This window comes from Canis aureus, chromosome 10 (genome assembly GCF_053574225.1).
Source record: "Canis aureus isolate CA01 chromosome 10, VMU_Caureus_v.1.0, whole genome shotgun sequence".
In the NCBI taxonomy this organism is placed as follows: Eukaryota; Metazoa; Chordata; class Mammalia; order Carnivora; family Canidae; genus Canis; species Canis aureus.
In genome coordinates, this window is record NC_135620.1 from 14,457,343 (window position 1) to 15,034,058 (window position 576,716).

Genomic DNA, 576,716 nt, shown 5'->3' on the forward strand with positions numbered 1-576,716 from the left:
TGACAGGGCTCTTCTTTCATCACCAATCTACTGAAAGAGGAAGGATGGAGTCCCTAATTTCAGTGTTCTTTGATTAAGTGCAAGGAGAGCGGGTGAACGTCAGCTAGCCTGCTAGCAGTTCAACAGCGGTGCCTGGTCATGTCCCATAAAATGATCCGTGACCCAGGAGGAACTGGTGGCTTCTGTGCTCTTGTCCATTAGCTGCCAGCATCATGGCAGGGACCCAGTCTACCTTGTAGATGTCTTGATCACCTGATAGCGTAACACAGTTCCTTTAAAGGAACTCCTAGTCTTTCAGCCCTCCCATGGTCTTCCCTTAACACATAGACAAGACACAGGACTGGCTACTGGAAGCAGGGGTACTTGGTGGTTCACTTGAGTTGGTCCTCATGGCTTTGGCTCTCAGAAAAATTCTTCCTTCCCTTTATAATTTTGCTTTCCTGTCCCTGAGCTCCCAACTGCTACATTTCAGGTGAGGTAAAACAGGGCCTCATTGATTGTGTTTGTAATTCATTTATATATATACTGTTAAAAAAAAAAAAACTGAATCAAGTAAATTTGTAGATCTGATTGGTTTTATTAAAGGATTCATGGGTTGGGCCACATCCTATCTGGCAAGCAGAGAGATGCTCCCCAGAGTTGGATTAAGTAGGAGGTTTTCATAGGAAGGAGGGTAGGGCAAGGAAGGTGTCAGCAAAAGAAAAGGAAGGATTCTTTTAGGCCAGGACATCATCTTTTTTATGGGGGGGCAGGGAACTGGCAGGATTTTTATCATGCAGGGGTTACCTCCCTAGTGCCAGTCAGGAAATTCCAGATTGACTCTTAAAAGGTTATGTTCATGGGACAGTTTGAAACTGTAGTTAAAGTCTTGGTTGCCTCTTGTAGGGGGCAAGTGACTCCATTTTGGGCTTGTTGTTTATCTTTTTTCACAATATGTTTATATTTCAAAATAATCTCTAAGATTGTGAGCTCCAAAGAGGAACTTGAACAGTCCTGACCCCCGAAGTCCACAAAGCCTAGAATGTTCCCTGCCTCCGTTCTTTTTGGGCTCTTGGTCACAGAACTCATAAGCACTCTGTGCTCCTCTGTAACTGCTGCTGATTGAAAATATTCCATGTAGTAGATAGGAATGTCTTCCATTTTATAGTTACTTTTCTTAAATGGTAGAGACATGTGCCAACAATGTGTGCCATTGGGAGGGGTGGAAAGAACATGGAGCCATATGAACTGGAAACCTGTAAGAAAATAGCAGGTTGGCCGTACAGAGGAGCAGGTGGTTTCATTTATTAAGGCTGAACCATTTGCTTGTACATTTTGAACATGATAGTAAGGGACTCACCTGTATGTTCCTAACGCTTTCTTCAGTGAGAAGGATCAGTTCTGCCATTGGCCACATTTCAGTATTAGATGTGAGTGCACTCTCTGTTCCCGGGAGCTCCACATGCAAGAATGAGAGGACTTCACTCCTCCCTTGATGTCTGCCTTGGGAAGTTTCTTTCTTTTTTTTTTTTTTTTTTTAAAGATTTTATTTATTTATTCATGAGAGAGAGAGAAAGAGGCAGAGACACAGGCAGAAGGAGAAGCAGGCTCCATGCAGGGAGCCTGATGTGGGACTTGATCCTGGGACTCCAGGATCATGCCCTGAGCCAAAGGCAGACGCGCAACCACTGAGCCACTCAGGTGTCCCGAGAAGTTTCCATAACAGTGTTCTGTGTCACTCTTCATGGTTTTGCCAGCTGACCCCCAAGTTCTACTTAGTATGGTGGTAGCCTTTCTTTTCTTTTTTTCTTTTCTTTTCCTTTCTTTTTTTTCTTTTCTTGTCTTTTTTCTTTCTTTCTTTCTTTTTTTTTTTTTTTTTGGTGGTAGCCTTTCTAAACCAGAAAGTTCTTCTTGCTTTCTTCTCTGTTTAAGTTCAGCTTCCCCTCTAATTAGTAAGGGAAGCTTTTGGCATGTATTTTCTACCAAACTTGGTCCGAAATATTTTCTCTTTAACAAATAGAAAACTGGGGGCACGCCTTCTGGTCACGTTGCTGAGCCATTACCTATTTCTAGCAGACTGACATAGGCTGGCTGGCTGTCCATAAGACAGGCCTCCACCTGTAAATTGACTTGTAGCCCTGATGCAGGTCCTGACTTCGTGTGGGTCCCAAAGCCTTTTAGTTGAAGTATGTGCTGCGGAAGGGGTTTCTCCTTAAAATCGTCCAACTATTCCTTTACTCTTTTTATTTTAAATTGACAGGTACTCAGCGCAGGCCTCTGCAAATGGCTGGCAAAAAGTGCAGTCATAAAAATTTGCTAGTTTCCCGTAGGAGTAACTTCCTAACTCATTATAGGATAAAGAGAGTAAAAGCTCTGAATCACTGCACTGGGGGAGGCATCAGCTGAGGTGGTATTTGACTCCTGGAGTGTTCTCTCTTTGCCCTCTTCTCTCCATGGGGATCTTTTTCTTTTTCTTTTTCTTTTTTTTCCAGAATAGGATGTACTATCCTCTCACATGCTCATTTGTCTCACTAAGAGTCTAAGCCAAAGGGTAATGCCAGGTGGGGCTGCAAACATCACATTTCTAGAAAAATCTCAGTAACTTGAAGTAAAGCTGAATATTTTCCCCAGGAAATGTGTGTGATTTTTTTTTTTTAAGATAAGCATTTTGTTTTGGTTGTTTTTAATCTTTAAAAGTTGCTTTTTTTTTGTTTTTAATTTTCTTTCTTTTCTTTTTTTATTGGTGTTCAATTTACTAACATACAGAATAACCCCCAGTGCCCGTCACCCATTCACTCCCACACCCGCCCTCCTCCCCTTCTACCACCCCTAGTTCGTTTCCCAGAGTTAGCAGTCTTTACGTTCTGTCTCCCTTTCTGATATTTCCCACACATTTCTTCTCCCTTCCCTTATATTCCCTTTCACTATTATTTATATTCCCCAAATGAATGAGAACATATAATGTTTGTCCTTCTCCGACTGACTTACTTCACGCAGCATAATACCCTCCAGTTCCATCCACGTTGAAGCAAATGGTGGGTATTTGTCATTTCTAATAGCTGAGTAATATTCCATTGTATACATAAACCACATCTTCTTTATCCACTCATCTTTCGTTGGACACCGAGGCTCCTTCCACAGTTTGGCTATCGTGGCCATTGCTGCTATAAACATCGGGGTGCAGGTGTCCCGGCGTTTCATTGCATTTGTATCTTTGGGGTAAATCCCCAACAGTGCAATTGCTGGGTCGTAGGGCAGGTCTATTTTTAACTGTTTGAGGAACCTCCACACAGTGTTCCAGATTGGCTGCACCAGTTCACATTCCCACCAACAGTGTATGAGGGTTCCCTTTTCTCCGCATCCTCTCCAGCATTTGTTGTTTCCTGCCTTGTTAATTTTCCCCATTCTCACTGGTGTGAGGTGGTATCTCATTGTGGTTTTGATTTGTATTTCCCTGATGGCAAGTGATGCAGAGCATTTTCTCAGGTGCATGTTGGCCATGTCTATGTCTTCCTCTGTGAGATTTCTGTTCATGTCTTTTGCCCATTTCATGATTGGATTGTTTGTTTCTTTGGTGTTGAGTTTAATAAGTTCTTTATAGATCTTGGAAACTAGCCCTTTATCTGATATGTCATTTGCAAATATCTTCTCCCATTCTGTAGGTTGTCTTTGAGTTTTGTTGACTGTATCCTTTGCTGTGCAAAAGCTTCTTATCTTGATGAAGTCCCAATAGTTCATTTTTGCTTTTGTTTCTTTTGCCTTCGTGGATGTATCTTGCAAGAAGTTACTATGGCCGAGTTCAAAAAGGGTGTTGCCTGTGTTCTTCTCTAGGATTTTGATGGAATCTTGTCTCACATTTAGATCTTTCATCCATTTTGAGTTTATCTTTGTGTATGGTGAAAGAGAGTGGTCTAGTTTCATTCTTCTGCATGTGGATGTCCAATTTTCCCAGCACCATTTATTGAAGAGACTGTCTTTCTTCCAATGGATAGTCTTTCCTCCTTTATCGAATATTAGTTGCCCATAAAGTTCAGGGTCCACTTCTGGATTCTCTATTCTGTTCCACTGATCTATGTGTCTGTTTTTGTGCCAGTACCACACTGTCTTGATGACCACAGCTTTGTAGTACAACCTGAAATCTGGCATTGTGATGCCCCCAGATATGGTTTTCTTTTTTAAAATTCCCCTGGCTATTCGGGGTCTTTTCTGATTCCACACAAATCTTAAAATAATTTGTTCTAACTCTCTGAAGAAAGTCCATGGTATTTTGATAGGGATTGCATTAAACGTGTAAATTGCCCTGGGTAACATTGACATTTTCACAATATTAATTCTGCCAATCCATGAGCATGGAATATTTTTCCATCTCTTTGTGTCTTCCTCAATTTCTTTCAGAAGTGTTCTATAGTTTTGAGGGTATAGATCCTTTACATCTTTGGTTAGGTTTATTCCTAGGTATCTTATGCTTTTGGGTGCAATTGTAAATGGGATTGACTCCTTAATTTCTCTTTCTTCAGTCTCATTGTTAGTGTATAGAAATGCCACTGACTTCTGGGCATTGATTTTGTATCCTGCCACGCTACCGAATTGCTGTATGAGTTCTAGCAATCTTGGGGTGGAGACTTTTGGGTTTTCTATGTAGAGTATCATGTCATCAGCGAAGAGGGAGAGTTTGACTTCTTCTTTGCCAATGTGAATGCCTTTAATGTCTTTTTGTTGTCTGATTGCTGAGGCTAGGACTTCCAGTACTATGTTGAACAGCAGTGGTGAGAGTGGACATCCCTGTCTTGTTCCTGATCTTAGGGGAAAGGCTCCCAGTGCTTCCCCATTGAGAATGATATTTGCTGTGGGCTTTTCATAGATGGCTTTTAAGATGTCGAGGAATGTTCCCTCTATCCCTACACTCTGAAGAGTTTTGATCAGGAATGGATGCTGTATTTTGTCAAATGCTTTCTCTGCATCCAATGAGAGGATCATATGGTTCTTGGTTTTTCTCTTGCTGATATGATGAATCACATTGATTGTTTTACGGGTGTTGAACCAGCCTTGTGTCCCAGGGATAAATCCTACTTGGTCATGGTGAATAATTTTCTTAATGTATTGTTGGATCCTATTGGCCAGTATCTTGTTGAGAATTTTTGCATCCATGTTCATCAGGGATATTGGTCTGTAATTCTCCTTTTTGGTGGGGTCTTTGTCTGGTTTTGGAATTAAGATGATGCTGGCCTCATAGAACGAATTTGGAAGTACTCCATCTCTTTCTATCTTTCCAAACAGCTTTAGGAGAATAGGTATGGTTTCTTCTTTAAACGTTTGATAAAATTCCCCTGGGAAGCCATCTGGCCCTGGACTCTTGTGTCTTGGGAGGTTTTTGATGACTGCTTCAATTTCCTCCCTGGTTATTGGTCTGTTCAGGTTTTCTATTTCTTCCTGTTCCAGTTTTGGTAGTTTGTGGCTTTCCAGGAATGCGTCCATTTCTTCTAGATTGCCTAATTTATTGGCGTATAGCTGTTCATAATATGGTTTTAAAATCGTTTGTATTTCATTGGTGTTGGTAGTGATCTCTCCTTTCTCATTCATGATTTTATTAATTTGAGTCTTGTCTCTCTTCTTTTTCATAAGGCTGGCTAATGGTTTATCTATCTTATTAATTCTTTCAAAGAACCAACTCCTGGTTCTGTTGATCTGTTCCACAGTTCTTCTGGTCTCGATTTCGTTGAGTTCTGCTCGAATCTTTATTAACTCCCTTCTTCTCTTGGGTGTAGGATCTATTTGCTGTTTTTTCTCTAGCTCCTTTATGTGTAAGGTTAGCTTTTGTATTTGAGTTCTCTCCAGTTTTTGAATGGATGCTTGTATTGCGATGTATTTCCCCCTTAGGACTGCTTTTGCTGCATCCCAAAGATTTTGAACGGTTGTATCTTCATTCTCATTAGTTTCCATGAATCTTTTTAATTCTTCCTTAATTTCCTGGTTGACCCTTTTATCTTTTAGCAGGATGGTCCTTAACCTCCACGTGCTTGAGGTCCTTCCAAACTTCTTGTTGTGATTTAGTTCTAATTTCAAGGCATTATGGTCTGAGAATATGCAGGGGACAATCCCAATCTTTTGGTATCGGTTCAGACCCGATTTGTGACCCAATATGTGGTCTATTCTGGAGAAAGTTCCATGTGCGCTTGAGAAGAATGTGTATTCAGTTGAGTTTGGATGTAAAGTTCTGTAGATATCTGTGAAATCCATCTGGTCCAGTGTATCATTTAAAGCTCTTGTTTCTTTGGAGATGTTGTGCTTAGAAGACCTATCGAGTATAGAAAGAGCTAGATTGAAGTCACCAAGTATAAGTGTATTATCATCTAAGTATTTCTTCACTTTGGTTAATAATTGATTTATATATTTGGCAGCTCCCACATTCGGGGCATATATATTGAGGATTGTTAAGTCCTCTTGTTGAATAGATCCTTTAAGTATGAGATAGGGTCCCTCTTCATCTCTCACTACAGTCCTCGGGGTAAATTTTAGTTTATCTGATATAAGGATGGCTACCCCTGCTTTCTTTTGAGGACCATTCGAATGGTAAATGGTTCTCCAACCTTTTATTTTCAGGCTGTAGGTGTCCTTCTGTCTAAAATGAGTCTCTTGTAGACAGCAAATAGATGGGTCCTGCTTTTTTATCCAGTCTGAAACCCTGCGCCTTTTGATGGGGTCATTAAGCCCGTTCACATTCAGAGTTACTATTGAGAGATATGAGTTTAGTGTCATCATGATATCTATTCAGTCCTTGTTTTTGTGGACTGTTCCACTGAACTTCTTCTTAAAGGGGAATTTTAAGAGTCCCCCTTAAAATTTCTTGCAGAGCTGGTTTCGAGGTCACATATTCTTTTAGTTGCTGCCTGTCTTGGAAGCTCTTTATCTCTCCTTCCATTTTGAATGAGAGCCTTGCTGGATAAAGTATTCTTGGTTGCATGTTCTTCTCATTTAGGACCCTGAATATATCCTGCCAGCCCTTTCTGGCCTGCCAGGTCTCTGTGGAGAGGTCTGCTGTTACCCTAATACTCCTCCCCATAAAAGTCAGGGATTTCTTGTCTCTTGCTGCTTTAAGGATCTTCTCTTTATCTTTGGAATTTGCAAGCTTCACTATTAAATGTCGAGGTGTTGAACGGTTTTTATTGATTTTAGGGGGGGATCTCTCTATTTTCTGGATCTGAATGCCTGTTTCCCTTCCCAGATTAGGAAAGTTTTCAGCCAGAATTTGTTCAAATACATATTCTGGCCCTCTGTCCCTTTCGGCGCCCTCGGGAACCCCAATTAAACGTAGGTTTTTCTTTCTCAGGCTGTCGTTTATTTCCCTTAATCTATCTTCATGGTCTTTTAATTGTTTGTCTCTTTTTTCCTCAGTTTCCCTCTTTGCTATCAACTTGTCTTCTATGTCACTCACTCGTTCTTCCACCTCGTTAACCCTCGTCGTTAGGACTTCTAGTTTGGATTGCATCTCATTCAATTGATTTTTAATTTCTGCCTGATTAGCTCTAAATTCTGCAGTCATGAAGTCTCTTGAGTCCTTTATACTTTTTTCTAGAGCCACCAGTAGCTGTATAATAGTGCTTCTGAATTGGCTTTCTGACATTGAATTGTAATCCAGATTTTGTAACTCTGTGGGAGAGAGGACTGTTTCTGATTCTTTCTTTTGAGGTGAGGTTTTCCTTCTAGTCATTTTGCTCAGTGCAGAGTGGCCAAAAGCAAGTTGTATTCGGAAAAAGAGAAAAAGAGAGGAGAGAAAGAAGGAAAGAAAAGCGAAAGAGAAAAAAAAGGGAAGAAAAAAAACGAAAAAAAAAAAGAAGAAAAAGAGAAAGAAAAAGAAAGGAGAAAAAAAGGGGTGGGGGAAGGAAACAAATCAAAAAGCAAAAAAAAAAAAAAAAAAAGAACCACGGAGGAGTATCTTCTGATTCTGTGTACTTTAAGTCCCTTGGCTTCTCCTGGAAGTTGTCAGTCAGTCTGGCTGGTCTTCTGGGGGAGGGGCCTGCTGTGATGATTTTCAGGTGTTAGCAGTTGGGGGAGCTGCTGTGCCCCTGCCTGGTGCAGGGCTCAGTGGGGGTTGTTCACCCCGTGAGGCCGCAGGAGGAACAGCCCCAGTGGCGGGGCAGCTCTGGAAACCTGGATTCAGCTCCGGCAGGAACTCCGTCTGCAGGGCCTGGAGGCTCCGGGCGGGGCCGCTGATCTGCTCAGCTGGGGCAGGAGCGTCCTCGCTGTCCTGGGCCCTCCCGGCCTCTGCGGGTCCCGGGGGAGGCCGGATCCTGGGCTGTGTCCCGGCGCCCTGTGCTCCGGAGCCTGCGCTGGTGGATTCGCGCTCCCGGGCCGCAGCCCCCTCCGCGGAGCCGCCCCCGAGCCCCCCGAGCTGCTCCGGGTCCCGCCGCGCGCTGCAGCCCTTAGGGAGCTCGGCGCACTCTCCTGGGCGCGCAGTTGCTCTGTTACTGTCCCGGGGAACCCGAGGGCATCCCCGCCCTCCTGGGTCCTGCTCCAACTCCCCGCGAGCCCCTTTCCCCCGGGAAGGTCGGTGCAGCTCCTGCTCCTCCCGGACGGGGCTCTCCTGTCCTGGGGACACTCGCCCCGGCCTCAGCCCGGCTCCTCGCGGGCCCCTCCCCCTTGGAGGCCTTTGTTTCTTTATTTCTTTTTCCCCGTCTTCCTACCTTGATAGATGCGCGAACTCTTCTCACTGTAGCATTCCAGCTGGTCTCTCTTTAAATCTCAGGCCGAATTAATAGATTTTCAGGATAATTTGAAGGTTTTCTAGGTAATTTGGTGGAGACAGGTGATTTGGAGACCCTACTCTTCCGCCATCTTGCTCCTCCCCTGAGTTTTTTTTCTAAAAGTGGCCTTTTAAAAAAAAAGGGGGGGGAGATACACTTTTACAGAGTTACTGTATGGATAATTAAAGTTGTAAAACTAAATCTTGTATAATTTATAAAATTTGATTCCGTTAGTAAATATTTATTGAATGTCCATTCAAGTGTAACTTTTTTGGGGGGGAGAAAGATTTCCAGTGTAACATAACAGAAAAAGATGATGCTACCCCTTTTTTCCTCACAGGGCTTAGAGTTTATTGAATTCTATTTTGGATAAAAACCTCATTCTAGTCCAGATATACAAATATTTATTAACATTTGCCAACTCATCAACTTTTCCATCAATTAACTGGTTCCTGGTTTCATTCATTTACTCAACAAATATTTAGTGAACTCTTCTTTGGGATAAAGACCCCATTTTAGGAATTTGCTGTAAGTGATATTATTTAAGCGACTTTGGTGAGAAAATGTTATTTTCCTCGTATGTGGCTGGCTAGTGGTGTGGGGATTTTCGTCCTTTCCACTGTTATTTTTAGTGAAGTCCTAGAGATTGCTACATCTGAAAATTAGAGAGATGTAAACACAGCTGGGGACCAGAAGGTGTAGTATATTTCAAGACAAATTAACATGTACCACCACATTGTCTTTGGTTGACCCACTGGACTAGTGGTTCTTAGCATCCATACCAAGATACCAGGAGTAGAGTGAGAGTCTTAAGTTTTTATGACTCTGTTCCAGTGACAAAGGCAACAAATAGAGGTAAGGCTGGAGGTGCTCAGGGAAGGAAGCATGCAGACCCTGTGTGGTGGGTGACAAGCCTTGGCATTGTGTCCTCTGTCCCCAGTGTGTGGCCATACTGCTCTCAGAGATGGGGCCCCTAGATTGTACTCAGGTGTTTCAGAGAGCATGTCAGCATGGATATTCACCTCTGGTTTAAGGAGAGCAGTTGTTGGTTAAGTGTGTTCTTGAATCTCACTGTCAAGCTCTTAATGCACCCAAACTGGAGAGTCTTCCCCTTCAGTGGCACCACTTTCCAAGGCCCCAGGTCTCTGGTGTATCGTCGCAAAACTAATTGCTAGTTATTGGCTGTAAGAGTTGTACATGTAAGAAACTAACATTTCATTGCTTCTCATGGTAGAAGTAGCATCATTGCTTGTATTTGTACTGTTTTAAAAAACACACACACACACAAGTATCAGCTGAGTTGTTTAAAATGGAAAACATGGTGCATCTCCCAAAGCAGAGCATTTCTGGAACAGCACAGGGTCAGTGGGTCACTCTGAGGAGGCCTGGCAGCCTTGTGTTTAAAAGCAAATCTGTCATTTTCTGATTAAGCCTATATATGCCCAAAGAAGTCAGGCACACAGCACGCATGTTTTCAGAAAAGTTAGTTTCTATTTTCCTTCCTTGACGTGAATTTAATTTTACTTCCCATAACCTTTACCAATTCCTGACATCAAATCCTGAAAGACCCTAAGAGGTATGCTTCTTTAAGGGATAAACAGCACATTCCAGAAATGTCATTCGTTTGTCAGGAGCTTTTCAAGGCAAAGAGGTTTGGAGACACTTTACGATGTGACATGACGTTTGGGTGCTTATCTACCCAAGGGTTTGAGGTTTCTCCATCACTAATACTTATCTGAACTATGGCAGAATACAACATAGAGTCCCGGGAAGATCCACATTTCAGACCTTCTCAAGATTAAATTCTACAAACCCAACGATGAGCTGTCAGGGACAACTGGCTGGAGAGAGGCAAACTGAGAAGGTTATTGCTTTACCTGTGGAAGCCTTCCCACAGATGGTTAGCCTGTAAATCATGGTTGTGTTTAACATCAAAAATGTTTCCTTCCTTCCTTTTAAGTAATGGAGGTCAGATATTTCATCAGATCAATAGGAAAAATGACAAGAAACATTTGGATGTCAGAAAACAGGGCAAAGACTTAAACCTATTGAATTATCTTCCCTCCAAATTGGGATGCTACCATATTTGCTTAAAAGAATCTGTTGAGGGGTGCCTGGGTGGCTCTGTCGGTTAAGCGTCCAACTCTTGATTTCCACTCAGGTCATGATCTCAGGTCGTGAGATTGAGCCCCGTGTCGGGCTCCACACTCAGTGGGGAGCCTGCTTGAGATTCTCTCTCTCTTCCTCTCCCTCTGCTCCTCCCCCCCTTAAAAAAAAGAATCTGTTGAACAAATTTTAATAGAAAAACAAAGTGAGTTTATTTTCCAGATGTTGGCAGGGATGACACTGTGCAGTCACTGGCAGGCACTGTTCTAACTGCTTGACATGGATTATCTAATTTAATGCTCAGTAACTCTATCACAAAGATACTGTCACTATCCAGTTCTTATATATATCTTAGCAGCTGCTTTACCTTCCCACTCTCCCACCCATCGGCTTCAAAATCACAAAAATGACAACAGTCATTTTTTTTTACAAGGGAAAAACCTTTATTCAAATTGCTTTTTTGAGAACAAGAGTTTTTGTAAAATAAAAAGACACAAGCATCCTGTGTTTATAAAAAGTGTTTCTGGAAACAATGCTGAGATAGTCTTAAAATATATACATTGGAGTTGCTGATTTTATCATCCCCAAATCTCCGCTGCTGGGCAGCAGAATTTCAAATGTCCCATTGCTGGCAGGCTTTGTTTCTGTTTTTCTAAACATGCAACTAAAATTCCACATTAAAAGCAAAAAAGAATCCTCTCAAGCCTGTGCTACACATTGGAGACAAATGGCAACAGGCAGGAAGGCAGATTATGTTGGGCAGTGGCCAAAACAGAGCTAGGCTAGAACACTATTGACAGGCGAAAACACATCCCAAGCAGGGCTAAGTGAAATCTAGTTTTCTTCCTTTGTTCTGAACGAGATGCTAAGTGAGTTACTTTTCAGGTATCAATGGAGTAATTATGTAGTTGTGTCCATTAAGAATATGAACTTATGTGGTTAGTCTGTTGGTGTAGAGCAGTGAGGTAGAAAGATTGGAGTCCTTATGGGTTCGGTTTGTCACAAACAACGTAGTTACAAGTGTAAGGTACTTAAGAAACCAGGTCACGTTCTTAGGCACCATCTAGAGACTCTTTGTGAGGTTTGTTCAAAATGTAAGTTTACAGGGGCGCCGGGTGGCTCAGTGGTTGAGGGTCTGCCTTTGGTTGAGGGTCTGCCTTTGGCTCATGATCCTGGGGTCCTGGGATCGAGTTCCGCATCAGGCTCCCAGCAGGGAGCCTGCTTCTCCCTCTGCCTGTGTCTCTGCCTCTCTCTGTGTGTCTCTCATGAATAAGTAAATAAAATGTTTTTTTAAAAATTACGTTTACAGAATTTCTTCATGAACTACCTTTATTACAAGACAATTCTTGATCATGGTGTTGAAACCACAGGGTATACGCCTTTTTTTCCAAAATTCAGATTCTAACAGGCACATTTGTTTGTCAAACGATGAACACGTTTTCCCCATCAGTCAAATCCAGTGGGTTCCAGTTGGTATTTCCTTTCTTGCAAGATGTCTTTATTGTTGCCTTTCTCCCCCAAAGCCTGGCGTGTCACTCCTCACTGAAAACGGTCTTGATAGAAACTTCAACCAACTGGAGGTAGGTCTCCGTAGCAGAACTCTGTGTTTTGTTTTTCTTTTTCTTTTTTAAAAATCATATCACAGAAGTGATCACCACATGTGAGGGAGAGCAGCCACGTAGATTTGATGTCGGTCTCCTCGCATTGTTGACCCCATTCAAGCACTGTCTCATGCCAAAAAGCAACACTCATAGACTCACTGTCTCTGAACGATCCAGCATGCATACTCAAGTTTTTCCCAACTTGGAGATGATGAAGTAGCAAAACCAGAGGCAAAATTCTTCTCCTGGGACGTTCTAAGTACTCCATGAAAGACACTTCATCTGGTATAAACACCAAGGCCAATGTGGTAACTCTAATATTAAGAGTTTTGGGCTCACATCAGCAAAATTATTTTGGAAACCTGGTGTCCCCAAGTTAATTTATTTTGTTCTGCGCAGGGAAGGCATCCAACTTTGTAGCATGCTGATAGAAGTGTGATATTTAAGGGGCTATCAGGGCACTGTGTAAACTTCCTCGATATGCTAATTTTAAATTTCTTGTGAAAAAATAAATGTATTGGGAATGCTCCCCAATGGAATAGAAATATGTCTCTCTCTCCAACTTCCCACCAAATAAAATGGTTAGGGTTAGCACTTCATTTCGGTTCTTCTTTTTGAGGTTTGGGAAGTTTAAACAAGTCAGTCGATGGAATGAGGAGAAACTCACTGTGGTGTTGAATGCTTGCTGTAAGGGCCAGTGATCTGACAGTTATGACTGATTAACTTGCACTTAGAATGGCAAGCAATTTGTATATTATGCTTTTAAATCTTTTTTTTTTAAGATTTTATTTATGAGAGAGAGAGAGAGAGAGAGAGAGAGAAGCAGACTCCCTGCTGAGCAGGGAGCCCAACGCCGGGCTCGATCCCAAGACCCTGGGATCACGACCTGAGCCAAAGGCAGATGCATAACCAGCCGAGGCACCCAGGCACCTCTATGCTTTTAAATCTTATTGAATTCACATCTTAAAAAAAAACAAAAAACAAAAAACAAAAAAACTACTAAAGACCAATGAGATCATGCATGCAGCTGGATTCTTATGATAGAATCTACCGGGATTATACTGTGTTTAAATGAAAAGCAGGCACACATTGAGAGATAATCGGCCAAGGAATGTAAATATATTTGATTCATAAAACATTCCTATGCTAACCTGATCCGCCTGTGGGTTCTGCCTTTCTGTCCCACGATGGCCATTTTCCCAAGGGCCAGCTCTTCAATTCTAGAATCAGTCCTGAAGCTGATGGGGTAGGAGGTGTCAATGGATTCTTCCCGGGAAAGCAGAAGCTAGAAAATGGAATGAGGAAGTTCCTGAAACCAGCTAGCCCAGTGGCTGTCCTAACTCAGCCCCGTGGTTTATTTGGGTATTTTCACAATTGCCTTTCCCTCACTCCTGTGCACACACACTCACAGGCCCCAACTGAGTCGGGGCCACCAGCCAGGGAACTCATGTGGAGAGGCCCAGCCACAGTTCTGTGACAGGCTGGACTGGGCTTTTTATCTCTGGCCTCCATCAGCCTTAGAGAAGAACAGAGAGCTCTTGCTCTAAGGGTAGCCTAGGACTGTGATCCTTCTGAGTCGCCAGGGCCATGGGCTGACAGTCCACTGGTTGATTTGCCTCTTGTTCTGCTAGGAAATCAAGTTCTACGTAACTCGGAAAAAGCGTGTGAGCTTCAGGGAGCATCAAAGAAAGCACCTGGGCTAGAGTGGAACAAGAGATGGGGAGATGGTAGGGGAAAAGGGCAGCGAGGCAGGGTGAGCTGGACCATGGGAGCCCTGAGGGCTGCTCGGGAGAACCCAAAACTGTTCTTTCTCCTGAGCAAGGTGGGGAAGCTGGCTTTGAGCAGATATAGGGCAAGGTCCTTTTGGAAAGGGGTCATTCTGGCTGTCCTGTGAACCACCACCTGTAAGGGAGCATGGGCTGAAGGTGGGAGTTGGTTAGGAGGATGTCTCACTCAGGTGGGAGATGGTGGTGTCTACACACAAGGGGAGTGGCGGGAAAGGCGACGGGAGGTTATTGAATTCTGGGCACGCAGTGATTGATGATCGACAGGATTTGCGGCTGGATTGGACATGGAATGTTGGATAAGGAGGGGACCCCAAGGACGACTCCAAGGGTTTTTGGCCTAAGCACCTGCAAGATGGAGTTTTTCGGTTTGGGGTCTTATGTGTGTTTTTTAGGGCACGCACCCTCTCCATAGGCGTCAACAGCGTTCTTATATAATAAATGTGGACATGATCACGCATGACAGGTGGCTCTGCGGTGAGGTTGCTGACTCTCTGTGTGTGGCTAGGTCTCAGCAGCCATCCCCAACCTGGAGACCAGGCGGTGGAATGATGCCCTGCTTCTTTTGTCACACCACGTGGGTATTCCGTTGCTCAGGAATGACATGCAGATACTTCTTGAGAAAAAGAATACATCAGAAGTGAGGGTCTACTTTCAAAATAGCAGTACCAAAACAAAACAAAACAAAATAGCAGTACCCTGCTGCCAGGGGACATCTGAGTCTCCTTCTGGAGGTTCTTTAAGGCAGGTGTGCTCCGGGAATACACGTGGGGACCACATTCCTGTGTGGCTTGGTTCTCTGGTCCGGCTATAGGGTCAGATCAGTGCCTCTTGGTCAGGGAGAGCAGGGCCAGCCAGGGATGGGGGGAATTGGGTTGTGGGTTTTCAGCCTCCTGGTGGGGACACTTCTAAGCAGCTTTAATGGGACTTCTAGTCATTATGCAACTCACATTTGTCATTCATCCATTCGTGCACACAGCCACTTAACAGATATTTTTAAAAGATGCTTATATACAAAATCGAATGGGACATGGGGGATAAAATCTAGAAGGAAGAGAAACATAGGTAACCAAGTAGAATGGCAGGGGGTAGGAGGCCATGCAGAAACCAGCGGGGACAGATTTGAAGGAGTAGTCAGTTCTCTCTGGAGGAGGCAATCAGGCAAGTCTAGGGAATTGCTTTGTGAGATGTGTGGAGATGGAGACAAGGGTTTGGATTCCCTACCGGACATTTGTGTCATATTTGAATCAAAGTTTTTTTTTCTTCTTTTAATTGAATCTTTACCCTTGTTTCCATCCCCTGTGCAGAGAGTAGTTTTGCACCTGGAAACTAGATAACTTGTCAATAGTCAACAACAAACCAATGGTTCATAGCTGTGAGCTGACCTGTGGATCTTTCTTACCTTCTTGGGTCAGTGGATTTCTTTGAGAATGTGACTACTTCACAGAAAAATCCACAAACACACCAAACTGTGTGTCGAATTTCAGGGAGGAGAGCCCGCATTTCAACTTAAGAACTCCCAACTCTTAAGATCTTGCATTTGGAAAGGTGCCTTCCAGTCATGAATTATACCTTCAAAAGATTGATTGGAAATGAAAGCAAAAGACTCCTAGCTGATAATGAAGACGTGTATCTCTTGCTTCTCTACTACACGCAGGTTCTAGGTAATGAGGAAGAACAAGCAGGATTGGTTGGTTCACTCTTCTAGCAGGAGCGACAAGGGGCTTGGGTGTGTGTCACTCTGCTCAAGAGCTTCTCTCTTTCTGTAGGATTTGGCATGAGGTCCGTAGAGACCTAGAAAGAAAGCTGGGCCAAACCAACAGGTTAAAGAGGTCATTTTGTTCACATTTAAAAGAGCAACTTACAGCCAGGTGGGGATTCTTCCCACCTATTATCCCAGATTATTCTTTTTTTCCTTTTCCCAAATTAAAACCAAATCTTTGGGGGATCTCTGGGTGGCTCAGTGGTTTGGCCCCTGCCTTTGGCCCAGGGCGTGATCCTGGAGACCTGAGATCAAGTCCCACATCAGGCTCCCTGCATGGAGCCTGCTTCTCCCTCTGCCTGTGTCTCTGCCTCTCTCTCTGTGTCTCTCATGAATAAATAAATAAAATCTTTAAAAAAAAAAACCAAATCTTTGTATGTAAAAATTATATACCACATGCATACAATAGTAAGGGAATACTAGTTATTTGGAATCCCAGTCACAACCAAAGTCACTTAGTATCTATCAGAGCAGGTACAATAGAGTTAGTAGTTTCAAATCACCAAATAATAAAGTGGAGAGAGATCTTCTAAGACCTTCCCGTCAATATTTCTGCCTTCAGGTAGCCAGTGGGTATGTGCGTGCATGATAATGATCTATTTCATCTTTAACATCCTTAACAAAAGAATTTCAAGCTTCCATATGTGCTGTCTTCTGAGTTTGCCCATCCTCTTTCCCATTTGTAGGGAGTTGAATGGTACATGTTCCTAGACCCTGACCATCCCCTCAAAATGTCTGCCCAGATCTGTGAATTTGACCTTACTTTGGAAAAGGGTCTTCACAGGTGTAATTAAGGACCTTGAGGTCATCCTCAATTATCCACGTGGGTCTTAAATCCGAAGGCACCCAGAGAAGGCCATGTGAAGACAGAGGCAGAGGTTGGAGAGATGCATCCACAAGCCAAGGACAGCTTGGAACTCCCAGAAATGGAGAGTCAAAGATTCTCCCCTAGAGCCCTTAGAGGGAGCATGACTGTGCTTTCACCTTGATCCCAGACCCTTGGAGCCCCCAGACCTGTGAGAGGATAAATGTCTATTGTTTGAAGCCACCAAGTTAGTGCGGATTCGTTCCTGCAGCTGTAGGAAACTAATACACTACATCATTCCTAACCTGGCTTCTTGAAATAGTGAGCAATCAGATTTACCTTTGGGAAATTCTCTCACCAAGATAATATAATTTGCTCTTATTCTCAGTGGTCAGTAAGTCTTGTCACTTTTGCAATGCAGAATGACAACATTTTCTAATGATAACTGTTCTGGAATTAGTGAAGTACCTTTGGTTTTACAGAATCTGTATTCTGCTGACTCAGGATTGGCAGGTGTTTTCAGACTTTGGCTAACCACTCCTTGCTTTTCAAACTTTTATCATCTACAGGGCATATGATGGCAAAGAGCATACATGTAACCCACTGATTTTAGGTATATTTCAAAAGAATTGTCATAATTTTGAAATAATAAGATATTTTAAAAATTTAAGACAATTTTTAAAATGTCAAGTATAGGAATGATAATGTCAAATATAGGAATAATAAATCTTTCTCCATGTTATCTTCCTGAAAATTAATCTCATCATCTGGCTCCATGGTGGATAGCTTGAGGCATCGGTCTATTTCCATCCTTCATCAGTTTTTTTTCCCTTTATCTTTCCTTTCACTTAGCAACACTTAATTCCAATTTTAAGTTGTTGGCAATGACAACAGGTATTTGATGGCTTTGTCAGAGTCGTCAACATTCAGGTAACACACAGACCCAGGAATTAAGAATTCTTTTCACTGAAAATTACCTTTGGAACTGTGTCAAAATCTAACGTGAAGAAAATATACCATTTCAAAGTTGGAAATTTGAAATTCCAACTCAAAAGAGTTAAAAGCAAATGGTGTCCAATCCACTCTGGCTGTGCATGTAGCTGTGGAAAGTGTTTCTGCCTGTTCTGTTGTAGTATCTGTTTGTGATTTTAAGATGTGTCCAATAATACCTCATTAGGTTTTTTCCTCCAACAAATGATAAAAATGATCGAGTATCAGAAAAGCTCTTAGCTATTAGACATTTGCATTCCAGTTGTTGTCTTATTAAGAAATTATGGTTTTGCCTTAAGAATCATGATATCTTAGGCCTTACCGTAGAATTAGAGTGTTCTCAAATTGCAGGGCATGTTATGAGCAGTTCATAAAAATACAGCCCACCAATTTTTAAGTACGTTTAAAAAAAATGCATCTCTTGGAGAATAAATCTTGGGGGAAAGCATTTTTAGTCACCGAAATGGTCTTCTACTTTGCCTGTCTTTGTGTTCATTCCCTTTTTTCCTGTGAGTTTGGAATTGAGGCCACTAAAGAGATTGGGTGTATTTCCCCCACGTCTCCAGAATGGTTGGCTTTTACCTTATTGTCAATAGTGTGCTGTAGAAGTGAGCGTGTGCCAGTTCTGAACCTGGCCCTCAAGAAATTCTGTGTGCTTCTGCTTGCCAGATTCAACAGAGCTGCCAAGCTAATCCCCAGATGATTCCAGCTGCACGAGCAAAACAAGTATTGTAGTAAGCCATAGAGGTTTTGTGATTCTTTGTGACATGGACTAACGGTAGCCACAGATAATCAGTGCAATAGTCAACAGAGCTCCACCATGTACAAGCTCCACTTGTATTCGCCTCTTCTTCATACTGAATGTCAAGAAGCCAGTCGGTGACTGTAAGCTCATTATATTTACACTTTTCATAATTTCCTTCTCAACATATAATTAAGATGGAGAGGCAGATTTTTGGCCACCCACTGTTCTGTGGGAATAAGACTGGGTACGGATTGACACTTATGTAATAATTGACCTATTAATTTAGTCTTTTATTCTTGGCACACACATAGTTTTTAGCACCCTGCCAATACTCAAGTGAGTGTGCCTTTTCTATTCATGTCCTAACTCATCAAATAATGATTAACCAAAAAATCCCTTCGTCTGTGGTATTTTACTTTCAATGGGAATGAGAACAAAAGTCTTTCTACGTTTCTCCCTCATATACGCACATATATGTATTACGTTGTACATCAGCATCTTTGTCTGACCGTAAGGTGGGAATATCTTTTAGCCCGCATTATGTGTACTTACTTGACAAACGTTTATTTCATAATGAGTACCGTGCACTGGCCCCTGCCCTGAGGGCTTTGCATTATTGGTTTACTTAATCCTTTTAGCAGCTTGGAGGCAGTACTTTTATAATCTGTGTTTTCCACATGAAGAAACTGAGGCACAGAAGGAGAAGAACCTTGCCCAAGGTCCCACTGCCAGCAAGGGGGAGGACTGGGAGGTGGAGTTAGGCATTCTGGCTCTGGATTCTGTGTTCTTGATCATGATCTCTGATAAAAATTGTCCTTCCACATTTTATGTCATGGTTATTATGTGACACCTACAGTGCCATTCGAGAAGCGAGCTTCTCCAGGGCTTGCTCTGATTTCTTGCCAAAAACGATGATCAGTCAGTGAATATATCGCTGGCTTTACAAACTTACTGGTGATGATGTGACTTGTTTTGCTGTTGGGTGCCACTTTTAAATGATGCTTCTGTACTTTTGGTCTTTCCTGGGCCTCAGCAACATGTTTGTTAATCTCTTACTGTACATTATTTTGTACTTATTCTAGAAAGATTCTGTTGGTTTCTCAGAAAGGTGGTTGTGCTGTGTTACAAGTAAGGGGAAGGCTTGAGATGCCTCCTAACCCCATATGACAAAATATCGTTATGTAATGTACTAGGTAAATGGATAGATAATCATACAAAATCTAATTTTCAGATATTATATACTGGGATTCACTCACCCCAGCCCACATAGATACATATTTTACATTGGTACTTGAGTTCTGATGATCATTTACATTCATGACACTATCCTGAATTGTATATTTTGATTACTTCTTTTGCTCTTTAGCATATATACTGCTGTGGAGTTCGTGTGTGTGTGTGTGTGTGTCTGTGTGTGTGTGTGAATTGGTAATAAAATGAGGCATAATTGAGAAGCAGCAGAGGTCAGAGTCCATGGTCTCAAACCAGATTGCCTGAGGTCAGATTCCAGATCCAACACTTAAGAATTATGTGACCATGAGCTAGATACTTAATCTCTCTCTGACTCAGTTTTTTCACCTACAAAATGGGAATAGTAATAATACCTGCCTTCTGGAATCAGTCTGAAGAATAAAGTATTCACTTGCAATAGTGCATGGCATATAATAAGTGCTTTGTTAATTATTTGCCATCTAACCAATAAAAATGCATGTATAACAAAAATGAAAATACGAATTTAGCTTTTGTAAATATTAACACGCAAATGTCATGAGAGACTGTCCCTTTGTTAACTGAAAGGTAGCCATGACACATTGGCTACATGTAATCCTAATGGTGCATGGGTAACTTTTAAGATTATGATGGTTACTGAGGACAGAAAGGGATTTTTGCAAAAACCATAATCAAGGTTACATTGCAGATTTGTGCCCTGAATATAAACAAAGTTGTTTCCTCACCTTTTCCACTGAAATCGCCAAACTACCAAGGGAGCACACTCCAGCTATGTTGCTGGATAATCACTTATCCCAAAACTCAGTGACTCAAAATGATCTTTTAATTTTGCTCACAGATTTGTGGATGAGGAGTTTGGGAAGGGCTCTGCTGAGCAGTTCATGTATGGAATCTGTCAAGCAATTGCAGCCAGTACATGCGTGGGGCTGGGTCAGCTGAAGCTTCACTGGGCTGGCCGTCCAGCATGTTCTGTGGTGTGGCTGACTCACGGGGAGCTCAGCTGGGGCTGTGGACCAGAGCACTTGGACATGGCCTCTCTAGCATGGCAGTCTTAGGGGAGTTTGACATGTTACTCTGGCTTCCCCCAAGGTGAGCATCCCAAGAGAACCAGCGTTGGAATTCTTTTGGTTGAAGCTCTTACAGACCTGACCAGATTCAAGGATGGGGACACTGACCCCACTTCTCAATGGGAGGAATGTCAAAGAATTTGGATGTCACATTTTTAAAGTGCCACACGCCACTTAATTGAAGTCCAGCAACTGCAGAAACCTGCAGAAACATTTCTCTGCAATATGTATGTCTAGATTATTCAATTCCAGTTTCTTTAATTTTTTGTTAAAGGGCTAAGATTTTAACCTTTGAACCATTCACAGAGATTTATTCTGGGGCTTTCATAATAGAAATAGCCCAGAGCCGAACAAAGAGAACTTAGAAATCAGCTAAAACTTTGAAAGTGTGAGGAGAGCCTGGTGGAATTTCTTGAAAGTCACTGGTAGTGTGGCCATCTGTCTCAGAGCTAGGAGCTCTCACTGGTCCTACAACCACAGGGCGTTTAAAGCTCCCTGTGTGGACTACATTGAATTGACTCAGCGGTGTTGAAACATTACCTTTCCTTAGACGTGGGCAACGAATTGCTGTTTCGTGGCCCTGCTGCCTCTCTGAGTGAATTTTGTACATGACTCTGGAAAATTAATTCCGCCTTCACACCACACTCCAATTTGTTCCCCATCATGTACTGCCCACCCCTCTGGGCACTCCTATGTGAAGTTTCCCTGGCTCTGAGTCTTAAAGTGCCTCTTGGCTGAGCCTTCCTTTTTTAGGTGCAGAGAGGGACCTGACCCACTGAGTGCCAAGTATGAGGGCACCATCCACATAAAACAGGCCAGAAAACAACTGCTCTAAGAGAAATTATTCTTAGATGAATCCATATGGAAACGGGCCCAAACATACAGCTGGATGAATTCTGTTTTCAGATTTAGAAATAGTTTGTTCTCTGAAAGCTGACATTGTCCATGAGTCAAATATATTTGGCATCTTCCTTTGCTGTTGACTGGGGGCAACTTAGATATATTTGCTTTGGGTCTGGTAACAAAAGGCCACTCATCCCTCAAATGAGGAAAATAAACTGTGTAGAGGTTCCTTGGGTCTCACAAAGTGAGGTTAGAAGAATCATGGATAGGTTTGGTTCATCTTCTTTGAAAAAACCATTTCCCATAGTGAAGAGCTTGCTTCCAGTATCCCAGTCTACCTCGTCTTCCCTTTAAGATGACTTTCTCCAGGGCACCTGGGTGGCTCAGTGGTTGAGCATCTGCCTTTGACTCAAGTCCTGATCCCGGGGTCCTGGAATAGAGTCCCGCATCGGGCTCCCCATGGAGCCTGCTTCTCCCTCTGCCTCTCTCTTTGTGTCTCTTGTTAATAAATAAACAAAATCTTAAAAAAAAAAAAAAAAGACTTTCCCAGATGGCACTGTTTTCATGTGCCCCTGGACCCCAACCTAGTGGGGTGTGTTACTCTTCCATGAGCTATATCTCTGAACGGGAGCCAGGCAACCAAGAGGCAAGGCCCCAATCTGGCTTCCTGCACTCCCCTGCTTTTGGCAGAAGATTTAAGGGGTTAGAACTCATCTCAGCTCATTTTCAAGTACCCAGAGAATCTCTGACTTTCTTTCTACAGAATTTTCTTACTGCCCTTCTTTGAGCCAAGTTTCGAAAGTGCTCACACTCCACAGGCCTGAGCCTGGGATATGAACTTGAGTCTTCCTAGCTTAGTGGTCTTCTAGTCAATCACGAAGCCTCCTCCCATTAAAAACAAAGGAGATAAGAGGCTAAGAGTCTCTTGCACATCAACCAGAATTTCAAGGCAACATTTCAGAAAGTGCTAGTGTCTCAGGCCAGATGGATTTCATGTCCCTGAAAGAGACAAGAGTATCTGGGAAAGCAGGAAGTGAAGCCCATGCAGACCAGTGTCTTTGGGTTTTCCAGACTCCAGCCTCACCGCACACATCATCAGGCTTCATCCTGTCCTCTCTCCTCACCCATCTACTTGCCCTCAGCCGTTCTTCAGAGTAACCAGACCCGACCCATATGGCGTCTTCAAATGGGGAGTGGCATCCTCAGCCTCTCTTCATTTCCAAAATGCATTTCATTCAAAGTAAATCTTTTATTTTATTTTCATGATTTTTAACTGTCGTGAAACATATATATCAGCTGCCTGAATCAACTGCAAGTGTACAATTCAGAAGCATTAAGCTCATTCCTATTGTCATGCAACCATCACCACCATCTGTCTTTAGAACTTCTTTTCATCTCACACTGACACTCTGTGCCCAATTAACACGAACCCCTACTCCTTTCTCCTCCTAGCCCCTGGCAACCAGCGCTTCACTTTGCCTCTCTATGAATTTGACTACCTTCAGTTCTTACCAATGAGTGAAATCATGTAGTGTTTTGTCTTTTTGTGACTGGCTGATTTGACTTAGCATAATGCCTTCACGTTTCATTCATGTTGTAGCACGTGTTAAAATGTCCTTCCTTTTGGAGGCTAATCATACTTCATTGTACGTACATGTTACATTTCTTTTTTTTAACCATTTGTCCACTGATGGACATCTGGGTTGCTTCTACCTTTTGGCTATTGTAAATGATGCTGATGGGTGTGCGAATATCTCTTAAAGATTCTGGTTTGAATTCCTTTGGGTATATACCCAGAAGTGGAATGCTAGATCCTGTGGCGATTCTGTTTTAATTTTTTGATGAATTGCCATGCTGTTTTCCATTGTGATGGCATCTTCTATGCTGCCACCAGCAGCGCATAAGGGTTACAAATGATCACATCCTCTCCAACACTTGTTCTTTTCTGCTTTTCTGATAATAGCCATCTTACTGGTGTAAAGTGATATCTCATTATAATTCTGATGTGCATTTATCTCCCTAATGGTTAGTGATGTTAAGCACCATTACATGTGCTTATTGTCCATGTGTTATATCTTCTTTGGAGACATGTCTATTCAAATCCTTTGCCCATCTTTAAACTGGGTTAGTTTTCTTATTGTTAAGTTATTAGAGTTTGGGATATTCTGGGTGTTAACCCCTTACCAGATATATGATATATGATTTGCACATATTTTCTCTCATTGCTTGGGTTGCCTTTCCACTCTGTTAATGCTTCTTGAGATATGAAAATTTAAAAAAAATTTTTAAAGTCCAATTTATCTATTTTTTTCCTCTTGTTGCCTGTGTCTTTGGTGTCACATTGAGGAAATCATTGCTAAATCTAATGTTATGAAACTTTCCCCTATGTGTTCTAAGAGTTTCATAGTGTTAGCTTTTATGTTTAAGTTTTTGATCCATTTTTTTTTAAAGATTCTTTTATTTTGAGAGAGAGAGAGAGCATGAGTGGAAGGGGCAGAGGGAAGAAGAATCCCAAGCAAACTCCATGCTGAGCATGGAGCCTGACCTAGGGCTCGATCTCACAATGCTGAGATCATGACCTGAGCTGAAACCAGGAGTCATACGCTTAACTGAATGCACCACCCACGTGCCCTTATCTTTGATCCATTTTGAGTTAATGTTTATTGTGCTATAAGGTAAGGGTCCAAGTTCACTCTTTTGCATCTGGATTTCCAGTTTCCTTAGCACCATTTGCTGAAGATTGTCCTTTCCACATGCAATGGCTTTGACACCATTGCTGAAAATCATTTGACCATATATATGAGGGCTTATTTCTGCGATCTTGAAGTAATTCTTGACTTATGGGTTGTTGATGTTGATGTTGATCATCTGTTGATGATCACAGAATTCCCTCCTGCTCCTTCAGACCAGAGACCAGACACTGAGGCCCACAGCGTGTCCTAAAATACTTGATTCAGTATCACCAGTCCCTTTGCCAATCAGCGAAATATATCCTCGGCTCTTTCAAATGCATGGGCAGCTTTGGAGGGCATAGCACTTCCTCCCGTATGAAAGATGTATACTGCGTTTTCTAAGACAATGAGCACAGCCCTGAAAACGCTAGTGGTCTGCGGTAGGAGGGAGTGTAACGAACAAGCCAACATATATGTGATGAGTGTCAGAAAGTGGGAAACAATGGATGCCTTCATGGTAGGTGGTGGCATGGAATTTGGGGAGGTTTCCCTGACCGTGTGAAGTCCAATCTGAAAGCTGAAGGACAGTCAGAATTACTTGTCTGAAGAGTTAAAAGAAAATGTTTCAGGCAAGGAAACAATGCGTTATTGACTCTTCTCTGGCCTTCTGAAGATGTTTCACATTATACCAAGAGCCCCACAGAATGAGAATGATGTTTCCTTACATGTCTCCCTCCCTAGACCTGAGGTTCCCTGAGGCAGGACTGTGTGATATCCACCTTTGCATCTTGAGCACTGAGCACGGAGACCCTGCCCACAGTGGGAGTGTGGTACGTGCTTATTGATCGGTGAATACTGAGCATATGCCATTGGCATCTGACAGCTCTTAAGCTAGACATCGCTGTCAAACAAAACATTGCCTTTCGTGAGGTCTCTGATTTTGTCCTCAGAGCTACCTTGTGAGGTAGGCACTGTTGTCAAGTTTAGAGATAAGAAAACCAAAGCACTAGAAAGTACTTTGTCTAAGATGACGTAGTCGTTAAGTGGAAAAAGCAGGATTTGGATCCAGATCTGATTGGCCTCACAGGTCATTTTTTTTTCTTTCTTTCTCTCTCTCTCTCTCTCTCTTTTTTTTAAAAAGACTGGTTGATTGATTGATTGATTGATTGATGAGAGACACACAGAGAGAGGCAGAGCCATAGGCAGAGGGAGAAGCAGGCTCCCTGCGGGGAATCCGGTGAAGGACTCAATCCCAGGACCTGAGCCAAAGGCAGATGCTCAACCCCTGAGCCACCCAGGTGCCCCAGGTCATGTTCTTACAATTAAATTTCATGCTGCTTCATTTTATATCTGCCCAAGTAACTCAGAATTGTGCGGAGGGAAACTAGCTTTCACTGAGAGCCTAGATGTCATGCAAGGGGCTTGACATGTGCCATGATAATTGATAACTTTGAGCACTTAGCATATCCTCAGCTCTTCCAAACACACGCATGTCTTTTCTCATTGGATTCTCAAAACAGTCGCATAAGGCAGGGGCTTTAATGATCAGTCTTTTTTTTTTTTTTTTTTTAAGATTTTATATATTTATTCATGAGAGACAGAGAGAGGTAGGGACACAGGCAAAGGGACAAGTACGCTCCCTGCAGGAGCCCATTGCGGAGCTCGATCCCCGGGCCCCGGGATCATGACCTGAGCAAAGGCAGATGCTCAACCGCTGAGCCACCCAGGCGTCCCAGTCAGAGAAGTTGAGGGCCAAAGAGCCTGAGCATCACACAGTGTGCTGGACTGCTGCCCTCTGAGTCCTCTCAGCGATGCTAGGAGGTGGTTATTACTACCTTTATTTTAAAGAGGAACGATCTCAGAAGGGTTGATATTGACCGTCTTTGCTCGTGGCTTTAAGTCATTTGTATTATATGGATTTTTCCCCCCTGTCAGTCCCTTATCTGCCTGCAAATAATCAGAAAAATCACTCAGGATGGGGCAGGATCTCTAAGAAATTCCTTCTCTCCCGCAGAGGCTGAGTCATTTATACCAGCAGTCCCTCTTTGGGGTCTCAGTTGTTTGATGTTTGGTCTGCCTTCGGAGGGCTGATTAAGAGCCCAGCAAAAAGAGAGGCTTCAGAGCGTCTATGCTCTGAAAGGGTCCCTTGACCCCGGGCACCCCAGCGGCTGGGTCAGACACGGTGACCATGATTTATAGATCAATAAACAGAGCCCTTCCAAACCTACATTTCCCCTCCTTCAAGTGGTGAGCCCTGAACCGTCTGCATGTCAAACTTCTCTTTGTGGAGTGTTTTTGTTTGTTATTGAGAAAAGGCCTTCATGCTGGGCGTGGGAGTGGAGGCCGGTGGTCATGGGCACAAGGGAGAAGGCGAAGAATCTAGAATCTAGACCAAAAAAGAGACCCCGAATGCACACAGGCACAGACACATGTTGACCTGGGAGGTTGTACCCAGGCCAACATTTGTGTTCGTTTTGTTCCCCTGCAAACAGACAGTGGCTGCGGGTTAGAGCGCTCCCCCAAGGAGAGGGATACGCGAGTTAGGAAATGAGATTCACCTCCCCCTTCCCATGCTGTCTCCACCCCTGACCCCCTGGGGGGGTGGGTGGTAGTCACCACACTTCGTCTGAGCTTCATGATGCAATGTGATTTTTTTTTTTCTGGACAGAGAGGCAGCCGTTTTTTTCTTTCTCAACTACTTTTTGTTCCAAGACCTCACAAGGCGTGAGGACAGTAACTTCCTGAGGGAAAAAAGCGTTTGACTGTCTGCATCTAAAGATATACAGACCCAAGAACTTAATGGGAGTAGGGTGGAGACAAGAGCGAAAGAAAACAAAAGAAAGTCATTCCTGCTACGGGGCAGTTAGAAACCACATTTGTTTTGTTTCCTTCCTTCCTTCCTTCTTCCTTCCTTCCTTCTTCTCTTCTTGCCCTCCTTCATTTCTTCTTCCTTTCTTCTTTCTTTCTCTCTTTCTTCCTCCCTCCTGCCTCCCCCCTTCCTTTTCTTCCACTATCCCCTACATCTATAAATAACTCTATACACTTTTACATACGTTCAGCTTTCTTTGAGCCTGAAAAACATTCCAAGGCATTCTTTTCTTTTCCTTTTAAAGATCTGGGTCACTGATTATGGAAGTTGGGATATGGAAGATTCTTAAGATATGTTATTCTAATAAATTCTAGCCTGACTTGTTGTGAAATTATAAATTCTTTTAAGGCATGTTTCCCCCCGGTTTCCACCCGGGTGAGTTTTCCCTGGCTGAAATGCTCAGATTACACACAAGCGAGCACTAAAGTGGAGACGGCGGGGAGGAGGGTAGATAAGGGGTAAGCGTCATATCCAGAAAATTCCTATAGCCGCGAACCTTCGGGGCGGACAATTAGCAGGCTTCCCGGGAAAGGTTATACATCATGTCTAGGACTTTACATTAAAATGACTTTTTACTTGAGTCATTTGTTAGTCCATGGCCAGCTTTCATATCAGATTGCATTTCACCTTGTATTAAAGCGAGGTAGTCTTGCGTGTTGAAGCGGACTCCTCCGTGGCCCTTCCCGCTCCGGGCAAGGTGGAGATTCCGCGATGGGCAGATAGAGGCCGGATCGTGCTGGTTTTTCTCTTTAGGGTCCAACTCATTGTCCTCCAACTCCAGTCCTAAAAGGATCTGAAATTGAGGGACTCCGTTGCTAATCCTTCATAGTGCCAAATGCAAAAAGCAGAAGAGAGACTGCACTCAGCACAGAGGAGCAGAGGAAGCCTGTGTGTTAAAAAATAAATAAATAAATAAATAAAATTAAATAAATAAAATAAAATAAAAAAGCAAAACCCACGTCCTTCTGCTTTGAGGCCGCGTGGATCTTCCTTATATGAGGACTTAACTCCATTTCCAAGCAGTGTGTCCTTTTATGGGGGCACGGGGGAGGGCTGCTTAATTACCAAGACTTCACTGGTAGGAAAACTGAGCCTCCGTATAATTCACATTATTTATTGCACGAGGGGACTGTTCGGTTTTTGTACCGCCCGTGACACGAATGGCCACAGTGTTGGAGTGAAATCCTGCCCTCCACGGGCCAGGACCGCATGTGTCACATCAATTATGTTCCTAATACTCTTCCCCGGTCCCCCTGTGTTTCCAGAGGCTTAATGCACCTATGAGTAAATGATTTCTTTCCACTGCTCCTTAAAGTGCCAGAAGGCAAGAGAAATTTAAACAGACCTAAGATCAACATTGTGAGTTTACTTGGCCTCCCCATCTAGCAACACTGCCATAAATTTCTTCGGCTTCTTCGTTGGGAATTTAAAAGGCCTATAGTCTTGGCAAGGTTTATATAACAATGTTTCTTCTATATGGATTACAAACTCGCAAAATCCCAAGCAGTGCTTGGGGTATCGTATTTGGTCAGTGGGTCAACCTGAAAAGCCAACGGGCAAACTCCACACCAGGCCCAGCCAAACGCTTTTTCTGGCTTTTTCTGGGTTGGTGGAGCCCAAACAGCTCGTTGGGCTCCATCTCTGGAAAGGTCAGGAGCCTAGGTCTTGAGAGGCTTTTTCTTTTTTCCTGTGGGGTTTGGTACACTTACAGCCTTGTCTTCCGTGGCTCTTGCAGAGCCAGTGGCCCCAAGCAGTGCCATAGCTGGAAGGCCCCGTTAGGAATGCTTCACTGGAACATAGTATGCTCCAGTGTGGTGAGTCTGTCCTCAGAGTGCAGGAATGCTCGAGAACAGGAACGGTGTGCTGGTTTGTGCTGAGGGTGACCCTGGGGGGTGTGGGGCTCATCAACCAGTCAAGTGTGCTTGATTTTATCAAAGGAGCTTTTGTGATAATGCCTGACCACATTTTCTTAGTCAGATTGACGTGCTCCGGGAGTTCCATATGCCTCTTTTCCCAGATGTACCATCGTTGGTGCAGAACATTCTCACACAGGACTAGCAGGTAGATCTTAGAAGTGACTTAGCTCCAAGGCTTCTGCAAGTGTCCCTCACTAAAACCAAAGAGCATTTCCTTCATGAGAAACAGTCTTTTTCAAATGAAGCTCTGCCCTCAAAACACTACGTTTTTGGACTCGTCTGGGGAGACTCAGTAAAATAGTCTCAGCATTGAGCACGATTCCTCGTGTGCCAAGAGCTATGTGTTAGGGGCTGAAGGCCAAAAGTGTAAAAAAACTAACCAGCAAGTGATGAGCTTCAGTATTGAAGCACCAGAGTGATAGAGGTACTCACAGAAGACTTCGTCTTTCTCTGCTGCCCAGGAGAAAACACAACTATGAGACTTGACTCTAACTTTGGAAGGACGTTTGAGCTCTATCCTCTTAGCCAGAAGAATGGTGAAGACTGACCTCTTCTTTCTCATGGGTCATCCAAAATGGGCTGCAAAGGGAGTTTCCCACCAGCCAGTCTGAGCAGCAAGAAGGGAAGGGAAGGCTGGAAAGTTCTTGGCTTGAAGAACAGACGGCGGTGAACTTTGCATTGTACCTGACCTTACCTTCTCAGAAGGAACCCAAAGCATAAAGGTATGACAGTGATGCAGAAGACTAATAGAAGTTCTTGGTTTACCGTGTTTGGCCAGAGTGAGACGTGTCAGGAGAGGAATGACAGACACGAAGGAATGCCTGCTCACACAGGTGTTTCTGGTTTATTCGCTCATAATTCAAGGCCCGGACAGTATTCTGTTAAGTCAAAGGCTTCCATTGAAGGTCGATTCAAAGTTATCCTCTTGATGCATCATCCAGCTGGGAACCTCATTGCCTAGGGTTATTATTTAGGTCAAAGTGAGAAAGAAAAAAATTAATAATAGGGAGTGCAGTGTAGATCAAGAATTTTTATACTTTAAGAAAAAAAGTCAAGCTGTTGAAACACTGAATTCTTAAAAAAAAATCCTAATATATAAAGCAGATAAAAGTGGAAATCTTTTGGTCAGAGGAGCACCCACTGGCCTCCTCTTTGCCTATTGAAATACCGATGGTCCATAGGAATGAATACAGAAACTGGTGTTTTAGATCATTGTTTTTAAAACTTAATCAGTATGGAAGCGCTGGAGCATGTATCCTCAATAAACCAGTTCCCCAGGGGCCATAGGTAGCAAAGCTTATAGCCTCAGCATTTCCAGAGATGAAGCTTCTGGGCTTGATTTTGCTGTGCCTGATGGTGTCATGAGTGAACAGAATCAAGGCTACCAGCCACTGTAATTTCCTACGTGCCTCCCTTGTAATACGGAGGTTCCTCTGTGCACCAACATGCCAGCAGCATGAAAACTGGGCAGTGGCCATTCTCTTAAGTCTGTCCCTCACTAGGAATACCTGTTAGGGTCACTCTCCAATTCCTGAATTTCCTGGTGTTTGGTAGGAACCAGTCTGAAAGGTATCAGAAACAGATTTGGTCACAATTCTGCCTACTGAAAATGTCAATAGTAATGCCATCTCACTGAACTCATGGAACTATTCTCACCAAAAAAAATCACTTAGATCTGCGGAGACTGTTACCAAAGCAAAAGAGGACATTTGGGACTGCCTTCTGACGTCCTGCGTGCATGATCCCTCCCTGAGGATAGCATGTCTATCTCCCTCATTTAGGATGGGATTAAAATGGGTTGATTTGCAAATCGAATACCTCTGCCCTGTGTCAGCCCTCAGTTGTGTATGTGATGGTTACTCACCTTAGCTTCTGTTTGACTTGTGAAGCCAATGCTTCTGGAGGCCAATTTCCTGTGGATTTTGAGAATACAAATTTAGCCCTGGAATTGGGTTAGCTGGAAGGGAAATAAACAGGTTAGCCAAGGAGGTACAAATCTTAAAGCTCTATAAATCGAGTGTGGATTTTCACTTCCAGGTAAAATTGGAAGCAACTTATCTCCCCAAAGGTAGGTAAATATGGATAAGATGACCCTACTTTAGAGGAGCCCATGATTTCTTTCATATTTAAGATTTTATTCGACTTCACCAGAATTGACTATTAAAACATGTCAAGAAGTTCCGTTGTATGTGGCGATTTGACTCCAAAGTCAGTATTTGAGGCAAGAAATGGATGTAGTGTAATCATCCTCAACAACCACTTACAATATACATACAAAGTACGGTAATATGTATGGATAAAAGTTGCTTGTATAGTAAGACAATATATGATAAATATTGCACATGCAAGAAACAGTTGTATGACGTTTCTAATTGCACGAGTGGACAGATGTGGTTAAACTCACAGCGGTGAAAAAATCGACCACCAGCCAACATGGCAGTTCAGGGGAATTATTTGAGATCTCAAGTGAGCTTTTGCATCTTGGATCTCAAGGGTGGATGGTTTGAATGACCTGTAAACTTGCTGCTAAGAACTCTTGTTGCCTTTGGAACTGACTTCTCCATGTTTCTGTTGCTCAGAAAGAAAGTCAAGATATGGTACATTTATACAGTGTTTTGCAGCCTGAGAGGCACTTTCACATGCTTTTCCTTATTTGACCTTCCCCATGACCCTGTGCAAGTCATTGTGGGGTAGAGTTGCTACTCCCTCTTTACAGATGAGAAAACAGAGTCTCAGAAAGACCAAGTGGCTCCCCCATTCCACAGCTAGGGAGTGGTGGGGCTGAGGCTGGAACCCCAGCCCTCCGGTGACTTCCCACCCCCAGGCAAACTTTGAATTTATGACTTTCAGAAATCTGCCTCTTTTGTTTGTGTACAATACGTTGTTTATGTTGTGTGTGCAGACAAATGTTGTGTGTGTGTTGTTTCGTACAGCGCTCACGTATTTCTCAGGCTACAGACTTGCAAGAATTATGGCTCTGTTCCTTGGATTCCATTTCTCTCTTTATCTAACAGCCAAAATACAAGTCTAGTCAATTCTCACATTGGATCAGGAATTTTAAGGTTAGAGTCAGTCACTTAAGGGTTGTGTCTACATTGTCTGGCTTCTGCTAAGATGTGCCATGTTCCTGGGAGCTTAGCTGGTCTTCCTTTCTCGAGAATGGCATTTGATGAAGGCCCAGGCCATCGTCCTCCTGCACTGGCTAGTTTGCCCTGGCCTCCAGACCTCCTAAACACTTATTTCTCTTCCCTCTCTCATTCCCATTGACTGCTGTACCGGCATCTAGCTTGCTTTCCAGAGGCACAGAGACAAAAGGAATTTTGGAGGGTGGGTGATTGGCCACCTCCCAGTACTCGTGATGGGAAACAGGCCCAACTCTCTGCACTCAATTGCCCAGCCCCCAGCCTGGGCAAAGCATCCACCCTTATCTTATGACCACTCATGAATTTCTCAGTGCTCTCTCTCTTCTTTCTTTCACCAGCTCTGAGGATCACTGTTTTGGGTGGGGGTGAGAGATTAGTTCGGTTTGATTCTCATCACTTCTTCTGTCATACTCAAGGATAAACAGCTTTTGAATTTAAAAACTCATCTTTGCCTCTTTGTTCACCCATCTCCTCTGAAATTACTCTCCAGTGGAGGCCAGATGGCTAATGGTCCTAGAGTGAGATGCTCACAGGGTCACAGCGCTAAACACACACACACATGCGCGTGCACACAAAGGAAAAACCTACCATTGCCTAATATATCAAATTATTATCCCACCGCAGTAAGAAGTGTACAGAGATTTGATACATGGCTATTAAATCGAAAACATACATGATCACATATTTTCCCTTCTCCAAAAGCCAAAGACAAATGGTCCATCAAAAGGTCTATAAAGTTACAGCTCAAACAGTCTTGCAGATAATATGTGCCCAAGGAACCATTACAACATGCATCATTTTAAGGGCATTCTACAAAGTGGAACCCTCAGAAGTGAATTTCACTTTTGGTGAAACCTCCACATCGTAAGTTGAAAAGTGGGGTAGCTCCAAGTCACCAAGCTTCAGTGCTAATCGCTTTTGCAATAGCAGTGTTTAAAAACTGTTAGTAGCTTGTCAACCCTCAGAGTGGATTTTTAATGTTAGGGAAGCAATTTCCCAACACTTAAAGATGGAAATCTATGACATATGTATCTCTAAATTAAAAAAATGCAGAATGTCATTTTTGAGGCATACTGATTGGTGCAACACTGACTCAGATAAATGCAGTTTATGCTATCTTCCAGAAAGTGCTTTCGATGCTAAAGAGTTGTATACAATAGATTCCCATTTTCAAAATCACATCATTTTTATGTAGAGCATTTCTGAAAACAGGTACAGCCACTTTGAATCAGCTGCCTGGCGATAATTTAAGATTCTCTTTCCACTAAGTTGTGAAAGTTTGACCAATGCACAGAACTTCATTGCTTTAGTGTCTTGATCTAGAAATCACTGTTTCCAAGGCTGCCAAGGATTGTGCCGCCAGTTGCCAGGGGATGAAGTGGGGGGCGGGGGGAGCCCACCCCAAACTTTTCCTGGAGGTTAGCCACATAATTTGGAAAAGAGAGTGAGGTTGTGGGCCAAACTTCCTTCCATGACTATACATTTGGAATAGGAAGCTTCTCTATGGCTGGAGAACTGACTGATTGCTTGATGTTTATTGAGGACCTGTGGTGGGTTTGGTTCTCAATGAATAGGAACACGTCAATCGTTTTCTTTCTCAACCAGAAACATGATGCCTCAAGATGCCACCTCAGGTACTTTCCAATCTGTTCTACGTGGAATCCTTCCAATCAGGATGCGTATCAACAACAAATTAAGTAAATGTAGTCTTATTGAAAGTCTACCGTCCTTCACCTACTGACCTCAAATATGCTTCAGTCCTGAGTTCCACCTCTGACTAGGAGGTTGAATTGCCTTTTGTCATCAGCCAGATCTATGGGAGCCAATCCCTCCCTGACCTCCATGCCAACCATTGGTATATTTCAGAGCTGACGTCTTCTGGAATCCAGAGGAATCCTACCATTTCTACCACCGACGGGAACAAAAGCCCCATGCTTGGCAAACCCAGTGGATGGTCTGTGCTTCCAAAATGACTGCCCAGGCAGATTGCTCTCCCCTGGGCTAGATGATTTCATTAATTGGTGTCTAACTCACAAGTCTGAGTTATTTATTGTAAAACCAAATAGGGACCATATGACTTTGAAGATCTGATCAGACCGGGCTGTGTGGGCCAGATACTGAGCAGAGCAAGCCTCCCAGCATTAATCTGTCACAGCCCATTTTTCACTCGCTAAATCAGCTTTATGCAAATATTCCCCAAGTGGGGGCTCACCCATTCGGGGACTCCCCTCCCTCACCTCCAACATCTGTGGATGTTTTTGAGATATGGGCACATAAACTTCAGCCTTCAGATGAGCACTTAGAATTCTAGAGTGGAAAGAAATATAGCAGTCATCTTGTGTAAGCCCCGATTTCACATATGGTGAAATGGAGGGGAAGTGACTTGCCCAAGATCACAGGCCAGGATGACACCAACAGAAGAGCGCTAGAGCACCAGTTACACAGCTGCAGTGTGGAAAAAAAAGCTCAATGCCTTATCTATCCTTTGGAAAACACCCATCGCCTCCCAGAAAATCTTGCCACCTTTCTGCCCAACTCACCTTATTGGGTAGGTTATTAAAGGAAAACCTATTGTAAACAAACCAGCAAGCAAAAAGTAATTTACATCTTGGGACCCAGAATTAACTACTGTTAACTAGTACTGTTACTAGTTTGATGCTTGTACTTCCACTCTCTTTTGAACTGAGGCATGGAAGACATTTTGACTTTTTACAATATTGGGAAAATTGGTGAAAGTCATGGGATTAGCTATGAGATTTCTTGAGTTCTTTCAACGAATTCCACTGAGATTTTGCACTTGTTAAATTAACTCCAGGGCTATTTGGGACACAGACCTGCCTCTGGTATATGTAAACATGGAGTTCTTCTGTGGGTCCTGATTCTTTTATGAAGAACTCAGGTCTCTGGATTTACAAATCGCATCTTTCTGTCATGATCTTGTCCTGTGCATATCTGCTCTACTGCAGCGATATCTAACTATCCAGAGTCAGACTTTTCAGGTTGAGAGCACCATCCTTCACAAGACTTCTCTCCTTCTAGACTCTAGCCACAAACTTGGGGTCCCCAGCCTGCCTGTACTTTTGACCACCTGGCTACAAATTTAAGGGTTCCCCCCCACCCAGGTTTGATTAATTTGCTAGAATGACTCACAGAACTCAGGAAAGTGCTTTACTTGTGATTACAGTTTTATTTAGCAAAAGGATATAAATCAGAACCAGCCAAAGAAAAGATACATGAGTGAGGTCTGGGAGGCTCCCAAATGTAAAGCTTCTGTGTTCTCAGTGAAATCGTCCTCTGACATATCGATGTAGGACAATCAGAGAAATTTGCCCCAGCTTTGGTGTCCAGAGTTTTTATTGGGCTTTCATTACACAGGCGTGACTGAGTGAATCACTGTTTGGGAGGCTCAATTTTTCCCCATAGATGGGGGATGATATCACATGCCTCAAAGCCCCACCCTTTAATCACATGATTGGTCTTTCTGGCATCACAAGCCCCATTCTGAGGTACAGCATTGGCATAAACCCCAATGTACTAAGGTGGGGGTGCACACCATCAATAGCAAAGATACTCATCCCTTAGGAAATCCCAAGGGTTTAGAGGCTTCCTCCCAGGAACCAGGGACAAAGGTCAGCTAAATTCCTTCTAAATTGGACCAGCATAAACATCACTCTTTCCCTTCACCATGGCCTCACCTCAAAAGTATACTTTTAACACTGGATTAAGAAACGGGTTTAATTGACAGTACATTTGAGTGGGTATAGGTGGACATCAGGTCTTTGGATTATCTGAGAAGCCAGAGATCTTGAGCTTTAAGTGCCCACCGACATTATTCCCCATCTCTGAGGAGAGGAAGGCGGGTTCTTCCCACCCAGGGTTCTCATTCAAGACCTCTGCTAGACAGACTTCAACTAATGATTGGATAGCCACACTCCTGATCTTCTAGGTTGCCTGAAATGCCTGAAGGCTTAGTGTTGGTCTCATTTAAAACCTGTCCTTCTCTCCCTCGCTTGTGATCTTGATCATTAAATTTTCTGCATTGGGTGTTAGGTGAGCCCTGAGGCTGAGCATGTAGTAGGGAATAAACTCTGTGGCTTCCTTTCTGAGCTGCTGTAATTTTTTTTTCCTTTCCAGATGAGTATCTCCTTCTTCCCATTCCAAAACCCTCAGAGGGAAGACGTGTGTGTTTTAGCAAAGGGTGGTGCAGAGTAGATGCTGGACTGGGTGGGGGCATTGGGAGCATCAAGAAACACAAACTTTTCTCTCTGGGATCAAAGTCACCCGCGGGTCCTGGAACTTGCCATTCTTTTTGTCTAGCACTCCCTCTAGTGACACCAGAATTCTTTCAGGTTACAACTGGACACACAGTAGAGAGTGACAACCATCTTTGAGGAGACGTAACATGTTACAAGGTTAGTAACAGGAGTGATTGCTTTCATTTAGAGGTAACACAGGACTTGGGACCTAAATGCTCCAAGTGAAAGAGAAAGGATCACATCCACTGGGACCTGGAAGGCAAGAGAATTAGGTGAAGAATGAGTTAACCATTGTAATTGAGATTTGGGGTTTATAAAGAGGAATCATGAGGGATAAGTGTGAAAAGCTTCCAAATTTCAGGGTCCATGGAAGGCCGGGTCAAGGAAAATGGGGAGCCAATAATCTGTGTTCTATTCTGAGATTTACTGCTATGTCCTTTTACTTCCAAGGATCGCGGGGCCCGACCCTGTTCATCCCCCATCCACCAGGCAGGAACATATGCAAGCTGTCTTAGGCAGATATGTGTTTATCCAGTGATCTCAAAGCTCTTTAAGGAAAGAAAGTACCATTGGCTCATGGGCTGCCTCTGAATCCACACTTTGGGTCTGTGTCCGAGCCTTCTTCATTTATGCATGGGAAAAAGTTGTATAAAATGGGGCACTGATAACATTTGGCTATGCCCAAACATTGACTTGAACATAAAAAACAAGGTTGCACAAACTTAACTCAAAATGCCTCTCATTTCTAGGCAAAGAAAAAGTGGCCAACTTAATTCTGTTTTGATTTTCCCTGATGTGTGACTTGATCTGTGGGCTGGATTTCCAGAACGACAGTTGTGCCAAACCCCATTAGTGTTTAAGGCATACTCATGCCCAAATATGGATCTCTCATGTTTTGTGTTGATCATGTGCCTGGGTCCAACTGTCCAATCCAGGACAGACTCCTCGCCAGGGCTCTAACAGACACAACATAGACTAGCATTATGTGATGTATAAACAATTTTGCCTGAAATGACAGTATGTGAATAGCTCAGCTAGTAGATTTGTGAGCAGGGAGTATGATGCAGCCTGTGAATGGCTGCTCCTAAAATTGCATTCTAATTCCCCCCCCACCCCCACCCCCAACCCGCAAGCTTTAATCTCATCCTCCACAGCAAGGAGTAGGAGGTGCTTGACTCCTCTTTGGAGCTTCTAAATTCCATTGTCTTCAGGAGAGAAACTGATATAGAATAATAGGATAGAAAGGAGACTGGAGACTAAAAGAGAAGATACAGAAAAGGAAAGAAGGACGGTGAGAGGGGGGGAAAGAAGGAAGGATGAAAGGAAGGAAGGAAGGAAAGCAGGCAGGCAGGCAAGGAGAGAGGAAGGAAGGAGAAACAGAGACTCAGAACGAAGGAAATAGAAGTAGGAGAGAAGGGAAGGAGAACTGAAGAGAGCAAAGAAGGACTTAGGTGGGAGCAGAAATGAGGACTAGGAGAGTCAAACAGGACTCACCACCTGGTATACATGGCATCCATTACCTAATGTCTGTATCAGGAGAACTTTGGAGAACCCACAAATTCCATAGCCTCAAGAAAGGCTGGCTGGATTGTCTTCCCTCCTACCCCTCCAGTATGGTTACATGTAAACCATTCCAATCCAATGGAACATCTGCCAATGTTGACTTAAGAGGATCAACGCCCGACACTGTGCTAAGTCTGGATATTTGTATTGGGTTTAAACGCAGGGCTTCTAGAACTGTGGTCTGGATATCTAGCTTCATGATGTTGCTGGCCTGGGTATAGCTCAGCTATAAAATAACCAAGGAAATTAGTCAGGGACAGTCAATATCTAAGTATTATTGGTGTGTGTGTATGTGTGTGTGCGCACATGCCCATGTGTGTTTATTTGGATTATTTCTCCTTTCCCTAAGCTATGGGCCCCCCCAAATGTCTCATAACAGCTGTCTGATACATACTCGCATGGGTGAAACTTTTGTTTCTTCTAGAGTTCTATATCTGCCTACTAAGGTCCACCTTCATTTACTCAAACAAACAGTATTGACCACTGAGTATTTATTTCTCCATCCTGGACAATGTTCATAAGGGAAAAACTTGCTGCTTTCATAGACCTACAGGATATCGAGCTTGAGCTCAAGGTATCTAGTTGGTAACTTCCTTCAACTTGCATTAGTTAGTTATATAGACTCTTTTACTTCATAGAGACCTTCCCCAAAATAATTCAGTTTTATGTTTACTCTCTTAAAATTATTCCTTCCAAGTTACACCATGCAATTTTTGTTCTCTTTCAGTGTAAGGGGAAAAAGTGGTCATAAGATATTCACTCAGCGGGCAGCCCAGGTGGCTCAGCGGTTTAGTGCCACTTTCAGCCCAGGGCCTGATCCTGGGGCCCCGGGATCAAGTCCTGCTTTGGGCTCCCTGTATGGAGCCTGCTTCTCCCTCTGCCTGTGTCTCTGCCTCTCTCTCTCTCTCTCTCTCTCTCTCTCTCTGTGACTCTCATGAATAAATAAATAAAATTTTAAAAAAGATATTCACTCAGTGATTAGGACTAATGATGGCTCTACTTACTGACTATGCAGTCTTAACCTCTTCAAAACTACTGGCCTCATCTGTATAGTGGGCATGAGGAGACATTTAAGTGAAGTAAGTACAGAAGGTCCTTTGCATAGTAACTGGTCATAGTAAAAATCCAAAGACTATTATTTAAAAAAAAAAAAGAAAAAAAGGAATTCAAAGATACTGCTCCTCACATGGGGTTGATTCCATCTCAGTGTGGGGGTAGTCCCAGAGGGCATAGTCATCTGAATGCTTCAAGAAAAATGTGGACAGGCTAGAACATACCTTGGCTGAAATTACCATGAAAAAATTAAGCAGGATTGATTATAAAATCTCCTCTTAGATGAAAAATAATTATTTAAATTCCAGTCAAGGAAAGGGGCTTGGCAGAGCTGACATGATCTAGGAGTACTGGTTGATTACAATCAACGATCCTAGGAGAAGGCTTGGACACTAATATAACTGGAGAGCTCCTGAGTGCCATTCATAAATGATGATTCTAGAAAAGGCAAGTAATTTAGGTCACAGCACCCCTAAATTATGGCATGAACTACTGTGCTGAGGTCTGACAAAAATGTGGACAAACTAAAAACATTCAGAGGAGGGAGAGCCAGGGGGTACAGGATCTAGAAGCCTACTCTTCTGGAAAACACTCTAACACACTGATTAAAAGCATGGGCTTTGAAACCAGGCAGATCAAGGTTCTAGCATTAGATGCCCCTCTTACTAAATGAGTCATCTTGAATTGGTTATTTCATTTCTCTAATTTCTTCTTCTATAAACTGGATATGAAGTGAGATAATATGTTGTATTTATTATGGTTAGATCAATTGCTACTAAAATAGGTCTGCTAAAGTGAGACCTACTAACAGGAAAAGAAAAACAACAACTCTGATTTCTCAGTGACCCAATGCAATTAAAATTTATTGCTTGCCCCCATCATGGTCAAATGTGGGTGCTGCCCTCCATGAGGCCATTCAGGGACCTAGGATCCTTCCACCTTAGAGCTGTACCTGCAGATAAGGAAAGAGACTGCTTTCCTTTTAACCCTTTCAGCAGAGAAGTGACATAAATCATTTCCAGAAATATTCTGTTGTCAAGTTTCAGTCTTGTGGCCACACCTAATGCAAGGGATCCTGGGAAGGACATATACTCTGTGTCCAGGAGGAAAGGGAATGAATTTTAGTGAACACATAGCAGTGTGGTCACCCACTTCCCCTCTTCCTTCTTCCACACTCACCTCTTTCCAAAAGGAGACAACACCAAATCCCATCCAGTTACAGCGTTGGGCTCAGAGTCCAAGATCTTGGGATGTGTCTTTTCTATCAGTTCCGGAAGAGACTCCTCACGGTCTCATGCTCTATGAAAAACTCTTTGTCCGTTGTTCTTCACCTGAGCACTCTGGCTCCACCCTCTGAGAATTTTTCTTGCGGGTATCCTCCATGAGCACTTCTAAACTAGCCATTGACAAGTATCCCTTGCAGGCTATTCAGCTTCCGGGTGGTATAAGTTCCGGTGCCCGAAGGATATTTAACATTTAAACAATCATGAGAGTTTTTACTTCTGTTTCTTGGTCCATGCTCAGGGTTTCTTTGGCAATAGAATGATCTCAGAAATGTAGGAGGCTTCCGATCTATTTGCTTCTATCAATTCCTCATGCATAACCGCTCACAGAATTCTTTCTTATAGATTATTCCTAAACTGGGACACATGGGTGATGGTTCAGTGGTTGAGCGACTGCCTCTGGCTCAGGTCATGATCCCGGGGTCCTGGGTGGAGTCCCACATCGGGCTCCCTGCTTCTCCCTCTGCCTGTGTCTCTGCCTCTGTGTATGTGTGTGTATGTGTGTCTCATGAATAAATAAATAAAATCTTTAGAAAAAAAAGATTATTCTTAAACTTTCATAGCTCTTTATTTCCTTGTTTCCATGCCTCTCTCTTATTAAATGACAGCTAACTGAGATCACAACAGGAGTGAAAACCTTTAATATGGAATACCTTTATACTTTATTATAGAATACCTTTAATCTGAGTTTTGCTCTGGGCCTGAGTCACTTCGTTCAACTGGGAAGTCTTGCTGGGTCATTATCACCAAAGTGCTCTTCAATTTCATCTCTTACTCTTTGGGGTCCAGAAGCAATTGACCTTTCCAACCTTGTAGGATCCTTGATCCCCGGACTCTATCTTTTCCCTCCAACCTTGCTTGCAAACTGGCCAATTCTCTCTTGAGCTTAGCTCTTCCTTGCCAAGCTTTGCTAAAGGCAGCTAGTAGCCAACATGCACCATCATTCTGATCTTTTCTACCCTTCCTGTGACCTTTTGAACCGGCCATAAAGTCAATGCCCCCCATTTCGGGGTTTTGTTTCAGCAGCATCTGACTTCTGCTACCGATTTCTGTATTACTTGAGACAACGCTGGCCGCTGTAACAGATAAAATTCAAATTCTCAATGGCTTAACACAGGAGAATTTGGTGTCATGCTGGCCGTCCATGCACAGGCACCCAGGCTCCCACCGCCTGTGTTACACCCACCCAGTGTAGGACTTCAGAGCCCTGTCCGTCCTGCTGGCCAACGACCAGGACATCCTAGTACAGTGGGGAAGACATTCTTACTTCCTACGACACTCGCAACATGCAGTAAATATTAGTGGCTGTTTCCATTGCTACATCCTTTGAAAACAGTAGACAAAGGGACGAGTGGATAGTGTTAGCATGGAATAAAGAAGACTTAGAGAAAACGTGAGAACAGCTCAGACATGTAGTGCATGTAAGAGAGGAACCAGACTAATTCTGTGTGGCTCCCGAGAGCACAAGCTGCGAGCAGCAGGTGAGGGAGACAGTTCTCCACGTAGGGTAAAGAGACCTTTCTTACAATCAGGAATGAATCCCAAATGCAGTGACTTTAAAGAGAGCAGGGGGATCCCTGGGTGGCGCAGCGGTTTAGCGCCTGCCTTTGGCCCAGGGCGTGATCCTGGAGACCCGGGATCGAATCCCACGTCGGGCTCCCGGTGCATGGAGCCTGCTTCTCCCTCTGCCTGTGTCTCTGCCTCTCTCTCTCTCTCTCACTGTGTGCCTATCATAAATAAAAAATAAAAAAAATTTTTTTTTAAAGAGAGCAGGTGCTGAGGCCTGGGAGTGGAAGCAGAGGCTGCTGCCATATACCTTCGAGAGAAGATCCCTGCCTTCGGGAGCTCTTCCAGCCGTACGACTCCCGAGGTCTCTTGCAACATAAATATTTCATTTTCTGTCTCCAAGATAGTTGACAGGAAGAACTTTGATTGGTGATACCTCTGGCAGTGTGTTGACCTCTGAGATTGTCTATCCTTGGCTGATAACTACAGTTTCTGCCTTTGGAAGCATTTGCTACCTCCTTGTTCATACCTATTGGTAAAATGTTACAGCCTCTGTATATGATGGCTGCCCATTGCCCTGGGGGAAGTTTCCAGAAGAGCATCTTCAGTCCCACTGTGCATGTGGTCCCTGCAGGAAACAGATGGTGTTTTGTACCGCCACCCGCCCGTTTATTCAGGCCTCGAACCTGGGAGTCATCCTGGAATCTTCCATCTCACTCACTGCCACATCTGGCCAATCAATCAATCACCAAGTGCTTGCTCTTCCAGTCTCTGGGAATGTTGCCAGTCCGTCCACTCCCGTTCCTCCTCGCGTCCATCAGGCCCAAGCAGGCAGGGCTTCCCTCTCGTACTGGCTTCTCTCCTGCCCGTGTTCCGCACGGAGCCAGCCCAAGCCGTCGGGGATGCACCCCCGGTGTGAAGCCTGATCCCCATCAGCGGTAAGGGAAGTAGCACAGCGTTTTCTTTTTCATGCTCACCTTTCTCTCAGTTTCAGGGACCCATCCATGTAGGCTGATAGCACCTGTATCTGGGTATTTCCCCCAGGGTTTCCTGACCCCCTGGGAACGTCAAGCTTCCAGGGTCTTGTGCAGCCAAGGTTTTCGAGGCATCTGATAGACGTTCTCGGGGATGAGCATCGCCCGCATTTCTGTTTCCCTTGCTGCTGCTAAACCTGTCCCCGTATACCCACCTACTCCCTTTTCTCCACCCTGAAGAAATCTATTTTTCCTAAGCTGGTGGGAAGCCTCCATCTCCATCCTCCTTGTCCCTAGAACCTCTCTCAAGTTCTTTTGCAAATCTCCATGTTCCCTCAGGTGCTTAGGCTTTTGGGGGGAAAAAAAGCCAGAAATTCTTGCTGGGTATATCTTCTTACTGCCCTGTGAGTAACATACCTGTCCTAAAGTACTGCAAAGCTTGGTCAGATATCTGTTGGGAAGGGAGAAAGATAAAGAAAATTCTAGGAAGGAAAAAAAAGCTTGAACTATTTCAAAATACTCTCAGCCCCCATGTGCAGATCTGCTTGGGTATTGTCCCTGCCTAATTGCTTCCTGTTGCCCTTGGGATCAAGTTCAGATGTCTGTCGTGGTCCTGGGGGCCTCGGCATGGTGTCATCCCTGCCCACCTCAACAGCTCCTCTTACCTTTCTGTCTCCTCATACTCTTATTCCTTCTGTCACAGACACCCCAGACGGTCCTCTCTGCCTGCAGGAAACCAGGCCTGAGGTCTCCCAGCACATTGGGCCTGGCCCTGAAATGCTCTTCCCTCGCCTCTCTCCTCCCTCTCCTGGCTGATGGGGGCAAGCTCCAGGTGTGGGTTACAGTATGTGCTCCTCAGGGAGCTGCTGGGTCCCACAATTTGGTCCCTTGTGCTGGGATCGCATAGCAGTGCCCATGCCTCTCCTGCTCCTCCATCATGTGCAAAACTCCATTGTGTCCTTGTTGCTTGTCTGTGGGTTCCTAAGGCTGCTGATGGTCCTGAGGGTGAGTAGCATGGGGCCTGGCTCATCAATAAGCAGTCTCCTGGTGTCTCCTATAATGCCTTGTACAGCCGTCTTACTAATAGGTAACATGGTGCATCTAAGGGCTGTAGTGAGTATGTGTGCGTGTGTGTGTGTGTGTGTGTGTGTGAGAGAGAGAGAGAGAGAGAGTGTGACTGAGTGAGTTTCTCTTCTGGTTTATCTGTGTCCTCTTTTTCTCTCTATGGGGCTATAAATAAGGATTCATATTGAAACCAAGCCCATCTAGGAAGCATTTTACAGACGTGGTGGTGTTCATCCTTACTAAAGATTTGCTTTTCATTCAGAACTCTCTCATGTTTGTTCTTGGACTTCTTCCTACAAATGTCTCCATAGCCTAGTTTCTCTGGGAGCAGAGGGCATCCTATATTTTTATTAATGGAAGCCACGGATCCTAGAATGGCAGGGCTATGCGAGCGAGGACATTGAACCTCGACTCTCTTTACGGAATGTACATTTGTTTTTAACACATTGGGACCTTGTTTCCGAGATCTCTGCTATATACAAAAAAAAAAAAAAAATTAAAGGGAAGAAAGAAACAGGAAATGAAAAAGTCAGCAGACAGAGGGTCAGACAAAGTTCCAAAGGCTTCCAACATCAATACTTTTTCTGAAGAAGAAAAAAAGCCAACTTTTTTTTAATGAAAAGAAAACCCTGTTTTATTAACTGATGATAGCTTTATGACAGTTGTGTGATCTGGTCTATAATTTCTAAGTCATTCTTGAATTTGTCCCTCTGGAATCTCTCACAGTTGCTCAGAAACTAAATCTCAACAGCATGATTTCTGAGCTGCAAACTGACAACCAGGGCTCCGGGCACAGTTATATTCACCTGGCCAAGCAGCTGTGAAAAGCGTGCACGAGGGCATTCCCATACCCTGGTGTCACACCCTCCCACGGAATGCTTTAATATAATGGTGCAACAACAAAATAAAATTGCTCTGGTCCCACCACATAAATAATGCTTTAATACTGTTCCAGGAGAAGTTGTCTCTTTCTCCTTTTTCTCTTCACATCTTTAATGAGTTCCCTTTAAAATGGCTCAAACCCTAGATATTTCCAAAACAGAATGCTGAAATCTTGCAGTTGAGAAAGAACAATACAACCACCTTAAGATGTGATTTTCCTAAAAGTAAGGACATTTGGAAGAGAGAATTCTCTGAAATTATGAAGCTATGCATTGTAACTGTGAGGTCATTTCTTCTCTTACAGCAGATGAGTGAGTGCACCCCATGGGCAGGGACAAAATTCTACTTAAATAATTATGGACTCGAAAGAATCTTGTAAAGAAATACAAAAAATGCACTAGGGTTTTATACTCACATCTGGAAATTTATCCAATGAAAATCCTAAAGTTGGAGAAAGCTTTACGTACAAAGACACCCAATGTAATTTTATTTAAAAGAGGGAAACAATCTAATGCCTTTAAGTAAATCATTTGCTTAATGCAGTATTGTGCAGCCATTTAAAATAAAGGGTACAAAGAATTAATAAAAGCATAGAAAGTTGTCATGTTATGTTAAATTATAATGTAAAAATTTAAATACTGTGTGAATGCAAACATTCACAGCCCAACAGCCGTGAATAGTGAAAAGAGTAGACACAGATTTACTACCATTTCAACTTGTTGCCCTGGGGTGTTTGGATTATGGGTGGCTTTTCCTTCTGCTTCCCTATAGTATGCATGCAATGTTTGCAATGAAGGAAAAAAAGACTTTACTTCTCTAACAAAGAATCATCTTAGCCTAATCTTTTCTTCCATCATGAACTTGACCATGAAAGGAAATTAAACGATTTTGACAACTCATATGCCATATATTATTATTTAGTTATAAAATTAAAGAGTATAAGTTTATGATAAAAGACTTCTCTTCCTGGTGTTTAGAATGAAATAATACATACCCACTTATTTTTCAAAAGAAGACTCTTACTGGTAGGTTAAATCTAGAGTAACTGATCCATATTGTGCATTCACTGATGGAGAATTTCCTGCCTGGGTTACTTTGTCTGGTGTGTAATATGTAGACTGATGAAACAAGTTTAGCCAGAATAATTATAACACAAATCATAACAATATTAGCAACAAATCCCCAAATGCTGCTTGTTCTTAAGCAGATAACTTCCAAGTAATTTCTGTACCACTCCTCACTCAGTGTCACAAAATCTTTAGAATTGCTTCCATTTTACAGGAGGAAATCCCTTTATGCAAGTTATCAGGCTTCCAGAAGAATTTCATTTGTGGTAACACTATCTAATTTCTTCTAAACAGCACACACAGATGGAATCCAAACATGTGCTATTACCCTATTATAGAAACAGAACATACTTCGTTTTGGTGACACCACTAAAAAAACTGAGAGTCAGGTTGATGAAGAGGTAGGTACACATGGGAAGACTGAAAGCTTCCAGCAAAATCAGGGAGACTCCTGAGTAACTCATGCACGTAAAGAATGAGTCCTTTCTAAACTTAGCTACTGACATGAGAAAGGTCTTGTTTTATGTAGCTGAAATGCTCTTTCAAACATGGCTGGTTTTGGATGTAAGGTTGTAAAATCCTGGACCAAGACAGTATTTACATTTTTCTTTTTTTAAAAAAGATTTTATTTATTTATTTATTCATGAGAGACACACAGAGAGAGAGGCAGAGACACAGGCAGAGGGAGAAGCAGGCTCCATGCAGGGAGCCTGACGTGGGACTCGATTCTGGGACTCCAGGATCATGCCCTGGGCCAAAGGCAGTGCTAAACCGCTGAGCCACCGGGCTGCCCCCTACCTTTTTCTTTAGAAAAAATAAGATAGGGCACCTGGATGGCTCAGTGGTTGAGCGTCTGCTTTTGGCTCAGGTTGTGACCCCAGGGTCCTGGGTTTAGTCCCACATTGGGCTCCGTGCAGGGGGCCTACTTCTCCCTCTGTCTATGTCTCTTCCTCTCTTTGTGTCTCTCATGAATGAATAAGTAATAAAATCTTTAAAAACAGAAAAAGAAAAAATAAGATAGTTAATAATAGCTTACTTTGATATGAATGATATCTATGACTGTGTGCTTTCATTTGAGATCAATATGGGTGGAGGAAATTGCAGGATAGAACTAAATTGCAATTTGGTGCAAAGCTTCTTCCAAGAAGATGACCCTTGGTTAAGGTCACCCTTTTCTCTGATAATAATGACAACGTGGAGGGAAAGGACAGGCGGGTACCTCTTGAGTGTGTGATTCCAAATCAACGGGAAGAGTAAAAGGGACAGCTTGGGGCAGTGGGAGGCTCAAGAGAGAATCATCTGCTATCAGGGTAGACACACCAATTTCTAATCCATATCTCCCAGAAAAACTCTCTGAGTAAGAAAAAACTATTTCTGCTTCATGACTTGTGTGTCCTCCAGACTAAAGGCAGGGGGCTGGATTCCATCATCCACTGAGGGCCCTTTACTCTTTAAGCCCTCCATAGCTGCCACTGGCCCCTCTCCCTGTCAATGCCGCTACCAAGCACCTGGCAGACACAATGTCGTTAGAGGCCTATTTGTTGACTCTCAGGATGGGAGAAAATGGCCACACGTGTTTACCACTGTGTGGAAAGGCCTTGTTTTATTCATCTGACTGTGGCCTAGAAAGGCAGGGAAGGCTGGATGATGATGTATTTCGGGACAATCCCAGAAGTCTTTTTTCCTATGGCACTGCTGCAGTCTGGTGGGGATGGCGAGAGGGGGTTGTGGTTACTCTTCTTGTTGTCATCCTTGTGCTTTTGAGGTGGCACTTCTTCCAGATGAAATGGAGCTAGCAGTAAGGGCAGCAGGAAGAAGTAGAACAGGGGAGGCTCCTAGCCACATTTGGAACACATCCCAATCCTACTTTCCAACATCAATCCAAGGATTTTTTAAGTAGATGAAATAGACCCTGTGTGGGAAAGAATTACTGGACAGCCTGACCCATAAGTTCATAATTTTCCTCAACTCTTCCAGAACCCATCCAAAAGTTTGCAGTATCTCCCCCTTGGTCCTTGTACATCAGAACCTCATCTGACTTTAAGACCTCATGCAAATACCATCTTCTTGAAGCCTTCTATGATTCCCCACAAGTCAGGAGGAACAGTTTTCTCTTCCATGTGCTTATCTGCATGTCCTGAATTGTGTAATAGGACATGTGTTGTATTATACCTGCTGGCCTCTGTCATAATCCAGTAACTAGGCATGCCTCACCCCTAACTGGGTCACCAGTAAGCTTCTGGACAGAAGTGACAATAGGCCATTCACCTTTGAAGCCTGCATGGGGCTCACTGGGTCTTGTGAACAAGAAGTCACTCTGGGCTTCTGGAGGTTCTGGTACAAGGGTTGACTTAGCACAGAGGTTTCAGTGAATTCTTCCAATAATGGACTTTTTTCTCCCTTGTTCCTCAAAAATAGATCTTTTAAATGATCTGAAGTCTAGCTGCTTCTAACTGGTAGCCCAGCTAGAGCCTGGAGGCCAGACAGAGTAACCACTGGCTGAGAGAAAACCGGGCTCTGTGAAGTGAATGGATGCTTTGAGCGCCTTACCTCACCGGTGTACCTCCAGGCTGTGAAAAATTTCCTATTTGATATTGTAAGCTCCCAAAGGGTGTGGACCACGACTGCTCTACTTACATAGGCCAGTACCACATGCATAGGGCTATTTAATAAACACGGCTTCACGATGATCACTCTCACAGCGTGAGTCTGGGGCGCCCATGGCCTGCCCTAAGGAGCAGAGTGCTGGCTGTGGCCTGCCAGGCACAGCACACAGACTGCGCAGAGTAAATAATCTTTGATGAACGTTCCTTCGAGGTCTTGCAACCCTGCACCAGCTTTTGTGGGAAGAGGCGGGAAAACAGAAGTTACAGTCCCTCCCTCACACCTTCTCAGGGTCTGATATAAATCTTCATCCCGGAATTTGCAACAAATGAGGCCAGGATTGAAGAAATACACATCTAGGCAGGAATTGCAAAATAATAAGAATGGCAAAAATCCCCACGGTCAGTCCCTGGGAGTCTTTACGCCATCTACATTTGCTGCTTCTTCCTACAGGTGAGTGCAGAACTATAATGCAAAGTCACTGGTGTGTGTGCGCATCTGAGCTCATTGGTAGGAAGAACAGTGTCTGGAAAGTAGTGTCACATTTTATGAATTTAGTTCTTTCACCAAAAGAAGCAGTTGCAGGAGCTTCTATGTTCCTGCTATAAGTGTCTCTATCAAAGCAGTCTAAATTCTGCTTTAAAAAGAAAACCCACAGAAATAAAAACATCTACTTCTTGCACTTGGAGAGGCCTTGTCCCCCTGCCTAACCCGACAGTGACAACATGGTTTTTCTTGTTGTTTTCTCATAAAGTGAGTCCCCTCCAAAAGGAAGCCAAACGTAGGATTTTCCATCTTCTTCCCTAACACAGCATGACTTCAGCATCGTTCGAGATCCTTTGCATTTTGTGTGAATTTAGAATTCAGAATCTCTGGGAATGTTTGTTAACTTGGTGGGTAGGAACACAAGAAGATATCTTCTAACATATCTACCCCAATTCCTGGTCACAGTGTGTTCTGCTGTTCTTCCAGAAATACCGCCACGTCCCCTATATGCTGTCTTTAAGCCTATCAGCTGAGCTCTCAAGTCGGGCTATGTACCAAGCGTCCTTTGTCTTGCCAAGCTCACCTTCTCGCAGTAATCCTTCAGACAGGTGCTGTGGACCTTCTCTGTGGCCAACCGGTGTTTGAACTCCCTTGCTCTTGGATGGTTGCCCAGCCTGGGGTCTGGGTGGTGGCAGAGATTCACTTCTTCCTTCTGCAGAACCTGAAAACTTACTTTCCGAGCAGCTAGGACACAGACAAGTGATTTGGGCTCCATCGGGCAGATGTACCTGTTCTGGACCCAAATCGAGGAGTTAATAGCATGAAGAACCAGGTACTGCCTACACCCTGTTCTGTTTAAGAGAGCCATAGCCAAGGTTCCAAAAGCAGAAGTGGCTCGGTAGCCAGGGAGCATTGGTGTCAGCAGTGGCTTCTCCATGGGACCAGTTTGAGGCATGACTTTGGACATGGATTGTGGCTGCAGCCTGGGGCATCTTCAACTTCTCAGTACCCTTAATACAATCCTTTTCTGCTTACGTTGCCCCTTTGGTGTCTGTTGCTGAAACCTGTATTGAGATACAGGTATGTATCATTAGCCCTGCTTACAGTCATAAATTCTGAGACTGGAGATGTTAAGTAACTGGCCTAAGGTCTAATAGCTAATAAGAGGTAGCCCTTGATTCAAAGAGAAGTGTGCCTGACTTCAGAGCTCTCGCCTTTCATGCCTACCTCTGGACCTCTGGGATATTATGTGTTGCCACGGAACTCCTCAGGCCCCGCAGGCTTGCAAGAATGTGCAGGGCACTAGGGCAGATGCCCTCAATGCCCTCTGGACAACATGCTTCGGAGTACATGATCCTACACTTTCTAGATCCTGATGGACTATATAATAACCTATTTACTATCTTGAGAGGTAAGCATTATTACCGCTGTTTTACAGCTGAAAAAAACCAAGACTAAGTAACTAGGGTTGTTTCTTGCCCAAGTCCACATAGTGAGTTCCAGGCAATTCTAAAACAGTGAGCACTACCTCCGCTCTGTTGTCTGTTCACAAATCCTAGATCCATACTAGCCTATAAATTATGGCCCTTTTATCTAACTGCTTCATCTCACAACAATGTGAGAGATAAGGAGGTAATCGTTGAAGGTTTGGGGCCAGAGATATTTTCTTTTGTCCTGATTTAAATATCCTTGATCCATGATTGAAGCCCTGTGATAACATGACCCCATTGTCCAAGTGGAGGTATTTTCTGCTGGCAAACAAAACTTCATTTTCTGTGTGTGGCATGAGACAAGATGTTGATTGTATATGTTTTGCCTGGTGATAAGCCAATGTCCAGCACTACTTAATGAATAGCCTATTCTTTAACTACTAACTAATTCTTTAACTAATAACTACTACTAACTACTAAGTCGTCTGTTCATCTCTGGATAGGTAAAGCTGTGCATCTCGTCCTCCAGATTTTGAAATTTATGTTGATATTTATTTAATTTGTATAATTCTAAATATTTTGTTTTTTTTTCATTTGATTTTGACCATGCATTATTTGGAAGTAAGATTTTTTTTTAATTTGCCAAATGTTTATATTTGAGATGTGTTTAAATGTATTATTAAAATTTCCAAACATCAGAATTTGTGATTGTTTATATGCTCTTTTGGTTTTAATTTCCAGTTATGATACCCTGGGTTATGAGAGGGTGGTCTGTAGGACATGGTGCTGCTCTATCCATTACGGTAGTCACTCGTAACATGTGGCTGATGAATGCCTGCCTTAGGGCTAGTCCAAATTGAGATGCACTGTATTTCTAAGACCTAGGATGAAAAAGTAATAGAATTTGGGTAGATTGGGTCAAATAAAGTATATTTTTAAAATGAATTTCACCTGCCTTTCACATTTTTAAATGTGGCTACTAGAAACTGTAAAATTACATACACAGCTCACGTGGGTTTTTTTTTTTTTAAGATTTTATTTATTTATTCATGAGAGACAGAGAGAGAGAGAGGCAGAGACACAGGCAGAGGGAGAAGCAGGCTCCATGCAGGGAGCCTGACGTGGGACTCGATCCCGGGTCTACCAGGATCACACCCTGCACTGCAGGCGGTGCTAAACCGCTGCGCCACCAGGGCTGCCCAGCTCATGTGTTTCCATTGGGCAGCACTGATATAGATTATTTGGCATTTCTGACACTTACCTTGTGCCTTAGTGTTTGGCTAATTTTTGCAAATATTTAGGTGTACTAGAAAGGAACACGGACTCCACTGGCAGGTCCAGGGGTCTCTACAAATTCATTAGCTCAAGTCTGTTAATTGAATTGTTCATCTATCATATATTCTTAGTATTTTTTGCCTCTTTTGTCATACAAGAGCAGAATGTTAAAACTAGAAATGGGGACGCCTGGGTGGCTCAGTGGTTGAGTGCCTGCCTTCAGCTCAGGGTGTGATCCTGGAGTCCCAGGATCGAGTCCCACATTGGGCTCCCTGCATGGAGCCTGCTTCTCTGCCTACCCCCCCCCCCCCGTGTCTCTCATGAAAAAATAAATAAAATCTTAAAAAAAATAAAACTAGAAATGTACATTTATTAATATAATCCTGCAGTTCTGTCCATTTTTGTTACATATATTTTGAGGCTATATTGTGAGGCACATATGATTTGTTTCCAGTCTGTGGATTGTGGTATGTTTTGGGTGAATTTTTTTCTCCCTCTACATTTCTGTATATTTCTGTTCTTTTAGAGATTATTCAAAAATGGTAACATGTGATCTCTGCAGTTAATCAACATTGTTGCCTTCTTCCCATGCCTCTTGAGAGCCTGGGGTTGCTGTAACTCATGTCAGTACTGGGTCCCCACCTCATCCTCCATATGATTGCTTTCCAGCATTTTTATGCCACTGTGTCTTTCAAACGTTTAGAATTATACATCGTATCATTGCTTTTAATATAGTTAATGCATATGTGTGCATTTGTAAAAACTTTTGCATCTTGCTCCTCAATCCTTCCTTCTGTATTCAATTTTCTTCTTACTGAAGAAAAGCCCTCAGGGCTTATCTCAACAAGGGTCAGGGCCTGTTTGACTCTCGGTCGTTCATTGCCTGAAATATTCTTGTTACCTTCAGCCAGATACAGAGTTTTCAGATGACTGTTCTTCCAAAGGGAAGGGGAAGCCATCACTCTAGTTGACAGAATGGTCCCCCTAAAGATGTCCATGTCCATGTCCTCATCTCCAGGAACCTGTGAGTGTGTTTTCTATGGCACAAGGATTTTGCAAATACAAATAGGATATTGAGACGGGGAGATGATCTTGAGTGTCCAGGTGAAACAGAAAGATGGAGAGAGACGGGGAGATGAAAAGATGCTACTCTGCTGGCTTGAAGGTGGAGGAGGGGCCCTAAGCCATGCATGTAGGCAGCCTCCAGATGCTGAAAACAGAGAGGAGACACATTCACCCCCAGAGCCACAGCAGGAGCCAACCCAGCTGATGCCAGCACTTTAACCCAGTGAGACTGATCTTAGACTTCTTATCCCCAGAACTGTAAGATAAGAAGTTTGTGTTGTTTGAAACCACTAAGTTTATGGGAATTTGTTATAGCAGCCGTTGAAAACCATTATAACTACTACAGACTATTATCGTGAAAAGAAAAAATGGACAGATTGAGTTCTATATGATGAGATCACAGAGGCTAGGATTAGTGAGCTCATTATCACAAGGTTATTTCAGTTTATTTAAATAATTATTTAAATTCAGTTATGTTATTTCTTCACCTTCTGACCTTTTATCTTTCTTTCTTTTTTTTTTTAAATACACTCTGTTTGAAGATTTACACACACCCACTCCAAGCACGTCCAAAAATGTCTGGAGTAATGGAGGGGTTTCATAAATATCTGAGGCATTTGCCGAAAATAGGAATGAATGAGTGAATACTAAGTTTAATGTCATTCTAATGGTTGTTCCTTGGGAGGTAATGTCTTTTCTCCTTTGGTTTATTTTTAAAGCTTTCTTTGGGGTTTCACTCTGGCCTCTGGTATGCCTAGGTATGCAGTGACTCTTTTTTTATCCTGCTGGACTAATTTGTTTCCTAACATGTGGATTCATGTCGTTCCCCAATTTCAGAAAATTTTCCAGCTTTTCATCTGTATCAGCTGTAGAAGAATGAGAGGCTTTTCTTGCTATTTCAAATAATCTTTAAAAATACCTGCATAATATCATTTTCTTTGGGAAAATGTGAGATGTTTGTTTTTTGTTTTGTTTTGTTTTACTAATTTAAGAGATTGAGAAATGTCACAATGTTACAACTTCCTGTGACAGTTTAAAGTGAGCAAACACAGTCCTGTGGAACAAAGGAATACATGTAGTTCCCTAAAACAAATATAGTCTCAAGGTTGTAAGTCAGCAGTCCTTGGAAATGCTTTTTTAAAAAGCCCTGAATGTTATAGAAAGGTTCTTTACTTTTCTTACTAAAGAGAGTTTGAGGAAACTATTTTATAACCTTATTTCTCTAAATGAAGACTGATAGCTAATCTAGTGTTCAGCATTTTTTAAAGCTCTCTCAATACTCTAACCCATTTTCCTGACATCCTTCAGTAGCTGCAAATGAACCGCCCACCATCTAGTTTTCAATTATAATTGTAACAAATGTCCTATTGAAAGTATTCAAGGTTTAGGCAGCTGGGTGCCTCAATGGGTTAAGCATCCAAATCTTGATCTCAAGATCTGAGTTCAAGCCCTGTGTTGGGCTCCACACTGGGCATGGAGCCTCCTTAAGAGAAACAAAGAAAAAAGATATTCAGGGCTCATGGCAATTTAGTTCCACACCCCCATTCTTTCTATTCTCTTTGTCAAACTCGTATGCAGATGGGACTTTTGCTTTCTTTTCTGCATGTTTCTTAAGCTCTCCTTTTTATTGTCTGCTTTCTTTCATTTTTAAAATCTTTCTCTGCTATTCTGTAGATAATTCCCCCAACTCTGTCTCCTAATTTATAATGTTTTCATTAGCAGTGGCCAATCTGCTTTTAATTTTTAATTTAAGGGCCAATGTTTTTATTTTTAAAAGTTCTGTTTGATTTTGTTCAAAATCATTTAGTTAATTTTGGTGTGTCCTACTATTTCATCATGGTTTCTGTTCCTTCTTTGATTTCTTGAACCATTATAAAGTATATTGTAATTATTTTAACATGTTTGAGCTCTAATTATCCTATTAGTTATGTCTGCTGGCACTTATTATAGATTATTTTCTCATTGTTTTATAATTTTTTCAGTGACTCATAATTAGTAGGGATTTTTTTTTTAAGGAAGCCCAGTGCACCCTAGATTATTAAAGTATCCTTAGAGAGCAGTTTGCTTCTGTTGGGTGTCCTTCTACATTAAATTTTCAGATTGATATTCCATAACACATTGTGGCCTAAAATCATACTCAATTTTTGCAACTGACCTAGGCTTCAAGTTTCTTTTTTTTACTGGGAGATATTTGAGATTTCTGACTGATTCCTTTTGTCCCTGGAAAGAGGATTTTGTTTTTGTTTTTGTTCTTTAATAGAAGGACATTTGTCCTAGGGATTCCTGCTTTATAAAAAGCTCTAATTGTTGTTCAATTCATAGAGACCACTGCATGGGCTTTAAAAGCTCACCCTAACATTTATGTCTACTGCTGGATGTAGTATTTTTCCAGGTCACGGTGGTATCAGATCAAGTACAGTAGGCTAGTAGCTAACTGGCATAATATAAAATAGGAGATGAAAGTAGTTGTGATTTATCCAATGTTTTTGCTAAGTCTTTAGTTTTTATTTCTGATCATAGGATTATTTGCAGTTGCTACAGAAATGAGTAATACATTCCATATTGAGTTTTTTATTAGAATCTAAGGACCCATAGGAAACATTTTGTGTATCTTGGGGCTAGGTTCAAGAGTCCTCTTACTGTCTTGAGCCATGACCCAACATCAGAGGACCTATGTTGCTAGAGCAACATCAATGTGTGCAAAGATCTAATGTTCAATTTAATATTCTTCTGAGAGCAGTGAAAGAACCACTTCACTCAAAATCTCAAAGTTGGGCCTCCTTTGTCTTGGATGTGAGAGGATAGAGCTTGAAGGTTCTCTTAAATTACCTTGCCATGTCTTTCTAGCCCATTTATTCACCAAAGTTCTCAGTTGCCTGCACAAAGCTAAGTCTTTCTTTCTTTCTTTCTTTCTTTCTTTCTTTCTTTCTTTCTTTCCTTTCTTTCTTTCTTCTTTTTCTTTCTTTCTTCTTTTTCTTTCTTTCTGTCTCTCTTTCTCTCTTTCTTTCTTTTTTTTTTGGTGGGGGGGCTGTTATTAAAAGATTATGATTCTCTTTTTTTTTGGATTCACCATTTATAAAATCAGATTTTTTTTCCTTTTTTTTTTTTCCTTTTTTTCCCACCCCTTTCCAACCTGTCTTCATTTTATTGTTCCTTCCTTCCTGCTCTGCTGAAATCCTGAATCTGGTGTCTGGGACTAACTAAATTACTGGAACAAACTGGGAAAGAAGTCATTGGAAATCCCTCCAAACAGCCACACCTTTCCCTAGCTTATATATATTTAATATTTTATTATGAGATGTTTGTTCCTAAATGTTATTTTACCATGTTTTATAACATTATGTTTCCAGAAAATGGAAGAAAAAAAGTGATTATTCAATTGAGCAGGGCCCCTATGACTTCTATTTGTTTCAAGGAACAACAGTTTAATAAAAGAGTAATTCCAGAAACTAAGCCCATTGGCTTTCACTTTTCCTAGCTAAATATAAATACCCTTACTCTAATTATAACAGAGAGGTCATTCCTAAAGAATTACTAACCTTTAAATGATATGAGATAATTATTCTCAAGAGAATCAAACAAATTTGTAAAACAAATATAGTTGAAATTTCAGACATCAATCTCTTTTTTACCATAGGCTGGGAACAAGGGAACTATGAAATATAATTTTACCCCAAGGCCCAACAAATAGAGTGCATGAAAATGATTTCCCGCCTGCCAAAAAAAGAAAAAAAAAAAAGAAGGAAGACAGAAAGAAAAAAAAACAACCTTTATTTTGGTACATAGCCTAATACTTGTGCAAGGTGTTTTTCTATTTAAATAATAACAATTCTCTGGAGAAGAAAAATAATTCTCTTCCAAATGAAGAATTTTAAAAATAAATTGAGTGTGTATTTTAGGAAACATTTGCTCTGTGCTTGTCAACCATTCTGACTTAGTGTTGTCATGTCAGTGTGTAACCAATAGGATATTGGACTGGGATTCTCATTTAGAGTAGTATTTGGCTTGTTGGGTCTCTCCCAATTTCCCACTAAAACCTATATGAAAACATTGGAAGAGGTGAAACACACCCTATCATAGAAGCATGGAACTCACAGCCCACAGACCAAATCTGAGATGAGTTCCCTTTAGACTCAAGACCAATTGTCCTAGCTTTAAAGATGAATAGTCCACCTCTCTGAATGGTGGTTGTGGAAAGAGAAAAAAAAATCTCCCTTGGTACCCACTTCAAAATTTTGGAAGCAACCCATTCACAGTAGAATTTCCCAAACTGTGGAGCATCTAGGAGCTTAATCCCTAAGGTATGTTCCTTCTAGAAAAGGGCACATGGTCAAACGCTTGGGCACTTCTGTGAAATATATCTCTTTTGGAGATTCAGAAAGTATTTGAGCACTATTATGTTTGTGAGAATTCTTGCAGACTAAAAACTTATTTAATTCTGTTTAACTTAGAATTTCTGAAATACATTTTTTTCACACAGCCTACTATATTTCTCTTGTAATAAAACCTGTTAACATTCTGTAACACCAGTGTTCCAAGGACTATGCTTTGGGAAAGCTATTTCAATACATAGGTATATAGATCATGCTTTCGAAGTGTTAGGATATTATTTTAGTTTCTCTCATCTCTTTTTCTGTCGAGTTGGAGGCAAAATTCTTTAAAAATAACTGAATACATATCAGACCTAAGGCATATCATGGTAGGAGAAGGCCTGAAAAATAGAATAGACAAAGATACAAATAAAGCAATACGTAACGAAGGTGAAGAGTAGTAAATTATAGAAGGATTTTAAATGGTCATGTATTCAAATATTCAGCAAATACAATTTAAGTGCAAATAATAAGAAAAATGTTAACTAAGCAAGTTATTCTAAAGTTCATATGGAAAAATGGACAAGAAACAATTTAAAAATCCTGAAAAGAAGCACAAAAGGGGAATTAGCCTAGTCAGTTTAGCCTTTTTATTGTAAAGACAGCATGTAAAGTAAGGTCATTTTGGCACATAAATCAATTGTTCTCAGTGGAAGAAAATAGAAGATCCAGGACAGGCAAAAATACATAAGGGAATCCAACATATGAAAAAGCAGCCTCTTAAATTAGTGGGAAGAAATAACACTTGATCCTATACAGCACACACTTTGTGCCAGGGGGTGTCTAAGCACTTCACACGTATTGGATTACTTCATCCCTACAACCACCCTCTGAACAAAGTAATATCATTAACCTCAGTTTCTCCCATACTTGAGGCTAGTACGGAAGTAAGAGTTTGAATTCAAACCCAGGTTACAAATCCTGTGCTTCATTTTTTAAAATATTTATTAAAAAAAATTTTTTTTAGTGAGCTCTACTCCCAATGTGGTGCTCAAACTCACAATCCTGAGATCAAGAGTCGCATGCTCTACCACTTGAGCCAGCCATATGCCCCCCAAATCCTTACTTCAAAGTCTTAAACTCATCAAACTATTACATAAAAATGTTCACCACATAATTACTCTTAAATGAAAAAAGCCTTAAAGATATAGATACAGGATAACTTCAAATTGTATGTATGTATTCATGTAATGGTATATTTACTTATTGTATATGTGTATGTGGAAATAGGTAGAAGGAAAAGCACTAACCATGGCTAGTAGTTTAGTAGTTAGCCTAATTTAAAAAAAAATTTTTTTTATTTATTTGAGAGAGAGAGAGAATAAGTACAAGCCAAGCAGAAGCACAGAGGCACAGAGATGCAGAGGCAGAGGGAGAAACAGACTCCCTGCTGAACAGTGCAATGTCGGACTCCATCCCAGGACCCTGAGATCATGACCTGAACCGAAGCAGACACTTAACCAACTGAGCCACACATGATTTTTTTTAATTTATATTTTGATACAATTTCCTGATTTATTACAATGACATTGCTTTTATGATTGGAAAGCACAGAGATATTAAGAAATGAAACAAAATAAGATTTGGACAGAAAATAATATTATTGTATAGTATAAGATATAAAATAATATATATAATATGCAAAATTGGCATTCATTTTTAGGATAAAAGATGAAACTTAAAAAAAAAAAAAAAAAAAAAAACGGTGCTTGACAAAGACCCCAAGCTATTTCCAGCCCTTGATTCCTCCTGGCTGCCATTGGTGGCACTTCAGAGGAAGAGTTTGAGAAGCATCGGAGTAAGGCTGGGAATGGTGGAGTGACATATCTAGGGTTAAAAAATAATTATGATTCCAAAACTCTTTTGGCTAATGATATCTGACTATTAAGGTATCTGTAACGAAAGAATGGTCATAGCCACGATCTTCTGCAGCCTGTTTCAGGACACACTGATTCCACCCTGCCAAACAGCTCAAATCTGAGGATTTATGGTGAGATCTCCAGTTCTTGGCGTCCAACCCTAGAGAGTTACAACACACAGGAGTTCTTTAAGAGGCCCTTGATCACTGTCCCCCCTGTATAGCAAACCATCATAAGGCCTCTGATGGATATGAATTTACTTCATTCCCCTACTGGGGAAAGAGGTTGAAGCGGTTCACCATGAGTTACCTGGGGATGTGGTGGTGTTGAACTGTGTACCCCAGAGAGGCTTCTGTGGCCCCTCTGTCCTCTGTGTGCCGAGTCTACGGCTTCCACCTGCCTCCCTCCACCCCATCACCCCAGCCCTTAGGATGCTGTGTGGTCAACACTGGTTTCCTTGTCTGTCTCAACTCCCACACTGCAAATGTCTCGAGAGCACATGCCGCCTTTTTCTCTACATCTTGTCTGTGAGCCCAGAGGAAGTACTTCCTATTTACTCAGAGAATGAAGTCAAGGAATTAATACCTTTTAATTCCATGGAAAAATGGACAGTTAGGAGTGGATCTCAGGACTGGCCAGGGTTAGAGACACACTTAGAAGTCCTAAAAATGGTATCTCATTTCTCTAGAACTTTGTAATTCTGGAGAATTATAACGAAAACTATTTTCATTGTCATGTGTATTATCTCTTTGGAGCCTGTGAGTTAGGCAGGTGTTACCATCAGAATTTCCTTGGGTTCAGTGTGGGCAGAAGTGGCTTGTCTGGTGATATTTGGCTAGGAAGTCAAAATAATGTAGAGAATCAGCACACAGGGAGTACTTTTATATGTTAGACACTACTCTAGGCAGATTATTCACACCAGCTCTTTATATCCACCCATGACTCCGGGGGGCTTTATCCTCATTTAAGCTCAGAGGACAGAGAAGGAAGAATGACAAAGTAACTGACCCAAAACCAGAGAACTGGTAGGTGAAGAAGGGCTGCTTGTTTAAGCCTTTCTGTGGTTGACCTGGAAGCTGTACCACCAGTGCACCTGAAATTTTAATCAGACTCTAAATCCAGTGCTGTTCCACTAAAGGACATCCATTTTTCTCATCCATCGTTTATCTCCTAGGTGGGGATGAATAATTAAAGGCAAATATATATTTAATATGCATAATATTAATAATATTTAATAATTTAATAATTATTAAATTTAATAATGCATATAAAATGCATCACATGCATAGTTCACAGGTTTGAATAAATAACTTAAATAATTGAATATAAAATACTAAGGAGAATACCTTTCATATCATGAATACTTCAAATGTTGGCTGTTGTTTCTGGAGCATTGGTCATAGGTGTTGCTAAATTCTCCAGGAATTTTGTTTGTTTGAGAAGAAAGACACGAATCTCGTGGCCTGATTTTTAAATGAGTAGTAATAAGAAGCCCCCATCTTGGGATGATGGATTGCTGGGTGGAGATAGCAAGATAATCATTTGGAAGCAACCTGAAATGTTGAATCTTGCTCGCAACTAGAAGATCGTGCAATCCAAATGTTCATACTGTGACTTCAGCTCATTTCCTCTAGCTCCGTCTTCATTAAAACCAGAAAGACTGTTGCTCTGCTGGCTGTGGGGGATCCTGCCCCCCATTCTCACTTGGTCCCTGGTGAGCAGAAGAGAGTGTACAAGATGGGCCTTAGCCCATCAGGATTGATGCTCCTCTTTGGCTTGTCTGTGTTTGGGCCCTTTTCATTGCCCCAAAAAGAAATTCCATGAGATTGAGACACAGAGACATGAGGCAAAGTGTTTCAGCCGCTCTATTCCCTAGTAAATGCAATGTCCAATTAATCCTTAGTTATTACCACACAGTCTTTGGTCATCAGGCGGAAAGTAAACTTCCTAGGGCCTGAGTCCAGGTCTGAGTGGAGGTAGGAGGGAGGAGATGCCTGCAGATAAATATGTGTTGCAAAGTTCCCCCCACACCTCCAGCACCTGGCAGAAGGTGGAGAAACTTGGCTACTTTGATAACCGTTCAGGGGCATTAGAGATGTTGTGGCTCTGTGATGAAATCAATTTAGAGCTTCCCACAACTCGATTCCGTTAGACTCTGGGCAAGTCCACTCCCAGGAAATACTCTTAGACTTTACACCGAAGGGCATGCCTCCCCGTACATAGATAGGGAAATAAACATGCTCCTGGGCAAGCCCATGAGAATTCTAAAAACAGCCTGAGATTTCATGCTGTGAGTGTTCCATCAATATAAACCTGCAGACACCTTCTGTGGAGAAATTATGTGCTCCTGCCATGTCTCGCTTTGCAAATACTGCTGCCGCGTGGTATTCCCTATTTCCAATAGGGAATTTTGCATCGCACGTCTGACACTACCTGGGGAACTTCAAGTCTCCTGAGGGGATTTTCCTGAAAATCAGCCTTCCTTTTTAAGTAACGTTTCTCCATAGTAGTTGTAGGTTCCACCCCATGTCAGTAATTGGGCCCCTAATAGCCCTGCTTGGCAAAGTTATGACTTATCCACAAAGAAAAATGTTGCCCTGTGAGCATGTTTTATCGAGGTTAAAAGTCAAGTCGTAAAATATCAGCCCTCACATCTGAGTGCCTGTTTGCTAAAACACTATTTATTTGTACATAAATATTTGTCTTTTCTTTGCAGAGGCATACTTGCTTGCGTATTCAAGTAGACCATATACGTAAATTTAAAACATCCAAAGTGTTATAATGGGAATGTAGATTAGGGGCTGATTATTTTGGCTGCTGCTTTTTCAAATATATTAAGCAGCCCTTTGCTTTATCTAAAGAATACATACAAAACAGTTCTCACGTTGAGAAATCATGTACAGCTATAAGTATTAAAAGATGACAGCCCATATGGCTCTTTTACTCTTTTTGGAACTTTATGTTCTTAAATGAATTTTTATGTGTCTGTGTTAGGTTTGGGCCTTACTAAAGAAAACAATTAGCTTCTGTTCATTTGATATCATAAAAACATTATGGCGAATTAAAACTAATGTCTAAATATGTACACTAAGCCCCTTAAAATAGCCCACGCTAAAATCAGGAGAGGTCCTTCAGAAGTCGCATGTGTTCTTCTGTCCATCGATCTATTTGCTACTTCACATGGCCCCTGAGCCTCTGGGGTTTTTCCTAATGTGGGTTATAAAATTGTCTTCTCTTTACATTACTAAAGAACATAATCACGTTTGCTTCTTGACTTCCACGGATACGGCACATGCATTTCCCAAGTCACAACGTGTCTCTGATCGCTTTGGGGGAACCCACCGTGACTTCTCGAAGCAAGGGCAGAGGGGTGGGGGGGGTTCCTCTCTCATTTCATTTTTTTCTCTGCGGTGTCTGTAGAGTGAAGCTGTTTGCCTCCAAAACTCCCACCGTGGCTGAGGCACCCCGAGAGTTTCTGAAAATGATCCGCGTAAAAAAGTAGACGGGAATAAATCTATACTGTGCTTTCATAAGGAAAGATATAAGCAGTCTTGTCAAGAGGGTGTTTGAACAGATTCATTCATTATGCTCCTTTCTGGCAGGTGTTGATAACAGGCTCATTACGCTTAAGTTTGAGCTTGAACTTGGAATGCCGTATTTGAAAAGAAGGCGCTGAAAGCAATTCTGAGACCTCTTTATGTCTCTGCTAAAAATAATTAAGTGGAGAAGGAGAAAAGAGACGCTGTCACCTCTGTGTCAGCTCGGCTCACTGTGGGCCCTGACACAGAATGGACACCGGAAAGGAAGTGCAGGGGAGCCCTTGAGGGTGGAATTAAATTCGGTGCTGGCTCCTTCTGCACCCCTTCGCAGGGATGTTGACAGAAAGCGCATGTGAGATCCCGAAGACTAAGTGCGAGCTGCCTCTGGCTCTCTCCGGCAGCTGCGTGTGAAACCCTCTTGCACATTAACATCTGTACATCCCTAAGAAATTTCAGAAGATGTGCATTAGCTGTTTGGGGCCTGAAAAATGAAGGAAGAGCTTTAGGGCAGGAAACCATGTCACGGTTACTGTTTACTTCCAAATGGCTCCGAAAATAAAAGATGATACTGTGTTTGATTGTGAAGAATTGCTCACAGAGTGGAGGAAAAAATAAAAGTCATCTGAAAATCCCATCTAAGGAAGTGACAGTCCTGAAAAGATAATGATATCTGGACAAGACAAAACCGTAGAGGCAGGGGCACCTGGATGGCTCAGTGGGTTGAGCTTCTGCCTTTGGCTCAGGCCATGATCTCAGGGTCTTGGGATCGAGCCCTGTGTCGGGCTCCCTGCTCAGCAAGGAGCCTGTTTCTCCCTCTATCCCTCCCTCTGCTCATGCGATCTCCCTCATGTGTTCTCTCTTGCTCTCTCTCTCTCTCTCTCTCTCAAATAAATAAATAAAATCTTTAAACAAACAAACAAACAAACAAACACATAGGGGCAAACACAGATTCGAGGTTGCCAGGCACTGAGGTGAGGGAAGGCAACTTGACTCCAAATACTTTGACGGTGCTTGTGGTTGCAGACTGGGTGCTTCCCAGAACCCACTTAGCTGTACACCCAGAAAAGTGAATTTTACTGTGTGTAAATCAGAAAAAAAAAAATTCAATATTAAAAAAAAATCACCCTCACCAAAAGTAGTTTTAAGTTCACATCAAGGTGCAAAAGTTCGTTACAACTTCTTTTTTAATCTCCTGCCATGGTTTCTGATTCGAGGCAAGTAGAGACAAGAAAGACAGGATGGAGGGAAATGACTTTTTGCCTCTGGCTTGGTTAACCCTGGGTCGTCAGGAGAGCTCTTTAAATTATTAGTGTGAAGAAAGTTAAATATTTTAAAAGGTAGGGAAAACAAATATAACAAACACCAGGGTAGTCAGCAGAACTAACAGACATTAAACATCGGTCACTTTTGCCTCAGACGGTTCTACGTAGATAAAATAGAGCTTTCTAGATAAAGAGGAAGTCCCCTTTATGCAGTCCTGAAAGTGCATTACAGTTGGTTTCATGACCAGGCTGAGGGGATCGGGGAACCTGTGTGCCTGTGACCCAAATCCACTTTTTCCAATTTTCCCATCCCCTTTTGCCAAAATAACTCTAGCAATCAAGTCAGTCTAGGGTGAGGGCAAGAACAAGCCACAACAGGTCTGTACTTAACAGGATTAACAAAGATTTTAGCTCTAAAGAGTATCAGACCGAAGAGACCACAAGAGAAAACAAATTTGGTGCTAATGCTGAATCTGCCATGTTAATTTAAAAGAAATTAACTGTAGATGGCTTTTCAAATTGCAGAAACTGCCTGAGCTGTCCAAATATCTCCGCTCCCTTTCTACTGCATGCCTGGCTCTGACAAGAAAATTGCTAGTCTCAATCCAAAAAAAAAAAAAAAAAAGGCAATTACTAAACAGAGATGTGTCATATTTATAGTCTGCCCTCGGTTACGGGAATAACTGGCTTGCAGCATTGAGAAAGTCATTCACAATTGCTTTCTTAAATGTTTTGTGGAATTACTGGAGCCCCAGACTAGCATATTAGCCCAGCTTGTTTAATATGAGTCTATTTGTATAAGCACCGGGTGCTGCGACAGTGGAGGCTGATGTCATCTTGCCATCGGCTCCGCGAACTGCTGGATTTCCCCCGAGACCATCAAGAACAAGAATGGTTTCTTCAGCCCAAATTCTCTGAAGTGGCGTTTGAGCCCCTTTACAACCAGACTTTGAGCTCCTATTTTTTCACTACCTTTTGATTCAGCTGAATTTGCATGGCTGAAAAGCATCCTCCGACCCCTACTCCTTGGTCTCTTTCCACTTTCATTCTCTTAGGGGCTTCATTCAGCTGGTGTCAGGGCTTCCGACGTCATCCATGTGTCTGTGATTCCCCAAATTGAATCTGGACCTCTCTCTGGACTCCAGAGGCATGTCCCCGATTGCCGGCTTGATACCTCTGCTCCGATGCCCAATGTCTCGTTACTCAAAGTGTGACGCTGGCATCAACACCATTGTGTCACCGCGCAGGATCGTGAGCTCCATCTTCGACCAACTGAATCAGAACCTGCACTATAACAAGATCCCCAGATTCGTTTGCACATTAAAGTTTGAGAAGCACTGGTCTATATCATGATTAAGGATTTTTTTTCCAGTCTACCCTTATGATATTATTTATTTTAGGTAGCTATCCTAGCAGATTTTAAACACTGCATGGTTTGAGACCAAGACTCATTTTGCTTTATATCTCGAGCACCTAGCCGAGGAGACCCTAATAAAGTAGATACACAATGTGTTCAATGACACTAAAATGCAAATAGGCATATTTGCATGCAAGACTATCACCTTTGAGTCTGGACTGGAGGAAAGCTAACTGGCTCGTGTTATCTGCCCTTGACTGCCGGAAGCATCATTGCTTAACACTGTGGATTCGTTAGCTTGCAAGTGGCACTTCGTGACTGGTTCTACAAGGGGCTGTATGATGTTTCACCATGCCATTTAAGTAAGGCTTTTATAAGAAGTGATTGCAATGTGTTGCTGCAACAATCTCACCCTTTCTCTGGCTTGTTCAAAATTTGAATTTGTCCATGCAGCCAATTAGTGCAACCGCCCCATTTGTCCTGCTTTAACCTGGACGTCTATACAATAATTGGGGCATGTCTGAGGCTTTTCTTTAAAATATGTGTTTACCAGCATGGGCCTGGGCTTCTGGTGGATCACACTGGGCCTGTGTTCTTCAGCAGAACAGATGAACATTCGCATTTCACTCTGAGCTATGGTGTTTCCTATTCAATTTCCCCTGTTTTGTTTCTGTGTCTGATACTTATTTAAGAGGATTTCGCAGGACCCCCAGGATTTGTGAGAATCAATGCGTAGTAAATTTACCTCTCAGACAGCCTCAGAGTGGCCCTCATTTACATATGGAATTGAGATAGGGTGATGAATGTCCTGGCTATGGGACCCTCAGGTCCGACAACCTCAGAAGGTAGGGCCACAGGCCTCCTAGCACTAGGGCAGACTGAAATCACTTAGTATTATGCCTCCAGGGAAAGGAAGGCTGGCTCTGAAATAGAACTTCGGTGCTAATGAATACTACCAGCAGCTTTTTTTTTTTTTAAGTTATGTTTAGGTTCCAGTGCTTATTGTCCATACAAATAAGGCCTCCAGCTAAAACATTATTCCTTACTTTTCAGCTCATCTTCCGTCTGTATTATTATGTTTTACTTTGGCAGAGGTTCCCAAATATGCTTGATGTTAAGAACCACCTGAGGAGCTTATTAAATGCTTGCTTTCCTGAGACCCATCCCAGACCTCATGAAGCTTTCCCCAAGGATGGCCCAGGAATGAGCATTTAAAATCAACTCTCTGAATGATTCTTCATCTAATTACTTTCTATTCAAATTAAGTCTTTATGTCTGTAGGTACATTTTCGGAGGCAAATTAGAAAAGCTCCTGTTTATTTACTTAATCCAAAATAATTTGGAAAAAAAATTGAGTAGTTTCTGGATCCTGAGTCCTGTGGTAAGCCGTGGAAAGAGAAAGATGACTAAAACTCAATCCCCGCCTTCAAAGAGGTCAATTCACAAGGGAGACAAGACATACATAAGCTACACAGAACATAATGTAGTGGGGCCCACGTAGGACCTAGACAGATCCAACCCTGCATCTTTGCATGAAAGAAAAAATAATCCTACAAAATTTTAAATAGAGCCAACACCCAAAATTTTCATGGAATTAGCATGTCTGCCCTTCCACATTAAAATGAGGGATTTTTAAATTTTACTTTTAAATTTATTTTGAAAATTTTCAGCCAGAGCCAAAAGAAGCTTGTCGCTTGCCCGGTACCTCACGCAAAATTGGCACTGCATAAATATTTATTGAACAAATTAATGAATAAGAATGCCCACAGAATTACACCCTAAAAGCAAAGCGAAGGGATTCTTTCAAACTAACCATGAGTGAATAGGACTGGTAGGGCCTTGGGTGCTTTTTCCAAGCTTTCACACAAGGGGATTCTGAGTCCTTGCTCTACCGTCTAGGTCCCAACACTGTCAGATGCCTTGGTCGCCATGAAATGAACGGTATGTCTTTCCTGGGAGCCCCTTTGTTCTGTTACCAGCAGAAAGAACTGCTTCTGCCTTTTTTTATTTCTTGCTATCCCTTTTTTCTTCCAAATGCAAACTATGTCATATGAATGTTATTTTTTCCACGCAGGGCATAATGTCTAATATTGGGCTTTGTACCAGGGGAATACCTTACTAAAGAGAGCCCTAGGACTGAATATTTTTTAGGCCTAGATTTCATTTTCCTGGAAGGGATTTCTAATCTGCTCTGGAGGGACTTCAGGTTGAAGACCTTCTTGACAAAAATAAATACATAAGTAAGAAAATAAACCTAACACTAGCTGCTGTGCTATCTACATTCCCATATAAAGAACTCCAATTGAGCCAAAAACGAACACAAGAATAATATTTGTGTCTTGTCGTATTCTCCCTATTTTTCTAAATAACTGTATTCTAAGTGTCATAATTATAGCTGGGAAGCAAGTAAAAAGACCACAGGCCATTCCATGGCCAGCTTTGGGGAAATTGAGAGGTAGGTAGAGTGGTACTCACAGTAAAAGTTTCTTCCCGTATCTGAGGGAATCTGGCTGCACTACTCACAAGCTTTGTAAACCAGTATTTCTTAAGCAGGAATATTCATACCCAACAATTGTGCCTCAGTTCTCCGGGAAATCATGATAAACTGCTGTAGTCAGAGTCACAGAGCCCTGGCTATTGATGGTGTGGCAGCCACACTGTCACTGGCCAATCAGCCTTCTTGTGTCTGATATCCTGGGGTTTCCCTGAGGGAGTCGGACCTTCCAACAGGAAGACTATCAGCCTACAAAAGAAGTATTTCCCTAGGCTCTGTGGCCACCATATGTATCCCCTTATTTCTGAATAGCAAAGAAAACCAAAATACTTTAATAACTTAAATATTTCAATTTAATAATTGAAATATTGGTGATGACGATGATGAACTGCTCGCATTACGTAAATGTAGCCCCGCACTGTGCTGAGTGCCATACATTCATTAAAAATCTCCTATCCATGACATCGTGCAAAAGAAGCCAGATGCAAGAGAGTCTGATTCCTACAAAGCCTGGAACAGACACAACTAACCTGTAGTGGTTAGAATCGGTTCGGTGGGTGCCTGGGTGGAAGTGAGGCCGGCTTGCAGTGGAACTTCGAAGGGGTCTGTTGTAGGGGATTTGGGTGTTCCATATCTTGGCCGAGGCAGATGGTTACACACATGTATTCAGTGGACCATCCAGCATCCACTCAAAGCAGAAAGGTGCACTTTCTGCTTGAAGGATCCCACATTTCTTACAAGCCTGGTTCTCAGCCTTTATTTATTAATTTTTAAAATATTTTATTTATTTATTTAGAGTGTGGTGGGAGGGGCAGAGAGAGAAAACCTCAGGTAGACTCTGTGCTGAGGGCAGAGCCTGGGGCAGGCCCCAATCCCATGACCCCGAGATCGTGACCGGAGCCAAAACCGAGAGTCGGACACATAACTGACTGAGCCACCCAGGCACCCTTCAGCCTTTATTTTTGCATAAGACTCACCTGAAATGCTTGATTAAAACACAGATTTGTGGCTTTTCCCAGCATGGCTAACCAGGACTCTCTGGGACCGGGACCCTGAAATCTGCACGGTAAACCATGAGCCCAGCTGCTTTGGAAGCAGAGATCCTAGGTGTGCACCATCTTGCAAGGGGACATCAGTCAGGCTCCCTGCCTGTGGCCGGGTATGTTGAGGAACAGATGTGTCTATTGATGTTTCTCCAGAAATCCATCCCCACTCCCTGAAAAATCATCTGGAGCACCTGAAAGTGGTAGGTGGCTGCGTTTTTATATTTGAAGGAAAGAGTGTGACCTAAAGCCAAACAAAAAGTTTATTGCCAAGTGAACAGACGTGACCAGTAATCTCTAGGCCTTCTCCTGAGTATGGCCTCCTGCTACTTCCTTTTATTATTACCCTTCTTGTCATGCATGCCCTGCTGATGCTTTTTGTGTACCTGGGGCAACTGGTTTTTAATTGATTTTTTAATAAAGGTATTTCTTGCTCTCTTTCACTCTGATTAAGAACCATAGCATGATCTCATCAGGCCTGGACAAGTATTGATGGGCTGGCGTACCATGGGGCTAATAAAGAGTGTTATCCAGTATTTTTTAGTGACACATAAAAACTCGCTCATGAAAGATACAGGACACAGAGCATAATATAAATGTCATTCTAGAAACAGTGGTACTAGGGTGTCAGGTCCAGACATTAGTGATTTCATTAATGCTCTAAGACAGGTGTCTCCCAGGGATAAGAGGTGGCAAGCAGGCGGGGAGGGTCCAAAGGAATGCATAGGGGCAAAGGTAGGGGGGGTCAACTCAGAACCCACAGTGAGCCCTGGAGGTCTCTGGGCTTTTCTGGATAAGCTGCAGCAAGCTAATAAAATGCTTCCGATGAATAGGAAAAGAACTTAATTCAACTCTTCATCTACCCATCCTCACGTTTTCTTTTCCCCAAACCACTATTTAAAATATTTCAGAAGGAATGAGGTATTGAAAGCCAGAAGTGCTTTTGAATTTTTCTTCTTTTACTCATTAAGTCCTTAAATTCGAGTGGTCTGTTCTACTGCTTGGATTACTGAGGGGAAGAGGATTGAGGGCTTTGACAGAAGTCATTTGGGGCCTTCCAGCAAGTGCTCCTGGGTTCCAGTTCAATCAGTAAGTATTTTATACAGAGAAAAGAGAACCAACCAGACTTAGCACAAAGAGTCCCAGCTTCACCACGAAAGGACTGCCTGGTTTTGGAGAGTCCAGGAAACCCTCTTAGGCCAATGAGTGGGAGAGCTTTGGAAGCTTTATTCTGAGATTTAAAATGTGGTTTATCTGTGATACGTACCCAGCACTGACGTCTTACCAGGGAAGATGGAAAACATTTAAGACCGTTCATTTCCTCCCGAAAGACACTGGCTGAAGGCAGAGGGTGTTTGCGAAAGCTTACCCCTGCCTATAAGCACCCACATTCACACACACCCCTGGTTTCACAGAAGCAAAATATGTGATAGACTTTTCCAAAGAGTGCATTTTGCAAGTTATTTTAATAGTTTGATTGGTTAAAAATCAACTGGAAAGAACCACTTTCAAGACAACAGAACATAATTTTCTTTTAACATCTGTCTCTCCTTTCTCCTTATCCCTTGACTTCATTAGTTTCAAGGGATCCTGCCTTAAGCAGGTAGGGACAAGCACCAGTGGAGTCTGAATTATTACTGTCAGTGTAACAAGGTAGCTCCGTCTGTACCTACAGGCTGGTAAGGCTTGTGGGGTATTTTCCTGTAAAACTGAAATGATATTGTGAGTTACAGTAAGGAGCATGGATCTTAGTCTACGAAACCATAGTGTCATAGACAGTCTACCTACAGTATCATGTGACTCGTTCAGTCACTTAACAAATAGTTATTATCATGTGCATCCTTTTCCTGTTTCAATGTCTCACTGACATTTCACTCCTCCAGGTTTTCTTTTGTTTTGTTTTGCAACTGGAAGCTCAGAAACAGTTCTAAGACTACCTTCCAAATGGACAGGTATGGAAGGAGAATGAGTCAGGGTCCCAGACGATGGATAAACTGTAAATATGATAAAGCCATTGACAAAGATTTGATTTATTTTCACCCTCTCCCCCTGACCTGAATGTGAAAAAAAGAAAGGGGAGGGGAGGGTTTCAACAGTAATACATGTTTCCAAATAAATTTAGAAATAAGAAATAAAATAAAAACCACTGATTGTCCTATTGTGTCCTCCCAGAGATAATGGATGCTAACAGTCTTTTGTGTGGAATTTTGCAAACATGAAGTCAAGATGTATGAACGGTCTGGGAACTTGCCGATTTATTGGTGTCCTGAGCATCCTTTCCTTTGATGTGATTCAAATACAGGTGGCACATTTGCTTCAACGTGGATGGAACTGGAGGGTATTATGCTGAGTGAAATAAGTCAATCAGAGAAGGACAAACATCATATGGTCTCATTCATTTGGGGAATATAAAAAATAGTGAAAGGGAATAAAGGGGAAGGGAGAAAAAATAAGTGGGAAATATCAGAAAGGGAGACAGAACATGAAAGACTCCTAACTCTGGGAAACGAACTAGGGGTGGTGGAAGGGGAGGTGGGTGGGGGGTGGGGGTGACTGGGTGGCGGGCACTGAGGTGGGCACTTGACGGGATGAGCACTGGGTGTTATTCTGTATGTTGACAAATTGAACACCAACAAAAAATAAATTTATTAAAAATTAAAAAAAAAACAAATACAGGTGGCAGCTGAGCAATTATCGTCCGTCCACTGTGTATAAGTGACCACTCTCTTTGGTCTGTCTTCTCTGGGCACTCTTCCTATGTCAGAAGAGAATAATAGTAATAGCCGACGTTTACTGAGCACGTATTATACACTAGCAGCCCCTTTAATAGAGTATCCCTTGTGATCTTCAGAACAACCCCAGGAGACCCACTTTACAGATGAGGAAAACTGAGGCAGAAAGATATTCAGAGCACACGGCTCCATATGGCAAAGCCAAGATTGGAACCAAGGCAGTTGGACCCCATGATCACAGGTGCTCTCCCCACTGCCTGAAAATGTGTTCAGATCTCTCAGACTTGAACAGGCTTCACAGCCTTGGAACTCAGTCGTGAGACTGGCAGACAGTTCAACCTTCTTGATTTTAGTTACGTGACTTCAGGTCACCTTCTGTTCTGCTTTCTAGCCTGCCACGCTGCCTCCTTGCCATCCCACTTTATTTTTCCTTCTCAAAACTCAGTGACTTGAGTGCTTGGGGACATGAAAGATTAATAACCCCGGTCTGGACCAGGCTGCCTGTGGGCCGGCCTTGTGAGAACTTTTCCCACACTTCAGTGCCAACAGGTCTCGGGCCTCAAGTGCACACCCCTGTTATGATTTCTAGCCGTGGGTCTCTCTGGGGCCAACCAGACCCACCGTGACAAACTGAACCGAGGTTTTGAGGGAAAGACCCATGGGATGCTGCTGCCCGGCTCACTGGGGAGCCGGCCCTGGATGTCTTTACCTTCCTTCTAAAACTGGTGTCAGACCACAGACATGCTGGAACTTTACCAAGCTGACACTTTAATCTATGTAACGAAATCCATCAGTGAAATACTAATGCTGTCTACATCATTTTTCTTTTCCTGAGTCAGTTATTAGCAGCCAGAAAAACTTTGTCTCAAGGAATTCACTTCCCCCAGGACCTTTTTTGAGTACTATACAGTTCAGTAAAAAAAAAAAAAAAAAAAAAAAAATTGTGGAGGCCTGTCTCTGGGTCCAGAACTCAGTGAGTGAGCTCAGTGACTATGGACGTAGGGCTTCTCCTCTCTGGACCCCATCCTTCATTGATAAACCAACTGGCTTGGCTTAAGGGGATTCTAAATCTTCTCCAACTTAATTTTATTAAGTGTGCCACTTATTCATTTACTTAATATTTTTAGGAGTTCCTAGGTGGCTCAGTTAGGCATCCAACTCTTGGTTTCTGCTCAAGTTGTGATCTCAGGGTTGTGGGATGGAGGCCCACATTGGACTCTGTGCTCAATGCAGAGTCTGCTCCAGATGCTCTCTCCCTCTCCCTCCTGCTCACTCTGTCTCTCAAATAAGTAAATACACCCTTAAAAAAAAAAGAATATTTTTAAAGTAGCTAACTTGTGCCCAGCACTTGGGATAGAGCAGTTGACAGACAGAAATGCAGTCAATCCATCTCTGTTGTGATAAGCACCGCCAGTGAAAAATACAGAGAGACAGGAGAGTTTGTAACAGGGTCCGGCCTTAGCCGAGAGGCCAGGCATGGCCACTGGGAGGAAATGGATGTTAGCTGAGACCTGAAGGTGTATTGGCCTCAGCCAGATGACAAAAGAAGAAACCAGCTCTGCCAACACAGAGCACGTTGGGTTTGGATTGTCCTGCACCAGGCACGATATGAAACTATCCAAAGAAATGAAAGGACCCCAGCGAGCCTGGAATGTAATCAGGGAAGGGTATGTCTCTAGACTAACATCCCAGCTCCTTGCCTGATGTGGCTGTGAGGCCCTGCCTGCATCCCCAGCCTCGCCTCGTGCTCCTGCACCTGTGAATTCTTCGGCCACATGGCTCTTCTCTATCCCTCCCTCACCACTGATGCGAGCCTCCAGGCTTTGCAGGTGCGAAGACACTTCCTCGTGGTCTCACTGTGCCGGGTACCCCCTCATCCTTCTGCAAGCAGCCTAACTGTGACCTCTTCCCAGGGACCCGTCCTGATCACCTCGTGTCAGGGAGGTCAGCTCTTTCCACCCCATTTGTTTCTATCTCTGAACCGGTTCTTTCCTGTCATCGCACTTGCGGTCAAGGTTATTTTGTTGACTTGTTCATTCCCCAAGGGCAGGTACCATAGCTGCTTTCATCTTCTCATTAAACAGTTGGGAGATGAAGGAGGCTGGAGTGTAGACAGATCATAAAAAGCCATGCAGAGCTGACTGAGGAGCTTGGGCTTCACCCTGTGAGCAGAGGCTTGTATTTGAGGGTCTCGAGGAGGATCTGATATCTCCATGCTGTGCGTGTAGGAGTGCTTGGTGCAGACCAGATGGGAAAGAGGCAAGAAGGCCAAGGGAGACCAGGTGAGCCGATAGCCATTGTCTGTTTGAGAGGGGCTTGCTCTGGGAGGGTAAAAATAGGGGCTGGACTCCAGGGGTATTTAGAAGATGAAGATGAGATTTGGTGATGTCTGGGTTATGGGTGTGGGGGAGAAGGAAGATGAGGAGGCCCAGGCTTCCGGCCTGAATAGATCCTTTTGCCAGGAGGAAAAGCAGCAGAGGAGGAGAAGCCAGCTTGTAGACAGCAAAGGGAGGATCAGATTTATGTGCTAGTGAGACATCCCAGCAGGAGATCTGTTATGGGCTCTGTGCTAGATGGATCTGGAGCTCAGAAGAGAGTATCCTGAGAGGCAGGGCTGGGCCTGATGGGGAGCAACCAAGGGAATGAACAGCTTCCCTTTGAGAGCCCTGATGGAGAAATCTGGCAACACAGCCAGGTTCAATGATGGCAGGAAAGCAGATGGGGTTCATGAGGATGCAGGAGAGCTTCAGGTCAGAGTGGAACACGTGCAAGGATTTGAAAAGTTGTTGGGGGGTGGTAGTGGGCACCAAGTTAAGGGCCAGAGAGAACTAGAGAATGGGACTGTGGGAGAGAAGCATGCACCATGGTTTATGGGGCTGCCCTGAGAAATCATGGAGGACAGCATGGATTTGAGGCAAGGAAAAATGACATCATTCTCAGGATTGTCAAGACATAAAGCTGGTTCTCTGTTCAGACAGGACCTGGATGGCCAAAGGGCAATCTCGGATAACCTCCCTCATTTTGGGCTTCTGGGTTAGCCACGGGCTTCCTCGAACTCTGCTCTGCTCCTCACTGATGCACTGCAAGATGCCCATGTGGACTTCTGGTTTTTAGTTGAAGTCCACCAAGAAAACTTAAATGCTTGTTTCAGTTTGTTTCCATCACTTTAAAAATGGGGAAAGCCATGCCAACAGTTTGCAGAAAATTGAGGTAACAGACCAAAAAATTTCCCGTGGAATGCCGTCACCAGATCACAAACTATGATAGTCTGAGAGCATTCTGATCCCTTTTCTTTGCCGTGGGAAGTTTTACAGTTTTGCAAATTCAGTTGTGCCCCCTGTGTATCACTCAGCATTTCCAACATTTCCCGTGAGCCTCCAAGATTTTGATGACTTGTCACTTTAAGGTTTTGTATTATAAACTCAAATTCACACTTGTCTGAAGCTCTCAGGGTACAAAATCATAGAAAGCATAGGTGACCTCCACCACCGGACTCTCCGCCCACTCACCGCACCTCATTCCCCAGAGAGCCCGTGCCTATAACCAGCTCATCTTTCCGCACATCTGAGCATTTGCCGGCACAAATGAACATATATACATATACATACAAACATGCATATAAATATAAACATATACATACATATATACATATTTGCTATACAAAAAGACATCTTCTGAAAACTTTTCCCCTTACTTCATCACAGACATTATCTCATGCCAGCAAACCTATTTCATTTTCATTTATAGCTGCATATAGACATGCCATAATTACACACGCCATAATTTATCCAACTAGACGCCAATGGTAGTTTTTCCCATAAGGAGCCTGCAGTAATAGCCCACGCTCACACGTCCTTGTTGCGCAGAAACGTAATCTTGAAAATCGCTAGCAGTAGAATCCCTGAGTGGAAGGGAATGTGCATTTGAAAATTTGAGAGACAATTGTCCAACTGTGCTCTGTAAATGTTCTAGTTACATTTTCACCCACTGTTCCTCTACCTCCAAATCCTCTGCTCAGTCCTTGGATCTTTGCCACCAGATGAGGGAGGCCTAGTGTCTTGCTGTAATTATAATAGGCATTTCTTCAATGTTAATTGCACTTGACATTGTTATATGTTTATCCATTTATATTTCATCTTCTGTGGCTTTCTTCTCCCCATTGTTCTCTCTCTTTTTAAGATTGATTGATTTGAGAGAAAGAGAGAAAGAGAACCTATTTGAGGAGGGGGAAGAAGAGAGGAGAAGAGAGGGGGACAAGCTGACTCTACCTAAGTGTAGAGTTCATCTTGGCTTCACCCTCAGATCATGTCCTGAGCCAAAACCAACAGTTGGATGCTCATCCAACCGAGGCACCCAGGCATCCACTCCCCCCATCATTTTTTCTTTTCTTGAATTATTGGGGTTTCGTTGTTATTGTTGTTGATTCATTAGTTTTGTGAATGTGTTAACAAACATTTTGCCCAGATTAGTCTGTATTCTGACTTTATGTGTCCCCTCCCCACCAGAATTTAAAAGATTCAGGTACAAAAGTATTTCAAGGTTTTCAGTTATGGTATTCTCCCTTAATGGTTGTAGAATTTTCTAGCAATTGGATGTGTTATTTAACAGTTATACCATTAAACATGTATCTCCTGCTTGTGTTTTTTTTCCCACTTTGTGGGCAAAATATATTTTTGAACTGGGAGTACTCGATCATGGCTCCTGATAATACATTGGCAAAATAAGCTAGTTTCCAAAAAAAGAAAACTTAGTAATCTGTGAGATTACTAAGAAAATAGTCTTTCTGTTTCTTAAAGATTGACACCTGACATTCATTTGTAGTTTGACATTTCTACAGGTGGTCCTTGGCTTTACTTATAAGAGGGATGGGGTGGGCAAAAAGTGGGGAAAAATGGAGGTGGGAGCTGTAGGGTTAAAGAGGTCTATTTTTTAATGATTTTATTTATTTATTCATAAGAGACACAGAGAGAGAGGCAGAGACATAGGCAGAGGGAGAAGCAGGCCCCGTGCTGGGAGCCTGATGTGGGACTTGATCTCAGGACCCCGGGATCATGCACCGAATCAAAGGCAGATGCTCAACCACTGAGTCACCCAGGCATCCCTAAACAGGTCTATTAAGGCATATTGAAAATAAATGGGAGTTGGAGTCAACCCGATACAACCAACCCTTTCATACGTCAGTCGGCCCCCCACACCAGGCTCTTTGGGAACAGCTCGCCTCCTGCCCTCTCAGAATGTAAATGCTTCCCAGTGACCTTGGAGTCCTCTTTGCCCCTCAAAAAACCACATCATCCTCTGAGAGTGGGTTCTTAGAGTTTGAGGTCTAGTGTTTATCAGAGAACAGAAACGGCTCAGCTGATTTGGGTTATGGTCAGTGGCCCAGGGCTTCTGTTGCAGGTGCTGGGGGAGAAGGAGGAGGGCAGGCTCACCTGACACTGTTTTGAACATCAGCAGAAAAGCTGCTTCTGACTGCCTCCTGTGCGAGCTAGCAGTTATTTTACCTAGACTACATTTTTCCTTGCGGAAGTGCTGATAGACACCGATTATAGATTGAACTGCCTCCTCCTTGCCGAGCTTATAGGTTGAAGTCTTAACCCCGAATATCTCAGAATGTGATTGTATTCAGAGACAGGGCTTTCGGCAGGTAATTAAAGATAATTAAAGGTAAATCAGATCTTTAGCAAGGGCTCTGATCCTACGTGACCAGAGCGCTTATAAGAAAGGAGAGGACAGGGGATCCCCAGGTGGCTTAGCGGTTTAGCGCCTGCCTTCGGCCCAGAGTGCGATCTCCAGAGTCCCGGGACTGAGTCCCACATCGGGCTTCTTGCATGGAGCCTGCTTCTCTCTGTCTCTCATGAATAAATGAAAATCTTAAAAAAAAAAAAAAAAAAAGAAGAAGAATAAGAATAAGAAGACAGGACCACGGGAAGAGAAAGACAGCAGGCAGTCATCTACAAGCCGTGAAGAGAGGCCCCAGAATGGGGACTTGACCTTGGATTTCCACCTCCAAAACTGTAAGCAAAAAATTTTCTTTTGTTTAAGTCACTGACTTATTTGAGCTACCGTGGTCTTTGTTATGGAAGCCCTCATAAGCTCATAGGGACCTCAAAACGAGCAGAAGAATAGAAGCAAACTTGTGTCCTCACCACTGCTTCAACAAATACCAAGTTGTGCTCCTCATATTTTATTTATCTTCTCAAATGTTTTTTCTCGAACATTCAAAAGTCCCAGAAATCATATGAGTTCCCTGATAAATAGTTTAGTATGCATCTCTGTTTAAGGACTTTTTTTTTAAAGGACTTTTCAAAAATGAATTCACTAGGCCATTATTTCACCTAATGAAACCAATGATAATTTCTTAATACCTATCGTCTAGGGCCTATTGAAGTTTTCCCAGTTGTCTCAAAGGAGGCATTAGTTTGTTGACAGATCATCTGAATCCAAATCCAGTTCATGTATTTGGTTGTTATTTCTGGTAAGTCTCTTTTATTGTCAAACAAACCTCAGTCTCTACCCTTTCCGTGGTGGTACTTGATGGAAAATGCTGGATTATCTGTTCTGTAGAATACTTCACCTGCCAGTGTGGCTGATGACTTCTTGAAGGTGGTTTTGAGCTGGATCATCTCCGTGTCTTCCCATCATTTGGTATTTAGATTTAGAGGTTCAACATTTTAAGCTGTGTTACTTCGCAGGGGCGGGGGGGGGGGGTAAATTTTGAACTTACAATTGCTCAACTAATCAATGATTTATTTTGTATTGGAAATCCTGCTAACGATACATAAAAATCATCTTGGGCAACAAGTAGAGACAGTGAGCTTTTGCATATTAAGCATGAAGTAAAGACAGAATGAGAGAAAGAGATGAAGATAGGTCTGGGTCCCCAAGTTCACTAAAAATGTGTCCTGGAATGGAGGTCGCTGACTTGAAGAATGATCGCCATATATGTTTTGAGGTTACAAAGACTCCGATTACTTTATTTTGCTCATTTCTTTTAAACCATGCTATTGTGGCAAGTGCATAGCTATCCATACCCAAACAGAAGTGTGTGCCCTCTTTTCTTTCCCTTTATGGGGCTTCCTTTCCTGGGAGCCACTGGAAGCAGGCCTGCTGGTTTGCTGTGCTTGTGTTTTACCCCTTGCTTTCAGGGGTCTCCCCATCCCTGGGAATCCGGCCTCACCCAGGCACTGTTTCCAATAGCACAAGCCTGGAAATGACCTCCTCATCCTTCAAAAGGGGACTTGTCAAAAACATGACGGAATACTAAGCAGCCTTTAAAAATATTTCTTTTTTAATTGTTTATGTATTCATGAGAGACACAGAGAGAGGCAGAGACATAGGCAGAGGGAGAAGCAGGCCCCCTGCGGGAAGCCCGATGCGGGACTTGATCCCAGGACCCCGGGATCATGACCTGAGCCAAAAGCAGACGCTCAACCACTGAGCCACCCAGGCGCCCCTGAAAATATTTCTCGAGGGCTGTGTGGGCTCATGAGGCCCCATCTCCAGAATGTGTAGTGAGAAAGACAAGGTTCAAACCCTTATGTAGAGTAGGCTACCAGGTGATGTGTGTAACATGATGCTTGTCATCGGAGTGGAGTGTTACCTCAGGATGACATGAGAAGCAAGGGAATTGGATGACCAGGGGGCTAGTGTAAAAACTAGGTCTGCATTTTATGGTAGTCCCTTTGTGTTTGTGTGGCTATGTGTAGAAATGACTTTTTTGAACCAGAATCCATTCTTTGGCAATGGGAATAGACTGCGTGGTTGTCCACAACGCTCCGGAGCCGAGCCAGGAGGCTTTTCATTCTTGGGTGTGTTGATCAAGTCTGGGAGATGACAGACAGCGGTGGGGCTTTCATTTGAAACACTTTTCAGGTTCATTTGATCACTTTGAAGAGGGAAACCAAACAGACTTTTGGAACAGTTTTCAAGTATCAAACGTGTTCTGTGTTTCAAAGGGTTTTAACTCACAAACAGACCTTTCTCTGCACTGACATTCTCCACTTGGAGAAACTAAAACAAGTAGCTTGTACCCAAAAAAATAAAATAAAATAAATTATGATTACTTCTGATCAAAACATGAAATGTCAAGTCTGGAAGAAAGAAAAAGAAACTTCCAAAATAGAGTCTGTGTTAGTGTTTCCATAAAACATGCCATGTACTATAGATTGCAGGGTACCAGCTAAGGAAGTCTATTAATAGTCGTGCTCAAACAATAATGGGAGCCCATAGGGCCTGGCCATTTTTAAAGATAGAGGAATGAGCTCTTAGCTTTATAATTTGAGCAGTGAAAACACCTGCCAGCAGGACTTGTTATTTGTGAGGAATTTCCCCCCATTCCATTGTGTGTGGAAAGATGTTTTCAAACAGAGTGTAAAAACCATTCAAGAAAACGCAGTCACGGCCCCCAAGCTTGATACCGTAGTCCCAAAAAATTGTGCTTGCAAATCTGAAAATAGTCCCCAAGGGCTTGTATTAACCCTCAAGCTCCCATGTTGTGGGCAAGCCTGACGGTGGAGGTAATGGCTATCGAAAGTGTTGTCAGTAAGAACAGATCCTAAAGAGCAGGGGGGAAAAGGTCGATTTCAACATAGTTGCCGTAGATTTAATTGATGAGTGTCCCACCCGCTACCTGACCGTGTGACAAGGGTGTGTACACGCAGAAGGAGATGCTTCCTCATTCTAAGCTTCTGGAATCTCTGGATTGAGAATTCCTCGGGGGGGACTGCCCTCCATGTCATTGAGCCCTTCATCCTAACAGCTGCCACCACTCTACATCCATCCCAAGTGTGGGAACATCCAGGTGGCTGGGCCTGGGAACCTTCCCGCTAATTCCCAACTATCTGACCGATTTTCTCACGGATTCTTTCAGGTTAAGGAATTGACGGTGGAGAGACAAAAATGTTAAGAGCTCACAAAGAGTGTGGTGGTTAAAGGCTCGTACTGTAGAGCCAGAAGGGTATGGATATACGTCTTAACCACCCACCACCCCTGTGAGTTGTAAAACCCACCGCAGAGGCTCAAGTGAACACTGAAAATAGAGTACCATCGCTTGACTCCAAAGATTCCTCCCTCTGGAACAGGGACCCCTCTCCTGGGCTCCCACATCCAGTTGTGACAATGGGATGTAGAGTAATAAATGAATGATGAAAACCTAGGAGAAATGAAGACCAAATGGGGAAGCAGGTGGCTCACTGGGGGAGGAGGTGGGAAGGCTGTGGCAGGAGGCTACACTGAGCGTTGCAGGCAAAGATAAAACAGGCTGTGGGGTTTAAGGAACACCTGTAGCCTTAGCTCAAAGTGTGACCATGTCTTCTCTATCATGTTTGATTAGGTTGCTGCTTCTGAGGGTCTTGGGTAAGTCCAGGAGGGCTGTGGCCTATCCAGAGTTTCTTTTAACCGGGGCTTGCCACGCTGGTTGTAGCAGGGCAGAGTTCTCCGGTCTCATCATGTATTCCAGAACATCCTTTGCTCTTTTCCTCTCTGCCGATCTCCTGCTTCATCTCCTCCTCAAGAGGAGAGACTATGCGTCTGGACAACTTGCAGGTTATCGATGAGGCCATGGTACTGTGGTCAGGACCACTGTGTACAAGATAAGTGCATCCATCTTTGCTGATTATCCCAGATCCCTGCCCTCACCCAGGGATCCCAAAGCCGTGAGAGCTTTCTGCTGACTCCACTCGTAGGTGGTAAGGTTCCTGGTCCTCAAGTGCCTTTTGAGAACCTGGTTTTTATTACAGGAGCTATGGCACATAGGAGAAGCTCAATAAATGATGGCTGGGTTGAGGAATGCTCTGGCCAAGAGAAACTCCTTCCTCTTGCTTAAATATATTTCTACTTAGATTAATACTAAATGCTCCCAGTAGTTGTGACATATTTGTGAGTTAGACAGATGAGTTTTCCTGGGGCCGTTACTGGCTTCAAATCAAATTTGGATTAGAGCTACATTGGCTATCTGTGGAATGGGTTGATGCGATTGACCTCTGTCAGTCAATCCTTCCCCGCAATGGCCTGTCCGTGTGTGAAGAGCTCCTCCAAGACTGTTCTGAGGCACTTTGGAATTCAGAATACCTGCTTAAAATGCAGGCCCCCTGGGATGCAAAATGACCTAGAAGTTTCTACTTCAGGATCTGGGGAAGTTGACTGTCTTCAAGAGCTGGGTCCCAAGGCACCTGCAGCAGAAGGATCATTTCACTGCTGCAGATTCCTGTAGATGGGTGTTGGTTCCAGGGCTGGCATAAATGGGGGAGCCTCTCCATTCCTATGGCAGCTTCTTCTTCCTTGCAGAGGCCACAGCTCTGGGAGGGGGCGGGGGACAGAGACTTATTCATCTGAGCTTATTCCAGATTCTTTTTCTCCAGCCTTCCCATCAGTTCCAGGGAAGCACATAAACATGTCTGTGTTTCTTTCTTTTTTTTTTTTTAAGATTTTATTTATTTATTCATGAGCGACAGAGAGAGAGGGGCAGAGACACAGGCAGAGGGAGACGCAGGCTCCATGCAGGGAGCCTGATATGGGACTCGATCCCGGGACTCCAGGATCACACCCTGGGCCAAAGGCAGGCGCTAAACCACTGAGCCACCCAGGGATCCCCATGTCTGTGTTTCATAACCAAGGAAGTTGAAGAGCAGTGAAGAGAACAGACATGTCAAAGGACACAGAGCAACCTAAACTGACCCCAGCAAAGAGGAAGCAGATTCTAGGGCTCCTGGACTCCTGGGATGATATTGATCCAACCTCTCTCTCTCTCAGGAGCTACCTTCTAGGTATCCACCAGGTTCACACTCTCCCCTCAGGCAGGTCTCTGCCTAAATAACAGAGAGCCCTGTCCTAATCTGCTTTTGCAGGTGACCCCTCTTCCCAGCTAGTGACTTCTGTCTTTCTACTTAACCCACTTGGGTTTTCTTCTAAGCTCTTCTCACCAGCTGGTATGTTAGATACTGAAGTATTGATTGCTTGTGAGCTCCAATTAGAACACAGTGTTTTGGGGGCACCTGGGTGGCTGAGTGTGTTAAACATCTGCCTTTGGCTCAGGTCGTGAACATCCTGGGATGGAGCCCCAGAGCATCAGGCTCCCTGCTCAGCGAGGAGCCTGCCTCTTCCTCTGTCCCACCTACCCTTCTGCTCTGCCCTCTCTGCTTTTAAAATCTTGGAGGAGAGAAAGAGAGATAGAGAAAGAAAGAAGGAAAGAAGGAAAGAAAGAAAAAGAAAGAAAAAAGGAAAGAAAGGAAGAAAAAAGGAAAGGAAGAAAGAACTGTGTTTGTGAGAGCAGGGACTTTTTTTCACTGCGGTGTCCCAACATTCATTTAAACAGGGCCTGGCGCATGGGAGGCAATGACCACTTGCTAGATACTAGAATGACAGCTAGCTTACAGTACGGCCTTGGTCCGTGCTAGGCCTTTTCCATGCAGTCTTCACCAGGTTCTTACAGCAATCTAATAAGACAGATGAGAGGATTATCCACATCTTAGAAAGCTGCCAACAAGAAGCTGAAGAACGTGTCCAAAGCCATGCAGTTTATTAGGTGGTAGAACTTACCTACTGTCAATGGCATGGTAACCACAGGCCGTAGGTCTTCGCCATGCTCTGCTGCCTTTGAGATTTTACCTTCCCAACCCTGCTCCTCAGAATCTCTGGCGAAGGATCAGTCCAGCACAAGTCCTTCCTTTTGGAAAATAGTTAAAATCTTATTTTTATTGATCATTATTAATGGAAACATTGACCCAAAATAAAAGGATAACCTACTAAAATATTCAGAGAAGCACAGAGTAGGAAGAAAAGTCTAAGATCTACAAGGGATATGAACAGAATAAATCTGCTCAAAGGTTTTCATTATATTTGTATTCACTTAAATGACTTAAGAGAAATCCTTTGAGATGACAAGTTCATTGGCACATTGCAAAAGCTCAAGTAATTTCCAGGAAGTGTTAAGTCCTGAGTAAGTGAGTACTTGTAGTTATATTTTCCTGGGGATGTGAATGCCAGGGTGAGGGGAGAGGAAGGCTCTCCGTGTCGCCGCCCCCACCTCCAACATCTTGTCACATCAGAATTGCCTTGTGGGCAATTTCACCAATATCTGGAATTAAACCATTAATGGTGACTCCCATCTCCTATTAAAATACTTCTCCTGAGGAAGACAGCCCTTTAGTGTCCTCTGTCTTTTATGTGAGTGTATCCAGTTGTTCATGAAAAGAATTTTTTAATTTTTTATTTTTTATTTTTTAAAGATTATTTATTCATGAGAGAGAGGCAGAGACATAGGCAGAGGGAGAAGCAGGCTCCCTATGGGGAGCCTGATGCGGGACTCGATCCCCTGACCCTGGGATCAAAGGTAGACGCTCAACGAGGGCCACCCAGGTGCCCCTATGAAAAGAATTTTTTAATAGGGAGAAGGATAGAATGCATTTGACTTGTGTTCCCCGTGAGGACAGGATCAGAAAGCAAGGAGAGGAGAGAAGATGAATCAGCAGGTGTCCTACTTGGCACATCTAAAATGGTCATTTAAACAAGCTTGGTAACAAAAATAAAAATAATTACTTTCATTAAAAAGTTTCTCTTGGTAAGCTGTTACAAGATAAACAGACATGTTAAAAATTGTACGAGTTTATTTGAGCATAAACTGTTGAGAATCGGACCACATCCACTATAGCAAATAGAAAGGAGCCCCAAGGAACTGAACAAAATGAAAGACTTCCATAGGCAGAAAGGAATGGGAACAAGGAAATTAGGTTAAAAAAAAGAAAAAAAAAAAAAAGGCACATCGTGGTTATTGCAAGGTCACTTTCTTTGAGGGCATGGCCAGGGTCTATCAGGCAGATTAGAGTTGATCAAGGGATTCCAGATTGACTGGTTTAAAATTCCATTTCTGGGGATGCCCGGGTGGCTCAGCGGTTTAGGGCTGCCTTCGGCCTGGGGCGTGATCCTGGAGACCTGGGATCAAGTCCCACATCGGGCTCCCTGCATGGAGCCTGCTTCTCCCTCTGCCTGTGTCTCTGCCTCTCTCTTTCTGTGTGATTTGATTAATTGTTTATTTTCATGAATAAATAAATAAATAAAAATCTTAAAAAAAAAAAAATTCCATTTCTGGAAGAGCCAAAAAACTAAGTCTGTTTGGTGACCTAGGACTTAGCATAAGCGATTCCATTTGGGCCTGTTTTTGACATCTGTGAGAGGGCAAGGAGTGAAATCTATTCATTTAGCCTATACCCCCAGCACCTCATAAATGAGCCCAATGCCTGGAATGTAGTAGAACCTCAGTAAATAATTGTTGGGTAGATGACTGTACAGTTCTTAAAATACTCCTCAGGCTTTCCCACCCCACCCTCCTTCCCATCCTTCAAGCAAAATTTTACTTTCTCCCTCCCACCAACCCTCTGGGAAGTGAATTTCTCCTCTGCCTATCCAGCAAATATTTTCATGGTGAATTTTAGGAAAAATTAATCACAATATAGACCGTAAAATCTATTCAAAAATGTGTTCGAAAATTTACTTGTCATCTTTTTTTTTTTTTTTTTTTGGAATACTTGTCCTCTTCTGTCCTAAAATGTTTCACATGTTTATCTTAGCTCTCTGTATTTGGATTATAAGCCTCAGAAAGGTAGGGGCTTCACAAATTTGCTTCCTTAATGCTTCTAACATAAATAGAGCTAGTGATTGGGTTTTATAAGGAAATGTCATTTTTTAAAAGATTTTATTTATTTTTAGAGAGCATGGATGAGCAGAGGGAGAGGAAGAGAGAGAATCCCAAGCAGGCTCCATGCACATGGAGCCTGATGCTAGGCTCAGTGTTGCACCCCCAAGATCTTGACCTCAGCTGAAACTGAGGGTTAGCTGCTTAACCGACAGAGCCACCCAGGCGCCTCAGCAAGTGTCATCTTTCAGTGGAAGTAAATTAAGTGGAAGTGGGAAAACTAAGGCACCAGGCATATTATCTTACTGTTTCCATGTCTTAAAACAGGATTTGACAGTGCTGGATGACATAAGCACATTGATCATTAATAGCAACCTAATCTCAACTGAATAATTGATTTTAAAAGTCCTATTTATCTAGATAAGAAATGCACCATTGTACACACTACATAAGACTTTACTAGAGAAAGTGAAGTCTCTTAACGGCAAGTGCCATAGCCTAGCATTGTAATAGCCTCTCCCTCCTGATTGAGAAGGGCTGTGTTTGGTGGCCATGAGACTCCTGAAACCATACTTGCCTTTGGGTTATGCTGAAATTTTTATTAGTATTTTTCCCAAACTGCAGAATTGGAGTATTTTGTTTTGAGGTTGCATTATATATTCTTCAGAGTCGTTTCCTTCCCAAGAATCCCTTCTTACCACTACTCATAAACCTTATTGTCTTTCTAAGGACACGTCCTTTGAGTTTGGGGTTTTTGGTTTTTGTTTTTAATTCATGAGAGACACAGAGAGAGAAGCTGAGACACAGGCAGAGGGAGAAGTAGGCTCCCTGTGGGGAGCCCGATGCAGGACTTGATCCCAGGACCCGGGGATCATGCCCTGGGCCAAAGGCAGGTGCTCAACCACTGAGCCACCCAGGCACCCCCCTCTTTGAGTTTGTTTGTATCTATTAGAAGTGTATGGCCACAAAACACATGACTCTGTATCAGCATTTATTTAACTAAGTCCCCACCACTCATTTCCTTCTCTGTTGGGTTATCACAGGGTTGAAAGTTCATCAGGGTCCCTATGTAATGCCTCCCCAACTTCACAATCAAATAAATCCATGAGGAATGAAAGCAAATCTACTATATACACTATCAACAGGATAGTGTAACCAGATGAACGCGGACTTGAAGATTTTGCTGCTACCAGTCAGGCTCTGAGCTCATGAACCGTGGCAGTGTTGTGTTTCTTGAAGAAATCCAGCCTCAAAAAAAAAAAAAAAGAAAAAATCCAGCCTCAGGTGTGATCACGGGTGCTGCCATCATGACAGCCACAACCTATTAAGCTCGCAACGGCGCAGCTGCTTCTGTGGTGCACTGCACGAAAGAGAACAGAACGCACACCTTAAAAGACCATGCAAACTTAGAAAATAAGGGTTTGCTCTTGCTTCAAAGATAGTGGTTTTGGCGCAGTGTGGAGACAGAATTGTGTGTCCCCTTCACATTAGAAACAATTAGAGAACAATTTTGCTCTGTCTCTCCAGGAAACCTGGTGTTCAGGGTCACAGGGCAGAATGACTCTCTCCTTATCACTGCTTACCCATCACCACCTTCTAGTAAAATCATGACCGAGGTTCCCTTCGTGCTGTGGTCAGAGGCACATGGAAGGTCTCTCTCCCCCCACTGAAAGCCAGCTCTAACTCAGTGGGCACTGGGCACTCCTTAAGCATTCCATAGGTGTTGAATCTTGGCAACACTTCTGTGAGGCTGGTGTCCTTATCATCCCATTTTACAGATGAGGAGACTGAGGGAAAGTGAGCTCTTGCCCCAGCTAATCAGCTGAAAAGTGGCAGGATCAAATTTCAAACCCAGGCAGCCTGAAGCCAGGGCCTGCCCTAGCTCTAAGTCCCTGAGCATTTACTTCCTAGGTAACCCACAGAGTGGACATGTCCTCCCTGGGCAACCAAACTGCACCCCCTCCATACTTTTATCCTCCTCCTCCTCCTCCCTCCTCTTCCTCCTCCTCTTCCCCTTCCTCTACGTTTGTTGGAAGTGAAATTAAGGGTGCTATCAACTTGGATTTCTCACTTCAACTTGGACAAAGAGAAATCCCATCCTTTTATTCTCTATAAAAGCATCTTAGATTTTTGTGAAACTTGATACTTGAACAAAGAACTACTTAAAAAAGCTCTGTGTAAAAGGTGCATTATCCTCTTGGGTGCATGTGTTGTACTTAAGAGCTTACCATCTTCCCCATAAGCCAGGTCTGGGGGAGGAGGCGATATGTCTTTGGCTCTTGAACGCTGCTGGCCTCCGAACCTCATTATGGCAAAGCCCCTTTTCGAAGCTGGGCTGTAGCTCTAGACAAATGATTGTATGAAGTTTTAAATAAACATACAACATTTACGTTACGCTGTTTCTTGAAATGATTTATCGTCATTTCGTTCTTTGAGTTCTGCTCTCTGGACATAAAAGACATGAGCTTTTGCTGTTTATACAAACCAAATCCTCCGTTTGCTCTGATTAAGCATTCGTGGGTCTTTAATACAGCACAGGCTTGAGATTGGGGATTATTCCCTTGGGGAGTGGTGGAATTAAATACGTTAGCCAGCAGCGATAAGCAAGGGCACCCGAGTTTAATTGCCATTAGAATAGATACGGAGGGTAACAAAAATAGAAGGCAAGAAAACAGCCCGTATTCTCCTTCTCTGCCGTGGGGGGTCAGGTCCCAGGATCATGTGACTTGCAGCCTGTCAAAGCCTGCAAAGCTAATGGCCTGGAAGGTCGCAGCTGTCCTGGGAGGCCACCTGGTTCCTGAGTCCCCGGATGCTTTGTGCTGGGGAAGGTGTCACCGTGGCGCGGAGACTCCTGCTCTACCTGGCTTAGGTACAGCTGGCCATCCGTGGGACACAGGCTAAATTATTAGCCCACAGCATCCTGCCTCTCGGAAGGCATTTTAGAAACTCAGAGAGAGACCTCCCCACCTCCTGTGGCCCCCGCCGGCAACGGCACAGAGAGGAAATTTTCATAGGAGATTGCAATTGGCAGCTTTAAGATTTTTCACCATTTCCCAATTGGCTGGCCTGTCAGCATTTTTTTGTTCTTTCTGTATTTGGATGTTGTAAATGGATCTTGTCACGTTCCCCCAGAAGCCGACACTTGGAGCCAGCCCTGGTCACGAGATGGGTACCTTGTCCCGTTAACTCCTATGGAGCAGATATGTTGGGGTGGTGTTCGAAAATATCCCTACAGGAGCTTGATAGGTTTTCACTTCTATTTGGAAATCTTTAACTTTTCTGGATTTTAAGTTTAAAACCAGGCCACAAGTGTTCCGTTTCGGGCCACAGAGATATATTAAAACTGAAAAAACCTGCTGGGGGAAACATGATGTCTTGCCATTTTTGAGCAATGAAAATTAACATGAACACTGCAGGGGCGCCTGGGTGGCTCAAGTTGGTTAAGTGTCTGCCTTCAGCTCAGGTCATGATCTTGGGGTCCTGGGATCGAGCCCCATGTGGGGCTCCCTGCTCAGCAGGGAGTCTGCTTCTCCCTCTCCCTTTGCCCCTCCTCCTGCTCATGCTCTCTCTCTTAAATAAATAAAATCTTTTTTAAATACCCCCAGAAAATAGGAGTTTATCAGAATGAGGGAAACCTTGAATTAAAAATACATGAGCTGACTTAATTTGTTTGAAATTGGCAAAACTAATTCATAGTGACTGCGGATGAGAGTTTGCCTGACACCAGAGGAGTGGGGCGGGGGGGGGGTACAGGGGGAGCTTCTGGGCTGTTGGAAATGTTCTACCTCTTAATCACAGTAGTTGTACAAATTTCCCTCCAATACTGTACACTTAGAATTAGTTCATTTTATTGCATGTAGATGCATTAGTGAGAAGCCACAGAAAACATTTCTGAATCCTCTTTCATTTTTAATATAAAATGGTTGAACTCCTCCTCAAGGAGTCATTAATGGTAGAATCGAGGGTTCCCCTCAAACAAAAATACTATATATCCCATCAGGTTTGAGGGCCAGAGTGGACAGGCTGAGCTGTCCTTGCCAGCTGCTATCTGCGAAGTTTCAGGCTGGCTCTCACTGAACCCCGGGGGTGTGTTTCGTTCTCTGTCCTGGATGGCCGGGCACCCAGGTCATTGCACCATGGGCTTTCAGCTCCCCCATGAACACGGAAATAAGCATCCCGCAACTTCGTGCCCAGCATATGTCTCTTTTTTATTCCCCAAATGGCAGTTGGGGAGCAGTTCTGGAATGTTGTTCTGTGTTTTTGTTTACAGAGGCCAGTTTGATGTGGGACCCCGAAGGTGCTCAAGGTCAGCCCCTGCTCCTAAAAAGGAAGTGGAGTCTGCAAGTTGCAGGAGATGCGAGGAGGAGCCTGAGCCGGGTGCAGTCGGTGCAGCTGCTGTGGCCTGGCCCTGGGTCCCAGATCCGGAGGCCACACTGGCTGCGCTGCCCCCTGTCCTGTGGGGCCCTCCCGCCCCCCTCCTTCTTGCCCTGGCCTTGGAGCTGCTCCACCTGCCTCCCCAGGACGTGCCCCCTGCACCCAGCACTCCCCCCACAGCGGGGGCACACTGTCCTGGGTAGAGTTTGGGTTTGACGGTTCAACAGTTGACAGTGAGCATTCCCCTAGAGGAGAAGCAGCTAGTAGAGCCCAGCCATTTCTCTCTGTCTGGGGTCCCTCAGGCTCTTGGAGTGTTTACACTAAACTCCAGGCCAGGGAAGAGAATTTACAGCCTTATCATGGAATTTCAGCCACTCTTGGTTTGGGGAAGGGGGTGGGGGTATGTGTCTCCATAGCTCCATTTCCAGAGAAGACTTCTGGCTTCATGTAAGCTGGCAGTAGTTTTATTTTTTCTCCTCTCCTCTGCCTGAAGTTCCTCTTTGAAGATTTCCTGTCACGTTTATTGGGATAACAAGGATTTATTCTTGACTTCTCTTCCAGGATTATTGTCAGGAGATGATTACTATAGTAAAGTATTCTTTTCAAAACCACAAATTAGATGCAATCAATATAAAGATTGCAGCAGATCAGTATTTCTCCTTTTAAAAACTTAGCATTTATTAAGCTGGCACAAAGAATCAGAGGATCCATAAGGTATAAAGAACAATGTAGAGTGAATAAAGAGTGTAAGTAAAGAGCGAGTGTATATCTTCGAACTCCCCACCATCCAGTGTCCCTTCCTGATCCCTATCCTCTCCTACCTGGAATTCCCAATGAGTAGCTCCTCACTATGAAGTGAGTTTACCATGTGCTTCCATCTGTAAAAATTGGTTTTTTGGAATTGTGCATATTTGGGAACTTTATATACATAAAATCATGTAAAACCTATTCTTTGTTGATTGTTTTCAAATAACATTATGTCCCTAAGAGACCTTTGTTCTGCTGCACGTGGCAAGATATAATTCACTGGGGTTCACTGTTACAGTCTTCCATTCTGCTGCTGATGGGCATCTGAGATATTCCCCATAGCTTATATTGCAATAGTGCTGTTGTGAATTTTTGTATACATGTGTCCTGATAGGTCATCTAGAATTTTTGAGGCCTAGAGATCAATAGCTGGGAGTGGAATTACTGGGTCACAGGGATGGGCCTCTTTATTGATAATGCCTAATTGTTTTCCATACTGGCTGCACAGATTAACTCTAGCAGCGTGTGTGCTGCCTTGCTGATAGTGACTACTGTCAGGTTTCTGCTTTTGTTTTTGCCAATTGGGTGCTAAGAAAAATGGATCCTTACAGTGATTTTAACTTGCATTTCTCCAGTTCCTCCTGAGGTTGCATATCTTTTCGTTGGCCGGCTGGATTTCCTCTTCTTTCAAGGGCCTGTTTTCCATTGCCCATTTCCGCTTATTGGTTGTGTATTTCGCAAATATTTTCTCTTGATTTGTGGCATGTCCTTTCACTGTCTTCATGGCAAATTTTGATGAACTGAGGTTCTTAGTTTAAGGTAGTTTCCTTTCTCAGTCTTTGTATAGTTGGTTTTTTTTTTTTTTTTTTTTTTTTTTTGGTCTTATTTAAGGAAATCCTCTTTTAATCCTAGGTTACAAAGATGGTCTCCCATATTTTCTAACCATTTAATAACTTAACTTTGTACACTTAGGTCCCCAGCCCACCTGGAATTGATTTTCATACATGGCCTAAGGTATGGACTCAGTTTCATTCTTGGCCATATGGATACCCAGTGTCTCAGTAACTTTTATCAAAATCCTGGCAGTGCAATGACTGATGTTAAAAACTGTGTGTGTGTGTGTGTGTGTGTGTGTGTGCGCGCGTGCACGTGCGCCCACACACCTGCACATTCTGGGCTCTCTATTCTGTTCCTTTGATCAGTTTTTCTATCCCTAATTTGATAAACTACTGAATCTACTATTACAGTTTTATCATGAATAGTGATATCTCTTAAATTCCCTCTTTATCCCTTGATATTCCACATAAATATTAAAATCAGCTTGTTAGTGACATGAAAAAAACTTAAGGGATTTTTATTGGAATCTTACTGTAAATATCCTGTGGGGGAACATGGACACCTTAATGATGTTGACCTTTCAATCCATGAACATGGTATATGATTTGATTTAAGCTTTATTTAATGTATTTCAAAAAAGCTTTATACTTTTCTGCATATAAATTGCATACTTTTCTTAAATTTATTCCTAGAATATTAACTTTTGATGATATATTAATGATGCTAAAGAAGCATTCATTGGTGGAGAAGAGAAAACAATTGATTTTTTTTGTCCTTTGGTTTTTGTATTTAGAAACTTGGAATTCTTTATCTGTAGATTTTCTTTTACACAGTCGTTTTTTTGTGGGAAAATAGTTTTCTTACTTTCCAATTCGTATACTTACTTAAATTTCTTGCCTTAACTGGAAAGGTTGAATAGAATTAATAATAGCAGGCAACTTTGTCTTCTGACTTTAAAAGGAATGCTCTCAACATTTCACCATTATATGTAATGTTGTCTGTAGAAACCCTTTATCAGTGGTCAGTAAGTATAGCTCTATTCCTTCTTGGATAAAATGTTTTTATTATGACTATATATCCAATTTTGTTCAACATTTTTTCATTACTGAGATAATCACATGGCTTTCAGCTGTTACTGTGATGAATTTCTGTAGTTGATTTTCTAATGTTAAAATAACATTGCAATGTAAGGAAAAAACTCAACTTGATCATGATATATAACTTATTTACATCATTGGGTTTGGTCTGCTAATAGTTTTCTTAGGATTTTTCTGTCTAATGTTTAAGTCTTTATTTCGTGGAAGCAAAAATAATCTCACCAGTGTTTACCCAGTCTCAATGATACCGAACGTAAGAAGACTAACTAAAAAACAAAACAAAACAAAACCAAAAACTATTTTTCCCCATTGTGACCTGGAAATGTATGCCTCAAATAAAAGTCTCTCATGAGTATCCTAGGATCACTGTATATACTTGGTATTTTACTCTGCAAATTTATTCTTTGCCCTTTGATTTTTAAACCCTGAATGCATTATCTGAACAACTTTTCAACCAGCATGACAGAAAACTAAACTTGAAGGTGATGCTTGAAGGTGATAGTTGGAGACTAACAATTTGCACCTGGTTCCTATGGACTTAAGCCATAAAGATGCATCCAGACTTTGTATCTACAAGCATTCTTGTATCTACAAGCATACAGCCAGTTTATTTTTGTGCTTCCAAGTAATTGTGCTTATTAGATTACCATGCTTGCCTAGCTCTTCCTCACAATCAAATCTTTAGCTTTTTTAGGAGTGGCTGCATACATGCTCCTCTTGTCCTAATCTGGTCTGCCCTAGTGCGCATGCCCTGTGTTCAGTTCACAGCGTGCTGTGCTCTCCGTAAACAGGGACTGATGGTTGAGGTCTTGAATAAACATGCTGTGTGGGGCAGTGGTAAAAGCCAGTGTCTCAGGCCTTCATGCTTCTCCACAGTCACTTAAGAATTCAAAAACATTTGTCTAGCTTTGCACAGGGGAGTAAACAACACTGAGCTAAAGATGCATACTCCACAAAATGAAGTAGCAGCCCTCACGTGAATTCCTGAGATAACACGTAGGGCAGGAGATCGGTTCATTCTGAACTGGCCCCCACTGTCTCACTTTCTACACGCTCCACTTGACTTATAAGAGGAATCAAACCTTTCACTTTGTTAGTGATCCCTTTAGGTCTAGGATCCCTTTTATGGCAGTAGGACTGAGGCCTTTCATTTTATTAGAAGTGTCAGTGGACATGGTTGTTTGGAAATGAGAATGATTGAACAGGGCCATTATGTGGAAGAATTTTTGAAAAGTGAGAGCATAGTTAAAACAAGCACTATTTTTAAACCTGGATCTATTGACCTTGGGAACCACAAAATCATCATTTACCGGCTAATGCTGCATGCCTGGCTCGCCATTGTTCATGTGAACACTGGTGGCATAAATGCAGCGCTCACTGGGGACCCCTAGTCAGCTTGCCTGTTAATGGGACCCACTGCTCCCAGCCAGTCTAAACCCCTGGTCCACACTTCTTGGTTTCCTACTACAGGATGAGGGGGTGCAGGGCAAGTGAAAACCACTGGGAGTGAGGGTATCTCTCCAGGGCTCCATGAGAAGCCCTTGAAATGAATTACAGCAGGGGGAGGAAGGCTGTGACTGTGACTTAAAATATTATAGTAAAAATCTGTAAGATTAGGGGTGCCTGAGTGGCTTTATTGGTTGGGTGTCTGCCTTCCACTCAGGTCATGATCCTGGAGTCTGGGGATCAAGCCCCATTTCAGGCTCCCTGCTCAGTGGGAGTCTGATTCTCCCTCTGTCTCTGCTCCTCCCCCTGTTCGTGCTCTCTTGCTCACTCTTTCTCAAATCTTTATATATACATTAAAAAAAAACCCTAAGATTAGAGACACATATGGATGTTCCATATTATGTTGAGTTTAATTAACCATAAGTTAATACACTATTTTGAGTTTGCTTAAAAGACTGGAGGGATGGATAGAAAAGAGTTCTGTATAAGAACTCTTATACAGTTCTCTCGACTTGGAAGGTTTGAGATTTTCCATAGTGAACTTTTTTTTAATTCAGTGGTTAAAATGGACAGAGAATAATGACCTATCTTACGTTGTTAACACAAATCACCTTTGGTCCCGTCCATGTCAGATACCTTGATGCCCTCCTCAGACCCCCTTCAGGAATGAAAGCATATTCTCCAGCTGCTGGAATGCTCCTTCCCAGATCCTCCACCAGGAGCCTGTAGATGGGTTGGAGAGGGAGACACTTGACCCACAGTAGCATGCTCTTCCTGGGGTGGTCTCTTCAAGTGACACACTGATGTTGGGTAATATGACTCAGCGTCTCACTCCAATGTCCCAGCCAAAGATTCCATTGAGGTGGCCTTGCATTTCTTTTTTTTTTTTTTTTTTAAGATTTTATTTATTTATTCATGAGAGACACAGAAAGGGAGGGAGGGAGAAAGAGGCAGAGAGACAGGCAGAGGGAGAAGCAGGCTCCGTGCAAGGAGCCCGATGTGGAACTTGATCCTGGGACTCCAGGATCACACCCTGGGCTGAAGGCAGGCGCTAAACCTCTGAACCACCCAGGGATCCCCAGGCCTTGCATTTCTTGATCTCTCTCTGGCCGATCCTGTGTCTATCACACCCCCTCCAAGAGCACTTCCTAATAATCCTCCAAGTGTCTCTTTGCTTCCTGGAGGAACCAAGGCCTTGATAAAACTATCAACACAGAGTCAGAGAAAAGGACCAAAGTGCTTTCTCAGTGTCAATGCTTCATTTTACGGGTAAGGAAATATACACAAAAAGTGTCCTAGGACTTGTTCAATAGCAATCACTTAACTAGTGGACTTCCCCACTTCAGTGGAACCCACAGTTCCTAATTCCCACAGGCCAGGCCATGGCTCTTATCTAAACAAGTCACTGATTGACATGGGCCTATTTGGAAAATAAGTTACTTAGTTGAAAATGTCTGATCATGTAGCTTGGATGGCCAAAGGACACTAATAGGTCACATCGTTTTGACTTCTTCTAACACAATAATCAGTGGAAGATCATTAGCAGCGAGGATGTTTATTGTCATAGATGCTCTGAAGGACAGTGCAGGATTCAGAGATGTCCTCAGAAGGCCAGATTCTTTGCATTTTTCTGCTATAGTATGTTCTGGATGTTGGCTTTTATCTTCCAGTCCCGAGAAGGCTGCCATGGCTCCAGACATCACATCCATCCATCAAAAGGCAGAAAAGTGCGTGTATTAATAACAATAGCATTACACACACACGCGCGTGCGCGCGCACACACACACACACACATAATGGATCACTAAATTCTATTCCTGATGACAATATTACACTATATGTTAACCAACTAGAATTTAAATAAAAATTTGGGGAAAAATAACCATAACATTATTAAGAAACCATTTGTTAGTGAGAAAACCTTCCCCAGAAGCCCCTCAGCCAACTTCTCAGATGCCCCTGGGTCTTAAACCCGTGCTCCAACTATAAGAAAGGTTGGGGAACTAGTTTGTGAGTCTTCAAGGCCTCTCTAGGGAGATGAGCACTGCTAACAAGGAAGATACAGGGCTGCAAGGTTGCTGGCTAGACAACACAGTGACCACCACATCAGACTAATTATCATCATGTCACAACATCTGCTCAACCCAGGAAAGCTGTTCATTGGATGTAGTAGCACCTAATTAGCACTGGTGATTGACAGCTCCTCACTTAGGGGACTTAACTGGCCAGATGAACTGAACTATAATTAAAGCACAAACTTGAGACATGAATTCCCCTCCCCTCCCACCCATCCTTTCCTCTCCTCTCCCCTCCTCTCCTTCTTTTACAACAAAGTGAAGAGGGAGGAAGGGGATGGAATATTTCCCATAACATTTCCCATAATAATACCTCCCATCCCCACCCATGCATAGTGTCCCTCATTATCAGCATCACCCACTAGAGCGGTGCATTTTTTTTTTCAAGCCAGATGAACTGACGGATCATAATCACCCAAGTCCACCGCTTTCCTTAGGGGTCACTCTTGGTGTTGGATAGTCTCTAGGCATGGGCAAACATGTAGTGACCTATATCCATTATAATATCATGCCAAGTATTTTTTCCTGCTCTAAGAATCCTCTGTGTTCTGCCTATTTACTTCTTTCCATCCCCAACCCTGGCAACTACTGATTTTTTTTTTCTTTTTTTACTGTTGCCAGAATTTGCCCTTTTCCAGAATAAGTATTTTTATATTTCCCTGAAATAGAGATATGATTACTTTTTTTAAAAAGTTTATTTTTTCATGAGAGACACACAGAGAGAGGCAGAGACACAGGCAGAGGGAGAAGCAGGCTCCCCGCAGGGAGCCCGATGCAGGACTCAATCCTGGGATTCCGGGATCAAACCCTGGGCTGAAGGCAGATGCTCAACCACTGACCCACCCAGACATCCCAAGATACAATTATTTTTTAAAAAATATGTAGCTTATATGAACTAATTAATACACAATTTTTACTTTCTCAGTGTGCAATTTTTTTACATTTATCATCATTAGGATATTTTGTTAAGACTAAGAAAACTGAGTCTGTGGAATTGATTGGATTAACTTGTCTATAACACTTTACAACATTATCACTAGGGGAAAAATAGTAAATACAGGACAGAACATGGTAAAAAAAAAAAAAAAAAAAAACCAACTCCGCCATTGTACCAATTAACAAAGTGGGGGACTTGGTGGAGGCAGGAAAATGAAACAAATAATTTGAGTTTTCCCATTTTCCTTCATCTGTGACTGAAAGTTCTCCACCATCTGCAACCAGTAGATAGAACTTGTCTGCTCCTCTCTGTTTTTAGCTCAAGGAGCTTTGGTTTGATGCTGTGTTATATTTTGCGCTTCATAATTTCCCACCAGTATCTCCAATAAAGAGATTGGAGTTGTTCAATGATGAATTATCCAAAATGCCTAGCATAGTTCCTGGGATTCTGGTAAATGTATATTGATTATTTTCGACACCGCAAATAATGAGGCAAGCTCAAATGAATGGAAGGTCAGGGTGTCTACAGCTACAAGGCAGAGAAAAGTTATTTTCCTAAATGCTTAGTTTGAACCCTCTATGGGTTTTTTTCCCCCCTTAAAAGAGACACCATCCAATAAAATAAAACTGCAGAGAGGGGATAATCCATAGAAGGATAATTCAAAGTTGTCGCACGCTTTTGACAATATCCGGTGTCACTCGTGCAGTTACCACACTGCTGCCCAGTGGGTCTCTGGCAGCTGCCCACTTCACGCAGCTGCTAAGAGGCAGGATACCTAGAGTCAAAAATGCCTGCTGAGGTTCGGGGAGGAGATGTGGCATAAACGCGGGACCTGGAGCTTTTCCCTTCTGTAGGACCAAACCCTCGAGGGTGGGGACTCTGTCACGGTCCCCCTTATGCGAACCCCCCCTTATGCTGGACACTAGCACGTGGAAGCGTCAATTCGTATATGCAGCTGGTAATTACGCTGCCCGCCTCCTTTTTTCTCTCTGCTACTTACCTTTCTTTTCGTTGTCTTCACTCCATCACTTTAAAAAATGAATCTCTCTCCTTTTTTCTTCAACATCTGCCTTCCTGCCTGACAGTAGACAAGCAGGCACCATGAAACCTTGCCAGGGGCAAGCAGAATGAAGTCATTTACAGGGAGATTTTTTGACTCTGAAGGATCTTAAACCCTGAGACAGATTGATGAGAAAGATGGTAGTGTTTCTCCTGGAGACCTTTGAAAATCAAGAACTTTGGGAAGGATTCAGGGGGTAAAAGGGGTAAAACTAGAGAGCCAGTTGAACATCCTGTAAACAAACATGCACACATGTTTCTCTTGTTAAAAACGGTTCCCCCATGGGGATGTCTGGGCGGCTCAGTGGTTGAGCGTCTGCCTTCGGCTCAGGGCATGGTCCAGGGGTCCTGGGATCGAGTCCTGCATCGGGCTCCCCGTGGGGAGCCTGCTTCTCCCTCTGCTGTGTCTCTGCATCTCTCTCTCTCTGTCTCTCTCATGAATAAACAAAATCTTAAAAAAAAAAAGTTACTCATATTCATCACAGAAAATTAGGACAACCTAGGGGTTGATAAAGAAGGGGAAAAATCACCATACTCACCCCATCTAGCAAGAGCTACAACTAGTTTTTTAGCATACTCTTTGGTGTATGGGTAGATACTTTTTTTTGGTAGATACGTTTTTTTAAAATGAATTCAACAAATTCTCAATAGATGCCTACAGAAATAGACAATCATAATAAAAGGAAAGTGTTGTATAGTGAAAGTTATTAAGAGCATAGAAAGAATAGTGCAGTTTGAGTAAAATGGTCAGAGAAGCTGGGACAGAAAGGAAGGCATTGAATTTTTTTTTAATAGAATAGGGAAATAGTTTTATGGTCAGTATCATCCTTTATTTAAAAATTTTTCTGAGATATAACTGATGTATAACATTAACTTTATTAACTTTTATCTCCTTTTTTTTAAATTCCACATGTAAGTGAGGTATTATGGTATTTGTCTGCTTGATTTTGCTTAGCATAATGACCTCAAGGACCATCCATGTTGTTGCAAATGGCAAGATTTCATTCTTTTCATGGCTCACTGCTATCCTGTTGTGCATCTAAACCACATCTTCTTTCTCCATTCATCTGTCAGTGGACACATAGGCAGTTCCATGTTCTAGTTATAAATAATACTGAAAAAAAGTGGGGGGTGTATATACCATTTTGAGTTAATGTTTTCATTTTCTTTGGATAAATACCTGGAAGTCAGATTGCTGCATTATATGGTAGTTCTATTATCAATTTTTTGAGGAACCTCTGTATCATTTTTCATAGTGGTTACACCAGTTTACATTCCCACACAGGTGCACAGGTTTCTCTTCTTCATCCTTGCTAACGGTTGTTATTTCCTGTCTTTTTCATACCTTCTAACAGGTGTAAGATGATGCCTAATTGTGATTTTAATTTGTATTTTTCTGATGGTGAGTAATGTTGAAGACCTTTTCATTGACTTGTTGGCCAACTGTCTTCTTGGGAAAAACAGCTGTTCAGATTTTCAGCCATTGTTTTAATTGGACTATTTAGGAATTTTTTTATTTTTATTTTTTTGTCTGTTGAGTTATTTAAGTCTTTCTGTGTTTTGGATACTAGACCCTTACCAGATACATGATTTGCAAATATCTTCTCCCTTCAGTAGGTTGCCTTTTCATATTGTTGATGATTTCCTTTGCTGTGTAGAAGCTTTCTAGTTGGATGTAGTCCTGCTTACTTAATTTGACTTTTGTTGCCTTTACTTTGGTATCAAATTTAAAAATTCATTGCCGGGACCAATGTCAAGGAATTTATCCTGTTGTCTTTTAGGAGTTTTATGGTTTCAGGCGTACATTCAAGTCTTTAATCCATTTTGAATTATTTTTCTGTATGCTGTATGAAAGTGGTCCAGTTTGATTCTTTTGCTTGTGTCTGTCCACTTTTCCCAGCACTGTTTATTGAAAAGGTCATTCTTTTCTCCTTGTATATTATTGACTCCTTTGTCATAAATTAAATGACCATATATGCGTGGGTTTATTTCTAGGCTCTCTGTTCCTTTCCATTGATCTATGTGTCTACCAGAGCTTTGCTTTACAGTTTGAAATCAGGGAGAATGATCCTTCCAGCTTTGCTGTTCTTTCTCAAGAAAGAGGTCATTTGAGGATCCATACAAATTGTAGGATTGTTGAGTCTGCTTCTGTGAAAAATGCAATTGGAATTTTTTTTTAAGTAAGCTTTACGCCCAGTGTGGGGCTTGAACTCAAAACCCTAACATCAAGAATCACATGCTCTACTGATCAAGCCAGCTAGGCACTTCCCCTTTTTTTCTTTTGTGTCATTGGAATCGATAGGGATTGCTTGTAATGTGTAGATTGCTCTAGGTAGTATAGACATTTTAACAGTATTCTGTGTCTCCATAAGCTTGGAATACCTTGCCACTTACTTGTATCTGTCTTTTTTTTTTTTTTTTATAAATGTCTTAGTTTTCAGCATATAGGTCTTTTACTTTCTTGATTAAATTTACTCCCAAAGTTTTTTATCCTTTTGGATATAATTATGAATGAGATTATTCTCTTGATTTCTCTGATAGTTCATTAATAGTGTACAACAACACAACAGATTTTTTTGTGTATTTTTATATCCTGGAGCTTTACTGAATTTGTTGACTATTTCTAACATTGGTTTTATGTGGAATCTTTACTAAGCTTATCCCTATATAGTATGATCTTCATATAGGAATAATTTTACTTCTTCCTATTCTATTTGGATGTCTTTCATTTCTTTTTCTTGCCACTTGTTCTGGCTAGGACTTCCAATACTACACTGAATAAAGGTGAATGCAAGGGGCATCCTTATCTTGTTTTTGATGTTAAAGGATAAGGTTACAGCTTTTAATCATTTTAAATATGATGTTAGCTGTGGACTTGTCATACATGGCCTTTGCCTCTATATGAGGTACATTTCCTCTATACCCACTTTGTTGACTTTTTTTTAATCATGAAAAATGTTGAATTTTGTCAAATAGTTTTTCTGCCTCTATTGAGGTGGTCCTGTGACTTTTACCTTTTATTTTGTTAATGTGTTGTGTCGCAATGATTAATTTGCAAAGTTTGAACCATCCTTACATCCCTGCAATAAATCCTATTGATCATGGTGTTTATGTATTTAATGTATTACTGAATTTGGTTTGCTAAATTTTTTAGTGTTTTTACATCTATATTCATCAGGGATTCCTTGTAATTTTCTTTTCTTGTGATTTCCTTGTCTGGTTTTGGAATCAGGGTAATACTGGCCTCTGAAAGTTTTGAAGTGTTCCTTCTTTTAATTTTTTTTGGAGCAGTTTGAGAAGTATTGATATTCTTTGAATGTGTGGGAGAATTCACCAGTGAAGTTGTCTGGTCCTAGACTTTGATTTGTTGGGAGGTTTTGGATTACTGATTGAATCTCTTTACTAGTAGTTGTTCTGCTCAGGATTTGGGGGTTTTTGTTTTTGTTTGGCTTTTTATGATTCAGTCTTGGTAGGTTATAGGTCTCTAGAAATTTATCAATTTCTGTTAAGTTGTCCAATTTGTTGGTATATATTGGCTCATAGCAGCCTCTTAAGATTTTTTTCTCTTTCTGTGGTATCACTTAAAATGTCTCCCCTTTGATTTCTGATTTTATTTATGTCAGACTTCTCCTTTTTCTTGATGAGTTTTAGCTAAAGGCTTGTCAATTTTGTTTGTCTTTTCAAAGAACCAGCTCTTAGTTTCATTGTTCTTTTCTACTGTTCTTCTTTATAAATTTTAAAGTCTATTTAGATTTTTCTACTCTGGTCTTTGATTTGTTTTCTGTTGTATTAACTTTGAACTTCACTTATTCTTCTTTTTTAGTTCCTGGAGTTGTAAAGTTTAGTTGTTTATTTGATATTTCTCTTCTTTATTGATGTGATTTACTGCTACAAACTTCTCTCTCACAACTGCTTTTGTTCCATCTCAAAAGTTTTAGCCTTTTGTGTTTCCATTTTCATCTTTCTCAAGTTATTTTTTAATTTTCTTCTTGATTTCTTCTTTGACCTTGGTTGTTCAGTCACATATTGTTTAATCTCCACATTCTTGTAATTTTCCAGTTTTGCTCTTTAAATTGATTTCAGGTGTCTTATCATTATGATCGGGGAAGATGCTTGATATTGCTTCACAGGATTTCAGTGTTACTAAGTTTATTGAGATTTTTTGTGTGTGGCCTAATGTGTGGTCTCTACTGGAGAATATCCCATGTGTTTGGGAAGAATGCGTATTCAGATGCTTTTGAATGGAATGCTGTGTATGTCTGATAAGTTCATCCAATCTAACGTGTCATTTTGACTTTGAACAAAGATATAATTTGAATCACTTCAGACAACTATACATGTTTCTTTGATAATGTTACTCTTTTAAACATGAGTATTTCATAGATGCATATTATTCTATCTTTTGAATGAGCATAATTTTATTTAACCCTATGGTTGGACCCCTTATATCAATGCTGTTTATTTTTTTTTCAGTGGTATCTATTAATAAATATAACATTTGCAACATCTTTATTCACATGTTGCAATTAACAATACAAAGGTAAGCTTTATCTCAGAAAAGATGAGGCAGCACTAAGGTAAAAATATTAACTTTTTGTTAAATGCTGCAAGATTTCCTCAGCTGCCATTTACCCTCAATCTGTTGATGTGTTTTTAAAGTGTATTTTTCAACATTTTGGTTAAAATCTATATATTGATTGTTGAAATTTTAGAAAACACAAAAAAGCAAAGGAAAAGTTGAAATAGCCATGATCACATCTTTCACCATCATTCATATTTTATGAAAATACATACTTAGTTTGTATCCTATTAAACATACTGTTACTATTTTCATTTAAATAACTGAACGTTTTTAAAGTTTTTAAGTGTTTTACTTAAAAATATATTTTAAGCTACCATTTTTAAAGTATTCTTTTATGACATAATTTTGTAATAAGTGTAGACACTTCATAGTTTGGCCATTGCATAAACTATCCCCATTTTATAAACTGAAATGTCTCATTTATCACTATTATAAAATCCTTTCACATAGATCCTTGCACACAACTCTTATTATTTCCTTCTATAATAAAGACCTAAATCATTCATCTGTGTTGCGAATATTTTCCCTAGTTTGTTGCTTTCCTTTTAGTTTTATTTATGTTGTTTTTCGACTTGAAGAAATTAAATCTATCAATCCTTTCCTTACGGGATTCTTCTTTTATGTTTTCAAAGACCTTTAAGCACCCTGAGGTTTTTGGGGTTTTTTTTTTTAAACTCTTTTTTCCCTGGTGGGATTTATTTTGGCCTATGGAATGACATTTACTGAACTGACTTTATTTCTTTTGGAATAGTTCTAGCTTGGTTAACCTTCAATAGGCCTTTCTTTTCTTTATTTTGTTATCCTGTCAGTCAGGACTGACCTGAATACTCCAAACCATATGTAGGAGCAAAGGTGGTGCTTCTATTGACATTCCAAGTATTGACATCCTTGGGTACAGGAACTGATGGATTATAAAAGGAAAAAAAAATTCTTTCAAGGAGAAGAAATCAGTAGGTAGAATTAAAAAATTTTAACAGGACTTGCTAGGAAAAGCTCTAAATGAATAATTCCAGGGGAAAAAGATATTAACAGGATGGTGTATTTCAAAACACCATTTATAGCTCTTTAGGAGTTGTACAGACTAGATGCACAATCTTTGGAAAGTTGGTGTCTCCATTAGGACTTCCATGAATGTATCAACGAGTACTCTCTCATTTTCCCAGAACATCCGGAATGTAATAATGCAAGCTGCCATTTAGTGTACTGTTACCACAAGCGAGGCATTGTGCCAAGCACTTCACATGTGGTATTTATTTAATCCACACAGTGTTCTAGGAGGGAGATGTTATTAGGATCCCTCCTTTCCAGATGAGGAAACAGAGCCTTAGCAGAGTTGAAAATATCTGAGGTCCCACAGCTAGCCGACTATGGAGAGGACTCTTCAACTTTTTCCTTTCCTTTTTTTTTTTTTTTTTTTTTAATATTTTACTTATTTATTTGAAATAGAGAAAGCCAAGGGGAGGAGCAGAGGGAGAATGAGAGAGAGACTCTCAAGCTAACTACCCACTGAATTGAGGAGCCTGACACAGGGCTTGATCCCATGACCCTGATATCATGACCTGAGCCAAAATCAGCTGCTCAACAAACTGAGTCACCCAGGCTCTCCCCTCAACTTTTTTTCTACACAAAATTTAATCAGTGCAATAGTAAAAATAAAAACAGGGAAAGTCCTAACTGGATACATGATGTGATGTTGCCAACTTTTGTTCTCTAAGATAAGCGTGAAAAATTCAAAGTGGCTTAAGATACACTTGACCAGTAACAACTGTATTTGATAAGTGAATCATAGTTTATAAAGTATATTTACCTAACAGAGTTAGTAGTAACAGCATAACTCCTTCGAAGGACGTATGATTGGGGTCATGACCATTTGGACAACTGAGAAACCAGAGGTGCTAAAAGGTTAAGTGACAGAGTTGTTACTGAAAACTTTGACTTATAACTCTGTCATCAATGATTTCCTCTGATCTATACAATGCAAGTTTGGGATATTTCTCTCAGTGAATTTATTTGATACAAACCTCAAAGTATTATGATTGGTTTTTGTCATTGATATTATCTATCTATGAATTTTTCCACAACTAACATGCTGTATTTTAAGTTCTCACTATTAGTATGATCTAGGCTAACTTATACTTTGTTTTGTGTATTGAATATGAAACATTATGCATTCTCTGTCATCTAGTTCATTCTGTAGTGAATGAAATGTGTTGTTTGGACTTGTTCATTTGATGTGTCTTCTGAAGATAAAAAACAAGATTATACAATGTTAATAAACATTACAGATGTGATTCCTTAATATTTCATTATCATTACCTTCATTTTCTTGGTACTGCATGTATTTAACAAAAAAAATGACTTTGCCCTATGTAGAAATATATAAAAATTGGAATAACTGCATTAACAACAACAACTTCTGAGTATTTTGCAGGAAAGAGCAGTAATTTTACTGAGAATAATTAACATAAGGGCATTCTTAAGGTTTGTTTGAATCTTTCATGGCCTGTTCAAATGCAACCTCTTCTGTGACCTTCCTGCTCTGAAATATTCCTGTTCTCTGAGTACCATTATAGTAGTTTTTAACAATGTATTGTAACACTAAAACTATGGTACACCTCGTAGTGAGTTGTGTACATGTCTGTTTAGATTACAACCCTTTTGGGTTGGGATCCATGTCCTTTTTCTCACTGTAGCCTATTGCTTGATACAAAAAGTCAAATTGGATAAGAGGTGATCAAAGTTTAAATATAGAAAATAAATGGATAATCTAACTGAAAGCGTTTGGTGGATATATAGTTAACATATGGAGCATACTAACTTAGAATGCAAGTATAGCTTAGTTAAAACTAGCTCTAAATAAAAAGGGCAGTTTAAATATCTTTAAATAGAACAGAAAATTAAATCTGTTATGGTAGAAATAGAGTATGACTTATCACTTAAGATTATATAAAATTTCTGTAAACAAAGTAATGTATATCTTCCACCATTATTTAAGACTCTGATACCGGGGTGGGAGTGAATGGGTGACGGGCACTGGGTGTTATTCTGTATGTTAGTAAATTGAACACCAATAAAAAAAAAATAAAATAAAAAAAAAAAAAAAAAAAAAAAGACTCTGATACCAAGGCCAAAACTTGATCTACAAAAATCTAATGCAGAGGGAGGAGAAATAAAAGTGTAAAGTCTAGGAGATACATTGAAGATAAGTTGTCATATTAAAATAGAGTGTTATAATTTTAAGATTTTATGTAAATCTCATAGTAAGCACAAGGGAACAAATATTACATAAAGAATATGATAAAGAAGTCAAAGCATACTCCTACCAAAAGACATCAAAACATGAAAAAGGACAGTAGGACAAGAACCAAGAAACAGTGGATCTAGAAAACAACCAGAAAACAATTAACCAAATGGTCATACTAAGTCCCTACCTATGAATAATTACTTCAAACCTAAACAGATGAAATTCTCCAGTCAAAACACATATAATGGCTGACTGGATTAAAAAAAATCCAATTATATTCCCCCTACAAGAGGATCACTTGAGCTCTAAAAGACACACAGAGATTGAAAGTGAAGGGTTAGAAAAAATCATTTCAAGAAAATGATAAAAATAAGCTGAGGTAGCTATACTTAGATCACACAAAATACAAATGGTAAAAAGAGGCAAGGAAGATCATTCGATAATAATAAAATGGCCAATCCATCAAGATAAAACAATTGTAAATACTTATGTACCAGACATCAGATACATATATAGATAAAGCAAAAACTAACAAAGCTAATAAGAGCAATAAACAGTAATACAGTCATAGTTGGGGTTTTTCATAACCACTCAAAAAATGGATAAAACATTCAATCAATAAGGAAACAGTTGATTTGAACGACACCAAAGACCCAATGGACCTAACAGGCATATACAGAACATTCTATCCAACAATGAAATACTCATTGTTGTCAAGCATACATGGAATATTTTCTAAAATAAATCTCATGTTAAGCCACAAAACAAGTTTGAAAATTGAAATCATACCAAATATTTTCTCTGATCTCAATGGCATGAAACTAGAAATCAATAACAAAAAGGAAACCTGGAAAATTCATTAATCCATGGAAATTAAACAAAAGTTAGCTGAACATTCAATGAATGAAAGAAGAAATGTAAGGGGAAATAAAGCTTCTTAGGACATTGAGAAGGAAATAGAATATATCAGAATTTTTAAGATGCAGCAAAAGCAGTCCTAGGAGGAAAGTTGGTAGCAGTAATACCAACATTATGAAACAAGAAAGATCCCAAATAAGCAATCTAACTCTACACCTTCAGGTACTAAAAAAATTAGAATAAATCAAGGTCAGAGTTAGACTAAGGAAAGAAATGATACAGATCTAGAGCACAAAAAAATGAAACAAGAAAATCTGAATAGACCAGTTACCAGTGAAGAGATTGAATCAGTAATGATGAATATAAATGAAAAAATTCTCAAATACTAGAAAACCAAATTCAGCAACATATTAAAAGCATCATTCACCATGATCAAATGGGATTTATCCCTGGGATGCAAGGATGGTTAACATTAACAAATCAATCCGTGTGCTACATCACGTTAATAGAATGAACGAAAAGAATCACGAGAATATCTCAGTAGGTTTAAGAAAGCATTTGATGAAATCAAATGTTCATTTATGAAAAAAATCTTGTCAAATTAGGCTAACAGGAACATAACACAGCAAAGGCTGTGTATGGTAAGCCCACAGCTAACATTGAACTAGCTGGTAAATGATTAAAAGATTTCATTCTAAGATCAGAAACAAGAAAATGATGAAATAAATTGGAGAAGACAAATGGAAAGGTATACATGTTTATGGATTGGAAAAATTAATGTTCTTAGAATGTCAATACTATTAGAAGCTATCTATACGGTCCTAGGATCCAGTCCCTCTGCCTATGTCTCAACCTCTCTTTCATTCTCTCTGTGTGTCTTTCATGAATAAATAAATTGAAATCTTAAAAAAAAAAAAAAAAAAAAAAAGCTCTTCTAAGATCAGGTGCAAGGAAAGGATGCCCACTTTCACCTTCAAAGTAGTCCTGAAGAGTTCTTGCCAGAAGTAAAAGTATTGGTGTTCATACTTGACATGATTTTATATGTAGAAAACTCTAAAAATTCCCCCAAACTATTAGAACTAATAAAGTCTACAAAATATACAGGAAAAATGAGTTGTGTTACTATACACTAGCAGTTAATGATCCAAAAGGAAGAGAACGGTACCATTTACAGTAACAAGAACAATATTTATGAATGAATTTAACCAAGGAGGCAAAAGACTTGTACTACAATACTACAAAATGTTGCTCCAAGAAGAGATGACATCAATAAATGCAAAGACATATGTGTGCATTGTAGTATTCCTAAGATACCAGTACTACTAAAAGTGCTCTACAATACAATCACTATCAAAATCCCAATGACATTTTTTTCTAAAATAGAAAACTCCATACTAAAATTCGTAAGAAATCAAGGGACCTAGAATAGCCAAAACAATCTTGAAAACAAAGAACAAAGTTGGAGTTCTCATACTTCCTTCAAACCTTATTATAAACCCATGGTAATCAAAACAATATAGTACTTGCACAGTGAAAGACCTATAGACCAATGGAATAGAATAGAGAGCTTAGACATAAACCCTCACATAATAGCCCGTTGATTTCCACCAACAGTATCTAGATCTTTAGTGGCAAAATAACAATCCTTTCAACATATACAGCTGAGATAACTAGGTATTCACATGTAAAATGAAACTGGATCCATATCTTAAAGCATATACAAGTAAGTCAAATTGGAATCAAAGACCTAAATTTGGGCAGCCCCGGTGGCGCAGCGCCGCCTGCAGCCCAGGGTGTGATCCTGGAGACCCAGGATCGAGTCCCACGACGGGGTCCCTGCATGGAGCCTGCTTCTCTCTCTGCCTGTGTCTCTGCCTCTCTTTTGCTCTCTCTGAATGAATGAATGAATGAATAAATCTTAAAAAAAAAAAGACCTAAATTTAAGCACTAAAATTATAAAACTCTTAGAAGAAGACATAGCCTAGGGCCCCTGGGTGGCTCAGTGGGTTAAGCCTCCAACTCTTGGTTTTGGCTCAGATCATGATCTCAGGGTCATGGGATTGAGCCCCACCTGGGGCTCCACAGTCAGTGGAGAGTCTGCTCTAGATTCTCTCTCTCTCTCTCTCTCTCTCTCTCTCTCCCCCTCTCTCTCCCCCCCCCCTCTCCCTCTCCCTTCCCCTCCACTCCTGCACCAGCTCACGCACATGCTGTCTCTCTAAAATAAATGAAGAAAACAAAATGTTAAAAAAAATGGGGAAAATGATCACAACATTAGATTTGGCAGTGATTTCTAGGATATGACACCAAAAGCAAAGGCAACAAAAGAAAAAATAAAATTGGAGTACATCGAAACTAAACACATCTGTGAAAAGAACATAACACAAAAGGCAACCCCCAGAATGAGAGAGAATACTGGCAAATCATATCTGATAAGAGTTAATACCCAGATGTATAAAAAACGGAACCACAACAAAGTCAAACAACCTGATTAAAAATGGCAAAGGACTTGAACAGAGATTTTTCCAAAGAAAATATGTGACTGGCCAATGGACACTTGAAAAGATGGTCAACAGCAGTAATCATTGATGTGATTTTACCACAGTGAGATGCCACCTCACATGCAATTAGGATGGCCACTATAACAACAAAACCTACAATAACAGGCTGTGGCAGGGATGTGGAGGAATTGGAACACTTGGGCTCTGGGGATCTTAAATGGAATAGTCACTGTGGAAAACAGTATGGCATTTCCTCAAAAAATGAAAAATAGCATAACTACTGTATTAGGACTCCCCATAGAGAAAGAACCAATAGAAGTTTTCAGAGAAAAGAACGAAAGGAGATTTATTATGAGGAATTGAGTCTAGATTATGGAGGCTAACAAATCCCATAATCTGCTCTCTGTAAGCTGGAGTCCCATAAAATCCGGTGGTGAACTTTGGTCTGAGTCTGAAGCTCCCAGGAGAGCCCATGATGTAAATCCTAGTTGGGGTAGAAGATGAGCTGACCTGTCCCGGCTCAAAGTGAGGCAGGAGAAAAGGGGCGAACTTCTCTCCCTTCTGCCTTTTGCTGTATCCAGGCGCTCGGTGGATTGGATGAAGCCCACCCACTTGAGGGAGGTCAGTGTACTCTACGGAGTCCGCCAAATGAAACACGAATCTCAGCTGGAAAAAAATTCTGACATGTGTCACAACATGGACGAACCCTGAGGATATTATATTAAGTGAAATAGGCCTGTCAGAAAAGGACAAATAATGTCTAATTTCACTTACGTGAGGTAGCTAGAATAGTCAAATTCTCAAATTCGTAGAGACAGAAAGTAGAACGCTAGTTGCCAGGAGAATAGGAAGTTATTGTTTATTGAGTATGGAGTTTCAGTTCTGCAAGATGAAAAGAGTTCAGGAGATGGATGGTGATTATGGTTGCACAGCAGCGTGACCTAGTTCATGCCATTCACTTGTAAGCTTAAAAACGGCTAGGATGGTAAATGTTCTGTGTATTCTACACAATTAAAAACATTTTTAATGCAAAATTTTAAATCCCACTTGGACTTCCTGAATCTGAGTTTGCATTTTATCAAGATCACCCATTGTTTTGTATGCATATTAAAATTTGAGGAGCACCTGGACCAGAAAGGCGTCCCACACGGGGTAGCTCACCTCCACCCCATCCCCAGCACACATGCAGCAGCTCTCTCCACCCGGTTAGACACACACAGACAAGGGTTAATAAGATTTAGCAGAACTGGCCCTGTAACAGCTGACTCGGGCATTTTATGTAAGAACTTCAGTGATGTCACGAGGAAAACATTACTGAAACTCTGAGCCATCTTCCTAGAGGACAGCACCGAGGCTTTTCTCTCCTTTTCTTTGGCTTTTCTCACCCCACTCCTCCCCTTTCTGGCTGGGGATCCAAGTGTGAAGGATTCTCGGACACTTATACATTTCCACAGTGCCTGCAAGAAGGAGAAAGACTTACCTCATTCTCATGCTGAATGTTTGCGAAATTACCTGTAGGCTCATCAATCGTGACTTGCTGAGCTGCGAGGGGGAGGGATGTGGTGAGAGAGAGTCAGGTGGAGATGCAGACAAGAAGCCTGTATCACTTCCACATTTGTGAGGTTCCCATAGGGCAGGGGATGCTGCAGAAGGGAGCGCTGGCCTGAGCCAACTGGCTGGAACCCATAGCAAGGCCACAAATGAGAGGCCACAGGTTGTAGCCTGATGCCCACAGGGATCAGAGTTGAGAAGGGCTGAAAGAAGCCAGGCTGGACCTGGATGCTCCGTATCAGAGAATGGTACAGCAGAAAGTCTGCAAATTCCTTGGTCTCCAGCCCATAAGGAAACCGCACATATGTGACCCAGGATAGATCTGCCTTTGGATCTGCCACGAAGAGTGTGTCAAATGCCAGCCATGTTAGAGGAGCTGCAGCACCCCCCAAAGAGGAAGATATACTCCCAGACAGACAGATGAGTGTGTCCTTTTCCCTCCCTCCCTCCTGCCTTGAGGTAGAGCCTAGAAGAGGAAGGAGGTGAAGTTGCTAGAAACTAACCTGACCATACCCTGAGCATCCCCCCACTCACAAGCCTAGTCTAGGATAGAAGTGGGGTGGAGGTTCATGATTGAACATAGTGATTTAAAAAATTCTTTTTTCAATATATAATACATTTACGTGATTCAACTTTCAAAAGGAATTAAGGGGTTGCAGGGTGAAAAGTCTACTCGCCACACCAGTGCCCCAGAGAAATAGAGGCTCATCAGTCCTCACTAAAGAAAAACCAGCATGCTCAGGTTCTTGGGCATCCTTCCAGAGATATTCTATGCATGCACGTGGAACAGTAACTGTTAACCGTGTTGGGTTTTCCACTTAAAAGTAAAGGAAATGACTACAAGAAGATACTTTTTACTCACCTAACAGAATGAATATTGACCCTCTGAAGTGTTGCCATAAATGTGGTAACTGGAATCCTCATATATCATTGGTTGAGAGTGTAAAACGTGACAACTCCCTTCAAAGTGTTTGGCAGTTTGTAGTTAAACACATACTATTCTATGAGTCAGCAGTTTTATCTGATGGCATCTACTCAAGAAAATTGAATGCAGATGTCCACAAAGGGACTTGTACACATCGTTCATGTCAGCTTTATTCACGATTGCCGAAAATTAGAAATAACACAAACCCATCAACAGCAGAATGGACAAATTGTGAATATTCACACAACAAAATACCATTCAACAGTACTAAAAAGAAAAAGAATGAACTGCTGGTATCTGTAACAACATGGATGAATTTCAAAAACATGATGTGAGTGAAAGAAGCCAGACATTATATTACATGGTCAGATTCCATTTATATGAGATACCAGAATAGGCAAAACTAAGCTATGATGATAGAAGTCAGAATAGTATTTCCATTTTGTTGGGAGGGGGGTAGGCAGTGGATACTGCCTTAAAAGGTACATGAGGGAACTTTCTGGGAGTAATCAGAGTTTGAGTAGTGGTCACATGGGGGGATATAAATACACACTTTATTGTGTATTTCCTTGCATAGTGGAATCCTTAATACCATCCTTAATGCTTGTGAAACTTATTGTATATAGACTATATATTAATGAAGTCCCAAACAACTATAAGAGCTAATATTTAAATAGAATGAAATTAGAGGGCACTCGGGTGGCTCAGTCTGTTAAGCATCTGCCTTTGGCTCAGGTCATGATCCCAGGGTCCTGGGATCCAGTTCTGCATCTGGCTCCCTGCTCTGCGGGGAGCCTGCTTCTCCTCCCTCTGCCTGCCACTCCCTCTATTTGTGTTCTCTGTCAAATAATCTTTAAAAAAGATGAAATTAGAATTTTAAACAATTTTAACAGCCTCAAATGACTAGAAAGTTCTGACATCTGTCCATGATGTAGATAAAAGTACAGAAGAGATTTAGCAGAGTAAAAGAAGTACAGAAAAATGAAGTGGATTCATGTTTATATTTTATTGAGTAGACATTGCTCAAACCAGGTACAGTTCCATTATGGACATTCTGTTACACACAAAATGGTACCAGTTGCATACAGAACACATGCAGGTAATGAGGGTTTTTTTTGTTTTTGTTTTTGTTTTTGTTTTAAGATTCTATTTATTTGAGAGAGAGAGCACGTGCCAGAGAGAGGAGTTTTTTTTTAAAAGATAGGAATGGGGATCCCTGGGTGGCGCAGCGGTTTAGCGCCTGCCTTTGGCCCAGGGCACGATCCTGGAGACCCGGGATCGAATCCCACGTCGGGCTCCCTGCATGGAGCCTGCTTCTCCCTCTGCCTGTGTCTCTGCCTCTCTCTCTCTCTCAGTCTGTGACTATGATGAATAAATAAAATAAAAAAAAAAGATTATTTATAAAAAAATAATAATAATAAAATAAAATAAAAGATAGGAATGTGAACGGCAAAGGGAACATTCAGGAGAATGGTCAGAGGGGAATGGATGGAAGGTGATGGGATAAAGAAAAGCAGTATCAAAGAGTCTTCAATTTAATTTTTTTTTTTTTTAAAGTGAAGATGACGGATTCCTGGGGGGCTCAGCGGTTTAGCGCCTGCCTTTGGCCCAGGGCATGATCCTGGAGTCCTGGAATCGAGTCCTGCATAAGGCTCCCTGCATGGAGCCTGCTTCTCCCTCTGCCTATGTCTCTGCACCTCTCTCTCTCTCTCTCTCTGTCTCTCATGAATAAATAAAATCTTTAAAAACAAAAACAAGTGAAGATGAAAAAATAATAAAATATTAATACTTGTTCAATTTAAGTTGTGCCTTTAAAGTGTTTATTGAATTTGTATCTGTAACCATTATTTAAAATATTTCATATTAAAAAATAATAAAATATTTCATATTAAAAAAGAAAATGAGATGGGTGTTTAAGTATTAATGGAAAACAATCTCTGAGACTTACTGCAAATCATCACAATTTTCTAGCTTCCTCCCAATGGTGTTAAATAGATTAAATGTGTGCTCGTGTGTTGAAATATCCAAGAACATCCAAGAAATTGTTACGAGACATTGCCCCTGGGATAGGAAAGAATCCTATACCCACTGTATAATCTTTAGTAATAACTGATTATTTCCTTTTAGAGTTACTTATAAATAATGTAATTAAGTAAGTGGTTTCAATTGTATGATTTTCAAGGTATTGGTAGGTTCTAAAATGTCATTTAATGATACAGTTTTCCAGAAGGAGCTTTATTTTCATATCTGAAGACATAATTTTGACATGACACCTATTTTGAGTTTTAATAATGTATTAAAATTACGGAAAAAGCATAAATATCATTCTGTTTCTTTAGCCAGCATTATACCTGTACTACCAATTCAGTTTAAAGTCACCAAATATTAATATATATGTATTGTGTTGCCATTGCACTAGATTTTTTTTCCTCACAGTTTCATTGAGAAGTAACGGATATACATCCCTGTGTAAGTTTAAGTCCCACAGAGTGATGGTTTGATTTACATTTGTTGTAACATGACCATCACAACAGTTGGAGCTAACAAGCTGGATTTTCTGTCACTTTACAAGAAAATCCTTGATTATGATAATTGTTGCTCACTAATATTTTCTCTGGGATTAGTATTCACCAGTCTGTATTTTTCTCCTGTTTTGATCACTTCAATTATGTATTTCCTTTTTGAGTGGAATGTAATTTTGCAAATACTCTGAAATTGCTTGTGCAGAAAAGCAAATATAAACCTGTACATAGTATCTAGCTTCGGATTCCGCACTTTGCCATGTGGGCTGCCCGTCACCATGTCGTCTGTGACATAGAGAAAAAGATTTCCCAGTTTCTGTATTTTGTGTTACAAAAAGCAATGGGGGCTGTGATACATTAAATAAAGATTTATCTTTAAAAGGGTTCACATAGACTGGGTGACAGGCACTGAGGGGGGCACTTGATGGGATGAGCACTGGGTGTTATTCTATATGTTGGCAAATTGAACACCAATAAAAAATAAATTTTTTTAAAAAAATAAAAGGGTTCACATAAGCGTTTTTCAATATGGTAAATACTAAACCTCACTTAGAAAATCCACTTCCATGGAAAAAGAAATATCCTAATATGGCCGAATATATTATCACTATATTAAGGAATACTTCAAAAATTTATGTGCACAGACAATCAAGAATTCCTTGGCAGCTGTTATTTTAATATCAGAAGTTTAAAGAGTACAACAACTTTATCAAGACATAACTGATACAAAATAAATGGTGCATATTTAAAGCATATAATCTGGGATGCCTGGGTGGCTCAGTGGTTGAACATCTGCCTTTGGCTCAGGGTGTGATCCTGGGGTTTCAGGATCCAGTCCTGCATCAGGTTCCCCGCAGGGAGCCTGCTTCTCCCTCTGCCTGTGTCTCTGCTTCTCTCTGTGTGTCTTTCATGAATAAATAAAATCTTTAAAAAAAAAAACCATCTGCAAAGTTTTGATATATGAAATTTGGAAGCCATCACCTCAATTGAAGTAATGATCATATCAAATACTCCTAAAGTTTCCTTGTACCATTTTATTTTGTTCTTGTTTTTAAGTAATCATACCCAAAGTGGAGCTCAAACTCACAACCTCTCACATCAAGAGTCACATGTTCTACTGACTAAGCCAGCAAGACACCCCTCCTTGATTCTTCCCTTTCCTTTCCCTTGAACGCCAATACAAATTAGCGACTAATCAGCTTTCTATGACTTTAGATTAATTTTTGCTTTCCAGAATTCTGTATAAATCCAGGTGTGAACGGTGGGCTCCTTTTTTGTTGAACTACTTTTACTCTGTGAATACACTTTTTATAATTATTTTGAGATTCACTCTTGTTTCATGTATCAGGAAACTCATTATTGTGGAGCAGTATTCCACTGTGTAGCTATGTCCATTTGCCCATGATCCTATTCATGAACATTCCAAATGTTTCCCATGTGGCTACAAAAAAGGATTCTGTGAACATTTGTGTACAAGTCTTTGTAGGGACATATGTTTTATTTCACCTGGGAGAAGAAACCTGTTTACCCAGAAGAATTGTCAGTCTACTCAGTCTAATTTTAGCCTAATTGTTGTGTAGTAGTATCTCACTGTGATTTTTTTTTCTAAAAGATTTATTTATTTGAGAGAGAGAGACAGCAGGAGAAGGGGCAGAGGGAGAGGGAGGGAGAAAGAATCTCATGCAGACTCCCCGCAGAGTGGGGAGCTGGACACGTGACTCAATCTCACGATCCTGAGACCACAGCCCGAGCCAAAATCAAGAGTCAGACTCTTAACTGACTGAGCCATCCACATGCCCCTCTCACTGTGCTTTGAATTTCCATTTTCCTACTTAATAATGAGCATCTTTTTATGCACTCACTGGCTATCCATATATCTTTTTTAGTGATGCATTTGTTCAAATGTTTTATCTGTCTAAAAACTGAGTTTCTTACTATCGATTTGCAAGAGTTGTTTATATATTCTAAATACAGATCCTTGGGCAGCCCGGGTGGCTCAGTGGTTTAGCACCGCCTTCAGCCCAGGGCCTGGTCCTGGAGACCCGGGATCAAGTCCTACATCAGGTCTCCTGCATGGAGCCTGCTTCTCCCTCTGCCTGTGTTTCTGCATCTCTCTCTCTCTCTCTCTGTCTCTCATAAATAAATAAATAAAATCTTTAAAATAAATAAATAAATAAATAAATAAATAAATAAATAAATAAATATCCTGTATTGGATACATAAGTTGCAAGTATTTTCCAATTGTGGCGTTTTTTTTGTATTATTATTATTCATTCTCTAATGAGTGTCTTTGAAAAATAGTTTTTCATTTTGATGAAGTTCTTATCAAATTATTCTTTTATGGATTGGGCTTTTGATGTTTTTTATGTAAAAATCTGTCTAACAGAAAACCACTAAAGTTTTCTCCTATTTTATCTTAGAAGTTTCATAGTCTTAGATTTTACCTTTAGATCTAAAAACCATTTTTTTAAATTTATTTTTTATTGGTGTTCAATTTACTAACATACAGAATAACCCCCAGTGCCCGTCACCCATTCACTCCCACCCCCCGCCCTCCTCCCCTTCTACCACCCTTAGTTCGTTTCCCAGAGTTAGCAGTCTTTACGTTCTGTCTCCCTTTCTGATATTTCCCACACACTTCTTCCCCCTTCCCTTATATTCCCTTTCACTATTATTTATATTCCCCAAATGAATGAGAACATATAATGTTTGTCCTTCTCCGACTGACTTACTTCACTCAGCATAATACTCTCCAGTTCCATCCACGTTGAAGCAAATGGTGGGTATTTGTCATTTCTAATAGCTGAGTAATATTCCATTGTATACATAAACCACATCTTCTTTATCCACTCATCTTTCGTTGGACACCGAGGCTCCTTCCACAGTTTGGCTATCGTGGCCATTGCTGCTATAAACATCGGGATGCAGGTGTCCCGGCGTTTCATTGCATCTGTATCTTTGGGGTAAATCCCCAACAATGCAATTGCTGGGTCGTAGGGCAGGTATATTTTTAACTGTTTGAGGAACCTCCACACAGTTTTCCAGAGTGGCTGCACCAGTTCACATCCCCACCAACAGTGTATGAGGGTTCCCTTTTCTCCACATCCTCTCCAACATTTGTTGTTTCCTGCCTTGTTAATTTTCCCCATTCTCACTGGTGTGAGGTGGTATCTCATTGTGGTTTTGATTTGTATTTCCCTGATGGCAAGTGATGCAGAGCATTTTCTCAGGTGCATGTTGGCCATGTCTATGTCTTCCTCTGTGAGATTTCTGTTCATGTCTTTTGCCCATTTCATGATTGGATTGTTTGTTTCTTTGGTGTTGAGTTTAATAAGTTCTTTATAGATCTTGGAAACTAGCCCTTTATCTGATATGTCCTTTGCAAATATCTTCTCCCATTCTGTAGGTTGTCTTTGAGTTTTGTTGACTGTATCCTTTGCTGTGCAAAAGCTTCTTATCTTGATGAAGTCCCAATAGTTCATTTTTGCTTTTGTTTCTTTTGCCTTCGTGGATGTATCTTGCAAGAAGTTACTATGGCCGAGTTCAAAAAGGGTGTTGCCTGTGTTCTTCTCTAGGATTTTGATGGAATTTGATGGATTTTGTGGACAAGTCTCACATTTAGATCTTTCATCCATTTTGAGTTTATCTTTGTGTATGGTGCAAGAGAGTGGTCTAGTTTCATTCCTCTGCATGTGGATGTCCAATTTTCCCAGCACCATTTATTGAAGAGACTGTCTTTCTTCCAATGGATAGTCTTTCCTCCTTTATCGAATATTAGTTGCCCATAAAGTTCAGGGTCCACTTCTGGATTCTCTATTCTGTTCCACTGATCTATGTGTCTGTTTTTCTGCCAGTACCACACTGTCTTGATGACCACAGCTTTGTAGTACAACCTGAAATCTGGCATTGTGATGCCCCCAGATATGGTTTTCTTTTTTAAAATTCCCCTGGCTATTCGGGGTCTTTTCTGATTCCACACAAATCTTAAAATAATTTGTTCTAACTCTCTGAAGAAAGTCCATGGTATTTTGAAAGGGATTGCATTAAACGTGTATATTGCCCTGGGTAACATTGACATTTTCACAATATTAATTCTGCCAATCCATGAGCATGGAATATTTTTCCATCTCTTTGTGTCTTCCTCAATTTCTTTCAGAAGTGTTCTATAGTTTTGAGGGTATAGATCCTTTACATCTTTGGTTAGGTTTATTCCTAGGTATCTTATGCTTTTGGGTGCAATTGTAAATGGGATTGACTCCTTAATTTCTCTTTCTTCAGTCTCATTGTTAGTGTATAGAAATGCCACTGACTTCTGGGCATTGATTTTGTATCCTGCCACGCTACCAAATTGCTGTATGAGTTCTAGCAATCTTGGGGTGGAGACTTTTGGGTTTTCTATGTAGAGTATCATGTCATCGGCGAAGAGGGAGAGTTTGACTTCTTCTTTGCCAATTTGAGTGCCTTTAATGTCTTTTTGTTGTCTGATTGCTGAGGCTAGGACTTCCAGTACTATGTTGAACAGCAGTGGTGAGAGTGGACATCCCTGTCTTGTTCCTGATCTTAGGGGAAAGGCTCCCAGTGCTTCCCCATTGAGAATGATATTTGCTGTGGGCTTTTCATAGATGGCTTTTAAGATGTCGAGGAATGTTCCCTCTATCCCTACACTCTGAAGAGTTTTGATCAGGAATGGATGCTGTATTTTGTCAAATGCTTTCTCTGCATCCAATGAGAGGATCATATGGTTCTTGGTTTTTCTCTTGCTGATATGATGAATCACACTGATTGTTTTACGGGTGTTGAACCAGCCTTGTGTCCCAGGGATAAATCCTACTTGGTCATGGTGAATAATTTTTTTAATGTACTGTTGGATCCTATTGGCCAGTATCTTGAGAATTTTTGCATCCACGTTCATCAGGGATATTGGTCTGTAATTCTCCTTTTTGGTGGGGTCTGTGTCTGGTTTTGGAATTAAGGTGATGCTGGCCTCACAGAACGAATTTGGAAGTACTCCATCTCTTTCTATCTTTCCAAACAGCTTTAGGAGAATAGGTATGGTTTCTTCTTTAAACGTTTGATAAAATTCCCCTGGGAAGCCATCTGGCCCTGGACTCTTGTGTCTTGGGAGGTTTTTGATGACTGCTTCAATTTCCTCCCTGGTTATTGGCCTGTTCAGGTTTTCTATTTCTTCCTGTTCCAGTTTTGGTAGTTTGTGGCTTTCCAGGAATGCGTCCATTTCTTCTAGATTGCCTAATTTATTGGCGTATAGCTGTTCATAATATGTTTTTAAAATCGTTTGTATTTCCTTGGTGTTGGTAGTGATCTCTCCTTTCTCATTCATGATTTTATTAATTTGAGTCTTCTCTCTCTTCTTTTTAATAAGCTGGCTAATGGTTTATCTATCTTATTAATTCTTTCAAAGAACCAACTCCTGGTTCTGTTGATCTGTTCCACAGTTCTTCTGGTCTCGATTTCATTGAGTTCTGCTCGAATCTTTATTAACTCCCTTCTTCTCTTGGGTGTAGGATCTATTTGCTGTTTTTTCTCTAGCTCCTTTATGTATAAGGTTAGCTTTTGTATTTGAGCTCTTTCCTGTTTTTGAATGGATGCTTGTATTGCGATGTATTTCCCCCTTAGGACTGCTTTTGCTGCATCCCAAAGATTTTGAATGGTTGTATCTTCATTCTCATTAGTTTCCATGAATCTTTTTAATTCTTCCTTAATTTCCTGGTTGACCCTTTTATCTTTTAGCAGGATGGTCCTTAACCTCCACGTGTTTGAGGTCCTTCCAAACTTCTTGTTGTGATTTAGTTCTAATTTCAAGGCATTATGGTCTGAGAATATGCAGGGGACAATCCCAATCTTTTGGTATCGGTTCAGACCCGATTTGTGACCCAATATGTGGTCTATTCTGGAGAAAGTTCCATGTGCGCTTGAGAAGAATGTGTATTCAGTTGAGTTTGGATGTAAAGTTCTGTAGATATCTGTGAAATCCATCTGGTCCAGTGTATCATTTAAAGCTCTCGTTTCTTTGGAGATGTTGTGCTTAGAAGACCTATCGAGTATAGAAAGAGCTAGATTGAAGTCACCAAGTATAAGTGTATTATTATCTAAGTATTTCTTCACTTTGGTTAATAATTGATTTATATACTTGGCAGCTCCCACATTCGGGGCATATATATTGAGGATTGTTAAGTCCTCTTGTTGAATAGATCCTTTAAGTATGATATAGTGTCCCTCTTCATCTCTCACTACAGTCTTTGGGGTAAATTTTAGTTTATCTGATATAAGGATGGCTACCCCTGCTTTCTTTTGAGGACCATTCGAATGGTAAATGGTTCTCCAACCTTTTATTTTCAGGCTGTAGGTGTCCTTCTGTCTAAAATGAGTCTCTTGTAGACAGCAAATAGATGGGTTCTGCTTTTTTTATCCAGTCTGAAACCCTGCGCCTTTTGATGGGGTCATTAAGCTCGTTCACATTCAGAGTTACTATTGAGAGATATGAGTTTAGTGTCATCATGATATCTATTCAGTCCTTGTTTTTGTGGACTGTTCCACTGAACTTCTTCTTAAAGGGGAATTTTAAGAGTCCCCCTTAAAATTTCTTGCAGAGCTGGTTTCGAGGTCACATATTCTTTTAGTTGCTGCCTGTCTTGGAAGCTCTTTATCTCTCCTTCCATTTTGAATGAGAGCCTTGCTGGATAAAGTATTCTTGGTTGCATGTTCTTCTCATTTAGGACCCTGAATATATCCTGCCAGCCCTTTCTGGCCTGCCAGGTCTCTGTGGAGAGGTCTGCTGTTACCCTAATACTCCTCCCCATAAAAGTCAGGGATTTCTTGTCTCTTGCTGCTTTAAGGATCTTCTCTTTATCTTTGGAATTTGCAAGCTTCACTATTAAATGTCGAGGTGTTGAACGGTTTTTATTGATTTTAGGGGGGGATCTCTCTATTTTCTGGATCTGAATGCCTGTTTCCCTTCCCAGATTAGGAAAGTTTTCAGCTAGAATTTGTTCAAATACATATTCTGGCCCTCTGGCCCTTTCGGCGCCCTCGGGAACCCCAATTAAACGTAGGTTTTTCTTTCTCAGGCTGTCGTTTATTTCCCTTAATCTATCTTCATGGTCTTTTAATTGTTTGTCTCTTTTTTCCTCAGTTTCCCTCTTTGCTATCAACTTGTCTTCTATGTCACTCACTCTTTCTTCCACCTCGTTAACCCTCGTCGTTAGGACTTCTAGTTTGGATTGCATCTCATTCAATTGATTTTTAATTTCTGCCTGATTAGCTCTAAATTCTGCAGTCATGAAGTCTCTTGAGTCCTTTATACTTTTTTCTAGAGCCACCAGTAGCTGTATAATAGTGCTTCTGAATTGGCTTTCTGACATTGAATTGTAATCCAGATTTTGTAACTCTGTGGGAGAGAGGACTGTTTCTGATTCTTTCTTTTGAGGTGAGGTTTTCCTTCTAGTCATTTTGCTCAGTGCAGAGTGGCCAAAAGCAAGTTGTATTGGGAAAAAGAGAAAAAGGAGAGAAAGAAGGAAAGAAAAGAGAGAAAAAAAAGGGAAGAAAAAAAAAACGAAAAAAAAAGAGGAAAAAGAGAAAGAAAAAGAAAGGAGGAAAAAGAGGGGGTGGGGGAAGGAAACAAATCAAAAAGCACAAAAAAAAAAAAAAAAAAAAAAAAAAACAAGGAACCACGGGGCAGTATCTTCTGATTCTGTGTACTTTAAGTCCCTTGGCTTCTCCTGGAAGTTGTCAGTCTAGCTGGTGTTCTGGGGGAGGGGCCTGTTGTGCTGATTTTCAGGTGTTAGCAGTTGGGGGAGCTGCTGTGCCCCTGCCTGGTGCAGGGCTCAGTGGGGGTTGTTTGCCCCGTGAGGCCGCAGGAGGAACAGCCCCAGTGGCGGGGCAGCTCTGGAAACCTGGATTCAGCTCCGGCAGGAACTCCGTCTGCAGGGCCTGGAGGCTCCGGGGCGGGGCCGCTGATCTGCTCAGCTGGGGCAGGAGCGTCCTCGCTGTCCTGGGCCCTCCCGGCCTCTGCCTGTCCCGGGGGAGGCCGGATCCTGGGCTGTGTCCCGGCGCCCTGTGCTGCGGAGCCTGCGCTGGTGGATTCGCACTCCCGGGCCGCGCAGCCCCCTCCGCGGAGCCCCCCCCCCCCACCCCGAGCTGCTCCGGGCCCCGCCGTGCGCGCTGCAGCCCTTAGGGAGCTCGGCGCACTCTCCCGGGGCGCAGGTGTCTGTTACTGTCCCCGGGAGCCCGAGGGCATCCCCGCCCTCCTGGGTCCTGCTCCAACTCCCCGCGAGCCCCTTTCCGCCCAGGAAGGTCGGTGCAGCTCCTGCTCCTCCGGGACGGGGCTCTCCTGTCCTGGGGACACTCGCCCCGGCCTCGGCCCGGCTCCTCGCGGGGCCCCTCCCCCTTGGAGGCCTTTGTTCCTTTATTTCTTTTTCCCCGTCTTCCTACCTTGATAGAAGCGCGAACTCTTCTCACTGTAGCATTCCAGCTGGTCTCTCTTTAAATCTCAGGCCGAATTCATAGATTTTCAGGATGATTGGAAGGTTTTCTAGGTAATTTGGTGGAGACAGGTGATTTGGGGTCCCTACTCTTCCGCCATCTTGCTCCTCCCCCTTCTGCCATCTTGCTCCTCCTCCTAAAAGCCATTTTGAGTTAAATTTTTTCACTTCTTCTGCTTGAGATGTGATTGACATACAACGTTGTGTAAGTTTAAGGTGACATAATGATTTGATCTATGTCTATATATTGCAAAATCTTTACTGTGGTAGGGTTAGTCAACATATCCATCACTTCATACTATGACGATGTGTGTTTTGTGAGAACACTTCACATCTCCTCTTAGAAACATTCAAATACCCATTATCATTTACTATAGTCCCCATGCTGTACATTACATTCCCAGGACTTATTTATCTTGTAACTGGAAGTTTGTACTCTGACCACCTTTCCCCTATTCCACTGCCCCTGGCAACAACCAATCTCTTCTCTGTTTATATGACATCATTTTTTTTTTCAAATTCCACATATAAGTGAGATGTTATAATATTTGTCTTTCTCTGACTCATTTTACTTAGCAAAATAACCTCAGGTTTCATTCATGTTGTTGCAAATGGCAGACTTCCTTGCTTTTACGGTGAAATAATATTCCATTGTGTGTATAATACCTTTATCCATTCATCTATTGACAGACTTTTAGGTGGTTTCCGTGTGTTGGCTCTTGTAATGCCACAATGAATATGGGGGTGCAGATGCTTCTTCAAGATGGCGATTTCATTTTTGTCAGGCATGTCCCTAGAAATGGAATTTCTGGCTCATTGGGTAGTTCTGTTTTACATTTCTTAAGAACCGCCATACTGTTCACCACAGTGGCTGCACCAGTTTACATTCCCACCCATGGACCACAAGTGCTCCTTTTCTCTATCACCTTGCCACCACTTGTTATCTCTTGTCTTTTTTATAAGCCTTTCTGACAGGTGTGAGGTGATAGCTCATTCTGGTTTTGATTTACATTTCCCGATGATGAGTGATGCTGAGCACCTTTTTGTGTACCTGCTGGCCACCTGTTGCATGTCCCTGTATCTAGGCAGGTCCTTTGCTATTTTTTAAATTGAAATATTTGGGGTTGGTGTTTTGTTTGCTGTTGAGTTGTGTGTGTTCCTTAGTATTTTGGTTTCTTTTTTATTATTATTAAAGTGTAGTTGATGGGGCACCTGGGTGGCTCAATGGCTGAGCATCTGCCTTCGGCCCAGGGCATGATCCTGGGGTTCCGGGATCGAGTCCCTCATCCGGCTCCCTGCGGGGAGCCTGCTTCTCCTTCTGCCTATGTCTCTGCTTCTCCCTGTGTGTCTCTTATGAATAAATAAATAAGATCTTACCAAAAGAATAAAGTGTAGTTGACACACAACTAATTTCAGGTACACATACCTGAAATTATGTAATAGTGATTCAATTATGTATAGTGATTCAACAGCTGTATACTTTATGTTATGCTCACCATAAGCATTGCTACCATCTCTCACCATACAGTGCTATGATAGTACCTTTGATTATATTCCTGGTGCTGTACCTTTCCTCCCTGTGACTTATTCATTCCATAACCAGAAGCCTTTATCTCCCATTCCCCATCACCCATTTTGTTCCTCCCACTGCCTCACCCATCTGGCAACTGTCACTTCTCTGTATTTGTGGGTCTATTTCTGTTTCTTATTTATTTTTTAGGTTTGACATATAAGCAGAATCATAGGGTCTTTGTATTTGACTTACTTCCTTTAGCATGATACCCTCTAGGTCCATTCATGTTGTTGCAAATGGCAAGATCTCATTCTTTTTTATGACTGGGTAATACTCCAGAGTGTGTATATACATCACATACTTTTAGTTAAATTCAATTAACATACAATATATTATTAGTTTCAGGGGAAGAGTTCAGTTATTCATCAGTCTAACACCCAGTGCTTATCACATCACGTGCCCTCCTTAATGTCCGTCACCTAGTTTCCCCAGCCCTCCAGCCCCCTCCCCTCCAGTGACCCTCAGTTTGTTTCCTATGATTAAGAGTCTATTATGGTTTGTCTCCCTCTGATTTCATCTTATAATATTCTTCTCTTCCTTCCCCTATGCACCTCTGTTTTGTCTCTTAAATTACACATATGAGTGAAATCATGCAACTGTCTCTTTCTGACTGACTTATTTTGAATAACATAGTATCTGCTAGTTCCATCCATGTCATTGCAAATGGTAAGATTTCATTTTTTGGATGGCTGAATAAAATTCCCTTGTATATATCATACCACATCTTCTTTATTCATCTGTTGCTAGACATTTGGGGTCTTTCCGTAGTTTGGCTATTGTGGACATTGCTGCTGTAAATATTGGAGTACAGGTGCCCCCTTGAGATCACGATGTTTTATACTTGACATCTTTATTCATTCATATGTAGGTGGACACTTGGGTTGCTTCCTTATCTTGGCTATTATAAATAATGCTGCAATAAGTGTTAGGAATACATATATCTTTTCAAATTAATGTTTTCATTGGGTAAATATCCAGTAGTGGAATTACTGGATCATATGGTATTTCTAATTTTAATTTTTTGACAAACCTCCGTACTGTTTTTTCCACAGTGCCTTCACAGGTATACATTCCCACTAACAACCAAAGAGGGTTCCATTTCTTCCACATCCTCACCAACACTTGTTATTTCTTATGTTTTTCATTCTACCCGTTCTGACAGGTGTAAGATGGTATCTCATTGTGGTTTTGAGTTCCATTTCTCTAGTAATTAGGTAGGAATGTTAAACATTTTTTGGCGTGTGTCTCTTGGCCACATGTATGACTTTTTTTTGAAAATTTTCTATTCACGTACTCTATTTCTTTTAAATTGAATTATTTGTTTGTTATTGAGCTGTATAATTTCTTTATATATTTTGGATGTTACCCTTTATCTTGCAGATACTTTCTCCCATTTAGTAGGTTGTCTTCTCATTTTGTTGATGGTTTCCTTTGCTGTGCAGAAGCTTTTTATTTTGATGTAGTCCCACTTGTTTCTTTTTTGCTTTTGTTTCCCTTGCAGGAGGAGACATAACTAGACAAACATCACTAAGATAAATGTCAAACAGATTACTGCCTGATTTTTTTTTCTAGGAGTTTTATGTGTCAGGAATCAATATTTAGGTCTTTAAATCCATTTTGAGTTTATTTTTGTGTATAATATAATAAAGTGGTCCAGTTTCATCCTTTTACATGTAGCTGTCCAATTTCCTAATACTGTTGAAAAGACTATCTTTTTCCCATTGCATGTTACCACCTCCTTATTTTTAGATTAATTGAACATGAAATTGTGGGTTTATTTGTGGGTTCTCTATTCTTTTCCATTGATCTGTGTATCTATTTTGGTGCCAGTATCATACTGCTCTAATTGTTGTAGTTTTGTAGTGTATCTTGAAATACAGGATTTTGATGCCTCTAGTTTTATTGTTCTTTCTGCAGTTTGGTTTGGCTCTTTAGAGTCATGTGATTCCAAACATATTTTACTACTATTCTAGTTTTGTGAAAAATGCTATTCGTGTTTAGGTAAAGATTTCATTGAATCTATAAAGTGTTCTGGGTAGTATGGATATTTTAACAACATTAAGTTTTACAATCCATGAGCATAGTATGTCTTTCTATTTGAGTCATGCACTTACTTGGTTAAGTTTATTCCTAGGTTTTTAGAATTATTTTTGTTGCAGTTATAAATGAGATTGTTTTCTTAATTTCTCTTTCTGCTACTTTGTTATTAGGGTACATCATCAGAACAGATATCTACATTAATTTTGTATCCTGTAACTTTATTGAGTCCCTCTAATATAATAGTTTTTTGGTGGAATCTTTAGGGTTTTCTGCGTATAGTATCATGTCATCTACAAATACTGACAATTTTACTTCTTCCCTACCAATTTGGGTGCCTTTTATTTCTTGTGTGGTTGCCGTGACTAGGATTTCTGGGACAATGTTGAATATAAGTGGCGAGAGTAAACCTGTTTGCCTTATTCCTCATCTTAGAGAAAAAGCTCTCTGTTTTTGATCATTGAGTGTGATGTTAGCTCTAGGTTTTTCATATATGGCCTTTATTATGTTGACATATGTTCACTCTGAACTGAGTTGAGAGTTTTTGTTCTGAAAAAAGCTTGAATTTAATTCAATGCATTTCCTGCATTTGTCATGAAATCATATTATTTTTGTGCTTCATTTTGTTAATGTGGTATACCACATTGATAGATTTTTTTGAACATTGAAATATTCTTGTATCCCAGAAATAAATCCCACTTGATCATGGTTAATGATCCTTTTAATGTATTTTTGAATGTAGATTACTAGTATTTTGTTGAGGATTTTTATGTTTGTGTTTATCAGGGATATTGGCCTGTAGCTTTCTTTCTTTCTTTTTTTTTTTTTTTTTTGTAGTGTTTTTGTCTGTTTTTGGTATAATCTTCATGCTGACCTCATAGAATATATTTAGAAACTTTCCTTCATTTTCTGTTTTTTTGGAATAGTTTGAGTAGAATGGGTATTCTTTTTCTTTTACATATTTGGTAGAATTCTCCTGTGACTGTCTGGTCCTGGATTTTTGCTCCTTGGGAGTTTTTTGGTTACTGACTCAGTTCATTACTTGTATTTGTTCGTATTTTCTATTTGTTCCTGTTTCAGTTCGGGAAGATGATATTTTTTTCTAGGATTTATCCACTTTCTCTAGGTTATCCAATTTGTATGCATATAATTTTCTGTAATAGTCTCTCATAATCCTTGGGAGACTTTTTTGTGGTGTTGGTTATTCTTGTCTTTAACTGCTGATCTTATTGCTTATTAATATTATATTATCTCTTTTTTTCTTGATGAGTCTGGCCAAAGATTTATCAGTTATGTTGATCTTTATAGGGAACTAGTTCTTGGTTTCACTGATCTTTTCTACTGTTTTTTAAGTTTCTGGGTTTTTTTGTTTTTTTGTTTTGTTTTGTTTTTTTGTGTGTGTGCTTTGATCTTTATTTCCTTCCTTCAGCTAACTTTGAATTTTGTTTGTTCAAGTTCCTTGAGGCGTAAAGTTAGATTATTTGCTTGGAACTTCTTGTTTCTGTGTCACTATAAATTTCCCACTTAGAACAGCTTTTGCTGCATCCCAAAGATTTTGGACCCTTGTGCTTTCATTTTCATTTAACTCCATGTATTTTTTAATTGCCTCTTTGCTTTTTTTGTTGATCCATTGGTGGTTTAGTAGCATGTTGGTTAGCCTCCATGTGTTTGTATTTTTCCAGGTTTTTTTTTTCTTGTAATTGCTTTCAAATTTCATAACGTGTGGTTAGAAAACATGTATGATATGATTTCATTATTCTTAAATTTATTAAGACTGTGGTCTAACATGTGATCTGTCCTAGAGAATGTTCTTTGTTTACTCGAAAAGAATGTGCATTGTGTTGTTTTTGGATGGAACATTTTTGTATGTATCTGTTAAGTACATCTGGTCTAATGAGTTGTTCAAGAATACTGTTTATCAATTTTCTCTGGATGACTTATCCATTAATATATTGATATAAGTGGGTGTTCAAGTCCTGTACTGTGAGTGTACTACTGCCAATTTTTACCCTTCATGTCTGTTCATATTTGCTTTATGTATTTGGGTGCTTCCTTATTGGAGTCCATAGATAATTGCAATTGTTAGACCCTTTGGTTTAATCAGTCCCATTATTATGTAATATACTCCTTTGTTTTTGTCATAGTCTTTTATTAAAAGTATGTCTTATACAAAATAAGTCTTGTTACCATGGCTTTTTGTTTGTTTGCTTGCTTCCATTTGCATGGAATATCTTTTTCCATCCCTTCATTTTCAGTATGTATGTGTCCACAGGTCTGAACTGAGTCTCTTGTAGGCAGCCTATTGGGTTTTTTTAAACCCATTTAGTCACCCCATATATGTTTTTTGATTGCAGCATTTAGATCATTCACATTTAAAGTTAGGTATTGCTATTTTACTCATTGTTTTCTGATTGTTTCTCTGTTCATTTTCTTGTTCTTTGTGATTAATGAACTTCTTTAGAGTTATGCTTGACTTTCTAATTTTTGTGTGTATTTGTGACAGGTTTTTGACTTGTGGTAACCACAAGGTTCATAATAACATCCTAAGTACATAGCAGTTTATATTAAGTTGATGGTCACTTAAGTTTGAACATATTCTAAAGAACTTCATTTTTATTCCCCTCTCCATGCTTTATGTATATGTTGTTTTTACTTAGATCTTTGTATTTTGTAAGTGCCCTTAACGAATTTTTTAGACATAATTGATTTACTGCTTTTGTCTTTAAGCTTTATACTTGCTAAGTGATTGTTCCACTACTTTTACTGTATGTTTGCTTTTATTCATATTTTCCTTTTGTAATTTCTATTACAGTTAACAAGTTCCTTTAACAATTATTCTAAGACCAGTTTAATTGTGAAAAACTGTTTACTTCTGTTTGTCTGGCTAACACTTTCTCTCCAATTCTGAATAACTTTGTTGGGCATATTATCCTTGGTGTTAATTTTTCCCTCTCAGCCCTTTAATATATCATACCCCTCCATTCTGACCTGCAAAGTTCTGCTGAAAAATCAGCTGTCTTTTGGGGTTCCCCTGGCACTTTTTTTTGTTTTGTTTTTGAGAGAGACAGAGCATGTCCGAGAGAGAGAGAAAGCAAGAGAGTGAGAGAGTGCAAGAGCAGAGGGTAGGGGCAAAGGGAGAGGGAGAGAGAGAATATCAAGCAATTTCCATACTGAAGACAGAGCCCAATGCAAGGCTTGAAATCATGACTCTGAGATCATGACCTGAGCTGAAATCAAGAGTTGGACACTTAACTGATTGAGCCACCCAGGTGCCCCCCCATCCCATTACTAGTTGCTTCTCTCCTGTTACTTTTCAAATTCTCTATCTTTAATCTTAGATATTTGGGGATGCCTGGGTGGCTCAGTGGTTGAGTGTCTGCCTTTGGCTCAGGGCATGGTTGTGGAGTCCTAAGATTGAGTCTTCCTCGGGCTCCCCTCAGGGAACCTGCTTTTCCCTCTGCCTAGGTCTCTGCCTCTCTCTGTCTCTCATGAATAAATAAATAAAAATAAAAAATAATCTTAGACACTTTAAATCTGAATCAGTGTAGGCCTCCTTGGGTTCATCTTATTTGGTATCCTGAGGCTTCTTATACATGGATGTCTGTTTTCTTTCCCAAGTTAGATACATTTTTCAGCTATTATTTCCTAAGAGAAGTTTTATGCCCCTTTCTCTCTCTTCTTATGGAATTCCTATAATGTGACTGTTTGTTCACTTGATATTTTCTGAGATGTTCTTAACCCATCCTTGTTTTTTTCCTCTTTGCTATAAACTTAGGTGCTTTCCCTTACCCTGTCTTCCAGATTGTTGATACATTCTTTTGCATCCTCTCATCTACTGCTGAGTCTCTCTAGTGTATTTTTTCATTTTGGTTAATGTATTCTTCAGCTTTTATTGGTTCTTTTTAATATTTTTAAAATCTCTTTGAAGTTCTTCTTCATTCTCTCCAGTTTATCCAGTCTTCTCTCCAGAAGACTGGTGAGGATCTTTAGGACCATAACTTTGAACTGTCTTAGGTAGATTGGTTATCTCTGTTCCTTTTAGTTCTTTTTTTAGCTTTTGTCTTATTTGGCCCACGTTCTTGTCTCATTTTGCTCGACTTTGTGTGCTTAGTTCTATGAATTAGGAAAAACAGTTCCTTTTCCTAAGCTTGAAGGAGAGACCCTGTGTCTGGAGGTCCTGTGTGGACTGTAAGCCTGGTGACTTCGGCTGGCTGTTTGGAGCTGCAGCTGGTGTGACTGGGGATCTTGGGACACTCCATGCTGGGGCTGTTCTGGTGGGATGGTTGGAACTGTGATGGGCATGGGCCACGGCCTCTCTGAGGTTCTCTGTACAAAAGACACTCTGGTGGGACAGCTGAAGCTGAAGTGGTTGCACACTGGTGTGTCCCAGGATGCTGTTCAGTGAGCACCCGGGCAAGGGGGCTGCAGCCAAGGTGGGCTATCCTGGAGTGCTCTGTACTGGGGATACCCTAGTAAGTTATCTGGAGTGTGCTGGAGTACATGGTGCCTGTGTCACCTTGGCAAGATAGCTAGAGCTGTGGTGAGCACTGACCAGGGGCGTTCTAGTGTGCACCATGCTGAGGTCACCTTGGTGGACTGGCTTGGGCTCGTGGGAGCTAGGGGCTTGGGACTCACCCAGGTGGCAGGCCAGCCTGGACACCCAGAGCCCACTCCCATCCACACGGTCAAGGTGGAAGGGGGCAAGTAAACTGTGCTGCTTACTAGCTCCTCTGATCCATAGAGAGTTCAAACAGCTCCTCTGCCATCTGGTAGGGTCTTAGGCCTTTATATTCCAGTTGCCCTTTTAAAATGGGGTTTTGGGACACCTGGGTTGCTCAGTGGTTAGCATCTGCCGTTGGTTCAGGTCATGATCCCACGACTCTGGGATCAAGTCCCACATCAGGCTCCCTGTGGGAAACCTGCTTCTCCCTCTGCCTATGTCTCTGCCTCTCTGTGTCTTTCATGAATAAAATCTTCTTAAAAACAAAACAAAAACCAAGGGGTATTTTTTTGCTGTGTTCCACAGCAGCCAAACCTGCTCAGGGTTTCTCTGTACTGTTCCTCCCCACAGCAGTTGGCAGCATCAGGGGTGAGTGTTCTCGTTACTATGTCTCCACCTCTCTTGCTTTTCTGTGTGGTCTTTTGTTGTTTAGAAGCTATCCAGTCAGCCTTCAGTTCTACAGGAGGAATTTCTCTATAATAAATAGATATACATTCGGTGTATTGGTGGAGATGAGTTCAAGGTCTTCCTTTGCATTTCTATAAATTTTAGATTGTTTTTCAATGTTAACAACGAATAACATGATGTGATTTTGATAGGAATTACATTAAACCTATAGACCAATTTGGGGGAATATGACACCTTAGCAATATTGACTCTTCTGCCCTATGAATATCATGTTTATTTATTTAGGTGGTCTCAGCAGTGTTTTAGAGTTTTATGTGTGTAGGTCTTTGACATTTTTTGTCCCTTTTATTTACTAAGTGTTGCATGTTTTTATGCTTTGGGGGTTGACTGTTGGTAGTACACAGAAATACAATTGATGTTTGTATATTTTACATGCTGATCCTGTTGGATTTTTCAACCTTGTGCCCTAATAGTATTTTTGTAGCTTCCATTGGATTTTTTTTAGGTGATCTATTAGGGTCATCTGTAAACAGATACTCCAAGCTCCGTAATTTGAATGACTTTTTCTTCTCAGTTTGAGTTAGAACTGACAAAACTCTATATAAAGCATATAGTGCAATGGTTTGAGAGATACATTGTGATTGTTGTAATCAAGTTACCATGTCCATCACCTCACAGTTACCATGTGTGTGTTTGTATCATAAGAATGCTAAAGATCTACTATTTGAGAGCAAATTTCAATATAAAGTATTAACTATAGTTGCCATGCTGTGCATTATATCCTGAGAAATTATTCATCTTTTAATTAAGTTTGACCCTTTGAACACCTTTGTCCTAACCCTCTGCCCCTCCTATCATTCTATTGTTTCTATGAGTTAAGTTTTTTATGATTCCACATATAAGTGATACCATAGTGTTTGTACTTTTTATGGCTGAATAATATGCCAGCGTGTGTGTGTGTGTGTGTGTGTGTATACACACACACATATATATCTCACTTACCTTAATCATTCACTTGTTGACAGTCACTTAGGTTGTTTCATGTTGGATATTGTGAATAATGATGCAGTGAACATGAGAGTACAGGTATCTCTATGAGATACCGTTTTTTTTCCTCTTTTGATCTACACCCAGAAGTGGGATTGCAGGATCACAGGGTAGATTTTTTAAATCTCTTGGAACAATCATAGAATTTTTGTCCTTCATTTGTTAATGTGGTATATCATGTGTATTTACATTTGTTGAACCATCCTAGCATCCCAGGGATAAATCCCACTTGATTGTATTGTGGTGTATAGTCCTTTTAATGTGGTGTTGAAATTGGTTTGCTAGTCTTTTGTTGATGATTTTTGCATGCAGGTTCATCAGATATTGGCTTGCAATTTTCTTTTGGTATCTTTGTTTTTGACATCAGGGTTCATGTTAGCCTTTTATAAAATAAATTTGGAAAGTGTTTTATTCTATTTTTTGGAAGTTTAATAAAGATCGGTATTGGGACGCCTGGGTGGCTCAGAAGTTGAGCGTGTCTGCCTTTAGCTCAGGGCGTGATCCCGGGGTCTGGGATCGAGTCTCACATCGGGCTCCTTGCAGGGAGCTTGCTTCTCCCTCTGCCCAGGTCTCTGCCTCTCTGTGTGTCTCTCATGAATAAATAAAATCTTAAAAATAAAGATTGGTATTAATTCTTTAAATGTTCTGTAGAATTCACCAGTGAAACCATTTGGTTTCCAGACTTTAGTCTGTTGGGAGGTTTTTGATTACTGATTCAGTATCTTTACAACTAAGTAATTGGTCTGTTCATATTTTCCATTTGCTCATAATTCAGTCTTGGTTTTATTTTTTTCCTAGAAATTTATCCACTTATTTCCTAGGTTATCCATTTGTTTGGCAAATCATTTTGCATATCCATTATGTATATGTATGTATATGTATCCATTTGGCATACAATTGTTTAGTAGTCTGTTACGATTCTCTGCATTTGAACAGGATCAGTTGTAATGTTCCCTCTTTCTGATTTTATTCGGGTTTTTTCTCATTTCTCATAGTTTGTGTCTGTCAATTTTATCTTTAAAAAAAAACAACTCTTAATGTCATTGATCTTTAATGTCTTTTTACTCTCTGCTCTGTTATTTTCTGCCTTCTAACTTTGGGCTAGTTTTTTCTTTTTTCTATTGAGTTCTAAAGTTAGTGCTTTTATTTGAGACCTTTATTTTTATTTAATACAGGCTTCTACTGCTATAAATTGCCCTTTTAAAACTTTTAGCTCCATTTCATACATTTTGGTGTGTTGTATTTCTTTTCTTTTCTTTTTTTTTTTTTTTTGTGTGTGTGTTGTATTTCCATTGTTGTCTCATATATGTGTATTTTCAATTTCCCTCGTGACTTCTTTGAACCATAGGTAGTTCAGGAGTGTGTTTAATATCTACATATTTGTGAATCTTCCAGCTTTCTTCCTGATAGTGATTTCTAGTTTATACTGTTGTGGTTGGAAAAGATACTTGATATGATTTGAGTCTTAAGATTTGTTTTGAGGGATGCCTGGGTGGTTCAGTGGTTGAGCGTCTGCCTTTGGCTCAGGGCGTGATCTTGGGAGTCCTGGGATCGAGTCCCACATCGGGCTCCCTTCTCTCTCTGCCTGTGTCTCTACTTCTTTGTGTCTCTCATGAATAAATAAAATCTTAAAAAAAAAAAAAGTTGTGACAGGACATGTGTTGGAGGCGAACATTTCACGTGTGCTTTAGAAGAATGTGTGTTCTGCTCTTGTTGGATGGACTGTTGTTAATAAAGTCTGTTGCTCCATTTGGTCTGGTGGAGTACAAGTACAATGTTTCCTTACTGATCTTCTGTCCAGATGGTACACACATGGTTAAAGGTAGAGTATTGAGGTCCCTTATTACAATTTTTAAAAAAAGATTTATTTGAGAGAGAGAGAGAGAGACAGAAGCGGGCTCCATGCAGGGAGTCTGACCTGGGACTTGATCCCGGATCTTCAGGATCAGGCCCTGGGCAGAAGGTGGCACTAAACCGCTGAGCCACCGGGCTGCCCAGTCCCTTATTATTGCATTGCTGTCTATGTATGCCTTTAGATCTTTTAATGTTTGTTTAGAGTATTTAGGTGCTCTGATATTGGCTGAATATATACTTCTTATTGGTATATCCTCTTGATGAATTGACCTTTTTGTATTAATAACCTTCTTTCTCTAATTAGTTTTTGACTTAAAGTCCATTTTGTCTGATAGCACTATACCCTGATCTCTTTAGGTTGACACTTGCATGAAATACCTTTTTCTATCCTTTTTTAACCTGGTTGTATCCTTAAAACTGAAGTGAGACTCTTGAAGGCAGCATATAGTTGGGTCATTTTTAATTTTTTAAATCCATTCAGCCATTTTATATCTTTTTATAGAATTTAATTCATTTATATTTGAATTACTGAGAAGTAAGGTCTGATGATTACTATCTTAGTTGTCTTTTGGCTGTTTTTGTAGTTTCCTTGTTCCTTTCTTCTTCATTTTCCTTTGTGATTTATGGATTTCTGTAGCGATGTGCTTTCATTTCTTTTTCCTTATCTTTTAAGTACTGTAGGGTTTTGCTTCACTTTGCCACAAAGCTTACATAGAACATCTTAAAACAGTGTTTTAAACTGATAACTGGACTTTGATCAATATACAAAAACCCTATCCCTTTTCTCCCCCATTTTGTTTCTGTCACAATTTACATCGTTTTGTACGCTGTATCCATTAATTATGATACCTATAATTATGTTTAATACTTTTGTCTTTTAACCTTTATACTAGAATTACTTACACACCATTGCTACAATTTTAAAATATTGTGTTCTTGTCTATCTCTAGATGCCTCAGTTATGCTGAGCTCCCTAGAGATCCTTTGTGTGTGATTATTCTCCTTATCGGCTCAACAGTGTTGCTACAGGTTCATAATTGGACTCTTGAGTCCTAACAGGGCTACTTTCATTCATGGTCTACTTGTTTTTGTGTTGGGGATGAAGGCTGGGATCGCCTCCTCTACCATCTTCTTCTTTTCTGCCTTATTTAACTGGTTATGAACTTTCCATACAATATCGAAGAGATACTGAGAATAGATGTGGTTTTGTTCTTGATCTTAGAGAAAGTCATCTTTTACCATGAAGTTTATTAGCTGTAGGATTTTTGTAAATGTCCTTTATCAAGGTAAGGAAGTTCTCTTCTTAGTTTCCTGGGCTTTTTAAAATCGAGAATGAATACTGGACTCTGATAAATCCTTTTTCTCACTTTATGACCATTCTCACTTGTATCCCAAACTGCCTATTGCCATGTTTTATACAAAACTTTGGACTCCATGGATTTTAAGGCCATCTTAGATTCTTAGTTTGCCAAGCTCCTCTCCCCCACCACTTACTTTTCAGAGCACAGGCTTATAAACAGATAGTGTTGTTTCCATTCTTCTCCCATAGTTAGCCTCTGCTGTTTTGGTGTGACAAGTAGTTAAGCTGATAAGAGTTTATGGCTGAAAAGCATGTGTTTTCAACAGGTTTGATAATACTCCTAGTATCAAAATATTCTCAATTTAGGATGAGTCTCTTGACATAATAAGCATTATTAGAGATTTTATTAATAATCTTGTGATTGGAAACGTTTTGTTAACTTCGATGGTTAGGATGCAGAGTAATCACAGGAAAGGTAGAAGAGTGAATGTAGACAAGGGATGAGAAAAATTCAGAAATGGGTCTTGTCCATTCTTTGCTGTTGATTTGTAAAGGGAAGAGAGGCCCACTGTCACCTATACAGTCCACTAATAATCATGAAGGATATAATATCAAAAATATAATAAGAACAGTATGAGTGATTTATATACAACTATACAGAATTCTATACTAAACAAAGGAGTTTCAGTTTATAAATATATAAACATAATATAAAAATATATAAATATAGTCATGATGAATACCTCAATTCATCTGATCTCAGTAGAATGGGCAGATTATTCTCTCATTTGGTAGGAAGACACACCTGTAGGCCTTGCTCAGTATGTGCATATACCAGAGGTAGCATTACAATGACATGCATGAATGCGGCAAATTTCAAGTGGGCTTCAGTCAGCAACAGACGAGGCTGATATCTGCTACTCCTGCATATGTACACTGCTGGACTCACAGACATCTTGTAGATCTAGGCAGTGACACTGAGGTTCAAATGATAACATAAGAGGCAAAGGGTGATAGCAGAACGAGCTGACACCTTATAACCTTTAGCAAGGAAAAAGGTCGACCAAAAGAAAAAACTGGGGTATGAACTATTTTATTTATAATTTATTTATTTTTGAGCTCTTCTTTCTACTCTTTCTCCTTCTCTGTTCTTTTTTGTGGGTTTTAAAAAGAATCCTTTGAAGACATATTTTGAGTGTGATTCGTTCCTGGTAAACACACAGGCACACAGAGATAAGGGAGGTAGGTTGACAGCAGAGGGATTGATGGAAGGCCAACTGTGGGCTGGCAAATACAATTTTTATTGGCCAAAATAGTCTATGGGCTAAATTACTTCTGAAGACTATTTTTTTAAAATTTTTATTTATTTATGATAGTCACACAGAGAGAGAGAGAGAGAGAGAGGCAGAGACACAGGCAGAGGGAGAAGCAGGCTCCATGCACCAGGAGCCCGACGTGGGATTCGATCCTGGGTCTCCAGGATCACGCCCTGGGCCAAAGGCAGGCGCTAAACCGCTGCGCCACCCAGGGATCCCTGAAGACTATTTATAAAACTATTTCCTCTTTCGTACCTTTATTTTCTTTGTGAAGATTTTACAAATTTGTTACCTAAATAAACATCTGTCAGTAACCAAGACAAGACCATTAATCTCATCTGCCAACAATGAAGTTAAGAAAGGAACTGAAATTTTTTTCCTTGAGGCAACAGTCAGGTGAATACCCAGTCTGCAACACTAGCTCACGCATTCTCAACAGCATGACTAAAGGTAGGGGCTCAATATTTTGGCCTCAAGTTCCTGATCTGCCAGACTTTATTCAGAGCATCACATTTTGCTCAAAATGTGAACTGAACTCAAGTAATACAGAACCAGTTTTGCTTGACAATTGACGATTCTTTCAAGAAAACAGATGGAAATGTTAGCAACCAAATGTTGACTTTTCAGATTATAGAAAGAAGTCCTAGCAATGGGACTAGGTCTTTAATGCTTTAATCCTGTTCAGTTTATTCACGGAGAAGAGAATTTGCCGAAGAAGAGCTTAAAATACCATAAACCTACCAGTCACAGACTTTCTCAGTATTGGGTGGGCATTCACTAAAATTTACAATAATGTCAAAGCAAGATTTTGCAGTAATATTTCTTTTTCGCTAGCCAAGTTTTAATATAAAATATTGAGGAAAACTCAGCATTCATCCAATGTATCTGCAGGCTTTCTGCTAGTTAACATGTTAATCAAGAAAAGGATTGTGCTGTCCAACTCTGAGATAGGTTATTTGGAAAAGAAAAAATATTTGTCTATGAATTTGTGGAGAAATGTTTCCAAGAAGAAATTATAAATGGACCTTATTTTAGTTCTGTCCTGTTATGAATGACAGGTTTAACATTCTTAGAAACCTTAAAAATATAATGACTACATCTTTAAAAGCCTCTAGGGATCCTTGTACATTAACGTATCAGTCAGTAAATTATTTATCTATAAATTAATCTTTCTAAACAGATTTCTACCCCCCCTTTAATTTGAAAGCTAAACTTCTGAGTCTCCACTTCAGCAACTTTATATCTGAAGAGCCTACATCTGTAAAAACATTTCTAATGAAAACATGAAGACAACCCCCCAGAGAAGCAAATAAAATGAGATTTAAGTATATAGCAGCCTTTCTACAGTTACATTCCTAACAAGAGTGGATTCGAACTTGATGCCAAATTGAGGTTATGTAATACAATCAGTGAATACTCTGGTTCTTTGAGTTTTAGTGAAAAATTTAGGTGCTTACATGATTCTGTCTGAATTTCCCATTTATACCAAGTTAGAGGCATTACATCTTGGTTTCCTGAGTCACAGAAGCTGGGGGAAGAGGAGAGGAAGGAAGAAGGAAGGGTGAGAAATGCTCTAGAGCAGGCAGCAGAAAAGGGAATGTCGCAAAGTCTGGGTTCTTAAGCCCCAGGTGCCATCCAGGTGTTACAGGTGCCAAAAAAACAAGTGTCAAAGATGGGTTTAGATTTTCACATACCATATGGAAAATTGTCCAACCAGACTTTACTCAGTTCTCCCGCACAAATCACTTCATCACTTGATAAGACCACCAACCAACAGGAAGACTATGAAGCCTAACTTAGGCAATTTGAAATCCATTGTGAAAAATTCTCTAACCAATTTATGTCCATGGTCTGGACTATCTCCTAAATGAAACACCAGTTGTTGTGGGTAGGTTTTTTTTTTTGGGGGGGGGGTGTTGTTTGTTTGTTTAAAGGACAAGGTCTTAATTTTATAAAAGATGGGTGTGTTACAGCAAGTTTCAATTCACCTCTAGAAGTCAGAATGAAAAAGTAGCCATTAACTTTCAGGAACTTTGGATTTTGTTAACAAAGGTGCAGCAAACATCTAACAAAGTGTCTGTTCCATTCCTACAGCCAGGGAATGAGAAGATAGGATCCTCCAGAATGGCTTGGCTGGCAACTCACATGCAGAAAATTGCCAGCATGAAAGCACTAGATAGACAGACATGAAGTTTTTTTTTTTTTAACTGTGGTAAAATACATGTACATAAAGTCTTAACCATCTTTAAGTGCCTAATTCAATTCACTGGCATTAAATATATTATAGGCAGGGCTGTGCAACCATTCCCACTCTACCTAATCCAGAACATTTTCATCACAAACAAATTCTGTCCCCCCTCAGCACTCACTCGTTCTCAGTCTCTGCCCCAGCCCCTGGTAATCTGGACTCACTCTGTCTCACAGCATTTGAAGCACAGTTTTGAAAAGCATGACAGTGCAACAAAAAATAGTCCTCGACTTCAGCAGGACCTGGGGCCGAAGGTCAGAAGAGCCTGTTTTCCTAGCATCTCCATCACAGTTAATTTTTTATGTCTTTTGACTGGGAAACCATACAGAATCTTTCCTTATTTCTTCATGACTACAACAAGTACTCAGTGACTACATGTGGCAGGCATTATTTTAGTCCTGGCAGATGGCAGAAAATAAGCTGGACCTGTTGTCTGTCCTCACTGAGCATACTTTGTGGTTAACCATGCTTCTCATTATTGCAAAACTTGGCAAAACATGGGGGCAGCATGCACTTTGGATACGATGCCAGGGGCCTGACCCATGCCTGTATCAGTAAGTCATTGCCAGCACCATGGGATTGCTCAGGGCTGTTACAGCAGAACATTTTTCACCTTTTACGACAAGTGCTCATCCCTGCTTAGGAGGTAATTGATAGTTAAGACTGGAACTATCGTCTTAATAGATTGACATGTTATACCCTTATTTTAGCCTTCTGGATCTGTTACCACTTCATTCACCATCTGATAAAATGTATACCATAGGAACTGGTTATAGAAAATTACTTCAGGTTTTTTTATTATTTCCAGTTTTAAATACTTCACTTACATAAATGCCCAGAATAGCCAAAGCCTAAGATATAGAAAGTGGATTAGTGGTCGCCAGGAGCTAGGCAGAGGGGAGCATGGGGACTGACTTGCTAATCCCCATGGGGTTTCCTTTGGGGTTGATGAAAATGTTCTAGAATTATATCGTGGTGATGGCTGCACAATCATGAGAATATCCCTAAAAACCATAGAATTGTATCCTTTAAAAAAAGTGAATTTTGTGGTTGTGAACTTTATCGATTAAAAAAAAAAAAATCAAGTTGGCTATTCAGTAAAGGTGGACCTAATGGTACAAGAAGCCAGGTTTTAAAATTCACCACACAGCTCACAGAAAACCATTTTTCAGACTGCAAGAGCAGGCAATGTGTACTGGGTACTGAGCAGTGACATTCAGGTTGGGCAGCATCTGGACAGAACAGTATGTGGGCAGCAAAGTCACTGGTCAGACTGGACTGATGTCTGCCCCAATATGTCCTTGAAACCGACTCCAACTCCCACATCTGGAAGTGGGATAGAAATTACTGGGCTGCACAGGCAAAGGAACTCTTCAGGTTTACAGATAAGGTACCCCGTCAACCAGGATAACCTGACAGATCCTTCCATGGGTGAGGGAGGGTGTGCCAGCCTCAGGAGAGAGACTGTCCGTGTCAAGGAGCCACAAACATCTGCGAGGTACGATACCTGTGAGGTACGAAACCTCATGGTGCGATAACCTGAGGAAAAGAGTAATGAGGAACCTGACAACCCCCCCTTCATTCATTCATCTGTTGTGGCAACCCTCAACTCGCAAACACTCAGAGTAACTCGGAATACCCAGGATCCTTACACAGGACATGGCTGTTGCTGAGGGACTACCAGAAGGATTTAAAACTTCAGATGTACCCAACTGTCAAGCCTATAGAAATAGGGGCCACAGCAGCCCCTTAGAGCGGCTGGAAGTGCCAGTCACCTGCTGATTCTGCGGAGAAGCAGAAGTCACAGACTGCTCAGCTCACTGGGCGCAGGACTGTGACTTTTTATTTAAGTTACGGAGCAGGACATGGCCTGACAGAGGGGCAAGTGAACCACACACCGGTCAGAAGAGTCCTTTCTGTTTCTCCGGATCCGAGGCCCCCTCTAGTGTTGGGAAACAGTCACACGGGGCGCATAAAGCAGGTGAAGGGCCCAGTGCCATTTACTGCCCAGAGACCTCCAGAAGTTCATGTGGCAGGAGAATCAGCGAGAGAAAGGTCTAACCATAATTAATATTTCACATTCCTGCTGTAACTCATGTAGCCCTTAATCTCTCACTCAGTCATTTAGTTCTCTGTTATTTACTGCTGGGTTGTTTTAAGAAGGTTAATACTTTGTTATTAAGGAAACAAAACATATAATGCTTACAGGGCTTTCCTTTCCTCCAAAAAATATACCTCTTTGAAAACAATAGAAAACTATCATGTTTCCAAACAGCCTATTCTGCTTTTTTGGAAACATGCTTTTTGGAAGTTCTTCGTGAGTGCTATATGTTTCCTAAAGTACATTTAAATTTATTATATTTGGGAATCAGAAGTTTTAAACTACATCTATCTTAAGACTCAGATAATCTGTGAATTTGCTAACAAACCCTGTAAAAGGAGATGGAAAGTGTCGCTCTGAGGGCAAATGCTGTGAAAACAATGCACAGGAATTCTAAGAAGTTTGTAGACACAGGGCAGGACAGAAATCCAATGACTTAATCTTGGGTACTTTAAAAGCCAATTGATTAAAATTAGGGGGAATACAAAATAGTCGTTTTTCCGCTCTTCTTTCTCAGCAGAAGCCTTTGTGTCTGTCTTCCTGTTACATTACAAAGGGTCTGGGTTAACAACAAGCATTACTCGTATTGGAAAATAAAAAATCCATCTTTTCAAGAAAACAAAATAATACAATCTTGGAAAGAGATGGGCAGACAAGTACTTTTTTCAACTATGACTTTCATTTTCCTGAAAGGAGCACAAGGAAAATATGGAAATTCAATGGGTGTTGAAACATGTTCACTCTGTATTAGCTTTATTTAAATTAATCCCTAGTTTATCATTCAGATCTTTCAGCTTCTCTGCATTGATCCTGCTTTCTGTTTTCAAACTTGTCACATGCAAATGTTATAAGTTAAAAACTCAGACTGTCTAAAGTGAAAAAAAAATTGTTTACAATTGGCCTCAACTTTTGAGATAGCTATATTCAAATGAATAGGACGCAGCATTTTTAAAGTGCAAAATATACTCTTTTGGCTCAACATGAAAAATTATACAACTAGAAATTACTGCAGTCATTTCTCTAAGGACAAATCTCGTGAAAAGCTGTTTTGAAAGTTAGCCATGAAATTATAAATTATGAGAAACACTGAAAAGTCATTTAAAATGAGTGTATAAAATGCAATTACAAATAAAACCAGAGTGGGAGAGGTAGCATACAGTAAATAAAATCAAATAAATACTGTACAATAACATACAAAATTTTGCTTATAAAAAATTGAAAATTGATTTTGAAACATCCATTTTCCCTTCTTTCGAGGGTTTTACAATGAAATTAAAATTTAGGCCTGGAGTCTCTGTAAAGATTTTCCAAATGTTATTAATTACTGGCATTGTTTTTTGCCAAAACCTCTCTGATCTGTCGGTCTAATTCACTTATTATTCGATCCTCGTGATTATACACACCCGTCCTCATCAAAGTATCCCTTTCTTCTATGAGTCGAGTCAAATAATCATCCAAACCTTCTTCCAGGGCATTGCCACGTGGGCTGTCCATTTTTCCGCTTGCAATCTCTCTGGAATCCTGGTACTGTTTCTGTTCCTGCTGCCTTAACCTGAGAAGTCAAGAACAAATGCCACTCTAGCAAGCAACAAGTGGTGTTCTGGTTTTTGATTTTTTTTTAGTTAATACCATTTTAAAAAATGATTTAATGGTAAATTATGCCTGTAGTATTATTTTTAGGAAGACCACAAAAGCCAGTCTTCTACTCGGCTAGCCAGAGTTAGCATGCTCATAAAAGACAGTTTTGCAAACAATACTTGTTTTTCTAATTGCAAAATATATAATAAAAACTGCAGTTCTAGCAATGTGTAAAACAGAAAATAAGACTGTGACTATCTTATCCAGAGATAAGCATTCAAAGTAATAATTCTCTGTATTTTTCAATTAAAAAATGCACATGCATCTTAAATATTTTTCTAAAAAATTAGCGATAGGATATAGGCAAAGCTGTATACTACTTTTTTTCACTTACTGGTACAATGAATGTTTTCCTACATTTTTATGTGTCTTGTAAAGGGTGTCACAGCATTCTTTCACTTGGATGTACCCTTACTTAACCATCCTTTATTGCTGGTCTTTAGGCTGTTAGTAAATCCTTGTTTTTGTAGTTTTGAACAAAATTTTCTTAAGGCACTCAACAAATACCTATTTTTCCAAACAGTGCTAGGAGTTTAGGATACTGCAGTGACTCGAGAAAACTCTATTTTACAGAGCTTACATCACTAAGTATTTATGGAAAGTGACATTGTTTCGACGTGAACGCCCCTCTCAGAGGCATGTACATTTTAAGACTTTGTATGTTTGGGATGTCTCATCCAGGAGCCAGAGAACAGAAAGCAGCTACCACACTGGGATTTGGGTATTTCCAATCGAATACTGTTAATCACATGGCCTTATGAATGTTCAGCATACTTAGTGTACTTTCCTAGGTGATAGTAACACCAACTTGGGACAGTGGAGTACGTTTTAATCTAACTGAAAATGTACAATTAAGAGATAACTTCATACTCTTCTATGCAAGTGGCTATAAAAATGTTTTAATTTGCAACTACTCCTAAATTTTATCTTTATAAAATAAGAAGGATGAAGCAGCTGAGTCTAAGCCCCTGCTTCTGGATGGTCTTCAGAATAAGTATGCCAACGAGGACCAAATCCACTTCTAAATTTCTGCAGAGTTGGGGAGAGGCAGAGGAGCCTGTGAGGAGAGTCCTGCTCTAACAAACAAGAAGGACTGGGCACCGGAAAGGGTACAGGACTGTTGATAGTATGGCACTTTGGTGTGTTCAGGTGACCCTCTCAGATCCCCACAAAAGAACAGGAAACTGAATTATTGAGTCCAAGAAGGACCTCAAACACCTCCATCTGTTCTAAGACAAAAAGCCTAAGTGTCATAAAAGCACTGTGCTTTGGGACTGGGGTGGCAATCAAGTGGTTAAACGGGATAGTGGTACAAATTAGAGCAATCAGTATGGACGATCCCTCTACTTTAATTCTTACAGCTTTCTTGGAGAAAGAGGTCCGCTATGCAAACTAATAATATACAACATCAAACTATGTATGAAAAAGCCCAACCATGTTCTTGTTCATCTGTTTATGCATTTAGGATAAACAGAATTTTTACACAAGTGATAGATTATCCCTACTCTATACATACGACAGCAACATTTTAGAAGGCAAGGATCACGTTATTTATAACATCTTCCATGTCTACAGCACTCTGTGGACACCAATTATCTGCTGAATAAAAAGAGAAAGATAGCCAAAATTGAGCCCTGTAGATGGCACTTGACCTTTTCCAATGGATATTGGAAAAGACTAATATACTAATGTATATTAGTATTGTAAATACTGAAAAGACCTGATAGAGTAAATGCAGGTGTCAAATGTAGGTGATACGGAATGAATTTTGTACTCCCCATAGTTAGTATGCTGAAGCTCTAACCCCTAATGTGATGGTATTTGGAGAAGAGGCCTTTGGGAGATGATGACGTTTAGATAAAATCATAAGGGGACCTCATGATGGGATAGCAGTCTCATGAGAAGAGTCACAAAGGAGATTGCTCCCTCGCCCAGTGTGGCAGCTATGGATAAGCCAGCAGGTCCTCACGGAATCTAACCATGCTGGCAGGTAGATCTAGAACCTGTAGCCTCTAGAACTACGAGAAAATTTCTGTTGTTGAAGCCACCTAATCTATGGTGATCAGTAGCCCAAGCTAAGACAGTAGTCTTTGCTGAAACAAAAATACTAGTGTCATGATAAACTCAGTTAAAAAGTCTTCCCCCAAATTCCCCTCCAAAAAGAACTTTTTACACTGCTTGCTAATGATAGTTTTTCTAACATAAGATACTGCTGAAATTGTCACTAAGATGAACATGACATTACTAAGAACTACAGTGTTGATCAGTAATTAAAAATATAGCCATAGGAACACCTGGGTGGCTCAGCTGGTTAAGCATCTGATTGTTGGTTTTGCTTCAGGTCATGATCTCAGGGCTGTGAGATTAAGCCTCGTGTCATGCTCTGCACTCAATGTGGAGTCTGCTTGAGAATCTCTCCCTTTCCCTCTCCCTCTGGGCCCTCCCCACACTGACTCTTTCTCTAAAATACATATTTTTTTTAATTGCCATAAAATCATATTTGTACTCCGGCTCCATGACCTTGGTACTTAAATCTCTAATCAGCAGGTTCTTCGTCTCTAAATGGGGTATCTTCCTCAAAAAAAGTTGCTTTCAAGATAAAAAAAAAAAAAAAAAAGAAGAAAGCATTTATTATATAGTACCTGGCACACACTAAGGGCTGAATAAGTATGAGTAATTTAGGATTAATAATATAAATAGGTTTTAAGTAATATTTTAGGTTATTAAAATTTCAGTATAATCAATTACTTTGAAATAGTAACAACAATCCTACAACAGTCACACAAAATAAAATTTAAAGTACACTATGAATAGGACTGAGAAAGCTAAACACAGCTACACTCATGGCAATAAATTGAGTGTAATGGTCTTCAGTGTAGATGTCTGATTCTGTCAGTGCACTGACTATACTAGGTACGTGACCTCCTTTATTCTTGATGGCCCTGACATGGAATCCGCCCTGGACCAATGGCTGAGAGGTTCTCTTACTGAAACTTGTTTCTGTATAGAAAAAAGGGGGCCTTTTTTGGTTATCATACCTGTTTAATTCATTCCTTATATCCAACAACTCTTGTCTCTCGGTCTTCACCGTATCTTTTTCCTCTGCAGCCAGGTAACGTAGTCTCATCTGTTCCAATTCTTCCTGCTGTTTTTTGAGACGAGCCATTTGACTTTCTTGTTCCCGCTTGAAAGAAAGAAACAAGCCAGAACTCTGATGTTTTAGTGGTAAATCTACTTTGCAGGACCTGGACTTGCGATCATAATCCTATTAGACAGTACCTATCACGATGCAGCCTTGCGCTGTACTTCTGAGTCACACACTACCTTGAAAGGCCAAGGTTCTCCTGAAAAGTTGTGTTGTCTAGTAAGCTACAATGATTCCAGGCCCAGTCAGTGAAGGTTAGCTAAATACTATAAGGTAACAGAAGGTGAAGGCAGGAAAATGAGTTGCCACAAGGACCAGTGGTAAAAGCACCTAAGAAATGGTTAATTATACAAAGATATGCCATGAAAAATGGAATTATCTGTCTTCACCTTGTCACTAATTCTACTTCCACCTTTGGTAATAATATGACTTTCTCCTTTTATCTCTAAGTTTACACAAGAATCTCTACACATATGATAAAATTTCTTTAAAAAACAAACGTGCAACCTTCTACAATATGGATATTCGATAATTTGTTCAACCGGTCTCTCAATAGCAGACTTTTGGTACTACAAGCAACACTGCGGTAAAACATCCTATCATCTAACAGAGTTAGCTCATGGTTCTTTGAACATATTTCTTAAGGGACAGGTGCTTTTCTTTCTTTCGGACACAACTCCCATAGGGGAGAGTTAGTAGGTATATGTCGTTCTCTTTTTCCAACATAAACATTTTCTGAATGGTAAAATGCCAGATGACAAATGTCCATTGTGCTTACATTTTACAAAGCAAACTACTCCATGCAGATCAAGAAACAGAAGGTATTCAGAACCCCAGAAATCCCTCTGTGCTTCCTCCCAGCCACTAACCACTCCTTAAGGTAACTACTACCCTAATTTCTAATACCACAAATAAATTTTGACTGCTTGAATTTCATAGCAATGGAATTGTATCTATTACTTTGTGTTTGGCTTCTTCAAGTTAGTAACATTGTTTTGCAGATTCATTTGTATTTGGTATAGTTGATGACTGCCATTACTACACAGTATTATATTGGATGAATATGTAATCTATTCATTCCACTGTTAAGGGACGTTTGGTTACTTCGTAGTTTTGTTCTCTTAATGCTGATGTGAACATGACTGGACGTGTCTATGAGCCCATGTTTGTATGCCTTTCTATTGGGTATGTACCTAGGATTCAATCAGAAGGGCCCTAGGGGAGGAGAATTTCAGTTTTAGTAAGTACTATCAAATAGTTTTCAAAGTAGTAGTACTCATTTATACTTCTCTGTGAGCACTCTAATGCTCTGTATTTTTACCAGCATTCGGTAATATAACTTTTTTTTTTTTGCCATTTAAACCATTCTGATAGGTTATGTGGTGGTATCTCACTATAAATTTATTTTGCACCTTTTTCAAAACCTAATAAGGTTGAACATGGTTTAATATTTTTAATGGCACTCTTTTGTAAAGTTTCTGTTCAACCATTTGGCACCTGGCTCTATTTGGCTATGTGTTTTTCCTTACTGCTATATTCATAGTTCTTTATATATATAGGAGTAAGTCTTTTGTTGGTTGAATTTCAAATATTTTCTACTAGTTTGGTCTTGTCTTTTCATTCCTGTAAGGATATTTGACTTAATTTTAACATAGTCCAAATTTATCTTTTTTTTTTTTTTAAGATTTTATTTCTTCATGAGAGACACACAGAGAGAGGCAGAGACACAGGCAGAGGGAGAAGCAGACTCCTCACAGGGAGCCCGATGCGGGACTCCCAGACCTTGAGATCACGCCCTGAGCTAAGGCAGAAGCTCAACCACTACGTCACCCAGGGGTCCTTTATCTATTCTTTTTTGGCTAGTGCCTTTTATGTACAATTTAAGGGAATTTTTGCCTGCCTCAGTCTTGAAGCAACTCTTGTATGAAGATGTTCTTTTATACCATCTTGAAGGTTCATTTAGATCAATTCATATGCAGTTGGTTTTAAGTATGTGTGAGATCAAGTTTCTTTTATCCCCCCCATGTAGAGCTCCAACTGACATGGCAACATTACTAAAAAAATATCTCCTACTGCTTGGCAGTAACACCATTCACACACTTCTGTCTATATATATATATATATATTTGGGTTTGTTTATGGACTCTCTAATGTGATTGATTTCTGTCCTTGCATTAAATCATACTGCCTTAATACCGTAACTTTTAAAATAATAACTCTTGATAAGTGATGGTATAAGTCTTACATTTTCATATAAGTCTCAGTTTCTATGACTAAAAAAACAGGCTCCTGGGATTTATGATTATGCTTAATCTTCTGAATACCTTGGCCAAAACCTTTATCTTTATAATACTGAGTCTTCAAACAGTAAACATTGTCTATTTCTTTAATTATTTAGATCTCATTTAATTTCACTTAATACTTTATAATTCTCTTTATACTAAGGTAACAACTTTCTTAGAATATGCTCCTAGGTATTTCTTCTTTTTAGATGTTATAGTAAATGGCAGAGTTTTTAGATTCTCATTTTCTAATTGGCTCTGGTACAGAGAATTAATGTTGATATTACATACTGATTTGGTTTCCAGCAAACTTGCTAAACTCACTTAATTCTACTAGGTCATTACATCTCCTGTCTTGATATGCTGTATTTCTTGGTTCAAAACATTTTCTAATTTTGCTTGTGGCTTTCAGTTTAGCTATGGGTAATTGGAAGTATACTACCTTATTTTCAATCATTTGGGGATATTCTCTTTTCATTAGTAATTTCTAGCTTAATCTCCCTGTGGACAGAAGATACTCTAAATTACAATCTTCTGAAATTTGTTGAGTAGTCTGATCTTGCATATGAGCAATGTGGCTACGTGGTCCATGTGTACTAGAATACATGTTTAGACTTTTCTGATGAAATACTCTACATATACCAAGGGTTGTGTTGTCTATCCTAAATCTTTACTAATTTTCTTGTTTGCTCTATCACTTGCCAAGAGTTACAGTAAAATTACCATTATGAACTTGTCTACTTTAAAAAAAAAAAAACTAAAAAGAAAAGTAAAGTTTACTGAACCATAGTAGAAAGCTCTCAAAGGAGGGGATCCAAGATGGTTGCCCCTTTTTAATTCTCAACACATTGCTTTATATGAATCTGTGGCTATTGCCAGGTACACACAGAACATGTAGAAATGTTGTCATCTTCCCAGTGAATTGATGAACAATTTACGGCAACGCCTCTTGCCCTGAAGTTTACTTTGCCTGATACAAGTAGTGCTAGACCATCTTTATGATTAGTATTAATGTGGTAGATACTTTTCCCTTTTCACAATTTATCCATTCTGTATCCTTAGATTTAAGCTGTGTCCCTTCTAAGTAGCATTCTGCTATATTTTTTAGTTTTTCATGTAATATTTGTCTCTAATAACAGTATTTAGTCCATTTATATTTAAAGCAATTGGTGATATAAATGGCTTAAATCTTTGTGTTAGGATGATCTATGTTTGATCCCTCTTTTTGATGTTATTCTCTCCTCTGGTCTTTTTTTTAGTTAATCCTTTGTCATTCCATCCCCCACCCCCACCCCATCAGCTGCTTAGTCATTTTCACTGTCCTTTTAGAAATAATACAGATCAGGACGACTTTGACAACTTCACAAATAATGGAACATACTTGCAACATTTTAATTCTATTTGTTCCTTCGTATCTTTTCTACTTTTGTTCTTCTGGATTTTTGTCCTGAATTTTATTTCTACATATATCTTAAACCCAACCAATGCTGTGAGTGTTGTTTCCTCCCATCAACAACTATTTATTCTCCTGTTTTCATCTGGGATCATTTTCCTTCTGCCTAGAGAAAACCTATTTTTCCTTTAGGTTTACCATGACAGTCTCCCAGTTTTCGTTAAGTCTGAAAAGTCTTATGTTACTGTTCTTTATGAAGAACACATAGAACGTGAGGTTGGCAGTTAATCCTCTGTCAGTACTTCAAGGATGTTATGAATTCCTATGCTGCTGTGGTAAAGTCATCTGACAGTCTTACTGTTGCTTCTGTGAAGGCCAAGTCTTCCTGTACTCCCATCCCTTAAGGTTTTCACAGTGCTTTTTTGACAACTTTACTATGATGAATCTAGGTACTGTTTACCTCATATTTATCCTGCTTAGGGTTCATAAATATTCTTGAATCTATAAACTGATACCTTTTTCACTTTTAGAGAATTCTCACCTAGTCTGTCTTAAAATACTCCCTTCTCTCCCATTCTGATGTCTTCTGAGGGCTTGCTGGAGTCTTAATATTTGTGTCTCCTCCAAATGCATATTGGTTTCCCTTTTTGAAAGGTAGTATCATACTGCTTTACTGTTATGAAAAATCTATATTAGTACCAGTTTTTGCTAAACAAATCCTAAGAGGATTTTTACTACTAGGAAAAATCTATTTCCATACTAATGTAGGTCTTTTGTAAAAGCTAAGTGGTGTAACATCAACTGTGGGGAAGTTGGGGATACTCTCTGCTTTGCATTATTTCGACTTCCAATAAGTTTCACAGGAATTCTCTACTTTCAGATAGCTGGAGAAATGTGTGTAATGAAACCTAATCCTCATTTTGAGCTGTTAGGGGATGGGGCCTTTGGGAGGTAATTAGTTCATGAAGGCGAGCCCTCATAAATGGGATTATTGCCCCTATAAAGGAGACCCCGAGTGCTCACTGGCCCCTCTACCACATGAGGACACAGCAAAAAGGTTGCCATTTATGAACTTGGAAGCAGGCCCTCACTAGATACAGAATCTGACCATGCTGGCTGCCACCTTGATCTTGGCCTTCCAGCCTCCAGAACTGTGAGAAACCAATGTCTGTTGTTTGTTAAGTCTGTGGTATTTTGTTATGGCAGCCCAAATGGTCTTAGATTTAGACAGGGTACATAGTTACACACACACACACACAAGGCCGTCTCATTCTCTATGCCACATGTTGTTCATGTTCTTTGCTATAGTTTCCATCTTTCCCCCCAGCTCCCACTTTCAGTTCGGATGCTTTTTTATTGACTTCAGTTTATATATGCTTGGTTCCTATATCCAATCTGCTATTAATTCATCTATTGAATTTTATACTGCATTTAAAATCCTTTCACATCTAGAATTTCTGTATCATTCAGAAGATTTCAATTCTCTACCATCATTGTCCATCATATCACCTTTTTTCTAGAACAGAGTGATAGCTGTTATTTTAAATTTGGCTTCTAGTGATTTGAAAATCTAGATTACCTATTGACTTACTTCTATTGAGCAAGAGACCTAAAAACCATGCAAGTGGTTAATAAAAGATGCTCCAAAGTAGTAATCATGGATTATGAAAATTGAAGCCACAAAGTGATAATATTTCAGACCCACCAAACTGGAAAAAATTAATGCATGTTATAATAGCCAAATGTTGGACATGGTATGAAGAATAACAATTACACATTACTCCTGGGAGCTGAAAAGTTGTACAACCACTTTGGAAAGTAATTTGGCCATATTTAGCAAAGCAGAAGAAATCAGTGAACCCTATTACCAGAAACACCAGTTTTCAAAATAAATACTGGAGAAACTCAGACACATACAAAAATCTTCATTGTTGTCTTATTCTGTTAAAAAAAAATCCACTGAAAAAGGACCGGATAAATCATGCTACATTCATATATTGGCTTTGAATGAAGCCAATGAAGATGAACTACAGCTTCTTTCCTCAAAGTAGCTAAATCTTAAAAGCAATTTTGAGTCCTATAAGGTAGACAACAGAATTATTCAAAAACATAAAAGTAAAGGAAAGCAAAGGAAAAATAAATACCAAATTTAAGCAGTAGTCACCTCTGGAGAGGATGCAGTTGAGAAAAGGCATACAGAGCCTTTTCTCTAAAGCACTGATAATGCTGTTTCTTAAAATAGAAGGTGGGGGTTACAGTTGTTTAAGAATCGTATTCCGTTTTTTTCTTTTCTTCCTCTTTGTACTGTTAGGATGTATATCTTTCAAAAAGTAATTATTAAAAAAGGAAAAGAAAGCTCAACAAAAATACACCAAAATGTTAACAATGGCTGGGAGGGGATTATGGTGACTGGCGATTATTATTTTCTGTGTTAGGCAGTGTTGCAAAATGTGCATTTGTTTACAATTAGCAATGTTTTTCATGACAAGCAGAAGAAAGTAACACTAAAAGCCAATTTATAGTTTTAGGTTACTCTATAAAATTGTAACATTATAAAACTTGAAACATTCTAGTTCTGAAACATTGAAGAAAAGGCTTTAAATGCCTTGAATTTTTCTTCAAGTATATGGCATTAACAATAATCACACATACACGCACAAAAATTAGAGATTTAGAGAAAGAAATCCTCTCCCTTGCCAGGTGCTCTGGTTAAAGGCTCCTCAATCAAGTGAGTATAATCTTTATTTTGCCTTAGCTGCCTATAAATCCAGGGAGGAGATGTAAACATGCATACACTAGACTAAACAGCGGCTAAAAAGTGGCCACTACTTACTCTCCCACTCACACATACCATGTAAGTCTGTGGGAAAAACTTACCACTAAACTAAGGAACTCAAGTAAAGTTTTCTGAAAATAACCCAGAGCTGACAAGGCAGTAGGAGGGCCTGGATGGTTTCAAGACACAGTTTTTAACCAAGACTTGGACCTCCAACTGTTTTCTTAAACAAAGATTTACATCCCATCCTTGGCTAAATTACTTATAAATTAATCAAATTAATTACCCTGAGTGGATAAGCAGGAGGCTGGACAAGATACTGCTGATGTCAGCCAATGAAGTCTGTGTTGTTTTAACTAAATATATCAGAGCTTAGTTTTAAACAGATCTACTGTGCACAAATATGGTAAGGGAACCATATCCTAACCCAAAATTTTAGTCCTGTTTCCTGTCCTGGGAACAGATGTACCTAGTTTTAATTGATCTGACATAATGAAACTGTTAGATTTTCTATAGCAACAAGTTCATACCTCTTCATGCTTCATTTTTTAAAAGTAGCTGCTTTTTATTCTACCCAATTATTTCCTAAGGTGACAAGGAATGTCAAGTAAGGCGACAATCTTGAGTATCTGAAGAACAAGGAAACTCAAGTGTTGGTTTTGGTTTAAAAATATTTCGATAATGTACCTTCGTGGACATGGGGGGAAAAAAGAAACTAATTTTCCCGTTAACTGTCTAACCATCAGAATTCTTTAAGATCTGTGCTATCCACTGTATCAAAGATACCAAATTCAGAATGTCTCAGTATCATTTCCTTATTTCTAAGTTAGGACCCACTTTATGTTCTATTTTGCAGCTGTTGCCTCCCCAGTTAGCAAGAAACAACACCAACAAAAACTACAGCTTGGAAACACAGATTTTTATGGTTGTAAAGCAGAAGAAAAGATTTTTTTCTAAGTCATTAGAAGAGTATGATTTTTTAATTCACAAATTGACTATACTGGGTCACCTTTGAGTAATGGAAATCTGTTTAAACATTCTTTTGGCAATAGGGACCAGGCATTAGATCTTATTTCCAAGCTTTACCAGCTGGGTTTTGTCATTAACATTTATTAACAATCTAAGATATGGCTTTCCCTGTCTAATCCGTACTACACAAATGTTTTGTATGGCCCTCCAGAGGATTTTGCTGTGACAAATTACTGGCAGAGATTATAGCCCCGTGGCTATTGACCAGAAGCAATGTAAAATTAACATGGTACTAATCCAATTTAAACAAGAAGTTGCACAAACAATCCTCTGAACAAAAGCAGATAGAAGATTCCAATTTATATTTGAACACAATAAATGTGTTTTTAATAAAAAGTTCTAGAAAAAAAATTGTATTTTCACACATATGAATTGTGCCTATTTGACGAAGTTATTAATTTTAATCCTGCAAAAACATTTAGTGGCAGAGCACAATGCAGCATGGTAATCACAAAGGCTCTTGCATTTCTTCTTAAGTCGTCTGTAGAACATCAGTGATTCCTAGTGACCTCAAAGTTTGTTTACAGTATTGTTTCCAAAGCAGAAAGTTTGTGGGATAAGGAACAGAATTAGTCTGCAAGGAGGATCACTGTACTCGAAAGAACGGGACTATTTTCCTGAAGAAAGACTTTAGAGTTGAACCAGTAATGTAACACTGTTTACGTCTTAATACATAGAGTAACTCCAAGAGGAGCATCTGACTTTTGTGGTGACAGCCGCTCTCTTAGGAGGAACAAATAGCCAAAAATCACTTTGCCCAATGGTTTTTAGGCAGGAGGGTAGAAAATACACAGGAAGAAAGGATAAACGGAAAAGAATGAATGAAATGGGGAAAAGCAAGAAGACAGCAAAAGTGTACAAGGATGCCTGTAAAAGGAAGGGAGGGGCCAAAAGGGCAGCCTTTTCGTGACAATTATAATGAAATCTTGTTGCAGTAATCAAGGCATTTCCTTTGGAGAAACAAGTCCTCACTAATCAACAGCTAATACTTTTCTACCTTTTCATTACTGATTTTGGAAATGCCTTTCAATTCATTACCATTCTGAGTCTCTGAGCCTCCACCATGTAACTTTTCTTCAGGAGCAGGCACCATCTTCCACCCCTTCCCCATCTGGGTTTTAAGACTGAAAATGCTTTCAAATCTAATAGTAGTATTTGGAATGCTGTCTTTGAAACATTTCTCCCTTAGTTTTGAGGGACAAAATACACTGAGAAGCCCGTTGTCCTCTTACTTTTTTCTAACACGTCCTGTGTGTTACGTAGGCTCTAACTGCATTTGCACTTTTCACCACCCTGCTAGAGCCCGGGTTATCAGTCCTCCAAATTGGACAGAGGATTCCCAAGGGGTAGGGGACACTGCTCTGTGTGGAGCACAGGGTAGCTCTGTGCCACGGTACCCCGGGCTCTCAGTATTAAGCACATGCTGACAGATGAGTACAGAATGACCGACTCAATGCACTCTCCTCTCTTGATATGCCAGCTTGAGGAAGCTCTCCTCCTAACACTCAGCTTTATCTGCACATTCAGGTATTTTTTTTCCTTCTATACAGTTTTCTAAAGAACAGCTATAAAACTATCATGTAAATACAAAGTATTGTTATTACTCAAACTATCCTGCCTGCTTCCCTATTGCTATTACTATATAACCACATCCACAGCTACCTGAGACTTAAAAAATCTGAGATTGTTGTTGGCTACTCTTTGTTAGAACATGTAGTCACAACTCCCTCCAATGTTTTTCTGTTTCAAAAATATCCATAAGCTCTTAACCAATTAGATCCCTGATAGTTATTGACTAAAATCAATAACACTGCACACTAGTTTTAGCAGTTACCATGTATCATATCCAATGTACCAAACACTGTATTAAATACTGTATAAACCACTCATTCAATGCTCGGAACAACCTGTAATGAGAAATTAGTCTCCTGGTTTGCATGGTGAACAAAAATCAAAAGCAATTACCCAAGTCACAGAGGGTAGTTAAGAGGTACAACCAAATTCATTCAGCTCACCTCTCAGGACTCCAATGACAGGTTCTAAAACCACCATGTGTGCCACCTCTGAGACAATTTGGATCCTGTTACTTTTAACAACTACTCTAAACACATTACTTCCTTGCTCCCAATTCCTCAGGACTCCCCCTCTTTGTACCCTATGTAACCTAAGTAACTCGGCATCATGACTTTAGCTTCTTCCCACTCAAAGTCACTCAATTCTCTTCATCAGAGCTTGTCCATCTCACAGTCAGTTATGTCATTTCCCTGGCTGGGATGTGCCACACCAAGCATGCCTCAGTACTTTGTCAAAAATCCCTAAGGCTTTCCCTGGCATACTTTCTTCTTGAAATTCTTGAATTATTTGGCTTCTATGCAATAAAAAGATAATGATATAAAGGGTAAAGAGCCTGGGCTCCAGTCTGATGGCTCCAAAGCATCCTGGCTGCCTTGCTAATGATCTGTGTGAGCAGGTGCACCTGACTTAACTGCTCTAAGTCTCAGTGTCTTTCATCTGGAAAATGGAAATAAAATCACCAGATCCAGAGGGATCTTGGTTAGGATTAAATGACATCAAGTGGGGAACTGGGAATCACAGTCATGATCACCCTCTTGCTCTCTAGCTGCTGCCTCTAACCAGCTCTCATTCCATTCTTCTGGAAACCGAATGCTCAGTTCTGGCCACCATAGCTTAAATTCTCACCTCTGCAAGGGAGTCTTTCCTCTCTTCTTCAGCCCAATCATCCTCCCCACACCAGATCCATTCTTCTGACTGCTTGTTCACTTTCTCTCTGCAAAAGTTACAATGTCCAACTTTGCAAGTCCTATCGCCTTCTCGTCTTAATACTGGAAAACTCTTTTTCAAGCAGTAAAGCTTGAACCTTTGGCATCATTTTGACTTTCTACTCTGCATTATCATCAGGTAGCCTGTGCTATGCATAATCTACCAAAACCATGTTTTTTTGGTTTTTGCTGTAATTTACAAGAATCTGTGTGTCCTGTTCCCACTGAAGTTCCAGTCCTTATCCCCCGAAATGTTCTCTACAATGGGTCCTCCTCTGTGGTCCAAGTATAGTCTCTGCTTTCCAATGTCATGCCTGTTTGCCACAATCATTTCATCAGTTTTATTTCCAACATTTCCCTCACTAACTGTCCTAAATAACAACCCACTCACTGGAGATCTATCTCAACTACCTCCTCTTCCATAGCACCTTTCTTAAGTGCAATTAAATATATATACTTTCCCCTCCTGATTACTCTGGATGCTAATTGTCAGGGGTCTTACTCCTAAATATAAATGTTGTACTTGTGATTTTCTTCCCTATTACTAAATTGCAAGCTCCCTGAGGGAAAGACTTCAGTTTTACATTCATCTATCAATCTAGGGCAGTAGCTTGAATGCAGGAGACCCGCAGTTACATTCATCTATCCTTAGTACTGTGAACTTTTATAAACTAGTCACTTTGTGTAATCTCAGCTCTTCCATGAGCTCTGTTAAAGCAAACTGTATTAGTTCTTCTCCTGCGGTCTTGTACATAACTCTCTAGGAGGGCAGGAAGTGATTAGCACAATACCACAAAGATATTTAATAGCATTTGATGGTCATGGAGACAGATGAAAAGAAGAGAAATGCGAAAGGTCCTATGTGCCAAATTTCATTCAGAATAAAAGTGACCATTCAAGGAAAGGCAAAAGTTAGAATAAGCTAACCATTACTGACCCTTAAAATTGTTAGGACAAGTAGGCTGGATTCTAAAAAACCTTGCTCACATTTTATTTGATCTTACCCCAAAATAAGATTAATTTCTCCTGAGCCTTATGGCATTTGTTATCAAGGAATAGGAAGGAAGGGGAAAAAAGTAATTTAAGAAGCCAAAAAAAAAAAAAAAAAATTCAGGAAACTACTATCACTTTTTAAACTCTTGAAAAATTATGCAAAACTGTGATTTCTTTTCTCTACTGAATAAATGTCTTAGGAATAACATTTAAAATAAGCTGTTACAGTGGAGGATATGTTAAAATTTTTCAGTTATTCCTGAAGTTCTCTCCTAAAATGTACTTTCAGTGGAAGGAATACTAAGAGAAAACAAAAAAAGGCCATCTTATAAGTCAAAGTAAAAGAAATTAATCCAAATTTTCTAGGAACGATAGTTGGCAACTTAAGAAAAAAATAAAAAAGACTTAATTTTTTTATTAAAAAAATGTCTTTTAAAGAGCCCCTAAACTCCTACTGTCAGAAATAGCCCGGGAGATTGAAATGTATGCATTTGAACATACGAGATATTGCCAAATACACATAACTTGTAAAGAATCAAGGGAAAAAGACATAAAAAGAACAATCCATCATCAGCTATAAACTACATACCTGTTTAAGTCTGGCAAGTTCTTTCAAAGCTCGTCCCCACTGCTGCTTGTAATGCAGTTTAGACTTAGTTGCAGATTCCAACTTCCTTTCAAGTTCAACCTAACAGTGATTAAAATCGTATCAAGTGAAACACTATACCACTGTGTACAATCACTGAAAGATAATATATACAAAGAGTCTGGCTTAAGAAAAGAGTTTATATAGTGTAACATACGACATCATCTAAAACTGTTATATAATTTACTATAAATATTATGGCACATGAACATTTTCTTGTTTAAAATATAGTCGTATTTTTACTGCCTAACAGCCTATACTAAAAAGAACCGAATCAGTCTTAACCTCCAGACAGTTACTATAAATGTATTAAAACGTGTATAGAGTGAAAAACAAATTCACTTTTTACAAAAAGCAGTTCTTACTGTTAGCATTCCAATTCAGCTGGCACTCTAAATCTGAGAAACCACGTTCTTCCTTTTGGAGTCCTATCATGACATGGAACTTGGTCTTATAACAAAAAGAGCGAGCAGAGATACTTTTCTAACTATATTTTGGCAAGAATCAGAGAATGCTGAAAACAGTGAAATGTTTTATCAGAAAGCAATTTACTAAGAAAGAGTACAAAGTGAAAAATATTTTAAGAATGTTAAAATAAACCCAAGAGTTGGAAAAATAATGCTCCTAATAACACTCATCTAACTTTTATTTTCTATTTTTCCTCAAATATATAAAGAAAAACATGAAAGTGATTCCATTAAAGAAATGGTTATTTATACTTGCAGCAGGCAATCTGTTGTGCATGAACTGAAGCCAACTTGGCTATGTTCTGGAATGTACTCTCTCAGTGTTTCAAACCAAGTACCAAACAAACTCATGAAGCCAACAGACAGTTTTAGTATTTAAGTGATAATGTAATAATATGCCTGAATTACAGTAAAATACTGTGACTCTAAACAGGTCTAAGTTTTTTATATCAAGTCTAGTTTTTCCCATACACACAACTCATGTTTTGCAGGAAAACAAACCAAAGGCACTCTCCCACAATTCAAACTCCAGAAAACTTATATGAAAATAAAATGAAAGGAAAAGCTGATTGCCAAATTCCCTTCACAAAAGACCAGAACATTCTCTGCAGTAATATATGACTTCATGGAGTCAAGGTCTTTTCTGCTTTACAAATCCCTGGTGCTTAGATATAAAGGTGTTGACATTTCACAACTAGACTGAGATGTCTTAAGTTGAATAATACTCTGAGATTATCAAAGATGATCTCTTCTACTTACTCCTCACAGATTTATACATATGACTTGGTAATTTAACAATAGGGCATTGGTGAGAGGACTAGCAACAATCTTTTTACAGCTCTGAGATAAAAGGGTAGTATTTAATTATAAAAGTGATCATGTCCATGGGTCTCGGAGAAGGTATAGTAGTCTGGATGGGCCTAAGGATGAGGGTTAGGATGAGGATGAAGCCAGAGGGATCATGTATATCCCGGGGAAGGGCTCAACAGAGAAAGCAGGGCAGGTTTTAACAGTTTTGCCATAATTAGCAAAATAAGTCCCATTTGCGTAAGTTATTCACACTTAAATAAAAAAAAAAAATTGTCGTTAGCAAATTTCAGATACAAATCTCACTTCTAATTCATTCCTTTGGCCTAATCAAGATTCCTACCTTTATTTTTTTTAAGAATTCAAGTGCCTCTGTGATTCTTATGGCTACAGATAGGATATAATTCCAGGGCATTCACAGACCTCCTGTTAAGACGTCTCACTGTGAGTAGATGTGAAGCTTGGGCTCAACTGTACACTTATGTCATGAGCCAAGTTACAGATCTCTGACCTCCGGCTCTGCGCCTCCGAGAGCAGGCAGAAAGCACAGATCCATGCTTGCTGATACCCCCATTGGCCTGCTTCTGTGCCCATTGCTCTTGTTCTCTACTAGACAGATGGTACTGGCTTTGTCCCTGATGTCCTACTCCCCAGTTCCAATCTGTTGCAAGTAACTCCAGAGTGCCCCCTGGAAGAATGTGACAGTTTTATTCTTTTACATTCATGCCATTTCCTTAACCCATGTTCTTCTTCTCTTCTTGGGTCTCCTCAGCCTCAACTCTTTCCTCTCTGCACATCCCACCTTACTCTCTGCCAGAAAAGAATCGACTGTGGCTACTACTCACCTGTAGTCTTGAGCCTCTACTCCTCAGCCTATGTTTCAAGGTGTTCCAGAATTTCACTTCTGTCCTGTTTCCTGGGTATTCTTCAAGAGAAAACCGTCTCCTCTAGCCCCCAGGCTGGTGTCCTGTAGACCACCTTCCCTGCCCCATCGACTTCCTGAGCCAGATACTTCTTTTTCTACTCTGCTTACTTAAAATGTTAAGTTTCAGGCTCAGCTATCTCCCCAGGAAGCTGTCTTTTAAAACTACTGTTTTCTAAATTGCCAAGAGTTCCTGTTACATGCCCTGGTGTTTGATTACATACAATCACTTATGGCTCTTTGCGTCTTCTCCCCAATTTTATTGCATACTTTCTGAAAATGAAGAGAATATGCTTTTTCTCTTTCTCTCTTTTCTCCCCTCACCCTTCCCTTTGCCTTAAGACTGGGATGGATGGGATGCCAAATACTCTTAAAGCAGAAAATTTCAGGGCTTATCTTCAACTTCAGTCTGCCCTACTAAATCATGTTTTCTATATTTCATTAATTTAAGAGTTATTTTTAAGCCATCTAAGAGTCATTCCTACCAAAAAGCAAATCATAAACTATTACTGACTTTTTTTTTTTTTTGACTTCTTATATAACAAAAGGAATCAGGAATATTTGGTAAAACTGTATCTTTATTTTTATACCATTTCTGTGAAAATGGAAGTATTTCTTCTACACTGAAGACAGTAATCAGAAAAGAAAAAGTTCTCACTCAGCCAGAAATTACAGATGGAATCAGATACTTTTTCACCATGTCTTTCTTTTTGTGCTTTTAGGTTTTGTTATAACCTAGAAATAAGAAATAAGATTCTGCCCTCTTCTGGCTCCAAAAAAATTTACCAAGAATTTTCACAAAAGCTGAGAAGCCTTGTTTTACTGAACACTTAAACATGCTGGATGAATCTGTTAGGTCTGGTGCAGGGGCAGCTGCATTAGTCATTTTTCTCCCCCTTGCTCTTAACAAATTCATGGCATTGTTTAAACTTCTAATATGTTGAGTGATTTTTACCTTCTTGGTAGAAGTATAGTTGGAAAAAATGGGTTTTGAAAATGACTTAAAATGTATTTCTAAGGTTGAAAGTATCAAGTTTATATTCAGAAAAAAATAATGCTTCTGTTCTGAGATTAGTAGTCTCTGAGAGTAAAACAATAAAATGAAAATACTCTGACACCTGTGCTAAGAGGGCTTGTGAGAATGGTTGAGACACTGTGTGCTTCAGTGATCTTTGGGAGGTACCACAGAATTCAGAATTGTAAACCCAGAAATAGTTGAACACTTGTTTTTATCAAAAGAGAGGCTGAAAATCTCCAGCTGGATTCAAGTTCACTGGTAGACAAATGAACAGGCCAAAAACTCAAATGGAGAAATGGAAAGACTGTCCAGATATGTAAGAAACAGAATCAACCAGGCTTGGCAGTCAAGTCCATGTGGGGTAAGAAGAGGAACCAAAGATAGCTCGGCCCTGGACAGGCCACAGAAACATTTAATGAGTTCAGAAATAGCAGAATAATACCCACTTCAACTCTTTTTTTTTTTTTTTAACCACAGTCTAATTCTTGTGTCCGACTTTTCTATGTAGTCACCCTTTTTGCCTCTTAAATAGTGTCTCTTTTTCCCAAGAAAAACTCTTTCATGGTCCACTCATCCCCTCCTCTCTTAAAGCTAAATTTCTTCCTGCTGTAATTTTTTTTTTTTTTTTTTAACAGTGTGAGGCCTCTGGGTTAGTGTGTTGTTTTTTCAATGCCAAACTTTTTAATTATGGCTTCTTCAAAGTTAATGATTTCTTACCTGACAAGCCCATGGCCCTTCTTCCACCATTCTTGACTTGCCCTTGATGAGACAGGACCTCTACACTCTTTTTTTTCAAAAATCCTCCTCTTCTGGCACTGCACTAGACTAAATCTTTTTAGCCTCCTTCTCTGACTCTTCTCTTCTGTCCCTGAGGCCATACGTCTCCCTAGATGTTCAGGGGTTCTTCCTAAATATACCTCAGCCCCCATTGTATCTGCATCTAAAGTGGCTTCTTTATGCCCCTGACTCCCCAACCTGGAGGTCTAGCCCTTTTCTCTCTTCCCTACTGTCCTCATTTTTAACCACTCAGTTAACTGCTCCACTTTCATTTTTCTGTTAGCATCTCAAATGCAGTATGTCTAGAATCATAATTCTCTACAAGAGGCACTTCCTCAAAACTTCTTCTTGAAAATTCTTCACTTTATTGACATCCATTAAGCCAATCTGATAAACTTGAGTAATCTCTGACTTTTCTTACCAGATGAAATACAAATTCTCTAACTTACCATCTAAGGTCTTCCCCCTCTCCCACCCATAGGGCCAAAAATTCCACTTACAGCATTCTCTTATCAGTCTCATTTTTATTTTGAAACTACAACCATAATGACCCAATAGTCAAGCTATTACTCAGATATGCAATAGACTCTCTAACCTTTCTACTTGGCTTAAATACCTCTTCTTAGAATCTCCTTCCCCATATATTCACCCATGAAAAGGTCATGTGTCCTTTAAGTTGCATATCCAGTCTCATTTCCTAGTTACACTTCACATGTTGATTTCAGAAGTAGCTTTGTTTCCCCTTTGCATTCGTGGCTCTTTGTAAGAGAAAGTTAGATGGTATCAGCCATCATCTACCTTTAACCTTAACTATCTAGGTAAGTTCTCTACCTCTTTGTATGACCGGTCATTTACCTGACTCTATCCTAAATGTTTTCTAATCATTCAGAATAGCATTTAGCACAATGTCAAAGATTGTATATCTTTGCTGGGTAATGAAAAATCAGTTCGGTCCATGGGCATCCTGCCAAGAAACCAGAAATCACTACAGCTCTTTAAAACAGATTAATTCAATACAGGGGATTGGTGATACAGGTCATGGAAAAGCAGAAATGCCAGAGGGTATAGAGTAAGGCCCCTCAATGATTAGCAGCATCAGCCTGGGCCAGGCATTACAGAACGAAGTACCAGGAGTAGCAGTTCTTACTATCTAGAACCTAGAAACAAGGCTTGTCTAGGGAGCTAGAGTACAGTGGAGAGTGCGCAAGGCAAACTAAAGAGAAGGGCTGTCAGGCAGGAGAGGGAACCATAAAAAAAAAGTATGCCCACTACTGGAGAAAATTACAAAAGCACAGAGATAAAGACACAGACAGCAAAAAGTGACCCTAGCATCTTCCCAACTTCCATCTCCCAATTTTCTGAAAGTGCCCCCTAGTGGCCTTTAACTTAGAGAGCTTATTTTCTTATTTACAACCTGTGTCATTTTCTTATATAGGCTGAATCTTCTCAGTAACCCCTAAAGAACATCAAACGATAAAATGCAAGATTGTATACTGTCAGGTTGTCTGTTGGACTTTACACATTTTTTAATGCCTAGAACCAGAACATACTCCCTGTTACTGGAGAATCCCCATATAAATAGAAGCAAGACCTGGCTTACAACCACAGGAAACAAAAAAGGATGGATATCACATCTTCCAGGCTAAGAGGAGAGTGCGGATTTGTAATGATGCTGAGTCTACAGGGTAGTGATAGAGCATTCACAACAGCAAGACCAGCACCAGAATCAGGGGATACAGAAATCTAGGGACACAGCAGTGACAGCAGCAGGAACAGATGCTTTTGTGGAAGGACAGGAGATGCCCTACTTCCCCCAGTTCTTGCTCCTATCTTAAAACTTGTTCTTTACCCTTCCTGAAAGTTTCACGGATTCCTTTATTCTTATAGTTAGTCACTTCTGTGATAATGCAAACAACTACCCATTACAGTATAAGCAAGCTATAGCTGATAAAACTGATAAAAGAAATTCAAGTACTGACAAATGTCACGTGTCTAGAATTCTGTTCTTAATTGACATCAGAATACTACAGTGAAACATTGTTTTATAGTCAAATAATACTTACTGATTTTATAAATTATTAGAATTGGTTAAATTGCCATAATCTGACATGAGTACCTTTTCTAAGGTGAGAAGATTGATTTCAGACTGTAGGCGGATTTCTGGTTTGTTGCTTTGCTGATCCTTGAACTGATGAAACTCTTTTTCCAAAATCTTATACTTATTTTCAGCATCATTAAGCTGTATATTAAGAAAAAAAAAAGTATTATAGGCTTTAAGTAACAGCAGTATGCTAAGTTCAATAGTACAGAATTCAAGTGTATTTTTTAATTTTAAAGCATGTTTATAGTAGAAAATTTAGAAAATTCCCGAAATATGAGAAAAATTAAGATACAAAAACCTAAGAGTATGAAATTTGTTATAAAACCAGTATCACAAGAACATTTTTGTTAAACTTTAAATGGCAAATGAAATTCACTTTATAAAGATACTGATACCACATACTTGAAATGTCACTTGTAAGAAAATACTGTGCATTTTACATACACCAGCTAATTATGGATGAAAACAAACTTTTAGTGCAGTATTTTTCTTATTATTTGAAGCTCTAAGAACTTCGTTATTCAAATACTATTACAACTTAAAATCATTTCAAGAGTATTTGGCTCAATACTTTCATTTTTGTGGCTAAGAAATTTGAGGGTTATAGAAGCTCAATGACTGTGGCAGTGCCTAAAAGCTAGCATGAGTAGCATCCAGACATTTTCAACCCTAGAACAATGCTCTGATGAAAGCAGGCACTTTATTAAATTTAGAAAGAGACCACCTTGACTCAAGTCTATATATAACTCCCCTTAGAACAGTTTCAGAACTACCAAAAAAAAACCCTCCGAAAAAAAATAGGATATAAAGGTGTTCTTTTCAAATCTGGATTTTTTTTAATCAAATGCATACAAGCACTGTTAAAGAAGCCTTCCAAAAACATGTAACACTATGACTACTAATCTTTAGATAAACCCATTTATCTTAACGCTACGACATGACTTACCTGTATTTGAAATATTGAGAAAATGTAAGACAGAAATGGAACTTAAAATTATCAATAATAAATTCTTATTTCATGCCAGTAAATACAAATAACTCTAATTAGGATTTATGTTGCATCTTTAGGTAATGATATATTCCATTACCTGAAAATTCTTCAGATATCTGAAGGTTACCTCTTGGAATATCCAAATTTCTATTTTTAAATTTGAATAAGAACCGTCCTCAAGCATCTCTGTCACATTTATTTGTTTTAGCTTTTGTTTAAAAGACTTCATATTTGGTATTTTTTCCACCATGCAGAGATAATTACTGTGGCTCCAATCAGGTTTTACAGAAAGTAAGCTCTGAGGCATAATAGGCTCTTTTTCTTTTGCTAAATGGTCCATAAACAACATTGATGGAGTTGTGGGACCTGCTTTTTATATAATGGAATACAGATACTTGATCATCTTTCACTGACGGTGTCTTTTTGTCATTTGTTCCTGTCTGGTTAGAACTGTGTTAAGTATACGGAATCTGGTTCTGAGTACAGGCCTAGAATGTTGTATATAAAAATATGAAATGTTCCCAGTAAAGCGCTTAGGGATTTTAGCATCCCAGAAATATGTGCTGCCCCCCAGCTCCTTCTACTCCCCAGCTGGGTTTCTCCCAAGGTCTTAGACTATGTTTTAGGAGTGCCTGGGGTAATTTTTGCTAAATTGCCAGCTCTTGCCACAAAGGTTCTTCCCACAAAGATGTAAGCTAATTATATCAGTCTGGGACAAGGTAGAAATAGGCTTTTTAAAAAAATCTCCTGGTGATTCTAATACATGTTAGAAGCCTCTGTTCTAGGAGGCTCGATCGTCCTAAGAAATGGAAGAAAGGAAGCACTACTGGTGAATTCTATCACGACTACCCCCTTGTACAACTAAGTAATGTGACTTTATCTGGCCCTGAACAGTTATGGAAACTATTCTTCATGCCAGAATTTACTGAAGAGTTTGGAGGCATTGACCATACATATCTATCCTATGCTGAAATTTTTCAAGAAGGATAAACAATTTTTAACAGCTTGATCCTTTTTTCTCCAGCAAGAATTTATTAAGCACTATTATGTATGTTCTGAAGGGTGGCTGAGCTCCAGGCATACACATACAAACCAAAGGAGTTTTATGGAACTAACAATCTAATGCTGATCAGATTATCACGCTAATGAAAATAAAAACTAACTGCTAATACATCTAATAAAAACTCGATGGAGACTTAGAGAACAGGAGTCAGGGAAGATTGCTCTGGCTAAGTGATGCTTCAGCCTGAAACTCAGGGATGAGTATAGTTCACAAGGCTCAGAAAAAGCAGTACACACCAAGATCCTATGTAGGCCTGAGGACTCAAAGGAAACCCAGTGAGGTCAGAGAGCCTCCAGCAGAGGGGAAAGATGGGAGACCCAGCCAAAGAAGTCAGCTGGGTCCCAACTACGCAAAGGCTAATAGGGCAAGATCCTAACTCTGATTTTTATCCTCAGAGCAATAAGATGATACTGGAGGCTGTTAATGGAGGGTGTGAGGATTCCCCGAGTGTCAACATCACCCTGGCTGTTAACAAGAACAGATAAGAGGGTCCATTACTGAAATGACACTTAGAGGACAGTCAGGTATGGACAGGAGTGTCAGGGTGAGTTTTCAATGCCTATGAGAGATCCAAGTAGAGGTCAAAATGCAATTGATTAGCTGGATGGTTCTACCACGTCAAGGATATAAATGTAAAAGTCCCAGAGGTACACTGTGTCTCTGAAGCTATGGGTGCAAATAAGATTGTTTTGTATAAACTAAGTCCTGAGCTTGGAAAAAGCCCAACACTGAATGGCTAGAAAAAAGGAAAAGCAGCCTGCAAAGGAGCTTGAGGGGTGGCCAGAAAAGTAGAGGCACACCAGGAGAAGAGTGGCACGGAGGGTAAGAGAAGACAATATATAAACATGAAGACAACAGTGTAGAAGCTGTCAGTGAGAAGTAAAAGGGATCTGCCACTGGTGGCTTCCCTGACACCTGGCTGGAAGGACGAGGCTGGGGAGTGGAGTGGCTGGGGCGGACAGGTGAGTGTAAGGGAAGGAGGGATGGGAGCACAGGCCATTCTCTCACCAACCCTGGTTCTTAACTAAATTTGGTTCAGTGACATATAATACTTTGGCCACAACGAAATTTATCAGAAAAAAATCTGGCGATCTACCTGAAATTTAGTTCCTTTCCATGTGAGTAATTATAAGGGAAGAGACCTGGTCCAAGTGTAGTTTTTGGCTTTGATTTAGGAAAACAGGATCTGACTTAAAAGTATATCTGAATCTCAGTTGCAATCAATATGATCATAAGTTGGAATTACTGTGAATTTTGGGACCCTGTCAGTGAATACAGATAAGCAAGCCCCTAGGGCTAACTGCTCTGAGATGCCACCTGCTGCTGTAGACGGTGTTTGTCCTCTTCCAGCTGTCTCATCTTTAACCTTTCTAGTTCAACCTGATGAACACAGTCTTCTTTGGCCCTCCGGATGGAGTCCTGAAGTTCTTGCAGGTTCCGTTCACGTTCCGATTTCAGTTCCTTTCTTTCTCTTTGAACCTGAGAACAAGTGTGTCTGTTAGAGGTCAGCTCACTCTTGGCTGCATTACACTGGTCAAGAGTCTGTTATCCTTATATACAGTCAAAAGTTTAGAATATTTACAAATTTATTTTCACATCCTTTTCCATTATTAAAAGGAGTGGTTAAGTATATACTGAAATCATACATTTTTAATCCATTATTTAATTTTAAAATACAATGTATATCCAAAATTCCATATATGACTTGCATAAATTCAAATGAAAAGGCCCTAATCACTTAATATTCCTATTTGAATAAAACCTTAGCATTGCGTTACCTAAGCAAATATGCCCAAGTTTCATTCCTTCTTTAGAAATTTCTTAGATTCTAGGGGTGCTTGGGTGGCTCAGTTGGTTAAGCATCCAACTCTTGGTTTCAGCTCAGGTCCTGATCTTCAGGGTGGTGAGATCAAGCCCTGTGCTAGGCTCCCTGCTCAGCAGGAAGTTTGCTTAAGGTTCTCTCTCCTTCTCCCTCTGCCCTGATCTTTACAAAACACTGGGGCACCTAGGTAGCTCAGTTGGTTAAGCAGCCAACTCTTGACCTCAGGTCTTGAGTGCAGGATTATAAATTCAAACTCTGCTAAAAACAAACAAAAAACAAAATTTCTTACATTCTGCCTAATAACATAGAAGGTGATTGAGCCTTAGTGTTGGAAACCATATATTTAAGGTCAAACCTCTAAATCAATTTATAAATTCCAGAAAATGTGTGAAGATTAGGTTAGAGAGATATGCTGAGAAAAATTCTGAGAAATACAGGTGGTTAGGGAAGGGGCATATTAACTTAATGTGGAAGGAATTCTATTTACTTTGAAATGACTTTTGTAATAATTTAAATAGCCATTTAGAGTCAAATTTAATAAGACCTAACAAAATTGCTGACTAGACACAGCACTAACAAAAGTTTTCATTCATCCTTTGGATCTAACCTTTAATGGGCAACAAAGAGGGATAATCCCTTTTTACTGAGAACGTCAGAATTTTAGGCCACTAAGCATGTGCTACACATTTTCTCTATTCTCTAGGTAGTGAACCTGTCCTTCCTTCCCCATAATGCGAACGTTAACCAAAAATCTCTACCACTGCAGACGTCAGCCAAAGTTGGCTGAATAACATTTCAAGTAACAGACACTTCACTGTCTATTCCTCACATTCTGACCTATTATTGAACAGCAGTTTTCTCCATCATGCCTACAAGACAATTTCCATGAAATGGATTTTACATGAGCATAAAGGAAAAATAATAGTATGTGCCTAGTATATGGATTCTGGGAAATGAAGACATACGACAGAGGAATACAGTTACCTCTGATTCTGCAAGGACAAGCTGCTGCTCTCGCTTCTCTAAGTCAATTAGGGTTTTTTGAAGTTTTCCTTCTAGAACAGTATATTCAGCCACCTAAAATAGAATAAAAGAAAAATTACCTTTCCCCCAAATTCAAAACATGAACAAATTCAACAATGCATACATTATAACTTACTGAAACAAAAAGATGTAGGAATAGTAAAATCATGAATTATATGCACCAATTCAAGGCAGAAATTCTTTCTAGTGCTCAAAGGAAGGAAGCCCATCTAGCCTCTACCTGGATGCCTCTCCATTTCCTGAGGAAGTTCTTTCTCTCATGGGGCAATCAGACCACTAGTAAAATCCTATGTTCAGTCAACACTTAGAGCTCCTTAAAATCTGCCTTGGTCAATACTCCAGTATTCCTCTGACGCCCGCCCCCCCCCACACCCCTTTATCACTTACACTCCTTTCCTAGAACACTGGTCAGTTTCAACTCAGTCCTCCTTCTGGTTCAGATCTGATCCTTTCCTACAATTCCAATAACTGAGCTCATGATTACTTCTGAAGCCAGACTCCCTGCTTGGGACCCAAGCCTAGCACCCCAATTGCTATGGTCTGAAATCCTGCTCTGCCCTTTGACCCTGTGAGTCCCAATCAGAGTAAGAGGTCTGTTAGGTCAACCTACACAGGATGTAGGACTTTGACAGTTTTTTATCTTTCATTTCTGATCATTTTTACTAGAACTTTCTGAACCACTTTTTCTGGTCTCACTAACTACTCTCCAGATCCCAGTCCTCATCCTAATCTTCTCTTTCCCACAGTCATTAAGACATTGGTTTGATGCTCCTGAATCATATTTGTATCCCTTAAACAGAAGGAAAATAAAAATCTATCTTCACATATTTGAATCTGGTGATAGCCATCACATATCCTCTTAGTGTTTTTTCTTCTCCAAGATAAATACAAGTTTTAGCTATTACTCACATATTAGGATTTCTACATCATCTAATATCTTGGATTTAATCTAGAGTCTAGATTCTAGACTAAAGTCTTTTTAAAAATGTGGTACCCAGATGTGATCTCACTACTTCAGAAGCCAAAGAATGTCCCCTGGCCAGAGATAAGAACAGCAAGTCTGTTAACTTAGTCTGCATATGCTATTTCAGGATCCTAATCATGTCATTTGCTGTGTCAAAGAAAATCCCCCAAGTCTTTTGTTTTTAAACCTGGGATAACTATATCCACATACCTATTGTCCAAAAGACTGATGTGTTTACCGAATATGACATTTCTCATTGTTAACTTTATTTCAATGATTTAGTCCTAGCCTACCAACCCATCATGATCACTTATATATTAATTCTTTTAACTCTACCACCTACCTTTGGTTTATCTAAAATAAAATTAAAAAAAAAAAAAAAAAAAAAAAACTAAGCGTGCTTTACCTCCTTAAAAAGTCCTACAGAGATAGGGTAACAGGATGATGAGTCAGAATTCCAATGTTCTGCTTCTGGGAATGCAAAGGCATGCAGAGCCCTGTCTCAGGAGGTCTCCTTTCCTGCTATATGACCTCCACAGATGACATGAACCACCTACCATCACGTACACTCAGAACTCCCAAATCCAGATTGCAAAGTCAAAATCCCCTCCAGAGATTGAGACCTCTAAGTCTGAGTATCTGCTGCATATGCCAATATTCCCCATGTATCTCAAACTAAAAACTGTATTAAAAACTAGAAATCATTTAAATAGCAAAGATCTATTCAAAACCTAGCAGGTGTGGGTAAAACAAAGTCCTGTGAAACCTGTACTCTGAGGGAAGAAAACTATGAATAAAGTAGGTGTTTAATGCAATCCCCCCCCCCTTTTTTTTTTTAAGATTTTATTTATTCATTCATGAGAGACACAGAGAGAGGTAGAGGCACAGGCAGAGGGAGAAGCAGGCTCCATGCAGGGAGCCCGACGTGGGACTCAATCTCCGCTCTCCAGGATCACACCCTGGGCTGAAGGTGGCACTAAACCACTGAGCCACCCAGGCTGCCCTAATGCAATCCTAAGTAAATGATAAGACAAAAATAAGCAGAATGAGTGTATAGTTATGCCTTCTTCCTCTGCCCCCAGGCATTATTTTGGATATAATAATGATGAGAGAAGACCTCACTCAGTCAATTCTCAACAGAAACCAGGAAATACCTCTAACAAAAGAACATTCTATTGATCCTGAGGGAGGCCATGGCTTAGCATGTCTAAGGAACTACAAGGAGGCCAGGTTGGTGAGAACAGACTGTAGCAGAAGGCTGACAGAAATGAGGTCATAGAAGCAGCTGGGAGACAGATCACATAAGCCCTGTATGACTTGTAGGACTTCTCCACAGTGAATCAATTTTACAGTAACTTATCAAGTTTTAGAAAATGGATCTCATCCTAGTTGACCATATTCTTGCAAGACAGGGCACACATTATACTGGATGAGTTCTTACTCTCAAATGTATTTAGGTTGAAATAAAATGGCAACATCCAATCAACTTTTTTGGACATGACTAATTCAAATAAACAGCCACTTACTAGACAGATATCATATTGCATTTTCTGAGCAGAGTTCTTATTAACTAGTCAGGAGCTTGTCATTTCAAGCTGAAATGGTAATAGAAATTGTATATATTGAAAGCCAAATGAAAAGATAATACCAAAATGACAACCAACAAAAAATTACCTTGACTTTTTTTTTTTTTCCAACCCATTACACAAAAACTGATTTCTCTCTCTCTCTGGCAATAGAAAGTTCAATTAGGGCACAAGTTGGATTTGTCAAAATTATTAACTAAAAAAAAATTTTTCAAGATTTGACTTTTGCATGCCTCAACACTGAAAAACTCTTTGACAACATTAAGAAAACAGTTCAACAATAAACTTATCTTGCCTTAAAAGCTAAATAAAAAATACAAAAACTTTAAATATTTCACAGCTCACTCAGATTCAATTCATAAAGAATACCTGAGGACTATAAATGCTACTTAATATGAAAATCACATTAGGTACAACCACTATAAAATTTGTGTGAGGGCCTCTAATTTTTTTATTTTGGTTATTTGAACATTTCTTAAGAATAGACACTTCAGAGTAGTCCTATTTTTCTTTTAACTCACTGGTTTTTCAAAATTTTAATGGCTGAGGGGGATCCCTGGGTGGCTCAGCGGTTTAGCGCCTGCCTTTGGCCCAGGGCATGATCCTGGAGTCCCAGGATTGAGTCCCGTGTCGGGCTTCCAGCACAGAGCCTGCTTCTCCCTCCACCTGTGTCTCTATCTCTGTCTCTCTCTCTCTATCATGAATAAATAAAATCTTAATTTTTTTTTTTTTAATGATTGAGAATTAAGGGAGATAAAGTTGAGACAGTTATTTTAAAGTCAAAGGCCTGGGGGACTGCTGCTCAGTCTACCCATAGAAGACCAACTGCCCCTACTCTACAAACACGAATGGAACAAACCCACACGAAACAACTGTTACACACTAGAGAATGGGCAACCCGGGCCCATCAGCCCTGACAGAGCACAAACAAATGAGGATCTATGGGAACTCTAGTGGACTTCCTTGGAGGCACTTTCCAGAATCTAGTTCAGAGAAGGGGGGCATCCAGCAGGGCCTCTCAACCTGGCAGACTTGAGGTGACAGACATGAGACTGAAGAGGCTGGGGCAAGTCAAGTTCATGAGGAGAGGAGACAGATGTAGTCAGCTCTAGTGTGAGGCCAAACTCCCTGGGGCTGGGAACATTACACTGGAACGCTCAAGGATGAAGCATTCCCAGAGCTCAGACAGGTCTGAGGAGAGTATGCTTCCTACCCGACTGAAAGGAGAGACCCTGTGACATGCGAGGCATAAAAATACTACCACAGAGCCCAAGGCTATGAGATGTTGGCAGCTCACTCTAGCAAAACTTAAAAGGATCAAACTCCTCCCAAGTAACTTCATATCACAGCGAGATACAGCAATCCACAATATGAACCTCACAGTTTCTGCCATCTAACAAAAAATTACCCATCATGCACAGCAGTGGAAAATTATAACCTATAACCAGGTGAAAAAAACAGAGACCTCAAAATGATACTAGTTGGAACTAGAAGATAATGTATTATAAAGATAGTGCAGACACTGAAGAGTAAACATGAATATGATGAAAGATGGAGTAGGTTTAAAAACAAACATTATATGGTCTCATTCATTTGGGGAATATAAAAAATAGTGAAAGGGAATAAAGGGGAAAGGAGAAAAAATAAGTGGGAAATATCAGAATGGGAGACAGAACATGAAAGACTCCTAACTCTGGGGAACGAACTAGGGGTGGTAGAAGGGGAGGTGGGCGGGGGTTGGGGGTGACTGGGTGGCGGGCACTGAGGTGGGCACTTGACGGGATGAGCACAGGGTGTTATTCTGTATGTTGACAAATTGAACACCAATAAAAAATAAATTTATTAAACAAACAAAGACCCAAATAGGTCTTTCAGAGATGAAAAATACAGTATATGAAATGAACAATTATGCTGAATTGGATTCATGGCAAATTAGACCCCTGAGAAGAAAAGATAGGTGAACCTCAAATCGCAGCAATAAAAAATACCCAAAATGAAGCACTGAGAAGAAAAAAAAAGACAATTCACTTCTCACTGGGACAGTTATCAAGCAGTCTAAGATACACATACACTGGAATCTAAGCACAAAAGAAAGAAACACAGAAGCTCATCAAAGAAGCTCAAAGATTCCAAGCAGGGCGAACACATGCACACAGACCACAGAACCACAAGGCCCACCAAAATCATAATGCTGAAAACTAGTGATAAAGAAAAAAATCCTACAAGTAGTTGAGAGAAAAAAAGACATTACAGACAGAAGGCCAAAGTAAAAAGGCCTGCAGATTTTCCATCAGAAACAACACAAGCCAAAATGCAAATAAAACAACTTTCAAGACTGCAACAAGAAACTGTCAACTCAGAATTCTATACCTGGTAAAAAGAGCTTCTAAAATAAGGGACAGGGAATCCCTGGGTGGCTCAGCGGTTTGGCGCCTGCCTTTGGCCCAGGGCGCGTTCCTGGAGTCCCAGGATCGAGTCCCACATCAGGCTCCCGGCATAGAGCCTGCTTCTTCCTCTGCCTGTGTCTCTGCCTCGCTCTCTATCATAAACAAATAAATAAATCATAGATAGATAGATAGATAGATAGATAGATAGATAGATAGATAAGGGACAGATAAATACTTCTTCACACAAAAGCTAACAGCATTTATTGCCATCAGACCTATATTGCAAGAAATGTTATGTATTTCGCTAAGAAAAAGACTACTGCCTCAAAGTTTTACTTCCTTACAAACTAACTCTTCAAAAATATATTTAAGGGTAAGACATGTAAAAGCAACATCTATGATGGTAACAGCACAAAGGACATATGCTGAACATGGATATGTACGGTTGTAAACTTCTTATACTACACATGAAGTGGTATAACAGCATTCAGAGGCATACTGGAATAAATTAAAGTTGCATATTTTAAATCTTAAAGCTACCACCAAAAAAAAAAAGGCAGTAAAATAGAGATACAGGTAATAAGGCAATAGTAAAAATAAAATGGGATCATAAAAAAGTCAATGAATCTAAAACAAAGGACAAAAAAATAAGAAAAGATGGAACAAATGGAAAACCAAGAGCCAAACAGTAGATTTAAACCCAAGCATTAAAAAAAAAAAATTTCCAAGCATGTCAATTATTACCTATTAAATATAAATAGTTGAAGTCAGAGAAGAAAATAAAATAACTTTCAAGAATATTCTAGTCTGCACCTTGCTTCTGTCTCTTGGTTGAGTGTAGCAAACCACCGTGCCATTGGTTGTCTTCTCTCATTTATAGATCCATCATTAACTGCTAAAATGAAAGCTAAATAGCAAGTCTAAATTTCAGGGTTTTTGTTTTACTCAATAACATGAGTGTAAATGGGTAAGTACTGAACTTTTGCCTTTTTGGAGTAAGATCAGATGGTATTGTTATTTGTAAAAATGTCATTTATTCCAGAATACAAGTCTTAAAAAGGGCTTATAAATTTTTAATGTTTTATTAACTAACAAGTTATAACACATATATACTTAAATGTGCAGTTTTCTTTTTTCACAAAAAAGTAGGCTTTTTTCCTAGAATATTCATTTCCTGAATGAATAATACATTTGCAGGTTTCAAAATCAAAAAAGCACTAAACATCTTACAGAGAAAGGCCTTCCTCCTACTACTGACCCATTCAGCACTTTATCCAAACCAATCAACAACCACTATACTTTGTTATTCCACAGATTTTTTTTTGATGCATGTACCAGATACTATCATGAAGATTTTTCCTCTCCACCTTCAATTTCTACAGAAGTTATTACCTTTTTCTTTACAAGCGATTCTCTCTCTCGATCTCTTTTCTTCCATTCCTCTGCAAGAGCCTGCATATGAGCCAATTCCTTCTGCCTTAGCTACAAAAGGCAAACATATCACTGTTTCAAATATACAAATCAGTTGTTCTCTGGTAAATAATTAATACTGATCACTGATCATGTTTTTTTTTTTTCAGGCACTCTATTTTATTCTTAAACCAAATAAAGAGAAGGCATGAGGTAAGGAATATATGAGTATATTGCTGTGAGTATAAAGCTGTTGTGAGTATAAAGTATGTGAGTATAAAGCTAATGTTAAGACCTGTTTTCTAACTCTCATTTCAACACAGATGATTCTAGATGATTCTGTATGCTACATGAGGGCCAGAAATTAAAAGAAATGCCCAAGTTTCCAACCTCTGAATTGTAGTCTTCAATGCTAATTCTGCCCCAGAGTCATGGAGAAAGTTAAGGGGAATCCTTCTGCATGGCTTCTGCCCAGCTGTTATTTATCGAGTAGTTTTTAATTCTATTTTACTGTAAGGGTAAAGCATTCTTGATAGTGAGGGACTGGGGAGGGTACCCATGAACAGAGAGAAAAATCTTATGGAGAAGAAAGAAATGTAGTCAGTAGACAAAAACAAAACTGCCTTAAAGTAACATTTAAAAAGTAACCTGGTTTTCAAAAATGTCTTCTTGCATCTCTTTCCACATTTCCAGCTCCAATGCTGCTTTGTATTCCAAGGTTTCTCGAGGCTCTGTCTGGACTTCTGAAGGACATGGTGCAGGAGGAATGGAAGATGGCTTCTGTTGTGCAGCAGGTAAACCCTGAGCCATGAACCAAAATGTATTGAAACACACTGACACACATAGCACATTAGATCCATTATAAGGCGTCATGTCACACTTTCAGTGATACTTACCTGAGATGAATCAGAGACTAGAATCTCACGCATTTTTACTAGTCCATAATCTTCTAGAGTTACTGTGTAAGAAAGATCTATTATCCTGTTGTTTGACCTACAGGTTAAATAAGAAATATCTTAAAATTCAAGGAAACACTTTTATATTATTTTTCCTTTTATTTCCCCATGCTAAAGCACTAACTAGGTCACATTTCTTGTATCTGACACTGTTGCTACTCAAACTGAAGTTCTATACACTTCACGACCTCCCACATACAAGATCTTACTTGAGTATACACAGATCTTACTTGAGTATACACACTCTAGTAAGTACATACCTATATTCGCTAAAAAATAGGAAAATACTGTAGATATGGAGAAATATAAAATCCTATTGCCATAGGTAGTTACTGCTGAATTTTCATTTCCTTCCTCTCGTGTTTTATGTATGTGCAGAGGCACATGCACTCATATACATATCACGCATACTGAGATCATACTATTTTGTTCCTTTCTCTCCATTTCCATCAGGACCATTTTTTTTGTGTGTCATCAATATTAATTCAAAAATGCACTTTTTAATGACTGTAAAATAGCCTAATGAATTTACATAGCAAAATGCAGAAAAAAAATTTCCCTACTCTTCATTATATAGATTATTCTGAATTCTTATTCTACATTTTCCTGGTATGAAGCACTTAGACATAAATCTTTTACTGGATGGGAGCATTGTGTCAGGATAATTACTGAAAATTGGATAATTATATATAATTTTTATAATAATGAGGAGATCTCTGTATCACAGAACCCCATGTAGCTTTTACCAAAATATTAGAGAAAAACACAAACTTGGCTACAAGAAACATGGCTTTGTCTACATCAAATCTATTCCATAAATCTTTGTTCAAACAAAACTTCAGTGAATGAAATCCACACAAGCCAACCCTTAATAATCAACTGACACATTTTCTTCTAATCTCACAGCTTTTAGAAGACATGAATAAAGCAAAATGGAGCACTATCTTAGCTAATTCTCCAAAAACTTCTCTGTGTACAGAGCAGGGCAATAAAAGTTAATATTCATAACCCACAGATTTAAAATAACTAGCAATGATCTAATTATTTTCATGATATTCTAGTTATTTGACCAAAAAATGGTATTTTTAAAATAACTTTCAGTTCAGCAGCATCTGTGATACTCTAAAACACCTCTTCCCAGATCCTCCGAGTACAGGTTTTACTCAACTCTTTACTTTCTGCAAGTGACTAGAGATTGGTAAGAGCAAGAAAAGGAATTTCAAGCTACTCTTAGATCTCAGCTTTTTACTGAGCCTGAGTTCATGCTACATTCTGATTATGCTTCAAAAATCAAGGCATGTGATATATAATATTAAAGTATATTTAGACTTCTGTTGCTAAATTGAAAAAGATCACTCAAAAAAGGTCTTTTGTGTAAGATATGTGAACTTCAGTTTTTCCCCGTGCCAATAAATTCCAGGGCAGAAGAACAATACTCTTTTTAAAAGTGTCAAATATTTGTAACATTCTCAGAAATTAGACTGGAAGCAAAATTTAAAATACCTGTCAAGTAGAAAGCCAGTCATTCCCAATGCAAAGTAATGTAAAAATACATTATAATATTTAGTAACCCTGATTACTAACTAAAAATAATAGCCGGAATTTAAAATTCTCTGGCTTAAGAGACAGGAGGGAAATACTAACAAGGCTAAGTGTTAACAGAATAATAAGGTAAAATGATACCAGAAAACTAAAAAGCAAATTAGAATATAGCACCCATTGGTCAAAGAAGAAAGATCAAACAAAGATGACAAGAAAGGACAAGGCTGTACCCAGTTAATAAGAATAAAAAGTAAGCTAAGACCAATTCTGAGAAATGCATTACCCCTGTGCTGCTATAAAAGGCACACTTTCACTATAAGTTTGACGCCAACACTGTTCACCACTGGAACCTAAGAAGCGTGTTTTTTCTGAAGACAAGACGTTAGAAAGCTGGATTCTGGCGATTCCCAGAAGTAAATCTTTACTCATTTTATCCTTGTGCCATAATTCAACCAGCAGTGGAATCCTGAGGAAGAGAGAAACAAGTGTTCATATCTATCAGTTCTGAACTAAGTTAATAACATCTCTGAGTTCTCCAAATGGAGTCAAAGATGTTTTTGTTACCTGGATTATAAAGACTCAATTCCATGGGTAACCAACAGAAAATACTATTACGTTTTCTACACCTCTTTCTGTGCAGTTAAGAAAACCCTCCAGACACTATTTTTAATCTTCCTTCTTCCTTTTAATACACAAATTTGAATTGTGATACTCTGAGAAAGTAAAAGGACATTAAAGATCTCCTTTTCTTCACAAATCCAATTCAGACAACTGGATTAACACCTCCATGTTATATAGATGACAAATCAGAAAAAGCCAACAATAACCACAGTCAACTGGTGAAGCAGTAATAAAAACTAAATAGCTTGTTTGTATTTATCTTTATGTATTATGAGGAAACATGACTACTTTTCAAAGCTGCTTCTTTACTCATAGGCCTATCAACATAGTTCTAACATCTAAATTCAGACAAGATAGTAAAATCTACAAAGAGCCTCTGTAACCATATAAAACTTTAAAACAAAAGCACAAACACTGCAGACATTACCAGTACCTTTGTTTCTAGGTTTTTCAAATGCACCGACTGCTGTGAATTTAAAACTCTAAGGCTTGCTCTTGTTAACAAGATATCAATTTTCAAGAGTAGGTCCTATCATACAGACTGTATACATATTACCTTAAGAAGGTATCTTGCAGCTGATGAGGCAAAGTTGCAAAATCAAATGCACAGTAAGACTGCGGGAGAAAAACTTCCATGTTTTTGCGAACTTCTACAGGAGGATTAGTCATAATAGGAGCTGCACTACCAAAGAATGGATAGGAGTACCTAAAATTTAAGAAAAAACAAAATCCTATGAGACAGTTGACAGGTAAGGCTTATAGTCTTTTTTTTTTTAAGTATAATATGAATATAATGAAATGAACAAACAGAATTTTTAAAATAGGGAAATGATACAAATACATTATGGTTTTAGTCCTATTGCCAACTTTAAAATACTGCAAATACTGTCGGTGTCAATATAAAAATTATAGCAGGTCTAGAGAAAATATATTATGTGTATAGCACTAGTTCCTCAGGCTGCTTTACAAGTGATCTGAGAATGACCTTCTGGGGAATAAGAATTCTGGTATTTTGAAGGCAAAGACACCAAATAGCAAGAGATGGTCATTTTGAAACTTCTCGAGTAAGATGAAGTCCAAAGACCAGGCCACCATTTGTTTAGGAGTTCCTTGAGGGCATGGATCCCATCTTTTTCATCTGTACCCTCCCAGCAACAAATAAGCCCTTTTGAGCACATAGCAGACATTCAAGAAATAAAATACCTGCTGAATTTACTTTGTAAACTTACTTTCTCTATTCAATAATATCTTGACTTTTATGGGCTAACAAACTCTTAGTTAACTCTAAAAGGGTGCACCCATGGAATTCTGCCTTTGAGAATCAAGGATGAAAGCAGATGAATCAATGAGTAACAAGACTACTTTTTCCTTTCATCATAGAAACCACACCAGATTAAATGGAACGATGACTATCATAGAACTTACTTTGTATTTAAAGCCAAATACAAAGACAATGTAATGCTCACTTCAATTTCATTTTGTATCTTGTTATTCGTTAGGAAAACTAGAGCTTAAAGCCTAGGAGGAGAATCTACTTTTCCTAAAACAAGAATCCCGTGCATTCATTCAATTCCACTGAAATCAGATCATCTCACAAATCACATTACACAGTGGCCAACTGCAGTTTCATGACAGGTCATGAGAGCATGAAAACATGAAATCAAACTCAAACTGTTTTTAAAAAATGCTATAAGATGCCTCAAAGACATAACCAATGGCCCTTATCAAGTGAATTCTATGTAGCGTGTGTAAGTGAATCTTAACTGTTTCTTTAGAATACATTTTCCCTTTTCTTTGCCAAATGAACTTCTGGCAAAATCGGTCTTCTTCACTAGGTTGAGCTCTGTGTTTACATGGCCTATAAACCCGCAATAGCAGACACACTGCTGGCATAATGTAGGCACTTAATGATTAAACAAAAGGCCTGTATGACAAGACTGAACCACTAAAAAACAAAGATAAAAGTGCCTGCTACTCAGGCTGGCACAGACTTCCCCCCTCACAGCTTCTAATTTTAGATCATCCCACTATTTCTATACTTCTAACTAACAGCATCTCTGGGTACCCTAAGGTCACATTCTCTACTAGCACTGGTAAAGGGATCTCAGTTAAAAACATGGAGAGAGAGATGCCTGGGTGGCTCAGCGGTTAAGCGTCTGCCTTTGGCTCAGGGTGTGATCCCGGGGTCCCATGATTGAGTCCCATATCGGGCTCCCTGCATGGAGCCTGTTTCTCCCTCTGCCTGTGTCTCTGCCTCTCTCTCTCATGAATAAATAAATAAAATCTTAAAAAAAAAAAAAAAAAGTAAAGGAGAAAGTAAATAATCATTCTTATTTCTAAAAAACCATTTTGAGAGATGTTCTAGAAACCTTTTAAGAAAAGCTTTGTCTACGAGAGAAAGCTTTTTTTTTTGTTCCTCAATTTTCAACCAGGATTATCATAATGTTTCTCAGCCTCTAACAAGAAGTAGAAAGCCAAACTTATGCTGTGATGGAAAGACTCCCATTCTGTGAATTCACTACTACACTCAGCATTGGGTCCCTTTGATTTGGTCCACAAATCACATCAAAGCTCAAGGGATTCTACAAACAGCTTGATAAGAATCTAACAACTGAAAAATTAAATAGGTGTATGAGTTAATGATGCATCTGAAAAACAGGTATGCAGTAAATAACAGCAGGGAGCACCATGTAGTTGCTGACATTCCTGGCAGTGGCAATCCAAAATAAGAGAAAGATTTTCTAGTTTTAACCACGTAAAGAGCAATAGCTTTAATAGAAATGCTAATGCTTGCTCCAAAGAAATTTATAAGGAAAAACTAAATACTCCAAACAAAAACACATTAGTGTACTACTACATTTAATACATATTTCAGCCAAAAAAGTTGATGAAATGTGTTACTGTTAAAAACAAGTAATTGAGGGCAGCCCGGGTGGCTCAGTGGTTTAGCGCCACCTTCAGTCCCGGGCCTGGATCCTGGAGCCCTGGGATCGAGTCCCATGTCAGGCTCCCTGCATGGAGCCTGATTCTCCCTCTGCCTGTTTCTCTGCCTCTCTCCCTTACTGTGTCTCTCTCATGAATAAATAAATAAAATCTTAAAAAAAAAAAAAAAAAAAAGGTTGTGTAAAGCTATTTAATTGACTGAAATATATACGTATTTTAATTTCTTTTATTGAACAGGGTGAACACATTCCACTTGCAGTTCGTTAAGTATGGTTTTTACAGTCTCAGCTACTAAGTGTAGATATCAGATATAACCTCCCATTATAATAAAGTTTTATAAAAAAACAGATACAATACTTCCCTTATTTTGACCTATACCTTTTCTAGAAACAACACATTTTTAAAAAAATTTTTTTAAGATTTTATTTATTCATGACAGACACAGAGAGAGAGAGAGAGAGAGAGAGAGAGAGAGAAAGAGAGAAAGAGAAGAGGCAGAGACACAGGCAGAGGGAGAAGCAGGCTCCATGCAGGGAGCCTGGCGTGGGGCTCGATCCCGGGGCTCCAGGATCACACCCCGGGCTAAAGGCAGCACTAAACCACTGGGCCACCAGGGCTGCCTGAAACAACACATTTTATAAGTTCAAGAGTCATTTTGTTTTTTACCAAGGGGCATTACTACATTGTCATAAATACCTGTAATTATTACTAGTTCTCATACCAACAATGTCACCCTGGTTTAAATTCAAAGTCATTAGGACAGAGCCTTGCCCCCTTTTCAATTCATGGGTTTAACAATGTTTTCACTTCGGTGATATTTCTCCCTCTATTGTTCCCAAATAAAGGAAAGCCATTGCTCTTCAGAAAATAATACTATGAAACAAAATCAGATCATACCTTAATATACAGTTGATTGGAAAACCAACTTCCAAATCATGGATACTCCTTAAGTCTATTGAAAAGCAAAAATGATGTGATGTTGCTGGCACAGCAATCTTCTGTCCTGAGGCTGTTTCTGAAGCATGGGATGCAGTCACTGCCTGGCCCACTGCCTGGGCCACCGAAGCAGGTACAGAAGTGATGGCTAGAGTGAATGTAAAAATTTAAAAGAAAAAAATGCCATTTGGTAACAATTTCTCTTCAGTTATTTACATCATTTAAAGAAATTTCATTTACCTTCAAGCAAGGAATCTGATCATTTGCTTTCATAAACATGAATTAAGCCATCAACTTCTTGAAGTGACTTACCCAAAATTATGTAGGCTTTAATTCCCGTTTTAGAACTGTGTAAAAAAAGACCTTACTCTTAACATAGATTACAGAACACAAAAGCATACATTACTGATGCTGTGATATGTGCCAGCAGCCTGGCAGGCACCAACTTCTTTCCAAAAGGCAGCTAAACTCAACTTAGTATTTGAAGGGTTGTACTTGAGACGTACGGCAGATATAATTTCATCACTTTTTAAGTAGTAGTTTTGGCTATTTTAGGCACATATGACATAGTCTAACAAAAGAGATAACTAGTTCAATCCCTAGAGACCAGAGATGTTTTGCGAATAGCCCAAGTCCAAGAGCTATTCAATGACCAAGTGATAACTTGCACCTTAACTTGACTCCTAATCCACCACTCTTTTAATTACTTACACTAGGAAATGTAACTGCAGATCCTTACACAGTAGATGGGAAAAGTTTAGAGAAGCAGATAACACCGTTCTCAGGCTAACTTTCAGATCAAAAAGGAGCATTATGATTATTACAATAGGCAGTAGCTCTTCTAAAATTCCAACAAATTCACAACATTCAAGTGTTTACTAGTTAAAAATACATTCAAAATGTAAAATACATTTTACATGTTTACATGTAAAAATACATTCAAAAGAACTATTTTCTGTCATCTCTTCTGCATAAACTACTGTTTCTAAAATAAAAGTAACTGGAAAACTCTCACCCAAGCAAAATCTATGAGAAAGTTATAGACTCAATCTAAATTTATTCCAATTTAAGCAATTTTTTTTTTTTTTTTTACCATCATGACACACTACTGGCTCTTAAAATAAAAAACTCACAATTTACTTAAAGACCATGAAAACTCTCTTAATCATTAATTAGATGGCTATAAAATATATGCCTAAAAAAAATCTGTAAAAAGAACACCTTACCCTTTGGATTTGGTTTTGTGTCCTTATCATATTGCAAGCTTTCCACTTCACTTCCTGTTGCATCATCTTTTGTTGGAGGTGAAAGGTTTTGAGGTGGAACAGGGGACATGCTTGGTGACTTTGGCCCAGTGAGTATCTTCTCTTTTATAGGAGTTAAAACTCGCTTCTTTGAATGCTGTAGTTCATGTTCATTCTGGGTCTTTAATTCAATTAAAGACTAAAAACAATTTTTAAATAAAGTATAATTTGCACTTTCCTTCATAATTAAGCAAAAAACGAGATGTTGTTTTTTAAAAATATAAGCTTCCTTTCCCAGTTTGGATATTCCTAGTCTATTTTTCTTCATAATTTGCAAATTTTCTTATAGCATCTAGGACCAGAAAAAGGAAGATGAACAGGAAGGAAATATGTATCGAGAGCTGAGTACCAAAATGTATCCTAACTGTAAGAAGGGCTATTTGATAAAACAAGTCAGGCCAGGTGTCCAGGGAATGGTTATTATTACCAAAGCAATAAATACAATGGAGGCCTGCTACTAAAACAAAAAATAAAAACATATCTAATAAGATTTTCTTCCCTTCCTTTGTTCAACCTTCTTCTAAAAATATATGCATATATGTGTGTGTGTGTATATATATATTATATATATATATATTATATATAATATATATATATATAACTCTCACTTTGGTTTTTCTATCTTTAATTCATAACCTACATAAAGATAGTTCTTCAAAAGAAGCACACTACAGTTGATTCCAGGGCTACATATAATAAAAAAAAAAAAACAAGTATGTCCAAACATTCATCTCTGCTGCCTAAATAGCGTCTGAGGACCACAAAGTACCGTGAACCAGGAACTCTTAGCTCAAGCTCAGTCAACGAAAATGATTACCATTAATGCAGATTCCCAGAACCTAGGTCTAACAACATTCTCTTTTACACGGGTTCCTTTTCTGGCACTGACTGACCATGAGTTGAGGGTTGAGGAGGCATAGTTCCTTTTACATGAAGGGCACTTGGGAATCTGCTTGAGATTCTCTCTCTGCCTCTCCTCTCCAAAAATAAATAAATCTTTGAGAAAAAAAGAAAAAAGGAGGCGCCTGAGTGGGTGCCTCAGTCAGGTAAGGGTGTCTGCCTTCAGCTGAGGTCATGGTCTCAGGGTCCTGGGATGGAGTCCTGTGTAGGCTGTCTGCTCAGCAGGGAGCCTGTTTCTCCCTCTCCCTCAAATAAATAAAATATTAAAAAAAAAAAAAGACTGCATGCAAAGGCTCTGTATAAACACTCAAAGTATAGCCAAGAAGCCACAGTACTTTTCAGAATGGAAGTATCATATAATGTAGGCCACTAATTAAGAATACTTTCTCAAACAAGGTAAACTCTTCTGAAGATCAACTTTTACAAGGAGCCATGAATGACACAGCAAAAGCTGCAGGAGGGGATGGATGGTTGCTACTTGCCTGGGCTTCTATGCCTTCTCTCTGCAGAGCCACAGACACTCCCACTGTTGGGGCTAGCTCCACAGGAACAGGTGCAAGCTTCTGTTTGGCTCGATTTGGAGGGTCAAGGATAAAAGCACCCTCAACGGTGACCGGGCGCTGGTTGATTTCTGTACTCCCCTTTTTCAGCAGTCCAGTTAGGGGTACTTCTGTACTTCCAAGTGAGTGGTCTCCACAGCAAAGATGGATCTAGTGGGAAAGAGAAAATCAAAATAGGCTTTATATTCTCTCTCATCTCCAAAACACATTAACTTAAGAGAAAGGGAAGCCTGGATGGCTCAGATAGTTGAGCATCCTATGTTTGGGCTTCAGGGTCTTGGACCAAGCCCCACAGCAGGTTCCACACTTGTGTTCAGCACAGAGTTTGCTTGAAATTCTCTGCTTCTCCTCCACTTTCTCCCTTCCACCCCCACCGCCCCCCACACCCCCACAACACAATTGTGCACATGGCAGTCTCTCAATCAATCAATAAATCCTTAAAAAAATAAAATGATCCAGAGAAGTAAAGTATAATGCAGGTTATCTTACTGACCTGCAGTGACTAAGAGATTCTCATACATGATGATTAAAATTGTTGATAAGGCATAAACCTTACAAAGAACTCAATAATAGAGAGAGAGAGAAAGAGCAGGGAGGGGGAGAAGACAACTTGCTGCTGAGCAGGGAGCCTGACTTGAGGCTTGATCCTAGGACCCGGAGATCATGACCTGAGCCCAAACCAAAAGGAGGATGCTCAAGTGACTGAGCCACTCAAGCACCCCTTTCTTTCTCTTTTCTTGCTTTTCCAATTTTATACTATAACAGTATTGACCAGTACAAGGCAAAAGAGATTACCTTTCAGGTGGACTGTACTGTTTATCACTGATAGCTAATCAAAACTTCGACAATACCCCTTCTGAGATGGCTGTTCAGGTATTTATTTTCCTTACTATATGGGCAAACATGGTGTCCATGCATAATAAGCAATCACAACATGAAACTATTTTTAGTTCTAATGTTTGCAATGACCTGTCAGCTAGTTTTAATATTATTACGTGTGACTTTGTTGGTGGGCTGGAGAGAAAGGATTTTTATGACTTAGACGTCCATCAGAATTAAGTGAAGAGGGGAGCCTGGGTGACTCAGCGGTTTAGCGCCACCTTCAGCCCAGGGCGTGATCCTGGAGACAGACCCAGGATCGAGTCCCATATCAGGCTCCCTTCATGGAGCCTGCTTCTCCCTCTGCCTGTGTCTCTGCCTCTCTCTCTCTCCCTGTGTCTTTCATGAATAAATAAATAAAATCTTTAAAAAAATTAAGTGAAGAAAGAAGTCCTTACTTTAATAAACACTGATATGTCAGATACAGAAAAAAATTCAAGACGTTTTGAAAGTTAAAAACTATGTGCAAAGATGAAATGCAGGAAAAAAAAAAGTTCATCATTTTATACAGTATTTCACTATTTAGTACCTTGGGTTTAACAAAATCATCTCCAAAATTTAGTTCTACTATATATATATATATATATTTTTTTTTTTTTTTTAAGATTTCTTTAGAGAGGGAGCACACGGAAAGAGCAAGCGCGCACACGCTCTCAGGGCAGGAATCAGGAGGAGCAGAGGGAGGAGAGAGAGAGAGAATCTCAAGCAGACTCCCCTCTGAGCACAGAGTCCACGGTAGGGCTGGATCTCATGACCCTGAGATCATGACCTCAGCTAAAATCAAGAGTCAGGTGCTTGACCGACTGAGCCACCCAGACGCCCCATAGTTTTATGATATCTTAAGGCCCCTTCCCACCTTCCACCCAAATTGCAAGCAAAATCCCATGCCTGATCATATTAAACAAATGATGACCTAATCCTTTATTTTACTCTCCCACATCAGTCTGATGAAAAGCAATTGTAATTAAAAATAGAACACAAATGCAGGGGTGGCTCAGTGGTTGAGTATCTGCCTTTGGCTCAGGTCCTGACCCCAGGGTCCCTCACAGGGAGCCTGCTCCTGACTCTGCCTATGTCTCTGCCTCTTTCTGTGTGTCTCTCATGAATGAATGAATGAATGAATGAATGAATGAATGAATGAAAAATAAAAATACAACAGTCATTTTCACTAAGGTTCACTTTTAGGCGAGTCCAATAAAAAAATTACTGTATAAAAGTACTCAATTCAAGGGCGGGCTTTGGAAAGTTGTTATTTCTTTGCATTTAATAGCAAAGAATATAAATTCTGAAATCCCAGAGTGTGATCTGTGTGTGCATAGCTACCATGCCCACTAATTAATGATGAAATCTTCCCTGAGCCCTGGAGCTTTGGGCTCCAGCCTCATTTTTTATTATAAAGCCTGAAAACTGATACACCTCTTTTCCTAATAACTAGGCAAAAGAGTCTATCTCCTAAAATTCAGAAATAACAGTTATGCTAGGACTTGGCAAGTCAGGATAATTGTAAGAAATTAAAAGGTGTGGCAGAAAGGTGACCTTCACTACCGAAGTAAGAGTTTACATACCTCTCTAAAGCTTAAGAAAATCATCTCTAATAAAAAAACAATTTTCTGCAGTACTTACCTGTAGTTTAGACTGAAGAGCCAGGTAAATACGAAGAATTTCTAGGCTGCTACGTATTCGAACAGATGCTCTCTCTGGCTCAAAGTTTGGGTTGATCAAATCATTGAAGGGTTCATTTGTAACATCATTTCCCAGCAAAGAATAATAAAAGAAAAACTCAGGCTGTCTTTCTGGAAGTTTCATGGTACATGGAATTAACTAAGCATTTAAGGAAAAAAGAAAAGAGTATTAATTTGTAAACCACTATACATGGTTATGCATGTCTGACAAATTCCCAATATTGGCTCAAATGCTGATTTTTTAAAATTTCAAAGTCTTAAAATTCATCACTCAAAATTTCTAAGTCTCTGAAAAATTATTATGAAATAACTAGTTTGATTAATTTATCTAGATTCACCATAGGAAAGCCCAGAGACAAAACTATTTTTAGAGATTTCGGTAATTTTCAAGTTTACTTTTCATTCAACTGATCCATGAGTGAGTACATGACAGTTCTTTTAGAAGAAAGTGGTCAAGTATCTTAAACTGAGCTTTCTTGCTTTTCATATACTTTATTTCTACAAATTCTTACTCTGCCACCCTCTTCATAGATATGAGGAGGGTTCTAAACAACCTTAATCCAAGCTATTTAATGTAACACCACTTAATCCAGGCCTTTGAGAAAAAAAAAAAAAAAAAAAAACCTTCCTGGCCACTCTGTCAAAACTGATAAACCTATAAATTAACAGTTTGAACACTACAGGAAACATCCTTCTGCTGCATTTCTAAAGCTTGTAGTTTCAGGGCCACATATGGCAAAACCATGAATTCTTAGCCCATAAAATACAAAATACCTAACAGACCTTAAGTGTTCACTAGCACTGTTGTTAAAAGTAACAATTGCTGTATTCAGCAAGAGGAGATGGTTAAAATATACTTTAGTTATAGGGCTGCTAGACAGGGATATCCCGACACGACAGCTATCTAAGACATATTTTAGGCCAAGCAAAGTTACAGGACAGCTTGTAGAGTTCATGAAAATGAAAGAATTAGCTACTTAAACAGCCCCACATTCTGTATATAGTAAATATTCAATAAAGTCATTTATTTTGTGTAAAGGAACACGGTAGATATTCAACAACTATTGTTTCATATAAGGTATATTTTTATATGTAAAGTTAATGTTTACTTTAACCCCAAACATTAAACTGTATTTGAGTAGGTTTTAATCAAGTAGATTTATATAGAGAGCCAGCACTTATACAAGTACAATTGTTAAGAGCAGATTCTGGATTAAGCCCCCATTCCTGGTTCCATTAATGGCTTACTGTGAAGCTTTGGACAAATTACTCTATCACTCTCTATCTCCATCTTCATTTCTTTTAGAGTTGTTGGAAGGATTAAAAGACAGAATACATGTTCATTTGTATAACTCTACCACCCAGCACAGCGTCAGCTGTTAAACAAATAGGAAAATATCTGAGGCAAAAATATAGTACCCTTACCAGTGATTAGTTCTCAATTTATTTAGACAAGACTTTGATTTCTTCCATAATCAGAAAGCAATAAAATTTTTAAGATTTTTTAAGACTAAAGATAGCCCTTAGATATTTCAATTTATTTAATTTCAAGTAATTCCCAGAGAAAAGACTCTCTTAAAAATCCTTTAACATTCCTGTATTTAAAAAGTAGGTTTTTTTTTTTAAACCCTCAACGTTTAGTATCTAAGGAGGAGGAATGTAAGATTATCACCATCCAGTCTTCCTGCTCCTAACTCATTCCTCCATTATGTAACTTGAGAGCATCATGTTCTACTGAAAAGGTGTTTTTTGCTAGTTTGTTACTAGATGCTTCCTACACTACCTTTCACTAGCCTGAGGAGAAAAAAACTAAATGGCTAACTTATAATACCCTTGGCTTGTTTTTAAATAATGAAAATAGCAAACGGTACATATCCTAACAGTAGCAAAAGATGAACACACTATTGGGCTTAATTTTTCCTGTTTTTTTAATTACTGTGAAATACACATACCAGAACATGTACCATTCTAACCATTAAAAAGCATGCATGTAACAATGAGCACGTTCACAAAGTCATAGTGCACTGGTCACCGATCTGGCTCCAGAACACTCTCATCATCCCCAGGACAAACACTTAACCACGAAGCAGCCAGTCTCGATTCACTCCTTTCTCCAGTCCCAGGAAACCATACATCTGGTTTTGGGCTCTATGGATTCACGTATTTTAGTATATTCCATATAACTGCAATCACACATCATGTCACCTTTTGTATCTGGCTTCTTTCACTCAGCATGTGTTCAACATTTGTCCACAATGCGGTATACGTCAGTACCCCATTCTGTTAGAGTTTTGTAATATTCCAGTGTACAGATATACATGGTATTTGGTTTATTCATTCATGCACTGATGGACATCTGGGTTGCTTCCACCTTTTAGATACTATGAATACTGCTATGAACATTCCTGTGAAGTTTATTTGAATACCTGTTTTCAGTTCTTTTGACACTGAATTGGTAATTGTGCTGGCTGTTTCAAGGAAGCTTTTAAGCTTAATTTTTAGCAGAACATGCCAACAACCAGTTATCAATCTGGTTTTTGAGATTTTTAAAAAACTAAACTGAGTGATTTTCCCAATAAGGGGACACTATATCACCAAGAATTGTTTTAGTTGTGAATTCAAGAGGTCAATTACTCCCAATAAGCTTTTATCATACAAATACAATTTCACATATACCAACTATATGGTACATATTTTGGTTGTATTATTTCATCCTTCATGCTGGGCAAAGCTGGTATTACCATCATCCTACTACCGAGAAAACTTAAGCCTCAGAAAGGTTATACTGCCTAAATTAATGGAGCCAGCTAGTAGGTAGTAAGTAGTAAGAAAGACAACCTGTGCAAATCCATCTTACTCCAAAACTGCTCAAGAAGGAAGAAAGGTTAATACTAAAACAAGAGAATATGCAGTGACCACATGTCCAGAAATACCTAGGTCATTTACTTGGCTACAGACCTTTCTAAGACTTGGTTTCCTGATGTTGACAATAAAATTAATAATCCCCTTAAGTTGTGGTAAGACTCAAAATAGTAGTTAGTATAATGCCTATTTCACAGAACAGGACAACAATAAATGATGATAAATTATGCCTCCTCAGAGAGTTGAAAAAAATTAAAGTGGTAATGTAAAATGCCTCATATCTAGTTACTAATACAAGAGTTAGTAGCCTCATTAACTGTGTAGTCTGATGTGGTTAATGAAAAGACAGTGGACATCTAGCCTCCCACCCTCTGAGCCAGAAAGGCATATTAAGGTAAAGCCAATCTATAAGCAGGGCTTTAATGGAAAAAAGGGGAAACTGATGGAGAAAGGAAAAGCATGAATTTGGTATGACAAAATTATAAATATTTCCTAATATATATTTCATATATATATATGGGGGAGGGTGTGACAGTCACTTACAAGTGACATTGCTTATAAATGTGGACTGCGTGGGAGCTTTGTACCTCTAAAAAAGTTAATACTATGGTAAAAATTTAAGTCATAAGCCACATTCTCTATTTTTGAAAATATTAATTTATTTCAGCTGCTGCAGACCAACCTATCATTGAAAAAACTGGGTTTGATCCTGAAAAAAGACGATGAAATAACAGCTCATTTTGTGTTGAGCCATTTTTGCAAAGGAGGCAACGCTGGCATAGGTCCTGTGCATACCCACAGTTCTTGCTGAAGGCACCAAGCTCACAAGGCCCAGACCACTTTCCCCCAATGCCTCTTCCCAGGGTTGGTTATGCAGCTGGTAACCTCGAGGGATTAGGTCAAGAGTCTTCCTGGACAGATACCAGGACCACTTACAAGTATAGTGGTATATTCCCCAGGTTCTATGCTCCTCAGCTCTGATACAAACCCGCTCTGTGTGGAGCAGCCACCCGAGCACCTCTGTGTCACCCCTTGAGACACGGGTTAACAAAAACAGCAGGCAATACGAAGATGTTCATGTTGCTTGCTGTGCTGAGAGTAATACAGTCTTTAGTCTCTGACCAAAGAATCTTTTGTCTTCTGGCATCATCCAAGAAGTAGTAATTGGCTAATGTGTTAGTTTGTAAATAAGGTAAAACCTAATCCCAGATGATACCTATTAAAGTATGACTGAGACCAAGGGTTTCCAACATTGCAAAATTTCTAAAAAGTCAATTTTTCAATACTTTGAAAAATATGCTTTCTGGCCAGTCCTTATAATGCCACACAGTACAACAGGAAATAGTGTTTACGGATGGTCTTTCATCTAAATTCTAAGATTTCATTTATTCTCTTACTAATAAATTCATACCAATTTACTCTTTTCTTTAGGCAGAAATGCTTTCTGATATGAATGAAAACATTTTCCTACGTTATCTTTTAAAAGAAAAAAAGTCCACTCACAATTTGCCTTTTAACACCTAAAAAGCAAATTAAAAAAAAAAAAATAGTCAATATTTTCAGTTGTGAATTACTAATCAGAAGAAGAGTCTCACCTGCTCCAGTTGGGTGGCAAATGCAATGGTCACCGACATAATGAAGGAGTCAGTGCAATATTCTGCTGGTCCAATCTGATGGTAGCCTCCCTCCTCATTCAGCACTGCCACAATGTCCTTTGGGTCAAGTCCAGATAGGTTGGCAGGTACTTTAAAGGGAAAAAGCAATTAAACTACATTATGGTTTGCTATAAAACCACCTTAAGATTTTGACAGCTGATTGAGCTTTGTATTTTGCTTGGCAGTTTTCATGGATATAGTTAGTACCTCAGTAAGGTTTCCTTTTATTTATTTACTTTTTTTTTTTTTTTTTTTAATTTATTTACTTTTTTAAACACACTCTCCAGGGGATCCCTGGGTGGCTCAGCGGTTTGGCGCCTGCCTTTGGCCCAGGGCGCAATCCTGGAATCCCAGGATCGAGTCCCACGTTGGGCTCCCGGCATGGAGCCCGTTTCTCCCTCCTCCTGTGTCTCTGCCTCTCTCTCAATCTCTGGGTCTATCATGAATAAATAAATCTTTAGGAAAAAAATAAATAAAATAAACACACTCTCCAAAGAAACCTTATTTAACCACCATTTTCTTTCTGCACATAAAATCCTTATTTCCAAATACATTAGCATTTTAATTTAATAAACCACAGGGAAGAGGCATCACAGGTTTCCCAAAGAAGTCGATCTAAACTAGGAACTGAAAAGTCAGCCCAACCTGGCTAAGAAGAGAAAGGTGAATGAATAGATAATAAGGGAGTAGAAAATGTGTTCCAAGCAGAAGGAACTGCACTACAAAGCCTGGGAAGAGAAAGCATGTGGTTGGAGAACTGAGGTGTGTGTGCAGTGCTGAATCACTGGGTGAGGACTCACAGGAAGATGTGGAGCAGACACCTGATCATATAGCCTTCCTGCAGGCCATGCTCAAAGACTAGGACAGTTTTCTAAGAAGAAGAAACCATGAAACAATTTTGAGAAGTGCTATAATGCACACCTCAGATATACGCACACCCTATCCTATTTTGCAGCCAGAGCAATTTACACCTTTGGCTTGAAAATCAGTTTAAAACTAAATGTTGGTGATCCCTGGGTGGCTCAGCAGTTTGGCACCTGCCTTCAGCCCAGGGCATGATCCTGGAGTCCTGAGATTGAGTCCCACATCAGGCTTCCTGAATGGAGCCTGCTTCTCCTCTGTGTTCTCTCTCTCTCTCTCTCTCTCTCTCTGTGTCTCTCATGAATAAATAAATAAAATCTTAAAAACAAAAACACAAGTGTTTCCTAAGTATTAGGGCTGCGGAAAGGACAGCTGTGACTCTGATGAGGGGATGGGGGGGGCACGGGGACAGGTGGTGTGGCACACAGGGTTAACCCAGAAGAAACAAACTTACTGCAGCACTGGCTAAAAATAGCACAATGGTTAGTTAGGTGCAGAGACACTCCACAACACAGACCAAGGTTCCAATCCCAAATCCGGCATTTACTAGTTTTATGGGGAAACTATATGATCTCTTTCAGTTCCCATTTTTAATTTTGCAAAGCTTTTATAATGTTTTTCAGAAGAACAAATTAAATAATGGAAGGAAAGCACTTAGCACAGCCCGTGACAATCACTTAAATAAAGACAGCCATTAAATAGCATGATCAGCAGAGATTAGAAACTAAAAGAGTAACTATGACAGATCTCTCTTTACCAGGGAGTTATAAAACTTGAAGGTGTCAGTGTGAATATACACTGTTCACTCAATATAAGGCTAAACACAGATATCAAGGTATATATGTATGGGGTGCTGGTGCATGTATATATATCCATTATTTCTGTATATATGTGTGAATATGAATACATTCATGAACCATCTCCCTCACATTTTCCACAGGAAGGCCCCGGGAGCAGAACACCCCGGTAGCAATTGGCATACCTTTTACCTGGACCTTGACTCCTAAACATCCTTCTTTACTAAAAGGAAGCAAGGCTCCCTAAAACATTAACAACTGTATTCAGGGCTGAGACAGGGCAAGAACAAAATAAGTCTGTACCATCTTCCTATGCCAGAAACCAAGGAAAAGCTCAAAGAATTATGGAGAGACAGGCTAAAGGAAAGAGCAGCAGCTTGAAGGGGCTCTGCTTGCACACATCTGGGAGAAACAATAGTAAGTATTTTAGCCCATTACACAAAAAGAGAACACCATTAAGTCCAAATTTATACAATATACGTAAACTGAAGATTTGACAAGGAAAGAGTAATTTAATAATTTTTAACAATGTATCACCAAATATTAGTTACTTAAGAAAAAAAGATAATAAGTTTACATTTGAGAACATATACTACTTTAATCAAGTAACCAGTGTGAGTATCATCATATCATCAGTAATGGGACAAATCAAAATTGCACGTGACTTGCTAAGATGCAATGAGAAGAGAGCACCACTTCCGTGGTACTCCTGCCACAGATGTATGACCTAGATCGGACAGGTTCATCCAAAGACTGAGACTCAATCACAGAAAGCTCCCCCTCTCCCCACACCTCACCTCTATGTTACTGAAGGCCCATTTTCTTCTTACCCCATAGATCATATCCACTCTTCAACAAAAAGTGACAAGGTATATTAAAAAGCAAAACAAAACCAAAAATCCAAGCTTCTATCTCAGGAAAAGAGAAAAAGAACAGCAAATTTTTGCAACTTAAATTCAAAGCCAGCAGAGGGAGAGAAATAATAAAAACTAGAGCTAAAATCACTGAAACTGAAAACAGGAGGTCAATGAAGAAAATCCAAGAAAACAGCTGGCTCTCCAAAAACATCAATGAAACCATTAAGGACATAGCCAATGTTATTAAGAGAAAGGGAGAGAAAAACATAAATTATCATCTCAAGTAAGGGACCTCACTACAGATTCCATGGACATTAAAAGGATACTGAAGAATACTATGAGGACAATTTTATACCCACAAATTCAATAACCCATATGAAATGGACCAATTTCCCTAAAAAGACAGTCTGCCCAAACTCATACAATCTCAATATACCTGTATCATTTAATGAAATTGAATCAATAATAGCTTTACAAAACAGAAAGCACCACACCCTGATGACTTCACTGGTGAATTCTAGCAAACATTCAAGGAAAAAATACCAATTCTCTGTAATCTTTTTCAGGTGATAGAAGCAGAGGAAATAATTCCCAACTTGTCCTATGAGCATTACCTTGATGTCAAATTGATCAGCATTACCCTGATGTCAAAACCAGACAAAAGGTTACATGAAAACAGAACACTATCTCGCATTAATATACATGCACAGATTCTCAACAAAATATTAGTCAACTGAACGTAACTATGTCTAGGAAGAACTATACGCCACAACCAAATGCGAGTTCTTTCAGGTATGAAAGTTTTTAGTTCAACATTGGAAAATCTGTTACTATTAATCACATCAAAAGGCTGATGAGGAAAAACCACATGGTGGTATAAAAGATGAAGAAAAAGCATGTGACAAAGTCCAATACTAGATATTAATAAAACACCCTAAGCAAACTACAAATAGAAAGTAACTTCCTCAACTTGATAAAGAACATTCATAAAAACCCTACAGAAACAAAGCATCTACTTTCATCAGTGTTTTTAGTATCATACTGCAAGTCCTGGCTAATACAGTAAGATAAATGAAGGAAACAAACGCACGCCAAGCGGGAATAAAGATATAAAACTGTCTTTGTTGGCAGATGATGCAAAATATATTTCTAGCAGAATCAGATCTATAAATACACCAACAACAAACTGATGGTTGCTGAGGATAGGAGTAGAGGGAAGGGCAAAATGAGTGAGGAAGAGTGGGAAGTACTGGTCTGCAGTAATGGGACATGACAAGGAAATCACAGGGATGAAAGGTACAGCCAAGGGAATCCAGTGATGGTACTCTGAAAGCCCTGAATGATGACAGAGGGTATCTACATGTGTGGTGAGCACAACATAAGGAAGAAACTAGTCAAATCATCATGCACACTTGAAACTAATGGAACATTTATGTCAGCTATACTTCAATTAAAAAAAAAAACAAAACAAAACAGAGTTGGGGGGGAAGGGGGTAGAGCAGATAACTTTTGGAGCAGTGAAACTATTCTGTAGGATACTACAATTGCAGATGTGTCTCATTACACCTCTGTCCAAACAGACTATGAATTGCCAGAAATAAATCTCACTATAAACTATGAATTTTGGGTGATAGTAATTTGTTAAGGTAGGTCCGTCAATTTTACCAACTGCCGTCTCTGGTGAGGGATGCTGATGGTGGGGAGGTTGTGTGGCCAGGGAGATCAGGGTATATAGCAACACTATACTTTCCATTCCATTTTGCTGTAAATCTCAAAATGCTCTATAAAAAGAATGTTTATTAGTTAAAAAAAAAAATTATGAAGGTCCTGTTAACAAGTAAGGGATGAGAAAACAGTATAAATTTTTGACTCTCCTGCACTCATCCCAGGAAGAAAATCTTCCCCAATGTTAAATTTTTAATAAAACAGAATTCTGCTTTCTTCAGTTACATACCAAATGAAGAAAGGAAAATACTGCTCTCTTTCTACATTTTGTAAACAAGAGCTCAGAGCAGGAAGTGTCGCGTGGTTAACAGCATCACCACACCTGTCTGGTGCACTGGAGTAACATCAGTTTACACTCCTGCATGTGTTTCCTATCATACACTCCACATTCCCCAAGTCTTAGTCCACAGTTCCAACTTTTTCAGAGATGTCTTTAGGGATGATGCACAAACCTTTTCCATCTCGAGGGGGAGCTCCTTTAGCTTTAAAACTATCCACTGGTGCCTTTGTATCTGTTTCCAAAGCAATGCTTATCTGGATCTCAGCCTTGAATTTGGTGTATTTATTACTCAACAACTGGTACCACTTTGGAGCCTGCAGAGGAACAAAAAACACAAACATCTCAATAATGAACAGGACATCGACGAGAGTAGGCAACATTCTCTAAGGTTCCAAATATATTTCCCGTAGTTCCTCAGTACTTTCTCCTCTTTTAAAATATCTTTCACATTTTCATCCAAAGAATTTCATCCTGCTTATTAGGAAGCTAACTGAACTTCCTCTTGAAACCAGAAGTGTATACTACCAACTTTCCACACCCCGAAGCCCTAAGTTTCCACTTTTTCCAGCATATGCCTGCATATCCCATTTCTGCTATTCTGCATGTATCAAATGAGGGAAAAGGAAAGCTGGTATTAACAAAAGACACTAGCAGGATGCCTGGGTGGCTCAGTGGTTGAGCGTCTGCCTTTGGCTCAGGTCATGATCCCGAGGTTCTGGGATCAAGTCCCAGAACCTGCTTCTCCCTTTGCCTATGTTTCTGCCTCTCTCTCTGTCTCTCTCATAAATAAATAAATAACATTTTTTTTTAAAGATACTAGCAAAATGGTAAAGCAGAGACCTGAGGTAGAGTTCTGGGTTATGAACCATGTACCTGACTGCAATACAAAGGCTTTCTCATAGAATCAAACAGCCTGGATTACCTCAACACCCTCACCAGAGTAACTCTGAGAAATTCTAGTACTCAAGCCAGCCTGAGGGTCATGGCCTAGAACCACCAGTTTCATTCCTGCCAGAGCATCAATGCAATCAATGGAAACAGTGTTCTTACTCTGACCGCTGTTATATAAATCCGCAGGAACTGGTGCTTATACAGAAAGCCCAAAACCAAAAGCTGCTGTCTTGTATCAAGTTTTCGTTTGATAAATTAAAGAGGACTAACTAGACCATAGCCTTTAAAATCTACACCCAAGGTTTTTTAAAAGCAAAAACTCAGTCTCTTGATGTATTCTCTATGATAGATATTTTATCATTTTAAGTATAAGCTTGAAAAAGAGTTTTAGCAACTTAAAGAATTTATGAGATATTTTTCCGTTACGTAAGTCAGAAAAATCTGAGCTTTTCTGTGTTGATGTTCATTTATAGAGAATCAATTTATTTTTAACTTCATACGTTCTACTCACCAATTCAAGTATTTCTGCTAATAAACAGGAGAGAAAAAAATAAAATAAAAAAAAAATAAACAGGAGAGAATAAGCAAGACAACATTTGGTTTTCCTAAAATTCTTAATTCTGAAACATTTCTCCTTAACCCTAATAGTGATAAAAAGCAAACATGACGACAAAGTGCCCTATGGGACCAGAGGTAAGGGGTAAGGAGGAGGAATGCCCAAAGCGTTTGCAGGCAAGACCACCTCAGTATCCTCCCCTCAAGAGAATTTACCTCCTCCGTAACCAAAGCCACTGCAGAAGTGTCCTGTGCAAGTTGTAGTAAAGCTAATCAAGTGAATCAGGGACAAAATCATGATTGAGGAGCTAAGATTCAAGAAAGAAAACCTTTTTCAGAACCCGAGCGCAGAGGGCTGAGGAATAGTACCCCAGGAGGGAGGAGAAAAAGATTATCTTGTGAAACATTTTAAAATTTCAGCTTCTTTTGAAGGATTCCAAATTTGGGCTAAGCTACCTGGCTCATTTGTAAATATCATGGCCATCAGTAGTGAAAATGTTGGTAACAGATCAATGTTTCTTGACAGAATTCTTTTTTTTTTAAAGATTTATTTAATTTATTTATTTATTATTTATTTATTTATGAGAGAGAGAGAGAGAGAGAGAGAGAGAGAGGGGCAGAGACAGGAGGAGGGAGAAGCAGGCTCCACGCCGGAAGCCCGACGTAGGACTCGATCCCGGGACTCCAAGATTGCGCCCTGGGCCAAAGGCAGGCGTTAAACCGCTGAGCCACCCCTCTTGACAGAATTCTAATTCAGGATTCATACCAAGAATAAAGGATGTAATGAGCAATGGGTGTTAATCACAACTGATAAATTATTGAAAAAATGGTATCTGAAACTAATAATGTATGATATGTTGGATAACTGAATTTAAATAAAAAAATAAAGGACTTCAAAAACAAGTTTTTAATTGTTTTCTCTTAAAAGAGTTGTGACAAAAGTAATAAAAATTGAAAGTAAAGCATTTCCAAAGTAACATAAAAAAATGTTAGAGAGATTTTAAACAGATGAAAGAAACATTTTCAGTAACAGAAAGCACTGACCTAGGAATCAAACCCTGAATTCTTTTCCCTTCTCTGTGTGTGTGTTCCTGTGTATGTGTGTGTTGGGGGTGGGGGGGTTACTGTTAACATCACCTAAGTGCATTGCAGTATGTTTATTCATTCCGACTGCTACAGGAGCAATTCAAGGAGCAGGAAGCTGGGAAACCAGTGAGATGGCTACTACCACAGCCATGAAAGGAGAAGAAAGCAGAGTGGCGGGCAGCCCGGGTGGCGCAGTGGTTTAGCACCGCCTTCAGCCCAGGGCATCATCCTGGAGACCCGGGATCAAGTCCCACATCAGGCTCCCTGCATGGAGCCTGCTTCTCCCTCTGCCTGTGTCACTGCCTCTCTCTCTCTCTCTCATGAATAAATAAATAAAATCTTTAAAAAAAGAAAGAAAGGACAGTGGCTGAGGCTGGGATCGAGACAGTGAAAATGTAGAATAGTAGCTGGATCGGGGTGGCTGGAAAGGGATGCATGATGGCCTGAAAAGCGAGGTGTGGAGGAAGACTCCTGGACTTGGAGCTTGCATGCCTGGAAGAAGAGTTGTGATCATTCACTGAAGGGAGGAACACTGCAAGAGGTTTACCACTCAAAGCAAAGCTCAGCAGGTGAACGTGCTAAGCTCCAGGTAAGAGTATCGTGACCATATGTTTGAGCTCACAGACAGTCTCCTTTGGGAAAAATAGTTCTAGGTCAAAGAAATGACCAAAAGACCAGGATTTTCTAAATCAAATTTATCAACCGAAAGATAAGAAGTGCCATCCAGGCTCAACCCTCCACCTTTCAGGTCCAATACTCCCTGTCCTTTCCATCAATTTAGCATCTACCACAAATCGACAAAACAATCAGTAACAAAACATCAAAAGGCTAGTACCTGCTTTGTTTCTTGAGCAGTTCTTAAGTCTAGAACAATGTAACCTATAGTTTCCTTGGCTGAAGATACAGGATCCAAGGCAAAACACTGCAGTTTGATAGGAGTACGTTGCAACCTGTAAAGTAACAATTTACATTAGAGATAAAGTAGCTTCTGTTTAATATTGAACTGATGTTCTGTTAGCTTTGAAAAAGCTGCCCCCTACTACTAGGACAATTATAATTTTGTTAGATAACTAAAAACTATATTTTCTGAAATATTCTTCAACTGATCCCAACTATTAATTACACCCATTTATCTTTATACCAAGTAATATTCAAAGACTGATTTCACAATATTTTCCTCCTACTGTCACACACACATAAAACTACAAATACAAATAAATATTTAAAGCTCTGTCACTTTAATAATGAAATAAACTTAGGAATTAATTACCATAAAATCACAAACTATTCCAGAAGCCACTGAAAACAAAACTGTGATCTCCTCTAAGAATTTATTACCCTTTCAAATCCAACAAATTTAGTCATAGAAAAAAATAAATTTCTCCTGACATTCATTTTTGAACTTTGCAATTTTACTTGTTCTAGTCCTAGGTCATAGCAAGGAATGAAGTCATTCTGTGTTTCCCAGAAAAATATTTTTTCAATGCTTTTTAAAATACAAGTATCTGTGCTCTTGCCTGTTTCCAGTCATCTGAGTTCAAGAAATAAGACATTCTAACTTTAAGCTTGTTTTATGTCCTGATACCCAATGTTTATATGTCTAAAATCAAGTATAAAATATATTTTTTTAAAGATTTTATTTATTCATGAGAGACAGACAGAGAGAGAGAGAGAGAGAGAGGCAGAGACACAGGCAGAGGGACAAGCAGGCTCCATGCAGGGAGCCTGATGTCAGACTCAATCCTGGGTCTCCAGGATCAGCGCCTGGACTAAAGGTGGCACTAAACCGCTGAGCCACCCGGGCTGCCCTATTTTAGAGTCTTTTATGTAATTACTATATACACATATTTATATGTCCTTGGCAGGTCAAGTATATATAACAAATGAAGTAACAGAAATTACAATGAGTTCCAACCCTCATTAATATTGGCTAGGCATCATTACAGAATATCTATCTATTCCCTTCTATAACGTCTATTCTCTCAGACATCAGAAAAACTAGATGTAGCAGTTAGAGATGCAGGCTCTAGCGGTCAAATGGCTGGGCTCTACAGCCAACCAGCTAACTTACGACAAGTTACTTACCTTTTGATGCCTCACTCGTAATGGGGAGGAAATCCTAACACCCACTTCATAGGGCTGTTCTGATGCTCAAATGAATTATTACTACAAAGTACTTTGAAAATCTGGCACATTACAAAACTACTAAACAGGTATTATTATCATTGTTACTATAATCTAATAGGATATAAATTTACTCATCTCTAGGAGCCTGAAACACAGAGTAGGGAGGAACTGAGAACATCAGTCACCTGTGCTGATGAAGGGCCTTCCTGTCAATCTCCCAGGCTAACTCTGTAGCAAATTCTGGCTGGTCAGTGTGGTCCACAGGGTCGGTAGCCAACTGTTCTCCATCAAACTTTGCTTCTACTACAAGCATATGCTTTGGACGCTTGGGGAAATGGCGACCTGGAATTAAAAGACTATAAGGATTAATCAGAAGCATACAACCATCAAAATATGATTTTTTTTTTCAAATATAATCTTTTAGCACATTTTAAAAACTGATCTACATCAGGAGTTGTTGACTTCTATATTCCACTAATTACTTACTAAACATGTACAAATTCATGATTCACAACAAACGAATCAAAGTGAAAGCTACAATTTGTAAACTTGTGCTTCTCAAACATCAACATGCACAGGAATCACCTGGTGACCCTGCTCAAATGTATATCCTGGTTCACTAGGTCTAGGATGGGCCTAAGAGGCTGCATTTCTAACAAGATCCCATCTGAGGTCAATGCTATTGTCCTTGATTTGCCCTCTGAGCAGCAAAGATCTCAATGCCAACGTAGTACTAAACAATTAAAAATGTGATTTCACTATTTTAGGTATTACTATACCAGCAGTGAATATGGAACAATGAAGTTGTCAGGAGAGTTGGGAAATAATCAAGTTAGCAAAAAAAAAAAAAAGACAATCTGTTTCTTAATTTGCCTGTATCTTAATTTGCCTAAATACTCAGCAAATTGGCCAGGGAAAAAGAGACACAGGTTTCTTTACAGATTCATTCAAATCTCAAGGACAATGTTGTAAATGATCAAAAGGAATAAAATATTCTGTCTACACATCATTTTCCACTGGTACTGCCTGCTCCATTCCTTCCCTGTTTACTGAAGGCACATCAGAGTCAGGTATTAATTATGACAAAGGCTGGGATACAGAGAGTACTTGGCCTTAAGGAATTGAGGGTCTAGTGGAAAGAGAAACTGAAAACACCGCAAACATTCAACCTGTTTATAGGTCTGGTGAGGCATATTTTGGTGAGATGAGCGTTGACCACTGTTAAATAAATACATCCCAGCTGCTACTCACCCTGGTACAAGCTACTTTGTAAGGAAGAGGTCAGAGAGATCTTGACTGCAATCCTGTGACTTTCAACCTGAAGCTCTCATTTGAAACTCCCCATCTAGAAGTCTTACCACATGTGGCTCAGCTCTCCCAATTAGCAGTCACAGAGGCCTCTCCCTGCACTCATTTTGAGCCACTCTAAAAGATCACCGGCTTGCCCAGATGAATTTCATCAATGTCAAAAAACCTGTATTTTCAGTCACACTATCATAACTAAAAGCACCAACTGGCCTTAGAACAAGAATATGTACTGGAACGAACAGGTGCCTGCCTCATTCCAAAGACAATACTCCGAGAACAGAAACCTTGTCTTTTTCATCCTTGGAATCAGCAGGTGCCCCAGTTTTGCTCATGGTAGAAACCTCATCATTTTCTTTTGAATAAAGGGCATTTCTAGAGCTAAAGTCAAGAAACCGCAGGTAGCTCAATTTAACTAAGGAGCTGGAAATATATGAACATACGACAGGAGAAGAGGTAAAGCTGAAAAAGTAGGCAAGAGATGTATCATAAAGGGCCATGAATCCATTCTAAAAAGTAGAGACATTATCCCTTAGGACACTGAAGGATCTTAAGACAATAAGATTTGCATTTCAAAACAATTACCCTAGTGATAAGAACAGTAGACGTTCTCTGAAAAAGGAAAAAGGAAAAAAAAAAACCCATTCATGAAAGAGACTACTGAAGAGATTACTACATTAGATTAGGTGGATAATGAGGACCTCAAAGCAGGGCACTCACAGTGGAAAATTATTCATTTACCAGTTTACACAAAGCACCTCGTATTATTTTAAAAATAAAACTAACAAAACTTGGTGACCATTTGGAAGGTGGGGATGGAGAAAGTGGGGATGGAAGGTGGGGATCTCCTACCCAGGGAGATAAGGACTCTCAGGTTCTGGGCTTGCGGCAACAACACAGTTACAATGATGGATGGAAACACAAACAAAAGGAGCTGGTTTGCAGGCAGGCGCACACGCCAGTGGTAGCTATGTTTGTGGCAACACCTAACTGACATCCCTAAATCCAAGTTCTCTTCCCTGCAACACCGCTACTAAACTTGCAAATAATGTACTTCTACTTAGGAATATGGACGACTCCCTCTTTTTTAGAGCATGAACTCTAAACTCCTTGGCTGTCAAAATCCTCCAGGGTCTATTCACTCCAGCTACACAAGCTTATTTTACCAGAATATTCCTCAGTGTTCACCTCCCTTGACCCGGGGCATCTTACAGACCTCTCCACCACTCCATCCACCATACTTACTCCATCGCTGCTGGCCTGGGTAATCTAATTGCCAGCAAGGACTTTCTTTCAACCTTAACACTCACGGCCCTTAAGCACATCATACCAACTCATCCCCAAAACCAATGTTTACAGCCCACATCCAGTGTTTTTAATATTCTACCGCCTCCCAACATACTGTGTCCTGCAACTGAATTGGATCTCCCCAAGAAGACAGACTACTACATCCTTGAAGGGAGAGACAGCGCACGCCTTTTATTTCAGTTTCCTCCTTTGCCCTGCAGGGATCAAGTAGCAAGTCCAAAAGCTTTTACTGACCAAATGACAAAGGGATTTCAATCCTCTGTCTTTAAACAATAAGTAACCTAACAGTTTAAAATGCCCCAAGAGAAACGAACTAGGGGTGGTGGAAGGGGAGGTGGGCGGGGGGTGGGGGTGACTGGGTGGTGGGCAAGGACGTGGGCACTTGACAGGATGAGCACTGGGTGTTATTCTGTATGTTGACAAATTGAACACCAATAAAAAATAAATTTATTTTAAAAATAAAATAAAATAATAAAATGCCTCAAGAGTTTACAGCTTCTGGTAAGCTTTCTGGTCCAAAACTCACTATAACTCGTTCACTTTATCCTCCAAATCATGCCAGGCCTCCACAAAAAACCTCCACTGGGTGCTTAAAAAAAAAAAAAAAAAAAAAAAAAGTCAGGCAGCCTGTGTGGCTCAGTGGCGTAGCGCCACCTTCGTCCCGGGTGTGGTCCTGGAGACCCGGGATCGAGTCCCACATCATTCATGGAATGGAGCCTGCTTCTCCCTCTGCCTGTGTCTGTGTGTCTTTCTCTATGTGTCTCTCATGAATGAATAAATAAAATGAAAAAAAAAAAAAAAAAAGTCCAGCCATCCCTCTGGTCCACTCCAGATGACTTGTCATGTTACTCATCACCTGTCCTCCATCTATCTACCAATTCCTATGTCCTCCACTTTCCGGCAACCTACTTTCCAACCACACTGAATTTAAGCAATTGCACAATACGCCTGGTTTTTCCATACCTGGAGTTTTCTTGGCTCTTCCCTTTGCGTGAAAAGCCCTCCTTTCCTCCCCTTTGACACCTATGTAATCATCCCTTAGGACCCAAATCAATATCACTTCCGCTGGGAAATCATCCCCAGAGCTTGTCTTTTCCTTCTTCCACACCCTGAAAAATGCACATTCTGCACGCTGATTGGGGCTCTCCTATCCTTCCATTCCCAGCACAGTGCCTGACACTCCAAAAGCCTCCCATAATCAAATGTCAGGTATTCAACAAGCCAAACCTCGAGGCCCGTATAACAGTCTGGACAACTCCAGACCTCTAGGACCCCTATCAAGGCTCGTAAAGGGGAACAGCCTCTGCAATACTGCGGGAAATCTGTATTTGCCTCAAAGTTCTCGCAAATGGCTTGACCAGGGGCCGCTGAGCAGGACGTGCTCTGCAGGCACACTAAGCTCACACGTAAAAGGCTGTTACGGATGGAAGTCGTTTTTCCTACATTCTCTGGGGCTCCGACTGCTCACGTTAAACATCTCCTACCCCTAAGCGCTCACACTCCCTTGAGAGATTCGTCTTAAGTCAATCGCCTAGCAGACCCAACTAACTCCAACTGTGAGCCAGAGCCAGGAGGGCGCGGAAGCCCAGACGCCCAGGTTCTCGCGGGTCCCAAGGCCTCGGCCGCACGCCGCTCTGCGAGAACTCGGGAGGCTGCAGTTGCGCAGGCAAAGCCCCGGGCCGCTCACCTTCCAGAATGGACACGACGATGAGCAGCTGGTCGGACTTGGAGACCATGGTCGCGGCGCGCGGCCCGCAGGCGGGGTCTGCCTGGGGGAAGAGGGACCGGGTGAGGGGCGGCAGGCCCGCGACCAGCCCCAGGGCCCCGGCGCGGCTCCCACCGCCCGCTCCGCGCTCCCCGACCCCGACCCCGACCCCGACCCCGGGCCGCCGGCGCAGCCCGAGCCCTGCCCCGACCCAGGCCAAGGCCACGGCCACGGCCACGGCCACGCCCGCGGGGGGAGGCGAGCCCGCCGCCGGAGGACCTTTTGCCGCCTGCGTTGCCGCTTTTCAAACGCCCGGGCAGCCGCCGCGGCAGCCGCCGCGCCCCGCTTCCGCCTAGCAACCGGGTCCGCAGGCCCAGCGCCGGGGAAGCCTGGAGGACAAAGGGTGATAGAGACCAGGGCGGCGGCAGCTAGAACGCCCCTCAGCCGGCTTCGCCTCGGCCCTTTTAAGCCCTGATCCACAGCCCCAGGGAGAAGCCGCGTCCATGGCCCCACGGCGCCCCCTGCTGGCCGGCCGGGGGAAGGCGGGCGCCTTGGCGGGCCCGAAGGCGCAGGCGCACTGCCGCGGCGAGCGCTTCCGGCAGCGACCGTAGTGCTGTGAGCGTGCGCTCCGCCCCCGCCCGCCAGCACCTGGGGCCAGGGCGGCAGGGAGGACGGGCGCGCGCACGCGCACACAGCACGCGCAGAGCTGCCCCGCGTCACTACTGCTCAAAACTCTCCTCAGTGACTGAACCGCCACCTCAGGCTGAACTGAAAAAGCCCCAAATAGTACTCGCGCCGCACCATGAAAGTTCGCGTTTTGAAGACAAGTAGCGTCACTACGGTAATTACTGTAACTGCTGGCGGTGACGTAGACTCCCCGAGAATTTCCTGTACTTTAGAAACTACCCTGAAACGAAAACATAGTCACGTGGCCAGGGAAATGAGAAAGTACAGGTTCCAGGGTCGGCTGACGACCGGGTGAGCTCGTTAGCACGGTCGAGACCGCCAGGACACAAAGCCTCGCGCCCCGCCCCGCCCCACAACCTTCGGGCCTTAATTCCGGGGAAGATTAGAAAGAAATCCTTCCGAGGTGGCCTCGCGGGGACTGCACCTCCGGGCGGGGCGAGGGGGGCGGTGAGTAGGAAGGAAAAACAATCCCCACCCCACATCCCCGTGCACCCAAAAGGAGAGGAGAAGGATGTGCACTGCGGGGGAGAGAGCTCCCTGGAAAGGAGGCATCCTGCAGGCCGAAACCAAAGTAATGCTCTACTTTGGGTTCGTCGTTAACAAGGCATTCTTTGTGTCAGATGTCACACAGACTCAAAACTAGATATACAGTAATACAGGGAACCCAGCAAGTACCCGAAACACAGCTTCAACAATTACCAATTAAAGACCAATCTTCATTTGCTCCGTTAATTTGGAGCAAGACCCTAGTATCCTAACAACTCATCTCTTTCAGTGTGTACCTCTAACACATAAAGATTTTTTAAATACCTTGATATATTAACCTCAATTGCATTATTTTACCTAAAAAGTTAAAAAAAAAAATTCCCTAACACCTGTAAGTATACGCTGTTCAAATCAGGATCCAGAGAGGTTTTAAAGCAGTGTATCGGATTGATCGGTCTTTCGTGTCTTGTCATGCACAGGCACTCATTTCCACTTTTTTTTCCCCTTGAAACTTCGTTAAAGAAATTCGTCATGTATCCTGTGGAGTTTAACACTGTCTAAATTTTGTTGAAGTAATACCAATGTCCTTATTTAACATATCATCTGTTGAGCAGTCTAATGAAGATCCCCATTGACAATACTGGGGATCAGCAAACAGTTCAACAACAGCAAGCCAAAAGCAAGGTTTTTATGGCGCAAAACACTATTTAGATTAAATCCTAGAAAAAAGGAGGCCAAAGCAATGGGGCCAAAGTGTCTCCAGTGCAAAGAATACTCCTGAAAATCAGAGTTGGGGAACTAATTCTACCATTCACATGCTAGGTGACCTTAGGCAACTCACTTTACCTCTCTGAGCTTCAGTTTCACTACACAATAGTAGTATACATAATTTCTTAGTTCGGGACCTAAATGTAGTAAGTGCCATTTAGTTATTATCTTTTTCTATGAACAATAACGGGCTTTATGTTTGTAGCTATATGAGAACTAGGAAATTGCCATCAAGATGCCTCATTGTTTTGTTTTATGATATTTCAGACTGAAAAGATAGATTGTAAACCCTCACTGAATGTCAGAATCATCTCACATCGGAAACAAAAAATCTGGCAAACCATTAAAATTAATTCAGAAACTTTCTCACGTAGTAAAATTTTCATACAGTTCCTTTTATCTGGATTTCTCCCCTCCTCTGAACAACACTATTACCCTCAAAATCATATCATCACAGCTTCTGAAATCATCAACTTAGTTGGTTCTTCTTTTACATATGGTACCAAATTAATGACATAAAACTTCCCACATATCCCATCTAGAAATGGAATTATAATTCCACCAGCATCTATAGCCGTTTATCTGTTATTCTATAATCTAATTTTTAAGATTTTATTTATTTATTCATGAGAGACACAGAGAGAGAAAGAGAGAGGCAGAAACACGGGCAGAGGGAGAAGCAGGCGCCATGCAGGGAGCCCGACCTGGGACTCAATCCCGTCTCCAGGATCACACCCTAGGCTGAAGGTGGCGCTAAACCACTGAGACACCTGGGCTGCCCTATAATCTAATTTTTTTAAGATTTTATTTATTTATTCATGAGAGACACAGAGACAGAAACAGGTAGAGACAGGCTTCCTGCGGGGAGCCCGATATGGGACTCATCCCAGGATCCCGGGATCACGACCTGAGCGGAAGGCAGACACTTAACCACTAAGCCACCCAGGCATCCCTAATCTAATTTATCAAATGTGATATTAAACAGTAGTAACTTCAGTTCTAGCACAAACCATCATATTTTATCCTAAATTTACTTACGCAAATGCTGTTAAGACAAATTTTGTGTAATAGGCAATATGAAATTCATTATAAACATGCAAATTCAAATTGTCCACCTAAAAGCTTATCATAGGGCAGCCCCGGTGGCTCAGTGGTTTGGCACCGCGCCTTCAGCCCAGGGTATGATCCTGGAGACCCGGGATTGAGTCCCACGTTGGGCTCCCTGCATGGGACCTGTTTCTCCCTCTGCCTGTGTCTCTGCCTCTCTCTCTCTTTCCCTCTCTCTTTCTCTCTCTCTCTCTGTCTCTCATGAATAAATAAAATCTTTTAAAAATAAATAAAAGCTTATATTAGGTAGCTTTGTTTTTATGGATTTCTACCAAAAAGTAAAGAACAAAATAAAGGATTTTGACCCAAGTCTTTCTTTTTCTGAAGTTATTTTACAATTTGGAAAAGCACTTTTGTTATAGTAGGCCTCTAGTTTTTTTTTTGTTTTTGTCTCCCCAGCAACGTTTATGGCCCAAGACAGGAAGGATCGGAAGCTATGTTCCCCTTCCTCTGTCCCTTCCTTCTTCTTTCCCCTTATCACAACACACACACTCACACATACGTGCACTTAGTACAATTTCAGACAAGATAGCAGGAGTAACATAAAGACATGTACTCAAGACCTAAAACGTGTAAAAGCATGGTCCCAGACCCTGACCTTCCAGAGGGTCTCCGAAAACAGCTTCCTTCTGGCAGAGGGAGGAAGAGTGGAGATAGGAACTCTTACACGGTGTCAACATGACTTTCCTTCCAACTCAGTATGTGATACCTATAAATTTGACAATGAATTTGGGTGCCCTTACTCCCCTGAAGAAGGGTTGCTAATGCCCTGTCAGGACAGGCAGGGAAACCCAATAGCCAAGAGCCATAGAGAACTGCATTCCAAATCCTGCCATATTATTCACTTTGTGACTTGCCCAAGTTGCTTGGCCATTTGTATATATAAAACCTCACTTTTGCCATCTGTGAAACAGGGTTAATAGGTGTTTGTGAAGATTAATTGGCATTACTTCAATGAGAAGCCCCAGCTATGATGAAATCGGACTTTACTAGCCATTTTTATTGTGTATATGGACAGATGTATTATTTTGTCATTTGTTTCTTTTTGTGTTCTGCAAAGATAACCAGCTTTTGTATGTTCCCTCACCTCGGCCTATATTTTCTAAGGGTGATATCCTCCCAAAACAGCTTCTCTCCTGGCTCTTATCAAAGGCCACAGCAGGGTGCTCCAAAGTCAAACATTCCTTCAGGTCAGGTGATTGCAATTAACTAGTGACACCTGCGGGGCCGGACCTGTGCAGAAGCAGAGGGCCCCGCCTGTCTAATGGGCAGCCTTTCTCTGCCCAGCTCGTAAAAGCCAGATTTCCTAATGCTCCATTAGAAGTTAGAATTATAGATTTTAATGTGAACTCCTTTGATTTTCTTTCTTTCTTTAATTTGAGAGAGAGAGCAAGTAGAGAGCCAGAGGGAGCTGGCACAGTGTGGAGCCCAATGCAGGGCTCAGTCTCACCACCCTGAGATCATGACCTGACCTGAAATCAAGAGTGAGACACTTAACTGAACCACCCAGGTGCCCTACTGATTTGATTTTTTCTTTTATTTATTTACTTTATTTAAAAAAATGTTTTTAATTTAAATTCAAGTAATTAACATGTAATGTCTCATTGGTTTCAGAGGCAGAGGTCAGTGATTCATCAGTCTTACATAACCCCCATGTGTGTGTTCATCACATCACATGCCCTCCTTAATGTCCATCACCCAGTTACCCCATCCCCCCACCTTACCTCCCCTCCAGAAACCCTCAGTTTGTTTCCCATGATTAACAGCTTCTGGGGAACCCTGGGTGGCTCAGCAGTTTAGCACCTGCCTTTGGCCCAGGGCACGATCCTGGAGTCCCAGGATCGAGTCCCACCTCGGGCTCCTGGCATGGAGCCTGCTTCTCTCTCTGCCTCTCTCTCTATCATTCATAAGTAAATAAAAAAATAAATCTAAAAAAAAATAAAGAGTTTCTTATGGTTTGTCTCCCTCTCGTCTTGTTTTACTTTTTCCTCTCCTCCTCTATGATCCCGTTTTGTTTCTTAAATTCCACGTATGAGTGAGATAATGTTTGTCTTTCTCTGACTTATTTCATTTAGCACAATATCCTCTAGTTCCATCCTAGTCATTGCAAATGGCAAGATTTCTCTTTTTTTTTTTTGATGGCTGAGTATTCCATTGTATTCATATACCACATCTTTATCCATTCATACGTTGATGAACATCTGGGCTCTTTCCATAGTTTGGCTATTGTGGGCATTGCTTCAATAAACATTGGGGTGCAGGTGCCCCTTAGAATCACTACATTTCTGTCTATGGGGTAAATTCCTAGTAGTGTAATTGCCAGGTTTTAAGGTAGCTCTATTTTCAACTTTTTGAGGAACCTCGATACTGTTTATCCAGAGTGGCTGCACCAGCTTGCATTCCCACCAAATTGTACGAGGTTCCCCTTTCTTCTCATCCTCACCAACATCTGTCATTTCCTGACTTGTTAATTTTAGCCATTCTGACTGGTGTAATATCTCATCATGGTTTTGATTTGCATTTCCCTGATGCCAAGTGATGTAGAGTATTTTCTCAAGTATCTCTTGGCCATTTGTATATCTTCTTTGGAGCAATGTCTGTTCAAGTCTTCTGCCCATTTCTCAATTGGATTATTTGTTCTTTAGGTGTTGAGTTTGGTAAATTCTTTATAGGTTTTGGATCTAGCCCTTTATCTGGTAAGACAATTGCAAATATCTTCTCGCATTCTGTCATTGTCTTTTGGTTTTGTAAACTGTTTCCTTTGCTGTGCAAAAGCTTTTTATCTTGATGAAGTCCAAATAGTTCATTTTTATCTTTGTTTCCCTTGCCTCTGGAGACATGTTTAGCAAGAAGTTGCTGTGGCTGAGGTCATAGAGAATGCTACCTGTCTCACATTTAGGTCTTTCATCCATTTTGAGTCTATTTTTGTGTATGGTATGAGGTATAAGGTATGAGGAAATGGCCTATTTTCACTCTTCTGCATATGGCTGCCCAGAATTTTCCCAATAGCATTTGTTGAAAAGACTCATTTTTTCCACTGGATATTCTTTTCTGCTTTGTTAAAGATGAGTTGACCATAGAGTTAAGGGTCCATTTCTGGATTATCTATTCTGTTCCACTGATATTTGTGTCTGTTTTTGTGCCGGTATCATACTGTCTTGATGATTATAGCTTTGTAATATAGCTTGATATCTGGAATTGAGATGCCACCAGTTTTGGTTTTCTTTTTCAACATTCCTTTGGCTATTCGGGATCTTTCCTGGTTCCATACAAATTTTAGGATTATTTGTTCCAATTCTGTGAAATAAATTGATGGTATTTTGATACGGATTGCAATGAATGTATAGATTGCACTAGGCAGCACAGACATTTTAACAATATTGGTTCCTCCAATCCATGAGCATGTGACGTATTCCCATTTCTTTGTGTATTCCTCAATTTCTTTCATAAGTGTTCTATAGTTTTCTGAGTACAAGTCCTTGCCTCTTTGGTTAGTTTTATTTCTAGGTACCTTATGGTTCTGGTGCAATTATAAATGGGATCGACTCCTTAATTTCCCTTTCTTTTGTTTCATTGTTAGTGTATAGAAATGCAACTGACTTCTGTGCATTGATTTTATATCCTGCCACTTTGCTGAATTCCTGTAGGAGTTCTAGCAATTTTGGGATGGGGTCTTATGGGGTTTCCATATAGAGTATCATATCATCTGTGAAGAGTGAGAGTTTGACTTCTTTGCCAATCCAGATGCCTTTTATTTCTTTTTGTTGTCTGATTGCTGAGGCTAGGACTTCTAGTATTATGCTGAACAACAGTTGTGAGAGTGAGTATCCCTGCCATGTACCTGACCTTAGGGGAAAAGCTCTCAATTCTTCCCCATTGAGAATAATATTAGAAGTGGCTTTTCGTAGATGGCTTTTATGTTATTGATGTATGTTTTCTATATCCATATGCTGTGAAGAGTTTTAATCAAGAAAGAATGCTTTTTCTGCATCTATTGAGAGGATCATATGGCTCTTGTCCCTTCTTTTATTAATGTAGTAGACTACCCTTGCAGCCCAGGAATAAATCCCACTTGGTCATGGTGAATAATCCTTTTAATGTGCTGTTGGATCCTATTGGCTAGTATCTGGGTGAGAATTTTTGCATCCATGTTCATCAGGGATATTGGTCTGTAATTCTCCTTTTTGGTGGGGTCTTTGTCTGGTTTTGTTATCAAGGTAATGCTGGCTTCTTAGTGTTTGTAAGTTTTCCTTCCATTTCTATTTTCTGTAGCAATTTCTTTCAGAGAATAAGCATTAATTCTTCTTTAAATGTTTGGTAGAATTCCCCTGGGAAGCCATCTGGCCCTGGATTCTTGTTTTTTGGGAGGTTTTTGATTTTGGCTATGGGTCTGTTCAGTTTTCTATTTTTTCCTGTCCCAGTTTTGGTAGTTTATATGTCTCTAGAAATACATTCATTTCTTATAGATTGCTTAATTTGCTGGCATATAGTTGCTTATACTATGTTTTTATTATTGTATTTCTTTGGTGGTTTTTATGATCTCTCCTCTTTCAGTCACAATTTTATTTGGGTCCTTCCTCTTTTCTTTTTGATAAGTCTAGCCAGGGGTTTATCAATCTTACTAATTCTTTCAAAGAACTAGTTCATAATTTCATTGATCTGTTCTACTGTTCTTTTGGTTTCTATTTCATTGATTTCTGCTCTAATCTTTATTAATTCTCTTCTCCTGCTGGGTTTAGGCTTAATTTGCCGTTCTTTCTCCAGGCTTTAGGTATAAGGTTAGATTGTGTATTTGAGGCCTTTCTTGTTTCTTGAAAAAGGCTTGTATTGCTATATATTTCCCTCTTAGGACTGCCTTTGCTGTATCCTAAAGGTTTTGAATAGTTATGTTTTCATTTTCATTTGTTACCATGAATTTTTAAAATTCTTCTTTAATTTTCTGGGTGATCCATTCATTCTTTAGTAGGATGCTCTTTAGCCTCTATGTATTTGAGTTCTTTCCCAATTTCCTCTTGTGACCAAGTTTAAGTTTCAAAGCACTGTGGTAATCACATCTTTTGGTACTGGTTGAGACCTGATTTGTGGTGCAGTATGTGATCTATTCTGGAGAATATTCCATGTGCACTGGAGGAGAATGTGTATTCTGTTGCTTTACTATGAAATTCTCTGAATGTATCTTTGAAGTCCATCTGGTCCTCATCTCTTATAGTCTTTGATTTAAAATCTAATTTGTCGGGGGGGGGGGAATCTGAAAAAAATCTAATTTGTCTGATATAAGGATTATCACTTCAGCTTTCTTTTGACATCTATTAGCATGATAAATGGTTTTCCACTCCCTCAGTTTAATCTGGAGGTGTCTTTGGGTCTGAAATGAGTCTCTTCCAGGCAGCATATCCATGGATCTTACTTTTTTATCCAATTTGATACCCTGTGTCTTTTGATTGGGGCATTTAGCCCATTTATATTCGGAGTAATTATCGAAAGATACGAATTTAGTGCCTTTGTATAACATATAAAGTCACTGTTTCTGTATATTGTCTCTGTTTCTTTCTGGTCTATGTTATTTTTGGGTTTTCTCTTCACATAAAGGATCCCTTTTAATATTTCTTGCAGGGCTGGTTTAGTGACCAGAAATTCTTTTAGTTTCTGTTTGTCCTGGAAGCTTTTTATCTCTCCTTGTATTTTTAATGACATCCTAGCTGGATAAAGTATTCTTGGCTGCATATTTTTCTCATTTAGCACCCTACATATATCATGCCAGTTCTCTCTGCCCATCTCTGTGGGTAGGTTTGCTGCCAATCTAATGTTTCTATCCTTGCAGGTTACAGACCTCTTATCCCCGAGCTGCTTTCATGATTTTCTCTTTGTCTCTGAGATTTGCAAGCTTCCCTATTACATGTCAAGGTGTGGACCTATTTTTGTTGATTTTGAAGGGAGTTCTTGGTGCCTCCTGGACTTGGATGCCTGATTCCTTCCCCAGATAGTTCTTGACTATAATTTGCTCCAGTATACCTTCTGCCCTCCTTTCTCTTTCTTCTTATTCTGGGATCCCTATTATTCTAATATTCTTGAATTCTCCCCCTGGTGATCCAGTAGTTGTTTATCTCTTTTTCTTAGCTTCTTTATTCTCCATCATTTTGTCTTCTAGATACTAATTTTCTCTTCTGCCTCATTTCTCCCAGCAGTTAGAGCTTCCATTTTTTATTGCATCTCATTAATAGCCTTTTTTTATGTCAATTTGATTAGAGTTCTTTTATTTCTCCAGAAAGGGATTCTCTAGTACCTCATGCTTTTTTCAAGCCAGCTAGTATCTTTTCTAATCATCATTCTGAACTCTAATTCCACATCTTACTTATGTCCATACTGATTAGGTCTCTGGCAGTCAGTACTGCCTCTTTTTCTGTTTTTTTTTTTTTTTTTTTGTGTGTGTGTGTGTTGTGTGTGTGGTGAGTTATTCCATCTTGTCCTTCTGTCCTGAGAAGAACAGATGACAAGAGAACAAAATACTAAAATAGCAACAACCCCAGAGAAATATACACTAAACAAATTAGAAGAGACCCAAAACCGAAGAAAAAAATTAAGAAAAGAGAAAATATAATCAGACAAGAGGAGACAGAACAGAGCAATACACTGAATCCTATGAGTATTTTTGTCTGTTGGTTAGAAAAATAGATCCCAAAATTGTAAAGAAAGAAATACTTTGGGACACCTGGGTGGCTCAGTGGTTGAGCATCTGCCTTCGGCCCAGGGCATGATCCTGGAGTCCTGGGATCAAGTCCCACATCGGGCTTCCTGCATGGAGCCTGCTTCTCTCTCTGCCAATGTCTCTGCCTCTCTCTCTGTCTCTCATGAATAAATAAATACAATCTTTAAAAAGAAAAAAAGAAAGAAAAACCTCTTTGTGTACAAAAATAAAATTAAATACAATGAAAGGATAGGATGTAACCATAAAAATGAAAAATTAAAAGACAAAAAAAAAAAAAAGGGAATAGGGGATCCCTGGGTGGCGCAGCGGTTTGGCACCTGCCTTTGGCCCAGGGCGCGATCCTGGAGACCCGGGATCGAATCCCACATCGGGCTCCCGGTGCATGGAGCCTGCTTCTCCCTCTGCCTGTGTCTCTGCCTCTCTCTCTCTCTCTCTGTGACTCTCATAAATAAATATTTTTTAAAAATTAAAAAAAAAGGGGGGAATATAAATAGGTGAACAGAACAGAGCAACAGACTATATCCTGAGTGTATTTTGGTTGGTTAGAAGAAACTACATCTCAAAGTTGTAAAGAAAGAAAAACTTTTATATATATATATATATGTGTGTGTGTGTGTGTTTGTGTGTGTGTATATATACATATACATATACAAAAATAAAATTAAATACATTGAATGGATAGAATGTAACTGTAAAGATGAAAATTTAAAATGACTTTAACAAAAAAAAAAAAAAAAAAAAGAGAATATGATCAGACAGGTGAAGAGAACAGAGCCATAGAGAAGATTCTGCGTATATTTTGGTCTGTTTGTCAGAAGACACTGTATCACAAAATTGTAAGGAAAGTTTTATATATATATATATATATATATATATATATATATATATATAAAACCACACACAAAATAAAATTAAGTACAATGAAAGGATAGAAGATTTTTTTAAGGGGTTGATAAATTAATTGAAAACAGGAAAGAGAAAAAAATTAAAATTGAAAGACTAAAGAATCAGGCTATATTCCCCTAGTGCTGGATTCTGCAGTTCCCTATGAGCCTACCATCAGTAAACTTGATCTTGGCTGGTTGTTCTTGCCAATCTTCTGGGGGAGTCGCCTGTTGTGTTTCTCAGGTGTCTTTGCCCCCAGCAGGCAGAATTGTACCGCCCTTGCCAGGTGGCCAGGCTAATCACCTCAGGATTGCCCTAGATGGCTTTTGTTCCCTGAAGGCTTTCTGTGCTTTAGAAGATGAGAGTGAGAATGGTGTCCTCCCAATCCCTCCCAATCTGCAGGGAAGAGTCCCCAGGAAGGGGGGGGGGGGGGGGACACTCCTCAATGCGCCCTCAGGGAAAAGCAGCCAAGGTTTCCGGTCTCCCTGGTCTCCATCTGCACTGCACATTCCCCCAGCCTGTGACTCAGCGTTTCTAACACAGGCACACAACCCCCTTTTGAGTCCCCAAACCCTGCAGACTCCCATGTTTCCCATGTGCATACCGTTCCTCCTGGAGGAGAAAGGGGGAGGGGTCTCCCTGGTTCTACTGCTGGCTGGGCCCCTGCTTGGAGAGTGGTTGTGCAGACTGTGCCTGGTTCACAGTTTATGGCACCCTCAAGCTGAGAGCCCCCTCCTGGGCTCTCTGATTTGCAGCCAGGTTCCCTGCTCCAATGCCTGGAAACTCTGCTGCCCTCAACACTCCCATTCTTCCTGTGACTCTGGGAATCCTGAGGCCACACTGTCCCACCAGGGATTCTACCCCGATTTGCTGCCTCAGCTCCTTTCAGGCAGGGACATCCCTCACTGGAGCAGACTTCTAAAAGTTCTGATTTTGCACTCCACAACTCTTATCACTTTCCCGTAGCCAGCTGCCCGAGGCTCCCTGCTCCCTCCTGCCCAGGTCTATTTTCCCCTAGATTGCCTCTTAACTTGCAGAAAGTGGTAGCTTTTCTATTTGTAGAGTTGCAGCTATTCTTTCCTTAGCTCTCTGGATTGAGTTCACTGGTGTTTAGAATGACTTAATAGCCATCTAGCTAAATTCCTGGGACCAGACAAAACTAAGGTCTCCTCCGCCACCACCATCTTGACCTCCTCCACTCATGTGATTTTTAAATGCTGGTTACTGGGGCCCCTGGGTGGCTCAATCCATTAAGCATCTGCCTTTGACTCAGGTCATGATCTCAGGGTTCTGGGATCAAGCCCCACATCAGGCTCCCTGCTCAGCAGGGATTCTGCTTATCTCTCTTTCTCTCTCTCTCTCTCTCCCTCTTTCTTTGCCCCTCCCTACCACTTGTTCTCTATCTCAAATAAATAAAATACTTTTAAAAAATGCTGATTACTAATTTAAGCCAAAAAACAAAACAAAAAAACAAAAAAAACACAGCAACAACACTCCCCTAGGCAATCAAAACTTCTTCCAACCACACTCTGGCTACCTCTAGCCTAAATTGAGGAAGGTGATTCTAATAGGCATCCCAGAAGAGCAGAGAAAGGACAGGAGTCAGGAAAGAAGAGATTACCTCCAAGTGGGAAGAAGACTGAAAGACAATGATCTTGGGGACCCACATTCTATTTCCCGGCAGAACCTTCAGGAGGGGCAGAAACAGGAACTAGTGCTGTGAGATCCCCAGGGCAGGGAGATTGTAGGCCCTCATTTATGATCCTCAGCACATGTTCTCATGCCCATAATTTGACACAGAATCAGCAAACTCACTAGAGATCAAGAAGACTCTGGAGGCTTGGATAATGGCTAACTTATCAGTGACCAGGAAGGGCCAAATCTCGAAAATCCTCCCCAGACATTTGCTCGATGTACAAACCCAGACAGCTATGTACATTTTGTGTGTGCAATGGGGAACCTCAGGGTGAGTGAGATTGAATTTCTGCCTGGCAAGAGGAGTTTGTGGTCAAATTTAAGAATCTGAAGATAAGCAACATTTCTTGCTCTCCCTCCTCTGTGGAGTAAGCCTCATGGGGTTCACTTTAGGCTGGGATGGGCTTTGAAGCACCCAGTCACAGTATGGGGCACAGTTGCTCTCTCCCTGAGGCAAGGTAGAGAGCAGAGAGTGGGAGAACACCTCCTCTTCTGTAGAGAACAGACAGAGCTAAAGATACTTCTGCAACTGTGCTAATGGGCTGTAGGCCAATTCAAAGTGCTGCTCAGGTTTGCTTTGGAAGGACGAGGCCACTGGTAGAGTTCCTGCATACTACAGGCAGCCGACTTTTAAAATGACTTCATTTTGGGGCAGCCAGGGTGGCTCAGCAGTTTAGCGCCACCTTCGGCTCAGGGCATGATCCTGGGGACCCAGGATCAAGTCCCACATCAGGCTCCCTGCATGGAGCCTGCTTCTCCCTCTGCCTGTGTTTCTGCCCCTCTCTCTGTGTCTCTCATGGATAAATAAATAAAATCTTAAAAAAAAATTTTTTTTAAATAAAAGGACTTCATTTTATTTTTATTTATTTTTTAAGTAGACTGCATGCCCAGCATGGAGCCCAACACAGGGCCCAGACTCACAACCCTGAGATCAAGACCTGACCTGAGATCAAGATTCAGACACTTAGCTGACTGAGCCACCCAGACGCTGAGAGGGCTTCATTTTAGGGGTAAAAGAACGGATGGTATGTGCTGAGAATGAAAGCCCTACCACTGTAACACTGCGTCATTTAGACAACATATGACACCTCAGAACTTTGATTCACCTCTTATGCAATGTCTCATGTGTGTCAATTTCTTCCCCCTCTAAAAAGCTTCCTTTTGAAGCACTGAAGCCCATGGTGGAGGAAGAAGTGGTACCAGCCTACTCAGCTGTCTGGAAGAGAAATTTCCCAGGCTTCTGGGTGTTTTGGCCCACAGAAGTCTGACCCCACCAAACAGTAACACAGTCTTTTATACTATAAGACATCTCTGGCACAAGGGTTCTGGTTAATGTTGATACTACAAGTACACCTGAAGGGTATGAAACTATCTCCTGCCTTTCTGTGTTACAGCCACCATTAACAACCAGAAATTATAACAACAGACAATAATTACTCATCACTCCCCTTGCCCCCAACCAATTGAATTCCAAGAAAGGCTCTAAACATATGGCCTGGATTCAGAGAAGACAGAAGGCTCCCTCCACTCCTCACCCACATCTCTGAGTGATAACACAAGCATCCCCGACAGCCAGAAGCTAGCGTGCTTAGTCATATCATTTTACAAGTGGTATAACAAAGCTGATATCCCTTGGCAGTTGCATAAATCACTAAACTGTCCTTCCTAAATGATTGTGTGTGTTTTTGCTGCCAACATAAAACTTTTCATTTGCAAAAATATGTACATTTCCAGGCAGATTCTATCAAGTGTAACAGGTAACAGGATGTTGAATGGGGGCTTTGTTGCCTTGGAGTTGTCACCCATGACTCAAAGGATGATAAAGCAGTATCATGTCTCCTTCATTCTGAAGAGCACCCAAGATAATTAAGGCCTGGATGCTTCTCCTGGGTTTTGAGGAGATAACCACAGTGGTTCAGCATGACCATCAGCTGAGCAGCCACCTACCACTATGTTCAAACATGACAGGCCAAGGACTGGTTAGTGATAAGCCTGACAGCCTTACCATTGTAGAGGGTCAAAAGGCTCTCTCTCCTCAGCCCAGGCCAAGTAAAAAGGAGTGAGTCAACAGGAATCTCTCACAGAGGTGAAGAGGTTTGCTCATTAGCAGTCCACTGTAGATACTTAAGTAAAGAGAGAGAAAAAAAAAAGGCTGTAAGTATGTGTGTGTATGAGAGAGAGAGAGATTAGCAGCCTGCATCATATTTTGTTGTGACAAAAATGTTTGAGATTCTCATGAATGAAAAAAATATGGGGATAGATCACTTCCACTGAGCCATTCTGATGTCCAAGAAGGCAGGTCACCAGGTGAGGAGGCCACAGCCTTGAGAAGCTATGTGGTAGACTTCAAGATGGGAACTGATCTGCTTCCAGAAGCAATTGAGGAGGAAAAATCAAACACGACTGAGTTAGGCAGGTCTTTTAGAACACCATGCATTCCGTTGGGAAGCCCCCCATGCTACCCCCACCAACATTATCCCTAGATATGATTCAAATATATGTCCCAGGAGAAACAGCATTTAGCTGAGAGCCACTCTCAAAGCATCAGAGACTGACAGATCTTGAACAGAGAAAGGGCAACAGACCAGACAGGAGCACAGATGCATCTGCTAAGTCAGGAATATTTACAGCCAGTCTCCATCTTGGATCCCAATTCTCTGGAGGAGTAAGGGTCTCAAAAGAAAGGGAGGAGAGAGGATGAAAAAAATGGATCCCATTTCTTTCCCCACTCAAATCCCCTGGGTAGAAACTTGGCTGAACAGGGAAAATGGGAAGAAATGAGATTTCAAACAGATATGAGATGAGATTTCAAACAGATAAATTGAACTGAACTGTTATTTTAATAACCTGGGAGTGATCAGAAACTTCTGATCAAGTTGTCATTAAGGGATGGGAAAAAGAGACTCAATGGAAGCTAGTTAGAAGCAGTAACTAGAGAAAAATGGAACCATTTTATATTTGTACCTTGGCCCAGACCCAAGTACAGGTTGTTAAACCAAGTATTTAATACTAATAATAAAAATTTTTTAAATAATAATATCTAATCAAGTCTTCCAATCTTCCCAACAACACTGTGGACCGAAAAGCAGGGATTTCATTACTTTTTAATACATCAGAAAAAGTAAAGTTGGATAACTGGAACAACTGGATGGTAGTGAGAGGCAAGGTCTTCTCACAGCTTGTGTTAAGCTAGTGATTTCAAACTGGGTTCCACACATGACCTGAGCCCATGGGGCTGGGCTAGGAAACTAGAGTAGAAACTCCTGCCCTATGTTAGTTGACGGTAAGAAATTAAAACCTAGGGATCCCTGGGTGGCTCAGCGGTTTAGCACCTGCCTTCGGCCCAGGGCGTGATCCTGGAGTCCCTGGATCGAGTCCCATGTCCGGCTCCCTGCATGGAGCCTGCTTCTCCCTCTGCCTGCGTCTCTGCCCCTCTCTCAATCTCTCTCTCTCGAATAAATAAAATCTTTTTAAAAAAGAACTAAAACATGAAGCTTTATGGATACAATAGATGTATTGAGGTTTTTTTTAAAGATTGTATTTATTTATTCACGAGAGACCCATAGAGAGAGAGGCAGAGACACAAGCAGAGGGAGAAGAGCAGGCTTCCCATGGGGATCCTGATGTGAGACTCAATCCTGGAATCCCTGGGATCACGAGGATCACGAGGATCACGCACTGAGCTGAGCAGAAGGCAGACCTCAACCATTGAGCCACCAGGGTGTCCCACAATAGACGTTTTTGCATGACTTTAAAAGAGAAAACAATACTTCAAAGAAATTTGTTTTGGACTACATCTTCAGCCTTGACTCCACCTAAACCCCATCAATGTCAGCCATTCTCTCCAGCTACAGGGTCATTTGGTATAACTCATCACTTATATTCTTCAGACAGATTTACATGACTATTCACAGTAGTGAAAGGGAGAAAGAATATCTAGGGGGAAGGAATGTCCTAGTTTCACATAGCACTCCAGGGTTTGGAGATTAAATCTATTTTCCCAATTACATACTGAAGTCGTTATTTCAATATGATGAATGAAGTTCTCAGGAAAGCTGACTCGACTATTCCAATTACTGCAGTTAAATGGTTGGATACTTAGCTGTGAGGCACTCTTAGGTTTGTCGAGTGGTGAGCATGGTAACAGAATGTTAGTGTACCCTATAAATTATTACAAATGTGAATTGCTCTTTGATCATAAAATGACTAATGTTCCAGATAGGAGTTCATTACAAGATAAGAAGTAGTGATTTTTTTTAACGTTTAGCTCAAAATCTGCAACATCAACATTGACTAGATTATCCTAACACTAGCCAGAAATATGTAATCTCCCCAAAATCAAGAATAGCAAATTCCAGTAAGTTAGAGAACATGTCTATTTTGTTGATTACTATACTCCTTGTGCCTGGAAGACTGTTTGAGTAAATTTGTAGCAGAGGCTCAAGAAATTCTTATTAAATAAATGAAGCCAAATTTACAATGATATTAGAATTATCTGCCCCAGTGAGGGATAGTAATAGAGATCTAAGTTCTATAGGTGTAGAAGACACAGGTGAATTCAAATGAATTGGTGCAAGTTAAAAAATGTAGCTACGAGACTGCCTTGCTCAGATCATACCATCCGTTCTTTGATGCATTAGGAAACACTTCACAGTCTATTTGATTTCAGAAACTTTCTAACAAAACGAGAAGTGATTTTTTTGGACTAGAGAAGAAAAGAAAGATTTATGGTGATACTTTGGGGAAAACATGAAGGTTAAGATGTTCTCTGAGCAGATAATTTTACAGGGATGTCAGGGACAAGAGGGAGTGAATTAACCTTGAAAAATATGATTATCGTCCAAGGATCAAGAAGAGACAGAGGAAAAATTGAAGGAAAGAAAAGGAAAAAAGAGAAGTAAAATATGAAACCTGTATGTTTCATTGGTATTCTCACTGGTAGTGCCACAGAAATCTGATAAACCAAGAGAATTGCTTCATTAGGGAGTGAGAAAGATACTTACAATAACAAAGAAAGAAACAGTCTTAAAATTTAGATTTTTGCAGAATTTAAACCAATGCTCAGAGATGCAATGAGAAGTATCTTCGAAATAGGTTTGCAAAAGTATGTATTCATCAGCCATTTCTAGTGATTCTTACTTAGAGAACATTTGCATCACAGCAAGATAAGGGATGTTACAGTTCTGCTCACCATCCAATGTTTACTAACAAACCAGTTTCTGTGATCTCCATCAAGGAATAGGAATACCCCAAAGTGATATCTACTCCATTGTATTATTTGTTCATTATTATTTTCTTCTTGGGAATTTTAACACCATTTGGTACATTGTGTCCTAAATTTGCTTAAATTAACAACTCGTTATGTTAATAGCACAAGTGCAGTTGAAGTTCAATCTATTAATCTCCATGAAACAAGGATCTTGTTTGTTCAACTCCCTACCCCCAGTGTCTAGAATGGTACTTGGCACACAATAGGCATTCAATAAATATTTGTTGCACAAATGGACAAAACTATGATGGATTTTAGCCAGTAGATGGACTCTAAACCTAGCCTCACATGATATATTTGACTGATATCCTCTATTATAAAAATATAAAAATATTAAACATTTTCTTGGAATATTCATTTCATCAAAACAAAACACTATGTGATTTTCTTTAGATTTGGCCAGCGACTTTCTACCTTTGTCAAACTCTTAAATTTCAATGTTTTAAATGTAGATATCAAAAGTTTTCAAGGACTTTCTCCTATTTTGTAATTGGACCAAAATAGAAGTATAGGCACCATCAGATTCCCAGGGGTTTCTTTAAATTTCAAATATCCAAATACACATCACTGTCTATCTTGGAAAATTTTCCACTGAACTTCATCAGAGGGCTTGAATAAATTTATCATATATCTAGGTTCCGTTAAACCCACTGGTGATTTATTTTTTAATTAAAGAAAGCTTTTAAGTTTTAGGAAAAGTGATCAGATATTCTACTTTCCTTCCATTTAAAAAGCGTTAACTGGTATAATAAATCATTGCATTGGACCCAATTATCATTCTATCTAAATAGTTAACCACTTCTGAGACTAGAGCCTAGGGAGTGCTCATCTTACACACATGGTGGGGTTTCTTTCCTCCTTTTCCATTCCCTAAAGCATTTCTGCTTAGGTCAATTAGCTTTCTCTCGACCCAGCCCAATTCTCAAGAGTATGGGTGCCTAATGTTATCATTTTGATATGAACAAGTAGAACCTCATAGCAGCTCCTCGGATTCATTAACTTCAAATCCATTTAGAAACAGCATATTTCAATCTGATACTGGTAATAAGACAAAATCATTCTATACAATTTTGTCTCCCACTCCTCTCAGATCAACATTGGCTCTATCCAAAGATAATAACATATCCAGATAGGTTATTCACATTGGTTAAAATTTCACTTATTGAGATAGTTTACAGGTTCTACCCCCAAAAGAAACTGTATCTGTATTACAACGTTTTTAGATTTTTGGAAACAGAACCCCCAAATAGGCTCATGCTAGCTGCTTGGAACTCATCGGATACGGCTTTCCATTTTAAAATCTCAAACATAAACCTCCACACACAAACAAACAAAAAAAAAATAGAGTTAATTTAATACATTTCCCCTTAATTTAAGAGCTTTCTCTCTCAGCATCATTATTTCTTTTCCCTACTTTCTCACATCAGCAAAATAGAAATCAATTTAAATCTAGATGGTCAATATTCAGCTAGCCTGAATATTTTCTTTGTGGCTTGGCTACATGCTATTATGATGTGTAGGAATGTACAAACCTAGCAAATTAAATATAAGTAAATAATGGAGGATGGATGCCAAAGTGCCTGTGCATCTATAGTTGGCAACATAGATACTGCTGAGTTTAATGAAGAAAAGAAATGGAAACCTCAAAATAAGCATCTCTGAAGGGCAGAAGATTTCCTATTGAAATAGTTGTGGAAGCACAGCATTTCCACAACTATTTTGGCACCTAATCAATCTTCGAACACATAGACTTTCATTGTAATTACATTTCCTCTAGAAAAGAATCCTGTAGATAGATGGTCTGGCATCTGGGTTTTTTTCTTTTCTATCTTTTTTATTTAAATCACTCTCCTTCTCATCTGCTTAAAGGTACTGATTTCTTAGACACTTGTGTGAGCAAAATATGAAATGATTTCACCAAAGAGGGGAAAGGTGAGTCTGTTTTTTTTTTTTTTAAAGTTAACCTGCTTTTATTTTTCTAGTTTTAATTTGTCATTTTAAAGTATTTCAGGATGCCTGAGTGGCTCAGTGGTTGAGGGTCTGCCTTCGGCTCAGCTCATGATACCAGGATCAAGTCCCTCATCAGGCTCCCCGCAGGAAGCAGGGAGCCTGCTTCTCCCTCTGCCTGTGTCTATGCCTCTCTCTATGTGTCTCTCATGAATAGATAAACAAAACCTTTAAAAAAATAAAATTTTTTCAATAAACTTAAAGGAATGATCAGAAAAGGCATCACTTTTAAAAAAACAAGAATTATTTTTGTGATATGATAGTTATTGAAATCCCTCTTCAATGTAATTCTTCAATTTTATGATCTGATACATGAATTATTCACAAAGAAATGCATCTTAATCACTTATCAGCACCGATACTGTAAGATTATATCTCAAGGATATTACAGGTAAAACAGTTTGAGCACAAATCCTATTATTGAGATTAGCTTCACGATCATTGGCATTATGTGATTGCTAAAAGCTCTCATCTCTTATAACGAACCATATTATTATGCTGTATTTAATGGAAACTTTTAGATTAATATTTAAGATGCTATTTAAGGGGATTAACTTAAATCGATAAAGACTAAAGCAATTTTTCTTTCCCTATTCATTCAAATCTATAAATTGAAACTCACTTCATTCTATAATCATAAAGCTATACTTTGAGGAATTCTTCAATATTACATACATTTTATCAGTATTGTATGCTTTCAGCTGCAAGAAATAGAGAACTTTAGCCCAACTGGGTACAGGGTAAGGGTAGGGTTGCAAGTGGTGCTTTAGGAGCAGGAGGGATGTCAGAGTTGGTGTAGTGCCTAAGAGTTCCTCATTTGAGCTCTTCAATTCGAATTGTTTCATTTTCATGTCTGCTTCCTTCACTGTGGAGAGCCTGAAACCATCTGGTACTTCACAACAACACAAAGTGGCTTTCAGAGAAAGAACTTATCTCTTCTGGGGGTTTTCTCCTATCAGTAAGGAAATCTCTTTGCAATCAGCTAAAGTCCTTTGGCTCATCTTGGCCACTGCTCAATCCTGAACAATCCCATCGCTGGGGGAATGCCATAGCTGACTTGCCTAGGCCCTATTTCTAAACCAGTGACTGTTGGCAAGGGTTTGAGATGACCTTTAAACCAACCAGGCCTCGCTCTGAGGCTGGAGATGAAGTCACCTTTCCCTGCAGCACGTGGGTTTTGGAGAAACAACAGAAAGGGCACAGTAAGGAACGGCAAAGGGAGAATGCTAACAATGTTTAGCAGAATATAGCAAAGCTTTTTTCATAGGTGGTTTGATCTAATACATATCCAATAAAAGGCAACAAAATATTATAGAGCAGTAATTCTCAAAGTGGGAAAGGGGGTATCAGAAGCAACCAGAAACAATTTTATCCAAGTAAAATCACTCCTCATTCTGATTTGCATCTGCATGAGGCTCTCTTTCTTCTCCCATGAAAAATTAGATACACTTTGGAACCATGTTGGATCTGTTGGATGATAGGGGTTCACAAGATTGAGACCGTTGCCATGGAAAAGTGTTATGATAGGGGAGGACAAAATAAATGGCCCATAGGGAAATAAAATAATGTATCTGGTTATTGATATTCTATATTGGTGCCTGCTTCTTTTCATTTGCTCTTTCAGCTTCACAAATCCTGCCATTAGAGAGATCTATGACTATTTTTTTCATCTTTGAGGAAAAAAAGAAAGATTTCACCTAACCTAGTGCTAAGAAAGAGCCAAATTTGTTTTGTCTTATTGACCCTGTATCTCACCTAAGACTGTGTCTCTTGGTAGAAAATGGTTCAGCACTAGCGATAGCATTTCCATCCCTTTCTCAGCAGAGGGCAAAAGAAGTTTCTTCAAGAGCCCTGGCCAGCTGTGGCCATCACCTTTAAGATGGTAGATGCCTCATCTTGGAAACATTTGAATAGAACTGTTTGTTTGTTTTCTCACATGAGGTCTGTTTTAAACTTAATAATATCCTGATAATTTTAAACAAAATAAAAATTCAACATAGAAAACTGAGAATATGTAGAAAAGTATAAAGAACAAAATTAAAAACTCTTATAATCCCTTCAGCTAAAGAACCATTAATAACATTATGGCATAGTTTTCTAATTATATATGAATCAATTGTTATGTATCATACACACACACACACACACACACACACACACACATACATACAGTACTTTTTAAAAAGTAGTACTTTACCAGAAATGCTTTTCGTAAACTGTTCTGTTTGTTTAAAATACATTTCTCCCATGGATTAATAATTCTAAAACCATCAGAGAAATAAGATTTAACCAGCCTCAATCAGGGAAAATATCTTACTCTTGCAGATAAAACATTTTACAAAGCTAGAAGGTCTCAAACCAAACATGTATCAAGCTCCTTTTTGAGCAGAGTCCTAAAATTACTGTTAAATCAGAAATCCAGTAGAGAAGCGAGGAACGAAACCATAAATTGTAAAACAAAGGTGTGGTGAAGAGATAGGGCAAGCTTGAAAAAGAACGATAAATCAAATAGAGGCTGGATTTCCTGGAATTTTTCAGATCCAAGCCAGAAATGTTGCTTTGTCTATCCGTGCCTACACTAAACTCCCGTTATCTGCTGCTCCTTTACCAAGATGAGGGCCTTACTTATTATCAACGCTGGAAATGAAGTAAAAGGGAAAGGATCCAGAGGTGGAACCCCTGACCTATAGGGAGTAATTTGTTTAGATCCCGAGTGTGGCAGTTTTCAGGAGAACAGATGGGGAAGACAGCTGTGGTCCACTGTCTCCATCACTCTGAGGATGGGAGCAGGGCCCTGGAAATGAGCATTGACCACAATACTGACAGTGGTGGTTCATGTTGAATCTAGAAGTACCATTGCTCTAAGGAGCATCCCTTCGTGGACAATTCAAATACTGAAGACTGAGAATATTTCTGCTTCTCTTACATGTTAGAGCAGCATCTCTAAGACTTCTGATCCTTTGGAAACAGCCTTCATGATCTTTCCATATGTACTTATCATGAGCACGCTCATTAATGTTTCTTTAAACGAGTCACTTTGTTGGAACTCAAATACTTTATGTTGAGTACAAAAAAAAAAAAAAAAATCATGAATTTAATGGGAAAACAGAATTGCCACAAACGGAATGGTAGGTGACCTCATGAATTCTATGACAACTATCACCCACCAAAAATAGTATTTAGTTAGGGATGGGTGCTGTTGTTTGTCAAAGGGTCTTGAGCCTGAGGCCTTGTTTGTTTAGGAAAGGGGGGGCGGACAGACACGACGAGTAAATTGGAATTAACAAGTGTTAAAAACATTACAAAAAAAAAAAAAAACATTACAAACAAACTCAGACTGCCAGATGACTTCCTCAGAACTGCAAAGGAATTCAGTCACTTTCATTTCACTATGTGATTCAATGTTATTTATACCAGCTAGGGGATCCCTGGGTGGCGCAGCGGTTTGGCGCCTGCCTTTGGCCCAGGGCGCAATCCTGGAGACCCGGGATCGAATCCCACATCGGGCTCCCGGTGCATGGAGCTTGCTTCTCCCTCTGCCTGTGTCTCTGCCTCTCTCTCTCTCTCTCTGTGACTATCATTAAAAAAAAAAAAAAAATACCAGCTAGCTTCCCGTCAGTGGTGTACACGCCTCTCTAGAAAATACTGTGCTAGTGGCTGTCCTCTGTAAAGGGGGTAGAGAGAATATTCCAATGCCACTTGTAGGCCAACCTTACCGGGTACTAGGAATTGAGGACTTATGTAAAACCCTGTATAGTCCATAACTAAAAGATCAATTGGATAGAAAATGCTCTCATATCTTGTAAACGCTCCTGTTACTACCTGTAATTTGCTTTTGCCCTACCTACCCCCCAAATTCACATATTGAAGCCCCAACTCCCAGTATCTCAGAATGTGACCGCATTTGGAGACAGGGCTTATAAAGAGGAAAATAAATGAAAATGAGGACTTTATGGTGGGCCCTAGTCCAATATAACTGGGTCCTTATAAGAAGAGAAAATGAAGACACACATTAAGACACATGTACATGGAAGACCATGTGAAGGCCCAGAGAGACAACAGACACTTATCACCCAGAAAAGAGACCTCAGGAGAAACCAACCATGCCAACACCTTGGTCTTGACCCTCCAACCTCCAGTTCAGCAAGAAAATAAACTGTTGTTCGAGCCTCCTAGTCTGTGGTACTTTGTTCTGGCAGCCCTCACACACTAATACATCTTCCAAGTGGGATGAAGTTTAAAAGAGATTTTGTACTACCCCAGGAAGTATATATACCTATGCTGCCACACTTCACACAAGTGATTGTGTTAGCCATTTGTCAAGATAATTTCTTTTGTCCGTCCTGCTGATCCCCACCAAGATCAGGAATTTTTTAGTTGACTACTTTATCCTCAGAATCTAGCAGGGTGATTGACACACAGTCTGTACTCAATCAGTAGTTTTTGAAGCAACGATAAGAGCCAAGGGCATAAAGCAAAAGAAGAGAGCAGCTAGATTAACATCTCAGCCAGGTCATTCAAGCAGCTCTGAGACCTTGTGCAAGTTACTGAATCTTAAGTCACAGTTTATCTGTAAAATGGCTAGAGCAATATCTACTTCATTGTGCCGTTTTAAGGAATCAGGATAGCACAGCACCTGGCACATAAATGCCTAATAAGTATTAATATCATTATAATTATTCTAAGATAACAGAAAAACCAAATTTATTTGTTTAATTGACAGAGAATGGAGTGTTTAGGCAAAACTAGATCACAAAAATCATTGGTTTCTTTACTTTTTTGTGCGTACGCCTTGTAGGTTTTTATTTTTTAAAAAAATCTTGAAATCCTGGGGCACCTGACTGGCTCAGTTGGCTAGGCATTTGCCTTCTGCTTTGCTCATGATCCCGAGGTCCTAGGACTGAGCCCCATGTTAGGCTCCCTGCTCAGCAGGGAGTCTGCTTCTCCTTCCTCTACCCTTCCTCCCCTTTAAATGTTTTTAAGATTATTTTGTATTGGGCAGCCCCAGTGGCTCAGCGGTTTAGCGCCTGCCTTCGGCCCAGGGCGTTGGAGACCTGGGATCGAGTCCCACGTCAGGCTCCCTGCGTGGAGCCTGCTTCTCCCTCTGCCTGTGTCTCTGCCTCTCTCTTTCTGTGTCTCTCATGAATGAATGAATGGAGTCTTAAAAAAAAAAAAAAAAGATTATTTTGTATTTAATGGAGAATTTTGCATCCTTATCCATTGTTAAATGTCCATAAAGTATAATGATAATGTAAATCATTACAAAAACTTCAGATAACTGGTTTATATAAGTATTTAGACAAAACCCTTCTGTCACAAAAAGAAATGCAGGCAGTAAATGTCTTAGAATCGCCTGTGATCTAAAAGCAAGTGTGGGCGTGTGGGTGTATATTTCAGGAACATAAGACACTCTTGGGTCCTCTGAATATAAAGGGTTGTACTTAAAAAGGGAGACTAACAAAACTGGAAGTTCCAGTTTAGCTTTAGAGATAGGTCTAATGACAGCCTTTCATGCAAGAACAAATCCTGACAGTCAATTGGACATTTTGTTTGTTGTTTTTGCAGGAAAAATAAAGGTTTTTCATCATGTATTTGTACCCGGGAATCAAACTGTTACAAAATGTCATGTTCATATTCTTGATTATTTATCATCTCTGGGACTAAAATGGATTTTCTACCATCCTACGAAAAGCACACATACACACGTGCACACACATACACACGTGCACACACATACACATACATGATACACACAAAATATGTAATGGCCTATTTTTAGCAGAGATTCACTATACTCTGAAAAATATTCAATGTGTGTTTATTCACTTATTTTGAAATAAACCTTGCCTTGTAGAATTCTTTGATGGAGTTTCTAATATATTCTTCAAGGCACAATGCCATTATAACTAAACTGTGTCATGCCACTGTAGATGCTTTTAGCTCATTTGCCCAAAGCTTTGCAAAACAATCTATAATCAATTACTTGCTGTATATGTTAGGAGGGAATACAAGAAACTTATGAGGTTAATCCCTGCCCAAAAGGAGTTTTCAATATAATTAGGAAATATGATATCCTTATAAAACCAGCAGTGACCATGTGAACAAGACAGGATTTTGTACACACGTACAAATTGCATTTATTCTGACTTTATATAAATGTTGGGCCCCCCTTCCTCATCCTTTTCTCTAAAAGGGTTAAGGAAGAAGAAAATCATACTTTCTTTTTCATCTTGCATTACTTGTGGCTTGACCAGGTGAATGATCTTCTATGCCTTTCAAGGATCCTTCTTTGAATGCGTTTTGTGTCAAAGCCATACCATTGAGTGAATGGCTGATTCTTTCCACTGAAAGGGGTGGAAACAGAGCAAGATTTAAGTAAGATGCTTCCTCTCTCGAGATATGAGCTAAGAAATTCTCTTCCAGGTCTGTTTCTTGATGACCTAGAATTTAAACCTGAATCTCTACCCATTGTTTCCATATGAGAAATCTGCATCCATTGTCTATGGTTGGGATACATCCCACATATGTTATTCTCCTATTTTTTGACTCTCATTTGCAAACCTGGAAGGGTGGTCTCTGAGGCTCAGAGAGAATAAGAAAACCTTTCGTCTGCCTCCACATGGCATTCTTTAGAGCCCCTGGCACAATGCAGAACCTCGAGACTTAGCTGAGCAGATGTCTGTATTTACCATGTTCTTTAGGAAAGAGTAGAGAAGCATTCATTTAGGGTGGCTTGCTCTCCTGACATGATGTGATGTGATCTCCCTAATTAAAGTCTAAATGGGGACACAGGTGGCTACACGATTTTCACAAAGGCAGCAGGACATTCTTCATTTACGTTTGGAGTTTCAGGTTCTTTTGTGTAAAAGAGACAGAGAGTATAGATACTGCATCCTACCATTAAAATGGTAGAGCAAGACAAGAATTCATGGGGACCATAGGCTGTCAGCATGCAGATGCACACCTACGTTGGTTTTGTGTTCTTCGATTTGCCTTTTTATTGTTAGTGATTAGGTGAGTTGCTTAGATAATGATGATTCGAAATTATTTTTTACTACTGTCATTTGAACTCTCTCCTGAGTGCAGAAAATAAAGCCTTTTAAAAGCATTTTGTCCTAGCAACGTGTTTTTCTCTTAGAATTCTGGTGGTTTGCCTGTACATGTAGGGATAACATTTTACGTTTGAAGCTTCCAAACAGAAATGTAGAAAAAGTAGCTCTTTCAGAAATTCCATCAACTCATTTTGCTTAGTCTAATACACAGAGACATCTTCAGTCATTAAGAAAAATGCTCTTTAATAGAAATATGGGTAAAGGACAAAATTAATACGAATGGCCAATAGACAAAATAGCCTTTACTTCAAACTTAAAGAAATGTAAGGAGATACAACATTGACATATACTTTTCCACCAATAAGAACTTTTAAAATACCTATCAAATGCCCAGGGTTGGGGAGTTGGAGTGAAAATGCCAATTCTTTTGTAATACTGGTAAAATTTAGATAGGTACAAATCTCTTGGAAGGCACTCTGGCAAAATACAATCACCTCAAAAATCTATATAAGCTTTAACTTGATAGTTACATTACCAGTAATATATCTTGGGAAGATAATAAAATAAATCCTCAAGAATATTTTATAGGACTATCACATCAAATACTTAGAAGTTTATAAAATAAATCAGGTTATAGTCATACATTAATATACCGTTCAAGCATTAAAAAAACAATTTTTAATTGCATATGTATTTAACACGGAAAGATATACAGAACACAAGGCAGATTTTATTTTATTTTTTAAATTTTTATTTATTTATGATAATCATACAGAGAGAGAGAGAGAGAGGCAGAGACACAGGCAGAGGGAGAAGCAGGCTTCATGCACCGGGAGCCCGACGTGGCATTTGATCCTGGGTCTCCAGGATCGCGCCCTGCGCCAAAGGCATGCGCCAAACTGCTGCACCACCCAGGGATCCCCACAAGGCAGATTTTAAAAACCATATTACAGGGATCCCTGGGTGGCACAGCGGTTTAGCGCCTGCCTTTGGCCCAGGGCGCAATCCTGGAGACCCGGGATCAAATCCCATGTCGGGCTCCCCGGTGCATGGAGCCTGCTTCTCCCTCTGCCTATGTCTCTGCCTCTCTCTCTCTCTCTCTCTCTCTCTATCATAAAAAAATAAATAAATAAATAAAAAATAAAAACAGACTACAGTAGAAGCTATAGAATATTATTCTAATTTTATAAGCCTATATATTGAGAGACACCTGAAAGTATGTTACTCAAAATATAAATAGTGATTATCCCTAGGTGCTAAAATCTCTGGCATGGTTTTTGTCATATTCTTAATATTTTTCAGCATTCTTAAAATCATTACACTGAACATGCTTTGCTTTTATAATTTGAACAAGAAAGCAGATGATCTCCCCCCACTTTCAGGAACATTCTTTTTTAAATTAATGACAGTGGTACTTTTTCAAAATGGAAAACACCTCACCTCTTTCACACTCTGTAGAGGCACATGCATCTTATAATTATGTAGTTATTTTTAGTAAATCAGTGTGAGTCTTTTATGTCTGAGACTCTGTCTGACAAAGAGTAACCAGTAAAACAGGTGTGCTAGGTGGGGTAGACCATCTGTTTCTCTTCATAGAGATTTTCTTCAGAGGCTGGAAAAGGATTTAAAACTATATTCTCATTGGCTGAAAAGCTAGAAAAAGAAAATTAATACCTTTCCTACAATTCAGCATTACTTTCTGTTGCTTTTTCCAGTGAATATATATTTAGAAACAACCAACGATGCCCTTTGCAAAGTTTTGCAAATGCAGGCTTTGATTCAGACCAAAGTGTCAAAGTGTACTTGCCAAAAAGATGTTAATTAATAGCGTAGGTTAAGGTGGAAACAGCCATAAATGACTAAGTCCTTTCCAGAAAGTCCCACTAGTGATTAAAGGTTTGTTTTATACTACAAAGGTATGGGGGTCTCTTGAGTCAAGCAGAGAAAATCTCTGTTTGTCCTCTCTGCTTTGTTATTTCCTTCCACTGGCTCAAGAAAGAACCATAGCAGGTAAAATTCACAGAGGTATTATTTTTGCTTTTAAAAGGGATCACATGATAGCTCTCCTACTTGAAAAAAAGCCATATATGTATACAACCATTTTGGAAGACAGGTTGAGTTTCATACAAAACTAAACAACTCTTACCATGTAACCCTGCAAACATACTCCTTGGTATTTATATGAATGGTTTAAACACTTAAGCTGAATGGTACTTACCCAAATGAGTTAAAAACTGCCAAGTGAATGTGTACAGCAGTTTTATTCATTACTGCCAAAACTTGGAAGCAACCAAGATGTCCTTCAGGAGGTGAATAGATAAACAGACTGTGGTATGTCCACACAATGACAAAAATTAATGAGCTTTCAAGATATAAAGAACCTTAAATGCACATTGCTACGTGGAAGAAGCCAATGTAAAAAGGCTACCCATTATATAATTCCCACTACATGAGAATTTTCTGGAAAAATGAAAATAATGGAGATCATAAAAGTCAGTGGTTGCCAGAAGTTTTTTGGGAAAGAAAGAAGAAGGGACAAAAAGGTGGGTGAAGCACAGGGGATTTTTAATAGCAGTGAAGCTATTCCATATGATACTATGATGGTAGATACATGTCATTAGACATTTGTCAAGACTCATAGAATGCACAACAGAGAGAAGTGAACCGATATGTGAACTATGGGCGTTAGCTAATATGGGCTCATCACATGTACAACACTAATGCCAGATACTAATAATGGGAGAAACCACAGAGGGAGGAAGCAAGGATAAGTGGTATTTGTGAATTCTTTGTACTTTCCACTCAAATTTTCTGCAAACCTATAACTTCTCTAAAACCAAAGTCTTTTTAAGTCATTAATGACTTTTCTGTGAACTTCTGGATCCATCATAGAGCTCTGAAAAATATATGTAGTTTTGCTCTTAAAGGTACTGCCAAACCTGGGATATGGCTTTGTGTCTACAGCATACAGCATATTGTATGAACGGTAGAATAAGAATTACAATGGGTGTATCCATGCATTATATATATGCAAGTTATTATATCAATTGTTTCACGTGATATATTACAATATTCTGGTCTCGAACCATATTTTCAAAAACTTCAGCCCTGAATTACTTTAAAAATATCTTAACATTTTTTGTATTCATCTCAGAGATTTCCAAGGATGAGAAAGAGGACTTAGAAGATCTACAGTGTGACATCAGTATGTGTAGATACCTATGTAGTTTGAACAGGGAGAGAGCATATAGTTTTTGTAGCTACACATTTTGTTTTCAAAAACAACTTGGCTGAAAACTCCAGTAGCCATGAAAATGCACCATTCAGATCTCTTGCTTCAGGATACATAGTTGATGGACAGCCCAGCATTCCACATCCAAGCTGAGGACACACTTGCCCTGGGCTGTTCTCAGCCAGTGACTAAGCACAGAGGGCTTGATAAGGCACACCTATTGCTGCCAGACATGGGACTCATTTACAATGCAACTTCCACTCTAGGACTCACCCTTGGGATGATACCAAGACTCACTTAGACCCCTACAGTCTGAGACTTCTCAATCCTCTTTCCTTCCCTTACCTTTCATGGGGGTTAGACCTACATTGTTGTTTGGTATCTCTCTCAGCCTCCTCCTACTTCCTCCCCTTTGTCCTGCACCAATAAAAACTTCCTCCTTGTCTAATCCTATCTTGGCATCTGATTCTCAGAGGACCTAAACTAATGAATACAAAGGCCAATCTCTGACACTCCGTCAACTTATCCTTTGGAGCATAATCATGTCAATGAAAACCTATCAAGCTTTCACCTCAATATTTATGAATTAAACTCTGATATCCACAAACTGCAAAGCTCTCTGTGAACAGAATCACATATTCCATGTAATTTTTAAATTAGATGATTATCAGTTTAATCATATGTGGTTTGTCACACAGTTCCCAAGCCGACATTGTATCTTCGGAATTCTCATGAGTATGACGAATAAACATAAAAGAGAGATTTCAATATAACACAAGGTTGCTTAGTGAGCATCATTGTTTCCTTACTTACATGTCATTTTGTTCTTTTCATATAAAGGCAAAATTCTCATTTTATAAGTCATACATTTTCAAAATTTTTTTTCAACTTTTTATTTTGAAATAATTATAAACTCAAGGCAAGCTATAAAAATAGTACAGAGAGGTGCCACACAACCTTTATCTAGCTTCCTCCAATAATGAAGTTTCACAGCAAATTTTATACACAACAAAATATTTCAAGTTCTAGTTCAATGGCCAATTTATTTTTCATCAAGCAAAATGATATTTTTCAATAATTTTAACACCCCTCTGGAATTCACTCTAACTACCCAATAAGGCACTTTATAGAGGCAACCACCTCTCACCAGGAGCGCACATTTGAGCAGAAACTACTGGGCTTCTCTAAAATTTTGAATTCACTAGGTTTGGGGTAGAGTACTAGAAGTTGCAGTTCTAATAAGTTTCCAGCTGATGTCAATAATGATGGCTAAGACAGTGCTCTCTGAGAACCAAAGGATGAAAACCACAGAGACCACAGCCAATTCCATGTCTTTAGAAAGTAAGGTGGAGCAATCCTGAACTGAGAGTGAAAACACAACTTGCAAAACTAGGTGTTTTATTATCAGTAAATGTGTGAAAGAGAAGATCAGTAAACAACAAAGTCCATCCAACGTGCAAAAGTTAGTATTTTCAATGAAACAGAATTACTAGAAAGTGACAGTGACATAGAAAGTAGAAACCTGATTAATTGAATTGCAATCTGTCTGAAGAAAAAAAGCCATCCACAGAGAAGACATGGATGCCTTTTTTTCTTCCAAGGGACATTTATAGTGATTGTGCATTATCAGAAGAGAGAGACCTTGACTAATTGATACAAATAGTCAACCTGGAATATAACCTAAAGTGCTCATTCATGTATCAGACTTGATCACAATGACCCTTGAGAACACTTAATTATCTCTTTAAATAGTATATTTGATTTGCATATAGAAGAGACATGGCACTTAACCTATCTTTTCCAGCAAACTTTTGATCTGCTTGGAAATATTTTTTATATAATTAACCAAATCAGCATTACAGACTATATCTCAGACTCAAAGGAGTTTTGTTAGTTCCTCAGCTACATCAACTCTACAGACCCAGATAGAATAGAATTTCTTAATCTGTAAGAGCTTATTGGTTCAGTTAGATTTTATACATACACGTGTATCTCATCTATATTCTATACATCCTGAAAAATTATCCATTTTAAACACATGAAATTTTCCTTACCTACCCAAACACTATGTTTCCAAGGTAATTACCAATGTGAATATTGTCGAGAACAGTGAAGGGTCTGAGATCTACACTCTACTTGCTAGCTCACAAGTTAGCTGCTGTGGTATCATGGATGCTGACAGACAACAGGAGAGCCCCAGATCAGACCTTAACAACAGCAATAACAGGGCAGCGCTGGGTGGCTCAGTGGTTTAGTGCCACCTTCAGCCCAGGGCCTGATCCTGGAGACCAGGATTCAGTCCCATGTCGGGCTCCCTGCATGGAGCCTGCTTCTCCCTCTGCCTGTATCTCTCTCTCTCTCTCTATCTCTCATGAATAAATAAATAGAATTTAAAAAAATAAAAAAGAACTGCAATAACAGTGGCTAGGGTGTTAGCATTTTGGTGCGATCTCTCTGAGACCCATCTCCCACAGGACAACATGAAGAGGACCAGGTGACAGCTGTAACGCACAAGTGGCTATGTTATAGGAGAAAGACTCTGAGCCTAGAGAGCCAGAATCTTTTATAAAGGGCAGTAAGCCGGACAGTCCTTACGCCTGGAGGGAGGAGTTATCTTTGTTAAACTGGGTATTACTCATGCTTGCCTGTTGCTCTAGAAGTTGATATTATCCCTGTCTTTTGGGCTGTAAGGAAACCTGCTCTTTGCTACAAAGGGCAACACTTTGTCTTTTTCCAAGTGTGTTCACTATGCAAATATCTTTGAGACTGTCCAGAACAAAGATCCACAGAGGACTGTCTCCCAACAAGTCTATATAACAAAATTCTCAGTCCTGAAAGCATTAGCTAATAGATTAATGGTTTTCTTCTAGAAATCTTGTCCTTCCATGATGCTATTCATATAAATTAGAGCCAGGTAAAACTTACTACTCAGGATAGTCTAACCTCTAGATAAAAAGGTAGATTTGTTACAATAATGTAATATAAAATGGCAGAAGTATACTTTTTTTTTTTTTTCAGGTCATGCTCTTCCAAATACAGACGCTTTTTCCTTTGATATTTCTAATGTTCCTATTGTTGCAAGTTTTCATAGTAATTATTTTGTTTCTGTTTTTCTTGCCTTTAAAAATGGTAGAAAATATTCTGATGCTAATTTTACCAAGCAAAATGACTCAATAGCTTAGAGCCACTCCTGAATCTTCGGCACTTTGAAAGGTTAGTAAAATGTTACATGGCTTCTTTATTACCATTGTGGTTATAGTTTTCTTCTCCCTTCTGCTTGCTGGGTTTTTGTTTATGTCATGCTACAAAATACTTCTGATGCTCCCTTAATAACTTGTACCAGACATAACTTCTATCAGAGATCTGAGAGGGTAGTTGAAAAGAAAATCTCTATTGTCTTTTATGATAATTGGAACATACGGTCTTGTTCTCTTTTTCTCAATGAGATTAGAAAATGGGAATTTTATCTTGTTTCATTTTTTAATAGCATTAGCCATTTTATAAAGAAAAGTGTAAATCTTTAAAAAAAAAAAACAAAAAAACCGGGGGTAACCTTGAAGAAATTCATTGTCATATATGGTTATACTCTAAGGGAAAAATGACGATCATTTCTAATTTTTGCAACAGTAATTGTCTATGGCAGGTTCATTTGATGTGGATATTAGCTTTGACTCTCAACTAGAGGTCAGTTATTCTTTCTTTATAAGCAGGCTGCTCACTGTAAGAATAAAAACAGTTCTGCCTCTTCAAAAGCTCACTATTTTGAGGGGCAGGCTTTTGGTTGCATAAGTAGAACCAATTCTGGCTTGCGGCCAGTTTTGTCTCCTTCTACACAAACATCCAGTGGTTAACTTGGATCACAGAATGGTAATGTGGAGGATGCATTAGGGAGTTCCGGTGCTTTTCACCAGTTTTCATGGAATAAATGCGCACGCTTCAGGGTCTCATCATACCAAGAACAACAAAACAAGGGCAAAAGACACAATTTTCTTGGGAGGTTTTGTATTATCTGTCAGGATGATAACGCCTTATAATTTGTTTGGAAAATGCAGGCATGCCATCTATAATATGTCTTTGTTTTTCTTGGTTGAGAACCACTGCTAGTTTCAAGATAAGGGAATAAGCCTGGATGGGCCAAGATCATTCAGCTGGCTGGTGGCAGAGCCAGGAGTAGGAGCAACTTTTCTTCCCTCTCAGAGGTTTTTCAGTAACTTCCCTCCTGAGGCACTGGCTAGATGCTCAATTGCCCCTGCAGTGATCTACCCTCCTTTTCATACCTGTACTCTGGGCAGAACTTCATCTGACCAGTTCTTAGCCTCAAGCATAAATTAGGCAGTTTTCATTAATGCTTAAAGGTCATTAGGGTGCCATTAGCAAATTAGAGTTTTAGTTTAACTAAACGCGTCCTAGTAGCTTAAAAGAATTTATGTTCCTCAAAGCACATTAAACCAGAATTGAACATTTTAATTTTGTGATTTAACAAATAATTCAAAACTTCTGTCCACCTCTAAATTATTTAAGAACCTACACTTTTCATTTGATAAAAATTCCATCGTATTATTGCTTCACATATTCACCTTGATGTCCATTAATGAATCACTGATTGTGTAGTCATTCATCTGTGTCACATACTTCTACTGAGTGACACAACTTGAGAATCAAGAAAAATCCAATATTCCCTGAACATGAGACTCTCAAAATCAGGGAAAGAATAAAAAAGACATACACAAAATGTCACTTGGCTTGAGTGGGAGTGCAGACAGTCATAATGTATTCTCATACTGAGATCATCAAGATTATTAATGAATATTAAAACTGTGTATTTCAATAACTGCTTATTAAAAAAAGATTTTTATAGTTTTCTAGGAACCTACATGTATATCACCTCCTTTAATTTTTAAAACAACTGTGAGAAGTAGGATATATAATGCTGCCATCATTTTATGGGTGAGGTGCTCAGAACTCAGAAATTTGGCACCTAGTGTATTGCAATGGATTAGAACTTCTGATCTCTCCCTGGTCAATGTCCTCTGAGCAGGGACTCAAACTTAATGCAGGCTGTAGTCTCAGGCCATGTTTCTGGCCTCAGAATCCTTTCCTCTTTTGCCTATGATGGGAAGCCAGTGAGCAGTGTAAATTCACTTTGGCCTCCACCACTTAAGCCTGCAATAAAACTTAAACAAGAAAGTAGCCCATTGTATGTTCCTGGCACCCTTGATGAAGATCAGTTGATTGTATGTGTGGGCTTATTTCTGGACTCTCTATTCTATTCCACTGGACTGTCTTTATGCCAGTACTGCATATATATGCATTTGACCAATGAATGGACAAAGAAATGTGACATATACATACCACAGAATATTTATTATTCAGTCTTTAAAAAAAAAAAAAAAAAAAAGGAGGAGGAAATCCTGCCATTTGAGACCATGTGGACAGACCTGGAGGACATTATGTGAAGTGAAATAAGACACACAGTCCCAGGACAAATGCCTGATTACGCTTGGAAGAAGTATCTAAAAGAGTCAAAATCAAAGAAGCAAAACTACAATAGTGGTTGCCCAAGGCTGGAGGGTAGGGGAAACGAGGAACTAATATAAAAAGTTCCAGTTATAATCAGTGAATAAGTCCCAGAGATCAGCTGTACAACACAGCACCTATAATTAACAATATGGTACCATGTACTTCAAAGTTTGTGAAGAGAATCGATCCCATGGTAAGAGCTCTTAGCGCACACAAACACACGCAGAAAATGTAGCCTAGATGAGAAGGCTAAAGAAGACAGTCTTAACCCGACAGGTTAAATTCTCAAAGACCAGAAATCAAAGCCAAAACAAAACAAAATGAAACACAACAAAAACTATGTCTAAGACACATTGCTAACTCTAGGTCCTAATATTCAGGCAGAAAAGAACTTTCCTCAAATGCACATCCCATCCTCAAGCTGTAATCCTTTTTTCCAAAGGAAAATTGCCCAGAGTTTGGCTTTATTCTATAGCTCTCCATCATTTCCTAATTAGCTAACTCCTATCAACACCGCTTACAAGTTTCTGGTGATGGGGCGGGGGGGGGGGGGGGGGGGGGGGGACACACACAACACTTCTTTCCTTTCTTATCATCTTGTAGAACAACTCAGTGAGGAAATTCAAGTGAAAATGGTAAAATGTGTAGACAAAGAATCAGTATGGGACTTGTCTTGTCTCACTTCCATTTCACTCCATACATAAAGCTTCCTCAGCAAACCTCTTTATATTTGAAATTTTCCTTAAGTGATTTGAGGGTTATTCATGAGTATTTAGATAAACTGCTCAAGTTAAGAATTAAGTAATTCCAGTATTTATCTATGTTGATTAGCCACCCCAGAGAGTTAAAGAATCATTTATCTTTCAAATCAAACTATATTTAGAAATCTTTCAACACTGATTAATATTCTGTAATATAAGCAGTTTCTAAGTTTTACACATAGATTTTTAAGGACCAGGGAATGTTCTGAAAATATAATAGGTGATCATATATGTAACCTCAATGTTCTCAGACTGGGGGTTCATATAATAATGAGAGTGGAATATGGGGCTCCTGAGTGGGATAGGGGATCAAACCGACTCAGTGGGGCCCAACTGGGACACTCCGACTTATGTACTGTGTGATCTTGGGCAAGTCATTCAATTTCTATATGCTTCAGTTTGCTCATCTAAAAGGATTCACGGGGGGGGGGGGGGGGGGGGGGGTGGGAATCCCTGGGTGGCTCAGGGGTTTAGCACCTGCGTATGGCCCAGGGCACGATCCTGGAGTCCCGGGATAGAGTCCCACGTTGGGCTCCCGGCATGGAGCCTGCTTCTCCCTCTGCCTGTGTCTCTGACTCTCTCTCTCTCTCTCTCTGTCCATCATAAATAAGTAAATAGATAGATAGATAGATAGATAAATCTTTAAAAAAATAAAAAAATAAAGGATTCATGGGATAGAGAGATAGAGAGAGAGAGAGAGGTAGATTGATTCATGGCAGTGCCTGGGTGGTTCAGTTGGTTAAGCATCTGTCTTCTGCTAGGGTCAAGATCCCAGGGTCCTGGGATCAAGCACCACATCGGGCTCCCTACTCAGCAGGGAGCCTGCTTTTCCCTCCTTCAGCCTGCTGCTCTGCCTACTTGTGCTCTACTAGCTATAATTTTCAAACAATGGGTTTTATACAAGGTAATATAACTTTCTCTGATACCTAAGTTCCCATCTTTGTACCCTGCTGCAATACAACAGTTCTCCCAGGTCTTGGGATCCTCACTATCTGCTTCCAGACTGCTCTGATGCCACCTGTCCATGTAGGATTAGAAAAAAGAAATCTTTGAACATCAACTAATAGTGAAGACGTGGGCAAGGCTTACTCTATCTGTGCTTCTTTTGATATTTATAAAATAAGATCAGACTACATTCCTAAGGATACTCTTACATTATCTACAGTATTAAAACCGCCTGTCGAATCTGATGACAACGACTCTTACTACATATAATTTTGTGACCTCTGAAACTAGTACACTGCTGAACATGTAGGTAGTCAATACTATTATATAGATGATTAAATGAGTTCTTTCCATCTCTAAACATTTCCAGGTTTTAGTTGTATGCTTCTGACTTATCACAAGATGTCCTAAACATCAGGCTCTTCATTCCCCTGAAATACCTCGGTGAGCATCATTCACATATGCCAACCATGGTGCTACCAGTGTGCCCAAGAATTTCCTGGATGACAAGGCATTCCCTTGCCTTAATTACTCTGTTAACAGTGTCAGCATTTCTGCCTTCTGTAGTGATTCATCCTAACACCAAAGAAAAAACAGGTCTGAAACTGAAGATACTCTTTCAAATATACCTAACAGCAATACATCATGAGTCACAAATACAAGTACCCAACAAGTAAGGCAGGTAACATTCATGAGTGAATTAAGCAGAGAAGAAGACAATACGGAGGACTGGGGACTACAGAAAACTGAAAAGCAAATACCCTATGTAAAAGAGCAGCTAGGGCATCCCAGGTGGCTCAGCGGTTTAGCGCTGCCTTCAGTCCAGGGTCTGATCCTGGAGACCCGGGAACCAGTCCTATGTCGGGCTCCCTGCATGGAGCTTGCTTCTCCCTCTGCCTGTGTCTCTGCCTCTCTCTCTCTCTCTCTCTCTCTCTCTCTGTCTCTCATGAATAAATAAATAAAATCTTTAAAAAAAAAAAAAAAAGAAGGAAAGAAAGAAAAGTAACATAGAAAGAAATAATGCTGCATTAAATGGAATAAACAAAGACCAAGGACAGAAACCATCTGAAAATGTAAAACAAAACTAAGACAACAAATAAGGGAAAAGAGATAGAATGAAGCAAACCAACACCTCCAATTTCCAAATGATACTTGTAATTAATGCAGAGGACAGGGAAAATTAAGAAAAAAAATTTTTTTTCTGAGCTACAACAGAAAGGGCCTACAGAAGGCCGATCATGAAATATATCCTCTATTTATTGCACCACTATTTATAAAACAACCAAATTATGGTAGCACCCCACCCCAGTGTCTATTGATAGATTGATAAGGAAGATACAATATAAATGGCAATGGAATATTATTCACTCATAAAAAAGAATATACTCTTGCCATTTAGAATAACACAAATGAAGTGAGAAAGTATAAAGCTAGGCGAAATAAGTCCGAGAAATAGAAATACCACATGATCTCACTCATGTGGCATTAAGAAATAAAACAAACAAGGGATCCCTGGGTGGCGCAGCGGTTTGGCGCCTGCCTTTGGCCCAGGGCGCGATCCTGGAGACCCGGGATCGAATCCCACATCAGGCTCCCGGTGCATGGAGCCTGCTTCTCCCTCCTCCTGTATCTCTGCCTCTCTCTCTCTTTCTCTCTATCATGAATAAATAAATAAATCTTTAAAAAAAAATCACTAAAATTAAAAAAAAAAAAACGAAATAAAACAAACAAACAAAAAAAGGAAATAAAACAAACAAACGAATAAAAGGGAAAGGAGAAACACAAACCAAGAAAAACATTCTTAACTACAGAGAACTGATAGTTACCTGACAGGAGGTGAGTGGGAGGATGAATAGGTGAAATATGTGATGGGGATTAAAGAGTACACTTATCATGAAGAATACTAAGCAAGATATAGAATTGCTGAATCACTATATGGTACACCTGAAACTAAGAGAAAACTGTATATGAATTATACTGGAATTAAAATAAAAAACAATAAAAAAATTTTAAAAGATAATTAACCCTAGCATACTACTCGGTTCTCTTGTATGTCCTAACAGTGCAAGCATGGATAATTCATTTTCAGCTTTCAGAATCAATCTTACCCAAAAAATGCAAGATACATGTAATAGAAGATAATATAAATTTTTCCAACCACATGGGTGGCTCAGTCACTTGAGTCACTGACTCTTGATCTCAGCTCAAGTCTCTCAGGAGTCATGAGTTCAAGCCCCATATTGGACTCCATGATGGGCATGGAGCCTACTTAAAATAATGTGACGTGGAATCAAAGAGAATAGCATATGCATATTATTTTAAATTCAGAAAAAACCACCTAAAGCATTGAAAACTAAAATAATTAAAACTTGTTTAAAACATCCTGAGATTCAGAGATAGATTACAAAAGAGATTTGGGAGAGAGGAATCTAGAACCAGGCATGGGAAAGTTTATCATCCATATACTTAAGTACATCTCTCAAAACGTACTAACCTACTTTCTGGCTTCCCAATATTCCTTCCTGAAAAATATAAAAATGGCCCATTCTTTAATACCAAATCTTCTTCTATCTATGATCCTAATTAAATGATCCAGAATGAAGAAATCTTCTTTTCTCCTTTTATGATCTAATAACAGGCTTTTAACTCTTCCTCAAGGGGAAAAAATGGTTTGATCTTAAGGAAAAATACAAATACTAGAGATATGAGGTAATATGATATAACTTATACACATTTCTCTAATATTTTAACATTCTGGCATACACCCTTTAATTTAATAAAAAAAATTCTACCATGAATAAATAGGTAGCAGTCATCCTAAAATAACTAAAAACACAGTCAGAACTTGGTGAGAGTACTTCAAGTTATTGAAAAGGAAACTAGTAAGTGCCTCTACAAATCATAGCTTTTGTTTTGGTTGAGTTTACTTTACTTTGAATAAAACTGGGCCCATTAATACTGGAAATAGTTGTGGAATTCTTCACCTGAAATCCATGGACCTTCTGAGTATTTTCTTAAGACACAAACCACAGCTCTCAGCAGATTCTTAGATTAGAATACTGTTAAAAAGTTAAGAACCACTGAATAGTGTATTGTACGCTCCCTAATTCATAGATACATTTGTAACAACAACCTATCCTAAAAACTAATATATGTACTTTATTTAAAAGCCAACCTTGTTATAGAAATGTAGGGCAGTTTACTATATACACACACTATTAATAATAATAATAACATTAATATTGTAAATGACAAATAATCATCAATAACCAAGTTGACGTTTATAAAAATCTAGCATGAAAGATGCAACAAGTGATAGAAAAGATTAAACTACCACTTCTTCAGACTAAGGATTTCTTCCTGCCCAGATCAAAGAGAATCCCTCTCCAATGTAAGTGCTGTAGCCTGAAGACAGAAAAACAAAATTGAAAGACACTTTACTTCCCAATATAAGCACCACGGTTAAGGCTTTTCTTTTCTTTCTTTTTTTTTTTATTTTTTAAGACTTATTCGAGGAGGACACAGAGGGAGAGGGAGAGTCTTAATCAGATTCCAAACTGAGTGCAGAACCCAACTGAGATGGGGCTCGATCTCACAGCCCTGTGATCGTGACCTGAGCCAAAATCAAGAGTCAGAAGCTTAAGCAACTCAACACCCAAGTACCCAAGGCCTAGTTTTTCCAACAGATCGTAATCATCTGAGCAAGAAAGAACAGCTCCAAAACATAATGAAGACTGCATTCCCTAAAAACTGAGGCTCTCCTGAATCACACTCTATCTGATAGGTGTCTACAACAATGAAAATATCATGTTCAGAATTCATATTACTGTCATGTTATTTTGGTGTGCAACCAAATTGACAAGCTACTTATTAAAAGTAATTCAATAAAGCAAATTTAAATATCAGGAACTGTTTTTCTTTTTTTTTTTTCCCAGGAATTGCTTATTAGCAGAACTCTTCTACATTGCTGGCAGGAATGAAAAATGGAATACAGCTGCTTAGGAAAAGTTTGCACTTTCTCATAAAATTAAACATTTACCGGGCAGCCCCGGTGGCTCAGCGGTTTAGTGCCGCCTTCAGCCCAGAGTGTGATCCTGGAGACCCAGAATCGAGTCCCACAACGGGCTCCCTGCATGGAGCCTGCTTCTCCCTCTGCCTGCATCTGTGACTCTCTCTCCCTGTGTCTCTCTCTCATGAATAAATAAAGAAAATCTTTTTTTTAAAAAAATTACTTAAACATTTACCATCTGACCCAACAATTCCAATCCTAGGAACTTATTAGCAAGTGAAATGAAACCTTAAATTCACCAGAAAGAAAAAACAACTGCACACAAACGTTTGGGGTAGCTTTATTCCTGATTGCCAAAAACTGGAAACAAATGCTTCAAGTGGTGAATGGATAAACATGCTGAGGTACATCCAAATAATGGAATACCGCTCAGTATCAAAAACAAACAACCAACACATCCTTCAGCAGGGATGAATCTCAAACACCCTACACAACAGGGAAGAAGCTAGATTCAAAAAGGCTACATACCACGGGGTTCAATCTATATGCTATTCTGAAAAAGGAAAAATTACAGAAACTGAGAACAACAGATCAGGGATTGCTAGGGGCTGGGAGTGGAAGAAGGGGATGAGTACCAAGAGGCAGCAGGAGGGACATTTTTGAAGCTAATGGAATTGTTCCATGCACTGATAATAAGGGGAGCAAATTTTAGCATGCAAAAATTTAAAAACAGGAAAAAGAAAAAAATTGTATCTAATACAAAAAAAAACCTTACAACAAAATCACAATTGAAATGCCAAAAATATTGAATACTTCCTTTAAATTTTCTGGCTAACCCATAAAAGCATTTAATTTCAACTTCTGCCATTTAAAAAAAGAAAACCTTTCTATAAAGTATCTCTCTACTTTTAACCCTGAGTAACTAAGTCAGATGCTTGTGTTTATGACTTTATTTAAAGTAGGACCAATTGGGGCAGCCCCGGGGGCGCCGCGGTTTGGTTTGGCGCCGCCTACAGCCTGGGGTGTGACCCTGGGGACCTGGGATCCAGTCCCACATCGGGCTCCCTGCATGGAGTCCGCTTCTCCCTCTGCCTGTGTCTCTGCCTCTCTCACTCTCTGTGTCTATGAATAAATAAATAAAATTTAAAAACTAAATAAATAAAGTAGGACCAATTTATTTGTTTGAGATATCTCATACATACACACTAAATTGGTTTGGAGTGAGCACAGCGCCTCAGGAGGCACTTAATCAAGGTTCTTCCATGTTAATTCTCCCTAATAAAAAAGATGAAATGATTAATCCATTCATCCAACACACAAGTAATCAGGAGAGGCCTATCACGTGCCAAACACAGGAAATGAAATGGCACACAAGACAATCACAATCTCTGACATCACACAGCTTAAACAAGAATATAAAATACAATATATACAAGAGAATTACACTTCTTTCAGAGCACACAGCAAGTGCACATACCCTAACTATGTAAGCTCTAAATCTACCATTAGTATCTGCATTGTGAAATGCCTACTATCTTGGTGAATTAAAAAATACACCCAAGGTTGCCTGGTGTCTCAATCGGTTAAGCGTCTGCCTTTGGCTCAGGTCATGATCCCAAGGCTCCTGGGATCGAATCTCCCATCGAGCTCCCTGCTCTGCGAGGAGCCTGCTTCTCCCTCTCCCTCTGCCCGCTGCTCCCTTGCTTGTGCTCTTTCTGTCAAATAAATAAGTAAAACCTAAAAACACAACTGAAAAATATACACCACATTGCTTACCACCTCATGACCCCTCAGTGTTTAGGGAGGATAAGGAAGCAAAGACCTCGTACACAGAACACCACCAAAGAGTACAATCAATAATCACTCCTCTATAGTAAGGCCCTCTTCAGGGAAATAACAGAATATACAGATTAATCTGTCACCTTTTCCACCAGCAGGGCATTTTTTTCTGACTCAGAATACCAAATCATGAACTTCCCTTGTTTAGAAATAGTATTTTAAAGGGTTTTGTTTTTTTTTTTTTTTTTGGGGGGGGGGGGTAATAAAAGGAGAAAAGAAAAACAACCAGAAAAGATGGGCGGGGAAGGGGGGGAGTCAGTTAAGTATATAGATATTTTGCAGTGAAGTCTTAAAAACAAATTAAGCAAGTTTAAGGAAACTAAAACAGAGACATACAACCACACCCTTGCTTCTTTCTGTTATGAAAAAGGAAGCCAAGATATGTAAAAAGAGGACTGCCTGCAGGTGCTTTGGGATGAAGTTCCCATGTGCAGAGGTAAAATTATATAACCCAAGGACTAAACAGAGCGTGTGATGAATACTCGGCTACACCAGTTACCCGAAACATTTTCCATCCCAAGCATCCTAATTACACGATGCTCCTGGGACCACACTGGGGCCCACAGGACCAGGGTTAATAATGCCAAAAAAACAGAAAAGCTTTCAACAACTGTTAAACAAACACACATTAAAATAAAGTGCCTCTTGGTATGTATGTATTTACAAGAGAAAAAAAGCTCAAGAAATTTACTAGCATCTTACTGAAACTCCATTTCAGAAGCATAAGATGAGAGTAGTTTCTATGAAGACACAGTAGAAGCAAATCAATGCAGTTCCACAGGCCCTTTTCCAAAGTTCTTGCAGGCAAACATGTTTTGGAATCCTGAACTGTAGAGGATTTTTGACAGGTGATACAGTGTGTATGCAACACATATCGTATGTATAAAAAGTCTGGGATGACACACAGAAGTCTGGAACAGTACATTATAATCAAACATTTACTATTTTCTGCAGTGAAACCTACAAATCCATGAAATACACAACAGTTCAGGACAAGTTTTATGAAAAAACAAAAACAAAAACAATCTGCGCCAAACATACAAGAAAATATTTTTGGTTTCCAGAGCATTCTGGATGTTAGAATTGCTGATAAGGAATTACAGTCCTATAGAATAGTACCTAGTATTCAATGACTGTGTGTGCAAAGTGTTACTGAAAGCCTCATTATCAAGGTTCTTTTTCCTCCTCCTTAAAAAAAAAAAAAAAAATGATTATCATGTGCTGATTTTCTTGGGGCATTTTCAGTGAACACAAAATAATTCTACAAGTCTTCTCCAAGTTCACATAGAACATGTCATCTACATTCTAACCACTCTTAAATTTCTTTACCCCAAATTGTCCTGCCAGGGCAGATTATAAAAGTCTAATCCTTGAAATTTACAGAGGAAGTGCCAAACCCGATTTGGTCACCATGTAAACATTTTTTGAGTGGAATTTAACATACTGAACTCATTCAGTATGTTATAAATATGATAAGTACAATACATTTAAGACTAATAAATTTTTAAATAGCAACAATTCTTGCACTATTACAGTTTATGTAACTTTAAAGATACAACTGTTTTTATCACTTAGGCTTCGTAAGATTTTCAGAGGCATCTGAGATGATGCTTAATTTATTCTTGATAAATGTGCCTTGAACGAATATTCCAAACTTCAAAATTCCTCTCATTTTGGTGCTATCTGTAGCAAAAATTGCTAATAAGCAATGAATATAGTGACATTAACTAAGGATTCTGGGTACAAAACTATAAAGAGAAGTCACTTCATAAACCCGGTCTTCTTGCAAATGTTTCCTGCGCATTTCTTGTCTCACTTTTACACTCCTATCCCAATTAAAAAAGAGAACTTCAAAGTTAAAAGCTAAGAGATGTGTAGAAAGAGAAGAAGCAATCATTTTCAACCCTGCAACACACTGGAATCACCAGTAGAAAACCCTAAAAGATATCAATGCCCCAGCCTCATCCCCAGATTCATATATCAATTAGCAAGGGGTAGAGTCCCAGTATCCATCATGTTTGTTAAGGTCCCCAGAAAATGTTAATGTGAAGTCAGGGCTAAGAACCACTGGTACCTACTGCCTTCTCCACAAACACTTTTCTCTTATTTTTAGTCAGTGGTAGCACTTCCAGCCCTACAGCAAGTACTGGGAGGATTATCTTTAAAATTATCAATTTCTGTCCTCATTTACTCTACCACAGAAAAAAATTTACTAATTTTGAATTGGAAGATTTTAAACAAGTGCATATAGTAAAAAACATTTTGACTTATCTCACATTCTCATTCCCAATTCTCACAATTTTATTTTTCGATCCGTCTTCAAAAACAACTTCATCAGTGGTTGGTAACTAGAATGTGGATAAACAGCAGAACACACAACAAACGTATATAATATACACTCAGTTACCAACTTTCTTTTGCTTTTTAAGATTTTATTTTATTTATTCATGAGACACAGAGAGAGAGAGAGGCAGAGGGACAAGCAGGCTCCTTGCAGGGAGCCCGACCTGGGACTCGATCCCGGGTCTCGATCCCAGGTCTAGATTCCAGGTCTCCAGGATCACACCCTGGGCTGAAGGTGGCGCTAAACCACTGAGCCACCCGGGCTGCCCTCAGTTACCAACTTTTAACAGATCATCAGAAAGTACTCAAAGGGCCATCCCAGGTGGCTCTGCGGTTTAGCACCGCCTTCAGCCCAGGGTGTGATCCTGGAGACCCAGGATCGAGTCCCGCATCTGGCTCCCTGCATGGACCCTCTTCTCCCTCTGCCTGTGTCTCTGCCTCTCTCTCTCTGTGTCTGTCATGAATAAATACATAGAATCTTAAAATGAATAAATTAATTAAATAAATAAATAAATAAATAAAGGAATATGAGCTACAATATGTCTGGACATTCATATGACAGAAAAAAACTCAGTAAAAAATCTACTATATTTTTAAATAAAAATTGACATTCTAAGACCACATCTTTAAGATGTATACTTTTTTTTTGACTCAACTCATCGTTTTGAGATCTCTAGAACAAAACAATATAGATAACGTCTTATAAAAATATGCATCTACAAATACCAATTTTTTAAATGTCACCAACAACTGACATCTACTAGTTTCACCTCCAAAACAATATTGGGTTATGTCTACAATTCAAATAAGGATTTTATTAAAAAGCCTTGTAGGGCAGCCCAGGTGGCTCAGCAGTTTAGCGCCGCCATTAGCACAGGGCATGATCCTGGAGACCTGGGATCGAGTCCCACATCGGGCTCCCAGCATGGAGCCTGCTTCTCCCTCTGTCCCTGTCTCTGCCTCTCTCTCTTTCTGTCTCTCACGAATAAATAAATAAAATCTTTAAAAAAAAAAAAAAAAAGCCTTGTACCCATATATTTGCACATCATAAAACGAGGAATATCAGGAATTTTCTCTCTTCTCTACCTTTGACACTATCTACTATATTTGCCCGCCATTTCAAAGTATTCATTGCTAGAATATAAAATAAGTATTTCACAAAAAAAAGAAAATAAACATGACACAGACTGGCTGTAAGGGAAAAAATTTATTTCGCTTCCTTTTTTTACTAAAGGAAACTCTGACGACAACTTTGAGTCTAATACAGCGTCCTCTAATACATGGCCAAGGATACCACCTGAAGGCAAAACCAAACAAGTTTTAAAAACAGGTAACACAATTAGTGACCACAAAACATTCAGAAGTCTACTACTTTTATACAGTACACTTGTATCAAAAGGTATCATATGGGATCCCTGGGTGGCGCAGCGGTTTGGCGCCTGCCTTTGGCCCAGGGCGCGATCCTGGAGACCCGGGATCGAATCCCACATTGGGCTCCCGGTGCATGGAGCCTGCTTCTCCCTCTGCCTATGTCTCTGCCTCTCTCTCTCTCTCTCACTGTGTGCCTATCATGAATAAATAAAATAAAAAAATTAAAAAGATTGGGACTGAGGTAGTAAAAAAAAAAAAAGTATCATATGGCCAATTTTAACTTAAAATTTCACGGTAAATAATTTTAATAAGTGCAATTCTAAAAGTAAACACAATTACAAAGTAGCACTGCATTCCAGGCATACTTTAAAGGTATGCCTTTAGAAACAAAAGAATTGTATGTTCAAATCGAAATTGGCAGAAAACACCCTCGCCTAAGGTTGTTTTTTTCCTCCTGCTTTAAAAAAAAAAAAAAAAAAAAAAATTACTATGTTTCCTGACAGTAAAAATAATAGAGAAGCATAAAAAGTGTAAAAACAAAAATCATCCCGAATCTTACCATTTATAAAAAACTATCATTAACAAACCATCCTTGCAGAAGACAGATGGATTTATTCTATATACATAGAACTACAACAATTACAATTGAAAGAATTAAAACAGCTAAAATCCTGTATTATACATATATATTGAGATATGTGTGTACACACACACACACACGCATTCTTTACATATAGTACAGGCAGAGAAATCGTTAAGATAACAACTTCCTTGAACTGAAACATACATAAACTGTTCCAAGCACTTATTCTGCTTCGGCATTTTCATTTCAGCAGGCCACGTTTGAGGTTACTTGCGTGTGTGTGTGTGTGTGTGTGTGTGTTGCTGTGCTTGAGGGAAGATTAAAAAATCTGTCCATTTGTTTGCTTAACTTAAAATAAAACAAAAAACTCTAGCTAAAATTTTCCAGAGCCTGGAAATATATAACTGTACTAATGACAGTTGGCTGACAATTTTATAGAATTAGCCCATGATCCTAAGCAAAACTGCAAAGCAAACCAATCTCTTCATGGCCTCCCACCTCTTTGGGTCAGGAAGAGCATCAGACCAGAAATTAGAAGAGGAGAGTCCACCCACCAGGTGTGTGACATGAGCCTTTCACTCAACCTTCCCATGATTCATTTCACTTCAATTCCAAAATTCTATGATTCTCCCCTGTCCGCCCATTCCTCCACCAATTTTTTTGCTTCTCTTAAAATAAGTAAAAACTCTCCTTTCCTCCTATCTCACTAGGATTCCATGGTTCAAAATAAACTCCCTCTGACCGACAAATTCCCATTTCCTAAACTCACTCACTGTCCTCTAAGGGTAAAGAAGAAAGAAGTCTGATGACAGCCAAGGCGTGGCTAATTTTTGGAAAGGAGGGAGGGCAGCAGCTCAGAAAAAAATTACAGCAAGTTCACAGGAACAAATTTTTATTTTAAAGTTACAATACCTTTATGAGTTTCATGGGAAAAAAGATAGAATCTCACAACTTGGATAACTGATTTTATGACCCAAACTCAGTCAATAGGAAAACTAACAGTGTTTCAGATCCTAAAAGATTCATACCTGAGCAAATTTAAGAGAGAGCAATATAGAGACAGCTTTCTAATCTTTCATCTGCTACGTCTGTACAAACCTTTAAGTTCAAAGTGCATTTACGTGCATTATTTATGCTCATTTTCAAAACAAGTAGATGTAGTGGTCACTATTGACTGCCTTTCTAATAACATCCATTTCCCCCAAATTCTTCCTTCCCACAATTTTTTAACATATCCTCCCTCCACAATGTGACTCGGGAAAATGTGACTCCATCCCCAAGTGCAGGGGACATATCCTGATTAACAGAAATCAACCATGATAACCCTATTCCCCTTGTCATGACTGGTTAGGGAGTACACATGACCTAATTCTGGTCAATAAAACATGAAAGGAAAAGTATGCTGGTAAGCTTGTGCAAAACATTTCCTGGCCAATGCATGTCTAGATGTGATCTTGCTACCAGTCTGAGGATGAATCCAACACAAAGAGGAGAGCACAGCCAAAAACAAAAAAAAAAAAAAGGAAAAAAAAAATCACAGAAAGGCAGAGCAAAGCTCTGAAAAACTAGTCCTACATAAATATTTCACTGTTCCATACCAGAAACTACTGCCATTTCAGGCATTAAAATACAGTGACACCAAGATAAATAGTACACCCTACCTAGCTTTCCTTCGCCAACCTGGACCTCCTTTCCTATACCTAAAAGTTCTAAAAGTTTTCCTTTTCGCTCTAGCTGAGCTAGGCAAGACAAGAGGGCAGCTCCTCTAAGCTGTTAGACCAGCATGCCTTGCACCAAGCCCAAATGCTCCTGGTACACATCAAGAGTATGGCATTTCCTCTTCCAAGGGACAATTTCCTCTGCCAATGCACTCCAGCAGCCCCTACTCAGGTTGAGGAGATGCTGGCAGTCTAAGAAGGTTCCCCTCTATGTAAAAACTGAAAGGTAAAATACAAAATCATATCAGGGGCCATGCAGGAAAATTTGTGAGAACCAGAGGTTACTCATCTGACAAGACAGTGGAACAATTCACCCTAAGGTAGCAATGAATACAGTCAGGAATACCAGAATTTATTTCCTTTTTTATAAGAAGACACTAGTAAATCAATCTCTAAGACAGAATATTAAAATAGATGGTATTTTAGAAACAGATACTCTCTTTTAAGATATAATTAACCAAGAGTTCCCAAGGCGGTTTAAAAGGGGAATCATTGGGGCACCAGGGTGGCTCAGTCAGGTAGGCCTCTGGCTCTGGGATTCAGCTCAGGTCATGATCTCAGCCTTGTGAGATCCAGCCCCACATCCGGCTCTGCACTCAGCATTGAGTCCACTTGAGATTCTCTATCCCCCTCTCCCTCCACGTCTCCCCCTGCTCCCTCATTCTCCCTCTGTTTCAAATAAATTTTGAAACTCTTAAAAGAAGAAAACTCAGAAAGAACATGTAACAAATCTACATATCTTAAACATTTTATTGCAACCTAAACATAAAAAAATGTACAATCCCAAAACAATCTTTTAATGCAAGACCAAGTCCTTTTATTAACGAATGGGTCTACAGATCACAAATCTGTCCTTCTTGCAAAACCACACCTATCGAACATCGCCTATGACTTTTCATGTCAGTTAAACAGGGAAAGACATCCGTAAAACTGAAAAGCATCTTACTGCAGAATGTTTTTTGGTATTTAGGATTCAATGAGGGTTCCCCTCATTATTTTAAATTATCTCACCCACACTTATTTTAACTATAATTTACTGGATGTACTCACCTGTTTCCAAAAGAGCCTGAGGTTCTTAGACAAATGACTTTTTGCATCCATAGTGCACTGAACGTTTCGTCAAACTGTGTGATTACAACACCAAGTACCAACAACTTGTTGGGGGCAAACACAAATAACTTTTGTAAGCATAATATAACAAAAGGGAATAAAAATTCAAACACAAACTAGAGAGTGGTCTACTGCAACTTAATATAGCATGCGCATAAACCAGTAAATGAAGGAAGAGTATCAATCTTTTCAGTGGGTGAACAGGTGAGTTAAACAGAATCTCCTAAGGTATTCTGTTCTCAAGAGTCACTCTTTATTCTACCCACCGATCACCCCTCCAACGACTCATAGGTATCCTAGGAAAAAGAGTATCAAAGATTTTACTAAATTGCACTGAAAGCGATAAAATACGTGGATGTAGATTTAGGCATATGCGGATAGAACTCAACTATAGACTTGCGTCAAATTAAATTATAACTGTATGATCTATTATTAGTCCAGAAAACGTCCAAAGGGGCTGTCTTCTCTACCAAATCCATAAACACTTCAAGATCGTTAAGAATCCTTTCTCATTACAAAGATGATGGGCAGGGAGCAGCAGGGCAGAGTATAATGTAACCAAGCACCTACGATAGTTTAAGAACAAATCACTATTCACCTCAATAATAGTAGGAAAACCTACAATTTAGGATACACTTATGATTTCTAAATCCCAGCTTTAAGAAGGCAGCGAGAAAAGAAAAAAGAAAAAAAGTGTCTATTAGCAGCCTCTCATGTGTCTGTAGACCTTATCTGTCTTCCGACCTCTCTCACTTCGTATTTCCTGAGTAATGCAGTACCTCTCCAAAGTCACTTCACATTCATGGATAATACACACTTGATTTCTACACAACGTGAAACCCCAACACGGTTCTGACCTGTTGATCAACACGAAAGGATACGCTGAGGTGTCTTTAGTCACGTAGAACCATACTGTCGTTCCTATGGAATCTCTACAATTAAAGAGCTACAGATATCCACCAAATGGTCATTTCCAAAAAAGGTCCATCTTGAAGAACCAACACCCAAACACATACGAACACTACGAATCAATATCACAAAGTGCCAACCTCGGGAAAACGCGAAAGAGGAAGAGAACGGAAGATCAGGAAAACAAAAAACAAAAACAAAAAACAGATAACTTCAGAGTCTTAAACACTGAAGTCGGGGGCAAAAAAAATAATGATTTAAAAATATACCCCGCTACGGGACGCCTGGGTGGCTCAGTACTTGAATGTCTGCCTTTCCCTCAAGGCCTGATCCCGAGGCCTTGGGATCAAGTCCCGCCCTGGGCTCCCCACACAGAGCCAGCTTCTCCTTGTGCCTATGATTCGGCCTCTCTCTCTGTTCTCTCATGAATAAATAAAACCTCTTAAAAAACAACAAGAAAGCAGGCACTTAATAGATTTTAACAGGTATTAGTGCTGTCATTGGAAGGTTCACCATAATACAAAATCTGTTACGGAAATCCTTTTTGAACACCTACAGGGGAATAGTTGGCAAAATCCATCACGCAATCTTCCTTGTAATGTGAGTCCACACGGACATGACCACTGTTACCGTGAGGGCGGTATCTCTCGGAGTACTTCTTTGGTAGCGATAAAGTTTAGGATTAAATGATTTTAGGGTCATTTCACATTTAAGATAACTAAAGACCTTACACATATTATCCAGAACTGTGGACATTTCCCATTTTATGATCCCACTGTTATGGTCAATTCTCCCCTCCCTGTAGGTAGATTCCTTACATTTCACTTTATCCGTAGTGAATCTCACATTAATAATAATATAATTATCCAATGACCCGTGTTTTGTTTTGTTTTGTTGTTTAGTATTTCAGCATTCCCTCTATTTAGTTTGAAGTATCCCTTGCCGGGATCCCTGGGTGGCTCAGAGGCTTAGATCCTGGAGACCAGGGATCCAGTCCCACGTCGGGCTCCCTGTGTGGAGCCTGCTTCTCCATCCGCCTGTGTCTCCGCCTCTCTCTCTCTCTCTCTCTCTGTCGCTCATGAATAAATTTTAAAAATATATCCTTTGGGGAAACCCTCTGACACTTGAACCACCACTTGTTCCCTTCGAAGAAACTCTGAATCAATCAACTACACCAGAAAACTACCCTACTGCCGGGATGGAGGGGATTACAGAGAAATAGAGAGCTTCTCATTTCTTCTGGAGGATCATCTTTACAACCCGGATTCATTTCCTATACAACCAATGACCAGATTACCACACACACACACCCATATTCAAATTCAAGTACAGAAACAGGACAAAGCCAGGTATGGATTGTTGCTGATTAGGAACTTCTCCACATTCCTGCATTAGCATAAATGCTAACAGGTTGATTTCTCGGTTATACTTTGTTTCCTTGAACCTACTATCCTTACTTGCCTACCTACTTCCTCGAAGCATAACATCTGGACATTTGGAACTTTATGCCTCAAACTGACTCATTTTTAAATACAAGGCATTCTGGACTTCCATGGCCTGATCTCCACCTATTTTCTCAGCTTCCTCTCTCACAAAGACCTCCTTGGCACAGCCTCGTATCCAGCTAACACGCCCCGGTAAGACCCAACCTACATGCCTGTGCTCCAGCTGTTTTCTTTGCCTAGAACACTAACTCCCTACACACGTACATACACACGTACATACACACACACACACACACACACACACACGCCAAATCCCATTAGGCACACTATAATATTTTAATGCCCAAATGGAGTGTTGCCAACTCCAAAGTAATTCAGAATTCCCCAGTCAAAAAAGATCTGTCTCTCTGTCTCTATCTCTCACCCCTCTCTCTCTCTCTCTCACACACACACACACACACACACACACACAAACACGCATACATACACACACACCGGGCTTCCATGCACCTGTAATAAATCCCACAGGTGTCTTGTGTTGCAACTATTTCAGTGCATGTCTGCTTCTCCGTTTAAGATGACGGCTGGGTCTGATTCATCTTCATATTTTAACCACTCTTCCGTCCTCACAACAGAGTAAACATCCCTTGCACATGCTAAAGCTACTACACTACACCTAGACTAGAATTCCTGTCTTTTTAGTTGAAGGAATAAATGAATACCGTCGTGGAGATTTTGTTAACAGGCAGTGCTCTGGGAAGTGAACAATGAAAATATCAGTAATGACATAATGTACTGATTCTTGAGCTGATGAGTGGCGGGAGACATCACTGAGCACACTAAAGCAGCACTGAAGAGTATCATTTTCTGAGTCCCGCCCACAAAGTCTCAGACCTATCAACATTAAAATGAACCTTTCTGTCCCCCATCCTAATACGAACTACGAATACCTGATGCATATCCAGAAATGCAAGCTCCCCTGGAAGCCGTGGTGTCTGTACATTCCAGAGCAGCCATGCCAAAGCCACACAGTTTGTCTGATGGCAGGTTTCTTTCAGTGCCTATACGATACAATTTCCACCTGGTGGGCAACTAGGAAGGCTAATATAGACAAAACGTACTTTATCTGAGCTCAAAACACAGCTGAAGCAAAGTCTGGAAACAGTCATGAGATGACTGCTACCCAGAACTCTCCGCCCCACCCCCAAGAAAGGTAAGAACAATGTCCCGAACTACATCCGATTTTCGGTGGAAAATGTTCTCCAAAACCGGCCTTACGTCTTTCGAACCCTAACTCATTCTTACAACCTGTGCTTATTTTTCTTCCACTTCTCCCTACAGGGAAAGCATGTATTCCCCAAAACATGGGGGCACGGACTGAAAAACTAAAGACTTCTAATTTTAAAAAGCGTTCCAAGTTCGATGTTCGACGTACTTCAACATCTTTTGCTGTCAGCAAGTGTCATTTCACTAGGAACTGCTCAAGGAGCAAACATCAACTTCTTTTCTCGACCTCTTCGAAATCCGTAGGTTTTTAATTTTCCAACTCAAGTCGACGTGCAAACAAAAGGTTAAAAGGGGGTCCCTCGCCGGCTGGCCAGCCTCCACGCTCCTTACAACCGGGTCACAACTAACTGGCACGCTGTAGCAGCAGCAGCCATCTCCCACGCCGACTCCCGGTCTCGGTCTGTCTCCCCCCTTAACTTTCCCCCTCCCCGGAGGCCTGGAAGGATCCCACTACAGGCCCGACCGCCCACGCCCCGGAGCACACGCACACATCCCCACCACCGCCCCGCGGAAAAGAAAGGTAGGAGCTGAGCTCCGGGAGTGCCGACGCCTCGGCGTGTCACTTCCCCTGCATGTGCCATAAACAACACGCCGGCACCTTCCCAGCAGGCAGCGGAGGCCGCTGACCCCCGATCGCGCCGCGCTCAAGTTGTGCGCTGAGGCCACAGCCCTGCCCCATGGGGAAGCCCCGGCCCCCCGCCCCACACGCCCCAGCGGGAAGCGCGGCCCCCCGGCGCGCCGGCCCCGACCCTCCTCCGCGCCGCCCTCCGGCCCCAACCCCCTCCCTCCCGGGGCTAATTGTCTGGACGCGGTCGCGCCCGCCCGCCCGCCAGCCCTCCGCACCCCTCCCCGCCGCGGCCGCCGCCTCCCCCGGCTCGCCCGCCGCCCCGCCGCCCCGCAACTTCGGCGCCCGCCCGGCCCGCCGCCCGCGGCCCCCTCCCCGGCCGCCCGGCCCTCCGCGCCCCCGCCCCCCCCCCCCGCGGCCGCTGCCCCTCCCGCCAAGCCCGGCCGGGCGCTCGCTCGCCCGCCCCGCCCCTCCCCTCCCCTCCCCTCCCCTCCCCTCCGCGGCCCCCCTGCGGCGCCGCCCCCGCCGCCCCCGGCCCGCCCCGGCCCGCGACCCCGGCCCACCCAGCCCCGCCCGGGAGGACCGAGCCGCCGCCGCGCGCCACCGCGGGAGGGGGGCTTTACCTCGGAGGCGCGGCCGCGAGCTGGGGGTCGGTCCCGGGCGCGGGCGGCGCCCCTGCTCCGTCCGTCAGCGGCGGCGGCGGCGGCACATCCCAGCCGCCGGCGACCGGAGGAGGAAAGCGAGCCACGCAGGGAGGGAGCGGGCGGGCGAGCGAGGCAGGGGGGAAGCAGCGAGCGAGGGAGGGAACGCAGCTCGGCGCCGACGCGCTCCCCGCACGCCTGCCGGGGCCTCCTACCGCCGCCTCTGGCCGGAGAGTCGCCGCCCGGGTCGCTGCTGCCGCCACCGATGCGGCCGGGAATGAATGCACGGCGGCGCCTCGCTTATCCGGAGGTCAAACATCCTTCTGCCTCGGGCATCCGGATCGGCGCCGGACCCGGAAGTGAACACATGGAAAAAAAATTAGAAAGGAAAGCGTCTCCCGAGCGGCCGCGGCCCCCAGGCTCCCGCAGCAGCGAAAAGAGCCGAGCGGAGCCGAAGATGACAGCGCCCAGCGCGGATTGGCCGGCTCGCCGACCGGAAGGCACGCGGCACGCTCATTGGCTGCCGAGGCCTAGACGGGCCAGCCACGCCCCCTCCCCGCCTCCGCGCGGGCGCTGCGTGAGGGCGAGCGCGGAGTCGTAGTGGCCGCGGGGATGCTTCTCTGCGCGAGGCCGGGCGGGGCCGGGCCGGGCCGGGCCGGGCCGGGAGAGGGTCGGCCGGGTCTCGGGGGACGACCGGAAGCAAGCGCTCCCGTGCCGAGGGAGGGCGACTGACAACTCCGCGGCGCGGGTGAGCGAAGAGCCCCAGGGCGCCGTCGTGCCAAGTCTGGGTCCGAGGCTTGGCCCGGCACAGCCCTCCAGGTGCAGACCTTTAGGGCCCCGCGGACACACGCTCACACACTCCCTTTTTGGTGTGACCCCAGTGCTACAGCAGGGATGCAGCTGCTTGGAGCCGGGGCTTGTGGCTGCCCTCCGCATCCCATGGATGGTCTACGGAGAACCCCGCTCGTGGGTTCAGCTAATGCCCAGAACCGTATGACCTGATACTTACTGTCTCGGTGTTTCCAGTGAACCTCCTGAAGCTTCCAGAGGCCAAGCATCGCTCAGCTGCTCAAGCTGTAGGACCCGGAGCAGACCCGGTGCTTTCTAACTCCACCTGCCAGTCCCGTCTGCCCACGCGGCGAAGGCAGGAGAGTCCCCACTCTCTCGGGGCAGTCGCTTCGGCGGGATGAGCACACGTCACCTTGGAAAACCGCTGTGGGAGTCCATCCACCATGAGGGTGTCTGTGGAGCACTCTGCAAATACGGCTTCTTAACTGTTCATTGTTACCCAGTGTTACTTTTGTCTAAAGCTCTTTGAAAAGTCAAACGTGAAGGTGTGCATGAAGAAAAATCACAGCCTGGCCCTGATTAAATATTCATTTATCAAACATCTTTCTGGTATGATACGCTTTACCCAGAAACTTGAGTCTCTCCGTCCGTTTTTTTTCTCCCACCCTCAGGAACAACGCAAAAGTCTCCAATGAACCAAATGCCCTTGAAAGTAATGGAGGATGTCTCTTTTTCTCCCTCCCTCCCTACTGGACTGATGATAAGGTTGGTGTGTAAACCTCAGAGGTGTACTTACATGCAAAGACGCTGGTTTTGTTCCCCTATTACAGTAGGGTTCTTTACTTTTTTTTTTTTTTTTCCCAACCTCTCTTTTCACACTCTCTCCTGAACTGGAGCTGAAGAAGTGACGGCAGATGATAAGAGTACTACTGGTGCAGATGATAAGAGTACTGTCTCTGTGATTGCCGCACCACCATCATTTCTCAGAGACTCCGAAGCAACGAAGGTTTTGGCGTGCTCAGACGAGAGAATAATTTGCCTAATCAAAGTACATATCCGAAAGTGTCTGATCTCTCGCAGGGTCCGATACCAGACGGGAAACGAAGCTAATCGATCTCCACAAGTGAAAGAAATGTCTGACATACAAGGAGCTCTAAATATTGTCTTCCACAGACAACAAACCATTTTATATTCTCCGCCTCAAAAAACACAGTTTCGATGAAGAACGCCTCCTACCCACCCTTCAAACTTCCCATAGATGTTTAAGAGATATAACATATATACATATGTGATCAAAGCACATGTTTAGATATGAATAGGAATAAGGGTTTACAGTGTTAAACACTTAGGTAAAGACTCCTGTTAAAATTAGGCCTAGAGATCGCTATAGACTAAAACGGGCCAGTAACCCAGGTAGGAAGCCAATGAGATTTTCATATCATTCGATTGTAAGAAAAATTTGGCAATATGAAAAAAGATCACACTAATGAAGAAAAAAACCACAGGCGTCTCAACCAAACTCGTCCTTCTGTATCCTAATGTCTCAACATAAGCAGAAAAATCACACTTCTTCATCTGCTATGTTATACACCAAGTACATTTAATTTTTAGGTTTCCCATCACTGCCACATTTCAGATGTTTATATTTGATTAATATTTTTCATGTTTCCAAAGCAGTGTGACATTCCCCGCACCCCCCCCCCCACCAGAACTTTATTCTGTTCAGTATTTATCTCTGTTGATGCAAGTAAATATTTGTTCCACCATTTAGGCTTGCAGCAACTGTAATGATGCCTTTGAGAAAAAGAATGTATATTTCTATGAAAAAAAAAAAGGATCATATATTTCCATTAAAATGAGAGGGCAAGTTATTTCAAAATGACGGCAGTCTGAGGCTAACGTACATTTCATAGAAAAAAAAAAGAAAAAAATAAAAACAGGATTTATCCGGTGGGAGTTTGAGGGCAGAAGAAAAAAAAAATAAAATTTCTGGGGACCTTTAATTTCATATCTGAGATAGAGTAAATATCCCAGTGTCTCCCTTACATGTGTTAATTCTTCTCTTTCTCTTCCTCTCACTCTGCGTGTTCACCTTGCGTACCTATCCCCACTTACACCCATGCGTGCGCATGCAACACACACACACACACAAACACACCCCATGGAGAAAGTGTAGAATTGAGGCCTTCTATTAGAGTTTTAAGAAGGAAAAGTATTCTCTTTCCTTCTTTCCCCACTTGAAGTCTTACTGCTTATAAAAAATAAAAATAAAAAATACAAAAAAGGAAAAACAGCCAGCTTTTCTCTCCACAAAATACACCTACATTCTCTCAAGCAAAGTACTCGTAAGACATGAAAAGAAACCGTTTTGTTGGGGCGCCTGGGTGGCTCAGTCAGTTCAGCATCCGGCTCTTGATTTCAGCCCTGCTCAGGACCTCAGTGTCCTTAGATCAAGCCCTGCCTGGGGAGTCTACTTGAGATTCTCTCTCCCACATCTGTGCACTCTTTCTCTCTCACTCTCTCCATCTGAAATTCAAAACAAAACAAACCTTTTTTTTAAAAAAAAGGAAGCACTTTGTCAAAAGAAATTTGAAAGTTCCAAGTTCCTAGCGTACCCTTAGAGATTATGGGAGCACTATCCCGTAGATTTGTGCTACACTCATTTACTCCCGACATACATCATTCATACTGTTAAAATAAGCCAATCTTCTTTTGTACAAAGTGATCAAGAAATAATCCCCAAATGCAAACAGGCATGGAAGATGCACCTACGCCTCTACTTTGGTGCCATGTGTCAACTACGTGGCCAATCTGGCTAAGTTAATACAAGCAGGTATTTCCCATCTAACAAGATAACAACCAACACTTGTACAAATTCCAGTTTTATTATTCCATCTGAGTCTGACAGTCCTGTGAAGTAATGCAGCATCTGCTGTTATTTTTTCCCGCTAGGAATACGGAATGATGGGCTCAAGGAGGTTAATTAACTGGCTCAAGATGATGTGACCATTAATAACCCGTTAGATATAAAATGCAAACTTATGAGATTAAGATGTTTAAAAAAGCTTTTCAAAATAGGAACAGGAAACGTGCATTCTCTTCTTCCAAATATTTTATTGAACTGTAACGGTAAACCTAGCTTGGTGATTTACCAATTGACAGAGGGTAGAGCCTGAGGCAATGGCACAGCATTTGTTTCTTCTTCCAGGTTATCCTTAAGGTGAACTACCTGGAAGAAAGATAGAGGGAAGAAAAAGGAAATGCTCCAGGAGAAATAGGAAGGATACAAAATGACACACTGTAACAGTAGCCAGAGCCTGGGAGCACAGCAAAGTCTTTTTACTCAGATAACCTGAACTTCCCCAGTCAAGCCTGGAGTCAAGGGGAGGGAGAAGAAGGATGCCAGGAGAAAAAGACAACCGCCAGGTACAAGAATCACACAACTTCTCTAAAAGGCGTTGCTGTCTTTTATAACAATAATCTTAAGTAAAGTTTGGGGCGCCTGGGTGGCTCAGGGAGCTAAGCGTCGGCCCTTGGCTCACGTCGTGATCTCAAGGTCCTGGGATCCTACCCCAACCTGGGTTCCCTGCTCAGTGGGGAGTCGAGTCTGCTTCTCCCTCTGCCCCTGCCCCCGCCCCCTGCTCACGCACACTGTCTCCCTCTCTCCCAACTAAATAAATAAAATCTTTAAAAAAAAATCTTCAGTGAAGTGTAATAACAATAACATTGATAGGACTCCCTTGTTTCAGCTCCGGCTGACAAAACGAAATACCATAGACTGGGTGGCTTACCAAACAGAAATGTATTTTCTCATGGTTCTGAAGGCCAGAAGTCTGACAGTAGGGGCTAACATGGTCAGGTTCTGTAGAGAGCTCTCTTCAGAGCTTGCAGATGGCTGGCTGCCTTCTCACTGTGTCTTCGTAGGACTTTCCTCAATGCAGGAGATCTCGTTCTCTAGCTCTTCTTAAAAGGGCACTCATCCCATCATAAGGATCCTCCCGTCGTGACTTCATCTAAACCTAGATGTTAAAAAAAATTTTTTTTAATATATAAAATAAAAACAAAAACAAAAACAAAAATAAAATAAACCTAGATGTTTCCAAAAAACCTCTTCTTCAAATACCATGGTTCTAGGGGTTAGGGCGTCGACATATGAATCGGGTTGGTGGAAGGGGGCACACAGTTCAGTCTATACCGCTCCTCAAAGGAATACTTCCTCTGTAGGGGATGCCATCTGTCAGTAAAAGAGAAGTTAAATACACGATATTTCTTATAGTAGACAACTTGTGGACAAATTATTTTATTTATTTCTTTAAGATTTTATTTATTTATTCATGAGAGACACAGAGAGGGAGACAGAGAGAGGCAGAGACACAGGCAGAGGGAGAAGCAAGCTCCATGCACGGAGCCTGACGTGGGACTCGATCCCAGGACTCGATCCCGGGACTCCAGGATCAGGCCCTGGGCTGAAGGCGGCGCTAAACCGCTGAGCCACCGGGACTGCCCTGGACAAATAATTTTAAGACTTCGTATGGGAAAAGATTATATTCTCTAAGAGAAAGAACTCCAAAAAAGAAACCTGCCTGTAGAGGCAAGCTGTAAACACCATGGAAAGTGTAAAAGAGTCTTGCCAAACAGAATGGTGAAATCTCTAGCTAGGCAATTTTATTTCTGTTTTTTTCCATTAGGAAGCCTGAATTTTGGCAGCTTTAAGGAAATTTGGCTATCTGAAGATTGTTTTGTGATAAATGGAAGAGTTAGCTAAAACCGTGATGTTTATTTCTCCCCCCAACCCCCCTACCAGCAACCCCACCCCGCCCTTTTCTTTTTTGGTGCTGATTTTAAGCACAGCTTGAATTCTGGGTATTATGTGAAGCTAAGGTTTAGAGATGCTTGTAATGATTGGCCCCTGCTCCATTTTCCATCCCTTGGTATTCTTTAGCTCCGCAGAGTTATCCTTTCTCCGTAACTACCTCAGGAGCCCATCCCAGTGCATGAGCCAAATCGGACCAAGACTGAGCGTCTGTCTCATCAGCCCTCATCCATGGGAATCATGCAATCCTCTGGCTGAAGATGCAGAGCGCCACTCTGTATAAGAGTGTATAGACTTCCAAGTGTGCCACCTCCCTGTCTTTTGGCCCCCTATAATGTTGTCCCGGTCTGTAGCACCAAACTCCTCCTCGGATGTCCTTTTCTGATTGAAACTATAGGCTTTCCCAGAACCCCATCCAATGTGGAAAATTGTTCTGACTACACCAGTTCCGACTACACCCTAGGTCCCTGGCCCGGGACCTGCTACGATGAATTACCCTCACACTAATGAACTGACTAGGCTTAATGGATAACCGTATCCCTCTTCTGGACAAGACCACATTGGTACCAAAACTTAGTCTAAGTCGTGTCTGACCTTCACATGCCCTTTGCACAGGGAACAGAGGAGTAGCTTGTGGGGGTCAGCATCTGTGTCTAATTATGTTTCTTACACTCTGTCATGTTTGCTCTTAAATTCCTCCCTCTCTTCACCAGGCGAAATTCCTGACACGTCTCCTCCTCCCACCTGTTCCTATTACCCTGTTGCTGTCATCTCCAACCGAACAAGATCCCTGGGTCAACAGAACTCAAAACTCCCGTGGGAGGATACATCACTTAGAGCCTCGCTGCCTGTCCTTCTCATCCTCCTTCTCCTATGAGTAGGATTATATGGTTTTTCTGTTTCCTCCTATCTTCCTGCCATACGCCATCTGAACCATCTAAACCTCAATGGGCTCATCTGTAAAATGAGTCAGTATTTCCTACATCACAGTGGTAGCAGGAAGATTAAAGGCTATGATACATCAGTAATGCACTTAGCACAGTGTCTGGCACAGAGGAAGCAGTAGGTAAATACAAGTGTGTTGTTACCCACCACGTGACCCTGAGAAACCTACATTCTCTAATCCAACGTGAGCGGTAATACACAACAGAAGATGTCAGGTCGCAGGCTGTTCCCTAGCTTTATCATTTTCTTAAGATCTTCTTTATTTACTTGAGACGGGGGAGGGGGGGGAGCAGAGGAAGAGAGACAGAGGTAGAGAATCCCAAGAAGGCTCCCCTCTCCACCTGCTGAGCAGGGAGCCCGACCTGAGGATTGACCCCGCGACTCTGAGACCATGACCTGAGCTGAAATCAAGAGTCAGAGGGCTTACCTGACTGAGCCACCCAGGTGCCCATGTTCCCTGGCTTTGAAAGTCTAAGGTATATGGAATGAGATTTGTGTCTGGAGGCAATACATGATTTAAATTTGCCTCAGGCCCCCATGTCTCTTGATTCTCCCATGTCTGGTTGGACATGTACGGTAGAGTGGCTGTCCAGCACCTGTTTACCCCCCACAGTTGTTGCTTTTGATGAATTTTCTCCCTCTCCCTGTCGCCCCTGCCCCGGGGCTCTGCCTTCCTGTGAGTTGAGTCTTAGTTGAGAGGGGACTGATGGGGAACACCTCACCTAAATGCTGCCAAATGGATACTCTCTCCCTGGACCGGAATACTCTTGAGCAGAGGGATGCGGAAACTGAAAACATTTGGAATGACATTCCATTCGCAGAGCAGCACCTTAACCACACAGCTCCTGCCCTACGATGGTGGCTGTGACCCCACATCCTAGTCTTTGGGGCTTTCTGGATCCTGCCCTGCCCCCCAGGAATCTCCGGATTCCTGTCACTTCTGCAAAACCTCCCGCCTGCAAATGCCTCTTACCCAACTCTGTTTCGCTTGCATTCTCCACAGCAAATTTCTCTTCTTTGCAATGGAAGAATCTGGATCGCCATGCTTCCATCCCGGCTTTTGGTTCAGCTCAGCGCTGTCCCCTGCTTGTATCCTTTCTCGTGTGGCTTGGTTCTGTGCCCACATGGACACTGGAATTCCAAACTCTGGCTCAGTCCTGCTTCGCTTCTTTGGCTCCCCCCTAATTTGGTTCTGCCCGCGTCGGGGACCTGACGTAACTGACAAGAAACTTCCACCAAATGCCACAACTTGCTGCTTTCTAGAACCGCTGCTCTCATTCGAATTAGTGTATGTTTGTCAATTCATATTCATGATCCTAAAAGCCAGTCTCGTCCTGCATCTCATTTCCTTTCCATATATTAGCTGCGTTCCTTGGATCTTGTTGCACATGAGCCCAGACGAATCCAATTGGTCTCTTTGCAATGGAACATGTCCTACATACTGAAGTCCCTATCGCCGTTTCGGTACTTAGTGATGGGGTGGCCCCTCTTTCTGCAAGCTGCCTTGCCGACTTAGTTCTGATCTTGGGATATTGAAGAGAATCCGCGTGTGCACTGTGTGAGCTACAGTCCTCGGTTTCCCCCTTCACGCCTGTCAACCAGACATTAATATCTTGCGAGCAACCTGTCGGTGGTGTTGCACGAGCTACCTAGTCATGATCAGGGTTGCCGAAAAGAAAGTAGAAGCTGGCTTTAGAACTCGTATCCAGGTAAGGACAACCCACTTGCATGTGATCTGGGAACTGTTCATAATAATGACCGTTGTCAGCAGGAAACTCAATAAACGGAAACGTTGTGCACAGCAACAGAAATCATCATCTGGCACATACGGGAGATGATGAGTGCTCAGCAGAGAGACAGAAGTATGCCTATTCTTTACCTGCGCACGTTCAAGGATATTTTAAAAGACTGTGATTCCAAGTGGCTTTAAAATATGGTGACTTGCCTATATATCCTTCAAGGGATGTATCCTAAGCGCAGAAACTAACCAAAAAAGGGGGGTGGGTTTTTGTTTGTGTGTTTGTTTGTTTGTTTGTATTTCTCAGCAGTCACATTGCAGTGTCGATGTTGTTATTCTGGGAGTGGTATCTATATAAAGTGGCATAGAGCAAAACGAGCAATTATGGCATAGTTCAGCCCTGCCATCTCTGATGTTGATATGGGGGTGGGGGGCGCCAACTAAACAGCGTGGTGTCCTACATTTGAATTGGAAATTCACAGAGACTTGCCCGAGGTCACACCCCAGAAAATCATCATGAACTCCAGGTATTTTCTCTAGATACCTTTTAGCTCGGTGCACTTGTATAGGCTCCAAAACAAGCTCAACTCAGCTGCAAAGAACACGGTGGACCCCCACACTTTACAAATAGGAGAACCTTAGCAGAAAACGGCACGCTGTTAGTTTCCAAGTGATGCTGTAACGGATTACCCGAAATTTGGAGGCTTGAAACAACACAGATGTTCACGTTACCCGTCTGGGGGTCAGAAGACCGAAATGCTTGTCAACAAGCTAAACCCTCGGTGTTGGCAGGGCTGTGTTCCTTCCGAAAGCTTTCAGGGAGGATTCAGTCTCTTTGTGTCTTCCAGATTCTGGAGGCTTTCCTGCATTCCTGGGTAAGGCCCATTTTCATTTTTAAGGCCAGCACCACATCACTTCGAATTCTGCTTCTCCCCTCACGCTCCTCTGCCTCTCACTCTCCTGTCTTCTTCTTTCACTCATAAGAACTCCCGTGATTGCATTGCGTCCACTGGGGATAATCCAGGATAATCTCCCTGTCTCAAAATTCTTGGCTTAATCTCAATGCAAAGCCCCTTTTGCCATGTGGGATAATATAGTCACAGGTTCTGGGTATTAAGGTATGAACATCTTTGGGGGCCATTATTCTGCCTTCCATAGGGACCAAGTGACACAGACGGGTTTGAGCATCTTCTATATTTTTAATTTGTTTATTTGAGTATAGGCGACACGCAATGTGACGTTAGTTCACCGTGTCGGAGTTCAGCTTCTCCATACGTCATGCTATGTATGCCCATCACAAGTATAGCTACCCTCTGGCACCACTTAGTACTATCACCATATTAGTGACCGTGCTCCCTATGCTGTCTCTTGCATTCCTGTGACTTATTCCTTCCATAACTGGAAGCTCACATACCTCCCGCTCCCTCTCACCCATTTGCCCAACCCTCTCTCTACCTTCTTGCCTCTGACAACCATCAGTTTGTTTTCTCTGTATTTCTTAGGCCTGGTTCTGTTTTTTGTTTATTTGTTCCTTTTGTTGAGTTGGAGGGGTTTTCTGTTTTTGTTTTTTCTTAAAGGTAGATCCTAACTAACCCCAGTCCCTGCAGGTAAGAACCCAATACTTAGAAACATCACTCTGTGAATAATTCTGTTACTCTCCCCTGGAAGCCTGATGCAGCCGGGATAGAGTGAAATCAGCCACTCCTGAGTGCGTAAAGAAAGCCACGTACTTGCCAGAAAACACGTCTTTGATTCATCATCGATCGTTTTGTTCTTTTCATAGGTGAGAAAATGGAGACTCGGACAAAGTTTAAGAGAAGTGTTCCGGTCACTCAGCTAGTAAGTGGCAGAGCTGGGATTTGAAGGCAGGTAGGTCTGACTCCAAAGTCCACGTATTTATGCTGCTCTTCCTGATGTAACAGGAGAGGTAAACAAGGAAACCTGGCGCACACGGTCAGACTGAGGAACCACTAGAATGCTACTCCTCCACATCACATCCAAACTGGCAGAGGAATGAAGAGGGAGGGAAGGACATAGACAGGAAGGGAAACGGGGGGAGGGGGGTCCTAAATTCGTCATTCATACCTCGCTGCTTTAGAGCAACTATAAGTACCTTGGGGGAGAGGGTGGAGAGGGATGGGCAGAGGGAAAGCTTAGATCTTTCTCTAGGCACAGCTTTGAGAATTGTAGCAGGTAGCCCTCCCAAGAAACGGCACCGGTCCGAGAATTCTTACGGTTTGTAGTCACACTTCTCATTCCACCCTTCTTCCAAATGTCACGTCCCAAAGAATGAGAGGTTCTTTAAACCAAAGGATCAATATTTACTTGTGTACAATAGGCTTCGTGGTATCTATTGCTCTTTTCAGCCACGTATGTACACAATAGCCAATATTGATTAATTTCTGCAAACATCCTCCAACTTTTAACGGCTTGAAGTTCTCTCTATCAGGTACTCCTTTCGACTAGTTTCTCCTCAAAGGCTCAATAGGAAGTTACATAATCTGAAATCAGTGTTGGTGCGAACGTGGCCTGGTTAGACTTGACTCCGATAAGAGGATGTCAGTGTATTAAAGGGTCAAGTAGCGTCAAGTAGCAAGAGAGGTGTTTGTTTGGGAGTTTCCCTTTAAACTGCCTCGTTACATAATACTTAGTGAAAATGAATCTGAAAGATATCTTGCGGGGATTTTCTAAGATATATTCAGTGCCGTTTCTAGAGATACTCTCAAATTTAGCATCGTATGTGGTCAGAGCTATCTGGCCCACGATATCGTGTATCTCCTCCGCTGCCTCCTAAAACATCCCTTCATAGACCAACCCTACCAAACCGTTCCTTTCTGTGAGGGCGTTGCTTACAAATCGAGGGACATTCTAAGGAACAGCCCTATGCAACTCATTGTAGTCAGCACTCAAGGGTAACTTCAGGGATGACCTTCGCTATAGCGCGTCATGTCTTCTGCATGAGGGCCCAAGGAACAAACTTCTCATTTTCGATACCAGGAAGAGCTAAGCTTCTTTTAAACAGCTGGTGGGCTTTCATCTGACAGATGTCATAAATCGCTGACCTCTCCTACTGACTTCCGGTGTTGATTTCTAGGAATCCTAGAAATAGGCTTCGTAGCCTATTTCTGAATGGTCCGCGTGCCTTATGACATGCATGTTGGTCAACCAACTCTGGAAGAATCTTGTTTCATAGACTCTTACCCCGCCTCCCCTTACTTTTATCTTGTTCTACTGTAAGTACTCGTAGAAACTGCCTTGGTCCTTTGGATAATGAAGCAGGGTATCGAATCTATGTGAACTAATTTTCTATTTGTCTCTTTGGCACATCCCAGGGAAATTATTCGTCTTCTCCCTTTCCAGATTTGGAGAGTGTATTTGGGCTACACTGACCAAATATGACACTCCTAAATTTCACACTGGGAGTTCCAGAGAGTACCTCAAGGAGAAATGCGTTTGTCATCGGAAGCAGCCAAAACTGAGGTACAAGGAAGCCTGTATGACTGTCACTTACAACAATTGTGCCATTAAGATATTTTTCTAAGATAGAACAGTATTTTCAAATATAGTCCCAAACAAAGAAGCAAGGGCAGGCGATGGTTTGCATAAGAAGGTACTTTTCACATGGGCATTCTTTATGTTATTGCCTCAAAATGTGTAATGGCTGGAACTTATTTATTTGGCAGTGGCTAATGATTCTCCCAAGCAACTATCAATTGAACCATCACTAGTGATTGAGAAAACATATAACTAGTGTAACTCATATAACTCTCACCTCGTTACACACTGAATAAATATAATGCCAATACTACTAATAGCAAAGAGAGCACAAACATTTAGTGAGTACCTACCACATACCACGTACTCACTGGTACTTGCTGGTCATGTTGGAGGTGCAGAGATGTGTTGGATTCAGAATATAATGATGTGTGTGTGTGTGTGTGTGTGTGTGTCATGGCACACCATATTTCTCTCTCAAAGCCGATATAGCCTTTCTTTAGGCTAAATAAAGGTTATCTCGTGTCAGATGTTTTGAATTTCAAGGGCCCCTGTCATTCCAAGTCCCTGCAGAGGGTGAAGCCAGGGCCTTCTTTTCCTGATGGTTTGATGCTACCCATGTGGGCTGCCTTCCAACGAAGGGTTGTGATTTGGCTGTGGGGAGAGGAAGGGATAACTAACTGCCTCCTTCCTCCCTCTCTGTCCTTTTGGGGGAGGCCACGTCAGTTGTCTGTTGAACAAACCATTGTAACCACTATGTTGAGGAGCACAGTGCTAGGAAGACCAAAACTCAGAAATAGCTCAAGATCCCAAAACCTCTCAGTTATTTCTTCTCTCTTCCTTTCTCCATGCTTCCCCTGCCCCCACCCCTCAATAGAGTTTTCCTACTTGATGTAAACCACGCAGCAGTGACTCCTACAGCCTGGAAAGCCTGAGGTGAAAAATGTGACCATCAGCTTCCACGTTTGTCACAGCTCAGCTGAAGAACTAGACTCCAATGGATTTGTCATGGGTTACCAAATCTATGCTGCTGAAGAGCAAGACCTGTCTCAAGATGATCTAGCAGGATGCTGTATGTGTTCCAGTTCCACCAAAGTTCTAATTCTTACCCTCTCTTGCTTCAAACATATTTTCTCCCTTTATGATCTCCCCTTTGCGGTCTCACTAATAGGAGTTTCCCATATTATATGTTTTACAGGTTCTCTAATGTGGCGTTAGACTGCCACCATATCCTGGGCAGGCCCGAACAAGATCCACGATGGGGTGGGCAGTCACAAAGGGTGTCACCCTAAGTCTGTAGCTGTCCATGTTCTATTTGTATGTCTGTGGACTATATACCATATATACATATAATATTTGTTATATAGCATATATAGTGTATAATATATAAATGTGCTTATGTATATAGCATACAATAGAAAAATTGGTAGGTGCTTTGCTGTGGAGTATAGTTGCTTTTATATTACTCTTCAACCACCACCAGCCCAGCGCATATATACTTTGGTGACATTGACTCCATATTGCCTCATGAGAGCAAACAAATTGAACCACGTTGATCTCCAAAAATGTCCTCGATCCGTGCCCTTTTCATAGTAAAGTTTTGTTGATCTCTGGTGAAGTGAATTTTTTACTCTACCTTTAATTCCATCTCTTTTTACCAACCGTAGACTCCAGGGTCACTTTTAAGCGGATCTCAGATTGGATTACGAAGACTGGCTCCTAAATAAAATGACTGGAAGTAAAGAACCAGAACTAAAGGGTACCACTGTCTTTGAAGCCAAGTCAGGTTGAAGTGTTATGAAATGAATTTCACCTTAATCCCATCTCTAGAACTTGAGCTAATCCCAAAATCATTCTTTGTTTCAAATCTTCATCTGGGGCCTCTCTACATAAAGTCCCTACAATCATTTCTCTCCTTTAGTTACCTTTCCTGTTCCCCACACCAACCCGCTTCCATACATACATGAACCACCCCATTAACTAGATTCATGTGGGTTGCTAAAGCAAAATTGTAAAGATCAAATGACAACCCTTGACCAACAGTAGGTGTTTAAATATCTTCAAGGTTAGGAGTAGGAGCAGCTTCCTGCAATTACCAATTTCTAGACATCACCTTCCCTATCTTAACCACCAAATCTGTTGGTACTTTAATTTTTTTTAATGCCTTCAGTGAATCACCTGTGTTTGAAGACAGCTTTGCCTTTGGCACAATTCCTAGCCTTCTTTTGATATAGTTTTTCCTGAGCTATTCACTACTCAATTATCTGGTACTATTTTATTGTTCCCTCGTTGCTTGGGAACACTTTACCCATTACTGGAGTGGCAGTTCATGCTCTACACCCTGCTCCAACCCAGATTTTCCAACCCAATCCAAATTAGCCTGTATGCCCAACTCCGTGCACTTTTACTTCTGGAACATGACATAGTAGACATTTCCTGAAGTTACCAACAGAAGATCTAAGTTTACCCATTCCGTCATTAGTGTATAACCTTGAGCAAGACACTAAATCCATTGGAGCTTCAGTTACCACACCTGTAAAATGAGACTAATGCTAAAACCTGCTTTCCAGGACTGTTGTAAAGATCAAATGACACCAACTATGTTGAGAGCTCTGTAAACTATGCAAGACTATACACACAAGCAATTTACTGTGCTTTTCTTTTTCTTCTTCTTCTTTTTTTTTTTTTTTTTAAGATTTTATCCATTCATTCCTGAGAGACACAAAGAGAGAGAGGCAGAGACAGAGGCAGAGGGAGAAGTAGGCAGGCTCCCTGATGTGGGATTCAATCCCAGGGATCACACCCTGAGCCAAAGGCAGTCACTCAACCACTGAGTCACCCAGGTTCCCCTTACTGTACTTTTCTAAGTCATAGCTCACTATCAGATAGTCTTTCTGGGTACATTTCTCTACCTAACAATGTGGCCTAGTGATGACTGTAGCAGAGGAGTTAAGAAGTTATTTTAAATGGGGTAGGACCTTCCGCAGTTTGTCCTCTCAAAACCACAAATGTAAGTGACCACTTACTGCACCACTGTGAGTGAAATCCAGTGGTATGGTGGCCAATGTTTAATTACTGGCTCTCTGAGGGGGAGAAGGGAGCTGTCATTTGTAGAATTTGCTGATTTCCATGGTGTAAATATTCCCACCCTGGCCAATTTCAAGCTACCAATGCATTATTAACCGTCTTACAAAATTCCTTGTTATTTAGCAAGTGGTCGTCGAGCACATCACCATTTCACTCTGCCTTATTACCATTCTAAGAATGCCTCTTGGTATCAATATAGGTCCTACAGAAGAATTCTGGATGTTATTGCTCACCAAGAGTAGATTTTTTTCCTTTATTTTTTTTTTTATCATTTAGAAATCACAAAATACTCTTCTCTATAATATATCCTTTTAGATAGGAAAATTCTTTTTTTTAAATCCTCACTTTATTGGAGTTCAATTTGCCAACATATAGCATATCACCCAGTGCTCATCCCATCAGTGTCCCCCTGACTGCCTGTCACCCAGTCACCCCTTCCCCCCGCCCACCTCCCCTTCCACTACCCCTTGTTCCTTTCCCAGAGTTAGGAGTCTCTCATGTCCTGTCATCCTCACTGATATTTCCCACTCATTTTCTCTCCTTTCCCCTTTATTCCCTTTCACTATTTTTTTATATTCTCCAAATGAATGAGACCATGCAACGTTTGTCCTTCTCTCATTGACTGACTTCACTCAGCATGATACCCTCCAGGTCCATCCACGTTGAAGCAAATGGTGGGTATTTGTCGTTTCTAATGGCTGAGTAATATTCCATTGTATACATAGACCACATCTTCTTTATCCATTCTTCTTTCGATAGACACCGAGGCTCCTTCCACAGTTTGGCTATTGTGGACATTTGGTAGCAAAATTCTTGGAAATAAAGACCTCCTTTTATTTTCCTCATTAGCAGAATTGTTCTTTGATGTTTAGAATACTATTTCATTTTAATCTAATTAACTATCAAGGATTTAAAGACCATGGCATACATTTTGAAAGATTAACAGATAATGCAATGACTGTTAAAAGTGGAAATTGTAATCACACTTACCATGCCTATAAAATTCGTACCAACTCCAAAATATCTAATATTAATATGTATTTTAAAAATATCAACAAAGGTTTCTGTATTGTAAATATGGATATTGAAGTATCTCTTTGCATTTGCTTTGTCTTTCACAGGCTGATGGTTCTGTGATGGTTGGTGTTATAACAAGATGATCACCATGGAGAGATTGCATTGGCAACATGCCCACCGCTCCAAATGCACATGCTTCTGAGAACTGATGTGGTTTCCACTGACTCTTGGAGGTGGGAGTGCCAGGGGAATTCTGGCTGACTCAGACCATTTCCAAATTGAAGGGCTTTTAGGCATGTAATTTCTGGTCTGCTTACAGGTTTGAATTAACTTCACTGCATTCTCATACATTAATTTATTATTGTTGTTATTGTTTTGGGATCCTTACTGCTATCTTAGACCTACCCCCTTGATTGGACTTAAACCCTTCAGGAATTTTCTGTAGAGGAGGAATGAACTTTGGGAAGATCAAAACCTCAGAACTAAGTTCAAATGGAAATCATTTTACCACATTTCAGTGAAAACCATTTTTACATACCATGGTTTTTGGCAGACTGTCTGGTATAGGTTTATCTATTTGTGGGTCTGAACCATCCTAGATACTCATCTTATACAGAAAAAAAAAAGAAAATGAGCACAAATTGATATTTTCATCTATTTCCTTTTGGCTCTCTTCCAATCTACACCAAGGGGGATAAGAGAAGATAAGGTATCTTATAAATCATCATACCAAAATTCATGTTTGAAGGTTACTTATAGGAAGACTTTTGAAACTGTGTTGAAGGGAGCATTGGACAGGTGATATTTTATATATCTTGGAATGATTTATATTTTACCTTCCTCACAATGACCTTACTTATTATAAAAAGGATACAGTTGGTGGTGTAGAAAACTTCACATCTCAGTAGATTGTATTACAAATTGGTTCAACAAAAACATGGAAAATAGCTGTAGTATATGGCTAAGATATCCTTATAATTTATGCTTTTATTTAAAATTATATTTTCTTGAGGCACTTGGGTGGCTTAGTTGGTTAAGCATCTGACTCTTGATTGGGCTCAGGTTGTGATCTCAGGGTCCCGGGATTGAGCCCCACTTCAGGCTCCCCGCTCATCTGAGAGTGTCCTTGAGATCCCTCTCCCTCTGCCCCTTCCCCTGCTCATTTGTGCTCTTGCTCTCTCTCTCTCAAATAAATAAATAAATCTTTTAAAAATTATGTTTTCTTGAGAACACAAAAGTTGAGCATAAGGGAAGATTCTTCCTTGTAAATTAAAAATATTTGGAGGAATTTGAATTTATACAGGAATTTTTTTCCCCTCAAAAACACCTAAAAATATTGCCAGTCACTGATATTAGAATGGATACCACCCAGTTTCCAAATACTGTATTCTCCGTCAGAGGCACCAAGGAACATTTTTGAAAGGGCATGAATTCCCCTAAAGCTTAGGTGTAGTAATGAATATCCTAATTACCTAGAAGAAACCCTTATGGAAAAAAAAAATGACCCTTATGGATGTGTCATTTTTTAAAAAAAGATTTTATTAAAAAAAAAAAAAAAAAAGATTTTATTTAGGGATGCCTGGGTGGCTCAGCAGTTTAGCACCTGCCTTTGGTCCAGGATGTGGTCTTGGAGTCCCAGGATCAAGTCCCACATCGGGCTCCCTGCATGGAGCCTGCTTCTTCCTCTGCCTGTGTCTCTGCCTCTCTGTGTGTCTCATAAACAAATAAAATCTTTTAAAAAATAAGCAGGGAAGCATTGTTTCCTCTTCTTATACCTGGAAGATATTGTGTAAAATTGGTATTAATTCATCTTTAACAGAGGTACCCGTACTGCTCACTCCCCACCCAACCTCCCCTTGTTGCCCTGGGTGTTTCTGAATGAAGGAGTTGAGTTTCAGGCCTGTAAGGGACAAAGAGGTCTCCCAGATCGGGCTACTGGGTCTCTTCTGCTAGCTCTGCTTATTTACATCATTATCTCTCTCTGGAAAAGAATGGAAAAGGAGATTCTCAGATCCAGTGAGAAAGACCTCTCTGGTCTCTTACTTCTGGGAATGTTCCCAATTCATTCCCCTTTATGGGTGGTGTCACACTCATTTGGTGTCAAAGAGGGACTCCAGTGTAATCTGGGGGAAGGAGTAAGCCCACTTGAAGGACCTTCAACTGCTAGGTTGAAAGCCAAGAAACTCTGGGCCCCTGTGGCCTTCTGTTGGATAGAAGTACATGCCACACCCTGAAATTATGTTTTTCCTACAGTCTTGGGATCCCAAACCACCTTTTCCTAAACACATCGTTACATTTCTCCTTTAGTTGTCTTTTGTTTGCACCATTTCCAAGGTTTACAGTTATACTGAGCAGGAAGGATCAGGGAAAAAGAGGTCTACACCACCTTGTCTTGTTTGGAAGTGACCTTCACTTTTAATCATAGATGAGCAAGGACTGACTCAGTTCCAAAAGGTCTTGAATTACTTGAATTCTGCATAATCGGACAAGGATTTACTATGAAGATGAAGAAGACGAGGAGACAGAACCATTCATCATTGGAATTGACCTCAAGCTGATACAGCACAAATGAACAAAGAGGAAAACACAAACCAACAACATGAAACAGGGAACAAAGGTCTTTTCTTTGTAATAGCTACTGGCCAGCTTGTCTTTCCTTGGTATTTACCTCTCTGCTTCATGTTTTCAATGTAAAGCAAAGTTGTTTATGTCTGACATTGTGTGATATGGACTGTGAAAATTTTGTGAAAGTTGTAGGGCAGCTGTAATGTTCAATCAAACAGGCAATTCGAAAAGTTTAGCTCAAACTCTTGGGCAAGCACAGAACATTTTATCATCCACCAGCCATAAATTAATAAGATATCAGGATGGTGATTAGCAATGACATGTATTTATTCCTTCTGTTATTATCTTCTTTCTTTTCTTTTTCAAAAATCATTTGTTGAAAACCTATCTTACTTCCTTAAGAAGCATTCATGGATATTATTTCCTACCTAGGAGAGACGCTATTTTAGTTTCACACACTCGTTATTGATTAACTTCTGCTGTGAAAATGAAACCAGATACTATTTATTGAAACTCCTTATTGAAATTTCATTTAAATAGGCCAACATTTGAGCTCCTAAAAAAGAGTCACACATCCTATTGCTCAAGTGGCTTGTCTTGAAATAACAGAGAAAATTATTTTAGGTACAGCTTGTGTTCTCGTGCTTGTTGTTTTTGAAACAAGCCTAACTACCACATTGGTGATGTTTTCTAAATTCTTTGTTGATGCATTCTAACTTTTTTTTTTTTAAAGATCTATTGATTGATTTAAGAAAGAGAGAGAGCCACACTTGTGGGGCAGGGCAAAGGGAGAGAAAGAGAGAATCTCAAGCAGATGCCATACTAAGTGCAGAGCCCGATTCAGGGCTCGATCAAATGACCTTGAGGTCATAACCCAAGATGTAACCAAGAGCCAACCATTTGAGCCACCCACGGGCCCTGCATTCTAACTTACTTTTAAGGATGACCCACTTACTTCAGGGTTGGTGCGCCCATATGCAAAAAAATGACATAGCAGAAGAAAATTACTATGATCAACTTTGCAAAGTTACACTATGCACATAGTTACAATACCCAATTCAGTGTGCTACTACTGTAAGAAGTACTTTAGATAGAATCATTAACAATATGCAAGGTAGTATTTCCCAAACTTCAAGGAACAAATCTAACTCACTACAAAGCCAGCTGACTTTTAAATAATATTTGCTGATAAGTATTACTACTCTTAAGAAAATGCTTATAATAGAAACCGTGTTTGGGCTCTAAAAATAGTATTCTCTCACTCCAAAAACACTAGCAGCAGCAGAGTTTCAACTGGAAATCTTGAAAAGAATGCTTCTGTGTTATGAAATATCTACAGAGTCTTTAGAACTGTGTGAAATTTGCTTAAATAGAACATATTTGAAATTGTGCTGTACTGACTTCAGAATCCTTCTGAATCACAAAAGAGAAGAATGTTTGTATTTTTAAATGATAACCAAGAGAAGCTATAGCAGTTGCAGGAATTTGTGAAGAATTGAAGATCACAGTTAAAACCTGACATTGATTCTATGCTATTTGTAAGTTTCTTTCTTACTTTCTTTTTTTATTTTTAAAATCTTTTATTTTTAAAGATTTTATTTATTCATGAGAGATAGAGAGAGAAAGAGAGAGAGAGGGAGAGGCAAAGACACAGGCAGAGGGAGAAGCAGGCTCCATGCAGGGAGCCCAACATGGGACTCGATCCCAGGACCCCAGGATCACCACCTGAGCTGAAGGCAGATGCTTAACCGCTTAACCACTGAGCCACCCAGGCATCCCTTTCTTCCTTTCTTTTTTAAGATTTATTTATTAGAGAGAGGTGGGGAGAGAGGCAGAGGGAGAGGAAAGGGAAGAGTATCTCAAGCAGGTTTCTCACTTGATCCAGGGCTTGATTTTACCACCCTGAGATCATGACCTGAGCCAAAACCAAGAGTCAGATGCTCAGCTGACTGAGCCATCCAGGCATCTCTATTTGTAAGTTTCTAAAGAAATTATTAGACTGTCTTATTTATTATAGTTAATATATTCAGCTATCAGCATTCTAGTCAATATTTCTATATTCATGAATGAACTTTTTAAATTCTGGGTAACCTAACATCCTATTCCAGATGAAAGAACCTAGTCTCTGTTTGCTTACATTTTTTTTATTGATAGCCAATCACTTAATGAAAGACTAATATATATCAGTTAGTAGTTTCTGAATTCCTGAGAACAGGGATCCAGTTTTATTTATATGCCTAAACCTAAAACTTGGTGCCATGTCTTACATATAATGGCATAATGGGTGTTCATCATATATTTGTTAAATTAATTTTTGTAAAGGAACTACCATTGCTTGAAGTTATATATATATGTATATATATATATATATATATATATATATATATATATATATATAGACAGAGAGAGAGAGAGAGAGAGAGTGCATTGTGCCAGGCCATAATCTTCCGAAAACCCACAAGATATTCATATATTGGTCAGCAATCTTTTGGTGCCAAGTAACAGAACATAAACCAAACCCAGCTTTGGTCACAAAAGGAATTAATCAGGGACACCTGAGTGGCTCAGTGGTTGAGCAGCTACCTTCAGCTCAGGTGGTGATCCCAGGGTCCTGGGATGGAGTCCCACATTGGGCTCCCTGTAGGGATCCTGCTTTTCACTCTGCCTATGTCTCTGCCTCTCTCTCTGTGGCTCTCATGAATAAATAAGTAAATAAATCTTTTTTAAAAAACATTAACCTAAAAAAAAAAAAAAAGGAATTAATCAGCTTGTATAACTAAAGAGTCCAGAGGTAGATGAGGTTTCAGGTTTAGTACTCTGGCTAAATTTCTCTATAGTTTTGTCAGCTCTGCCCCCTTTCATGCATCAAATTCAATTGACTTCCTTCTGGTAATATAACGGCTGCAGTCATTCCAAGACTTACATCAACACATGGCACCATATATCAGGATAGAGTGTCTCTTGTAGAACAAGAGTTTGCCCATATTACAGGAAGCCCTCCCCCCCAATGTCTTTCTATACAGCTTTAACCTAAATTAGATGAAATTATTGGCTTGCACTCATCAAAGTCAACTCTTAGAGTTAGGATTGGGTTTACTCCTTGCCAAAGTTCCACTGGCTGGGAAATATAAGATTTTCCTAAGACAGCAGACAAGAGAACTGAATGTTGGGTAGGTAATCAACATATGTCCACTAGGCATATTGGTAGCTCCAGTAGGTCTTAGAGAATTTAAGTCTTACCTGAGGTGAAGAGTGGTTTAGAATTGGATGCTAATTCTGAAGCTTGTGTTCTTTTTTTTTTTAAGATTGATTGATTGATTGATTGATTGATTAATGATAGACATAGAGAGAGAGAGAGAGAGGCAGAGACACAGGAGGAGGGAGAAGCAGGCTCCATGCCGGGAGCCCAACACAGGACTCGATCCCGGGACTCCAGGAGGATCGTGCCCTGGGCCAAAGGCAGGTGCCAAACCACTGAGCCACCCAGGGATCCCCAGAAGCTTATGTTCTTTTCACTTCAAATTTCATCAAGTGTTTGGAGAAACTACCAGATAGCATGAAATATCATCCTTGCCCTAACTTTGGAAAACTAAAACTAAAATAGTTCCTTTTTTAAAAGATTGATTTATTGGGATTCCTGGGTGACTTAGTGGTTGAGTGTCTGCCTTTGGCTCAGGGTGTGATCCTGGGGCCCAGGGATCAAGTCCTGCATCAGGCTCCCTGCAAAGAGCCTGCTCCTTTCTTTGCCTATGTCTCTGCCTTTCTCTCTGTGTCTCTCATGAATAAATAAAATCTTTAAAAATAAAAATAAGGAGTGATTTATTTATCTGAGAGAAAGAGAGTAGGGGAGGGGAGCTTGACATGGGACTTGATCTTATGACCCTGAGATCATGACCTGAGCCAAATCAAGAGTTAACCATTTGTGCCCCCAAAACTAAAATAGTTCTAAAATCCTAAGAAGAAATATGATTTAAATACAATGTCCTCCCCACTCCATCCCCTAATTCCCCCCATCCTACTTCTACCTTCCCCGATACATCGGAATCTTTCCCGTCTTTCCAATCCTAACCAACTGCTCTTGTACTTTCAGGGCAGTGGTCCATGCTCCAAAATGATCTCCCTCTCTTAATTTTCATTGAACGTCTATGTCTTTAGGCATTAGATGAAACAATGCAACGCTGATTATAATAATGCATTACCACTTCTGGGGATATTTGCAATGACTATCATGATACTTGGTGGACACAATCCCTCACACTCCTTGTTCCTAATAATCTCTCCAGCAACAATCTCAAGGGGAAGGGATGCCAAACAGTAGGGGAGGATTTTGTTGCAGACAAGCCTTCCCAGAATCCCTTCACTTAAACTCTGAAAGTGATTGTTTCCCTCATCTCCATGAATGAGTTTCCTGGCAGGCCAAATTGTCTTTTCCCCAAAAGCATAGACTTTTTCCCAATAATCTTGTCTTCTTCCTAGAGAACTCCCACTAGAGCTTCTTCTTGTCCCACTCCCATACATTTTCGAGCACTTTTGTATGTTTAAAAATTGTTACTTGATTGTTTCGTGTGTGTGTGTAATAGCGGTTTTCTTTTCAGATGGTTCTTTCCTCTACTGCACTTAACTTAATAATAATGATCCTCACTTAAAAAAGACTTCCAGATTCAAATTGCCTTTGAATATGATGTTATCCTCCCCACCCCTCCAAAACAAATAGGTTTCACCTTCTTAAGGCCTTTATTTTTTTTTTTAATTTTTATTTATTTATGATAGTCACAGAGAGAGAGAGAGAGGCAGAGACATAGGCAGAGGGAGAAGCAGGCTCCATGCACCGGCAGCCCGACGTGGGATTCAATCCCGGGTCTCCAGGATCGCGCCCTGGGCCAAAGGCAGGCGCCAAACCGCTGCGCCACCCAGGGAAGCACAACAAGAACTGATCAGAGAAGACTGGCTAAGAGCACAATATGCCGAAAAAGCCTGGAAATTCATCTTTTAAGAATGATACATTTTGGAATTTACCTCTTAAAATGTCATCTAGTTCTTCCATAGTCATGTAAAGCCAACCACAGTTGAATTTTAAATTCAGGAACTGGGAATGGAGTTGATTGGTACAATTTTATTTAGGTCCCAATGGCTTTAGGGGAAAGGGGAAGTTATAGTATCTCAAACCGGCAGTGTGTGTCTGGCCAGATCTAGTCTGGGCTGGTGAGAGCTGGACCAAGAATTCTTGAGGACTCTCTTAAGCAAGCCAGAATTAGACTAAGGGTTTTAGGTTACTGACCCTGGCTTTAAGGCATGTGGGCTGACAAGAAGTCTATGTTTAATTGTTTCACCCTCATAAGCTTTACCAATGTTTTCCCCTGCACTACAATCACAAGCATGTTTGCCTCTTGGCTGCCTGCATAGAGGACATCCCTTCCCGCCCACTACCCACACATAGAAATACTGCTCTTTGAATATTCTGAGCTGTTCAGCCACTGCAGAATCAACCCACACACAGTAACAGTTAAAGTACTTATTATGTCCTCCTTAGAATCTGATCTGTTAAATTCTGCTGTTTTTCCCAATTGAATGCAACATCTTACGTATTTACAGACTTTTGCCTAAGTTGGATTTTAAAAGACCCTTAATGATCTTTGCAAGACAATGTTACAATTGTTAGGATTGTGAGTAATTCTGATTACTAGCAGAATGGGGTTTCTTTTAAGAAAATAGAACAAAACAAGTGGTATTATATAAATCAGGGAATTTCAGATATGGGTGGCAATTCACTTAGACATAGCCATTTAAACTGAAATTAACTAACTTACGAGTGTGGTTCTGGCTGCCAACATTGTAGAGCATTCCCTCCACTCCTAATGTGACAGCACACTGAGGGTGGGGACAGAGGGGTGTAGGTGGCAGCCGCTGGGGAGATGTGGTGTTCCCATTAAGAGCTCTTGCTCACTGTTACTGGCCAAATGAATATAAAGTATTTTGCCTGCCCACTCACGAACAGACAAGGCCAGCCTGAAACAGAGAACCAGAACTAGGTTGTAGTTAATGTTGGAATAACAAGATACAACTTTGGAATACAGGTTTTAAAATTTATACAAAAAGGCAATTTGACACCATTGTTTACTACCATGACTTATGTGTGAGATTGGATTATTGGTTCTTTTTAGCGTCAAAGCAGCAATCCTAGAGCTAGTTGTTTGCACACGTAATGCTTAATTGCTATTTTAAGGTCAAAGTTATGTTAAGAAAGCCTGGGTGGGCTGGATCCTGTCTCTCCATCTTTCATGAAACAAACATTTATTGAGCACCTCCTACGAGTCAGTCACAGTGCTGAATACAGGGAGGTAACAAGATAAGAAAAGCAAGAAAGATCCCTACATTTGAGGAGCTCTGTCTAGCATGAAGGAAGACATTTAAGCAAAGAGGAAATATCTAGCATAATAAATCTTATAATTGAGACGTGTGCTCCAGCAAAGACTGACCCACAACAAAGATGATTTAGTAGACTGGCATGAACACTGGTGTTAAGATGGGAGAGATGTTTAATGGGGATCAGTGTTTAAGTCATCAGGTTAAGGATGGGTAATTTCCTGTTATGATACTTTGGGTTCTTTGTGTAACCTTGTACTTTAGGGGTGGGGATAATGAATCCTCAAATAATGTGGCCCTCTGTGTATCCTTCTTTCCCATATCATCACCCCCCACCCCGCCCCCTGCAGTGGTCCCCACTGGGCTCTGCTCTAAGGCCAATTTTGTATTCATTCAAAAAGGATTTAAGGATTTCCAATCCAACTATCAGTGAACATCCTACTTCAGGGCAAAGTAGGCTCAAGCAGTTGGTTATAGCTATGGAAAGCAAGCATAAGAGGAGGGGCAGAGTGCTAAACATTCCCTGAGAGCATTCAGATAAAAGTACATTTCTATCTATGGAGTGCTACTTTGTTGTCCTCTAATTTAAACTTCTGAGGTTTAAGTCAAGGCTCAGAAAGGTGCAGTAAACTAAGATCACACTGGCAATATCAGAGCTGAGGTTCTAACAGTTTCTATGACCTCAAGTGGGATGGGCCCATTCTAACCAGTCAGGTAGAGTAACTTTAAGAGAGAATGACATTTTTGTTGATTGTGTCCTTCACCATGCAGAGGCTTTTTATTTTGATGTAGTCACAATGGTTTATTTTTGCTTTTGTTTCCCTTGCCTGGGGAGACATCTAGAAAGAAGATGTTACAGCCAATGTCAAAGTGGTTACTTCCTGTGTCCTTTTCTAGGATTTGTATGGTTTCAGGTCTCACATTTAGGTCTTTCATCCATTTTGAATTTATCTTCGTGTATGGTGTAAGAAAGTAGTCCATTCTCATTCTTTGGCATGTTGCAGTCCAGTTATCCCAACACCATTTGTCGAAGAGATGTTCTTTTTCCTATTGGATATTTTTTCCTGCTTTGATGAATGGACAAAGAAGATGTGATTGTTATGTATGTATCAATGTGATATATATATATAATGGAATATTAGCCATAAAACAGAATGATATCCTGCCATTTGCAAGGGCAGGGATGGAGCTACAGAATATTGTGCTAAGCAAAATAAGTCAGTCAAAAGCAAATACCATATGATTTCACTCATATGTGGAATTTAAGGAACAAGCAAATGAGCGAAAGGGAAAAAAAAAGAGAGAAAAGCAAACCAAGAAAAACACTTTTAACTATAGAGAATAAACTGATGATTACCAGAGGGAAGAGGTTGGGGAGAAATAGATGATGGGGATTAAGGAGTACACTTGTGATGAGCCCTGGGTATTGTATGGATTGTGGAATTTCCATATGGTACACCTGAAACTAATATGTCACAGTACGTTAACTAACTGGATTTAAATAAAAACTGTAAAAAATTAAAATAACATATCATCATCAGGATTTTAAATCTATTCAATATTTACTAAAACAAATTGAAAAGGTAGAATTAAATGGGAATATTAGATGAGCCAGAACTGTATAAGAAGGTGTTTCTGTATTTTAAAAAGAGAGAGAAATTTTGGCAGGCAGCTAGTTGGCATCAGCAGGATCACACCAGGAATATCAAAAGTGTTCTGATGGAAGAAGCACAAGAAGCTCGGTGCTGGAAAATGTAGAAGCAACCAGATAGAGAGCTCCCGGGAGTTTTGTGGTAGAGAACAGGGCATCAGGCACCCATTGGAAGTGAAGGAAAGCCCCAAGCCCAGCAAAAAGCAAATCACAATTTTGGTCCTGCTCAGTTCCAAGAAATAAGGTGAGGTCATAGTCACTAGAACTGGAATCTCAGAGACAAGACTATGGGACCTCAAGAGTAAGGCAGAGCATGTGCTAGAACTAGGCCACAAGGCATAGCCTAACCAAAGTAAGAACTCAATGCACAAGCCTTTCAGAGCTGAACTAGAGTTTTAAAACTCTTTTTGAGGGGTGACTGAGTCTATAGTAGAAAGGATGGGGGAGAGTTGAGGACAGCATCAAGAGTATAGGGCTATGAAGGTATGGAGACAATGATATGACAAGTCCTAAAAATGTGAGAGGGAGAAAATTACTGCCCATAGGGGATCTGTTGGTTTTTTCATGCCCTTCTGGTAATAGTTTCCTGTTTTCTTTTGAGACCCTTCCCCATCCCCCATGAATAAAGTCATAGCAGTATGTCTATCAATGGTTTTGCCCACTCTATGTCCAGCTAAGCAAATTGTACTCTTGTATTCTCTCTGTCTCTCTCTCTCTTTGTCTCTCTCTGTCTCTGTCTCTCTCAGGATTTGAATCTCAAAGAAAAGACAGAATGTATGACAAATAATTGATACTGCTTCAGTCCTGAGTCTGGACTTCTGTGGATACCTAGATTACCAACAGTGTTCTGATTCCAGTCCTTATGGAGGTCTGTGTCTCCAGCATTTCCTGGATTTTGGAAATATCTATATCCCTCTAGTGAATTACTTCTCATTTATACTAGCTAAGGTCATTTCGGTTGCCTGCAACCAAGTAGCATAAGTGATTCAGCACTGAAGATGACAGCAAGATTCTGGTTCCTTTCCAAATCAGCTTTCCCAAAGGTAGAGTCCAGATCAATGTTCCCGCTGTTTAAAAGCCCCCCAAATCTACCCTCTATCTGCAGAATGATATTTCTCCAGGAGCCTACCAAGGCCAGCAGATGCTTCCATCTTAACCTCCCCCCTCACCACGTTCTGACAGCTGAAGAATACATTCTCCTAAGTCCAAATATGCTTAAGGCTTGACCTAGTTCTCTCTGATTTCTTTAAAATTTAAAACATTTCTAAGTTTATAGGTGTGCCAAATATTTTTTCATGCTCAAAGTTTGAAAGGAACACCAGATCTAAAATAAATGCATTATCATACAATATATTTTTTTATGTTGAAATTGAATGAAAATTATTGTGAACAGGTAAGTATTTTTACCATAAATTAGATCAGGCTACACATGGCCATTTGATTAGAAATGTGGCCAGGAAAATAACACTATTCTTATGAAAAAACTGAAGAGGAAAATAATATTTTTTATGTCCATGATGGAAGATTTTTTTAAAGGCAAACCATTTAAGAATTTACAGACTTGTACAGACATGATAATTTTCTTCCACATCTTTGATTCAATTACCACATTTTCAGAAAGCCATAAGTGGAGAAGATAGAAAGAACAATGAGCCTAAAGTTACAAAAAGGAAACTAAAGTTATTCATAATCATTCTCACTAGCAATCAATATGGTATTGATTTTCTATTCTTGTTACTCTTGCAGTAATGCCCTTGGCTTGAAACTCAACCTAAGCTAGGAAATATAAGCAAATAAAGCAACTCCAACCTAGGGAAATGGAAAGAGAAAACAAGACAGCAAAAGCCTGGATCTACTTCAAAGATGAAAATAACTGTCTGCTGTCAGTTACTTCCGCTTGTCAAAAAATGGTGCCAAGGTGACCCAGGCTAAGACCAGGACCCATGTGGACTTCCATGTGTTACTCTGATCTACAGCTAAAGACTAGTGTCCTAATGGTTACTACACTTTTAGTCCAAAGAGAAGTGATTTAGAGCGCCCAGGTCAGGATGGACTCACATCACCATTCCTACAAAATCCACTGCAAGTTCATGCCCCACTGACCGTGAGTCAATAGCGCTAAGTACAGCAGGAGAAGCAGAATCTCATTCAAATTTAAAAGGAATTGATCAAATTGGGAAAAATTTAAACTATCATGCATTAAAGCACAAACCATTTAAGAAGCCCTGGGGAAATTCATTCCAGAAGTGGAGCACAGTAATTTCTCACAAAATGGAACATGTTGAGGCCTACGTCGAGCAATTCACAGATAAAGATCAAAGCCCACATTTTCAGCTGGGAAAACTGGATTCAAAATAAAGAAACACACTAAATCACAGAATTTTGCTTGGTAAGTGTAAGTTCAGTAGTTTTTGAGCAATTCAATAAATATGACTTCCCAAGGACAAATCTCTGTTTGTTTTCTTGATCTTATAATATTGTTTTTCACCGTTAATCAAATCCAAGAGTATTCGCGCGCGCGCGCACACACACACAGGAAGTCAACCTGGCAGAAGATGAACAGTATCTGCCTCTGGATCGCAAAAGCAGTTGTAAGACATCTGCCTTTAAATACTTCTTTTCTAGGCAGGAAACCAGAAATGTTGGAGAGGATATGGAGAAAAGGGAACCCTCTTGCACTGTTGGTGGGAATGTGAACTGGTGCAGCCACTCTGGAAAACTGTGTGGAGGTTCCTCAAGAGTTAAAAATAGACCTGCCCTACAACCCAGCAATTGCACTGCTGGGGATTTACCCCAGAGATTCAGATGCAATGAACGCAGGGACACCTGCACCCCGATGTTTCTAGCAGCAGTGGCCACAATAGCCAAACTGTGGAAGGAGCCTCGGTGTCCATCGAAAGATGAATGGATAAAGAAGATGTGGTTTATGTATACAATGGAATATTACTCAGCCATTAGAAATGACAAATACCCACGATTTGCTTCAATGTGGATGGAACTGGAGGGTATTATGCTGAGTGAAATGAGTCAATCGGGGAAGGACAAACATTATATGTTCTCATTCATTTGGGGAATATAAATAATAGTGAAAGGGAATATAAGGGAAGGGAGAAGAAATGTGTGGGAAATATCAGAAAGGGAGACAGAACGTAAAGAACTAGTGGGAAACGAACTAGTGGTGGTGGAAGGGGAGGAGGGCGGGGGATGGGGGTGAATGGGTGACCGGCACTGATGGGGGCACTTGATGGGATGAGGACTGGGTGTTATTCTGTATGTTGGCAAATTGAACACCAATAAAAAATAAATTTATTATTAAAAAAATAAAAATAAATAAATACTTCTTTTCTTTAGTTTCTTTTGTAAAACATAGTTTCTGGGAAACATTTACTGTGTATCAAGGCTTATATCCAAAAGAGGCCACAATTATTTGACATCAAAGGTAACCAGGTGGGTCATTTAAATAATTGTCAAAGAACTTTTCAAAATAGAAACATGAAAAGATCATTCAATTTTCTGGAGTGCAATATTTGGAACATAAGTTGTGGCTCATTTTCCCAAAGTAAAGTTTCTTGTAACCACATAGGAAATGTATATCTTGCTGCAAATGGTAGAGTCCCATAGTAGGAGAGGCTTGAGATCCAACTTGGCAAGTAAACGGTGTAATCCATGTCAAAAAGGAAAAATCCAACAGTACCACACCCAAACTAAAATCTGCAGGGTCCATATGGGTGGTTCTCTCTATTCCAGCATGCTCACCCTCTTGTCAAACACCTCTTTTCAGAATCTTCCAGACTGTTGACAGTGATTTCCTGAACTACGCCTACATTGACTTCCTTCGGCCAAAGCATGGAATAAGCTGTCAGCTCTTTTCCCTTCAGCCTACCTCTCTTGCATGCACAAAAAACAAAAACAAAAACAAAAACAAATCCTAGGCTTTGTAGGCACATGCATTTTAATTAAATTCCAATAACTTTCTCTTTCTAGCATTGAGTGATAGCTAGTTATTCAGATATTTTTCCATGCTGGAGTTATAAATTCATAGAATAATGGAGCTGGAAGTTACTTAATAATTCATCCAATCCAATTCTTCACTTATCATGAGGAAATTCTGTCCTAGAGCCAGAGGATTGGTCATGGTTCCCTTCTCCACCAAAGCATAAAAGTGATTCCTTTTTGCCACATTTGCGATTCCATTGGCATAGTTCTGTATTCTTTTATTGTGCACACTGGAATTACTCTTTTAGTTTAGGTAGGAAAAAAAACATGCTTTAGCTCTAAACTATCCAACTGAGTCTGCAAATTACACAGATAAATATTGCCTTGGCCAAAACATCTACATGACTAAGTACCATACCTTTGTTAATGTAGAAAATAAATTGTTTGTGTAAATTTTTTAAATTAGGCTATGATCCATTAGAACATATGATAGTAATCAGCTGTCAAAAATATAACCAAATGAGAGCTGTTCTGCCATTTTTGTAGATCTGATGTTGGTACCAGATGTCACTGAGCTAGTTAACCCTACATCACATCTTCCAAGTACTTCAGAAATATACCATCTTTCGGAGGTAAACAGTTACTTAATGGGAATCCAAGCAGCCCAACACTCTCTGTTAGGCACCATTTGATACAAATACCCTACCTGATAAGACATTGTTGTAAGATGAGTGAATGTAGGGAAATTTCTAGCAACAGATCCTCATGGGAATGCAGGGAGTCTGGGACTGGTTATCTGGTATGCTTTGCCTTAAAATGATAGTAAGCAAGTATTAAAGCATGCTACTCTGGCAACTTTTTCATTCATATTTAATCAAATTATCATCTGGAATGAAATATCCACTGAAGATAAGACTTTGGGCAACCACATAGCTAATGCCCTAAATCAATATATAGAGCATGAGTTGAAGGATGATATGTCCAAGATCTCCTGGATATTTTATGCCTCTTATCCCAGCATAATTTTTCTTAGCATACCCATTTTATTCACCAAAGTGTCCCATGGTGGGCAATGAATCTCAGGCTCAATCTAGGATAAACAGATTGAGGAAGACGGCATGAAATAGTTGCTTCAGTTGGTTTCAAAAAGTTGGAAGTTAGTGAATAATAACAAACTCTTATACTAGTGTTTACAAAAAAAAAAAAAAGAAAGAAAGAAAGAAACACAACAAACCTTTTATCTTTTTATGTTGCTGGACTAATACGGCCAAAAATAAAATGCAGAATTTGATCCAGGGGGTTGTTGAGTAATATCAACTGAATCCACAGCTCTTCTCCAACTCCCGTATGAAAATTAGAGCAGTCATTTGAAAACGACTGGGTCTATAAAGATAGGAATGAAGGTATTTGGAAGGCATAGAATGTCTCAAAGGATTGTCTCTTTCCTACTTGAAGAAGTCTGCCATTGCCTTGCTTGCTGTGCCTCGAAGAGCCTTATCCGAAGAAGTTATCAAACAGGGGAAATCTGAGTCCATGTGCCCTACCTCCACCAACCCTTATAATCTCCAGGCCTAGAGTTAAAGTCCTGGGAGAAAAGCCTGAGGAGGTCCTATTTGATTTCTATAATAACAGCAATACCCCCTGGGCTTGGAGAGGCCTGCTTTCAGCTCCCACATCACAGCTCTTCACCTCGTTCTCAGATCTGAGTCTGTACACACGCATCTCTAGCACATTGGGATGAGGTGGGATGCATTTAAGAAAGTACTCTATAACATGAAGTGTGTCCTATGATTTTCTTTCCAGCTTTCCACAAGGGAAAGTAGCCATCTACCAGAATGACAGTGCAGTGGAGAAAGTACCAGAATGACAGTGCAGTGGAGCTCAAATACCCAGAGCTCTCAGGGTTTGTTGGGCATTGGCTCTGAGCTAACTCAAATTTCCAGGAATGTGGAGATACTATCAGCGTGGTTCACTGGTTAGAGTGGAGGCTGCAAGAGATCAGGTAATGACTATAGTCGTGAACCCAATCTGGCTTATGGAGGCTCAGTGGCTTCCTGATGCTATCTGATGATGATTTTCCTGGTTCCTGAGTGCATTACCAGTACAGATAACCTCAGCAAATACCAAATCCCCACACTGGATTCCTGACCCCTGAAATACCAGCTTGTATCTGGTTTTCCAGCATAATTATTAGCAGTGCTCCTTTTCACTACTAAAATTGTACTGGTTTTAATGATAAATTATATGGTTCCCCTAGCTATTTGGGTAGGAAGTTATAAGAAAAGTTATAAGTTATAAGAAAAGTTATAAGAAAACTCCTTCTCCCCATCAGAAAGTAACTTGAAAGCCATATCATATCCTCGGGAGTAGGCTGGGAAAGGTGGAATGGAAATACAAAGTTCAATGCTACCTCCCAAGGCTTAGAAGATGCAGAGGCAGCTTGTGTGACCTATGTAGAAATCACCAGACTCTCCAAGATATTTCAGGAACGTCCTCATCCAATTGATCACTTCAACCTCATCTGTTTTTCAAATTCTAGTGGCCAGTTCAGATATAATTTCTTTATTGGAGCAAATACTGGAAGAGTTTTTGGTTTAAATCTGTTGATCTCATGAATGCTATTTTAATAAATAATCTCCAAAGGTTATTGTCACTTGGCAGGAGCACTAGTTTCCTTATCTGGCCTCTTGGACTCTGTGTCACCATTTGGCCATAGGGTGCTTGATAGTCTCATCATTTCATGGGCCATCATGTTAATCTAATATGTTATTGTATTCTCTTAGAAATACCAGTAATGGAAAGTGGCAGTGACTTTAGAGGGACTTCTCACCTGTCTGGAGCACATGGGGATGTCCTTGTCAATATGAAAGACAAGTTAATATACTTTGCGTCTGACAGAGGTAGCACTCAATAAGCTCCTTTGGATTTTGAAAGTAACATATAATATAGGTGTACTTCTTTGATTCATTTATAGGTGATCCAAGTGCCTACACATTTTGAGTAGGACCGGGGGTTCTGAGATGGCTAGGAAATGTAAGCTTCACATCAGACAGCTCCGTGATTTCACCTTTATGACCCAGTGAATCCAACGGGACTCAAAGATCCCACAGCAGATCAGAATGCTGTCTAAACCCTAGGAAAATGGCAACGAAAATGGCAATAAACAGGGGTATCTGGGTAAGTCAGTCAGTTAAGCATCTGCTTTCAGCTCCAGCATGATCCCAGGTCCTGGGACCGAGCATCACGTCGGGCTCCCTACTCCACAGAAAATCTGCTTCACCCTCTTCTTCTGCCCCTTTCCCCCCACCCTCTGTTCATGCTTTCTCATATAAAGAAATAAAATCTTAAAAGAAAGTAAGAAAATTCCAATAAACAAGTCACAGTAGAGGCTCATATAATATTTGAGCATAAGCACATCTCTTTGACAAATAATAATAATTCTCCTTTTGAGAAACTGCTTTTGGCTTGCTATTGGCTCTTGGTAGGGGTTGGACACCTGTCCTGAGAACTCCATTCATGAACCTCCCATTGTAAATGAGATATTTGTAATAAAACTGGACGTTCCTTGAGACACTCTGTGCCTGTGATGAGCTCATAAACAAAGTGATGACCCAGAGACTAAATAGAACCCATGCATAGGCTCAGCTATGTGGACTTCTCTTCCTCAAGGCTAATCTGTCTCCTGTCACTGTTGAATGTCCAACCAGACATTTGTAGTAAGCAGACCTGAGCCTTCGGTGTGGGGCCCAACTCTCCAGACACCAGATAGGTATTTGGTGTCAAACTGATTATATATTTTCATGTAAGAGGCACTTATTTGGGATTTGAATTTGCTTTTCCTGACTACCATACACCTGCAAACAGCACAATCTATAGATTTACTGAACACTTGACTCATTTGAGACTTCTCTTTCAAAACATTGCTTTTAATATTTTTTTTTTTAGTAAGATAAGGCAATGTACTGTTGCTCATGGGATCAGTGGTCGCATAGGTACCAGTGTTGTGAAACTTGATTCTTTTTACAAGTCTGAAGAAATTGATATTGACAAGGATGGAGCATGAGAACAACTGCCTTCGTCTTTTTTTTTTTTTTTATTCATGAGACACACGCAGAGAGAGAGAGAGAGAGAGATTGAGAGAGAGGCAGACACAGGAAGAGAGAGAAGCAGGCTCCATGTAGGGAGCCCAATGCAGCACTCAATCCCGGGATTCTAGGATCACACCCTGGGCTGAAGGCAGGCACTAAACCACTGAGCCACCCAGGGATCCCCGTGCCTTTGTCTTTTAAGATAAAGTCCTTAGGGCACCTGGGTAGTGCTATCAGTTAAGTGTCCGACTCTTGGTGTCGGCTCAGATCATGTTCTCAGGGTCGTGAGATCGAGCCCCATGTTGGGCTCCACACTCAGTGGGGAGTCTTCTTGGGATTCTCTCTCTCTCTCCCTCTGTCCCTCCTCCCTCAAATAAATAAATAAATTCTTTTTTTTTTTTTGAAAAGTAAGATAAATTCCTCAGGTAAAAAATCATGAATGATTTTTCATGTGACCCGCATTTCTCAAGACAAATTTCTGAAGACAGTCTTGGTCACATACCTGAATGGAAACCTCCAGGAAGAGGAATATGGCTTACTTGACTCCTGTGACTTCTGAACCAGAAGGTATTGCACAGTGGGGGATTCTGTCCAAATAATAAGAGGACTGAGGTGCCAGAACCCCTTCCTTATCTCCACAAAATGTAATAAAAACATCAACTAACACTCCTATAATCTGGCATGTGTATGAAAAAATTAAACCAACCTGCAAGTAAAATAAACAGAAAGGTTGTTTTTAAGCAATCTATGGTTCTGGAAAAGCAATTTATATTTAAAACAGCTTTGTTCCAAGACAACACAATTCCTGTGTTGCAAAAGAACTTTGACAAGTCCTTACAATTGACTGAAATGAGATTTAACTTTCGGGGGGTCAGAATATCATGTAATGCTAACAAATGCAGTGACAAGTTGACTGTCATATTTCCTTCTGATACTGGAGATGACCAATTATGTGAGTCGTTCATGAATATAGTCTCTGAAAATCACCTGTTTATTTGTCTAGATTCCATTGGAGGACTCCGGGTACACTTCAAGGTCCTGCCTGAAGAAGCATTAGAGGAGGAAGAAGCTGAGTAGGGCAAGGTAAGGTGTTTCCCCTAAGCAGCCAGAAGCAGCATAATCATGAGGAGGTGACTAAATTATGATGGAAGAGGGGTGCCAATGACAAGGAAAAAGTTATGAAAGAGGTCAGTTACAGGGAAAGGGGAAATAAATCTGAAAGCAGAAGGTTTGGGGGAATGCTTTTGGCACAGAGTTCATACAGAATGCCAAAGATATGGGAACAGCCCAGAAAATGTTGAGGCCACACAAGACCAGGCACTAGTCAGAAATCTTTTGGGCCAAAGCAGGAGGCTGAATTTCAGGCAGTGGCCAAGCATGGTAAAGCCTCTTGATCTCAGCCTGGGCATCAGTGATTATCAAACCGAGTGGACTTTCACCTGTACCTCCTTGCTGGGAGGCAGAGCTCTGCCACTGGGGGATGCCTCTCATATCCCTTTCTGGGTCACTGGGCCACCTGTGCCCATGAATAAGAAAGATGATCCCCTCTGCCTCCTCAAGTAACATGAGGACTCTCAACACTCCTTCCATCTTCATTTGGAGAAAGAACTGGGCTGCTTACACATAAAGGGGTTCCCTCCACACCGAGCAATTTGTCTTCCTCCTACATGTTTGAAAGCTTAGAAATTGTTCTATGACATATGACACTGTTGGCTTTACATGGTTGAAAGAGCTTCAAAATTTTCAAGTGAAAGGACAAAGGTTCTTGTGGGCAAGGCTATTTATATGGTATCAATGCAAAATTCCAACAATTCACAAGAGAAGAATAAGGATCTCAAACTCAGACCAGGTGGGCAAAATATGTAATAACTGAAACAAATGAGCATGATTCTTCAGAAGGTTCTAAACAAAAGCATTTATTTTTTATTCTTTTTAAATATTTATTTATTTTGAGAGGCGGGAAGTGGATGGGAGGTAGAGGAAGGGAGAGAGAAAATCTCAAGCCGACTCTCCACTGAGCATGGAGCCCTATGCGTGGCTTGATCTCACGACTTCGAGATCATGAAATCAAGAGTCAGTTGCTTAACCCACTAAACTATCCAGATCCTTCTAAACAAACTTTTTAAACAAAATTTAAGAATAGGGGCACCTGCCTGGCCAAGCAGGTAGACCATGCAACACTTGATCTCAAGGTTATGGGTTCAAGCCCCATGACAAATATAGAAATTACTTAAAAATAAAATTTGGGGCACCTGGGTGGCTCAGTGGTTGAGTGTCTACCTTTGGATCAGGGCATGATCCCAGGGTCCTGGGATTGAGTCTTGCATTGGGCTCCCCACAGGGAGCCTGCTTCTCCCTCTGCCTATGTCTCTGCCCCTCTCTCTGTCTCTCATGAATAAATAAATAAAATCTTTAAAATATACATAAATAAAATAAAATGAAATTTAAAAATATTCAGGAATAGCTTTATACAAGTGGTATAATACCTTAAAGCCAAAATTATTTTCTATACATGTTTTCAAACTCTAAACACCTTATATTTTTCTAGTTTGCCATAGATTCATGAAGACCTTTTAAAAAAAGATTTCATGTATTTGAGAGAGAGAGAGAGAGAGAGAGAGAGAACAAGCTGGAGAGACAGAGGGAGAGAAAATCTCAAGCAGACTCTGCACTGAGCTAAGAGCCTGACACTGGGGCTCAATCCCATGACCCTGAGATCACGACCTGAGTAGAAACTAAGAGTCAGATGCTAGGCCAACTGAGCCACCCAGGTGCCCTGATTCATAAAGACCTTTAAGTCCCAACTATTTAATGTTTGATAAACTAAATAACATTATGTTTAATTCTTTATTTCCTTGGTGTGGTTTCATATTTTGTTAACATGTTCTCTGCAGTTGAAGGTAACAAGTAGGCCAAATTAAAAATAAAGGAATATTTTAGTGAAATAATTACATAAAAAAGGAAAGATATTACCAACTTCTAAAAATAACGTAAATAGTGAAGGACAAAAAATATTTTTTTTCAACATAATAATAATTGATAAGTTATAGAGATAGTCTATACACGCTATCAATGAATGAAAGAGATTACACTTTTTGCTTTCATGGAACTTACCTTATGACTGTCGCTGACTTTTTCTGTCCCTCTATTTCTAATATTTAGAAGCTATCAAACTGTGTCATACTGAGTACTGCATGCTTTCTCAAATTTATTCTTTTTATTCAGTTCCCCAAACCATTGGATTGATTTAGACTTTCATAACTGCTTTTAATGTTTATTTATTTATGACTGGGTAATCCATACATATTCATTATTTTAAAATATTAAATACTATTTCCTATGAAATATTCAATCAGTGAAAAATGTCTCTCCTACACTTGTCTGTCATCCTGCTCACCATTTTTTTTTTTGTATATCTGGACAGATCATCAATACGTATGCTAGTGTTTATTTGAATTTCATACACACAATAACATAATATATACACTATTCTGTATGTTGGTTTTTAAAGCTAATATATTTGGAGGATCTTTCTATATTAACACACATAAGCCCAATTTATCTTTAAATTTCATGATTTATAAAGGCATATTATACTCCACAGACATACAAATAGAACATGGACAGCTACAGACTTAGGGTGACACCCTTTGTGACTGCCCACCCCATCGTGGATCTTGTTCGGGCCTGCCCAGGATATGGTGGCAGTCTAACGCCACATTAGAGAACCTGTAAAACATATATTATGGGAAACTCCTATTAGTGAGACCGCAAAGGGGAGATCATAAAGGGAGAAAATATGTTTGAAGCAAGAGAGGGTAAGAATTAGAACTTTGGTGGAACTGGAACACATGCAGCATCCTGCTAGATCATCTTGAGACAGGTCTTGCTTTCAGCAGCATAGATTTGGTAACCCATGACAAATCCATTGGAGTCTAGTTCTTCAGCTGAGCCGTGACAAACATGGAAGCTGATGCTCACATTTTTCACCTCAGGCTTTCCAGGCTGTAGGAGTCACTGCTGCGTGGTTTACATCAAGTAGGAAAACTCTATTGAGGGGTGGGGGCAGGGGAAGCATGGAGAAAGGAAGAGTGAAGAAATAACTGAGAGGTTTTGGGATCTTGAGCTATTTCTGAGTTTTGGTCTTCCTAACACTGTGCTCCTCAACATAGTGGTTACAATGGTTTGTTCAACAGACAACTGACGTGGCCTCCCCCAAAAGGACAGAGGGAGGAAGGAGGCAGTTAGTTATCCCTTCCTCTCCCCACAGCCAAATCACAACCCTTCGTTGGAAGGCAGCCCACATGGGTAGCATCAAGCCATCAGGAAAAGAAGGCCCTGGCTTCACCCTCTGCAGGGACTTGGAATGACAGGGGCCCTTGAAATTCAAAACACCTGACACGAGATAATCTTTATTTAGCCTAAAGAAAGGCTATATCGGCTTTGAGAGAGAAATATGGTGTGCCATGACACACACACACACACACACACATCATTATATTCTGAATCCAACACATCTCTGCACCTCCAACATGACCAGCAAGTACCAGTGAGTACTTGGTATGTGGTAGGTACTCACTAAATGTTTGTGCTCTCTTTGCTATTAGTAGTATTGGCATTATATTTATTCAGTGTGTAACGAGGTGAGAGTTATATGAGTTACACTAGTTATATGTTTTCTCAATCACTAGTGATGGTTCAATTGATAGTTGCTTGGGAGAATCATTAGCCACTGCCAAATAAATAAGTTCCAGCCATTACACATTTTGAAGCAATAACATAAAGAATGCCCGTGTGAAAAGTACCTTCTTATGCAAACCATCGCCTGCCCTTGCTTCTTTGTTTGGGACTATATTTGAAAATACTGTTCTATCTTAGAAAAATATCTTAACGGCACAATTGTTGTAAGTGACAGTCATACAGGCTTCCCTGTACCTCAGTTTTGGCTGCTTCCGATGACAAACGCATTTCTCCTTGAGGTACTCTCTGGAACTCCCAGTGTGAAATTTAGGAGTGTCATATTTGGTCAGTGTAGCCCAAATACACTCTCCAAATCTGGAAAGGGAAAAGACGAATAATTTTCCTGGGATGTGCCAAAGAGACAAATAGTAAATTAGTTCACATAGATTCGATACCCTGCTTCATTATCCAAAGGACCAAGGCAGTTTCTACGAGTACTTACAGTAGAACAAGATAAAAGTAAGGGGAGGCGGGGTAAGAGTCTATGAAACAAGATTCTTCCAGAGTTGGTTGACCAACATGCATGTCATAAGGCACGCGGACCATTCAGAAATAGGCTACGAAGCCTATTTCTAGGATTCCTAGAAATCAACACCGGAAGTCAGTAGGAGAGGTCAGCGATTTATGACATCTGTCAGATGAAAGCCCACCAGCTGTTTAAAAGAAGCTTAGCTCTTCCTGGTATCGAAAATGAGAAGTTTGTTCCTTGGGCCCTCATGCAGAAGACATGACGCGCTATAGCGAAGGTCATCCCTGAAGTTACCCTTGAGTGCTGACTACAATGAGTTGCATAGGGCTGTTCCTTAGAATGTCCCTCGATTTGTAAGCAACGCCCTCACAGAAAGGAACGGTTTGGTAGGGTTGGTCTATGAAGGGATGTTTTAGGAGGCAGCGGAGGAGATACACGATATCGTGGGCCAGATAGCTCTGACCACATACGATGCTAAATTTGAGAGTATCTCTAGAAACGGCACTGAATATATCTTAGAAAATCCCCGCAAGATATCTTTCAGATTCATTTTCACTAAGTATTATGTAACGAGGCAGTTTAAAGGGAAACTCCCAAACAAACACCTCTCTTGCTACTTGACGCTACTTGACCCTTTAATACACTGACATCCTCTTATCGGAGTCAAGTCTAACCAGGCCACGTTCGCACCAACACTGATTTCAGATTATGTAACTTCCTATTGAGCCTTTGAGGAGAAACTAGTCGAAAGGAGTACCTGATAGAGAGAACTTCAAGCCGTTAAAAGTTGGAGGATGTTTGCAGAAATTAATCAATATTGGCTATTGTGTACATACGTGGCTGAAAAGAGCAATAGATACCACGAAGCCTATTGTACACAAGTAAATATTGATCCTTTGGTTTAAAGAACCTCTCATTCTTTGGGACGTGACATTTGGAAGAAGGGTGGAATGAGAAGTGTGACTACAAACCGTAAGAATTCTCGGACCGGTGCCGTTTCTTGGGAGGGCTACCTGCTACAATTCTCAAAGCTGTGCCTAGAGAAAGATCTAAGCTTTCCCTCTGCCCATCCCTCTCCACCCTCTCCCCCAAGGTACTTATAGTTGCTCTAAAGCAGCGAGGTATGAATGACGAATTTAGGACCCCCCTCCCCCCGTTTCCCTTCCTGTCTATGTCCTTCCCTCCCTCTTCATTCCTCTGCCAGTTTGGATGTGATGTGGAGGAGTAGCATTCTAGTGGTTCCTCAGTCTGACCGTGTGCGCCAGGTTTCCTTGTTTACCTCTCCTGTTACATCAGGAAGAGCAGCATAAATACGTGGACTTTGGAGTCAGACCTACCTGCCTTCAAATCCCAGCTCTGCCACTTACTAGCTGAGTGACCGGAACACTTCTCTTAAACTTTGTCCGAGTCTCCATTTTCTCACCTATGAAAAGAACAAAACGATCGATGATGAATCAAAGACGTGTTTTCTGGCAAGTACGTGGCTTTCTTTACGCACTCAGGAGTGGCTGATTTCACTCTATCCCGGCTGCATCAGGCTTCCAGGGGAGAGTAACAGAATTATTCACAGAGTGATGTTTCTAAGTATTGGGTTCTTACCTGCAGGGACTGGGGTTAGTTAGGATCTACCTTTAAGAAAAAACAAAAACAGAAAACCCCTCCAACTCAACAAAAGGAACAAATAAACAAAAAACAGAACCAGGCCTAAGAAATACAGGGAGAACAAACTGATGGTTGTCAGAGGGAAGAAGGTAGAGATAGGGTTGAGCAAATGGGTGAGAGGGAGCGGGAGGTATGTGAGCTTCCAGTTATGGAAGGAATAAGTCACAGGAATGCAAGAGACAGCATAGGGAGCACGGTCACTAATATGGTGATAGTACTAAGTGGTGCCAGAGGGTAGCTATACTTGTGATGGGCATACATAGCATGACGTATGGAGAAGCTGAACTCCGACACGGTGAACTAACGTCACATTGCGTGTCGCCTATACTCAAATAAACAAATTAAAAATATAGAAGATGCTCAAACCCGTCTGTGTCACTTGGTCCCTATGGAAGGCAGAATAATGGCCCCCAAAGATGTTCATACCTTAATACCCAGAACCTGTGACTATATTATCCCACATGGCAAAAGGGGCTTTGCATTGAGATTAAGCCAAGAATTTTGAGACAGGGAGATTATCCTGGATTATCCCCAGTGGACGCAATGCAATCACGGGAGTTCTTATGAGTGAAAGAAGAAGACAGGAGAGTGAGAGGCAGAGGAGCGTGAGGGGAGAAGCAGAATTCGAAGTGATGTGGTGCTGGCCTTAAAAATGAAAATGGGCCTTACCCAGGAATGCAGGAAAGCCTCCAGAATCTGGAAGACACAAAGAGACTGAATCCTCCCTGAAAGCTTTCGGAAGGAACACAGCCCTGCCAACACCGAGGGTTTAGCTTGTTGACAAGCATTTCGGTCTTCTGACCCCCAGACGGGTAACGTGAACATCTGTGTTGTTTCAAGCCTCCAAATTTCGGGTAATCCGTTACAGCATCACTTGGAAACTAACAGCGTGCCGTTTTCTGCTAAGGTTCTCCTATTTGTAAAGTGTGGGGGTCCACCGTGTTCTTTGCAGCTGAGTTGAGCTTGTTTTGGAGCCTATACAAGTGCACCGAGCTAAAAGGTATCTAGAGAAAATACCTGGAGTTCATGATGATTTTCTGGGGTGTGACCTCGGGCAAGTCTCTGTGAATTTCCAATTCAAATGTAGGACACCACGCTGTTTAGTTGGCGCCCCCCACCCCCATATCAACATCAGAGATGGCAGGGCTGAACTATGCCATAATTGCTCGTTTTGCTCTATGCCACTTTATATAGATACCACTCCCAGAATAACAACATCGACACTGCAATGTGACTGCTGAGAAATACAAACAAACAAACAAACACACAAACAAAAACCCACCCCCCTTTTTTGGTTAGTTTCTGCGCTTAGGATACATCCCTTGAAGGATATATAGGCAAGTCACCATATTTTAAAGCCACTTGGAATCACAGTCTTTTAAAATATCCTTGAACGTGCGCAGGTAAAGAATAGGCATACTTCTGTCTCTCTGCTGAGCACTCATCATCTCCCGTATGTGCCAGATGATGATTTCTGTTGCTGTGCACAACGTTTCCGTTTATTGAGTTTCCTGCTGACAACGGTCATTATTATGAACAGTTCCCAGATCACATGCAAGTGGGTTGTCCTTACCTGGATACGAGTTCTAAAGCCAGCTTCTACTTTCTTTTCGGCAACCCTGATCATGACTAGGTAGCTCGTGCAACACCACCGACAGGTTGCTCGCAAGATATTAATGTCTGGTTGACAGGCGTGAAGGGGGAAACCGAGGACTGTAGCTCACACAGTGCACACGCGGATTCTCTTCAATATCCCAAGATCAGAACTAAGTCGGCAAGGCAGCTTGCAGAAAGAGGGGCCACCCCATCACTAAGTACCGAAACGGCGATAGGGACTTCAGTATGTAGGACATGTTCCATTGCAAAGAGACCAATTGGATTCGTCTGGGCTCATGTGCAACAAGATCCAAGGAACGCAGCTAATATATGGAAAGGAAATGAGATGCAGGACGAGACTGGCTTTTAGGATCATGAATATGAATTGACAAACATACACTAATTCGAATGAGAGCAGCGGTTCTAGAAAGCAGCAAGTTGTGGCATTTGGTGGAAGTTTCTTGTCAGTTACGTCAGGTCCCCGACGCGGGCAGAACCAAATTAGGGGGGAGCCAAAGAAGCGAAGCAGGACTGAGCCAGAGTTTGGAATTCCAGTGTCCATGTGGGCACAGAACCAAGCCACACGAGAAAGGATACAAGCAGGGGACAGCGCTGAGCTGAACCAAAAGCCGGGATGGAAGCATGGCGATCCAGATTCTTCCATTGCAAAGAAGAGAAATTTGCTGTGGAGAATGCAAGCGAAACAGAGTTGGGTAAGAGGCATTTGCAGGCGGGAGGTTTTGCAGAAGTGACAGGAATCCGGAGATTCCTGGGGGGCAGGGCAGGATCCAGAAAGCCCCAAAGACTAGGATGTGGGGTCACAGCCACCATCGTAGGGCAGGAGCTGTGTGGTTAAGGTGCTGCTCTGCGAATGGAATGTCATTCCAAATGTTTTCAGTTTCCGCATCCCTCTGCTCAAGAGTATTCCGGTCCAGGGAGAGAGTATCCATTTGGCAGCATTTAGGTGAGGTGTTCCCCATCAGTCCCCTCTCAACTAAGACTCAACTCACAGGAAGGCAGAGCCCCGGGGCAGGGGCGACAGGGAGAGGGAGAAAATTCATCAAAAGCAACAACTGTGGGGGGTAAACAGGTGCTGGACAGCCACTCTACCGTACATGTCCAACCAGACATGGGAGAATCAAGAGACATGGGGGCCTGAGGCAAATTTAAATCATGTATTGCCTCCAGACACAAATCTCATTCCATATACCTTAGACTTTCAAAGCCAGGGAACATGGGCACCTGGGTGGCTCAGTCAGGTAAGCCCTCTGACTCTTGATTTCAGCTCAGGTCATGGTCTCAGAGTCGCGGGGTCAATCCTCAGGTCGGGCTCCCTGCTCAGCAGGTGGAGAGGGGAGCCTTCTTGGGATTCTCTACCTCTGTCTCTCTTCCTCTGCTCCCCCCCCTCCCCCGTCTCAAGTAAATAAAGAAGATCTTAAGAAAATGATAAAGCTAGGGAACAGCCTGCGACCTGACATCTTCTGTTGTGTATTACCGCTCACGTTGGATTAGAGAATGTAGGTTTCTCAGGGTCACGTGGTGGGTAACAACACACTTGTATTTACCTACTGCTTCCTCTGTGCCAGACACTGTGCTAAGTGCATTACTGATGTATCATAGCCTTTAATCTTCCTGCTACCACTGTGATGTAGGAAATACTGACTCATTTTACAGATGAGCCCATTGAGGTTTAGATGGTTCAGATGGCGTATGGCAGGAAGATAGGAGGAAACAGAAAAACCATATAATCCTACTCATAGGAGAAGGAGGATGAGAAGGACAGGCAGCGAGGCTCTAAGTGATGTATCCTCCCACGGGAGTTTTGAGTTCTGTTGACCCAGGGATCTTGTTCGGTTGGAGATGACAGCAACAGGGTAATAGGAACAGGTGGGAGGAGGAGACGTGTCAGGAATTTCGCCTGGTGAAGAGAGGGAGGAATTTAAGAGCAAACATGACAGAGTGTAAGAAACATAATTAGACACAGATGCTGACCCCCACAAGCTACTCCTCTGTTCCCTGTGCAAAGGGCATGTGAAGGTCAGACACGACTTAGACTAAGTTTTGGTACCAATGTGGTCTTGTCCAGAAGAGGGATACGGTTATCCATTAAGCCTAGTCAGTTCATTAGTGTGAGGGTAATTCATCGTAGCAGGTCCCGGGCCAGGGACCTAGGGTGTAGTCGGAACTGGTGTAGTCAGAACAATTTTCCACATTGGATGGGGTTCTGGGAAAGCCTATAGTTTCAATCAGAAAAGGACATCCGAGGAGGAGTTTGGTGCTACAGACCGGGACAACATTATAGGGGGCCAAAAGACAGGGAGGTGGCACACTTGGAAGTCTATACACTCTTATACAGAGTGGCGCTCTGCATCTTCAGCCAGAGGATTGCATGATTCCCATGGATGAGGGCTGATGAGACAGACGCTCAGTCTTGGTCCGATTTGGCTCATGCACTGGGATGGGCTCCTGAGGTAGTTACGGAGAAAGGATAACTCTGCGGAGCTAAAGAATACCAAGGGATGGAAAATGGAGCAGGGGCCAATCATTACAAGCATCTCTAAACCTTAGCTTCACATAATACCCAGAATTCAAGCTGTGCTTAAAATCAGCACCAAAAAAGAAAAGGGCGGGGTGGGGTTGCTGGTAGGGGGGTTGGGGGGAGAAATAAACATCACGGTTTTAGCTAACTCTTCCATTTATCACAAAACAATCTTCAGATAGCCAAATTTCCTTAAAGCTGCCAAAATTCAGGCTTCCTAATGGAAAAAAACAGAAATAAAATTGCCTAGCTAGAGATTTCACCATTCTGTTTGGCAAGACTCTTTTACACTTTCCATGGTGTTTACAGCTTGCCTCTACAGGCAGGTTTCTTTTTTGGAGTTCTTTCTCTTAGAGAATATAATCTTTTCCCATACGAAGTCTTAAAATTATTTGTCCAGGGCAGTCCCGGTGGCTCAGCGGTTTAGCGCCGCCTTCAGCCCAGGGCCTGATCCTGGAGTCCCGGGATCGAGTCCTGGGATCGAGTCCCACGTCAGGCTCCGTGCATGGAGCTTGCTTCTCCCTCTGCCTGTGTCTCTGCCTCTCTCTGTCTCCCTCTCTGTGTCTCTCATGAATAAATAAATAAAATCTTAAAGAAATAAATAAAATAATTTGTCCACAAGTTGTCTACTATAAGAAATATCGTGTATTTAACTTCTCTTTTACTGACAGATGGCATCCCCTACAGAGGAAGTATTCCTTTGAGGAGCGGTATAGACTGAACTGTGTGCCCCCTTCCACCAACCCGATTCATATGTCGACGCCCTAACCCCTAGAACCATGGTATTTGAAGAAGAGGTTTTTTGGAAACATCTAGGTTTATTTTATTTTTGTTTTTGTTTTTGTTTTTATTTTATATATTAAAAAAAATTTTTTTTAACATCTAGGTTTAGATGAAGTCACGACGGGAGGATCCTTATGATGGGATGAGTGCCCTTTTAAGAAGAGCTAGAGAACGAGATCTCCTGCATTGAGGAAAGTCCTACGAAGACACAGTGAGAAGGCAGCCAGCCATCTGCAAGCTCTGAAGAGAGCTCTCTACAGAACCTGACCATGTTAGCCCCTACTGTCAGACTTCTGGCCTTCAGAACCATGAGAAAATACATTTCTGTTTGGTAAGCCACCCAGTCTATGGTATTTCGTTTTGTCAGCCGGAGCTGAAACAAGGGAGTCCTATCAATGTTATTGTTATTACACTTCACTGAAGATTTTTTTTTAAAGATTTTATTTATTTAGTTGGGAGAGAGGGAGACAGTGTGCGTGAGCAGGGGGCGGGGGCAGGGGCAGAGGGAGAAGCAGACTCGACTCCCCACTGAGCAGGGAACCCAGGTTGGGGTAGGATCCCAGGACCTTGAGATCACGACGTGAGCCAAGGGCCGACGCTTAGCTCCCTGAGCCACCCAGGCGCCCCAAACTTTACTTAAGATTATTGTTATAAAAGACAGCAACGCCTTTTAGAGAAGTTGTGTGATTCTTGTACCTGGCGGTTGTCTTTTTCTCCTGGCATCCTTCTTCTCCCTCCCCTTGACTCCAGGCTTGACTGGGGAAGTTCAGGTTATCTGAGTAAAAAGACTTTGCTGTGCTCCCAGGCTCTGGCTACTGTTACAGTGTGTCATTTTGTATCCTTCCTATTTCTCCTGGAGCATTTCCTTTTTCTTCCCTCTATCTTTCTTCCAGGTAGTTCACCTTAAGGATAACCTGGAAGAAGAAACAAATGCTGTGCCATTGCCTCAGGCTCTACCCTCTGTCAATTGGTAAATCACCAAGCTAGGTTTACCGTTACAGTTCAATAAAATATTTGGAAGAAGAGAATGCACGTTTCCTGTTCCTATTTTGAAAAGCTTTTTTAAACATCTTAATCTCATAAGTTTGCATTTTATATCTAACGGGTTATTAATGGTCACATCATCTTGAGCCAGTTAATTAACCTCCTTGAGCCCATCATTCCGTATTCCTAGCGGGAAAAAATAACAGCAGATGCTGCATTACTTCACAGGACTGTCAGACTCAGATGGAATAATAAAACTGGAATTTGTACAAGTGTTGGTTGTTATCTTGTTAGATGGGAAATACCTGCTTGTATTAACTTAGCCAGATTGGCCACGTAGTTGACACATGGCACCAAAGTAGAGGCGTAGGTGCATCTTCCATGCCTGTTTGCATTTGGGGATTATTTCTTGATCACTTTGTACAAAAGAAGATTGGCTTATTTTAACAGTATGAATGATGTATGTCGGGAGTAAATGAGTGTAGCACAAATCTACGGGATAGTGCTCCCATAATCTCTAAGGGTACGCTAGGAACTTGGAACTTTCAAATTTCTTTTGACAAAGTGCTTCCTTTTTTTTAAAAAAAAGGTTTGTTTTGTTTTGAATTTCAGATGGAGAGAGTGAGAGAGAAAGAGTGCACAGATGTGGGAGAGAGAATCTCAAGTAGACTCCCCAGGCAGGGCTTGATCTAAGGACACTGAGGTCCTGAGCAGGGCTGAAATCAAGAGCCGGATGCTGAACTGACTGAGCCACCCAGGCGCCCCAACAAAACGGTTTCTTTTCATGTCTTACGAGTACTTTGCTTGAGAGAATGTAGGTGTATTTTGTGGAGAGAAAAGCTGGCTGTTTTTCCTTTTTTGTATTTTTTATTTTTATTTTTTATAAGCAGTAAGACTTCAAGTGGGGAAAGAAGGAAAGAGAATACTTTTCCTTCTTAAAACTCTAATAGAAGGCCTCAATTCTACACTTTCTCCATGGGGTGTGTTTGTGTGTGTGTGTGTGTTGCATGCGCACGCATGGGTGTAAGTGGGGATAGGTACGCAAGGTGAACACGCAGAGTGAGAGGAAGAGAAAGAGAAGAATTAACACATGTAAGGGAGACACTGGGATATTTACTCTATCTCAGATATGAAATTAAAGGTCCCCAGAAATTTTATTTTTTTTTTCTTCTGCCCTCAAACTCCCACCGGATAAATCCTGTTTTTATTTTTTTCTTTTTTTTTTCTATGAAATGTACGTTAGCCTCAGACTGCCGTCATTTTGAAATAACTTGCCCTCTCATTTTAATGGAAATATATGATCCTTTTTTTTTTTCATAGAAATATACATTCTTTTTCTCAAAGGCATCATTACAGTTGCTGCAAGCCTAAATGGTGGAACAAATATTTACTTGCATCAACAGAGATAAATACTGAACAGAATAAAGTTCTGGTGGGGGGGGGGGTGCGGGGAATGTCACACTGCTTTGGAAACATGAAAAATATTAATCAAATATAAACATCTGAAATGTGGCAGTGATGGGAAACCTAAAAATTAAATGTACTTGGTGTATAACATAGCAGATGAAGAAGTGTGATTTTTCTGCTTATGTTGAGACATTAGGATACAGAAGGACGAGTTTGGTTGAGACGCCTGTGGTTTTTTTCTTCATTAGTGTGATCTTTTTTCATATTGCCAAATTTTTCTTACAATCGAATGATATGAAAATCTCATTGGCTTCCTACCTGGGTTACTGGCCCGTTTTAGTCTATAGCGATCTCTAGGCCTAATTTTAACAGGAGTCTTTACCTAAGTGTTTAACACTGTAAACCCTTATTCCTATTCATATCTAAACATGTGCTTTGATCACATATGTATATATGTTATATCTCTTAAACATCTATGGGAAGTTTGAAGGGTGGGTAGGAGGCGTTCTTCATCGAAACTGTGTTTTTTGAGGCGGAGAATATAAAATGGTTTGTTGTCTGTGGAAGACAATATTTAGAGCTCCTTGTATGTCAGACATTTCTTTCACTTGTGGAGATCGATTAGCTTCGTTTCCCGTCTGGTATCGGACCCTGCGAGAGATCAGACACTTTCGGATATGTACTTTGATTAGGCAAATTATTCTCTCGTCTGAGCACGCCAAAACCTTCGTTGCTTCGGAGTCTCTGAGAAATGATGGTGGTGCGGCAATCACAGAGACAGTACTCTTATCATCTGCACCAGTAGTACTCTTATCATCTGCCGTCACTTCTTCAGCTCCAGTTCAGGAGAGAGTGTGAAAAGAGAGGTTGGGAAAAAAAAAAAAAAAAGTAAAGAACCCTACTGTAATAGGGGAACAAAACCAGCGTCTTTGCATGTAAGTACACCTCTGAGGTTTACACACCAACCTTATCATCAGTCCAGTAGGGAGGGAGGGAGAAAAAGAGACATCCTCCATTACTTTCAAGGGCATTTGGTTCATTGGAGACTTTTGCGTTGTTCCTGAGGGTGGGAGAAAAAAAACGGACGGAGAGACTCAAGTTTCTGGGTAAAGCGTATCATACCAGAAAGATGTTTGATAAATGAATATTTAATCAGGGCCAGGCTGTGATTTTTCTTCATGCACACCTTCACGTTTGACTTTTCAAAGAGCTTTAGACAAAAGTAACACTGGGTAACAATGAACAGTTAAGAAGCCGTATTTGCAGAGTGCTCCACAGACACCCTCATGGTGGATGGACTCCCACAGCGGTTTTCCAAGGTGACGTGTGCTCATCCCGCCGAAGCGACTGCCCCGAGAGAGTGGGGACTCTCCTGCCTTCGCCGCGTGGGCAGACGGGACTGGCAGGTGGAGTTAGAAAGCACCGGGTCTGCTCCGGGTCCTACAGCTTGAGCAGCTGAGCGATGCTTGGCCTCTGGAAGCTTCAGGAGGTTCACTGGAAACACCGAGACAGTAAGTATCAGGTCATACGGTTCTGGGCATTAGCTGAACCCACGAGCGGGGTTCTCCGTAGACCATCCATGGGATGCGGAGGGCAGCCACAAGCCCCGGCTCCAAGCAGCTGCATCCCTGCTGTAGCACTGGGGTCACACCAAAAAGGGAGTGTGTGAGCGTGTGTCCGCGGGGCCCTAAAGGTCTGCACCTGGAGGGCTGTGCCGGGCCAAGCCTCGGACCCAGACTTGGCACGACGGCGCCCTGGGGCTCTTCGCTCACCCGCGCCGCGGAGTTGTCAGTCGCCCTCCCTCGGCACGGGAGCGCTTGCTTCCGGTCGTCCCCCGAGACCCGGCCGACCCTCTCCCGGCCCGGCCCGGCCCGGCCCGGCCCCGCCCGGCCTCGCGCAGAGAAGCATCCCCGCGGCCACTACGACTCCGCGCTCGCCCTCACGCAGCGCCCGCGCGGAGGCGGGGAGGGGGCGTGGCTGGCCCGTCTAGGCCTCGGCAGCCAATGAGCGTGCCGCGTGCCTTCCGGTCGGCGAGCCGGCCAATCCGCGCTGGGCGCTGTCATCTTCGGCTCCGCTCGGCTCTTTTCGCTGCTGCGGGAGCCTGGGGGCCGCGGCCGCTCGGGAGACGCTTTCCTTTCTAATTTTTTTTCCATGTGTTCACTTCCGGGTCCGGCGCCGATCCGGATGCCCGAGGCAGAAGGATGTTTGACCTCCGGATAAGCGAGGCGCCGCCGTGCATTCATTCCCGGCCGCATCGGTGGCGGCAGCAGCGACCCGGGCGGCGACTCTCCGGCCAGAGGCGGCGGTAGGAGGCCCCGGCAGGCGTGCGGGGAGCGCGTCGGCGCCGAGCTGCGTTCCCTCCCTCGCTCGCTGCTTCCCCCCTGCCTCGCTCGCCCGCCCGCTCCCTCCCTGCGTGGCTCGCTTTCCTCCTCCGGTCGCCGGCGGCTGGGATGTGCCGCCGCCGCCGCCGCTGACGGACGGAGCAGGGGCGCCGCCCGCGCCCGGGACCGACCCCCAGCTCGCGGCCGCGCCTCCGAGGTAAAGCCCCCCTCCCGCGGTGGCGCGCGGCGGCGGCTCGGTCCTCCCGGGCGGGGCTGGGTGGGCCGGGGTCGCGGGCCGGGGCGGGCCGGGGGCGGCGGGGGCGGCGCCGCAGGGGGGCCGCGGAGGGGAGGGGAGGGGAGGGGAGGGGAGGGGCGGGGCGGGCGAGCGAGCGCCCGGCCGGGCTTGGCGGGAGGGGCAGCGGCCGCGGGGGGGGGGGGCGGGGGCGCGGAGGGCCGGGCGGCCGGGGAGGGGGCCGCGGGCGGCGGGCCGGGCGGGCGCCGAAGTTGCGGGGCGGCGGGGCGGCGGGCGAGCCGGGGGAGGCGGCGGCCGCGGCGGGGAGGGGTGCGGAGGGCTGGCGGGCGGGCGGGCGCGACCGCGTCCAGACAATTAGCCCCGGGAGGGAGGGGGTTGGGGCCGGAGGGCGGCGCGGAGGAGGGTCGGGGCCGGCGCGCCGGGGGGCCGCGCTTCCCGCTGGGGCGTGTGGGGCGGGGGGCCGGGGCTTCCCCATGGGGCAGGGCTGTGGCCTCAGCGCACAACTTGAGCGCGGCGCGATCGGGGGTCAGCGGCCTCCGCTGCCTGCTGGGAAGGTGCCGGCGTGTTGTTTATGGCACATGCAGGGGAAGTGACACGCCGAGGCGTCGGCACTCCCGGAGCTCAGCTCCTACCTTTCTTTTCCGCGGGGCGGTGGTGGGGATGTGTGCGTGTGCTCCGGGGCGTGGGCGGTCGGGCCTGTAGTGGGATCCTTCCAGGCCTCCGGGGAGGGGGAAAGTTAAGGGGGGAGACAGACCGAGACCGGGAGTCGGCGTGGGAGATGGCTGCTGCTGCTACAGCGTGCCAGTTAGTTGTGACCCGGTTGTAAGGAGCGTGGAGGCTGGCCAGCCGGCGAGGGACCCCCTTTTAACCTTTTGTTTGCACGTCGACTTGAGTTGGAAAATTAAAAACCTACGGATTTCGAAGAGGTCGAGAAAAGAAGTTGATGTTTGCTCCTTGAGCAGTTCCTAGTGAAATGACACTTGCTGACAGCAAAAGATGTTGAAGTACGTCGAACATCGAACTTGGAACGCTTTTTAAAATTAGAAGTCTTTAGTTTTTCAGTCCGTGCCCCCATGTTTTGGGGAATACATGCTTTCCCTGTAGGGAGAAGTGGAAGAAAAATAAGCACAGGTTGTAAGAATGAGTTAGGGTTCGAAAGACGTAAGGCCGGTTTTGGAGAACATTTTCCACCGAAAATCGGATGTAGTTCGGGACATTGTTCTTACCTTTCTTGGGGGTGGGGCGGAGAGTTCTGGGTAGCAGTCATCTCATGACTGTTTCCAGACTTTGCTTCAGCTGTGTTTTGAGCTCAGATAAAGTACGTTTTGTCTATATTAGCCTTCCTAGTTGCCCACCAGGTGGAAATTGTATCGTATAGGCACTGAAAGAAACCTGCCATCAGACAAACTGTGTGGCTTTGGCATGGCTGCTCTGGAATGTACAGACACCACGGCTTCCAGGGGAGCTTGCATTTCTGGATATGCATCAGGTATTCGTAGTTCGTATTAGGATGGGGGACAGAAAGGTTCATTTTAATGTTGATAGGTCTGAGACTTTGTGGGCGGGACTCAGAAAATGATACTCTTCAGTGCTGCTTTAGTGTGCTCAGTGATGTCTCCCGCCACTCATCAGCTCAAGAATCAGTACATTATGTCATTACTGATATTTTCATTGTTCACTTCCCAGAGCACTGCCTGTTAACAAAATCTCCACGACGGTATTCATTTATTCCTTCAACTAAAAAGACAGGAATTCTAGTCTAGGTGTAGTGTAGTAGCTTTAGCATGTGCAAGGGATGTTTACTCTGTTGTGAGGACGGAAGAGTGGTTAAAATATGAAGATGAATCAGACCCAGCCGTCATCTTAAACGGAGAAGCAGACATGCACTGAAATAGTTGCAACACAAGACACCTGTGGGATTTATTACAGGTGCATGGAAGCCCGGTGTGTGTGTATGTATGCGTGTTTGTGTGTGTGTGTGTGTGTGTGTGTGTGTGAGAGAGAGAGAGAGAGGGGTGAGAGATAGAGACAGAGAGACAGATCTTTTTTGACTGGGGAATTCTGAATTACTTTGGAGTTGGCAACACTCCATTTGGGCATTAAAATATTATAGTGTGCCTAATGGGATTTGGCGTGTGTGTGTGTGTGTGTGTGTGTGTGTATGTACGTGTGTATGTACGTGTGTAGGGAGTTAGTGTTCTAGGCAAAGAAAACAGCTGGAGCACAGGCATGTAGGTTGGGTCTTACCGGGGCGTGTTAGCTGGATACGAGGCTGTGCCAAGGAGGTCTTTGTGAGAGAGGAAGCTGAGAAAATAGGTGGAGATCAGGCCATGGAAGTCCAGAATGCCTTGTATTTAAAAATGAGTCAGTTTGAGGCATAAAGTTCCAAATGTCCAGATGTTATGCTTCGAGGAAGTAGGTAGGCAAGTAAGGATAGTAGGTTCAAGGAAACAAAGTATAACCGAGAAATCAACCTGTTAGCATTTATGCTAATGCAGGAATGTGGAGAAGTTCCTAATCAGCAACAATCCATACCTGGCTTTGTCCTGTTTCTGTACTTGAATTTGAATATGGGTGTGTGTGTGTGGTAATCTGGTCATTGGTTGTATAGGAAATGAATCCGGGTTGTAAAGATGATCCTCCAGAAGAAATGAGAAGCTCTCTATTTCTCTGTAATCCCCTCCATCCCGGCAGTAGGGTAGTTTTCTGGTGTAGTTGATTGATTCAGAGTTTCTTCGAAGGGAACAAGTGGTGGTTCAAGTGTCAGAGGGTTTCCCCAAAGGATATATTTTTAAAATTTATTCATGAGCGACAGAGAGAGAGAGAGAGAGAGAGGCGGAGACACAGGCGGATGGAGAAGCAGGCTCCACACAGGGAGCCCGACGTGGGACTGGATCCCTGGTCTCCAGGATCTAAGCCTCTGAGCCACCCAGGGATCCCGGCAAGGGATACTTCAAACTAAATAGAGGGAATGCTGAAATACTAAACAACAAAACAAAACAAAACACGGGTCATTGGATAATTATATTATTATTAATGTGAGATTCACTACGGATAAAGTGAAATGTAAGGAATCTACCTACAGGGAGGGGAGAATTGACCATAACAGTGGGATCATAAAATGGGAAATGTCCACAGTTCTGGATAATATGTGTAAGGTCTTTAGTTATCTTAAATGTGAAATGACCCTAAAATCATTTAATCCTAAACTTTATCGCTACCAAAGAAGTACTCCGAGAGATACCGCCCTCACGGTAACAGTGGTCATGTCCGTGTGGACTCACATTACAAGGAAGATTGCGTGATGGATTTTGCCAACTATTCCCCTGTAGGTGTTCAAAAAGGATTTCCGTAACAGATTTTGTATTATGGTGAACCTTCCAATGACAGCACTAATACCTGTTAAAATCTATTAAGTGCCTGCTTTCTTGTTGTTTTTTAAGAGGTTTTATTTATTCATGAGAGAACAGAGAGAGAGGCCGAATCATAGGCACAAGGAGAAGCTGGCTCTGTGTGGGGAGCCCAGGGCGGGACTTGATCCCAAGGCCTCGGGATCAGGCCTTGAGGGAAAGGCAGACATTCAAGTACTGAGCCACCCAGGCGTCCCGTAGCGGGGTATATTTTTAAATCATTATTTTTTTTGCCCCCGACTTCAGTGTTTAAGACTCTGAAGTTATCTGTTTTTTGTTTTTGTTTTTTGTTTTCCTGATCTTCCGTTCTCTTCCTCTTTCGCGTTTTCCCGAGGTTGGCACTTTGTGATATTGATTCGTAGTGTTCGTATGTGTTTGGGTGTTGGTTCTTCAAGATGGACCTTTTTTGGAAATGACCATTTGGTGGATATCTGTAGCTCTTTAATTGTAGAGATTCCATAGGAACGACAGTATGGTTCTACGTGACTAAAGACACCTCAGCGTATCCTTTCGTGTTGATCAACAGGTCAGAACCGTGTTGGGGTTTCACGTTGTGTAGAAATCAAGTGTGTATTATCCATGAATGTGAAGTGACTTTGGAGAGGTACTGCATTACTCAGGAAATACGAAGTGAGAGAGGTCGGAAGACAGATAAGGTCTACAGACACATGAGAGGCTGCTAATAGACACTTTTTTTCTTTTTTCTTTTCTCGCTGCCTTCTTAAAGCTGGGATTTAGAAATCATAAGTGTATCCTAAATTGTAGGTTTTCCTACTATTATTGAGGTGAATAGTGATTTGTTCTTAAACTATCGTAGGTGCTTGGTTACATTATACTCTGCCCTGCTGCTCCCTGCCCATCATCTTTGTAATGAGAAAGGATTCTTAACGATCTTGAAGTGTTTATGGATTTGGTAGAGAAGACAGCCCCTTTGGACGTTTTCTGGACTAATAATAGATCATACAGTTATAATTTAATTTGACGCAAGTCTATAGTTGAGTTCTATCCGCATATGCCTAAATCTACATCCACGTATTTTATCGCTTTCAGTGCAATTTAGTAAAATCTTTGATACTCTTTTTCCTAGGATACCTATGAGTCGTTGGAGGGGTGATCGGTGGGTAGAATAAAGAGTGACTCTTGAGAACAGAATACCTTAGGAGATTCTGTTTAACTCACCTGTTCACCCACTGAAAAGATTGATACTCTTCCTTCATTTACTGGTTTATGCGCATGCTATATTAAGTTGCAGTAGACCACTCTCTAGTTTGTGTTTGAATTTTTATTCCCTTTTGTTATATTATGCTTACAAAAGTTATTTGTGTTTGCCCCCAACAAGTTGTTGGTACTTGGTGTTGTAATCACACAGTTTGACGAAACGTTCAGTGCACTATGGATGCAAAAAGTCATTTGTCTAAGAACCTCAGGCTCTTTTGGAAACAGGTGAGTACATCCAGTAAATTATAGTTAAAATAAGTGTGGGTGAGATAATTTAAAATAATGAGGGGAACCCTCATTGAATCCTAAATACCAAAAAACATTCTGCAGTAAGATGCTTTTCAGTTTTACGGATGTCTTTCCCTGTTTAACTGACATGAAAAGTCATAGGCGATGTTCGATAGGTGTGGTTTTTGCAAGAAGGACAGATTTGTGATCTGTAGACCCATTCGTTAATAAAAGGACTTGGTCTTGCATTAAAAGATTGTTTTGGGATTGTACATTTTTTTATGTTTAGGTTGCAATAAAATGTTTAAGATATGTAGATTTGTTACATGTTCTTTCTGAGTTTTCTTCTTTTAAGAGTTTTAAAATTTATTTGAAACAGAGGGAGAATGAGGGAGCAGGGGGAGTGGTGGAGGGAGAGGGGGATAGAGAATCTCAAGTGGACTCAATGCTGAGTGCAGAGCCGGATGTGGGGCTGGATCTCACAAGGCTGAGATCATGACCTGAGCTGAATCCCAGAGCCAGAGGCCTACCTGACTGAGCCACCCTGGTGCCCCAATGATTCCCCTTTTAAACCGCCTTGGGAACTCTTGGTTAATTATATCTTAAAAGAGAGTATCTGTTTCTAAAATACCATCTATTTTAATATTCTGTCTTAGAGATTGATTTACTAGTGTCTTCTTATAAAAAAGGAAATAAATTCTGGTATTCCTGACTGTATTCATTGCTACCTTAGGGTGAATTGTTCCACTGTCTTGTCAGATGAGTAACCTCTGGTTCTCACAAATTTTCCTGCATGGCCCCTGATATGATTTTGTATTTTACCTTTCAGTTTTTACATAGAGGGGATCCTTCTTAGACTGCCAGCATCTCCTCAACCTGAGTAGGGGCTGCTGGAGTGCATTGGCAGAGGAAATTGTCCCTTGGAAGAGGAAATGCCATACTCTTGATGTGTACCAGGAGCATTTGGGCTTGGTGCAAGGCATGCTGGTCTAACAGCTTAGAGGAGCTGCCCTCTTGTCTTGCCTAGCTCAGCTAGAGCGAAAAGGAAAACTTTTAGAACTTTTAGGTATAGGAAAGGAGGTCCAGGTTGGCGAGGGAAAGCTAGGTAGGGTGTACTATTTATCTTGGTGTCACTGTATTTTAATGCCTGAAATGGCAGTAGTTTCTGGTATGGAACAGTGAAATATTTATGTAGGACTAGTTTTTCAGAGCTTTGCTCTGCCTTTCTGTGATTTTTTTTTCCTTTTTTTTTTTTGTTTTTGGCTGTGCTCTCCTCTTTGTGTTGGATTCATCCTCAGACTGGTAGCAAGATCACATCTAGACATGCATTGGCCAGGAAATGTTTTGCACAAGCTTACCAGCATACTTTTCCTTTCATGTTTTATTGACCAGAATTAGGTCATGTGTACTCCCTAACCAGTCATGACAAGGGGAATAGGGTTATCATGGTTGATTTCTGTTAATCAGGATATGTCCCCTGCAGTTGGGGATGGAGTCACATTTTCCCGAGTCACATTGTGGCGGGAGGATATGTTAAAAAATTGTGGGAAGGAAGAATTTGGGGGAAATGGATGTTATTAGAAAGGCAGTCAATAGTGACCACTACATCTACTTGTTTTGAGAATGAAAATAAATAATGCACGTAAATGCACTTTGAACTTTAAAGGTTTGTACAGACGTAGCAGATGAAAGATTAGAAAGCTGTCTCTATATTGCTCTCTCTTAAATATGCTCAGGTATGAATCTTTTAGCATCTGAAACACTGTTAGTTTTCCTATTGACTGAGTTTGGGTCATAAAATCAGTTATCCAAGTTGTGAGATTCTATCTTTTTTCCCATGAAACTCATAAAGGTATTGTAACTTTAAATTAAAAATTTGTACCTGTGAACTTGCTGTAATTTTTTTCTGAGCTGCTGCCCTCTCTCCTTTCCAAAAATTAGCCACGCCTTGGCTGTCATCAGACTTCTTTCTTCTTTACCCTTAGAGGACAGTGAGTGAGTTTAGGAAATGGGAATTTGTCGGTCAGAGGGAGTTTATTTTGAACCATGGAATCCTAGTGAGATAGGAGGAAAGGAGAGTTTTTACTTATTTTAAGAGAAGCAAAAAAATTGGTGGAGGAATGGGCGGACAGGGGAGAATCATAGAATTTTGGAATTGAAGTGAAATGAATCATGGGAAGGTTGAGTGAAAGGCTCATGTCACACACCTGGTGGGTAGACTCTCCTCTTCTAATTGCTGGTCTGATGCTCTTCCTGACCCAAAGAGGTGGGAGGCCATGAAGAGATTGGTTTGCTTTGCAGTTTTGCTTAGGATCATGGGCTAATTCTATAAAATTGTCAGCCAACTGTCATTAGTACAGTTATATATTTCCAGGCTCTGGAAAATTTTAGCTAGAGTTTTTTGTTTTATTTTAAGTTAAGCAAACAAATGGAGAGATTTTTTAATCTTCCCTCAAGCACAGCAACACACACACACACACACACACACACACACACACACACAAGTAACCTCAAACGTGGCCTGCTGAAATGAAAATGCCGAAGCAGAATAAGTGCTTGGAACAGTTTATGTATGTTTCAGTTCAAGGAAGTTGTTATCTTAACGATTTCTCTGCCTGTACTATATGTAAAGAATGCGTGTGTGTGTGTGTGTGTGTGTGTACACACATATCTCAATATATATGTATAATACACACAGGATTTTAGCTGTTTTAATTCTTTCAATTGTAATTGTTGTAGTTCTACGTATATAGAATAAATCCATCTGTCTTCTGCAAGGATGGTTTGTTAATGATAGTTTTTTATAAATGGTAAGATTCGGGATGATTTTTGTTTTTACACTTTTTATGCTTCTCTATTATTTTTACTGTCAGGAAACATAGTAATTTTGTTTTTTTTTTTTTTTTTAAAGCAGGAGGAAAAAAACAACCTAGGCGGGGTGTTTTCTGCCAATTTCGATTTGAACATACAATTCTTTTGTTTCTAAAGGCATACCTTTAAAGTATGCCTGGAATGCAGTGCTACTTTGTAATTGTGTTTACTTTTAGAATGCACTTATTAAAATTATTTACCTTGAAATTTTAAATTAAAATTGGCCATATGATACTTTTTTTTTTTCTAAATCAGTCCCAATCTTTTTTATTTTTTTATTTTTTTATTTTATTTATTCATGATAGGCACACAGTGAGAGAGAGGGAGAGAGGCAGAGACATAGGCAGAGGGAGAAGCAGGCTCCATGCACCGGGAGCCTGACGTGGGATTCGATCCCGGGTCTCCAGGATCGCGCCCTGGGCCAAAGGCAGGCGCCAAACTGCTGCGCCACCCAGGGATCCCATATGATACCTTTTGATACAAGTGTACTGTATAAAAGTAGTAGACTTCTGAATGTTTTGTAGTCACTAATTGTGTTACCTGTTTTTAAAACTTGTTTGGTTTTGCCTTCAGGTGGTATACTTGGCCGTGTATTAGAGGACGCTGTATTAGACTCAAAGTTGTCGTCAGAGTTTCCTTTAGTAAAAAAGGAAGCGAAAAAATTTTTTTCCCTTACAGCCAGTCTGTGTCATGTTTATTTTCTTTTTTTTGTGAAATACTTATTTTGTATTCTAGCAATGAATACTTTGAAATGGCGGGCAAATATAGTAGATAGTGTCAAAGGTAGAGAAGAGAGAAAATTCCTGATATTCCTCATTTTATGATGTGCAAATATATGGGTACAAGGCTTTTTTTTTTTTTTTTTTTAAAGATTTTATTTATTTATTCGTGAGAGACAGAAAGAGAGAGAGGCAGAGACAGGGACAGAGGGAGAAGCAGGCTCCATGCGGGGAGCCCAATGTGGGACTCGATCCCAGGTCTCCAGGATCATGCCATGTGCTAATGGCGGCGCTAAACCACTGAGCCACCTGGGCTGCCCTACAGGGCTTTTTAATAAAATCCTTATTTGAATTGTAGACATAACCCAATATTGTTTTGGAGGTGAAACTAGTAGATGTCAGTTGTTGGTGACATTTAAAAAATTGGTATTTGTAGATGCATATTTTTATAAGACGTTATCTTATATTGTTTTGTTCTAGAGATCTCAAAACGATGAGTTGAGTAAAAAAAAAAGTATACATCTTAAAGATGTGGTCTTAGAATGTCAATTTTTATTTAAAAATATAGTAGATTTTTTACTGAGTTTTTTTCTGTCATATGAATGTCCAGACATATTGTAACTCATATTCCTTTATTTATTTATTTATTTATTTAATTAATTTATTCATTTTAAGATTCTATGTATTTATTCATGACAGACACAGAGAGAGAGAGGCAGAGACACAGGCAGAGGGAGAAGAGGGTCCATGCAGGGAGCCAGATGCGGGATTCGATCCTGGGTCTCCAGGATCACACCCTGGGCTGAAGGCGGTGCTAAACCGCAGAGCCACCTGGGATGGCCCTTTGAGTACTTTCTGATGATCTGTTAAAAGTTGGTAACTGAGGGCAGCCCGGGTGGCTCAGTGGTTTAGCGCCACCTTCAGCTCAGGGTGTGATCCTGGAGACCTGGAATCTAGACCTGGGATCGAGATCCGGGATCGAGTCCCAGGTCGGGCTCCCTGCAAGGAGCCTGCTTGTCCCTCTGCCTCTCTCTCTCTCTGTGTCTCATGAATAAATAAAATAAAATCTTAAAAAGCAAAAGAAAGTTGGTAACTGAGTGTATATTATATATGTTTGTTGTGTGATCTGCTGTTTATCCACATTCTAGTTACCAACCACTGATGAAGTTGTTTTTGAAGACGGATCGAAAAATAAAATTGTGAGAATTGGGAATGAGAATGTGAGATAAGTCAAAATGTTTTTTACTATATGCACTTGTTTAAAATCTTCCAATACAAAATTAGTAAATTTTTTTCTGTGGTAGAGTAAATGAGGACAGAAATTGATAATTTTAAAGATAATTCTCCCAGTACTTGCTGTAGGGCTGGAAGTGCTACCACTGACTAAAAATAAGAGAAAAGTGTTTGTGGAGAAGGCAGTAGGTACCAGTGGTTCTTAGCCCTGACTTCACATTAACATTTTCTGGGGACCTTAACAAACATGATGGATACTGGGACTCTATCTCTTGCTAATTGATATATGAATCTGGGGATGAGGCTGGGGCATTGATATCTTTTAGGGTTTTCTACTGGTGATTCCAGTGTGTTGCAGGGTTGAAAATGATTGCTTCTTCTCTTTCTACACATCTCTTAGCTTTTAACTTTGAAGTTCTCTTTTTTAATTGGGATAGGAGTGTAAAAGTGAGACAAGAAATGCGCAGGAAACATTTGCAAGAAGACCGGGTTAATGAAGTGACTTCTCTTTATAGTTTTGTACCCAGAATCCTTAGTTAATGCCACTATATTCATTGCTTATTAGCAGTTTTTGCTACAGATAGCACCAAAATGAGAGGAATTTTGAAGTTTGGAATATTCGTTCAAGGCACATTTATCAAGAATAAATTAAGCATCATCTCAGATGCCTCTGAAAATCTTACGAAGCCTAAGTGATAAAAACAGTTGTATCTTTAAAGTTACATAAACTGTAAGAGTGCAAGAATTGTTGCTATTCAAAAATTTATTAGTCTTAAATGTATAGTACTTATCATATTTATAACATACTGAATGAGTTCAGTATGTTAAATTTCACTTAAAAAATGTTTACATGGTGACAAAATCGGGTTTGGCACTTCCTCTGTAAATTTCAAGGATTAGACTTTTATAATCTGCCCTGGCAGGACAATTTGGGGTAAAGAAATTTAAGAGTGGTTAGAATGTAGATGACATGTTCTATGTGAACTTGGAGAAGACTTGTAGAATTATTTTGTGTTCACTGAAAATGCCCCAAGAAAATCAGCACATGATAATCATTTTTTTTTTTTTTAAGGAGGAGGAAAAAGATAGAACCTTGATAATGAGGCTTCCAGTAACACTTTGCACACACAGTCATTGAATACTAGGTACTATTCTATAGGACTGTAATTCCTTATCAGCAATTCTAACATCCAGAATGCTCTGGAAACCAAAAATATTTTCTTGTATGTTTGGCGCAGATTGTTTTTGTTTTTGTTTTTTTTCATAAAACTTGTCCTGAACTGTTGTGTATTTCATGGATTTGTAGGTTTCACTGCAGAAAATAGTAAATGTTTGATTATAATGTACTGTTGCAGACTTCTGTGTGTCATCCCAGCCTTTTTATGCATACGATATGTGTTTCATACACACTGTATCACCTGTCAAAAATCCTCTACAGTTCAGGATTCCAAAACATGTTTGCCTGCAAGAACTTTGGAAAAGGGCCTGTGGAACTGCATTGATTTGCTTCTACTTGTGTCTTCATAGAAACTACTCACATATTATGCCTCTGAAATGGTGTTTCAGTAAGATGCTAGTAAATTTCTTGAGCTTGTTTTCTCTTGTAAATACATACATACCAAGAGGCACTTTATTTTAATGTGTGTTTGTTTAACAGTTGTTGAAATCTTTTCTGTTTTTTTGGCATTATTAACCCTGGTCCTGTGGGCCCCAGTGTGGTCCCAGGAGCATCGTGTAATTAGGATGCTTGGGATGGAAAATGTTTCGGGTAACTGGTGTAGCCGAGTATTCATCACACACTCTGTTTAGTCCTTGGGTTATATAATTTTACCTCTGCACATGGGAACTTCATCCCAAAGCACCTGCAGGCAGTCCTCTTTTTACATATCTTGGCTTCCTTTTTCATAACAGAAAGAAGCAAGGGTGTGGTTGTATGTCTCTGTTTTAGTTTCCTTAAACTTGCTTAATTTGTTTTTAAGACTTCACTGCAAAATATCTATATACTTAACTGACTCCCCCCCTTCCCCGCCCATCTTTTCTGGTTGTTTTTCTTTTCTCCTTTTATTACCACCCCCCCCCCCAAAAAAAAAAAAAAACAAAACCCTTTAAAATACTATTTCTAAACAAGGGAAGTTCATGATTTGGTATTCTGAGTCAGAAAAAAATGCCCTGCTGGTGGAAAAGGTGACAGATTAATCTGTATATTCTGTTATTTCCCTGAAGAGGGCCTTACTATAGAGGAGTGTTTATTGATTGTACTCTTTGGTAGTGTTCTGTGTACGTGGTCTTTGCTTCCTTATCCTCCCTAAACACTGAGGGGTCATGAGGTGGTAAGCACTGTGGTGCTTATTTTTCAGTTGTGTTTTTAGGTTTTACTTATTTATTTGACAGAAAGAGCACAAGCAAGGGAGCAGCGGGCAGAGGGAGAGGGAGAAGCAGACTCCTCGCAGAGCAGGGAGCTCGATGGGAGATTCGATCCCAGGAGCCTTGGGATCATGACCTGAGCCAAAGGCAGACGCTTAACCGATTGTGACACCAGGCAACCTTGGGTGTATTTTTTAATTCACCAAGATAGTAGGCATTTCACAATGCAGATACTAATGGTAGATTTAGAGCTTACATAGTTAGGGTATGTGCACTTGCTGTGTGCTCTGAAAGAAGTGTAATTCTCTTGTATATATCGTATTTTATATTCTTGTTTAAGCTGTGTGATGTCAGAGATTGTGATTGTCTTGTGTGCCATTTCATTTCCTGTGTTTGGCACGTGATAGGCCTCTCCTGATTACTTGTGTGTTGGATGAATGGATTAATCATTTCATCTTTTTTATTAGGGAGAATTAACATGGAAGAACCTTGATTAAGTGCCTCCTGAGGCGCTGTGCTCACTCCAAACCAATTTAGTGTGTATGTATGAGATATCTCAAACAAATAAATTGGTCCTACTTTATTTATTTAGTTTTTAAATTTTATTTATTTATTTATAGACACAGAGAGAGAGAGAGGCAGAGACACAGGCAGAGGGAGAAGCGGACTCCATGCAGGGAGCCCGATGTGGGACTGGATCCCGGGTTCCCAGGGTCACACCCCAGGCTGTAGGCGGCGCCAAATTGCAGAGCCCCCGGGGCTGCCCCAATTGGTCCTACCTTAAATAAAGTCATAAACACAAGCATCTGACTTAGTTACTCAGGATTAAAAGTAGAGAGATACTTTATAGAAAGGTTTTCTTTTTTTAAATGAAATTGAAGTTAAAATTAAATGCTTTTATGGGTTAGCCAGAAAATTTAAAGGAATTATTCAATATTTTTGGCGTTTCAATTATGATTTTGTTGTAAGTTTTTTTTGTATTAGATACAATTTTTTTCTTTTTCCTGCTTTTAAATTTTTGCACGCTAAAATTTGTTCCCCTTACTATCAGTGCATGGAACAATTCCATTAGCTCCAAAAATGTCCCTCCTGCTGCCTCTTTGTACTCATCCCCTTCTTCCACTCCCAGCCCCTAGCAATCCCTGATCTGTTGTTCTCAGTTTCTGTAATTTTTCCTTTTTCAGAATAGCATATAGATTGAACTCCGTGTTATGTAGCCTTTTTGAATCTAGCTTCTTCCCTGTTGTGTAGGGTGTTTGAGATTCATCCCTGCTGAAGGATGTGTTGGTTGTTTGTTTTTGATACTGAGCGGTATTCCATTATTTGGATGTACCTCAGCATGTTTATCCATTCACCACTTGAAGCATTTGTTTCCAGTTTTTGGCAATCAGGAATAAAGCTACCCCAAACGTTTGTGTGCAGTTGTTTTTTCTTTCTGGTGAATTTAAGGTTTCATTTCACTTGCTAATAAGTTCCTAGGATTGGAATTGTTGGGTCAGATGGTAAATGTTTAAGTAATTTTTTTTAAAAAAAGATTTTCTTTATTTATTCATGAGAGAGAGACACAGAGAGAGAGAGTCACAGATGCAGGCAGAGGGAGAAGCAGGCTCCATGCAGGGAGCCCGTTGTGGGACTCGATTCTGGGTCTCCAGGATCACACCCTGGGCTGAAGGCGGCACTAAACCGCTGAGCCACCGGGGCTGTCCGATAAATGTTTAATTTTATGAGAAAGTGCAAATTTTTCCTAAGCAGCTGTATGCCATTTTTCATTCCCACTAGCAATGTAGAAGAGTTCTGCTAATAAGCAATTCCTGGAGAAAAAAAGAAAGAAAAGCAATTCCTGATATTTAAATTTGCTATATTGAATTACTTTTAATAAGTAGCTTGTCAATTTGGTTGCACACCAAAATAACATGACAGTAATATGAATTCTGAACATGATATTTTCATTGTTGTAGACACCTATCAGATAGAGTGTGATTCAGGAGAGCCTCAGTTTTTAGGGAATGCAGTGTTTGTTATGTTTTGGAGCTCTTTCTTGCTCAGATGAGTAAGATCTGTTGGAAAAACTAGGCCTTGGGTTGGGTGTTGAGTTGCTTAAGCTTCTGACTCTTGATTTTGGCTCAGGTCATGATCACAGTGCTGTGAGATCGAGCCCCATCTCAGTTGGGTTCCGCACTCAGTTTGGAATCTGATTAAGACTCTCCCTCTCCCTCTGCGCCCTCCTCAAATAAGTCTTAAAAAAAAAAAAAAAAAAGAAAAAAGAAAGGCCTTAACCCTGGTGCTTATATTGGGAAGTAAAATGTCTTTCAATTTTGTTTTTTTGTCTTCAGGCTACAGCACTTACATTGGAGAACGATTCTCTTTGATCTGGGCAGGATGAAATCCTTAGTCTGGAGAAGTGGTAGTTTAATCTTCACTATCACTTGTTGCATCTTTCATGCTAGATTTTTATGGATGTCAACTTGGTTATTGATGACTATGTCATTTACAATATTAATAAGTTCTTTCTGTGATGAAAATTGACAATATTAGCTTCCTAAATAAAATTCTCAAATGTGATACTCTTGAACGAACCTTTAATTATGTGACCTTTGCCTACACTAGATGGTTATTTGTAAACATATATTTTTACAAATTAGAAAGTTAGCACTCTAGTGTGGAAGAAAAAATAGAAGTTCATTATGAGCACTATGTATGAAGCAGCTACTGACTTTTCTGAAGTCCTTTCTCATTTATCTGGCATTATCAGTCAATGATCTGTTAGATAAATTTGAAGACTGAATTTATCCTAAAATATCTTACTTTACTGTTTTTTAAAATGTTTTACTTTTTATTCCTCTCAGTATTTTTTAAGCATATTTAGATCTTGCTGAGTCAGTGTTCCCCTTCAGCACAACATTTATAAAGTGTGCTGTGCTGCATAGACTATCTGAATTTATCCAGGTGTATAAGATTGTCTTCTTTGTTCTCTGTCATATTTTTACTAGTCACTTCTATTGTTCCCTCTGTGTTTGATTTCCTAATAATAAGCTTAATAAATTATTTGAGATTAAAGTAAAAGATAGTTTAGGAGCTCTTTTTGTTTAATGAGCAGAATATGCCTTTTGTGACCTCTTTTATTTTTAATTTTTATTTTTTTTATTTTTTTTTTGATTTGAGATTTACTTTTTTTTTATTGATTTTAACTTTTTTTTATTGGAGTTCAATTTGCCAACATATAGCATAACACCCAGTGCTCATCCCGTCAAGTGCCCCCCTCAGTGCCCGTCACCCAGTGGGACCTCTTAGTACATTTTTTCCTTCCCGTTCATAGCTATGTTTTGTAGAGTAGAAACTACAGTATAAATGACCTTTGATTCATGAGGTATTATTCTACTTGTAATATCTCTTAGATCTATAAATTGCCTGCCTGTCCATACCTTTTTCTTTCCTTCTTTCCTTGAGAAAGACATGATCTGGGCAGCCCGGGTGGCTCATGGGTTTTAGTGCTGCCTTTGGCCCAGGGCGTGATCCTGGAGACCTGGGATCGAGTCACACGTCATGCTCCCTGCATGGAGCCTGCTTCTCCCTCTGCCTGTGTCTCTGCCTCTCTCTCTCTCTCTGTGTGTGTTCTCTCACAAATAAATAAATAAAATCTTAAAAAAAAAATAGTGGTACTAATACCCAAATGTAGTACCAAAGTGCTGTCTAGGTACTTTAACTCAAAAAGCTCATGTGATATGCTTTTTTGAGAAAATGTGTGTTACATGGGCTTAGTTCAGGCATGAGTTTTAGTGCTTTTGGCTCTGAGTTCAATGTTAATGACTCAACAATACGCATTAAGTAGGGCGTTTTTAAATAGAAACATCTGTGAACAAGGTTGTATATTAATCGTTTGATGACGATTTTATGACCAGAGGCTTCCAGGAGCTGAACCCTTTATCTTCTCTAAGAGCCACCAGTGTGCATTGTTCCCTGTTTCAGAGTTTGCTGCAACTTTGTAGAACGTAACTCCTGGGAACCATGTATTTTTAGTTTTGCTCAAATAGGTAAGGATATCCTTTGTAATCAATATAAAAAGTACATTACAGGGTCGTGGGAGTCAGAAAGTCCACAGTCTTGAAAAGGCATGGTGAGACCTGTTCTGAGACAAGTTCATTGCTATATCCCCATACGGTTGGACTCTGCCTGGTTCAGGGCAGATATTCAGTAAGTATTTGTTGAATGCAAGTGAGTACTCCAGAACGGAACGTGACTTTGCTGGACAGCTTGGAGCTTAAATTTAACGCCGTTCCTGTGATTGGGATTTGCAGCCATCTAGGTGGTTTTATGTAGTGAGATGACCTGGTCATAGAGATGGATACTGTGAATTTTTCATTAATAGAAACTTTCTGTGACCTCTGTTTGATGTTTCATTCCCATCATGCTCAAAGGGGCAGGAGATAAGGGTGATGTATATTTTTCCGGCTGTGCATGTCATAAATGTTTAGGGGGCTGAACATTTTCAAATTAAACATTCCCTCCTGGTCCAACCTTTGAGACTGTGATAAGTGGTATTACCAATGAGAGTATAAATTCATTCACCTGTGAAAATGAAAAGAGGAGGTACACAAGATATTTTGAAGCCTTATGATATAGTTGTATCCTAGTTACTAGAAAACGGACCTGGATAGTTAGAAAAGTTACTTACCTAGATAGATATTCAGTAATATTTATGTATGTTAAGAAAATGTAGACTTTAATAAAATTTCTCTTTAAAAATGGACTCAGTTGCAACTGATTATAATTTAGTATGGTTTTAAAAATATTTTATTTTTTAAGATTTTATTTATTCGTGAGAGAGAGAGAGAGAGAGAGAGAGGCAGAGACACAGGCGGAGGGAGAACAGGCTCCACGCAGGGAGCCTGATGCGGGACTTGATCCTGGGTCTCCAGGATCAGGCCCTGGGTTGAAGACGGTGCTAAACCGCTGAGCCACCCGGGCTGCCCAATTTAGTATGTTTTGATACTCCTGTGCTGTTACATATTTATTATATCTTTCAATCTTAGAAATACTTTTTGACTATAACTCATAGAAATGTATGTATCACAACCTCTAAAAAGGTATTTTACATCGTGACCCGTTGTGACCCATTGATACCTATAAAAACAAAATCGCATTGAACAAAACTATTCCTTATGACATAGGTGTACTCCATTTTCTTCTCTGTTTAATACTGTTTCATGTAAAAAAGTGCTTCTGGAGACCTTTTACTTTGTTTTAATGACCCACTAATTTAGGGTCATGACCTGCACCATGGAGAATAAGCTCTACTAGAAGTGGTGGCATTTTTTAAAGATGGAATTTCCTGGCTCTCGAAGAGCAGTATACAGGGGGCATCACTGAAGTCAGGTTTCCAAAATGTAAAGTGTCGTTGAGGACAGTTACTAAATGTTTCTGAGACAGAAGAAGTTTCTGTAGTATGTAATTAGAGAAATTAATCTCCATTTTTGACATTACAGTTAATGGTTGAGCTTTTAAAAATAAGTGTTTAGTCTTTTCTTAGACAACCACAGTTGAGCTCATGCCAGAAACCAGTAACTGGGGCACTTGCAGCTAATAGAAGCATGTGATGTACCGGCTAGCCATCACATCACAAATATCCTTACTCATGTAAATTTCAGAGAAGCCTGGAGTCATGGATTGTAATGTAATTTTTAGAGACTGAATAAGGCATTTAAAACACTGAATAGGTCATTTCATATACTAAATGTGGCTTTTGTCATTTAAGTTACAAAGCAACGAGAAATCCATGCTGTGGCAAGGGACATGTGAAAAGCAATTTTAAGATTTCCATTACCTTTAATTTTGTGTTTGCAAGAATCGTTGACTAACATGCTGAACATGAAAAGATGACCACAGGACATTTTCATACTTAATATTACAGATCCATGGAACAACTGTGTATGTATTGCCGTACATTTTGGAAGCTAGGTGGAGTATTAATAAGCATTTAAAAGAATTTAGAACTACTCTTTAATATTTGAAAGCTTTAGCTAGTTCTGGTGGGTTTTTAGGAGGTAGAACATACCATTACTGATATGTTCTCAGGCAACTTACTCTGGTTTAAGTAGTTGCCATGTAAAGAGTGTCAGTTGGCTCTGTAATGTATTAAATTGTTGGGCCACGAAGATTAGAGAATGGTATTTAATATTTTATGTTTTGAAGATTCCTCAGTGATCATCAAATTAGAAGTATGCCAGTGGCCTACATTTCTGTTCATCTAATTAGATTATGTCTACTGTTTTCTGTATTTAGCAGCTCTCTTGAAATCTTTATTAGTGGATGTTACTACATCAAAATTGTAATTGTTTATGAAAGCAAAGCAATTGATTATTTGTATTTTTTTTAGTCAATTCTTGAGGACAATTGAAAAATACATCCCTTTGGGATGCTTGGGTGGCTCAGTGGTTGAGCTCAGCCTTTGGCTCAAGGCGTGATTCCGGAGTCCGGAGATTGAGTCCCACATTGGGCTCCCTGCATGGAGCCTGCTTTTTCCCTCTGCCTGTTTCTCTGCCTCTTTCTCTGTGTCTCTCATGAATAAAAAAATAAAATCTTTTAGGAAACAATAAATAAAAATACATTCCTTGACTAAATTTTGTCTTTTAAATATAGGTATTTAAGTCAATACGCTGAGGAGTGATAGAATCAACGTAATTTTTAAATAAATATGTTGTTACTACTTGTGCACATTCATGTAGCTTTATGCACATCAACTGAACCATGTCCATTCTTTTTTGTTACAGACGTTTTAAGGTTTCAGTTAAGAGGGTAATATCTCCCTAAATAAAAGTTAAAATATCCTTAAGGCTTATAGATCATTATTTGTGTTACAAGAAAATGTATGCTAGGCACATTTGTATGATACTTTTCTTTCCTCGGTAGTTTTTTTTCCCCCTCTGGATGCCCCATTTTTAAGTTTTCAAGCTGTGTTTTTCCATTCTCTTCCTGTAGTTTTTGAAATTAAAACTTCTAAGGGAAATTTTCTGTTACTACAATTGACTTCATCTGTGGGTATAATGCAATACGAGGATTATCTGTGGGCTTTTAGCAACTGGGTAACTTTAGTGAACATTCTGAGTCTTGCATCTGCTTATATTTCTGTTTCTGCTTGACAATTAGAAATCAGAAAAACAAATTTGTGATGTATGAGTACTGCACTGCATGGTATCCACTTTGTATTTAGAATTACCTAGTTACATTTCTATCATGACCTAATTTCTTGCCTGATTTCCTTACTTGCAACTTTTCTCAATTGTTTTGTAGTGTGTGTATATAGTAAACTGCCCTACATACTTTTCTATAACAAGGTTGGCTTTTAAATAAAGTACATATATTAGTTTTTAGGATAGGTTGTTACAAATGTATCTATGATTTAGGGAGCGTATAATACACTATTCAGTGGTTCTTAACTTTTTAACAGTATTCTAATCTAAGAATCTGCTGAGAGCTGTGGTTTGTGTCTTAAGAAAATACCCAGAAGGTCCATGGATTTCAGGTAAAGAATTCCACAACTATTTCCAGTATTAATGGGCCCAGTTTTATTCAAAGTAAAGTAAACTCAACCAAAACAAAAGCTATGATTTGTAGAGGCACATACTACTTTCCTTTTCAATAATTTGAGATACTCTTATCAAGTTCTGACAGTGTTTTTAGTTATTTTAGGATGACTGCTACCTATTTATTCATGGTAGAATTAACATTTTTATTAAATTAAAGGCTGTATGCTTTTAATTAAGAAATCCATTACTTAGTTACCTTTTGTGTGTGTGTGGGTAGTGAGGAAAGTTTACCATGCCCAGCAAATTTTAAATATGCAATAAAGTATTATGAAAATATAATCACCCTGTTGTACATTAGATCTTCAGAACTTACTGATCTTGTAACTGATTGTTTGCCTTTTGATATGTATTTCTCCTTTTCTCGTAGTCCCTGGCATCCACCATCTATTCTCCCTTTTTCTGAGTTTGACTTTTTTTTTTTTTTTTTTTTAGATTCTACAAATTAGTGATCCCATATTCATTTGTCTTTCTGTCTGGTACATTTCACTTAGTATAATGCCCTGGAAGTTCATCTGTGGTATGCCAGTCGGAGAACTTTCTTTTGTATGGCTGAATAATGTTCCCTTGAATATAGCCCGTTTTCTTTTTGCATTCATCTGTGACAGACACTTAGGTTGTTGCCATACTTGGCTATTGGGAAATAGTGCTTCAGTGAACATGGTGGTGCAGAAATCTCTCTGAGATCCTTATTTTAGTTTCCTTTGGATATATACCCAGAAGTGAGATTACTGGATCATATGGTAGTTCTATTTTTGATTCTTTTGAGAACCTCCCTACTATTTTCCATAATGACTGTACTAATTTATATTCTTATTAACAGTGCACAGGGTTTGCTTTTCTTTGTCTCCTTGCCACATTTGTTAATTCTTATCTTTTTGATAATAGCCATCAGTCCTAACAGGTATAAAATCCTTTCTGATTGTAGTTTCGATTTGCATTTGCATGATAACTACTGATGTAGAGCACTTTTTTAGTATACCTCTTAGCTATTTGTATATCTTCTTTGGAAAAATGGCTAATCAGATCCTTTGCCTATTTTTTAATCGCATTATTTAAAATTGAGTTGTATATGTTCCTTATGTACTTTACACATTAACCCCTTTTCAGACATATGGTCTGCAAATATCCCATTCTATAGATTCCCATTCTATAGATTTTCATTTTATTTCAGTGGTAGTTTCTTTTTGCTACAGAAGACATTTAGTTCAATGTAGTTATACCTGTTCATTTTCCTTTTGTTATCTTTGCTTTTGGTATCATATCCAAAAGAATCAGTGCCGAGACCAGTGTCAAGAAGCTTTTTTTGTTTTCTCTAAGGAGTTCTGGTTTCAGGCATTGTATTTAAGTGTTTGGTCTGTTACAAGTTAATTTTTGTGAATGATGTAAAATAGAGGTCCAGTTTCATTCTTCTGCATCTAGTGGCTATCTAGTTTTCCCAACACCATTTATTGAAGAGACCTTTCCCCACTGTGTGTTTTTGGTGCCCTTGTCAAAGATTGGTTGACCAGATGTGTGTGGATTGATTTCTGGTCTCTCTATTCTGTTCTATTAGTATATGTGTCTTTTTTTTTTTTTTTAATGCCAATATCATACTGTTTTAGTTGTGTTCTACAGATTAAAGTCAGGAAGTGTGATGCCTTTGCTTTTGTTCTTCCTCAGGATTGCTTTGGTATTTGGAATCTTGTGGTTCTCTATGAATTTTAGGATTGCTTTTTCTGTTCTGTGAAGAAAGCCTTTGGACTTTTGGTAAGGATTGTATGACTATGTAGATCACTTTGGGTTGTTTAATCATTGTAACGATAGTCCTTGTACCAACTGAAGAATATATACTGGGGCAGCCCGGGTGGCTCAGCGATTTAGCACCGCCTTTGGCCCACAGTGTGATCTTGGAGACCCAGGATCAAGTCCCACGTCGGGCTCCCTGCATGGAGCCTGCTTCTCCCTCTGCCTTTGTTTCTGCTTCTCTCTCTCTGTGTGTCTCTTGTGAATAAATAAATACAGTATTAAAAAAAAAAGAATATATACTGCGTTTTGATGTATTTCTGCCTCTTAAGAATCTTTCATTATTGTCTTACAGTTTTCAGTGTATAGGTCTTTGCACCTCCTTGGTTATATTTATTTCTAAATAGTTAATTCTTTTTGATCGTACTGTAAAAGGAATTGCTTTCATAATTTTTCTGTCAGAGCATTGTTTTTAGTGTATGGAATTTCAACAGATTTTTGTATGTTGATTTTATATCCTGTAACATTACTAAATGTGTTCATTATAGCAAACAGTTTTTGGTAGAGTTTTCAGATACACGTTATACCAGAACTTACCAGATACAGCAAAAGCAATTGTTAGAGGGAAATTTATTGTGATAAGTGCCTATGTTAATAAAGAAAGAACTTAAATAAAGGAACCTAAGTTTATACCTCAAGGTGGAGAAAAAAGAACTAGAAAAAGAACAAACAGTTTAAAGTTAGCTGAAGGAAGGAAATAATGAGATCAGAGCCAAAAGAAGTGAAATAGAAGCTAGAAAAATAACAGAGAAGATCACAAAAAGACCTGTATTTTCAGGAGAAAATTGATGAAAGGCTTAGCTAGACTAAGAAAAAAAGAGAAGACTCAAAATTAGAAATAAAAGAGGAGATACTTCAACTGATACTGCAGAAATACAAAGACTCATAAGAGACTGTTGTAGGTAATTATATGCCAACAAATTGTGTTATCTGAAAAAATAAAGTCCTAGAAATAAACAACCTACTAAGACTCAGGAAGAAAGAGAAAATCGGAATAGACGTCTAACTAAGGAGATTGAACTAGCGATCAAAAATCTCCCAACAACAAAAACAAAAAACCAGGAACAGATGGCTTTGTTCGTGAATTTTACTGAACATATAAAGGAAAATTAACCCTAGTTCTCCTGAAACTCTTTCAAAAATTGAAGAGGAGGTAATACTCCTAAAGTCATTTCTCGAGGCCAACATTGCCCAGCTGCCAAAGCAAGAAGGGCACTACAAGAAAAGAATATTGCATACCAATATCCCTCATAAGTATAAATGCAAAAATCCTTCCCAAAATAGTAGGAAACTAAATTTACCAGAATATTTAAAGGATCATACACCATAATCAAGTGGAATTTGAACCTGGAATGGAAGGATGTTTCAACATTTGCTAATCAATAAGTGTAATACACCACAGTAACAGAAAAAAAGATGAAAGTATGAACTCCTTAATAGGTTCAGAAGAAATTGTTGACAAAAATCAAATTTCGTTGATGTTAAAAGTGTTAAGAAATTATGTATAGAAAGAATGGTACCTCAACTTAATAAAGACCACGTGTGACAAGCCTGCAGCTAACATCATATTTAATGGTGAAAGGCTGAAAGCTTTTCCAAGATGAAAACCAGGACAAAAATACCCGCCTCACCACCTGTATTCCACAAAGTATTGGAAGTCCTAGCCATAGCAGTCAGACAAGAAAAATAAATGAAAGATATTTAACTTGGAAGGGAAGAAGTAAAATTGTCTTTTTTCGTGGATTCATTATCTTAAAATTTTCCAAGAGTGATGAAATTTTCAGTCACACATTACTTTCCCAGTAACCCTTCTGTTTTTAAATGTTAAGTAGTTTTTATGTTTACTTCCTCTCTTGCTTTCTTTTGACACTTTAATTCCACTGTTAGGTCTGTTATGTTGCAGACAATTTTACATTATATCTTTCGTCTATATTCTTGTAAGGTGCAGATATTCTTATTTCTGTTGTTTCTTTGACCTCTTCTATTGCCTCTTAAGAGCTGAGCATTTGTCAGTTGTATCAAGGTTGGAAAAATTTGTATTCTCTTCTATTACATGTATCTTGCATTTTTTTGGGTAAGATTGATTCTAAAAGCTGAAAATGAATTATCCATGTTTGCACTGTTAGGACATACAAGAGAACCAAGTAGTATGCTAGGGTTAATTATCTTTTAAAAGTTTTCATTTTTTTAATTTTAATTTCAGTATAGTTTATATACAGTTACCTATTAGTTTCAGGTATACAATATAGTGATTCAGCAATTCTATATCTTGCTTAGTATTCTTTGTGGTAAGTGTATTCTTTCATTCCCATCACATATTTCATCTATTTCGTTCATCTTCCCCCCACCCCCCACCACCTCTTGTCAGGTAAGTATCAGTTCTCTGTAGTTAAGAATCTTGTTTCTTGGTTTGTCTGCCTCCTCTCTCCTTTATTCCTTTATTTGTTTGTTTTGTTTCTTAATGCCACATGAGTGAGATCATGTGGTATTTCTGTTTCTCAGACTAATTTCACCTAACCATATATTTTCTCACTTCATTTGTGTTATTGCCAATGGCAAGATTATATTCTTTTTTATGGGTGAATAATATTCCATTTTTATTTATATTGTATCTTCTTTATTCATCTATCAATAGACACTTGGGGTGCTTCCATACTTGGTTGTTTTAAATAAATAATGGTGGAAAAAATAGGGGATATATTTCATGATTAGCATTCTATGGGCCCTTTTTGTTGTAGCTAAAAGTTTTCTTTGAAAAAAGATTTTTTTCTTAATTTTCCCTGTCCTCTGGATTAATTACAATTATCATTTGGAAATTGGAGGTGTTGGATTGCTTCATTCTCTTTTCCTATATTTGTTTTCTTATTTTTGTTTTACATTTTCAGATGATTTCCATCCTTGGTCTTTGTTTAAAAGACCATTTAATGTAGCATTATTTTATCTTTCTCTATGTTACTGTTTTTCTCAAAATCCTCTGAGGATCTAATTGTTTTTATTTTTTGTTGTTTTTCTCTTGTTTTGTGTGAGTGATGTAGTTTTTTGATGTTTTTTCTTTGCTTTTTTGTTTGTAGTTTTCTTTTGTATAATTAGCTTTCTTCACAAATCTAGTGATTCTGGATTGTCATCAGTCTCTTGGAATCACGTATACATGATGGTGCTTATTGACTTATTAGATTCCACATTAGAGTGCCAACTCAGGGAACCAGTCTTTGGGCAAATAATTCTTCAGAATGCCAAATGGGGATAGTTTTTATTTTGTGATGCCAGAATATAATTTTCCCTCCCTTATGTTCTCCTTTGGAACCTCCTTTGGTTTCCTTAGAGATTTGTTTTTGTTTTGTTTTGTTCCTTTACACAGGAAATAATAGTAACAGTTTTCTCATTCTTGTAATTTGCCTGTCTTCCTTCTGTTTTTCATTCTTGCTTTACTCTTTCGCCTAGCTTCCTTTAGGAAGTCTTGGCGAACTTCTGTGTAGCAGACTGGTTCCTGATTTACCTGTTGTTTTTTCTGACACTTAGTTTGGGACTTTGCTTCCTTCATGGTTTCATGTGTCAGTATGTGCTTTTCTTCCCAGTTTCCAAAAGTTTATGACTATTTCACGTCTCCAAGTGTTTTTATTGATATGGATATACATTGTTACAATGATTAACTCTTAAAAAATAAAATATTGCAATAGAAAGGTATACGTATCATAGTAAGATAGCACTCTGCAATTTTGTAGGATAATGATTTGTTTCTTTTGTTCAGTGTGTGTGTGGAGGGGAGAGGGGGAGGGGGAGGGTGATCGGTCTTTTTGTTCATAAATGTCTTGGAGCCCTATGTACATGAATGGAGCTTGTTGAATGGTGGGTTCCGCCCTTACCCCAGATTGGTTCAGATTAGGGTCTGACAACATTGAGATGTTATACATATTGAGAATATTGGCTGGCCAAAGGGAGCAGTCCCAGCCTGCAGATGTAGCTAGAAAGGATAGTCTGTATTTTGAGAGGTTAGACAGTTAGCAGGAACAACAGTGGGAGATAAAGTGGGTAAGAATATGAACTGAGGAATTCTATTTTTCGTTAATCATATTCTCAGTGTACCACTTCCTAACTTCATAATACTGGTCATGCAGTGTAATTTCTTTCAATTTTAGTTTCCTTGTTGGTAAAAAATAGGAATTCGTTCTAATAGTACCATATGGTTTTGAGAATCTAAAGTGCTCAGCAAATAGCAATTATAGAAATTTCACATAGAAATACAGGCTTCGGGCAGCCCTGGTGGCTCAGCGGTTTAGCATCCCACCTTCAGCCCAGGTCCTGATCCTAGAGACCCAGGGTCGAGTCCCACATCGGGCTCCCTGCATGGAGCCTGCTTCTCCCTCTGCCTGTTTCTCTGCCTCTCTCTCTCTCTCTGTTTATCATGAATAAATAAATAAAATCTTAAAAAAAAAAAAAAAAGAAATACAGGCTTCTGGATTTTCTTGAGAATTTTGCATGTGTAGATTCCTGAATGGCTATGATATTGTTTACAGCTAAGTAATAGCTGCCCCTTTTAAATCAAGTATTTGCTTTTCAGTTTGCTGTAGTCCCCAGTCTTGTCTTCTCTGCTTAATTTACTCATGAATGTTACCTGCCTTACTTGTTTGGGCATTTGTATTTGTGACTCATGATATATTGCTGTTAAGTATATTTGAAAGAATATCTTCAGTTTCAGACCTGATATTTCTTTGGTGCTAGGATGAATCACTACAGAAAGCAGAAATGCAGACAGTGTTAACAGAGTAATTCAGGCAAGGGAATGCCTTGTCATCCAGGAAATTCTTGGGTGCACTGGTAGCACCGTGGTTGGCATATATGAATGATGCTCACCGAGGTATTCAGAGGAATGAAGAGCCTGATGTTTAGGCCATCTTGTGATAAGTCAGAAGCATACAACTAAAACCTGGAAATGTTTAGAGATGGAAGGAATTCATTTAATCAGACTACCTACATGTTCAGCAGTGTACTAGTTTCAGAGGTCACAAAATTATATGTAATAAGAGTCGTTGTCATCAGATTCGACAGGCGGTTTTAATACTGTGGATAATGTAAGAGTATCCTTAGGAATGTAGTCTGATCTTATTTTATAAATATCAAAAGAAGCACAGATAGAGAAAGCCTTGCCCACGTCTTCACTATTAGTTGATGTTCAAAGACTTCTTTTTTCTAATTCTTCATAGACAGGTAGCATCAGAGCGGTCTGGAAGCAGATAATGAGGATCCCAAGACCTGGGAGAACTGTTGTATTGCAGCAGGGTACAAAGATAGGAACTTAGGTATTGGAGAAAGTTATATTACCTTGTATAAAACTCATTGTTTGAAAATTAGAGTTAGAGATTCTTTTTGGGGACTGAAGGAAGTAATTGGCTATGTGGGATTAGCCCACATGGCAATATGTAGACAGCTTCTAGGAAGTACAGGCACCGGGTAGGACCTGAGGGTCTACTCTTTCCCAGAGACATATAAAAGCAGTGGCTCTTTATATTGAAAAATGTGAATTCTGCCCATAATCTGAAAGGACCTGCAAGAGAATTCTTTCCTACTTAAGCCTCCATATGAGAATGCAGCCTAGCTGACACCTTGAACACGTCTAGGTATATTGCATTCTTAATATATTGTTATAATGAACACCAGTGCTTTACCATCTGATTTGAAATACATAGTCCATACTCCACTGTGATTTAAAAGCAGGACAGTCATAGCAATTTGTGGTGTGCTATGCAGTAGTGGGAAATGACAAGCATGCCACATAGGGGCTCACAACTACTCAACTTATGAAGCATGAAGCAGCCATAAAACATGTAAATGAATTATAACATGGATTCATTCCTAAATATAAATTTGTTTATTGAGAATAAAATTTGATGTAATCTTCATGTTTCATAAAATGTTACTATTCTTTCAATTTTTTTCCCTATCCATTAAAAAATGTAAAGACCATTTTCAGTTCGCAGTGTACAAAATAAGCCACAGGCTGGATTTAGCTTATACACTGGAATTTATGGCTATAGCTAATAGCCAAACTTGTAGTTGATTTTAATACTGTTAGATAGTATTTGCATTATTATCCATTCTTAATAAAATATTTTAATTAAAAATCTAGTTTGTAAAAATCCTTTAAGAACTAAAAAATCTATTATTACACGTTTATGAAGAGTTTCTTGAATGTGGTGAACTGGATAGAGTTTAACAGGAAACAGCTTCATTTCTCATTAACCAATATTATCAGATATCTACTTTGATTATTCTCCCTTGCCCACTCGTAGGTGATATCTTAGTTTCCATTGATTTCTTGTCACATATTGATTAGGATAAGTTCACTTTTAGTAATGGACTTATTTTCACGTGTTAAAAATATCTATTCCTGTTTTGAGGTTCAGTTTTAAGCTAATTCATTGCTTCTTTTAACCACTGTCTCCCTACCTCCCACTTTCAGGCTGGGCTCTTGCCTCTGGAACTTTCGGAAAGGGATTTGGTGTTGTCTCATACTTTTGCTCCCCCCTTTCCTTATGCTAGCCCTTGCTCCTTTACAGTTCACATTGGGTAGAGGGGTATGAAGATGAACGGGCAGAAGTCCTTTATGAAACGCTTTCAAAAGGTGTTTTTTTTGCGAGATGCTGTTGGTTTTTCAGAGGCTTTATCAGGACTTCTGTAAAGCAAGCAAGCAAACCTATAAATATTGCTGTGTATAAGTATGTGCGTACGTTACAAAAAAGGTCTAGAGCATACACACCAAACTGAAAGTAATGGTTATTACCTCTGCATGGGCAGATGGGATGGAGGAAGGGGGTGTGGGTATCCCAAGGGGGCGTTTCTGCTTTATTATTTGATTTCTTATTACGTGTAGAATGTGTTTTGGGCATTTCATTGAATATGAAGAAAAATCTACATATTGAAAGTAACATGAAAAATTGCACAAGGAAAGTTACTTCCAGAATAGAAGTAATCGAAATATGGAAAGACCCTTTAAAGAAAGCTTCTAAAGTAAAGTACTGATATACTCATTAACTTGAAGAAAAGTAGCATTTTTCAGGTGACTTTTATGATAATGTTACAGGAGGGAAAAAAAAACATGGTCTTTCAGATAGGACATTAATTTTTTTGGATGTGGGTTATTTCTAAAAGTCCCATTTTGAAGTGTCCGTGGTGTTCAATACAATGCATAGGTTTTAAGTATTATTTTATGAGTTTGGACAAATTTATGCATCTGTGTAATCGTTTCCTGGTTAAGATGTAGAATATTTCCTTCCCCCTATAAAGTTTCCTCATGCTACTTTTCACTCAAATTTCCCAACACCTTAGGTAACGCTGATGTGATTTCTATCGCCACAGCTTGTTTTTTCTGATTGTAGAACTTCATGAAGCTAGAACCATGTAATATGTACTTTGACTTCTTTCACACAAGTATCTGAGAGATTTTTTTAAATTGCTATTTTCTGTTTCATTTTATAACCCTATGTTGGATTTTTCAAGAAATTTGTCCATTAAAAAACCAACAGATTTAATTAATTATTTTAGAAAGAGAACATAAGTTGTGGGGGGAGGTAGAAGGACAAGCAGACTCCATGCTGAGTGTGGAACCCAGTGGGGGGACTGGATCTCATGACCCCAAGATCATGACCTGAACTGAAATCAAGAGTTGGTTGCTTAACTGACAAGCCACCCAGGTGCCCCAAGAAATTTGTCCATTTCATCTGGGTTCACAAATTATTGGCATAAAGTTACTCATAATTGTCCTCAATCTTTTTAAAATTTGTAAGATCTTCAGTGATGTCCCTTTCAATATTGTTATTATCTCTTTGCATATTTTTCTTTTATTTTTGGTCATTTTTGCTAGGAGTTGTCTGTTCTATTGACCACTTTCAGAGAATGAATATTTTGGCTTTATTTTCTTTCTTTATTGTAAATTTTCTACTTCATTGATTTTGCTTCCGGGATAATTTCTTTGGATCTCCTTTCAGGTTCATTGACACTGTATTCTGCTTTATTTAGTCTGTTTTTAAGTGTATCTAGTGAAGCTTTTCATTTCAGATATGAGTCTTTTTATTCTAGAGTTTTCATTTTTTAAAATGATATTTTGGCATTTATCTGCTGAGAACTCCTGTTTTCACTCATTAAGACTATATATATATTTTTAAAGATTTTATTTATTCATTCATGAGAGACACAGAGAGGGAGAGAAAGGCAAGAGACACAGGCAGAGGGAGAAGCAGGCTCCATGCAGGGAGCCCGATGTGGGACTCGATCCCGGGACTCCAGGATCACGCCCTAGGCCGGAGGCAGGTGCTAAACCGCTGAGCCACCCAGGAATCCCCCTTAAGACTATATTTTCATATAAGTCCATGGGATATTAACAATAGCTCTATTAAAGTACTTCTTCAAGTTATGTCTAATTCGTTCTTTTCTAGCTTTTTAAGAAGAAAACCTAGGTTATTGCCTTAAAACGTTTTCTAATCTAGACATTTAAAACTGATTTTGTTCTAAGTGTTGACCTAGAATCAGCTTACAAATTTAATGTTTCATTATTATATTGTTAGTTTTTTCCCAATTTCTCATGTGATTTATTTTCAACTCATGAATTATTTAAAAGTTTATTTAATTTTCAGATGTTTGGGGATTTTCTGGATATCATATGGTTTTTGAACCTTTATTAATTTGCTTGTGATCAGATAATGTGCTCTGTAAATCTCAGTTATATAAGACTTAAATAATGATACAGCATATGATGATCTTTCTTGGTGAACATTTAAAGGAAATATTATTATTCTATATAATTGTATTTGTATGTTGTATTTTATAAATGTCAGTTAGGTGCAGAGTAGTTGATTTAGATCTACTGCATCAATATACATCCTGTTATTTTTGCCTCCTTTTTAATTTTCTTAAAGAATTATTTTATATTTTATTTTTTTTATTCATGGAGACACGGAGAGAGGCAGAGAATATAGACAGAGGGAAAAGCAGGCTTTTCACAGGGAACCCAATGCCGGATTCAATCTTCAGACCAGATCATGCCCTGAGCTGAAGGCAGACGCTCAACCACTGAGCCACCCAGGCTTCCCTATTTATTTATTTTAGAGAGAGTATGTATGTAAGTTGGGGAGGAGCAAAAGAAAAGAGAGAGAGTGAGAGAATCTCAAGCAGACTTCCTGCTGTGTGTGGAGCCTGCAGTTGTGGGTCTTGTTTTCATGTCCTTGAGATCATGACCTGAGCCAAAATCCAGAGTTGATTGCTCAACTGATTGAGCCACCCATTGTTAACATTTTCAACTTTGATGGTCTTTTTTTCTCTTTGGTTTTCTTAGTTTTAGTTTTGTTAATTTTTTTTTTCAGTTTCTTATTTTTCTTGTTCATATTTATGATTTTTATATCTTTCAGCTTAATTGATATTTCTGGCATTATGAAATGGACCTCTATATCTTTGGAGCTTTCTTTTGTTTTGCTGTTTACTTTGTATGATAGTATTATAGCTTCTCACGCTTTCTTACACATCAGTTTGCATAGTACATCTTTGTGTCTTTTAGTATCTTTGTGTATTTGTATTTGAAATAGTTTTTTACAGATTAATAATGCTGGATGTTGCTTTTTAATATAGTCTGACAGTTTTTCCCTTTTGAGATTATGGTCCATTTTCAAAGTCCTGTATGTATTTTGGAGTATAGTGTCTTGCTCTGTTTGTTTGTTTGTTTGTTTGTTTGTTTGTTTTTTTGTCTCATGTCTTCTTTCTCTCTTGTTCTAATCAAATGTTTATTATTTTTATATTTTGTCTTCACTGTTTAGTTATTTCTATTGCAGTTAATTTTTTTGTATTTAGCTTAAGTGTTAATCTATATATTCTTTGCTTGTTATTGGTCATTTCATATTGAATCACATCATTGCTCACAAATACAACAATCTTAAAATACTGTAATTCCATATACTAACCCCCATTTGTGTTGTCATATTTTACTTCCATTTTAATTATAAATGACACTAAACAATTATTTGTGCTTTAATTTTTTTTTTTAAGATTTTATTTATTTATCCATGAGAGAGAGAGACAAAGAGACAGAGAGAGAGAGGCAGAGACACAGGCAGAGACACAGGTAGAGGGAGAAGCAGGCTCCATGCAGGGACCCGATGTGGGACTAGATCCCGGGACTCCAGGATCACACCCTGGGCTGAAGGCAGGCGTTAAACCACTAAGCCACCAGGGATCCCCTTATTTGTGCTTTAAACAGTAATTTATCTTTTAAGGAAATTAATATTCCTAGAGTACATCTCTAATTTCCAGTACTCTTTTTTTTTTTTTTTTTTTTTAATTTAACATTTCCTCAATTTGTAGGTTAATATTTTCCACTGACTTTGGGATAGTTTGAACCATTATTTATTCAAAAAATTTTTTCTGCCCTGTTCTATTTTTTCATTTTAATAGATTTTTAACAGGTATTTAGTAGTTTTAAAGTCCTGTTTCTTTCTTGGAGTCTGTTTCCTTTGACAGCTTGGTTTCTTGGCTGTGGGTCACATTTCTGCTTATTTTGTATGTCTGATAATTTTTAATTGTATGCTAGACATTATAAATTCAACATTGTTTTTTTTTTTTTTTTAATTTTTATTTATTTATGATAGGCACACAGTGAGAGAGAGAGAGAGGCAGAGACACAGGCAGAGGGAGAAGCAGGCTCCATGCACCGGGAGCCTGACGTGGGATTCAATCCTGGGTCTCCAGGATCACGCCCTGGGCCAAAGGCAGGCGCTAAACCGCTGCGCCACCCAGGGATCCCTAAATTCAACATTGTTAAGTGTTTGGGTCTTTTGTCTTTTTAAGTATGTTGAGTTTTGTTGTGGAATGGGGTTAATTTAATTGATGATATTCTTAATCCTATCTAAGCTTGGTTTTAGGCTTTAGTTGAGCCAGTGTAGGGTAGTCTTTACACTAGATTATGGTCCTTACTCTTTTGACCTGGTCTTTGTGATGTCTCAGCTGAATTCCTGGGATATTAATGAGGTTCCTCCACCACGACTACATATGAACTTAAACCTCTCCCAGCACTGTGAAGTGTTTGTAATGTTTATTATTCATTTAACCCCATAGTAGCCATTGTCTACTAGATATTTCAGAATATTGCCACCCATGCATGTAGTCTAGCTTTCTGCCTACCACCACCTACCCCCAGCACTGACCCACTGCTTCACCTTGTGTACCACATCCTGAAATTTCACTTGTTTCAATAGTGACTGATCTGTGATCACTGTGTACTACCTTTTTTTTCACCTCCTGTACTATAGTCAGAAAATTATCACTCCCTTGAGCTTGGGTAAAGGTGGGATTTCCTTTTGTGTTTGCTTTTTCTCAAAGATCACAGACTGCAGTGCCTGTTATTCAATACCTGAAAACAGATGCTTTATAAGCTTTATCCATTTTTACAGTTACTTATAGCAGGATGGGAAGTTTACTATCAGTTACTGTATTATATTTGGAAACAGAATAAACAGTATATGTAGAACTCATTCAGTTTTACAAATACCAAACAGAGGCTTACAGTTTTATCTGCAAAATATGAATATGGCAGATATAATAAGAAACCTTGTGAACACATTGGGTGTTAGAACTAATTGCCTATTTGGGGGATTGCTGGAAATTAATCAGAAAATACTATTTCTTTCAACCCTTGTTATGATTGTATTATATAATCAGTTTCAGAAATAGGAAAAGAAGTCCTTGAAACTGATCCTGGTTTCCTTACTAGTGATTATGTTTTGAAGTCACTGCTTTAATTGCAAAGAATAGGAATCCATTCAAATTGTTCAAACAAAAGTAGGAGGATTGCTTAAGCTTGCAGAATTGAGGTATATGAGTTGGGTGAAATTCCTAAGAGAACATGACTGGGGAAGACTCCTCCAGAAGCCTTTTTTTGAGCTTTAGTGTTTTCATGTATATATTAGAAAATTTGAAAACCAGCCTTCTCCACCTTATTAGGTTGATGCCTACCATTATTTCTTAATCTTGTGAAGTTATTTTTATTTTTATTTTATTTTTTTAAGGTCTAGTTCAAAGTTATATAAGAATTAACTGTTTCCCATGTTGGGTGACAAGAAAGTTCTTTGTATTACCACTTCTGAAGTCCATTCCCATCTATAGTTAAAAATAATAATGTTTGAATTATTTGGCAATAAATATTTGAATGAATGAAGTTCAAATGAGAATGTATATTTGAAAAGACTTTGAAAATTTGTATGTATGTGTGTGTAGACATGTGGAAGACATTTTTATTCAAACATTTTATTAATTTGCAAAATGTATTCTCTTTTCTGCTTTTAAGTGAAAAATCATATATTGACTTACTGGTAAACTGAAATGATTTTAAATTGTAAGGTCTGGGTTAGTGAATGTATTTTGGCTTATAAAATAGTACATTTCTATTATATTTTTAATTTTTAATAAATTTACTTTGTTTTTGTGATCTCTTTGGTATTAAAGTATAGGAAAGAGAGTAATGGTTAGCTTATGTCTACTGTGGTTTGATTTCATTGGGAATTAACAAATAGCAGTAATTCATTGCTTGCATTTATGTTATTAATTTCCCAAAACTGTTTTTTAATTCTTTAAATTGACTATTTTTTTTTTCTTAATGTTCTAGCTCTCTATCAATATCAGCTTACATCATTGAAAAGAGAACTTCGAAGACATGTTTTGCTGAAAAGACAACTAAGAAAAATTTTACGAATGGGATGAACAGGCACCAGTTAACTGACTACCTACTGCAATTTGAATGTTAACAATTACCCACCTGGTACAGTTAACATAGTGATGTACCTATTCTCACAATACCCTATTTCATTGTGCTTGTCTTGATTAAAGAATTCAAAGTGGAGTACCGCAAACTTGATATGGATAATAAAAAGAAAGACAAGGACAAATCAGATGATAGAATGGCACGACCTAGTGGTCGGTCGGGACATAACACTCGAGGAACTGGATCTTCATCCTCTGGAGTTTTAATGGTTGGACCTAACTTTAGAGTTGGAAAAAAAATTGGATGTGGCAATTTTGGAGAATTACGATTAGGTAAGACTATTTTGTTTATTCCATTATGTTGGAAGCATTTTTTTTTAAACTGAAAGTACTTTCTAATGAAAATGATATTGTTATTGCTTAGTTATTTAATTGTGGTAATTTTAAAGAATATAAATGTTGGAACTTTCTTTCGTATTTGTATTTTCATTTGTAAGGAGTTCCCTAGTATATGAATGTCTGTTTACTTGAGATCACCCATATGTAATATGAGGAAAAAGAAAGTAAAATAAAAAGTCTCTAAAAAGCTGAAAAAAAAAGCACCTTTAAGGAGCCATTTTCAGGGTGCTATTTAAGAATGATATTTATGCTACTTTTTTCCGATTTGAAAACATGTAGTAACTGATCACTTTAGGAGGGTATGTATGGCTTAAAGTCAAGGTAATATACTGAAACTGCATAAAAATCAGAAGAATTGGGGCACCTGGATGGTGCAGTCAGTTAAGCATCCAACTCTTGGTTTCTATTCAGGTCCTGATCTTAGGGTTGTGAGATTGAGCCCCGGCATTGAACTCAGTGCTCTGCTTAAGATTCCCTCTCCCTTTCCAACTGCCCCTCCCCGTTTTTTTCTCAATACAAAAAAAAAAAAAAAAAAAAAAAAAATCAGTGAAATTTACATTATAATACCATCATCCCCCCCCCCCCCAAGTACATTTGGGGTGGGGCTGATATATATTATTATTTTTTGTTTTGTTTCTTTTTTTAGAGAGCAGGTAGTAGGGGTGGAGGGTAGGGGCAGAGGGGGAGAGAGCGTGAGAGAGAATCTTAAGCAGGCAGGCTCCATGTCCAGCATGGAGCCCTAGGCAGGTTTCTGTCACATGATCATGAAATCATGACCTAAGCTGAAATCAGAATTGGATACTTAATTCACTGAGCTTTCAGGTGCCCCAAGAAATCTATATTCTTAAGAAAGGACACAAAGTGTTTTAGTGTCCTAAAACAAACTGATTCAGTTTGTTTTAAATCAGGCAGTTTTGGTAAATTGATCCAATTAAGCCTAACTCTACATTTAAGGCAATTGAACCTCAGTGAGGGACAGTTACCTGCCAGATGTCACACAGCAGTTTAATGACAAGACTCTGAGAGTAGCCTCTAGCATCTAGACTTTTAGCTAATGTTAGTACTGTACAGATGTGGCTTTCTTGAGTGAAGAGATAAGAAGAGGACAGCATGGTTATATGAGCATCAGTACTGAGGTTCCTTGAGGACTGGTCAATGGACTACCAAGAATGGAAACTTGTGAACTAAAAAGGAAAAACTAGCTTTACAATTTTCCTTAGATACAATCCCACTACTACTATTTAGTAGGAAAAATCCATTTGTATGTTTATCTACTCAATTACTTCTTTTCATCTTGTAAAGCACTCTAATTTGTAGTTAATCCTTCATTTTAATACTATTTGTTTTGTTAATGTGCACTAAATCTTTGCATGAAGCAAGCCAATAAAAGGCAATGACATACTTTGTAAAGAGCTATGATTGATGTTTCCAGCAACTCTTGCATTTCAGTAGGGACTCACATATTTGAAAGGGTGAATATTTTATAGTTTATTTTCTGAAGGATATTGAGTTAAATATTTTGAAATTCTTAAACTGTTTCAGATATAGGAATTAGAAAAAACAAGATTATTTACTTGTATAACTCTGAGCACACTTCAACCATCCAGTCAAAATGCATTGCATATCTGCCATGTGGGAGGCTTGATTAGGCACTGGTAATACTGGAAAAATATAAAATTTGTCCCTGCTATTATGGAAAATATAAGTCATGTAACCATTTGAGGCCTCACATTCCTCAACTTTAAAATGGAATTATTTCTGCTTCCTAGTTTACTGTGAAGATGAAATTTAGATGATAATGTAAAAGGACCGGCACTATACCTCCATGTTTTAGGAAGACAATGATTGTTCTCCTCCCTTAAAAGATGGTATCAAGATATTTGTTGTATTTTAGAATGAAAACAATGGCATGTTGTATGTATATTTATTTAAATTTATATATGTAAGTGAACTCACAAGTATATAACATTTCATATATATGTATTTGTATTCTTCCTATCTTTGTGGATATGACTACAGTGCTATACAGTACATTGGCCAATTTTATTTAAAAGTTTCATATAATTTATTTCAAAATAAGTACATGCATATATATTTACACACACACTTATGTGTGTGTATGTATGTCTCACTGTGTGTGTGTGTATACACACAAAACAAATCTAGCTGACCGTTTTACTGGGGCAATATGAGAAACTATGCGTACCATATACTCAAACTGTATATGCTATATATAGTGAAAAAGCAGTAAAATGTCCCTTTCTTTTCCAGTCTGTGAATAATCAGTAATAGGAACAAGATGATTTTATTAGCCCATCTGTCCATCCATCTATCCATCCATCTGTCATCTACCTGGTTGTGTATCTGTATCTAATCCATCTATGGTTATTATATACTTGTATATATTTATTTAAATGTATGATCTATACTCTGTGTATTTGTGTTTTATATAATATAATAACATCTATACTTATATAGATAATTTAATCATTTTATTCCTTTTTATTGATAGGATACTAAAGAAAGTAGCATTTTACTCCTTTTTTAAAGGCCCCAGATAATTTCTCTATATAAAAAAGTTGTTCAGAGCATCATTCTTTATGTACCTGGATAAACATGCTAATGTTAAAAGCTGGTTTGGATTCTAAAAGTGCTTGCTTTAAAACATTTTACTCCTCTTGAATATTTGATTTCTGGCCCTAAAATTTTTGTGATTAGTATTAGGTGAGAAAAAATACAAGCTATACATGTTACAGGTAAGTAACTTTCAACAAAGATGCTATTGGCATTTTGAGCTAGACAGTTTTTTTTTTTTTTTTTGTAGAGGACTGTTCCAAATACTTCATGTTTAGAACTTCTGTCTTCTTGGGCACTAAATGAAAGTTATACCTCTGCATACAGCCCCAAATTCTTTTCCCTGCAATTTTCAAATGCCCCAGGAGGAGACAGTATTATGCATTGTTGAAATTGCTCTTACAGGTAATTATTAAGAAAAAAAAAAGGTTGGACATAAAACTGTCCAATTGCCTTGAGAGTAAAAGAAAATAGATAAACATTGTAAATAATCTAAAATACATTTAAATAATTGATAGTAAATTTTTACTTGTTTTTTATTATAAAATGATCAATTTAATGTATTTTCGGTTTTATTTTATCTTTATACGTATTGGTAGTGAGGCTTGCCTTCTTCATATTTGTAGATCTCTTTCTAGCTTAGACAGTTAACCTAAACTCCTAGAAATATTAATAGGTACTGAATGAGAACATAGCTAGCTAAAATATAGTGTTTTATTATATATATATATTTTTTTATTTTTCTTCTATTATGTTTTGACATTTTTTTTTTTTTTTAAAGATTTTATTTTTTTTATGATAGTCACAGAGAGAGAGAGAGAGAGAGGCAGAGACACAGGCAGAGGGAGAAGCAGGCTCCATGCACCGGGAGCCCGACGTGGGATTCGATCCCGGGTCTCCAGGATCGTGCCCTGGGCCAAAGGCAGGCGCCAAACCGCTGCGCCACCCAGGGATCCCTGTTTTGACATCTTAAAAAAAAATCTTTCTGACTGGGGAGAGACTGCACCTGCTGGGGCTAGCTAATCTTAGACATAGCAAAGGACTCAGTTGGGAGCATGCCTTTGATCTGCAGAGTATCCAGTCCAGAGCCTTATCTCCTCTGTCTGGCCTGTGTATTCTAAGAGACAATCTTCTTTGTTAATCATCCCATGGGTAGGTACAAGACAAGAGAGACCATATAGTCCAAAGACCCTGGAATTATTTGCCATGAGAATTAATCCAACTAGTTAATTCTGAACTGTTTGTCCTGCCTTGCCTTGGCTTTCTGTAGAAATGCCAATAAAGGTTGACCTAAGCTCCCTTTCCTTTGTTTCTGTCTCCCACCACTTGAACCAAACATGATACTTCTCCTGTGACTCCCTTGTCTAGGACCTGTGAGCATAATAAACTTTGTTTTCCTGAGCTTCTTCTATGTCCCCTCTTGGGGCTACACCTGAGTGACTCTCTCTTAAAAGAACATAAAACAAGGGTGTTGGGATCCCTGGGTGGCGGAGCGGTTTGGCGCCTGCCTTTGGCCCAGGGCGCGATCCTGGAGACCCGGGATCGAATCCCACGTCGGGCTCTCGGTGCATGGAGCCTGCTTCTCCCTCTGCCTGTGTCTCTGCCTCTCTCTCTCTCTCTGTATGACTATCATAAATAAAACAACAACAACAACAACAACAAAAAAAAAAACAACAAGGGTGTTATATATAGCTTTATGAGACACTGTACCTGAAAAAAGTTATTGTAACTTTTGATATAATTAAGGATACCACAGGAATTTCAGTATCTGCTCATATTTTTGTTTCTTCTATGTAGTTCATAATCCTTGTTTGATTGGTTTTATTTAAGAATTGTTTGATTGAAAATTCTGCAGGCCTTATGATATATATCAAATATACAGATTTGAGTGCATTCATCATTTTTATGCTTATTGATTTTCTACTGCTACTAACTGAAGCATGTTATGGAACTTAACTGAAAAATGTAATAATAAGGAACAGATTGTGATATTCTAAAAAAGAGATCCTAGAATATGGTGGTATTAAGCAAAATAATTTTTGTGTTTTTTTTTTTTTCCCACATAATACAAACCAGAGGGGGCATACTCAGGGCTGTCGAGGTACCTCTGCATCCTCAGTCTTTGTGTGTAAGGTGACTGCTGGTCTGGCTGTTATCTCCTAGCTAGCCAGCCAGCTAGCAGGAAGAAAAAGGGCCAGGACAGCACACATTCATTTTGGAAGTGAGGAGTGGCAAACCTTATGTCCACTCCTACCTGGAACTTAATCACATGGCCACACCAAGCTGAAAGAGAGGCTGGAAATGTAGTCTGTAGTTGGACAGCCATTTTAATACTGAGTCCTTCTATTATTATAGAATGGAGGGCTTGGTTATTGGTGGGTAAATAGTAGTTCCTGCTGTAAACACATATATAGTTTCTGTAGAACATAGTTTTCTATAATAATTACCACCCCAATTCCCCAAATTGGTAACACCATCTTTTCAAGTTCAGTGTAGCACAAAGCTCTACCAGAAATATCCTTTGAAATTGGATTAAAACGTCAGTTAATTGGAACCATTCTACTTGGAGCCTTGTCATAACTGGATTTACTTTACACATACACTCCCTCCTTCTCATTCACATTATACACACAAAGACATGCTTTACACATTGTTCATACATAAAACAAACTTTGATTAAAAGCCAAGTGTGTTAGGTATGTTAGGTGACGTAAATGCATTGGTAATATTGTTTCATCATTGTTCATGTTTAAAAATATAATCCTAAGTTCAGCAAAATATTTAATGTTCAAAAAAAAGAGGGTGCTTTAAGGATTTAGTGCTTTCTGCTCTGACCTAAAAGTAGACATTTAATCCTATAAATGCCAGTAAAAATAGTACTTATAGAAGAATTTGGTATATTTTGGTTCTGTGGACTCTATATTTAACTTCATCTCTTGTCCTGTGGATATTTTTCCTTGGATACCTGTGACTAAACATCATATGCATAGTAGTTGTGAAAGGGTAATAATGTCTTGAGGAAATACAAAGTCTTTTTTTTTTTTTTTTGAAAGATTTTACTTATTTATTCATGAGAGACACACACAGAGAGAGAGAGAGAGGGAGAGGCAGAGACACAGGCAGAGGGTAGAAGCAGGCTCCATGCTGGGAGCCTGATGTGGGACTCGATCACAGGACTCCAGGATCATGCCCTGAGCCGAAGGCAGATGCTCAACCACTGAGCCACCCAGGCGTCCTGAGGAAATAAAAATTCCGTCTTTGAACTCAAAACAGAATTATTCCTTTGTGAGATACTAGTTCCTCAAGATGAAGTTCCTCACTGTATCGTTAAATGATTCACTCTGTGCCTGCTCGAGGAAGCCTACAATTTCATATATAATGTATTCTCAAAAGTATACATGAAGGCACATCTAAATGTTGAACTAATTGACTAAGAATATGGTATGTTTCCTGGTATGATTTTTTCTTTTTACATATTTATGGGATCAGTGAGTACCTGAATATAGCTTAATGTTCATGATTAATGTTCATGATATATAAATTAATGCATTTCTTCACAATAAGAAATATTGGGCACTGCTATTGATTTCCATCCCTGTGCTCATATCATGGGTAATGAGCCCTATGCTATTTAGCATTAGTATGAATGCTTGTTTTTTTCCTATTCATTTTTATAAAATAAGGACAAAATTCAGAAGAGTATTACAGTATCTGTATGAACAAATACTGTGTGCATATGTGAGACTGAAATTTTGCTTAAAAGGTTTACTGCCATTCCTTTAGCTGCTTTAGAAAAGGAAGTTAGGGGTATATGGTAGAAAATTACATGTGTGAAAGTAGATGATTGCCTATTCTGTGTTCAGCCGATGTGAGTGGGGCCAGTTACTATCACAATTTAAAAAATATGCTATCATTTTTCTGTTTTTCTCATAAAAATTATACATGCTTATTGAAAAAATGCTGGAAATTCAGAAATCACATTCTATTTTTTATTCTTTTTACTGTACTTGTGAAGAAATACATTAATTTATATATCAAATTGTCTTCATACACTTATTCCAAAATTTTCTGTACTGTGTAATTTGGGATACTGATGCTGCCCCTTTGGATTTTTCTACGTTATTTTCAGTTTTCAATGCCGAAGATTACTGTAGTTCATTTGACTTCTTTACATAGTAAAGCTGTTAAATCTTTATTTTGATTTGTTATTCACCTGTTCTTTGTATATGGTAAACTTTTTCAGCATACAGAGGTTTAACACATTTTGTGCTGTCTACTCTATGTAAAATATTTTTCCACCTTTTTTTTTTTTTAAGATTTTATTTATTTATTCATGAGAGACACACACACAGAGAGGCAGAGACATAGAGGGAAAAGCAGGTTCCTCATAGGGAGCCCGATGTGGGACTTGATCCCCAGACCTGGGATCATGCCCTGAGCCAAAAGCAGATGCTCAACCGCTGAGCCACGCAGGTGTCCCTTTCCATTGGTTTTAAATGCTCAGAAAGGAGTCTATAAATTGGGTGATATTTTTTCTTGTTTTACGGTTTATATCTACATTTAAAAATATTCATAATTTAATTTGGTTATAAGGTAAGTTGCTAATAACCATTTTCCCCCTCTAGTTAGAGCCAGTTATAGAATAATATGTTTCTTAGTTTATTTCATTTTTAATATAGTCCAGATATTTTCTATGTGTTCAATCTACTTATTAGATTACATATGAGCTCAAATGAGAATACATCCCATAATAATGAAGAATTTAAAATTAGGTGGTGATTGGGAAAATAATTTGTATTCCAGTTTTTTAATTTTCACATTTTTAATTTTTTTATTTTCACTTTTTTTTGTTTGTTTTTTATTTTCACATTGTATTCTGGTTTTTAATGTAGGAGTTCTGGTTTTGAAATTTATCTTAATCGGTGTTTGACTGTAGTTTTACTTTGTGTATTGTGTGCAATATTCCAGCAAAGTAAGAATCTTTCCATTTTTGTAAGTGGGCTAACATATTTATTAGTATTATTTTCTACTTTGAATCCAGGTGAAATGCTAAATACGTCATTGAGTTGAAGATTTGAGATTTCTTTGTCATTGAAGTTTTTGCTGCGTAGTTGGAAGCAAACAATTTTGCTTTATTTAAAGATTTGTTTATTTGAGACAGAGCGAGAAAGCACAAGCACATGCGTGGGAAGGTGGGCAGAGGGTAAAGGCCAGGGAGAATCTCAATGACACTGCTTGCTGAGAGAGGAGCCCGAGGCAGGGCTAGATTACATGACCCTCAAGAGTGGATGACCCCTAATGGACTGAGCCTCCCAGGTGCCCCCCCTTTTGCTTTATTTAAATGTATTTTGTGCTCTTTTTTTCAACCAGCGTAGAGTTTTACATAATACATCTTTAAAAATTAATTCTTGGTAGACTGACATATTTTCTTTCTTTTTCAAGGGAAAAATTTATATACAAATGAATATGTGGCAATTAAACTGGTAAGTTCGTGTTTCTTGTTTTTCCTTAATTGATTTCCTGTTTTGTCTTTGATGGTTAGCTTAATGATTCAAGCATTTGGACATAAATGTCCTTAGTCTTCAGGATTGCATTCTTTGAAAATACATTTCCAGGTAGCTTCCAAAAAATCTCTGCTTCTATTGATATTTTTTTTTTTATATGGTTTGACCTTCAGAGATTCAGAAATTATTGATGTGAGTGGAGGATATCGGGGAAAGCAAACTCCCATGGGACCTTTCTGTAGTCCTAAATGTGCCAACTCTGACATCTGTAAGGCAGCTCTTATCTGGAGGAATTGGGATCTGGGAATTTTTATAAGACTGAACTTACTTCAGGCACAACTTTTCTCTCTGGTTTGCCAGCCAGGTTTCCCTGAGGTTAATCATGGTTTGGTTTTTCCAGTCTGCTAGCCATTGTCAATCTTGCTTCTGCCAAAATAACCACTGTTATTCGGGTAATGTGACATTAATATATAAGGAGAGACTATTAAAATAAGAGGCAGTGGAGAGAAATAGAAAGACTTTTGGGATGAGATAGAAAACTGTACTACTTAATTTGAAGTGTCTTTGTGATTGTAGACCAAGCTTCACTGTAACAAATGCTATTTCTTTCACTGAGAAGTAAAGATGCCCAAGAGGGTTGTGACTCCACCAGAAGAAACTGGCTGACTGACATGTAGTTTGGGGCTGGCTTTTATCTAGATGAGTTCACTTTAGTTTTAAGATTTGCTCTTTAGCTTTAGGATAGGAAATCTAGTAGGTCATCTCTTAAGATTGACCCTGACAATTAAAGGTGGATTTACAGTAATCATTCAGTTCATACAATCAGTCAAGCTATCAGAGATATAAATATTTAGAAGAGTTAACTTTCTAATTTAAAATGAGGTATTTTACTATGACATGCTCAGAATGCCCAAATCAGTATAGACACGTTTGGTCTCTATAGGCTGATCTGCATAGAAAGCTAGTTAAAATGACAAGGTTCCCTTCTGAGCATGAAATCAGAACAAGGGTTGCTTTGTATGAATCACAATAGGGAGGCCCAGGATGTAGGCATTGGACAGTGTTTGAAAGGGCATTGCTGACTTTCACTTCTTTGGAATTCTTCCTTTTTCCATGTTCAAGGCCAGCAGTCTAGGATCTAGACATTGTGTGATGTTGGGAGTGGGAGTGGCACACAAGGACAGGAATGTGGCAACACCCGTAATTCTGTGTACTGCCACAGCAGCCTATAGTGAGCAGCTCTACTCACAGAAGCTTGTGAATGTTGTTGAACTGATATGCTAAGACATATCAACCACTGTTTCAAAGCAGGAGCCACTGCTTTAGGCTCACCTGTCCTTGTGTGTTCCAGGAATTAATTTGGTGACCCTTAGATCTTTTTATTCTCAGATTTGGGACTTATTTACCCTCTTGGCACCACTGATGCCTTAGTAAACATTTAGTATGTCATCATTTTAGTCTTTTTGTTTTTAACGATTTTATTTATTCATGAGAGACACACAGAGAGAGAGAGAGAGGCAGAGACACAGGCAGAGGGACAAGCAGGCTCCATGCAGGGAACCTGATGTGGGACTTGATCCCAGGACTCCAGGATCATGCGTTGGGCCAAAGGCAGGTGCTAAACTGCTGAGCCACCCAGGCATCCCATCATTTAGTCTTATATATATACACATGTACTTACAACTCTTTTTAGTTTATCTTTGTGCCATGTCACTATCCCCTTAGTTATTTTTTCCTTTTTTTTGGACAGTCTCCCTCTGCTCTGATTTGCCCCTTTTTTATAAGGCACAGTGATCAACACTACATAAATAATAGTGTTTTTTTTTTTTTTTTTTTTTTTGTGGAAATGGCAATTTCTTTTGATCTATGTCTGGTATTTTGAAGTTTATAGAATCACCTTTGCCTTGAATTCATCCAGAACTATATTGGTGAGATAGAAGACATTTCATATAAACTATTGGAGCATATTTTGGTACTTAGTTTATTAAATATTTATGTATATAAAATTTATAAATAAATAATAAAATTTCCTTATATATTTTCTTGTTTGTATATATTGTTTTTAATGCATAACATAATTTTGTTCAGAACCTGCCTTAAAAGTTATCAGTTGAAAATGCTATATGTCTCTCTACCTTCAGTGCCATCTGATTTCTGTATTTTGGTACAAGTAGGGGCATTTTGATAACAGTTGTGTTCAGAGAGCATATTTCAGTGACTACTTTCCATTCTGCTCTCTCTTAGAAAGAGTTTCACATTTATTTAATCTTATCCTAGTTCAGATTGATAGTTTGTTTCTGGGTAATTTGTTAATCTGACCTTAGCTTGTACCCTCATATGTTGTTGTTTGCACTTATCTAATAACCTGGTGTTCATGAATAATGAAAATGTCAGCCTGTTAGACTTTTGTTATATGGTGGTGTAATAAAATTTTATTGCTAGTAAAGTACTGGAATCAAGCTGAACTGACTCACCTAAATTAGATCTGAGTTTCTGTTTTTATCTGGGAGTTTTAGTGAGTGAATAAGTTATATATTTAATTTCACTGGTGATTGTATAAGGGGCATCTTTCATTACATTTTATGGTTATGTACTTCTGTATAGTTAAGTGAAGAATTTATAGATATTATAGCCACTCACTATGTGGAAGGAACTGTTTTAAGTTGTATAAATGTATATATGTATCAAATAAAATAATCATATGCATATAGGTATAATGAGAAGGATAAAGTGTTATTCCTCTAATAGAAGAAGACACTGAGAAGTACAAAAAAGTTAAGTAATTTGCCAAAGCCACTCAGCTAGTATGTAATGGATTTAGGATTCAAACTCACAACAGTGTAGTTTTAGTGTCTGTGCTTTTAACTGTTTTACTCTCCTGCCTCTCAAGAGCTGAGCTCATTGTTTTCTCTTAAAATAATACTCATGACTATAATTGTTCCCCTGGGATTTTACACATTCTTTTTCTGAAGTCTTTTTCATGGGTTATAGTTTTCATTAGGATATGCCTTGGCCATAGATTTGTTTTTAGTTCTTTTTGTTTAGGATCTGTATTCCTCCTGAGTTTGTGGTTTGCTGTCTTTCATCAGTTCTTGAAGATTCATAGGAGGTACTTCTTCACTTGTTGCTCTTGGTCACTTCTCTCCCTGTTGTCCTCCTGAGACTCTTATGAAATGTCTGTTAGACTTTCTTCTTGTGTTGTCTAGGTCTCTCATTTTTTCCCCTGTATTTTCTGTTTTTCTTTCTTCATAATGCATTCCATATAATTTCTGTAGAGGCGTTGTACATTTTCTAGTTCTGTAGACATTTTCCCATGTATCTTCCAAAGTCTTTCTTCTATTGTGTTACTTTGCTGGCAGACTGAGTTTGCAAATTCAGTTATTGAAGTCATAGAAAATTTTTTGAAGTTCTGTTGGTTTTGTTTAAATATTGTTATTTTGTTTTACTTTCCTACTGGATCTTGTACAGATTTCCTGTTACTTTATGATATAGTTTCCTGTTTTCTGCAGATATTTTCACACATTTATTATTTATTTCTTCTATCTAGAGTCTTGCTTTTATGTTGTTTCTCTGAGTGTATAAATCTCACAAACATGTTGAATGAAAAAAAGCTAGACACACACACATATAAAACATGCTGTATAATGTCAGTTATATGAAATCCAACAACAGATGAAACTCATCCAAAGGTGATAGCTTTGAGCTTCCCTCAGACTGCTTCTGAGGGAAGGATGATGGAAATGTTCTAAAGGTTTTTTGAGGTGGTGGTTGTGGGAATATATGTAGTTAACTAAACTCATGGACCTAATGCTTACAAACTGTGTGTTTTATTGTAAGCTATACCCTAGTTAAATTAAAAAATCTCTTGTTGCTCCTGTCAAAATTTTCATACTTTCATCTTTGTTCTTTCTCACTTGTCTATGCCTTCTTTTAATCTAGAACCTTTACATGAGAAATACACAGTTCAGAGATGAATTCTTGGAAAGAGGAGAAAGAGTAAGGGCTATCATTTCCCTAGCCATGAATGTTCAGAGTATAATTTTCTTCAGGGTCAAAAAGTCAGACATATAGATTTCTTTACTGCTTCATCTAATAGCCACTTAACCTTATGTACATTTATGGCATCAATTGATTTTAATTGAATGTAAAGTTGATTTTTATGTGGATCTGACAACCTTAGAGAAAGAGAAACCTTAGAGAAAGATGCCTAGTAGAATATTAAATTATATAAGAGTTGACATTAAGATTTAGAACATTTGGAATTGGGGCTTAGTGATGTTTTAATAATTTAAATATTTTTTGTTATTTTTGTTTATTTTTTTAATTAGGAGCCCATGAAATCCAGAGCACCACAGCTACATTTGGAATACAGATTCTACAAGCAGTTAGGATCTGGAGGTAAAGTCTTGTATTAATTTTTAAATTTGTAACAAATTGTTATAATAACTCTTCGGTTTAAAAGAATAGTATTTTAAATTTGGTTAAAATGAATCACTTCTTTAAGGCTATGCTTACAAGACATTTCCTTACTAGAGTCTTAATGTTCTCTTTTTGTTTTAATTATGACTTTTTTTGGAGCTTACTTGGTTGGTGCTAATATGAATAGGGAACATTGTGAAAAAAATTTAACTTGAAAATACAAGATGCATATGACTTCTAAAGTCTTAGCCTTTTTGGTGATATTATAGTTACTGAAATGACTTAGGACAGTGGTAGGCTGAAAAGTGGCCCATAAAAGATACCCATATCATAATCCTTGGAACTTGTAAATTTACCTTTGCAGGAATGATGAAATTAAGGATTTTGTGATGGGTAGATTATTCTGAATTATTGGATAGCACCTCAATATAGTCACAGATGTCCTTGTAAAAGAAAGACAGATATTTTATATACACCAAGGAGAAGGCAAAGTGGTTTTAAAATGCAGATTGCTTATATAGCCATAACAGTGAATGCCGGCAGTCACAGGAACCTGGAAGAGGCTTTCAGGATTCTCCCTTAGAATCTCCAGATAGAACATGCTCCTACCAATACCTTGATTCAACCTAATGAGAATGATTCCAGGTTTCTGGCTTCCAGATCTGTGACAAAATAAATTGCTGTTTTAGCCACAAGTATGCAGTAATTACATTGTCTGTATGAAGTTAATAAAGGTGATTTTTTTTTTTTTAGTACAGGTGTATTTTTATATGAACTCTAAAATTAATGAGCAGGGATATTTTTTGCCATTGGAAAAAAGCTAATAAGAAGATTTCCTATAGTATGTTGCGTTGCCTTTATGTAAATGCCTCTCACAGCTGTACGTTTTCTGTTCACTTCTGTTCTGCTGACTGTAATGGCTCTGTATGTGTAGTTCCTTATCAGGTAGGGATATTTTGTTTCCCCGGATTTAATAAAGTGGATTTATTTTCTTGTGTCTTTTTGTAAGCACATGTTTTTATTCTAGTTGATAGAGCTGAGCACTTCTTAATACGTTATTAATTTTGCACATTCTTTTCTTTCTTTTTTTTTCCATTCTTTTTTTTTTCTAACAGCATACTTTCCAAATGAGTAGTCACTATAGGGACAATAAGTTGACATTTTGTATTAATATTTTTATCACTGAAGTCTTCTCATAATGCATTTTTAAGTCTGATCACAGCCCTCTAGGAGTTATCAAAATTATCATTGACAACTGAGATTTAAAGGATAGGGGGATAAAACTAATTATGTATGAAACCATACATATTAGTTAGTACTAGCAAGTGATAGCCCTAAGAAGCTAAGTGAAAAAAAAAAAAAAAAAAAAGAGTTTATTGGCTTATCTACTGGAAATTCAGGGGAAGGACCTATTATTAAGACATTATTGTATCCAGGACTTCAAATACTGCCATCAGGAACATTCTTGAATTTGTTTCTGTGCTCTGTCTTTGTGTATGTATGTAACTTTCATTTTCTGGTTGGCCCTTTTTATGAGATGGCGGAGGTGGTTACCAGTAGCCTAGCTTAGCAATTACCATGTCATTTTTTTCCCTAAAAATTCTAGCGAAAGTTCTAGGACCGAATCTTACTGTCTTACTTTGGATCTCATGCCTTTCCTTGTTTTAATTGCTGAATTTCATTGCCCAGGTTTAGATCTTTTGCTCATCTCAGGAGCTACTGATGACTCTGGGACTAAGAATGGGGCTACATGGTTGCCTATTGGGAAACTGAGGTGTTAATCAGAGGAAGATTGGATGCTGGGGAAATAAAGACAGCAGATCGATCATTACTTATACAGTAAGGCTATCATTTGGAAAAATACGATTGAACACTTTAATTAGAGAAGAATGAATAGGTCAATTTAGAGTTTAGGGAGTCATTGAATTGAGTACCAAATGTACACTTTTATTATTATATCTTTGCCTTCTTTAACTTTAAAAATTATGTCAGGGTAGTAAAAATGAGGCCTACGTCTTGACCACTTGAATGCCATAGGGCTACAGTGTTCCACAGTGACAGGGTCCACCATATAGAGGACAATCAGTATATATTAGGACGCTTCCCTGTGCTCCATGGCATAGCATTTACATAGATTGAAATATGAATGGTATTGCATGAAGCTGATGAAAGTGTGAATATTTTTGAGTATTTTATGTGAATCGTGAATTTAGGTTACAACAGAATTTTTATATCAATCATGAATTTTAAAAACATTTTTGAATGCCCATGTGAGCTTTGTAGAAAAAACAAGAGTTTAGTTGTTGGGGAAGGAATGATGATTTTTTAAAATAGTTGGATTTGGGGGGTGCTGGCTGTCTCAGTAGAGTATGTGACTCTTGATCTCACAGTCCTGACTTCAAACCCCACAGTGGGCATGGAGCCTAATAAACAAAAAGTTTGATTTTGGAATTGATACTTGAAGGGGTTATATTTTCAGACTGGTCTTAATCATAAATGAGTCATCCAAGGTAATTTTACTTATAACTCTCTTAAAATATTTTAAGTTTTATTTAAGTAGCAGTTTGATTGTTAGTATTCTCTTTAAGAATAAGTATAATTAATTAATACTGAGACTCAGTGATCTCCTAAAACTTGACCCCAAGAATACAGACAGGGTGTTTCAAAAGACATTTCTCCAACTATGTAGAGATGGCCAATAAGCACCTGAAAAAATGCTCAATATCAGCAATCATTAGAGAAATATAAATGAAAACTGTAAAGATATACCACTTCATATCCATAGAATGGCTGTTATCAAACCAATAACCAGTAAACAAATGTTAGTATGAATGTGGAAAAATCAAAGTCTTCGTGCATTGCTGGTGGGAATGTAAAATGGTACAGCTGCAGATGTTATGGAAAACAGTATGACTGTTCCTCAAAGAAAATTAAACATAGAATTACCATTTGATCCAGCAATTCTACTTCTTATTTATCTGTACAAAAGATTGCACGCTAATGGATATCATACCCCTGCGTTCATAGCAGCATGATTTGCAGTAGCCAAAAGATGGAAACAACCTAAGTGTCCATCAACAGATGAATGGATAAACAAAGTGTGATCTATACATACGATGAAATGTTATTCAGTCTTTAAAAAGAAGGGAAATTTGGACATATGCTACAATATAGATGAGCCTTGAGGACATTATGCTAACTAAAATAAGCCTGTCACAGAAAGACAAATACTCTGTGATCTCTTATTTGAGGCCCCTAGAGTAGTCAGATTCATAGAGACAGCAGAATGGTGGTTGCCAGGGGGCTGTAAGGGGATAGGGAAATAGGAAAATATTATTTCATAGGTATGGAGTTTCAGTATGAAGTGATGGAAGGAAGAGTTCTGGACATGGATAGTGGTGATAGTTATACAACGGTGTGAGTATTTCCCTCATGCCACTGAGCTAAACACTTACAAATGGCTAAAATAACAGATTTTATGTCATGTGTGCCTGACCACAGTCAAAGCAAAAATTAAAAGATGGATTTATTTAGGATTATTTATTGGGCTATCTGTGAAAAAAAAATATAATTTCTGTATTTTTAACCTCCTCTAAGTCCGTATGTCTCTGTTTCTCTGAAATAGAATATTTCCTGAGAATATCTCTGTTTTCTTTTGTATTTGTTTCCTGAATCCATTCTATACAGACACTGAAACTATTCTATATAACATTACTGCAGTGTGTACATGAGGGGCTGCCTCTCTCTCACTACTTAGCTTTCCCCAGGATTAGAGTATTGTTTCATACCATTACTGCTTTCTGTAATAGATTGCAAAAAATGTAATGTATTGAATAGTCTTGTTTTGTCACATACAGTCAGCATTTATTGAGTCAAACGAAGATCTAGATTTGGGAATCATCAGCATATAGGTGGTTTCTAAAACTAAGGGAATGACTGAGATCCCACAGGGGGAGAGTATAGAGCATGACGTAAGAAGAGGAACAGAGACAAAACCACACTGACCACTGCACTGGGCACAAATGACTTTTTCAGTCATAAAAATCACAATAGCAGTAGTTTACACAAGGGAAGGGATGTTTTGTGAGAAAAAATGAACAAGCAGTTCTCAGGTAGACAATTGTAGGGTTGATATAGCTGCTCACAAGTAAGGAATTGTGCTCCTGTTTTTAGTATGTGGCTTTCATCATATGGTCCTGAATTTCTTGAAACGGAAGGAAGAAAACAGATGAAATTGCTGTCCAAATACTTCCAGTTCTCTTTCCCTTGCCTCCATTCTTAAAATCTAGTTATACATGTATGACCTTAGTGGGATCAGAAATTCTGTGTACCTAGAATTGCACTCCCTCTCTTCTTTTCTCTTTACTTTTCCAGTGATTTTGCTCTCTTCCCAAAGACCTGTTTGCTCTTCTGGATTATCTTGTGCTATTAGTGGCACACCCATTCAAGATGAAAAGGGTAATTGCCTCAGATTTCGGCCAATTGGGATGATCACAAAGTTCTGTCATATCATTTAGCATAAAATCCAAATTTCTTTCTCTTTCTACTAATCTACTTTTTGGTAACACTCAATTTACTTTTCCTTGAATAGATCATATTATTTTCCTCTGTATTCTCCTATGTGAAATGTCCTTCTTTCTCAATGAATTCCTTCTTTCTTTGGGCCCTAGCTAAATGTCACCTCTTTTGCAGTACATTTCCTGACATTGTTTTGTTTCTCTCCTGAAATATATATTTATTTTTTTTAGATTTTATTTATTTATTCATGAGAGGCAGAGAGAGAGAGAGACAGAAAGAGAGAGAGGCAGAGACATAGGCAGAGGGACAAGCAGGCTCCACGTAGGGAGCCCAATGTGGGACTCCATCCTGGGTCTCTAGGATCACATCCTGGGCTGAAGGCATGGTGCTAAACCATTGGGCAGCCACTGGGGCTGCCCCAGAATTTCTTTATTAGCTGATAATCTTTCTGACAGAAAGCAAAATAACTTTTCTTTGTCATAAATTATTACTTACGAGAGGAAGTAGAATAATCTTTTTCTGTTATAAATTACTGTTGTCAGCGATCTGTAACTATAGAAGTAGTATTAAACACACTGTTTGAGACCACGCATATGTAAATCATTGTTTCTAAGTGAGTGCCTTGGCTTTTTGATGTGCCTTGAACTATGTAGTTCTAAACAATAATTTGATAATAGCAGCAGTGGCTCTTTCTAAAATTATACTTCTCCATAGTATTGCCTTCTGAGAATTGTTAAAAGAGCTCTTCTTCCTGCCTTGTACTGACCTCTCTGCCTTCTTGGCTTGTGCCTTGTTAAAAAGTCACGATTTAGGTATTTCCTCTGTGTTTTGCTCTGGTTTACAGACACCTCCATTTTCACTTCCTTTTCAAGACAATTTAGGGCTGTTTGCTAGTTAAATGTGTGTTGGTGATTCCATAATGTATGGAAATCTGATCATACCATTTACTTTTAAGAAAGGTTGTAATAATACAAAACTTTTAAAGCTGGATATCTACATTTATTAATATCTAAAGTTCCTTTAATTGAGAAGCCTGATTAAAAGTTTCCTATATTGAAGAAATGAGAAATTCTGTTCTTTCTGTGTATAAATGTCCGAGAGAACTGAAAGAAAATGCTGTAAAAACCATGGAAGTGAAGTGAATAAACTAATTAGGATATCTCCCATTGCAGTTTGGTATTAACAAACATAATAAAGGATCCTGTAATGAGTGAGCCAGTGACTAGTGTAGACTTAATGTAAGCTCAGATCAACAGCAGTTGATGTAGCAGCTTCTGAGAGTTCCCTTTTCTGTCATAGCTTAATTGCTTTGAGAAGACATTGTAAATATACGTAATATTTCTCATTCCTTACAGAGACCTCTCTTTATGGGAATTTCTTTCAGTTATGCATTGCTGAACTTTTAGTAATTTATATGTGACTACCTGTGTATGTTGCTACTTTTGATAGAAGCAGTTCAAAGGTTTTGTGTTAGTCATAGTTCATGGAGAATGTATACACTTAAAGAAAGCTATGCATTATCAACATAATAAGGAAAGGTTAACTAATAGTGCTTTTAGTTTGGTTTATATGGTGCAGGTATAGAGTAGTTCTATGTGGTGTGGTAATTATAGTATTTTTAGTGAGAAATTAATCACATAAGAATCTTAAATTAAAAAAAAACATACCTTTGAATAGGGTAGGACTAAATGGTGACGGATTTAATTTTCTAAAATGCAGCATAATTTTTAAATTTCTCTATGTAATATTAAAAAGATTGAAAGTATAAAACCATTAAATACTGTTGATGGTTTCATATTTCATTTTTATTTTTGATTTAAATATTAAGTAACATTGTGAGAGAAAGATATGTAAACTAGAAGCTTGGGTAAAATGATACAGAGAATTTATTTTTTCCTTCATTAATTAGGCCCAGAGAATAATAACTGAATAATGAATAATGTAGCATAATATAATGAATATAATTTTATTCAATATTCATGCAATATTCTTTATTCATGTAATATTCAATATAATGGACAATACTTGTTTGTAGGTGTTATTCTTTTTAACGTTCTTTGAAATTTAGAATGATCTCAAAATGTGTAAAGAGTATTATCACAGAAAGGACTTTTATTTTCTTTTTACCGTGGGGTGACCTTATTTCATTTGGGGTTCATTGGTAGAATTTTATTTCTAAATGTGGGTGTTATATTTAATGGAACCACTGTTGGCCACGTCTGGAACCCATTGCATCTGCTTGTTCACATCAGAGCTTGCTGTTCAGCTAGGTCAGCAATTTTCATACTTCTGGGTCTCAAGATCTTTTTTTACCCTTCAAACTTTTTGAAGATCCCAGAGAACTTTTGTTGTTGTGAGTTATATATATTTACCATATGAGAAATTAAAACAAATATAAAACTGTTCCTACATTAATTCATTTTGAATTAACACTAACATTTTAAAATCACAACTAACCACATTTTCCAAATCAAAAAAATCTGAAAAGAGTGCTTTTATTTTACGAATTTGCACATTTCTTTAATGTCTGGCTTACCAGAAAACAGCTAGATTTTCCTTATCATCTTCTTTCAGTCCACTGACATATCACATGTTACGTAGCCCCTGGAAAATATGACCGTTTGCTTGTGAGAGAAGGAGAGTAGAAAGGGTAAATGACATCTTAGTGTTGTTGTAAAAACAATTTTGATGTCATTGACCTCCTGAAAGGGTCTCATGGACCACCCATTCCCTTCCCTTGATGTGTCTCCAGACCACATGTGGAGAACTGCTGAGTTAAGAGTATAAGCTTTTATGTTAAAGGTTAAGAACACCTCAAAGTGAAACTTCCTTGAAAAAGAATATAGCATATGTGATAATTCTGTATAGTATTTCTAATCAGATTTTAGGATTTCTTAAGCACATCTGTAGATTTCAAATTTCCTAGTCAGAATTTTAAGGCTTTTGTTCTAATCCTTCCCATATGAATACTACCAGTTATGAAAATGAAAAGAAACGTCATGGTATTATTTCTTTTAATGATGCATTTAACTATTGCCCAACTATAAGGAGCTGAAGTACTTCAATACCTGGCACAAAATATAGTAAGCAGTCTTAAGAGTATTTGTTACACCTCCTAATGTTGTTCTGTGACTTTAATTAATTAATGTTTTGTCACTTAAATGGAATGCTGAAATATAAGAAGAAGCGTTTGATAAAATTAATTTTAGGAGACAAAGGGTGAGATTGTATTTTCAAATAATATATGAATTTTGTATTTTTGCCCATTCTTGGGAGAAAAAATATACTTGCCTTGAAAGTTAGGGATACTGGAAATTATCAGAACTAATTTTCATAAATTCACAATGGATGGCTCTTTATAGTAGTCTTACAAAGAATTTTAGAACAATTGGAATTGGGTGTAGTATAAGTTTATAGTTGAAAATTCACTAGATACAAGACCAAACATAAAGCTTGATCCAGCCTCTGAGTTATTGCATTCATACAATTCAGTAGCCAAGTACTTTGGTCAAGAGGTATGGGTAGTAATTTAACACCTCATTACTCTTCTTTTTAAGGCTTCTTTCTGCCTTCCTCTTCTCTCTCACCCTCTTTTCCTTCATCTCTCCTCCTTCCATAAATCCTCTTCCTGGTGGTTTTGCCTCCCCTGTTCATATTAGCTGTGGTTTTATTTTGTTTTTGCTTGGGGTACTCCCCAGCACTCCTTTGTTACTTGCAATGTTTCCTAACTCCTAACAATTTAATTTGCTCAGTGTTAGAAAACTGTCCAGACTTGTCCTGGGAAATGAAATTCTAGTTTGACCTTTGCAGAGTTTGCTTTACATCCTAGGGTTTTAAAGAAAAATTGTAATTCTTGATTTTGTACATCAGTGAGATGAAATTGGTGTTGAGGGCACCTGGGTGGCTCAATTGGTTGGGCGGCTGCCTTTGGCTGAGGTCATGATCTCAGAGTCTTGGGATCAAATCCCTGCTCAGTGGGGAGTCTGCTTCTCCCTGTCCCTTTGCCCCTCCTCACTGCTGATGTGCATAGTCCCTCTCCCTCTCCCTCTCCCTCTCTCTCTCTCCCCCTCTCTCTCCCTCTCTCTCTCCCTCTCTCCCCCTCTGGCTCTCTCAAATAAATAAATAAAATCTTAAAAAAAAAAAAGAAATTGGTGTTGAAATACATTATTAATACTTACCTAAGAAGTTTGTAAACACAATGATTCATAGTCATTTAGAATTGCTTATCCTTTTTCATTCCCCAAAGATTTAATGCTGAGTCATATATTAAGGTAAAATTATATTGCATAATGAAACTGAAGTATTCTCATTCAAATCCTAGACTAAGTGTCTGTTAAATTTACCCGATGAAATGTAATGCTTTTTATGAAATTTAGCCATCATGAATAAGGTAGAGATATGTAATTTTGAGATACTTTGAAACCATTAAAAAAAGGAAGTTTTTGAGAAACTTAGAACTCAAAGGTATGTTATGTAAATAGCTTGATTGAATGTACATGTTAGAGATGCAGTAATTTTCCTCTAGCAACAAGTTGGCTTATATGAAGTAGAGCAGAGCAGATTTCCTTATGTATGCTTTTCCTCATCTGTGAGAAATTGTGTGTGAATAATTATAGTTTTGTGTCACGTTTAATAGAGATAGTTTGATAAGAGACTTGAAGGTTGAGTAAAATGAGAAGTTGGCTGCTTGGACGGCGGAGCTTGAGTAGAAATTTCTGGAATGCAGCTTTAGAAGAGCTCAAATGAGACAGAGTAAATAAATCTGAGCCTTCGAATAGGTCTGTTCCTTGTGTTAGTGAGGTGTGGTGGGAAGGCAAGGGAGGCTACACACATTATAAGGTGACAGAGTCCGAAAGGTATACTTTGCTTTGTTTCTAGGAGCTCCAGAATGAAGCTGATAGTTAATATGAGTAGAAGTACACCTGTATAATTTTCAACATTTGGGAGGATGTTTAAGAAACACTTGCTCAGTAAGTTAATACATGGGTTAAATAATGTAGTCTAAATCATTTTCCAATCAAGATTTTCTTTGTGGTTCCAGAAGAATATAAAAAATGAGCATTTTATTCCTTTTTTAAAAAGATTTTTTATTTATTCATGAGAGACACACAAAGACATTTTATTCCTGATTGTAAAAATAGCATTTTTTCATAACAATTTGGGAAAGTTTAAAAAGTATAAAAATGGAAGTGGAAGTCACTTGTGCTTCCACTAATCTCTGTTGTTAGCTTTCTGTTTTTTCCTTCTAGTGTCTTCTCGTATGTGTAAGAACTCATTTAAAACATTTTATTTTAAAAGTAATGTATGATTGTTGTAAACAACATAATTAATTGATCACTTCAGAATTATAGGAAGTAAATAACAGAAGTTGTCCTTCACAGTGTATCCCCACAGGTAGTTAAAGGCTGTGTTGTGTTCTACAATATGGGTATGACATAATTGATGAACATAATTTGTTAAATTAGTCTGTAGTTGATGGATGTTTAGGTAGTTCCCATTTAGTTTCTTTTTCCCTCCCTCCCTCCCTCCCTCCCTTCCTTCCTTCCTTCCTTCCTTCCTTCCTTCCTTTTTTTAACTGTTACCAGCACCACAACTTCAGTATGGTCTTATGCATGTTTTTGGTTTTTTTGAAAAGGTTAGGACAGTTTTCTTCTAAAAATGTTCCAATTCGTATTTCACCAACAAGATTTTAACTCACAGCTTTGTTAGTCTGGGCTAATTAAGTAGCTTTTAGATTATAAATATCTTTATGGTACTACACTAAAACTTGACCAGTGGTAGTTTCTTAAAGTTGTAGTGTAGAGCTAGAAGCCACATGGAAAAACGTTTTCCTAGTCTCTCTTACATTAAAATCCATTATATTTTAGATCATTTACCTGTTCATGGTTTTATAAAAACATGCATTGGTCACTTGGAAAAAACTGATTTACTGAATGAGATTTTCAATTATCGCCATATTTATTACCTAAAATTAAGTTGTAGTAAATGTTACCACAGTTTTATCGGAAAAGGTATTGTGTTTTTCTGTCTTTAGTATTGGGAAGCTTTCAAAAGTCATCCTGGCAAAAATCTAATTTTTATGTGAAAGCTTGAATTTTATTATTGGTAACAAATAGGAACAAGTAAATTATTTCACTTTTTCTTAAAGTAACGGACTCTGTTCATTTTTGAAAATGGCTTTTTTTTTCTACATTGTTGAATAGAATTCAACAATGTAGAATTCTATACTGTTGAATAGAAGAGGTGAAAGTGGACATCCTTGTCTTGTTTCCAGTCATAAGTGGAAAGCATTAATTCTTTTACCATTAAGTATGATGTTAGTTGTGAGTTTCTCATAGAGGCCCTTTACCAGACTGAGGAAGTTACCCTCTTTCCCAGATTTGCTGAGAGTTGATGTCACATGCTTTTTCAGTATCTCTTAAGATGATGTCATGTTTTTTCATATTTATTCTGTTACTCTGGTGAGCTGCATTGGTGGATATTTGAATGTTAACCTAAATTTGCATTCCCTGGTTAAATTATTTTTGATCAAGGTGTCTTGTCCACCCTTTTAACCCATCATGTCTCACCCTATGCATAAAGATATAGTGCCTGTTCTGTAAGCATTGATTGAAATTAAGACCCTGAGATTACTTAAATGATTTTCTGTTTCTGGAAAGCTTTGAAAACATTTGAATAAATCAGTCATTTAATAAACAAAGATATATTGCTACCTTATTGAGAGGTCATCTCACAACAATTTAAATGAATATTAAGAATACAGATAGTGCCTCTGAAAGAAGTTGAAAAGCTCTTTGACAGTCCTTTCATGGAAGAACCTCAGAACCTGTTTAGTTTTCCATTCCATATATAGTTCTAACAAACTTGATGATCTGCTTTGCTTGCATCTTACAGATCAGAAGCAACAAACTAGAGTAGAAGTGAGTTATTAGAGATTGCTAAATGAAGAGCATGAAAATTAACTTCCAGTGGCAGAGAGGGGGAAAAAATGGCCTTGTGGAAATAATTTTAAAAACTCAGTAGCTCAGAAGTATTAATGTCTTAATTGCAGCTCCAGGCTCTTAATAGCATAATAAAAGCAGTGTATAGCACAATAAAAGTAGTATTTCAGAGTTGGAATAAACTTTAGTGAGCTTTCATTTCACTATTTCTGAACTTTTCCCCTGTTTTTACACATATGAGGGGTAGATCTGACGCATGCTTGCAAGACTGGCTATGGTAAGAGTGGCTTATGCTAAAACAGTGATATCCCATGGTGAAGGGAAGTGTTTGTGTGTGTGCGTGTGTGGCAGGGTGTGCTGACATACACATATGGAGAGGGTGTATATGAATCTGTTTTGGGGGTGGGTCATGTATGCAGTTTGAATGTGTCCACTCCCCTCACCAATTTATTACCTGTCTTGCCTTCTTTTCCCCAGATGTTCTGCTGCCTCACTATTCACATTTGAGAAAAACTGGTCTTATTCAAATTGCTAATGTTACAGATAAGCAACTACAATGAATTTGAAAAAGAATAGGACAGTTTAAAAAAAGAATAGGAAAGTTTAAAAAAGAATAGGAAAGTTTTATCTAGAGACTCTTTTCCCTTCTAAAATTACTAAAAACAAACTAACAAGCAAAAAAAAAAAAAATCACTTGAAAGTAAAAGTGAGACGTTGAAGATGGAAGGAGTTTACTTTACACAAATAAATGCATTGTTAAGATAAATTGATCACTGATGATATGTTTATTGCAAATCTCTTAGTTCTAAAAAATAAATGATTTATGTGCATTTAGGCTTCATATTTGGGGTTTGTATTATTTTGTATTATATAATAACTTACGTAGTATTTAGTAGCATAGTGGAAGAAACTTCTTTATCTCTCAGTTTCTGTGGGCCAGGACTCCAGGCATGGCTTAACTGGGTCCTCTGTGGAGAGTATTGCCAGGCTGAAATCTAGGTGTAAGCCTGGACTAGAGTCTGACCTGAGGCTCAGAGTCTTTTTCCAAGCTCACTGATTATTTTCAGAGTTCAACACCTCATGGCTATAGGAATGAGGCCCTCAGTTGCTAGAGCCTGCCCAACATTCCGGGGCACATGGCCTCTTCTACAACATGACAGTTTGCTTTTTAAAAATCAACAAGAGAGTTTCTCTGCTGCTTTGAATATCTTTGACTTTTGGACCCTCCTTTTTCAAGGGCTTACCTGACTTCTTCAGGCCCACTGATGAGGCCTTAAGTACATCACCTTGTTACATAGCATAACCTAATCACAAGAATGAAATCTGGGGTCTTACCTGCACTCGTGGGAAGAGAGAAGAGAATTGTATGATGTGTGTGCAGAGAATGGAAATCTTGGAGGGTGATCCTAGCATTATGCCTACTTCAGACTTACTAAAGAGAACAGTGACTTGTTTGTTTAAAACAAAAGAAAAAATCGTATCTTTCCTGTGTGGCAAGGAAACATGTTCTCTCACTTCCTCTCTCTGGTAAGGTGTTGGAGACCAACACTGAAGCACTGTTTATGATGTAGTTCAGTAATGCAGCTGCAGGAGAGATGGAACCAGGCTGCCCTGTGAACATGAAGGAAAAGGTACAGGGAGGAGATTGATTCTGGAAAAATTCATTGTATGTTTGGAAAAAGTGCAGATACTGCTGCAGTTCTTGGAAAAAAAAAAGATTAATGCCACCTATTGATTTTCTAAGGAAGAAAAATACGATATTTAAGATAAGGAAATGATTAAAATCCTTTTTCTTTTCCCCCAGATGGTATACCTCAAGTTTACTATTTTGGCCCTTGTGGTAAATACAATGCCATGGTGCTCGAACTTCTGGGACCTAGTTTGGAAGATTTGTTTGATTTATGTGACAGGACGTTTTCTCTTAAGACAGTTCTCATGATCGCTATCCAGCTGGTAAGTCAAGCAGGAGGTTCTGAAGCCATTTCAGTGGTTGTATGGTTCCTTTCCTGTCACACATTTAGATAGAAAATTTCAAGGTCTGTGTTGTTATCTTCACAGAACATTTGACCTAATGACGTTTCTGCATTTCGTCTTTTTAGGATGTGTAGAACTCAAAATAACCCAGCCAAGTACATTTTATTTGGGTAAAAGAATTAATACCTTAGTGCCTTAAGATCAGAATGCTCAGCTTGAGAATTGTGTCTGGCCTTGTTTTCATATTAGAAGAGGAATGCTTAGAAAAGAGAAATGTGGATTTATAATGTTAGGGATAAATTCTAATGGCCTAGAAAAAGAAGAAACAATGGGAGAGTCTTATAAAATATTTAAATTTTCAAGGAACCTATGAGGAAACAACTTAGAGAATGATTTAAGGCAGTTTTGAAATCACTGCCAGTAGACTGTTGCAAAATCTTAAAATTGTTTTTCTCCATTGACTCATTAATTTTGCCTCTACAAATATATCCAGCCTATGTTCACATATACTTAAAAGCATATTGTGCAAGGATGTTTATCATAAAGTGAGAAAAAACCCAAATGTAGAGATAATAGGATTAGTTGAATAAATTATTAATAGCCATAAAATAATATGTAGCCTTTAAAAGCTGTGTATTAAAAAATGTCCTGTAACCTGGAAAATGCTCAAAATATATCATTAATGAAGAGTGTTGGTCATAGAATATTGTATATTATGATCCAGAATTTGTTAACAAACTAAAATGTCCTACCTAAGTGGCTGTGTGTTTATATTGTGTTGTCAACTATTATTATCACTAAATGAAGCAATTTTGTTTTCTTGTTTGTCATGTCCTACACTGTGACAGTTTATACAATGAACATTGTTTGAGAATGTGTAAAAGAATTAGTGGAATTATCATATTATCATTATCATATTATCATATTATCATTAGTGGTCTTCCAGAATTTTCTGGTTTCAAGATCTTTTAAAATGTTGAATACCTAAAGAAAGACATAAATAAGTTATAAAAAGAAAAAAGAGGTCTCCTGAAGGATACTGTGTTGTTTTTATTTAACAATTTAGACTCCAAGTTTCTTTAATATAACAGTTACTCCATGATTGAATTGATAAGGAAGAACAGATTCCAGCTTTATGAAGATGTCTCTGTATGTCTCAGGTCAAGACTTTGTATTAGTAGACTTGTTTGGTTGTCTGAGGTGGCTTCATCTATAAGTGCTGACAGATCTGGCTTACCAGCATGAAAGCAATTTATGAAGTTCAAATACTTTCATTTATAAGTGACTGTAATAGTGAAACCAAAGACTTCTAGTCATAATTGAATATATTTTTGAGAAACTATAGACTGATATTATATTACTTTTAAAGGGTTGAAACAGTTTCTTTTTTCTTCTTTATGTTGTTTTCATTGTGAGAATTTTCTCGTCTCTATCATGCTTTTTTTATGCTAGTCATAGCCTAAAATAAAACTTTCTTTTTTCTTTCTTTCCTTTTTTTTTTTTTTTTTTTTGGTGAATCAAGATCTCTCGCATGGAATATGTCCACTCAAAGAACTTGATATACAGAGATGTAAAGCCTGAGAACTTCTTAATAGGACGTCCAGGAAACAAAACCCAGCAAGTTATTCATATTATAGATTTTGGTTTGGCAAAGGAATATATTGATCCAGAGACGAAGAAACACATACCATACAGAGAACACAAGAGCCTTACAGGAACAGCTAGATATATGAGCATAAACACACATTTAGGAAAAGGTATGTATACCTTTCATAAGTACAGAAATTTGAATTTAGTAACTATGCTAACAGTGCAAGTTTTTGTTATTATGGTTCAGTTTTGGGGGGATTACAGTTGCTTCTGTTGTAATATTTATCACAGCTAGCTAGAGTTAACTTTAATTTATATTTATTACAACTCTTTAAGTTGTTTTAGGGTAAATGAATGGCATATCATTCACCATGTCTTTTTTTTATGTGACAACTTGAAATGTTCAGCTTTGATACACAGTGAGGCTGATGCATATGATTATTCTTATATTAAAGAATATGAGCAAATACTTAATTTTAGCTGCATTTAGTGTGTGAAGATTTTTGATTGAGACTGGCTCTTTGATACAGCAAGCCATGGAGAGGGCATCCTACCCAATACATTTAATGCTAAGAGTATATATCTTAGTGTTTTTTTTTTTTTTTTAAAGATTTTATTTATTTATTCATGAGGGATACAGAGAGAGAGAGAGGCGGAGACACAGGCAGAGGGAGAAGCAGGCTCCATGCAGGGAGCCCGACGCGGGACCCAATCCAGGATCAGTCTTGGGCTGAAGGCCACGCTAAACCGCTGGGTCACCCGGGCTGCCCTACCTTAGTGGTTTTGTTTACTAGGTAGTAACTATATGACTTGGGGCAAATTATGTAACTTTTTAAAGAGGGTTCCTTATACAATAATATCAACCTTACAGAGTTTCTTACAGTTTTTTTTTTTTTTTTTTCCCTGTCCAGGAACATGTAATTTGTTTGTCACATCTCTTTAGTCTCTTTTTATTTGGAACACTCCTTTACCTTTCTTTATGGTTCATGACCTGGATATTTTTGTGAAGTACCTTTGGCTATTTTGTGGAATGTCTTCAATTTGAGTCTGTCTCATAATTTCTTCATGATTCTATTTGAGTATGCATTTGTAGCACAAAATCACAAGTGACATGTTGTCAGTGCATCAAGTCAGGAGGCATATGATGGCATTTGGTTTCAAGTTTTGGCCCATTGCTTTAGTGTAGTGTCTTCTAAGATCCTCCATCTATAAGTTTTCTCTTTGCAATTCAAAAGTATTTTGTAAGTAGATTTTTGAGTTTATGTAAATACAAATATGTTGTTCCTCCTCAAATTTTACTTACTAGATTTAGCATCCAGTGATGATTTCCTAATTGATTATTCTTTGTGTATTTATTGATCTAATGTAAGCAAAGGTTTTTCTTCCTTTCCCATTTAAGGACTTTTGTCAGTATGGACTCATGAATTTGAATTTTATTGAAAGCAGTATAGTTTATTACTGTCATTCTTTCTTTTGATACTACTCACATTGTCCCAGATTTGGTCATTGGTTGCTCCATCAAGCTGGCTGGTCTATCCTTTTGTTCTCATGATTGAGACCTTTACTTTCTGGAGCTACAAATTGTTCTAGATTTTTCTTGTAGTTTCTCCCTTTTATTGGATAATGATAGAAAGCAAGATTTGGGCACTGGATATATTCATTGCTATTGGTATGTTATTATTTCTAGACTCTTTCTGTAGCAGAACTTAGAAATGCATATGTATATGTGAATCACACGTCCACACATATATACATATGCAAATATGCCTACACATGTGTTAATGCTTATCTATTAAGAATCACGAGTTGATGCTGATACATTTAATTTTAGTCTAATACCACAAAGTAGCATCCTTGTTTTCCATGTGTGTAATTCCCTTCTCTTTCCTCTATATATGTCTTTCTTTGTGGACAGTGAGAAATCTGGCTATCACTACTCTGTTTACTCATTGTTAGAAGGCTAAGATCCTCAGAATATCATTTCAGAATTGATGGCTAATAGCAGTATGTAAAGCAAGCTTACTAGAATTGACAGTATTTATAATTCTTGTTTTATTGAAAAGTTCATTTTTAAATTGAAATAAAATTTACATTGAGTAAAATTTACAGCATTTGAGTATGGATAGTCCACAGCCCTGTCAAAATTTACATTATCATCATCCTCTAGACTTTATTCTTGTTCTCTCCATACTTTGTCCAAAAGTGACCATTGATAGGATTTCTTTTACCATAGATTAGTTTTGCTAATTCTGTTACTTCGTATAAATGGAATCATCTGGCTTCTTTTGCTTAGTATGAGGCTAATGTTTATTTTTCAGTATTCTTTTCTTTTCTTTTTTTTTTTTAGAGAAGAGGGTGGGGCATTAGGAGAGGGAGGGAAAGAGATTCTTAAGCAGGCTCCACACCCAGCACTGAGCCGGACTCGGGGCTTGATCTCTTGACTGTGAGATTATGATGTGGGCCAAGATCAAGAATTGGGCACTCAACAGACTGAGCCATGGAGGCACCCTGATAATTTGTTTCTTTTTAAGGCTAACCAGTATTCCATTGCACAAATATCCTACACAGATTTTATATTTTAATGTTGATGAACATTTTGATTATTAAAAGGTTTTTACTAATAGAGATTTTTAAACCTTTTAGTGGGCATATGTTTTCAGTTCTTTTGGGTAAATATCTAAGATTAGAATTATTGTTGGGTCATATAGTAGGTATTGTTTAACTTTATAGGAATCTGCCCATCAGTACCCCAAAGTATTCACACCATTTTGTTTCCACCAGCAGTGAATGAGAGTTATGTTTGTTTCACAGTCTTGACAACAGTTGGAGTTGTCATTCTTTTTCATTTTAGCTGTTGTAGTGGGTATGTAATGATATTTTGTTTCTCCATAACTCATGATTCTGAGCAGTTTCCTGTGCTTATTGACCATTTGTATATATTCTTTTGTGACATGTGTGTCATTTGATTATTGATTTGTAGGAATTCTTTATATGTCCTGTATATAAATTCTTTCCCAAATATATATATGTACTGTGAGTAGATTCTCCTAGTCTGTGGCTTATCTACTCATTATCTTAATGGTGCCAGTGGATGTGCAGAAGTTGTAAATATTTGTGAAATCAATTATTAATTTTTTGTTTTATGATTATTACTATTTGAATCCTAAGAAGTCTTTGTCCCCATTAGATGAAGACATTCTATGTTTTCTTTTACCATCTAGAATTAATTTTTATGTGGTGTGAATTATTAGACTTTCAGGTTCTTTTTATGATGCCATATTCTTTCCCATGGAGTTACTTCTTTGCCTTTCTAAAAAAAATCAGTTCTAGGTTATATTTATAGTAGTTTATTTTTAAGTTTTAAACCATGATAAGTTTTCATATCAGAGAAAGTCAAACTTAATTTTCTGCTTTTAGATTTCATCCCTGACATCTCACTCAAAAGGAAAAATAGACAGAAATGTAAACCAGTCAGTACTTACCCATCATCACTGCTCAAGTGTACCTTACAGTATATAGTCACTTGTTAAAGACCTTAGCAGTCATCTGACCCAGGCTTCTTTCCAGACTTACCTGCCATATATGCCATGTCCCTGTTTCTTCTCTCGATCAGAACTAATAGCACTTGCTAATAGGATTTTCCCTGACAGCCTCCTGATAGTAGAGCCATGGTATTTTTTTTCTTTTCAGCTGTCTGAAATGCCTGAAAAATGCAAATTTGCCTTACTTTAAGAAAAGTTTCAAATATCTAAAATTAGTTGCCTTCAGGTAGTGTTTGCGGGAGGAGTGCCTTTCAATAGCACACTTTTGTGATAGATTTAAAATAAGGTTGAGTAGATACACAACTTTCGGAATTGTGTCTTCTATTAAAATCAGACACACCTGTACTTATATGAACAGTGTCTGTGAGAGATTTTCATGTCATGGTAGTTGTTAACAGACTATTTCATAACAACTAACAAAGGTTCACCACCATTTTATTGTGAGACATGAAGTCACAACTTCCTTATGGCCCAGTGTTTTTTTTTATCTGAACAATGGTAAATTTAACAGCATTCTATTTGTAGAAATGGCAAAGCGAATCTGATATGTTTGTCCTTGTTAGGAAAAGCCTTCAGAGCTTGGGAAATGGCATTTAACTATTAGAATAGTCTCTTTTTACTCCTTTTTCAGAAAGAAAACAAATAAAATATTTCTTTGGCCAGTATTACAAAGAACTAAAGCTTTAATCCTTACTTTCTCCTATTTATCAAAACCCTGCTTCTCAGTTTTGACATAGTACTTGGGAAGTAGTGGGCAATATTAACAGAGAGAAAATTTGTTTCCCAGATTACATGATTTCCTGTTTTTTAAGAAGTTAAGAGTAAGCTAAAGTCATGTGAGTTTAAGTGCTGAAGAGTTAAATCATTTTTAAGTGAGATGGCTGCGAACGTGGGCTTATTAGTGATGTTTTGAGTTTCTAGAGCACTTGGCTTTGTGAGGAGTCAGGAGCAAATAAAAAAGAAAAAGTAGTGAAAATATGATCTTTTAGTGGTGATTTTAATTTGTGTATATATTATTTCTTTTCTATGATTTCTTTCCTGCTTTGCCTGGGCTTTGGTGATTACCCTTTTAAGAGGAATTAAAGCCTTCTTATTCATTTATTTATTCTTGTGCATTCAAGAACTTTGTACATACATACTTCAAAAGAGAATTTGACCATATAGACATTTGTGCAGATTTATTTTTCTTTGTGAAGATCACTGCATTGTATCAGATTTGAAAAGGAAAAAGATGGAAGAATAGTGTAAAATCACATTGTGGATTTTAGCCTCTTTATTCCTGTGTTACGTATCTGTTGATCTTCACTGGATGATTAATGTTCAAAATGCAGATGTCGTGCTTCACTTATGTACCTTCTAAAACCTTCTTAAGTCACTGTCCAAGATTAAATCTTACTAAAGCTATGTGTGACATGTGGATTTCTGTAGTCTGCCTTAGTGGAAGCCTTCTTTACTGTTATCATGTTGAATTGTTTTTTTAAATTGTGTCTGCTTGAGTGTCTTATTTTTAATCTTTTTAAAGAGTTTTGTTTTGTTTTGTCAACTGCTTTGAACCTCATAATCTTCCTTTTGGATCACTTTTTCCTTTCATGAAAAAACTCTTGTTTAAGCCATTTGAGATAGCATAAATACTATGCATTTCTCTCTAGTAAGTAACATTAGAATTGTCTAATTTTTAAAAAAATTATTATTGAGTATTCATAAAGAAAGGGACTAGGATTTGAGGAATAAACTGCCATTTGCTTTGTGTTAATAAAAATCTGTGTTGCTTAGAAGAATAACATTTCAAGCCTCTAAGTGGTAAGCTTTCTGTATAGGAGCAAAGGGATCACAGAATGGTTTTACAAAAATGGCTTCTTTCTGTGCTGTCATCTGATGATGTGATTCATATAATTTCTCAGTTAATTGCCCAAATTCCTGAGGACAGCTCTGAGGCTCCCAAACAGCTTTTTAGCAGTTTAAAAACATGTATTTACATTTTATAATTACATTTTAACAGTTTAAAAATGAATTGGACAATTCCTCATTTTCTTAGACAAAATATGATGAGCATGATTTACATTTTCTGGATGATTCAGCTTTGTAAGTTTTGTATGATTACTATTATATAGTAATCAAGTTTAGTTGGAGAAGGTTATCTAAGTTTAGAGAAAATGCATTTAAATACCAGTGCTTTTTTTTAATAGATGTTATTTTTTAGAACAGTTTTTTAAAGAAGTTTTTGATTTACAGAAAATTAGGCAGAAGGTACAGAGATTTCCCTTATACTCCCTGCAGCACCACCCCAATATCCACATTCCCCACCAGACTGGTACATTTGATGAACCTACACTGACACATCATTATCCATCTAGAGTCCATAGTTTACTCTTGGTATTGCACATTCTGTGGGTTTTGGATACATTTATAATTACATGTATCCACCATTATAGTATCATACAGGAGAGTTTTACTTCCCTAGGCATCCTCTATGCTCCACCTAATCATCCCTTCTCCCTCACCTCCCTCTCTCCAAACCCCTGGCAACCACTGGTCTTTTTATTGTCTCCATAGTTTTGCCTTTTCCAAATACCATGCAGTTTGAAATAAACAGTATGTAGCCTTTTCAAACTGGCTTCTTTTACTTGGTAATACGCATTTAAGATTTCTCCATGTTTTCCATAGGTTTCCAAGGTTTTCCAAGGTTTCTTGATAGCTCATTTCTTTTTAGTGCTGAATAATATTGCATTGTCTGGAGGTACCATAGTTTTTTTACTCATTCTTCTACTGAAGGGCATCTTGATTGCCTCCAAATTTTGGCAATTATGAATAAAGCTGCTATAAACATCCATGTACAGTTTTTTTTAAGATTTTATTTATTTATTCATGAGACACACACACACACACACACACACACACACACAGAGGCAGAGATAGGCAGGATAGGGAGAAGCAGGTTCCATGCAGGGTGCCTGATGTGGGACTTGATCCCAGGACTCCAGGATCACGCCCTGGGCCCAACGAAGGCAGGCTTCAAACCGCTGAGCCACCCAGGGATCCCCCTATGTACAGGTTTTTATGGGACCTACGTTTTCAACTCCTTTGGGTAAATACCAAGGACAATGCTGGATCATATGTTAGAAGTATGTTGTAAGAAGCCCCTAAACTATCTTCCAGAGTGGCTGCACATTTTGCATTCCCACCGCCAAGAAATGAGAGCTCCTGTTGCTCCACATTCTTGCCAGCCCTTGGTATTGTTAGTGTTTTAGATTTCCACCTTTATTAATGGCTATGTAGTTCTTCTAGGGTTCCTGGGACAAACTCCTGTGTGGAAAAGAGCTTTTTCCCTCCACAACACCAAGCAATTCTCAGACACTTGTAGTAGAATTCAGCTTAAATTCTGACATTGTCTACCTGGAGATAGCATCTGATCCCAAGGTGTTAAGAATTCCTTCCTGCAGGATTGCTCTCCACATCCTACTTCAGATACCACTTTGAAGCTCTAGGCTGTTACCTGTGCTTCTGACTGATTATCTGCAGATAAGAGGCTCCAGTACCGCCTTCCTTAAGTTCAATTTATTTGCTAGAGTGGTTTCATAGACTTCAGGAAAGAACTTACTTAGGTTTACCAGTTTATTATAGGACATGATAAAGGATAAGAATGTAGGATGACATCTCAAAGGCACTTCTGTCCTAGTGAAGCTTGTGGGACCTGGCTTGGTGACACATGCAAGCGTTCTGGTTCCCCAAGTGTGTAAAGTCTCCTAAAAGGGTAAAAGAGTTGTAAAGGGTAAAAACCTCTTAGGTTTTTATGGGGGGTTCATTACATAGTCATGATTGACTAATGCCTTGGCCATTGGCTACTTCAACCTTCAGCCTCTCTTCCCTGCCAAAGGTTGTGGGGGTGGGACTGAAATTTCCAACCCTCTAATCATATGGTTGGTCTTCCTGGCAACCAGCCCCTGACCTTGAGAGGGTTCAGAATTCACCTTCATTAATAACAGGATACCCATTTCACCTTTATGGTCCGGAAGTGTTTTCCAGAACTGTGGCTAGTACAGCCCGGGTGGCTCAGCGGTTTAGTGCTGCCTTTGGCCCAGGGTGTGATCCTGGAGATCCAGGATCAAGTCTTAACGTTGGGCTCTCTGCATGGAGCCTGCTTCTCCTTCTGCCTGTGTCTCTGCCTCTCTCTCTGTGTCTCTCATGAATAAATACATAAAATCTTTAAAAAAAAAAAAAAGAACTGTGGCTAAAGACTGAATATATCTTAAGAAATATTTATCTGGTGAATGTCATCTGAATGATGATTATATTTCCTATAAATCACTGTGTTACAGTAGTGTTATCTCATTTTAATTTGTGTTTCCTGATGACACAGGATGTGTAGCATTTTTTCATATGCTTACTTGTCATCTGTGTATCTTTTTGGTGAGGTGTCTTTTAAGGTCTTGTGCATTTTTACTTTAATTTTTTTTCAAACTTTTTAAAGGATTTTATTTATTCATGAGAGACACACAGAGGGAGGCAGAGACATAGGCAGAGGGAGAGGGAGAGGGAACCTGATGCGGATCTTGATCCCAGTACTCTGGGATCACAGCCTAAGCCCAAGGCAGATGCTCAACCACTGAGCCACCCAGGTGCCCCTCTTTGGCCCATTTTTAATCAGGTTATTTGTTTTATTACTGTTGATTTTAAGAGTTCTTTGTATATTTTGGATAATAGCTCTTTATGAGCTGTATCTTTTGCAAATATTTTCTCCTAGTCTGTGGCTTATCTTTATTCTCTTGACAGTGTCTTTAGCAGAAAACTGAAGTTTTAATTTTAACGAAGTCTAGCTCATCAACTATTTCTTTCAATGGTCACACCTTTGGTGTTATATCTAAAAAGTCATCTCCAAACCCATGGTCATCTAGATTTTCTCCATGTTAAACTCCAGGAATTTTATAGTTTTGCAATTGACAGGTCTTTTGACCCATTTTGGTTAATTTTTGTAAAGAGTGTAAAATCTATGTCTAGATTAATTTTTTTTTACATATGGATGATATCCAGTTGTTTGAGTACCATTGGTTGAAAAAACTTTGCCGCATTGTATTGCTTGTGCTTGTTTGTCAAAGATGATTATATTTGTTATGTTGGTCTATTTTTGGCTCTCTATATTCTATTCAATTATCTTTTTGTTCTTTCACAAACTACTGTGTATTGATTACTGAAGATTTATAGTTATTTTGGGTAGTGTATTTTTTAATAGGGTTTTTTAATATTAAATGTGTTGTAGCATACTATTTATCTTGTGTAGTACTGTTGCTGGCAGTACGCTGTTCTTTTGATTTGCTTTTCTTGATAGCCAAATTCATTGGGTCTTATCTAAATTAAGAGAACTGGATTTCAAGAGGACTTCTTTAGGAATCAGATGAATGCATGTGCTGAGTTCCATTGCTCAGAAAAGTTTTTTCTCTTTATGCATTCTTGTTATTGCTAGACTGGGTATCTGGATTGGTGAGTTGTTGCAGCAAATTGTCTTGCATAATTGTGTCTTTTCTTTTCCTAAATAAGTTTGTGTTTTCATTTAACAAAAACCATCTTAATTATATAATTTTGAAAGATGTTAATGAGCTCAGTAAATCTTGAGAAAGAGAGAGTTTTTTTTTTTTTGTGGGATATTAGGGAAATGTAATTTTTAACATTTTTAGGAAGAAAAAAGTGAAATATTGTAGTAATTTTTGCTTTAAAATTTGTGTTTATTTTTAAAAATATTTTATTTATTTATTCATAAGAGACACACAGAGAGGCAGAGACACAGGCAGAGGGAGAAGCAGGTTCCTTACAGGGAGCCCAATATGGCACTTGATCCTGGGACTCTAGGATCATACCATGGGCTGAAGGCAGGCGCTAAACTTCTGGGCCACCCAGGGATCCCCAGTTTTTTATTTATATATAAAGAATGATTTACATTTTCTTCAGGGAGAGGTTTTCTTCATTGTTTTCTTTTGAGCTCCCTTGTCTTGCCTGTATTTAGTTTTAACTAACATGTCTTGATCTCATTTTTCATTTTTGCAGGAAAATGCAGTAATGAGCTAGCTTATTTTTTTGCCAACATATATGTGTATATTACAAAGTTTTCCGCTAAGTGTTTGTATATATTTTTTTTGACAAGAGTAAATTTGAGCTAATGAAAAAGGGAGTATTTTTCTGTTGCTGAAAATTGAAATTCAATCAAAATAGAAAACAGTTCTAGGCATACGAGGAATAAAATCAGTTTATAAAGAGGAAAATAATGTTGAGGTAAGGAGTAGAACTTTTAAGTAGAAAAGTATTGCAGAGGGTGTACAATAAACATTTGAATAATTGATGGTTTCTGTTTTGCTTTTGCTTTCTGACATGAGAAAAGTGTGGATATGTGGTTTAGAATTCTGCCTTTCTCTTTCAGGTGCATAGTTTTGGGCTAGTCTCTTAACCTTTCTGAGCTTTTGTTTTCTTATTTGGGATTAGTTGTTGCTTTGAATATAGCTAGAATTTTAAAAGATCATCAAAATGACACACTGACCCATACTAGGCTCTTAATATGTGTTGGTTATATGTATTTTATGTGATACATATATCCTTAAAAAGCAAAGTTTAATTGACTCTTTACATAACTTTTAAACTTAATGGAAAACCTATTTAAAAGACTCGTTAATGATACCTATTGTAAAGTAAATCATCGCTTTCTTCCTAGTTGCTCATGCTAAGGGTCCTTATAATAAGGATTCTTGGCTTTGAGGGAAGCATCCATTTTCAAACAGGCCTTTGTAGTTAAGAGCTTTAAAAAAATGTGAACAGGGTTTAATAAGGACCAGATTGCCTTTGGGAGTCGTCCCCCCCCCCCCCCCCCCCCCATGAAACAGAACTGTTAAAGACCTGAGGAGGTATTCTTTAGTTATTACTGTGTTTCAAAGATAAAGCCTTCCCCATGACTTCTATTACTCACTACATGATGAAATTTACTTCCAGATTTGTCAGTTGATGAAAAAACACAAAGAAAAGAATTATGAGGGTAAGGAACATTTCAGACTGAGTTTCAGAAGTGGTTTATTTTACTAGCTTGTATTTATGGCTTGAACCTTAAAATACTGTGGAGGTTTTGAGACTAATACTGTTCTCTGAGACAACCATATAGGCAAGATCACTCATGATCATGGCTTGTGGGTACTGTAGTAACTGAATCCCACACCTTGGATAGAATTTAGAGGAAAATTGACTTTTATATTGTGTTCTACTCTTTAACAGTGCTACTTGGTGGGGTCAGTATTTATGTATTGTTCAGTCCTTGAAATTTATCTCTACAATATTTCTTAACTTTTTGATGCTGCTGAAAATGGTATTGCCTTTTAAATTTGTTTTTCCAGTTGTTGATTGCTTTCAAAAAAGTACAGTTGATTTTTATTTTTTTAAAAGATTTTATTTATTTATTCATTAGAGACAGAGAAAGAGAGGCCGAGACACAGGCAGAGGGAAAAGCAGGCTCCTTGCAGGGAGCCCGATGTGGGACTTGATCCCTGGTCTCCAGGGTCATGCCCTGGCTGAAGGCGGCGCTAAACCGCTGAGCCACCCCGGGCTGCCCACAGTTGATTTTTATAAGTTGACCTTGTATCCTGTAACCTTGCTAAAGACTCATATACTAGTTCTCAGAGCTTTTTTGTAGATTACTTAGGATTTTTCACATATATAGTCATATAGTCTGCAGAGAAAACTAGTTTCGCTTACTCATTTCCAATCTGAATACCTTTAAATTTTTTTTTTTTTTTTTGTAGAAACAAGAGTTTCCATTACGACACTGAGTAGATAATGTGAGAGTGAACATCCTTGTTTTGTTCCTGATTGTAGGGGTGCCTTTCCCATGTAAGAATTATATTAGTTACAGGTTTTTCATAGAAGTCTTTTGTCAGAATGAAGTTTTTTGTCTATTCCTTGTTTAATGAGTATTTTTTTATTGTAAATGCGCGTTATGTTTTATTAAGTGCTTTTTCTGTATCTTTTTAGGTAATCATATGATTTATATCTTTTATTAATATGATCAATTACATTGGTTTTTGAAAGTTAAACCAATCTTAAATTCATAGGATGAACTCTACTTAGTCATGGTGTATTAGCTTTTGAAGGATTTTGTGACTGTGTTGATGAGGGACATTTCCTGTATTTTCCTTTGCTTTTAATGTCTTTTACTGGTAATATCGTTAATGAAAAGAGTTGGGAAAGATTCCCTTCTCTGCTTCCTGAAAGAGTTTGTTTAGAGCTAGTATTATTCCTTAACTGTTTAATAGAATTTACTAGTGATGCTCTCTCACCTTCACTTATATTTTGGGAAGTTTTTAAATTATAAATTAAATCTCTTTATTTATTATAGAACTATTCACATTATCTTTGTAACTTGTAGCTTTCAAGGCATTTGTCCATTTCATCTGAGTTGTTGAATTTACTGGCATAAGTTCATAATATTCTTTTACCACTCTTTTTTACCATTCTTTTTATGTATGTAGGATCTCTCCTGGTGCCCCTTTGTTGCTCCTGATGCTAGTAATTTGTATTTTCATTCTTTTAGCCTAGTGAGAGCATTAACTTTATTGAATTTTTCATGTAGCCAGCTTTTGATTTTGTGGTTTTTTAAAATTGTCTTTTTTTGTCATCATTGGTTTCCTCATTTATCATTATTTTTTTCCCTTCTTCTTCTATGTGGTGATGTTGGCCTAGACATAGATAAATGAGTCACAATACAGAGTCCTGAAATGGACCCCTACCCAGATGCAAAGAATCCTAGATTTAAGTTTAAGAACCCAAACTGTAGAATTTCTTGAAGAAAAAATAGAAAATCTTTCTAACATTAGACTTACCAGCGATTTTCAGATAGGACATAAAAAAGCATAAGCAAACAACAACAAAAACCTTATATATGTTGTGCTTCATCAAAATGTGAAATTCTGTTCTTTGAAATATACTGTTAAGAAAACAAAGCAAACTACAATGTGGGAGAATGTACTTGCAAAACTTATATCTGACAACTACTTGTACCTGGAATACACAAACAACTCTTACAACTTTATAACAAGACAAATAGTACAATTTAAAAAAATGAGTAAAATATTTAAATAGACACTTCACAAAAAAGATGTATGAATAAGCAGTAACACTGAAACTGCTCAAAAAATATTAGTCACTGGTGAAATTCAAATTAAATCACAGTGAGCTAACACCTCACAGCCATTAGCATGGCTAAAATATAAAAGAGTGACTATGCTAAATGTAGGATGGGCACTACAGCAACTGGAATTCTTGTACTTTGTTGGTGGAAATATAAAATGGCACAATTTCTTTGGAATACAGTATAGAAGTATCTTAAAAAGTAAAGTCTACACTTTCCATATGAAGCAGTAATCCTCCTAAATATTTACACAAGAGAAATGGAAACATATGTTCACACAAAGATTTGTATTAGGATGTTCATAAAGGCTTTATTCACAGTAGCCCCAAACTGGAAGTTACTCATGGTCCATCAACTGTTGAACATATAAATATATTGTGGTATACTACTCAGCAATAAAAAGTAATGAACTACCAACGCATGGACAAACATAAAGACATTATGTTGAGTGAAAGAATTTGGACCCAAGTGTCCATAGCATATGATGTTTTTCATGTGAAACTCTATTAAAAAAAAAAAATCAAATTTAGTGTAGCCTGACAGAAAGCAGGTAAGTGGATATTTCGAGGCCAGGGGAGGGGAAAAAAACAGGCAATGGGCATTAGGTAACTTTTTGGAGTGTTGGAAATACTTGTTTATTGTGGTGATGCTTTGATGACCTTGTTAAAGTTTTTCAAACTCTACCCTTATAATGCGTGTATTTTATTATGTGTAAAGTATACTTCAGTAAAAAATAGTTTCTTTTTTTAGTGCTTATCAAATCTGGCTGTATTTCAGAATCATCTGCTAAGTTTTAAAAAAAATGCACATTCTTCTAGCGCATGTCATACATATACAAGGAATCAAGTCTCCAGCATTAGATCTGCTCATTTGAGGCTTTTAAAAGTTTTAGAGGTAGGACGCTTGGGTGGCTCAGTGGTTGAGCCATCTGCCGTCCGCTCCGGGCGTGATCTCGGAGTCCTGGGATTGAGTCTGCCTGTGTCTCTGCCTCTCTCTCTGTGTCTCTCATGAATAAGTAAATAAAATCTTTTGAAAAGAAAAAGTTTTAGGGATGATTGTGATTCTCAGTGGGACTTAAGAAATAATTTTTTTTTCTTTGCATAACTCCATTCTTTAGGTTCCCGGGATCTAATAAAGTGAAATTGTATATATAAAATATATTACTCATTTTTTTCATGTTATTCACATCCCCACTTTTATTAATGGCTCTAAAAAGACTTTAAGTCTATTTTACTTATTTTGAAAGTTTTCTGTTTCTAATAGCATATGCTTACATTGTTGTAATAGAAAATACAAGCAAAAGGGAAAAATTTGCATTATACTGCAGTTTGAGTATATGAAATAAGAAGGTGGAATGTCTTGTTTAATCCTCTAATCTCATAATCCTAATTACTAACAATTTGATATGTTTTCTTCTGAATATCTTCGTTTGCTTCTAGGAAAGGGACACATATCTAGTATTATATATTTTCAAATGCACATTTTTATATTTAGTACATGTTGAGTGCCTGCCCTATGCAGCCATTATACTCAGTCCTGAGGAAAATGAGCCAAGAGACATCTGCTGTCCTATAATCTGCTCTCTGGTTGGAGGATAGATACTGACTAGATAATATCACAACATATATGCAAACTGTAGCTAGTGGTACAGAAAGCAATTGTAGAGTGAGATTACATAGTAGAAATTAAAAGGTTTTCTGTCCCGTTTGCGCTAGTGCAGAGCCATGCTTTGAAAAGTTTGCTTTTTCAAAAACTTTCTGTACTGCTTAGGTAGTATGATGATTACTCATTTGGATAAAATGTCTTACACATGAACATCTTTTTATAATTAAAGTATTGTTTCTTCCTCTTATTGTTAGAGTTTTTATATTATTTTACTTTATTTTATTTTATTTTTTACAAACCCTGTGTCGAGGGCTGACTTTTAATAGATTGCAGCGAAGGAGTTGCTCTGCTATGTACGAAACCCCGAAGTTTTTGTATTATTTTAAAATAGTAATAAATCTTAGGCATTTAACTTCAGTGACAAAAACATTGAAAAACTCAGCAGGTGTGAGTATCTTTCCAAGCCTTCATCTGTAATTGTCACTTAGTTATGTGCTATATAACATTTTGTTACTAAAACAACAGTAGCAATTTGAAAATGGCAGTTTGTTCTAGCAGCATATTTTTGGTTGGTTGCAGGGGGGTTATTAATGTTGGGATGTGTCAAACACAAGTGTTTTTAAGAATATATTACACAAAATCCTAAATGTATTTATCATTATTGGAGAGTATATAGAATGGACATTTTGTGTTCATATAAGTTCAGGAAATGCAAAGCTAAGTGAAGTTAAACATTTTTATCTCTGAGGTTTTTCCGAACCATATTAAATATGTTATATCCTGGGTGTTTAAGATGGAGCTATAGTAACACATTGACTTTGTATTTGACTATGGAACCCTTTCTGCCTTGCTGTATACTTCTATGGATAGATATCTAAGGAGAGAAATGAACACTCAATAGAATCTTTAAAAAAAAGAACCACACACACACACACAAAAAAACCCCAGAAAAACCATAGTGGCATATATTAAAGATGCACCATAATTTTATTTTATTTTATTTTATTTTATTTTATTTTATTTTATTTTATTTATTTTATTTTTTTAAAAAAAGATTTATTTATTTATGATAGACAGAGAGAGAGAGAGAGAGAGGCAGAGACACAGGAGGAGGGAGAAGCAGGCTCCATGCCGGGAGCCCGATGTGGGACTCGATCCCGGGACTCCAGGATCTCACCCTGGGCCAAAGGCAGGCGCCAAACCGCTGAGCCACCCAGGGATCCCCAAAGATGCACCATAATTTTAATGTTAATAACATTGTTTAACTGGAGATGATTTGTTGCTTGTAAGTGCTAGATACTTTACATTTATATACTAAACTTTGGGGATTAATTTATATGTAACCAAAGAGTTAATTCTCCATTCTTGTATCCTTAACTAGGAAAGTGAAATTGATGTTTCTCTTATATTTCAGAACAAAGTAGAAGAGATGACTTAGAAGCTTTAGGTCATATGTTCATGTATTTTCTGAGGGGCAGTCTTCCTTGGCAAGGTTTAAAGGTAATGGTTTTTATGTTTCCTTTGAAAGTTATAAATTGTTAATATGTTAAGTTTCTGTCTTCCAAGTAGTTAATTTTAAATTTACCACCTTCTCAAGATTTTTTCCTTTCTGTTTTAGGCTGACACATTAAAGGAGAGGTATCAGAAAATTGGAGATACAAAACGAGCCACACCAATAGAAGTGTTATGTGAAAATTTTCCAGGTAATGAATAATACCACACTGGTACATGTGCTTACACAGGAAACCAGAGCTGTTAATTTCTATTGCTCAAGTTTATAATTCCTTTTTTTATGCTTAAAAAAATGAGTTCAAAGTATGATTTAAAAGATGTCAGCATTTCATGCATAAGCCATGGGGGTAGTTTGTGTATTTTCTTTGTTAAGATGGTATTAATAGATGCAAATCCCATCTTTTAATAGTGTTGACCAGTATCAGCTAAAGTATCAGTGACATACTTTTAATAAATTAAAAGATTTGCTGAGAAATGCCAACTATAAAGTTTTGGTGCATAGTGTTAGTCGTTTGAGTTTCATTGTCAAGCTCAAAGGAGGTGTGTGTTGTATGATTTAGTTTTCAAAGTTGTATGATTTAGTTTTCAAAGTACATTAAGATCTACAAACCTTACTACTTTTAGGTGAATGTTACATTGGGGAGCTTTATGAAAATAGTTTTACTTCCATGTAGAGTTTCGGCAACAAAAATTTACTTAAATTCCTAAATCAATTAAGGGATGATATTAATTTGTTGCTAATGTATTAAGTAAAACATGAACCAAACCTGAAGGTCCAAGATTAAATTCATACCTCACTTCAGTATTCGTATGTCCTCCTGGAGAATGCTGGCATCATTGCTGTAGTATCAGCGAGCAGCGTGATCTCAGGTAGCTCTTCCTCAGATTTGCTTATATTATTCTTTGACAGCAAACTCTAATTACATAATTTTCTTCTTTGCTCTAATATCTAAAAGTGGAAGATTAAAAAAAATACTGGTTGACACTACTAGTGTAGGTGTAGGTAGACTGGCTATGTGTTATTATGAAGCCTATACAAATTTCTGCAGGATAAAATGGGGATGTCAAAGTAAATTAACCAGGTAGCTAGCTAGTACGTGGAATAGTGAGAGTCACTCTATGAGGAAGGTCACTGGGTACCATTCTTATTGCCTGTTGGACTGTGCAGGATCCTGTTTTCACTGGCCACTGTAAATGAATTGAATCAGAAAAATACCTGAGAGTAACCTTCCATCTCTTAGTATAGAGATTTTCTATGCCCTGATGGTGAAACCCTGTTTTACTAATTGCTCACCATTTTACTTGTTGACTTTTATGACTTTTTCTTTCTTTTCCTTTAGGAAAGTAGGACCTGTAAGAAAAATGCATATCTCTTATACTTTGAGAATTACAGTGGCACAGAGAAATTTGTATATTACCAGATAATTTTATATGACCAGAAATTAAAAGAATTAAATTCTGCTGCTGTTTTATTTCTGAGATCTCTTAGCTTTATTTTGCTTGGTTAGAATTATGTTCATAGCCCAAGTTAGAAATTTGAATCTTCTATAGGTCAGTTAGTGAATGTACCTGATAAAAGACATCCATCAAGTGAGTGCAGATGCTTTAATATATAATTTAATATATAAATCAATTCACACTAGTATTTTGAATAAATTTTAAGTTGATGAGCTAAGTATGATGCTTGTGTTTAAGTAATTATGTATTATTAAGTTGCTAATTCAATATTTAGTACTATCCAAGGTTTCTATTCAAAGCAACAATGTAAAATAAAAATTTGAGCCTTTCCTAGTGAAATGAAATAAACGTATTTATTTAATAAAACCTCTCATTTCTCTTTTGACCCTATTTTTTTCTTCCCTTCTCTTCTTTAGAATTTCATTGAGATTAAATTCCTAAAATTTAAAAAATTTTAAGATTTTATTTATTTATTTGAGAAAGAGCATGAGAGAGCAGCCCAGGGAATGGGAGAAGCAGACTCCCCATTGATCAGGGAGCCTGACACGGGTCTCCATCCCAGGACCCTGAGATCATGACCTGAGCCAAAGGCAGATGCTTAACTGACTGAGCCACCCAGGTGCCCCTAAATTCCTAAAATTTTAAATTGCAGCAGGATTTTGTTACTTTTTCATGTTTTTATAACATTGTATTTTTAGATCTTTAAATAATTTTATTAGTAATGAGTAGATAGAAAAGTATAATCAGAATAATTTTTATTCCTTTCTAGAAGAAATGGCAACATATCTTCGTTATGTAAGAAGGCTAGATTTTTTTGAAAAACCAGACTATGACTACCTAAGAAAGCTTTTTACTGACTTGTTTGATCGAAAAGGATATTTATTTGATTATGAATATGACTGGATTGGTAAACAGTTGGTGAGTACTTGCTATATAATGAAAGATAATTTGTAGTCTTTTCTTTTCCCTGCAGTACAGCTTCTTCAGTGAAAAGAGTGAGTACAAATAATTTTTTTAAAAGGATTCATTTTATTTCATTTTCATGGGCATTTTAGGTAGCACAGTACTAAAATTATTCTTTGAATTTTATAAAAATCCCATATTTGGACCTCCTGCTTTTAAAATAATGAGTTATTTTGAACTTTTCATTCCTGATTTAGTCCTTAATGTCAAATATAAATTTTTTTATATAATATCCTCTTACTTTATTTTGTAAAAAATATTTTATTTATTTATTCATGAGAAACAGAGAGAGAGGCAGAAGCAGAGACACAGTCAGAGTGGGGAAGCAGGCTCCTTGTAGGGAGCCCGATGTGGGACTCCATCCCGGGACTCCAGGATCATGCCCTGGGCCAAAGGTGGGCGCTAAACCGCTGAGCCACACAGGCGTCCCTATCCTGTTACTCTAAAAGATCATTTAGTGGGCAGCTTCGTTGTCCCAGTGGTTTGGCGCCACCTTCAGCCCAGGGCATGATCCTGGAGTCCCCGGATCAAGTCCCACATCGGGCTCCCTGCTAGGGGCCTGCTTCTCCCTCTATGTCTCTGCCTCTCTCTCTCTCTCTGTCTCTCTCATGAATAAATAAATAAAATCTTAGGAAAAAAAAAGATCATTTAGTTTTATTTTAGCCATTTCTCAAAACATTAGTAATGTATAGCTGTAAGTTTTAATTAGACTAATAGTTTTAAGTTTTGTCTTAAATAGACTGATACATAAAAATTGGAGCATGTTTTGGGTTTCTAAAACTGTATTTTTTATAAAACTTAAATTTTATAAAATTTTTAGAAATTGTCTCGAATATAACTATAGGATTGGGGCTCATCGCTTAAAGGGACACATCATGAAATTCTTCTTTGAAGAGACAACTTTAAAATATTTCTTCTCACTAGTTTTTTAAATAAGAATGTCTTACAAGATTTCTTTAATTGTGGCTCACTGTTAGTGAATTTTTATCCATATTTGGAGCTGCCAAACTCTCAGATTCAGGTATTTTTGAACAATTCACTTATTAAAGTGTTTGATCTATATTTTTCTTGAATCCAAAGTGATTTACTATATATGGTATCTATGATGCATATCTGAATAAACTGTGCTTAAAGTATTTATATTGAGTTTGAAACATATTTGAAAAGTAAAAATTTTTAGAAGTCTCTCCTGAATCAAAATATGGCCAGTAGGCCATTTTATTAGCTTATTTAAAAAATCATTTCCTTATCTGTTTGAAATTACTTATTCTGTTTATACATTAGCTTTAAAAATGAGACATAAATAAATACACTTTCATATGAGAAAGTAACCTGAAAGTAAAGATAGCATTAGAAAGTATTTTATTGATGTAAAAGTGAATACTTAATAAAATATTTAAATATTTTGAAAACAGTATAAAAAGTAGCTACATTCTTTTGTTTTAACTTGTTATTTTTAATGATATACTTTGAGTTGATATCTTTTTGTAGGCTTCACTTTAAGTGTCCTTTATTATTTCCTTGATTCCAGGAAGCAGCTAAATTATTTTAAATAAGACTTCTAAAATAGAATGTATTGATGCTAATTATTGTATTGTAGCCTACTCCAGTGGGTGCAGTTCAGCAAGATCCTGCTCTGTCATCAAACAGAGAAGCACATCAACACAGAGATAAGATGCAACAATCCAAAAACCAGGTTTGCTGCCCTTTCAGATGTGAAATGTCTTATTTGCTTCTGTATTACCTTCTGACAGTTTAAAAGTAAATCCGGTATTTTACCATGCCCAGGTGATAGCTTTACAGGTGTGTGTACATGTGCGCCCGTGTGTTATGTGATCACATACATACACATGTAGATAGATATTGAAGGATCAAAATACATTTTTTAATACATAAAACAGATTATATGCACATGCATATTAAGGATTGAAAATGCATAGATTTGCAACAAATAAACCATTTCCCCCTAATTTTCATTCTTTACGAAGTTTAAAAATCACAAGAACATGTTTAATAAATTTCTCATTAGTGGTATAAATTAGCATAAACTTTGAGCAACATTTGATATTCTCTTAGAATGGAAGTAATTGGATATCCTATTGGAATAAATTATAATAGGAGTTGATCTTTCTAACTGTAGTTTAATTTAGCTCAATACATTTTTTGCTGAGTTTCTGCTTTTTGAAAGCTACTATTCTACAGGTCGCAGAAATGCAACAAATAAGGAAAACACCTGTAAGAAATTATTTTGTAATGAGTGGCTATGAGCTCACTCAGTCTCTGAAATCAGACATACCTGGATATGACTCGATCCTGGACAAAATACTTTATCTTTCAAAACCTAAGTTCTCTCATCTGTGAAACAGAAATATCCCTTGTTAATTCCTATAAGTATGCACTAAATCTCAGGTCTCATGGCTCGTGTTACTGTTACTGTGATCATTATGATAAACTCACAAGTACATCACTGAACAGTGTAAGCTCTCTCACATGAAACATACTAATAAAGTGCAACGGAAGATCATTGAAATACGGGGGATCTACAAAGAGTTTATGGAGAAGGTGGCTTTTGAAATGAGCCTGATGAATTGAAATTTTTAAAGGCAGATGAAAGAATAAGGGCATTTTGGGGAGAGAGAACAGTATGAAGAAGTTTAAAAATGTAGAGTTTGAGGAATAGTGAGCATTTCAGTTTGCTTTGAGCAGAGTAGGTTTGAGGCAAAGCATAGCAGCTAAATTGACAGTAGAGTCGGGTAGGGTAATTGAAAGCTGTTGAAATTTTTGAGTGATGTTCTCACTTTTTTCTGTTTTGTAATAAGCTTGATTTAATGTATCTTTGACATAAAATGTTTTGCTGATTGGGAGTTAAGTAGGCTCTTTAAAATTTTCACTTACAACCCTTTCTGGGGATATATAATGTGCTGTCCTTTTTTACTCTTGTATAATTTATCCCACCAGAGTTCAAATGAGTTAAATGAGATGAAAATCAAAGGAAAGAACACAACACACTAAAAAATCATAGCAAAATAAAATACTCCATTTGGGGGATATTTAACAATATTGTGCTTTAAAGTACAGCCATTTAAAACAGAATAGTTTTAGAATTTTGCCTTAGAAAAATTGGGACAATAAAGGATCTTATACATAAATTTCTTCAGATATAAATTATTACTCCTTGACAGTTTAAATACTCTGATAATACTCTTTCTGCATATAGAAAGAAATGGCTCCAAGGCAAGACTTGGAGTTTGTGTTTTATAAGTCAGAATAATTTCTCAATTGGATGAAGATCAATAATTCATGTTCTCTGTAGCTGTTAGGTATTATAATAAGTGAAACTCTTCTTTTAATGTTGAATTCTATTATAATTCAAATCTCTTCAGATTGAACTTTCTACCTGTTTCAGACTTGTCTTCCTAGCTAGATTGTGAGCTCACTGAGGGCGAGAATCATATTTTATTTGTGTTGTCCTTGTTGCAGTAGATGCAGGGAGTCGATTTTTATTTTCTTTTGTGTGTGTGTTTCTTTCCCCAGGAAACCCTTTAGGGTAGCTTATGTATTAAACTTGAAACTTGGGTATGCAGGCTGTTATTATAATAAACAAGTTATATATCTCGAAACTTTCCCTAAACATCTGTGAAACAGTAAACGTTTCAGTTGTATGAGATACTCGAAGTTGATAGTCGTAAAAGAACATGTAGTTAAATGACTGAAATGTAATGTCCCCAGAGAAACAATTTGTAATTTAGAGTTGATGGTTGAAGTCGGGATCTCCTGACATTTCAGAGAAGGTGTTAGGTGTACATGTAACTATTGATTCTGAGGAGAGGCTGGAGAACTGTTCCTATCTTCTTTACGAGGTCCATGACCCTTAAATGTTACCTCTTGTTCTAGGTAGTATTTAGGTATTTGTCTCCATTTTAGCATCATTTTCATTCTTTTGTCTTTTTTAGATTTAATCTCATCTAATTTATCTTAGTTTAAGGTATATACCTGCTAAATTCTGGTCATGAACACAGAAGGTTTAATGAAAAAACCTAGAACTGTGGTAATTGTTTTGATGGTAGACTTCATGTCCCTTCATACTTCTTACGTAAGTTTGCATTGCACAGTTTAATTAGGGAAGCTTAGTGCCATAACATTTATTCATTGTGCCTACTTGGACCTAACATCTCTTCTCTCCTAGGCTTGCTCTGGCCACTGATAGGTTCAGGCTCCCAAGGGCTCAATATACTTGGCACTTTGTGACAAGGTTTTTTTTTTTTTTTTTTTTTTTTATGGCAAGTTTTTCTTGACTTAGTTTGAAAAAGAAATAAAGAAAAGAGCACTGAAGACTTTAAACATATATCATTATATTAAGGAGCTAGGTAGTACTACTGGCCGAGTAGTAGGCTCTTGAGTTTCAATCCCTCCTGTATTTCTTGCAATTTCTTTGACCTTAGGCAAGTATTTAAAGTCTCAGTCTCTTGTCATTGAAATGAGAATGATACTATCTATCTCAAAATGAGGTAACACATGGAAAGCAGCTGATGGAGAACCAAACATGTAATTATAAAACAATGTTAACTATTGTATTCCTTTCCCATCTTTTTATTAGTGTGACCACATTTTCCTGAAACATACATATTGACCCCTCTTAAGCAGCTACTTCTAATTCTGTTAGTATATTATTATTAGTTTGTGGTTATTGCCATGCAGTGTTGCCAAGTCATGTAAAAGCATCTAGATATCAGTCTATCATGGGAATGGGTTCCTTAATTTGAACTAGATAAAAAGAGGTCAGGGAAACAAAGGGATTCATATAAAGGAGGACTGTCACTGAATAAAAAAAAAAAATTGCCTATCATATCCTCATAGTGTTCTTCTGTATAACACTTGTCACTTTTCAAAGAACTTTTCTGTTTTTTTCATATTAACCTCACAATCAGAAACACAGTACTAAGCAAGAGAAAAAAGTTTTCTAGGATCTACATACAGCTATTTATAAAGACTATCTTTTTAACAGTGCTAGAAGTAAGTCCTCATTAGAAAACCAAGGGGGACCTCTACTGTAAGAAAATATAGTGGATAGAATTTTAGTACTTCTGTGATTTATTTGGAATGCTTTCTTGGACACATGATTTTTACCTCCCTGGTTTTTTGTTCACTTCATTTATAAAATTGGAGGGTGGAATAGGATATCTAAAGCCCTTATACTTCTAAACTCTATGATTCTGTTTTACTTTTATGGTTGATCATTACCTAATGGTAGCCATGTAATAAAAACTTCTCCACATCCAGTATGCAAAGATAACTGCATCTGTGATTCAGAGTAGCAAGGGTATTTTAAATTTCCTTTTATACGTTTGTTTTCTATATTATAAGGATGAGATGTTTAACATATTGGGTTTTTCTTCTTCCATGCATGCCACATGCATTAAATAAATGGCAGTCGGCAGACCACAGGGCAGCTTGGGACTCCCAGCAGGCAAATCCCCACCATTTGAGAGCTCACCTTGCAGCAGACAGACATGGTGGCTCGGTACAGGTATTTTCTGATTTTTGCATGAGTGATTATTTCCCAAATTTATACAACTAACCCTTTTTTGGAACTCATGGCATGACTTCATATCCTAATGAAAAACTTGTTACTGAACTCTCCATAATTCTCTACCTTTGTATTTAACCAAAAAGCAAAATTAACATGGTCTAGAAAGACCACCAGGGATACTACGATTTTGTCTTTGTTCATTTTTGCAAGTATATGCAAAAATATTTAAGTAACTCATACTCAAAACAGGTTAGAAAAACAAACTGTATTAATTGAAATATGTGTTAAGCTTGATTTTCCAATAATAAGTTCAGTCTTCTTTAATGCTGTAATGGAACACTTTTATATCTTTTCCCTTTCATTGATTTTTGCCTTCTTTAAGCTTGAAAATAGATAGGAAATTTTTTATCCTTAGTACACAGAATATACTTTCAGATTAATTGATCCAATAAACATGACCCTTATTGTTACAATGGTATATTTTGTTTCTAGAAAATATCAGGTGGAGAAAATAATTTCAAGAATGAGGATTTGTTACTCTCCTCAATTTCCTGGATATTTCTAAAAATTTAAAGCAGTCCTTTTTTTTGAAGTGTGTTCCTCCCTCCCCTTTTCTGTACCCTTAGAAATAACTTATCTTGCCCTCACATGCCCCCTGATTTCATCTTTTATGTGAATTATAGAAAGGCGAAGGTTACTAAGTCTCTTACTTCTTTTAAAATGCTCACTTCAGGTAATTTAAATGCCAGTTTAAAGTAATTGAGATAATAAATATTATCTGCATCCATTTTAATTTAGAACTTTCTTTAAAAGTTTTGATTTTTTTCCTCTACATAATTCCATTTGAATAATTTTCCATTATGTTTTACTAAGTTTGCATTTTTCTTAGTGAATGTGTATATATATTTAGTCTATTGGATATCTGCCCATAGATTTTCTTCTTTCTTCATTTGAATTCTAAAAATCAGTTCTTGATTAAATCTTACGGGTGCTCATGTTTTTCTCATCCTTTAAACTTTAGAGGTAATTTAAATTATGTAACCAAATATTTTTATAGAACTTTGTCGTCTGTGGACCTTTCAGTCCTGTGTAATGCAAGTATTTGAAGAGGACTCAGAAGCAAGGGTGCCTGAATTTTAAGATTTAAAAAAATTTTTATGACCCCAATTCATACCCTTGGAATAGCTAATGGAACAAGTTATATTTAGTTTCATAACACAAACTGGATGGTATGTTTGTCTGTATACGTTTACACGTTTCTAAGTGTCATATGTTATGATAGCAGGTGTTTTGCTCAGTGGTCACTGATATCTGCAGCAGTTACAATACTATTAAAAGCTTTCTGGCCCCTTCTGTGTCATACCACGAATGTGCATTTTCTTAGCTTCCTCTTACCCTGTGGGATTCCCAAAGGTGGCTCATGGGATCTCCAGACCATCACAGGGTGAATGAGTTTGATGATTTGGCTCATCACTGTAGTATTGTATGTTCTCTTTTTTTGTATGTTCCCAAAGAGATGTTTCCACTTACTTCCTTTCTCACCATCCCTTTAACACTGCTCTGCCTACGGAGACTACATCTGGCTTCATTCTAATATTCAATACACGATCAGTTTTACGTAGTAGAATTCTAGTAATACACAAGCAAAAAAAAATTTACATTATTTTCATTGACTTCCTGAATATATTTTACACCATCAACTAACTGACATGATGGACATTAAGCAAGTTTGACCTCTGTGAAAAATTGACTGGCAATGTAAGTAGGCTCATGCCTCAATCTTGTTCTGTCCTAAAATATTGACTTCATTTATGCTTTATAGCCTACCCACTTAAAAAGTTCGAAAAGTTACAGTATGGCACTTGAATAATTGGACTAATAAAATTGTCGTTTAAAACTAGTAATAAGAAGAGGAGAGAAAAGTTACTAGGGATGCCTGGGTGGCTCAGTGATTGAGCGTCTGCCTTTGACCCAGGGTGTGATCCTGGAGTCCCAGGATCAAGTCCTACATTAGACTCCTTGCGTGGAGCCTGCTTCTCCCTCTGCCTATGTCTCTGCCTCTCTCTGTGTCTCTCATGAATAAATAAATAAAATCTTAAAAAAAAAAAAGAAAAGTTACTAAAATCTAAGCTAATGTGATTATTCTAATAAATGAATCCTCCATTTGATTCTGAACAAAGGAAGGGAAACTGTATTCAGTTGTTCTCGTCTGATAAAGGGAAGAGATAAAGAGAAAACCTTTTTATGAATACAAAAGTGTAAGAATAGTTTGTCTTGAGATTCTTTGTGATGATTGTTATGCTACAGTTTCTAGTGTTGACTTTGCAGGAGGTACAAAGACTGTATTTGGCAATTTAAAAACTTGCTTTCAGCAAATACTAAGGTCCTGTTATCGAATAGTTTCTCATGAAAGACATTACCATAGTAACTTGATAGCTGTCTGATGATAAATAGATATGGTGCAGATTTAGGGTATTTGGGAGCAGAATCAGGAGTTACCTCAAATGAGCCATTTGAGGCCTATAACATTCGTCCCTCATCCGTCACTGCCCTGTGTTCCTGGAACTCAGAATTGCTCTCACTGTGGCACCACAAAGCCATTCCAGTCTGCTTCCAGTTGACGTGCAAGATGAAATCTCCTGTTGTTTTGACTTACAGAAGGATCCTTAAATATTCATTATTTCAGATGTGCTTTTAATAGGAACTGATTGGTAGAGTCTAAATTTGAACTCCTTTTTTCCCCCTTAGAATTACTATATGTATTACATATCGGACACATAGGTTGCCAAGTTGATTCCCTTGTGTTTAAGAGCACAAACCCTAGAGTTGAATTGAGTTTAGATTCTATGCCTTAGATTATTCATCAGTAGAATGGAAATATTGATAATACCTCTACCTCATGGTTTTGTCATGAGAACTTAATTTAAAAAGTATTGAGCATAGAAGGTAGGACTTATGAAGTACTAAATGCTAGAATAATTGATTCTTTTTCAGATTAAGAAACTTGATTAGTCTCTGGGAAGTGAAGTCTAGTGGTACTACCCAAAGAAAGCATTGTCAAATTGGAATTTATCTAATTTTATGCTATATCTTTAGTGTAATTATGTTAATTCACTGATGGGAAGGATCTTGCTACATGCTTGATAAACTTTTTCCACTCAAAAGATTGAAAATGATATTCAGATATATGAAGACCTAATTTTGAATTTGTTCATAGCTTGTATGTATTTTGGAAAAGCTCCCAAGGCATCCAGGTGTGTTCTTCTCTGCTGCCTTTAGAATCCTTGGTAATAAATATGGCTGAGAAACTTAGACCTAGCACTTTCAGTTTCTTGGCCAGTCATTATTCAGCAAATTTATATACATGTCTACTAGGAAGTGCTTGGCACTGTAGTGGTGTCTTTGAATAAAAGAAGAATAACAAGGATAGGGTGTCTGTCCCCAAGGAACTTTTAGCTGGTGGGGAAGGTTAATTAAACGGTCAGTGTGGTCAGTGGAGAAAATATAGCATGCTATGAGAATGTGTAGAGAAGCACCTAACCGGGATTTAGTGGGTTAAGATTTCCTGGAAATAGTGGTGTCTTTTTTTGTATTCTGTTTTTTTACCTGTTTTTAAAGTGAAGAATCAGTAGAAGTTAGTAGGCGAAAGGGGTCTAGAGAGGACTATCTCAGGCAAGAAGACAGCACCCATAAGGTGGCAGAGGAGAGAGAGAGAGACCTCCTGAGCAATGGACTCCAGTCCAGCCAAGCTGGTGTGTGTGTGTGTGTGTGTGTGTGTGTGTGTGTGTGTGTGTTTATGTATGTAGAAATGAGACTGAGAGGTAGGCAGCAGGCAAATTGTGAAGGACTTAACAGGTCTCGTTATTAAATTTGGACTTGATTTGAGGATATTGGGTAGCTGTAAAGAGAATTAGACAAGTGAGGTAACTCTGTTAGTGTTTTTCCTAAGGATGACTTTTGCTGGAGACCAGACTGAAGGGAGAACGAGTCTGAGGCAGGAACACAGCTCTCAGAAGTCTAGCTGAGGGAAAGTGATGGGTAGCCAAGATGAAGAGAAATGGGAGGTTTTGCCTGATAATTAGAAGGAAGAATTTAGTTTGGTGTCAGGACCAAGGGGAAGGTTAATGTCACTTATCCTTCTATGATGTGTCTCTGCCTGGAAAGCCAGGATCTCCAAAATGAGGTTTTAAATGCATAGCTGACAACTGGTAGTGCTCATCTCGAATCCCATGGGGGACTGTGCCTTTCGCTGGAGCACAGTTCCCTTGCGTTCTTGGCCACCCAGAAGCCCTGCCCCGGGACGCGGAGAGGCAGTTTTTTAGCAGAGGGAGGAAGATAGATGTTAAGGGCACTTCTGGAAGACTGCTTCCCGTGAGGTGGTGTGGGTCCCGATCGTTTGGACATCTTCTCTAGTTGTCCAGCCTCTGGTTGCAGTTAAAGGAACACTTGAGTCTGAGCATCTGGGGGGAAAGGGCAGACCCACAAATGTTGCCACTGTCTTGTGCAGCTGGGTGCTGTGCATGGGAATGAAGAACTAACATTAATTCTTGTGCTGGACCCTCTGCTGTTTGAGTCCCTGTAACTTGAGACATACAAATACAGGTGAGGATAGCAGAACAGAATGAGACAGATGTATTTCAAAATGGTAAGGAAACACGCCTGGTTAGAAGTCAGAGGAGTAGTAGGTGCCACACCTCACCCAGTCCTCCGTTGTGCTTGTCGTTAGCACTCCTCTTTTCTAAAACACTGCCAGGCACTGCCTTCACTTTTCTCTCTTACATCTTTGAAAATACACAGGTACTAACCAGTAGGAGAATTCAGTGATGAGTACAGTTGTGTCTTTCCCTCCTGTTTCCAGGGTGCTGTAATATGTACAAGATAGTTTGTGCAAGGAGTGTTTGTGTGCCATAGGTAAATAATTTCCAGCTCAGCTCTGTCAGGTTAGCTTAAGAAACGCCTCATCTGGGTGTTCATTTGGCTAAATGAGCATTACCGGTTTATTTTCTTATTCTTTTACAGTAACATCTTGAAAAACTGGAATACTCATAGTGCTCAGCTTGGTACTTCTATATGTGAACATTAAATTGAAAATCCATTTTAGCTTATCTTTGCTGAAAATCAGTGAGAATGTCAATGTGGTTTTGAGTCATCTGTTGGAATATTAAGTTAAAACTCTAGCTCTAGGTTTTAGAATATATAAGAAAGTTGGTTTCATGTAGTATGTGTGAACCTTAGCATATAGTTCCAGAAAACTCTTGGGAAATTACTCTTAACAATATTTCATTTATTAGTGTGCTTTCTTATAGATGGCTGTTGGAGAAAACTTAGGGCATCAGTAAGGTATATAACATTTTGATATGTCTAATATATTTATTGGTTAGAAGAAGATCTGGTTAATGAAGATGGTGAACCTCTACTGCACACGTGGTATTATCCTTACAATAACTCAGTAGAAATTAGGAAGGTGGCAATATAACTGATTTATATATGAATTCCTTGTATTTGGAGAGTAAATTAATTTGCCTTATAAAATCATTGACTACAAAGATACTGTGTGTTATCCTTGTACTCAAAAGTCTATGAGAATGACTTCTTTTGGAATTAGATATGGCAGGCAGCCATCAAGTGAACCATCATTTGTCTCCTATTCTTACCTGCAGGCTATTTCCACACCCTCTTCTCTTAAAGTTGGATACTCTAGTAGTAACGCCACATCTGGATGTTTATTTGTTTTATTTTTTTGTAACCGCTTAAAATAAGAACTGTACTAGGTTTCTTATTAAAGCAGGAATATCACAGAAAACTTCTTTAAGAACAACAAGAAGAAAAAACCCTAAAAACAACTGACTTATTTTTTTAAGTGTCAAACCTAAAAGCAGCTGTCACTTTTAGATATACTTTCATTACAAAAATCGGCTGATGAACACTAATATCACAGAGACTCCCATGTTCTACTTCAAGTTATAATTCTAGAAATGTTACCTAAATGGAATCCTTCAGAATTTGGTTTATAAAAATAATTTGTGCATATTGGATGATTTAGGTTTATAGGGATATAAAGGCTGTTTATAATATTATGTCTTTGTTTTTTTCTTTGTAAAATGCCTTTACAAAAAGACACTAATTTCCTTAAATGAAAACAAATTTAATGCCCTGATATACTCTCATGTCACCAGTGTTAAGTAGGCTGCTTTTATAGGAGAACTCTATTACCACATTGATTCTATTCTTAGCCTGGGATATTAGCCTTAACTCAAAGAGTTAAGGAAAAAAACATTACATTAAAAAAATATATAAATGACAATGTTATTTCCTTTTTGTCTGGTTGTGGTCAACCAGGTGGAATGAGATTTGAAACATTTCTCTAAAAGCTTTTTAAAGTCAGGCATGACTTTGTGTGAACTGAAGTAAGTCATATTATATAATTACCATGTTCATACTGTTGCTCTTGCTGGAAATTTAGACTACCTGAGTTATCAGTTTTCAATGATACTGTTTAAAGGAAGGGAGGACACATTCGAGGAGCTGCCTGTAGTTTGAGATGCATGCCCTCCAGCTGTCTTAGGCCAGTGAACACAAAGGAGGAAAAGAAACCTGTGAATATGATGTTGAGGGAAGAGCAATGGAAATTGTTGAGTAAACTGTTTATCTTCTTCATGCAAGGCATTCTGCTAATTACAGATAGTGGCGAATACAAAAGTATAAGATAAGAATCCTGCTTTCTTTTCCAGTTCAGCCTAGGAGCTCTGACATCTTAAAAATTAAGAATAAAGAACCAAATTATGTTTGATAATTAGAACAAATAATGATTGTTGAATGTTTTCAGAAAGAGGGAGAAATAAAGAGAAAAAATTGACATGGAGCTCAATAGAATGCCAGAAAGAAGTGGGTGCCCCAGAGCAGAGTGGCAGACTGAGGCACAGGGGTATTCCTTTCCTTCAGTTGGTTGTCACTAACAATGATCAAGGCATTTTGTGTGTTTTCAGCTCTGGGCACAAATGCAGTGTTCGTTTCTAAGTACTTGGTCTATATTACCATACAGGAAACTCAGCCTCCATAATCCTCTATTCATCTAGGTTTGTTGGTTGACTTCTAGTGACTTCTCTGGGAGTTGTGAGGGCGAGAGTCCTGTTGCTATGCCCTGGACTATCAGGTTGAGGAGGGCAAGGGTGTTTTTCTTGTGTTTTCCAAGTTCCTGGAAGAGTGCCTGGCACATTGTGGTCTCGGTAAAAACCCGAGAATTAGTTAAGTTTCAGTAAAATGGGCCTCTGTAAATGGACCCTGTTAATTAAATCTGGTAGTCAGATGTCAGTCTGCTGTCCAGGCCTTTGCTATATTAGCATGTTTTACCCCTTATAACAAGCTCTAATAGGGGAAGCAGCAGAAGTGATTGGTATTTTGAGCCTGGAGGTCTGAGAAGAAGGTAGGGTTTACTAAAAATTGGAACCCTGGATAGGAGGAGTGACACATTTAAGAGGAGTATGAGGAATTTCATTTTGGAAGTACTGAATTTGAGGTACCACATGTGGTGTAAGTGAACATGTGGGCAAGCAGTTGCGCTCAGTGAGTCCTTTACTTTGTGGTTGTGGCTGAAGCCACGAATGCCGGCAAACTGGCTGAGGAACAAGGGCCACCATTCATGGAGCTCTTAAAATATGCCTGTCACTGCCCTTTACGCATTGATTCCATTTCTTCCTATCAATTTTGTTAAATGGATACTGTTGTTTCCCATTTCATATCTGTGGTTTAGCATGATGAGCTATCTTTCCCAGGTCACATAGTGGGTGAATGTTAAAGCCAGGCTTTGTTTCTGGACCCATCTACTCCAGAGTATCAGCTAGTGCTAAGTGATACAGAAATGTATAGGAAAATGAGGACTGAACAAAGGCCACCAATATATTTTTCTAGGAGTCATTGGTAACCTGCGAGAGTGCTTTTACTAGAAATCTGATGTAGCTGTAGAGTATAGATTGCAAGGAGTTAAGGAATAAATGAGTGGAAAATTTTATAAAAATGGAAGTAGTAAGTTAAGACTATTGTTTTGAAGAAGTTGAGGGGAAAGCAAGAAATAGGTCCTATAAAGGTGACTATAGGACCAAGAGGATTTGGGAGAATGTGGGAATTTTGCTATGATTTTTATTTTGTTTTAGGATTTCATTCATGCATGCATTTATTTATTTCAACAAATATTTATTGATTGTTCTGTGCTAGGTGTAGTGGGGAGATATAGTAAGCAACGGGACAAAGTTTTTGCTGTCATGGAGCAGGAGGCAGTGGGAATGGGTGTTAAGAAACATAATCCGAAAAATATCTATCTGGATAAACGCTATACAGAGTTAATAGTAGAGTATAACATGAGATAGTGTGTCTGTATGGAAGTCTTAGATTGTATGATAGAAAAGGGCTGCTTTAGGGATGTTCTCTAAGAATCTGAAAGATGAGAATATGACCAATAAGCAGGAAGGCATCAAAAATAGATAATGCCAAAGCCTTAAGGTGGGAATAAGTTTGACATACTGGATGGAGGCTAGTGAATAAGGGGGAAAGTAGTATGAGATCAGAGAGGTAGGCAGGATTCAGATCTTGTGGGGCTTTGTTAATTAAGGTAAAGAATACGAATCTTTATTTTAAGTGAAATAGGAAGTTGGTACTTGAAGAGATTTAAGCAGGTTAATTGTACATGATCTAATTTCTGTCTTCAAATGAGCACTCTGATTGTTGTATAGACAGTACATTAATGGAGGGTGGGGGTAGGTAAAAGCAGGAGACCAGTTAATAGCTTGTTGCTCTTCTTCACACAAGAGATCATGGTGGCTTGAACTAAAGTCCTGATAGTAATAGAGGTGGGGAGAACTAATTAGATTGGGGATGTGTTTTGGGGGAGAATTTAACAGGCCTCCCTGATGCGAGATTTCAGTCAAAAGAGAGGACTCTCAGTGACTCCTGGATCTGGGGGGGGTGAACACCTGGGTAGATGAATTGGCAGTATGCAAGAGACACCCAAGTGTCGTTACACACTGAAATGAAAGATCTATTAGAAGGAGCAATACTGAAGTTTACGAAGGAAATAATTTGTGATTAGCAAGATGCCAGTGGACATGGGCACATCTGGGGTTGCTGATTCAGACCCAAGGGTAGGAGTTAGTCTTACAACTCAGAGGGAAAGAGACAAGACAAATTTCAAGATGGAAAGGAAGTATGTCAAAAAGCAAATATTGGATGGCCTTCAATTTTAATAAAATATTAGACTTATTACTATATTCAGTTATGAACAGCTCAACTGCATACTAATTGTTTTATGTTCTTCATATTAACTTTCTAATTGAAATACCTTAGCCTTAGTTTTTATTATCATATAACTTGTTACTGTGTGTGTTTGTGTGTATGTGTATACATATATATATATATTTTTTTCCTTCTTCTTTTCGACAGGTTGTAAGCTCTACAAATGGAGAGTTAAACACAGATGACCCCACTGCAGGACGTTCCAATGCACCCATTACAGCCCCTACGGAAGTAGAAGTGATGGATGAAACCAAGTATGTATTTGCTTTACTTCTTTTAGTACTTTTCTGTGCTTCAACTGTGCATGTTAGAAATTTATAGTCAGTACAATTTTTCCAGGAAATTTTTTTCAGGGAATAGGTGCATGCAAAACAAGTGATATTTTTATTTATTTTAATCACTGAGTTTAAAATAATGCTATTCCAGTAAATATTTTATAAAATATTTAAAAACTATGGTCAATTTCTTACTTAGAATTAATAGCATATTTTTGGCTTTTTATTTTTAGGAGTATTGATGCATGGAAATTATTTTTATAGGGTAGATGCTCTTATGCTGTAAGCATAAGAATAAATACTAATTTTATAGTATGCTGCATGTGTTCATATTAGTTTTAAAGTAGTTTTCCTGTGAATGTAAATAATAATGCTGCTTGGAAAAAAATTAAGCATGAAAAACAATGTGAAAATTTCAATGTGGGCTATTTCTGATGACCTTTCTCCCTCTCTCTCTTTTTCCTTGTTTTTGTTTTTTTTTTTTTGTGTGTGTGTGTGTGTATAGCTGCCAGAAAGTGTTGAACATGTGGTGAGTTTTCAAGTGTAGGCAGGCAGAAATAGCTCCCTGGACTGTAATTTCAAAGATTAGCATCATTTTGCATTTTAAAAAAAACATATCTTTTAACATAAAAATTACAATTGGTCAAAGTTGTTCAAAAATATTTGGTGTCATTTACATTAGGTCTAAAAAGCAAGAAATAATTGTTTGAGGAGCTCTTTTGCCTGCTGCAACTTTTTTTTTTTTTTTTTTTTTTTTGCTTCAAGTGACATCGATTTGGGGGCACTTTTAATTGAGTAGTCAATAACATCCACTCTGCTTGTGCTTGTGCATTTGTTTTGTAACACAGAGGCTTTATTTGCTATTTTAAATGGAAAGGGAAGATTTTGAGTTTCAAGTTCTCTTTTTTCCTGTTGGTAATTATTAAGTACACATAGCATATCCTTCACTTCCACCCCAATAGTATCACTAAGAGTGTTTCATTTACTAATTGTATTGCCATTGAATACACATGGGATACACTAATAAATTTATGATTAACTATAGCGAGACAGTGTTATGGAAGTCCTCATCTAAATAGTTCTTGCTAATTGCAGATATTATGAAAAAAAATTCCTATTAAGTCAAGTTATGTTGAATTTAAACTCTTCTCCTATATTTGCCTGTACTTTAATGCCACATTTAATATGTTCCTCTCAGTTTCAGGACAAATCTTGAGTGAGCCTGGGAGTGAATAAAGAAAGTTGCTTAGATTAATAAATTTTGGAACATTCTACCCCTATCCAAAAGGAACTTTACATAAATTCCCAAATAATTCTTATTTGCTGGTTGCAAGATAAGGAGATTTTAGTTGTGGATATTTCTTTTTAAAGATCAGTAATCAAGTTTCTATTTTTATCACTTTTGACTATGGAATTTATTGCCAGTGTGACTTAGTGGATTTGAAGATATAATTAATCAGCTACGTACTTGTGCATTTTTACATCAAGAACGAAAACAGCAGTTGATGTTTGCTGATATACTCCCAAGTGGAGTTACAGAAGTGGTGTGGCAGATTGGAAGACGCATATCCTGTACAGTTGAACATGGGTCGTAGAATCCTGCTCCTGCCACTTAGAATTACCTGCTCATCTCATGCTTGTTTCTTTCTCTATAAAATGAGGCACATATTATCTGCTTCATAGATTGTTGAGGATATTAACTGTGATAATGCACTGCTTTTTTGTCTTGCCCATGGCAGTATTCAGTGGCTATCCCTACCCTCTTTATATTTCCGCTTCCAGCTGCCAGTGACCTCTCCCATTGTTGTTCTCCTCAGCCATGTCTCCTGTTTTTACTTGTATGCCCACACTCTTCACTGAGACTGGCTGTTCACTCTCCACTTATCTGAGACACCTGCTTTTTAGCCAGATGGATTCCCTTTTCCCATTTATTCAGTCATCAGTTGTACATTTGGATCTTACAAATAATCTGAACCTGTCCTTGCCCTTAAGTAGATGACACCCTAGCAAGGCAGATTGTGGTGTTTTAGCACACATTAATAATTTGTATCTGATAACTACCGTGAAAAGGTATACAATAACCTATGAGAGCTTATGGGAACAAGGTTACTTACGGACAGGGTGGTCAGGAAATGCCTTGTGGAGGTAGCTTCATAGAATGGTGTAGTCATTTTTTTAGTTGGGATGAGTGTGGGTGTATATATGTTGTGGGTTTGGGTTTCTATCCGTACGTGTTGGAAGATGAGAAAAAAGCAAGTGTGGTGGGAAAGGCCTCAAAGGAAAGGTTTGTCCATGGCCTGTAGCCTTGAGTCCACGTTCCTTGGCAGGGCCCAAGGCCCTTTATACCTCTCATAGTTTGACTCCTGCCCATCTTTCCCTGCTTCGTTTTCCCTTCTGAACACTGTATTCCCTGGGTTCCTTATGTCTGCTGCTGGTATGTTGTTCTTGTTAGCTCTCTCTTGTGAAACTTCTTGAATTTCTTGAAAGCCAGGCCTCTCTTATCTTCAGATCCACAGTGCCCAAAGCACTATGCCTCAGTGAATTATTTCTAAATAATTAGGACTAAATAATGTGGTGTATCTGTACAGTGGAGTATTAGTTGACAGTGTAAAATAATGAAATAGAAAATATGATGATGCTAAGTGAAGGAAGCCAGGCACAAAAGGCCACATGTTCTATGATTTTGATTATGTGCAATGTCCAGAATAGGCCAATATAGAAAGAAAAATGCAGTGATTGCCTAGGGCAGGGAAGGGAGGGTGGGAGGGGTTGCTAGTAGGTTAGATTATGTCATTTCTTTTGGAGGCAATGGAAATGGTTTCAAGTTTGATAGTGGTGATAGATGCAGAACTCTTTGAATATATTAAAAACTCCTGAATTGTATACTTTAAAAGTGTTAATTTGATAATAATTGGAATTATATTTTAATAGAGCTGTTATTTTTTTAAAAATGGAGAGCAACCCATAATTTCAATAAAGCTTGAGTCCAGATGGATTACAGAAATCCTCTGAACTTCCCTGCCTCCTCACTGGTTAAAAACTTGTAACCTGTCATATTTGATTTCTCTTTAATCAAGTGACTCTCACATTCTTGTGAGTTTGTTTTTGCATTCCTCATACCTTCTTAGTCTGTGGTGAGGGACTGTGAATGTGTTTTTTTCCTAAATTGCATCTTATGCTTCTGTTTTCCCACCATTTTATAGGTTGGTAGGAACCTGCCGAGAATTCCTTTTCAAATTTCCACCTCCCTCTCTTCTTAACTGTGATTGGCGGAGGCCCCTTTCACCCCACCCCATTAATTATAATGTAAGTTGGGCATTTTAGAGGCTCAGGGTTCCTAGAACAGTACATTATAGGGTTCCATATATGATTTCCAAGTGATGATGGAAAATATTCTGTTGCCCTGCATATAATGGCTTATTATTAGTAATGAGATGTTGCCTTCTTCACTGTGGCTGAGAATTTTTTTTTCAAGACAGGTGATAAAGTGATAGCACCCTCATCATTCCTTCCAGGAATTTTGGAAAACCAAAGCTTCCTTTGGTTTAGTTACTGAGTTTTTAAGGAGTATGTAATTATCTTTTTTCACCATTATTTCTCTTATTATTTCTATCCCTTTTCCAACATTTACTGTGTGTTTGCTAACATGGTGATTACAAAGATAAGTCAAGGCCCTTATGTTCCCTTAGAAAAGGTAGGAAATACACCAGTAATTTTCACCTAGTTGTCCTCAGTCCTTACTTCGAATCACAAACATCTGGGGAGTTTCAGAACAATGTGAACGCTTAGGTTACACTGTCAGAGTTTTTGAATTAATTCTTCTGTGATGAGGATCTGGTTGACAGTATTTTTTTGTAAAGACTTTATTTATTAGAGAGACAGAGCACAAGTGTGGAGTAAGGGCAGAGGGAGAGAAGAAGCAGACTCCCAGCTGAGCAGGGAGCCTAATGTGGGACTCGATCCCAGGCCCTGGGATCATGACCTGAGCTGAAGGCAGATGCTTAACTGAGTGAGTCACCCAGATGCCCCTGGTTGACAGTATTTTTAAAAAGCTTGTAAGCTGATTCTAAGGAGCAACCATGACTGAGAATTACTGGTCTAATACTAGGTATTACAGGATTAGCTTCTAGGATACAGTGTTACCAGATTTAAGAGACTGGCATGTGCTCTTCCAGCTGGAAGACCAGAGGCATCTTCACGGGTAAGGGCCCATTTGCTTTTTTTCTGGAAGATGAGTAGGTTTGGCAAAGGGTTGAGTGCAGGAGTCAGAGAGAAGTGGCTGAGCAGCATGTGGAGCAAGGAAAGAATGGGGCAAGTCGGAGGAGTAACCCATTCATGTATAGTAAGCACAAATGCATCCCAGCAGGAGCTGAGATTATCTGAGTGGTTAATCTCAAAGCGCCTTACTAGCCAGGTTGGGGGGGGGGGGGCGCATGATCCGTTCTCAACACAGAAAGCATGCTGTGGATTTTAAGCCAAGAAATGGTATAATCAGATTGAGCCTTACAAAAATTAGTTTGGCAGCACTTTTGAGGCTTATGTCTATTCCTGGGGTTCCTTAGATTACATTAAATCAATCCATCCTTTTCCCTCTCTCCGTCGAGAGGCAGCTTGATGTAAGATGAGACTAAGGGAAGAGTGGAAATAGATTGGAACCAAACTGTAAGAACTGTGTGGACCTAATGCCTTAGACCAAGGAGAACCATTGGTGAAATGTAAAAGGCAGAAGGCAAGGCCATCTCTGGGTGAGGGCCGGTTTGGATGGCACATTGCAGAGAGGAAGGAGGACACTTAGCCTGGACGTCTGTTAAGAGGCTCTTAGCAGTGGCAGAGACAAGAAGTTCGGAAGTAAGCCAGCATGAGAGGATGGGACAACTTTGAAAGTCATTTGGACTTGAGAGACTAATTGCATGTGGATGGAGAGGAAGAAATTAAAGATAAGGATGGATCTGCAGGTTCCCAGTTAGAGTAGTTAGTTATGTCGATGGCCTTGGGCTTCTATCTAAACTTTTTTTGCTTACCTGATCAGCTCTTCATGTTTTACACCAAGGGATTCAGACATCTTAAGTTACATTTCTTGTATAGATTTGAAGGATGCAAAATCCTTTGTTAGATAATTAAATATAGGTATCTAAAAAGCTGTTTTCTGTATACTCTGCAGATAAGGAGAGGCCAGGCTCTGGGGTCCTACATAGGGCCAGGCAGGTACCCAACAGTCTGTCACCTGATGGTGGAGCCAGTGAGTCATTGCAGAAAGGATAGACAGGAGCTTCAGATGCAGAAGAGATTCATGTGGCAGTTTCAGGTAGCTGTGTGAGAAGGAAGTCTGTGCCATGCATCCAGGAAGACAGTCCGATCCTCAAGGCAGGAAAAGGCGACAAATGAAGGAGAAATGGTGCAGTATCACCAGCAAAGCCTCATCCATTCTCCTGTATGTTTTCTATGTAGTTGAGGACTTTGATCCATTATGATTTCCTGTTGACTGCCTAAACAGTATTTATGGTGCCACTCCTCAAGTTCATCAGAAACATGATTTAGCATTTATTTCCAAAGAATTTAAATAAGAATAGAGCTGTGGCTCCAGGGCTTTTAGGCTAGCTGCGGAATTACGTCAGGAGTGTGCATCTGCCTTGTGAGAGCATATCGGCGTACTGGAGCCATGGAGGCATAATCACAAAAGAGCCAAGAGGAGGAGGAGCATTGACAAGAACATGATTTAAATGTCCTGTAAGCTTAATCTGTTTCCCCAGGGCTGTCAGTAGTCTAGATCTGAAGAGGCTTCAAATGAGGTGAGGACTAATGTAGGAGAAAATGTTGCCACTGAGCAGCATGGAGAAAAATGTGCTTAAACATTTTAAAGATGTGGATAATTTTCTAAGACCAGTTAGTGAAATGTAGTGATCAAAGTAACTTGCTCACCTCACCTGCGGGAACTACGGCAGTGCTAATTTCTGCACTATTGGCTATCATTTGCAATTACTGTTATTAATAACTTTTTTCCCCTTTGACTTGCCCTTAGTGTTAAAATTGCATTGTTTCTTTTTACACATTTATCTGCATTCATGTAAGTTGATGGCACAGTGGACGCTCAGTATCTCCAGTGCTCACCTCATAGCTTCTGGGATGAGGACCCCTTGGAAATGGAGCAGCCGGAGGGGAGGCCTGGCTAGGTGTGTAGGCAGAGCAGGCTTCTTGGGTTTAGACTCCTAAGAATCCGGTGCAAACAACTTTTCTCCAGGAAAGCTTCCACAGGCGCTAAAATCTGCAGTTTGTGAGATTTCACTAGGGCTTGTGGGCCAGGGGTAAGGACTAGTTTTAGAACATGCCATAGAATTTTCACTAGGTTCTTAGTCCATGACTGGCATTTATAGGGCAAGTCATTCACTTATTCAGTACATATTACATGAGTACCAATTGTGGGATGTATCTGTGGGCGTGCATTCTATGTGGAGGCAGATAATCAGTAAGTAAATAACATAAATTCAGATTAGTGCTGAGGACGGAGAGGAGTAAAATGGCCATGTCAGAGTGGCCGTGTGGGAGCAACAGTTTTAGATAGAAGGCAACTGATATGAGACCTAATTTCTTAATCACAAAGACTGTAAATCATTTGTTTTGGTATGTTTTAAGAAACTAGCCACAAGTTAAATATCATTCTCTTCTTTTATAACTATCTTCTATTTTGAGAGCATCTCCTCTTTATTTAGATACATTCCTAGTGAATAAAGTAATGCTGCCCCCTGGTGGTAGTCAGTTTAATAGCATGTTGTCTTCCAGGGCAAATCCGTTTCAAGGGTGTATGTACTTACTCTATTTGGAGGAATTTATTTCTAACAAATAGATCTTTTTTTAGATTGAGTTTCAGTTTAAAAGGTCTGTATGGTTATGATTTATTTGAAAATTTTATTTAGTCTCAAGTAAATGCTTGGGCTGGTTTTCTGTGTTAAATAATACATAATTAAAGGGAAGAGGACCTTAGAAATAGGAAGGACTTGGCTGTCTTAAGTTGGAAGGCAAATTGATGGTACTAGAAAAATGAGTCAGACAAGGTGAATTGCTAATACAAGTGTGGAAAATCTGGAACTTGTTGATCAAAAACATGAATTACATTAAATTCTCTGTTCCAAAACGCTTTTATGGAAATCTTTTTTAATAAACACTAAAATACTTTTCATCAGAACAATTTTTAAAACTTGTAGTTTGAAAAGACAAATAAATGACAGTATTTGGGAACAGTGAACATTATTAATAGAATGCTATTGAATAATACATTTCCATTGAAATGTATTTGTGTGATCATATTCTTTAATATTCTAAATATTTTATCTGTTTCTTCTAAATACCAATTAAAATTTTTTTTACAATATGAACATTTTATGACTTTTCTAAGTCTTTTACTGAAAGTTTTTTTAAATAATGGTTATCATCTCTTAGAATCTGAGTTAAATAATCTTGTTTCATTGTGTTATCTTAGAAAATTTATATAACAGAGAAAGTATTTAGGTAGCTGACAGTTACAAATAAAGTTCACTTATCTTATAAATCCAGGAAAAATCTCTTGTACCTAGAGTCTTCTTTTACAGAGGTAGCTCTTTTCGAGGCCTTTGATTGGGTAATTTCTTTCTGGTTTCTCTGGTGGTCACCTCAGTAAGAGTAAAATTCATAAAGATTCATAACTGCACATTATTTCCAGTTGAGTCTGTACCAGCTAACATATACAGGTTTAAATTATTCATACTCCATGGTCTAATCGTGTGCTATTTGAATGAAGTTAAAAAAAATCCAATCATGTATTTTGGTTTTATGCCAAATGCCCCATAGTGATTTCATAGGGCATAAATCACAGTAAATGGTCTGAAATTATTTTTGACTAACAATAATGTGGGTGGAGAGATTGTATAATTTAGCTGAACAGTATGGGTTTCTGTTTACATTTCTTTCACAGAAAGATATACAAGATATCTAGCAATTACTTCATCTTCCACAATCTTTTGCTGGATAGCACGCTTCAAGCTAGGTGGTCTTCATTTTGCTTAGCTTGAAATTTATTCATTTACTATCCTTTTATGCAGGTGGGCTGGTAAGAATTAGAGGAACATCTTTATAAGGTCTCATTCTATATGAGCTTTGAATTGGCAGTATTTTGTTGATTGAACCACTGCGTGACTCAATTTAAATTTAATTACAAAACAGGATTTACATATTTACATATGCACACACCCTAGACTTCAGTGGGGTGGGGGGGAGAACCTCTGTGTGTCACCTGTGTTCTTGATATTCTAATAGATGGATTTTCCTTTAAGTGTGGAAGGGGAAAAGAGCCAGATCTTTATTTGAGGGAATGTCAGACTTTTAGAATATTTATGTGCATGCGTGTATTTCTCTGTTAGTTTTTACTCAATGATTCTCTTCTAACTATGAGTTTGTATCAGCCTTAGCATTGCTTTTTACGTGTTACCTGTGCTACGTCTCCTCATGACTAGGAAAACTCACTATGGAAAAAACCAGGTCTCTGAGGGATCATCTCTAGATTTTTTTTACTTGGAAATGAAACCTAATATGCTCTTCCCTCATAGACTACAAAACTGAATCACCTTGATTATGCTATTTTAAATGTTAAGCATGGTTTTTACTTAATTAACTTAGGGTAAGTTTGACATGTTAACCCTTAGAGAATTAAAGAGTACTATGCTGGTTAATGTATTTTCTCTCTTCCAGTTTGTAAATGTGGCAGAAAATGTTTGTTGAAGAGTATATCTGGGCTTTTTCTAAAAAGAGATTTTTGGAATCTGATTCTTGGTGAAAATAAAATCCTGAGTATTAGGATCATTATTACTTTTCTAACAGTGGCTTTCACAATCATATACAGATATGAGGAATAAAGGGAGAGAATGCATAAGATGACTTTTATAAAAGCATGCCACTCATTGCCAGAGGTTAATGAGTATTCAAAATAAAATATGGAGGGTCAGTGAGCATTCAGAATTCCATAGCTTCTCAGTCTTGGTGCAAAGCCTTTTCAATTTAGTGGCTCCTTGTAACATTGCATAGTCTGGCTCTATTCCTAAAAGGCACGTTGATGAAACAGTAATAACTCTGCCATAGGTTCACTAATATATATGCTTCATGGGCATGTTCACTGTGTATCTTGCATTAGCTTATTGCTTTTTATGACCATTTACATTAATATGCTAAACTCAGCCTTTACTTTGTGACCCTTTAGTACCTTTATAATACAAGAAGTGTTTCCCTCCATCTGCAGGTGCTGCTGTTTTTTCAAACGAAGGAAAAGGAAAACCATACAGCGTCACAAATGACTCTGGACACAGACAGATCATGGGGAGTTACTTACGTGTTCATCTGCTGTCTTGTGATTAAAATCATCTCTGTAGTGACCACATATATTTTCAAGGACTCACTCTTAGAAACAAAATGTCATACTTTCATACTTCATTTTGTGGTTGTCTTACATTCATATTTTTTTCTAATTTAACTTTTATGGAAGCTTTAAAGTTTTGTCAAAACATGAGTGCTTTGCCCATCAATGAATGGAATGGACCAAGGAGGTGGTACTGATGGATGCAGTCCTAAGGACATTTTTCAGAAGCTCTCCTCCTGTTGTAGAAAGCAGTACAGTATCTTCAGTGTCAAACAGTTAGATATGCCTAATCTGTTTTTTTTTTTTTTATAACTCTATAAGAGCAGAATCAAGCAGGATTTTTCTCCCCAGTGGATAATGCAACAGAGAAGACGCAGTTGCCCAAACATGTAAAAGAAGTTATTTTATGAGAAGTTGATTTTTTGTGTGACATCTGCATTGACTTCAGCATTACTGATGGTACTGCTATTCATGAGTCATATTAACATTCTCTCTGTGAAATCGTGGTACAGTCACTGCCCAGAGGTACTGAGGAAAAAGCTCTATGGGTTTGGCAGATGGCGGTGGTAAAATGAATCACAAGTTAGTGTGGTAAATAGGAGCTCTGCTTTTGTTGCACCACCACGTGAAGTACAGTGTTGCTGAAGTGGCAAAAGCGCTTTTAAAAAAAAAAAAACAAAAAAACAAAAAAATACCCACAAAATATTTGTATAATGTAACTTTATGCTTCCAGATAATAATGTATGTTAGACAGCAAGAAATGAATACTTTGAGAAATAAAATATGTTGGAGTTTTTTTTTTTTTTAATACACTAAGGAGAAGAAATAAATGTGAATCTCATTGCAATGTATAAGGTTGAAGTCTGAGGAGATCCCACTGAAACCTACTGCTGAATGATTACATTCTCCCTTAAGCGGAAAATTTTGGATGTGCCATGCAGTGGTGTCTGTTTATTAATTATTTGCTTTTTGATAAAATAAAGGACCCCCACCCCCACCCCCCAGTAATAAAAACTGGGTTACTGTAATGCCCACTTCCCACCCCCTCCACCCCCCTGCCCCCGTGCACATTAGTCTCTTGTATTCAACTTTGATGGTTCTCTGGAATTTCCTACTTTTTAGTATAATTTTGATGATCGAAAACTATTTTGGAAAGGATGGGTCAGGTGCTTTGCCTCCATAGTCTTTTGAAGTGCCTGCATATGAACAAAGTAACAGTTCTGTAAAAAAGGAAACCCATTCCATTTTTTCAGTATGCTTTGTTTTAAGCCATAAAGACACAGGTGTACTTTGGTCACATTCTACTACTAGTCAGAATTTTCAAGAGGAGTTACAACAAAAAGACTGGCTAGGAAGAGAATGATGTTTTTCAAATCTCATATTCACCTTTCATTTATAAGGTTACTTACTCTTTCCACACAGCCCTTTCTTTGTCTTTCAGTACATGCCTTCAGGCATGCTTATTTATTTTTATTGTCTCAAGGTAACATTTAAAATGTGTACTTAAAGTAAATAAATTACATTTTTGACTTCATTTTTGCATTTACAGGGATTTAATTGTACTTTGTAATTTATTTTTCTTATTAGCCAAAAGTTCAGTGTGTTGTTTTTGATAAATTAGGCGCCCATATGAATACTGCAGATCAGGACATTGTTTATCATTGTCGCTCTGAATCGTCTGAATGATCTTTTCAAGTTCTAGATTTTAAAGGCCCACACTCAGCCTAGAAGACATTTGTTGTATAATTTGGTCAACAGTTTCCCATTCTGTTTGTATACTGTCATGATCTTAAACGACAGGAGTTACATACTGAGTTTTTATTTTTGTTTGCCTTGAGCAAGGTAGATGGATGTTTTGGCCATTATAATGTGAAACCACTTCTTTCTTTACAGTATTTGACCAAATTTGTGTGTCTATGATATTTGTAAATACATGCGATATCTGTATTTCTTATCATAAGCCTATTTAGTTTTATTCTCAGTAGGGTTTTTGGACTGTACAGTGTTTATATGATCTGAACTCCTTATACATAAGAAGGTGTGTATATTAATCCAATTATGGACTTAAAATATTTTAAAAGTATAAATACCCTTATTTGCTGCAAAGACCAGTGTGTAGACATTTGCTTTTTAGCAATATTTTTAAGTGCTCCATTTTAATGCCAAGGAATAAGTCTTTTGGCAACACAAACTGGTCAATAATAGGTAATGCAGGTATGTTCAGGTTAAGTCAACAATGTTTTGCATTTTTATGCTTCTTTTCTGTCAACACTAATGAAGTCAACATTGCCTGAATGTCTGAATAATGAAACACATCCCTGTTTAAAAGTATGTAACTGAAAAAGAAATAAAAAATAAAGGTAGTTTTTTTAAACTTGCTTTCCCCCCTTCCTCTAATCATGGGTAAAGTGATGCTACTTGTAATAATGTAAGGCAGGAATGTAATAATGTAAGGCAGGAATTTAAAAAATCTGGTTCACTTAGGTTTGTTTATGTGAGAATCAGAGCCCAAGGAGTATGCTTTTATGTTTTGTGTTTCTGTTTGGATTTTGCTTTGTTGGAGCCCCATGGTAAGGAGTACACACCAGGAAGTATCTGAGCTTTCTTTAATCCAAGTTCAAGAAAAAGCCTTTTACACTTCCCTGAAGCATTTAATAGAGCAATTAATTAAAACTCATGCCACTGTTAAAGCAAGGAAAAGAAACAGAATCATTTTATTCCTTTTAAAAAATGAAGTCATGCTGGGGTGTTCACAGAAATGAAATGTTATTAATCCAATTTTAAGTGAATGACTTTATTATTGCAGATGGAGGGCATATATCTGTGACTGTATCTCACAACTTATCTTTGTGCTAGGTGCTTTCAAAGGAGTTTTCCAAAATGGTATTAATGGTGCTGTGCTACTGAAAGATACTCCAGGTAAGATGAGGCAAAGCAGCACACACTGAGCACCAGCAGTCAGTCAGTAGAAAGTTCTGGAGATGAAACATCATGGTCCAAAGGCCCTATCTAGAAAAGTCTGATTTAACATGGAGATTCAGCCCAAATGACAACATAGCTGCATCAGCCAGCACCCTCTGAATTGCAAGTGGCTTAAACAGGGGTGCACGTTATCGCATCTAACTGGAAAGTCCAGTGGTAGGACTGGCTTCAGATGTAGTTGACCCTAGTGTAGATGACTCTACACTGTCTCTCTTTGTATGTCTGTTTTGCTTTCTACAGTGCTGTTTTCATTGCCAGGGACACCTCCTGTGTGATAGTGAAGTGGCCACCCAGGAGCTTCAGACTTCTACCATCTTCATAATCTCAACCGAAACAAAGAGCAATTTCTCTCAGCAATCGTAACAAAATCCTAAGATTGACATTTATTGCTTCATGGGTTCACAAGCCCATCCCTGAGCCGATTACTGTGGCCAAGGAAATGCTCTTTTCCCACCTTCAGAGGACACATTGGACTGAGAAAGGAGGTACAAAGGGCATTAACCAAGAGGAAGTACAGGCTTTATTATCAGAAAACAGAGTGAACGGATCCTGCAGAGGCAAAATCCATAAGCAGCCACCATCTTGATGAGAAAAACAAAAGAGCCAAAAGGCAAACCTAATTATTTTAAGTTCAAAAATATTATTATTGGACTTTTATAAATCTGAATATGTTACTAGAAATGCTATATAGTAAGTGTGAGTACATTTGACTCAGGTAAAAATGGAAGTCCTAAATACCTTATTTGGTGTGCTTTTGTTTTTGTCTAGCATTTAAAGTGTTTGTGATAGAGCTGGATCAGTAGAGCAAAAAGCTGATTTTTCTGCAAGAGTACAAGTAAGTGGAATTACAAAGTTTTGCTGACATTCAGGATGACTAGTTTCCTCTCTGCCTAAGTCTTATAGAGACCCACATGTTATTTTCTTAGGACATTTACCTAAAAAGAATACAGGGATCATAACCAAGGAAAGGACTATGTATTACCAGGTAGTATTGCTGGGATATAAAAATGCGTTCGCTAGAAAGAGCATTTGTTCACAGGAATGTTCACAGTATTGGAATTGTATTTAAATATAAAGACACTCCTGCGCTAGTCTAGCCTGAGGGTTGGCAAACTTTGTGCGCCAAGAGACAAAATTGAGGCTCTAAAATACTTGGGTAACTAGAAAGAAAACAAATCACTAATTTTTTATTAATGAAATCCAAAATATACATTAACACTTAGTACAATTTTTTTTTGAGATACAAGTCTACTAATGATAAGAAATGAATTATTTTGAGGGGATAATATTTCACTTAATCAGGGTTTGAAATAATGGCAAGTGTTCATCCATTATACTGATTTGTAATGTGACTCTACATATTTCATCTGTGGAAATGCCCTCCCGCAGATAGGTATTACCGAATACTGTTATCAGTCCTCAACTTGCATAATTTTAATTGAACATATTTATCATTTGGAAGGTACTTAAAGAATTCTATTGGATTCACTCTTGATATTTGCCTTTTGGTATATCATTCCTTTGCAGGTATAATCACTTCCAATTGAAGACTAATTAAATGCTCCTCACTTGTACAGTTAAATGGATTTTGAATATGGAAATATCCTTTGAACTTGCATTGAGCCAAAAGTCCAGCTGGAAGTGCAGTTGACTCTGGAAAACAGATCCACTGCAAATTTGTATGGGAGTGGAACTCTTGTTCCATTTGAACTTGACTGTGTCAGAAGTTGTATAAAGCAGCTTGACATTACTTGTATTTAAATATTAGTTGTTACCATATTGACTTTGCAGCAGTGTAAGTTTCACATATAAGTGCTGTTCTGGCTTATAATTTTAAGTTGAACTTATTAAGAAACACGATCAAATCTGCAGCACAAGCAAAATTCAGTGTTCATCTATAATAGGCAGAGGTGGTTCTCATTCAGCAAATTTGCAGCCTCAGTCCTGAGCTGAAAAAATTGCAGTCAAACTTTACCACTGCCATCAGACTTGTATGGTTGGGCAAGCCAGGATCCTCATTTTCTATTTCTGATATGGAAGTGATGATGGCTAAGACCACAAGGTGAATGGAATGCACCATTGACTACTCAATAACCTGACCGATTCAGTATATTCCAAAAAATACCTGCTGAGGAGTCACATAAAGTATAAACATTGACTTTAGACATACTACATTTTGACAAGCTTTGTAAATTTGTCCAGTGTAGCCTTTTCTGCTCCACACATTCTTACCACCATCTATTCTAACACATCTTAGCAGATTCCACTTCATTTCGCACTGAATTGGTGTTTTCTCACGTTCCTTAAAAATATACTTTAATATAGTTGCTCTACAGATGCTTTTCCTGAAGGTTAATTCCTGAGTCACTTCAAGCTCTGCATTGACTTCTCTAGTAAACAAAAAACTAGGCAGTATTGCTAATGTCTATTTGCTCATCAAAAGCTAAGGAGAGTTCCTTGAAATCATTTGCCTTGCTTTTTAGTTGACTGTTGGTGTCCTTGAGTCTTCAAGCACCTGTCCTTGCTAAAAAGTTAGTCTTCAACAAATTTGTTTCCTCTAGACATAATTTCTGGCTGCTGCGATCAAATACAATTAACCTTAACTCACCGTCAGTAAATAGCTCTGCTTGGCTAACAGTGAGACCCTTGGGAAGTAACTGATTGGTTGCCCCTTGTTCTCATTTTGTGTGTGTGTGAAAGAATTCTACTGTGATGAGATACTCTGTTGTAAGTTTTCTAACTGTTCTGACTGTTGCTTTCCTGTGAGCTGGGGATATTGGATGAGAGCTCAGTCTGGTAATGTCTTAATAAATTGTATTCTTTCCACACAGCTACAGTGTCATTGCATAACAAACACATGCTTTGCCATATAATTGTATAACAAATAATCCACATTCCACTCCACTGTGCCTTAAAAGTGCTACACTTAAAGTTCACTATTATTTTACATAATTGATATGCATTAGTAATAAAATAGTAAAATGTCTGTGTGACAGAATGTGTGGCACTTGAAATGCTGTTGACTTATAAGTGCATCATTGAGATTTGGAGTGTGTTGAATGGCAGTGCGTAGCAATGAGAATGCCACAGATGGTCTCTGTCACAATTATTCACCTCTGCCTTTGTAGCATGGGAGCAGCCAATAGACACTGTGTAAATGAATGAGCGTGGCTGTGTTACAATAAAACTTTATTGATGGACACTGAATATGAATTTCATATAATTCTTACGTGTCATGAAATACTCTTTTGACATTTTTCAGCCGTTTATTAAGGTAAATACCATCATTAGCTCTTGGATCAAATAAAAGCAGGAGGTGGGCTGGGTTTGATTTGCAGACCATAGTTGGCCCACCTCAGTTTCTAGTCTACATTGGACAGATTTCGATATTTGACTTACATTATTTTGGTACCTGATTGAATGCCACTACCTACCAAAAGATAACCTATCCTACCTTTATAAAAGAAAGGGCCTTTTTGAAATAGCATCAAGAACTATGATAATGGTAAAGAAAATACAGCACAGTGTGTGTGGAAATTGGAAATAAGGTCAATGAGATATCTGGCTCCCATATGAAGTTAGATGTTGAATCTGAAAAGAACATTTATTTTGAGATCAGACAAATTTGATTTGATTTTCACTTATTCACTTGTAAGAACAGTGGCAAGTATTTGACTTCTTAGCATCAGTGTCCTCCCCTCACATTGCAGATAATTCTTTATTTGCAGCATGGCTCTGAGGATTAGTGAAAATACTTATATGGCTCTTAATTCAAGGTACCTTTTACCGTTAACTTATAATACATTAGAGTTTAAAAATGAGCACACCTTGGCTTCTCATGCAGAGAGTCAGCTTCTGCTCTTTGAGACAAGAGTAAGGCCTAGTATTTATTGAACTTTTTCTTGGATGGAAGCCATCATTCCTATCTGTTTAGAAATATTTGTATGCTAATCCTGTCACATTGCACATTTAGCTATCTTGCCTCACTTAATGGCATTGATAAATTCAGAGCCATCAATTCTATACCTTTATTGATAAAAATGTCAAACTGCAGATAGCCAGGGCCAGACTCTAGGTCAAATCATTGTAATCCTAGTCTAAGGTCACTATCAATTCATTGAACCAATAACACAATCTCTAAGTGTTCTAAATGTATGATAATCCTGCACCGCATAACTACCATTAGCTGCTTTAAAAAAGATATTGTATTTAAATTCGATTTGCTACCATCTAGGAGAATACCCAGTGCTCATCCCATTAAGTGCCCTCCTCAGTGACCATCACCTAGCTAACCCATCTCCCCACCCACCTCCCCTTCTGCAATCTTTGTTTCCCAGAGTTAGGAGTTTCTCATATTTTGTCACCCTTCTAATATTCCCCACTCAGTTCCCCTCCTTTCCCTTATAATCCCTTTCACTATTTCTTATATTCCATGGTTGAGTGAAACCATATGATGATCGTCCTTCTCCAGTTGACTTGTTTCACTCAGCATAATACTCTCCAGTTCCATCCATGTCAAAGCAGATGGGGGTTATTCATCTTCTGATGGCTGAGTAATATTCCATTGTATATATAGACCACATCTTCTTTATCCATTCATCTGTCAATAGACATCGTGGCTCCTTCCACAGTTTGGCTACTGTGAACATTGCTGCTCTGAACATTGGGGTGCAGGTGTCCCAGCGTTTCACTACATCAGTATCTTTGGCATAAATACCCAGTAGTGCAATTGCTGGGTCATAGGGTAGCTCTATTTAAACTCTGAGGAACCTCCACGCAGTTTTCCAGAGTGGCTGTACCAGTTCACATTCCCACCAACGGTGCAAGAGGGTTCCCCTTTCTCCACATCCTCTCCAACATTTGTTTCCTGTCTTGTTAATCTTCCCCATTCTCACTGGTGTGAGGTGGTGTCTCATTGTGGTTTTGATTTGTATTTCCCTGATGGCAGGTGATGCGGAGCATTTTCTCATGTGCTTGTTGGCCATGTCTGGGTCTTCTTTGGAGAAATTTCTATTCATGTCTTCTGTCATTTCATGACTGGATTGTTTGTTTCTTGGGTGTTGAGTTTAATAAGTTCTTTATAGATCTTGGATACTAGCCCTTCATCTGATATGTCATTTGCAAATATCTTCTCCCATTCTGTAGGTTGTCTTTTAGTTTTGTTGACTGTTTCTTTCGCTGTGCAGAAGCCTTTTATCTTGATGAAATCCCAGTAGTTCATTTTTGCTTTTGTTTCCTTTACCTTCATAGATGTGTCTTGCAAGAAGTTGCTGTGGCCAAGTTCAAAAAGGGTGTTGCCTGTGTTCTCCTCTAGGATTTAGATGGATTCTTGTCTCACATTTAGATCTTTCATCCATTTGGAGTTTATCTTTGTGTATGGTGTAAGAGAAGGGTCTAGTTTCATACTTCTGCACATGGCTGTCCAATTTTCCCAGCACCATCTATTGAAGAGAGTGTCCTTTTTCCAGTGGATAGTCTTTCCTGCTTTGTCAAATTTTAGTTGACCACAGAGTTGAGGGCCCATTTCTGGGTTCTCAATTCTGTTCCATTGATCTATGTGTCTGTTTTGTGCCAGTACCACAGTGTGTTGATGATCACAGCTTTGTAGTACAGCTTGAATCCAGCATTGTGATGCTCCCAGCATTGGATTCTTTTCAATATTCCTCTGGTTATTTGGGGTCTTTTCTGATTCCATACAAATCTTAAGATTATCTGTTTCAACCCTGTGAAGAAAGTCCATGGTATTTGGTAGGGATTGCATTGAACATGCAAATTGGGGCAGTCCCCGTGGCTCAGTGGTTTAGCGCCACCTTCAGCCCAGGGCGTGCTCCTGGAGACCTGGGATCAAGTCCCGTGTCAGGCTCCCTGCGTGGAGCTTGCTTCTCCCTCTGCCCATGTCTCTGCCTCTCTCTCTGTGTGTCTCTCGAGAATAAAATAAGTAAAATCTTAAAAAAAAATGCAAATTGCCATGGGTAGCATTGACATTTTCACAATATTAATTCTTCTAATCCATGAGCATGGAATATTTTTCCATCTCTTTATGTCTTCCATAATTTCTTTCATAAGTGTTCTGTAACTTTTGGAGTATAGATCCTTTACCTCTTTGGTTAGGTTTATTCCTAGGTATCTTATGGTTTCGGGTGCAATTGTAAATGGGATAGATTCCTTAATTTCCCTTTCTTCAGTCTCATGGTTAACGTACAGAAATGCCACTGATTTCCATGCATTGATTTTGTATCCTGCCACATTGCTGAATTGCTGTATGAGTTCTAGCTGTCTTGGGGTGGTCTTTTGGGTTTTCTATACACAGTATCATGTCATCTGCAAAGAGGGGGAGTTTGACTTCTTTGCCAATTTGAATGTCTTTTATTTCTTTTTGTTGTCTGCTGAGGCTAGGACTTCTTTTATTATTATTATTATTATTATTATTATTATTAAAATATTATTTTTTAATTTTATTTATTTATTTTTATTGGAGTTCAATTTGCTAACGTATAGCATAACACCCAGTGCCTATCCCATCAAGTGCCCCCTTCAGTGCCAGTCACCCCCACACCCATCCACCTCTCTTTCCACCACCCCTTGTTCATTTCCCAGAGTTAGGAGTCTCTCATGTTCTGTCCCCCTTTCTGATATTTCCCACTCATTTTTTCTCCTTTCCCCTTTATTCTCTTTCACTATTTTTTTATATTCCCCAAATGAATGAGACTATATAATGTTTGTCCTTCTCCGATTGACTTACTTCACTCAGCATAATACCCTCCAGTTCCATCCACGTTGAAGCAAATGGTGGGTATTTGTCGTTTCTAATGGCTGAGGAATATTCCATTGTATACATAGACCACATCTTCTTTATCCATTCATCTTTCGATGGACACCGAGGCTCCTTCCACAGTTTGGCTATTGTGGACATTGCTGCTAGAAACATCGGGGTGCAGGTGTCCCGGCGTTTCACTGCATCTGTATCTTTGGGGTAAATCCCCAACAGTGCAATTGCTGGGTCATAGGGCAGATCTATTTTTAACTCTTTGAGGAACCTCCACACAGTTTTCCAGAGTGGCTGCACCAGTTCACATTCCCACCAACAGTGCATCCTCTCCAACATTTGTTGTTTCCTGCCTTGTTAATTTTCCCCATTCTCACCATTGTGAGGTGGTATCTCATTGTGGTTTTGATTTGTATTTCCCTGATGGCCAGTGATGCGGAGCATTTTCTCATGCGCTTGTTGGCCATGTGTATGTCTTCCTCTGTGAGATTTTTGTTCATGTCTTTTGAGGCTAGGACTTCTAGTACTATGTTGAATAAGTGGTGAGAGTGGACATCCCTGTCGTGTTCCTGATCTTAGGGGAAAGGGTCTCAGTTTTTCCCCATTGAGAATGATATTTGCTGTGGGCTTTTTATAAATGGCTTTTATGATATTGAGGCCTGTTCCTTCTATCCCTACACTCTGAAGAGTTTTAATCAGGAATGGATGCTGTAGTTCGTCAAATGCTTTCTCTGCATCATTTGAGAGGATCATATGTTCTTGTTTTTTCTCTTGTTGATGTGATCTATCACGTTGATTGTTTTACAAGTGTTGAACCACCCATGCATCTTGGGGATAAATCCCACTTGGTCATGGTGAATAATCTTAATGTACTGTTGGATCCTGCCTGTTGGCTAGTAACTTGGTGAAAATTTTTACATCCATATTCATCAGGGATGTTGGTCTATAATTCTCCTTTTTGGTGGGGTCTTTGTCTCATTTTGGGATCAAGGTAATGCTGGCCTCATAAAATGAGTTCAGAAGTATTCCTTTCTTTCTTTTGGAACAGCTTTAGTAGAATAGGTATGATTTCTTTAAATGTTTGATAGAATTCCCCTGGGAAGCCATCTGGCCCTGGACTTTTGTGTCTTGGGAGGTTTTTGATGACTGCTTCAATTTTCTCCCTGGCTATTGGCCTGTTTAGGTTTTCTATTTCTTCCTGTTCCCGTTTTGGTAATTTGCAGGTTTCCAGAAATGCATCCATTTCTTCTAGATTGCCTAATCTGTCAGCATATAGTTGCTCATGGTATGTTTTTAAAAATTGTTAGTATTTCCTTGGTATTGGTTGTGATCTCTCCTCTTTCATTTGTGATTTTATTACTTTGAGTCTTTTTTCTTTGTAATAAGGCTGGCTAAGGGTTTATTTATCTTATTAATTCTTTCAAAGAACCAGCTCCTGATTTTGTTGATCTGTTCTATAGTTCATCTGGTCCCTATTTCATTGAGTTCTGCTCAAATCTTTATTATCTCTTCTTCTACTTGGTGTAGGTTTTATTTGCTGTTCTTTCTCCAGTTCCTTTGGGTGTGAGGTTAGCTTGTGTATTTGAGTGTTTTCTAATTTTTTGAGGGATGCTTGTATTGCAATGTATTTCCCTCTTAGGACTGCTTTTGCTGTATCCCAAATATTTTGAATGGTTGTGTCTTCATTTTCATTAGTTTCCATAAATCTTTTTAATTCTTCTCTAATTTCCTAGTTGAGCCTTTCATCTTTTAGCAGGATGCTCTTTAACATCCACGTGTTTGAGTTTCTTCCAAATTTCTTCTTGTGATTGAGTTCAAGTTTCAAAGCATTATGGTCTGAAAATATGCAGTGGACAATCTCAGTCTTTTGTCATCGATCGAGACCTGATTTGTGACCCAGTATGTGGTCTATTTTGGAGAAAGTTCCATGTGCACTTGAGAAGAATGTGTATTCAGTTGCATTAGGATGTAATGTTTGGTATATATCTGTGAAGTCCATCTGGTCCAGTGTTTTATTCAAGACCCTTGTTTCTTTGTTGATATTTTGTTTAGAAGATCTGTCTTTTGCTGAGAGTGCCGTGTTGAAGTCTCCTACTATTTGTGTATTGTTATCTAAGTATCTCTTTACTTAGGTTATTAATTGATTGATATACTTGGAGGCTCTGACATTAGGGACATAAATATTCATGATTGTCAGGTTTTCTTGTGGGAAGACCCTTTAAGTATGATATAGTATCCGTCTTCATCTCTTATAATGGCCTTTGGTATAGACTCTAATTTATCTGATATGAGGATTGCTACCCCAGCTTTCTTTTGAGGACCATTTGAATGGGAAATGGTTCTCCACCCCTTCATTTTCAGGCTGGAGGTATTCTTAGGTCTAAGTGAGTCTCTCGTAGACAGCATGTAGATGGGTCTTGCTTTTTTTATCCAGTCTAATACCCTGTGTCCTTTGATGGGATCATTTAGCCCATTCACATTCAGAGTAACTATTAAAAGATATGAATTTAGTGTCATCATATTACCTATTCAGCCTCTGTTTTTGTGGATTGCTTCTTTGGGCTCCCTCTTTCTTTTATAGGGTCCCCTTCATATTTCTTGCAGAGCTGGTCTGGTGGTCACATAATCTTTCAGTTTCTGCCTATCTGGAAGCTCTTTATCTCTCCTTCTATTCAGAATGAGAGCCTTGCTGGATGAAATATTCTTGGCTGCATGTTTTTCTCATTTAGTACCCTGAATATATCATCCCAGCCCTTTCTGTCCTGCCAGCTCTCTGTGGAGAGGTCTGCTGTTAATATGATATTTCTCCCCATATAAGTTAAGAATCTCTTGTCTTGGACAGCCCGGGTGGCTTAGCAGTTTAGTGCCGCCTTTGACCCAGGGCCTGATCCTGGGGACCCGGGATCAAGTCCAATGTCGGGCTCCCTGTGTGGAGCCTGCTTCTCCCTCTGCCTCTGCCTCTCTCTGTGTGTCTCTCATGAATAAATAAACAAAATCTTAAAAGATAAATCTTGTCTTGAGCTGCTTTTAGAATTTTCTCTTTATCTTTGAAATTTGCAAGTTTCACTATTAAATATCGAGGTGTTGAATGGTATTTATTTATTTTGGGGGGGACCTCTCTATCTCTTGGATTTGAATGCCTGTTTCCTTCCCAGATTAGGGAAGTTCTCACCTATGATTTATTCAGATATACTTTGTGGTCCTCTCAGTCTCTTCTGGAATCCCAATTAGACATATATTTTTCCTTTTCAAGCTTGCATTTATTTTCCAAACCTTTCTTCATGGGTTCTTAATTGTTTCTCTCTTTTTTCCTCAGCTTCCTTCCTTTACATTAACTGGTCTTCTGTGTCACTCACTCTCTCTTCCACCTCATTAACCCTGGTCATTAAGACATGCAGTTTGGACTCCATCTCAGTTAAAGTATTTTTAATTTTGGCCTGATTAGATCTCAATTCTACATTAACAGAGTCTCTAGAGTCCTTTATGCTTTTTTCTAGAGCCACTAATATCTTTATTAGTACCTTTACAGAGGGTTGTGGTGCTCTAGCCCTTTACCAAGATTGGATGGCGGTTTTCGGTGAGCCTTCTCCCAGGCGCCCCTCCTCGAACAGTGTCTCCGGGAATCTTGAGGCTTCACTGCCCCTCCTGCAATTCTGCTTTCTTTCCCTGCTAAGTACTTTTCTGTCATGGAAACCTCAGGCACGGATTTTTTAAGTTCCCACTAGTCCAGGGTCGGGGTTGGTGTTGGGGAGGTTTTTGCAGCTCTGCTTTCCTCGGCTTGTCATGGTTCCCCTCTTCTTCCTTTCTCTTTCTTTTTTTTCTCTCCCCTCCCCTCTCCTCCCTCCCCTTTCCCCTCCCCTCCCCTCCCCTCTCCTCTTTGTTCTTTCTGCCTTCCTACCTTGTTAGAAGTGAAAACTTTGTAGCTTTCCAGCTGTTCTCTCTTTACATCTCAGGTTGAATTCATAGGTGCTCAGGATGTTTTGAAAGTTATCTAGGTAAGTTTGTGGGGCCAGATGAGTTGAGGACCCCTACTCTTCCACCATCTTTCATTGACTCTAATTTTCCTTTTTCAGTATATGTACCTATGATGGGTTTCATTTTCTTCTTGCCATATCTTCCTTCTTAACTTTCCTGGCTGAATGTTATTCTTGACTTTTAATAAAAGATACCAGCAAAAAATGTAATCCAAAGTTATGCCATCTATTGTCTTTGTCATCACCGTGCAGCCCTTTCTCTTCATCCAGCTTGGCATACAGTTTATAAAACCCTTTTTCGTTGGACGTAGTATTTTTTTTTTAAAGAAATCCTCAACTAATCCCAAAAACCTCCACTGAGATTTTTACCTTTCTCGTATTCATTTGCTATGTGCACTATTTCAGCTCTTGTATGTATTCTTTCAAAAGCAGAGCTTGTCAGAAGAGTTTTTTCTTTTTTGGGCAAGCTTATTCCTTTTTTCTTTATCAGGATTATTTTTAGTACCAGAGCTGGAATCACAGTCTTGAGCTCCCTTCACGAGGTATCACAGATCTTAACATGAGATGCTCACATTCTCTCCAGATGCTTGACACTTCCACTTTATCATTCAATTCCTTCTTGCTGGTCATTTTTGCGGTCTAGAGTAGATTTTTGCTATCTCTACTTCCCAGGAGATTAGCTTTTTGGCATATAAAATATTGTCAGATGCTCTGCTTTAGGGAAAAAAAAGATACTCTTTGGACATTTGAAGTTCTCTATTACTACTAACTTTTATGTTTCCCTATTTAGTGTTCTTTTAATTAAAGTTGATGTATCCTAACTTTTTTTTCCCCCACTTAGTTCCCAATCTGATTTTCTTTCTCTGTCCTGGCATTCTGTAATAATATATTTTCATAATTGTATCCCAGTTTTTCCTCTCTTCTTGCCCAGATATTTCCACAATGCATTTTATCATGGGTGTCCTTAACTTCACTGTGGGTGCATATCATGCCTGTACACTCCCCTGTAACTCTTCTCGTGTGAGTGTTCTAGTCAGAAATCTCATACCCAGTGGCAGTGGCTCCTAGGTCACATTTATCGTGTTCTGTTTTTACCCCAGTCTTCCTGTTGCTGTCTGTGCATTAGTGTGAGGATTGTTGCATGCTATTTTCAGGATTATTGCTAAGTTCTCTGCTTGAGTGATTTACTCAGCCATCTCTAACCCAGCGACATAGACAACAGCCACTTCAGTGGCTTTTATTAAGCTCCTCTTTCTACCTTCATCCTTGTTCGGTTTAAAAATTTCTTTAACAAGTCGAATATGCTCTTCCCTGGAACTCATGAGGTAAAGCTCTAAGCCATCTTAAGTTGTGCCTTGGAAATTAAGATCTCATTTTAAAATATCGTATGAGTGGGAAAACCACTTCTCTCTTGTACTTTGTAGTTTTGTCCTGTGTCCCATATTGACTTTATCGGGATGCCCTCAATATTCTATATGTGGCTTTATTTTCAAGTAATAAAAATGATAAATTATAAATTTATATAATATGTCAACATATGTATAATGAATTATACAAGTTTGGTAATTGGAACTTTTTCTTCCTCCAGAATTATTGGTGCTCAAATCACTTCAATGACCTCACCAACCAAAAATTATCCCTCCACAAATAAGTGTCTGAATGATCCCTTAGGGTCTCTCCTACAGGTTTGGCTGAGAGAAGACCAGAAGTGGGCACTAAGAATGGAAAGTTCCTGTTTTTCATATTCCAGAAAGGAAAAGAGTCTTCTTTAGCCAAAGTTCCAAGTTGTGAACAAGTAACCACAGTTAATTCAAAATACCTTCAGATTAATTTACAGGCTTTGCTGAATCCATGACATCCCCCCAGTGGCTGTGTTTTGAAAATGAGCTAGTGGATGGCAGCCTCATTCCAGTGCTCTGGAGGCGGGCAAATCAGTGACAGCCCCATGCTTGTAGATGACAGCTGGTCAGATAGTGCCACAGTCCCATGGCCATGCTTCCATAGACAACTGACCACCCTTCACCTTCCTGCAGGGACCATGCCCCAGGTTTTGTTTTTAGCTTTTTCTGATCCCCCTCACTCTTGCTGCATCCCTATAAATAGTCCACTTGTTACACATCTCTACCACCCTATTGGTGCCATCTCCTTCCTTCTGTGATGCTGACACACTAGGGTTTTGGGAATAATTTTGTTTGAATAATGGGTCTACTTAAAAAAAAAAAAGTGCTTGCAAAGTGCTTCCCTAAAGAATTGTGAAATATATTTATTCCTTATATGGTGCTTAAGGACATGGAAAACTCTTATATTCTACATGGTAAATAGTACATGGAAAGATTTCTATCTGAAGGTATTAAATATATGCTGACACCTGTACTGACAAAGCTCTTATGGTCCAGCCTACATGATTGTTCTGAGTCCTTATTCCTTAGGAGAATCCATCTAGCCTAGCAGACAAAGCTTCCTGCATCTATATCTTAAAAGAGAAACAGTTCTGGGTTTTAGGTTTCTCACAGGAGGGTGAACTGTCATCAGTGGTGTTGGGTAACCAGTCTCAGCTACTGGGGGAAAATAGGGAACTGAGGGAGTGTGGCAGTGAGGACTTCACAAAAGGAAGTTAGAGAGGGCGCTGGCCACCAGGGCAGAGGAGCCTATGGGTGAGGTTTTGTTCTTGGCAGTTGGATGAACCTGCACCGTGGCTCTTAACACTTGCTGGCTCTATGACTTTGGCCAGGTCGTTCACCTCTCTAAAGTCTCATTTTCCTTGTTTCAAGAAAGAAATAAACATATTAATGGCATTTTGGTGAAGAAGAGGTGATAAGTTCATTGTTGCACAGTTTAGCTCATGGTAGGGATTCAATGAATGGGAGCTATTATTGGCCATTATTTTAAGCAGTACAGGAGAAGACAGCTTCCAGGGGAAGAAATAATGCGGTGGAAGCCCCAACTGCATGCCTAGTCTCATCGGAGGCATACATTTGTAGGAATTCAGATTTCTGCAAGTAAGGTGTTTTTGGCAAGCATCAAATCAATGGGAAATTGCAGTTATTTTGGAGAAAACAGGAAAAAACCCAAAATACTGCTGAGAGATAAGGTACTGATTTCACTAAATGGGTGTCAGATGTTCCTCTCTTTCTCTCTGTTCTTCTTTTCCACCTCATGGCCTCAGAGAAGAACTGGATTAGGAAATTGGATATTCTATTCAGGGTTCACCTATGACCCAGCTTCAGCATTTAATCTTTCTGTACTTGTATTTCATCTCAATAAGGGAACTAGTCTGGACTGAATATTTGTGCCCCTCACTTCTCACCTTCAAGTTCATTCCTAAAGCCCAAATGCCCAATGCAGTGGTATATAGAGGTGGGTCTTTTGGGATGTAATTAGGTTTAGGTGAGTTCATGAGGACTGGGTCCCCATGTTGGGATTAGAGCTTATGAGGAGTTAAAGACCAGAGCTCTCTCTCTCTGCCACATGAGGGCACAGAAAGAAGGCAGCTGTCTACAAGCCAAGAAGAGGAACCTCACCGGGAGTCGAATCTACCTGTGCCTTGACCCTGGACTTCCCAGCCCCCAGAACTGTTGTTCAAGTCACCAGTCAGTGCTATGTATTTTTTTTTTTTTTTGTCAGCTTGAGCAGACTGATTCAGAATTTGGTACCCAAAATGGAATGCTGCTGTAATAAGTATCTAAAAATCGCTTTAGAACTCGACAGTAGGTAGAGGTTAGAGGAATTTTGAGGGGTGTGCTAGAAGAAGCTGAGATGGCCATGAAAGAATTGTGAAGGGTCCCTCTAGGGAGACCTCAGAAAGAAGAGAAGAGCTGTGGAGAAAGCTTCCATCTTCTTAGAGAATACATAAATAACCAGGAACAAAATGTTGGAAAAAACATGGATGGTAAGGCCATTCTGGTAATGTGTGATTGAAATGAGGACCGTACTGTTGGACAATGAAGAAAAGGATCATGTCCTAGGGTAGCAAAGAACATGGCTGAACAGTGTTCTTCTAGTGTTTGTGGGACATAGAGCCTACAAGGGATGACATTGGATATTTATTATTTAATTTTTAAAGCTTTATTTATTTGAGAGAGGGGGGAGAGGCAAAGGGAGAGGGAGGGAATCTCAATCAGACTCCATGATGAGTGCAGAGCCCTACTCGAGGCTTGATCTCATGACCCTGATATCACGACCTGAGCTGAAACCAAGAGTCTGAAACCAAGAGTCCATCACTCAACTGACTGCACCATCCAGGCACATCATGAAATTGGATATTTAGCTAAGAATATCTCTAAGTGAAGTGTTGAAGGAAGCATCTTGGCTCCTCCTGATAGATTATAGTAAAACATGTGTAGGGAGAGATGGGTTGAGAAAGGAATAGTTAAAGCAAAAGGGAACCAGAGTCCAAATATTTGGAAAATTCTAAGCCTATCCACATGGCAAAACATTTAAAAGCTTGTTCTGAAGAGAACACGAAGGATGTGAGCACACAACTAATGAGACTCATCTGAGTGTGAACCACGGACTGCATCAGCTTCCCCAGTGGAACTGCAGGGGACAGAGACAGAATGAAATGAAAGAAGGCTGTTGGACTAGTGAAGTTGTATGCATAGATGCCAGAAAATATGAACAACTGTCAGAAGTCAGATAGTGTGATATTTAGTGAGACTGTTGCCTAAAAGTCTCCTCTTGACCAGGCCCAAAGTTCACAGGTTCTTTTTACAAGATGGTGAATCCCAGTTTCGGAACACCAAGGGACAGGTTCTGTCAGGGAGGCTCTTCAACAGAGACCCTTGGATTTTCTACTCACAACAATATAAAGTGATTATTAGATAGTACCGTCACTAGTTTCTCAGTTCTCTACTGGTATGACTTTTTCCTTGAATTAAGTTGAAAACCTTTAGAATGAAGATGTGGAGCAAGATGTTTGTTGCTGATAAAGCTTCTGGGTACAATATGCTCCCTGCTATCCTTTTTACATACCAGAGATCCTCAGCAATGATGATGTGCATGTCCAACTTTCCCTTTCCCATTTAGGACACTGAGAAGTAGGTTTCCTGTATTCTCTAATGGAAATGTACAAAGCATGCAAAGCCTGTGTAAGTTCTCATGCCACAGAGAAAGCTGAAATGATGGAAATGGATTTTGTGCATGCTTTCATTGCCTCCCCTGGCTGTAAGCTATATAAATTATCCCTGGGGAACACAAGAGCACCCTGTGTGTTGCAGTTCCATTCAGGAGATGGCTCATCTTTATCCCAGAGGAGGGAAGGATGGCCATTTGGCCAGAGGTCAAGAAGCCTTGGCAGTATTTTCTAAGAGCCCCCTGACAAAGATAGGCATGGATGAAGAAGGAGAAATTTTGTTTATTAACTTAAATAGCTTTCCTTCAAAAGTGAGATCATGAATGAATTTTGTGTTTTAGATTTTTTAAAAAGTATTTTACAAATGAAAGATTAAAACCATTGAAGGGAGTGAAGAGACAAGCAGACTTTGGGCACAGACATCTTTCAGGAGGCTTGGCTAAGAGGAAAGATGAAAAACTGGATGGAGGAGCAGGATCAAGGGAGGAGAGTGTTTTGCTTGTGGCTTTAGGTTTGGAGGAGCTTGAATGTGATTGTTCACTGAGGAAGAATCTATCATCTATCCATCTGTGGGGATGAGGTTGAAGCTACTGGTGGAGAAAAAGAAATCCCTGGGTCGATGAGCTCCATCTCCAGAGAAAGAAGGAAGTGAAGAAGAGGCTGATCTGGTTTAGACTTTGTAGAGATAACTTGCCTGAGGGAAGTGAGAAAGTTTTTCAAAGCAATGGCTCTTTTTGGATTGAGACATAAGTGAGCCAGAGAGGAGGCTGCCTGTGGGAGAAAATGGAGCCATCAGGAGACTGGGGGCTGGTTCTCAAAAAAAGTCAAAGACCAAACGGATTCATTTCAAACTTCTTCTTCTTCTTTTTTTTTTTTTTTTTTTACAATATTTGCTATCCCGACCATTAGTTTTCCTTTCTGTAATGTATAAAGTTACTGACAAACATTATTCAATTACAAAATTGTAGTTGAAATGAAAGAAATCCCATGCTGTTATGGTGACAATCCACTTTTGAAAAAAGCTTTTTATATAAGAAGTGTTTTGCAAGCAAGTTGTTCTTTTTTTTAGAGTCCTTGGTAATATAAATTGTATTATGTATCTTGCTGACATTTTATGTTTCATATTAATCATCTTACATTGTTTTTGGCATGGATATAGAAATCTAGTTAGCTTGAGATTTATTTATTTATTTGTTTGTTTTTTAAATAAAGATTTTATTTATTTATTCACGAAAGACAGAGAGAGAGAAAGGCAGAGACATAGGCAGAGGGAGAAGGAGGCTCCAAGCAAGGAGCCTGATGTGGGACTCGATCCCGAGACACACTGAACCAGGGGCAGGTGTTCAACCACTGAGCCACCCAGGCGTCCCTTAGCTTGAGTTTTAAAACTTCCATGCCAATGCAGTGTAACATTTTGCTTTCAAGTATATGTAGACCATAAATTGTGGTCTTTATATATTTACACTGTGAGTATTATATGTGAAGGATAAAGTTTTCCTAAACCTGATGTTAACCAAAATGAAAACAAGGGAAATGTACAAAATTCTATTGCTTCTGATTTTGCTGATGGAAGAAAATAATGAAAAATAATTAAGTAGGTCAGGAAATTAATTTGGTTACTCTGTTATACTTACTATTGATTAAAAAATAAGTTTCAAAATTTCATTTTATCTCAGAAAAAAATGTTATGTTTTAGTGTGTTTGTTGGTTTAGACATAGAAAAATAAATTTTGTTTATATGCCAATTCACATAAGAAATTTCCTCCTCTTGGAGAAAAATTAGATTTTACTTACCTCTATTCCATCAGTGACTATGTGATGCTCAATGAAGATCATGCATTTAGGGGTAAAAAAGGAATATGAGTGCAGATCAGTAGTGCTCTCAAATGCTAAATGTGTTCTTCTTACTAGACATTTTGTCATTGGAACAATATTATTCTCTGATTGTAAAAAAATCCTGAAACTAGGCAGACTCTTGCAGGTTTCTTCTATGTGCAACACAGATGTATAATTCTATCTATCTATCTATCATCTATCATTGAGAGCAAATTCACATTGCAAAAATTCATCATTTTAAATATTTTAAATTGTATAATCTTGTGACAGTAAGTATATTCACAGTGTTGTGCAACTGACATCACTACTTAACTCCAGAACATTTTCATCACCCTAAAGAGAAACCCCATACCTACTAAATAGTCACTTTCCATGTCCCCTCATACCAGAGACTACTTGTGGTCTCTGTCGACTTACCTACTCCAGACATTTCATCTAAGTGAAGTCCCACAACCTTTTGAAAATGGTTCTTTCCCTCAGCCTCACAGTTTCAAGGCCTATCTGTGTGGTAGCACGTACCAGTACTTCATTCCTAGTCTATGCCTAGTAATATTTCATTGTGTGATCATTTCTGTTGATTTTATCATGTCTCACTCCTGGAATTCCAACCCTACATGTGTTTCTCAGGCTAGTGCCTCATCTCTCTGTAAAGGTAGTCCACTTAGGAGATGACAGGTTGTTAACTCGTAGGAAGTTCCAAGAGTCTTTGTCTTGGATTTCTACACTCAAATGGCAATGATATCCTGAACTCTTCTTTATTCACTTTTCACTGAGTTGAATGTACCGTCATTACGTGCCTTAAAAATGTAGCCTTTGTCTGCAAAAGGTTTTCAGGACAAAAAGACATGCATGAATGCTTATGTCATTTTCATGTAAACTATACTACAGGCCTTAATTTCTTTCTGGCTCAAATTAAGTTCATGTGAAATGATGCCTTCAAGTTTACTTTTGGAGTCCTGATACCTAAAGAGTTATCACCAAGGATATGACAGGGCTCTGCCTTGTGACTGGGTTCTGCTTTCATTAAGCATCTGTAAACTGATTAAGAAAATTAAGTATTTATGTTAAATTGGGTCACACAAGAGTTATTTTGGCTGTGATTCTTATATTTGGGGCCCTCAGACCAAATATTTTCCCCAGTTTATTCTAATTGTGTCTTGAGATCAAAGCATCTACCTCATGTAAAAGAGTCTTTGAGGAAAGATCAGATTTGATACTGAAGTGAATTCTATGATTGCGTAGTTTCCTAAACCATATTTTGTTTTTTAGACTGTATATAATGAAGATAATCCTTCTATTTTCATAAACTGGTATTAAGATGTGGCCATTGGCTCTAAAATTAACTCTTTGGAAAATGATATATTAGAGCAATATAATATTACTCTGACTCCATGCGTCTTTTATAATTAACCAAGTATTTAAAGACTTACGTTAACAAGTCCATTGTTACTATGGTTTGTGGGATCCTAAGAAGTGCAGCTCAGCACTCAGCCTGTCTGGCTACCTGTGCCAGTTGGAGCTTCCAAGTATCCTTTTATTAATTCAAATAGCAATATATGCCAGTGATAGACATCCAAATAGTACAGATGTTTGTACAAGGAAAGGAAAGTCTCCTTTTTTTTAAAGATTTTATTTATTTATTCATGAGAGACACACAGAGAGGCAGAGACCCAGGCAGACGGAGAAGCAGGCTCCCTGCAGGGAGCCCGATGTGGGACTTGATCCAGGGACTCGGGGATCACTCCCGGAGCCAAAGGCAGATGCTCAACTGCTGAGCCACCCAGGGGCCCTTCAAGCCTTTATCTCAGGAGAATTTTTTCTTTTTTTATCTTTTAGCAAACTTCTGTCTTCCTTGTTTTGTTTCCTTTTTCAGCAACATCAATTTATCCTGAGTTGGAATTCTTTTGTGTGTTTGTCATATTCTCTCATCTCCTGTCTCCTGTTTGTGCATTGTTTTCTCTTTTTCATTTTATTTTGCTTAATGTTATCAGTGTGGTTCTCCCTGCTCATGACTTTGTGTTCAGTAGTGTTAGGGCTCTTTTTTTATTGCTTCTCGTGTTTCATACATTTAAGTCACAATTTTATTTTTTCTGTTTATTTCATTTCCTTATTCATTTCCTTATTTTTATATAAATATATAAAAGCCTCCCTATCATCTTCCTCTGCTTATTTTTTCTTAATTTGTTTGTTTTCTGATACATATAAATATAGTGCCATGGCATATATGTACTTTGTGATATGGTGTTTCTGGTGTAGTATTTGATTGTCTTTTAAATTTTCTTTTGTAGTGTTTTAAAATATATTTTAGCATTTTTTCTTGGAATATCTCTTTACGTATTTCATATTGGCTTGTTTCTAGTAATTATCTTAGAATTAAGGCTCTTGAAAAACAGGTGGAGGAACACTGAGTCATTTGCAAAATAAAGAAGATATGGCCCTTTTATTATTTTTATTTAAAAAAATATTTTATTTATTAATTCATGAGAGAAACACAGAGAGACGCCGAGACATAGGCAGAGGCAGAAGCAGACTCCTTGTGGGGAGCCCGATGTGGGACTCGATCCCAGGACCCCAGGATCATGACCCGAGCCGAAGGCAGATGCTCAATCACTGAGCCACCCAGGTGCCCAATATGGCCCTTTTAAACAGGAGTACTGGAGGAGGTCAAAAAGCACGAAGACAAAATGGTAAGATAGCAGAAAAAGATGGATAGTGAACTGATAGAGCTCAAAAAGAAATAGAGAGAAAAATAAAACCCTACTAGAAATCAAGACAACATTAGGTGCTGCAAAGAATAGAGTAGACAGCATGAACATACAGTCTGTGATGAATAGAATAGGCTTGGAATTCCATTTTTTGGCAGGCCATCTATTGCTTTGAAGATAAAGTATAGTGCAAGGGCTGCAAGAGTGAGCTGGATTAATTAATGGTCTCTGTGGGCTTCACAGATGAAAGACCAACTCCCCTCCTGGCTTCTGCCATTATCTAGCAGGACTTCTTTATGAGTCATACTGAAAATTCCTGTGCCACAGAATTTCTTGTGTACTCATTTCCTGTGTATGTTTCATCTCACCAAGAACTGGTTACTGTCCTCCATCTCTCTTGTCTTTTCTCACCCCAGATTTTTCTTTCAGTATTTCATTTTTTCCTTCCTTAGCTCCCATCTACCTGGCCACAGTTGGTCGTCAGATGGCTGTAGGGACTCTTAAGTGCTCTGTCATGCCCCTAGATCTCGCCTTTGCAAGGAAGGAGTTGTTGATTTCACTCCTCATCTGATGACCTCTCTGTAATACTGGAGATTTACAGAATCCTTTGGTTGCTGTCAGCTTTCTCTCTCACTGAGGTCTGACACTCACTGCCCTTGTCTCCTTCTAGAAGGGAGGTACTGAGTTAATGACATGATGACACTCTAAGTCAGAAACATTGAAGTCTGAATTTATTTTTGTCACATTTTGTAGGCTATGGAAAAAATGCCAGAGAAGCATGAGAGGCAGCTGCCTGCAGGGGAAGAAGCTGCAGGTAGATGTAGTACTGCCTTGTTGCTCCAGGCATGGACTCTACCAGTGAAAGACCAGGGTGTTCTCCTAACAGCTCTGTACTTCTGTGGTTCCTGACATGATCCTGAGCAAGGTGAGAGGTAAACAGCCCCAGATCTAATGGTTGGTAAGACCTGGAGTTAGGAGTACTGTCCAAGTGGTAGATAAATCACAGATATAGCTTCCTACTTCCCAACTTATATTAAATGCATACCCATCAAATGCGGCCCTCCATAAGATAACTGCTGAATTAAAGAAGAGTTTGATTCCCTTCTAGGACTAGAGTCAGGTTTCACAGGTTTCACTGTGCCTCTTGTCACATGGCCTTCTACACCATGTCTGCATCTTTTTTGTCTGTGACAATGACATTGTCGTTGGATTTAGGGCCCACCTATTCAATCAGTATGATCTCATCTTGAGATCTTCAACTACAACTACAAAAACTCTCTCTTTTTTTTTTTTTCAAATAAGGTCACATCCACAGGTTTTGGGCAGATGTGTATTTTGGGAGCCACAATTCAACCTACTGCGGAAAACACATATTGGAGAACATTCTCATGTCCATATGTAATATGATGATAATAGGAGAGTTATAAGCTGGATATATGGGAAATTCTCAAGGAGTTGGTTCTTGCCCTCTGATCTCTAACATAACAAGGAATTTTCCAGTGGTGACTGGAAGCCAATAGGTGACGTAAGGCCTTTTAAATGCTTGTCTTTGAAGATCACTAGGATCTTACTTGTTGTTGTGCCTCCCATGCTAACTTGGAGCCCCCCTGACGTTGATCCTTCTCCCAAACCCATCTAAGCTTACAATGTTCTCTTTGTATTTTATGTTGCCGACCCTGTGTGTGGGCACACACTTTGACACACTGCCTGGTCCTATAGAACTTCTCTTTTCATATCTCTAAGGTCCTGGCCTGATTTCCATGCAAAGTACATTTTCAATGCAAGAAATATTTGCAAATTCTGCAGTTGTCCTGAGGTTTATTTTGTCACAATTCCATAAGCAAGGGGGCAATAATAATAAAACAATGGACATTCATTTTGTTGAATGCAGCACCAAGGTTAGGCAGCCTGCATGTGTTCAAACAGCAAATAACTGACTAGAATGAAATTTCAAACCCAGGTCTTTCTGAGCCTGAGCATTGAGCCACACTGCTGTAAGACTCCATTGGAAAGCAGCCACTTAGAGTAGGGATGCACTTTCATCACTGTCATGTGCAAGTTTAATTGGAAACCAACAGGAGGCAATCTGTGAAATCATCTGACTCCTCAAAATAGTATAGAGGATGAAATAACTTATTTTATTCAAGGGATTAATTCCTTGATTAGGGAACTTTGCAGAACTATTTCATGAATGCGATTCTTGCTTTCTGGTAACAAAAGCTGTTTTTAACTTAAATTTTCAATGCTGTGCATGTTCCTTAACTTCTATAGATGGTGGGCATTAGGAGTAACCTTGTTTAGTTAAAAAGGCATGGGGGAGAAGGCAGAGGAGAACAACAGCTAACAGTAAAATGAAGACCAGGTGAAGGTGCTCCCATCAACAGCAAGAAAAGCATTAAAATTATACTGCACAGCCTAAAGACACAAAACATTTCATTTCCCTTTGCATGAAGCTGGTCTGACCTTCACAGTTCTGAAATAACAGGAAATATTATTTTTCTGGTAGCTGTACTGCATTTTAGGCGAGTGGTTAAGCAGGATGCTCAGCATGAATAAATACAGTTAGGAATTGTTAGGGCAGGTTTCTATGAAGAGTGCATGTTAAGCAGTAATATAAATGTAAGAGCTTACAGCAAAATGAAATTCATAATGTAAAGGTCAAACCTGCCTAAGAGAGACTTTTAGGTAAACTATTGGTTGAAAAACCGATTCCCATTTTGTTTTAATAGTTAGCAGCGTATGGTGGCTGAGGTGATGTGTTTCAGTTGAGTGGATCTTGTAGCATTATCTTGTGCTTGATTCAGCAGAAATGTACATGACTTCTGCAGGGCTATGAAAAATGGCTGAATTCCCTCTTCCTGAATCTGAAATTAATGACTAGAAATATTATCAACCAGGTAGGTTGTCAAAAAAATAGTGTAAGCACTTTATCTAGAGATGGTATATTTTTCTTTAGATAAATGCTGGGGTTTTATAAGGATCAGTTAGGAGGACCAATTTGTGTAATGTTGAAGTTATCCATAGTTATTAGCTAAAAACAACTGGAGATAAGAATCAGAGGTAATTATTTTATTTATTCATTAAAAAAAAAGAATTTATTTATTTGTTTTAGAGAGGGAGACAGCAGGGGGAGAGGGGCAGAGGGAGAATAAAAGAGAGAATCTTAAACAGATTCCCCACTGAGCACAGAGCCCAATGAAGGGCCAACATTCCTGAGATCAAGACCTGAGCTGAAATTAAGAGTCACACACTTAACCGACTGAGCCACCCAGGTGCCCCTATTTATTTACTTCCCTCCCTCCCTCCCTCCTTTCTTTCTTTCTTTCTTTCTTTCTTTCTTTCTTTCTTTCTTTCTTTCTTTCTTTCTTTCTTTCTTTCTTCTTTCTTTCTTTTCTTCTTTCTTCTTTCTTCTTTCTTCTTCTTTTTTTTTTATCTCCTTTCTAATTGAGTTTGAAGTACATTGTCTGGACTTGTTCCTGAGTGGGAAGACCAGCTGGAGCCCTAAGTACTTGTAGGAGAAGCAGAAGATCATTAATATCATATGTAGAAAGGTAGATGAGCCATCAAAGGTAGTTCTCATCCTTTGGGGGAATTCTGTATGTATGTATGTATGTATGTATTTATTTATTTACTTATTTATTTATTTATTATTTTTTTTGTACTTACTTATTTAATCCTTACATTTGTCACACATTTATTAAGCTCCAACCAAATACCAGCCACTCTTCTAGAGATATAGAGATAAATGAGGCATAGTTACTTGTCTTCAAGGCTGTGTAGAGAGGTGGGCATGGTGAATGAGCAGGTACACTCATGGTAATTCAGAGTGCTCAGAAAATGCTGAAGTAGGGGTTCAGGGGAGCCTAGCTGGTGCTGCCCAATCCTCAGAGGGAGGAGAGGCATTGAGGAAAAGCTTCTTGGCAGGGGTGCGGTTTGAGGGGAATGTGGATGTTACTTAATCTTTGGCCTATTTACTCTTCTGTAAAATAATGAGAAACTAGCACCTTTCAGGGGTCTGGTGAGGATTACCTAAGATTATGTGCAAGAAAGCCTGGTGCATGTAGGAGTTATGATCATTGTGGATGGATTTCTGTGCTCTCTCTTCAGGCATGAAATGCTTGAATCCCAAAGGATAATTTAATCTCAGTATTAGAGCATTTTAATTCTTAGGTCAGCCATGTAGAAGCACAATGTAAATTATTAGGTACCATAAACTCATGATTTATTACTCTGAATGAATATGGAAAGGAGATATGTATTAGTTTCTTACTGCAATTGTAACAAATTATGACAAACTTCTGGCTGAAAATGGCACCAGAGGACAGAATTCTGAACTCAGTTTTACTTGGTATAATCAAGTTGTTGGCAGGGCTGGTTTCTTCTGGAAGGTCTAGAAGGAATCCATTCCTTACTTTTTCTGGCTTCCAGAATCTGCCCCTTATCCCTTGGCTGGTGCCTGCATCTCTCCACTCTTTGTTTCCATAGTCACATTCACTTCTCCTCCTTCTGATTTCATAACTCTCTTTCTTGAGGACACTTATAATTACCTAGGGCCTACCTGGGTAACCCATGTTAATCCTATCTCCCAATCCTCACCAGATTATCCACAAAGTCCCTTTTGTCATATAAGGTAACATTTACAGATTCTGGGGATCGGGGTGGAATATCTTGGGCCTGCCACAAGATAAAAAGATCGGAAGACACTGTCCTTGCTTGCAATGCTACCATGTTTTGTCCCTGACAGATTTAACTGTTCTCAATATGTGTGTGAGCCATTGTAAATAGATAGGGCTAGCTTGTAAAGGAAGGTGCCTACCAGAGCCATTGAACTCTTGACATCCCCCATACTGATAGTCAATTTCAGCAAGTCCATAGCAGTCATAGTGATGCCCCTTGAATTTAGAATTCTGTCCCACTCTCACTGCTATGAGATTTCATCTCACTGCTTTTAGACTGCAGTATTTCCTAACATTTACATTTCTTTAGTAGCCATGTTGTGGGCAGTGTCTGAATAGAATAATGGGACACTAAAACCATTGAGTAACAGTTAAATTAAATGCAGTGATATTATTTGGGCATAACACATTTTTTGCTGAAGGAAATGTTGGGTTGATTCTATGACTGAGAAAGCCAAATGAGACAGAAATGTATTTGCTCTATAATACTCAAGTACAAGATATTAAAATATATTGTTTTATTAAAATTATATTAAGTAGAAGATAATAAAATGTCATATTGCTTTATTTTCCTGAATCAAATTAAATCTGAACCCCTGCTTACAAAAGTTGGCAAAATGTCCACTATTAGTCATGAGGGGAAGGCCCTTCCCAAATCTAGGGTTGAACAAAGGCTTGGGAGTTTAATTAGGGCAGGAATCTGAGGTAAGGACTCTAGTTTTCTGTGAAGCATGGTTGATCAGACACTGCTCATGGTTTCAATCTAGTTGGAACATTTAAAAGTGAGTCAGTGTGCTATTCAGAACAGCCATTTCCCCTATGAACAACGAAGCCAGTAAATTTTTTTCTGTGGTCTCCTAAGGCCATAGCTCCTAGAGTTCATTGTTACACACTCGTTCTACCAGAGTGCTCTGTTGGAGGAAGATTCTGGCCTCTTCTATTCAAGAAGACCATCCCCCCTAACTTAGAGATTTCCAATCATTCTCTAGCTCATCCCCAACCTCACTCCTTGGAACAAAATCCCATTTCCTCTTCAAGCCCTTGAACTTGCTCATTGTGGATTACATCTGGTAGCATGTGAGAGGAGGCCTGCCATGTGGATATACTCCATGTTTTACTTATGGATCATCGTTTGCCGCTTTCCTTAATATTTACAAATAAAAGCTCCTTAACTTTCCTCTGAGAAAAATGACATCCTAATACTTGAGAATATGAAATCTAGCTAGCTTTCTCTTTTTGTGTGTGACAAGCTGCATGAAATTAAGGCATAGGTAATTTCTCAAACAGGTGATTCTGATAAAAGTGTTAATGACTTAAAAGTGAATTGTTGGTTCCATGTACATCTAGATGGTAAGGAAAGGTTAAGTGTTCATTGTTGAGCTTGTCATTCTTTGATGTCTCTGTCCTTACTCTTTCTGTGGTCACTTCCCCCTTAAGTATACCTCTTGGGTCATTTGTGCTAGAGACAGCAAGAGGTGTAATGTTCTCAGTCCATCTCACACAGGATGACACCCAAGTGATGCATTTTCAAAGTTCATTTAGATATGATCCATCAGCTACTGAACGTAGTGTGAATATTGTGTAATGATTTTACTAGAGGAACATAAGAGATCAGTTTTCCTGGTGATTCATCTCTGTTTTATGGGCTCCAGCAGTCACTTAAAACCTGCTGGATCCATTTTAGAAGAAAGGTTGAAGTGAATCCACTCTCAAAGCTTAACTAAAAGGAATTTTAAGAGCTTATGGTTAGGCACACATAACCATAATACTCATTTACTTCTTTACTTAAACCAATTACTCCATTTATTCCTCTCTTTCAGTGTGTACAGTATGTATTGGAATTTTCTGACAAGATTTGCTTGATTCACTAGTATGCCCTGCTTTGTGATGTTCACGGTCTCTTTAGAACTTGCCATCTCCCTGGGAAAACTTCTCTCATTCATATCCTTGTGGCTTCCTGTTCCAGCTCCAAGTTGTGAGCTAGATTGTCACTTGTAGCCATCACTTCCTCCTTAGGAAGACCCGTCACTCCTAGGTTAGTGAAGAATGAGGTAGCTGTGGCTGAGAGTCCTGTGGTTCTCCTGGTGTCAGGAACACCTAACAGCTTCCATGAGTCTTCCAGTTCTTCAAGGCTGTTTGGAATAACATCAGGACATCCTCTCCTAGAGGTCTATACCACAGCTTTTCAGGGGCTGTCCAACCACTCCAACTCCATGAAGAATCATTGAAATGAGTTGTGAAAATCATGCAAAGATGAGAGGAAGGATGTCAAACTCAACCAGGTACCATCATCTCTCAAATGAACTCCTTTCTCCTTTCCTCTCTCTTGACCCTTGTGCCAGCTAAATGAAAGATAGTTAAAAAAATACACAATTACATGAAAAAGGATAGTATTTTTTTTGTAAAAGCAATCCTGAAATGCAACTATTAAAAGAAATAATTTAAAAAATTCAGAATAGACGCATTTAAACTCTCAGTTTAAAGTGACTTACAAATACAGTTATAGTGAAAAGTGTTTTTTGTTTTGTTTTACACTGTTAATTCTGTTGAATAAATGTCAAATGAGGCAATGAGGAGAAACTGGGCTGTGATTTATTATAATTGTTTGTTTAATTTTGGTTTACTAGTCTGAATGATATACCTCCTGCAGGAAGAAATGGGCTTCATTGCTCTTACCATGGAGGAGGGAAGAGGAAAGTCTCCCATCTCTACAGGGAAATTTGATGAATTTCTGGCTCCTCCTTGACCAGCACTTTCAGGTCTCTCCGCTTATGTTCTTTCTTTGTCTTTTCTTTTTCTTCAGTCTTTCTGGAATCACTGTGTTCCATAGCAGATTATTTTTTCTTCTGGTTCTAATGTGAGGAAATTAGATATAGAAATATAGAGGATATTTTTTGCTTTTTCACATTTAGTGTCTTGACAATAATTTTTAAAATTTTGAACCTATCATTTTTTTATGACCAAGTTTTAGTTAGGTTTTTTTTTTTTTTTTTTTAAAGTGGGTTCCATGCTGGGCATGCCCAAGGCAGAACTCAAATTCATGACTTTGAGATCAAGACCCCAAACTGAAATCAAAAGTCTGATGCTCAACTGACTTAGAGAGGTACCCTGATCTGTTCTTAGTTTATAACCATTTTTATTTGTTTCATGGTCTGAAGTGTTCATATTTTTTTTCAGTCTTTATATTTTTAAATCATGATTTAATGAGCTGTCATTTCAAGATTCAATACCTATTTGACTCCTATTCTAAGAGTTATGGAGATGTGTATGTTTTCTTTTTATTCCAACTTCCCTTCCTACTTCTCCTTTTCTTATACCACCTGAGTTAGATTGTAATATTATTTCTAAATTGTTATGATCTATTACATTTATATTCTGTTCTACTTATAATTCTCACAGTCTTTCACAATTCTCCATTCATCTCTAAATTTATGAGATATCAGATTGTAGGCACTGTTTTAAAGGAGAGCTCAAAGGACATGTGTACTTGATTTCTTGTATGTTTCTTATTAGCTGTCAATGACTTTATACTTGAAATGATAACTTGTTTAGATTGAACATTCTTGGTTTCTATTTTCCTTCCCTGAGGACTTGGTAGGTACACCCTATTGCCTTCTACAGTGACCTTTTTTTAAAGTCAGAGGTCAGCCAAATTTTAATTTTTCATATAGGATAAATTGATTCTTTCTTGTCCCCTAAAGAATCCTGTAACATTAAATTCTAGTAAGTTTCTCAGGCTATGTGTTGATCATTCTTTAGCAACTGTTTTTCTGGTATGCAGTGTCCTCATTCTGTCTACACATTTGATTCTTCCTTTATTTCAGGAATTTTTCTTTTATTTATCTTTGAATATTTATTGTTATGTTTCTTATTGAGGAATGTCAATTATATATATGTTGGATTTCCTTTGGCTCTAGAATAGTAAATTTTTTTCAAATACTTAAAAAAAAATCTGTGCTTTTCTATATTTCTGTGCTTTTAGAGATGGCTTTTTTCCCCCTTTAATGCCTTTATTGTGACCTTCATTTATGTAATAGTTTCATTTTTCTCCTCTTTTTTTTTTTACTCTGATGCATCATTTTTCATTACATTTATTCTGTGGTCTTTTTTCCTTGAGTTCTACTATGTCTTATCTGAATTCTTGTTTTAGAAGGGCTGTAACTTTAAAAATAACTTATTTAAAGAGTACTGTGTTTTTCATTTTTGGCCTGATGTATGTTATAGCCTTGTGAATTTTGATCTGCCTTCTGCTTGCCATATTCTTTTTCTCAGGCTTTTGGTATTCCTTTTGTATAAACGCCAGCTGATTTTTTTCTACTATTCTTCTGTAACGCACTCCTGAATCAGCTACTTGATGATGGATAGCATAGAGGAGGCTTAAGTAGAGTGCAGTAAGATGTTTGAATTTTATATAGACCATGGTTTTTGAGCACATTCTCACTATTGCCCTACCCTCAGTATTTAAATCAACTCTCTGAGTTAGCCAGAAGTCTCTCTGCACATACTGATTTTTTTTTTCTTTCTTTTCTTTTTTTCATAATGATTTTCCCTGCTTCTTTGCAGGACTCCTTGCCACTGATAGTTTCTTGTCACCCTGTTTCACTTGCAGTAGCTTTTGAAAAAATGACATGTCTGTATGCTTTCTTATTCAGCTGGGTAATATCTACTACCCTGTCATATGAAGTAAGTTTTACTGATGGTCCTGTAGCTTCTTCATAGATCCAGTTGGCCCTTCAGGTGAAGAGTGATTCTTTTTGTCTTGGTATACTCCACCCACTTAGCATGACAAATGCCTCCCTCTGCTCAGGGCTTGTAGTGACTCTCTCATAGAGCCCTCTCCTGTTTTCACAGGACTTTCACTGTACTTGGCAGCTCTTGTGGTTTAACATTGTGATCGTTTCTTCATACACTTTTTCTCTGTGTTGTGGTTTAGGGTTATGGTTGTTTCTTAGTGTATTAATTACCTGTTGTTACATAATAACCACCCCAAAACTTAGTGACTGAAATTAACCACAATTATTACATCTCCCAGTTCTGTTGGTTGTCTGGGCAGTTCTGCTGGTCTCACTCTGGTTCATTTATGTGGCTATGGTAGAGACTCAGTTGTGATGGCTGAGGGAGCTGGGCATGTCTGGTCCTCTCTGCATGGTTATCATCCTTGCTGTCTTCATAGCATGGTGCCTTCATGTTCTGAGAAGGTAAGGAGATTCAAGACCTCTTATGGCTGAGCTGTAGAAGTCTCAAAGCAGTATTTGTGCTGTGTTCTTCTGGTCAAAGCAAGTCAGAAGACCAGTCCAGTTTCAATGGCTGGCAAAGTCACATTGTAACTGGCCTTCAGTTCAAGTAGGAATTTTTTTTTTCTCTTTGAGTGAACAGTCCAACACGTGGAGGTTCATCTTTTGATTTATATTACTTGGTCTTGTTTTTGTTTGGTTTCATAGTAAATGAAGGAGCAGAGACCACTTTACACTGTTGTCTTCCCAGAAAAGTCAGCTATTATTAGTTTTAATGGTGATGGATACTTTCTTGTTAATGTAGCTTCTTTTATTTTTAGCTGATTAAAGACCATAAGACATACTTACAAAGTGTCTCTTCTGTATGTAGTCAGTGGCTACCCCTCATAGTGCAAAGATTTTGAGACTGGATATGGGAAAATATTTCTCAGTTTACATAGTATGGGATAATGAATTTTGGACTGTAGGACAGGAAGACTGGTTTCTGTTTCTGGCTCCAAACTTTGTGATCTTAAGAAAATCAGTTCATTTTGGTCTCTCATATACTAAAATGAGAAGGTTCTTAAATTTTAAGGTCATAAAAGCAACCTAAGGGATTTGTTAAAAACTCAAATTCCATCTCTTTCTCCCTTGGAATTCTGACTCAATAGGTCCAAGATAAGGTCTAAGAATTCCATTTGTTAAAAATGATTTTACTTATTTATTTGAAAGAGTGAGAGCGACAGAGAGAACATGAACAAAGGGAGGGGCAAAGGGAGAAGCAGTCTCCCTGCTCAGCAGCCCCATGTGGGGCTCCATCCTAGGATCTCGGGATTATGACCTGAGCCGAAGTCAGATGCTTAACTGACTGAGCCACCCAGGTGCCCATCTCATTTTTTGATAAGCATTTTCTGTGATTCTTTTGCAGGTGGTTTCTTGACCACAATTTGAGAAATACTTTACACTTTGGGTTTTATAGAACTTTGAACCAGCTCTTACTTCCAAAATTCTATTAATTATGAAATGTATATTTAAAATGCGTTTGTAAAAAAATAGTGTTTGTTCATTGAGCAGTGATGAACTATCTAATTGCCTGCATCACTTAGAAGGTCTTTGAGAATAAACATCCCCACTTGGGCTTCACATATACCATTATGTAAATGAAAGAAAAAATTTTTCTCGTGAACATTGTTAAAATCTGTTGATTTAAAAAAATTGCACGTTTTTGTAATTCTCACCTCTGTATTGTACTTTTTTCCCCCACCATGCAAAATGAAAATAAGTTAACAAACAATTAATCAGAGATGCAGGAGTCCATCTTTTAATACGTTAAAAACCTATAGCTCCCATCACCTACTATGGAGAAATATATCAGGCTGAGTTCCAGGGAAGCCATTTCTCATTACTCAGACATTCTACCTACTTCAAACTTAATTATAGTCAATGAACAATGGAAGTTCTTAAGACAATTTGTCCATATTAGGTTCTAAGATTATTAAAACAATTTCTTTATTAACGTCAGAAGATAGAGTTCAATGCTTTTCAACATTTTATAGTTCACGTTCAATGCCACCAACATATAACATTGCCTTAGACTGGTTTTGGGATGGGGGCTTATAATTTAGTAATAAGCTACTAATGTTAATACCCTAAAGAATATTCACTTGTAGAGTATTATTGTAGAGTTTCTTGGTTTCTGTTTTTGAGTGTGTGGACCACATTTTTAGCCTGTGGGCTGTTCAAAAACAGACCATGGGACCTCTTTTACCCAGTGGTCTTAGTTTTAAGGCCCCTATTTATGATAAAAATGCTCTTCAAATCAAGTAAGATTGATTCCAGATTTGAAACCTTGTGTTAGCAATTTAGGGTCTTTATTTTTTGTTAGGGCAACTCTCTATTTGGCCACTTGATGGCAGCATTTACTACGTGCTAACGTTGAACGTCATTTTATTTTTTTCCCCTAGGTTGTTCAGCCTCGTTTAACATTGGTAGTGGAAAAGATTGATAGCAATGCAAATGTATTTATAACCACAAGAGATAGTCACCTTCCACCCCGATTAGCCTTTGCATTGATTTACTGAGGAAAAACATCTATTACTGAAAAAAGTCTTAGAGATTAGTGTTGCATTATTTTGTTACAGTTGAAATATGTAGGAAAAGTGATCTCAGAGAAGATATGCTTTAATCTAACCCAAAATGTACTTTCCCAATAATTAAAAAAAAAGATAGATCATTGAGAATGCAGCTCCTGTTCAGAACACTGTACTACAATTTCCCCCCTTAAAGCTATATAGTTATTTGAATATTTTCTAATAATGAGCTTGTGTCACATTTTAGATCTTTAAAAAGAGATTTATTCATGAGCTGTTGCTTGGATAAAGCCATTGATCTACCAAAAAAAAGAGAAAATCCCATTTCTCAATTTCTTTGTGAGAATATAATTATGGTTGGAACTAGAGTCTTTTTTTTTTTTTAAATGAAAAGGCTTACTGCTTCCTGAAATACATTTTTGTACCCCCTAAAGAATGAAACCACAGCCATCACTTTTTTTTTTCCTGCAGAGAAAAATGTACCAGTAATGATTCTATAAACATCCTGCCAGGCACTTTCTAGGGGAGGGTTCAGTGAGAGAACTCCTGTTTGAGATTTACATGGAGCCCAAATTGGTGGAGATTTACAAGGCAGTTAGGATTTAGTGCTATTGGCTTGAGAGAAAGGAATAGTATTTTTGTTTGTTTTTGTTTTAAACCACCTCTTCTTTTCCCATGATCCCTTATTTCTCTGGAAAAAAAAAAGGCATTTGGAAAAGTTTGGTTAGTTTTTATTTTCTGAGCTATTACCAGAGAAGACTCCCCATATTATAATTTACTGCCATTTGAATTTGTATGCCAGAGTGAGGTTAAGGTGCTCAAAATGGGGTTGTAAAGGAGGCTCTGCTGGAGCGTCAGGGCTGCATAAATGGCAAGACAGTAACATGAGAAGTCTCAGATGGTGAGTTTATATAAATATCATTGTGGGTGTATATAAAAATATTCTGCGGAGGTGATTCCAGCTCTGTATTTTCCCAAGCTCAGCTCTATTTTCCTGAGCTCTGTGTATGTTTATTTACATACAATTGTACATTTCCTTCTGTTTATATACACTTGGCTATTCTGGGGCTATAAGGAGACTTCCATTCTTTACACTCTCTTGCAGTAGGTCATCTCATGCTAGTTTAAAACTTTTCTGTTACTTTATAACAAAAGCAATGCAAAACTATTACAGAAACCTTAGAAAACACAAGCAGGTGAAGAGCACATAAAAACATCTCTCTCTTTTACGATTTATTTATTTATTTTAGGAAGAGAGGGAGAGAGTAGGAGGAGGGGCCGAGGGGGAGGGAGAGAGAGAATCTTCAAATAGACTCCCCGCTGAGCCCACTCCTGGACACTGAGATCAAGATGTGAGCCAAAATCAGGAGTCTGATGCTTAACCTACTGAGCCACCCAGGAGCCCCTGAAAACATACCTCTTGCCATGTTTTTGTTTGAGGTTCATAGACCTCTAGTTACATATATATAATAAATATAAAAATATTGTTAAAGTTGGATCACGCATTCGTTTTGTACAAATGCTCCCAATCCAGCTGAATACAATTTTTATTGCCACACGGTTTACTGATACTCCTTTTTTTCCTAATGTAAGCATGTAATTCTCATTTTTCTTATTTATCATTATGAGAAATGCTCCCTGGCTTGCGCCTTTGGAGGAGGAAGCCTGAAATGATAGCACTGTATAGTCAACTGTATGGTCTGATTGTGTACATATGGGGATTCATAAGGAAGACCCAACTCCAGATGGCCTGATGTCAACAGGGGATACTCTCAAAATTGTATAGGAAGTTTAAGTCTGGATTTGACAGGCATAATTGCTGATATGTTCAGTCTCAGATGAAATCAATGTGGAAAAGAAAAAGGAAATAAGAGCCCTGACAGCTTTCCCGATCCTCAGCATTTGCTGTATGAAAAGTGCTGTAAATTCTAGCCAGCAGTTTAGATAGGAAGGAAGAGCTTAAGTGGATGCACTCAAGAGGGGGTGGTAGCTTTTCCAGAAGAGTCTGAGTTTCAATTTGTCTGTGCTCTGAAACCCTACATGGCCCCTGCACAGTGCTGTCTCCCATCCTGGTGGTGAAGGGTGTTATAAGCCACCTGCCCATAAATACCAACTGGAAGTCAGAACCACCACCACAACAACCTTCTCTCTCATTGTGTAGGGGTATGTGTATGTGTGTTCATACACATATTCCATGCATGCTGAGTTTTCCACTAGGCATGGTTCGGTCAAAGCCTGGCTGCTGGAATCTGAGTCCGTGTTTGGGGGGAGGGGGTAACCACCTCAACGAGTGTGCCACCTCTAGAATACAGGTACCCAATCAAACTATCCTGAGGACTGCTCCATTGTGCTCAGCTGGGCCTCAGCTAAAACAACAGTAGCGTCTCACAAACAAAAATGAAGCAGAGACCATGCTGTTGGTTTAGTCCAAGGGTAGGAGTCTAGCCAGCAGAGTGATTGAGGCCCTCACCTGTCATAACATTTGGGAAAGCTCCCTAAAGGCTGAAGCAAATTTCGATCTGGCACCATTGCTCAGTGGGTTTGGTAAGTCCTGTAGCCAGAAGCTCATTTCTGGGTTTAAAACAGTTGAGTTCTGTATCAGATCTCTGTTTTGTTTTATTTGTTGTTTTGCCATTTGCAAATGTGCAGCACCTGTGAAATTTTTGTGTGTTCAGTAAAAAAATTACCCAGAGAGTTGAAATTGGCATTGATTTTTAATTTATACAGAAGTTATTACAAATATATATCAGTGTCAATTAAAACAGTTTCAGTGCCTATAACATATAGGAAATCAAATCTCATAATTGCATTTACCATGTGGGCAGTAGTGCTAGTTTCAGAGTTTAAAGGTCATTGATGATTAAGCTCTGAGTTTAAATTAAATTGCATTACATATTTTCCTTTTCCTCCTAGATTACAAATGTGACAGACAGGAAATACTGGCAATCATTAGCATTTTCTAATAAAAGAAATGTGGTGCCTATTTTCTGTTTGCCTTCTTTCTGGCATCCCACCCTCCATAATTGCAGAGATAACTTTGCAGGTAAAGATATCACTGTTTGAACAACGAGAATGATAATGTCAACTTGAGTAATAAAATATAAATGGGACCTTTGGCTTTGATTTATAAAAGTGACATGAAGAAAGAGGTTGGTTCTCATTTACTACCATATGGTAATTTGAGCGGTATTCTCAAATTCATGTGTCCTCATTAAATGCTTTGTAGGATTCTTCCCTACGTTCTGTTTCTCCTCTCACACCCCCATTCTCCATCTTCCCTTGGTCACTACCAAGTTCTTAGTGTCTAGGAATTCTGTTTTTTTCTTCTTCTTTTATTTTTTAAGATTTATTTATTTGAGAGAGAGCATGTGTGTACAGAAGGAGGGACAAAGGGAGAGGGAGAAAGAGAATCTCAGACTCCCTGCTGAGTGCAGAGCTGGCTTGAGCTCATGACCCTGAGATCATGACCTGAGCCAAAATCAAGAGTCAGTTGCCTAACGGATGGAACCACCCAGCTGCTTCAGAATTTTGTCCTTTTTCTAACATGTTTCGGTAAGGAAACAACAAAACAAAACAGCTCAGTTCCTTATCAGTCTTAAATCAGTGATCTAGTATGTTCTGGTTCTCAGGGGTCATCTAGTACATGTTAGCTTTTCAGGCTAACACTTCTTAAGCTACAAAATGAAGGTGATGAACTATTTGACATCTTTAGTCAGTTTTAATTTTAAAAATCCTATAGTTCTTAGTTTCATTCCCTGATGACATTTTAAAGAGCTCACTGTGCTTTCTCTCTCTTTTTTTAAGAAAGTATGTACAGGGAGGTCCCTCCCAGGCTGCATTTTCATCAATGGAAATAGAAATGACATTTTTTGTTTTCTGAGGGAACATGATTTATATTATGGAAAATGGTATTCATCATGATGTGGTAACTGCCAGAATAAAGCTGTTGCATGAACAACTCAGATGCTTTTAGTGTTCTAGTGGTTTCTTTATCATAACAATGGGTAATACATAAGGCATGATTGTGGTGATTAGAGGGTGTGAGAGGGCTAGACTAGTAAAAATACTGGCCTTAATACCCAAGAGACCCTATTGATCTCAAGCACTGTCTAGATTTAAATAAGTTCTTGATTTGCTTTATTATATTTTGAATTTATAGTTGTACAAAACATGATTATAACAAAAATGTCTGGAAGACATTAACTTTATTACTGTGTCTAAAGTTCCTTAGTACAGAACAAAAATCAAGAGCTGGTTGGAAAAGATTTATAAGAGACAAACCTCCATCAAGAGTGACCTAAACTAGATAAGAGAGAAGACACAATACAGAAAAAGCTTTCTAATAATCACAGCACAGATTTAAAATAATAAAAATATTATGAAGGAACATATGCGTACAGTCTGAAAAGGGGCAAAGAGTGATTTCTGTAAATGCCAAAATTGATATGAGGAAGGAGCATATAAATAGGCCAATAATCATTAAAAAACAAAAACAAAAACAAAAACAAAAACAAGAACAACCCAACCCTGGCAGTGTAGATCAAAGACTTCCTACCATTATAGACTCATACCCAGAATACTTAGTAAGAGAATTTTACCAAGAAATTGAGTAATAGAATGTGTATATTATACAGATTGTTCCAAAAATAGAAAAATATTAAAGCCACCCAACTCATTTAAAAGCTACTACAATCTTGGTTATAAAGCCAAATAAAATTATAGGCCTATTTCACTTATGAGCCTGGATGATAAATTCTAAGTAAAATATTAATTAAGAGAATTTAATAGTGTAATCAAAACAGTAATAGCTGACATTACATCTGTCTTAATAGAATTAAAGTGTTCATATTACAAAAAACCCGGAAACATTGGGTAGAGTATAACAAATCACACTAAATGTGTAACTGAGCTCTAAGAAAGTAAAGGAAATCATTAGAAACCCAAAATGGAGGTGGGTGGGGGTGCTAAAACCAGAGGGAAAAAAAATATGAGTTGATGTTGCAATTGCCTTAGAGATGGGACTAGTATCATTAACCAAAGGACTTGGTCTTAATGGTCAAACCAAACATGCCAAATGATGTAGGAAATTTAAATTTGGAGATTCATAAAGCTTAAACCCTCAAAGTACCAGACCCTGAGTGCAAAATGGACTAGAAAATTCTGGTATTTTTCTAATATTTTGTTAACTCACCAGCATAAAAGGAAAACCTTTTTTTCATAGAAGAAAAAATTCTCAATTTTTAATTATGAGTATTATAATGCATGTGTACATTTTTAGTTATAAAAATCAGATCTGAGACAATACTACCCCTGGAATGCTTTAGGAGAAAATGTAAAATTACACAAACAACATAAATTAGGTTCTATTGCGTTCCTGCTAGTAACGTGTCACTAAAGTGGAGAGCATAGCCTCTGAAATATAAAACATACATGGAAATAATCGACCATGCATAAAAATCAGTAGCCAGTGGAATTAAACCTTCAAGAAGTTCAGATATATTTTTAATGATATTTATATTATAGAAGTAGCATATTTTTCATTTTTGAGGACTTCAATGTTCAAAAAATGTAAAAAACAATGAGAATAAATAAGTAAAATAGAAGTCCTAAAAACTAAGTTCAGCAAGGTTGCAGGACACAAGATAAACATATAAAATTACATGTTTATATACTAGCAATGAACACATGGACACTGAAATTCAAATACTGTTTATACTCGCTCAAAAAAATCAAATTCTTCAGTGGTGATCTAACAAAACATGTACAGTACTTGTAAGCTGACTTGTATTCTTTCACACAATACTGGTGAAAGAAATTAAAGATATATGGAGAAAAATCTGTGTTCCTGTACTGAAAGAGTCAACAAAATAATGATGTCAATTCTTCCCAAGTTGATAAACAGCATTAATACAAATCCTATCTAAATACCAGTGATATATATATGTGTGTGTATATATATATATATATATTTGTTTTTTTGTTGTTGATCTGGACAAGATTATATAAAGCTTATATGGAAAGAAAAAGAAACTGCTGTAGCTATAATCATTTTGAAAAAGAATAGAGTGGCAGAAATCCGTTTACCCAATCTCAAGAATTATTGTGTAGCTACAGTAATCATTATTATGTGCTGTTAGTGGTGGGATAGATATGTAGATCATGGGAACAGAATAGAGAACCCAGACATACACACAAACAGGAACACACAGACATGCCTGATTAAGTTTTTACAAACATGCCAGAGTAATTTATGAACTTAAAATAGAATTTTCAATAAATAGTACTGGAACAATTGGACATCTGTAGGTTAAAAAAAAACCTTGAACCTAAGGCTCACACATTATAAAAAGTTAGAATGAATCACAGGCTTACATGTAAAACATGAAACTAAAACACATTTAGTGTTTTAGAAAGAAAATACAAGACAGAGATTTTGGGATCTAGAACCAGGCATATGGTTTTAGATTTGACACGAAAACACAACCTATAAAAGGAAAAATTGATAAATTGATCTTTATGAAAATTTAACAATGTGCTCTGGGAAACACTCTGTTAGAAAGATGAAAAGACAAGGTACAGAATGGGAGAAAACCAACGTATGTGACAAAGGATTAGCAAATCACACATCAGACAAAAGACGAGTACCTAGGGTATAGAAAGGGCTCTCAAAACTCAACAGTAAAAAAAGCAAACAGTCCAATTATCACATGGGCAAAAGGCCTACACATTTCCCTGAAGATACACAGATGGCAGATTAAACACATGAAAAGAGACTCAACATCAGCAGACAACAGGGGAATTCAAATGAAAACCACTATGATAATATCACTATGTACCTATCAGAATGGCTCAAATAAAAACTAGTGGCAACATCACAGCCTGGTGAGGCAGTGGAGAAACTGGGTCACTTGTATATCGCTTATGGGACTGTAACATGGTACTCTGGAAAATAGTTTGGCAATTTCTTTAAAAAGCAAACACACAACGATGGCCTGGCACAGTAATTGCACCCATGTCTGTGTAAACCAAACCATGTAAATGAAGACTTATGTTCGTTTGTACACAAATATGCATGGCAGCTTTATTCATAACAACCCCAAACTGTAAGTAACAGGTGAATGGCCAGCAAACTGTGGAATATCCATACTGTGGAATACTACTCTACAGTAAAGTGGAAAGAACTATCGATATACAATGACCTGGATGAATCTCCAGAGAATTATGGTGAGTGAAAAAAAAAGCTAATCCCAATAGGTTGCACAATGTATGATTCCATTTATATAAAATAATAGAAATGACAAAACTATAGAAATGAAGAACAGTATTGGTGCTACTGGAGGGAAGTAGATGTATTTATAAAAGTCAATGTGAGAGATCCTTGGGATGATGGAAATGTTCTTTATCTTGATTGTATCTCCATCAGTATCCTGGTTGTATGCTGTACTATGGTTTTACAAAATATTACCATCAGAGGAAACTGGATAAAGGATTCATGAGATTCTGCTACGTTATTTCTTATAACTGCATGCTAATCCAAAATTAGAGTTGACTCTTGAACAGCATGGGTTTCAATTGCATTGGTCTACTTACACATGGATTGTGTGTGTGTGTGTGTGATAAATGCACTAATATAAATATATTTTCTTCTATGATTTTCTTTTCTTTTTTTTAAAAAAAGGATTTTATTTATTTGAGAGAGAGCATGAGAGAGCACTAGCGAGCACAACTAGGGGGAGTGGCAGAGGGAGAAGTAGGCTCCCTGCTCAGCAGGGAGCCCAATGTGGGTCTCAATCCCAGGACCCTAGGATCATGACCTGAGCTGAAGGCAGATGCTTAACTGACTGAGCCACCCAGATGCCCCTCTCTTGTGATTTTTCTAAATAACATTTTATTTTCTCTAGCTTACTTTACTGTAAAAATACAGTATATAATACTTAAAAAATTCAAAATACATGTTAATAAACTATTTATTGGTAATTCTTCTACCTCCAGTAGGCTATTAATAGTTAAGGTTTGGAGGAGTCAAAAGTTATACATGGAATTTTTTTTTAAAGTAGGCTCCATGCCTAGTGTGGAGCCCACTGTGGGTCTTGAAGTCACCATCTTGAGATGAAGATCTGAGCTGAGATCAAGAGTTGGATGCTTAACTGACTGATCCACCCAGGTGCCCCAAAAGTTTTACATGGATTTTTGACTGTGTGCTGGACCAGCACCCCTAAATCCCATGTTGTGAAAGTGGCAACTGTATAACAAAATAAAAAGCTTAATTAAGAAATAGGAACAACAAAACAGAGGCAAATAAATAGAAAAAATGATTACCCTGGGTCAGATGGTGGATATGACCATTATGTGGATTGGAGTCAGTAGTAATAGAGACATTTTTTTAGTGTATACCTTTTTCTTACCATACACATAGGAAAATGAACAAATCATAAGATTATATCTTGATGACTTATCACAAAATGGACCCACCCATGTAACAACCACTCAGATTAAGAACTAGGATATGACCCAATTTTAGAAATTCCCTTTGTGCTTATAATTTATTCCTGTCACCCTTCCAAATGTAACCACTGAGGTTAAGGCCCATAGATTAGTTTTGACTGTTTTCAAATTTTATAAAAATTGAATCATACAGAAATTATTCTTTTGCATCTGGCTATTGTAACTTAGTGTTACATTTATGAGGTTCATCTGTGATGCCGTGTGTTGCAATAATTTGTTCATTTTTATTGCTGTATGTTATCCTGTTATATAAACTGTCATTCATTCATTCCACTCTTTATAGTCATTTGCTTTTTGTCCCCAACTCTTAACCATCATTAATCATGTTTTTGTAAAAAGCAACATGATTCTTTTTTTCTATGACTTTTGGCACACATAAGTACCAATTTTCCTTGGGTGAATAAATGGAGAAGAAATTATATTTCTTAAGAGGCAAGTTTAGTGATGATGAATTCCCTCAGCTTTATTTTTCCTTCATTTTTTGAAGTACAGTTTTGCTGGGTATAGTATTTTTGATTGGTGGGTTTTTTCATCCAGCATTGAGTCAGAATTTTTTTTTATTAATTCATGAGAGACACACAGAGGCAGAGACATAGGCAGAGGGAGAAGCAGGCTTCCTATGGGGAGCCTGCTGTGGGACTTGATCCCAGGACACTGCATGACCTGAGCCAAAGGCAAAGGCAGACACTTAACCACTGAGCCACCCAGGTGCCCCATCGAGTCAGAATTTTGGGGACATTTTCTGCTCTTCTTTTTTCTCAAGGGAGAGGTCATGGAGCTGTATCATCCTGTCTGCTGTACCAGGAGCATAGTCAAGCTGGCCTGCTCTCTTTCATCATTCAGTGTCACCCAGGCATCTAGAGTACATAAGTTATGTCCTATCAGTGCTCTGACACAGGAGACAGATACAGGTCCTTCAGGAAGCCTCTCAAAAGTCTGACTGTTAGACATATGCTTCAATCTTTTCCTCCTCAGGAAGAAGCTGGGAGCTGAGGGCTTTCTCCCAATCATGCCACATCAACAAGAGGGAAGAATTAAGGTAAGTGAGTGCCATGAATTTTCCTATTGTCTTCACTGTGGCTGTTTTTGTGCTCTTCTGGGGTATAGGAGTTTCTTAATTGGCTTCTAGGTTTCCCACAAATGAGAATTGGTCCACATATTGTTATTGAGAGGAAAAGAGGGTCTGGGGCTTCATAGTCTGCCAACTTGCTCTGAATTCTATTCGTACACTGGCTTTTTAAAAAAAATTTTTGCACCAATATATCACTGTCTTAATTAAAGTAGCTTTATATCTAGCAGTAGAAGTTTTCCAGTTTGTTTCTTTTTTCAAGAAGTTTTGGCCATTATTGATCTATATAACATCTAAGCTAGCCAGTTTCCACATGCACACATACATACCTGCTGGGATTTTGTTTGGAATTTCATTGAATCAATTAGGCACGAAAATGGATATCTTTACAGCATTAACTTAGAATACATGAACATACTACATCTCACTGTTTTCTTAGGTCTCCTTTAATTTCTGTAAGTAGTATTTTACAGCATTTTCACATAGTTATTGTTGGATTTACTCCAAGCTATTAGGTATTTTTCACATCTTATTACAAATGCTCTTTGAATTTTAAGAATTTTACTTCTGTTTGCTTGTTACTAGTATTTAGACATAAAACAGATTTTGAATATTGTGATTGCTCTGAATCCTAGTATTAATTCTAATAGTTTATAGAGTCTTTTGGATTTTTGAATATACTTATTATGTCATGTAGAAAAAAAAAACTTTTAGTTTTTATCTTCCAGTATTTTTCTTATGTTTTTCTTGCCTTACCTTATTGCAGTAGCTAGGATAGTGGGAATTACAAGTGGTGACAGCAGACATCCATATCTTGTCTTCATTCTCTGAGGTAAAGCTTTCAGTATTATATCATTCAGTATAATTTTTGCAGTAGAATTCACAGATAGCTTTTTATGCAATAAGCTCATCCCTTCTATTTCTAGTATAGTAGCATTTTTAAAAATCACAAATAGATGTTTAATTTAATAAAATCATTTTCCTGCATCTACTGAGATGATCTTGTGATTTTTATAATTTAATCTTGTGATGTAGTGAATTACACTGATTTTCAAATGTTCAATCAACAGCCCGTATACTAGAATAAACCAGATTTCATCTTGATATATTGCCCTTTTAATATACTTTTGTACTTTGTTAAGATTTTATATAGGATTTTTACATCTCAAATCCTTACCTTAGGGTCTGCTTCTAGGAAAACCTACAATAAAACTAGGTGTATAATTTAGGGTTCAGGTTCAAGTCACAAAAAACCTAGCCATCTTTAAACAAATAGTGATTTATTTTTCTCACATAATAAAAATGATCGTGCTTGATAGAATTGATTCACTTACCTACTAATTCCATCAGGAACCTAGTTCCTTTCTCATCTTCTTTACTAACTTTATTACTGGCTTTTTATCCTCATGGTTGTTACCTCAGACTGGAACTTAGAGCCTCACAGTCTTACACTTTGCAAGGAAAAAAAGAAGTAGGGTAAGGCTTTCCCTAAGTGAGGCTATTTATACAGGAAGAAAGGAAGGTCCCAAGCACCTGTCCTGTTATGTCTCTTGGCCAGAAATGGATCATACACTGATACCCAGAGAAATCACTGATGGAGGAGAATGGAATTCCTTTGATTGAGTTAAATCAATCATAATTCATATTTTAGGGTCAGAGAGACTTATTATCCCTTGAAATCAAGGCATCTATCTCTGTGACAGTCTATGTTCTGTTAGGAATAAGTAGGGGAATCATGTCTGCTACAAATAGCTCAAGAAAAAGTAATTTTGTGTGGCTCTCACATATGAATATAGATGCAAAAATTCTTACTCAAATGTTAGTAAATTGAATCTAGCAACTAAAAAAAGTCAAGATGTAGTTGAGTTTATTTCAGAAAAATGTAAGTAAGTCGTGAAGGGGAGGATTACTACAAGGCTGTAGGAGTGAGACAGTATGGTGCAGAGACATATTGATAGATCTGTGGAGTAGAATTAAGTGCTCAAAAACAAGTCCAGGTTTGCATGGACATTTGATATGTATAGGAGTGGACCTACTGGAAGGAGATGATTTATTTATTAGCCAAAAGTGAGAAAACAGGCCACTATTAGAGAAAGACAAAATTAGTTCTTAAAAATACAGTTTAGATTAATTCCAGGCTTAAGAATGAAGTATAAAACTATAAACCGAATAAAAAGTACATCAGAAAATATCTCTGTAATTCTGAGTTGTGGAAGAATTATTAAATAAGACCCTAAAAGTACAAGGCATAAGATTTAAATAATGATAAATTTGACTACATAAAAATTATAAATTCTATTTAATGAATGGCACCATCATTAAAGTCAATTGATAGGGAATTGGCTAGGAAACATGATCTGAGAAGTCAAACACTGACAAGGAATACTGTCAACAATATTTTTAAAAATGTTACAAGAAAGAAAAATCCAGAACCATGGATCACGCAGAGACTATATACTCAAAAAGCTAACCGGGAGAACGATCTGGAGAAACTGAGTTTAATTTAGTATGCATAGGGTCTCATGACACATTCATTCCACTCCTCTGGAACTTGTGTTCTAGTCCCTGAGGAGGCATGTATAAGAATGTTCGATTAAGCATTATTTGTAGGGCAGAGTGTGGTTGATAACCTAGGTCTCTATCTCTAGGGAAATAGATTAGATATTGTGGATACTTACAGAGGTAATGAATTAGAAAAAGCATTAGGAAATCTTTCTGGAGAAAGAAATCTTTTACACATGGTGTTGAAAGGAAAAAGTGAGGTAACAGAACCTATAACTTCCCTATGCTTAGGCAAATTTAAAACAAACACACCACAAAACAGTACCATGTTTCAAATATATGTAAGTGGTCCAGGAATACATTAAACACATTTGAGTGATTTCCTACCAATGGAGGAGTGGATTAGGAGTGGAGATTGAAGTTAAAGCAGAAGAAGAAAGTGAAACAAGATGAAGGCCTCGTATGGCCAATTGATGATGGTTCTGTCAGGAACTTGGGAATACCACTAACTCAGTTCTCTGCATCAGGTTTTATGTTTATTAGCTAAGTTCTATTATGATTTTCACTTGCACGCTAGCTCCAAATTAGGTACATAGGCATGATTTTACATATTGTTGCCAGGAAATAGAGATTATTCTGTAATTATTTAATTTTTAGAAGCCACTATGTACCAGAATCCTAACATCATTATTAAACAAATGGGTATCTTCTTCCAAAATCATGCTCTTTCTTTAAAAGATTTATTTATTTATTTGAGAGAGGGGGAGGGAGGGTCAGAGGGAGAGAATTTTCAAGCAGACACCCAGTGAATGCTAAGCCCCACTTGGGACTCAATATCAGGACCCATGACATCCTGAGACCTGAGCTGAAACCAAGTCGGATGCTCAATGGGCTGAGCCACCCAGGCACCCTCAAAATCATATTTTTTAAATTATCAATGGGAATATATTGTCTTTTACATTCTTTCTCATAGGTGTTGGTTTCTGGAGAACCACGATCAACTTCATGTGTAATTTTACTCATAGAAGTTCCATTTTGCTCGCTACTTTCTTATTACTTATCAATGACAGAGGGCAATTTTTTAAAACTCTTTTTAAAAAACATTTTATGTATTTATGAGAGACAGAGAGAGAGAGAGAGAGAGAGAGGGAGGCAGAGACATAGGAAAAGGGAGAAGCAGGCTCCATGCAGGGAGCCCAACATAGTACTCAATTCTGGATCTCTGGGATCATGCCCTGAGCCAAAGGCAGATGCCTAACCATTGAGCCACCCAGGTGTCCCAATTTTTAAAAACTCTTTTGAGATAATGATCATGTTTGAACTATTTTCCCATTTTCTTGAAAATGAAGTTCACAAAGAAGTTTGAAAGAATTATACCTTGGTCTAAAGGTATTTTAAAACTGAAGGTTTGACTGGCAGATTTAACCTGGCTCAAAGCTGACCACACTGTGTTCACTTGATACAAAGTTCTGAAATTCATTCTGACAGATAGGAGCGAGAAGATTTTTCACATAAACTCTCTTCTTGAATTCCTGGGTCCATTTCCTTGTTGCTTCTATAAGCCAAATTTACTGACTTCCTGTTGAAACTCTGATTTAACTTTTTTTATCAATTGCTTACTGTGTGCCAATGCACATACGTTATTTTATTAATCATAGGTAAGTTTGCCTTGTCTAAGAAGTTCAATAAGATTTTAATGATGTTAAGACCCATTAGTTGGTGCTTATTAGGATATTGCCACTCCAAATGTGATCTGAGCCAATAGAATCACTTGAGAAATTTTCAGACATGCAGAAACTCAGGCACAATCCCAGATCTAGTGAATCAAAAGTTGCATTATATACTAAGATCTCTAGGTGATTCTTCAGTAGATTCAAGTTTGAGAAGCACTGGGCATCATTCCTTGGCATCTGGACAGCGATATCAGGTTGATTGAATAAGAGCTATTTTTAAATTAAATATATTTTTACATGGTTATGCTTGCTTTTCTGATTAATTCTATCACTCATTCATTATTTTATTAAGTCATTCGTTTGTTCAAATAAGCATTGTGTGAGTGCTTATATATTAGGGACATACAAAAGCAAACAAGACATGCTTAGGAATTCCTGGTTCTTTGAATGCTAAAATAAATGCAGATAAAAGCACAGAAGCCGAGGTAAAATATGCTTTTGGTCCTCTGGGAAAGATTCCTGGCTCACAGTCTGACAGTAGCAACAGAAGTTATGGAGACAACCATCCAGGACCTGTTCAGTGGCATTGGCTGATGCCATGGAAGCTCTCAGCGAAGCAGTCAAGCCGAAATCAGGCTCTGCTTGGCTGGGGAAGCTTGGTATCTGGGCCCCCAGTCGGGCCTGAGCCAGCTCCAGCTCTCCAACTCAGAGCTGGCAGCTGGCACCCAGGCCTGCCTCCTGAGCTTCAGGGATGGTTTGATGGGCAAAGAATGAAAGAATGGAATCTGGTGTCCAGCATGGTGTATCTTCTGTAAGCCTTTATGGTCTGATTCAGGTTCTGTGAGCAATGATAGTCAAAATTGTGAAGGAGTAGGAGTGATTGAGTGGGTTCCAATGAAGAACATCGGAAAACATTGCAATCGAGCCTAGTTCCAAGGGGTGGCAGGGAAAGGAAATGCCACCAGCAAGTTCTTTTATATTGTTTTATGGCATCCAAAATAATGTTACTTTAGAATTTAAAAAATAATTTGTACATTGATTTCATAATTCTTGCTTTAGAACTAAGGGTTGAAGAATATCTGATAGCCATTTCGTTTTATGTGAATTAGCCACATAGTGAATTAGTCTAGAAAGGAGGCATGAGAAATGTCTAATAGCACCTGCCATCTGTCTAGATCCAAATACCTGCATTCTTGGTCTTCTTTTTCTATTTAGTGCCTGTAGATCTACTAAGTTGGGAATATGGTTAAGAAAAGGGCCAGGAAAGCAAACTCCAATTATGGGAAGAAAATAGCTGTGGTGAGATGAGTTTTCTTCTTTCTTTCCAAACCATGATGCACGGAGAAATCCTTATGATCTGTCTCTGTTGTGTCCAACAGCTAAGATGGAAGAGGAAGGAAGGAAACATTTGAAGTAACTGACTGCTTGTTGGGGTAATTTGTGAAATATTGTAGATTGGGCTGTAGAATTGGCTGTAGATTTGGCTTTATCACATCTTTGTCATGTGTATAATTTTATTCATCCTTGGATAAGCTATTAAACATTTGTGAGATTCAGTTCCCTTACCTGTACAGGGAGGGTAATTTGGCCACACCAAGATTAAGTAAAATAATGTTTATTGCATTTTATTAGGGCAGTGACTGACACATGGCAACCACTCAATAAATGAATTATAGCTTTTAGAATGGTATCAAAATTTACACATAATGACGCTGTGTTTTTCCACAAAAAAGTCTATTTTCTGTAATCAAGCTCACTTTGTCCTTGAGTCTCCCAGTCTGCCTTGACATGATAACTTCTTCTTTCCTATTTGGGTATTTTCAGTCTAACCTTTGACTTCTAAGCTAAATTTAAATGTTATCATGATCAGTGTCCAGGATTTATTTTACCTAACCTTATATATATTCTCAGACTGCTATGTTGTCTTTATGCCCCCTTTTTGTCCTTATTTACCACTCACAGGTCATCTCTTTTCACAAAAGAAATGTATTATTCTGGCATCAGGAAAGCAATATATGGTCTTCTTGACCTCTGCTTCAGTTTTTTTGTCCCACTTGAACTTGGGACATCAGTTTCTGCCAATGTGGAACCTGCAGTGATGTTCCTTAGTGAGCCTGTTCCCCAAACTTCCTGCCTTGGCATCCACTGAGGTGTGGTTGGCCCAGCTGGTCTTGGGGTGACATGATGGTAATTGCCTTTGTCTCCAACTGCAAAAGCTCTCATGTTGGCAGCTATCCCTCTCTTGACCTCAGACATCTTCTTGCTTACCTGCCATCTCCCAACCCCCATATTACTCTTTTTCCCTCCGGGTGGGGGTGGAGGGAAGGATCAAGAACTCTTGATTATCTTTTCTGCATCATCCTAGAATAGAATCGACATAGTTGTCCTTATGCCCACCTGTTCCCAGCTCTTGCTGCTCTAATTCTTTCATGTTGAATGTGGGACTTTTCTAAGAAGCTGTCTTCCTATTTTTTTTTAAAGTTTTATTTATTTATGATAGTCACACAGAGAGAGAGAGAGAGAGAGAGGCAGAGACATAGGCAGAGGGAGAAGCAGGCTCCATGCACCGGGAGCCTGACGTGGGACTCGATCCCGGGTCTTCAGGATCGCGCCCAGGGCCAAAGGCAGGCGCTAAACTGCTGTGCCACCCAGGGATCCCTGTCTTCCTATTTTAAGAGAGGACAGGCATCAGCCCTCATATTTATCAGTTCAGGCCTGGACTATCTGGGTAGCTCTTCTTTACATAGATTTTTTGTTGTTGTCATTTTCCCTTCTGAATTGTGAGTGAGGAACCTTGAATCTGGATACTCTCTCTTGCCCTCTGCTCTCTGCTCCCCTCATTGTCCCTGGAGAGTCTTATTGGGTCCTGTGGAGCAGGAATTTCTTTACTTCGTATCCCTATCTTGCCTATTATATGAGTCATTATAAAATCTCTGTGCTACAGATCTCAATATATAATATAATTATACTATATATTATAATATATAATTATATATAATTATAATATATATAATTATATATATATTATATAATATATAATGCTTAAAATTTCTTAGAAAAATCTTTTTTCCCCTCTTAGCTTACCTGACTGTTGCAAATCAAAGAAAAAGTAGAAGGAAAAAACTATGAAGAGAAGTGTTCTAATAGCTAGTTAGGCAGAAAATGCTTAATTAGGTGCTTACAAAAGAGTCAGAGGACCAGGAACAAACTCTGGGCTGAGCTTCCAGGAATAAATCAGAGAAGTACCAGGAACTGCCCATTTTTGTAGCTCATCTGCACCAGTATGGGGAGTCTGTCACACAGATGTTGGTTTCTGGACTGTACCATCTCAGACATGATCCAAACCATGAAAATGGATGCTCTGGTCCTACTTCTTCACATTCACAGTGCTAAGGAGCAGACATTGGGTTCTTTATTGCTCTTGCTGTGGAAAAATCAAAACCTTCCATGGCTGTGCATGTCCACATAAAGAAGCAGCACCAGCTCAGACTCTGCCTCTCATTTTCCTTCCACATCACAAGCAATGCATCTACTTGGTAGAGATTGTCAGGGGATGGAACCCAAGCTGCACAGGACCTGGGGTGTCCTTAAGTCTCTCTTCTCTAGTGGACAGTACAGTACACGTCAAAACACCTGAGTTGGAAAGAATCCACATTCAGTGCCACAGGGAGGGAAGTTAAAAGGTCAGCAGGTTAGAACTGTGAGATAGAATCTTTGTTTGAGATTGTGAGTGGAGGGAAGGGTAAGGTTTTTGAGAGCACCTGCCATCTGTTCTCCTTGCAGACTTCCCCCACCCCACTAATCAGTGGTGCTTCTATAAATATTCATGAGTACAACTTTCTCTGGACTATAGCAGGAGAAAATCTCCCTCAAAGCCAAATAGTGGATATGGCCTGGATCCTGATGAGCAACTTTTGCATTTATTTGCCTCAAAGAGATGTTGATTAAGTAAAGCTCTATTCCATGCGTATTTATGGAACATGTACTATATATGAGGCACTTCAGTTACTAAGAAGATTTACATTTATTTATTTATTTTCATCAAGGTGTTAGGTTTGGTTGCCATATAAGAAACTTAAGAGAAAGGGACTATTTATTTATCAGAATTGCCTGGAAGAGGAAAAAGGATCCCCTAAGCAAATACCACACATAAAGAGCTACCATGAAGGATTTACAATACTGCCATCCCAAGTGTTCATTGTTCTTTTCATGTTGTGTGAACTCCATGGTGATGGCTCTTGAACCCCCACCCCTACCCCTCCATCCAGTGACCTACAGTGAAAACAGGAAATTGCTCCATTCTCTAGCACTAACTTCATGAAATTGGAATTTTATTACTTTATTTGTGGCTCTCCTCTGTCAGGAGTCAGCCAGCTTCTTTTGAGCTTTTCACATATATCTAAATCACCTTGTTTTCCAGCACTTAGGAAAAGCATCCTTCTTTTTCCTTGAAACTCTGATCCTGTAATGCATTTGCCCCACAGTGTAGTCTCCCTTTGAGGAGAGACCCTATTTCACTGAACAAAATGGCTTGGCTGCCCTTTGCATCTTGGAATGCAGAGGCCCATTTTCTGGTGTTGAATTATCCTGCCTCCTGAAATGTAGCATTGTGCTTCCTTGGACCTAACTTGATCCCACTTGTATCAGCTCTTGTGTGGTTGTGTTACACTTAGTTTATTTGCCATTACAGTGTGGGAAGGGGATCCTGGTTAACAATGCTATTTAGGGATAGAAGAACTGAAGATGATGCAGAACAATTCATAAGTCCATTTGTTCTTAAAAATTATAAGCATAGCGTTTTACAGATATGATGCCTATTTTTCAGTGGGCAATCTTTACATGTCACGGCTGAAGCCCACTCTGTAAATGGACACCCTTCAGAGAGTCTGCTTTCCCACAACAGAGAGGTGCTTTGTATATTACAAAAGTTCTAAAATTGATCAATATAAATCATATTTGGCATTTTATTGTGAGAACAGAACTCTACTAGAGAGAGGAAAATAACAAAATACATCTGTTAAAGTTCCAATTTATTGATCCTGAGAATCTACATCTTCATGACACAGATGACACCTGGTGATTTCTTGCTCATTACAGAATTTTGCAACCCAGTCCTATCTTTTTAATTTGTCAGGTGGATTATTTTGGTGTGTGGAAATTCCCTGGAGGACAAAATTTTGCTATATAGAAAGGATTCTTGGGCTTTATCATTGCTAACCGATTATGTGTTCTGGAAATTTGGGAAATGGATAGCGAAGGTTTTGTTTGTTATTTTTTGGGAGGGACTTTTCCCCCCTCCTTTTTGTTTGTTATTTATGATGCTTTCCCAGTGCTTGAATTTCAAGTTACATCCCTTTAATATGTTTATATCAATACCATAGCAGATTTGAAGCCAGACTGGCAAAGTAAAAATAAGTAAAGAGTTGGATTATGATCTTGGTAATTTAGTCAACAGAAAAAGATTGCTTTAATCTTTTAAAATAAAGAGCTGGTTTCAGGGCTACGTGATTATTTCTGGCTAGTTGTGTGCACTGCTTTTTGTTTCTTTTGCTTCAACTCCATTGTAGGGGTTGACCTCTACTCATTCCGGCTTTCTGGCATTACAGTCATGTCTAAGGAACTCTTAATGAAATTCCAAGGCACGGAGTGAAATGAGGTGTTAAAGATTGTGGGTCAGAATTACAGACTGAGTAATTTGTAATCAGAATCTAGAGTGTCTATTAATCTCCAAGTAGAAACAGATTCACTGAGCATATGCATGAGTTCAGTTTTCAGTATCTTAATGGACTTAATGTCACCTGGATAAGGAATATTTTGCTTGGAGCCTTGATTTTTCCACTCAAATACTGGTATACTCTGTGCTATTACTCAGATTTTTCCACTCAAATTTTGATATACTCTATGACTATTCTGAGGACTAGTCCTTAAATGATAGTTTACTTACCAAGCATTCACATATTGGCATTATCCTTGAAAACCAGAGAGAACCAAAAATTTGATAAATAACCAAATTAAGTAAGAGCCCCTTGCACTTTTCATATAGGATCATCTTTCACCTTCTCCTGGGAAGCCAATATACTATAATTTATAGTAAGATGGCTTCTGTTTTCTAAGCTATGGTCACTCAGTGAGGTGCAGATTTCTGGCTGGTAGAAGAACTCCTCCAATCAGAAACATTGTCCACAAGGACTTTCACAACAAGAGGAGCCTACAGTGTTGGAGTTCTGGGGAGACAAGGGACAAGAACACATAGAAGGTAAATGTGAACTCACAGATATATGGGTGAATATGGAATTTTTTTTTGAATATGGAAATTGATAGTCATCATGACTGTGTTGAATTTCTCATTCATTTGGGGAATATAAAAAATAGTGAAAGGGAATAAAGGGGAAAGGAGAAAAAATGAGTGGGAAATATCAGAAAGGGAGACAGAACATAAGAGACTCCTAACTCTGGGAAACGAACAACGGGTGGTAGAAAGGGAGGTGGGTGGGGGGTGGTGGTGACTGGGTGACGGGCACTAGGGGGGCACTTGATGGGATGAGCACTGGGTGTTATGCTATATGTTGGCAAATTGAACACCAATAAAAAATTTAAAAAAAGATACAGAAAAAAATGTATCAAGAAAATGTCCAATTACATTTGATATTGTTTAACTAAGAACATGAAATCCATTTTGGGAAGTTTGCCAAACCAATAACTTAAATAAATTAAAATTAAAACGTTTGATACACAAAGCGTTATACTCTCCGTTATCTATAAAACTTGACTTCCTGAGCAGCTAAAGGAGGAGACTGGAAATAAGCTCAAACTGGCTATATTTGATCTACAGATGTGTGGATTCAGGGGAATGGAAGCTTTGAATATGTCACTCAACCCAGCTCCAGCCCAGACTTGTGTCAGTTGCTTTAGGATCACACTTGAAAATAAGAACTGATTTCTATATATTTACTACTACTACTACTACTGCTACTACTACAAGAAAATCAAATTTTGCCCCCTGTGCCCTTTTCTTCTTCTCATTTGATTACCGTGACTTCATTTTCTGTAAAAGCTAACAGAAATTATTAGCTTTTACTTTTGGTTTTATTCAAAACTAAAATAGCTACATCTTCTAAAGTATAAAATGGGTGGAAAAAAAGCAAAAAAGGACTGAAAGCATGTAGATTTGAAATAACCAAAGATTGCTTTTTATGATTATAGAGGATTTGAAGCATGGAAAATTCTAGAATTAAAAAAAAAAAAAAAACAATCCGTGTCCTTTATTTTGCTGATGTGAAAGAAACATGATACTTAGAAGTTCTTGACCAAAAAACTTCATTCTTTGTCTGCGACTAAGTATATCTTTGACCAGGTGAGCAGTGTAGGGAGAATGCTCATGGCAAATAGGGGAGAGGGAGCTGGTCCAGCCAGCTGCACAGAACTCATCTTGAAGGTCATTGCAGTGGAAGACATTCGGGCCTATTCTTTTTCTCTTTGAAATAAGAAAGTGGCAGATTGTTAAACATTTTATTTAAAAACAAAATTTGTAAGAACTGAAGAATATTCCAGTTTTATTAAGTGTGTGCTATAAATTCTTTCTGAGTAAATGGCTTCATGTCTCTAAGAGAGGGATATTTATTCTCTGAAGCTCTGTGACTTCTAGCCCTCCCCTTTGTGTTTCATATTGATCTGCTCCCCACTGAATTAGCTGCTGTCCTCATGTGCTCTCTCCCCTTTCTGTAATTAAAAATGTTCCCTGAAAGGTAACTGGAAGCCATTTATGCTAAGAGTTAAAACTGAAGAAATGAACAGAAATTTGGGCATCACCTAGAAAATGAAGGAAAGATATGGGGCTTTCTTACTGCCTCATCCTTACTTTGTATGAAATAGACTCATATAGACCAATTGTTTTCAAAGTGAGGGAGGGGAGCATGACTATCCCAGAAGGTGCTCAAGATAATCCATGTTAGAACACATACACATGGGACACCTGGGTGGCTCAGATGGTTAAGCTTGTGGCTTCTGGCTTGTGTCATGATCCCAGGGACCTGGGATTGAGCCCCACATTGGGCTTCCTGCTCATCAGGGAGTCTGCTTCTTCTCCCTCTCCCTCTGCTCCTCCCCTCTGCTCACGCCCTCTCAAATAAATATTTTTTAAAAAGCTTTTATTTATTTGACAGAGAGAGAGGGAGAGCACAAGCAGGGGGAGCTGCAGGCTCCCAGGCACCCAGGTGCCCCAAATAAAGTCTTTTTAAAAAAAAGAATATGTACACATTCATGTGTAGACATACATCCAAACTCATATTTTAATTTTATGTTTCTGGGTATCATTTTATTTATTTATTTATTTATTTATTTTTTTTGGGTATCATTTTATAATATAGATATTTTGTTAGCCCTTAGTACATGTATATAATATATAAAAAAAGGTTTAGGAGTTGTTATAGTTACTTGTATTTGTCAGCTTGACTAGGCTGTAGGATTCCGACATAACTGATAAAATATTACTTTTGGGTGTGTCTGTGAACGTGTTTCCAGAAGAGATAACATTTGAATTGGTAGAATGAGTCAAGAAGATAGCTTTCCCTAAAATGGGTGGGCAGCATCAATACTCTGGGGCCTTAGTATAATAAAGTGGTGAAGGAAGGGTGAATTGACTCTATGCTCGAATGGGCACATCCAGTTTCTCTCTGCACTTATGGTTGTTGGTCCTTCTGACATAGACAGGGACTTAAACTGTGGCCTCCCCGTTCTCAAGTCTTGGGGTTTTTAAATTTAATTTGCCAGCATATAGTACAACACCCAGTGCTCATCCCATCAAGTGGCCTCCTTATTGTCTGTCACCCAGTAACCCCATCCCCCCATCTTCCTCCCTTTCTGCAATCCTTTGTGTGTTTCCCAGAGTTAGGAGTCTCTCATTGTTTGTCTCCCTCTCTAATTTTCCTCACCCATTTCCCCTCTTTTCCCTTATAATCTCTTTCAGTATTTCTTATATTCCATGGTTGAGTGAAATTACATGATGATTGATTTTATCCAATTGACTTATTTCACTCAGCATAATACCCTCCAGTTTCATCCATGTCAAAGCAAATGGTGGGTATGCATCTTTTTGATGGCTGAATAATATTCCATTGTATACATAGACCACATCTTCTTTATCCACTTATCTGTTGAAGGACATCATGGCTCCTTCCATAGTTTGGATACTGTGAATATTGCTGCTCTGAACATTGGGGTGCAAGTGTCCTGTCGTTTCACCACATCTGTATCTTTGGGATAAATCCCCAGTAGTGCAGTTGCTGGCTGATAGGGTAGCCCTATTCTTAACTCTTTGAGGAATCTCCACACAGTTTTCCAGAGTGGCTGTACCAGTTCACATTCCCACCACCAGTGGAAGAGGGTTCCCCTTTCTCCACATCCTCTCCAACATTTGTTGTTTCCTGTCTTGTTAACTTTCCCCATTCTCACTGGTGTGAGGTGGTATCTCATGGTGGTTTTGATTTGTATTTCCCTGATGGCAAGGAATGCGGAGCATTTTCTCATGTGCTTGTTGGCCATGTGTATGTCTTCTCTGGAGAAATTTCCGTTTATGTCTTCTGCCCATTTCGTGATTGAACTGTTTGTTTCTTGGGTGTTAAGTTTGATAAGTTCTTTATAGATCTTGGATGCTAGCCCTTTATCTAATATGTCATTTGCAAATATCTTCTCCCATTCTGTAGGTTGTCTTTTAGTTTTGTTGACTGTTTCTTTTGCTGTGCAGAAGCTATTTATCCTGATTAGGTCCCAATAGTTCATTCTGTTTTTGTTTCCCTTGCCTTCATAGATGTGTCTTGCAAGAAGTTGCTGTGGCCAAGTTGAAAAGGTTGTTGCCTGTGTTATCCTACAGGATTTTGATGGGTTCTTATCTCACATTTAGATCTTTCAACCATTTTGAGTTTATCTTTGTGTCTGGTGTAAGAGAAGGGTCTAGTTTCATTCTTCTGCACATGACTGTCCAATTTTCCCAGCACCATCTATTGAAGAGACTGTCCTTTTTCCAGTGGATAGTTTTTCTGCTTTGTCAAATTTTAGTTGACCATAGAGTTGAGGGCACATTTCTGGATTCTCTATTCTGTTCCATTGATCTATGTGTCTGTTTTTGTGCCAGTACCACACTGTCTTGATCATAGCTTTGTAATACAGCTTGAAATCTGGCATTGTGATGCTCCCCAACTTTGGTTTTCTTTTCAATATTCCTCTGGTTATTTAGGGTCTTTCCTGATTCCATACAGATCTTAAGACTGTTTCTTCCAACTCTGTGAAGAAAGTCCGTGGTATTTTGATAGGGATTGCATTGAATGTGCAGATTGCCCTGGGTAGCATAGACATTTTCACAATATTAATTCTTCTAATCCATGAGCATGGAATGTTTTTCCATCTCTTTATGTCTTCCTCAATTTCTTTCATAAGTGTTCTGTAATTTTTGGAGTATAGATCCTTTACCTCTTTGGTTAGGTTTATTCCTAGGTATCTTATGGTTTCGGGTGCAATTGAAAATGAGATTGATTCGTTAATCTCCCTTTCTTCAGTCTCATGGTTAGTGTACAGAAATGCCACTGATTTCCATGCATTGATTTTGTATCCTGCCACATTGCCGAATTGCTGTATGAGTTCTAGCTATCTTGGGGGTGGAGTCTTTTGGGTTTTCTATACACAGTATCATGTAATTTGTAAAGAGGGAGAATTTGATTTCTTCTTTGCCAGCTTGAATGCCTTTTTTGTGTTGCTGTTGGTGTCTGACTGCTGAGGCTAGGACTTCTAGTACTAATGTTGAATAACAGTGGTGAGAGTGAACATCCTTGTCATGTTCCTGATCTTAGGGGAAAGGCTCTCAGTTTTCCCCCATTGAGAATGATATTTGCTGTGGTTTTTCATAAATGGCTTTTATGATATTGAGGCATGTTCCCTCTATCCCTACACACTGAAGAGTTTTGATCAAGAATGGATGCTGTAGTTTGTCAAATGCTTTCTCTGCATCATTTGAGAGGATTATATGGTTCTTGTTTTTTCTCCTTTTGATGTGATCTATCACATTGATTGTTTTACCAGTGTTGAACCAGCCTTTCATCCTGGGGATAAATCCCACTTGGTCATGGTGAATAATCTTAATGTACTGTTGGATCCTATTGGCTAATATCTTGGTGAAAATTTTTATATCCATGTTCATCAGGGATGTTGGTCTATAATTCTGCTTTTTGGTGGGGTCTTTGTCTCATTTTGAGATGAAGGTAATGCTGGCCTCATAAAATGAGTTCAGAAACATTCCTTTCTATCTTTTGGAACAGCTTTAGTAGAATAGGTATGATTTCTTCTTTAAACGTTTGATAGAATTCCCCTGGGAAGCCATCTGGCCCTGGACTTTTGTGTCTTGGGAGGTTTTTGATGACTGCTTCAATTTTCTCCCTGGCTATTGGCCTGTTTAGGTTTTCTATTTCTTCCTGTTCCCGTTTTGGTAATTTTCAGGTTTCCAGAAATGCATCCATTTCTTCTAGATTGCCTAATCTGTCGGCATATAGTTGCTCATGATATGTTTTTAAAAATTGTTAGTATTTCCTTGGTATTGGTTGTGATCTCTCCTCTTTCATTTGTGATTTTATTACTTTGAGGTTTTTTTCTTTTTATAAGGCTGGCTAGGGATTTATTTATCTTATTAATTCTTTCAGAGAATCAGCTCCTGATTTTGTTTATCTGTTCTATAGTTCATCTGGTCCCTATTTCATTGAGTTCTGCTCAAATCTTTATTATCTCTCTTCTTCTACTTGGTTTAGGCTTTATTTGCTGTTCTACATTCCTTTGGGTGTAATTTTAGCTTGTGCATTTGAGTTTTTTTCCACTTTTTTGAGGGAGGCTTGTGTTACGATGTATTTCCCTCTTAGGACTGCTTTTGCTGTAGCCCAAAGATTTTGAACGGTTGTGTTTTCGTTTTCATTAGTTTCCACAAATCTTTTTAATTCTTCTCTAATTTTCTGGTTGACCCATTCATCTTTTAGCAGGATGCTCTTTAACCTCCATGTGTTTGAGTTTCTTCCAAGTTCCTTCTTGTGATTGAATTCTAGTTTCAAAGCATTGTGGTCTGGAAATATGCAGGGGGACAATCCCAATCTTTTGGTATTGATTGAGACCTGATTTGTGACCCAGTATGTGGTCTATTCTGGAGAAAGCTCCATGTGCACTTGACAAGAATGTGTATTCAGTTACATTAGGATGTAATGTTTGGTATATATCTGTGAAGTCCATCTGGCCCAGTGTTTCATTCAAGGCCTTTGTTTCTTTGTTGATGTTTTGTTTAGAAGATCTGTCTTTTGCTGAGAGTGCCGTGTTGAAGTCTCCTACTATTTGTGTATTGTTATCTAAGTATCTCTTTACTTAGGTTATTAATTGATTGATATACTTGGAGGCTCTGACATTAGGGACATAAATATTCATGATTGTCAGGTTTTCTTGTGGGATAGACCCTTTAAGTATGATATAGTATCCGTCTTCATCTCTTATAATGGTCTTTGGTATAGACTCTAATTTATCTGATATGAGGATTGCTACCCCAGCTTTCTTTTGAGGACCATTTGAATGGGAAATGGTTCTCCACCCCTTCATTTTCAGGCTGGAGGTATTCTTAGGTCTAAATGAGTCTCTCATAGCATATAAATGGGTCTTGCTTTTTTTTTTTTTTTAAAGGTTTTATTTATTTATTCATAGACACAGAGAGAGAGAGGCAGAGACACAGGCAGAGGGAGAAGCAGGCTTCATGCAGGGAGCCCGATGTGGGACTCGATCCCGGGTCTCCAGGATCACACCCCAGGCTGCAGGCGGCGCCAAACCGCTGCGCCACCGGGGCTGCCCTGGGTCTTGCTTTTTAATCCAGTCCAATACCCTGCGTCCTTTGATGGGATCATTTAGCCCATTCACATTCAGAGTAAGTATTAAAAGATACGAATTTAGTGTCATCATATTACCTATTCAGCCCCTGTTTTTGTGGATTGTTTCTTTGGGCTCCCTCTTTCTTTTATAGGGTCCCCTTCATATTTCTTGCAGAGCTGGTCTGGTGGTCACATAATCTTTCAGTTTCTGCCTATCCTGGAAGCTCTTTATCTCTCCTTCTATTTTGAATGAGAGCCTTGCTGGATGAAATATTCTTGGCTGCATGTTTTTCTCATTTAGTACCCTGAATATATCATGCCAGTCCTTTCTGTCCTGCCAGCTCTCTGTGGAGAGGTCAGCTGTTAATCTGATATTTCTCCCCATATAAGTTAAGAATCTCTTGTGTTGAGCTGCTGTTAGAATTTTCTCTTTATCTTTGAAATTTGCAAGTTTCACTATTAAATGTTGAATGGTTTTATTGATTTTTGGGGGGACCTCTCTATCTCTTGGATCTGAATGCCTGTTTTCTTCCCCAGATTTTGGAAGTTCTCACCTATGATTTGTTCAAATATACTTTGTGGTCCTCTCTGTCTCTCAGTCTCTTCTGGAATTCCAACTAGACATATATTCTTCTTTTTCTACCTTGCATTTATTTTCCAAACCTTTCTTCATGGGTTCTTAATTGTTTTCTCTTTTTTCCTTAGCTCCTTCCTTTCCATCAACTGGTCTTCTATGTCACTCACTCTCTCATCCATCTGATTAACCCTAGCCTTAGAGCATCCAGTTTGGACTGCATCACAGTTAAAGTATTTTTAATTTTGGCCTGATTAGATCTCAATTCTGCATTAACAGAGTCCCTAGGATCCTTTATGCTTTTCTCCAGAGTCACTGGTACCTTTTTAATGGTACTGCTGAATTGAATTTCTGACCTCATATTTAAGCTCTTTGGCAGAAAGTATTGCTTCTGGTTCTTTCATTTGTGGTTAATTCTTCCTTCTAATCATTTTGTCAAGTGTAGAGTGGCTGTATGAGTGAGCTGAGTCAAAAATATCAACCACGACCTAAGTAAAACACACCCTAGACAATTCCAAAGAGGTCAGAGACCAGAAAATAAAAGAAAAAGAACAGATCAAAATAAAAGAAAAGGATTGCTAAAGTGAAAATTTTTTAAAAAATAGTAAAAATAAAAAACTAAATACAAAAAAAAAAAAAAAGAAGAAGAAGAAGAAAAAGAGGTGGTGGTGGTGGTGGTGAGGAACTGGTGGTGGAGAGAGAATATAGTTCCTCCGAGAGGAACCTAGAGGGTGATCCTCTTGGTTCTGAGTGTGTTTTTAATGTATATTAGAAGATGATCAATTTCAAACTTCTATGAACCAGTAAAACTTATATCAAGACCCAACACCAACCACAAAAACATAAACAAGATGAAAGAGGGGAAGAATGGGAAGGAAGAGATAATAGTCTCACAGAATGAACCAATATGGTATTCCACTTGGTTTTGGGTGTATTTTGGTCTGTGTGTTAGATAGTACTAACTTCCACCATTGTACAACAAAATGAGACTTAAAAAAACAAAACCCAAAAAAAACCAAACCCCCGTATCTCATTTATCTACCAAAATCCAATTGAATACGTTGAAGGAAATCTAAAAGTGAAAAATATATCTAAGACATGTAATTATAGAAATATGGAAGTCAAAAGGGAAGAAGCTTAAAAACAAAGGGTTGATAAAATATTGTAGTTAAGGTAGGAAAAGAGAAAAAAAAATACTGGAAAATTTTAACCAGATATAAAAATGATTTGTAGTGAAACAAAACAAAACCCTCAAAAAATCCAACCCTCTAGTTCTATATACTATTTTCCCTCAGTCCTGAAGTTTTCTGGAGCTGCTTGTTCATTAAGCTTGTTCTTCCAGTAGTTCTTATCGGGGAGGGGTCTGTTGCGCTGATTCTCAGGTGTCTGTGCCTGGATGGAGATGTCTGCCATGTACTGGGTCCCGGGCTCAAAATGAGCTGCTTATTCTGTGAGGCCTTTGTTCCCTAGAGGCCCCACCTCTCTCAGTTGAAAGGTGAAAAGAAGAGAAAAAAATTAAAAATGGTGGCAGCCAGATCTCCAGCTCGGAAGCCAAGAGCTCCCTGCGAGTACGGAACTGCAGTCTCCTAGTCCACACTGGCCTTAATGCTTCTGGGGACAGGCACAGGTACAACTGATCCTCACAGCTTGCAGGGTGCCCAGCAGCAGAAGAGTTCTCGCTCTCCTGTGCGCCACCCCTCTTCCACGTGTCCCATGGGGAACAGAGGAGAGTCGGGTTTGTCTGCTTTAGCACCCACCCTGGGATCGAGGGCCCTGTACTGGCTGGACCTGCGCTCCCAGGGGCCGCCTCTCCTGATGGGCATGGAGGACAGCAGCCTCGTTCATGCTGAGCTCCGAGCTGGCTCACCTAATCGGCTGGCTTCTCCCAAATGCCCTGGAGGGTTTTGGTGCTCCAGCCCTTTACCAAGATTGTGAGCTTTCTCCCAGGCGCCCCTCCTCGTGTAGTGTGTCCAGCAATCTTGAGGCTTCACTGCCACTCCTGTGATACTGTGTTGTTTCTCTGCTAAGCACATTTCAGTCAGGGAAAACTCAGGTGTGGATTTTTAAAGTACCTGCTTGTCCAGAGCTGGGCTTTGGTGCCTCAGTGGCTTTTGCAGCTCTGCTTTTGCCTGACTTGTCATGGTTCCCCTCCCTTTCTTTCTTTCTTTCTTTCTTTCTTTCTTTCTTTCTTTCTTTCTTTCTTTCTTTCTTTCTTTTTCTTTTCTTTCTTTTCTTTTCTTTTCTTTTCTTTTCTTTCTTCTTTCTTTCTTTTTCTTTCTTTCTTTCTTTCTCTCTCTTCTTTCTTTCTTTCTTTCTTTCTTTCTTTCTTTCTTTCTTTCTTTCTTTCTTTCTTTCTTTCTTTCTTTCTTTCTTTCCTTCCTTCCTTCCTTCCTTCCTTCCTTCCTTCCTTCCTTCCTTCCTTCCTCTTTCCACCTTCCTACTTTGTTAGGAAAACTTTTCTCTCTGTAGCATTTCAGCTGTCCTCTCTTTACATCTCAGATTGAATTCATAGGTGTCCAGGATGTTTTGAAAGTTATCTAGGTAAGTTTGTGGGATCAGATGAATTGAAGACCCTTGCTCTTCTACCCTCTTGCCTCTCTCCCTCAAATATTTGTTATAATACCTACTTAATGAAATCATTTGTCTTTATGGTTACTCCTTTTGGTGTCTCTTTTCTTACACTTGATCATTGTTCAAATGTATTCTACTCTGTCAGATGGTGAGGGCTCTGCAGGTAGTTCTTAGTTGGGCTCTGGTGGTTTGACTCCTGGAGACTGCTCTTACTTTTTCATATCTCAGTTATGCCTCTAAGATGATGTTAGCTATATTTAATCCAGTATTTCCAGGTGCTTTTAAAAAATACAGCATATATACCATACTTCTAGAAATTGAGTATATTAAATTTCAATCAGGGTAAATGCTTCCTTACTAGATTTCTAATTTGTTTTAATATGCAAGTGAATAAGTTCCTCCTTATTCCTTTATTTTATTCTAAATTACCAACTATTATTATCTGTTTATTTTTTCAGGAAAATTTAGTATTGATTTTGTCAAGTTCAAAAAGAAATTGCCACCAAGAGTTTTATTACTGTGAGGATTAATACTATGATTGTAATACACTAGGAGGAGATGTCCTCCAGCTATTTCCTCCTATCCTAAATCAGAGAGCTACTCTGTCTCATATAAACAGAAATTTCAAAACCATCATTCCCTCTGGGTCTGGCACATATATATTAATAAGATAGGGCTATTACAAACATTTTCAAATTTACAGAAAAGTTGAAAAAATTTGAGGGTGAACTCCCATATGGGCACTCCTTGTCTCTAACATTCTATTGCACTTGCTTTACCATATATCAATACTTCTCTTGCTCTGTATTTTATCATTTGATGCACTGCAAGGTAAATTGCAGATATCCATATATTGCCTGTTGTGTAAAACTTCAGTGTGCATATCATAAACCAGAGTACAACATTTATTTACAGCTCTTATTCTGTAATTAATATGTAACTAGTTAAAATTACATATAATTATGCAAGAATCCTAAATGTATATATACTGTGTTTTGGAAATTGCATACTTGAACCTCTATCAAGATATTGAACATTATCACCCCGTCAAGATATTGAACATTATTGTGATCTTATAAATTTTCCCTATGCTAGAGGCAGCTGTTTTCATTTATCTGATTTGTAGACTTGTGGTGTGTAAAGTGACTCTATAGGTGAGTAGTACTTTTGGCTGCAAGTAACAGAGAATTGGACATATGGTAGATATCAAGTGAAATTAAATTTTGTCGCATAACAACGGGGAGGGATGGCTGTTGATATGAATTCAGTGGCACAATGATGTCAAGGAAAATATTCTTGGGATTCACCTGATATTCTTCTCTGTATTTCAAATAGCTGGTGTAACTGCTGGCCTGGTTCAACAATATTTATTTATTCAGAAAAATATCTATGTATATTTTTGGTACTTTCTAATGCTTATAAAAGAGCAGCAAACAAACAAAAAAGCTCTTGTCCTCCAAGTAGGAATACAAAGAAAGACACAACCTAGATCTTACTGTCCATTTATCATGAAGGCAGAAGCTTTCCTAGAGCACCACTGACCCCTTTGGCAGAATTCTTATTTCTCACTGAATGGTGTTTTAAAAAAAAAAAAAGCATTTGTATTTCCTAACCCCTTTTGGTGGGAGGATTTGTAAAAACTCTGGTGTCAGCTAATCAACATTGTTTTCCAGAGGAATGTTGGGAATGAATTTATGATCGACTCAATCTTCTTGCACCCATAATTTGTCCCAGCACTTACACTAGCGTTGAGATGAGAGTGGGATGACTTTTTATCACACTGGAGGGAATGACATCGTTTTCATTTTCAAGAGTGATGGGTTCTACACTCCTCCCTAATGCTGACAGTAGGAAAGTTACTAAAGACCCTCAGTCACTGGCTGTGGCCTTGGATTGGAAAAGAGCCCTGAATGGAGAATCAGGAGACCTGGTTTCTAAGTCTTGTCTTTGGCTTGCTTCATGTGAAAAGGTGGGTGAATTCTCTTACCTCTTTGGACCTCTCTTTCTTTATCTGTGAAATGAGTGGCTTTTATCTTTTAGCTTTGGAGTCATCCGGAGCAACATTAGAAGTCTAGTCAATATACAAAGTATCTCCCTATTGTAGAAATGCAATCACTCCTAAGGATATTCCATTTGCAAAGAGAGCGGGCGTTGGCCACACAAACATAAGAGAGAGGGACTGATCATTATAAATTATGTATTTTAGTTTTGTAATGACAGCATGTCATGACTTTTTTGAAAAGGGATGGAGTTGCAAAAATGTTCTACATCTTCTTGGTCTTTCTCTAGCTGTTATTCCCTCCCATTCTGTAGTAGGCAGAATAATGGCATTACTATAGTGTCCATATCCTCATCTGGAATTTATGAAAGTGTTATGTTAGTTGGCAAAGGGGGATTAAGGTTCTATCCAACTGAATTTAAGATGGGGAGATTACTCTGGTCTATCCTGATTGACCCAGTGTAATTACAAAGTCCTTACAAGTGAAAGAGGGAGGCAGGAGAGTCACTATCAGAGTGGTATGAGGTGTGAGAGACTTGGTGGTCATTGATGGCCTTGAAGACAGAAGAGCCGAATAAGACAGGCAGTCTGTAGAAGCTGAAAACGGTAAAGAATGATTCTCCTGTAGAGCCTCCAGAAGAAATTCAGCCATGCTGACACCACAGTCTTAGCCCAATGAGACCAAATCAGACTTCTGATATCCAGAACTGTGAAATAAAAATTTTGTGTTGTTTTAAGCTACTAAATTTATGGTAATTTGTTACAGCTGCAGTGGAAACTTAGTACACTCTCCCATATTAATACATCTGATAGACTTAGTCTAACAAAGCTAAACAGACATTAGTCCAAGTGGAATCATGTAAGCCAAGGCAAACATAATGCTGCATTTCAGCAGGATAAAAATGTAATATTAGAATATATGTTTTTATACATCAAGACACAAAGGGAAGTGAAGCCATCATCTCTAGAGAATCAAATAAGATTTTTTCCTCCTCACAGAAACACTGTGTTATGGAGTAAATTCATTATAAGCCAGGGTTTTAGAAGGAAAAAGAATACTTTTCTCAAGTGCTAGAAAATGGGTGATTTAGACATATGTGAATAGCCCAGAAGAACTTGGCTGACTCTTCCCTGACAGAGGAGGAGAGCCACAAATAAGGTAATACAATACCAAATTCATGAAGCCAGAAGGGAAATATGTCCCCTGTTGGTCATGGGTCATTGTGGGGGTGGCTTCAAACTGAGTTCACATACTACTAAAAGGACAAGAGATGGAGCCTTGGAACCCAGTATTTTCATTTTCTAATCTTTCAACCTTATGTACACTGTTATATCCCTGCTCTTTGCTTTGGGTCCCCCCCACCCCCTGCCACAATTCCCAACTCCCACTTTCCTGCAATCGCGAAAAATATAAATTTCCTTATAGTAAGTTTTCTTTTAGACTGTTGAATTTTTGTTTTGATAAAAACAATTAAAGACATGAAACCCTTCATTGCATTGCACAGTGCCTTAAATAGAGTATACACTCCATGGTATTTGTTGAATCCAACTATGTTTCATCAACATGAGTTTAAGGTAAATCCATGGAAAAAAGTTTTCAGTGGTGTACAGCATACTTCTTTTGTTTATCTTTGAATAAAAGAGACTCATCCTGAAGGCCAAAGAAGAGATTGTGTTCAAGAATGATGTTACATTGTAAGTCTTACCTTACAGAAAAGAAAATCTGTGAAATGAGATAGTCACATTAATTCAACATTTATAAATATTAAAACAAACACTGAATTGTAAGATATATTCAGGTTTATGAAATCTTCCTTTTTAAAATTGAGTTTGAAGATGTGAACTCTAGGGTTTATTTTTTAATTGAGTTTGAAGATGTGAACTTTAGGGTTTAGGCGGCATGGTTTCAGGAGTGTGCTGGGGCCCTCTCATATCAGCTGGTGAGAGTCACTTGTGCTTGTGTCTCACTCTCACTTGTGAGAGTCATCTCTCCCCAAATCTGTGTTCAGTGATGTCATACTGGTAACTTGAAATTGGCCCTGGTGGGAATATGTGCACAATGGAAATGGACAAATGCTACAAAACTGGATTTTTTGCCCTTGGAAAGCTGGTTGTGAAACTTTTACCTGCACATGACTGAAAATAGACCAAACCAAAATAGACCATGGGCTAAAAAGTGAATCAGAGTGGCTTAAATTTTTTGACAGGGGGATGAGTACAGCAAATCATTTTATTCCTATAAATGGCTGTTTGTTGGGGCTCAGGTTTTCCCCCCTTACTTCTAGGGTGTTGTCCTTAGACCTTGGATGCAGTTCTCTAATTGTGCAGAAATTCTAGCCCTTCTCATTTGGCTTGGACCTTGAACTCTAACACCCGTCTCCCAGCACCAGGAGGGTGCTCACGTCTGTGCTTAACTTTTTAGATTTGCAGCCGCTGTTTTTTTTTTTTTTTTGCTGTGTGTGCACATGTGTGTGTGTGTGTGCTATAATTCTATAAACACAGTGAAAGGGGAATTGGTTGGCAAATTTTGAGGTTCTCTTCTCTAAAGTCCCCTGATATGTGAGTCTTTGTCCTAATATTTTATTTTTTTTAAAGATTTTATTTATTTATTCATGACACACACACACACACACACACACACACAGAGGCAGAGACACAGGCAGAGGGAGAAACAGGCTCCATGCAGGGAACCTGACGTGGGACTCAATCCCAGGTCTCCAGGATCAGGCCCTGGGTTGAAGGCGACCTAAACAGCTGAGCCACCTGGGCTGCCTGAGTCTTTGCACTAATATTATAGCTCCTGTGCCTGCCTTGACTTGGGGCAGTGGTCAGCCCAGCAAGACCACTATTTCTGCCTGAACATCATTCCTTCCTCCACTGAATGGCTCTAGGGAAAGAAAAGCCAAAGTGAGCAGAAAGTTCATTTCATATTTTTCCTTTTCTCAAGGAAAGCAAAGCTCCTTAAATAGAGCCTTCATTGACTGTCGATAATGCCTTTAAACAAATTTAAATTATGTTGTCCTGCTTCCACAACTACATTTCATAGTTAGTCCAGTACCATCTATGTTGTCACAGCCAGAACTAAACATCTGAGGGAAAGCTTTTACATCTAAAAATATTATAGTCTTCAGCAAAACTGATTCCAAAAGGCATTCAGTGTTGGATAATCATGGTTGAAGGTAGTTCTTGATGTTCAGAAAAATTTCAGTCTTGGCCTTGAGCTCAAAAGATAGAAATGAGATTTCTCCAAAGACATGCAAATGGCTAACAGACACATGACAAAATGCTCAACATTACTCATCATTAGAGAAATACAAATCAAAATCACAATGAGATACCACCTCACAGGGGCCAGAATGGCTAAAATTAATAAAATAACTCAGGAAACAACAGATGCTGGTGAGGATGTGGAGGAAGGGGAACCCTCTTGTACTGTTGATGGTAATGAAAACTGGTGCAGCCACTATGAAAGACAGTAGGGAGGTTCCTCAAAAGGTTAAAAATGGAAAGTACCCTATGACCCAGCAATTGCAGTACTAGGTATTTATCCAAATGATACAAACAGCTATCTGAAGGGGCACATGCACCCCAATGTTTATAGCAGCGATGTCCACAATAGCCAAACTATGAAAAGGGCCCAGATGTCTATTGATAGATGAATGGGTAAAGAAAGTGCAGTATATATACACAGTGGAATACTACTCAGCCATCCAAAAGAATGAAATCTTGCCATTAGCAATAATGTGGATGGGACTAGAGGGTATTATGCTGAGTGAAACCAGTCAATCAGAGGAAGACAAATACCATATGGTTTCACTCATACATGTAATATAAGAAACAAAACAGATGAACATAGGGGAAGAGAAGGAAAAATAAAATAGGATAAAAACAGACAGAGTCAAACCAAAAGAGAATCTTAACTATAGGAAACAAACTGAGGGTTGCTGGGGGGGGGGATGGGTTAACTGGGTGATGGGCATTAAGGAGGGCACTTGATGGAATGAACACTGGATGCTGTATGCACTGATGAAACACTAAAGTCTATCCCCAAATTAATAATATGCTATATGTTAACTAACTTGAATTTAAATAAAACAAAAATATTGGAAATGAAACTTCATCTCTACTAAACCATGGAACTGCTTTATGGTATGACACATGAGAATATTCAGCTTTGATTCTGACAAAATGCACAAGAATGACAATAGTTTAATATGATGTTCATATGTCGTGAAATGTTCTTCATATTTTTTTCACTGTTTAAAAATTTAAGAACTATTCTTAGCTCATGGGTCTTACAAAAACAGGCCAGGGACCAAGATTTGCCAAACCCTGAAATACAATATTAATTTTAAACATTCATTTTGAGATTCAAGAATTGCAGCTTTTCCTCAATGTCCATCCTGTCTCTGGATGCTAGACTTCCTAAATCTCATTTCCTATCTCTCAGTTGTGTGTTCTGTGATCTTGGACCAAACAGTTAACTTCTCTATGCTTTGATTCCCTTACTGGTGAAATGAAGATAATTTATGAACGGTTTTGTCTTAAGGTATACTGCATGTAATGTTGTTATAGCCATTTTCATTCTCTTTTGATTCCTGCTTCCATGGCATTGTTTTCTACTCTTTTACTTTCAACTTTTTTGTCTCTGAGTTTATTTTTTTATTTTTTTAATTTAAATTCAGTTAGCTAACATAAAGTTTCAGATGTAGCATTCAGTGATTTATCATTTGTGTGTAATACTCAGTGCTTATCACATCACGTGACTTCCTTAATGTCTCTGAGTTTATATGCTTGGCCGTATTTTTAAAAAATATATCCTACCAATCTCTGTCCTTGTTATTTCTTTTAATATATATGTATATATATAATATATATGTATAATATATGTAATATATATATATATATATATATATATACACACACACTATTTTCTTAGTGATTGCCCTGGAATTAAAATTAACATCCTAACTAAAAACAATTTAGTTTGCATGAGTACCAGTTTAACTGCAGTAGAACACAAAACGTTACTTTCACACAATTTCATTCTGGCCCCACTCCTTTGCACCATTCTTGCCGAGCAAATTACACTTTCACAAATTCTAAGCCAGTCACCATTTTTATAAGTTGTCTTATAAGTTGGGCATATAGTTGTCTTATAAGTTGTCTTTTATGAAGTTGTATTATAAATCAAATAGAGGAAAGATGTTTCATTTATGTTATATTTATACTTCTTATGTTCACCGATGTAATTATCTTCACCAGTGCTCTTTATTTCTTCAAGTGGATTCAAGTTACTCTCCTGTGTTCCTTCCTTCAACTTGAAGGAATCCCTTCAGTGTTTCTTGTAGGTCAGGTCCTACAAGAACCTGACCTACAGGTTCTTGAACTCTTTCAGTTTTTATTTGTTTGCGAATGTCTTAATTTCTCCTTCACTTCTTGAGGGTTGTGTTTCTGGAGATAGAATTCTTGGTAGACCATCTGTTTCTTTCAGCAGGCTGATTATGTCAGTGAACTGTTTTGAAACCTCTGTGGTTTTTGATGAGAAACTTGCTGTTAATATTATTGAAGATCCCTTGTATATCTTTTGTTGCTTTCAAGATTTTCTCCTTGTTTTTGCTTTTCAACAATTTAATTATGATATGTCTGGATATCCTTGAATTTTTTTCTTCTTGGAATTCATTGAGCTTCTTGAGTTGTAGATGAATCTTTGAAATTAAATTTGAGATGTTTCAACCATTGTTTCTTCATATATTCTTTCTGCCTCTTTCTTCTCCATCTGAGACTCCCATTAGGCATACATTGGTATACTTGAAGACTTCCTTTCTTTACGGCTCCATTCATTTTTCTTTATTCTTTTTATTTCCTGTGTTTCAGACTGAATAAAGTTTGCTGATTCTGTCTTCTGACTCCTAAAATCTGTTCTTCACCCCCCCTAGTGAATTTTCATTTTGATTATCATACTTTTCAACTGCAGAATTTCTATTTGATTCTTTTTTTGTAATGCCTAATTCTTTATTGTTATTTGCTTTTCTGTATGAGACATTGTTGTCATTCTTTCCTTTAGTTCTTTTTTGTTTGTGTTATACGTGGACTTAATTTTTGGAACAGTTTTCATTTCACAGCAAAGTTGAGGAGAAAGTACAGAGTCATACATACATTTTCTCCCTCTCCCAATAAACAACCTTCTCCACCATTAACATCCTACACAAGAGTATAGACTTGATGAACCAACATTGACACATTATTATCACCTAAAAGCCATACTTTACATTAGGTTTCACTCTTGGCATTGTATTTTGTAATGGTTTTGACAAATTTATATTTTAACATGTGTCCACCATGGTGGGATCATACATAGTTTCCCTGTCCTGCAAATAAATCCCTGTGTCCCACCTCTTTTTCCTCTCCCCTCCATACCGCTGGCAACCAGTGATCATTTTATTACTTCCACAGTTCCACCTTTTCCAGAATGTCATGTTATTAGAATCACAGAATATACAGTCTTCTCAGATTGTCTTCTTTCACTTAGTAAATTGCATTTATGGTTCATCCATGTTTTTTGGTGACTTGGAAGCTCATTTCTTTTTAGTGCTGAATAATACTCCATTTTCTGGACATACCACAGTTTATTCATTCATTCACCTACTGAAGGTCATCTTAGTTGCTCCCAAGTTTTAGGAATTTTGACTAAGATTGCTATAAACATGTATTTTAAAAAAGCAAGTTTTTGTATGGGCCTAAGTTTTCAAATCATTTGGGTTAAAACAAGGAGTGTGACTGTGGGATATTTTCAGAATATGCTTAATTCTGTAAAAAACTCCCAAGGTTTTTTCCAGAGTGGTTGTACCATTTCACTTTCCCACTAAGATTTGACTCTTAGTGGGACTAATTTAACTCTTGATGACTAAGAGTTCCTGTTGCTCCACATTCTTGCCAGTGTTTGGTGTTATTAGCATTTTGGATTTCAAGCATACTATTAAGTGTGTTAGTGGTATCACACTGTTGTTTTGATTTGCAATTCCCTAATGACATATGATGTTGAGTATTTTTTCATTTGTTTATTTGCCATCTGTATATCTTTTTTTTTTTTTTTTTTTTGCTAAGATAGCTATTTAGATCTTTTGCTAATTTTTCAGTTGGGTTGTCCCTTTTCTTATTGTTGAGTTTTAAATATTCCTTGTATATATTTTGGATAACAGTCTTTTTTGGATAACAGTCTTTTATCAGTTTTGTTTTTTGCAAACATTTTCTCCTGGAATATGATTTGTCTTCTCATCCTCTTGGTCCCTTAATTCTTTATGTATGGTTTCCTTAATTTCCTTGAATATATTTATATTAGCTAATTGAAACGTTTTATTGAGTAAGTCTAATTTTAGGGTCCCTTCAGGTCAGTTTCTGATAACTATTATTTTCTATGTATATTGTCCATACTTCTCTGTTTCTTTGTGTAGGGTAAGAGGATGAGAGTAAGTCAAAATTCCTGAAATTCTTACTGCAATTTTGCAATATTTCTTGAGCATTCCTGAGATTGTTGCAAGACTTTAATTAAATCTTAGTGTTCTGAAAATTTAATTTTGCAACGTTTGCTAGAGTTTTCACTGCTTTTATGCTGAAGCAGATTCTTTTTATTTTAAGATTTTACTCATTCATGAGAGACTGAGAGAGAGAGAGAGAGAGGGAGAGAAGAGAGAGGCAGAGACACAGGCAGAGGGAGAAGCAGGTTCCATGCAGGGAGCCTGATGTGGGACTCGATCCCAGACTCCAGGATCACGCCCTGGACTGAAGGCAGGAGCCAAACTGCTGAGCCACCCAGGGATCCCCTGAAGCAGATTTATAGAGGTTCTCATGCTATCATTCCCTCCACTCTTTTCTGAGTTTTACTTTCACTTATCTTAGTAGAAGCTGATTCTGTGATTGGAATTTTTAACATTTGAATGTGATTACTATAACAATGAAATAAAAATAAAAAATCTGTTATCTATTTTAAGAGGTAAAACATTTAAGAATTTTAAATAACTTGATGGGATGAGCACTGGTGTTATATGTTGGCAAATTGAATTAAAAAAAAGTAAAAAAAAAACCTGAAAAAAAAAACTTTAAATATACTGTGTATTCATTTCTCTCAGAAGTAGATAGTATAGTGAATTGTGTTGTATTCCTTTTTTGTTTGTTTTTCTTACTATTTACTAGAGTAAATAGTAGTTATATTTAGTAAATAGTTTTGCTTATTTTTATGAAAATAGTTTTGCAGTGAAGCTCCTTTTTTTATGAAATGCCTTCCCTCTCCTCAACCTTGTTTCTAAGATTCGTTGGTGTTGGCAAGTATATCCACACATCTTTCATTTTCAACGTTGTAACATATTTTATTGTAAGAAGGTATAGAGTTGCATTATATTAAATTCAGTTAGATCAAACTGGTTGATACTGTTCAAGTTATTGTATCCTTAATGTCTTTCTTTCTGTCTAGTTCTATCAGTTATTGAAGGTTAGGTATTAAAATCTCCAACTATAATTGATGAAATGGGGAATAAAGGAGGTGATCCAGTTTAAGGAAAGTAAGAATTGATAAATTGATAAATTAAAAACATTTTGGGCTCATGTCTTAATCAGGGATGAGGAAAATTTTTTTCATAAGCTTGAAAAAATTTCAGATTAAAAATGCTCACGGTTGTCTCCACCAAATGAAATGAAAGTAGAAATACATTTAGATTTATTATGCAGAATTTTGAATTCTTGTAATATAAGAAAACCTCTTGCAAGCTTCCACATAGGAAAAAGTGCTGTTATTTCAAAGGACTCAGGTAAAGTGAGCCTCAATATTCCTTCCCTGCAATGCATAATAACACTGAAAGATAATAGAGCATCTACCAAAGAGATGTGTGAGAAAAATTTGTGTTTCAAGTATACTGTTGTTACTGAGTATGTTATTCACATGTATAAACAATAGAAAGACATTTTCAAATATGCAAAGATGCAGAAAACACACTACTTATGTATTGTTGAAAAATTTACTTGAGCTCCTTCATCAAAAGTGATGCATCAGCATCACCTGGGAGCTTGTTAGTAATGCAGAATATCACGCCCCTCCCAAGACCTACCAAAATTAGAATCTGCATTTTAACAAGATCCCTAGGTGATTCATACGTACATTAAAGTTTGGAAAGCACAGCTCCTAATGATTAAAAGTCAAAAATAAGAAGTAAAAATTGCAGAAGTCTGGGTAAAAAAAGACTATATTATTCATTGATACAAGTTAAACCTATGGAACTGTCTAGATAATTCTTGAGCATTAAAAATTATTCTAGAAAGATACCATATATAACATAAAATGTAATAAAACACTAATTTGTGTTTAAACTCCTAAGTTATTTTGGCCCAGATCAGCATAATGTAGAAAATAAGATTGTGTTAAATTCCTCAACTTTGTAAGAGTGGGATCATTTTCGAAGGAAGCAATGTGAAGTGCTTAAGATGACACATGAACTTATTAGCTATAGGGATTAAAGTGAATAGATAAAACCGTTGTAGAAAAAAAAATACTTGAAGGTAGGAGTGAAAACATGTCTGGAAGGAAGAAGATGGGGAAGCAATGATTCAATCCTATTTGTTTCTATTCCATGGCCTGCCAAAAATGATCACCATGTTTATTTTCTCAAGCCAAGATCATGCTATGATTATTTTTTAAAAAGATTTTATTTATTTATTTGAGAGACAGAACATGGGTGGGGGAGGGGCAGAGCAAGAGGAAGGAGAAGCTGGCTCTCTGAGGAGTGGGCATCTGAAGTGGGGCTTGATCCTAAGACCTTGAGATTATGACCCGAGCCAAAGTCAGATGCCACCCAGGCACCCATCTTTTTTTTCTTTTCTAATTGCAACAAGGTAGGAATTAAAAAGATAATGAAAGACAGATCCTTAATGAAATTTGTATTCCGTGTTATTTGCAAGGTTGAGTATTAGAAGATGATTTCCTGTCTTCTTCTAGGCTCTTCCTGAAGGTAGGCTTCTTTGTAGGTTGGGCTGACAGGTCACTAGCAAATGCACTTTGTGTGCACTTGGCAGCCAGCAGCTAATCACTGCAGGGACAGCCAGGTGAATGTGATACTTTGAGAGGGAGGGCAGGGGGAAGCAGACACACAATTCTTTTAATTTGTTTTATTTCTGAATGGACAGTGTGAGCCTATGGTCTCAAATTTGTTTTGCCTATTTCAGGTACAAAAGGAACAAATTTCATCTAATTTTATTTTATGCTCCCTCTTCTTTAAAAACCAGTAATGTTATTAGGAAATATTTTACATTTATAGACAAGTATAGACAAATACAGGCTACCTTTGGGAGCATGTATATATCTACCAATCAGATTTATTAAATCTTAAGATTTTTGTGATCCCCACTTGAGATATTTTTAAAGAAACAGAACACTACAGTTGAGGATCACAGTATGCTGCTCCCTAACTTTATTCCCCAGCCTCCATTCTGGAAGTAACCACCACTGTGAATTTAATGTCTTTCGTGTTAATGGTTTTCAGAAATTCTTCTTTTGGGGGGTGGGGTAAGGGCAGGCAGAGAGAGGGAGAGAGAATATCCCATGCAGACTCCATGCCTAACATGGAACCCACACAAGAAGGCTTGATCTCATGACCCTGAAATCGTGACCTGAGCCTTGAAATCAGGAGTAAGAGTCTTAACCAACTGAGCCACCCAGGCACCCCCTTTAGAAATACTTTTATACAAATCTAAATCTCTATAAATATTTAGCTCTTTTTTAAAATAGATTTTGAAAAGATTTGTTATCATACTCTGTGTTTCCTGCAAACAATTTTCTTTGACTCTTGTGTTTCTGAGGACTCCCTGTGTTAATTAAATGTGGCCCTGGTTTATTCATTTTAACAGCTGCAGGGTTGCATTGCTGAATATGGTATAATCTCTGTGGTTTTCTGCTCATGGGGCATTTAATTTCTTTCCCAACTTTTGCTCAGAACACAGTGGTGCGAATAGAAGAACATATTCAAGCAGGTATCTTTGAGCATCCGAGCAAGCTGTTTCCTAGATGTTAGCAAATTGCTCTACAATGTATCTGTACCAATCTCTCCTTATCAGTGACTGAGAAGTCTTCTTGCTCCCCATCTTCATCCATACTTGGTATCCTCTGACTTTAAAATGTTTGCCAATTTAATGGGTGTAAAATTACATCTCCTTGCTGCCAAATTTGCATTTTCCCTGTAACCTTAGGGCCTATCACTTAAAAAAATTTTTATTTATTTATACATGAGAGACACAGAGAGAGAGGCAGAGACATAGGCAGAGGGAGAATCAGGCTCCTTATGGGGAGCCTGACGGAGGACTCAATCCCTGGACTAGGATCACATCCTGAACCAAAGGCATACGCTCAACTACTGAGCCACCCAGGCGCCGCATCACTTTTATATTTTATAAGTTTATTGGCTCCTAAGATTTTCTCTTTTATGAATATACTGCACATGTTTTTTCCCCCCATTTTAAAAATTAGGCTTTTAATCTTTATTTCCCATTGATGTGTAGGAATGTTCTATACATTCTGTATACAAATTCTTTCCTGATTATGTATGTGCATTCTTTCAATCTGTGGCTTTTTTTCTGTTGCTGTTTTTTTGCAGAAGTTTTGAATTACTATATAATCAAATAGAACGATGTGGATTTTGCTTTGTTTCCTGTTTAAGAAATTTTTTCCTACTTTAAGTTACTACAAAGAGTATATTTTATATTTTAGTCTGAAAATTTATTATTATTTTTATGTCCAGTATGAGGTAGGGATCTAATTTTATTTTTATTTTGTTTCAAATGGATGAACAATGGTCCCAACACTATTTATTGATGGACTTATGATTTTTTTTTTAAGATTTTATTTATTTATTCATGAGAGACATAGAAAGAGGCAAAGACACAGGCAGAGGGAGAGGCAGGCTTCCTATGGGAAGCCTGATATGGGACTCCATCCCAGGACTCTGGGATCACAATCTGAGACAAAGGCAGACAGACACTCAACCACTGAGCCAGGTGCCCCTATGATTTCTTTTTTTCCACAATGCCACTTCTGTCCTAAACCCAGAATTATTTTACTAGAATGTGAGATCTTCACTGGCAGAGATCTTGATCTGTTTTGTTCACTAGTCTATCCTGAGCATCTGGGACAGTGCCTGGTACATAGCTATTTAATTTTGTTAATGAACGAATCAAAGTATGAGTGGTGTTTCTGGTATAGAACATGAGTAAGCATGATTTCTAAGTAAGAGGACTTTTAATTAGGGGGCTTAAGGGTGTTTATTGCTCCTTTCTTTCTTTCTTTCTTTCTTTCTTTCTTTCTTTCTTTCTTTCTTTCTTTTCTTTCTTTTTCTTTCTTTTGTTCTTTTCTTTCTAAAAGGCAGCTCATGTCTCTGAAAGTTCACAGATGCCTTACACTTCATAGGAGAACAAAAACCACATCGACCCCATCTTTTCTTATGAAAGGGAAAAGTTGTTTCACTTCAGTAATGGATGTCACAGGTCCCATAACCATAGGCCTTTACAAATAGATCTTAATAATAATACTCAGATCTGAATGAGAGAGGGTAAATGATTGGTTGGTTATGTCAAGGACTTTTAACCCCACCTCCTGTTTTTTTTTTTTTTCTAGTGACCATAATTGAGTATATTATTATACTGGTTGTCCTGAAAGGGGATGATTTGCAGACAGGGAGGGAAGTACAGGGTGATGAGTGAGCTCCAAGACAATGATCATAATCTTAAAGGAAATTGCCATAGATATTTTCCTTCAGGACTTCATTCAGATCTAAAATTGAGGGTGTTTTTTGAATTTATACTGTATTGTTCATGACTTGATGAAGCCTTCCTTGGTTGGTACAAAGTTGTAGGGAGAACAAAAAAACAGTGATGGATTCATACAATGCAGTTCATTGAGGAAAATCAGTAAGTTTCGTCATTAGTAACTTAAAAGAAGACTTCAGTTGGAAAAAGTTGCTTTAATCAAACATTTCCACCCAGTGGGATCACTTCCATGATGTCCGAGAAATTAGCACCACAAGGAGCTAGAGTCTGATCTCTGTAGCATCATAGTCTAAATGACATCTTGGGTTGGCCAATGGCGTCTCTGATTCCCCTGGGCGCTCATAGATGAACATCCTTTCATATACGTTGTCCCATAAAAGAAGACACCTCACTGTGCTTTGGCCAAACCTGATGATGTACTGGTTTCAAGGGGCCTGGTAGGAAAGGGTGGATTGGGGGTGCAGAGCCCCGAGTTCCTATCCTCTTCCTAGGCAATCTGGTCATGTTACTTGTGGTCACAGTTTTTTTAAAAATATTTTATTTATTTATTCATGAGAGACAGAGAGAGAGAGAGAGAGAGAGAGAGAGAGACAGAGACACAGGCAGAGGAAGAAGCTCCCTGCATGGGAGCCTGACATGGGACTCCATCCCAGGACTACAGGATTAGGCCCTAGGCTGAAGGGGGCACTAAGCCGCTGAGCCACCCAGGCTGCCCCAGTGGTCACAGGTTTTAAGTCATCAATGAGATATTAGTTCATTCATTGCTGCAAATGAATCATTTAACCCCCTTATCACTATGCTGAGGCAGAATATTCAGTTACCTTATAACACAAGAAGTGTGAGTTCCTCTGTGCTTGAACCTTGATTTAATCTTCATACCCTTTCAGTATCCTCTGGAATAAGAGTCAGTTTTCTCTCCTGTCTCCATCCTTGACTACTCAGATGGTCCTCTCTTAATGCTTTTATTATGAGTTTTGCAAAGGTTTGTGTTTTATGTCCTTTTTTAGTAAATTGAGAAGTCTTTGAGAGTAAAGAGTTATTCAAATATGTATCCACAGGGTTAGGACAGAGAATATGTGAAGTGAAATGAAGTAGAAATTTGTTTTGGTCTACTGAAACTTTCATTTGGGCTTTACCAACTTTCTGGTGACCCAGACCAGTGTTCTATGATTAATCAGCTTCCTTTCACTTCAATTTATATGTGTGGTTTTTGATTTTTTAAATCTGCTTCCAATTTTTAAATGTTTATAGAAATTGGTAGAGTAGGCATATATGTCAGATTTAAAGAGTGACAGTGTATTTAAGTCTCCTCCTTCTTGCATCATGGTCTGAGTCATTGGCTAAGAGTATCAGGACAATTTATAACATTAAAACAACTGTTAAACTGCAGGTGATAATATCAAAAGATATGGTAAATATTTTAAGTTAACCAATATGTCAGAACTTATATACTATAGCTAAAGGCCATCTGAACAGCTTGAATTTTTATATCCAGCTCTTTTAGTGCATTTGTCTTGGATCCATTTTCTAAATACAAACTGTCCAGAGATGAACTCTGTTGTGAAACTGGTTATCAGAATTGGTAAAACCTAAGATCCCAATTCACCAACATTTTACTGAGTCATTCACTACAACTGGCAAGAATGGTCTCACCAAGTAATGACTTTGTTTTAGATGGACGGCTGGATATTAGTCATATATCAATTGTAGGACACTGAAAAGAAAACAGTAAATAGGCAGACATTTAATTCTCCTTTTTTTTCTTTTTTGCTGATGTGATATTTTTGTTGATGGATTATATTTCAGGGAGAAAGGAGGTTTCTAGATAAGTAGTACCATTCTTTCAAATTGAAAAATATGAAATGTGTTAAGAGTTCCTGGGGACTTGACTGAATAATCAGTTCTAGGAGCTTTGTCTGTCTATAAGACCCAAATTTGCTTCCCTGCAAGAGTGTATTGGTCCTCAGGGCCCCCAGGAAGCAAATGTTGACAGGAGTGCTTAAATCAGTGTGTGGTTCTTTACTGCCGGCATTTTCGCCTTGTAGAGACATCATGGTCATGCTGTTGTACAGTTTTTTCCTCCTCATTGTAGATTACATTTTCCAGGTGAATAGAACTTGAAGCCCTCAGATGATATAGCATCCCTGTGAGAAATTATGTAGCTAGTATAGAGACCTATTCCCAAACAATTACCAAATAAAGCAGCCTTCAGAGCCTGCCATTATACCACTGTTACACTCAGTCGGGTATGGCCATCCATATCATTTCCTAGGCAGGAAGCACATCATTTCAAGTGACATGCTGTGGCCCCTTGTCAGATAGACTTTGGGTGCGGGGCCTGAAAAGATCTTATTTGCTATTTTGGCAGTGACTCATCTTTCCTGCGTCAAACAGCTTTTAACGAGGGGATGTGATTGGTAAATGCAAGCCCTCTCTCCTTTCTTTCAGTATTTATAAAGCCAAGAACCTTGCAAAAGTTTCCTTTTGTGTGTGCTCATTGGGATACATATTTTGATTCAGTGCTGACACCTATTCTTTTCAGGGCAATCAGCTGTCTCTTTTTTGCTTACCTTGCCACACTTTTATTTTTAATACCTGGTCACTCTTTCAAATGCCTCAGGGAAGGCAGTGATGGTTCAGTGGGAACAGGGAGAGGAAGAGATTTACAGAAATGTTTTCTGGTTTGTATTATTTATGAATTTATTGGTGGTATTTGTTATCTTCCCAATATATGGAGAGTTCCAATATTTTAACTGTCATTTTGATATTTTGCTGTAAGCAGCAAGCTAAAGTTGGGATTTTTTAAAGAAGGGCCATTTGAAAAAGAATTCCCTAAATGGAACATTAAGAGGCTTAGCACTCATTCACTTACATGTATATTTTTGCATAAATCATAAAGCAGAAATCACAGAAGCTTAGCTCATTTGATCAAAAACATATTTAAGAGCAATGTCTTTTTTTTCAACACCCCCCAACATTTTTTTCATGTAGTTACCTATTTAGAACATTTGTTCTCAAAGACTTGAGTCTTCATTAAGCGGATTATTTTGTTCATCTCTTTGGTAATTCATTGTTCAACAATTTAGTACTCTGAGGTGCTGCCTAGTATTTGTGAAACTCTCCCAGCTTGGCGCATACTGCTGGTGCCTTTGTAAGAAGAAATACACCATGTCGTGGAAAGACAGAATCACAGAAAAGGAAAACAATAGGAAGGAGTAGCCCTGCTCAGCTACCTCATGTGGTGTCAATGTGCTTTACTGTGTGGACATCTCATTTGAACCTCAAATGTTGTAAGGGAGATATTTTTATTCCATTTTCCGGATGATGAAACTGAGTCTTCATGAAAGTAAACAATTGGTTGAAGAATAGAAGATGAAAAGCAAAAAACCCGGTATTTTTCTCATTGCCAAAGTCCTTACTCGTTCTTTGCTACACCATGTTTCCAGAACAATTCCATATATGGAGACATAGAATTGCTGTTCAACAAGCATATTATTTTACATCTAGAATTTGTTTCTGGCGACATGATAAATGCTGCTCCTTACTCCTCAGGATTTAAATTAAGGGTTTTGTAGGGAGGGAGGGAAGAAGGTTTTTGAAATGTTCTCTGGGCTATATCATTTATAAACCCATTTATTGAGTTTATTGGCTTATTGGTGGATGGAGAGTTTCAGTACCTCAATTGTTATTTTGAATCTTCTAGGGAAAGAGACCCTTGAAACAACCCTTAGGCTTAAAGTAGAACCCTAGCTTTATTTGAATATTCTCCTTTAAAACACAATTTATCCAAATTTGGCCTTTCAACCTTTGTTTGACATGAGTATGGGTCTCCCCCTTTTGTGAACTAATCTGGCACTTTTTTTTTTGTCTAATTCCTGTCTTTCCAGCCTCATTATGCACTGAATCTTATACAAATGAACCAGAGTTTCTCTGAGCAACATTAGATATAAGGGGTTCCAAACAGCGTTGGGCCTTGGCTGGTAAATGGCACGTTAGATGCTATTTGTTCTCTTTATGCTTTTATGATTGTATTGACTTATCATCTACATTGTCAATGACCTTTAGGAAGAGAAATACAAAATGTACAAAGGAATTTTGGTTACTTGAAAAATAGTAAGTACAGTGATGACAGATGGATATTGAATAAATGGTTGGTGCCAAGTGACACTTTTTCCTTAAAATTTTTTTTGAAGCGTCTTTATTTCATTGTACACCAGAAAATTGTGACTGTTTTTTGCCCTCCTAAGTATCTGTTAACCCTAACATGTTTGCAGTTATATCACATTCATTTTTAATAGGAGCATTAACTAAAGATGATTCATTTCAGCTGGAATTTAAAATGAGCTTTTAAGATTTATAATTTTCAGAAGCCAGATTTTTAAAATCCACCCCCACTTCCTTTTTCTAATATACTCTTCCTCCTCCTGATCCTCCAATACAAATTTTAGAATCCAAATAGTTTTGTAATCAATCTGTAGATGAGAAGATTATTTAAGTCTGAATGCAAGCATAGGAACAGTGACATTTTAAAGGTAAATTGATCTCCAAATGTATTGCAGTGTCAACAGGTAATGTTATAGTAAGACTGACTTACCTTCAATCTCTGTGCATTTAGAAATTTAAACTCATGTCAGGACCTGCTCCCTTCACTTCAGGCTGTATACATATGTCAACTTGGAAGAAATAAGTCACAATGTAATTCAATATAGGTAAAAGCTGGGGGAAATTTACAAAGAGAAACATAAAAGTAAAACTCCATGGCCTTGGTTCTTTGGAGGCCAGGTGGTAATTGTCCCTTCTTGAAAAATTCACAGACCTGCCTATGGGCATCAATCCATTCACACCCCCTGGGAGTTCCAGGATCTCAAGAAACATGTCGAACTACCTCAAGAGTCAAAAATTAGAAGACGAGAGGTCAAGATAGCTAACTAAAAATCTGTCATCGGTTATCGATGCCACTTTAATCCGACTCAATAGTTTTTGGAAAATTTTACAGATAAAAGAGATTATTTGATGCCATATTTGATTGAATGCTGTGTCATTGGCACATCTCTTAAAGCGTGGCACTAAGTTGGGTATCCTATGATATTGTATCAATTTTAGCATAAGTGGTACTGGTGCATAGGAACTTCGGTGGGAAGGTAACCTGCAGAATATCTAAGTATGGCTTTTATTTTTTATAACTTTGGCCCAGCTAAGTACTCCCTGTAATTTCTTGTGTGTACAGAAAGAGCAATCCCATGGTAATGCATTAGTATGCCATATACAAATACAACAGGTAAGGCCCACAAGGCCTTGCATTTATCAGGTAGTCAGTATAATGCTGAGTAGAATAGTATTGACCTGGATTATTGGAAAGGCATTATTGAAAAGAATGGTCAGCCTCAGACTCAGTAAAATTTTCAGTCTGATGGCCGAGACAGAGCATACAGAAATGTGAATCACTTGAGCCTTACAACGCATCGTGGAAACAAACAGAGGCCTCTTACCCCATGTTAGGAGACCCACGGTGATATTCAGTAATCTTCCATTAAGGAAGACTCCCTGAAGGTGGTAAGGTTTTCTGAAAAAATTTTTTTTAAGGCTTTAAAAATTGCCGTATGTGCTCTTTGAAAGTTTATATAATTCAGAATTACGTCATATACTATTAGGTATCATTTTCCATTCACATCCTTCTTCAGACACAATTCCACCCAACTAAAGGTAACTTCTGTTAGCATTTATAGTATAGCACACCATATATCCATTTAGATATCTGTCTGTATTTCTATGTATGTATGTGTCTACCTATTATGGCAGACTATGTATTACTCTGCAACTGGCTTTTTCACTTGTCAGTATGTATCAGAGCTCTTCTCATGTTGGCATATCTGAGTGTGGGCAAATCTTGTCAGTTTTCTTTTTTTTTTTAATTTTATTTATTTATTCATGAGAGACACACAGAGAGAGAGAGGCAGAGGGAGAAGCAGGCTCCATGCAGGGAGCCTGACGTGGGATTCGATCTGGGGTCTCCAGGATCACACCCTTGGCTGAAGGCAGGTGCTAAACTGTTGAGCCACCAGGGCTGCCCTCTTGTCAGTTTTCTAAGAACAATTTACATAGCAGAGGTCTATTCATCATTGAAACTTTAATTTCTTAATTGATTTTTTTTCTGTCACAAACAGCATTGCAATGACAACCCTCACAGTCAGTTTATTCAGTTATTCACTTGTTATTTTATTGAGTGATTACTATATGTCAGACATGGCCTTGGGTGTAGTAAAAATGAACACAAAACACACACAAAAAAATAAAGAATAATAAAAATATATGGTTCCTGTCAGAATTGGGACCAGGATGAGATGAAGTGAGGTAATGTTCATAAAATATGAACATTTTAAACAAAAGCAGAATCTCTACTTAGCTTAGAGTCTAGTCAAGGAGATATTAAATTATCACATCCTTATTATTACTATTATCTACAAATTATGAAGGGAAAAATAGGGTATTACAAGAGGATCTTTTGGAACACCTGGGTGGCTCAGTGGTTGAGCGTCTGCCTTTGGCTCAAGTCGTGATCCCCTGGTGCAGGGATTGAGTCCTGCATCGGGCTCCCTGTGGGGAGCCTGCTTCTCCCTCTGCCTATGTCTCTGCCTTTCTCTCTTTGTCTCTCATGAATAAATAAAATCTTAAAATATATATATATATATATATATATATATATATATATCTTTTGCTAATTTAGATTTAGATGTCAGTATCACAGGTTGGGTCAGTTGGAGAAGCGTGATCTAAGATGAGCATTTTGAGGATTTATTAGAGCACATGGGTGGGGGCAACACCTGGGAAGCAGGATTTGGTAGAGTGAGAGATTGAGCTGCAATATTGTCTCACTGGAAACCTCAGGTGACCCTCTGGGGAGTTTCGAAGATTGGATGACAGCTTTACTGAATTAGGATGGGAGGTCTAGGCTTTTAAGTCCTCCTGTCAATACTCACTTGATGTGGATTGCCCTGGGGTGGGGAGGTGCCTTTGAGCCAGGTGGCTTTCTTCAGTTAAGGCAGTTCCAGCTAGGACAAATCTATAGTGAGGTGCAGGCTTCTGGTTGCACTCCAACAGCTGGGGTAATAAGTCTTTCATTCTTGAAGTTGGGGGGGTGGGTGGTGCTGAGTGATACATCGCAGAGATGACAGCATACACCAAAGAGATGATTTCCCACAGGAAATGAGGCCTGCAGGAGAAAAAATAATATGAAATTCACACAACAAATATTTATGAAGCTCCTGCTATATGATGGGCACTGTTCTAAGTTCTAGGAAATATAGCAGAGAATGAAGAAAAAATTTTTTATTGAAAGCTTATGATGTGCCATGCTCTATGTTAAGCCCTTCACATAAATCATTTGATTCTTTCTTTGCACTGAACTTGTAAACTAGGTCCTATTACTATTCCCCTTTTACAGATAAGAAAAGTGAGGTTCAGAGATATTGTTATCTTTTCCAGGGTCCCACAGCTGACTAGAGCTGGAAATAGGCTTTGAATATAAAATTTCATACTATAGATTCCTCAAATTAATATTGTCTTATCATTGTGTGCAGGTTAGAGCATTTCTGTATTATAGATTCTTAGAAGCACAATTGTTGGGTCAAAGTGCATATGCATTTCTCAATGTGGATAGAAATTACCAAATTGATCTTCAAGCAATTTATATACTCACTCAGGTTCTATGGGATTGCCCATTTGCTCAGTCTTGTCAGCTGTGGATATTAGTAATTCTTTTAATTGCTGTCAAAACGAATGGGTGAAAATAAAACATAACTTATTTTAATTTCACTTCCCTTAATAAGCATTCACTTAAGCTTTTCTCATGTTTATGGCCATTTGAGTTTTTTAAATTTCCTGTCAATTGCCTGTTTATACTGTTGTACACTTTTATTGGTTTATCTTATTTCTCAATGGTTTACAGAAGACCTTTGCCTGTTACATATGTTATAAACATTTTTCTCAATGTCTTTTTTGTCTTTTAAATTCACTTATCTATCTTTCTTAATATAAGCTTGTTTTTTTTAAATAAGTACTCAAACCTGTTCATCTTTCCTTTACATTTCTAGATTTTATGTCTTGCTTAAAAAAACTTTTTCTACCACAAGACAATTAAAAACATTTTATATTTTCATATGTATATTCATGTCATTATATATGTTATATGTGTCATTTTATATGAATTCATTGTATTATTTAAAATATATAATATAAAAATATGTAATATATTCCCTATAACTTCTTATAATATCAGTATTTTATGAATATTATATGTTGATATAATATGTAATTCAATATATTCCCTCTTAGATATATGAATTCATTATATTATCTTCATATGTATATATTTATCATAGTTATGGAATTTATTTTTATGAATGATGTGAGATAGAAGCAAGTTTTTCAAATGGATGGTTTTTCGGCTTTTTCACCCATATCATAATTTTTTATTAGATGTTAAACATTTTGTTGAAGATGTTGGTTTTCTTGTTTCCCTTTTAGAAGTATGGAATTTTGCTTTCACCTTGATCTTTTCCAGATTTATTTTAAGCTCTGTCACAGTGACCTACAGTAGCCTTTACTTAGCTAGTTCAGTCCTGCTATTCAGCCATAACCCTTTGGGGATCTTTCCTCAATATATTGGGAGATTCTCAGTGAGGTCTCTTCACTATGACTTATCAGAACTCTGCATGGGCTTAGAGATTGTTTAGGTTTGAGTTTCCTTACATTTCTTTGCTGCCTGGCTTGGTGGAGGTTTACCTTACTCATTAAGTGTGATTTGCTTAGATTCTGACTCTATGTTCTATGCTCCAAAAAGTGCCTGCAGGCAGAAAGACAGACTGACCTCAATGTTTCCCTCTGCTCAGAGATCATGTTCACATGCTACCTGTTACCCAATGTCTGAAAACAGTTGCTTCTTGAATTTTTCCAGTTTTCTATTTATTGTGAGAGAGCAGGTCTATTACCAAGTATTCCTTCATTGCCCGAAGTCAAATTTATTTCCTGGTTTTTAATTTTATTAATGTACTGAATTCCATTGCTAATAATTACATTTATATTTGAAATCCTACTTTTTATAATATATTACTCATTTAATACATTTTTTGGGATATTTGTCCTAGTACTTTAATTAGGATTTTTTGTGTTTGCATTCATAAATGAGATTGAGTTATAGTGTTTTTAAATCCTATTTTTCTTTGACTTTAGTATCACTTCTGGGAATTTGTAAATTTGTTTAAAACATTTAAAAGTTTTTAACATGCTCTGGAATAGTTTTAAAAACATAGAATTTATATATTGTGTATCAGGTTTCCCATGAAAATATCTACATTAGTTGTTTTAGGAGGTGGAGGGGTTGGATGTTTTCACCTGCCTTTGAAATATCTTCTATTATCACTAATATATTTGGATTTTCCATCCCTTCTTTTGACCTTTATTGCTAATTTCTTTTGCATTGCATCTATGTTTTAAAATTTATTCCTGTGTATTTAAATCTGCAATTCCATTATTATTTAGAAAAAATTCACTACTTCTTACATAGAATCCTTTCTCATTTCCAGTATTTTAAAATCTGTTTAATTTTTTGTCTTCTCTGCCTTTGCCACAGTTTTGTCTATTGCATTTGTCTTCTCAAGTCCTACATTTTGATATTTTCAAAGTGGGTGAGTGTTTTTAGTAAAGTTCAGGAAAATGGCAGGGCTTAGGAGAGAAGACTACATTATATGAAGAGCGTCAACAACCACACAGGCACGTGGGAGAGGAAAGAGAGCTGGAGTGACTAATGATGTAAAAGAGGGGGATGGTGAAGAATCCTGAGAAGTGTCTTAAAAATCAGTGAAGAGGGGCACCTGGGTGGCTCAGTTGGTTAAGAGACTGACTCTTGATTTCGGCTCAGGTCATGATCTCAGGGTCATGAGATTGAGCTCCATATTAGGGTCTGCACTCAGCAAGGAGTCTGCTTGAGGATTCTCTCTCCCTCTCCTCCTCCTCCCACTTATTCTCTCTCTCTCTCTCAAATAAATAAATAAATCTTTAAAAAAGTTAGGGAAGGAATTTCTGAATGGAAACAGAGAATGAGGGCAGCCCAGGTGGCTCGGGGGTTTGGCGCTGCCTTTAGCCCAGGGCCTGATCCTGGCTGGAGACCCTGGATCGAGTACTGCGTCGGGCTCCCTGCATGGAGCCTGCTTCTCCCTCTGCCTGTGTCTCTGCCTCTCTCTCTCTCTCTGTGTCTGTCATGAATAAATAAATAAAATCTTAAAAAAAAAAAAAGAAACAGAGAATGAGAAACAATGCAATGCTTATAAGCTTCAGAGGTATATAGTGGAACAAGACTTTGAATTTGTCTACAGACTTTGGATATATCAACATGTGCAGCTTTTGAGGGTGGAGATGTCTTCTTGGAGTGTTGTTGCAGAAGGTCAGGGGAGAACACAGGCTGGTTTCCATGAGTCATTTGGAAAATGGAGAGATAGACCCAAAATATCTTAGTGAGGGGTATGTAGTATGTACTGCCTCTCAGTTGTATGTGTGGTAGGGGTGGGCAAAGGGAATTTTTTAAAAGGAGCACACTGCAAAGTGGCAAGAGTTTGAGGAGTGCGAAGTGGCTTCATGTATGTGGATGAAGAATTTGGGTAGAGGCTCCTGATGGAACCTGTGCAGGACTAGCTGGGATCAGCTCCAGAGACATAGTTGATGTGAGATATTCAATAATTGCACAAAGTCTACAGATATTCCTGTGACATGAATCACATGCTTGACCATGGTCATGGTCACCAGTGACCTAAGGGTCTGGCTACTCAGGCCTCAGAAAGCACTTTCGGGTCATGGTTTTCTCCTCTTGGCTCTTTCTCCCATGAAATGAGAGCAAGCTATGACGTTTGTTGGTGACTCTTACCATGTGAACAGGAGAAAGGTCAGGTAAATTAAATTTTATAAAAGAATACACTCTCTAGCAGCTTTCACTGGGGGTATTTGAGAATAAAGGCAATCCATATGAAAGAAAGCTCAGAGGCAAGAGCATGCATGATGTAGCTCTTCAGTTCTTTTTTTTTTTTTTTTTTTTTGTCTTCTGATGACCAACAGGAACATTTGCTTTTGAAAGGAGGTCACCATGCTGTGATGGTCCTTCCTTTTATTCCCTGCACTTGCTCTCCCTAGGAGGACCAGCGACTGTCACTGTAGCAGCTGCAAATGCAAACATTAAGGGCCAGCCCAAGAATGTGCCACCATAACACTTTGACCTTCCTGCTTTAGGCCCTAGTAATTGCTGTTGTTTTAAAACGCAGCGTTTGACAGCCCGTGTTTCTTCAATACCGTTGCATGTTTTCCCCTCCTCTAATAACTTATTTAAAGAGTCATTTTCCCAAGCTACCCATGGATGTTGGAAATAATTTCTGCATTTCCCCTGGCTTGTATTCTGGTTGTCAAAAAGTCAAAACACAAACACTAGCTGAACAGACTCAGTTACATCTCAACAAGGTAATTGTTAAATCACTCAGTAAGAGGAAAACCAAAAAAAAAAAAAAAAAAAAAAGTCACACAAGGAGTTATTATTATGCATATGCATTTTTAATGTCTGATTCTCTGTATAACCTTAAATTACAATGCAGGTTAAATTTCCCTTGCTGATTTATAAGCATAATGTAAACTCTAGACACAGTTAATGATATTGCGATGTAAAACCGTTCTGTTGCAAACTAAAGACCTTGCTTAGCCCTGCAAAGCTCCGGGTTCATTTCAATGTGATCATTGAGGCACTATGCGGAGATTATGCATTTATTGTATTTTTTTCATGAATACATGAATGAATAATAAGTTCAACAAACAAGAGTTTCCTACTGGGAATGTCAAACAAATCATTCTGCAAAGTGCTCTGAATTTCAATCAATCACTCTCCATAACACTCGTCCCTGTGAGGTCTTCAGCTTCAGCAGAGTCAGCACTTGGAAACACTACAGTCTTGGTGGAAGACACAGGGTGCAGGGGTGTAGAAGAAGGGGCACCATGAGGCAGGGTGTCCCTGCTGAGGCCCCTCCCAGTTGCTCCTGGACTGGTGGAGACATAGGGCTCTTGTGGATCATATTCCTCTATCTTGCTTTACCCCTACTCTTTCTTACTCATGAGCTGCAATCCAGAAGCTTTAGGGAGATGGCTCAGGGGAGGGGAAGCCCACTTGAGGTGAGTGGACAGGACAGAGCAACAGCAGGGAACAGACTACATGCATAGTCCTAACTTGTTTCAGGCCTGGGTCAACTGGGTGGTTGGGGTAGTGAGTGAAGGTGCCACGGCATGAGGTTTGTGCAGAAAGCCTGGAGTCTTCATTTTAGGAAGTATCACGTGAGGTTCTGAAGCTGAATTTTGGTGTCTATGTCTTAGAGAATCCCTATTCTTAGCCTAGAAAATTCAATGCTACTGTTTCGGACCTGATTTATATGGAGACAGAGAAAGGAAAGGTTTGCAACAGAATATAATTCTTTATTTGGAGTCATTTATCTCAAGGGAGTTTTAAGAAAGACAGCTCTTTAGATGGAACTGTTTCCTCGGTTTGTCTTTTTTGCCTACGTTATGACCTGAGGTAAATTCTCCTCCGGAAGGTGAGAACCTTTGGTGGGGTGGTGGTGGGTGCCAGTTTGAGGTGAAGCTCCTGTAGCTTGAATCACCGTGTTCAGTCTGAGGAAACTTGCCCTTGTACCCAGAAAGCTTGCTGTCATCCATCACCTACCAAATCAGCGAATAGCAAGCAACAAATTTTGAGTGAATTCTGAAGGCTGTGATAACCAGATTTCTGCTTCAGTAGAAATGTTTGTCTTAGCTCCCCCAGCCAATTAAATATAACTAAACAATACAGTTGCTCACGCTTTATTTATAGCCTCTCAGGTAAGAATCTTTTTGTTATTAACTCTTCCTAGACCCTTCTGGCCACAGGGTCTTTCCATATCTGTGAGGATCAGAGCACAGAATGCCGAGCTCAGTGATGATTTACTAAAAGTTGGTTCCCTTCCTCTCCTCTTGTTCTTTTACATTAAGCATGAAAAAAATATCACTAGTTGCACATTCATCATGTTTTGTTACTAAGATGCCTTCCCCACTAGAATCTGATAGGAATAAATAACATGACTCATTCCATTATCTGCAGAGGAAAGTGATTGAATAAAATGTGACAAACATGTCACCCTTCAGGGCGGGCCCTGGATTATTCATTTGGGGCTAGGGAGTGTTTCCAATTGAAACGGGATCTTCTGTTCCTGCAATGGGCTGATGGTCCTGACTGTCCGTGTGATAGAAAATAAATTACATCACCAATGAAAGCCTCAGTTTCCTCTCCTGCAAAATGCAAAAATTGACCAGATTTGCTCCAAGGACTGTTATGATAATATGGCATATTTTTTAGAGCATGCACTCTAGTGCTAAATTGTTGGAGGTGCAAATTCTTGGAACTCTTACTTAAACTCTCTGTGCTTCAGAGTTCTCATCCATGAAATGAGAAAGATGAGGCTGGGGGCAAAGCGAGCTACCCAAGGTCCCACAATTAGGCAAGACTCCTGATCTAGCTCTTCATGCAAACTGTACTTCCCACCTGGATTTCCACCCTATCCTCTCTTTCCGGCTGGCCACGATGGCTACAAGACAAAGGGGTAAGGAGGAAGGCCCCTTGGCTGCCTCTGCTTTGCTTAATGTCAGCCTGAAAAACAGTCTCTATAGAGTTGATTTTCACCAGTTTTGTTGCTGCCTTTGGCACTTTGTTTTGTATTGAGTCCGTGTTGATCTCAAGTTCAAACCACTTGCTTTTTCCACACTAATCCACAATGACCGCTTGCTTCTGAACTAATGATGAGTTTGTGTGATGCTGTTGCTGCGTCCTGCTTCTTTGTCTCCTACTGGCCTTCATGGGCCTGTCACCTTTTCCACCTGCTTTTCTTCTTTGCTCCTTCCTCCTCCTTGTCTGTTCCTTCCCATGAATAAAGGGCAAAAAGCAAGTAACTCTGGCTCACATTGCACCATTAGAATTTTTCATGGTTGCCCTTCCCCTTTACTCGTGTGTGCGCACGTGTGTGTGTGTGTGAGAGAGAGAGAGAGAGAGATGGTAAGAGGGTGGGAGAGGAGAGAGATACTGTACTGTCCGTTCTTTTTTGTTTTTTTAAGATTTTATTTATTCATGAGAGACACAGAGAGAGAGACAGAGACACAGTCAGAGGGAGAAGCAGGTTCCTCGTGGGAGCCTGATGTAGAACTAGATCTCAGGACTCCGAGATCATGACCTGAGCTGAAGGCAGATGCTCAAACCCTGAGGCACCCAGGGGCCCCACTTGCTTGATCTTTCTTTCTTTCTTTCTTTCTTTCTTTCTTTCTTTCTTTCTTTCTTTCTTTCTTGATTTTATTTATTTATTTGAGAGAGAGAGAGAGAGAGAGCACAGAGGGAAGAGGGAGAGGGAGAAGCAGACTTCTCGTTGAGCAAGGAGCCTGACTTGGGGCTCAATCCCAGGTCCCCAGGATCATGACCAGAGTGGAAGGCAGATGCTTAACCAACTGAGCCACCCAGTTGCCCCTGCACTATCCTTTCTTTGTATCACACACCAGAAATATACACAGTACTTGTGATGGTTTTTTTGGTGGCTGACAAAATAGCCATTTCTTACCTAGGAGTCCAAGCAGGCTCCTAAAGCTGATAAGCAGGAGGTAAAACCATGGCATATTTCTCTAAGTCCACTTGAGTCATTTATTGCCACCCCATGTCTCTGAATCAGCATTTGGTGTCCCAGGGAGAGTGCCTGAAACTCTCTCTGAGGACAGAGGGTTTGGTGCTGCTTCAACCAGAGGCGAGTGTATTTATGGAGTTGATTTACACAGGAAGACACACTCAGTTCCTGACTATAATGCTAATTTTAAGTAAAATTCTGCATTCAGTGCTCCATCAGGTCTGATTTTCTGCCATTCTTTAATTGTTCACCCTACGATTTTGAATCAAGGAGCAGGTTGCAGCTAGAAAGAACATCAGGTTAACCAAAAGGGGTTTACCTTTGAATCTCCACACCAACCAGGCAAGGATTCTAATAATGTCCTCCCTAGTCTAGCTATAGAAATCCATTTCTGGGCTGGGGGTTGGAACAGATTATAACCCTTTGCAGTTCTTGCTTCCTTTACTCATTGGTAGTCAGTGAGGCTGTGTGCACTTAGTATTCATGGGGACCCATATCCATCAATATAGTGAGAGCTAATGGACAGGGCCCCTTATTGGGAAATGGGGTTTTGGGGCATTCTGAGTGTGTGATCATTTGTAGAGAGAGGAAAACATCTAAGACTCTGTGACCCCACACAGATGTCAAAGTGAGCCACACTGCGATGATTAACTCTCAAGTCTGGAAATTACAAAAACACAAGTCATTATCAAATAGAATATAGGTAGAAGAAAAGCTTTCTATCAATCCCTCTTCATATCTGTAGAACACATTTTGTCCTGTTGCAGTTGGTGGAGTGTTTACTTGCTGCTGCTACTCTGTCACTGTGTCACTCTGATGTTGTGTCCTCCTATTCTTGTCTTCCAGGTGTGTAATTTCCTTAGAGTTAAAAGAATTCATGCTATTTGCACTTCTTGCTGTTTTTCTTAAAATGTCCATACACACACACTATCATCAGACGTCTTTCCTTTGATATCTTTGTTCCACTTTGATTCTGGGGGTTTGGTTTATAGTTTGCCCTTCATCTGTCATTTTGTCTGAGGAGCAAATCCTCATTCTGTCCTGTCTATTGATGTCACCCCTGAAACCTCCTCAGGCCTCTCCAAGCCTGCAGACTCAATGATTGATGGTTGCTGTCCTTTGCTTTCTTGCTCCAGAACCCACTCCTCCTACTGTGGTCTCTCTCCTGGTTAACAACCTCATCATTCTTTTCAATTGCTGCTAGAAATTTCTCCTGGAAACTTCGGTATACCATATAGTTCTATATGGGCCAATTCTCCCCCTTCAGGTTCTTTTTTTTTTTTTTTTTTAAGATTATTTATTTATTTATTCATGAGAGACACAGAGAGAGACAGAGAGACAGGCAGAGGGAGAAGCAGGCTCCACACATGGAGCCCAACGTGGGACTCAATCCCAGGTCTCCAGGATCACACCCTGGGCTGAAGGCGGCGGTAAACCGCTGAGCCACCCAGGCTGCCCCCCCCCCCCCAAGGTCTTGTCTTTTCTTTACTGGTTTTCTTCTGTATCCTCCTAAGTGCATATCTTGTGTTCAGCCTCTTCTCTTTTAAATGGATCCTTCTAGTCAGTGCAGAGAAATAGCTCTAAAATTCAGGTTGTTCTCATGTCATTCCCATCCCACTCTAGCGATGGCTCCCCTTTTGCCTGAGACCAAACTTCAGAACAAGTCACACAACTCTTCTCATGCCAGGTTATTCCCCAGACTATCTACCATATATCCTGTACCACGCTAAACAATTGCTTACTGTTCTTTGAACTTACCACAAAATTTTATGTCTGTGCTCATTTTTGCCTCAAATCTTCTTACGCTTATGCATGAAAAACTGAAGCAAAGAGACCATGTCTGTCTTGTCCAGTGTTGAATCCCAAGAACTCTGCATGGTATCAAGCACAGACTGAACACAGAAAAGGAAACTGATTTACCCAAAGACACACAAATACTGGCAAGAGAGGCCTAATGTTTGGAACTGTTGATTCTCAGCCTTACATTTTGTGTTTCAAAATAATTGATTATTTGAGGAAACAGGTTTCTCAAGTGGTGTCAGGGAGATCCTTTGGCTTTTACTTGCTAAGCTCTGGGACTTTATACAATATATACCAAATGCAAGTTGACATCTTCCATGAGCTACAAGAAAGAAATAAGGATAATACTTTGGGTTCAATTCTTCTCTTTGGTTCTAACATCATAAACACATCATAAGCACAACATATCAGTGCTTTTCACAATTCAATGTCTACGTAAATCACCTAGAGATCTTGTTAAAAAATGGATTCTATTTTAAGAGGTCTAGTGGTATCTCAGATTCTGCATTTCTAACATGTACTCAGGTGATGGCCATAGAGCTGATCCCTGGACACCCACTTCAAGTAGCAAGGAGGTAGATGAGTATATTCAGACTGCTCAGGTTAACTAGTTTATTTCTCTTTTGCTAAGAAATTTGGTGAATTTTAAAAAGTCTCCTCTGTATCCCATGATAGCAAAATATTACAATATTCAGAACAAATCATCTTGATGCAATGTTATATCTGTCAAACCCAAGGACAGATATAAGAGAGACAAGATGGTGGTGGTAATCACTGTTTATCTATAATAGCTCTCTTCCTGGACCCTATGTCAGAGAAGTCTTCTAGATCACCATTCTCCTTGCCTAGGCAATGCTTACTGTTCAATATTTCTTTGAGGAAATCTTCAGTATAATTAACCCGAAGGTGTATCAAAACTGATCTGGAGAATGCACTGGGACCATATCTGTAAGAGCATGGTTACTTTCCATTCCCAGATATCTGAATAAACATAGTAACTCTGACAGGGTCATCTATCCCTACTTGACCTGTTGTCTTCGAATAGCTAAATTCACATCTATGACCTCACTGTCGCCCTGTGGACTTTGACTTTAAGGGATCCAGAGTGTAGTAACTGTATACCATGTCAAAAAGGGATAGAACAACTATCACTGATCAGGGAAATCTCAAGGGCTGGATGGCAGTGCCATTATTGTATAAGTTGGTCAGTGTCCCATTACTGATGATTAATATTAAATTTAGTTTATGCAACTGTTGCACTGTGTTAGTGGATAAGGTCAGACACTTTGGTCATATAATTGCTACACTCTCAGGCTTATTGATTTTTTTTTTTTTTTTGAAAAGTGACAATGTGTAAAACATGGATAGTATGTAGCTTGGTTCCTATAGATGTTTCTATGTACTACATTTAACCTATTACAAATGTCTCATTGAAAGTTAAAATAACAGGATAATTTCCAGTATAATTGGCTTGATGGAAGAGTGGGGTTTACTGAGGCAGAGAAGGAATTAGAGTGATTAATCTGGGAGCAGTGTCCTTTTATATATTGGGCTAATGACAACTCTCAGAACCTTATGAATAGTATTGGATATGAATTATTAGGTGGTTGGGAAATGATTTTATAACTTAATAACAAGTCCTCGTAAGCCTCATAAGGGATCCCCAATTTCCATAATCCATGGAAGACCCAGTACTTCTGTAATAAACATAAAAATGGTCTGTTTTGGTAATAATATTTTAAAGATTAACTTTCTCCCTTCCCCAAATCCCAAATTGAAGGCTTTCTGGCATAATTATTCAAGTGTGTTCAGTTTGAACGTGCTGAATTCCTATTATAATCCTGGTTTTGAGGGAATGTTCTAGGCTGGAGCTGTATTTGCCTTGAAATGAAAATGATGTTCAAGAGGAAACAGTTATTGTCCTGATATAATTTACTAAGAATCTGTCTGGAGATCTGACATTTCAGTGTTAAGAAAGTTCCTAAGGTTCTGTTGGGGGGAAAAAGTACATTTTGAGTGACTGGCCAGGTTTCCTTAAAGTTGTTGTTTTATATCTGGGTATATGTCTGGAATTTCACTTGAGTGATTTGGTTTAACACTTTTCAGGGGTGGTGAGTCCAGAGGGAAGCTTTTCTTGTTTATGCTGGGGGCAGAGGGGCCATAAGGGAGGAAGGATGGAGAGTTATATAATGCTAAACTGTGCACCTGAGAGTCATACATTCTGCCTTAATTTTCAGGCTTTTTCTCTTCGCCTTCTAGTCATGGCTGGTATGTTGGGGGCAGGGTTGGCATATGTGTGGTTATGTTTCTCAAAGTGCTCTATGGGAAGAACAAAACATCATTTTAAAGACATTTTCCAACGGAGCCCATTTCAGGATTAAACACTTTTCGGCTCTGTTATGACTTTTATGGAGCCACGTCTGTTTTTCTATTGAGGTCACCCTCTCCTTCTGTTCCCCAGTGAATCCAAGGGAAGTGTGAGTCATTGTCAGTGAAATCACCCTGGGAAAGGAGCGGTGCTGTTACACTGTCAGACCCAGAGCTGGGTGTTTCTGCAGGTGATGTGCTGGACAACAGATAAGCCTATGAAGACTTAAAAATATATGTGTGTTTTGAGTAAATATGAGCAAATTAGGGTAGCTTTAATTTGGGGGCTGGCCCAGAAACCAGGGATTCCGCCATTCCTGGACATTGCAATCTTGGGCGAGCAGCTTGACATTTCAGGGCTTTAATTTTTCCATTTTAAAATAAGACAACATGATCTCAAAGGTCCCCTTTGGCAAGATGGTTCTATAATTTTTCTTTAATTTACCACGAAGTGTGCCGAGCCAGAAAATTCTCTGAAAACTTGTTTTTAACACAAGATCAATCTCATGAATATCACCAACGTAAACAATAAATCATTAACAGGTACATATGGTATTTGTAGTGTTATTTGTTTCTTAAATGCTAATCTTCAGTAAATTGCTTGATCATTTGGTATGCAACATGCTGTAAATGTATTAAATACTGTATTCGTGTTTTATATTTGGAAGTGCCATTGAGCATTGCATATGGTTGTTCTGAATTTGTCAATAATATTCCCTGTGTAATCCATATGGGAACAGCCATGCAATCCTTATATGGTGATATCCTGTTTGCTTTCATCTAGAGTGTAATTAATGTTTCCCACAGTCACTGCACATATTTTTAATAGTCTTACACTTTCCCAAATTATACTTTTAAGATGGAAATAGTGATTAGAGCAGTTCTGTATAATAAAAGGGCTAACTTACCTATCTATCCATCATCTATCTATCTATCTATCTATCTATCTATCTATCTATCTATCTATCATCTACCTATTTAAATAACAAATTGATTCTAAGGAATATTATTTTCTAGAGGAAAATCTATAATAACGTTAACTCTCAGGAATGTTTTTGGCTAGCAAAATCATATGTATTCAACTAGCTCATTATCAAATCTTAGTTAATTATGACTTTTCAGATCTTATTTCAAGTCTTCCAATGTCATATTTTGATAAGGGCAAATTTGTATAGTTGTGAATATATCTCTTCAGGCATTTTGCATGTTAATGGCATTTATATTGTGAAGCCTTAAAAATTGATAATTCATATCCTTTTGGTTTAAATTTGCTTTAATTTATGGGGAATATAGGAAGTACTTTATTTTGTGTGAGAAAGCATCAATGTCTATTGTTATGAATTAACTATGAAGTGGTTTCATTTCCAAAGAGATATGCAGGACATATGCTTGCACATTCTGTTAACAGCTAGTGATCCAAATGGAGAAAACCATTTCCGTGAGAAAAGTGAGTCATCTCTTGAAAAGGATTCCAATAATCCAGAGGAGACTATTAAAAAACATTCCAGATTGTCCACGTGGATAATATGCATTTTGAAATGTCTTAAATCAGAAGTCTTCACTTTACTGTTGACTGCTGTATTTAGTTAATGACCTAACAATTCACCTAGATTATTTCCTTTGGTGAAATCCTCCCCTGTTCTGAAAAGCATGTTTATTTAAGACAAAGAGGTCCTTCTCCATCACTGCTGGGTAGAGCATGTACCGTGTATACTCTGCTGCTCCATTCATTTCCCTGACTCATCTTTATGTTTAAAAAAAATTCCGTATTTGTTTGGCTGCTTGCAAAACCCTTCCAGTATTTTTTTCTCATGTCTGAAATGGTTCATATTAAAGCTTTCATAATACCCTTCAGTTTCTGTGTTAAATTGATGTTTAAATTGGAAAGAAAGTGGGAACTTTGGCAGTTTAGATAATTCACTTCATCTGGTGGCCAGCTATGTTAACAATCACATCATATGCCAGCACTCAGACGAGATGAAAGGAGCCCTCGGGGCCCTGAAGCCACATTTTAGGACTGAAGAGAAAAATACAGTTAGAATTCTTTGTTTCATCATTTTATTCTATAAAATGGTAAATTATTTTGACCGGAATTTGAAAGTGCTAAAAGAACAATTTAAAGGTTATGTGGTGGCTTAGCTGTGGAAGCTGAATGCAGATTGTTGATCAGTATGCTGGACGGAAAGTGTTGAGACCCATGTCAGCAAATGATGTCTTTTATTCTCTGTGTATTGAGTGCTGTGAGGAAATGCTGATATTGTTAGCATATGAATAACATCAAAGCCCTACGCTGGAAGATAAACCTCCATCTTCTGAAATAGAGTGCACAGCCTCCCCTCAAGTACTGAAGGGCCTCTCTTTCTAACCGTGCGCCCTGTCCAACCCCAGAGCGGTTTCTTCCAGAACAGGCAAGTTGATATTCAGCACCAGGTTGCTGGTGCATGACCGCACATTCCATCACTTAGGAGAAAACATTTTCACAATTTTCACATCAGATTGCCTTTATCTATGAAGGGAAGGGAGACTATTAGGTTGCTGTTGTTGTTGTTTTTTTTTTTTTGTTTTTTGTTTTTTGTTTTTTGTTTTTTACCGTTTGTTGGGGGAGTGGAAGAGATATTTTCTTTAGAGGTACCATACAATGCTCATGATTTTTATTATCATTTGTCCTAAAAATGAGAGACTGATCCAGCCAGGTGACAAGAAATAGAGTGGATAACCACCCCTTCATCTCTGAATGTAGACGTGATGCTTTTCTCTGCTGCTGGATTCTTCAATCAATACTGACGTGCTGGCCAGAGACAATTTAAGAATCAGGTGCCAGGCCTGTTCTTCTCTTTTATGTATATTAGTGTTGTGTGATAAGTAGTTGTGTTCAGACTCCTTCTCTTTCCACCTGTTCCGATGGTGGACAAATGCTGCTGTTGCTCCAAATGGAATTTTTGTTTAGCTGCATAGTTACTGGGGCTTTTAAGAGTGCTAGCCACGTCAAATTGGTCCTGGGATGATAAACTGTATGACAGCCCATAACAGAACAAGTAATTCCAGATGCCTTGGATGTTTCGTCTATTAGCTCATGGGGACATGTAAGGAATAGTCAGTTTCCATTAATGTTCAATTTCTTATTGGCCAAGATGCTTAGGGTATGATGCTTCTAGTCATTTTCTATAACAACTTTATTTATACAGGGAGTCTTTTTCTGAAAGGTACATGGCTAGAAATTCATTTCTGAGCTCATATGTTATGCTGACCAAAAACGTCTGTCAAAACTTAGATCAGTGTTACGGGCTGTATTTTTTGTTTTCATTACTCTCAGAGTCCTTTTTTTCTTTTTTTTTTTTAATTCATGTTGCCAGCTGTTACATGAACATTCCATCAAGTTTAGGTTAGCTGAATTCCAGCCTGTGGTTTAGAAATAAGCAGAGCATAATGTTGACATGATTAATTTCCAGTTACTCCATGTGGTTTCCCTTGCATGTTTAAAGACATATCTGTGTATAAGAGCAAAGAAACAACACATTTGTTTTATAAAGAGCCGAATGTACTCTTGATGGGGAACTGTTCTATAGTCATTATAATAGAATACCTTTTCTTACTTTCTGTCTCTCGCGCCATTCACCAAGTTATTGTTCTCATGTCCTCACTGAGTGATATACATTGAGAAAGTGAATCTTGGTGAGTCAAGCTCGTCTGATTGTTAGATTCTGGATAGCTTCCAAACGGGAGGTTGGAATCGAAAGAACTAACACAAAGGCTTCCGGGACATGTTAGGAATACCAAGTACTATCTCCAGATTTTCTAATTAGTTTTCAAGACAAATGCTCAGGAAGTTACAGCTATGTACCTGATTCAGCTCAAATTTCAAAACGAGTAGGTTTTAACAAGAATTCCCATTTCTACATTTAGATGATTCCATTTTAGGATGCAGGTTATTTAGTTCTTATATTTTAAAGCTCAGGGTTTTGGTTTTTGTTTTTAACCTACATACTGATCAGTAAAAGTCATTGTTCTGAACTGGATTTTCCTCTCGGAGGAGACGCAGCCTCATATAGACCATTCAGGGAAGGTGTAAAGACCACCATACTGAATCCAATAATGGACAGAACATGAGAGATTGCTTGTTACTCTTAGAATTATCTTTCATAAAATCTCAACGCGTTTTGAAGAATACTTTATGGCAAATGTGGGAGGGCAGGGGTTGGAAGGAACCAAGAGATTTCACCGGTCAAAAGAATAGTGTAACTTAATGATGTCAGAATTGGCTGAACTAATGGCTTTGTATGTCAGAGATTTGAAGGCATCTAAATTACTCTCGAGTCATTGCCAGCTATGCTGATTTTTGGGGATAGCTATTACATATCACATGCAATTGTTAATCCCCTTGCTGGCAAAAAAGATGGTTGGAGTGGCCTGTAAAAATAAGAAATATTATACTAACATAAAAAAAAATCACCTGGCCAAGTATTGTTTCAAAACTAAATAGAGGATGGAAAGTTTAAAGCCTTTGACTCCTTTTCCTGTGAATGATGATTCACTAAGGTTATATTTCCATCCTGGAATCAGGACTTGTAATTTGAGAGTTTGCCAGCAAGTCTAGTGACTAATTTTGTAGTGCGATGAAGCTGTGAAAGCACCTCTATGTGTTTCATTCCATGAGTAATACTGATAATCTCAATTCCTCAAATCCAGTCTTTTGGAGAATTCTTTCTTAAGGTCACAGGAGAATTCCAAATGTCAAATTATGAACCTTAAAAAGTTAGAGAAAGAGAGAGAAAGAGATAGAGGGAAAAAGAGAGGGAGGAAGAGTGAGTGAGAGAGGGAGAGAGAGAAGGAGAGAGAGATTGTTCATGTGATGTGTGTTTGCAGGCATGGGCAGAATTAAGTGGAATAATAATTTCTAAGCCACGTTCTAAGTCTATTTTTATTCAGAAGTCTGCTATTTCTATTTTTCTCATAAAGTAATTCCATTCTTTTGCTAGGAAACATTACTATTTAGCCAAGATTTAGAAATCATTTTATTTCAAAACTAGATAACAGCCTGTGAGGGAGTGTACTATAAATCTTTAGGAGCTGCTGTTTGATTTATCTGAACACTTAAAAAATTGGTTGGATATATTTTTCCCTTTACTCAAATTATATATTAATTGGTCAGATGAATTATTTGGGGGAGTTAGTGATCAAGGAAAGAGTACAGTAATATCTATGTACTTAAGTAAATAATTTAATGGCATATGTAAGGCTTGAAAATATGCTAACATGATTTAAAATATGTATATTAACCAATAAGTAGAAATTTCCCTTTATAATAGAAAAACGTCTCAAGTACTGAAGAAATGCTTTATTTTTATTTTTTTAAAAGATTTTATTTATTCATTAGGGACACACACACACACACACACAGAGAAAGAGAGACACACACACACACACAGAGGCAGAGACACAGGCAGAGGGAGCAGCAGGCTCCATGCAGGGAGCCCAACGTGTGACTCGATCCCGGGACTCCAGGATCACACCCTGGGTCGAGGGTGGCACTAAACCGCAGAGCCACCCAGGTATCCTCCAAGGAATGCTTTATAATGAAAAATTTTTTTCTTGATTGATAACTAGGAGGATCACGAGGCAGGAGAATCCCAAATAGATTTTAGTGAATGAAAGTCAGTAGCCATTCATTCATTTCTTCATTCAGTACCTTTGGACGGTGGTAGATACAGAGCTGCAGACAAGGTATGAAATGGCAAACAGCCCATTGATTAAGGTGAGAAATGATAAAGGCTTGAATGATAATAAATGTAGACGGGATATTAAGCAGAAGACTTTGAGATCGATCTAGAAGGAATGTAACTCAAACCACAGCAGCACTAGCCCTCACCAGTCCAAATGTCAGGAACACTTACCTGAAACTTGTCCCCTAGCTATTTACAAGGCCAGCATATAATGCTGTATGTGCTCAAGAAGAGGCATCTTGGGTCTTTACTTGGGGTTATTTGTCATACTCACATGACCTCCCCTGTGATTGGTATCCTTTGAGAAATCACTATTCCAAATGAGCACTGGTTTGTTTGCCAGTGTCCATCACCACCACCATTTTTCTGGTATGGAAGAGATCTTCCCTGCTCAAAGTATAGGCACATGTATTTTCTCAATTCTCCATGGTACAAAAGTCTTAATTAAAGTATTAAAAGAGGTTCCTGGGTGGCTCCCTTGGTTAAGTGTCTGACTCTTGATTTGGCTCAGGTCATGATTCTCAGAGTTGTGAGACTGAGTCCTGTGTTAAGCTCTGTGCTCAGTGGGGAGTCTGCTTGAGATTCTCTCTCTCCCTCTCCTTTTGCCCCTTTCCCCACTCATGTGCATGTGCTATCACTCTCTCTTTGTATAAAATAAATAAATAAATCTTAAAAAAATAATGTATTAAAGTAATGCATATGACAAAGCACAAGAAAAATTCCAACTGCATATTCCCCTATTCTTTCCTTCTCCCCCAGCCATACTTCCAGAGGTAGCCTTAGGCTTAAGAAAATATTTTAGGCTCTCAAGACAGTATATGAATATGAAAGAGGTTTATATTTTGAAATATATTAGTATTCTGTGTATATGGCCCTTTCTCTGGTTACCTTGAGGCATCAACTTACCTAGGGGAGTAGGATTAGAATCTTTACAGTAGAAATGCAAAGAGACAAAAATGAATCTATATTCAGCTTCTAAAATTTAACAAGGGATACTTGAAGTCAAAGCAAAGTGACAGGCTTGAAATCTACAGATTTCTGAGAGACATAAAAACGTTCTAAGTTCCTTTTTTTTTTTTCTCTTATACATCAAAAGGCAGGCTTGGTGGATAAGACCATGGAGAGAGTTCTATGCCTAAAACAGGGAAAAGAAGGGCCCAACCAAAAAGAGGGAAGGCCCCAAACCTGTTCCTCTTGTTCCTGTAGGAGGCAGTAGGAGACCTGACTTGATCTGTCCTCTCTGGGCAATTCATGTCACTGAGGAAGAGTATGTTACATAGTTGAGGTGAATGCTTGTTCCTTGATTGGGGCAGTGGAACAAGGTGTTCCACAAACTTCACAGCCATGTAGGGGCTCACAAAACTAGAATGTAAGCTCAGTGGCCCAACATGGTTGGGAGGAAATAGCCAGGGTTTATTTTCTGAGAAATCCTGAGTTCCCACAGGATACATGGAGGCTGGTTGAGTTGCAGGTCTGGCATGTTGTGGCAAGCGGTGAGGAGCCCTGGCAGCAGAAGCCATGGGGGCAAGAATCTATGAGGACCATGATCCAAGTGGGGCTCAAAGATGAGACTAAGGGAGTTCCATGTGCCTTTGAGAACTGGAGTGAGGTCACACACCAGCCAGAGAGCCTCAGCAGGCCTGGCCCTCACTTAGCCAAAAGAGACCAGGAACGGATGACAGTAGATTCCACAATACCCAGAGACATAATAAGGTCAACTATTACAACGAGCAGTCACAGGATCCCCCAATCCTGTTACTTTGCAGTAGAGATGAACAAGAGTCTAAGGGACGCTCATGGATATAAGAACTCTATCTTGTCCTGTCTCACGCTGCCCTGAAGCCACAGGTGTGTCACACTTTTCCTTCTCCAGCTGCCATCCTGTGGGAGCAGAGGCAGGAAGAGGAAATGAAAAGGATGGAATTTTACCCAAGGAACTTTAAAATTACTGCATTGGATTGAATTTACCGATTTGGACTAAAACAAAGCTTTTTGTAACTGATTAGGTGGGGATGTATGAGGATGGTCATATCATTTATCTCTAAAGAACTAAAAAAGCCAATTTGAGCATCTGAAAGCATTTTGATGAATTAACTGGATGTTGGACCTTTAATTGATCACGTATGTCTCCTAACTGCTTTTTCTTGGATATCCCATTTCTTCTTTTTATTCTACATGCTGGGAAATTTACTGAAGTTTTTCTTCAATAATTTCTATTGAATTTTTAATTTTGATACTAATACTTTTCATGTTGAGTAATGTTTTCTTGTTCTCTGATCGTTCCTGTCATAGCAGCTTCTGCTTTTAATTTATTTTGTTTGTAAGGGATATAATATACTCTCAAAGACCTGATGTTATCAATGAGAATTTTTAAAACATTTCTTTTTTGCACTATGAATTACCTTTGGCTCTTCTGAGGTCACTTGTTCTGTTGGTTCATTCTGGCCCCTCTCTCTTAACATTTATAAGTGCATGTAGATGATGTAGCCTAGATTTGGCTTCTGAAGCTCCAGTTGAGTCCCTTTTATTCATCCTCATCAAGACTTAGAGAGTCTTGAGTCCTCCTCAACCACGGTTATATTCTTACAGTTTCACATGAAGTAGGTAAATACAGGAGACGAGAGACTCAATCATCACATTCATTTCTCCACTTATTTTCTATGTTCTCATGATTTCCAAAATTATATTTTGGTCCAAATGTCTCTCCTGATAGGCATATATCCCATTGCCTATCAGACATTTCCACTTAGGTGAAGGAACCTTAAAGCCCAGACTTAATTAATCATAAGCCTACCCCTCTTCTTCCTGTATGTGTTATCTCAGTGGGTGACCTGAACATTCACTTGGCTACCCTCAGCTAGAGACCGAATCATGAGTGTGTTGTCTACGCTTTTCTCCTTATTCAGTCAGCCACCCAGTTCTGTAAATTCTGCTTCCAGAATATCTCTTGAATCTGTCCACTTTTTAATCTTCATTTCTCCTAGGATATATGTGCATCCTGACCATTGTTGCATTATGGCAACATTTCTTTCCCTGGCCTTCCTACTCTGATCTTCATACACTCAGTACTTTCTCTAGAGTGACCTTCAAAAATAAGAAATCTTATTTCTTATTTTATAAATTTTATAAGTACTGCATACTTACCATCGCCTATTGCAATGGCTGCCCGCCAATCTGAAGGTAAAGCCTGAGTGTCTCAGTCTGGTTTATAACAGCCTTCAGGGGCTGACCTCTGCTAACCCATCCAGCTGGTCTTTCATGAAGCCCTGCCTCCACTACTATAGCATCCACGCACTGAGCAGGAAAAGTTCATAGAGTTGAAAAGATGAAGCCGTGATGAATAGAGCAAGTTGAAGAGAGAGTTTCAAAATAGGATGGAGGATCCTGTGTGTTGACTGCAGCAGAGAGGAAAAAGGAGAGAAGAATGAGAAACTGCCTGTAAGTTTTGTCAAAAAGAAACCCACTGTGTGGGCAGCCCCAGTGGCGCAGCGGTTTGGCGCCGCCTGCAGCCCGGGGTGTGATCCTGGAGACCCGGGATCGAGTCCCACATCAGGCTCCCTGCATGGTGCCTGCTTCTCCCTCTGCCTGTGTCTCTGCCTCTCTCTCTCTCTAGCTGTGTCTCTATGAATAAATAAATAAAATCTTAAAAAAAAAAAAAAAAAAAAAAAGAAACCCACTGTGTAAATAAGAAATGGTCTTTCCTTGTTAAATTGAAACCACTGATCAGTAACTTTTTTATTTCTAAAATTAATTGAGTCTCTGTCTTTATGTGAAAACAGATGATGACTAAATGGTACTTAATGTATGGAATTTCAAAGGTGGTCATTTTGTGAACTTACTGAAATTAGTTTTAGGGAAGCAAGGATAATGGAAACTGGTCGCTATGGATTAAAGAGAGGATGCGAGGTGGGGAAGCAGAGATAGTTTTTGTGGACAATTCTTCTAAAATATAGGACTCTGGGGGTGCCTGGGTGGCTCAGTCTGTTAAGCTTCTGCCTTTGGCTCAGGTCATAATCTCAAGGTCCTGGGATTGAGCCCTGCATTGTGCTCCCTGCTTCCTCCTCTGCTCCTCAACCTGCTCATGCTCTCTGTCTCGCTCACTGTCAAATAAATAAATAAATAAATAAATAAATAAATAAATAAATAAATCTTTTTTAAAAAAAGGTGGTGGAGATGTGAGCATGTTTATATGCTGACAAGAAGTCAAAGGCAACTTGTTCCTCAAAAAGATGGGTTTCTCTCCTGCCCACATTTCCGGTTTTCCTGACACTCCCAGACACTTCTCAACTGCAGGGGAAGATACAATTTAGGTTCTTGTTGGGATCCTCTTCTGCCCACACATAAGTTCTTTGCTGACTAAACAGACCATAGCTCTGGATGGCAGGATGCAGCCTCTCTCTCCCCTCCTGGTGCTCCCTGCAGGAAGCAATTTCCTGTTGTCCATGTGGGAGGTCTGGGCTTGTCTCCCAACTCTTCTTCAGTCATTGTGCTCACTGTACTCCTTGTCTTCACCGCTCTCTCCTAGATCTATCCCTGAAAGCTCCTCCCTGGGGCTCAGCTCTTTTGCAAGTGTCTCTGCTTAGAATGGGCTTTTGCTAAAGGCTTAGAGGATAGTAAAGAAACCATATCACATAGAAAATGTTTCTCAGTTGTAATATTATTCTTGAAATTTACATATAATTCTTGCACAGTGATATCCCTCTGGATACCCAAGCTCACTGCCATTTTGCAGGGTTCCTTCTTGACACTTCCAGTTTCCTTTCTCAGGTTAGCAGCTTCTTTCTCAATGCATGGGTGGATAACTCCACATTCCCTCTTACTTCATTACACAGAGTAATTTAAGTTCTTTTTCCCCTAAACTTTGTCCGTATATAGTGGGCGCATACTTCAGGTGTTACTAAGTTGTTAAGGCAGTTGCTGAAGAAAACAACAGTTTTTCTTAGAAGGGTACTATAGACATCCTCAGCTAAGTGGGTGAAATGACAGACACAGTTTATAATAACAATTGTATATCTATATCTTCCTCCCTTCTTCCTTCTTCTTCCTTCCTTCCTTCTTTCCTTCCTTCCCTCCTTCCTTTCTTCCTTCTTTCCTTCCCTCTTTTCTTCCCTTCTTCCTCTTCCTTCCCTCCTTGCTTCCTTCTTTCCTTCCTTTCTTTCTTCCTTCCTCCCTCCCTTCTTTTCTTCCTTCTTTTCTTCCCTCCTTCTCCTTCCTTCCTTCCTTCCTTCCTTCCTTCCTTCCTTCCTTCCTTCCTTCCTTCCTTCCTTCCTTCCCTTCTTCCCTCCTTCCTCTTCCTTCTCTCCTTCCTTTCTTTTCTTCCTTCCTTCCAATTTACCTTGAAAACACTAGAGGCCCCCTGGGTAGCTTAGTGGTTGAGTGTCTGCCTTTGGCTCAGGTCGTGATCCTGAGGTCCAGGGATCAAGTCCCACATCGGGCTTCTTGTGTGGAGCCTGCTTCTCCCTCTGCCTATGTCTCTGCCTCTCTCTATGGGTCTCTCATGAATAAATAAATAAAATCTTAAAAAAAAAAAAGAAATACTAGATAAGGATACCAAAGAAGAAAGTCTTCCCTGTTGCATACTTGTTATTAAAATTTACTTTTATTAATGTGATTATCTGGGACAACATTATACTTATAAACCTCAAAAGCATATGCATATAGAGTCAGCATTTGATTTTAGAATTATTACATAATTACCTGACCTCTTTTAATGAGATAAATTGCAAATATGGTTAGTCACTATTTTCTCCTATGTATTTTCAAAGTGTGAAGGCAAACTACCCCTTTGCCCAGCCCTAGTAATTCCACATGGAAGTTAAAAGAATGCGACTTAGATGGTCAAAGTTTGAAATTTCACTTCAGAGGTAAAAGCATACTGAAGGGTTACTAAGTTGGAAAACTATTGTTGGTAAGTATCCAAGCACAATGTTGAAAGTGTGTGATTATTTCAGGACAGTTGACTATAGAAATTGCCTGCAGAAGAGAGGGGTGTTACAGTGGAAAATCTGGGTCACAGTGAATATTGTTATGTGGCAAAATAATATTGGCCTCTTGCAGAGTATTCTGATAACAGAAGATGAGGAAGCCGAGGGGTAGAATTCTAGCTCCAGGTGCCTGAGGTCTTTTCACTGTGGTGGAAACATATCTTTCACTGGACAAGGCAGTGGAGAAAATAAGCTTAGGTGAATTTGGTCAAACAACTGGCTATCTCTATGGGACAGCAGTTCAGTTTTTTTTCAAGATTTTTAAAAAAATATTTTATTTATTCATGAGAGAGGCAAACAGAGACCCAGGCAGAGGGAGAAGCAGGCTCCCTGAGGGGAGCCCGATGTGGGACTTGATCCCAGGACCCCGGGATCAGAACCTGAGCCAAAGGCAGATGCTCAACCACTGAGCCACCCAGGTACCCCAAGGACAGTTCAGTTAGATCTTGCTTCTGGTTAAAGATATTTTTAGACAAATCAGAAACAGAATCTTATAAATAATAATAAATAACACTGTGTATGAATTAACCATCTTTATGTTTTATGATCTGACCAAGAAGAAACTTATACAGTTTGTGTAATTATTCCTATTTATTAAAAAATTGAGACTCCCCTTTCAATCCAGCTGCGTGGTACTTGGAATTGAATGAACTATGAGAAACTTCAATAAACAGATTGATTTTGAGTAAATATTATAAATGATTTTGTCAAAAGAGTATCAAAGTACACTCTGACATTGAGTGCATCATTTTCAAGCAACTTTATATTGATACTTACTTTTAAAGGGACACATATTTGGTAATTTTTAAAAATTGTTACAAATCTGTTCACACGGGTAGGTGTTACATACATTATGTCGATTAAACTAAGGGTGTTCTAAGGTTTCCTGAACTGCTCCTGGCTAAGTTTTCAATTTTTTGATCACATATTGCCATTTTATTCATTTTTGTTGTTGTTGTTGTTCATTTGTTTTTGGAGTTTTTTTTAATAGAGTTAACACACAATGTTACATTGGTTTCAAGTGTACAACTTAATGATTTGACAGGTTTCTACATTATGCTATGGTCAAGTGTAGCTGCCATCTGATTACGGTATCATGATTACAATATGATTACATGATTACAATACCGTTGACTGTGTTGCCACTTTATTTTTGGTATGGTTCTAACACCTTTATTTTCTCGGTTTTACTCACATTGTTATCTGAGCCTGGAAATGTAAGAGGAAAGCAGACGAGGGAAGACACTGTGAGCCTGTGTACTTCTTCAAACCCTGCCTGCCTCGCCTTCCAACCATTTTTCCAGAAAAGGAATTTATTGCTATTACAGTCAGTACTAAAGATTAGTTGGGATATCGGATGCTTTGGTATCCGCGTGTCTAAATAATAGTAATTATTTTGCTTCCAGCTTTCTCTAATGTAATTTGGTTTTGAGAGCTAATGGTATTTCTGTTTTATTCCACAGTAAATATCACTTTCACTAAATCACTAGGGTTGGGTCCTACAGTTATAAGAGTATTGATTTGTATGTAAACCAGCAGAAAATGCTAACACATCATATAAAATGTTTGATAGTTTATGGGGGTTTTTCTGATAGCCACTTTACTTTCCGTCAGGCAGCATAAAGATTGGAGATATTGGATCAGGGATGGGTGGAAGGGGCAGCTGGAGAGGGAAGGGGTGGTGACAAATGCCTTGACACTTGTTCATGCTAAATAAGAAGCTAGGTCATATTCACAATTTGAAAGAGTGACATAAAAACTCAGCAGATTAAATGATAGGTTGGGGGCTTGTGTTCCTAGATGATATGATTTAGTAGCTATGCATTGGGTTTTATTATACACTATGTACTTGGAAAAGACAACCAATAAAAAGAAAGCGTAGAATAACTCGACTTTTGGCTGTGGCTTCTGTTTCATTCTGCCTAGTGACTTTAAAAACACAGAAGTAAGAGCGTTCAGATGAAGAAATTAATACATATGGGGAACGCTGAAATAGTCCTACTGTTTTGGAAAATTAAGTTCATGGTATCTATTGTGGGAATTCAATAAAACTTTTGGCCTTCAATATAAGATAGATCATAAATCAGTGAAGTTTAAATAGTTCTGCTCTCTTGAACACCTGCTTATCTGTCTTGAGAAAATTCTGTAGTGTTTTAACCATCATTTTATGACATTAAAAAGTAATGCTCACTATTGCAGTACTTGGAACGGCTATTAAAGTTAAGGATCTGTCAGCCATTCCATTATAAACCCTGATTTCCAGGAGTTTAATATAACCCAGACATTACATGTAATAAACTCTAATGCAGGAACTTGAAACTTGGATCATTATTTTCCCTATTGAAAGGCCAATTGCCCCACAAAGACTGTCTCTAGCCATAGCAAATATCATTAGGCTAAGTTATCATTTTAAAAATTTACAAAATGCTTTTTTTTTCTTTCCTATGATATTTTACCTCTAAGTTAAGAGGAGCCCTCTGAAAGCCAGGCTATGTGTAAAAGAAATTTTGAATGAACTGAATCTATGTCTTTGCAGAACTGCCCCCAACCCCAAAGTGAACGAAATTTAATGTTTCTTTCCATAAAGAAGAAGCTTTGGATCCAGAAATATGGCATATTAGTTTTCTGTTGTTGCTGTCATGTTACTATGAACTTAGTGACTTACAGCACCATAATTTTATTTTCATGAGGTTGTGCAAGTCGGAAGTCTGAAGTCAGTCTCACTGGCTGACGTTAAAGGTGTCAGCAAGGCTGGTTCCTTCTGATATTAGGTCTCCCTGTCTTTTTCAGCTTCCAGGGGCTGCCTGTTTTCCTTGGCTTAAAGGTCCCCACCTCCATCTTCGAAGCGCATCACTCCATTCTCTGCTTCCATTGGAGTCATGAGTGGGAGAAATATCTTTGGCTAGTCTATGAACTTGTAGGAGTCCTGTGTGCTCAAGGGGAATGAAAGGGGAACTTGAAGAGTTGGTATTTGATGGTCTTCAAGAGCTTCATATATGCCTCAGGAGCTGGACTTGAACTTCAGTTTTCTTTAGTACTGTGAATTAATTGCAAGAAAAGCCCTCAGATGGCATTTGTATGAATTAACTATTTTGAAATTGAGTTTGGATGCAGTTCAAAAGAAATGTGAGTTTCACATATCTAACCTCCACATAATCTCACTGCCTATAAAAATAACTCTTCTAATCCCAGCCAGAACTGGGGAGAAAGGAGTATGTTTTGGAGGCTTGAAGAAGAAAGATGTGGCAAAGCAGTTCTGTTTCTTGCTCATTGATATATTTTTAGGGATTTTATTTATTTATTCATGAGACACACACACACACACACAGAGGCAGAGACGCAGGCAGATGGAGAAGCTGACTCCCCCTGGGGAGCCTGATGTGGGACTCAATCCCAGGATCCCGGGGTCATGACCTGGACCAAAGGCAGATGCTCAATCACTGAGCCACCCAGGAATCCCTATTTTTAAGTAATGAATAACCAATTAAAGAACAAACTTGCAGAGGGTTGCCTGATTGAGAGGAGGGGGTATCTTTATGTCCCTCTGTCAGAGGTTTCAGGACCAATCTCAGGCTTCATGATTCAATAGAAGGACTCAGAAAATTCAGAAAGGCTCTTGTACTCACATTTATTACAGGGAAAGGATGCAGCTCAAAATCAGCAAAGGAAAAAAAGCACATGGGCAAAGTTCAGGAGAACCAGGCACTAGTTTCCAGGGGTACTCTCCCCACTTAGTGGTACAGGGAGCAGCTTACCTCTCCCACCAATGATGTGTGACATCATGTGTCAAGTGTTACCATGTAAGCAACCTATCCGAGCCTTGGTGTCCACATGTTTTATTAGGGGTCAGTCATATAGCAATGGCACCTGTGTGATCTCAGCCACTTAGTTTATCTCGTGCCCCCTACAGGCCAAACTGATCTAGTATGGCTGGGAGTCTCAGACACAAAAACAAGCATTTGCCATAAGTCACATTTTAGCAAGAAATATCTGGCCAAACTGATATAGTGCCCAAGGCCTCAGACATACAAATACTCTCATCAAGCAGGATATTCCAAGGCTTAGAAGTCATCTCCCAGGAGCCAGTCAAAGGCCAATCATGAGGACAGGCTTCTCTCTGGTATGTTCAGGGGTTCAGCTTTGTGGGCCTGCGGACCTAACCATTTACTGCACAGTCTCCTTTGATATACAATTTAGCCGAAGCAGCCAAAGCAACCGTATATGTACAAGGAAACTTTGGCCGAAACTTTCAGATGGAGATAGTATGAGAGGGTATCAGTAGGATTATAGTTCTGTTTTTTTCCAAAGCCAATAATGAAAGGTCTCTGATGTTAAATTTGGATGTTGGGGGAGAGAAAGGAATCCATTACAGGATGAGCACAGATGTTGAGTGGAGTAAGTCTCACCTCTGCGTTCCACAAGCTCAAAGAGGATAGACTTATGATGGAACATCTCCAAGCAACCACTAAACAAAAGGTATTTTCACTAATGATGGTACCTTTTAGGCCAGTGGTTCTCAACCATGACTGACTGTTAGAATCACCTGGGTATGGGTTTGAAATACCAATGCCTGGGAAGCATCTTCAGGGCTTCTGGCTCACCTGTTTAGGCTATGACTTGGGAACTGGTATTTAAAATTGTTTCTGAGGTGACTCTGAATATGCAGAGGCTGAAGACCATAGAGTTGATCAAAGGGGAGAGAATTAGGGAACTAGTGATCTTCACAAGCCAGGAACCCTCAGCCCTGATTATATGTTTAACTTGCCTAAGGAAGGGGAACGGGTCATAAAAAGACCGATTCCCTTGCTCTTCTCTCAGAGATCCTTGTTCAGTTGGTCTGGGTGAATCTTGCATACAATGTGCAGTCAGGGTTGAGAACTACTGCTCTCAACAATTTGTGATCTGCTCTCTCTTTATCCTGTTCACTTGAATGCAGTACCATCTGGTTTAGTTGCAAAAAACAAGTCACAACTTTTAGAAATCTTAGTGAATGAACAGTGCGCACATTAGGTACACATGGTCTCCATGTAGGTGATATCTGATCTAAGATAGGAAAGAGAAAGTGAAACCAGCTATGGGAAGACCTATGAGAGGGCCAACCATGCAGAACCCATGGCTGATGCAAAGGAGGTGAGAGAGATTGTTGCCATCAATGAATAAGAAAGACATTGTGGTTCAAGCACGGCAAGTGAGGTTAAGAGGTGGTACACACTCAAGTTGGGAAGCAAATTAGTCATGAGATCATGCAGGGTCCTGTAGGTCATTTTAAGGATTTCAGAATTTATTCTAAGGTTAATGGGAAGCATTGAAAGATTTAGGGTTTGGAGTAACATGATTTGTATTTTGAAAAGATCTTTCTGTCTGTGATATGGATAGTAGATAGATTGTAGGGGATAAGAGTCAAAGTCAGAACACAAGTCACAGAGTCTTTGTAGTGGTCTGAGCAGGAATAAGGGTGGCTTGGACCACAATGGGGGTAGAGCATAGAAAGAAGCGAAGGGGCTCTAGATAGATTCTGGAAACATAGGACTGAAGTTACAGAGGTGATAAGCATGGGGTGTATCAAAAGGGAGGGATCAAACATGCTTAAGGACTTTGGGGATTGAGAAAATGGAGAAAATGATGGGGGGCGGTGAATAGAATTTGGGGCCAGAGAATCAAGAATTTCTTTCCTTGATGTGTTAAAATTAAGACATCTTCTAGATATCAAGTAGACATGTAAAGTTTGCAGTTCCACAGAAACAAATATGGAGGAGAAAAGCTTGGACTGAAAAGAAACTTTGGGCATTATTAGCATATTGAGGAGGGTTTTAAGATACTAGACTGAGGGGCATCTGGGTGGCTCAGTAGGTCAAGCATCTGCCTTCAGCTCAGATCATGATCTCAGGGTCCTGGGATCAAGCCCCACATGGGGGTCTCTACTCAGTGGGGAGCCTGCTTCTCTCCATATCTCCCCCCCTGCTCATGCTCTCTCTCTCTCTCCCTTTCTCTCTCTTTCTGTGTCAAATAAATAAATAAAATCTAAAAAAAAAAAAAAAAAAAAGATACCAGACTAAATGAGACCTTTTCAGGGAGAATGGAGCTAGGGAAGGTTGGGTATGATGGAGATATGGAGGTATGCATTGAGGTTACCAGGGAGAGCATTCTAGTGCCAGGTTAGGGATGAGTCATTGGAATCGTGGATGAATTAATAGGAAGGAGGTGAGGAGGTAGAGACTACAAGCTCAGAGAAGCTTGCAACAGCTATGAGAGGAAAGAGAGAAATGGGAGCAGTTGCCAGAGGGCCAGTTGGAGTCAAGGGAAGATTTTATGAAAGGAGGACACACAAGGGCATGTTTGTGGGTTGACAGAGATGATCCCATGTAGGGTGAGAGAGATTAACTCTGGAGGGGTGGGGAAGAGGAGAAGGAGAAACAACCCTGAGAACATGAAAGGGGAGGGAACCCTGAGCACCAGGGGGCAAACTGGGATTTATGTTTTCCTCTGTATTCATAGGAAATATAGGTATATGCTTCTGAATATACCTCGTTTAAGCCAGATATTGTGTACTTTTTTTTCTGGCTTATTCATACTTATAAAAAATTCCATAGTTTCTGTCGAGGTTAGGATTATACTCTGGCTCTAGATCTAAACTGTTCTCAAAACCAATTGAACAGCTTCATTAATTCTTATCCCAAAACGATTCTGTTTTTTTTTTTTTCTTTTTCTTTTCATTATGATTTGCCTTATATGGCTTTCATTTTTGAAAATTTTTTTAAATTGAGGGGAACACAGATCTAATAAACATATTCATATAACCAAGAATTAGTAACTGTTGACATTTTTGTTCTCTCTCTCTCCTTTAAAGAAATGAAATATCACAGATAGAGCTAACCAACACTCATTGTCTTTCCCAGACTTTCCTAAGGCACCCACTGTCATGAGTTTGGTGCTTTTCTCATCTCTTGCTTATGCTTTTACATACATGCCTATCATTCTTAAACTATAAAAAGTAGGATTTTTGTGATTTTAAATTTATATAATGATGTCATACTTTATGTAGTATTCTACACATTTTAAAATCATGCTGTTTTTAAAAGCTCCAATATTTTTGTGCATGTAGATCTAATTTTCTTTTAACTGCTATACTGAATTCTATCATATAATTAACACGACATTTTAAAAAATTATTTATTTGAGAGAGAGGGAGAGAGAAAGAGAGAGAGTAAGAGGGATAGGGAGAATCCTTAAGCAGACTCTTGCTGAGTGCAGAGACCAACACAGGGCTTGATCCAGGACCCTGAGACCATGACTTCAGCCAAAATCAAGAGTCAGATGCCCAACTGCCTGAGCCATCTAAGGGCCCTTATATACCACATCTTATTTTTATATTTAGTTATTGATGGGTGTTTATGTAGTTTCCTATTTTCTGCTCTTACAAACTACACCACAAAGTACATCTTTCTACAAGCCACGTATATGATTATGTTTTGCTAGGTGTCTCCAGACTGCATCATTCCATATTCTTTTTTTCCCCCATATTCTTGGGAACATATGGAAGAGTTTCTCTTGGGTGTATTAATAAATGGAATCCCTGAATTGTGGAATATGGATATTTGCCTTCTCACTGGATTCTTCCCATGGCTCTCTAGTGTTTCTATACTAGTTATACCCCACCCCCCAGCAATACATGAAAGGGCTCTCCTCTCCACTTTCTCACCAGTGCTTGATAGTGTCAATACTTTAAAACAATTGCCTGACAAATGAAAAACAAAACATTGTTCATCTCCATGGATGTGAGCATGTTTCTTGGTGTTGGAACTTTCCTTCTTGAGGCGGAGGGTGTGCAGGGAGGAGTATCATTTTCCATTCCTCAGATTCCTTTGTTTTTTAACCTCATCTGAGACTTATTAGCTTTTCAAAGGAATTGTTAATTCATTATTTTAATTTCTGACATATTTAAACTCATTCCTGCCATTTACCCCCTCTTTTCTTAAAAGGAAATTCTACTTAAGTACTCAAAGCTATACTTGCCCAGTCTTTCTTGGCTGATTTTAATCCGTTGGCTTTAAAACTTTGACTCATGGATTCTCCAGATCTCTCACTGCCTTCTTTATGACCTTTATGGTCAGCATTATCACCCAGGACTTTCCTTCCACTTCTCTGGAAATTACTCACGTAGGCTCTCACCTTTGAACCACCTGTTTATCTTGTGATTAACACCATCATTTTTTTCAGTATCATGATGACTCTAATCTATATCTAATTGCACTACTTAGATGGTTACTATGAAAGCTTAATTTCATCATTTTTTGTTAACTTTCAAATTTAATTGATTCAATGACACCTGCTTGTTAAGCTCTATGTGCTGGACACTGTGTCAGGCAATGGATCAGTTATTTCTCTCCTAACGGTGAGTCTTGAGTTCCTTTTAACATAATTATTTTCATCTTTACTTGCTCTCCGTGACACTTTTGGAACTTCTTATTTGACTATGAGAGTCTAATGTTTCATATTTTGTTTAGTGTTTTACTTATTGCAGGTAGGTGGTATCAAAAATCTAGAAATAGTAACATTCAAGCAATAATGTTGAATAGGTAAATAGTTTAATAGTGTTTAATAAATAAATAAGCCAATAAGTAGTATTTAGTAGGAGTTTATTAAGCATATAAGAATAGTTCTCACAATGGGAACCTTCAGATTCAGACTGATAGATAGGAAGCTCCGATTCATGAACTTACAGGATAGCTTAAAAGTACAAAAGAGGAAGTTGTTTACTCTTTACAATGATTATTTATTACGATGGGGGTTTCCAGATAACAGAGAATTAGATAAAAGTGATCATCTCATACCATTTTTATGATGACAGGGTTTTTTTTTTTTTTATGATTGTCAGAGACATTTACAATAAATAACCTAAGTGAAGTTTTATGTTCACAAAGTAAGACAGACTTAGTTTTGTTTATGTGGCTTACATGATATTTTTTCTGCTCAGGGAATTCTTAAGCCTAGCCTCCATTTTGTATTTAATTTTAATACCTCTTCCCTTTGGGTCATTCTCTCAATTGGTGAAGAGTATGACCTATTAGTACAGTGTTACTTTCTGTTTCCACTGTTGATGCTAAAGAGTCTCATGTTCCTTGTTTCTTCTAGTTGAGTCCTGATATTGTTGCTGTTACCAACAGACGTACCACCATCATGGACATGGGTGGTCAGAACACTGAGTTTTTCCAGGTTGTCTAATCCTGATGGGTACCATTTGATGTGTGAATGGCTGCCAAAAGGCATTTAAAATCCTTAAAAGGATACAACACACTAGGGAGGTTAATATGATGATTATAAGGAGAATAATGGTTAAGATTGAAAAAAATTCTTCAGAATAGAGATTTCTAGGAGCTAAGATTTGACCATCTAAATAACTCAAATGGGTTAAAATAAAAATTAGGGGGCATCTGGGTGCTTCAGTTGATTATTTGACTCAGGTCATGATCTCAGGACCCTGGGATTGAGCCCGAGTTGGGTTCCCTGCTCAGCGGGGTGTTTGCCTCTCCCTTTCCCTCTGTCTTCTTCCCACTGCTCATGCTATGTCTGTCTCTGTCCCTCTCTCTTTCTCAAATAAATAAATACAATAAAAGAATCAAAATGAGCTTTTGCCCCTTTAAGTTAATCTGGTTTGTTGTTTTTATTTTTGTTTTGTTTTTCAATTTATATAGGGACAACATGATGTATTAGCATTCACTTATCTTCATGATTACTTAGGACAGGATGAACATGAGGATGCTTTATTTGATGAAACAGTGTTGCAGGTAAGCTTTCCCCTAAATACCACCACTGTATGATGTGAACAATCAGATAATTTAATGAGAAATTTATAAAAATGAAATAAAAGCAAAAGTTAATGGTTGGAGTAAATTCTAACCTCAGCGTTTCAGTTCAGAGAGCAGCCAGTTGAGAAAATTTCTAAATTTGAGTTCAAAGCATCTTTAAATGATGGAAAGAAGGATGGCAGTTTTCATGTGTTGGGATTTTCCTGGTTTGTAGTTTGTCTTTGATGAGGTCATCTGGTGCTCTGCTGAACTTTTTTGATCAGCCCATCCAGCAGTAGGCATAAAGCTTGTCCATATATAAGCTGTTGTGGTGATTTCTCCAAAGGTTTTAAGAAGATAACAAAACTTTAAAAGATACTTAACAAAGCTAAAATTTGATAATGGATATATCATAATTTTCCATTGATACACAATTTTGTTTTCAGTCATCCCATTCTTAATAATTTATAATGAAACTAATTTGTAAAAGAAATCTAGGTTTGATTAAACTTGGCCTGATTATTTATATAAATATAGTAAGAATCATGATTCTATGCATATCTTCAAGTATGACATTTCAGGCAAAGCTGTGGTAATAACCAAGGGGCTTTATTGGCTCCATAAAGTCAATCCGAGTTTTTAAAAATTGTGTGGTAATAAGAAATCTCAAGTTAAACCTTTAAAGTCTCTTCAGGCTGTGAAGCCATCCAAATACTTGTCTAATTTTGTTCAGCTACCAGAACAGATTCTTACTGAACTTATGTAAATACATATATTGTCATGAAAAATAAGAATATTTGTTAAGACTGTCTGAATTCAGGAGAGATTCAGTTTGAAAAAAGTAAATCTTTCAACTTTTGTTTACAAAAGCATACTTTATCAAATTGTCTTATGTTATAGATAGGTTAAAAGAGAGGAGAAAAGGGCATCCATTCAATCTGGAAAACAAAACATTAAAGAACCAGCAGTGATTTAAATGAAATCACAACAATTATAATAATCTTCATCATAAAAAAAAAATAATAATCTTCATCAGTTTACTCAATGTCATGTGATTAATTTTTGTTTTGTTTGATCATGGCTGAGTGGTCTTATGAACCAAACCAGTTGGCTATCAGAGTTTTAGAAATTCTCACCCAGTACAGTGTTACTATCTTAAGAGTATCAGAACCCTACATTCTAGAGTTCTTTTCAGGGTCTTTTCCATGAATCTCTTTGAAGATGAAGCATGTCTGTACTTGATTATAAATGCTTTTAGGCAAAAATCAAGAGTAAGCCAGTAACTGAGTGACAAAAAAAGTCTTAATCAGTGTCTGGGTTTAAGAGGTAGTGAGGGTTCACCAAGAAAATGATAAAATTGAGAAGCAAATAATATTTTTGTGATATATAATATTGTAAAATAATAACTGTCATTACGATTGTTAACATTATATTAAGACATACTGGATTATTCATATAATTTTTGGAATATTTACATGAACAATATACACCCATGTAAGTATAATTTAAGAAGGTTAAACATTAACAATGTCAAATGAAACACTTTTCATTGTTTCTCATGCAATTTAACATATCAAATAAGCCTAAATCAATTAACATTTCTCTTTTATAAAGTGAAAGAACAATTTTTTTGAGATCTTCCAGGAACCGTCTGGAAAATACTAGGTAGTTCAAGAGTTTGATTTGTGAAAGTTTGTTAAAAATGTCAAGAGATTTAAAATACTGGACCAAATACGATCACAGGTCATTGTGAAACAATATTTGGTTATCCACTCAACCAAAGTGGCAATTAAACAATTTCACAGGCAAATATAGAAAGTTACATAGTTGTAAAAAACCTTAGCTCTTTTAAAGTAGAAAAGGCTCAGTTTTTCTAAGAAATCTAAGACCTGATAAAGGCAATGTGGAGCACAGGAAATATTTCCATAAGACAAAGAATCTTTGTTTCCTAGGTAGATTACACTAAATATAAAGAAAAACCTTTTATCATCTTTTATTAAGAGTAGACCAATAATCTAAGAAATTTTGTGGCTTTAACAGAAAAAAATGACACTATAGCTTTTATTGGCACATTACTGGCCTCATTAAAAAAAACCCAACCTTTTAAATAAATCAAATTTAACCAGCTTTGACCTCATAACACAAAATTTCTACACACTTTCTGCAAATTTTTATATCCATTTAGATCTTGTCTTCTTTTCCTATTTTAATCTGGAACTAGAGATTTTATTTTAGAGAATATTATTCTCTTTTTCCTTTACAAAAACACATCTTTCTCCTTGCATACTTTTCATATAAAAACACATCCGATTTTCTTCCCATAGTTTGTATACACAGTGGTTTCCTTTTGCTCTAATAAGAGCAGGTTCTAGTAGTTTTACATTTTGATTATTAATTTTAACTGCTAATAACATTTACAGTGAAAACCAGGGGCAGGCAATTGTGAACTATTATGTATTTCCATCCTGTAGTAGGTTAACAAATTTATAAATATATAATTATAAAATGTATAATTCTTAGAGATATGTTTTTCATAGTACAGTTTTTTTGATTTGACAAAACACACATTTATTGATAGACCCAAATATCTTTTGTCTCTCTATAAAAAAATTAAAAAGTCAAAAGCAAATAAACCTATGTTTAGCAATCATCTCTGTATATTGTCTTTCTGGAAATGATCTAGATATTCAGTGAATATCCATTATTTAACTTGGCATAAGCTTATCTTACTTACATATATTTGAATTACTTTTTAAAAAATTATACTTGGATTAGACATCAAGCAGCTAACCATAAAATTATTTTTCTTGTTGACCAATTTTATAACAAAGAGATGGCATAAGCTTTTTTGACTAATAAATCCAGGTAGAAAGAGTTGTGTGTTTGCATTACACTTAGTGTTGACAAGTCTGAAAACTCACCTGCTTTTCTGGAATTAACCAACTTAAAGTAGCTTTTATTTATCAAAAATTATCTCAGGCCATGTGAACTTGCAAAAGCACTTGGGTTACCTTCCATATTTCTGAGAGCTTTCGGAATACTCCACTGATATAAGCACTTAGTTTTCTTTACAACAATAGAACTCTTTAAATAAATACCACATATACATAAATATATTTACATACATAGATATACATAAGCACACAGACACAAAACAGATCTTTCAGTGAAAAAAATTAGCCATGTTTCCGGTACAATAATAAAAATCTCAAAAGAATAGCTGGATCCAAATTTTGTTTCTGGCAGATGGACTAAGTTAAGGTCACTTTCATTGCTTAAGGATTCTTTTAGGAAAGCTTCTGCAACCCAATCAGAGTATGTATTCCATCATCTCATGGAGATTGGAGGCTCTCTCTTTTCAAGGACTCCCCGGAAAGTGGATTATATTGCCTAAAGTTTAAGGTCTCCCAAGGTGGCCACTGCAATTTTAAATTACCCAAAAGTTCACCCATTTTCCACAAAGGCAGAACATTCTGGTCCACTGTGGACACACATATAGGAAGCAGTTTTTGAGGAAAATGGAGAAAGAATTGTAGACCAGAGGAACCCATCTTTGCTTTTACATTCCCTAAGACATCTTAACTAGGAGGGGCCCTGTGCTTAATAGCTATTACAGATCAAGGGATTCATGTGTTTTCCCCTCTTCCGAACAAAATAGGGTGACTTCCCAGAAAAGCCCAAAGTACAAGAATGCACAATAAAAGTGGAGAATTTAAAACAAAAGAAACTGAGGTCAGATCCAAAAGTAATCCTCAAACCCTAGCGTGGCTCAGAAAGCAGTGAACTCAATGGGCTCTGAACCAGCACCTGCTTGCTCATTGGCCTCAGAACTGTTGAGGCATCTTCTTTAGGTCCTACTTTTGATGCAAGAAACTGCTAAAAATTAGCCATTTCTGCCAGAAATAGCAAAATTAACCCCCCAAATCAATAAATAGTACTTGGAAGGGTTCGTTGTGCATAAAAGAACAGCTTGCAAACTGGGAGCCTTCAAATTCAAAGAATGATATAAAGCTCAGTGGCCTGAAGTCAGGTGTTGGCCTATAAAGTGAAAATGAAGAAGCTGTTTACCCTTTACAACACTTGGTCATTACAGTGGGTGTTTCTAGATGGCAGGGGATTGGTGAAAAGGGATTAATTCATACCATTTTTAGGAGGTTGATTTAAGTTTCTTTTACGACTGTCAGAGGCATTTACAAAAAATAACTTAAGTTTTGCTTATGCTCATGAAATAAGATGGATTTAGTTTTGCTTACTTGGCTCAAATGGTTTTTTTCTGGCTAAAATGGTTTTTAGACCAAGTCTGGTCTCCATTTTGTATTTAATTTTAACAGAAGGTAAATCTGCTCCCTGTTACCGTACCGTGGCCAAAACCAGGAGTGCCTGACAATATTTTAAAGCATGTAAATACTTCCATTTGAAAGGTTATTACATACAGTTCAATGACTTATTTACCATTTATTGTAATATATTCTTTTTCATAATTTACCCTCTCTTTACCAACCTCCTCATAGTTCCATCTGCGAAGACATTGTATGGAAAGATTTTCCAAAGACTCCAGGATTCAAGGGAGTTATAAAATAAGGGATTCGAGGGAGACATAAAATAAGGGAACATTTCACAGTGTGGAAAAAAAAATGACTAGCAATGACAGTTTAGATGATACATGCAAACTTCATGTAACATTTTATGAACTGGACAGCCTCCTTGGGAGGACCACAAAATGCAGTGGAAGTCAGGAAGCTCTTAGAGGATAAAGAATGAGAAACAAGGAAGAGATAAATAGAAAATACCTGATTGGCTGGAGCCAGTAGTAAGCCTTGTTTTGGTGATGAGACCCTGACTGGCTTGATGTTTGGAGATGGGCTGACTACGTATGATGTGTTTCTGGTCAAGCAGAGCATTTACAGGAACTGGAAAGTCTGTTTTGGTTCACCAGCATGGCATCCCACTCAGGAGTGGCTCTGTGTGTCTTGGAACTAGAAAGTTATTTCAACAACATAGAAAGGATATGCTCATTGCCGTTCCTCATTCTTCGTGATGTCTCCTTTTTCTCCTCTTCCTTGGTGCTTAATGTCAAGGAAAGCAAGATTATAAAGAGCCAGTGGAGCTCTGGGTGAAGGATCCTCCATCTGTCACAGAACCTGGAGAGAAAGCATGTGAAATCTTAAGAATGTATTTATCTGGCGTGTGAATTGGAATGTTTCGGTTTGGTAAAGGAAGTAAGGGGATTAAACTTTGTTGCCCTGCAAAGAGGCTGTTCTTAACTGGAAATTGGCTTGTTTTGGTGGGTAATTTGATTCCTGTAGCTTATGTTATCATTATAGGATTGGGTTAGTGTGTTCCAGTGTGAGCCGAAGGGGTTCTGGGTGTGATTGTACCGTTATGTCATGAGTTTAGAGTTGTTTGAAGTTGACTGCTTATTTTATTAGAAAAATACCTGGGCTTTTGGGAGAAAGCCAGCGCTTCTCAAATTCCACGTATGGTGTGGGAAGGGATACATTTGCTCCCTTGTAAATAGAAGCAGCGTAGATTTTATTGGTATTCAAGTTTTCGGGCGAGAGAGCCATAGATTGAGCACAGATGTCTGGTTCTCGTCCTTTGTTAGGGGAGATACCTTGTGACACTGGATGAGCCTTTAATACCTCAGCCCAGAAGGCATCGTGGTTACTCTAGTCTCAAAGTCTAACAGCTACTGCATCTGGCGCTCTTGCTGTCCTGTGGGCTTTTCCTTCTTGTCTCCAGGGAATTGGGCACGCACATAGTTTCCATGCTAAGCAAGACAGGAAAACACATCATTTTGGATCAGAATAATCTTTCTCCATTCAAGATTTTTTTTTTTTTTTAAATCACAAACATCTGTCAGCAGTATGAAACCTGCAGGATTCAAAGAAGGCCTTTCCTTAATGACTGTTGTGCACGACTCCTCCGTATTCATCTGGCACAATTGGGCCTCTACATCTCCCCACATTTATTTACCTTGAAGTTGCCATATATTGTTTGTGGGCTATTTCTGGAGTCCCTGTGAGGAACCTACTCACATGTAATGCATGTCTCAGGAAGACCATGTGTTTTCAGTCAGTGAATCAAACAAAGGCTTGCATCGGATGCTAATGCAGCAGGATCTGTGTCCCGGGCTCCCTCGGTGCCCCCCTCTCTTGCTTCTCCCCTTGTATCCTAAGCCAGGGAGACAGCTGTTTGCTCCCACACGCTGGAGGAGAAGATCAATTCCAAACGGCGGTATCTGGCTGGCTGTCAGAACAATAGTAAACGGCACACCTGTCGGCTCTTGGCAAGCCGGGATGCCCCATGCCTAACGTCGTTTGCCTAGCTCGCCCTTCTTGACGGGCACACCACGGGGCTATGCTTCTCTCTCTCTCTCTTTTAGTTCACAAAGGCTTCAGTTCCTTCCTTGAGGTGCTAGGGGCTAGGGAATTAAGCAGTTTTACTACTGCTTCTAATAAACAGTTTCCTTTAGAGAATGTGGCTTTTTTTTTTTTTTTCAGGATGTGGTTTATTGCCACCTCTCCACCCCCTTTCCCACCCCGGGGGGGCCCCCCTCGCCCTCCCGTGAGCTGGCTGATCCAAGAGTTCTTTCTCCCTTTCTAATCACTGCTTTGCATCTGTAAGCATTTTTCTTCTGCAGGCCACTCTGGCTTCCTAGAGGCCATGTGAAAGCCCCTTCGGCTAATGGCTCATTTAGCGATCAATTTGTCAAATAATGTTCACAGATGTTTTTCTGATGGAGCAGTGTGCAGTGCAGGTAATGACTGAGTGAGTGATCGCTTATGGTGGGTGACAGGATCAAGGCATTGCCTGCCCAGGCGGCTCCGCAGTTGGGGGTTACTGGTCAGCCCAAGAGAGGGACATGTTCCTTTTTCTTTTTAAAGCATGAAAACAGCCTGGTGACTCCAAAGTGCGAGGGAGTCAGGGGCTTGCAGCCTACGCCGTTCCTTCTTCCCACCCTAGGGGAGTCACACGGGCATGACAGCTCGGGTGCTGTGAAAGCAGTGGTCCCTTCACTCTGTGCTTCCTGGGGTTTTGAGCCGGGATAAATCCCTGGCTGGAGATGTAAAAAGAACAACAAAAATACACGCGATCATATCCTAGCGGCTTGAAACGCCTTCGTACCTGTTGGCACTTCCCAGCCTCCAGCACAATTCAGAATCAGGAGGAACACCTCCCTCGCACGAAATGTGGAAAACTCTGTGGCCATTAATCTGGAATGATTTGTCAAAGATCTAGAAGAATGGAATCCAGCTGAACTGTAACCGCCAAAGCCAGGCTACGGCTGCTGGGCTGAGCCGTCTAAGATTCCCACAGCTGCACTAGCTATGCTTTCTTTCATGGTCCTGAATTGTTTCCATTACCCTGAAAAGGGTTATAAAACCTACAATCAATTTAGTTTCTGGGGCATTGTGTTTTGAATACCGTTTAATAGGGTGTGACAAAAACACATAATTTCTCCACATGTTCCTACATTGCAGGCAGATCTTACGTGGCCTCGGCAGCGCACCAAGTAATGCGAGTGGTGCGGGGAGTCGTGGAATTGTAAGGAGCAGAGGCCGCCGTGCTCCGGGCTCGGCTAGACTTTGAAACTTGCTAGTTGACTGCAAAGCAGCAACCCCCAATCCTGATCCTCTGCTTTGAACTCAACTTGGCATTAGCCAGAGATAAACAAATTTAATTATTTCCTACATGAAAAGTGAAATGGCGTTGCAGGATGGAAAAAAAAAAAAAAAAAGATGAGCCTGAACACAGATGGACAGAATACATTTAATAAGAACATTAATAAGGCGAGATGGGCTGAGTATGATGTGCAGCTGTGGGTGTTAGAGGATAAAGATTTCTGCTCCTTTTGATGAGCGGAAATGAACCGCTCTTCCAACTCGATGCCCCAAACCTTTTTTATTTTTTATTTTTTTTTAATTCTCCTTAAATGAGGAGGCTCATTTATTTTAATGAGCGTTTTTGACTAAGGAGAGAGACCAGGGTAGCTCTGCAACTGCCCCTAATCCATTTAGGCACTGTCTGAATTTTTCTTTGATGGTGATGTTGTCTTCTAACGCTGCACTGGGTTACTAAGGAATCGGATCTGCCAGTGCTTGTTAAAACTGCCAAATTTGCATACCCTGGAAATTTCGTTATTTGGCACACTTGTGATGTGGGTATGTTGGATGACTTACAGCATAGAGGAACACAGATTGCTTGGTTGTCGTAGACAACATATGGAAACAGGGGAGCCAAGCAGTTGTGGGAGAGGGCTCCTCCCTGGCTCCCCCCACAGGGAGTGCTATTGGGGCAGGAGTGCTGTGCCTATTTTTGTGTAGCTTGAGTCTCAGGTGGAGATCTTAAACCCATGGAGGAAGAAATAGCCGGGGCAGTGTCTCCTCTGTTTGACCTTTGTGTGCAGAGTCTATGATGTTGGGAGATTTTACAGAGTTAGTTGTTCACGTTTGATTTGGAAGCTTGACAAGGATGTGTGAAAAGCTTTTCCAGTCAAATGGATTTGCCATTTATTGAGCTGTCTTAGCATTTTGTAAATAGTATTTAATTTTTTTTTCTCAACAGGTCTTGGTGTTAGGTGTTACTGTCTCTATTTTATAAGGAATCTGAAGATGAGAGATTTAAAACTTGCCATACAGGCTGTGATATGATTGAAATCTTATTCCAGAATCCATGCTGTGACAAGCTTTGATTAAAAGTATGTTGTAAAAGTTTTCAAATCAAGAATTTCAAGCAAAGTTAATCATCTACATTCACGTTAATAAAATTTTGGCGGATATGTTTTCAAACATCTCACCATATCTACATATATGTATATACACATTGACACTATAGGTGTGGAATTTCATATTAATAAGATCATGAGAAATTTGCTTAGTAACTTGTTTTTATAAGAAGGAATGTTTTTGTGTTTTTTTTAAAAGATTGATTGATTGGTTGATTTACGAGAGATACACAGAGGCAGAGACATAGGCAGAAGGAGAAGCAGGATCCCTGCGGGGAGCCCGATGCGGGATTCAGGATTACAACCTGAGCCAAAGGCAGAAGGTCAACCATTGTGCCACCCAGGTGCCCCTTGGTTGGTCATTTAAAAAACATATTCTTGGTGATTTTATGAGATACAATATTTTGTTCCTGGTTTTGTTTAGAGAGTTCCTTATGGATTTACAGAAGTAAGCAGTGCATAAATATTTTTCTCATTTTCATGTGTCCTTTAGCTTTTCCCAGCCATACTTTTATCTGCACGTGTGTGTCTGTGTGTCTTTTCATGCCATTCAAGACTTTGACCTTTTTATGTAATTTGAATGGATTAGCTTGTGGAGTTTCTGCTTTCAATTTAACCCTTCATAAGGGCTTTTTTTCCACCTAATTTATTCACCTACACTTTATTTTAGTCTTTTCAGTGGTTTTACTTTTAAGAGAATACGAAACCTGTAATTGTTATAATGAAGATCCTTGAAGTTTAAAAAATAGTTGAGTAACATTTCGTTTCTTCATGGATGCATTATGGAGGAAAGCCTTCAGTAATGAGCCTAGAAATGTGGTTTTAGTGTAGGTTTCTGGCAGATGCACTTTTCTGGGTTGAGGAATCTCCCTTCAGTTCCTGTTGACTGAAGGAGTAGAATTCAGTGGTTCATCACTTCACACAACACCTGGTGCTCAACATAACAAGTGTTCTCCTTAACCTCCACCACCCAGCTAGCTCATCCCCCTACCTCCCTCCAGCAACTCTGTTTGTTCTCTACTTCTTTAGGAGTCTCTAATGGTTTGTCTCCCTTTTTTAATCCTACTTTATTTTTCCTTCCCTTCACCTATGTTCATCAGTTTTGTCTCTTAAATTCCACATACGAGTGAAATCTTTTGTATTTGTCTTTGACTAACTGACTTCCCTTAGCGTAGTACACTCTAATTCCATCTACGTCACTGCAAATGGCAAGATTTCATTCTCGTTTGATGGCTGAGTTATTAGTCCATTGTATTTACATACACCACCTCTTCTTATCCATTCATCAGTTGATGGACATTGGGGCTCTTTCCATAGTCTGGCTATTGTTGATAATGCTGCGATAAACACTGGGATGCATGTACTGCTATGAATCCGTATTTTTGTATTCCTTGGGTAAATGCCTCGTGGTGTGATTGCTGGGTTGTAGGGTAGTTCTTTTTTTTTTTTTTTTTTAAGCTTTTTAAGAATCTTCATCCTGTCTTCTGAGTGGCTGCACCAGTTTGCATTCCCACCAACAGTGCTAGAGCGTTCCCATTTTTCTTTATCCTTGCCAACACCTGTTGTTTCTTGTGTTGTTAATTTTAACCACTCTGACCTGTGTGAGGTGGTAGCTCATTGTGGTTTTGATTTGTTTTTCCTTCATGATGAGTGATGCTGAACATCTTTTCATTTGTCTGTTAGCCATCTGGATGTCTTCTTTGGAAAAGTATCTATTCATGTCTTCTGCCCATTTCTTAACTGGAGTATTTGGCTTTTGGGTACTGAGTTTGATAAGTTCTTTATGGATTTGGATGCTAACCCTTTATCAGGTAAGTCCTTTGCACATATGTTCTCCCATTCCTTAGGCTGCCTTTTAGTTTTGTTGATTATTTCCTTTGTTATGCAGAAGCTTTTTATCTTGATGAAGTCCCAGTAGTTCATTTTTGCTTTGGTTTCTCGTGACTCTGGCAATGTGTCCAGTAAGAAGTTGCTATGAACGAGGTCAAAGAAGTTGCTGTCTAGGTTCTCTTTGAGAATTTTGATGGTTTCCTGTCTCAAATTTATATCTTTCATCCATTTTGGATTTATTTTTGTGTGTGGTGTAAGAAGGTGGTCCAGTTTCATTCTTCTGCATGTTTTTTAAATAGCATTTGTTGAAGAGACTGTCTTTTCCATTGGATATTCTTTACTTCTTTGTCAAAGATAAGTTGAGCATATAGGCCCATTTCTGGGTTTTCTATTCTTTTCCATTGTTCTGTTTTGGCAACAGTACCTATTGTCTTGAAGACTACAGCTTTGTACTATAAATTGAAATCCAGAATTATGATGTATCCTTTTTTTTTTAAAAGATTATTTATTTATTTATTCATGAGAGACACAGAAGGAGAGAGAGGCAGAGACACAGGCAGAGGGAGAAGCAGCCTCCATGCAGGGAGCCTGACGTGGGACTTGATTCCAGGTCTCCAGGATCAGGCCCTGGGCTGAAGGTGGTGCTAAACCACTAAGCCACTGGGGCTGCCCATTTTGTTCTTCTTTTTAAAGATTGCTTTGGCTATTTGGGGTCTTTTGTGGTTCCACACAAATTTTGAGATTGTTTTAGCTCTGTGAAAGATGCTGTTGGTATTTTGATAAAGATTGCATTAAATGTATGGATTTCCTTGGGGAGGATAGACATTTTAACAGTGGTGTTTTTCCAACCCAGGAATGTTTTTCCATTTCTTTGTGTCCTCTTCAGTGTCTTTCATAAAAGTTCTATAGTTTTCAGAGTACAGATCTTTTACCTCTTTGGTTACGTTTATTCCTAGATCTTAGTTTTTGGTGCAATTATAAATGGGATCTATTCTTTGATTTTGTGTGTGTGTTGCTTCATTATTGGTATATAGAAATGCAACAGATTTTTGCACGTTGATTTTTGTATCCTATGACTTTGTTTAATTCTTACATCAGTTCTAGCAATTTTTTTTTGTGGAATCTTGCAGGTTTTCTAAATAGAGTATCATGTCTCCTGTAAATAGTGAAACTTTGACCTCTTCCTAGTTGATTTGGATGCCTTTTATTTCTTTTTGTTGTTTGATTGCTACAGCCAAAACTTTCAGTACTAGATTAAATAGTAATGGTGAAAGTGCTTATCTCTGTCTTTTTACTGACCATAGAGGAAAAGCTCTCAGTTTTTCCCCATTGAGGATGATATTATCTGTGTGTCATTTGTATATGGTGTTCATGATGTTGAGGTATGTTTCATCTTTCTCTACTTTATTGAGGGGATTTGCTTTCAAGAATGGATGCTGTACTTTTTCAAATGCTTTTTCTGCACCTATTGAGAGGATCATATAGTTCTTGTCCTTTTTAAAAAAATTAATGTGGTATATCACATTGATTGATTTGCAAATATTGAGCTATCCCTGCAGCCCAGGAATACATCCTACCTGATTGTGGTGATTAATTCTTTTAATGTACTCTTAGATTCCATTAGCTAGTATCTTGTTGAGAATTTCTGCATTGATGTTCATCAGGTGTATTGGCCTATAATTCTCCTTTTGTAGTGGGGTCTCTGTATGGTTTTGGAACCATGGTAATGCTGGTCTCATAGAAGGAGTTTGGAAGTTTTCCTTGCATTTCTCTTTTTTCATTTTTGGAATAACTTGTGAAGAATAGGTATTAAGTTTTCTTTAAATGTCTGGTAGAATTACCCTGGGAAACCATCTGGCCCTAGACTCTTGTTTGTTGGGAGATTTTTTTGTTATTGATCAATTTCTTTGCTGGTTATGGGTCTGTTCAAATTTTCTACTTTTTCCTGTTTTAATTTTGGTTGTTTGTTTCTAGGAATTTGTTCATGTCTTCCAGATTGCCCAGTTTGTTGCCATATAATTTTTCATAACATTCTCTTATGAATATTTGTAATTCTGTAGTGTTGGTTGTGTTTCTTTCCTTGCAGTCGTGGTTTTATTTATTTGGGTCCTTTGTCTTTCCTTTTTGGTACGTCTGCCTCAGGATTTGTCTCTTTTATTCTTTGTAAGATCCAGCTCATAGTTCTGTTCTGTTCTGTTTGTATATCATTTATTTGTGCTCTAATCTTTATTATTTCCCTTCTTATGCTGGCTTTAGGCTTTATTTGCTGTTCCTTTTTTTTTTTTTTTTTTAAGATTTTTGTTCATGAGAGATACAGAGAGAGAGGCAGAGACATAGACAGAGGGAGGAGCTCTTCCCAGGACTTGATCCTAGGACCATGGGATCACGACCTGAGCCAAAGGTAGGCGCTCAACCACTGAGCCGCCCAAGTGTCCCTTTGCTGTTCCTTTTTTTAGCTCCTTTAGGTGTAAGATTAGGTTGTTTTGAGATTTTTTTTATTTTTGTTTTTGAGGCATATTTGCTCATATTAAGAATTTTTGCATATTTGGTTATGAGGTGGTTTGTAGTTGCCTCTAAGAAATGTGTCTGATTTTGGTATCTAGCTAATGCTGGCATTATAAATATTGGTAAACATATTCTTGGCTTTATTTTCTGAAAGACTATAAGATTGGCATTAACTCCCAAATATTTGGTAGGAATCACAAATGAAACCATCTTAGTTTTCTTTGTGGGAAGGTTTTCGTTTAATAAAGAGGCACTCATTTTCAATTTCTTCTGTGTCAGTTTCAATAAGGTGTTTTTCAAAGGAATTAGTCTAAATCATAAATAAGCATTAACTTAATTTCTTTTAATATATACTGGATCTGTAGTATATGTCTCTTTCATATTATTTTGATTTTTTTTCACTTTTTTTTCCTTCATCATTCTTTCTAGAGGCCTATAATTTTATTATTCATTTCAAGGAACCAAACTTGACTTTCATTTTTTTAACTGGCTGTTGTTTTTCATCGATTTCTGCTCTTTAGTTTTGCTCTTCCACTCACATTAGATTTAATTTGCTCTTTTTTTCTGTCTTCTCTGGGTGGGTTATGACTTAAAATTCTTGTTTTTAAAACTGTAAGTTTCACTCAAAGTACTGTTGGAGTTGCATCCCATAAATGGCTACATAATGTTTTCATTATTACTCATTTTAAAATATATTCTAATTTCCCTTGTGACTTCTTCATTGACCCGTGGGTTATTTAGAAATAATTTCCACATACTTGGGACTATTCTAGAATCCCATGGCTACTATTTTCTAATTTACTTTCATTGTTGTTGGATATCATTTTCTGCCAGATTTCAGTGATGATGATTGGACTTTCTAGGCCCAGTTCATAGCTGAACTTAATGAGTATACCATGCGTGCTAGAGAAGAATGTTGTATGTAGTGTGACATAAATGTCAAGTAAGGTGTGCCGGTTGATAGTTTAAATATTTTATATCTTGTGGATCTTTTCTGAGTTTTTTTCCTCAACAATTTCTTAATAGGGTGGTTTTAAATCTCCAGCTATAATCATGGCTTTTTCTATGTCTCTTTATAGTTGTGCCATTATTTGCTTCGTGTAGTTGGATTGTCCTTTGGTAGGTGCATATGCATTTAGATCTATTATGTTTTCTGGATACGTTGATGATTCTATGTCAGTGAAATATTACCACTATTGCACATCTCTTTATCTTTAGTAATAGTCTTTGTCTTAAGTCTACTTTATCAATATTAATATAGTCACACGAGTTTTGTTCTCATTATTTACATAGAATATATTTTCCACTATTTTATTTAACAATTCTCTGTATCTTTAACAAATGTCTACCACAGAAAGGATAATAGCTGGGTCATGTTTGCTTTTTATTCACTTTGACATTTTCTGCCTGTAATTGGAACATCTAGTCTAGTTACATTTAAGGCAATCATTGATTTGAATGATTTTAAATCTGTTTGATTCTTGTTTCATCTGTGTTTTGTTATTTTTTATTCCACATTGGTTAATGGACTACATTTTATTTCCTCTAACTTTTTAGGTATACTTCTTTGTAATTTTCTATTGCTTGCTTTCAGGATTAACATATGTATAATTATTATGGTTTGTTTAGAATTAATATTATACTATTTTACTTAAGAAAATGAGAACCATACAATACTATAATTGTGTTTACATCTATCCACTGTGAAGTTAATGACATTTATTTTAATTCTATATCTATAATGATCTCTCACAATACAATGTAATTTTTTTCAAACTTTGGCCTTTAATCCAATAAAAAATAAAAAAAGAGACAATCTTTCATATTTCTGTATTACTAGATTTCCAGTGCTCTTGTTTACCTATTGTGGATCTGAATTTCAGCCTGGTATCATTTCCCTTCAGCCTGAAGAGGTTTCTTTGCTTTTCTTTTTTTTCCTTTTTTTTCTTTGCTTTTCTTGATGCTTAGGTCTACTGATAACAAATTTTCTGTTTTTGTTTTAAAATGGTTTTGTTTTACCTTTATTTTTGAAGGTTATTTTTTGCCACATACACATTTCTGAGTTCACATTTTTTCCCTAGCATTTCAAAGTTATTATTACACTATTTTTCCCCATCATTATCATTTTGATGATGAATAGAATTCATTTGTGCACTTATTTTATTCCAAGTAGTGTTGTTTATCTTCTCAGATTTTGATATTTTATCTTAAAATATGTACCTTTTATCTTGGTTTTTTTTTGCTTTTATTATTGGAGGGTTGATGAGTATTTTCAATACGAAGGTTTGTTTTTTATTGAACTTGGTATAGTTTCAGTTATAATTTTCTCACAAGATCTTTTCTATTTCACTTTTGTCTTTCTGGGACTCAAACATATGCCAGAATACTTATTATTGTCCCACAGGCCACAGAGTCTTTGTTTATGGTCTTCAATCCTTTGGCCTCTGTTCTTCATATTGCATTATTTTCAATAATAGGTCTTGAAATTAATTGATTCTTTAATGTATAGTCTTTTATCATGTAATACCCTAGTTAATTTTTACATCCATTTAATTGTTTGTTGTTTCCATTTCTCTATTGATAGTTTCCATCTATTAGATCATTCTGTCTTTAACTCTTGGACAAGAAAAGCTATTAAAACCCTTTCTACTAAGAAATCTTTCTTAAGATGAAGTCCTCTCGAGATGACTGTCATCTTGAAGTCTGTTTCTATAGACTCCTCCTACCCCCCCTAATGTAAACTCTATTTTTTAGAGCTGTTTTAAGATTACAGAAAATGGAGAGGAAAGTATAAGGGGTTTCCATAGGTCTGTGTCCCAGTATGAATATTTTGCATCAAAGAATATGCATTATGAATATTTTGCATCAAAGAATAGCATTTGTTTCAGTTGATGCACCAACTTGACTGGTCACTTTTCACCTAAAGTTCATTAGGCTTCATTTCTGGTATTCTAGATTTTTGGTGTTTAAACAAACATATAGTGACATGTATCCATTATTGTGGTGTTATACGGGATAGTTGCACTGCCCTAAAAATCCTCTATGTTTCATCTATTCATCCCTTCCCCAACCCCCAGCTCCTAGGAATCACTAAACATTTTTACTATCTCCATAGCCTGGTATGTATGTATGTATGTATGTATTTATAGAATGTCACATAGTTGCAATTAGATCCTATATAACCTTTGAGGACTGGCATCTTTCACTTAGGAATATATATTTAAGTTTTCTTCATGTGTTTTCATGGCATGATAATTCATTTCTTTTTAGAGATGAATAGTCTATTGTCTTGAGGAACCATAGTTTAACCAATCACCTACTGAAGAGCATTTTGGTTGTGTCCAAGTTTTGAGAATTATACATGTAACCGATATAAACATTTATGGGAAGGTTTTCATGTGGACATAAGTTTTCATCTTATTTGATTGGAATACCAAGGAGCCCAATTACTAGATCATATGATATGAGTACATTTAGTTTTGTAAGTAACCCATCAAAATGTATTCCAAAGTATTTGTGCCATTTTGTGATTTTACCAGCAATAAATGAGAGTATGCATTTCTCTACATCCTTGCTAGCATTTGGTGGTGTCAGAGATGTGGATTTTGGCCATTCTGATACATGTGTAGCAGTATCCCAATTTAATGTCCATTTTCCTTATCACTTATCATTCTAAGGAGTGTGGAACTTATTTCCCTATGCTTATTTACTATCTGTATATCTTCTTTGATGGATTATCTATTAAGGTTTTGGTTGATTTTTAAATTATATTGTTATTTTCTTATTATTTAAAAAATTCTTGGTATATTATGGTTTATATTAACCTTTATCAGATGGTTTCTTTACAAATATTTTTCTCTAGTATATGACTTCTCATTCTCCCAAGATTGTCTTTTGAAAAGAAGGCTAAATTTTAATGAAATCAAGCTTAATAATTTTTTGAAGGAGCATGCTTTCGGTGTTACATATAAAAAGACATTGCTAAACTCAGAGTTATCTAGATTTTCTTCTATGTTCTCTTCTAGAGGTTATATAGTTTTGCATTTAAATTGAGGTCTATCATCCATTTTGAGCTCATTTTTCCAAGATGTCTAAGGTGTTTGTCTACATTAATAATTAAAAAAATTTTTTGCATGTGGATCTCCAGTTGGTTAAGCATTATATGTTGAAGATTTTGTCTTTGCTCCTTTTTAAAAAATTTTATTTATTTATTCATGAGAGACACAGAGAGAGAGAGAGGCAGAGACACAGGCAGTGGAAGAAGCAGGCTCCATGCAGGGAGCCAGATGTGGGACTCAATCCTGGGACTCCAGGACCATGCCCTGGGCCAAAGGCAGGTGCTAAACCACTGAGCCACCCAGGGATCCCCTGTCTTTGCTCTTTTGACAGAGAACAGTTGACTGTAATTACATGGGTCTGTTTCTGGGCTTTTTACTCTGCTCCATTGATCTATTTGTCGATTCTTTCACTAGAGCCACATTGCATTAATTACTGTAACTTTATAGTAAATGTTGGATGTTGTTGATATTTTGTCCTTCTGTGTAAACTTCAAAAATGATGTGTTGATACCCATAAAATGACTTGATGGAATTTTGATTTATATAGCATTGAAACTATAGATCAATTTGGGAAGAACAGATAACTTGACAATTTTGAGTCTTCCTATCTATAAAATCTATGATATTCCACAAAATAGAATATGTCTCCATTTATTTAGTTCTTACTTGATATTTCTCATCAGTTTTGAAGTTTTCCTTATATAGAACTTGTATGTATTTTGTTAGATTTATACTTTAGTCTGTCATTTTTTGGGAGTATTAGTTTTTTATTTTAAATTCCACTTCTACATTGTTAGTATATAGGAAAGTGAATGACATTTGCATATGATTTTTTTTTTATCCTGAAATCTTGCTGTAATTACTTAATTCCCACAGATCCCCACCCTCCCCTCAATTCTTTGGTACTTTCTACATGTATAATCATTGTTGTCTGCAAATAAAGACAGATGTATTTCTTCCTTCCTTATTTGTATGCCTTTTATTTCCTGTTCTTGTCTGATTACATCATCTAAGTTTGAAGTCCAATGTTGAAATGGAGGAATGAGAGGTATATTCTTGCCTTGGTCCTCATTTGAGTAGGAAAAAAAATCTATTTTTCTTTCCATGAAGTATGATCTTAGCTTTAGGTTTTTATAAATGTTCTTGATAAAGTTGAGGAAGTTCTCTTTTATACTTATTTGATGAGCATTTTTATAATGGGTATTAAATTTATTCAAATGCTATTTCTGCATCTACTGATCATATCATGCATGTTTTATTCTTTAGCCTGTTGATGTGAAGAATTATATTAATTGATTTTTTTCATTTTGAGCCAGGCTTGCATACATGGGATAATTCTCACTTGGTTAAGGTGTAAAATTTTTAAATACATTGTTGGATTTGATTTGCTAATAATTTTTAAGGACTTTTATGTTTATGTTCCTTAGGTGTTTTGGTCTGTAATTTTCTTTTAGTTTCTTTGTCTGGTTTGGTATTAGGATAATGCTAGGCTTACAGAATGACTTAGGAAGTATTCTCTCTGCTTTAGTTTCTAAAACAGATTGTAGAGAATTGGTAAAATTTCTTAAATATTTTGTGGATTTCACCAGTGAACCCATCTGAGCCCAGTGCTTTCTCTTTTGGAAGGCTATTATTGATTCAATTTCATTAATAGATATAGGCCTTTTTATGTTGTCTGTTTCTTCTTGTGTCAGTTTGACAGATTCTAGCTTTCAAAAAATCCATTTTATCTAGGTTACCAAATTTGTGGATATAGAGTTGCTCATAGTATTCTTTCACTATCTTTTTCATGTCAGTGGGATCTGTGGTGTTGTCCCCTCTTTGATTTTTGATATTAGTAATAGATGTCCTCTCTTTTTTTCTTACTTAACCTGGCTGTAGGGTTTTCAATTTTACTTATTTTTGCAAAGAACTAGTTTTAGGTTTCATTCCCCCCCCTTATTGATTTTTTTTGTTTGTTTTCAAAGTCCTATACTTCTCTAATTTTCATTAGTCTTTTACTTTGGATTTACTTTGTTTTTCTTTTGATAATTTCCTAAGATTGAAGCTGAGAGGATTGATTTTAGATCTTTCTTCTTTCCTAATATATATATTCAATGACATAGCTTTCCCACTATGCATTGGTTTCACTGAATTCCACAAATTTTGATAAGTTGTATTATTATCACCATATTTTAGGTTTCAAATTTTCTCTTGAAATTTCTTCTTTGACCCATGTTTCATTTAGAAGGGTATTGTTTAGTTTCCAAGCATTTGGGTTTTTTTCAGCTATCTTTGTGTTAGTAATTTCTAGCTTAATTCTATTGTGCTCTGAAAGCAAGCATCATATAGTTTCTATTCTTTAAGATTTAAGATTTTATTTATTTATGAGAGACACAGAGAGAGAGAGAGGCAGAGACAAAGGCACAGGGAGAAGCACCCTCACTGCTCCTCCTCCTCACTGCAAGGAGCCTGATGTGGAACTTGATCCTAGGACCCCAGTATCATGACCTGAGCCAAAGGCAGATGCTCAACCACTGAGCCACCCGGGCATCCCAGTTTCTATTATTTTAAAGTTGTTCAAGTGAGCTATAAGGCTCACAATGTGGTTTATCGTGGTGAATGTTCCATCTGAGCTTGAGAAGGCGTATTCTACTGCTTTTTGGGTGGAATAGTATATAGATGGCAGCTACATCCAGTTGATTGATCATGCTGTTAAGTTCAAGTATGTCCTTACTGATTTTCTGCCCACTGGATCTGTCCATTTCTGATAGAGTGGTATTGAAGTCTCCAACTATTGTAGTGAACTCATTTATTTTTCCTTGTAGTTCTATCCGTTTTTGCCTCATGTATTTTGACACTCTATTGTTAGGTACATACACATTAAGGATTGATAGGTCCTCTCGGAGAATTGAGCCCTTTATCACTATGTAATTCCAACTTTATTCCAGATAACTTGCCTTACTTTGAAATCTGCCTGAAATTAATGTAGCTTACTCCTGCTTTCTTCTAATTATTGTTAGCATAGTATGTTTTGTTCCATCTCTACTTCTCATGTATATGTATCTTTATATTTAAAATGGCTTTCTTGTGATAGCATGAAGTTAGGTCTTATTATTTGATCCACCTGATAATCTGTCTCCTCTTAATTGGTATGTTTATACCATTGACATTTGAAGTGATTATGGATATTATTGCATAATGTGCTGACTATAAGACCATTTGTAAATAGGTTTTCATAATTCTCTTGTCCTATGACATTGTCTAGGGTTTTTAGTGAAGCAGTGGCTCTGGGCTGTGGACTCCTCATGTAACTTTCAGTTTTTGTTTTTTTTTTTTTTTTTTTTTTTCCAATCTAAAATGGAACCAAATGACTAGGTGCTGCTGGAATTTGGTGATTCCCTTCCTCCATGTGGTAGGTTAGAGGGATTTCAGTTGTGTCTTAGAAGGGTAGAGCTAGCTAGAGTTGAGTGTTTATTTCTCTCAGGTTAGTTAGCCTCTGACAAAACCCCAGCAGGCTCTACTCTGGTAAGATAGTTTATCTTAAGGGAAGATTTTGTTAAGAGTTTTAGAAAGCTCTGGCCTATTTCAAAATGGCTACCACCCCCCCCCCCCCCCCCCGCTTCGCCCCGTCCTGCCAGAAGTACAACCCGATTTTTCTTCAGTACCTACTGTGAAAACCAGGTAGGGTTCCAGGACATAAAACTCATCATGGGAACTCCCCCTAGAGTTTTAAAAATTCCTCAGGCTCGTCAACACTGAGCCTCTGGAGACTGACCAATTATAGTTCATTTTTTTCTATTTCAGCACTGGTTTCCATGGAGATTTCTGCTTGTGGGTTTCTGGTATAGTAAGTTGTGATTCTGTGTATCCATGTTTCTATGTCCAGTACTGAGGACAGATGGCATTTTGTCCTATGACCTCACTTGTATGATGGATCTGAGAAGAGTTGTTGATTTTTCAGTTTGTTCAACAGCTTTTTACTTTTTAGGATGGTGTAAAGACTTCTAAATTCTCTACATGCTAGACTGAAAACAGAAAGTCCTCTATGAGCTACTTTATTTCTTAATTTTTGGTCTTCTTTCATTTTCTCTTCATGTCTAATGTTTTTTTATTATATGCTGGAAATTAGAATCCTACATTTAAGGGAGAGAGATTGAGTTTTATTCATGTAGGCAATCAAATTCCTAGGTTTTGTTGATCTTTTTAGGCTTTGTTTGGTGATATGTTTGTGTGTATCCTTTTTGGTTTTGCTCTTAATCTTAAGTCATGGTGCTACTGTAGACTGTGGTCATTACTCACATATGACCTCTTGTGGTCTCAAATGAGTATGTAATGGGGTCAGGGAGGTCTTTCTATTCTGGTATGGCCAGAACTTGAGAATATTCTAGCATTTCAGAATCTCAGACTGCTTTGCTTGGGCTATACTTCTTGTTCCATTGTTCAAAAAGGATCCAAAGCAGTAACAATAGGTCCACCTCATGTACTTTTCTTCAGTCAGAGATCACAATTTCATGCTACCTGTTGCTGGATACTTAAGAGCAGTGACCTCATAGACCTTGCCTAGTTTTAGGCTTATTCAGTGGGAGAGCATGGTTGATACTTTCTATTCTGTCTTAGGAGGAGGCAGAAGACTTATCTATTAACTTTGCCATGTTTTTTTATTATCATTTTTACAGATTTTATTTATTTATTCATGAGAGACACACACACACAGAGACAGAGAGACAGAGAGACAGAGGGAAAAGCAGGCTTCATGCAGAGAGCCCAATGTGAGACTCGATCCTGGGACACCAGGATTGTGCCCAGGCCAAAGGCAGGTGCCAAACTGCTGAGCCACCCAGGGATCCCCTTTACATGTTTTAGTATCTGTTATAAAGACACTTTTATGTCTTCTCCCAAACATTATCATCACTTTTTTTTTTTTTTTTGGTAGGTATTCCTTTACATGTATTACTCTGGGTAACCTGGCCAAGTTAGGACACATTCTATTGGGATTTGTTTGGAAAAGCATTACATTTTTGCTTAATTTGGGGATTACTCACATTTTTTCCAATATAAACTCTTTTTAAAAATATATATAAATAAAGTTTATTAAATAAGGTTTCCTTTATGCCTGTCAATTACTTTTAATAATTATGTAAATATAGGTTCTATACCTGTAAAATCATTATAAAATGTATTGTTTTTGTTGGTACTGTGGTTAAACATTTTTCTGCTTTGTAAATCTCTATTGTCTGTATGAAATAAGTAGATTGTATATTTTAACTCTAAGGAATATTTTGATTTCTTATTTTTTCTAGTTTTCTAGTCGATCATCTTGGGTTTTCTCCCTTAACCATCTAGGTATAAATAATATTTCTAACTCCACCTTTCTGTTATGTTTATACTTCTTTTCTATTTATATTGTCAAATTATAGTGGATAGTACTTCCAGAATATTGTTATCTAAAAGCATTCTTACTGTCACTAAATTTAATGGTATGTCAAAAATAAGTATCATGATACCTTAAAAAATGTTATATATACCCTTTCTACTAATATTTTAAGTTGAATTTTGACAAATGTTATATTGATCTCCATAAATACTGTCCTCGAGTTTTTCTTCATTGAATTATTAGTTTGGTGATGAATATAATTAGACTTTCTAATATTTCATGTCTCTTGCATTTTTAGTAAAACTCATTAGATGATGCTGGCTTAAAAAAATTTTTTTTTCTTGCTTTATTTGCTAATTATTTATTCCTAAGTAAATTTTTGGTCACTAATACACAAGTAAGTTTAATTTGTTAGCCAATAAGAATATAACTTTTTCAGATTTTAGATTAGTGTTAGACTGATTTTTCTGAAATAGTTAAAATGACATGGGCAGTTTTTCTTCTTCTGGTATATTGACAGAAATCAACTTATTGATCATTGAGTCTGTTTGTTGTTGTTGATGGTGGTAGGAAATGGAGAAGATGACTGATAACTGGAGATTTTTCCCTTGTTTATTGTTTCAGCTTTATAAACATTATTAAGTTTTAAAATTCATAGTTTCCTAAAAATGTTACATTTCACCCAGGATTTGAATACGTTAGCCAATGCTTATGCAATATAATACTTTATGGTGCTATGTTTATTTTTTTTTTTAAAAAGAAAGAAGTAAATGGCCTTTATTGTAGGTAAAGAATGGGGAGATACAGAGTATACAGAATCATATGGATACTAATTCTTAATTTCATGACCCAGAAATGACTTCTGTTGATATTGTAGGAATATTTCCTTCCAGGTTTTATTTTTTAAAATCTGTACTATTTACCTGTGTTTTTGTGCCGCTTCTAGGAAAGCGGTGATGAGTTGAACAGAGATCATCAGTTTGCTTTGTTCTGATGTTCTGAGAGCTGGAGATGTGTGTGGCAGAGTGCAGAGGTAGCACCCAGCAGTAGGGGCCCAGGAAAACTGAAAACAATTCACATGGACAGAAGTAGATGGACAGTGGAGAGTTTTATACATAGGGAGTGAGCTTAGAGATAAGATCTTACTCAGAAAAAAGGCTCTTTTGTACAGGATAGAAAATACAAGGCAAATGAATTCAAAGGGTAGAACTACTACTGTATTACAAAGAGGGGAGGCATTGTTGAATGGTGTATAAATTCTGATGGAGAAAGACTTAATTCATGTTGGGAGTTGATTCAGATGGAAAAGTCAGCGACTTTGGCTTTATCATAGTGTGTTTTGGGTTTTGTACATGTAGATGCTCTTGCAAGCAGTGACAGAGAGTTGCTTTTGTTCAAGTTTTCCAAGGAAATATGTTTAAGTGATCTGGGAGATTAAGCCAGATTAGGGACTTTGAGTCACTTGCCTATTTTTAGCTCTTTGATTTAAAGTGTCTTTATATCTCCACATACAGGGTCAAGTGCCTTCATATACTACCATTTGTTGTTTTAATGACTTGAGCTGGATTTCTACTTGAGTTTGATACATTTTCTTTAATATACTGAAAATCAGTGAGATGATGTATACTGCAGAGGGAGAAGCAACTGCACGATCCTCAGTAGTACTGTACTTCTGTACAAACCAAAGCTAGAAAGAAAAAGGATTGGGAGAGATGTTTTTCAGAGTATGTGAATGAGGAGAAATAAGTAGAGGGTGAACTGTACTGAAATGGATGTGGCAGAGGCTTTGGAGTAGAGAGAGCTTCAGTGGTGGAAAATGGGTTGGCATTTTTATTCAGATATGAACTAGCTGAGTGATCTTTTACAGTCTCTTGGTTCCTTTGAGACCTGATTCTTCTTCAGTAACTGATGATACTCTGTCCTTTGTTTTCAGATTTAAACTTTAACTTAGATTAAAATAGTATGAACTAAATTTATATGCTGCAACTATTTATTGAGTACCTTCTATGTTCGGGCTACACCTGTACTAGCAGTTGATGCAAGAATAATAAATGAGACAAAAATCCCTGGGCTTAAGGGGAAACAAGAGTCCATTGGGGGAGCTTATGGTTCATAAGTTACTAATACTTGAGGGCAGGAAAAGACAGTCTTCCATTTCATCAAATATTGAAATAATACATGTTCTTAAGAAGATAGGGAAGTACAGAAAAGTGTAAAGAAAAAAAGGAAAAAACTCTAAAACTTTACTACTCTGAAATAACTGTTTTTACGATGAAGTAATCATCACTCCATAAATCTGTGAATACACAAAATAGAAAGTAGGATAGGTAGATACAGGCAGAAAGATAAATAAGCCCAACTACTGTGAAGATGGTATCCTTTAAATGTTAAAAAATTTACTGATCCTGGTTGAGTATGAATGAAAAATGTCACACTAAAATAACATCAAAGGAATTAATGAAACTTGAAGAATTCTTTTTTCCATTGCAAATAATTGTAGCATTCCGAAAGATCTCACAAAGGATAAGATGCAAGACTATGTAAGTTCTGAAATTCAAGTCATTTTTTTCACCCTTTGTATGTTTCAAATTTAGTAGGAGTTCATTTTTTTTATTACAAAAATTGGAACATTCCATTAGGAAACATTTTCTATTTTCTTGTACCTTCTCTTTCTCTACTTCTAACTTTTGCTTTATAATTATACTGCCAAGGTCACCCTTTTATAATTACAATTGTTGCAATTGCTAAGTCTTAGTTTATTGTTGAATGCTCATTGGAATCTATATTGATGCTCACCTATATAAAATGTTATGTCGGTGCCATTATCAGTCCTTTTATGATGTCCAATTTCTTTGTTTTGATTTATCTCTTGGATGAATGGATACAGCAAATCCAGTTGAAAGCATCAGAGAGCTCCCAGGCAGCCAAGACATGCAGGGCCAAAAGCCTAGAGAGAATGAGGTGCAGAAAAGGAAGACCTACATTCAATAATTTTCTTGTTGAGGCATTTGCTAAGTTCTTAAGGTACAGGAAGTGGGAGGCTAAGATGAATTAAATTTTTGGCATTCCGACTGTGCCAAGGGAAAAAAAATAAACAAACAAACTGGAGATCAAGACCTGACAAGGAGGAGGAACCATAATAAACACTCCAAATCATTGTTGAGATCCCTGAAGAGCCAAATGCTGGAAATGAAAGCAAGCCAGAGGTCAGAAGATGTGATGCAGCTTAGGTTAGCCTACTTCCTGGTTATATTAAAATAAAAGGCCACTTTTCACCTGCTCAGGAGAGGTTAGGGTGAGCTCAGCTGGGAGCAAGATATTTTCTAGAGGTATTGTTTTTCATTTGTATTTCATGTGTCTTTCCTATATAATGTTAATCTGTTAATAAAAGATTGCCACGTGTACCAAAAACCCAGAAAATAAATTATAAAAGTAAATTCATAGATATCCCTAGTAATGGAATTCTTAAGCACAGACATTATCATAATTGTGATTAATCAGAAAAATATGACAATATGGAGAATTTTACTAGAGAGGAATGTAGGGATCCCTGGGTGGCGCAGCGGTTTGGCGCCTGCCTTTGGCCCAGGGCGCGATCCTGGAGACCCGGGATCGAATCCCACATCAGGCTCCCGGTGCATGGAGCCTGCTTCTCCCTCGGCCTATGTCTCTGCCTCTCTCTCTCTCTCTCTGTGACTATCATAAATAAATAAAAATTAAAAAAAAAATAGAGAGGAATGTATTTAAAAAGATCAAATGGAAAAATCTAAACTAAAAATGTCTCAAAGGACAATCTATAATCTCAGATTTTGAGATCTGAATCAATCTTCTCATCTTTAGTCGAAATCCCCTTTATTCCTTTTTAATCTATTTTTCTTTTTTCAAAGTGGTCATTCCTACCCTTCTCTATGGTAAAGAATGTAACTATTCCACGGTATATTTCAAGATTGGCACAGTTGAGTACCAAGCATATTAGATTGGTGAAAGTTCATTCTGTTATGGAAGAAAATTAAAAATTTTGCATGATGTGATTGAACATATGGTTGAGAGACACTTTCTTTAAAAATCAAGTTTAACATTCTTGCAGTAAACACTAACATTTGGAAAACTGCTTCTCTAAAAAAAAGGACATCTTTCATTTGAACAATTATGTATTTTATTTCTTAAAACCCTAATTTTGAATATAAAAATTACTAAGGTGACATAGTACCACACTCAGGAAAATTGCAAAGAATTGGGAATTATAAATATACATAGTTCTTTTTGGTGTCTGATATATTATTTGCAAAGGAAAAGAAAACTGTAGGCGATAACACTGGAGCATCTGACTATTGATAATGTCGATATCTATAGTCATCACCCAAAAGTTTCTTAACTACTGATTTGTAATTTATTAAGCCAACATTTCCTGAGTGTCAGATTATGAAACTATCCTTGCTTTTGAGAAATTGGAAATCTAGCGGTGTAGAGGTAGAAATTTTTACCTTTAAAAAGGATGACAGAGATGTTAGGGGAGTATGAGCAGGAATGCCTCATCGTACTGAGGTTGAGTGTGGATGAGGGGAAGGAGTGAGTCATCAGAGAAGTCTTAACAATGGAGGAATAGTTGAAGGAGTCTAATGGGAGTCCCCCCAAAGAAAAGAGAAAAGAACATGTGCAAAGAACAGAGTAGTGGTGGTTTTGTTTTAGTCTTTATTTTTTTAAAAGATTTTTTTTATTTTTTATTTTTTTAAATTTTTTTAAAAAATTTATTTATGATAGTCACACACACACACAGAGAGGTAGAGACATAGGCAGAGGGAGAAGCAAGCTCCATGAAGGTAGCCTGATGTGGGACTCGATCCTGGGACTCCGGGATCACGTCCTAAACCGAAGGCAGACGCTTTAACTGCTGAGCTACCCAGGTGTCCCTAGGAAGTGACATTTTAAGGGTCTCAAGGGATTCTTCAGGGTTCCCTGCACCTGGCTTGTACTTGTTTCATATAGATGGGGCTCAGGTCCCCTTCCATGGACTAACTAAGCTCTGTCCTCTCCAGCTGCTCCTTCCAGTATCTGGTCACAGAGTCTGTGCACAGACCTCACTTCGTACTCCTAGAAGCTGCTTCCCCATGAAGCTCAACTCAGGGATGATACAGTTTTGGGGGCAGATGCTTTCCTTCCATGCTCAAGGCCCTCTGCACTGAGTTGGGCATTCTAGAAGTTCGGATGACACAATGAAAAACTGCCAATGGAAAAGAAAGAATTGGGTAGTACAAACACAAGAGCATACATTCCCAAACTTCAGAAATACCTGGACAGCTTATGAAACCAAATATCCAGAGTTTCCATTATGGTCCTTCTGGAGCAAGGCTGACAGCACCTTGTTCCCAGGTGATGCTGCTGCTGCTGGTTTAGGGAGCACACTGTAAGAACTGCCACCTTAGACAAAGTAAGTTTTCCTCATCTATAAAAAGAGGAAACTGGATTAAAAAGTAACAGTCCCCTGATAGTTCTTCTAGACTGATAGGAAATAATTGGTAATGCCTAAAATTTACATGATATCATTATGTCTTAACTTAGTAAAGTGAGGTGTTAAAAAATGTTAAGCCTTGAGTATTCTTTTATTTTCTTATTTTTTTTTCTTATTTTTTTTTTTAAGAGAAGGAGAGAGATGAAGGGGGAGGGACAGAAGGAAAGGGAGCGAAAGAATCTCAAGCAGGCTCCATACCCAGGGCAGAGCCGGATGTGGGGCTTGATTATGTGACCTGAGCCAAAATCAAGAGTGTGGTGCTTAACAAACTGAGCCACCCTGGTGCCCAAAGCCTTGAGTGTGCTTGTTTGATGGAATATGTACAAAGCTTCAAAATTCAGAAGCTTTCAATCTTCAAATCTTCTTAAAAGTGAAGAACAATAGAGGTTCCTTTGTAAAGAAAAAAATAAAACTTTAAAACTTAATATTTTCTGGTTTAATTTTTCTTATGATCAGTATGTTTTTAATACATAAAAATTAAGAAATACACATGTTATGGGCAGTTCTGGCTGTTTTTGGATGATTAACCACACTCAAATCAAGCTCATGCGAAACAAATAATTATGTACTTATATAATGCATATGGCTGTGGTTCTCGGCTCTTGCCGAACTCTAGAAGCACCTGAGGGAATCGGGATTTAATGCATCTGTGGTCCAGGCATTGGTATTCTTTTTAAAACTCCCCAGGTAATTCTAAAGTGTACCAAGGGTTGAGAATGACTGGTGTAGTCATTGAGCCAGGTGTAACTTATATTTTATGAGTTGAGATATTACTGATTGTTTTGCCATGAAGCCCCCATCAACTAATGTCTGAATGAGGGCTTTACATTTTACATATGTCTCAATGAACCCAAATTCCACAACTTTGGTAAACATCACTTTGAAATGATGCTGTGCTCCATTTATTGCCAGTTAGTACAGAAATCATATTTATCTTTCTAATGAGCTTCATTATATATGCAGATTAGGAACAAATTTTTAAAATTACAAGTCATGGCAATGAGAAAACCAGACAGCATGATCCAGCAACATGACAGAAATGATGGAAGTTTTCAGAAACTTGCTGGCAGCATGTTGACTGCCAAAGAGTCACAGATCATGTTAACGCCTTGTTGGCTGTCATCCTGTTAGTTAAATTGAAAGGAGCTTTTGATTAAGGGTACAGTCCAACCTAGCTCATAGTGGAAATGACTCTTAACATTTGGGTTTTGTTTAAGAAAGAGGAGTTTGATGAGTCACTCATAGACTTGACTGATCACCTCGCAGGATGTAAATGACTCAGTAAAATAGCTTCCCATTGAGATTTCTAGTGATTACAAAAGAAATATCAATTAATGGTTTATGCTAGTTGGCAAATTCAGGATTTATCTTACTCAGGTTCCAGATTTAGCTAATAAAAGTATGGGATGTCGAATTAAATGTGAACTTAACCTAGACAAGAAATGACTTAATACAGTTAAATATTAACTATGTCATGGCACTGACTTATTCTAAAAAGTGACTTATTTTTAAATTTGAAATTCACATTTATGTGGGCATCCTGTATTTTATCTTTCAAGTTTAAATCTTACTTCATCCTCCAGGCGGTTTTTGTCTGGACTGAGTAACTAGGACTCTCCAGAAACTCCTCTGTCTTAGAAGCATTAGCTCTAACTCATTCTTATTCCTTCTTCCCCTTGTTCATTCTTATCACTGCAAAATACACTTCTCAGCTTTGCTATTGTAAAGTGAGGAAATAATACCAAAGGAGAGTTAGACAACTCCGATACATAGAATGAACAGAGCTAAGTGGAAATCTCTTTGTAATTGTCCAGTAAGTTTGTTCTCAGCTTCTATCTAGCTCTATCAAAACCTGACCTTCTCCTAGTCTCTGAGTTTGGACACCCTTTATGATTTCATTCTCTCTCCTCTCTTTCTCAGCCTAGATACCATCACTCCTTTAAACCTCATTGTCACCAGTGGTTTCAAATCGTTCATTCTCATGGTCCATCTACTCAAAGACTCTCTCTGGGGAAGGGAAGAAGTTGGGGTACTTGAATGACCTGAGCAACTTTTTCTAAGTAGACGTGTCCACTCTCCTTTGGTACCTGTGCACAAAAAAGCTCTGATCTAGAGTCAGTAGGTGTGAGAAAGCCAGGCTGTTGCTCTCAAGTCTTCATAGGGAAAAAACCCTAATCACTTATGACTGATTGGCCTTCTTGGAAGCTGCAGTTCACAAGAAGGTGCAAACAGATCTACCAGGAAACATGTAGTTCTTTAATTCTCCCATCTAGTTCTCATAACTTGTACTACAAGAGTTACGTTGTACCTTGAAACTAATAGAAGGTGAGGTGTCAATTAAAAGGGGGGGGTAGTTTTACCTTCCATTATCTGAGTGGCCCTACCTGCCTGTATTCAAGCACTTGGCACAGATCATGAGATGCTCCCAGTCATCTGGGGGCTGGCCGAGTACATCCTCTAACAGTGGGGTTGCCCCAGACCAAACAGTGCTATGCAACGGTTTGAAATACTTACAGTTCCTGTTCACTGGTTCAAAATCATGGCCACAAAATAAATAGGGGAGACTCTACTTCACAACCCTACTCTGGAACAAACTCAGATTGTCACGTGTTTCCCTTTGGGCACATATTTACAGTGAAGAAATATATCACAATTGGCTCCTTGTTTTTATTGCCAGGATTTTTTTTTTTTATCCCGTAACAGTAGAAATTTTTGTTCAATATTGAAGAGGTAAAACATCCTAAAAATGGAGTAGCCTTTCAAACCATGCATTTTATTGGCTATTTTATTTACTTGAAGTTACTGTACTTAACTATTGCTGTCTCGTGACATATGAAAGCTGATCGACTCTCTGTTGAGCTACATGGAGTTAGAAGCTCAAAAGAATGACATTTGGTTGTACTTGTCAGACAAGCTAGGTGACGATGTAAACACACTTAGTTTGAATGCAGAGCTTTCTCCTTGGAGGAGCAAAAGAAATGATTGAAATCACTGTCAGGTTTCAATCATGGAGTTAGTCATTTGGATGCAGATAAACTTGTCAGCAATTCCTGAGCAGTAGTCTGCAAGGCCCAGAGTAGAGCAGTGCAGGGCGGCGACCCGGCCGGGCTCTTCCTAGGGATCTGCAAGGTTAGTGGGATGCTTCAGCAAGCGCTCCCAGCACATAGGACTTGCCCTCTTTGGAGAGTGGGCTTCTGTCATGTGGCTGCTGACACCACACCAAAAGCACCTCATTATTGTTGTGTGATTGGGGTCATGCCCTCAAGTCACTTAATTCCTGTCTCCAGTTGGAACTGAAAGGAAAATACCCAGAGTGAGTTGTCTTGAGGATGAAAAAGCCTGTTTCAGTTCTCCATCCCACAGAGCCCGGGGCTGCCGGGCCTGCGTGCCCCAGTCATTGTCTGGCTGCAGCTGTGTGCCCTGGCCCAGGTGGCAATCACGCTGACATGAGACGGCAGAGCTGCCCCTCCAGGTGTGTTAAAGAATCTCTGACAGAAACAGCAGCTCCATGCAAGAGGGCTGAGGCCTCGCAGGTGGGTCTGGCTCAGGGACCACCAGGTGCTTGCTCTGGTGTGAAGTTGAGCAGTGAGCTTTCTAGAAGAAGCAGGGAGGAAGCTAGGTCAAATTCGGGCTCTGGGGTTCCCAGAGCAGTTTGGTCAAGCTTCAGGAATGAAAGTAAGTGCTTCTGTAGCTTAGTGGTTCTTCGGCCCAAGTGGATACAAAGGAGTATTCCTTAAGGGCCCAAGAATTATTTGTCGTTTGTGCCAGGGAGGTGGGTAGGGTGATTGAGATGATGGGAGAGGGGCTGCTGGAAACCAAGACTAAGACAGAAAGCCACATGTGTGTGCATGTTTCCAGAATGGGTCCTATCTTCAGGTTATGATCTCAGGGCTATGGGTTCGAACCCTTGCATCAGGCTCTGTGCTGAGCGTGGAGTCTGTGAAAATTTCTCCCCCTCTGCTCCTCCTTGCCTCACAATCACTCACTCTCTCTCTCTAAAATGAATAAATCCTAAAGAAAATTGGGTCTGACCAAGAATGGATTTTTGAGAACTGATGTTGATCTATGGAAAAAAAATTCATGTGAGAAGACATTTGAGTCTAGTTTGATTTAGTTGTTTGAGGTAGGTAAGGGCAACAATATCACAGGAAAAATGAATGCAAGAAAGCTTCCGTTAAATACCTGTTAACTAGGGAGGGCTTCAGAAGTCTCTAATCTAGGGATTTGGGGGTATGAATATAAAGTGGGACTACAAAATTCTGGATCTGCTGGAAAAATTTATCTGTTTCTTGTGTATATATGCCCTTGTATACTTATATACTGTTATATATGGTCAGTTTATATGTTTACCATTATCCACATAAACAACACTGGGAATTAAGAGATGGAGAAGGAATCTTTGCTGCTGAGGCAAAATAAGTTTTTTAAGAAAATGATGAGGGTCACATGTGTCAGTTTGCCACAAGAAGCCAAGACAGGGATTATACTATATCACTAAGGATTTAGCATAGCATTCTTCGATGTGTATTTTGTAGTCTTCTGTCTTCCAGGGAAGCTTTACAATGTACCCTCATAAATCTGTGTCCTGAAGTCTATAGAGGAACGCTTATACAAACGAATTTGTGCACACGTGTGTATGTATGTGCAACACACTGGAGTTATTGCTTATGTTGGGATTGAGTCCAAAAGTCAACAAGTAAAGCAGAAGTCCTACACTATAAGCTTATTCTTGGAAAGTTTTGAAGTCACTCATAAAAACAGTATGCACATTTTTGTTTTTATAACAATATGTATTCTGAAGTTGCTATGTGCACAAAATGAGCTAGACCAAAGAAGGAATAAAAAATCTTCATGCTGATGTTTGGGTGTTCAAACCATTCCCCTTGACATGGATAGCAGGCATTGGAAAAAGCTTTTAAGTCTCCAGTGAGATGAAAGGATTTCTGCCTTCTAGCAGAGTTGACTCTATTTTGTCTTAAAAGTGTAAGGTTCGGTCCTCCTAATAAACATTTCCCTTTTTTTTTTTTTTTTTTTTTTGGTAATAATGATCCTTAAAAAAGACAACGATATCTCAACTCATTGGGGTTAGAAGCCAAAGTCTTTGCAAAAAGTCAAGGAGTATGTGGTGCAGTTACTCTTTATTTTGAGAAAATAAACTGAGTTAAGTGGGTTTCACATGGGAAGTAATTTTCCCCTCATTGTGTGTACCTGCACATGTTATTGTTGTGGTATGTGGACAGAAGATATGCTTCATACCCTTAAGTAGCCTTTGATGGACTATTGAATTTTATCATACAACTGATATTTTATTTTATTTTTAAAGATTTTATTTATTGAGACAAAGAAAGAGCATGAGTTGGGGGAGTGGCAGAGGGAGAAGGAGAAGCAGGCTCCCCACTGAGCAGGGAGCCCGATGTGGGGCTCCAGCCCAGGATCTTAAGATCATGACCTGAGCCAAAGGCAGACACTTAGCCAACTTAGCCACCCAGGCTCCACACAAACTGCTTTTAGAGATAGTGATAGCCATATCAGTCTTTCTTCCTATAATTCATTCAGCATGTGTGACATGAGTTGGGGTGTGTGTGTATGTGTATGTAGTATCTGAGCGTATCGAGACATTTCATATACATCCTTCTCTGAGCTTGACTGTGAAGAGGTTACAGACATATCTGGAATTTCCTAGGCACTGTGGGAGCAGGCCCATCAAAAAAGATGCCTCAGGATAGAAAAACAAAGGAACTTGGTATGAAAATTCAACTTGAGGAAGGAAAGAGTCTAGTACGGGGAAAGTGACCCAGTGTGAAAGGCTTGGTTGTGGTGGTATCGAGGACAAATCAGACCACACCATGGCATTTTCCACTGAGGTCTCTCTAGAGATTGTATAAGAGACTGGGACCCAAATGGCACTGCCTTGGTCACCTTCTAATATGGCACAACTCAAAAGACAGAAGGGGATAGAAGCTGTGACCATTAGGCACCGTGATGCCTGACACGAGGACCAAAGTCCCAGGAGGATACGAATTTCTTACAAGTGCACACGAGGCCCTGTCTGGGGAGTCCAAGAAGTTGGTGAGCACACAAAGCAGAGAAATTCGAATTATTACTCTTAATGGGATCACATCTGTACCCATACCATGTAGTTTTAGAATATAGGTGAGGTTTGGTGGGGTAAAGTCCGGAGCCGATGACCAAGAAAGAATTCTTGAGATGACTTTGGTGCAAAATAGTGGTTTTATTAAAGCAGAGGGACAGGACACGTGGGCAGGAAGAGCTGCTGCCCCAGGGTTGTGAGAAGTGGCTGATTATATATCTGCAGAGACGGGGGAGGCCCTGGAAAGGGGAGGTTTCAGAAGGATTTTCATAGGCTAAAGAGGACCTACAAGATACTGGAGGCCTTGCGGTTGTGAAGCTAAAGGTTGTTTTTCTCTTTAGCAAGGCATTAACATTAAGACAGTTGGGAGCTTCCTGAAGAATGTCACACAGATCCTACCCTGGGGGAGTTGTTTGTGGGGTGTCAGCTTGTGCTGTGTCCTCAGCTGGCCCTCTGTTCCCCTTCACATAGGCTGGTGAGGCTGAGGGAAATTCAGTTTTTGCCTCTCTGATCGCGCTCCACGTGGTATAATAATTACTTGTTTACCCTTCTGCTCCCCTGTGAGGCTCCGAGGCCGTGCAGGCCAGAGGCTCTGTAGTATTTGTCTCTGTTTTTCCAGAATCTGGCCTTGGTTGCCGGTATATAGTAGGTGTTCACTAAGTGGTAGGTTTTTTGTTATTTGTTTTTTTGTTTTCCAGATGAAAGTGATTTCTATGCCTGTAGTGGTGGATGGTGATAGAAATAACTGAAACAGAAACTTAGCTGGTGAGGAAGAGGAAGAGCCTGGGTTGTGGGCTGGCTTCCACATTTGGAGCATCTTCTTTCCCGCAGGCTGTTGCCACAAAGTGGAAAACAGAGCTGCCACCCCGAGGGGAGAAGGCTGCCTTATGACCTGGGCAGGGAACCCCCGGGCCAGGCCCTTAGAGACCAGTCCTGTTGGGAGACCTAGGTCGGCAGCAGGAGGAGGAGGAGGGAGTATTTCAGCCAGAGGTTTGGAACCCCCACCAGGAGTCCCTCCTCCTTTCTAGACAGTAACACATACCATCTACCATCTGCAGGTGCCCAAGGGAGGGGGGATAGGGTGGGAAAATAGAGCCCCGTGTGAGAGAGACTTGGAGGAGAGGGATGTTAGCCGTGACCCGGCTCCGCCACTTAGGCAGCTCTGCCGCGTTCCTCAGAACAAACAGCTATTAAAATCCGAGCACACAAAGCCTGTGGCAGGCCTAGTAACGACAAGCACTGTCAGCATCCTATAATTAACACGGGGCGGGATAATTTATCAGGAATGCACTCTCCAGTTTAGCGCCAGCGCAGAGGGGGAAATATCGGGGTTGCCTGCAGAATCAAAAGCAGCCTTCTCCCTTGATGCAAGGGTCTTGCTTCCCCCCCCCCCTTTTTTTTTAAAAGATTTTATTTATTTAATCACGAGAGACATAGAGAGAGACACAGGCAGAGGGAGAAGCAGGCTCCATGCAGATGGCCCGACATGGGACTCGATCCCGGGTCCCCAGGATCAGGCCCTGGGCTGAGGACAACGCTAAACTGCTGAGCCACCGGGCTTGCCCAGCGTCTTGCTTTCCAAATGTGCTTTAATTTCTTTCTTTCTCTCTTTCTTTTCTTTCTTTCTTTTTTTAAACTCACAAAAGCCTTTGTCACATGGAGTTAGCTCCATGCCAGGCGTGACGAAGCCTCGGAGGTGACCCTTCACCTCCTCTCCCCCTCCCATGTTAATCAAGAAGGAAAGTCCCAGCAGACTGTCTTTACTGTACATAATTAAGCAGTTCTGAATGCTCGCTGCAACTCAAATGGGATGGCACGGAGCCTGGTAATATGACAGTTAATGGGATGAGACCAGCACTTACTCTGCCTCTATAATAAGCAAAGGTTTTTCACTTTCCAACTGAGGACAGGAAAGAAGGACACAGAGAAGATAACAACAATGACAACACGGGGTCCTCGGGCACCTCTGTCGGCCTTTTCTGATCGACTCCCAGAAGGAAAGTGCACCCTAACTGGAAGAAATTACCTCTTAATTATTCTCGTTCAGGGGCTGTAATAAGCAAAGGCTTTTACTGCTGCATAGCTGTGGATTGGTGGGAGAGGCATTCCCAGAAAATAGCTCTAATGGGAAGGTTTTTACCTCTCTCCTCTGCTTTCTGCCTCCTGCAAGCCTTTAAGCTCGCTGAAATATTGCCTTAATCCTACTTCCTGGGTGATGAGGATGTTTAAGAAAATGACGTGTTATTTTTCTTTTAGAGGGTGGTCCACCTAAAGAAGCATTTGCTGGGTCTGTGGCTCTCCTCTGCTCCACGGTTATTTTTAGCCAGGCAATCTTGGAGTCACAAATTAAAAATGCTCATTGCCTTTGCCCATGAAACAACTTGGTAAGAAACAAAACAGAATGATGACCCTCTTTGTGCTGTATGAGCTGTGGGGGTAACTGGCATGACGCAGTCATGAAATGATCCTGCAAAAGAGAAAGCCTAGCACACATCCATCTGAGAGGCAACCGTGCAGCACCGGGACGCTCCCGTGTGAGGGGCCGTCCCTGGGACGCGGAACAAACCCAGCACTGTGACCCGGGAGCCCTCCGAGGGACTACCCCGAATCACTTCGCTGCCATTGTCTATACAGAGATACCGAAAAGGGTTGTCTGACCGTTTTTTGGGTTTCCAGAAAGGAAAGCGGGGCGGTGGCCTGCCCGGCAGGCAGGGATTTGCAGAAAGCTGAGATGGGGAGTTTGGGTTTGTATTTTGGGCTCTGCTGACCTTGCCGGCTGCCTTCAGAAAGTGCCTTGATTTCCTGAAGAAGAAAAGACAAACCCTGTCAGTGATTCGAGCCTTTCAAATGCAAGGGAGTCATCTGAAGCCTGCCTGATCAGCATCCAAAATCCTCTTTCTTTGGGGATTGTGTTCTAAGATTAGAGATAGCATTTGGCTCCTGAGAGTGTTTTCTCTGGGTTTGGTTGGGAATGCAGGTGTTCTGCTTGAGACGCTGGGGCTGGAAGCAGCGAGAAACCTTGTGTTTTGGAAAGGTAACAATTTGGGCGACTGAAAAACCTTCCCTTCCTTTCCATAAGGCTGAACAGAAGCCCTTTCATTTATATCCATCATATTTTATTTCAGAGGCAGAAACCTTTTAATTTCGGCAGAAACCTCAGCATATGTTATCTTGCTCCCAAACAGCAAACGGTGGCTTAAAATACATTCATGCATTTCAAATGCTTGCTCTCCAAACAATATATATATATATATATTTATATTTCTTACTCGTATGGCCCATATCTCAGCAAATTTGTAAGGTTTTTTTTTTTTTCTTTTTCCTTTTTCTTCTTTTTCCCATTCCTTGAAACCATGCAGGCCCGAAGCAAATGTAAAGAGAATTCAAGAGCATTCTGTAATTCTTGAAAGGTTAATTGCACTATTTATAGACCAAACTGTAAAGCAAAAACCCTCGGCATGACCCTTCAGGGTCACCGTCGTAATAGCAACCTCACTGGAGCCCTGACCAGTCATGAATTACTGTCTGTGATACTGAGAACACTGACAGTTCAATCACAGCACTGTTTCAATAGAGAACTCCATATATTTAAAGCACCGATACTGTTTTCCCTCTAAATGACAGCCTTGACAGATGGGCCAAAAGCACCGCAGACGTTTGAACAAGGAAATAGAGCGGGAGCCTGCTGGAAGCTGGGCTTCATGCAGCCAGCCGAGAATGATGAATAGAGTGTGATTGTGTCTGACAGGTAGTAATATAACTATTCATTCACCGCAGAACACCTGGAGCACACTATATTAAACGGTACAAGATGGAGAGATGCTGTGACAAGAATAGGAAGTGTGAATCCCAGGCTCAGTTGAGGTATGGCAATATAAAAGGTCAGGGGTCGAGCAATATCCAGTGCCTCGGAGAGGGCTGTAATTAAATTATTTGCTTACCAAAGTGTTTCTAATGTTTTGCTAACATGTTGCCAGGATCATTACTTCGGCGTGTCTGAACACTTCCAATGAAAGCAGCTTCCTGGGCTCGGGCTGTGACTCCCTTCCCTCCTTGCGGGCTCCGGTTATTTCTTACCTCCTCGGAAGCCTCTTGCTCTTTTTCTCTCTTTCTGCCAGTGTTGCTTCTGTTCCAAATAATGGTATAAGAAAACTCAAGGAAAGGGTGATGAGCCAAAGGGCCCTCGTCATGGTGCAATGGTAAGAGGTCCCCCCGCTGACCACAGTGCAGTTGCACTTGGACCAGGGTGTGGAGGCCAAGCCCGGGTCAACCACGTAACAGGTGCACCTTCTCCCGTGTGCAGGCCCGGCTGGGGGGCGGGGGGCGACCTCACACAGAGGGAGAAGCCTGGGTCTGCAAGTCATGCCCTTGGCCTCTGAAGTCCCTGAGAACGCTGAAGTGCTGCTGACTGGTAGAATGGTTTGCAAAGCCAAGGGTGAAGATGGAGCCGTGCGTTTCAAAGGAGTAATAGGATTGTTTCCAGAACACGTGACCTCTTTGGCAACCCCCCCACCCCCAGTGTGCACATGGCTAAATGTGCACCTGCTGCAGTATTACTTGCTCATGACCAGGTGTCATGGTCACGTTCGGAAGCCTTTATTCCCGGGTAGTCTTGTATCACACAACAACATGGAGCTGGCTCTCCGACTTGGCATTTTGACTTCGGTGTGAGAGTGCTAAGAGTATAGGTACACAGAAGGAACCTGACATGTCTGAGTTCGCACAGCGCTCCACTTCATCACGTGTGTAAGTGTGCGAGCGTGTACCCACACATCCGGAGATGAGAGTCCCCGTAATAAACAAGGAGCCCATACTGGGGCCCAGCATGTTCCCAAGAGCTTTGAGAAAGGAATCGCTTGGTGGTGGCTCTTACTTGGGCACATGTTCATCAACTGCCGCCCCCAATTAGTTTTGCTTGTCATTTTGCTTATTCACAGGGTCCTGTGATGGCCTGGAAGGTTACAGCGCTGCCGTCGGGCGTGATTTGGAGGGTCCCTCTTGGAGCCGGGATGCTGGTCACTTTTGTCTTTGCACATTCCACTTTTTCTTCTTGTCTTTGTGGCTGCTTTGGCTGGTATCACGATGACTCCCTGACTGCGGGGTCACTGCCTGTGTAGAAAGCCCTGTGTACCCAACTTGACATTTCAGATTTTCCTTTCTCATGAAAATCACGTTTTTAATAGGTGCAGTTCTCTTTTCCAGCCTACTGCAGTGTGAAAGCAGGAATTTAACACCCAGAGAAGGATTTTGCATGTGACCTCTCTGATGAGCTACAGAAAATAAGAAAACAAAGTCCAGTGAGCAGTCCCTGGCCCCTCCTTCCTTCCTTCATGCCCTCTTTTTCCGCCCCGCTATTTTGAAATACCGTTGGCTATTGGTTTGTGGACATGTGTATTTCTACATTTTTCTCTGTATCTGCACATTTACATATATTTCATCTGATTCATCTCATGAAAGAATATTTAACAGCTGTGAGCTCTATTCCAGCCTCCAAAGAATGAGTCTTGGGAATTGGGCAAACGTGCAAAATCCTGTTTGGCAAGTCTCTTAAGAGACCCCCAAATGAAAAGTTATAATAAAACCTCTCATTTTTTTCCACCTCTCAGTAAGATTTCTCTTCCCTATTTATCTTTATTGTGGACATTTAGTGCATATGCCTCTTATAAGCATAAAACAAAATGTTTCCCTAAATATTGCATGACTGCCTTCTTTTTCAATGAACCTTGCTGCATTTACTAAATTGAGCACATTGTGTGGCCTTGTATCTAATGCATATCCTTTTTCACTCCACTTGAGAGCCTGCACAATGCTTAGTGCTGCCAATAAGGGGAAAGAAACTGTTTTGCAAAATAAGCAAATTGGATTATCTAGTGTGTAAATAGGCACTCTCTCTCTCTACTCCCCACCCCCATGTAAATCAGGAAAAGCAATTTACTTGTGCAGAAAAAAACCCACACCACTGCTCACATCACCCCCTTCTTGGAGGGCACTGGGAGTTCATTATAGGTGAGGAAAAGGAATTTGTTAGCACCCGTACAGTTGGAGACAGTAATTAACTAATTTGCTTCCACTTTTTGCAGTTTAAATATAGGTACCATAAACAATACTCTTTTGAATAACTGCAATTTTTTTATGTTGTATTTGTATTAGACAAT

At 39.1% G+C, this 576,716-nt stretch overlaps 2 protein-coding genes and 5 long non-coding RNA genes across 40 annotated transcripts; 4 read left to right on the plus strand and 3 right to left on the minus strand.

The window, feature by feature from the left end:
• Positions 1-141,635: 141,635 nt before the first annotated feature.
• CEP120 (centrosomal protein 120) lies at positions 141,636-260,602 on the minus strand. Of its 8 annotated transcripts, none has more exons than XM_077911428.1 (21): positions 260,433-260,602; positions 205,260-205,341; positions 201,145-201,301; positions 199,668-199,782; positions 196,473-196,614; positions 191,721-191,869; positions 187,205-187,402; positions 184,625-184,852; positions 183,165-183,381; positions 181,900-182,086; positions 178,616-178,765; positions 177,722-177,904; positions 175,837-175,933; positions 175,589-175,741; positions 174,923-175,012; positions 168,534-168,626; positions 167,045-167,206; positions 163,689-163,811; positions 157,525-157,623; positions 145,576-145,721; positions 141,636-142,451 (listed from the first exon to the last, which is right to left on the minus strand). In XM_077911428.1, exons 2-21 carry the CDS (start codon positions 205,306-205,308, stop codon positions 142,217-142,219), a joined length of 2,973 nt encoding a protein of 990 aa, XP_077767554.1. In that variant the 5' UTR covers positions 205,309-205,341; positions 260,433-260,602; the 3' UTR covers positions 141,636-142,216. The 8 variants fall into 8 exon arrangements, with proteins under 8 accessions (XP_077767554.1, XP_077767553.1, XP_077767552.1 ...); XM_077911427.1 differs by lacking the exon at positions 260,433-260,602 and adding an exon at positions 205,557-205,775 and having other exon boundaries at positions 205,260-205,337; XM_077911426.1 differs by lacking the exon at positions 260,433-260,602 and adding an exon at positions 205,557-205,775.
• Positions 260,603-260,798: 196 nt separating this feature from the next.
• Positions 260,799-277,116, plus strand: LOC144322004 (uncharacterized). 5 transcript variants are annotated; one of them, XR_013387554.1, is made up of 8 exons: positions 260,799-264,432; positions 266,533-267,853; positions 268,367-268,473; positions 270,286-270,371; positions 271,863-271,982; positions 272,875-273,069; positions 273,665-275,758; positions 276,206-277,116. It is a non-coding gene; the product is annotated as an uncharacterized LOC144322004 (long non-coding RNA). The 5 variants fall into 5 exon arrangements; XR_013387553.1 differs by having other exon boundaries at positions 266,533-268,473; XR_013387557.1 differs by having other exon boundaries at positions 266,533-268,473; positions 270,286-270,341.
• LOC144322005 (uncharacterized) lies at positions 264,103-270,414 on the minus strand. Of its 2 annotated transcripts, none has more exons than XR_013387559.1 (3): positions 270,233-270,414; positions 264,798-265,025; positions 264,103-264,235 (listed from the first exon to the last, which is right to left on the minus strand). It is a non-coding gene; the product is annotated as an uncharacterized LOC144322005 (long non-coding RNA). The 2 variants fall into 2 exon arrangements; XR_013387558.1 differs by lacking the exon at positions 270,233-270,414 and adding an exon at positions 267,738-268,277.
• A 9,836-nt stretch (positions 277,117-286,952) lies between the features above and the next one.
• LOC144321588 (uncharacterized) lies at positions 286,953-289,839 on the plus strand. The gene is made up of 3 exons (XR_013387185.1): positions 286,953-287,032; positions 287,427-287,548; positions 288,427-289,839. It is a non-coding gene; the product is annotated as an uncharacterized LOC144321588 (long non-coding RNA).
• A 4,388-nt stretch (positions 289,840-294,227) lies between these two features.
• Positions 294,228-307,519, plus strand: LOC144322008 (uncharacterized). Of its 4 annotated transcripts, none has more exons than XR_013387565.1 (5): positions 294,228-294,332; positions 295,175-295,271; positions 295,708-295,787; positions 306,597-306,824; positions 307,387-307,519. It is a non-coding gene; the product is annotated as an uncharacterized LOC144322008 (long non-coding RNA). The 4 variants fall into 4 exon arrangements; XR_013387563.1 differs by having other exon boundaries at positions 294,249-294,385; XR_013387566.1 differs by having other exon boundaries at positions 294,249-294,385; positions 307,391-307,513.
• Positions 296,713-310,823, minus strand: LOC144322007 (uncharacterized). Of its 3 annotated transcripts, XR_013387561.1 has the most exons (6): positions 307,190-310,823; positions 303,769-305,089; positions 303,149-303,255; positions 301,251-301,336; positions 299,640-299,759; positions 296,713-298,753 (listed from the first exon to the last, which is right to left on the minus strand). It is a non-coding gene; the product is annotated as an uncharacterized LOC144322007 (long non-coding RNA). The 3 variants fall into 3 exon arrangements; XR_013387560.1 differs by having other exon boundaries at positions 303,149-305,089; XR_013387562.1 differs by lacking the exons at positions 303,149-303,255; positions 303,769-305,089.
• Positions 310,824-310,978: 155 nt separating this feature from the next.
• Positions 310,979-418,597, plus strand: CSNK1G3 (casein kinase 1 gamma 3). Of its 17 annotated transcripts, none has more exons than XM_077911442.1 (14): positions 310,979-311,422; positions 345,507-345,934; positions 354,017-354,057; positions 358,407-358,476; positions 371,761-371,909; positions 373,453-373,687; positions 389,236-389,321; positions 389,440-389,524; positions 391,561-391,709; positions 393,355-393,450; positions 397,186-397,275; positions 406,717-406,823; positions 407,350-407,373; positions 416,107-418,597. In XM_077911442.1, exons 2-14 carry the CDS (start codon positions 345,757-345,759, stop codon positions 416,159-416,161), a joined length of 1,365 nt encoding a protein of 454 aa, XP_077767568.1. In that variant the 5' UTR covers positions 310,979-311,422; positions 345,507-345,756; the 3' UTR covers positions 416,162-418,597. The 17 variants fall into 17 exon arrangements, with proteins under 17 accessions (XP_077767568.1, XP_077767570.1, XP_077767572.1 ...); XM_077911435.1 differs by having other exon boundaries at positions 310,980-311,422; positions 397,186-397,281; XM_077911441.1 differs by having other exon boundaries at positions 310,980-311,422; positions 391,564-391,709; positions 397,186-397,281.
• Positions 418,598-576,716: the final 158,119 nt, after the last annotated feature.

What these genes read in the sequence shown, in the direction of transcription:
- CEP120 (XM_077911428.1), bottom strand. Translation starts at nt 205,308, where the DNA reads ATGGTCTCCAAGTCCGACCAGCTGCTCATCGTCGTGTCCATTCTGGAA. An exon ending in CGTCGTGTCCATTCTGGAAG is followed by an intron (nt 201,302 to 205,259) that starts GTGAGCGGCCCG and finishes TTTTAATTCCAG; the next exon opens with GTCGCCATTTCCCCAAGCGT. An exon ending in AACTTGCCAGACTTAAACAG is followed by an intron (nt 145,722 to 157,524) that starts GTATGTAGTTTA and finishes CTTTCTTTCAAG; the next exon opens with CGGGAACAAGAAAGTCAAAT.
- CSNK1G3 (XM_077911435.1), top strand. Translation starts at nt 345,757, where the DNA reads ATGGATAATAAAAAGAAAGACAAGGACAAATCAGATGATAGAATGGCA. An exon ending in TTCCTTGGCAAGGTTTAAAG is followed by an intron (nt 389,322 to 389,439) that starts GTAATGGTTTTT and finishes TTTCTGTTTTAG; the next exon opens with GCTGACACATTAAAGGAGAG. An exon ending in ACTGGATTGGTAAACAGTTG is followed by an intron (nt 391,710 to 393,354) that starts GTGAGTACTTGC and finishes ATTGTATTGTAG; the next exon opens with CCTACTCCAGTGGGTGCAGT.